Source organism: Cyanistes caeruleus, chromosome 11 (assembly GCF_971803275.1).
Source record: "Cyanistes caeruleus chromosome 11, bCyaCae1.hap1.1, whole genome shotgun sequence".
Taxonomy (NCBI): domain Eukaryota; kingdom Metazoa; phylum Chordata; class Aves; order Passeriformes; family Paridae; genus Cyanistes; species Cyanistes caeruleus.
Window position 1 is genome coordinate 5,367,927 of NC_141711.1, and position 542,977 is coordinate 5,910,903.

The following is a 542,977-nucleotide window of genomic DNA, read 5'->3' on the forward strand; positions in this document are numbered from 1 at the left end:
GCAGTGGTTTTCAAAATGCCCCCCTGCTGTTGCAGCACCCTCACCTGCCTTAAAAAGTGTCTGTCATAGACCTAAGCCAAAAATGTCCTTGTTCAGCATTGACAAAGGAGAAATCTCTTTGATGGACAACAGCTGAACATGGGAGTGGGTGGACTCAGCTGCCTCTTCATGTGGAGAAATGCATGGTCTGTGGATCACAGCACGAACTACTGAGGGGGGTTATGCATTCCATCCACCTTAGGCTGTAAGTGGGTGGCAAAATATCTCCCCAGAAAAGATCTTTCTTCTGGTGTAGTTCCACAGGTAGCAGTGATGCATCAGGAATTGATGTGGTTAAGAGAAGAAATCTAACTCAAAGTCACTTGGCTCTAAGCGCAGTTTAATCACCCTGGTATTGCTGAGTGATTATGTGTATTTGAAGGAGAGGAAAGCAAATGCCCAAAGGCTTCTTGTTTATGATGTTGCAGTTTCAAGCAGTGTCTCTGTGGCAGATTGGGTGCTGATAACACAGGAGATAAGGCAGGTGCTAGCGCTATCAGCACCTGAGGAGCAAGAACTGATCTGCCTCATATTTACCAAACCTACCAGGCACTCATATTGTGTTTGCCTAATGATTAAATGGAATGACTTTCTTTTAATCAGGATGTCAGCATGAGCAGCATAATGGAATTAGTCAGGGGTGAGCACAGGATTCTGAGCCAAAAGGGGCATTTCATCACAACTTGTGAAATCTGTAACTTTGCTGTTTCCTTGGCAGGCCACTGTGGGATACTGAATTCCTTGCTCAAACACAATATATCCAAAATCAAAGCAAATGCCCAGTTCCTGTAATTTATTGTATCTACTCTCTTAGCCTGCAAGTTCACCCAAGTCTCAGCCAATGATTTTTTTTTCCTTAAGATACATGCATTAATAATTTGTTCATGTCACATGGATGGTATCTAACAGTTTATCCCAGTTATCATTAATAACTATTAATGACTGCTATTACAATGAAGCTGCATCAGCTCATAGCCTCACTTGCATTCATCTCATTTTTCATTTAATTAACAAATTCAGAATGCTTCTCTTACAGGCAAGCTCTTTTACTTAAAAGGGCAGGGATCTGTGCATTTGATTGCTTTTGAAATGTGGTAGATTACACTATTTAGCAACTGTTATTGAGGTGTGGAATATATTATGTGTTTCCTTAATCCTCAAATACAAGTTATTGTCACTCCCAGGGAAGCTACAGCATATGGAAGTTTTAGATGCAAACAAATCCAAATTGAATGAAGTCATGTTTTTTCAATGCTGAGAAGGTTTAACAAATTCATGTAGACACTAATGAGTATTACTGGGCTTATGGAAGGTCATGGAAAATTAGACTGGCTTTTTAAGCCATTATTACAGATTTTCTCTTTGTTACATGCTAAGCTCTCTACTATTAATACAGCTTGCTCTTGCTTTCGGCCATTGGACAAGGTTTGAGCTTCAGTGGCATGGCTATCTCTTCATACTTCTTGTTCCTTTGCTAACCACATATTTCCCCCAACTTTAAGGATTTGGCAGGATTTATTTCTAACTTTAACTTACTGGTTTCTTCCAGAAAATTGCCTTGCATCTACTCTCGCAAACAAAATTGTCATGCAATGTACAATGTTTATTTACCTCATTTCTCATCAGTACTCGATGAAATGTTGTGAAAACATTTGTAATGAGAAAAATATCAGTTTCTTGAAGATACAATGCTGGGTTTGGGCCTGATGAAGTACCACTGGAGTCAGCATTTACCAGTGTGGTAATCTGCATGTAGAGCCAGCACACTTAACAAGTCTTTCATTCATCAAGGATATCATCCTGTGTTTCAGCACAGTACAGTGAAACTGCCAGTACCCACAACTTGCTCAGGGGTGAGGAGCTGAGCTGTGGAGGACACGTTTCACCCACTGCAGTTTCTTGACATTAGAGGGCTCCATATTCCACAGAGTATGGCAAAAGCAAATCTCATTTTGAGGTCAACAGAGATGACATTGGAAAGAGAATTATCAGCTCCTCCTGGAGCTGAGTTTTGATGGTGCTGCAAATTCACCTTCTGAAGCTTCTTAAGTCAAAAGCGCCAGCTGAAAATTTCTGGGTTACATTTTGGAAAAACTGATGAACCAGAACATCTTTTCTGTCTCCTTTGGCTCCCAGCAACAAGAAGTGAAGCTGCCATGGCCCATGTCCATCGGCTGTGGTGCCAGGTAGGTGCCACTCCCATGACACACAGTATGGAGGGCACAACAGGCAGCAGGTCCTGCTCCCTGTCTTGCAGAAATGTCCATTTCCTTCTCTTGTCTTGCTAAGGAAGAAATTCCCATCACAGAATGTCCCACAGAGTTTGGTGGCCCTTCAAGAAGCTGCTGTCCTTGTGTAGAGCCAGGCACAGCTCTAAAGAAGCACTGGCAGAAAATCCGCGTTGTGAGCATAAGAGCTCTTCCTTGACATGGATAAGGTAAAAAGGTAATCATTGTGGAACAGGAACAAATATTTGACTGCTGTTATCTCAGCTTTATGGCCAAATCTATTAATAAAGAAATACTTTTAAAATAGTTTAAATGTCCAAATTCCAGAAGGAGCTTTTACATATAATGACTTAGCCTTGAGAAAATGCAACTTGTCTTTGTTGCACTCCAAAGAGCCTAATCCTAAAGATATCTTCCTAAGGAATAAATATGCTCATGAGCTGAACTAACCCCCTTCCAAGGAAGATAAAAGAGCTTCTCCAGGTAGTACAATACCAAAAGAAAGTCAAAATTTTGTAGAGAATTAAAACTTCCTTTTTCTTGTGCTCATACATGTTTTTCAACAACTAATGACTGATATATTGGTGTAGATTTCCTGGTAAATATTGAAAGAGTTGGATTATTTTGGTAGGGAGGGCCAGATTGTAATGTTACAAACACTTTGATTTCCTAAATTAAGCAGAGCTGGCCAAGGAAAATATCATTATGTGAATTTTTGGCTTTGTCCTGACACATGGACCACTTTTTACTCAAATGCTGCGGGCATAATCTGGTCCCATATTTCTGAAAAATGTCTGTACAAATAATCATTTTACTAGCCAACAACAAAGAGAGTAGAAACAGGGAGAAAAGCACTGTACAGCCACCAGTAAAGCACTGAAAATCTGAGTGTCTTTTTCAAAGTTACAGAGCTGGACACTCCAACTTCAGCACTTGCAAATTGTGTATACCCAAGATAGCAGGAAAATTCCCACTGTGAAAGGCAGCGTCTGCTTTTGAAGCAAATGTGTGAAATTTACCCCAGCTGAAGATCCGGTACTCATTGTTGAATTTATTGAGCTCCAACCAAATCCCACTGTAACCAATGGGAAAGAAAGGAGAAAGGAATAAGAAAAAAAAGAATCCCCTTTCCTTCATCACCTCCCAGCCCAGCCTAGCTGTGTGTGGAACCCCCTGGGCCCTGTGCACGGATATCAGCAGCTCTCAAAGCATGACCAGCTGATTATTCAAGGATACTGACTCATTCTTGGTTTACTGAAAAATCCCAGAAGTAATATAAGTGACATAGATTTGGTCACAAAACTGCTGTGAAAAGCTTATAGATTTATATATCTGAAACTAAGTACCCTCTGAAAAATTTGGGGGTGAGAGTGTGTAAATTGTCTTTTTCACATTTGTGTCTACAGGGTATTGAGCCTGGTACCCAAATCACAGATCAATAATATTCTGGCAAGATGATTTCTCATTGTGCTTCATTTTGAGATAAATTTGTGTAACATGGAGAGGCAGCTGCAGGAGAACAAATAAAACCTCAGTATTTCCTTATGGCTGTTGAATTTTTTTTTCTGAATTTCTAATTTTGTGTCTGTATTTGATGGGTCACTGATTTAAATAAATTAAAGACATAAATCACATAAAAACTGTAAGTGAGGGACTACTTTTTCACTTTATGTTTATAAAGTATATTTATTTCACAGTGGTTTATGGCCTCAGCTGTTGTTACACTGAAATAGTTTCTTCCTTGGGATTTCTCTCTGCCTGGTTCCCAGATTCAAAGGCTACCCATTTCCATAGGTTAGAGGATCCTTGCTAGCTGGAATCTAGGTGACTCCTGCCCAAATTCCACCATATGCCCTGAAACACCTCCACCTGACAAGAAATATCCTTCCTCTGGAATTCCAGACTGGGATCAGAGTCTGCAGACTCCCATCCATCTGATTTTGGCAGCCAGTCTTCTCACTGGCTTTAGGAGAGCACAGCTGGGGCTGAACCCAAAGTGATGCAGCAGTTAGGGATGCTTGGTACCACAGCAAACATTGGGAAAAATCTGGGATAAACACAATCAAAGCTTGCAGGGGCCATCTGTGGATGGAAATTGAGTTTTCCCAATGCTCTCCAAGAAGTCAGTGAGGTACCTGAGTACCAGGAGCAGACTGATGCTGCACAGCTCTGAGCTGCAGGAGTTTTCCAAATCTCCTGCACAGCCCCAGCCCATCCACAGTGGCCCTAGCAGCCAACTGAGGAGTGGCAGACTGGGTGGAAAAGGCTCAGAATTAAATGTTCTAAAAATGCAGATGTGACTCAAGCTTTCCACAAGCAGCCCAGTGGAGAAGGCAAACTGTCAATGCCACATCTGCTCACATTTCTCCATTTATCACATCTGAAAGAAAATTTTGACAATGATAAAACAGAAGGAGCAGTTGGGTGTTTGTATTAAAACATCATCTGGATAAGCAATACCAGTGACTGGTGTAAAAGAACATCTGTGATATTATCCTGCTATTTTTGTTTGAGTCCTGTCACACTGGGAAAGGAAAAAAAAAAGAAAAAAAAAAGAAATTATCACATGTGATGTTTCAAATTTAGCTTTGTTAAAGACTTATTCCTTTTGATTTCCAGTGCAATTCCCAAAGAGTTAAGATAAACACAACTATCTCTTCCATGGAATCAAATAAACATTCTAGTATTTTGGTTTGACTATGAATCATGCTTCTAAAACACTTTTGGTGTTTAATTTTTAATCCCAAATTGATAAATTCCAGCTCACACAATAATGTTAACTTTAAGATCCAAGTCTCCCTGAGCCCTTAATCTGGATCTCCCTTGTTACTACTAATGGAGTTTGTCTATGAGAAAAGTAATTAACTATAGCAGAAAACAAGGCTGAGATGAAACAGAAAAAAGAAAAGATACGATTTTTTATAGATAAAACATGTTAGCCTTTTGTTAGGTAATAACAAAGCCACTTTGGTTATTAGTCTCCACTATAGAAAAACTGAGGAAATTTATTCTAGCCACAGAGAAAGCACTTCCACTGCTTTATAAAATCAAATGTTTTCTTCATGTGTGCTGGGAGAGTGGAAGGAGAACCACTTAAAAGCATTTGTAGGACTTTCAGCTCATTGTAGTTTATGTCAGGCAAGAAAGTGATAAAAGATGGTGATTTTATTAATAATTGATATCAATCAGTATTTATAGCCTGCTTGGTGTGTGGCAAATGGACAATCCACAGTAATAAACAACTCATTAAAACACCCAGCATTATGATTGTTTAAATGCATGGAAGTTCACAACTACGTGCACACCATTAAATCCCTTTGGAGGAATAAATGTGCATTTTATAGGTATCTCTTCCTCCTGGAAAGAACACCCATTTTATCAATTCCTTGACATCTCTTGGGGCTGCTCTGTTGTTCCTGCTCCCAGAGGGAATTTGCCACTAGGAGTGATGATCCCTGAGGAGCAGTGGGGAGCTGAGCAGTGTGTGATGCAAAATGTCTTCACACTTGACCCCCTCCCCCAGTTCACTGTCTACATGCTACTTCAGATTTCTTTTAAAGTAAATGATTTGTGATGGTTTGAAAAAAAAAAAAAGCAACTAACTGATGTTAATAAGGAGGAAGCAACTTAATTTTGATCTTAGTCCAATATTCCAGTTCTAGTAGGAATTTGTGTGGTGACCTAAAGAAAAAAGCTCTGAGATATAGACTCAGTCTTGCTCTGCAGCATAACTCATCTCTGCTATGTCCCAATTTATCTGTAATACATTACAAACATTTCTGTCAAATGCTTTGGGTGGAGCTTTTTCAATGCTTTCCCTGCTATTTTTGCAATATTAAATCACTGTCATGGGGCTGGAAGCTAGGGCCAGTATCTAGTTCAGTCCCCAACTTCCCCTGGAAAATTGTTCAGGCCACTTACTTTGTTTTATGTTTGTTTAGCTGACAGTGATTTATGAAGATAACGTTTCCTACATGATAAAATTCTGAAAAGATCAGATTTTGAAGTGATGTCAAAGTTACCTAAAGTGTAAGCTGAAACAATTAATTTAAGGCCTAATGCTGTAATGTTCACATTGATCAAATTTTTACTACTGCCTGTATTAAAAAGCTCCTTGATTTTGTGTATAGGTGGTAATTATTAAAAGACCGACTTTAAAAAACCTCCTCTGCACACATTAGATCAATAACCTGTCCAAGAAGCAAGGAGCTGTGGAAATGAGTTATAGAGAGAACTGTGAAGATAAATTATATGGAATAATTAAATAAAAACCCACTGTGTGTGATTGACGGGAAGAAGACATTTTTGTGAGCATCGAGTCAACATTTTACTGCATTTTTTCATTCTTAAAAGATAGAGAAAAATTCAAATTAGGCCTTTACGTTACTGTGGGTTTGGTACCTTTCTTAATTAAATGTAATCTCAAGGGAAGGACTTGTTTATGATTCTATACTTTATGCAGGAATGATTAGAGAAGAGCAGAAAAAAACCTCAGCAAAGATGTGAGAAAGACACCGGCACATTGCACTCTCCTGGTGCAAAGGAAGCAGAACAGAAGTGCCAGGAGTTTATAAGGAAATTGCAACAGATGGAATGGACTAGAGAAGAAGATGAGTGGGTCAAAGGCTGGAGCCAAATTCTCTGAAGAGCCACAGGTCTGGTCCCACCACCCAGTGTGGGCAGCCAGACCTAAGGCTGGTGCCTGACTCTGTTCTCCTCAATAATCCAACATGACAACCCCTCAAGTTACTGATTTGATGGAAAATGGAACAAGTGCACCTTTTCAAATGTCAAATTATCCTGTCCATTAGAAAGTCCAGCCTTCTACAATCTGTGCCTTTTAGAACAGACTTCAGAATGTTAAAGAAATACTTTTACAAGTGTAGGTTGGCATGGCTGTAATTGTGTTATTTTGCTACTTAATGGACTAGAACTGAGGACACACTGCATATCTCCAGTTTTCTTCTCTGACACAGCAATTGGTAATGTAAGTTAACATGGTATATGCCTTTTATTCATTTATGGGAAACCAAAAGTGATGAAATCACACAGTCTGGGTTTCATAGGCACAACAGTCATATTTATTTAGTGTGCTCTATTTACAGTGGATTTTTAAAAGCTGCAATCCACATGAGTGCCATCATATTAGGATACAAGAAATTGTTCAGATTGTTTCCTATTTCCAGCTTCTGTTCTGGGAATAAACTGCTGTGTTAAAGATGTGTAGTGTGAATAATGTGTGTGGTCATTCATATCTCCAATTATTTTTATCGTATAAATGAATTTATTATTGAGCAGTGGAAAATGCCACAATTTGACATATTCTGTATTTAAATATGCATGCTTTGTATCTAGCATAGATTTATAGACAACATGTTTGTACAAGTGTATCTAATAGGTTAGAGGGGCTTATTAATCTTGGAATTACTGTGATAGTAAAAGCATTATTTCTTTAGCCCTTCTATTGTTTAATAGAAATGACAAGTAGTTCAGACATTTGGAGATGAATGAAGCACCAGCAAGAGCAGTTCCCATGGAAAAAAACTCAATAAACATCTACAGTTGTAAATCTAACCACTTTTCTTGGCAAAACAACATTGAAGAACTGTTACAGAATTATAAAATGTTGTAAAGTGGCCTTTTTAGGATTGAACGAGAATTTTGCACTGTTCTGTTAGAGAACGGTGGCTGATCACAAACAGTTTCTCCCTTGAATTACTTGAAACACTGGATACTTCTACCACTAACCATTAATTTTATGCTAAGTCACATTTTACCTGGAGCATGATGAATCCAGTGTAGTGGGTTGGCCAGGGCTGGATGTCTCCTCCCTTCCTTCTCCCTCTTCTTCACTGACCATGGTGCCTGCAGAGCTGCTTCTCTCACACATTCTCTCTCTAGCTGCAGTTTCCATTGCACAGATATATTTCTCCTTTTCTTAAATGCTTTATCCCAGAGGTTCTGTCACTGCTAGGCTCAGCCTTGGCTGATGGTGGCTCCATCAGAGATGGGAGAAGCTTCTGGCAGCCCCCCACTCCCAAATGCTGGCCACACAAACCCAACACCCCCAGTAAGAACTGGCTGCACTAGTGCAAACTCCTGCAGTCAACAAGGCAGAGAGTTGGGATTATTCCCAGGAGATGAAGCTGAGTAGGAAGGTACTGTAGGCTTGTGTTAGGGGGTGTAATATTTCCAGAAGATCAGGTGCACTACACTTGCTCCTAATACACTCTTCCATCAATGCCCAGTCTGCTAAAACCGTGAATGGAAGTGACTGATCTACAATTTGCATTCTCTTTTCAGTCCATCAGCAGAACATTAAAACCATTGAGGCAAAAGCCATTAGAACAGCACTCACGTATGAAACAATGCACAGGTCTGCTTGTTCCCATTTTTATGCACTGCTATAGGACTATAAATATTCATCGTAATGTAACTGAAAATTATTGAAGTGAGAAAAAAGAGAAACAGGGAAGCCATTTGCTTCAATTCATAAACAGCATCTGTTGGGAAGTTATTCATAGATTGCTCCAGGGCCTGCTGAGCAGCAAGCCCATGGAAAAGGATGCCATTGCAAGCAAATTGGCCAAAACTGCAATGGAGATGCTATTAAACATGATTCACTGACAGCCAGGGAGCATGATCAGGCACTGGGTTGTTTTATGTCTTCTTTTATCACTGGGCCACAGAAGTAGCCTCCAGCCAAAGTCTCACACTGTTCAAATTAGAAGAGCAACCTTCTAAGTATATTAGGGCCTAACTGGTGGCAAGAGGAAGTTGCATGGAGTGATGTTATAGTGAATTTGGTTGTTTATTTGCCCCTACCCGTGGCACATGCAAAATCCCCTTGTAAATCAGGGTGGCTAAAACCTTTCCTACTGGTTATTTTTGGTCAAAAGGTGTTTGAATGTCTTCTTGTAAAAAGATGAAATTTCAGCCTAATGGATGAGTGAAAAGAAATTAATAACTCAATAAACATCCTTTAGCCTCTCAATAAATTTCACAGTACATTTTGGCAGAAAAGTGACATCATGCCAAAGAAAAGTGTATCTGTGCAAATCCACAGGAGAGAGCAAATGCATTCTCAAGTATAGCTTATTACTGAGAATTAAATATTCAGCTCCCAAATTTTGTTTGCTGATTTACAGAGCAGAGTTACAGAAAGGCAAAACTATCCAGCAGTTCTGAATTCAGTTCAAATGGTGCTGACTTTCCAGTTCTGGCCCAAACTTTTTCCTCCCCTGTGGGAAAAAAAATCAGATCATGGAGAACTTAAAAAATACACTTGCAATCAATTCATGGACAAACAATTTTCCCAACCCCATTCATCCTCTTGTTGCAAATTATTTATACTTTTAATTAACTGCAGCAATTCACTGACTGTAACTATCTGGAAGTGCATCCCTTTCATAACAGGGAGGCTGCAAGGGCCCACAGCTCACAGGGTGAAGAGTTTTCTTCTAAATCTGCTCCATTTTCCTCAGTTGTAACTCAGACAAACAGCAAGTGGTAAGGAGCCCTTCGAATGAACATTTTTTGGCTACTTTTAAATATCCCCATGAGCTGTTTTCTCTCCACAAAAATCTGGGGAAAGATGTGCTTTTCATCTGCCTGACCTACATGAGGTGCAGGACCTTCATGTGGCTGATAAGCTTTAAATCAAGGACATGAAAATGCCTGATTCTGCAAGCAGACAATGATACTTTCTCCTAAGAAAAACATTAATCATTTTTCATTAGGTTTTTACATTTTGTTGTGGAAATAGACGCCTATGACTCAAGTGAGTGAAGGCTTTTCACACATAAAAAATATATTTGACTTTTTTTGGATATTTTGAGCAAATGTATTTAAAAAAAATTAGGACTGTTTCATGCTAGAGGAAAAAAAGATAATTTATTCATCAAGTACCCTGGAATGTGATAACTACCGGGCACCAGTTACATCTATTCAGTAAACTCCTTCTCAGGAAAGTTAACTTAGCTTTAAATTATTCATTTAGAGATTGATACAGTCTCCAGGAACAGTAGGAGATGTGGTGGGTGTGTTACATTTAAGGGGTAACAAATGCTCAAGCACAGAGAAACCTCCACTCAACCTTTAAATGAAAGAAAAAAACCCAAAACATTTTAAGGAGCTTTATCCAAATTTTCTTTATATTTTCTTTTGCTATGATATGCCCTTTTGCTGTTGATGTGCGTGGAAATGTTTGCTAGAATAATTGAGATTTTATCAGTAAGAGATGCTGCTGAGAAAATATAAATATCTATTGCAAATAAATTACACATCTGAACACCTACAAGATGTGATGTGCAGCTTCAGCACTGTCCAGTTCAAGATGAAGAGTACAACACATGATTGATGACACATAATTAAATGCCATATCTTGAAAGCTCTGATCAGAAAAACTCTTTCAATGTGTTTGATATCATCACATCCTGGTAAGGCTAAATGAGAAAAATCAATGTTTGACAAGCAAAAGTGGATCATAACTTCATAGATTAATAATCTGTTGTATATAACTCTCTTGCCCTTTCACCTCCCCACACCCAAGTTGTGTAATTCCATTAATTCCATGGACACCTTGATTTTACATGTGAGGATGTGGTCTGGCATCTCCATCTGAATGTAAATCTGGTTTTTCCAGCTCAGGGAGATCGAGTAAATCCTGTTGTTATCTCTCCATTGTTAAGTCAAGTCATAGAATTAAGGGCTCAAGCTCTTTCAGGCTTAGGTGCCACGTTCTCCAAGGAACTGCACTTGGGGGTGTATTTTGTCTGTCCTCTGACACATCCAGCACAAACCAGAAATTTGAACAAAACACTCATACAGCTCTCTGCTCATAACTTCCCTACTTCCCAAGTGAAGCTTCAGGGACAGTTCAACTGGAATTGGCATAAATTTAGACAAATTAAAATCATTTTAAACATGATCAAAAAACCGCGTTCTTGTTTATGGAGGAAGATAATTAATTTTCAAAAAATGCTACTGCATATATTAGAGCCACCAGGAGCAGCTCTAATTTCTGCTGAGACCCTTTATGGAGATTTCCATTCCTTTATTTATTCCTTTATTAAATAAGGGAGATGCCATAGCAACCCCTGTCACATACTTCCATTCATGTATTGATTCAGCATTATTCAATCTGTATGTAGTTTCATTATTCATTATTCAATTCAATATAGGTTTTAATGTGCCCATTGTCTCACATTATGCTGTAGACTCTCAAAATCAAATCCATTCACTGCAATCCCCCTGAAGTTTCAGTTCCTGAATAATTTGGGACAGAAAAACAACCATCCTCGGGAGCTGGCCTGGGTCTAAGTCTTTACCCATGAAGATTTTCCCAAATCTTTGCCATTCAACACCCATTTTGAACCATTTCCACCTAAAATACCAACCAGCCCAAAGCCCAGCCATTCATTTGAATTAAGCAAATTTATAGTGAAGTCAAATTAATCATTTTGGGACAGTGCTGTTCTGGCACTTTTCCAACAAAATCCTGTGCTTTTCATAGCAGACTCATCTTCTCAGCACAAATTGTTTCATAAAAGCAATGTTTCTCAGCATAATTTAATTTTTATCCCATAGTAAATATTTTCAGCCATTCACCAGAATGGGGTTAGTCCCTTTGGTTATACAGTTTGTACCCTAAAAGGATAAAACATGGATCTTCACAGCTTTCTTATTAAGGCCATAAGTGGGTAATGGGATGGCAATAATTTAGCTCCTGAATATCAGAAAGAAACTCTACAATAATACACCACACCATTTAACCACACAATTCCAGAACATCTCCCATGGCACCAAATCAAAGCGTGAGCTTAAAACACAGGAGCAGTTCAGTACCTGAAGCACAGGCTGGAAGCATCCCACCTAAACATGAAATCCAGCCAGCACATCAATCCTGTGGGTAGCTGCTCTTAGGCTGTTGTGCAGCTTTCTGTTTCTTCCTGAGCTCTCCTGGAACTACTCCTCCTGGAATTCAGTGATACAAAAGGTTTATTGCTTTGCTCTCTGGAGATGGGAGCTTGCTCTTCATGCATGCCAAGCCATTCCAGATGCTCCATGACCACATTAGCCAGGCTCCAAACCTGCTTTAGGAAAAGCAAAGTAAATTAGTTCAGACTTGGATGTGCATTGGAGTAATCCCAGAGTTAGAGCAAGTAACAACACAGCAACCTCTCAGATAGACAGACCCTTAAAGGGATCACAAAAAAACAGTGCTGAGACACTGGGAAATCTTCCTTTGAGTTCCTTACCTCCCCCAGGAGCTCACACTTTGTGCCTGTTAAGGCTCTGATGCAAAGAAGATCTGTTCACCCACAATGTGAAAGTTGGATAACCACTTCTAACAGCTGTGGCATCTCTGCCAAGGACAGAGCACATCACACCTCTGTTTTCTGCCACTGGCCTGGGAGCAGAGCTGCTCTGAGCTGCTATCAACACTCTCAGCTCCCTTCCTTATCAGCAGGTGATGCCCTCCCCAGGAAGGGAGCAGTGAGTGAGCAGCAAGCTCCAAGCAGGGTCCTGAGCCACACCAGTAGGAATTTACCAGAGCACAGATTTGATGGAGTGTCAGCAGGACACCATGGAGAACAGAGTTTGCCCACACAGATGTCCACTCACTACACATGTAGGAAATGGACAACAAGAGAATGAAAGGAAAAGAGAACAATACTCTTATAAAAGCTTTGTTGACAAGCCTGACCCAAACTGTTCTCCCCAAACCAGCTGTGAGTAACAGCAGTGGTGACATGGACCATATTGGTTTGGTGTTCTGGTCATGCTTTGAATCTTAACAGATCTGAATCTTAAAATCCCAGATCTGTGTCTGCATTGTGAGGTGCCTCAGCAGGCAGCTACAACCTTAGTTTTAATGAAGACTCAAAAAACCTAAAGGTTACTTTCCTTAATGTTCATTATCCTTCCAGGATGGAGACTTGGAAGGCACAGGACCAGGCAGTGATTAATTATTAGGAAAAACCCACTGGGACAACACCCAAATTTAACTAATTTCATTACTTTCCTCCTTTGGGAGTAAGTCTTTCTTATGTGTTATGTCAGCTGAGGAAAACTGTGGAACCAGAAGTTTCCCTACCAAAAATAATTTACTAGGTTTAAAGTGTCTTTAGGATAGTAATTTTACTGATCTAATTGTATTTCTAGTCCAAAAGATTACATAAATAGGAACAAAAATGAGAGTTTCATATAGACTGAAATACTGTTCACTCTCCAAGAAATGCAATCAATATCTCTGGGGTAGTTCAGAGAGTGAACATATAATCATAAAATACAGGAACAGAATGTGTTAGCAGGGACTGAAAAAAACCAGAACAAATGACATGGCTTCAGCATGTAACCCAGGAAACAAAAATACCTCATTCAGCTGGCATTTTTCAAAGTGATATATGTCAATACTGTTGTTCCCTTGTAGGTTAACTAAATCTATCAAAAATGGATACAGTCTAAGACTTGTCTCTCTTTACAGTTTGCTTTCTTGACAAAGTTCCATTTCTATTACAGGAGGCCAGTAGTTAAAGAGAGTCACTTATCTCTAGCTTGCTATTGTCTGCCTGCCTTTGATTTTTATAAATTTTTACCATGGCATAATCAGAGCTTTCAACACTGAAAACATGCATTCCCTTTTGTTAAATCTTTAAAATTTGAAAACTCAACAGTAGGAGGTTAAATCAAAAATCGCTTGCCCTTATTCTCTCATTCAGTGGAGGAAAAAGTAACAATAAAAAGCCTTTTGTCAGAGAAAGCAAGAGTTTTAGGCACCACAAACAGCACCAGCACAAGGGGTTTTTAAACAAGGGGCTGACAATTGCTGATCCTGAATGGGGAAAAATGGCACAAGTCTGAAGAAAAGGGATGCAACTGCTTGTTCTTTGCTGCTTTCAAGGAGAATATGGAGCATCAGAAAGCTTTGTAGCACTATTCTTAAACATAAGCATGAAACACAACATCATATGGCTTTCTATTAATATGGATGTGCATAAAGCTGGACATATGGCACGAGGTAGTGCCTGCACACAGGACAGGAGTGCAGGGTTTGCCAGGGCACACGGATGAGAGTGTTTCAGGTGGAAATCTCTGTGTTTGCAAGAAGGTTGTTCTAACAATTCTTGATACAGTCTGTGTGTGTGACAGCTGAGGGTGAGCACCTTGTACATCAATTGTGCTTCTATCCTGCAGCTCTAGGAGTCCTCATGATGTGTCTAAGTGAGATGAGGAGATTTTCAATGTTAAATAATAGCCACAATGCAATGTACTCAAGAGAACACTGTGCCTATCTTAACAAATTTCCTCTTCCACTTTGCACAGCTCAAGGATACTGACCTTTTGCATGGAGGGATAAACTACCCCAGGTCTGCTTGGACTTTTTCCCTTTTTAATGTTGTGCCAATTCAGTCATCCCTTTGTCCTCCAAGAAAATTGAGTGCAATGTGTGGGTCCAGTGAGTTTTCTGAACTAACTTTAAATAAAATCACCCAAAAAGCAGTAAAGAGGTTGTGAAGGACAAGCAGCATCAGCAGTTGCAGCTGCCCAGCTCTGTGGCACCCCCAAACCCTCTGCTGGCTCCAACACCCAGCAAGTGGCTGGGTGAGACTCCAGGCAAAAAGCCACCAGTGAGCTTTGTGCTGTCATGTAACAAATCCAAGGCTTGTTAGTTTAATGCTGCCTTTGGTGTGTCTCCACTCCATAACATTCACAGCAGCAACTGCAGCGCACACTTACCCAGGGAGAGGCCAACAGATGTGGTGAGCTGTGCTCACAGCTAGAAGTGCAAAGTGTTTGATCAGCTGCACAGAGATAATTAGTTCTATAATTTAAAAAGTTTCTGTTATTCCTTAACATCCATGCTAAGCTGCAGCTACAGAAATGCTTCTCTAAATACCAACTGTCAGAAGAAAATTTCCATTCACCCGAACTTTATTTTTAATTCAAGGAAGAACTGAAAATAAAAGAAGTTTATTAGAATGCTCAGACGACTCACAGGCCAACCTTATATTATTTCTGTAAGTTTTAATTAAAAAAAAAAAGTTTATTCCAAATATTATTCAAATAATGTGTTAAGAAGTAAAGTGTCAAATATTAAGTAAGGTGATCTTCCAAAACAAATATCTACATCTTTCTGTTGGAAAATTATTTAGACCACAACAGCTCTGAACTTTGATAGCAGCAAGCACATAAATGCCACATTGCCTGATCACACTTGCCTTATTTCTGCATAGCAAAATGATTTTTAAAGATTAATTCTAGCCAGCTCTGTTCATTGGCCAGCTGTGGGTTGACTACTGCTACGTTGTTTTTCTAGCTGAAATCAATGAATATCCAGAAGATAACTTGCTCACAGCTCCCCCACATAATCTCAGAGAGAATTTTGTGTATCAGAACAAAAGGGTATCCATTACAACTCAAACTGTGGTTCCAGCTGGGAAAGAACCTGTAAGAACAGCACTTTTTCCTGTGCCCTATGTCCTTTTCAGACAACACTCACCTTATCCTACTATTATGACAGAAATTATTTTGGTTCTTCTCAGCTCCTGAGAGCCAAGTCAAAGGTAAGAGGGGGATGTAAGTTGCCTTCTTTGCATCAGCATGCTAAAATCTGTTAAATAAGTTTTAGTCTTGGACAGGTGCATTAAAATCTGAAGGTATTGAGACATTGATTGGGCCCTAATTTGGCATTGAATCATCTTTATTGTCAATGCCTTTGATAGAAAATGTGCATTTTGACTTCCAGAGTACAGGCTGGAATCTGGAAAAGGAACAGAACATATTTCGAATCATAAACCAAATAGGTTTTATGCTGGGTCCTTGAGTGACAAACACAAAACTTTATAAATATCATATTTATGGCCTTTCACTGGAGCAGAACAGCAATGTTAAAATCTTACATTTCTGATATTGTACATTTCTGAGCCCTTCATAGCTTTGCTATATAAAAGCCTGAAAATGTTTGAATGAAGTCTCTGATATTTCTCTACATCCTATTGGTGATGGCACTACTGTCTTCTTTTTAATTTCTCCAGAGCTTTTAAATTAAAATATGCATCTCTTTGGGGAATATATTGGGGGAAAAATTGATTAAAGCACTGCCCAGTGTAGTGTATCTGAAATTTAATCAACATTTACCCATTTTACGAGTTCTCAAAACCCACAGCCAGATAAGGACTTATGTTATTTTCAATGCATGATACCTGTGCCTGGCCTGAAAAAAGAGGGACTATTGAATTTCTTCAGAATTGCACCACTCAAGTGTCCAGCAGAAAGCCTGGTGATATGAACCCACTCCTTCTGTGCATTTATGTGGAAAAAAACTTTAAAAGATGTCATATTATCAACCCATTTGTGCAAATAGGAATGGTGTTTTCTGAGACAACAGCAACCAAGTGTCACAGAGCAGAACTCATGCTACGGGTGAGGAATGGCCTCTCAGGGCTCTGGAGTTATCTGCTCACAGACCCTCCCTCTCCTGGCTTTTATGGGTGTACCTGGTCATTTGCAAAACCAGGACTGATCCCTGCCATGTAAAATGTTCATCAGGAGGTTTGCTCAAATATAAAGGGGTTGGACTTGATCAATCATCATCACTGCTGTTCTGTCCTTCACTATTCTTACTTTAGATAAATGGCCAAAGGGGCTGTAACCTTTGCTTTTACCTGTTATTCACCTATTTGATGTGAAGGGAGCTCCTTGCTGAAGGAAATCAGTAGGTTTGGGGCTGATTCAAGGTGTGAACACCAATGCAGGAGTGCTCTCCTTCAGTTTTGGAGAGAGGGGTGGCTGTGGATACAGAAAGACCTGGAGTCTCATGTAAAAATTAACTTGAAATTTAAAGGGGAGAAAAAAAATTATGTACTGATTTTCTCTCAACTAGGGAAAGGATGCTCTGTGGAGCATGTGATTGCTTTGTGCTGCCAAGTAATCTGGAGATACACTTCAGAAGCAGGGGATTAACCGTGCTGTTTGTTTTGTGTTTCTTGACAGATTACTTATGATAAGGACCTTGGAAGGCTTACTTTAAAAGTTTCCTTTGTATATACAGTGTCCTAGGTGTATAGAGCAAAAAATATGTTCAACCTCAATACCCTTGTTTAATAATGTAGAATGTTCCTGTTCATTCTGTATTGGTTTCTTATAATTAAGACATCAGGTGTCGTTGTTAGAGAAATACAATGAATGAACTTCTGCCTTCAAACTATCCTTACACAGAGCAGTTTTTGCTGTAAGGGAGCTGCTGCTGTGTCAGCAATGCTCCTTATCACGCTGTGCTGTGTCACTACACAGAAGTACGACCACAGAGAGCTCCTTCCCATCCTTCCACAAAGTACTATTAGTCTGTGAGGGAAAGGATATTCCAAAATAACCCAAGGAAAATGGTTTTCAGAGCAAATCCACAATATTTTTTTATGACTATGTAGGCAGAAATATTAGCAATAGCAGATCCTTTCCTTACTACCATTCTTGAACTGCTCTCTGGCAACTTTTTGTTCACAACACTTGGCAGCAGGTACCAGTCTTCAGCAACTGGTATGTAGTTAAATGTTCTTCTTTGCATCTGCAAAATGCATATGAAAGTTTAATAAACATATCAGATGACAGAGTTTTTAAGGCTATAACCTTGTTGCCAACTAACAGTAGTTCTCTTACCTTATGTTCATGAGTGCTTAGAAAGACTATGGTTATTAAATCATTAATGACACCCCAAGGCTACTGCAGCAGCCACCCAATATATTAATATAAATGTTTTAAGGAACCTAAGCACAATCAAGCTCTCTTAAAACCAAAAGATTGACTTCATTTGAACTTAAAACATATGCTTAGAGCTATGCATACATTTAAGTGTTCTGCTGAGTGGCATTTTTCTTCAAAGAACAGCCCTGTTAACTTCAGTAAGACAATTTATATGATCATGTTCTTCTAGTCTTAAAGTATAAATTTACAATCCATTAATCGCAAGCCCAAACCTATGAAATACCATTATAATGAACTTATTGACTAAAGTTCACCTTTACTCACCTTTACTCACTAAATCTGACAATATATCTGGAAGGAATTTTGAGAACATGGGATTGCAATACTAAAGGGCACTGAGTATGGAATTTTACAAGCCACATCCATAAATTGTTTGGTTCTTTTTCCCTTTTTGTTGGCCAGGGCATTTAAAGAAAGTCCTGATGTCACTTCAAATAAGCTTTTACATCCAAACAAAGGCACTTGTGAGTAACACATCACTGTTTGCTGCAGCTCAAACAATGGAAAGGAACAATCTAGAAATGCTGAAGCACTTTTCATCCTTTTTATAAAACACAGAAAGCAAGTTGCATATCAAAGCTTTCTCTGAATTATGCTTAAAAGACAATTTTATTAATATTAAATAGGTCATACAACACCTTTTGATTAAGCAAAGACTTTCAGTTTCCCTGTGAGTGAGAGCATCTGTTTATTCTCAGCCTCTGCTGCAAGATCCTTTGAAAGGGCCTTTGTCATCAGATAATCCCATATTTTGGGATCAGGAACATTGTTCCTGATCAACAGAGCAACTAAAGCTGACCAGAGAGAGGTTTCAGGGAATCCAACATGAGGTGAGCAGGAGGCTGCTGTGCAGGGAGCCTGAAGCACACACAGAGACCAAAACGACTGGAGCAGCCAGAGCAGCTCTGGGCTCCAGAGCTGCAGCAGGGACACACGAGGGACCAGAAAGAGAAGGCAGCATCTGCTGCAGCTCAGGAAGTCACTTACCTGGTTTGTATGGATGCAAAGAATCACCAAAGGTATGGCAGAAATAGAAAGGAGGAGCTTTTATTAATATTTCATCTGGTGTGGTCACCTTCAGATTTATTTATGTACCAAGTGAGCATGTCTCCTGAAATGAAACAGCAAAAAAGATGTACATCGAGCTGCAGCTCAGAGCTTATATGCCATGTATTGTACAAAACCTGAGGGGTGCATGCTGGAGTAGGGGACATGGAAAGGTACAGAGAGGCTCTCATGGCTGGGGATTGTGTGCATCCCTAGAGAAGGGGTGATTCCCCTGCAGCACAGCTCGGAGCAGATCTGAAAAACAATGCACATTCACCATGCTGGATTTTCTGCTGTATAAAAAAATGAAGGAAACAACAAAGTGAAGACAATGAGAAATCCACCTTTTGTCCTGGACTTCGAGCTGAAAAAATACATCTAATCCTTTCTATTTATTTTCCTTAGTTAGAAAAAGGAAAAGAATATTTTTCCCTTTCAGTGAAAAAATTCCTCGTTTCCTACTTTGTGTCCCAGCCTTCAGTGGTTCTGGGTAATATCAGTGAGATTTGGATAGACATCTGGAAGGCTTGGAGGGAATCAGGTGACTTTAGAAAACTAGAGACAGAGGGAGAGGAGACAGATGGGTGTGGGCTGTGGGCAGAACCTCTTAAGCAGCACAGATGCTCCAGAAGAGAATGTGTCTGCAGCCTTACACCCAGTTAAGGGCAGTCAGATGAGGCATGAATGGGAAATATTTGTAGAACGAGTGGAAGGAGAAATACTATAATATGGACATCTGAAACTCTTAAATTCTTTCAGCAGTCCTTTGCTAAATTCTGCTCTCACTGCCATGGGGTCACATCTGTAAAAAGTCACAGACCCACCCAAACTACTGTGTGTTCAATGATATCTCCTGTGACTGATTTGAGCTTTTCAAAGGGATTCAGGCACTAAAATTGATTGCAAGTATAGTTGCTGGCACTCTAAGAAGTTCTGCCATAGATTTCCAGGGTGATAGGTTTTCCTCTATGGTTTCACAACTGTTGTAACACAGAACTGCTCTTATGTGTCTGGGAAAAACTGTTTTCTTGGTTTATATCTGAGTAATGGCAATACCTGTAAAATTAATTATTAAGAATGTTATCTGTTAAGGTGTTAATTCTTTCAGGATAATACATGACATACTGTTAAACTTAACCTCTAGTGAGATTAAAAGAGAGAAAGATGGGGTGGTTAAACAGCAAGAACCTCAGCAGCTTTTCAGATAATTTTCTCCTGCTAAAAGCAATATTTCTACTCATCCTCTCAAGCTTTAGTGAGTTAAAAGGTAGAAGAGAGCAGAGAAGAAGTTCTTAGGTCAAAATATTACTGAGTAGCTAAGCACAGAAGAGAAAAAGAAGTCTCTTCAGAAAAGTCAGAACAAAGAACAAAAGCCTAGTAATTTACAAGCCTGCTTCTAAAAACAGACACTGTAACATGTTTTCATTGCACTTTAGGCAACATTCCCTACTTTTCATTGAAAAATGAGGAAAAGAATGCTTTGCTATTGCATCTATCAGCAGTGCTTGCAATATTCGTCTACTTGACCTGGCACTGGGAGAAAGAGAAATGAATTAAAGCGCTGGTTGGAAAGGAGGGGTAGGAATATGTGAGTGGGTATTGTGCTTTGCTAGAAGCAGGGAGCTGCTCATATTGTATTTTGGGTTTGTAGTTTGAAATAATTGGCAGGGTGCTCAGAGCAGGTGGATGGTTATTTCTAGTTCCTCCTATTCTGGCCTAATAAATAAAGGAAATGCACTCAGCCTTTGGGTCCTTAGACTGGCTTTGGTCTTATTACTTATGTACTACCTGCAGCCTTAAATATTTGCTTATTTTGGGTATGTCATGAGCTGCTAATTTCATTGCTGGATGTAAGCACGACAGAAATCATTACATCATGCCTTATATGAAGAAATCTGTTTTAATTTCACCCTGCTTCAGTGACTATATTCAGGCTATTGTGTGGCATAGTCATCTCTTATGGAACTTCAGAACTGGCAGGGAAGAAGTGCACTTTAAATTGAAATCAAGTTCTTCTTCAACTGTTTGTAACATCTGAGGCAAGGCTGCTTTTAGTCTGATTTTCTTTCTCAAGACTGCCTCTCTTGCCATGAGTATCACTCAGTTGAACAGCTCTATCCTTAGACATCCCAGAAAGGGCTGCAGGAGCATCTGGGCAGGACCCAGCACCATGTGCCTCTGAGACAAGGAGAGAAAAATGTCACGGGCTGCATCCCAGACTGCTGACAGAGCAGGCAGCAGCAGGGGGAGGCAAACAGGAGCAATTCAGGAAGTGATACAGTCTCCAAAGAGATGTATTCTGAAGTTAGACAGAAAGGAAAAAGCAATCAGGAAATGTGTTTGCTCACACTATTCCAACTCCTCATGAGAAAAGGAAAAACTCTAATTTATAGCAGTGAGAAGTGTTATCCCCGTTTGGCTGTCAGAGTCTATTAATAGCCCTGCTGGCTAAATGGCTTATCTAAATTGCTCAAGGTGCTTTTTGAAGCTGATATGACTGGCCCCATTAAAAGGACTGCTGAACTGAAGCCCAGAGATGCAACTATTCTAAGCTTGCAGGCCCTGGTTCTTGCACCTCTGTAAGTGATCCTGTTGTGTCTGCACTGCAGGGTGAGCTCTGGTTTGGGAGGATTTGGGCTGACTCATCCATAGGATTGTTATGACTCTGGCACAGGTAAGCTGAAGATGTCTGTGTTCATCTCAGGAAGAAATGGATTGGAAACCTCAAAGAGGCTGGGCTTGAGTTTATTTGTATTCCTTCCAGACAGACCATGAGAATGAGCAAAGCTGAGATCCCTCTCTAGGGAGCCCCACACATGGACAGTGAGACCATGAGGATGGACAAGGCTGCCCTTGAGAGTGGAGTTGAATCTTGTATAGACAAGTAATAAAGGACCTCAAAAAATGTTCCCTTAGAAGGAGAACAAAAGAGCCCTTTTAATTAGATTTGTCCCATAAAAAGCATGCCTGCCTTTCAAGAATTTCATGGGCAGACAGAAGAGTGACCACGGAAGCCGACATTTCCATTAGATGGAGAAATAGCACATTATGCTGCTCCAGCTTAGTCTACAGCTCCTGAATTTTCTCTCTTTAAATGGCTGCATAAATCTAGTGGCAAAAGCAGGCAGTTTGTCAATGAGTGACTAACACCAGAGCAGTGCACTGTCTCACCATCCTCTGGCAGCTATTACACCTGAGCAGTATTTTCTGAGAGAAACTTGCAAACGTGTAGGCTGCAGCTTTCAAAATAGACTAAGGGAAAATTTACCTTTCCATTTCTAAATTGACTTGCTTTCAACACAGCTTTTTCAAAGGTTAATCATTTTAATTTAGGAAAAAATTCTCTATATTGTAACTCAGTGTCAATCACACAACCAAAAAGTTTCTCTGAACTGGGATACATTATTGCTTCCTGCTCAGAGAGAACTTCTGGAAGCATCACATGAACAAGCCCAGCCTAAACAGCCCATTATTGCAGGCTACTTGCATGATCCAAAAATCATTGCTATGTGACTACCCAGAAGTGAGTTTTCTTCCCATTTTAAATGCTACAACCTAAAAAAAAGGAAAAAAAATTACGAAAGAAACACTTGAAGCTTTTGTTTTATATATTTCCCACCTTCACAGACCACAGGACAGAAGACAATCTTTCCCATCACAGGAGGTCATGATGACCTCTGTGGAAACCAGACAACTAAATGTGTCCATCTGGAAGATTTGAGAGTAAAGAGGTTTTACAAAAAACTATTCATCATCCAAAATCCAGCTTTGGTTTCATGAATGAACTAGAAGCCCTAAATATTTTTTCACTAAAAAGAGAGGAAGGTTGGTGTCCCAAAAATGATTGTTCTCAGTAGTGTTTTTCTGAGGTATCCAAAGCATCTCTGAACAGAGGTGTGATCAATCCTTTGTCACACAGCACAGAAGAACCATTTTGTAAGGGAACTGAAGGAAATCTTTGCCCAAACTGGTTTGCACCCCTTGTCCTGAGGTTTTAAAGAATTCTGACAGCAGCAGGTTGGTTCTCAGCAGCACAGACGTTCCTCGCTATGTACAGAGAGCTGACTTCCTGCTGCATTGTTAAAGATAAATTACAATACAGCAGTTATTACCAGGGAGACTGTGCATTGAATACAGCACTCTAAAAAGACCTGGCACTTTAGCAGAAGAACAGATATTTGAAAACAATATCAGCTTAATTTCCCTTTCTTCTCCATGCAAACAAAAAAACCCCAAAACTATTAAGTGTTAGATCTTTCCTGTAATTTGCTTAATTGATTAACTTGATTGATGTAGATGACTGAACAAAGGGTGAGGCAATGAAAAACAGGTCATTATCTTCATTTGTTAACATAGATCGATTTTGTGTAAATATTTTGTTTCAAATTTATTCAGATTCTTACACTGGAGAACATTTTTCAAAAGCAAACAATTTTTACTAGCAAAAGACTTGTCACCAGAAATTTCCCTCCCCAAAGGTAAAGAGAAATTTAACCAGCTACATATTGGAGGAATCAGAGTGCAATCATAAGAAAGAGGGTGACTGCAAAATGAGCAATGTGATGGAGAGTGCTGCTCCTCCTGCTCCCAGAAGCTGAGAAGCCACTGCTCTATTTGCATTGACACCTTTTCCAGCATGTCAAATAGAAAATTAATGCTCTGTTTTTTGAGCTGATCCTTGGTGGCTGCATTTTACTGAAGTACAAGATTCACCTTGTAAAGCAGTTGTTCTTTTGGTAATTGTGCTGTGTTTTGTTTAGGAAACACTAAGAGCAGAGTGAATTGTGCCTACAGTAATAACAGACATTTGGCTTTCAGATTTTGATTGTGCCATTAAAAAATGGGGAAAGATTGTCACTCAGAGAGAAGATCTTGATAAATAATGTGCTGGAAGAGTTGGAAGCAGTGTGGGGAAAAGGACAATCACACCAATTGCCTTAATTATTGACTGAAGAAAAACACTTTTGTCTCAGGAATATCAGCACAGAAGGAGGATGGCTCTGAAGTAAATGTATGTTCTTTCCTGTTCATTGTGGCATTGCTTTAATTTCACAACTCAGTAGCCCAGGGCTCACCTGAGTTCCTAAAGAATTGAATAATTGATCCATAATTAATGGATGCACAAAGCAGGAAAACAGCAGCAGGACACTGGTTAATACAAGAGCAAACTACGAGGAATGACACTGTGTACCTGTCCAGCTTTTTGAAATTGTTTTATTAAATTTTATTAGATCTACACGACCACATGCAGAAAGACACTTGAAAAAGCATGAGGCATTTAGAAAAATGCTGTGTACCTATGCCAAATTAATTTGCCAAATTACTGTGAAGAATAATCTTGGAAATTCAGTAAAGGCACACAGAGTTGTGCGCAGGATGATTCAAATTCACTCCATAGCCACAGTGATCATGAGCTTTTCTTTGTACAGATGGAATGAACTTGTGGTACTTTCACATTGAATCACACACAAGGCATCTCAAAGTTTATATGAAAAATGAAATTTCAGCACAGAAGCTTCACCCTGCCCTTGTCTTTCCCCCAAAGTTCAATCCACACTGTGAAGGAAAGCAGACTATTTGTTACCTGGCCTCTGAGCATGGGGTTGTACTACAGGTAACCCTCCTTTCTCCCTGGGGCTGTGGAGGAGATGATCTCCCTGCTTCCAGCCACACCACTGTCACAAGAGAGATCCATCCAAAGGCCTCCCATATTCTGGATTTTCCCTGTGCCATCCTCGTGCCAGCATCATGCACCCACATGCATCTGTGCTCCCTGAGCATGGGCATGTACTGTGCAATTAGCTCAAGTTTAAACACTCAGGTTACCATAACACCCAGCTCTCACATATGAACAGATGGCTTTTATAAATGCACGGAAACTGGAAGGTGATCCTCTCCAGCAAGTTTATTTCTGTAAGCCTTTCAGAGCCATATGAAAATTATAGAGACTATTAATCCATTGATCTGCTGAGCAAGAGGAACAGCAAACTGGCTTGTTGGAGTACCTTTGGCTCTTACTGGGATTTGTAGCAAATGAAAACCAATATAGGTTGGCAACTAAGCCTACACTGCTTGTTTTAGAACACTGCCTCTGACCTGATGGCTGCAATTCAGTCTCAGGCTTGTCTCTCTCTTATTTTTCTGAGCGTTATTAAAATATTCCCAAGAAGAGGAATCCCAGAGAGCTGCATGGGCATCTCCCCACCCTGCAAGGCACCAAACACCTCCTGCATGATTGCTGTATATTTTGGATATCAGCCAGCAACGTACAGCTGGAGAACAAAAATTAATTAAGAGGCAAAGGTTCATAGAAAAGAATTGTAGAATGCATGATCCTAGAATGAAAACAGAGAACAGCCTGGAAACAAGGGTCCTGTCCAGCTCTAAGCACTGCCAGTCTCAAAAAGCCTCAAGCTGACAGCAGTTTGGATTCTAAAATAAAGACTCCATTTTCTCATGTACAGCAGATGGAACTAAATGACAGAACGTGGATAAATATAGAAGACTAAAAAATATAATATCTATTTGAAGCAAATAAACCACCAGGCTCATAAGCAAAGGCACCCAGAAGGAGCTGACCAGCATCAGCCAAGCTCTCCCTGTGCTCATGCTGCCTCCTCAGAAAAACATGCAAGGTGACAGATGCCTGCCAAGAACCTGCACAAGGAATAACTCCTAAGATACCTGGATTCTGCTTAGGAGTGGTAGGATCACATACATGAACATCAGAGAGCTTCAGCCAGGCAGCAAATCTGATCACTGACTTCTGAGAAAGCTGGAGTAAGTGTGTAACATGAGAGCTGTTTTGAAAGGAGTCTGAAATTCTACATCCAGTTTCAGCTCCAGGATCTTTGAAAACTGCTGGGTTAAGGTTGGATTTTTTTTACTTCATGCTTTTTTGTTGATGCTAAAATTCACCAGTAGGTAGAATCTAAATGCAGTCTAACATCAGAATGAATCTGCCTTATTTAAAAGAATGTGCCAGAACTCCTTCGTTCAAGTGAAGCATAAAGATTCCAAATAATTAACATAAACACAAGTATCATCTACCTTATGGAGATGGATTCCTGTCAGGTGGGTGTTCACTCTTTCAGTGTGCATAGCCAGATGCTCTAGTCATTCTTTTAAAGGACCTAGAACATTTATAATGATTAATCACATTTGTAAAGCGGTAATGTATGCTACCATCTGTTTAATTAAAGCTCTTACTTCCAGACATACGCCAGTCAGCTCATAGGGGTCAAACACTATTTTCCCCCTTTTTACATAAGGGAGAAATTGGTTTACACCATTATACTTTTTACAAAGTCCTTCTGGTTTTAGGCAGCAGCCACTACTCGAGAGATGACTGACAGCATGACAGGAGACAAAGCTATTTTAAAAGGTAGGGATCTGGCCCCTGATCTTGACTTCTCTATAATTACTCCATGTTTTTTTAGCACCTGTTACTTTGTACCTGAGACAGCTGTGAGTATCTTATGCTGAAGTGAGCTAAGAGAACAAACTCAATAGGTCATGAAGAAACTAAACTTCTCTAGAAACATTTGCTTGGTTCTTCAGATGCTTGAGTTCACATGCTCAGAGACTCGTCTAAGTCAGTGTAGAAAAGGATTTTGACAGGGCTGCATGTATCATCCAATCCTGCCCATTGCATGAGATTTGTCACTATGATTTTTGGGTTGTTTTATACATGCCTAAAGCGTTTTTCACCCATTTTCTTGTACTGATTAAGGTCTTGGTTGAAATTGCTCAAAAAGAAAAGCAGCCTTAGGGATTTTGAAGATTATTATCTCCCAGTTTCATTTTGTAGCGATAATAAGTATCTGAGTTTGAAATATTGCATTTAATGTAAACTGCTGAAGCATGCTTTAGATTTCAGCATGAACTTTACATACCACAACTCGCACAGATTTGCATTTTATTAGCATTGTTTTCTTCCTTTGTTTATTTGTTTTAATAAAGGAATTGCTGAACTGACAAAATCTTCCATGATGCATTATCTCAGAACTCCTGACCTCCAAACTGTACAAGCTGTTTGAATCCCACTTGCTGTCTTTTACCAGGAATGTGCCAACCCTCTTGACCAGATAGAAAGAATGAATATTTCTGTCCCACTGTTTCTTCTTCAAAGTGAGACAGATTGTTCTAAAACATAACTATTTACTCAAATAATGTCTGATCCTGAAGTATGTGTCAGGTTCCTTACCCTGCTGAAAGTGCTCTAGACACAACTGAGGAATTACTTCAATATATCAGAGTACACCCATTCCTACTCAGATGGCACTCCCAGAAACTGGTTTAGTTGTCAGAAGGAAAATTAATGCATTTCCTTGCATTTATGCACTTGATGGCTGGTTTATGTTAGAGTGAGATTAAGCAGATTTATTACCTAGCTAATTTAGTAAAATCTTCATCTATCCAGTGCTTGGCCATTTTAAATCAATTTTAAACCTTAAATTCAACCTTTTTCTTGAAGGAGAATGACGACCTATGATAGCCTCTAGTGAGGTGATTACTGGCAAATATTTTGCTTGTCTTAATTAGATACGAGCCTATTATTGCCTGAGTGTCTTTCCCATCTCTGTTTGGTTATAGCAGTATTTAGGAAAATAGCCTTTCCTACAGAGTCTAATCCTTCTGTCCAATAATAGCCAGATTCAGAAGACAAGGTAAGAGAACACTTATGGGGAAGAGTCTTGGCATAATGTGGAGACTGATTTGCTGACTGGCTGTCATCGTTAGGTACTCAGTACAGGCACTGTTGCTAACTTCTGCAACATTAATCTTGAGAGATATTTCTTCTGCACATGGAAAGGAACTATTATGTAAATCTCTTTAAAAGTTTTTCTACAAGTCACCCTAAGTGAGATGTTCATCCACCTAAAAATATCTGTGAGGCTGAACAGTTCCTCAGTCAGACCTTCACGCCCTGTTCTGATGTCTGCAACTGCTTCTGAACCTGCAGTAGCTGCAGCAGCTCCATGCTGGCAGGAGAATGTTTTTAGAATCACAGTGAAGGGCTGAAACTCGATTTGGGGCAGAATAAGAAAGGTCCTAATAAAGCTTTGAAGACTGAATTTGTTGAGAACCTCACAAGAGGCACAGAGCTGACAGCATTCTTTGTTGGTGCAAATATCACCTTTAGCACAGCTTCATCCTTTTCTGTTATCTGATATTTAACATTGTGACAAACTCTGGAGCTTTGTCAAGGGAAGGCATTCAGTTGGGGTTTTTCAGCCTGGAGAAGAAAAGGCTCTGGGACATGTTCCACCAGCCTTCTAGCAGCTAAAGGGACTCCAAGAGAGCTGGAAAGGGACTTTTGACAAGAGCATGCAGTGACAGGTTTTAAACTGAAAGAGGTTTCAATGGGATATTGGGAAGAAATTCTTCCCTGGGAGGGTTGGGAGGCCCTGGCAGGGTGTCCAGAGGAGCTGAGGCTGCCCCTGGATCCCTGGAAGTGTCCAAGGCCAGGTTGGACAGGGCTTGGAGCAGCCTGGTTTAGTGGAGGGTGTCCCTGCCATGGCAGGGGTGGCACGAGATGGGCTTTAAGGTCCTGTCCAACCCAAACCATTCTGGGATTCAATGATTCTAACTCATGCTGTCAAAGAAGAGGATTCTTCATGGCAGAAGGAATCTCATGTGCTTTGGACACTGAATGAGTAGAAGAGTTTAGGAACTATAAGATTGCACAGACTGATGGATTTGAACACCAGAAGGAGATCCTGTCAAAATGTAGCTGGATTTGGTTCCCCTTGTAGGTTCCAGTTTGGTTTGAATGCTTCCAAAGGGGACATCAGTCCTGTTGGATATTTTTACAGAATCAAGCAGCTTGCAAATAGATGTCATAAACATTGCTTCATGTGCAATCTGTTTGGCAAATATCCCTTTACATAAAGGGATCTCTTTAAATAATTCTCATTATAAATATTGTAAGAATAGAAACAGCTATTTCACAAAAAAAGTCTATGACTGATTTTTCAAAGGGGTCACTGACTCAAAAGTCACTAGATAAAACCAGTATGCACAATGAATTGTTTAGTTGTAAAATTTGGGCCTGAAAACTGCATGTGCCAAGGTGTAGGATCTTACACTTGTATAATCCTGTCTTTGGCAGACTTGTCTCAGACAGGGATAATATAAAAGCATCCTGCTCACTAAAGCATCAAGGTTGATGATTGCTACAGCTGAAATGCAGGTCTAGACTGAACACAACTTGATCAGCTAAGGCAATGTGTGTTCTGAACTGAAGGGTTTTATTAAGGAGGCCCAAAATAAGCAGGTAATTTTTAGAGCTAATTTCAGAAACATTGCAAACTGGAGTCAGAAGAAAATCTGCTTTCAACTTCCCTAGAAGATTTTACCTCAAGTATCCAAACAGTCTCGAGTTTCTCACTTATGACTCCTATAGTTGGGCATTCTGACTAAAAACAATAATTAGTATAGACATATATTAAATGAAAACAAATAGATTTATCATAATGTGAAATTTTGGAACATTACATGGCTTTAATGTCTCTGACACATCTGAGCTATTTCTTCTTGAACAGATGGTGACATTACAGTCACCACAAACACTGAAGAAAAATTGCAAGAAAATATAGTTTTACACACAAAATTTAGAGTTTGTGTGATGAAAAACATTGTTAGTGCAGTCTAACACACCATTTTGAAGCCTGTCCATATTTAAGACTTAAATCATGAGCAGAGTACACAGCTTCAAAGTCTAATAATCCATGCACCAATGAGTTACTGGAAGCAGGTGAAAGTAAAAAATCTCTTAGAAATTTTGCTGACAGATTTGTCTTTGTAATTGGTTTTGCAACATTTAGTGACTTTTACAGTTCTACTACAAAGGGGAGATTACAAATGCATCTGTATGAGACTAGAGCCAGGTCATCTTATTGTCCTGGAATTTCTGCCAGAACAGGATCTGGAGGAAGAAAACCTCTCCACAATCTCACATAGAACCACAGGGATAAAATCCTTTATAAAATTGATTTCAACCCATGACCTAGAAGACATCCCTTGTGGATTACAGATTTGGATGTTGTATATATGGATATTCAGGTTTCTAAGCCATCCATACAGACCATGGCACTGTGCCCACACAGCAGGATGGATTCTGTCTTATCAAGAGGCCATTGCCCCCAGCTTGTCACCTGTCACATGGATGGGAGATGTCACCATGGTGGGGATAACTGCATGGCCATTAACTCACTCATTTCCTGTCTTGTCTGTTACATAACCTGACACTGGTTCACTTAATGCACTGACTTAGAAAATGAATGAGTTTAGCAATCTTTCATAAAATGTTCTGCTATCCCTGCAAAGAGAAGGAAAACATGTCTGTCAGGATCAGGTAGAGAGCTGGAAGGTCTAGGTGCACTTGCAATCCAAATTTAATCCCTCAGATGACTGTTGAAGCCTCTAGTGACTGTTTTGGACTTGTCCATGCACAAACCTGTGTCTGCTAGGCTGTCCCATACAGAGAAAAAAGATTCAAGATTGGCAGCCATAGCTTAGCTGAGCTCTGAAGCTGAACAGATATTTGCTCTTGGTTTTCCTTACAGATACTCCAGTTGGATTGAGCTGTCACAGCTGATATTATTGTCCCCAACCATGTCTTGACTGGGCAGGTGACTTGGTGAGTTCTTACAGCTTGGATACAGCCAGTCATGGGCTCACTTCCAAACATTCTCCAGCTATTAGGTTTGAATCCTCTGTGGTACAGGTCAAAGGAAAAGATTTAGCATAGAAAACCTGCTAATAGACAAAATAGCAATCCTGCTCTGCACCCCATCAAGGCTGAAATTCATGTGGCTAAAATAATTGCAGTATCTTTAAGATCAAGTACCATTCAAAACAATAGAGATCATCATAATGGGAAATGCATAATAGGGAAGTAATAGGGAGTGTAAGTAAATGATATAAAATGCCTCTGGGCTAAAAAGCAGTAAGAGAAAAACTGAGGTAGACCATTACAACATCAGATTAAAATACACAGCTGATCAGGTGATTGCCAGAAAAAGAAATGCTGTGTAAGAAAAAGCCCCATTTATAACTGTTGGACAGCTAAAGCAATGCTTTCATCCCAATAACATCTTAAAACAATTGCTAGAAGAGATCTCTGCAGCTGGAAGGATTATCTGACTCTCACACAATTCCTGTTACTCAGGTTCATTTCTGAGAGATGTGGCTCATAAACTTAAAGTGATTGGTAGTATTTTTGGGATTGCTTTAATGTAAAATTCACTGCTAACATGATTACATCCTGATCATCTGCTAAAGGAAAGTCTGAGCTGCCCAACAAAAGTACAGTGTGCTTCTGGCCAAAGGCTCCAAGGGAGGTTGTCATAGCTATCGGACCTGGAGGGAATTAGATGCATTTTCCAGCTTTGGAAAGCTTCCAGCCTTTATCACCAAAGGCTGTTGGAAATGGTCCTAAGAGCATCTGGAACTTATAACAATATTTTCCAAAGGTTTGTTGTAGTTCATGCTTCTTGGGCAATTTCCAAAGAACCTGGGCAATTTTACAGCTATTAGAAAGCAATGCGAAAGCCAGTGGCTGAAATTCATTTCCATTAAATTGCAGGATTAAAATTCTCAATAAAGAGTCAAAGGAGGATGAACTTGGCATGCAATAAAATTGAGAGGTTCACCTGTGAGCTGCTGTGGCTGTGCTTCAAACAAGGTAAGGTGGCATTGTCAGTAGTACAGTGACTGGAGTGGCGCTCACCTGCCTCCTCAGCTGTCCTTCTACCACAGCATTTTGGGGAGTGTTTCACATTCTACTCATAGCAAATAACAGGAGAAAATCCTATTTAATAACACGTTTTAAGAACTTGTATGCAATATCTTGAAATCAATAGAATGGCAGTGGCTTACCAGCCCTCAGGACACACTCTGAAGCTATTATCACAAACTGTGGGGTTTTATTTCAGTTCCACTTGGCCAGATAGCAATCATTCCTGTTTCATGTTATAAAACTACACTATTTATGTGTGATATTTAAGTCAGGGATGATTTAGATGGATGGGAGAGCAGGATAAAGTGATATAAATAATGCTAGCTCACCTAACAAAAAAACTAGCCAGCTACCTCTGCTTAGCATGGGATTTCAAAGGAGAAGATCTTCAAGAATAAATGGGGGAAGAAATATTCAGGTTTTGAGATTCATATTACCAAATACCCTGGATGACCAGTGACAGTAACTGAGATGGAACACAACACTATACTTAGAACCAGTTATTCAAATACTCACAGGCTTTGAGGCTATACCCCTGAGTAACTTAAATCTGATATAACTGAGCAGCAGGGTATAACCTATATCTTAGCACCTACACAATACCCATTCATGGCTAAGCTGATAAGAATTGATGCAAAGTGCTGCTCTAAATAATTATCCTCCTGGCTGCACCTGTAGGTAAGAGTTTTGCAAAGGTTAATCAGATGGGTGGATGCAAACAGTTACCCAGAAAGCGACCAGAAATTTATGTAGATATAAAAATTAAGTGCCAGGAAAGACACCTAAGATAGATACATGCTTCCTGCCTTAAATCTGTGGTTCTGATGTTTCCCTGTGTGGGCAAGACTGAGAATTTCTGGCTTATCCCATCTGAAGCATCCCCACTTGGGATAAAAATCCTCCTCCAAATTAGCATCTTAGATACTTCACTCAAACTGCCCCTTTCTCCTTGAAAAGGCAAGCTTAGAACTGAAAGAAACACTGCCCTCTTCCTACATTTGGGAGAGCAGGGTCTGCTCCTCTGCAAGCTGCAAGGACTGCTTTATATCCTCTCTTACCTATGAGAAGGGGCTAAACAAGTAGATAAGGTCTTAGAAGCATGATTAATTTACAGACACCTTCCTACTTGAATAAAAACTGTTATCCAGAAAGATAAGCATGAATCTTGATTAATTTTTCATACAAGAATGACTGAGGCAATAGGAACAGTGGTTATTTGAGTTAATATATCTATATCCCTCTTCCAAGTAGAAAGGTCACAACGCTGAACCTCTTCAAACCATTCTGCAGGATTGACTTTTCTGTGTGACCAGATGATTTTTGACCATGTAAGTTCCTTTGTGCAGGGAGACTGGGAGGTGACATGTTCGTATCTCAGCTGCCTGGAATCTGTTCAAATTCAGCTCACAGATGTTCTCCCTTTCTGTATTCAGTCCCAACACCCCAAACTGTCATAGCCTTGTCTTCCATTTTTCTTACTGTCCCTGTGAGCTACAGTTGACAACTTGCTTATTCAAGCTTTGAGTAATATAGAAAAGCAATAAATTCACTAGAAATTGTATCTTTTTTTTTTCTTTTTTTTTTTTTTTCTGTCTGGCTTAAATATCTGGGTGGCAGATCTGCAAAAAAGTCTGTTTAACAATTCCTGTCCTTGCTTTCCATTTCCAGAAAGATTTTGGAAATGTTGTACCAAAGCATCCAATTTCTGCTCTGTCTTACCTGCCACATCTCCGCTCCACAGAAAGCACTGAAGGTGTTTGCTGCTGTAGATCTTCACTTTACTTTTCAGGGACATCTTTCTGTTAGATCTCTGATAGCTGTCAGAATGTATTGCTTTCCTGCCTGACATTTGCATGGGTCTTCCATCAAATATTGCCATCCACAGCAATCCACCTGTCCAGATAAGTGAAAATCTCCTTTTCTCAGCTCTTTTCCTGTAAACATTACTCTTCCATCTTTCTGTATTCCTCCTACCTTCATCAGCTTTGATTTGGAGCTACACACACACAGACTGTACTCTCAAAGATGCTATAGGAACAACTGAAGAAATTGAGGTGTCTCTCAAAACAATCATTCAGAGTTAGACTGGGAAATGTAATGTCTAATTTATCATTGCTGGTTTATGCATCATTGGTAATGTCAGCAATGGATGTGCCTCTTCAAGAAGAAGGAAATGCCAAGTTTTTTGAATGCAGGATTGTCCCAGAAATGCCATCACATATGTTTCACAAGTAATACAAGACTGCAGCAAACTGGTGAACATACAAAAACATTCACTAGTTTTCTTTTTAAGGATGGGTAACGTTTTAACACTCATAACTTCAACAGGACACAGTGCATCCGGCTCTGTTCTCTATCAGGTGAACTGATTGCTCTCTGTAATGCTGGATAATAAATAGTAATGTGATACCAGTATAAATTGATAAGCTGTAGCTGATAGCCTTCATTCCCATTTATTTAGGAAATTTTGTCTTGTAGTTATAAACATCAAGTAAAAATTAAGGACTTCAGAGATACTCATTCTAATCTTCCAGCTTTAACTCTATGTCACCTAAACTGTTTAGGATATCAGTTCTTATGTCAAGTTTCAGAAGAAAGGAGAATTTAAGAATTCATACATTTGTTCAAATCCAGAGAGTCTCCACTTGCCTGGATGAAAAAAGATTGCTTTGTCCAAACTTTATAAGCCACTCTCAACCAGACTAAACAGAAACAGCAGAACATTCAACCAAATATCAGAAAAAGTATTTTCCAGCAAGAGTTTAGACAGTCATTACTCCTTCCCAGGTATGGTTTTTTTGCCAAGTGCCAATGTACTGGTGTAGAAGATCCTTGTTTGACCCACAACTCATTCTTATGACAAGAGGGAGGGGAAACAGCCCTAAAGGAAAGTGGTAAATGTATGCCAAGAAAGAGGTGGGCAGGAAAAAGCCACTGTTCTGTCCAAAGAGGACATGGGTAGATGAGTTAAAGTGAGGGCACAGGAGATGAGGGGATGGCAGCACTGCACACACACCTGCCTTACCACATCATGCACAGGGGACTGAGGCAGCTGCTCCTGAAAGAAGTGATTGCAGAAGCTTCAAACTGTTTTCTCTAACAAATGGCAAGCTGTCTCAGGGAGAGACATCTGTGGCTTGCTCCTGGTGAAATTTCACTGTGCTCACATAGAAAAATTGTCTTTGCTCGCAATTGCTTGCACAATAAATTCACGGATCCTTTGCAAACATCTCAAGATTTGCAGGGAACCACTAATGAAAGAAGGAGTGGGTCATTTCACTTAGTTCAAATCCAGTGAGAGGGATGTTTGAAACTAGCAAGAAAGAAATTGAGGATTAAATAAACAAAAGGAAAATTTTTGCAAACAGCTTAAGAAACCCTGTCTGAAAATAGCCAAAGAGCACAGATCACGGCAAAGTAATATGAGCTATAAATATATAACATCAATACATAAATACAAGCATATTTGATGTTGAGATTTTCAGACACAAATCCTGAACTTCCTCTCCTCAGTCTACTGCAGTTTGTTTGTTTTGCATAACAAAATCATTTTGGTTTGTCCATTAAAACACTTCAATTTCTTTCCTCCAGAAACCCCCACTTTTAATGCAGTGACATTAGCTCTGGGAAGACACATGGCTTATTTCAGCTGAGAAGGGCTCTGATCTACAGGAGCTAATTAGAGCATTTTCTTGAGCTCATCCCTTTCTTCTCATTACTGGTGACCAAAGACAACTGCTGAGACATGATTATTACAGAACTGTCTGCTAGTGTGTGCGCTATCTTTACACATAAATCAGCAAATACTACCAGAATAAGGGGTAAGGAATGCTTAGGAAAACAGTCAGTGACAGAAAGCAACACCCACAAGAGTCACCCTAAGGCCAACCAAACTGATCTCTGCCAGAAACAGCTTCAGAAAGAAATGCTGTTGGGGAAAAGGAACATAGAAGAAATTGAGCCTGTGCAGGGTGATATGAGTTTATTCATGAAATGATCAGACAGTTGGAACACTTTTCCTTATGAAGAAAGGCAGAGAGAGTTGGGGTTGTTCCTGGAGAACACTCCTGGGAAACCTTACTGAAGCCTTTCCATGCTTAAAGGGGGCTTAAATGAAAGATTGGGGCAGACTTTTATGGGTTTTTTTGCAATAGGACAAGGGGTATCAGTTTTAAACAAAAGAGGGTAGATTCAGACCAGATATAAATAGGCAAATTTTACGGTGAGGGTGGTGAAATGCTGGAATGGGTGTGGTGGCCATTTAGGTCAAGTTGGATGGAGCTCTGAGAAACTTGATCCAGTTGAAATCACCCTTGCTCATTGCAGAGGGTTGGACTAGATGGCCTCTAAATGTGCTGTCCAACCCGAACTGTTCCATGACTCTGATTTCTCAGTGTGGTCTGCAGGTTGTTAAACAGATGGGTATCAAAACCACTGGTTTGGGGCATGTCTTATCTCCTGGAAGACTGAAAGCTTCATCCAGAGAGTTCTTGAGTCCAATAAATTAATCTTATTTCTTATTTGCAAATTAATTCATATGTTTGAGGGCTTTCCTTAGCACCATACTCTACAAGTGATTCTATTTCACCTCAAAGTGACAGTCTGCTTCACCTGCCAGTCTTTAATTGCTGTGCAAAAATGAGCAAAAATCACATAAAAAGCAAGGGGAAAGGCAGGAATAAGCTGTTCACCCATTCTACATGTGGATCTGTACTAAAGGTATAACATTTCTGCATTTGTGGTGTTTTTCCACATTCCTGCATGTTATGCCTTTTATTATTGTCTGGCTACATGAACTTCCAAAAACCTGAACTAAGTTGTCAAAGAATCATACTCTGAGTGGACTGAATGTCCCATGGAGCCAGCTGATATGTCAGCACAATACAAAGACAGAATAAGATGAATGTGAAGGAAGTGCTGGGAGCTATTCACAGTACTGGCACCATCGTGCCCCTAAGAAGTGCAAAGGTGGCTCTGGCTGTTCTGGCAGCCTTGCCTGACTGTGTGTTTCAGACAAAGAGTGGGTTGCTTTGCTGAAGGGTGTTAATAAGACATGCCAGATCTTAACAGAGCCAGTCAATATGACAAATCCTGTAGTCTGAAAGAAATGGTCAGGGCAGAATTTAGCTTCAAAGAGCAACCCCAACACCAGAACAGACTCGAGTAATTATAAAAGCTACTGTGCTGCACCAGCACACTCCACAAAGAGTATTTTAAATCCCCCAGTCCTTCATAATCACATCTTTTTTTTCTGCTTCCAGAGTGCAGTGGGACTTAAAAAGCATAAGTTTTTAAAAGTGACAGATTTAAATCCATACCAAAATAACAACAGGAAAACATCACACTGGGTTTATGAGGGAGAAAATCAGATGGCATTTTTACATGGAAATGATGAATATTTCAGGGAAAGGATTCAATATGATAAATGTGATGTTTCCTCTCTACTATTAAACAAGCTTCTGTGATGCATTTGTCTATCCCAGTCTTATAACTCCATAGGAAACAGCACAAGTTTCTCAGGCAAATTTGCAGCAGCTGTAAAGGGGCTACAGGGCACAAGGTCATGACTGGTTGACCCATTAATCCAGCACAACTGATGGATTTTTTTTCACTGCCAAGGAAGGAAACTGAAAAGAAGAAAGAGCCTTTCAAGTATTTCTGTGGATTTTGTTTGGTTGTAGGGTTTGTTTTGTTTTGTTTTGTTTTTTCATTTTTAACATTTAGTTACTACTATCACTATGTTTTGTTTTTCAGGAAGAACAGAGTGTATCACAGTCACGCACTGAGTTTTCCACACAGCATTAATTTCCCACAGTGCCACCAGCCAAAGCTACAATAAAAAGTTAACTTGGTCTCATTGTATCTTTCAGGCCTGAAATAAAATTTACATAACTCAGGAACTGGCCCCCAAAGAGTTTAGTTTGTGCCAGCATGGAAAACTGTTTTCAGCAATATAAGCAGTGTACACCATGCCTTCACCAGGGGTTTCTGCACCAGGACTGTAGAACAGAGACCTTCCTCATTGCACCTGGTGATCTGCTGATCTGCCCTTGTTTAAATTTTCTTACTTAAAATATCAAATAAAGGGGAAAAAAAGCAAATAATTTCATCACTTTCACAGGAAACTGATTACTTTCTGATTTTCAGGACTTGGAAGCCAACATTCAAAGTCATCATCTTGCAGTGCCCAAAGACACAGAATTTTCCCAGCATCCAGGGAAGGTTTTGCCAGGAAAGGCTGTAACAGTGAACCAAAGACACTGAACCTTAATGTCATAAGGAAAGAAAAAGTGAAAATGAAATGAGTTAATCATAAATGTTCTACTTGAAATGACACTAAAACTTTAAGATGGTGCTAGAAACAAAGGGTCAGATTTCTAATGGAGAAATGTTACTGTTGTTGTGTGTCCATGTTGAAGGGAAAGAAAACTTTTCTTACCACTGGAGAAGGCTCCTTGATTAGGGAAAAAAAAGGAAGAAACAAATAATGACAGCCAATTTCCAGTGCTTTTAGGCTATTTCATATCAAACAGTGTGATGAATGTAGCAATATCACTTTTGGCTATAGCACAAAAAATATTATCCTCTATAGACGCTGCAGCATAAAACAAAAATGCTTTTATTACCACTAGCAATGATGTGACATGCCTGATAAATGCCACTTTAAGACTCCTTTGGGTCCCAGCATCCCTTCACACTTATTATCAAGTTACTAATAGATTCTGTAGGTTTGACTGGCCATCATTTAGGAGTGTCATTTACTCTAAAATGACAGAAAAGTAAAATGTTCTAAAATGCTCGATTTTTCTCTTTTCCCTGACTGAGTGACTAATGAGTAAGAATAATAACTTTTATTCATGTTGTCTAGGTGATAAAATGGCCATTGTAGAATGATGAATATCAAGTAAAGATGTTTTCATTTAACACAGGCAGGGGAAAAAAAACACAAACCTTTAAGTCTTAAAAATATGAAAGAGAGCAGGCAGCTATTTAAGTATTCACATCTCCTCTATGACAACTGAGTCTGTTTCTCTTTGTTATTAGTTTTCCTCTGGATGCAGAGAAGAATTGAAAACAACAGGGTCAGACATGCTACAGATTAAATTCTTCCTTGCAGGATAATTCTGTCCAGAGGCCCCCACTGAGATTAACACCCCTTTTTTCTGAGTAATATATAGACATACCATAAAGGTTAATTCCTGCAGTGAAATGTAGAAGTTATGTAAACTAGACAGAAGATCAGAGAGATGGGAAAAAAAAAAGGGAAAATAGTTGTGTAGTAGATTCCTGGCAGAACTCACAGGGTATTATATTTAGATTAAAGATGATACTTTGGTTGCAGACACTTCAGAAAGGCCTTTGCAAATCATAACCATAACACCCAGCAGAAGATAATTTTCACCCACAGTCGGTTTCTGTGCTATACTAGAGAACCAACAGGAAAAAAAGAATATAAACCACATCTTTCTGGAAATTTAATTAATTGGAGCTGAGTCCCTAATTCTCTAAAGCCACTTAAAAACTCAGCATCAATTCTTGTCTGTATGAGAGGATCTGATCCCACCATGACAAAGATGCAATAAGTAATTCTATATTAACCAACTCAAAGTAAACGTGCATCTGACTCTCTGTTCATCATGCTCAGTCCTTGTAGTTCAAACCCAACCCCCTCACTTCTTTTTAACCCAGTTGTGTGTTGGCAAAGTATAGGAGGTTTTGACTTTTTTTTAAAATTATCTTTCCCTAAGGCAGCTTTGCCTGTTCAGTGAGTTTATTTGTGGATGAAGGGTACAAACCAACACTGTGTCTGTATAAACATGTTAGCAAGTAATAATATTCTAATGTTATTTAAAGTAAAGGGTTAATTAAGATCTGCCATGGCAGCAATTCCAATAAGTTCACTGGTGATATTACTGATTTACACAAATTACATCCTGATTCAGTTTCATTGACTTCAGTTTGGATTTTAATCTGGATGAGTCCACCATCCCAGATCTTTAGCTTTTCAGTTCTTCAGGGTGATTGAAATGTCACTGGAGAGCCAGTCCTGCCAAAAGGGATTAAATGAGCCAGCTCTGAGCAAGTGTCTTTAGTTGTTCTCCTTGAGATGAAGAAATTCCATCATGAAAAGGGCTTGAAGGACAAAGGGTTTTATGGTGTAGGGGATGAATGGCCAGCACCCCAATTGACTCACCAGGCAGAGAGAACTAAAGACTGTGAGAGATTAAAGCATCCACTGTCATGGCCTCAGAAAAGGAGTCAACTCTGCAGCTCCTTCGGGAATAGTGCCACATCCTCTGATCCACTCCGAGAGGATCAGGGTGTCACTGCCACTGTGCTTCGTGTTCATTAGCCAGACCTCGAAACACCAGCTCTGCTCACACAGTGGTCAGTTCTGATCATAACAACTTCCTTGGCAAAGAGGAGAAAAAACCCCAACTGCATGATCAGAAAGATCACAGAATGCTGCTGTGGCTGTGTTGCAGGCTGTGTAATGTAAACTCTATCAAATAAACACTCCCAGATATTTTCCTACTCTCCCATTACTGCACTAGAAGTGCTCAATAATGTTCAACAAATGTACGAAAACAGCATATGTCAATCCAGCATTTTCTTCAAACTGTTCTATTTTCAGTTCCTATTTTGTTCAATTAACACTGCTATCACTGACTCACTCTCATTACAGCTGATCCTCTTCAGGAGAACAGAAGGAGTTTTTGTTAGCACTGAAAATCCATAGTTCACAGAGTACTCTGAGTTGGATGGGACCCACAAGGATCATCAGAGTCCATGTCTTGGCTCTGCACAGGAAGCCCCAAGAATCACACCCTGTGCCTGAGAGTGTCCAAACACTTCTTGAACTCTGTCAGGCTGGTGCTGTGACCACTGCCCTGGGGAGCCTGTTCAGTGCTCGACCCCCTTTTCCTGATATCCAAACTAAACATCTCTTGATACAATTTCAGGCCATTCCCTTGGCTCCTGCCAGTGGGCACCGAGAGCAGAGATCAGTGCTGCCCCTCCTCAGGACGTTGAAGACCCCAATGAGGTCTCCCCTCAGTCTCCTCCAGACTGAACTAATAAATGCCATCAGCTGCTCCTCATTTGGCTTCTCCTCCAGACCCTTCACCATCCTCATGGCCCCCTTTGGATGTTCCCAGTAGCTTAATGACTTTTTTATATTGTGGTGCCCAAAACCTCACGGTGAGGCTGTGCCAGGGCACAGTAGAGTGGGATTGCATGTTAGAAATCATTTGTAAAATTATTTTTTCAGTCCTAAAGACAAATTCATTTTATACCCGCCTAGAAGACTCTCTTGCTATTAAATCATCATCACTGAAAACATCACTGAAAGGTCATTTTGTCAGTGTTCTCATTCTATATTGCCAGATCCAAATTTCCCCCTGCCTGCCTGAATCTCTCTGCCTGAGGCACTTTCTTTCCTTGTTGCTCAGGTGAAGGCAGCTGCTATGTGGATATACTTTACAATGTGTTTTGAAATTATTCTCTAAATAAAAATTGGGTTCTGTAGGCTGCAATAGTCAAGGATAAATAAAGAATGTGTCTGGTTTAAATAGAGTGAGTAAAATACACATCCCTCACTTAGAGTAAGAAACATTTCTGGATGGAGGAAGGAAGGTAAACCACTGTGTTTTAAGTGAAAGCTAACACTAATGAGCACTTCTAAGATGGATTTGTATTAAAATTACCCTGAAAAGATTTTAAAAACAAGTATATTAAAATGTTCATGTGAAATTGTTATGAATTGTTGTCTGAGGAGCAAGTTGCCTAAAAAGTTGCATTTTCTATCACAGAACTGTATTCAGTCTATGAAATATTTTGCATTATATTTTAATTAAAGTTATAATTACAGAACTAAATATAATTAGCTTCTTTCTTCAAAAGAAATTGGAAGTGAACTTACTTTATTAAATTTTCAATTTGTTTCCTGCAGTGTTACATAGTTTATTCTAATTAATTGAATGAGATCTCATAAATATTTTATCAACATAGGGATGTGATTAACAGCTCCAGTTTTGTGTGGTTTTCTTTTTTCTTTCTAGCTTTCTTCTTCTCTGCATTACCATTTCCCCAGTTTTCATGTTCACTCTCCTGCCTTCGGTGACAATTTAAGTATGGGAGCCCTGCCAGAACTCCCCTCTTCCACAGCAAAATGTTGCATTTTTGCAGTCTCAGCCGTAGGAAGCCATTTTTACCTTCTCTTTGGGAGTGTTTATCTAAGGAAGCCCTCAAATAACACAGGCCAAGTAAGTGACACTCATTTCTTGGGTGATTTATGACTTCCACACCAAATAGCTTCCTGCAGAAGCTCCTCTGTTTCGGGGTGTGTGTGCAGCACATTTGTTTATTCCCTGAGCAGATAAAGCAGAAAGGAGTAAAGGAGACTGTAACCCTGCATTAGCCCACCCTGCTCCAGAGATTACAAAATGAAGCAGAAGGTGCATTTCACACAGCTCCTTAGTCCCTGATGTGTTGCAAAGGGCTCCATTTTCACATGGCATCAGTGAGGTTTAGACTTGGGAGCTGAAAGGAGCAAGTGAGGTTTGAGCCTGTGCCTCACCTGTTCAGCCTCCTGTCCACATTTGGGCATCCAGCTGGGCAGAAACACCCACACAGTGCCCCCAGGGCTCTCCTACAACATCAGAGCTGCCATCAGGGGGAAACCACACTGAGAGCTCACAGGCTTGCAGGGAAAGAGGCAATCACTGCTTCAAAGTGTGTCAGAGTGGATAAACAGGGAAGGAGGACATGGAGGTGAAGTGACCTGCCTGTAGCTACACACTGCATCACAACACAAGAATTCCCTTTTCCATCCCCAGCCCAATGTTTCCTCCCTCCCCATCACTGCTGGAATGGGATGATTACAATTCATGTTGGGAATGCTGCTCTGCAGCCAAAGTGAGAGTAGATAAACTTATCAGTGTGGAGAGCTAAGCAAATAAACGGCATGTCGATCATATCAAACAGAAAAAAATGTAAGTACTACTGTACATAAAATGAATAGTCAGGAAGGAAGAAAATAATCATTATAGTTCTTGATCAGATTAAATCTGTTCCCTAGTTGAAGGGAGAAAGAACTGCTATCAGAGAGCATTTCCAGATTAATTTAATTAAGCACTCCTTCAATAATAGCAAAAGAAAGATTCAGCTGTTACCATGACCTTTACCATGCAGCAATATCAGAGATATGGGATAAATGGAACAAAAATATATCCATATATATTTTAACTATTCATTTAGCTCAGGCAGAAATTGTGTCACTTTCCCATCTTGCATTGTTGACAGCAACAGGCTGAGTATCTTTTAATATCTAAAGAACAAATTGTTTTCTCACAAGCATATTTCAAAAGTCCCAGTGACACTAGCTGCAAGTGGACACATTTCCCCTGGTAAAAAACTCTCCCTAATTGTTTTTCCTGACTATGCATCCCTTTTACTACTTATTCTTTAATTTAGGGCAAATTTGGGAGTAGAAAAGTGAATCAGCTTTGTTTCACGTTCCATATGTTGTACTGGTAGATGAACTGGGTAGTGTTCATCTGCGTGCACAGTAACGCTGCTTTTGAATTGTGAAATAAATGAGTGGAAGTCATGTTGGCAAGAACCTTTCACTGATGATTCCGTGATTCTGTTGCACTGTTAATGTTGGTTTCCAAAGTCTAACACTATTTCACAATCAATCCAAATTTTGATTGATTGATTGATTGATTGATGAAGTTAACCCCAATGTTTGCAGGCACTGGTAGAGGCTGGAGCTGCAACTGTTGATGCCTGGATTTGACCTGAGATTTGCACTATATTTATGTCTTGTAATGACTCCAAAGTAGCTTTATTGTGTTTGGGTCTTCATCTTCTCTTAATTTACTTTGCTTGTCTGAAATCAAGTTGACTGTTAGTTACTTGCACAGCTGCAAAGGCAATAACAACAGCAAATGCAATTTTTATGTGGAGAAGGTCCACATTTCTCAGCTCCTAATACACCAAGAAAAATGAAAAGGCCAGAAAAGTTGTTCTGCTGTTAAAATGACAAGATTATGGATATTTTCTAAAATTATTATAAGACAGGCCTGGGATTCACATGTAATATTTAAAGCACATCCAACATACTTCAGGCAGCACATTATTAATGCCAAGTGAAGTATATTCTCCAAGTATTTATTTACAACTTTCCAGTATTACAGCTCCAAGTGGGGATTCCTTCCCTGGCCTGTATATCCCACTGTGGCAAACATCTTGCTCCTTCTTAGGGTAATGCAGCCTTTCCTGATTCAGACCTTCTGGCCTTTCATTGGCTGGGTGCTCTCCTTGCCAGAATTACAATTATATGGTTATTTGAGAGGGAAATTTGTGTAATATCAGCATCAGCAAAGGCAGCTGGGCCAGGTTCTAAACCCTTAAAATTCCTTTCCCACAATGCTTCAACACACTGAGGCATCACAGTACTATCACTTTATCTGGTAAAAAGGTATTTTATCTTCTTCTCTTGTTTCAGTTTGCTTTCACAGCCACAGTCTCATCTTTTACCTTGTAACACAACTTCAGATACTTTTCCTGTTACCACATTCTTTATTGCCTGCTGCAGAATTTTTTCTCAACATATGTGGGAAACAGTCTTCACACTTTTCTTTCCATTCCACATCCTTGACATAACGGGTAGTTTGAACAGTTTGCATATGTACACACAATGGAGAGGGGGATCAGTGCTGATAGAGATGGATGCTTCAAGCATTTTGTTGAAAAAAAAAATTTTAGAGAAGGTTCTATTTATATTTTTAAGGTTTGGACACAATTTGTCCAGATAATATTAATTTATTTGTAAAGTTAATTCTCAACCATTGTCAACACAATATTTCTTTTCTTGCTTTTCACCCACTCATGAGGGAAAAAAGCTGAGATCACTGTTTCTGGCATGGGGCAGGCAGGTGCTGAGATCCCTCCATGGCAGAGGCTCCCAGTTTTGTGGGCTCAGGTGATCCCTTTACACACTCACAGCAGAGGGTCACATAAGCTCTAGGGATCTACAAAGCCACACTGAAAAGAGAATTACTGGTTCAGGGAGCTGACACAGGGCACACCGCACTAACTCTGCTGCATCCTAAAGAGATGCTGAATTATGAGATGGAGAATAACTCATGTCACACTTTTTGCTACCCATTTGTCCAGAATAGTTTCTATTTCATATCTCCCTTTTTTCACAGCAAATTTATCTATGATAGAAATACTACAAGCTGGGCTATGCCAAGGTGGAATATTCTAATAACAAAGAGTCCTTGGAACAACTGCAAGGACTTTGAAGCAAGGTGTAATAAAACCAGTAAAAACAACCTGAATGTTTCCAGGTTGTGACCACTTTTGTAAGAGAGGACAAGTGAACAGATATTTTGATGCTGGAACTTAGATGAGTATCATTTTTAACTCTAGCTGTAACTAAACCACAATCTGGATTTTTCAGCCTTTGGGGTTTTCTCACAGCATTCATGTGGCATTTGTACCACAGTATCTTGATCAGCAGGTAGCATCTGTCTCGAGTTTTGTTCTATTTAATTTGATAAAAGCAGTCTTCATGCAAAGACAACTAATTGGGGAGTTGAATACACAACCTACCACCCACCATGTGTCATTACTGGAAATAACTGCACAAAGAAACCACATTTGGTGCTGAAAAGCTAAGACAGCTTTAACTTCTGATAGCTGCCATACCCCTGGCTTTACACTGGCTCCAAGAGTGGGAAGATTGGCAACAAGATGCAGTCAGAGCAAAAATAGTCTTCCTCTGTATCATTTGGTGCTATGACACTAAGATGATTATTGGACCAAAAATTTAGTGAAGAGATGCCCAGTGGTTTGATAATAAACAGGGCACAAACATTGTTCCATGCACACAGCATTTCCTGGGCTAGGGTTTCACTTTGTGGGACAAAGACAGACATGACACTGGGGCAGCAGCAGATAAATAAAGACCTGAAATAAAGGCTACAGGGTCACCTCTTATCTTCTTGAAGAATGATAGAGGAAGGCCCTTGTAGCTGCTTCAAGCCAACTTCCTTTCAAACTGTTGGGGAAAGTATTGGTTGGCCTTGTCCATTCCCTTTGGCCAGCACAGGCTCTTCTCTCACAGCTCTGCAGGGCTCTGCATGGCGAGTTTCACTGCAAGGAAACACCAGGTCTTTACAGCACTCCCAAGAGAAACAAAAGTACCTGTCTTTTTCAAAAAGTCTCTGCACAAAAGTATGTCTGTGCTCATCCAGGGCAGGACAGACCAGAGGGACAGAATCCCTGGGCAGCTATCCCACCACAGTCACACCTGTGGCTTTAAACAAGCTGCCAGGACCAGCCAGTTCCCTGTGCATCCATCCTGACTTTTCACCCAGGCACTGCTGAAGTCCTCACTTTGTAGCTGGAATTCAGGTCAGATTCTAGTTCAGTGTCTTTTTCCCATATCAATTCATCTCAACAGTTCTGTCTCCACAAAGAAACTCTCAATGTGTTATTTCACTTTGTGTTTCTAAATGGGATCAGTGTGGCAGTTTCAGAGCAATGCCTTATTTTATTGTCACCTAGAGAATGCCACATCTCTTCTCCCCCCTCTGATTTACATATAACAATATGGGATACGTGGAAACTGTAAAGTTTTTATTTTAGAGGCACTGTCACTAAAATGTCTTTAGAAGCTTTCAGAACAATAAGATGTCATCCATTTCTTTTGGCTATATAATTTCCCAGTTACAGAGCTGAAAGCCATGGGTGAAGCCAAGACAAAAGAATATCCTTTTCTCTGCAGATTTGTTTCACTGAGGATCAGCCCCCCCTGGCCTTCCACACCTTGAATCATCAGTGATCTCCTGCTGAAGATCTAGACCCAGAAATAACTCAAATCACTCCAAAAAGGACATTCAGTGTTTAGTGGATTATGCCCTTGACTCTTCACTGCCCACTCAAATTCTCTTAACTTTCTGTTTAGATACTTCTCAGGTCTCATATTGATTTTAATAGAGACCTTCCTGAAAATTAAAAATATCTGCATATTTTTTCACCGTTACCATGGAGATCCTTGAATGACCTGCTATCAATACAGGCTAGTTAAGGAGGAATTTCCATTCTTCATATTACTCACACATTTGATCCAATTATTTTGTCTCTTGGAAGTTTCCCTAACTCTTAACATATTTTGCTCATTTAATGCAATTAGAATTCAACATAGATGTCAGAAATCAAGACAATAAAATCACATCTCACTGTAACTTTAAAGCTGTCACAGAAGCTCAAATTCTTTCCCAAAATCTCTCTTTTTCTCCAATTAACTATGATACATTTACTGCTTATTTTCCAACATTAAATGCTTCAGTTCAAAAGTGCACTAAGCAAATAAGTAATGTGCAAGGCTTTTAAACATAACTCAAAGGAAATCCTGAGAACCTGTAACACACTATTTCTCAGTTAGAAGAAAAACAGACAATTGTGGATAATTTAAATAAAACTACTTTGTAGATTTTTGAACACTACAATTCTAATTCTGTAGCCATAATTTTCACTTGACAATGTACTTTCCAGAAGCCAAAATGAAAATTTTAAGAGTTTTGAATACATGTGGGTGTGAAAATGCTATCAAGGGAAGCATTACTTTTTACTGATTTCTAGAAGCTGTACTCCCATATCAAAGAGTTGGATTTTTCTATCAACTTGCTTTCACCAAACAGCTGAAAGCATGAAATAAATGAACATGATTATTTTTATTCCTAAATGAAAATGATTATTTTGTAATTAGTTGATGTTAGACACAAAGAGACATTCATCACAATGACTATTGTGAAAATCCACTGTGACCAGTGGCTTTCAATGCTCTGTGGAAAAATGTTTGCAGTAGCTTTTAATGCCTTTTCTTTTGGATGTTTTCAGAAACCATATGATGTAACATTTTTTTATTGGCAAATGTCAGTTATGCAATATGAAAGAGTTCACAAGACAGGGTTAGTTTCAATATATTTCCCTCCACACATTTCTGACTCACACAAAATACCAAAATTAGCAAATACCTTGTTTGCCAAGAAGTTTCATTTCCTCGTCTAATAGACTGCCAGTATTTTCAGAATTATTGAAACAAGGAGCTCAAGGGAGACAGCACGAGATGATCAGTTACTTTGGATTTTTCCATTTTCAATTTTATTCTACTCCAAAATTATTGTTTCTAAAATTTTACAAACTGCTGCAGAGTGGGAAACCCATTTCCTACCTGAGATCAGTGTCAGGTACCTCTGCTTCCATCCAGGTGTTCCTGCAGAGGGAGATGTGTCTGATTCTGCTGCACACTCACATTTGGAAAGGATTACAAATTGCTTGATGCTTTTTTCCTCCCACACTGGTTATTTAGCACTGGACATTCAGGTTCTTGTGGGCATGTTTTATCCATGCAGGTGTAATCCAGGTCTGAGGTATCCGGGAACAGAGTTAGAAGAAAAAGGTTATATTCTGCCCAGAGATTGATGGATATGACTCTAATGGATTCAGATATAATTTTGATATGAAAAAAATAAGGGATAAACAGCAAGTGATTGTAAAAAGTTTAGGAAAAGTTATTACCACTTTACCATCCCAGATAAATCTGTGCCTGTGCTGTACTTGCTCACTTGCATCTCTCTTGACAGCGTGAGCTCTGACCTCCCAGAAATAATCTGGTGTATCGAGCACCTGAGAGCCAAAGATATTTCACAACAGCACAAAGTGAATAAGCACAAAGTGAATGTACAATGGTAGCACTATTTCTGCTGGGAGGAATGGAGATGGAGCAAGGGACACCACAGATCTATGAACACCCTTAAAGGGACCACTCACATTTTTATCATTTTATAATCACTTTCTCTGCTCCCTGTGGAAAGGGGATAATTTCTAGGAAACCTCAGGACATTCTGATGATGATTAGCAGCTCTATAAAAGGGAAAGAAGTTCTGCTAGCAGCAACCAAAAATAAACATTAAATATTGTGATCTGGAGTTCCAGCTCATCTTTTTTGAGGACAAAGCCTCAGAACCATATCTGTCCTTTCTTCTACCCACCTACAACCTTTCCTGGAACTTTCCAATCAAAGGAAACAGAATTGGATTTTCTCCTCCAAGGAGCAAAACTGGACAGGGTAGAGCCTTGCAGAGCATAATTCCTTACTAGCTTGTTCTTTACATGCAGGCTGGAGTGCTCTTTGGTGTGCACTCAGAGTAGCATCTCACTAGATACGCTGCCAGAGCAGATGTTATTCTGGGGCTGGGGGTGGGAGCAGGAAGTTGGAGGCTCCTGCTAACAGATGGGAGAGCAACCCCAAGGCTGCTCTAAGCCATGCCCAGGAAATGGTTCTCATGCTCTCAGCTCCATGCTGACTTGAGGGAGGCTGAGTAAGGCACTAAGGAAGCACATGGCTCAGGAGTTTGCAGAGGGAATTGGAAGAGAGAGCTTGCTGAGTCAACACGAAACACACTAGAAATATTCAAATATTGGTAACAGCTGCTGGAAATTCAGAGGAGGCAGACAACTGGAAAATGTTTGTGTGTGTCTGCCCTTCTGTAACCACGTGGCCAACACACATTGTGTCTCTGCCAGGAGCAGAATTGCCCCTCTGCAAGGCAGCACAGTTGGCACAAGTGCATACCTGGATCAGAGCTGGTACTGCAGCTGTTCTGTGCTCCCAAACCTCACCACATGCACTGAGACCCCCTCTGCACTGCCAGAGCACAGCCTGGGGGACAAGAGAAGGTGGGTTATTACTCCCTCTTCTCTGGACAGGATAGCACAAGGGAGAGAAGAGTTCTTACTATTTTTCTAGCACTCCTAGCTATAGATGGGAGTATACAAGTGTAAATGAAATATTCCAGGGAATTTGCCCCCTCATGGGCTATTGCATTTTTCTCCTGCAGGTAGTACAAAGATAAAGTTTTCTAAGTAAGGACCATCAGCTCTTTGGATGGATTAGCCCCGTTTTGTTTGACCAGCTGGCTCAAGGAGCAAAAATGTAGCAGTCACAAAACCACCATCCATCCCAGTGGATGTGGCACTGGGCTTGAAGTGAACCCTGTTCTTGGGCACTGCAGTGTGTCTCAGCACAGGTGGCCTAAAGCTACCTCAGATACACTGATAAACTCTGCAATCATGGCAACACAGACACACGTGGAGATTGCAGCCATGGGGAAGAGTTCACTGGCAGGAGGAGGGAGAGAAGTGTACACAGTAGTAGTAATAACTAGGTTATTAGTTTGGATTGTTATGGCTGCTATCCACTATCGCTGTATTTACCTAATTTCTTGCACTCAACAGTTCTGAAGGAAATTCTCCATTTCAGCTCCACCCTACAGGAGACCTCAGCTGTCCCAAAACATTTGTAAGTGAAGCCTATCAGACAGATAAAAGAAGACAGGGAAACTACTGGACATTGGTCACTGGCTGTGGAGGACAGAAAGTGTCAAAAAGGCTGGAATTAATGTAGATTTCTTGAACCTTAGTCATAAAAACATTCTTCCTCTCCTCTCTTTATCTCTGAGCACTGTAAGTTGGGTTAATGACCCTACAGCAGCAGACTTGGAACTGCAATCTCCTGGATGATCTTTCATTTGTATTTCTTTTTTTGACGCATAATTCTAAGTGTATCCATATGCATTCATCACATGTATCACAGATTCTCTCGAATGACTGGGGTTCTTTCAAAGAGAAAGCAGTACAGCTAGGAACTTTTCCACTTAAAAGCATTCTGCTCCAAAGAATCATGGCTGTCATTTCAAAGCCATTTGTTGTGTTAACAATATTTTTGCAGGCGAATATTTCATTTAGTAATTTGGAATGTAAGGACAATTGTGGGAAATAAAAACCCATGAAAGTCATATGATCAAAAATCCACAGAGATTCCAGAGCATTTGAAAAGAAATATATTTTAAAAAATCCCAGACATGCAAAATAAAAGATTAATATTAAATTCTCATTGCTGTAGGGCTTTTGCTTGCTATTCATGAGAGCTACAGAATTTGCTTCTACTTGACATCAGAAATGCAGATTCAGTGAATTTATTTAAGACAAAATTGAAATCTTATCTTTTTAGACCGGCTTTTCCAGCCTTAAATGCAGCTCAGTTTTAAAGCTCCTAGATATTATTTTATGTGAAGCTATTTGAGATCCTTTGTATTTTCTGCACTATATACTTTTAGTTTTATTGTACTTAGTTCATGTGCATTACAACACAGCATGATTAGTTGAAAAATTACAAACCAGTAATGGGAAAGGCAAAGTAGTCACTTGCTAATACAAAAGGATAAATACAACAGAAATGGAAGACCTCTAAACCATGTTCTTAAATACGAAGAAATATTTAGTGAATGAACACCCTATGAGGATTTCTACATTTCCTATTTCTTTAGCTGCCATGCACAACTGTGTATATGGGGATGAATTAAGGATTGTTCTGCTCCAGTCAGGAGGGCAGAAATGAAAATGGCTTTACTTAGTTCCCACAGTATAGTATAGTATAGTATATCTTCCTCATATGGAACTATCAACTCATGGTCAACAGAGACAAATTTCAACCTCCTCCTAATTCCATAAAAAACTGCTGCAGAAGGAAAAGAAAAAAAAAATCAGATGATATTTTTTTTCATGATGCTGCACACTGCAATTAAAGATTCATGAACTGGAAATTGTCCCTGCACTCCTGTGCAGCAAACACACTGGTCCAAGTCCATGTTGTCATGTCAGCTGTACATACAGGTAGTTGACATGTGATGTGGAGGGATCACTGTCTTGTCACTAAAATAAGAAGACATAACATCTTCTGACAATGTATTTGCAATACACTCCATGTTTTTTCTTTTGTAAAAACACTTCCTCTGGGTCTGCATTTGCAACAGTCCATCAGTTCCTATCAGCTCCCTTTGAGGTGCAGGACCACTGAACAGGCTGCATCACCACTAAGAAATGACAGCAGTGAGAGTCTTAAATTGGAAAAAAGGCACATTTTCTAGATGAAGGCTTTGAACTTGTACAAATGAAGTCTGAAAATGACAGTGGCACTAAAAATAATTTTAAAAAATTTTCTTTTCTAGGATAAATAGACATTGTTCCAGTTATTTTATTTTAGTCAGTCTACTCTAACATGGAATTTGGCTTATATTTTGTATAAAACCCCAACATATTCTGATATTTATAACTGATTTTGGTACAGAATCATCAAACGAATGCAGAACAAAAATTGAACAACTTCTTTAAAACCATTAGCAAAGCTAAACTATATCATGAATATGAAAAAAAAGCATAGCACACAGGCAGCAGAAAATGAAAGGCAGCTGGGTACAGTAAGAAGAGAGATCAAGGTGCAAAAATATCAGTTCAAATATTTCAAACATGACTTTAATATTCATCAACTTGTTCTTCTATATTTTGCAGTTCATTCATCTGTGACTTAGGGGTCACATGATAGCAGGCATGGATTGAATTAGGAAACATTTTTTCCAGCTTTAGACTCAGCTTTGAATCAGAATAGGAAAGTAGAATTTCCTCTTTCTCTGGGTTTCCCAAGCTATGTAACAGAAATAATTATATTTATCTCTGGTTTTAAGATGTCTTGAGATCTGTGATGAAAAAATGCTCTGTCAGAGCTTAGACAACGTAATATTGCAGGCAACTTTCTCCTTATTTAGCTCCATTTTTCTTTCCAAACTCTGTCAGGCACCCTTTTGAAACTTGTGGTTCTTTCAAAAGACTTCAGGTTGTTTTCAACTTTCTATCCTTTTCTTCAGCCCCTCTGTGACCACTCCTTGCACTGGTGACTGGGTATGTTCCTGTGCAGTCACACTGTCTCTCTGCCACTGAACTGCTCACACTCTTTACCATGATGCTTTTCACTTTTTTAGATTTTTTAGAGCTAGCCTTACATTGTGGTCAATGATAATGACCCAAGTTGTGCCATCAGTCTGGGAAATGTATTAGGTTTGTGATCCACATTTAGTTTTGGAGTAGCTGAATGACAGGCACTGCAAGGGCTGGAACCAGACAGTTTCTAGAGCAGCCCAGTTCTGACAATATCCTCTTTAAGCCAGGTAAACATCCTTCAGATTTGCTGGAGTCTGTGCACAGCCTGCCCACATCTGCATGGGCCTGAAACACAGTGAAAGTCATTCTCATTGGCACACTCCAGTCTGGGCCACATTCTGTTCTTGGCACACATAATAGCCATTATCACTGCATCCTTATCACTTTGTTCTTTCAGGAAATGCATTCTATTTTCCATTAAGTCCTTTTTGCATAAAGCAATTCTTACATCAAGCAGTCTGCCAGGCTTCTTTTATTCTTGACTGACCTTTGCTAGGGTATTTTGGCTAATGCCTTGCCTGCCAGTTCCATTATTCCCAGCCTGACTGTTCATATTGAGGGCAGTACTTTCCAGGAGTTAAGGATACAGCACTGCAAGCAGCCTCTCACTCCCGCCAGCTGATATTGTGATGAGATCTACGTAGAGACAAAATCTTCAGGTTTCAACTTAATAAAAGCCATTTGCAACACTTCAGTTTTAAAGTCAGCTTCTCAGCCTAGACATAGATCTGCCTCACTAGGCCAAAATTACTGGACTCGGGGCTGTAAGGGTCTGTGGCACTATTCAGTATGGGAAAAGTCATCTGGATCCAGCCCCAAGGAAGTGCTTGCAAAGTTTAAAAGCTCTGCTGGTTGATGAATTAACTGGAACCTCACATGCTCCAAACAAAGATCAGAAAGGCTTCTTCCTTCTGCCAAGAAAAAGAATCAATTTCATCATCACTGTAGGATCTAAAAGATCCTGTCCAAAAGCCTTCAGAATTTTATCCAGCTATTCATGTCCTGAGGCCATTACTGTAATTATGATGAAGGGTTAATATCTCAGACTGCCAATTGGCACTTCCAGTTTTACTGTTTTGCAATAAAAACAATGCAAAGACATCTGAAAGAATGTAAATTGTATCACTGCTGAGAATCCGATAAGCAAAGTGATGATTTCTTGTCTTTGATCTGCCTTGCTGCGCATTATTATATTTCTGAGCTGACAGAAAAGATGTTCATTTCAAGGCACCAAAATGTCTGAACCATTTAGGAATTGTCGCCTTGAATCAATTTTGGTTTCCTACACCACATCTTTGCGAGCATTATTTCTTCTAGATCAATTCCATCTCCAAACTAATTGTTTAAAAGCCGTGACTTTAAGGGAATAACTGCGGGACTCCTAATTAAAACAAAAATATTTCCAGTAGGGTACACAATTTACACAAAGGTATTGACAGCAGTAAATGTTTCCAAATGCAGATCTTTCGCCTTTGCACATACAAAGGAGTTTTTTAAAGGCTGAAGGGCCTATGTTAAAAAAACATACAGTACCTACTTCAACAAGAGAATCAGACATCATTTATAATTCATGTAAGTATATTGAAGTTTTCCACTGCCATCCAAGAGAGATGGTTTCAAATCTATGGAGTGCAATAAGCCAATATTCTGTGTTGCAGCTCCTATATATCTCACATAGATTTTACTCAGGAGATCATTTCTATACTAAGGTCTTCACATCTACAATGTGCTATGTTCAAAACCCTCACTATCTCTGCATATCTATCAGCATTAATATGTCAGCTTCTACCCCATGCTATTTTCATAAATGCTTTAGGGATATAGATTTGTTGAACAGATAGATGATAGAGTTAAATGTAATCTGAGAATAATCAGAAGCAAGAGGAATAGTTAGCTCAATATACAACTATTTTTTTCCATATCCAATATATAAAATGAAAATAAATGAATGATAGCTCTGGTCAGTCCCTTCTGCATTGATGAGCTGATGCAAAACTGCTGCACATAATTCAGTTATTTCCTACAACTATACAATTTAAATACCCAGAAAGTGAGCAGCTGAGCTAAGGGAAGTATATTCCAATTCAAACACAAACAGTTCAGTTCTGCTCACAGAAATAGATTCTATTTGTCAGTGAGAGGAATTTTCACTATGACTGCCTGCAAGGCATCTAACCTATCCAAGACTTCTGATCACAAGGGCAATTCCATTGTCAGCTCTGTCTCTTAATTCTCTAAAGCTTGTAGTCTCTTAAATAATCCTCTGAAATTTTAGGACTTACATTAAATGATCATGTATAATGTATAAAATCCAGTTTTACAGTTTGGCAAAAAGTCCCAGAGAATTTGTTTTCTAATAAAATTTTCTCCCATCTCTGCAGCTCACACTAGTACTTAGCACAGAGCAGAGATAATGCATCACAAACAAAATCGGCTGTCATAGACTTAAACCAGCTTTTTTCTGCACTGATTAATTTGTGAGACAGTTTATTCAGCTATTGAAGCTGCTGGTTTTGCATGATTATTAAAACTAAACACAAGGAAATATCCTTTATTACCTAAAAATAACAAGTGTGGAACAGGCAGGCACTTGGGAGCCAGGGAGGTGACATTAATGTTCAACATCTTGAAAACAGCAGCATTTCAAATTATTGATGTGAAGCATTTGACGACTGTTTTTAAAAGGCAGGGACAGAGGCTGTCTAGACATGATCAGATATCAAAGTCTATGGGTTTGGCAATCTGATCATTTATTTTTCCCTTTTACAAAGGTGAAGAGGCGCCTGTCAGTATCTGACAGACTGCAGACACAATGATTATAACAACAATAAGAACTCCTCTCTGTAGTACTATTATCCTCTGAATAACTTTGTTGAAGGAACTCTCTTCCAGTTTGTTTATTTGTTTGCTTGGTGGCTTGGTTGGTTTTTATTTCTGTTGCAGGGTAATGTCTGTATATTCTGTGACCTTTGTTGCAGCTCCCACTAGACAGGGATTTAGATACAGTTCCCAAATTGATCTCAAACCATTGTGGAGATACTAAGTGGAATCATTTCTAAAAGGTGAATTGGAATATGTTCCAGAAAAAGCAAGTTGTTCTTTTTTGAATTGGACTTAGGGAGTTAAATCTGATTTAACCCTTCATACACAATAGATAGTTTCTCCAAGTTTCTCATCTCATGATTATTTATCAGGCCACAGGCACAAGGATAACAATTGCTGCTCTCTTTAGCAGCAGCCTATAATAACAGATTTTCAAGTAGTACACCATGTATTTAACATAACAGCAATTTTAGGAATTGAGGTGTGCTTGTTCAATAATTGTTGCTTTTCTTCTTCAGACCTCATGACTGTGCTTTTTTCAACAGAAAATGGCAATGCTTTTCCCTCAGGGAACATTCCAGGTCAAATGAATGTTGAGATAAAAAGCAGATAGTAGCAGAAACTGTCATTATGGCACTTGGTTTAGTCTTTGTAACAGAATGTATAGGCAGTCCCTGCTAAGATATACCTAAGAACACTAAGCACTCAGTACTGGAGAAATGTAGACAATGATGCTGATATCATTTGGGTGGATACCAAAGAAAAATAAGCTAAAACAGCTACTTAATGAGACATGAAGTGATTCCATGTGAAACATCACAAATGTAGTTCCAAGAGTTATAACATGTTCTGATTCCTGAAGGTGAAACTGTTGAAACCATACTCTTTAATTTTATTTTCCATTATTTGTATGACTCTTAGGTAGTAACACCAAGAGATGCTGCATTATGACATTTAAGCCTTGGGGTTAAAGCACCAAGTCTGAATCGTGTCATGCTATCTCATCCCCTGGTGTTAAGTCACATACAGAGATTTTCAAAGGCTTTACATCCAGACTTCTATTCATCATCACTAGGAAATGGGTTTTTAAGTCACACCTCTATGAAAGCTGGTCATCACAAGAGTGAATCAATTTCCAAATTGCAAAAATAAAACTGTTGCTTGCTATCAAGAGGATTTCAGACAACTGGTCAGTAACCATTTTTCATAGCAGTCAGTACAAACTCCTAGTAGAAAATCAGAAAATTAAGAGGAATAGGCTTGTCACAGCTCACCTAGAAGAAGTGTTTCCCATTTCTTGGCTTCAGAAGACTCTGGAGGTTAACAAGACAGTTTGTGCTTTGCTTTAGAAAATCAGCATCCTGTTGTGTTGAGCATTGCATGCACATACAGTAGGAAAACGTTCTTGTCCTTACAAAGCAACCACATAGATCAGAAAACATCTTATTGTCCCATTTCAGAGCAAGGAAATCAAGGCCATTGTCTGAAAACTGCAGCAGAAGCATGAAGCAAATCTATGACTCCTAAATGTGCACAAATCATATTTCTTTTGCATGAAGACAGCGAAGAAACAATGGGGGAAAGTTCTGAAGACTGCAATTATTCAGGCAACTGGGGCAGCATCGAGGATAAGAGCAGGTGCCCTGAAAGCAGTCTCAGCACTCAGACCAAGGGCTGCATCTCCTTATCCCCATGGATGTCTCCATGCAGCCGAAGCTGGTAGCTTGGACTGTGAAATATGATGTGTTCAGTGCTCCTGTGCTGCTGGTGAGCTGAATTCCTAAGCCTCCATGGCTGTCACTTGTCTGTACAGAGGGTCCAGACAGATGCTGAGGTGATTAAAGGCTCAGGAGCTGTGTCTGACCCAGGAGAGCGGTGAAGCACCACCTTGCCCACAGTTCCTGCACCATGGCCTGGTGCACACAGAAGCACAGGAATCAAAGGGACTCCAGCCCTGCCAGGACTTGAGAGTCTGAAGCAGCAAAGCACAAGAGCAATGGGAAGGTCCAGGGAAGCAGAGTGAACCCAGTCCCAAGCGATGCCCCAGCCACAGAGTGCGGTGGAGGGGCCACAGCTCCACCTGTCCCCATCCACTGCTCCACTCCCACTGTGTTTTGTAGGGTTTATCCAGCTTTTGGCTGCACATCCAAACTCTCAAATCCTCTTGATTTCTGCCCATAAAGTGCAGGCTGTTTGCCCAGCCCTCAGGTAGCTGGGGTTGCTATTTAACCCCTGGTCAGCCATGTCAGTGTCTGATCTGCTTCTCCCCTCTTACTCCACAGCCTGAATTCACTATGATTTTGGGTACCTCCTGGACTCTTGATCTGCATTATGAATAATGACAGATAAGCAGACAACATTACCAGGCTGCCCTACATCCATCTCCAGAATGTGGTGAACTTTTACTTATGTTAGTAGAAATACTTAATAGAAAAAAGCCTTTGTCCCTGTGGAAGTCTTCATCTATTAACCTATTTTTTACTAAAAAATGCATGTCTAACCCCAAATGGGAGGGTTTTTCATACAAAGTTTACAAGAAAAATGAGTCATTACTTAAAAAGTTATTTAATAACATTGCACACAAAAGACCAGAAATGTCAATTACCAGGGAGAAGGGGCACAGGATACTTCATGTAATCACAACTGTTGCTCAGGGGCACTCATGTTTGAGTCTTTCTGACAACATCTACAACACTCTAATTGAACTGCCTGGGCATAGAGGAATTGCTTCTTGGTCCTGAAAAATAGCTAGCAGAATTACAAAAATGGCGGCCTGGAAAAATGTAGTGTATTTTCAAGCTTTTGAAATGTCACACTCCTGGGCACCAATTTATCTGAGTTACATTGCAACATTACAAATAGCCAGCAAGTCTTACAGGGCCATTTTTCACAATAAAAATACTTTCCTAACTGCTATTTTAGTTCAGTAATGATTGTATAGATCTGTTTATTATGCATTTATATTTTTCCCTAAATAACACCTTACTGTTGGCAACGTACTGGAACCAAGGAAAATGTGCAATATTAATGGGGCCAACCACTTGCTTCAGTGTAAAAATATTTTTGACTCCAGGGGAAGAACAAAGAGAGAGAAAAAAGAAAAACTCATGAGAAATCCATAAAGAAAACAAAGGAATCCTTCAGCTATTTTTCTAATTTAATATTGCTTCCACTTCTATCTGTTGTCTCCAGGATAATGGCCATTATGATCATAGTGAAAAGATTACATTGATTGCAGAGTGCCAGGGAAGCTATATTAAAGGTCAATAAGGAAAAGTGGGATATATCTCTGCTGGAGCTATGATTCAGCCTCTTGAGCCCACTTCTGAAGATATTTCCATTGTTTTTTGTTGTATGTAGAAGCACAGATAAGCTGCCACTTTCAGAAAAGCACAGCCAAAACCGAGGGATTCCAGCTCCCAAATGCTTTAGCGCACCTGTGCTGTACACCAAGGAAACCATTAGGCACACAAGTCCCAGTTCTTGGAGACTTCCTTCATTAGCCCTAAGATAGCTGTTCTCACTGATGGATGCCCCACACCTGCCCAGGTTAGCTGACTTCAGGGCTTAACTTGGGACTCTGAGCCCACATGCATACTCTGCAGTGCTAGAATAAAAAATATGTTGGATATCTGGCTAATTCTCTGCTCTCTGTGGCTTGTGCATCTCTTGGAGGCAGGCAGTGCATACCTCATGAAAGGTACACATCTGAATTTGGCCACTGAGTATTTGCTCCCTGTGGTACCAGAGACTGCAGTAGAGGCTTAATTCCAGACAAGAATTATATTGAACCTTTTACACTTCTTGCATTTGTCCTGGAGTTAATAACAATTATTAATAGCAAATTAACATGCAGCTGGCAACAGCCAACTTATCAATTGTCTTAACAAAGTGCCTGCATAACCCCCTTAGCAATGAGAAAACTCTGACTCTGGAAGGTCAGGATTTGATTCCAATGAAACCTTAAAATTAGAATTAAAGGGTATGAATACCCACCCACTTTGTCTACAGGCTGACTTTCTCATACAAAGGTAGGTTTGGAAAATCTCTCTATTATGGTTTTGAGTACCATAACATTCTAACAAAAGGAGTTGCTAAAGGAACAGCTCTGCCACTTGAAGAGAATGGTTGCTTTTCAAAGAATTCATTGCTACCAAGTTGCTTGGCAGTGAGAGCAATGGGAAATAGTTGTGCATTTCACATAACAGCAAATGCAAATGTTTTAGCACTCCTTAGTTCCCCCTCTGCCCTGATGTCATGCAGAGGTGAGCAGAGATAAGTATTTTTAACACTCTAATAAAAATCACTTAAGTACTAATAACTATTGTTCATTCCATTGGCAGGATTTTAGTACAGAACCCTCTGTCTTCAGTTTTTAGAACCATGATACTACAACCTGGAGATAACAACATTTATACTTTATATGAACATAAAACAAGTCCATGCATATATTCTAAACATATTCCTCAGCACAGGCTGCTGCACTGGGTGCTTGTGTCTATAAACAGGACTCTCTAAAATAAGCTCTGGAAGCTTCCAGATTAATTAACAAATAAAACACATGGAAAGTTTTTCAGGCCACAGTTTCATATGTGAATAACATTCTCATAATAGTTTCATTTTATTTGTGCTTTTAAAGTGTAGTTTAGGAATGGCTTGAAGAATTACAATTGTTACAGGGAAACAGTGAGCTTGAGAGGAATCTTGGGATGAGGAAAAGCAGTCTAGAAACCACAAAAACTGAAGGATGGCTATTTTGAAAGGTAATAGGCTTGTGACTCCTACCACTTTCAGAAGGGCTACTAGAAGTATTTTCTCTCTTCCTAAACTGTTTTCACTGTATTTGTGACTTTTCCTACCTGTCTTGCAGACAGGGAATATCTTTAGGTCAGAATTAGGCCAAGAGCATGCAGAGAAACACTGACCTGCTGGATCATCTCATGGCTTTAGGCTTCAGAGCAGCAAGCTCAGATTATTCAGTGGGACACTGAGGCTGGGATTCAGCAGCCACCAGCCTATTCACACCTGGGACAGTCAACAGGTCTTGATTTCAATGTCTGCACATCTCTAGGGACAAAGTCTCTTCTCTGAGAGGCAGTACCATGACTTTAAGTGACCATCTGACCCAGAGGAAAAGCTGTTTAAACAACTCTGCTTGGATCAAAAAGCCTGAAAGGAATTGCTCACACTTTCCTGTCCTTTTACCCATTGGCACTGAGGGTTGTATGTCTGTGGATAGTAGCATGCTAATCCTAACAGGAGAACAGATGCTTAAGACCCAGTGTATTTTATCTCTTTGATCACAGAAAACAGATAAAACCTTCCTGTCCTGAACCAAAACCTCAGCCTGTGAACAAGAATTCCTAAGGAAAGATATGCAGCGTGAGAGCACTATGAAAAACTCTCTCTTTGTGACATATGGACCAAGTTTAAACAGCCCAATTGGCTGTGCCAGTTAAATCAATGCCAATCAAACCTCTAACCCATCTTAAACAAACCACTCTTCCAAGAAAGAATATTGTAGAATATTAGAGGCTTCCTTCTTACTTTTCAACACACATTTAAAATTCTGATTTTTCATTCAACTCACAAAATCTAGGGGATGAGCTAAGAAAATGAGTCATGATAGAGAGTGCATACTTTACCAATCATTTGATGGGAAAGACATTGTTATTTGTTTGATTAAACAGTGTATAATTAAAAGTCAATATGCAAAACCATAATAGAATCTGTGTAACTAGTCAAATTTTTGTCAATGACATTGTCTAATTTATAGGAAATCAGTAATAAAATGTTTGTTTCCGACATTATCTACAAAATTATTTGTATGTTATGAAAATAAATCCATATGGCTTTGGGTCAACAGATAAACATCCATGGTCAAAGTTCATGGGAAGGTCATCCAGCTTCAGCACTGATCTAAGAAGTGCTGTTCAGGGAGGACAAATTATAGTTTACTTCTTCAGGTCTCCAGCACAGTATGCAGAAATGAGTTTAGTTCCTTTGAGAATATCTGTCATATACAAGCAGGGAAGAATACCTTAATAGGCTGTACCCATTTCACAAGGCATACAAGATAGATGTCTCCAGAGAAGGGAGAGAAGTCATCTTATGTTTAAAAATTTTGGACTATAAGCTTGTTAAGAAAGTTGGCAATCAATTATAGAAACTAATCCAGTCAATGAATTACTACCGTTAGCAAAGCACCACTGGTGAGAAATAATTTCATTAGCTATAACAATATACATGCTACACTGTGCCCTAGTTCAGCCAGTTTTCTAAAGTCTGACATGAATCAATGAGTGGCAACTACCCAAATCAAAAGACAAACCAAATAATCCTAAGGATTTTACTTCCAAAAGGATTTAAAAGGAAACAGTACCTATTAATGTTTGACAGGAGCATGTAGGAGAAAAACAAAGGGAATCTACAGATTGAAATGCAATACTTCCAAACAGTTCTTCCAAATGCCTGAAAACATTTCCAAAAGGATTTGTTCATGCCAAGAAAAGCAGTCTTTTTTCCACTGTTGCTCAAGGTGCCAGGCATGGTAGGAGCTCACAGAGACAGGGCAGGAAGCCAGACCCAGCCAGCTCCTGTTGTGGATTGGAAACCGGCCAAAGAGCCAAGCCTGATTTACAGAGCTCAAGCTGAGATCTTGATCTCAACCTTCCCACTGCCTAGGCCAGTCTGAAATCAGGCTCCTTGCTCTGGAACACATCTCTGCAACAAAAAGGATATGAGATAAGAGACACAGTGCTGTTAAAGTAGCTTACTAAAGTCCCAGAATTGCTTTGGATTCCGAGCAAGGACACAGCTACTGAGTGTGCAGTGTTGCAGCACTGGACCAGACCTCCTGGGAGGGAGAGGTCAGAGGACTGACTAGGAAGATGGACCCCTTTGATTCCATGATTCCCTCCACATTCCTATTTACTTGGCAGAGGAAAGGATGCACTGGTACCAAGCAGTGTAAATACTTAGAGCCTGAAGCACTTTCCAGTCCTGCTCCTGTTTTGCCAATGAGACACATATGTGAACTGCATGTGTGGCAGTGCAGTCAGGACAAGCAGTGCTTAAAGTTTAGATAATAAACATCCTAAACCTACTCCAAACAATTTCCCTCTGTGACCACAGGTGGGAAGAATCCATTTTGGAGACAAGTTGAATCCACACTTAAGCTTTGAAAACTTCCTGCCTGAGATTGAGGCATAATGGGGGACAGGCAGAGAGTCAAGAGATGCAAAGCATCGGTCTCAACATCTCACCTCCCTCTTTAGCCTCCTACATACCCTACAGAAGTTTACATTGAGATTTAGTACACTGCTCAAATCCTCCCTGTTCCCACCTCCCCCTGCCTCCTGCACTGGCTGCAGTCACACCATCCTTTCCAAAGGCTTTGAAAATCTTCCAGTCATAATAAGAGAGGAATGAAATTTTTCCTTCCCCAGCACACAAGCAGAGGAAACACTGCTGGTTGATTCTGTGGTGCTCTCATTAGTTACAGCAGAAATTCTGCCCTGCTGAAGTCACCAGGAGTTTTGAAAAATGACTGTGCTGCACTCTTGGAAAGCACTGGCTTATATCTCAGTATCTCCAAATTAGTAGAAACAGCAATTTCTAGTTTAGAGGAGATTATCTCACAGATGGATTAAGAGATGTGAGTAAAACCCCCTGGATATTCCAGGAAGGAGAGGCTGGCAAAGTGTGTTCCACATTAGATGAGCAAGAGCCCCACAGGGACAATTCATAGCCTACTGCCCATGAAGTGCCTTCACAAGACTTGCAGAAGCTCCTGAGAAAAACTGTACCCTAACACCATGGTCTATAGTTTATAGAAATGTATAAACTGTATACATTTTTCCTTACAGAAACATTTGGAATAAAAAAAGTCTTTGAAATAATTCTTTATTTAATAATTTAATAATTCTTAATTCTTATTTAATTCTTAATTCTGTGCTTCTTTCAAAGTTGAATTTCTGTCTTAAAGGTCCTCAGTCCTGTATGCTCACCATTTTCTTATCCCATGTATTTTGGAAAACACTTTAAAATACTGGGGAAAATAGTGAATTTTTATAGAACATTCTTCTTATTTGCAACCACTCAACTACTTAAAATAAAATGTATTTTTCAAATGTGTGCAGCATTGATTTGGCATCTTTATGTTAAAATTAACTAATTTTATGGTGTTACCTTCTGGCTGCTGCTCATGACAATATAGAGTTTGCAGTTATAGCCCATTATAAAGGGAAGGGCTGCAAGAGGGTGTTAACAGCCTGTTTAGGATATAAAGCATTGTGCAGCACACAGATTTAAATTCAGGTGCAGTATAAGGTCAGCCTTGAATTGTATGTATAATATGTTTGTCAGGCACCCCATGTGTAAAACTGACAGCTCTAACCTAGTTGCCACAGGCTGTTTTATACAGTTGGGAATATTATGTCTCTTTGACTTCAGTGATGTACACTTGAAAAGAAAATTGTTTCATTTTGAGGAAACTTGGAAAGTCAGAACCTATTGCATTAATAAAATACAACATAAACTTTCTAGTTAAAAAGGCTATTTGGAAGTAGTTACCATCAGCCCAGGCCACAATTAAATACAATACATACATGTTGTTAATAATAATAGTAATAATAAAAGAATAATGAGGCTCACACAGTCTGGTTTTATTCTTGGATAAATCTGACTCATGTAAAGCCTGGCTTTGTCCTGCTACATTGGAAATGTGAGTTGAATTCTTGGAACACTGGATTTCAGGGAGTGCTTGGTGCATGGCTCTGAGAGAAGTGAAGAGAGCAGTGCACTGTCCCTCCTGCAGGACTTGAACCTCATGGTTCCTGCATGATCCTGAAAGTCCTGGTGCACCAGGACAAGGGGCTACTTTCCCATGGCTAACTTTGAGAGACAAGCTGTTTCCCATCACCATCTTGTGGAGCTGCAAAGCTGGGGCCCTACCTATTCCCAGATGGTTTGATAACAAACTTTGCTGTCCCTGTTTTATATTTAGCTGGCTCTAACCTGGACAGAATAGGCAGGATTGCTCTTGGTGAGAAGTGTCTGGTGTTTAAATTCAATTGATTTGCACAGGAACATTGCCTCTGCCATGGACTGCTCATGTTTCACTCCTGGCTTTCAGAAAGCAAAGGACAGTTGAATGAGATAGGGTAGCTTGGAAGGAGCACATTGATGAAGAAATTCAGTCACACAGTAGCACTGTAGTTTGCTAAAGTCATGTAATGACTCTGGAATAGAATTGTTTCTCAATCTCTTCCCTCAGCAGAAAGCCACTCTTACACCACCTGTAACCAACCACCAGAACAAAACAGGAGGTGACATTGTACAGCAACTGCAGCAATGACAAGGGTGGAGGTTCTGACAGGATGAGGACTGACCAGTATTTGGTTACCATCTCTTTGTTATGCCACACAGCTTTCTTCCACAGAACAACAGCACTGTTTCCAATCACTTCTCCACTTTCTCAGAAAGAATGGATGATGATTTATCAGGCCATTGCACACAGATCTAGAAGTCCAGCTCTTCACAGAAAGGCTGGAAGGTACAAAAGTTTTTTATGAGCTCTCCTGGGAGGTAGCTCTTCAACTGGTGTAAAACAACACTCAGTAATGTCAAATGGAAATAGTCCAATTTATATTGCCCAAGGATTTTGTTTCTTTATTCTTATATAAGAATTCTTCCCGATATCTTTCAATCACCTCCCTAAAAGATACAATTCAGATTGAATATTTATCATCCTTCTATATTTCTTATCTTTACTTTAAATTGGAAAAGAAAATAACAAGTAGTCTGCAGAGTAATCAGTTGCTACAGTAAACATTACTTTAGCATACAATGCAGTAGTTATCTCTGTTCTGTTTAATTAAATCTGTGGTACATGCTATCATTTGCCTATGCAGAGCAAGTGTTCTTCTTTCCAACCCGAAACTTAATTTCACTAAATAACTCTTTGGTTTTAGAACAAATTAGGAAAGAGGTTAAATTCTCCTGATTTTCCTCATTTCCTGCATCACTCGTGCAGAATGCGCGTTACTGCTCTGAGCTAGCAAACCTCAGCACACAGCTGTAACGATGGAAAAAAATACTTACACCTTGGAAACAAAGGCATTTTTACAGGCCTTATTTATCTTCTAATGATAATGGATGTTCCAAGCCTAGTGTATGACTGTATGAATTTTTAAGTTGGTAGGACTGCATGCAGGCACTATCACTAGTGAAGGGCCAAAGGTGCAAAATAGACATGAGACTCATGATTTCAAGCATTTTATGAAGGAATATTTGAGTCTGAATTGCTAATGCATTTATAGATATATATATATATGTATGTATAAAACAAGTATTTGTTCAGCTGGTCCAAATCCCTAAAAGGTCCTCCTACATCAGAGAAAATGGTCAGGGTTATGTCAGCAAAGTGTCTGGCCCTGCTGTCTTAAGCTGCCTTGGGAAAGTCTCTAGGATAAATCTAATCCAAGGAAAGTTTTCCTACCACTGAGAAAGCATCTAGAAAGACATTTTAACTGAAGGCTCCAGCTGTTAAACCAAGGCATCACTTAGAAGGCAGCAATACCTAACAACTGTCTTCAGAGAAGTCTTTGTGCCCCAGTTCACAGAACCAGCTCCAGCAGGTCCGTGCTGGGCTCAGCTGCACAGCCCAGCAGCTGCTCTGCAGTGGCTGTAAGTGACTGCTGCCTGCAGCCATCATTCACTGAGGTTTAGGACCCCACTCTACACCCAGGCATGTGCAGATCATGGCTCAACACCATAGAGAATCACAGAACATCCTGAGCTGGAAGGAACCCACCAGGACCATCAAAGTCTGCACAGAACAGCCCCAAGAATCACAGCCTGTGCCTGAAGCACAGATACTTGAAGAACAGTTTGCTTCTGAGGCTCCAAACCCTGAATAATCCAAAAATGTACTATTAAAAGCAATAAGAACATAGCACTGGCTGTAGAACACTGCCTGAATTTTTGTCAGTGCACTTTGCAGAGATGATGTTTTTCTTCTGGTTTAACACTTGTACCAGTTCAGCCACTCTGCAGAGCGAGTGCAAATCCTTGGTACAGAGACATGGAACACTGTGGTTTCACAGTTCTGTGGTGGGGCCCATGGGCACTGATCTAATTTCCCTGCATCAAAACAAGGCATCTGCAATATTGCAGCACAACCCACAACCAGGCTGGAGCCAGTGCAGCCTTCACACTGGTACAATTGTGTCAGTTCAATTCTTTACGCTTTCTTCACCAGCAAAGTCTCATCTCCCCAGTCTAATTGTATCAGTTAATAACCAGTAACAGTCTCAGCAATGGAAAATCTACAGAAAGTCAAAGGAACAAAGTAGAATGATGAAACAGCAGTTCCCATTCCTGATCTTTAGTTACTTACTCTGAAAGTTGCAAAAAAGATTTTCATCTCAGCTACAGCACCTCTTTTTCAGTGCCAGAACCCCAGCTTTGTACACTGGAAATGGTGATCAGTAGTTGCCTGTTTAGACTGCCACTTGCTGATTGTCCAAATTATCCTCACATAGATTTTCTTCAGTAGTTAGGACATTACAATAATCAGGAAAAATCTTAACAAAAATAGGCTCTTTTATGAAAATTTAGGCTATCCTCACACTATTCATTCTTTGCTACAGAAGGTGAAAAATTATATGATTGCTTTCATAAAAAGACATATTTTATTGTAAACTGTATTGCACACATAAAAACATGTTCTCCAGCTCCCAAAATTATTCCTCAACCATGTTTAATAATATTCGCTATCATATTTACTTAGACATTATATTAAACAAATAAATTTGTTGTTGAAATATTGCATAATGAAAAAGGAAATATGTTTATTTTTCTAATATGTTCCATGTTTTTTAATCAGTTCAATGTGAATTCAATACATCCAATCTTCTCTTGGTACTGCTTCCCTTATTGAAATCAATTCTTCAAAAGGGAAGGCAATGAAAAAAAAAAGGGAATATAAATGTCTGTGTTACAGTCGATGAAAATAATCATGGAATCATAGTGTGATTTGGATTGGAAAGGACCTTAGAGATCATTTTGTTCCAAGCCCCCCTGCCATGGCCAGGGACACTTTCCACTAGACCAGGTTCTCAGAGCCCCATCCAACCTGGCCTTGGACACTTCCAGACATGAGCATCCCATAGTCCCTCTCTATTTTTGAGAACCTGACTCACTGGGAGTTCTGCCTTTACACTTTACACTTTACACAAGCAGAAGTTGTTTCCCAAACAAAGCACTCTGGAGTGATGCATCCTTGGTCCTCCTGCATGCAATTCTGAGTCCAGTCAGTTAACAAATCTGGCTCCTGCTTTTAGTGGAACAAACCACACCACTTCCCTCTGCATTTGAAAGCTGGTGCTCAGTGGCTGCTTGAAGCACTTTGGATGATTTCTTTGTCCCCATTGTAGTATCTTAAATAGATGAAAACTTCTTATTTAAGTTCATAAAGAAAATGCTATGAATTCTAGGACTTCCCTTTGTGATTGAATAGAAAAACCATACAAAAGAGTGCCAAACAACATACAAAAGAAGTAACCAGCTTTCACAATTCCTTATTTTTGGACAAAACAGTCAATTTGGCATGATGATGATGCACTACAAATTTCAAAGACCAAATAACAAGAGATCCTGTCAGCTGACTGCAGGACTTGATGCAATGCCTGTTGAATCCTGAGTGACAGGAGAAGTTGTGCTGCCAGATTTCTCTGCCTGTCACTTACATCCCCTTTATTTTTACACAATTTACACATAGCCACAACTATTGTTGTAAAGATAAGCCCACGCCACAGCAAAGAAATGAAAATGGAAATTCTCTGTGAGGTGGCATCAAACACTATGATTGATGCTTTAGACATGCAAAGGAACAAATTTTCTGGGAAAACATGGCTGTTTAGATTGCCATAGGACTCATTCTGGGGGCTTTTGATTTTGTCCATGTGCATGGCCAGTTTCATACTCTACCTCTTAAATCTATGGTAGAAAGAAATTTTATTCTATCTATTGGCTGAACATTGTTGTATACAATTGCAGATTCAGGATCTTGTCATTTTGGAAATATGCTGTTTGATAGCTTACTTTTAAATGTCCTCAAAAGGAAAATAATTGCATGCGTAGGAACTTAAAAAGCAAGAGTTATCTAAAGAAAGTGGCTTACCTTGTGATAAACTATTCTGTCAACACTTGAGCTGAACTTCATAATTCTTCATTCCTGTGAAGGACATAATATTCCGGATCACTTTCAGACAGGATTTTTTTTGCATTTTTTATTTTAAGAGCTGAGCAGAGCTAGGATTTTCTTTTCTACACAAGAAATCTGCCTTCTCATCCTCTCCTCAGTGCCTGGATCTCAAACACCGTTTGGTAACTTAAAACATCAGTTTGTCATGTGCCATTTCCACCAGGGAAAGGACATTACGCCTTGTCTGTCCTTCACAATAATTAAGAAAAACAGGAGTATCAAATGGACTGGATTTATCATCACCTTCATGGTTCAGGTATGACCATCAGAGGAGTAATGTGTAGGATCTGGATGTTTCTAGAGCTGTAGGATACTGAGTGTGAGCCTTGTGCTCCTGTCTGTCTATTCTGCTCACTGAGTATGGGATGTAGCAGAACAGTATTGATTCTCCTTTGACCTTTCCTTCATTTCCATTTGAACAGGTCTCAGCCTGTTGCAAATCACCCAGAAAATGTAGCTCCAGCAGCAAAACCTTCACAGGTGTCAAACACAAAGCAAGAGACAACAAAATTAGCTGCATCAGCTTTACACAGATGAAGATTCCCTCTAGCACAAGGTGTATTCTCCAGGTGTCAATCTGGCCAGTTAAGTTCATTTTGTACTGACTGAACTTAATGGGCTGTAAAATCTCTTTCCCTATAAGCAATTCTTATTCAAACCTAGAAGCTAAAATAATTTGTTCTCTCTTTTTGAAGCCAAAACCTAAAGTCCCACGAGTTTTCTTGCAAATTGGCCACACTTTTCTTTCTCTGTGCAATGCTGCCTTGTCCACTGGAGAGAACGATATAGATAATTTCTGCAAAACAGTGTATAACTATTATAATCAACACTACTCCTGCTTCTCTCCAGTATAACACTGCAATCAGGAAAGAACATTTATGGACTTCTTCCATGGGGTCCTGAATTTGTTCTCTTCTTGCTCTCCCCAAACCCATTAGCAGGGCAGGAATCAGCTATGCCAGCATGTTCATCTATGAGCTGCTGCTTGAAAACATTTTGAAGCCCAGAATAAAAGCCCTGGATCAAAGATGCTTGTCTGAAGCAATCTGTCTGGGGAACCATGGGAAAGACTTCCTATCACAAGGGGAAAGATAAGGTGATTTAATCCTAGAAGCAGTTACTATCAGGAAAGAGCAGCAACCACCATGAGGAGAGGAAGAACCTCCCATGCACTATGGCAGTGGGCCAGAAGCACTGAGGTGCTGCCATGTTCACTGCTGTTTCCAATCCCCCAGCAGGAAAGCTGCAGGTGATGGCCTGGAGATACGAAAATAAAACCTACACAGAAACACAAATGCCTGTCCTTTACTGGGTTCATGTGAGTAACACAGATACTTGCCTGAACTGCTGAAGTATCACCTTTAATAAAGATAGCATCTGTGAAAGAGCTTGCCTTCAGAATTCCTGCTTACTGATTAGCAATCCTTTTTTTTGTTGTTTTCAAAGTGTTGCAGGCATTCTTGACATTTGTGCCATCTGAAAGTTCCAGCTGTACTCCCAATCTTCACTTAAAGGCATCCTCACCACTGAGAGCTTTCCTGAGAAATGGCAACCTGTCCCCTCATCCAGAAGTGTGATTTTTGAATGGAGTGCAGGCAGATGATTTCAGCTGAATGGGTGTCTTCTAGAGGAAGACTCTTACATCTTATTTTCTTTGTGTGATAGCAGAAGCCTGAGTCTATTTATTCAATTACCATGTGTTTGAGCCTACAGGCTTTGCATGCCTCTGCCTAGCTAAAATAACTCGCTCCACTGCTGCAATCTAATTGAAAGAGTTCTGTGCAGTCTCATTATGAATTATTCTGTGTTATGCTGGGAAGGCTAGAGGTTGTGAAACTAGTTATATCAGCAAAGCTGGCATCTGATTTCATTAGCTGGCACTGTAATTGCCTTACATTTGATGGGCCTCATAGTACCACTCCTGCTTCGAGAAAATTTCCGTTGCCTTTGTTTCAGAGCTGTCAGTTCTGCCTTGGGAGCTTATGGCTCTGTGATCTGGCACTTCATACCACAGTGAGCATCTGGCTGCCAAAATATCCCAAGAAGTCAGGGTGCAAGGAGTGTGGAGATGCCATGTCTTTAGGAAAATGCTTGTACTAGTCCAGTCACCTCTAGAATTAGACCACTCCATTTTAGAGCACTCTGAATTGTTACAGTCCTTTCACACCTGGCCAATTTTCCCCATCATATCCAACAATGCTCCAGGAAAGGCAAGACCAGGAGGTCTCCAGGACAATTCCTAGTGCCAGATGAGGACAGTTCTGAGAGAGAACTGGGTCAGTGTTGGCACATGAGTAGTTACAAGGTACAAGTGTTTACAAGTGTTTCCAATGGCATCCTTTTCCAGAGGCATTGACCACTGGGGAGTTTCCCAGCAGAATTTTGGGAAGTGGCCAGGCCAGTATTAGTGTCTCTTTCCTCTACCTGCTTTCTTTTCTTTTTTGAGCATTTATCTCAATCATTGCAGTACTCAAATAGTTGATCAACAGGTTTTTGTCTCTCTGGGAAAGTACAGTGGAAATGGGATCCTCTGTCTCTGCCATTCACAGGAAGAAAGATGTCATATACCAATTATTAAGCTTCACCTAGATTTATGGCATGTGTTTCCCATGCAAAATGAAGACATTATCCACAAAGATTCTATGATTTATTACCTGGAGAGGTGATGCATCACTGAAGAAAAGGAAATGGTGGAGGAATAATAAAAGAGAGAGCTAAACACAGGTAGCAGGAAGGTGGCAAAGGTTTTCTTCCTTTGCCTTCAGAAATTATGTGTCCTAATACATGTACCTCTTTTAGCTCGAGGAAAGGAATTGGAATTCACAAGGATTTCTGCAAGCAACCTCAAATTGTAGCTGGAGGTCACATTCTTCTATCAGTTTCTTATCACTGTTCTCTAGTTCAGCGTAATATTTGCAACTGTCTTTTCCTCCTTTGAAATTCTCTGAGTCTCTGCAGAAAGTATATAAAGTAAACTAATATAGCCACCATTTCTGGAAGAGTTGTGAACCTTAGTCTGTCATTTTCTTCCATAGCCAAGGAGCATTCCTTCACATTCCATTCACAGTGTTCCTTCCTCTGGAGCTTCAGGAGATGTGAGCTTGGGCTCTTCCTGTGCCAGAAGGAGCAGGCACAGCTCCTGAGGCCAGAGACCATTAGACCACTAATGGTCTAATTAACACCACCACTAAGAATCACATCGAGTCAGTGTCAAACACCTCCCAACAAATCAAATTCAACCCTCTCCAACTGCTGAGATAAGAATAGTACAATTATCCAAAATACATCACATTCTGTAGAAGCTCTCCAGCTTCTTTTAAATCTTTTCTTTGGAAGTGTGCATGAAAAGATAAAGTTACTGGCACATTTAGCAGAATGTCACTCAGTTTCTTCTGTGCGCTCTTAAATACTTCATCAGCTAGTTTGATGTAGTGAAAATACCATGGTTTCAGTAAAAAATTAACTGTAAAACATGAATGGCTTTTAGAGAAAAATTATAAACCAGTTTGTCATAAGCTTCCTTGCTGCAGGACACAGGGTGCTTCCAATACATACTCTAAAAAAAGGTGAAATGCCTGAAGCACTTTTAGGGTTTAATACAATATTTACCCTTGTTTCTATTGTAGGGGTGGAAGATACCAATATAGCTTGGGTACATTTTACATAATGCTATATACTGTTGACATAATACTTGAATTTGTATGAAGTTTCCAGCTATCTTTGGATTAATCAGCTTTTTATTTATGTTTTACTTTGGAGTTTTATGGCCGCAAAATCTTCTATAACACATAGCAAAACTGAGCTGGTCAAGCAACCATGATTTCCCAGAGAAATACATCCTATTACTGAGTGAAATACAAATTACTGAGTGATGTTGAGGAGAAGGTGTAATTACATGCACAATACAATATTTCCAATGAAATTTCAGAGCAGGCTTGAAAAAATGAATTTTCCAGGCATCATCAAGTTCACAATGTGGAAGAATGAATGTGAAAAAGAAATCATGACAGAGCTGCAGAAAAATAAAATAAATAAAATAAAATGAAACCTAACATTCATACCTGTATATCACTAAAGAAATAAGTGCATCTGATCAGATCAGATCAGATCAGATCAGGTGAAAGCAGTTGCAAGCACAAAGACTGGGGTACACCTGAGAAGAGCCACCAGTTCAGTCACAACAGGAAGGCTGACAGAAGTACTTCTTTATGATAAAAACATCTTTTTTCCAGAGTCCCTTGCAAGCAAAATGGAGCAGAAACATTCTCCCCACACTGTGTGGACAAGGGAGTGAGAAATGAAGCTGAGCCATCTATTACCCAGTTCTGTGATGGAGCTGTAAGTCACATCATAAGGTGAAAGGAAAGTGAAGCAGAGTCTGTGATAAACCTAAGGAACTGGCAGCATTTGTTAGATAAATGGAAGCAAGTGACAATAGACAACAAGCCAGGCTGTCTGGGAAAAGACTCTGTAGTTCTGTATTTTCAGGTGACAGAAAAGCACACCAAGATTTTTAAAGGCTTTTGTTCCCAGAACCACTGACATGTCACTAGGGAATGTCAGCAAATAAAGAAATAACACATTTTTATTGCAAAAAGATACACAGTGCAAAAGAAGGAAAAGAGATTTGCTATGAATATTCAGTCACTGGCTTACCTAACATTTCTGAGGCGTTGGTAATTGACCATTTCTGAATTGTTTCAGTGCCAAAAATGCATTTTGGGCACAGAACTGTGTGAAATGAGTTTTACAAAGAAAAATATTAGGAGCGCCTGAAAGACTGTTGGTCTGAGACAACCTCATATGACTTCACTTGAAGAGCAGCACTGGGGTAACATCTCTAAGATGTGTGGCTTTCCTCCAAAATTCATTGATTCCAGAAGTGCCAGAAAACTGGTCTTGAACAACAACTATGAGGAATGACATGATGGCAGTCCACAGCCCTCTCCTAAATAGAAAATACCAATTAAACACTGCCTTAATTTAGCGATCACCAAGAGTTATCTACTTATCAAATCAGATATATGCTCTATATTAGTTGTAAGCTATGTTTAACTAAAAGGATACAACAAAGGTGAAAGGGGTACACTTTTCTTTCTATTTTGGTGGATTACACAAGTATCATCTATGGGTATTTACTCAAGCCAGGATAGATCTGGCCTGTTGCTTCTAACATGAAACTCAGTACTATTCTCTCCCCCAAGGAATAAAAAAACCTCAGTGAAATTAAAATCTTGAGGCTGCATCATAAAATCAGACATGATGAGACAAGAACTCCAGCAATGCCTTATCAGCTGATGTCAGGAGCTGAAAAGGAAGCTGAATATTCTCTGAATGAGGCTCACATGCTTCATTCCAGAGAGACATCTTGCTATATTGCAAGGCATTGATAACTACCATCAACTCAACTAAAATCAGAACCTTAAAGAATTTTGATCTGCTGGATCTGAAAGCACTCTTAAGAACCTTGGCCATCTTAATAGCAGGCAGGAGCAAACTAAAAAATATGTCCATTTCTCCTTAGTACATCTTGCTATCAAATTTTTCCACATCTCAGAAACTTTTTACTGAGCTTATATAGCTTATTGTGGGAGTAATAGAATGAGTGAATAAAATAAAAGTATTCTATCTTCTGTGTCATTGAAATGCAATCAGATTTCCTCAAAGAAAAAGTGCCATACCATCTCCATCCTCAGCGTTAACATTCAGAACTTTCTCCCAGGTTTGCTTATCTGATAAAAAGCCTCTCCACCTGAAGCTTGATATTAATGCATAAATCCCAGAAATGTGTCTAGAAAAGTTCACACTATTCAACTAAAAAAACATTAAACAGAACATGAAGGGAGGATAAAACTCTTTCAGGTTAAAATATGATATCTATATTTCCTTTAGAAAGAATAACAACAAACCACAATCTCAAGGGAAATTGTAAATTCCCCAAGGAACAAACAAAAGAGCTGAAAACTTTAGAGATTTAAGATACTTGAATAAAATGGTTTTGCAAATTAAATATTCAGAATTCTGCTGTTTATTTAGCCTTCAATATTGTAATGATGTCAGACTACAGCCTGTAGATAAACAAGCAATGAACTGGAGACCTCTGGTCCTAAATATATCAGCTCCTTCTGCTTGAGTTTAACGACCAACCCTGGAGCTAAAAGTGGTAACAGCATATCATGTGTGGATTGGGACCTAGGAGGATAGGAAAAGGCACTGACTGCTGGCCAATAAACACTTAATCATGTCTATCCATCTCTCCCAGGGTTTTACTCTGCCGTCCATCACTGTACCATCCAAGAGCCTTCATGTAAAATCGATAGCAGTGGTGCAATCCCCAGAGGTGTCACAGAAACTCCAGCACTTCTCCTCCTCTGGGTGTTTGCATAGCCACAGAGTCACAGTCTGATTTTAATGAGACTGTTGATGAGTACTGTGTTAAGAAAACTTCCTGTAATCACACAAACATTGAACTATTCCTCCAAATATTGGTGCTAACAAAAAGAACCAGACTTACATACTACATCCTGTAGCTCAGTTTGAACACTTGATGAACAAATGATTTTGTTGTTTCTCCATCAGCTGCACCCCTTTCATCATTTAAAGAAAGGGAATAGACAAATTCACAACAGCTCTTAGGAAGGGCTGCCTCATTTCATAGAGGAAGTAGTTTGCTGTCTCCCCCATTTACAGCCTTTGTCAGTGCCAATCCCCTATTATTGTTACCATCCTCTTCTGTCATGCTGATGCCTGCACTTCATTTTTTAGCACACTCAAAACACCAGATCAGTTAGAAATAGACGTATTTACATATTCATATTCATTCAGTTCCATTTACTACCCCATGCAAGACTGAGGTTCAGTTGTGGTAACTGCAGAACAAGTAATATTTAAATACCATTCTGATTTTCTCCAGCATAAAACAAGTATAATGTTATTTCATTTCCCTGATTCTCCAAGTTGATTCCTTAGGAAATCGATAGAAATGCACTTCAGAATGAAAGCAGGCAAATAAATAGGCCCAAAAGTTTGTACCTAAAGCTCCCTCTCTTCTCAGTTCACTGAGAGGTGGCAGCAAAGTGCTCCTTTCCTCAGCTTCGGAGCTGCCACAGTTGCAAACAAGTATTTTGTGAACACATGAGCTAAATATCCTTTCAGATGGACGACTGAAAGCTTCATTAACAAGAGCAGATTTTCTTCAAGAGGTAGGATTTGTCTCTTTCTATTGCCACATTCAGGGAGCAGATAAACTCAACCACTGATGTATGAAAAACCCCCATGAGCTGCCCACGACTGGCACGGGGGCAGGCCAAGGTCAGTGACAAGGTACCCAAAGGAGAATTGTGCAGCATCACAGGAGATGCCTTTCACATTCTGACCTGGGAAACAAGCTATAATATATGGCTGGGTTGGCCAATGAATCACTCCAGACCTAGGAAGAATCACCACATACCCAACAATGCTCTGAATGTATTCTGTACATGCTACCATACACTGATATTTATATAGAACTGAACTAGGAGAAAGCATAAGGAATCCAAGCTTCCTACTGCCCACTCTGAAAACATGCCAACCCAGAAAATTGAACAGAAGTAATTTCTCCAATTCCACCTGATTGTACAGTTAAAAATTGAAGTAAGAGTTCTTTGAATACAGATGTCTTAATATGTTTTTTCTATTTTTGTTTTTTTTTAAATAGACACTATTTGATGGTTGATTTCTTGCAACATCCTGAAAATGTCCTGACTAAAAATATACTGGACTTGATTACTAAAGACATCAAGAAGGAAAAGAAGTAATGGAATGCCAGTGTCTTGCCATGAATCTTGGATTTTCATTGACAATAAAGTATAACATGTGCCACTAAGGCCATGAGGAAAGCTCATAGCTGAAGGGACCAGGAGAATTTACTGTGAACAGCTACACATTATACACATTATTTCAAGAATCTAATAAAGCCTAATTGGTTGAATATTAAGAGATTGAACAGCAACTCCTTTAAAGTCACTGTCTCCAAGCAAAAAGCTCATGTTTGCAATAAACCTTAGAGCAAAAGCTCTCAAATGTGGCTCTGGAGCTTTCAGGCTACTTCATCAAACCCTTCCAATAGCCAAGATTTCCATCTCTCATAGATCCTCCTCCTCTCTCAGCACAGAGCTAGTCCTTCTGTTCTCCTCTCTGTTATCCTGCTGAAGTCAAAGGATTCTGGGGAAAAAAAAAAAAGGTTTGAGATTGCTCCCACTGCAGCATCAGCAAAGGCAGATGGGGTTTGCATGCAGGCTGAGTTTGGACAGCCCACAGAGGCTGCAGGTGTGGACACAAAGTGCTCTCTGAGCAGCTGTTCTTCCTGGGGCTGGACACTTCAGTTACCCAGCAGAGATGAACAATGCTCTTTACTGCTGTGCTGAAGCAGAGAGAAGCTTTTTCTTAGCATTCCTTTCATTTATTTAAATGAATCTTCCTAATGAATTATTGTATGGGAATTGAAGCCTTACACCTCACAGGTTTAGCTTTGCTTTTTTTATGGTATGTACAATTGTCTGGTAATCATTTCTCTAACAAAATATTTTACAAGTTTCTATTACAGCTATTTTCTGAATACTTGTAAGGGCAACTAACAGGTTACATTTTCATTTCCTGGGCACACAGGAATGTCGGATATGGGAGGAGGAATCTTTGCTGGGTTTGCCTCTTAAAACTGCCACTAACCTATAGCAGTATTTTCTCACCCTCCTCTTCCCTCCCTTTGGGCAAAATGGTACCTCAAAGGCTCCTAGCTTTATGCAATGCTCTAAGCCTCCTCTTCCCCAGCTCCACACTCTCAAAATAGAGCGCTACAGCTGCCCCTATTTTTGTCTCTTCCTAAAAAGTTTTTTAAGATTTTTTCTTTACAGTATGTTTCAAAACTGCAGAAGGAATGACAGAAACCAGTAAAAACTTTACAGCATATCCCCTTCTCTCCCACTTCACACTCTCTAATCTCTGTAATTAGAAAGAAATTGTATTGCTTTTTGTTTTTCTCAGGCTTTCCAGAACAATTCAACTTTCAACAAAAATCATATTTGGAAATAGACTTATGTCCTAAACATAGAATTAAAATGTTCTAATGAAAGTTAAGTTGCACTCTTACCTACAGCATTCCCTACTGTGAAGGTTACTGTTTTAAAAGTCTGATTATAATGCACCATCTGCTTGGCTTCTTTACACTCACTTTATTCTTTATTGTGTGGTGTAATTAATGAGGCTTTCAGTATTATTTCCATAATAGCCGATGTTTTTCTTTATAAATGAGAAGCAATAGCTCCCTGATGAAAATTTCAGCTTACTTCAACAAATGAGAGGAACTGCCTTAAGAACTGGATGGTTGTTCAGGTGTCATTGCAGTAGCAGAGGTCTCAGCAGCACTGCAGCCACGGTGCTTTCAAACACTGTGACAATGAAATGATAGATGAGCAGGATGAAGTCAGGATGGCAACCTTGTCTGTAAAGGACAGTTGTCGTATGTGACTACTGTACACTTTGGAAGATAAGGAAAGAAATGAGACAAAATAATTGAATATCAAATCACTCTGTGAGTTTCTGCTTCATCTTTGTTTCATGGCTATGAAGTATATCACGAAAATAAGGACATGCTGCTGATGCCTTTTGACTAGGAGGACAATTCCTGCTGCCTCCCTTGTGTTTTTTTTTCTTTAAGTTGCAGACCATCCTGTCTTCATGGAGAATGATGGAGGTTTTTAGATATACAAACCCAGCATTCTTCACAAAACAAGCATGACAAGCAGGACCTCTGGTTTGGTTCCACATAGACAAGGGAGCAAAATGCCACATAACATGAACCAATCCCCGGCTTTCAGTTCCCAGATAAGCATGATGTCCTAAAAGGTCCTTTTTGTGGTTTTGGACTTTGTCTCTTTTCTTCAACTTTCAATAAACACCTCTCACTCTGCAGACCACAGCTGCACATATAAGACTTGTCATCTTGCCATTTAGTATTAGCTAAAGCCTAAGAGATAATCAGCTGAGGCTGAAATGACCTCTGATAGTTACCTTTCAAACACTTAACAACCTACCTTCAAAAACACATTTCTCCATCTGCTCATCAAGAAAAATGATTTCTGATGGTCTGTACTCACTGTTCATTCAGGACTGATTTTCTCATTTGGGTGGAATTTTATGGAGCTGATTTTCACTCTCTCAGGCTCTCTCAGGTTATTAAGACAGACCTGTTCACTCTGACAGCACAGATGCAACGGGGCATGACTGGGCTACATTAACAATTCTATACAATTTGATCTGTGCTATATGGAATTAATCTGTTCATGCCGGTTAGAAATCCCTGAATACTAGGTATACTGAAACTTCCTCACCATTTTGAATAAACTGGAGAAAACCTGAGGAATTAGGAAGGAAGATATTGAAAATTCCTAAGGAATTCAGCAGAAGGAAAATCTTAAATAATATTTAGCATATTTTTAATATAAATCTTCTACCAATAAAGGTCTCCACTAAATATATATATAGAGAGATATATATGCATGTACAGACACACACAAACATGTATCTTCTGTGCTTTAAATGTGCAAGAAATATTTGATTTATCACTTCTACTGGCCTCAAAGGAATGAGGCACTTCTGCAGGATACAGAGGTGACAAGTTTGCATTAGGCACCATGCCACTGCTGAGGCCTGTGCTTCTGATGTAAGACAGCATGAACTGAATTGCTGCTTCCAATGAGAGGTTAAAATAAAAAGTCATTGCTATTCTCCAGGAACTCTGGACAAGAGATGAATTAATTCCCAAGACTATTCATTGTCTGCTTATTGACTGGCATGCATATTTTTATGCTGTATCACAAGATCATACTTAGCATTAAAGCTAAGTGATTAATTCATAACAATTACTGCCTAATAAAGTCTTCTCTTCTTCACAGAAGACTGATGTATTTTCCAAATTCCTCAGTTATTTGTTGATCTGAAGTAATGAATTAATTGCAATAATTTTCTGTTTCATAGGGTGGCAATAGTCGTGCTCTCAGTTGAAACATGGCATGTGTCATACCAGGCATACATTATTGTTTTTCTTTCCTTGCTGGCAATATTAGATGCAATTATTGAATGAAACACGCACAAACCCTTACATAGATATAAATTTCATTGCAATTTGGGGGAGTATTCATTGGCAATATTAAAATTCTTTTAAATTCTTCCAGTTATAAATAAGACTTCATGACTTGAGCAATCCTACATTATGCACTCACATTAATGTCTGCAGGATGATTAGTAGTGGAGTTCTCTCCTTTGTAGAGAACTGAACCATGAACCATAGACACTGTAAAAACTGTGTTCCCAGAAACCAGCAGAGATAAGGAAGTTTATTCTCAGCATTTATCCTTTCAAACTTGGTTATTTGTTTTGAATCCTACTCCGGATTCCATCAAGTAAGCCTTGAGTAATAAAGGGATTCATTTCAGTATATAGCTCAACACTCATTATATACATTAAAAGTCTAAGGAAGCTAAATCCAAAGTGAATAAATAGTGATTTGCTCAGGATACTACACTTAAGATGCATGTTACCTCAAACATAAAATCATCACAGCCATTAAATGAGCTGTCCATGTAGATTTTCTGTTGTTTCCTTTAATTTTTATTACAGTGCACAGGATTTTAATCCTAAATTACTCTCAAAACAAATCATATATCTCCTATGGTACGTGTTGTTAATGATTTTGTCTTCACTGGTTTTCTAAAGAAAAAATTCAGCATTTTCTGAAGCACAGACTGGTAGCATAAAAATACCTCTTGGGGTAAAATTTTGATTGTAGACTTGCTTGTATGCACTAAAACATTCCCAGTGTTCCTAGAGAAACAGAATCATCAAAACACATTTATTAAGGACAAACAACATACACAGCAGAAGCTATACCTGCCAGTGCTATATTTAACAGCTAAGCGTGCAAATGCTACTTTGCTAAAACAGAGGGATACTAGAACTTGTTGCTTAGAGAAATTTTATTCCAATTTCTTTTGTGAGGCAGAATGAAGAAGAATTTTTTTAGGCTCTGCTATAGCCAAGCTGACTGTTAAAGCATTCCCATTTTGATCTTTATAACAAATGCATATTAATTAAAAATATAGTAATTCCTATACTATAAATGTACTTTTGTAGAGGTTATTAAAGGAATAGACCATGGGTAAGTTCTTTTTGATACTTCCTAGCTCTAATAATATAAAAAATTATAACAGTAGAAATAATAGAAAAAAGCTTTATATTATGATTTCCCAAAGAATGGAAATAATGATGTGTATATGTGTCACACACATAAGACTTGAAGATGAGATAATCTATGTCCATTTCCATGAGTTTATGAAGATATTTAGCTGTATGTTGTAACGTAAGCAAACATTTTGGAGATATTCTGCTTACAGGCTAAAGAAAGTTTTACAGAAATTATGTCAATAAATGATATGGCTTCTTTTACTGAACAAAATGCATCTATATAGAAGGCAAGCATGAGGCTTTACTCTCCCTACTCATCTGTTCATATAGATACTGTCCCCTGAGGATACAGACTTTACTCTTTTCCCATTTTCTCTTTGAATTTCCATAAAATTTGCAAACACCATTCAAAGAGTAAATACTAATGCAGCTGCTTTACAAACCTCTGTAGGGGAGGTGATGCTTGCAAATGTAGTTGGAATTCTGTAAAAATATTTAGGTTATATGGTCACAAAACTATTTACAGTCCACCATAGGTACGATCAGTTCTTAGTCAATTATATTTAATGTTTTCACCAGGTTCCTAAAGGCTCCCTGCATGTAATTTCAAGGGATCTCAGGAAGAGTCATTGTCTGTTTTTTCTACTCCAGGAACTTATATTTTGACTACAATTCAATTTTTGAAGAATTTATACATTAGCTGGGAATTTGTACATTAACTAGCAAAAGAGACACCTGGAAGCAGCTCTTGCCAGTCCCATGTGCCAGAAGTTTGCTATTGCTGGTAGTTTTATCCTAAAGGGAGCAGATTACAAAACAAATCAGCACAGTCTCGTCGTCTGTGTGACTGCATTTGTAGGTATTTTCCTTCTTCTCCCAGCTGGTCTGAGAGATGACACCGTACAACATAAGAAAACCAGAAAAAAAATTTACAATTTTTGGCCTTTTTATATAGAGGCACTGAGATCTTCTCAAAGCAGTGGTGATGAAGTCTGCCTGCAGTTGTGACTGCACAGCCTGGCTCCATCAGCTGTAACTGCTCTTGTCACCAGTTAAGGTAAAAAATCCTCCTTTATTTTACACACTTGTAAATGTCCAAATATGCTGTCTGGACAACAAAGCAGTGAGCATATGCACCAAACACCATAGTAACTGTTGTCACCCTGCTTTATGTTTAGGCAGTTCAGTTTCCCCTGGTGGTGCATTCAGGTTTTGTTACAAGCGTTTTCACACAGCGCTGCACTTCTTTGTTAGGCTCTTCAGAAAGGTTATGGTTTTTATAAACTTCCATGATCAGTGAACCACTTGCTGGTGTCCAACCAATTGTAATGAAAGTGAAATCTGCCTCCATGACAAAAGATTTTATTGAAATAGGAAAACACGGGAAGCAATCTACAAAATCCACAGAAATAATACCCTATGACCCCAAACTAGGTAGCATAGTAAACTTCTTTTAGATCAATACTTCATTTGGCAGAAAAATCAATTTCCCTGCCTCTGCAATCCATAAAATTCATCAGGAAAAAATTACCCCTCACATATTAGCAGCCCTTTCACCTTACTGGTTTGGAAATTAATTACAATAGACAATTTCAAACCCTGTAACAGGTTGAGGCAACAAGGTGTTTTGCAACCTGTGAATTAAAACATGGATTAGCAGGGATAGGAACACCTATAGCTTTCCTGATTTGCCCAGCCTCCCTTTGGTAGGGGCAAACACTGCTCTTTTACCTTCAGCTTTCCAAAAGGTCAAGCAGTAACCAGGTTTCATTCCTGGAAAATGCTCACCTGTTTGCAGATAACTGTGCAGGTCACACAGAACACCCTAAAACAAAGCTTTTTCTATCAGCACCCAAGTAATTTCTCTTATGGCCATGAAATCTTGCCTTTATTCTTCCATATAGGAATTGCACCCCGGCTGGGAAAGATTTAAAGAGCTTTACTGCAAGGCTCTCGTGGAATTCACACATTCCTACCAGTCAGCATGGTGGATGTAGAGATGTAGAGGTTCCACATTTGACTGCTTTGGCAAACTCTTAATCTGGGAACTTTTCTGAACACTCTAGAGAGCTCTCTGATAGGAATGTTTCTAAATATAATGGCTTGCTGCTAGATGTTTTTAAATACAATGTACAGAAGATTATTGATCTATTCAAGATTTTGCTTCATATTTAATAAATCTGATTTATTTTTAGAATGTTTTTCTACATAATAAACTGAGTTGCTCAGCAGACACAACAGAGGCTGTCTTTCCATTAAGTCACTGTTTTGCTGCTACTCTAACGCACATTCCTTCCCCCAAGCAAGTTTAGCTTTGGTTTGTTTTTTTTTTAAGACTTTTAGACATTTCTTTCCTGAATTTAGATTCACTGTATTTTTTAGAGAATTCAAAGTCTTCGTAAGGATATAGTGACATCTTATCAAAGAGGTCCAGACTCTGAGAGGTTGTTTTCACTGTATGCCACTGCTCAGATCTTTACACTTTTTGTATTCACAGTCCTGTATCGTTTCTGACAGAAGCTCAATAAAATCGTCTTTCTACTCTCAATATCAGGGTTCTCAGCGTTGTTGGAACTGAGTGTTATAGACCTCCACTCTATCTCTACTGAGAAACCTGAACTCCCCTGTCTGCCTCATTATACAGCAGGACACTGGCAAGCGGTAGAAGTAGCTTTCCTGTAAACTGATGCATCACTTCCATTGTTTTCAGCCTATTAATTTATGTCATAATTCCTGAAAGTTTTGTTTTTACACAGTCAGGTGGTCAGATATCAAAAAAGGTGGAGCATTGTTGTAACTATTGCTACACCTGGTGTTGCCTTTCTTGCTATAAATCTTTTTAAAGTTGGTTATTCCATTACTCTTTTTCTTTATTCCATGTTATTATTTAAAGTTTTCCCTGTTTTAGACACTTCTTTTCACTTTTCAAGTCACAGTTATCACAGTGTTAAAATGCAGCACCCTGGCTTCCCACAGCATTGAGCAGAAGCTGCAAAGACTGTTTTAAGGCTTCACTCGGTTCCTTCACTCTGAGCCACATACAAGTTCCACTATGTACAACAGAGGTGCAGACAATCTGAAAATGAAAAGGGCAAACTGATACTTACATACACAGCCTGGTGATGCAGCAGCACACAGAGCTCCTGTGTTACTGCAGACTGAGAAACCAGGATGTTTGATCCTACCTAGCCAAAACCATCCCATCCTGTTTCCTTCCAGGATACCTTCCAGTATATTTCAATAATGTTCTGATGAATGGAAATTTTGTGGCTGTATGCAATGACTGAACTTGGTGACCTAGGAGGCAATTTACAATTCTCATACACTATTTTTCATTCCTTATCTTCTTTTTAGACCTAAACATTGTTACTTTTTTTGCTTGTTACCCTTCCTCCACCCATTGGTGTATTTATCATTTACTATAAATTTGTCTTTTTGTTTTAACATTTGAACAGAGAAAGGGAATGGGAAACAGAGGAGGACTGGGAGAGCATCATAATTTGAGAGGTGCTTGAGCATCAGGACTCATGCTCTGCAGTGGCACTCTCAGACTCACCCTATGATCTTGTTTCCTGCTCCTCAGCCACCTACAGTGGGATTATTTTAGTGAGTTTGCTGCAGCTTTATTACTCTCACTTGTCATTCCTGGGAATGCTGTGTGTGGGGTATCTTTCAAATAAACTTTTTCATTATAAACTTATTCCCTATGAAATCTATGTGAATATGAAGCTCAAGTTCTGTAGTTAACATAAGAACAATTACAGGGCAATGTGCAGATGAGGAAATGCCTTTCAGCCCACTGGTTCCAGAACTCTGAAATGAAACTACAACCCATCAAAACCCAGCTTAAGCAACCCATTATAAAACAGAAAAAAACAATGGTTTGGGAGGTAATCTCCACAGATGAGAAAATGAATATATAATGTCATTGCAAAAACACTTAAAATTGTGTTTTACCTGTGATAAGGTGACTTTTTTTTGTCTTTAAATGTTTTCACTTGAACACTATCAACCATTTAGCCTTAATGATAACTTCTAAAGAGGTATAAACCTTACACAATGTTCTTTTCAAGCTTAATTGCAAAACCATCACTGGTTGTTTTGCATTAAATAGACCACTGCTAAAAACTTAGCTACAATCTAACCTTTTGTTTATCCTGGGAAGATAGAACAGCAGCACACTCAAATGCTGCATATCCATGAAAGATAGAGAGAGCAATGTCTGGAAGTTTAGAAGGAATGACCTTTGAAGCCAGCCTTTCCCTCTATCCTTTTTTATTTAGCACTTCACTTCCCTCCCCTCCTTATTTGTGAGGATGGTGTGTTGAGACTACTCCTCAGCTGTTCCCAAATTCCTGCATTTCAAGCGTGTTTCCCAACAATTATTCATAATTTGTTCTTCCTCTCACATACCAACACATCTTGTACTCCATGATTCAAAAATTCTGGCTCTTGCTTGCTCTAATTGCTTCAGAGACCCATTTCATCTAAATTTTCTTTGGTTCACACATGCATAGAAGGAAACTGTAGGTGAAGACAATGAATCTCTCTGTCTTTTCTCCTCATACTTTAAAGGTCAGGTATGTTCTGCAACAGAGATACAAAAATAATATCATGTCTTGGTGAATACGCCACATTGTGCATTTGCACTGTGGCTTTCCACTAAATCTAAACAATAAAAAAATATAGTAAAGCAGGTTCTGCATTATTTATATTAAGCAGTGAAAATGCTCCTCCATAGCATTAAATGATAGCCTTGCATGCAATTCACAGACATTATCTGAAAGCTTATATACCTGCTATATATATAAACCTAATGCAGACAGCCATAATAGTCTGTATGAATAGGGAACGCTGTGCTTACTGAACCACAGTCATGAAACTTAAAATGAAATTATAGTTCCTCCATCATAATACCTAAGTCAGTATATAATATTCTGAAAGAACAAGCACACAGTAGTACCTGGGTTAATACTGGTACCATACATTTTTGCTCAATGCTATCAAAAAATAGCATCTCCAGATTCTTTATTGAAACATATTACATTACTTAAATTGTCATGACAAAGACAAAAGTGTTCAATTTCAGACTTTTCTAGCACCTCAGTTTCTATGAAATTGCAGATTTTTTTCTCTATTAGACGTATAATTTATTTGTTGATTAAATTCCAATAAAGGAGTTGTTCAGTCCCGATTTTTTAAAAAACACATTTGGGAGTGTAAGTTCTAAGCCCTGACAGGAGCAGTTTCCTTTGTTCCCATTCACATCCTGGACTGGAAGATGGGGATTTAAGTGTTTATCCAACTATTTCATCATAAACCACTGAATAAATAATGTTCAGCATAAATAATGCCTCCATATAGTGCTAACTCTGCATGCTTCAATACAGGTGAATTTAATATGAACTGTTGTAAAATTGCAAGGGTACCTCAGCCACCACTCAATTTTAGCTTTTTTTTTTAAAAAACTATGATTGTAAATGGACAATTTGTGTGAACTATTTGGTTAACTCTCTATTACTCATAGGTGGATTATCCAAAGTGTGCACTAGACAGAAACAGATAAGGAAATGCCCTACAGGGGCATATAGAGAGTGTATCTGTAAAGAGTAGGCCATCTGAGTGTTGAGTTTGCTTCAGACTGTAGACATGATACACGTGTGTCCTCACCAGCCCCAACATCATTCCTGATGGATGGAACAATTTGCACAAATCTGGCTTCTGGGACTCACTTCCATGAACCCTCTGCTCAGACTGTGAACTTGTGTCAGATTCTAAATCCATGTGATGGACATAAAGTTACCAGGGCTCTGCTCTTCTGCTGAGTGGGCCTGAGTTTGGTGTCTCAGGTTTGGCATTAACTCACAGGTTTCACAGGATCATTTAGGCTGGAACAGATCACTGAGATATTCAAGTCCGATCTGTGACCATTTTGTCAAACAGACCACAGCACCAAGTGCCACATCCAGTCCTTTGTTAAAAACCTCCAGGGATGGTGACTCCACCGCTACCCTGGGCAGCTGATTCCAACACCCAACAACCCTTTCTGTGAAAAAAATCCTCCTAATGTTCAACCCGGCATTGAGAATTTCATCTGTGGATGAAAAACAGGGGCGTCTGGTGGAGATTAATGTGCCTATCCAGTCAGCTGGATCCCAGCAGGCCTTATTAGGGTTTATTAGCTTGGGTTAATTTTGTATTTCCTAATAAAAACCAAAAGACGTTTTAGTCATGAAAAAAGAAGTCAGAACAGCCTCCAGCAGTTCAAGGCTGGCACCTCACACTTCCCAGCCCCTGCACTCATCGCTGCCTGTGTGTTCCCAGGCGCTGCCTTCTCCACAGAGCCCTTCCCTGCTCTGCTCACCGCACTGGGCCCCAGTCCCAAACCCGGCTGGGCTGGGCACGGTCATCTCAAACACACTTTCATGGGATCACTGAATGGGTCAGGCCGGGAGGGACCACAGTGGCTCCTCTGGTCCAGCCTCCCTGCCCAAGCCGAGTCATCCCAGAGCACAGGGCACAGGATCGTGTCCAGACAGCCCTGGAGCATCTCCAGCGAGGCAGACTCCACAGCCTCCCTGGGCAATCTGCTCCCGAGATCGGCACAGCGAGCAATTTCTTCATGTCCAGGCAGAACTTCCTTCTGTCCATTGTGTCTTTGCCCTGTCGCTGCGCATCACCGAGCAGAGCCTTGTCCATCTTCTTCAAACATTTACACGGGTTTACGATGTTACACATTAACGACGTCCCCTCTCAGACGTCTCTTCTCGAGGCTGAACAGGCATAACTACCTGGGCCTTTGCTCGTCACAGAGATAACGCACTCACACGGGCCCTTAGCCGGCCCCACAGGCCGGGGGTCCCGCAGCCCCTCACGGCGCACCCCGCTCCCAGGGCCCCGCCCGGCCCCTCTCCGCCTCCGCCGGGGCTTCCGCCCGGGGCAGGGCGGGGACAGTGGCGAAGATGGCGGCGCCCTTGGCCGGGCAGGCGGGGGCCGTGCTGCGGGACCTGGCCCTGCGATCCGCCCGCCTGCGGGGCCCATTCCCGGTGAGTGAGCGAGCCCGGGCCGCGCCCCGCCGTCCCTGCTGCCGGCAGCCTCCGCCCCGCCCGCTGTGCCCGCCCGAGCCCCGCGGCCGTGCCTGGCGGCGGGAGGAACCTTTCTCCTCCCGCTGGCTGCGGCTGCTCGGGCCGCAGGATGCGGCCAGCCCGCATCCCCGGCGCTTGCGGGGTCGGGGCGAAGCCGGACGGAGCAAAGCTGACCGGGAGCGGCCGCTCCGAGCGCCTTGTTCCCCCCACAGCTGACAGAACTCTGAATTATTTCGGCAGCAGAGCTGGGTGACGCTGTGCGCGAAGTGATCGCGTTTGTCTGAACACGTCTCGGGTGGCAGCAGCGCGTTGGTTTGGCTCAGTGCGGCTGGCTGAGGTCAGGCTGAAGATGCTTGGTTGTGCTCCCCTGGGGAAATCGATCCCAGCACGGGATTCCCGGTGGTGCTGAACCTCAGCAGGGCGATGGGAAAGGCTAGATGAGCCCCTTGGAAGGGCTCAGGGGCTCTCTTGAGGTGTAGCAGGAGCTCATTATTCACCTCGACAAGCAGCCATGCCCTGGTAAAATGAGACACGCACATTTTAGACAGCCCTCGTGCCTTTGGCGACCAACTCTGTTATTTTACCTTTTCATCGTGAGCAGCTGCATGAGAATCTTAACTTTGGTCCACACTTCTGAGCATAAGTGTTTTCCCTGAAGCAAAAGCCCCTGGGGCAAACAAAGCGTGTTTGTGTCCAGTTCTCTCTGCAGGTGCCTCTGCTGGGGATGCTCCCGGCTGCAGGTGCAGGGCTGTGTGCAGGGGCTGTGGGGTAGAAGGTGGTGTTGGTGCTGAGCTTGTGTTGCACAACTGCTGCTGTGAGGTTTATCTTTTAACCTGAAGGAAGTTATCCACCTCGGTTGTAAATCTGCAATCTTTCATGCCCAGCTTTCCTATCTGAATGCTGGGTACAGTATTTGAGAAGTCAGTGCAGTTGATTTGTTGATTTAGCATTCGTCCATTTCATGTATACATGCATAAACAGGGCGATGGTGTGGATGTACACACCCAATGACATCTATATACATCCATTTATCTGTATATACATACAGATTTAATCTCAGTGTGTCAAGGCAATGCTGTCAGTCACAATGTTTGGGGAATATTCATTGTGTGTTTGACGATGTGTTCCTGCCATCAAGGCTTAGGTGAATCTGATCCTCCAGTAAGGAATTTGGAGGTAACATCCCTGTTCTTTTAGGGCTGCGATATGGAGAGTTTGGAAAGGCTGGAGTATGGAGCAATGTCTAAAAAGAATAATTTTGGTGAGAACTTAGAAGGTATTCTGGTTGAGCTGCTTTGGTTGCTTTCAAGCCCTGTCTTTATCTGGTGCTGCAGTGAGGATTTGAGATACAGGTGAAAATTAGGAGCTCATGCTCTATTCTGTCTTCTCTCAAAGCATGGAGGCACTCTGTGAATTATCCCACTGAAATAACTGGGTATCAGCTCGGATTCTCAAGAGTATTCTTAGGATATCAAAGTGGCTAACTTTAAAAAAAAAACAGGTTTTTTGTGCATTATTTTTGAACTAGAGATGCTGAACTTGTATTATGAATCACATTTGTGTATTCTGCCTCTGAACTCTGCCAGATACTCAGAGCATCTCCGAAGATCTGTGCTTTCCAAGTAGGCTATTCTCAAGAACCACATTAATACTGTAAAACAACAAATCAAGTTCTTAATTTCAAAACAAACCATTTTCCTTTAAAAAGGTCTGCAGTTTTGCAGTGTTGCATAATAGAATTCCCATTTAAACAGTCCCCTAATCTTCCACTGTCTCACACTTGAAGCCACAAATAAGTTGATCAGCCAGAGTCTGGATTTCTGTGCTACAAAATAGGATAAAGGATCTGAGAGTAAGAGTTCTTCCATTGAAGGTTTTTCTTATTTGTATCATTCATTCTGTTGCTCAGATGAGAAGTTACACTGTTACTTTATTTAGCATAAACCACCAAAATCTGTCCTCAAAGCCCATCACAGTGTTTCTTTCACAGATGAGGGTCTTCCATATGGTGCGAATGTGATCAAGAAATATCAGTCTTAAACTTTGTTGTTTTGGTAACCCTGTGTGAGATTTAGAATCTTTCCTCATAACTCTTATGACTTACTGTTGGAGTTTCTACACTTTTTTGCAAAATTTCTTCTTATTATAAAACTGTAGCTGTGAAATTTGTTTGTATGCTGTCATTGTAATCTGCACACATTTTCCTGTGTAGCTTCATTTTAGGGGTGGAGTAAATGGTAGTTGATCCTATCACATGAAATTATTTTATCATCCTTTTGCTTTCCCTTTACTTTTTTACAACCCTTAAACATATTTTACTCCTTTGGCTGTTTATACTCTTTGTGCTGCTGGAGTTTTAAATCTGACCAAGTGTTTCAAGAAGATAAAAGATAGATTTGAGTTGTTTGCAGTGCATGTGGACAGGAGCATTCAGGCCTGCTCTTGCTGGAGCAATATTTGTAAAGAGCTGTGACAAACGCTCCGGGGACCACTCGGCAGCAGAATTCAATCTTGTTGGCTGGCAACAAATAGGCTCCATTGAAGGCTGTTTATTTGAATGGGAGTTGGATTGGGCCCTTTGGGAGAATGCTGTGTTTTCAAAATAGCTTCAGATGCAGTGAAATTCAGCAATGAATATAAATGAGGAACAATTAAATCAGAATCATAAAAAAAAAATAAAAATAAATGCTTAAGGTAACTCTCCAGTATTCTAATTGAGTGAGCAGGTTGGTTTGTGCATTATGAGCCCTATCCCAGCCTTCAAAATGGGCCTCAGTCCTGCCAGAACACATCCAGATTCCATATGCATTGAAAATATTAAAAGAAACAAAAAAGTAAGAAAAAAAAGGAGGGAAAGATGAAATTAAGCAATATTTCTGTTATAAAATATGCTAGAATCTATAGATGTTGCAAATGGGGAACTGCAGGCTTGCTCACTGCAGATGACTTCAGTTCCTAGACTTGTATATATCTACAACTATCTATTTGTATATGTCTAATAAACCTCATTAATGAGGTTGAGCATAAAAAGTTCTGCCTTTTCTAAGAAGCTATCAGCCGTGATATCTGATCTTCCATGCAACACAAAACGTTACTGAAATATCTTTTCAATTCATGGCTTCAGAAGCTACTTTCACGTTGAATTCTTCTTTTTTTTCTTAGTTTTCTTTGGTGTTCTTGAAAATTTCTTTGGACTGCTTCCCTATTTGGCTTTTCCTGGTTGGCAGTTTTGCTATATTTTCAAGGTTTTACATTTAGAGGCAGGAAATACATGAGCCTACAGACTTTCACAAACAGCTTTTTCTACAGGCACCTCATCCAAATGACAGGAAAGCCCTCTTCAAACTCTAGACAAAACTGAAATGCCAAAGTGGAGCAGATGTTTGGCCCACTCCTCCCCGGCAGTTCCATTAAACACATGGTTATTGAATCCTATTTTGAGATGAAAGAAGGAAATGAAAACATAAATATAACCTCAGACTATGTTTTTTTTTTATTATTATTTTTTTTCCCCGGTTAGTTTTATACAAGTGGAACTTCTACCTTGGGAACAATCCGGCTCTGACACAAATACTCACAGCTCTGCCTTGAAGTAGAAAAGCTGCACTTTGCTGCATTGATTTACCTTCCTTTGTACCTCATGGAGGTATAATCAGGGGATGAGGCTAATTAGCCTTCATGAATATGACATTAGATGGAGAATTAGCCACACCCGTGGCTCTGAATGAATAAATAAATCCTTCTTCCTCACCCTCCATCTGAACTCCCAACCAGTTTACCCAGAGACTGCTTCCATTCCTTGGGTATGTTTAGGATTGGTCAAAGCTTTTTTATGTAAAAGCAGGTAGTTTTTTTTCATTGATTTGCCTCCTGGGGCACTAGATAAAGTGTCAATAGACAAACTGTGTTTTCTTTACAGTTATCTGAGTGATTGTTTCCTCCTATTTTTCTCTGGAAATGTCAGTGTGTGTGTGGTAATTTTCTTTTTTTTTTTTTTAAGTCATCTTTCATTTGGTCTATCTGGCTGATGACTGCCAGCAGGGATTTTATGAGAAATGTGTGAGGCTACTGAGATCCTTTTGGGAATACAGAGGAGTGAGATGAAGACTGTCTTGGTTTGAAAAGATAGGTGTCTGCTAAGGAAGGTAGAAACTGCCCTTGAAATGGAAAAAAAATGTAAACCACCCCCCTGCTCTGAATTATTATAATCTTGAAATCAAGGGGCTCTCAGGCAAAGATGTGGGAGTAGGAATAACAGTTCTTTAGTAGGAAAATTAAAATAAAAATGCAGCAGGACAAAAAAAATCCCCAAAAACCCCATTCCACTGACAGAGTCAGAACACGACCTGACACCCTGTTGGTCAGGGTGCTGGTAGCAGTCAGATTAAGTGGTGGCTGCAGTAGTCCTGGAGTGACAGATGTGGCTCTGTTAAAGCAATGATCCTGTAGAAGGGTGTAGTTTTCCTCTGAAGGTCCAGTGGTGTAGATGGGTCCGGTCTTCCTCTGGGAATCCATTGGAGGAAGGCTGCCTGTGGTGTTCCCAGTCTCAGGCTATATCCAGGTGGGAATGCTTGGCTCCTCCCCTGGGTGGAGCATCTCACAATGGGATGATGTCATTTTATCAGTCCTGCATTGAGACTCAATGGCCCATAACAGAAGATATCCCCCTGGAGTTATGAGAGATGGGGCATGGGAGAGATAAAGAACACTGCCCTTCCTGATTCTAACAGATGATAATAGAATATATACTTTTGGTTACATCTTGCATTGCAACCCAAGACAAAGGCTTAGACACAGTTGGGGTATAGTTGTTTCTTAGAAGTAGTTAATTTCTCTGCTATTTTATCCTTTCTCTTGTTTGGAAGGTTCATTTAAAAAAAAAAAATGGGTAATGTCCTCATTTAGTGCTTAGAGATGAGATTGTCTCCCTCCCTGTGTTGGAGACTCACTCGTTCCAAGGTGATTTAAGCTCATCTGATAATTTTTATTGTTGGCCACACCTGTAGTGAGTAGCTCAGCTCATTGTTGCCTTGGCCAGTCCAGTTTTCCTGTACATGTTTGTGACTGTGACTATCATCTACAGCTTTGAGCATATACTTGGAGGATTTTCTCCAGAAAATTTCCTCCTCTAATGCTCTAAAAGAAGTTTCTAACCATCTGTGACTCAGCTTATTTCTTCCATTGCACTTCAGTAAAAGACAAGACAGAGAATTCATATTACCTGTCCAGCTGCATATGACAGTAACTTTGGAACTGGTAATTAAACATTGATCCATGATTAGTAGCTGGCTATTGATTTTATTTTAACTGGGTAACAGCAGGAGTGGGTATCAAACAAATAGGAGTTAAGATTGACTATTGTGAAAAATTTCTTAGTAGTAGAGTTTTCTGTACTGCTGAATTCTTTGTTGCATGAGTGAGACTTAAAACAGTCTGAACTGCAAGCTGAAGCCATCCTTTAATGTGGTAATGAAAATGAAAACCCTAGACTGGTGTTTTAGTTTGTTTGTGACATTATGCTGATGGTGATGTTTTTGTATAATTAGTGGCTAAATGTTAACTGTGAAGGAATTTAAAGACTTGCTATTTTTCCACTTACTTGTTGGAACATCTTTTTTAGTTCTTCAGTCAACAATTTATACTGATAGCACAAAATATATTCAACAAATGCAACTTCTGTTTTGTTTAAAATTTGCTGCTTTGAGCAGATTTACTTATGAGCTTCTTTTCTTCCTGTCCTCTCTCTGGTCTCTTTAATTGCTCATTGGTTTCCCTAAACTATAAGAGTCTGTATCCCAAAATTGAATTAAAATTTATTTTAATTCTGTGATGATCTGAGAGTTTATAAGCTTTCTTATAATATAATTTGACCCCAAAATCATAAAGCTGTAAGCACTCTCAACCCCGCTGGGCTTGAATGTGGGTTGGGGTATTTATATTTAACTCAAAAACTGTTTCATTTAAGAAAAGACTTTTAAACATAGTTTGTGATACATTATTATTCACTTGTGTTTACTTACCTTGCACATGGGTAGTACATGGTGACAGATCAGTTTCTGTCTACCCTGTTTGCCTTTAATTCATAGAATCACAGTCTGGGTTGGGTTGGAGTCTGGGCAACGTAAGCTGTGAGGAACAGCCTCAGTTTGTGTCAGGAGGAGAGATTCACTCATACTGTAGTTTACTTATGATGTCTTAACTCTTGTCCACCTAAATTCTTCATGAGATGCAAAAGATTTGTAAGAATTGTCAGGAGGAATGAAAATGTGAGGTTTTTGATCGTGTTTGGTAGGTTTGCCTACTTGTCCAAGACTTTTGACTGGAAAATATGAAGCCGCAAATTAAAAACCAGACACAGATTACTAATGGAACACTTCGTCATCTTTTGATAACTTCCTCTGAAGCATCTGTGGACAAAAGGACAGTTTAATTTGACATCTGCTAATTTCATGGCAGCCAAGAAAGCAGTTACTGCCTTTTGTAAAAAAAAAAGAAAAAAGAGTTGTTCGTACAGAGAATTGGCATAAAAATGTCAGGGAAATTCCAATTATTGGAGGAGTTCTGTGTGCCACTTGTACGTAACACAGGTGGGTATAGGTAAAACATAGAGCTATTCATGATAATTAAAGATGAAAAGCCTATTAAAAGGAACTATACCCTTTTTATTGTCAATATAGTACTTGGTAAAGTCTGAAGATGGCCTAAAAATGTATTTTTCCTTAAATTTTCTATCATCTTCAATTTTGTCACTCCAAACACACTGGAAACTGAATCTATTTAATTGAATTCTTTCACGCAGAGTTTCAGTCTAGATTTGTTTTTCAGTTAAATGGCTCAGATTAAAATAGTCTAAAGTAACACCATAAATTTTGGAAGTAGAGGAACAGATATTTAGAGCTTGCTTTAAACATGATGCGAGATGATTGAACATGAGTCCAGATCAGCTGGAGTGCTGGAGCTCCATCTATGGAGGGTTGATGACCCAGCTGAGAACCCACGGGTCAGGATTTGTTGGCAGATTGACATCACTGACAGGGTTATTGTACATTTCTGCTGCAGGCACCTTGTTCAGCAAGAGCCAGATGAAGCTGCAGACAACTGAGGAAGCCTCAGTCAGCAGGTCCTGGTCCTCACGGAGGGCTTCATTGCCTCCAGGTTCTGCTGGAGTGACGGCACAGCAGGGAACACATAATCAAGAGTTGCAGGAGATTTCTGGAGAGCTCAGATAACAGCTTCCAAATGCAGATGTGTGAGGAGCTGACAAGAGGAGTCACTACGGAACCTCACATGTGGGAACAAGAACATGTGGGCACTGGCAGCTCCCTCTGGGGAGAAGCTGAAGGAAGAACAGTGGCTGTTGTGTATTTCTAATGTTTATTTCTGCATATTACAGCATGGGCTGCAGTAAGACACAAGAAACAAGGCTGGGCATAGTCCCAGTTTCTTTTACCAGTGGAGTAATGCCATCATCCTTTGGGCTTGGAAGTGCTGTTTCATTTCTCCCTCCATACAGTCAGAAATGTAGAAATCTGCTTTAAGGTCAAAGTCTTTGAAGATGATGAGATGATGCTTCTTGTAGTGTCCTAAGCTTGCTTGGAGATTTGAGAATGGCAGCAGAGTGAATTTCTATAATTAAGTATAAACAGTGGAGAAATATTAATAAAGAAATTACCTGCAAAAAGTAAAGAAAAATATTCTTAATGTTTGACTTCTTATTAATGGCTGACTTTCACTGATTATTCTGGGTAGTTTCTGGTTTTCTCCCCAGCTCTGCCCAAGTAGCTGAAGACTCTCTGCCTCTCATATCTTTGTCTCTTAGAGTTTGCTTCATGTCAGTCTAAATCAAATGGTCTAATTAAAACCAAGACTTATTAGCAATAAAGGATGTGAAGCATTCAGATTGATACAAAAAATGGGTACCAGTCCTTTGTTTTCTTGCTGCTTCCAGGAAAGAAATTGGTCCAGACCATTCTGGACTGGTTTAATAAACCAGATATGATTTAGGCATGCAATGAAACTGTTTCTGTAGATACTTTATTTTACTACCGTGGGCATTTGCATTTTTGTTGCTTGGAAGTGTTATGTTGCTTAGTGCTCAAAGACATATTCTGTGATGACATAGTTGAGTAGCATGGAAATTATCATGATTTGACTTCAATATTAAAGAACTGGAACAAAAAACCTGTGATTATGTTTCATATTTCCTTCTCTGTGATGAAAAATGGAGCTCAAACTGTCTAAATTGGCATTTTATCGGTGTTTTTCTTAAAATATCAGCAACTTCTAACACTTGAAAAAGCATTCTTCTAGGGTATGGTAGGCGTGAAACACTTCTTTGATAGATATGATTACTTGAGATATGAATGCAGAAACATTTCTGTTCATCTTATTGAATATGCTTTGAGTTTTGTAACAATTTAGGAAGCTGAATTTGCATGCAGGAAAGAAAAAATTGATAGAGGCTACTTTGTCTCATGTTTGGTGGTACGATAGTTTTAGAATTATTTTTTCCTGGCTATGTTTATTATTTAGAGCATTTCTTCATAGTTGCATAAAAATATCATTTTAATCTTGTAAAAAAATTAGGAAATTAAACACTTTTATAAGATCAGAACAAAAATATAAAATTTCCCCTCAAGATACTTAAAAGAATATTTCTGATTTATGTGGAGAAGATGTCTTATTTCACTTTTTCAATGTGTTGTGCATATCACCAACAATCTTCTTTCATTTTCCAAGGCAGGAAATGTGTTACAGCATTTTCTGCAACTGATTATGCTGTTGTGTATGGTAGTGAGTTTATTTTCATCAGATACTTCAAAGCCTTAACTTTTTAGGTCAGAAAAGTATGCTTCTCTTAAAGCTTTGAAGTTCAAAATAAGCAAAATGAACATAATTTGACTAAAATTAATTACTAATGCAAAGCAGAACTTCTGATGGGGAGAACATTGACAAAAAATAAAAAAATAAAAAAAAAGAAATTGAATCTGGGAATTCATGTTCTTCCTTTACCCAAGCAAAGACTTCAAAAATCAATTTCAGTGGTTTAAAGCTTCTGTAGACATGCTTGCTCTTTGGGCATATGTGGATATACAATAAGTCATTTTAATACTTAATCTTTAATTAGGCTGAAATTCAATTTAAAAATGCAAGGAAAAAATATTTTGCCAACAATTTCTGCAGTAAGGACAGAAGGCATCGTTTGGCTCTTTGAGTGGACTGGCAGCTCGGCGTTTGGGCAGCCAGCTTGGTTTTCTGACATCTTGTTTGTGATGTGACCTTCTGCATGTTGTTTGTTGTTTTCATGTAATCCCACAGAATAAGGAACCCTGTTTCAGGGTTTTTGGAAGCTGCTAATGGTTCACTGTTCAGGTGAAGGTTTATGTCCTTCAGGGTTGGGGTGTGCTCAGCCCTGCTCTGGAAGCCTGTCCACACTAACCAAAATGCATCCCAGAATTTGTCAGGATCACGAGGGTGCTGCCACTTAATTTGCAGAAATTTTATTTTGCTGATTGCAGATAAATAGAGTCCTGAATACTCCCCTGTGTGGGCAGCAGGATGCAGCTGTCAGGGATTTGGTGATGTCCTGCTTTATTTGGAGGTCAGTCTGTAGCAACCTGACTGAAACAGCTGCTGAACAAGGTGTGGGAAATGAAGAAAGGGAGGTCAGGGTCTTATGTTCAAGAGGACATTTTTCTCCCCCTCTCCTCTTTTACTTTTGAGGACTGTGGTCCTCACAGACCCGTACATGCAGGCACCCAGAAGGATCGTCCAGGTGATGGCTGCTAGGATCTGCCTTGTAGAGCACAAGGATGTGGGCTCAGATTCTGGTTTTGTGAGATAAGGAGAATAAGGATGACAGAAGGAGCTCAAGTCTGACCCCGTGCATGTTCCTGATAGTTTACAATGGAGCTTAGTTGGTAGGAGAGTGTATTTACAGAATAGCTGTCAAAATCCCTGAGTGTAAGCAAGCTGTAAATAAGTCTATAAAATGTAATCGTTACTGGAGACTTTAAATCTGCAATGAGTGAAGGACTTGCTTCAAGTTCATTCTTGTGTCTTCCTTGCATGAGAAGTAAACAGAAGGATAAAAGCTGAGTTTGTACATATATAGGCACACTGGAAGATAGAAAGGCACATTGGAAGGGAACTGTGTAGTTTCATTTGTGTTTTCTGGAGCTAATGAGCCGGCTGAGCCCTGCCGTGGAAGACATCACACCGCACTCCATGGTGTGCAGGAGAGGGCAGAGGTAAAGCCTGGGATCACTCAGTTTGCAATCAGATTATAGATTATAGAAGCACGAGGAGGAGTACAAGATCAAGTGAAAAGAACATAGTAGGGCAGGCATTCAGAAACCCTTGAAGTGAAAGGGTTTCTTGCAGTAGGCAGCAAGCAGGAACATTCAGAACTGGTGAGGGAGTCATTACATTTTGTGGAGAATGCAGTCAGGATTTGCAGTCCCACTTCCACCCTGAGAACATTTACTATCCTCACCATTTCATCTGCAATGCTGTGAAATATCCAAGACACAACTGAGATATTTCTAAAACTTTGTGGTTTTTATGTGCATATTGCTATGGTTTTGTTTGAAAGGAAAGGTTCATGAATAGATACTGTTCTGCCTTTTAATCCAATCCATAAGGCTTTTGTAATCTAAATTTCAGAATTATGAAAGAGATGGGTGCTGTCTTCTGACATCCTCTTCTGTTTCTGTGACACTTACTAAAGCACAGCAAAATTTTACTGTTTGCTGTTAGAGCCACTGTGGAAAGATTTAGAAGGTGGGCTTTAATGAAAGAGATAAATAAAGTAAAGAAAGCCTCACCAGCATCCAGCCACTTCAGAAATGATGGACACACTCCTGATGTTTCTCTTTCCCAGCTGAGGCATTTCACTACTGAGAGAGGAAAGAAAGCACTGAGTCAAAAATAGAGGGATGTCGAAGTATCATTATATGTTTCCTAATAAGTATTGATTAATATGTCAATGCAGATTAATATATCTTTTAGTGAAAGGGAACATTGTTTTAAAGGTGGAAGAGGTAAATCATCATGAATATTTCATATATTTACTAATGAATTAATTTTGAGGTAGTGGGTAGCAAATGAAATGTTTAAATGCCCCCAGTAATGGTGGAATTTTAATTTTAATGTTAAAAAACTTCAATTGGCCCATGTATTTTTAGATTCAATTACCTTGGAAAGTTGGCAGTTCAGCTAGTGAGCGAGTTTTGGGAAGGTTCTCCCACTTCAGTGAGCAAATCGGGGGAGAGTGAGGGAGTTTGATTCATGACTTGACTTTGGGGTCAAATCCAGTAGGCTTATTTCTTTAGTTAAATCATTCACTTTCCCAGGTTAATTTTAACATTCTGGGTAGGCTGTTCAGGTTGAGGCTGAAACTGTTCTTTTTATAATTGGTTTCTGCAGGATCTCGCTACTTTGAACTGTCCTGTATTACACAAAAATGTGAGACCTTCCTACTCTGCCTAAAAGTGTTCCCTGCTGCAGTCCCTTGTGTCTGTATTTTATTTTAAAAAAGCAGAAATGTAGCTTATATGGCCATATGATGTAGAGGAGATTTTATAGGTGTTTATTTGATAGAAATTTCTGTTCATTTCTGTGGTATTATTGAAATAAAACTCCTTTGGTAAAACTGAAATTCGAAGTAGAACTTAATATTGTTTCTCATTTAAATTGTGTATGAATAAATGATTACAAATTGACAGATATTGCTTGTAGTGATTCCTTTCTTGAGTGAAAAAACAATTTCTATTTCCTTCTTAATTTAGGAACTTAAAAATTATTAAGAGAGAAAAAGAGAAACTAGATGCAGCCTCAACACAATCAAAACGAACTATGAATTGAAAATTTAATCACTGCTTTTGTTTCCAGGGCTGTGTTGCATTGCCCTAAATCTGCAGATGAGCCAGTTTTTACTTGGGATTTATTAGCAACAGAGGTACTGCAGGTGGTTTTGTGGGAAATACAAAGTTCTCCAGTTTCTCTCTGGCATTGCACATCAGGTGGGCACAGTCCTGTGTCCAGGAGCACCCAAACCCCTGGGGGTGAATTCCCAGGTGTAGTGATGCCTTAGGATTTTAGCTTTTATATTTTTCATGTATTTGTAATTGTGCAGTTCTTCAGTGTTTAACTCTAAACTCCACACACAGTGTCAGCTACTGTTTTCCCACTTTGGTCAGACACAGCAATTCCTCTCCAGGCCTGGGAATCAAGGACACCTCACTGCCTCAGGCCCCAGAGATGGAAACAAAAGGGAGTTGGGGGCAGCAAACTTGGGCTAAATGACTTCATTTCCTGCAGCTGGAATTGGAAGATGAACCCCCAGTATCCAAGTGGACCAAGAAAACTCATGACCCATGGTCCATTTTGGGTGCAGCCCCTGGGGGAGCTTCGTCTGTCCTAAATGTACCTGAAGGCCCTTCAATAAATATAACTGCTTTTTATTCTCTTAATTTTGTCTAGCCTCTGTTTTTAGGTAGTCCCAACAAGGTGCCAGTAGCAGTAGGTGTTTAGGCCCATGCACTTCTGAGAATTTGTTCCCTTTTCAGAGAGCTCACCCAGAGAATTCATTTGCTACCAGGGTTTTATTATTCCATTAAATAATGTACTATATTTTCTCCTTTAATTTGTTTTGAAATAATTCAGCCATACTTTATAATGCCTTATGGAACTCATCAATATTGCCTATGTATCTGTCTAATGAGAGTTCAGCAAATTAGCATATTCATTAAACAAACAAATTATTGTTCTGTCAGTAATTGGTGACTGCCTGTTTCTCAACAGATGAGTGATGTCAACTGGCATCAATTAGTTTAGTGTGCTTTGTTACCTACAGCTAGGTAATCTGTGGTTGGTATCTGTGCTTTATTAGCTTATATTAGAATTATCACTGCTGCCAAGTGATGGGAGAAAAGTAGTTTCTTTTAACTAAAAAGGATGAGATCCCTAAAGATACTTTCTTTAGCTTTTCAGTTAAAATAGCTTCCTTCTCTCAAATTGACATGTTACTGGTTTAACAAAGCTCTTCCCTTTGTTTCTTTCATGTTTGTCACCATCTTTTTTTCCTGCTGCGATGCGCAGTGTTTCCTCTCTCTGGTTTGCAGTGGCTCCTCTTAAAAAGAATCTTGCAGTGTATGACAAAAGAAATCGGCTTTTCCTTAAACTATGGGAAAGCATTTGGGGGAAGGTTTAACTAAACCTTGTTTTTGATTGCATTAACTAAAACTAAATGGTGACACAAACACTTTAATATAGCAATAAAAAATATCCTGCGATTGTTTCAAGCTAGATTTCTGAATTTCTTTGGAGTGTTACTGTTCTGGACAGTGAATTGCAGTGGATGTGAGTCATTTGGAAGGAGAAATGCTCTTGAGCAGGTAGTTTCATACTGTCTTCCCCAGGCTTGCTTTGCAGCAGGCAGTGCAGTCTCATTTTCAGTAATGAGAGCTTCTGAGCAGAGGTGGTAGCCTGTTTTACTCCTCTGAAGTTTTTAAATTTGGAATACTTAAAATTTATGCTTTCTAAGCTCTTGGCCACCCTCTCAACTGTTTGAATACAATTTTTTAAACAATTTAACCATAGCAATCCTAATTATAGTAACTGCGAGCTTCTTTTATAAACAAACCCCCATTTATTTTTTCTGTATTTTTTGAGTCTATGAAGACAATCATTTAGTTATTTAACAAAGGCATCTTGTTTCAAAGAGTCATAGATGTTAGGAATAGTAGTAATTATCCACCAGAACAGGCAGTCCAGGTTTACTAAACAAAAATGTACTTCACATTTTATTTTATTTTGAAGTTAGATTTCAAAAACCTTTGTTGCATGGACAGATCTCACTTATTATGAAAAGTGAATATATGGGTCATTGATATAAAACAGTAAGTTGACCCTGCAGTTTATTGATCAAAATGACTTAGACTTTAGAAAACTGGAAAATGTGATAGGTTTTTTTTTTTATATTCTGTGTATTTTACTGCTCAAGATATTTTGTGTGCTATATTTTCAGGAATAAATATGGAACTAAAAGGCCTATAGGTGTTAACTAGAGTTTGTGTGTTGGTTTTAATTCAGTTAAAACAAATTCCCATTTGTAGGAATAAATAAATAATGGAACTTTAAAAGGTCTTCAGTTGTACCTGTAGATTTTAAAACCAAATGCTCCAGTTTAAAGCCTGGTGTGCTTATGGTGCTTTGATACAGACTGAAAAATAAACAATTCCTGACTGCTGTGAACAAAAGTATGGAAACTGTTTTTGTCAGGGAAATATTCAAGACTTCCTCCTAAACTAGCTCACAGAATCAATTTTATTCCTCATAAATATATCACAGAGGTCTAGATTGAGGCTTTGATCATAATTCTCAGTGTTGGATGAGGCTGCTGGACTCTGCTGATCCAAAGGGACCTCGCTGCCATATGGCATCCCAGCTAAAGCAGGCAATTTGGGATGTTGATGGGAGGCAGTTTCCTCCGTGGCTTTGAAATAGGATGACCTGCATGCTAACCCCTGCTTTGGAAGATTAAAATTGCTGGTTTGTGGCAACAGGACATTAGTTGGGAAGGACATTTGCTGTCCTGTTTTCCATAATGTGCCCCCAGGTTTGCAGCGTTGGCTGTCTCTGGAGAGAGGGGGATGTGTGGTGTGGCTCGATGGGACAGCTTGTAGCCCATCAGCCTTACCATGACTCTTTCCATTTCCTTTTGTGCTTGGAAGACTTGCTTTCCTACAGAGCATAGTTTTGCTTTTTATGACTTACATTTGTGATAAACTTCTGTTTTGTGTGGTGCCATTTTGCTCAAATTTTGTTTCTTGTCAGGTTAACTTACTCATTTTGTGGCCACTGCCAGCAAACTGAAATAAGTGCTTTAGTATGTTTTCAGTGGCCTATGTGGTGTATTTTAAGTACATGACCTAATAAATTGTGTCTATGTTTGCAGTGGTTTATATGAGGGTATTCAGTTTAGTTTATTTCTGATGGTTTCTTTTTGAGAGAAACTTCTACATCTTTGTCAATTACAGAGACTGTATGTCAATAAATATAATAAAGGTTTATGCCTCATATTGATGAATGGTCTGCTTTTTCATTACTGTCATCTTTGTGTATCTGCTTTCCTTCATATGTGCTTGGAATTGTATTACAGGCCAGAGTGCACAAATTGAATAAACTGGAATGCTGTAGAATGTGTTGGCTAAGCAAATAGATTTTTTGGTGACAGACATTTATTTTTGATGACATATATTAAATACATCTCCTTTTAATTTCAGGTACAGAGTACATCTCCTCACCTTCTCAAAAACACCATGGTTTTTCTTCCCAATTGACTTATTTCCAATATAACCATTACAATAAATTCCAAGTTTATAAAACCTGATACTTTGTATAGTTGACATATAATTTGCATTCATGCAGAGCTAATTTGTGTTGCTAGAGCTGTTTCATTCTGGCACAGGATCTGTGAGCACAGTTACAGCTACTTGGCTTCAGTGGAGCAACAGAGGAGGAAGAAAGAAGTGAGCATTTGTTTGACCAGCTTTACTGCCAGGTGCTTTTAAGAAATCCATTTTTGTTTTGTGATATTAATACTGGCTTCCATTAACACTGTGAATGAAAAGGGAATTTTGGATATTAAATTGTGTCTTCCTTTTAACAGTCATGCAATAAAATGCATTAAGTTATGCTAATGAAAACAGTAGAGCTGCTCAAATTGTATAGGTGTGTCAAGGGATGTTCAATTATCCTAGAAATTTGCTTAGTGATGGTTTTGTTTTCCTTAATAGTGTTGATTAACACTGGACTCTCTTCTCCAAGCTAGAATTATCTGGCATTTTACAAAAGTAGAGATTTGACCAGGCGAGTCTTACCAAGAGAAAATAAACATTTACATTTAGGGCTTTTTTTTAGGGAAATGACCTACACGTGAACACGACTTGATAAGGTGAAATACTTAGTTGTGGATGGTTAGCAAAGGTAGTTCCATGTGGAATTAGGCATGAAATGTCACTAAATTTTTTAAAATTTGATTATTTTAAGACTAAGAGGCCTTAGTTGTAATAGAGGATATAATTTGAACCTTCAGTTGTTTGTCAGGCTTGACCTTTCAGTTATTCTTTTTGGCAGCTTCCTCATATACTTGTTACAGAACAGACTTAAGTGATTCTATTCTGTTTATTCTCTTTTAAAAAGTCAGCCTTGGATCTATTACCAGGGAGAATGAGAAAACCTTATACTGGGCATATTGGCTCAGGTAAGAAATAATCAGGGACATAATCTGATGAAGTTTGGATTTACTGATGCTGCTCCTGTTTTGTGCTTATGTAAAACATTTCAAGCACAGTTTTGCTGAAGTAGTTAATGTACAACTTGCAAACTTCTTGGTGAACATGTTAAGACAGTTTCTTCTGGTTTTATGTGTGTGTGTTTTCTTTTTCCAAAAGCCAGCACTCAAAAGATACCTCCTGGGTCATCTGAAAGGTGTTGCACATCAGAGTAGTTAATGCTGCATATATAACAGCAATGTCTGTTGCAGTGTTTTCTATTCTAAATCTCTTTGGGGGGTTTTAGACAGGGGTTTGGTTTTTTGGTTTTGTTTTTTTGCTTACATTGAAGCAAATTTCTGCTAGAAAATCTACTTGTAGTTCCACTCCTGTTTAACTAAGTTGCTATTTTTTTAGCCCTTGTTATTTAAATAATACAAATTTTTTCATGTCATGTGGCAGCTAAAGAATTGGCAAATGGAACAGTGAAAGAATAATGCAACTGCTCTCCAAATACATTATTTGTGCAGAGCCCTTAGTATTTTATAGAAAGAAACCCACCAAACAAAAAGGTGGTAAATAAGAGGTTATGCAGGTTATATGAAGAATCAATTTTTTCTCAAGTAGTAGTCAATAAACCACAGATACAATTCTGCAACACCTGACCTTGTTAAGATGATCAAAAAGAAATATTTGATTTCCTGATGTGTGTGCCACTCATTTAATCATGCTTTGGGACCAACCATGGGCTCTGCTTATATAAAGAAGAACAGAACTTGTTCAGAACAAAATACACAATTCCCAGTGACAGTAGTTTTCTAAATCCTCCTCACTCTATATGCTTTTGGTATACATCAGTGTGGTTCTGACTGGTAAGAAAAATCTTGGAGATTGGAGAAGGGAAGGGATATTAGAGGGGAAACACAGCCAATACTTTGTGCTTTTGGAAAATGCCAAATAATTCTAGCCAGCAGGAGAAAATCTGTTTTGAAATTTGTTCTTGATAAAATAATTCTGCCTTCATCTCCATTCATGTTACTGCTCAGTTAAGGCCTTTTGTTCCACTTACTTCAGTTTTGGGATTTTTGATGTTGTTGCCAGCTCTTAGGAATTGTTATCAGTTGTAAAAGAGTCCTATTTAAGTGTATTAATCTCTTTGGTAAGCATTTACATTAGAAATTTAATCTTAAGAAATATCTGATTAATGATGAATTTAATTCCTCTTTAAAGCTTTATTATTTTAAATATCAACATTTTATTTTCTGTATAGAAAAAAATAGTTTTACAAACTGATTTATTCTTAAAACTTATTTGTGGTTTAAAAATAAACAACACCTTTTGATTTACCAGGAAGATCTAAATCACAAATAAGAGCCACTCTGCATCTTCAATGTGTACATCAATACGCAACACAAAGTTCCCATTGAAAGGAAAACAAAAAAATGCTACCAGTGGAAAATTTTCTGGTTCTTTGTGTGTCATCTTATGAAGATGAAAAATGAGATGTCACACAGGGAGTCAGGGTTTACTAAAATCCACACACAATTTCCAGTCTCTTCTTCACAAGCTGGTGGGACAGGATCTACTTCTTTTACTCCAGCCCAGCCTTGCAATACAGAGACAGCTGAAACACAGCTACATCTTGAACTTCTGGAACATACTGGGTGTCAGCTGGGACAGAGCTTCTTGGAAAGATCTGAGAGATCTCTGGTGTTTTCTGATACATTTTCTGACTAATGTGTGGGGAGAAGAGATAAAAATATTCAAGCAGGGATAAGCTGGTAATAGAAGGTGATGAGAATCAATAATGAACAGAATTCCTAAAAGCTAGACTCTGCTTTCCTGTGCTTTAGGTTCTCTTAGTTGCTCCCTCCATTCCTTCTTTCAGATTGAGATTATTTTTCTGATGCTGATTTGCCATTTAATTCTTTAGCCTGTCTTTGTTGAGAACTGGAACTGAACTGGCAAATCTGACAGTGATGTTTGGTGCTGCTGCAAGCAATGAAACATCTGTAAAATGAGAAAGTAAGAAAAACAGACATGTGATGGCAGAGTTGTGTTCTGTGCTGGATTAAAATCTCTTTCTAATAAATTTCAGGGGGAAGGGTTGGATTATGGCTGCCTGTAGAAGAGTGTCCATGGGAAATAGCTTTCTCTGAAACCTTTGTAAACTCTTCCCTAGAGTTTTGAGGTTGTACCTTTGTGCATTGGTGCACTTACTGTCTGTCTCACGTGTGGATTTATCTGTAGAATGCATAAAGGTTTATGATGCCCAAGAATTCAGGCCATTTGAAGCCCGTCTGAAATTTTTGAGAATGCTTGGTATAAATGTATGTGAAGGGCAGGGGTTCGAGATTCCTGTATAAATTCAGATACAGATTTATTGCAACAAAACCATCTTGGACTGGAAATTGGTTCGAAGTAGCATCTGTTTACTCATGTTTCTGAGATTTCATGGTCACTTTTTTGTTTTGTCTTCACACTGAAATGCATGTCCACAGCTGTTTTGATTTTTCAAGATGGTCTTGAAAGAGCAGTCACCTTTACAGATTCAAAGCTTGTGCTTTATTTCATCGCTTGTAAATGCTGTAGTTTTTCTGCTGTCCTCATGACATATGGTGTGCATCCTGCAAGTGCTTTAAAGCAAGCTTTTCATGTTCCTTGCTATTCAGAGCTTCTGGTAGAGACTTCAGATATTTATTAATTTTATCAAGCAGTTCATTCACAACCAGGGGTTTGTCTTTTGTGCAAAGACTTGATTGAAAGTCCTCAGCTGGCACTCAGTAAAATGTTTTTTCTTGGAATTGTGTAATAGAGCAGGGGGAACCCCACTAACCTGGAGTTCATCGGCTTTGCTTTCCTGTGCCAGCATTTGTTGAGCTGAGCTTTGTCTGATCACCCTTAGGACTACTTTGACACTTTTCAAAGGAATTATTCTCTTATTTCCTTTCTGTGTTCCTCTGACTGGTCTGGTTCATAATTTAGGAAAGAAACATTGTCATAATATCCTAATATTAATCGTCCAATATTTATAAGAGAACATGTGTCCCTATGCTTATGTATGTCTGCACTTTATGCATATGTAATAAGATTTTTAGCATCTTATCTGTGGAGTATCTCTGTTGGACATTTTGATTTCTATTTTTGAGTTGTAAAGCTGTTGTATCCCAAAAGCACCTGTGAGGTGCAGAGAGGGTGTTTGGGAGCAGAGATCACTGCAGTTCCCATCAAGCAACAGCCAAAAAGTCTTCTCCAGAAAGAATATTTTCCTTCTTATTTACATGATTTAGATCAGCTTAGTAATGCCTACATGTGAAGCTGATTTATTGATCTAAGTTATGAATAAAAGCTGTTTTGAAAACTTTGTCTTAAATTATAAAACCAGTGACCAAAACTTTATTAGCTGTGTTACTGACCTATAGAAATTTTTAGATAAACCAAAAGGGTCCCTCCTGGCCCCTAGTGTTAATCTCCTTGTGGAAATGATGCTGAAGTGATAATTATTAGAGCCTAGCAGAGAATTTATAATAGGAAAACAAATTAAATGTCAACAATTATGAAAGGGACTTTAAATTTTGACCCTGCATTTGAAGTATTGCATAACTGTAATAACATATCGTCTGTGAATAGCATGGAGGAATATAAATCATATGAGGTGTCTGTATGATGTGTAGAATTAGAGATAGCCATAGAGCAAACTGACAATGCCATTTTGTTCCTCTAAAATATGGTAATCAAGTTATGCATAAAAGGATTTAAAATGTCATCCTCAGCTATTTGTAACTGTTTAAGTTCAGTGGGAGTCACTTTTACAGAAAACATGCAGTTATATACTGTAAAAGATGGGTTTGTGTTTTCTTTATGCATCAATCTTTTGTGCTGTTTCAAAGAGAATAGAACAGATGGGAGTTTGCTTTTGAGACAACTCAGCCTGTAAACCTTGGGTATTGTGAGAGGATGTGTTATTGAAAGACTTTAGCATGGAAGGCTTTTGTTTTCAGTATAAAGTTGCATTAGGTTAATAATTTTTTATCATGCTATTAGAGATTAAAGTATTAGTATAGTAACTAATCCTCTTTGTCCAACATTTCTAAGTACGTGGTGCTGACTTGCATGCTGTATTCCTTACTTCAGGAGAAATCAAGAACTGATTGTGGCTGGCTGCCAGGAGGACAGCAGTTTGTCTCTCCACGTGGGAAAAGCATCTTTGGCTGGCACAAAATGGAATTATACCATTGCCAGTAGCCAGCTCCACCTTTGCCATTATACCATTGCCAGGAGTCAGCTCCAGCTCCTTAATTATTGCATTTGTGTGGAACAATTTCTCCTGTGTAGAGAATGTGTCCTTTCTTCAAACCATTGAGTGAAGATCCTGTGACTTCTGTAGTGTCTCCAGGTTTCCTGGCAGGACAAGCAAATGTGGTGTCTTTGTGTGTGTAAGGTTGCTGTGTCTTTGTGCCTATGGGGTGTAGAGAGATATTTATATTCCCACAGGGGTGTCTAAACTGGCTTGTTGGGAATTATTATCCAACTGTTGTTGGCCTGGCATGGCTGATGTGGCTGTGCTGGTGTCCTCAACAAAACCTGCTTAGAAGCACAAAGCAGAGATGGCAGACCACTGAAAATACATGTACCAGTGTTTAGTTTCTTGCAGAATAATGCTAATTCCATGCCAGTTGTTTTTCTTCTCAGATATACTTCAACAAATGCATAGAATCAGTGGAAATAATTTTATAGGGAGGAATTAGATGAAATATCATATCATAAGGATATTTAACATGAAACTGAATTTGTTTTAATGTAAGAATCTGTTGCTATTTTTATAGCAGAGGATAACGTGAAAACATAAATAGACTTTGGAGATCAAGCCAAATTTGCCTTGATATTAAATGCAAGACTTTTTGTCTGGCTAAGTGAGCCTTGTGTAGCTTCTAAAAAATATCTGTAGCTTTCAGAGTACTTGGGATGCACAAATGTTAAGAAAAGGCACTTAGGTAAATCAATATGTATTTTACCTTTTCTCTGGGTGTTGTTTAACTGCTGGTTTGAGATAACCATAAGGTGGAAGAGCTCAGTGGGCTGTCTCATGAACTGTTCTTAATGAGCATTATGTTATTTTCCCCTCTTGTTTTTCCTAGACTGTTCAATTAACCCCCAGACGATGGCTCAACTTGCAGGAGTACCAAAGCAAAAAAATAATGGCAGACCATGGGGTTACAGTTCAGAGATTCTTTGTAGCTGATTCTGCAAATGATGCCCTGGAGGCTGCTCAGAGACTGAGTAAGTTGACTGATAATGGGAGGACTGTGCTTCACTGGGTAGCAATCTGGAAAATAAATTGTTTTCTAATAAGTTTAAACAGTCTTTAAATTCATGCTTACTGAAAAGCTTTGATATTTCATCCAGACCATAAATACATGTTTAATTTTATGTATGAACAAGTTTATAGTGACAATACTTGGAATTTTATTTCTCAAATGTTTTGCATGCAGCATATAATGTGAATTCTTTAATTAACATTATAATAATTCAGAATGCCATAAATAGTTGCTGAGGAAATTTTTGTTTATGGATATGAAATAAATGAACTTGTGTAAAAAGCAGTTTTCAAACAAAAATTTGCTCTATTGAAAAGCAAAGGAAGGAAGAAGTGGCCTCACCATTTTAAAATACACTTAGATATTTGTTAATGTGTGTGTCCAAATGAAGAAATAGAAAAGGTGAATTGAGTTACCATCACAAAAAGATGTGACAGTGGCTCAAAGAGAAGACCCTGCTTCTGTAGCTTTGTTTCTCTGACAACATCCTCATTCTGATGTGCTGAACAAAAGATGATAATGTGGGTCAGAAATGAATTTATGTAATAGCTTTTCTCTCAAGAGGAAAGTGTTGAAATACTTTGTCAATCTGTTCTAACAGAAATAATTTTTCTACTTTTTAAAGTTGTACAGTTTTCCTCTTTTCATTTAGCTTTTGTCAATATATCAAACATCAAAATGCCAGAGGCCAGGCATTATTGTAGTTTAATTGTGTTGTAACAGGAAGGTTTTTTGGTTTATGTTTTACATAATGCACAGGCCACTTAGTTAAATGCATTTCAATTTTGCACACTGGAAGGTAAATTAACACAACTTACTCATATCCAAGATCTCATCAGAGCTCAAGTAGCTGAGTAGCATTAGCATAATGGCTTGTTCAATCTCTAGAACTTCATTAAGGTGATACATTTTTCACTGATCAAAACCTTCTTATGACAATCATATGTATTTGAAGATGTATCTGAAACAATTAAATGCAAGTGTTGTGGTCATTTAGCAGTACAAAACGGAAAAGTCAGACATAAAGCAAAGCACATAAAATTGGAATGTTTCCTCATGTTTGGATGTCTGAGAAAATCAAGGAATGCTAACTGAAGCTGTGACAGGTTTATCACCAGCCTTACAGTACTTAACTCTCTTCTTCATGATTGAATATAAATGGATTGCTCTGTCCAATAACTATTGCTAATCTTGACCTCTCTGACTATTTGGAGAAATAAATTACTCCATTAAAGGCAGTGAACCTCATCTGTTTTATGATGTTTAGTTTATTTTAAATAACCTCTGTAGCTTGTTTGCTTTGCAAATCACAGAAATATCTCTCTATTAGAAACAAACAAACTGTGTTTCAGTGACCAAAAGTAAAATCCAGAACCAAAAAACATTTGCTCATGTAACTTTATCGGGTAAATTTTTTTTTAATTGTGTGGGTTTTTGAGCACTTCAGACGGTGGAAGATAGTGGTACCTTTCTTCATTTGATGTAGTTGCATTCAGCCATGAATAAAATACTGAGCATGAAAGAATTGTGGTTTATGGTGTGGAATCTATTTCATGTTGGAATGACTGACACTCCATTGATTCACTTAATAATTAACAACATCCTTGTTATCATTCTGGTGGTGTGCTGTCCTTGTACTTCTAACATGCACTCTGAAAACTAAGAATCAAGAACATCAATTTGGCTGCTATGGTCATTGTTGTTCCAAGATTTTGCTGGGTTTATGTTCTTTGTGATCCCTCAGATTAATATTGTCTCTGTCACTCAGGTTTATCTGCACAATTTGCAACTGAATATGCAACCACACAAAGTAAAAAGATATGGGAAAACAGGAAACTTCAGTCTACAGGAGGCACAAAATATTATGGAATAAAATTACCAGTGAAGTCAGTTTGGGGATGTTGTTAGACAGGCATTCTGCAGTAAAACATGGGGAGAAACCAATCTCCCCTGCCAGATCCTGCTCAAAAATCTGATGGTTTAGGTGCTGTGTGCCACATTGCAGCTGTCCACTTTGGCTTCTTCAAACAAGAAATGGTGCTTGTCAACATATTTTAAAGATGAAAATAGGATGAAGTTCTCAAAACTTGAAAGTCAAAGGTCCAGTATTTTTCTTGTGAAAGGATATTCTTTCTACAGCCCTCAGGAATACAGGAGAAACAAGATTTTTCCTTTATGATCATACAGCATGACATCACTCATATGGGTCTGTGTGTGTGATAAAGGGGTACAGATAAGGGGGATAGGAATTTCTGTCATGGAAGTCTGCATAAAGTCTGGAATTCACAATTTAATTTCACAATTTCACCATCTATTTTGTGCTTGACAGAACTGTCTTTACTGCTGCAGGGCCTGTGCTCACCAGTTTTGCTATTGTTGGATTTCCTGTTGATGCAATGGAAAGAGATGAGATTGGATGGTTTTTGCTGCTGTCTTCACTTGTCAGGAAGGTGTTAATGCATGTCTTCTTGAAAGGGTTTGCCTTTATCCAGTATCAGCAGTTTTGTTACACTTTGCTCATTTCCTCTGTTTCTCTCTATTTTTATTAATATGTATGCTGAATGTTAATTTTCTCAGATACTTTCAAAACTTACCAAGTGCACAAAAGGCAGTCTACAAGGAATTTTTAATGGAACTAAAGGATTGATTTTTATTTTTTTTCTCTTCTAAGATAAGACTGGCAGATGTAAGGAAAATTAACATGACATCACTATTATTGACTTCAAAAGAAGTTGTACACAATAAAGAATACAGAATTAAGCCCCAAGGAATTCATTGCCTTCTATGTGCTAAGCAATTTTCAGGTGTAACTTTTGTAGAGAAGGCAATATTTACAGAGTGCCAAGAAATTAAATCACGATAGTTTTCTGGTTTGTGTTAAAATTCTTTGGTTTTCAAGAGAGGAAAGAAAGATGTTGTCCTGTTTTGCTGCACAGTGTGGTGTTATTTGATCTGCTCTCTAAAGAAACTTAAATTGTAAACAAGTTCTTAAAATTCCAGTGCAACTATTTATTAAAAAAAAAAAAAAAGTACTTGGGAGACAAGTTTTTGTCTGGAATATAAACTCATGTGGCTGTTTTTGTGTTAACTCACAAGACTTCTGCTCCAATTCTCCCTTAATTTAGAGCTTGTTTAACCAGAGAAGGCATTTCCTTACTTGCTGTTTCTTTTCCTTGTCCTGTAGCACCAATAGCTAAGGAAATAAACCTTATATATGCAGTGTGTGCATTGCCACTGCCTGCACCGTGCCTCATTTCTGGGCCATCATTTGCTCTGGGCTCCTCCAGGAGAAGCCCTTGAGTCTCATGCTCTGCTTTTTGTGCTCTGCCTGATGGAGAAGTTATTAAGGGACCCATCATTTCAAACTAGGAGGTGGGCAGAGCTGAGAGGGGTTGTAATTATTCTGGAGGGGGTTTCTGTGCACTGTCATTTGGCTCTTTGAATCAGCAGAGAACTTAGAGGTGGCTGGCACTGCTGACAGTCCTAAATCGATGCTGGGAACTTGGCATGTATTTCTTTTTCTGAATTTTAACAGAAGCAATAGAATGCTGCTTGTTGCCACTTAGGGTGTTTCATTACATTTAGGAATCAGTCAGGTGCAGTGTTCACACTCTATCACGGGGAAATGCAGTTCAATTGAGTGCAAGGTTTTTATTCACTCTTCTTAAAAAAAAAAATAAAACAAAATATAACCTCTGCATGTCCTGTTTCTATTGCTTATGCATGAGGGAACTCATAAAATTCGGCTTTGGACTGAAGGCATGCTTTTTATATCAGACTGGAGAGGTAAACATGTATTTTATAAAGAACAGAAAAGGTTTATTGAAGCATCTTTTCGTGAGGTCATTTACCTGTCACCTATTATTCACCATTTTTTAGAATATTAAAAGAGTTCTTGGTCATGTGAGCACCGGTCTCCTTCCTATCTGAGCTCCTGAAGTGTTTTTCTTCCTGTGGCTTCTTAATTTAAAGGGAAGGCTGCATTTTTAGATGCTGTTTTAGATCCCTTATCTGAAAATTCACCTCTCTAGTACTAGTTGTGAAAACCACTTGAAAGCAATTTCCATTTAGAAGGGAACAAAAATTGACCTTTAGTTTGGTAGTGTCCTTTTTGTGTAGATCATGAAGAATTTGTTGGTGATAATACTGTCTGCATTTAATCTAAGCTTTTATGCTGGGAAAATTAAAAACATCCTTGAACCTGATGTTTCTGAGGATATTTGAAATGTGCATTTAGGTACATTTTTGTTATACCAGGAAGAGCTTTTCTATGAGTATTCTGTACAGAGTGGTCGTCTATATAATGTTTTATTTGAGAAACTTTGCTACGTAGCTGATCTTTTTTTTTTACTGTAATCATGGAGTTGCTTATATGATTTAATTTCCTCTGTGTTTCTGTCCATCAGGATAGGTAGAAAAAATTGCTTCTTTCAGCATTTCTATCATTTCCATATTTTTTTCTATTCTGTGTTTCACTGTGAAGTAATCATTTTTCACCTGTGCATAATGAGATATTTCTCAAAAACCATCATGTACTAAGTGGTTATAACTAGTTATTTTTTAAAGCCTCTCAGGTTATCCTTTCCTGCATATGTTGAAAAATATCATGTGTTGCTGCAATAGCATTCCAGGGAACTGTACACAGAGAACTTGCTTGCTGGTGAGGAACAGCTCTCCCACAAGTCCTCTTATTTTCTCTGACAGCTTTTATTAAAGTTCCTTAGACTTAAATTATAGCTTTTTGAAACTGTTCTTTCAGGCAAAATAATGCTGGAAGTTATTGACTAATATGATTCTATTCTCAGATGGGTAAGTATTTAGAAAACAATCTTTTAAATTTAATAGAAAGCTGGTGGTAGATGAGCTGCCTTTGGACCACGTTCAGTGTTACTGAGCATGGGTATTTCTCTGTTCCACTTAATGGATTTTGCCTTGTCAGAGGGATGAAATCTAAGATTAGAGTGAATCTTCATTTTCCAGCCACTTCTCAGTGATAGAAAATACCTGTTAATACTCCATTATTTGCAGTCTTCATGGGCATCCCTTGAATGCATCAATTCAAAGCTCCATAAAATTTGTCAATGTCTGTGGTTTATACTCTCCTTCTGTCCCTTGTTCAGTTCCCTACTGAACTCCTCCCTGTGCCCATTTGCTCCTTTATTCCCAGCCTTTCTCCCACCTTATGAGTTCTGATTGAGAAAATCCTCCTTTTTTTAATTTTGTGCTGAACAGTGAACAGTTACCCTATTTAGCATAGTTAGAGCACATATTTAGCAGCTGTCTACTGCTAAAAGCCATTTGTGTGCATACTGGTTTTTTGCTTGCTGAAGTGCTTTGCTCAGACCCACATTTGCTTGACTTGGCAATCATAGAAAGTAATGTTTCTGTGTATGATCAGAAGACAAATACTGATTGCTAACCATGGTTTAAATTATATTTAAATATTATCAAATAATATTGCAAAGAATAGGTTTTTTTCCCCTACATTTTCCCCTACATTTGTCTATGTTGCAATAGATTTTTTCTTTGGAAAAAAATCCCCAGATATCATGGTTGTGTGAAGAACTTCAAGATTCTCACTCGTGTCTGTAAATGATGAAAATAATAAAGGAGAGGAAAAATTATAAATGCAACATGTTTGCTGCAGTTAAAGTAATTCTTAGTAGGAGGCTTGGTAATCAATAGGTCAGGACCCAATTTATTTACCTCATCTACTGGATGAAAAAGATCAGTCATAGGAAATCAGAGGAGCTAGGAATGGTGTTACAGGTGTTCACCAAATGTGCTATGCTAAGGAATTTGTTAGAAACTCCTGGGAAACTTGCTGTGATACAACTACAGAGCAAACCAGGAGTAAAGCACCTGTGCATAGTAGTATTTTTAGGGACATTCTTCATTTCCTCACACATTGCTTTTTGGGGTTTTAGCTTATTCTGCCTTGGAAGCTGAACTGCACAAGGCACAGTCAAGGTGGAATTAGGATTTCATTTGAGGATTTCACACTCAGTGGCTGCTGGTGCTACAGGACCTTTCCCCTGGCTTGGAGCCCTAAAGTTGTGCTGCTTTCTCCTCTGTGTGTGTGGGTTGGTTTGGTTTGAATCCTTTAATCCTGCTTGTGCTCCCTCCCCTTTGCTTCCCTCCTCCCTCTGTGTCTCATGCTGGGAACCTGCTTCACAGAGACAGCACAGAAGTGCCAAACTTTTATGTGCAGCAGTCTTTAAGCAGTGCAGCATCCTTGGAACACCCTGCAAAGGCTCTCTGCCTGTCTCATTCCACCTCTGCAGCTCAGCAGTGTTTTTCCACACAAAGCTTGGCAGCTCTGTGTTTTCTATGGAACCAACCATACATGCATTTGTTGGTAATGGCCACGTGTGTTGCTTCCTGCGTGCCAGAAAAAACAGGTAGAGAAACTTCCAGCTTCTCTAAGCAGGAGTTTGAGTTTTATTCTTTTTCAAAGAAAGTTAATAATAGATTTTATCAAAGCTCACCACTGGGTGTTGTTTTGTTTCAAGCTGAACCTTTCTGTTTCAAGTTAACTTACAAATTGTGGCTTTTTTAATATTTTAGATATGGAAATTCTATGGACCCTGTGTCTCCAGAGGAATTACAGAAATAATTAATTTGAAATGCATTGTTATAAAAACAAATTGTTTTGTTTTTCTTATCTGTTCCCTTTGTTAGAGAATTACATGCTGAGTGTTAGTCAGTAAATGCAAGCTTGAGACTGCTTACATTAGTTGGATATTTTATAACCATTCTTTGTCACCAAATGTCTTCATATTCAGCAGATTTATAGTAATATGAGTAATGGCTTGGGGGCTAACAAATCAAAATCTCATTTCAGATGTTTGACACTAATGTTGAGCTGACTTATTGTTTTCTGTGTTGGATTTCTGATCAAATTACCAAAATAGCTGCTTGAAAGTAAAACACAAAGTCAAAAATACTCTAGAAATGGGGTACTGAATTCAAAACATAATGTGTGCCACACAGTGTGAGCATTTGCAAATTTCAGTTGTCTTAAGTACACTACTGGACTTTTGTTCATAAAAGAAGGAGGCAACAGAAGTTACAGTTATGATCCAAGAATTTTATCAGCTGGTAAAAATTGCAAAGTTTTACAAGGCGGGTACAAGATGACTGCTGGTGTTTATTCCACTCTTGTCACACCATATTTTATGGTTCTTCAAGGTAGTTTTGCAGCTGCAGAACAATAACCAGATGCGTAATTGAGAAGCAGCTGCATGGAATTTTCATTTTTTTATGCATAAAATCAGAACCATTAGGCACACGTTATGCATAAGGTATGAAATACTAAACAACAATGTTTTCTCTGTAGTACTAGCAGCTGTGTAAAGGAGAGAAATCACTACTTCTGCACTCTCTAGATGCCCATCAGCTTCTAAATATTCAGGGGGCGATTGCTGAAAGCAAGTTTCATTCTTCTCTGGTTTTCTTTCTTCTTTTCCTTGTTTGTTGCTCTGTGTAATGCTGCATCTTCTATGTGATCAGTTCCAGTGCATAGTCCCATGTATAGGGGTCTCAAATACAAAATTGATGCTCATGCCTGTTTTGCATTTAAACTTCTCAGTGGAAGGACTAGTAGCACAATCATGTTGAATAAAATCTAAGGAATGATGGCAGTCCTAAGATAGGATATTTTATAATTGATTTTGTCAGAATTTCCCTGATCTGTATTGTCCCCCAAGGGACACAGGGTACAGCAGGAAGATGCTGTTGTTAGCTATCCACTTACCATATATAATTTATTTAGGAAAATATTTTTTTTTTTTAAATTTGTCAATTGTTTCTGTTAAATTTGTTGTACCTTTTGTCCTGATGGACCATGTGGTAGCTTAGGACAGGCTGGATTGACGACTAAGGATATTAACTTGTACATTTGCTATAAAAGCACATGGTTTTGAGCCAAGCCAGGAATGTCTCACAAGTGACTTTTCAACTTGTGTGAAGCTCAGAGAACACCCAGTATCCAGCCTCCATACCATGATTCCCATCCCCTATTTCCTCCTCAGCCTCTTCCAGTCAATGAGGTAGTACTAACTAGTGTTTTGCAAAGGTTAGGATGACTTGCAAGAGCTTGTTTTATATTTAAAGATGGGAGTAATTTACAACTTGAATATATCAGCAGTCGAGAAGTATGATCATAAGAGGCTATGATTATTTTATTTTACTTTTTTTGATAGATAATCTCTACCTAAAATGGTAGAGCAGTTTTTGAAGCTAAGGATGTTCTGACATTTTGTTAATCTGCTACTTCATATTTGAGAAAGTGCTGTGAATTTTAAATATGTTTATCTACATTTCTTCAAATATTTGCAGTTCAAGAAAAGTAAAATATTTTAACACATTTATGAATACAAATTGTGTCTTTGTAACCCTGCTGGATTGAACTGGGAGATATTATCTGACTCTGCATCACACTATATTTTAAATGATGCTCTAACCCTTGAGAATGTCACCACAAAAAAAACATTTAGTGAGAATCATGTTCAGGGTAGTTCCAGAAGTTAGCTATGCTCTTATTTTAAGTGATTTTTTGTTTTATTAAGAAAAATCTGAAGTTGACAATTTTACCTCTGTGTGGTATACTCTCCCTGGTCCTGCAGTTGAAGTGAGCTTTTGTTGCATGCATCATTCTGAAAGGGAACATTTTTCTTGCACCTCCCCTGGGTTCAGTTGGACTGCTCACCTGAGTAAGATGAATATGGCTAAACTTCAGGCTATAAATCTTAAATATATTTATTGTTCTAAATACTTAAGAAAAGCCCTGGGGGTTTTGGAGAAAGAGAAGAGAAAGGCAACCAAGAAGAGTTTGCTGTATAAACTGTTAACGATATAAAGTCCCTGGGAGTATTCACCACTTCCCTCTACTCCCTGCCAAGTCTTTGACTCCTCTATTCCCCCAGTTATTCACCTCTATAGTTTGGTAGTAGCTTTCCTGATCTTGGTGTGTTGTGCTCTGTCCCCACTGAAGATTATTGTCATAATATTCCTGGTGCCACATCTGCATGTGCAACACCCCCTCTTGTTCTTGTTCCCACAGATAAATCTTGTATCCAGGGTTTTGGTTTAGCTCATTAGTTGTTCAGTGTGGTTGGTTTTCTTACTGGCCTTTACACATCTTGCCTTCAGTATAATACAGCTTTTGCTTGGGTATTTTGGAATAAAATTGAAATGAGAAACTTGGGGCTGATTACTGCAAATTTGACTATCTTAGGAAAAACTATTCTTATGCAGTTTCCCCCCTCCCCCAATTAAATACAGGCTTATGTCTCATGGATTAAAGTAGTCTGCCATTTAAATATGATGATTAATGTATACTATAAATAACTTGCTTATTTTATCTTTTTAGTGGCATTCCTATTTGAAGTGCATATGCAGATAGTATTTATTTAGTTGTTTCTTTGATCCATGAGAAACCAAGTTAGGTGCTTAAATATGTTTGTAGAGAAAAGTTATTTTACAATTTTAAGATGAAAAAAATTCATATATTTTCATATTTTATGTTGTTGGTTTACAAGATAAGACTCCTGTGTCACTGAGCTTATGCAGCTTTGTGACTATTTTCACAATTTTGATTTATGGGTTCCAGTTTATGGCTGGGTTTTACATTGAGTTTCTGATGTTTAGTGTCCTGTAAATAGTGAGATGTCTGGACTTCTACAGACTGGAGTAAGCATTCCTTCAGAAATCTCTCTGCTGTTGAAGAAACAAAATAAACCAGTCAAGTTAAATACTAGAGGAAGACTTTTAAGGTCCAAGGTTCAGGGGTAATTGAACACGAGTTGTGTATCACTGAAAACATCTCAGTGTCAGAATTTTCAGTTGTGCAGAAAGGATGCAATTAGTGCAGTTAACAGCAGGTAGGGCAACATTAATTATATGTTCTTTTGTCTCTGTGAATTGTTTTAGCTATTTAGAGCCGTCTTCTTTTGCATACTATTAAGTAAATTATACTGCAAGAGACTTTCTGAGAGTAAACTGTGACCACAATTTGTACAAATGTGATTTATATTGCCTTAGAGACCAGTTCTGAACTTGACCTTGAAGTGAGAAGCTTGGATTGTAAGAAATGGCAGAAGCATGAACAAAACATCATAGTTTAGCAGAAGAGTTGCCTTTACAGAAAGTTTGCCTTATTGTATATCTGACACTTCAATAAAATCTGGAGCTCTTTTCAGAAGCATGGAGAGAAGGAGTAATCTACTGTAGGTTTATTTTCAGCTGTTACCTCATCTGATTTGTAAACCAGGCAGACATGGTTACATGACTCTGCAGAAGCTGAGAAGTGGGCTTTCTGATGTGGTGAAGCAGCTTGCTGGCCTAAGTTGATGAAATATTAACCAGTGCTTAACAGTTGTCAGGATGACACAGAGCATCTGTTTTAGAGGATTCAGAGCCATTGGGATGGTGCTTAGGTTACATATTTTTCACTTACATGGCAGACTGGCTGAACCTACACACTCAGCTGCTCAGGGTTGTAAAGCTGGTGTACAAATGTGATCTGCTGCTGCTGACAAGTTTGACACACGTTTGATCCATGGTCCTGCTTGTCTGAAGCTGAGAAGCTGCTGAACAGCACCGTGCATGAATAATGGCACCATTTGAGATGTACTTACTCACCTGTTGTGTCAGTCCCTTTATAGGTTCAACACAAGTTCAGGGCACTTAAATCAGCTGCACATTCTCCTTCTTTGCAAACAAAGGTGGTGTTTATTCCAATTTTACATTTTTACCCAGGAAAGTTACGTTTATATGTGAGTAATTGAGAAAGCTCAAAATTCTGCTGTTTGATATGACTGCTCACTCATTGTGGTCTTTAGACTGTGCAATTTCATTAAAATATGTGGTGTTCAATTTCCAGGCATAATATCTGCCTTCAAAATCCCCACAGAGCTCAACTTGCAGGAAGCCTAAATGAAACAGCTTTGCTGGTTTCCACATCACGTTGAGATACATCCCTTCCTGCAAATGCTGATTGCCAAACCAAAAGCTAATTCCTTTCTCTTGCTTTTATATTAATTTTTCTAGGCTAATTTAATGTTATGAAACCTGTAAAACATGAAGTTTAATGTATATAGTTATATCTTTGCTGCTGAGGTGGTGATTGGAGCTTGAGAGACAAAATGCCAAGCTGTCAGAGCTGTGGGGGTAGCGTGTTTGTATTCCCTCAAAGGACTGGGGAAGGGCTGGTATGTGAGAAAGGCATGTAGGCTTCTAATTAAGCAGGGCAGCACTATCAATAATTGAGATTTGTGCCATGTGAATGTATGTGCTGCTCTCTTTAACTGCAGAGTGCCCTGTTGAATACTAGGAGTTGGTTCTCAGGTACCCTCCCTGCTCTTTCCAAGTTCTGAAAGCTGATCATGTATCTTAAGGAGAATCACAGATTGAATTCCTTGGCTTTCAGCTTAGCAGTGGTTGGCCTCAGTGCAGCCTGTAGGGTCATAATTACAGAGAATTTGCTGTGCTGTCCAGCAGACTGCTCTGAACAGAGTCCTGTGTGACAAGTCAGGTGCTGAATTGATTCAAGTGAAACGCTTGAGCAAAGCTGTGTGAACCCTTCCAAGTTCACAGGAAAAAAAGAGATTAAAAAGGCTGGAGTAGTCAAGGGAAGCACTGGGAAACTGCAGCTGGCAGGAGGTTCTTGTGCTTCTCGGTGGGCATTTGTGTGTCCTCAGCTTTCCTGTGGGGTTCAAGAGAAGGTCAGCAGTTTGTAAGCTCAGATTTCTTCAAGAAATTATTAAGAATTTATGCAAATAACTCAGGAAATTTGTGGGCCAGGAGTATCAATAATACCTGTAAGTGTTAGGGAATGTTGGTTTCTGCCAATATCAACACATTATTCTGCAATGCAAGTTGTGAGAGCGGTCAAAGAAACTAATTATTAAATTCAATCATTTTGGTCTCACAGTGGATTAAAATGGTACAATTGTCCCTACTATTCTGTAGGTTTACTGTATTCAGTAAACTCAGGGGAGTATGGACCAGTGGAAAGAAAGAGCCCATTTTAAAGTGAGGAAGAAGGAGGCATCAAAGCAAATATCTTATTCCTCCCAGCAAAGATCAGCCCTAGACCAGAATGAAACTGTCCACCTTTGGACCCAGAAGTGCAGTGGAAGGATGGGCATAACACCAGGAAAAGAGGTAGGAAATATTAGGAATATATTAGGAAATAGTTATGTAACAATTTTAACTGCATTATTAGAGAGTTTTTCCCTGCATATAAGCTTTTATTCCTGTTCTGTAACAAATACATCTGGAATAAAAAAAAAAAAAAAAAAGCAACTATATTGTTTAGATCATAGGTATATTTAGAATATATTCTTGGCTTTATAAGTGTCTAAATATGTAAATTGTGCTTTCTATTTGCCTGTAAACAAGGTTTTGAGTGTGACATTGCTCGTGGCTCAGGTTTATGCAGACACCTAAGAAGTGTGACCTGCTTCCCAAAACTCATCTTCTGTACTTCTAGAAGGTTCCAGAGGTATGTGTGCTTCTCTGCAGGAGGCCACTATTTGGATTTTTAAACACCTTCCCCCCCTTTTTTGTTATGAATCCAGAGCCAGTACACTGAGACTGTTCCCCACTTGGAAATATTTTTTCACAAGAACAAAAAGACAGTTTCTTTTGTATATAAAGAAAGAAATAGGCTTATGTGCAGGAGTGAAGGATCTTAAATAAAACATTGTCCTTTTTCTACCTTAGTTCAACTGGGAAAATCAATTTTTGGTTCCTCAACTGCAAAGAAAGATCAAAAGGAAAAACTGACAATCCAAACAAAGGGCAAGGTGATGTGGGCTGCTTGCACTCCTGTTCCCTGGTGTGCTTCATACAGGCACTTTTCCAAGCAGAATATATTTACAGAAGAATCAAGAGTGGGGTTTTTTTGTATCTCCAAATCAACCATGTTGTGACTAAAAGTGACCTGAATATAAAAGTAATAAAAAAAAACCCCAAAAAACCCCTACTTTATATTGCAGTTTGTGGAGTTCTTTGGTGCTAATTTAGGCAACAGTTCTCAGATGTGTCAGGTTCCTCATTGCAAAATACTTGTGTGTTAAAGAATTGTCATTGATTTTACTTCACTAGAACTGGCCAAAGCCAATACTTTTTTCTTTTTTTTTTAGCATGTTATGTAATGCAAGAGAGAAAATATTTTTATTCTTGCTTAAATGCCAACTGGATGTGTATTTAAATCTTCATATAAAAACTCATTTCAGTCAGTGTGGAGGGAAACTTTATGGAGATTGGCTTTCCTGCTTTGTATTGATTCCTGTTTATATCTTTAATAAATAAAATATGATTTATTGTTATAAGTTCCTATTTACAAGAGGAGGAGATTAAAGTGTCAGCAGGAAAAACAGAAAGGAGGAGTGTGAAAACTCTAAAACACACGAATGAAAAAGCACCCCAAACTTAAAAACATCTTGAAGAGCTTTTATGAAGTGTATTAATTGTCTTCTGCAAAAATGTAAAAAGTTGAAAATAGTAATAAAAGTATTTGATTTTAATGTATTTTCACTTCTTTGAGAGAATTATTGTGTAGACGTCAGTTTTATAACCATATTAAATGTTAATTCAGTGGATATTGTAAGTACAAAATAAACAGACTGCATCTGACTCAAGGCACACCTTTGCAGGAAAATATTTTGTTTTGTAATTGTATATCAGTGTGTTGGGTCTTCACCCATGCAGGCAGAATGCATTTACATTTGGGACTTTGTGCTTGGCGTATCTTGGCATGGTAGGGATGCAAATAACTACATACAGAACGCTCATTTCAAATACAGATGGTCCCAAGTTTCAAAAGCAGCAACTGTAGCTGGCAGCTCTGGGACTTTTGGGAGTGTTTACAGGGAAAGGCACTCTGCACTACAGCATTTGAAAAACAGAACCTTTAGACACCTGGAAAAGAGATGATTGGCACAAATGACCAGTGATTTATAAAGTTTAGGCCTATGATTTTTTTTCCTCCAAGACTGGCTCCAAGACCTCCCCGTTCTCATCAAGTGTGTCCAAGGAAAGTTTTGAAAGCAAGTCCGTTGATTTAAGACCTTTAATTTGTGTAATGGCTTTATAAGGCTGATGTCAATATTACATAATCAATAAAAATAGGTCTGTGTGTTTGATCTGTGTAGATTTTTGAGGCACTTCAAACTGCTTCCAGCTTGTTTATTGTGCAGTTAAATCTTAATTTGTGATGACAAAGTGGATTAGGTGAGTGGTAAGAAGCCATGTAGGAAAATTATTATGATAGTAATGAAATGTGCCTGATTTTGTAACAGTGCTCATTTGCAAGATTTTTCTTTCTTTGTCTATTCATGAATTAATTGTGTAACAGGAGAGTTCCTGGGAGATGTCGACAGAAAACTGGCAGCTCCACCTGCTCAGTGTGCGGTGCCATGGAAGTGTCATTGTGGTGCTTTATCACTTCACTTCTTAGACAGGAGAGCAGAGGTTGGCTGTAGCTCTCTGCTGAAAATAATGTACTCTTCATTTTCACTTTTATTTGTTGTCCTGCTGCTTCTTTTGTTATTCTGGGGCAGCTGAGGGCTTTATGAGCAGCTTATTGCTTGGAGCACACGTGGCTGACCAGAGTGGCCGAGGTCAGAGCCTTGGTGTCTTGTTCTCTCTATCAACACCTCTCCTGCCCTGCTGGCTGGAGCTTCTCTCCAGAGCTGCCCTGGACAGGGCAATGGAACAGCCCACTCCTGGGGGAAATCACTTGATTTCACACCAATGCAATGGTGTTCCTGCTCATCCCTGATACTCCTCTGGTGCTGCCAGGTCTCTTGTCCTGCTGCAGTGCTCCTGGGTCACCAGCACAGTGCTGCTGCTTCTCCCTGAGCCTGGGGGAACCTTGTTGTGTCTTCTGCCTTGGCCCTGGCGTTCCACACAGGCTTCCTTGGAGGGTGGAGAATTTCATTTTACTCAGGCCATTGTTCTGTAACATGCTGGGGTTTCGTTTAAATGTTTTTGCCTCCTAATATTTCCTCTGCTGAAAACTCAGGAATTTGTTGCTACTTCAGCCTTTCTGCAGGCTCAAGTGAGTAGGACCTACCCTCAATTTGGTTGCTGCTGCTTTAAAATTCCTTTAACAAATGCAGACTTGGTTCTGCAGAAAAGAGCCAAGGTAATATCAGAAAAGCACTTCAGTGTTAGTCAATTGAAAGCAAGGAAGTGATTGTAGATGTTCAGTTTTAGATCAGTGGTAATAAAGTGAAAGAAAATTATTATGTGCATTATCAGATTTCATTTCTCATATATCCAGACTATTTGGCTTTAAAACTCTAGTCCAGAGGCTTTGCATCCGATTTACTTTGAAGAAAAATCTATTAATATCACAACAGCTACTTTCGTGATGAATTTGAAAGTTCTTTCCTTGTGAAACAAAGGAATTGGTACATGCAAAAAATTTAAAAAATAGATTATGTTAAAGAAGTGCACAAGGAGAAAGAAAATAAGGAATGGTTTAGATTCATGTAGGTTTGTTTAGGACATGTGCTAGAGATAATCTGTCTTAGGGGAAAAAATAGGAAAAATATGAATGTATTTGATAATTGCTGCAATATCCTTGTCACTCTGGGATAAATGGCTCCATACCAAGATGGAAAACTTGACTAGCACTGTTCTGTAAAGTTAAAATGCTGGTTTTCAGTATTTGTTGAGTTAAAACATCAGTAAGGTTTATAATAAATACCCCTTTAACCTCCTATTAATTAACATTTGGGTTTTCTAAGGAAGAACCATTTTTTATTTTTTACTGTGGACTTGTTTAAACTCAACCACTTGGATTTTCTTGCTCTTTTTTTACTTGGGCCTGCGCTAGCCACTAAAAAGTGTTATGGATTCTGTCTTTGCCCTGTAAACATATATATGTGTGTATATAATATATGTATATATACAATACAGAGTCAAAAACTCTGCCTATCTCTGCCAAGCTTGACTTCCAGCAGTGGACAGCAGTAAATGCAGTTATCCCAGGTTCTTCTAAGGAAATTTCTCCTGTTACAGATGTTTTAGTAGAAAAAAATCTCTGATGATGCAGATAGTTCTTTGTGTCCATTTTACAGTGAGAGACTTTAAGAGTTTCTGTAACTTCAGGCACTCAGATGGGACTCTCAGCCCAAGCTGCTCTCCAATCATCATGAGCACAAGATGTAATAAAGGGCAGGGAAGAAGATGGTGCCTGTTCTGGAGTCATTTGGAGAGGCAGCTTGCAATGATTTGGAGTAGGCTGGTTTTTCAGCTGCTGTGTTTGGTACTGGGAGTTCTTAGTCCCTGTGAAATGACAGGATAATTTACATTACTGGGAGCCTGTAAGGAGCTGACAGACTCCCAGTCCAGTCTCCAACCCATGGATTTCATTTCTCTGACTGGCAGAGCTCTGCCAGGTATTTCTGGCTGGGCAGGAACCATCCTGTTGGCAAATCCATGGAGTGGGTAAAGGTGAAGAGTCACAACACAAATTGAGCTACACAGTTCATACAAGCTGTTGTTGTGAAGCTGCTCTTCTAGAAGAAAAATCTGAATTGTGATCTTTGAGGCATGCATTCATGTGATTAATTGTAACCTCCAGTGGCTGGCATGGACCAGAAGTGTGTGGATGGGAAACAGGCTGAGGAAGTGTTTGGAGCATCTTAGACATATGCAGACATTCCAAAGCATAATTTCCTTTATATCATTCCAACCATATGCATTTTTATGGGCTTTTTTTAGTGCCTAAAAATCAGAAAATAACTTTTAATTGTTGTTTATGAAGCACCATATGGCTGTCTGTAATTTTGGCTTCTCCTGGAATGAGGAAAATGAAATTAATAGGAAATCACACTCAGAAATCTATTATTAAGTTAATGGAGCTAACAGCTTGTCCAGTGTCCTCATACAGATCATGTTGTAGCTGCATATAATAAAAAGCAAATCCTTATAAAACAACTGAGAAAATGAAGTGGCAGAGAGAGGCCAAGCCAAGAAGCTGCATGTGTTGGTACTGGGCATGGTCATGAATGGCTCAGCTAACAAGCTACTGGTGAAAATCAAGAATACAACATCTATTTTGACAATTGCTTTACCATGGGTTCGAAATAATTCATATTTTTCTTCTAGGTGGTTTATGAATTAAAGGCTTATCTCAGGATAAAAATCTCTTGTCCCATTTTTTATTTTCATCTTTCAAGTAGAAACTTGTTTGGTCCACCCAACGACATTGTTCAAAGCTCTGTGCTTTTTTTTTGTGGCTTAACATTTAATAAGTAATGGGAACACTTTAAACCTAATTTTTTTCTCTCTTAACCTGTCCTAATAGGCAGAGTTTTCAGAGCTACAACTGTAAAGTTTGCATTATCTTGCTTCCACCAAACATTCAAAATTGAAGACTTTTAATACAATGGTGCAAAAAAAGAATACATCAAAATATGAACGTCTATAAAAATTACCAAGCTATGAAAAGCACAGCAGGACTCTTTTTCCCCCCTTATCTGGAACATTCCCTAAATTGTCTTTCTTCAGCATTTTTGAAAAGCATCTGCAGATCCTGTGATACTATGAAAAATATCACAAAACAAAAAAGAAATCTAATAAAAATAACCAAAATATTTTTTTCCCCGTTTGGAGGCTAATTAATATTGTCAGGGATGTGTTCTGAATGGGTTTATGTTGAATGGCTTGGCTGTATGTGTGAGAAGGAATTGTATAGATTGAGCAATTCTATAAAGCTGTAAAAAGAACATTGTTAAGGTAATACAGATTGGAAACTATGTTCTAAACAAAATATTTTTGGCACTATATTTAAATTAACCTGAGTATCACTGATCAGTGAGATGGACTTCTTATGGAGTAATTAAATCTGAAATACTGAATTAGATATTAAAAATTCTTATAATAGGTTTGCTCTTAACCTTTTTCCAGTATTAGATTATTTTGTCAATTGCTTCTATTTCACATATGTGGTGAGTAAACAAAAACAAGAGCAGGATGGTGGTGCATCCCTTAGTACTTGAGCTCAGTGATTACTGGAGTTATCTGATATTAAGTTATAAACACAGGTGCTTACCACAACTGAAACTTCATCTGTCTACAGCAGTTAATATTAACCAATTGCCAGAGGACTAAAATATTTCTTTTAATACTGCTTAATGCAGTATGATTTTTTTAAGCAATTAAAAGCTAGATACCATGAACTCTAACAACAGGAATCATTAGAAGGTTTTTAAGCAAACTGCACAGGAAAATATCTCCAGGAGTAGATGTGATGGCTGTTTTGGTTGTAGTGCTTCTATGTTTTAAATAGATCTATCAATTAATTTTTGTATTCCATTGTCTCCTGCATTCTTTAAACCTTTATGTGGTGAGTTTTCTTTGTTTCATACTTGGATAATTCTGTTTTCTGGATCTGGAGCTCTGGAAATGAATGAGCTTTTGCCCAGAGTCTCCATTTAGTTAATCTCCACTTGACAAGAAGGAAACATTAGAACCAAATCTGTTCCTTCTTGGATTTTCTTTTCACTCTGGATAAAATTCATGGGTACTCTACATGGCCAGAGCCATACCTGTTCATTATTTTTTCCCCACTTTTATCTGCAGAAGAAATTGAATGTCATATTTGTGCAGTTCCTCAGCCCAGCATCTCAGGTACTGGATTTTCCTTCTCCAACTGGATTTTATACCTCATGTCAGGTGTCTGTTAAAAGCTATGGAAAAAAGATTCTTTCTTTAAATTGAGATAGTGTTTATTTTTATTGTGGAGTCTGATTTTCTTCTTCAAATATAAAATACTTAAGTAAATCAGGCTACATATCAGTGGTTAATACTGGGGTCTTAAAAATATCCTCTTTTAAGTATGTGATTTCTGTCTGTAAGTAGTGAAGAAGGTTGGGAGGTTTTTGGTCATTGATTGTGGGGAGGGGAAAGTCAGGTATTTTGGGTTAGTTTTAGCAGGGGGTGGCAAATCAGTGCTTGCTTCAAAATCAGGACAAGGAATCAAGGACATATGTAGAATAACATCTCCAAAGTAATACTTTTCAACTTTCAGTCTTTGGCACTACTGAGGCAGACATAAATTCTTCAATGTGATCATTTTCCCATCCAGATGTTTCCCAGATAATGACCAGTCTAGCATGATTCTCTTCAGAGGCTCAATAAATTATTTCAGCAATACATTGAAAACTTTGTACTTAATTCCACTGAATAAGTTGGATAATGAATCAGGTTACTGGAGGACATTTCAATCCTACTGGGCTTGGCTCAGATGAAAATACTGACAGATTTGCTATTCTTTTGTATGTTTCTAGTTTTGGATGTGGATTGATTTATTTATGGTCTAAACAGCAAAATGTGTGGTATCTAATGCTGCCCTACACAATGAAACAAAAACTAAGGGATACAAGGCTAAGAGCTAGAGTAGAATTGTATAACAAGAGCTGTCTCTGGGAGAGAAATGTTAATTTTGCTAAAAATGTAAATTTTCAGCTGAGAGCTTTTCAGTATTTTCATTGCTTTGGGTAAAAATGCAAACTGTAGAAGAGATTTAGGTTTGGAGCTTCATTAAGAAGTTCTTCATGAAATGTGTCAAAAGCCCCACAGAGGGAAATATTTATGCAGGCACCCAAATGCCAAGCTGGCATCAGTGTGTGCTTAGAATTAAGCAGGTAACTACCAGTTTGATGACAGCATCTGTATTGTGTCACTGTAAATTGTTGTAAAGAGGAGAAATGACCACTGTGGTGGTGAGTGAAGAGCTGAGGTGCCTTGAAGTGTGGCAGTGCATGCACATGGCTGGCTGTCAGGTCACTTTGTCCCAGCTTTTGCAAGGCAGCAAGAGATGATGAAACCCTTTGAAAGAATTTGGTCCTGGCCTAATGTTGGCAGCCTTGCAGAAACTGGGTCTGAAGTAGATACACCCTGAGATTTCTCCCTTTGAGCCTGTGGCCTGTTCCTCACACTTTTGAAGGCTGTTGCTTGCCCAGCCTCCACTTTGTGATGCCTTCCACATTTCTTTAAGCTTTGGCTTCAATTTCCAGGCTTATTTTTAAGGATCCTGCTGGGCATAGCAGGCCTGTGTGGAAAGACTGTACTTGGCAAAGGGTTAATTATTGTTTCTCTGCTTGAGCAGGGTTCACCTGTCACGTTACGGATTTGTTAACACTTCTTTAGTAGTGGTGGTAACACTGCAGTTGTCTTTACTCTCTGCATATTTTCATATATAAAATAGAAGGTTTAGTTTTTGTCTCAGGAAAAAAGTTCCTTTCCATCAGGGAGGAGATGCACTGGAACAAGTTGCCTGGGGAAGCTGTGGCTGCCCCATCCCTGGAAGTGCCCAAGGCCAGGTTGGACAGGGCTTGGAGCAGCCTGGGATAATGGGAGGTGTCCCTGCCATGGGAGGGATTGGGACACGATGGGCTTTAAGGTCCCTTCCAAGCCAAACCACTTGTGATTCTACAATTCATCTTAACTTGCTTTTTTACCATGTGAACTCCCTTATTTCTTGCTTAGGTTTTCTATTTCATTCTCCATTTTTGAGAATATCTCCAACTACAACAACTCCTTTATGATTAAAAGTGAAGTGTGAAAAAAACCTAATATATGTGCCTGAGTTTTTATGTATTCTACACTACATACAATTTTTTTCAAAATCATCTCTGCAGTTCAATAATGGATAAAAGAATTAGAATCAGTCAGAGAAGGCTTTGTGTCTTTTGTGCCTTACATATAATCAGAAAGAATGAAATTTTGAACACGTTCCAGGAAAGCAGGTGTGTGTATTGTTGCAGCAAGGGGCGAGAACAGTGTTTGTTCCTAATGGCTGCTTGACTTCAACACTGCAGATTGCATAAAGCCTGTTCCCTGAACTGTATTAAAACAAATCGTGTTATGGTATTCAGTCAAGAATTTAGGGCACAGTTGATCTGCCTAAGTCTGCTAACTTTAAAATATATTTTACTGGGAGAGGGGAAAAAAGGTTTACATGTTATTTTGGCAAGGAAAACTCAAAGCTTGTAAGCTTTAAAAGGTAAAGATGCAAAGGAAACTACCAGCATATTCATTTATCTGTTTTTTGGTTTTTTTGTAGTTTAGGGAAATAGGAAGGATAGAGAGAAATGTCTTGATAAGAATCTGTTAAAACCGACAGATTTTTGAATGTCTGTTTTAGAAATCAGGTCTTGTGATTTATTCATGTGTTTTATAGTTACAAGGAAAGAGGGTCTACTAAAGCACATGATTTTGCATCCCCAGGTTTCTCAGTGCTTAACAGAGTATCCTGAGAAGCTTCCATGGTGGTATTGTCAGGTCATAGGGATTGTGACTAATACAGAAGGAAAAGTCTTTGCTTGCTTTTTTGCAGCCTCTTAAAGTGAAATCATCTGAAGAGCAGAAAAATAATATTGGCTTGGGCATAATATGAAGAATTTTTTGAAGTCTAAAAGTAGCAAGAATGGACCTGTTGGGTATAATGATGGAAGAACCCTGGATTCCTTTGCATGGATTTTTCTATTTTTATTCAGTATTTACAATTTATATGCTGCAGGATGCCAGGGTGACTCTGCAGGTTACAGAAATTGCCTTTCTCTGTTTTGCCCATAGAATGGATATTGCTTTAGAGCTGCCAGAGAGAGCTTTTTCTCTCTTGTCAGTGAACTTCAGTGCTCTTCCACAAAAAGACAAACTTGTTCATTTCCTAATTGTGTTTCAAACCACGTCTGCTCTCAAATTTGTAAGCAAATATGAAAATAGCCATTTTTCTAAGCCCTTTGTCTATTACAGAGGAAATTTATGTAAAAAATAATGAGAAGTTAGGTTGAAAAAAGAAGCTGTTAAAGGCTGAAAAATATCAGAAATAAGATATCCCATGGAGTTTTAAACAAGCACATACAATGAACAGTTTCAATATGAGAACTGTTTCTTTTGGATCCCTGCCTTAATGTGCATATTTTTCCATGCATTATAGTGGTGCTGCTGGATCTAGTGAGGCTCCGTTTGCTGTATAAGTAATTTATCAGGTTTAACTGAAATGTAGGATGTGTGAATACTTGATTACTTTTACTCTGTGAAGGTTTAAGAGTGCAATATTGAGAGTGAGCTTTAGCTTAGTTGATTTTACCTAGCCTTAAAATTTTTATCACCAGTGAAGTGTGTAGTAATGGCTATGAAAGCAATTAATAATAATAGTGACAGAATCAAGAGACTGACTAATTTATCATTATAGATTTTAATGAGGCTTATAATCTAGCAATAAATATACAATATATTCAAAAGTATGGAATTATAAAAAGGATGATTTATTTAACTTTCATTCTAAACTAAACTGCAAACCAAAGGTTGTAGAAAGTCAGCTTGTAAGAACATAATTCTTTTTGGTGTTATGGAGCAGAAGGATGAAAATAACAGAGGAAGAGAGTTTAAATTAAAGGTGGGGGAACATCATTGTTTATCTTCATTCAAAAGGCCTTTAAGCACAATAGTTTTGTAGATGTGGGAGGCATCTTGTGGACAGCTTCTTTTTCATCTCAATCTGCTCACTTGGCAGAGCATGGGAACTGCCTGGGATTCTGCATCCCTGCAGCTCTCAGAAGATGGGCAACAGTACTTGGGAAAAGCTCTCAAATTTCAGACCAGGTTGGTATAAAGAGACCCAAATGTGTAAAGTTATTATAACAACTTTAAGATTCAGTGTTCATTGTGGAAACTAAGCTTTACTGCAGTTTTTCTATTATTGTGTTTTTTATGGTCTTCCTTATTTTTTTTATCCTTCTCCCTTCTTTCCTTGCTGAAGTAATCTATAGAATGTCTCTGGTCTGGACTGTTGCTAAAAGGTAATAAGTGCCTGACAGGATCTTGACTGAGGTGTGAGAGGGTGGCTGAAATTTGGAAAATTAATTATAGCCCATCCTACCCAAAGGGAAGTTGGAAACTCAGGTGGTAGGGACAGCATTAAAACAAGAAAGAAGCAACAGGGATAAAACAGGACAGATGAGACCCCAAAAAGTAGGTTTCCCTACTGCTGGATCAGCTAGACATGAATAGTAAAACCCAAAACTGGACCCTTTTAAAGCTTGTGAGGGGAACCCTTGGTTTTGGAGGAAAGGCTCTGAGCTGCAGAGATGCAGTTTGGGAGAGATTATTTGGAACCCTTACAGCACACTTGAGCATTTGTGGGTTTGAATCAACATTGGTGAGGAAACAAGTAGGAATGGAATGTAGGTGTTCTGGGATTTGTATGATACCTTTATAGTTCTTGTGTTATCCAAAATAAGGAATAATTGCTGTCAGAAAATGTCTGTAATGTCTGCCTTGTTTTTCTCAAATCTCATGAAGGTAAAACTATTAATCAAGGGAAACCCCTTGCTTTGGGAAAGGAAACACTGAATTTACCTCTGTGTTTAGGAAAACAATGTTAAGCATAAATGCTTGGGAGATGGAATTGGTCATCCAGGGAGATTCCCAGGCAGTCCTTCATGGAGTAATACTCTAGAAAACCATGAAAGAGACGTGGACTAAAGCCTGGATGGTGAAAGCAAAGCTTGAAGTTGCACATGTCCAGACAAAGAAGTGATCTGTGTCCCTCAGAGCAGTTTTCCCAGGTAAATACATCTTTAGGTTGCCCTCTGCCTTTCTGTAGGGGGGGAGAGTTTGGAGCTGGTTGCAGATTCCTGTACCTCATCTGCCTCTTTTGGGATTTGAGGAGGAGGAAGTGCTCCACAAGTTCTGCTGATCAAGCACAACTTAATTAGAGGAGGGTGACCAGCAAAGTTGTTGATAGCAGTGGCTCTGCCTGGCTGCAGTGGGCTGGTTCCTGCTGTGCATCCTGGCTGCCTTCATGGGCACGGCTCCTGTGTGTTTGTGTGCTCAGTGTGGTCAGTAAGGAGACAGGGCATCTGTAAAACCTGGCTTTGTCATGTCCTGGCTCTGTCTCCATTGTGCAGCTCCTGTGACAGTGGGTTGCTCTCATCTGCTTTGCTATGTGTGCTAAGCTCATTCTGAGAGAGATCAGGGACACTTTGCTGCTGCTGCAGTATTTACATTTATTTACATTGGAGTCAGGGGTTTGCAGTGAACCCTTCTGTGCTCAGCTGCCTTACACTGGGGTAAAAATACACTGATGGCATAGTGGAACGGGTTCTGCATTTTTAAAGAAGGCATAGACAGTAATTAATTTCTACAGAGCCCTTGGACAGAGAAGCCAGACCACTGAAAGTCCCCTGGTGAGGCAGAAATTTGATTAGAAATTCATGTGAGACCTCCTCCCTTTGTCCCAATCTCTAATTCTGTAGTGTGGGAGGTCTTGCCAAGGTAGTCCTGAGTTCTCCCTGGCAGAAAGCCTTTTGTTCATAAACAGGGGAGCGTGTGAGACCTGTTCCCATGCAGCCGTACATCGTGTGTTCTTTACAGCAGTTTATTTTTAATAAGCTACAGCACATTTTAATGTAATTGTTAGCATGCCTAATTTGCAGCCACACAGTCGTATCAATAATAGTGGAAAGTTGTTCACAGGTAATAAATTAGCATAGCATATAACCAGCAGAACTCTGTATATTGTTTCACGATCAAAAATTCAGTAGTTAAATATACACAGCAGTGGGCTGAGAACAAGCTGTTCATTTTTGCTGCAAGCAGTACCAGTGGACCAGAGTAATCATAGCTCCCAAAAGCAGGACTGATTTTATTGATTTTAAATAGGCTTTCATTATAGCACTGAGCTTATTCCAATTGCAAGGAATATCACTGCTGTTTGTATTCACAGTGCTGACTGAGGGAAGGAGAGGTCTTGTTGGATGCAATGTACAGGCTGTTTGTCCCTTAGTGTTCTGTTCTGCCCTGCTGAAACATCTGAATTTATTATAGAAAAATAAGTACTTAAGGCTTTTTTCCCATGGTTAAAGTTTTTTTAGAAACACAGAGCCAGACACAGTTCTGAAATTTTGAATTCTGAGCAGTCTTCTTAGGGCTAAAGGTCTTGCTTATTTATTAGCATCTGATTTAGGCATCAGCTGTATTTTGGGTCCATTTTTTTAAAGGATCCTTTAGAAATCATGGAATCACTTTGCTTGGAAATGATCTCTAAGATCACCAAGTCCAGCCATTTAACCTAATGCTGCCATGTCCAGCATTTAAACCTATCTTTAACACCTCACCTGCACCTCTCTTGTTTTCTGCAGCTTAATGTAAAAAAGGCAAATACAAGAACTGCTCAGTCTGTGATATTAATGTATTCAGGTTATAATTAGTTAAGAACACATGCTGTTACCAGCAATGTGTTATTAATCTGCATGGAGCAGTTTGCAGCTATTGGTTGCTAAATTAGTGACACTTAAAAGCTGTTGGGTTTTTTTCTATTGTTTCTAATGATAAAGAAAATTATAAATCCATGACTAAAAATCCACATATGTGCACTTAAGAAGCAGGCTGGTTTGTTATTTGGTTTTCTTTGGAGTTTTTGTGGTGGTTTTTTTGTATTTTAATTTACACATGGCTGGTCAGTCAGTGTCCATACACAGAAGTTGGTTGAAACCTTAATGCTGTTGAAAATGTACTGTACTTTATTATAAAGGCATGTTGTTTGTGATAAGTTTTCTTCAAATCCTTTATGTGTAACTACACAGTCCTGCTTAAACATTTTTTTTTCCAGTGTTACTAGAACAGTTTGGAAGAGTATTAATATAAATTAGTTACATCTTTCTGGTTTTAATGGGTTTAATAATGACTTTAGGTACCTTTTTTATCTCTTTGTTTTTCTTAAACCTACAGGTGAAAGTGAATTACTTCAAATATTCTAGCTAATCCCACATTTTTTCTTTAGCATGGTCTTTCATAACATAATTTGGGAATTCAGGACTGAACAAACAAAAACTTTGTGTGAGCATTTCTACAAATCAACTGTTTAAATAAGATGGTGACATTAGGTAGTGAATCAATTTGGTAATGATTGGTAATGGAATGATCAAGCCTAGTTACTGTAAAATGAGATCTGGATGGTTTATTTCATTTTACAGAGTTTGGGAAAATAATTATGGAATTAAATTGCTTCCTGTTGGTTTCCTGCAGGGCATGAAGAACCTGCTCTGCTGAGCTGCTGCACTGAACAGTTCTTCAGGTCTCATCTTTACATGGCTGTTCTCACTTTTGTGTCTGTTTATGGGTTTGATAGTTGTTTGTCTGAAGTTACTGTATTGCCTTGATAGTCCTCTAGGGGATTATAAAAATGTACACATTAATTCCTTTCTCTACCTGCATTTATTGGAGCCCAGTGGAGATAATTGGTGCTCATGGAACGTGGTGGTTGGGAATGAGGGTGATGATCACTCCCAGAACTGATACCACCCATCACTGACAATCAAAGCTCACATTGTCAGTGATGGTTGGAAGCTAAAATTGATTTAATTAAATGCTTACAGCATCTATTAACCAATCCAATATACCATATTGGATTCTTTATCACAGCAGCTACTGTGATTTTTAGAGTTTGCTTCTGCAGGTTGAAAAGTGATTTATAGTTTTAATTCATCTTAATTTGTGTGCTTAGGAAACATTTGATACAAAACTTTCTGTTGCATTTAAATTTCCTTGTTATCTGCCCTGCAGTGGCATGAGTAATAGGGAGCCCAGAACATGAATACATTGGAATGCATGAAATATTTTCAAGGAGAATGCTTTTAAGGTTCAGAGTGATATATGTCAAATGTTACTGAATGAATAAACACATGGAGAGATTTTAGCCTCATGAAGCTTGGAAATTAAGCATTTCACAGTACAGTATCTGTGTTAAAACTAGTTAATAATAGTAATAATAATAGAAATAGTAACTGCTACTACTACTGTGTTAAAGTTCAATACCTGTGTTAAATAGAATATTTGTTTAATAATATTTATTCTATTCTAAGGTTTAACTTTTTTTCTTTCATAGCTGCTGAAATTTATTATGCAGGCACTTTGAAATGATGCTGCGTCAGAGCTTGCCTGTATCAAAAATTGCTGCATGTCTAAACTTATATTTAATAATCTGTAAAATGTTTTTACAGCCTAGAAAGCCTGTGTGTGTTTGAATTAAAGTACCTGTATCCTCTGTGCCAATTAAACAGTAAATTTGTCAATTTAACAGCAAATTCTCATGTTTTCTTGATACTTAGATAAAATATTATTGTCCAAGGTGTGACCTAATCCAAACTGAACCCTAATCCACTGAACTCAGAGATTTCCACAGGCTGCAGGAGAGGGTAACAGTGACCCTTTTCTAGGCACACTTCATGATCTGCTAACATCAGGATCTCAGACTTTGCAAAGCACCCAGCACTGTTATGACAAATGTGCAAGGTGACAGTGGTTGGTGTTAATAAACGTCTCCAAGGCACCTGAGAGGTGTTTGTGCTTCAAGAATTCGCTGTGATCTGGAGCTGCAGAGATGATGAGTGATGGTTTGGTTTGAGTTTGTTTTCTTTTCCCATTTTTCCCCCCTGTTTGATTCTGTAAGGATGTCAGGATTGCTTTTGTTTGGAATGTAGGACATGGTGCAATTGTTTTTGTCTGTGTCTTGCTGTACTTTTTTGTTACTAAGAGACTGTTATCCTCAAATTGCCAAAGATCCAAGTGATGCCTCACAGACAGATGAAATATTTTCACAGCTCCTGCCCTTGCTCTGCACTCACCTGCCCTTTGGAGATAGGGATTTTGTTCAGAGCAAGGAATGGAATTTATTTCTCTTGATGAGCATTGTTTTATTGTGCATTCAAGACAGAATATGATCTGGTTTATGTCTAAAAACCATGCCAGTGTGTCAGCCATGGAGCTGGGCTGGTTGTGTGGATTGTTGGGCAGGCCATGTAGCATTAACAGCATGGTTCTGATCTCTGCAATGACTTATTTATCCTTCTAATAAGCTGTGTATCCCTTAACTTCCTTAGGCAATTCTTTTTTTTTTGGCAAGGTTGCTTTATAGAAATGATGAATTTACTCTTGTTTTATTGCTTACTAGTTATAAACGACTTCTTGTTAATGAGTCCAATCTGGAAATGCTTTTTGATCTCATATTAACAAGCTCAATAATTGACAAACCACAGAATTGCTATGTGTTTTTCTTTTACAGAGGCAAAGGAAATTGTTCTGAAGGCACAGATTCTGGCTGGAGGGAGAGGGAAAGGTATTTTCAATAGTGGATTGAAAGGAGGAGTTCATCTAACTAAAGAGTAAGAACTTTCAATTGAAAAAAACATAAATAAATTGTTCCTTGTATAATACTTAGGTTGTTTACAATAGCTATGGACTGTTTCTTTTAATATTTTTCAGTAAACTAACATTTTTCCTTTGTTTGTAGCCCTAAGACTGTTGAACAGCTTGCTAAACAGATGATTGGGTACAATCTGTCAACCAAGCAAACTCCAAAGGATGGTGTGACAGTTAAAAAGGTAAGATTTTGGCCTCTTGTAAGTTGAAAACTATGTTCAGCCACAATTTTGCATTAATAAGCTGGGATGTACGACATAGGTTTTTTTTTCAATCCTTCTCTAGTTTCTGATTGATTACCTCTAATTGATAAAAAAAAAAGGAGTTATTTCATTAGTTTGTGTATATATTTTGTTCATCAATTTTGGCATACCCACTGATGGAAAAATAAATTGATTTCTGCAATGTATATTGAAAGGAATCCTTTGCCATAGGCTCATCTTTCAACAAATACATACTAAATGGTGATATAATTGCATTAGAGCATTAGCTGTACATGCTTATTGACATTCTGCTTACAGAAGCAGTAGATACATGTGTCCCTTTAGTAATAATGTTATCTGTATTTCAGTCACCCTCAGGTCTGGGCAAGTCTTAATAGAGTGACAGATGAATCAAAGAATGGTTTGAGTTATAAAGGATCTTTAAAATTCCTTCATTCCAACCCCCTGTAATGGGGAATCTTCAACCAGATCAGGCTGTTCAGAGCCCCATCCAACCTGGCCTTGAATGTTTCCAGGGATGGGGCATCCACCACTGCTCTGGACACCCTGTGCCAGTGCCTCACCATCCTCCCTGTAGGAAACAAATCTTTCTTATGTGTAGTCAAAATCTGTCTTCTTTAGTTTAGAATCACCATGACTTATTGCAACAGGACCTACTTAAAAGTTTGTTCCCATCTTTATTGTGAGCCCCTTTAAGTATTGAAAGGTTTGTATGAGGAAAGGTTTGTGTGAGGTTTTTTTTCTCAATTGAAGTGTCTGAACAGTAGATTCCTTCTACTTGTTGCAGATTCAGACTAAAATATATTCGTGGTAGTGGTTGAGGTACCAAATGAACCTGGGAGATCTTTTTCCAATGCTGGTGCTTTCTGCAAGGCACCAAGATTCACTTCAGCATGAAAGATCTGCTCTGTATTGGCCTAAATAAGAAAAGCAAAGATTCAGCAAGATTCTCCTTCAAATGAGTAAAATTCTGTGAGCCAGGAAATCCTGGCAATTGCCTATCTGCTTTGTCTGTTTTTATCTCTTGCTCTGTTTGACTGAGCAAGAATCCTCATACAGGTAAAGTAGTCAAGAGCCACACTGCATCTGTGCCAGGAAATAATTTGGCATGGGCTGAAGGAACTGCAGTTCCCATTTAATATCTTGTGAACAGCTTGGAGTATTAGCACAGAAGGGGAAGGAACACCTGTCTGGAAAGATCCTGTCTAATGAGGGCTGGAGGAAGGTGTTCAGGCAGTTCTTCTCTTGGGGAGCAAGGAGAGCAGATTACCATCACTGCTCAGGGTTGCTCTTAACAAGAAATACCAGCTATTAAAATAGGAGACTCAGTATTACCATTAAGGCATTTCTATAGGAGATCCTGGTAATACCAAGGATATAAGAAAGGATATACCTTGTCCATATTAAGGAATTCTGCTGGGGAAAATTAGCATTGTAAAAGCAGCTTTCTTTTATAAGTTCTTTGTTTTTATTCTTTTTGCCCTACTTGGCCTGCCTTGAATACATCCATACAGAAATTCTACTTTTTTTGTCAGAGTGCAAGCCTGTTCATCATTGACAGATTCAGTTATGAAAAAGAAACTTCTAATTTTGTTTGAAATTGATAGAAATAGAAGGAATGTATGGGTGTTGGGGGTTTTTTGACATGGGTTATTCAAAGGATTTATGTGAGGATGACTTTTGTTCCATGTAGCTATAGAATATTTAACTTGTAGTTCCTTTCTCCCCCTCCACATGTTGTTTGTGTGAATGAGCAGTGGGCAGGACTAAGCAGATGGGGCAGAGGTGAAGTTTAAGGTGAAGTTTGCACTACTGAACTTTAGATTTTTATTTTGGTGGAACAGGATTGTCTACAGCCTTGAGAGACTGTATTTTTCCTTTGCTATAGAGTTCCAGGGAAACTGGTATTTTAATGTTGATGCATGATAAACCAATGTGATGATTTTCCTTGAGAGAAGCTGATCATCTGCTGTCATGGACTTTTATTCTGATTATAGAGTTGGCTTTTCAAAGCATGTTGGCTTTTAAATAGTATGTTTTATATTTTTTGGTATTGAGTTCTTGATTCTTAGTAATTAATGGTAAGAACATACACCCTGCTTTAAATTAATTCATTTTGTAGCAGTTTGCCCAATGTTATGTTTATTAGATAGTGAAGAAAGCATGTTTAAAGTTACACACTAGTTCATCAAAAAAGTATTTCTCATCAGAATTATGTTTGTTTTAAAAGAATTTCTCATTTACAAAGTTAGCTCACGTTGGGATCTTCAAAGCAGTTAGAGGAGCTGAGGGCTCAGGTTTGTGGTGTCAGGACTAAAAAATCAAATACTGACATTTTAATCAAGGGCCAAACTACCATAATATTATTAAACATATAAATGTGGCTATGTCTGAGGTATCATTTAATGCATGGGAACTAATGCACTGAAAATTCCAGGCAGACTCTTTGGGTTTGCTAAAATGGGAACAAATTGCTGCATTTTTTTTTTTCTATTTCAAGGCACGTGCTTTCTCTCTGCATGTGTGGAAGAGTTTGTGTTCTACATGTACTTAAGGAAAATTGAATTTCAGGAAGAAAAGAAAAGGCATGTTTTTAGGAATTGTGCTTTTTAAACTTTTCGGTGTTCTGGAAAGTTTGAGTGGTTTAAAATACTCCTATGTTTTAAAAAAGTAATAAGCATTTTTCAGAAGGAAAAACAGTTATTATGTCACTTTTTGTGAGGCAATCAATGAGCTAGTGTCAAGTCAGGGAGTGGAAGTCATGCACCTTTGGCATGTAAGGAAAGTATAAAAGGTAGAAATTTTCTACAATTAGAATAATTATGAAACAGAAAATGGTGGTTTCAGCTTGCTTTCTCAGCTTGTGCACCTGCTACAGAATTTAAAGTGTGTTTGTGCCTCTTCAGATTGATGTTTCTCAAATTAATAGCAATCTCTTCAATTCCCTTATAACTTGGAACCTGTTTTGTGAGTTTACATAAAATCCTCTTATGGCAGTTTGGAATTTGGAGAGCCTGGCTGTCTGTGATGACAGTCTTCTCTTATCATGACAACCTGAGAATTCACTACCTGTGTTTTCTCTCCAAGCAATAACAGAATGAACATTTTGCATATTTGATTCTGTTTAAAAAAAGCTGTTACTGTTACCCTCATGGCATTAGATGTGTGACTTAAACTTTTAGGTAACGATTTGTTACAGAGAGGGAAAGCTTGAAGTTGTCAGGAAGTTTTAATGAAAACTGATTTTTTCCCCAGGACATTTTAAATATAAATATGATATGGTAAACTGATAATGATGTGTCATATTCTTTATCAAAAGCTAAACAGGGAAAATGTGAGAAGAGTCAACAGTCTGTAGATTCAATTTCACTATTCTTAACTGTTCATCAAGGTGTTTGCATTAGTTCTGGCATGTGAGTGATAAGTAGACTTAAATGATATTTAAAGCTCTGGAACACCAATTGCCCTGACTTTGCTCTGCATCAAACCAGGAGAATGAAGGAAAGTTACTTTGTTGGGAGAAATTAGAGATACTTCACCATCTGACAGTTTTTGCTCTAAGGTTGCCTACTGCAACTTAGTAGTTTTGTGAATTAAGACAGAAGTATCTGATGATGATGACATTGTTAATTAGCAACGGTGAGGACAATCACTCTGGTTGGAAGTCACAGTTGAAGATACCTGATTTAATAATGTTAATTCCACCTGCTGTGCCTGCAAATGTATTCCTCAAAACTTGTTGAGTGTATTCCCATCCTAAATCTGGCCCTGACCCTGATCTCTGTGGAAACAACAGCTCTGATAAGATCCAGTAGGACCAGTTGGTTTTATCTGACTTGTGTCTAAAGCAACTGATGCACATTTTTCAGATACATTGATGCAGGATATGTAAGAAGGTGAAAACATGGATGCAGGTAAAAATAGCAGCAAATCAAGGATGCTTTCCCTACCCTTGCTTGTTAATTTGACAAATCTTGGCAGGTAGCCAAGCTATGTCTCTGAAGTTGTCTTTTAGCATCCCTCTGTAGTAGATTAAAATAGGCAGATGCTTTTAAGTAGTACAGTAGTTTTCTGCATCTTGCTTCTCTCCTTCACCCTGGCTTTCTTTACTTTCCTTTTGAACAGTCGCTTATTTGAACTATTCCTTTATATCCCCCAGTGTTGTGTGAATAAAGTGAGGTAAAAGTAGAAGGAAACAAAATTACTATAAAGCAAATTTCTTCCAAGTCAAGAAAAGACCATAGAGAAATTTCATCTTTCCTTCAATTCTGAGCACTGATGTCTTTATTTGATTCCCTGTTTCTTACAGTTGTTTTTTTTTTTCCTCTTCTCTAATACCTACTGCCTGGCAGAAAGTCCTTACATTCTTTCTTATCTACTCTGGAATAGACTGTCAAAAATGCGACTTGGGTGAAAGTATAGTGCATCTTTCTTGTTTATAGTCCTTGAACTATGAAAACCCCAGGAACACTCTTTTGATGGAGCACCTTGTGCCAGGTAGGCAGAGTTTTAAGGCTGCAGGTATAAAAATGCCTCTTGGATCTGCTGACTGAAAGGATGAATTTCTCATTGTGGTATATTCAGTGATGATGACTGTCTGCAGTCATTGTTCAAAACTGTCACTTCATAAACAAACCGTGTTAGAAGGATGTTGCCATTTAATCCTTCTTAATTATATTAATATTTGGGAAGTGATTTTCCTGGTTTCTACCTCTTTCATTGAAAGATGTAGCTGTTTTAAGGAGGAATGGACTGCTAATTAAATTGCAGAGGTGGCTGCTTCACTTTTAGACTGAAAAGCAAGACTCTAGTGCAGAGCAGAACTACAGTCTTTGCAGCTTTGATTGTGGCATCTTTTATGATCACAGGCAAAAATTACTGATGGTCATATGCAGATATTTTCCTAAAATTAAGAATATTTTGGGAAATTTAGTATTCTTATAGCAAAACAGTTTTGTGAGTCCTTTGCAAGTGTAAAACTCCTCAGTCTCTGAAATCACTTCAATAGCTACTGTTAAACTATTGCAAAAATGGACAGTTCAGGTGAGGAGGCAGGTACAGTTATTGTAATGCTAAAATGGAAAGGACCTGATCTTGTTTTTGGGAGGAGGGAAAAAATTGTAGCAAAGAGTTTATATGGGCCAATTACCAATGTGGTGCTTGTACATTCCAAAGATGGGATTTGAATCATCTCTCTGTTTTGTGTTGTGGTGTCTGTCAGATACTGGTACAAAATGGCTCTGTAGCTTGTAGTAATAATGGGAAAGTAGTAGCTCGTTGGGAAAATAAATATCTGTTTCTAAATTGTGCCAGTATCTGAAGGACACATACCTGCTCGACTCTAAATTGAAAATAAAAACCTGGATGGCGAAATTACCTGTAAACCCATTTTCTTAAGAAATACTTGGGCAGGGCAGGAATTCAGTGCAAAGATTAAAAGGGTTGAGTGGCCTTTGGTGAGAGTATGGGAAAGAAGTTAAGCCTGAGGGTTTGCTAGTGAGGAACAGCACTGCTGGTGAGATGCATCCAAAAGCCAACGTGGCAGTCCTTTTATCTGTGTGATCTGCACACTGAGTTCTTTGTCACCCAAGTGTTTCTGGGGAAAAGAATTATTGTCTTGATAATCAAGAATTATCCCAAATTATTGGGATAAACAGGTAATACAGAAGTCTGCAGTATGGACACAGCAGCAGCTCTTGGAAAAACCCCAGCCCCGAGGTGTTCTGGTTTGCATTTCTCACTGCATGCCCCAGTGAGAAGAGCAGCATTAGAGGAGGCTCTTACTTAAGGAGAGAGCATTTCTTGGGAAAAAGGTCCCAGGGCTGTGGAACTGCAGTAAAAGCAGTGAAACCAACATTTATTTTCAGGATAGCAAGAATTAAACTACTGCATTTTAAGGCAAAGCAGAAGGACCAGTCAGAACCATTGATGTTTTCTTCTCTTCCCTCTATCCATTTTTAGGTGATGGTTGCAGAAGCACTGGATATTTTAAGGGAAACATACTTTGCAATTCTGATGGACAGAGCCTGCAATGGACCTGTCATGGTTGGCAGTCCTCAGGGTGGTGTGGACATCGAAGAAGTTGCAGTAACTAGCCCAGAACTTATCTTTAAGGTACTGAAATAATGTTTTGCAATAACAATTTTCCTTGTCAGTTATCCAAAAGAATATCTTTTTCCCCCTTTCTTGTTCCGTTTTTCCTTCCATGTAAAAAGGAGACAGGAAGAACTGTAAAAATAGAGTTTCATCAAATACAGGATCATAGCTGTCATCTAGTAAATGAAGCATATTTAACATCTGATTTTACTAGAATTTTTCAATTAGAAAAAGGTCTTAAATCTGGCTGTTATGTGATATGTTAAACTTCAGATCTGAAACATTTTATGAGTGAGTTTCACTTTCAGGAAGGCACACAGTTTTTTCACAAGTGGGTTGGTGCCAATATACTTATTGTTTTTGTGGCTGTTTTTCTCTAATTGACAAAGCTGTTAATTATTTTTTTGTACCTGCAAGACTTTTGCATCTGAAATACAACTGTTGTAATTACTTTCTTAATGATGACTACACTGAAGTATTTTTTAAGTTACTGTGGCAAGATAATGACTAGATAAGCTATTCAGCTGAGAAAATAATTGATACAATCAAGTATAATTATTCAGAAAATTGTAAAAATATTTAATGTGCATTTTAAAATTATATAAACTTCACAGTGTTACTGGGCAGTGACACTCACTGCCTTGAAAATATTCCAGAATATGTCATAAAAATTAACAGACTAAATATTCGTCAATGCCATCTGTACAGTAATTAAAAGTGAAAGCTGGTGTCACATTGTCTTGTCAGCGTGCCACCCTGAAGAATTATATATTTTTTGGAAGGACTGTTTCATAGTCAGTGTGGTAATTATAACATCCCCTATAGGCAGCTGTTATAGCCTCAGTCTGGGGGAGCCTTGGCAAACAGCCAGGCTTTAATTACTAATTTGCACTTGTATACTAAGTGTTTTCCTTTTGAAGTTTTAAACCTCCATTCAGATTGAATATTTAGTTATATTTACACATGTTACTGTTGCAGGAGGAAATAGATATTTTTGAAGGCGTGAAGGATCATCAGGCTTTGCAGATGGCAAAAAATTTGGGCTTCCAAGGATCTTTGCAGCAGCAGGTAACCTGACTCCACTGCCTGGGTTTGGGCTGAAGGCTTTTTAGCCCAGCTCTGTGTTAAATGTTTTCCAATAGGCAGGAAAGGCCAAGAGTCCATTAAATCAGCATCATTTTCACATCCTAAATACTAAATTGCACCAATGTAATTGTCATTAGGCTTTAGCATTCTGAATAAGTTTCTTATAGTTTTAAAGTGAGAGTCCCCAGTCCTTGGAGCACTCAATGGCAACATGTTGTTCCACCATTCCTTTGTTTTCCTTGGAATTCCACTGGAGCTCTGTGAATGGCATGGGTAGAGCTGTTTCTGAAAATTTGCTCATAATACAGGGAGAAATAAAAGTGTATCTGGCTTTGTGATTGAAACCTTTTAATTTTTTTTATTCAGCTCAAAACCAAAAGGCTATCAGCATGTTGTATTTTCAGTATTTCTTTTCTATATGTATATATATTTTGAGTATATATATTTGCCTTTATGGATCACTTTGGAGAGAAGAGAGCTCATTTAAGCTGGCCTGTGTTTTTCTGTAGTATCAAACTGTCATTTTTGTGGAACTCTTTTATTTTTAATTCAGCAGTTTTAATTATTTTCTATCCTAACATGCAATTAACAAATGCATAATGATTAAGTTGATTAACACACATTTGAAGATTTAGCTGTATATCTAATGAGGAGGAATGATTATGTAGAACTTTTCAGCTCTTGAAGAGTTCTGGTACTTAATAATTAACAGCAAATGTGTATGGACTTTGAAACAACACATTTAAATAATGCTCTAGGAATGCATTTCTTTCCTCATGCTGTCAGCTAAAAGGAATTTACTGAAGCATAGGGACATAGTTTTTATCCAGACAAATCCTAGTATTTACTTATATATTCTCTAGTTCTAGTCTGGGATTTTCTGCTTGAAGAGGCTCAGTTCTTACACCCTGAGAAAGAGAAGTATTGACATTAAGCTGCCTGATTCAGAGAGGTGCTGAAAGATGGAGCAGCCCTTAATGAAAGTGGAGTGATTCTGGTGCTCTGGTGCAATTGCAGCAGAGGACTGTGGCAATAGCAGCTTTTCAGGTGGCCCAGTGGGGTTCATGGTGGGGCTGCCTCCCCAGAATCACTGCTGAGAGCCTCATCCTGTGCTCTTGGGGTGGTTTGTCAGCCTCAGGGTTTGTGCCAAGGAAGCTGCTGCACATTTACAACCCATATTTTTTTTTAAGTCAGACCCACTGAGAATGCTTCAACTGATAACTCTTGAGCATGGAATACCTCTTAAGCAATTTGTGCTGCTTCCCAACTGTGTCTCTTGAAAGAACCTTATCACAAAGCAGTTTAGGTTGGAAGGGACCTTAAAGCCCATCCAGTTTCACCCACCCTCCCCTGGGCAGGGGCACCTTCCACTAGATCAGGTCAAGCCCCATCCTTGAACACTTCCAGGAATGGGCACTCCACAGCCTCTCTGGGCAAACTGGGATTGGGGTTGAGTCTTTCCAGTTGTAATGTTTTATTTTGCATAAGTGACCTTGTAAGGGAAAGCTGACTTATGCTTTCTTTACTCTAATTCATTTTACTTACCAGGAGAAGTCCCAAGTATTTTTGGGTTGTGTACTTCAGTTAGCTGATCAGTAATGAGAGGGAAAAAATTGAGTGGTTCTTTATTAGTGCACTTCATCTGCAAACTTATTTCAGCTAATAGGTTCACAATGTGTAATGAACCAAAGGGATTTTTTGATAAACATTCATGTTGCTGTTATTAAGTAGTTCCATTAGTGGAAAAATTTTAAAAGAACAAAGCCTTGGAAATTAGTAGTCAGTGGTGGTGCTTTCAGCCATGGAATCAGTCATGGAGGGAGGTGGTGAGGAGTAATAGGGAGCAAGCAGGAGTATCTTGTAATGGGTAACTTCAGACATAAGTTCTTCAAGAAAATATTTCAGACTGATACAGGAAAGAAAAACAGATATTTTTTCTGAAGTCACCAGAGTGCACAAACTACTTTGTGGTTTCTGACTTTAGACTGATTAACATGAATGCAGCTCAGATCTCAGTGTACCAGAGAATACTTCATTATGCTGCTGCCTAACAGACACTTCCCAAATTAAACTTGTCATAGTAATTGCACTGTCTATTTTGTAGAAAATATCCAGTTCATGTAGTCTTTAAATGCACATTTACTAAATGTTACACAGTATCATAATGCTACACTATAACAGTGTAAGAGACTATATGAATATGGTTAAAAAACAGAAATAAAAGCAGTAATTATCTAGAATTAATGTGCAATGTAATACATTAAAAATAATCGATAATGGTTTTCCTTTCTTTGCCTTGAAAGTATGAACTTTTATTTTTCTGTGTGGTAATTGTAAATCATTTCATCACATTTAGGCAGCAGATCAAATTAAGAAGCTGTATAATCTTTTCTTGAAAATTGATGCCACTCAGGTTGAAGTCAATCCCTTTGGTGAAACTCCAGAAGGGCAAGGTAAGAAATTGAAGGAAACAAATGAATGCATTATAATTCTTTATTTATGCAAACTATAAATTAAATTGCATAGGAGGATGTAGCAGTAGCTTTGCATTAATTTCATTTTGTAGTGTAATTTAAACAAGATTCATAAATATTCCCTTGGCAGATTTGATATTTCAATACCTTTTGTTGTTCCATCCAAGTACTGGAAGCATTGGCTTCTACATGTTCTGCTTGGTGAGGGACAGCAACATTTTCTGCTCTTCTGCTCATGTACAAAGTTGGGGTTTTCTTGATTTTGTTTTGTGGGTTTTTTGGTGTTTTTTTGTGTGTGTGTGTGTTAATGCTGTTAGAATTACTGAGATTGTGTGGAAAGAAACTTGTTTTATGTTTGCATTCATATGGGTAATTTAAATTTTGAAGTGCATGACTGCAGTCTACCAGAGCACAGGACAAATCTCAGCTGAAGGAGACACTTGGCTACAGCCTTTGGGAAGAAAAAGGGTCATTGAGCTTCGTGCACCATAACTACAGGGCTGAGGAGCTGTAGGGTGAAAGTAAGGAGCTGAATTAGCTTTCACCTCATTATAATGGTTGGTGCTCCAGCTGAAACCTTTTTTTCCTTTTGTCATTTTTGTCCAAGTAATTTGGACAAAGGTGAAGAGGGGAGGAACTGAAGGTGCCTGTGGGATATTGAAATACTGGCAGGGCTGATCCAGGGGATCACAGTTTCCTCCTCATTGCTCCATTTCACTGAGGTGATGAAGGCTCATTTGGTGGGTACCAAGAGGGGAAATTGGTGTGCAGCTAGAGGCAAGTGAGGGAGAGGAGGGTAAGTAATGAGAGGAAATAAAATGTGGTCCTTAAAGATTGGAAAGAACCGTGGTGGCACTCGCTTTGCATCCTTGCTGGCATTCTGCAAGGTGGCACTGTGGAAATAAAGATTTGGATAAGTTACCAAGTTAGCTCTTCTGGAATGGCTGTGCTTCCCCTTAATCTGAGGGATGGTAGGAGTTTTTGTGCTGTTTTATCCAAAGTTTTTCCTCATGTGTTTTGCATCCAGGAAGCTGAGGAGCAGAAACAGAGTGGGTTTCAAGCTGTGAAAGCCATCTTGCTCACAGAAATGCACAGGAGTCTTCCTGTGCTTATTCCTTTTTTGCTAGCAGTTTCTCCATCTGAAATGTCTTAAAGAAGAATAAAGATAAAACAAATGGAAAAACATTTGAGTAGCTTAATGTAGCTTTCCCTAATGATAAAATACAAATCTCTGTATGAAGCCCATTATTCTTGTCAAAGTAATGGATAAGATGGATTTATTTCTTGCTGTGTTTTTTGTTTATCACTTGTATGGATTTCCATCAGGTTCTTTGTATTTCCTTGTTTAATATCTTAGCAAATTCTTTGTTAACACTAGTGGGTCAAAAGCCTGAAAATTCCCCTTGTTTTTTTTTTGTTTGTTTGTTTTTGTTTTGTTTGCTCTCAGTGTAAACTGTTGAATTGGCAGATGACAAAATCCTACACCACTAACAAAAACAACAGAAGTACTTCATGAATATAAGTGTTGGAGCATTCTTTGATATTTATGTGGAAGAAAAATCCATTTGTATAATCTATCATGCATGTAACAATGTGTTTTTGATAGTGAAAATGGTTTGATAAATATCAAGACATGGTCTTGCTTCTACTTTGTATAGCATGGCCTTTGTTAAAAATGACTTCTTTAGAAATGAGTTTCTATTAATGTGACATGGAAGATGTTGGTGTGTAAGGTAAACCAAGCTCTGAAGCTGCAGTTTTACTATTGCTTTGAGTGGGTTTAGCAATTTAAGCACCTGAAAGCTTGAGGAAGAAAAATTGTCTTATATCATTGCTAAAAAAATAATTAAAGCAGCTCTAGTACATTAGAAGCATGTTAGGAACTGCAGATATTTCTGCTTTTGGCACATTCCCACATGATGGTTGACCAGGTAAGATCTGGACTTTTGAAAGAGATTTATTATACACACTTATGATCACTTTCCTGAAACTGCAGTCACTGAAGTGAAATTTGATAGTTTTAATTTAATCTGTTATCAGTTGCAAGTCAAATATTAAAAAATACATAAAAAAAATCAAAAAACCAAAACAAGAAAACTCAGTGCAAATCAAAATATACAGTTGGGACTCTTCTACTTGTGTAAATGTTTTGTTTGCTGTTTCCTTAGCTATTTTTTCCTAATATAGGAAACTGTGTGCTAGACACCAAACAAGACTGTGTGCTTTATTGTTTTAATTGATGTTTATCTACAGCAAAGACTAAAATTGTCCTCTTAATTGTCATTGACCTCCAGATGTGTGCAATGCTCATGAACACGTGCACATGTACCATGGATGTGTCCCAATGGCAATGTGAATAAAAAAACGCCAGCAGAGAGAAAAACTATTAGATTTTTATGGACACAGCATTTAAAGGCACTTAAATTTGGTTGGTTTGCCTTGAGAAATCAATTATGCTTAAGTCAGTAATTATAATCTGAACATAGTACAAGGGAAATTACTTGCATAGTAATATGATAAGTATATAGTCTTACATTTACTTAGAACATTTTAATCTAATGAGGCATTTGCCTATGCAAACCCATAGAAATAATGAGTCAGAAAATAGGCAAGTAACACTCTACAGGCCTTTCTGTTACTGGTGTGTTTATGTGAATATTGTGGCAGCTAGCCAGTCCTCTGTATCTTTTATTTAATGTAGTCAGATTCAGAATCTCTTAATTTGTTTTCACAACCATAGTGGATGTTGATATTGATGAGAAAGTTTGTATTTACTTTCTTAATTTTCTTTATTTAAAAGTAATCTTTTGGTCATTTTTAACACATTTGGCTTAGGTTTTTTCAGCTGTTTAATGAAGTAATGTTTGTATAGTCAATAACATCAGAAATTCAAAATATGGCTAAGGAAAGCATTTTGTGTTGCTCAGCTCTGAATGACTGCATGTTACCACACATGGCTTTGAATTGGTTACCTGTTTTATCTGTTATTCTTTCAAAATATGGAAGTTAAAGTCTCCTCTGTCATTTTCTACTTGTCCAAATCACAGAAACTGCCCTCATGGCACACTGGAACTTTGTAGCACACACAGAAGATCTTCCTGTGTGGTGTGGAGATCTTGCTGTGCCTTTTCTCAATAGAAGATTTATGGAAAACCTGTTCTTTCCTGCTGGATCAGTGCTAGAACTTCAGCTGCTCCTGTGTTGGAGGCAGCATCATTCCCAAAATCAACCTCCCCCTCGCTGCTGGAGTAGCTGTAATATTTCAGAAGCTCTGGCTGACTGTAAACTCTAAATGCTTGGGTGTTGTTTTATTTTCTCCTCCAGTTGTTTGCTTCGATGCCAAGATAAACTTTGATGACAACGCAGAATTTAGGCAAAAAGAAATATTTGCCATGGATGACAAGTCTGAAAATGAGCCCATAGAGAATGAAGCTGCCAAATATGACTTAAAATATATAGGACTGGATGGAAACATTGCTTGCTTTGGTAAGGACAAATACATCCAAAAGCCATTTGAAAACAAATTTACACTTGTTAGTGTATAGACTTTGTTTACATCTGACATTCACCCTTGACAGAATTTCAGTCTGTTTTACTGAGTATTTCTGCAGTTTTGTGTGTCTTTCCATAAGTTCTTGCAGGAATGAAAGTAGAATTGTGTGGAAAATGTGCTGATGGCCACAGCACACAAGCAGGGCAGGAGTGGTGTCAGAGAGAAGGGAGGCTAAACAGCTTCAGATTCTGAGGTTTTAACCTGAAGAAATTGGTCTTTCCAGTAATTAAAACAAAACAGGAAAAGTCATCAAAACCTAATCATCCACTTTAAAAAATAAGACTGTTTCTTAAAAGACACTTGAAAAGTATGTGTAAATGTTACATTCCCAGCTACAATTGAATATTAAACTCCATTTCCCTTTAAGGAAAGCTGCTGAAGAATCTGCTTGGAAATGGCAGGTTTTTTATTTTCCTGAAGCTTCTGTAGAACAGAAATTACGCTGCTGTGTAGAAGAGATAAGTAGAAAAATCAGTTGTGCTCTAAATAATTTTCATATTTTACAGATTCTTTTAGCCAATACAACATTTTATTATTAATCTAATTAAATTAGTTGTTTTTTTTTTTACTTGGTAAGGAAATGCTCAGCATTTATATTGGCTCAGATATGTATTCCAAACACAAATATAGAAGGCTCTGATAATGTGTTGCAGTTGATTCAGTAAGTGACAGTGAGACTTCAATCTCAATTTAAAAAAACAACTAAAAGATCCCAAAACCCAAATAATAATTGCCAGCATTATGCTATTTTTTAGTGGTCTGTTTTCTGAGTGACACAGGAGCCTTTGTCCAATAGGAGCAACATAAAGGGGACACATAATTTTCATCACTTTTCCCAGTTTAGATTTTCCTACCCAAAGAAATGCTTCAGGACTAGTGCAAATCCAAAATAAAAAGCAGTTTCAGGAACATCTGAGGTCTGTCCCCAAAACTGAGTTATCTGTGATGCAGTAATCCAAAGCATCCACTGCCATCAGAGTGGTGGGAGAGGAGCTTGAAGAGTCAATTTCTCCTTCACATCACTGTTCCCAGAAGTTCTTATGTCACTTTATTTTAAATAAAATCAGAAGGTTCTGCATTGCCACATTTATTATTCCAGTGCTCATACATGCTTAAAGGAAGGTGCACATCTAAGCCCTAAAAAATCCTAAATGCTGGTGTGTTTGCACCAGATGTTGAATTATTTGTTGCATTGGATATCCTTGAATAGCTACTAGAATTTAGAAATAGCTGTGCAACATTTTGAGCCATATTCTGGGGTTGTGCTGATACATTTTAAGTCTTTTCACCCATTTTATCTGTATGAATTACAAGCACTTGATGTTTGCAATTACAGTCAATGGAGCTGGACTTGCAATGGCAACATGTGATATAATATCCCTGAATGGTGGAAAGCCAGCCAACTTCTTGGATCTGGGTGGAGGTGTGAAAGAAGCACAAGTCTATCAAGCATTCAAGCTGCTGACTGCTGATCCAAAGGTAAAAATGTTGGGTTTGGACTGGGAGCTTCCCTGTGCAGCAATAGGGCTGAGTAGGACCATGAAAAGTGCACAGAAAAACCCAGATGATGGTGAGAAAACACTGAGGGTGAATTCCTAAAGGGCTGATCTGGGAGGAAAATTAATTCAGTATGAACCACTGGAGAGACTTTTCAGCTCCTGATCCATACTCAAATTTTCTGGTGAGTTCAGAGTGGGAACTTTCTCAAGGCAGTTCAGCACAGAAATGCAGGTGTGCTAATGCTGGGCATTTCAGTGCTGAACTCAGAACATCTTGCTCCTAAAATGGAATTTGTGAGACTTAGATGCTTAAAATATCATTCCTAATAGTGTAGTGTCACAGTAGACTGAGGAGAAAAATGGGAAAATTAAGCAAATAGCTAATTCTAAGGATTGATTTGTACTCTTTTAAACTCAAGGTTTCTAAAATGCATCTCTGCACTGCAGGATAATCTGTATTTAATTAACATTCACAGGCTGGAATCATAGCCTGGAACATTCTGACACTTCCTTTTGCAGATGGAGCTGCAGTTGCTCTTTTCTTTTTTGAACAAGAGGAGAAGACATTAGTCTGTGTGTACTGAGTGGAAGTTATTTCTAGAGATGTGTGTTGAGGTCATTGGTCCCCTCTGCAGACAGAACTGGAGTATCTGCTGAGAGAATATTGATCAGGCGTGGGCTTTGGAGCTGTGCCAGCTGCCCATCCTGCCAACATGGAGTTAAGCTTTTGTGTGTAGCCAGAACTTCATTGCTGCTGATATTTTTACTAATGGAAATCTGTCAGAGGGCTTTGATCATCTTCCCCATCTCCTGCACCTGAGCATCACAGCTGAAGTCCCTATTTCAACATATTGCTTCTTTTTGTGGCTTCATCTCCTTTATCTCACGTTTTCTGTGATTCCAGTCATTTTCCTCATGTTCATTGTGATGTGATTCTAGCTTCTAAATGCCACCTTCCTGTGACAATTACATTGCTGTAATTGTATGCTCTGTGCAGCAGTAAGTGACAAAATGTTGTGGCTTTTCAAATAGAGGTGGATATTGTTTGCAGCAAAGTTTCAAGGCAAAATTAGGAAGAAAATTTACAGTACAAAATAAGCACAGGTCAACTTAAGCTCTTTGCAGTTGTAACTCTCCCTACATATTTTTTAAGCAGCTGGTACCTTGATGTCTCAAGTGTTTGTTGTTTGAGCTGTTTGTTTGAGCTGCTCTGCAGTGCGTGCTTCGTGTGATGATCTGGGTTTGCCTGAGATGTAATTTACTTCTGAAACTTGTGTTAGTGGTAGAGAAGCAGGTGCAGCAAAGTCTCAGATACACAACTTAGCTGGTGATTATTGCTGTGCAAAGTAGTTTCTACTGTCTGCTGCAGCACAAACAGCAGGTATTAATTTTGGTGATGAAGCTTACTGAGTTTAAACAATTTTAAAACAAAAAGGCATTCTAGTAGCTCTCAGCTATAGAACATCTGTGTGCCCAACATTTGACTTGTAGTTATATCCTTCTATTATACTTTCTGCTTATCTGTTACTGCTTAACTATTTCTAACTGCATACACCAGGGCTAGTGAAGCTCTGCTACTGAGAGAAAGCAAAAGGGGAGCATAGAAAGGACCTGGATTTATGCTGGGGCTGTGCCATTCCTGGCACTGACTGGCTGAAGATGCAGAGGGCAAAACATTTCATGTTTTACTTCATTCTGTTCTGAAAATATAGCAAATGTCTATTATTTCCTCTCCTGATACACCATGTCCATTAGCTCACTAATATAGAATCAGAAAATTGAATGAATGCTCTCTTTTCTTAACTAATGGTAGGGTTTCAGTCCTCAGAGTCTTTGTGGCTAATGCAGCATTCACAGGTTGTGCCTGGTCAGTCATGTCCTTGTGGGCTTTAACTTGATTCCCACCTGGTTTGATAAGATAAAAATTTTTATTTGTGAACTTGAGATTCAGTTAATTTTTGTAAATGTCCAAATGTCTGGAGACTAAAGAAATAAAAATAAATAAAATAAAAATAAAATAAAAAAAAATCTGGGCTGAAATATGGAGAATTGCTGGTTTTTAGTTGTGCTGGCAGAGTTAAGGACATTGCATGAGATGAAATCTTCCAGAAGGAGAGGTTCCACTCACTTTGAAAAAGATCTCTCTCTCTATTTAGTTGTCTTTAAAATGTTTATTTGTATTAAAGCAAAAAAAAAGAGAAAACCACCAAAAAGCAAAAAATTACCCCAAACAAACCAAAAAACCACACAACCCCTCCTCCCCCCAGACAAACAAAATAAACAAATCAAGGTTTGCCATGATTTGATTCAGTGAAGCTGAGGATATTGTTTTTGGGAAAAGTGAAGATCTGGGCTGGTTTGCTGCTGCTTTAATCTGTCAGTTGTCAGTGTCTATAATTCTTGGGGGGAAAAAATAAGTGTGAGGGTTTTTGTTGCAAAAGGTGATCCACTGGCTTTTGGATGGAAATGCTGTCCCTGGAGCCAGTGACCCTTTTTCCACTCTGCTGGTCTTGTTTGCTGTCTGCCATATCCAATACTTCCTAGGTTAGACAGGTCACTGCAATGGCTCTGAATTCCTTTCTATTCACTGTCTAAATTCCAACTGCTTTTTTTCTTTCTTTCTTCTTTTCTTTTCCTTCTTCCTGCCTGTCTTGTTTCTATAAGTTTGTTCTGTGCATCTGCTCTGGCAGAAAATGTACAGTCTTCCCTGTTTTTAGATACTATCAGGGAGGGAAAGATGGCTCAGTTCTGGCAGTTCAGGCTGCTGGGAGACACTGAAGGAGCTTCATTTATCCCTTTTGTCCCACAGTGAAGTAGAAGTGGTTGTTTCCTTTGGTATTCCCAAGGTTCTGGGTGGTGCCTGGCTCTCCCCTGCACAAGAGAGGTTTTGGGGCTTTTTTTTTCCAGGCATCTGAGAGAATTCTGAAAGAGGATATCATTAAACCATAACTTTGCAATTCACTTCTTTTCCAGCTGTGTTTGGTGTGAAAGTAATACAGTTTATACATCCTTATTATACAAGACATTTTTATCACCAGTTTATCCTTTTGGCTTCAGGGATTTTTAGTATTAGCTTTCTTAACATTTGCAGTCTGCTATGTGGCACCAGAAGGGATAGCATTATACTAAGAGGAAAAATTTGGGATATTCTTTTCTTAGATTTCAGAAATAAAAATAAAGTTGTCATGTATAATGTATTTGGTCTTTATTTTGGGTAAGTAATTTAAGATTGAGTGAGCTAGTTCAGTTCAGACCATTCAAAACAGCTCCAAACATTGAGGCAGACTGGGGTGTGCTAACTATATTTGTGTGTTTCTGGACTGTTTGCTCTCACTCTGTAACTTTAAACAATGACCTGCTCAGAGGGGAATGTTTTAAAGATACAAAACTTCCAAATGCCACATTCTGTGATGGGGAACTTCCTCATGGTTAGAGAAGAGGCTGGCTGTGGGCAGTGCTGCGTTTCACTGATTGTCAGCAGTGGATTTCTCAGTGCTACAATCATGCAAACCCATAAGTCAGTAGGAGCAGAGAACCTTCCCTATCACACGTGCAGCCTAAGTCAGTGTGCATAGAATTTTGGAGAAAAAAGGGAAATGTAAATAAGATTCAGTAGCAGACATAAAATAGAGTGTTAGCACTGAATTTGTTTAAATTGTCAGATTTCATGTCATTTCAGGTCATGTAGAGGAGACTCATTAGGAACCTTTTTGCTTTCTCATTCACGTGTCATGCACCCTTTACACACTTCATTACCCAGCTCTTCTTTACACAGCATGAAAATTCTTCACTCCTTGTGTGTTTCTCTGATTCACACAAGAGGGTGAAGCATCATATGCTGCTTTGAGTACTCTCAAGTGCTGTAGCTGAAGAGCTGCTCCAGTGCACATTATCTGTGTGCTGCCTGCTCTGTTCCACAAGTGGCAGCTGCTAGTGCACTGCTCACACTCTGCATGGCCCTTATAGGATATCTCAAAATGGTGACACTTAAATTTAGTGAATACTTCTGGAAGTCGAGGCTCTGACTGCTGTTTTTACCCCTCTGTGTGACCTGTGGGTTACTCATCTACCATCTACAAACATTGATCGAAAGTTAAATAGTTTGTTAAAGAAGTTAAATGCTATGAAAAGTATAAAAATTATCACTGTTCCTTCACTGCTTAACTACAGAGCCCTCTCTTGCTGGCAGTTTAGTTCTCAGCACTGGTTCTGTACAAGTGCAATATTAAATTTTTTAAAAGAAAATCATAGTCAATATACCTTGTTATATTTTTTTGATAGAAATTTTGACATTTCTGTAGGATGTTAATCATTGAAAAATTCCACATAGTTTTTGGAAGCTGGATCTTGCTACATCATCTTTCTATCATCTCCTACTAGCACAGCAGAGGGGCCTTTTTGTCTTGAGGGGGAGTAAACAGGTAAAGACCAACCTTTTCTCTGATTTCAAATATACAGATGATTCAAGAGTTGAAAGAGGAATCAGAGAGGTGAAGAAGCCTTCAGTTAACCTGAGCAATCTGCCTGGTGTTGCAGGTCAGAGTCTGCCTCAGGCAGGAAATAAGGGTTAAGAGCAGCAAAGAAATGTGGCTGCATAGGGCAGCTCTTCTGAAAATACTGCAGCCAAAAAAGCTGGTTGAGTCCTACAGCAGTTTATTTTAGGAATTTCTATGCTATCCAGCACCACAAGTTTTTAAGGACTAGCTAAACAAGCAATTATCCAGGAAATTTCAGGGAGAGTTGATCCTGCCTTGGAGCCAGTGTATGGTCTGGAGCTGTGATTGGTAATTTTGTAAGAGCAATAATATCTTTACTCTGGAATCTTTGATCTCATAAAATGACAGTTTTTGGAGGTAGAAAATACCTATTAGGTCACAGAAATATCTTGAAAAGTTGGGTAAAGTTCACAAACACATACTGTGGTTTTTGCCTCAGAAATTTGTATAAGTATTTTGCCTTTAGACATAGGAGCAGCTCATGGTTCTTTTAAAGATAATGTAGGCTTTGAGTTTATAGGAGTAATTTAGGGATTTCCCCACATTTTTAATTAGCTCTGCACTGGTGAGAAAATACAGACTAACAGAAACTATAGCAAGGATTCTTTTCTAATGTGCCTTTGCAGTTTTGCAGAATTAATGTGAAGTGACTATTCATCTTTTAAAACACTTAGAATATTGAAAAGTCATTCTTTCATTTCACTGAGACACTTTTACAGACTGATAGCATATTGACAATATTTATGAAAATGGGAGGACAATTATGCATTTAAAATGCATAATTGAATTGTCTTGATTTATAACCAAAAGTAAAATATTTTTCAAGAGCATGTGTAGTATTGAGTCCTAAGTAATTGATATGTAAATATACTTTAAAATGAATCTTCCATTATTTATGGGCACTGACAAGTTGAATGCCTTTTGGTATTTTATAGTAGGCTATAATGAATCCTAAAAAGTGGATATGAAAATAAAATTCCTAAGCAAGAGGAAAACTTGCGGTGATTTTGTAATCGCTTCCTTTGTGGCAGAACAGGGAAAATCCACAAATGTTTTTGTAGATGGTAAATGCTGGCAAATTTGTGGAAGAACCACACCACAAACTGAGCTGCTAGGTTTGGATGGAACTCGAAGTGTTTGTGTGCTAATTATCCTCTCTGTAGTGTTGTCCCTTCTCAAACAGGGAAGGAGGAGCAGACATTTCCATCTCCTTGGAGCACAAACAGCATCACAGCTGCTCTGTGGCCAAGGCTTGTGGCACCTTCCTGCTTGTTTGGTGCTTGATTAGAGACCCAAGTGAGAGAGGGTTTTGTTACTGCCTTTGGTTGTTTGTGCTTGGGATTGGAGAACGTGGAATTTCCTAGAACTGGTGAGGTGGGAGGTCTTTGGGAAGGACATGGGAATGGTTATGGGAGATGTCACATCTCACCCCAAGATGTTTTACCTCAAAACTGAGGTAAAGCCTCAGTTTTACCTCTGAGGTAAATCCCAGCCTGCCAAAGACCTGATGTCATGTCCAGAGTGTGCAATGGAATGCAGGTACATCTGCAGGTCTTGGGATTGCCCAGTAAAAGGAAATGCCATGTAAAATACATCAGAAAAGGGTTTAATCCTTCACTGGGATTTCCAAATTGATTAAATTTTGAAAATGTATATGACTCATTTCACAAATAGAGAGGATAAAAAGGGAAGATATTTTGGGAAAGTCAATTTTGTAATTCAGCTTGGTGAGATGAGCAATTTATTATGAATCTACTTTTAGATCATCTATCTAGCCCACATACAGGAGAATGAAAGACAAATAGTCTGATAGTACAGGTAGGAAATAGCATATTAAAAGAAAAGTTGTAGGTGTCCTTACTTAAACTCTTCAGTAGAGAAAATCACATTTTAATTCTCATTATTTTTAAGTGGGTGTTATGGCAGTCTAGGAAAGTGTTTGTTCTTTCAATCAAAATGAAGAAATTTAATCACCTTGCCTCCATCTGTTCCTGATAAACTGGCCCAGATGATGAAATGTGAATCTTGGGTAGGTGCTTTCAGCCATTTCTGCTGGGTTAGACACACACTTGTGACACTGAAATAAAAAACAACTGGTTTTGCTTATCATTTCAGAAGCACACTGGATGGATGGATGGAGCACGGGTAGATGGGACTTCATATTTTTTTTAATTGATAAGACTCAGTTTGGGGAAAAAATAGTAAACCATGACAAAATTAACAAGCATTTTCCCATCAGCAAATTATCTTTTAATGACAGAAGGTTGTGATACGGCTAAGATTTTTAGAGTAAAGATACATCTTTTTTTTTTTTTAAGGGTATCATAGGGTGATGTAAAAGTTTTGGAAAAGACAAAAACTGTTTGAAATACAGGTTAATGAAAGAGGACAAGAGCTAATTCTCTTGAATCTCTATTTTGCTTCAGGTAGGATTGAATAACTTCACAGCTTCATATTCATGCTCAAATTCAACAAGGATTCAAACCTGTTTCAAGTTTTAATATTTTATTATTATTCTGAGTGGATTGTTAAAGCTAAAATAAATGAGATAATTCACTTTAAAAGGTTATCATGTGCTTAAGTAGTCAGCCAGATCAAGTCCCCATCTACCAAAACTGAGTAGCTCTGTCTTTTTGCTCCAGATTTAGTTAGTGCAAAGTTAGTTTAATGCACTGGGAGAAGGCAGCAGGTGCTTGAAGGTACAAACTGGGTTCCTGCTGCCTTTTGGCACAGGTTACATGGCTGGGATTCTACACAGGTTCTGCTTGTCAAGGAGAACAGGGACCAATTCCCAAGCACTTTCCTATGTCTCTACTGTAAAGCAGAATAGAAATGCAAAGGGTTTTTTTATTTGTTGGTTTTTTTTTTTATTTTTTGCAATGGTAGTACCTGAATGTTAACAAAAACTGTCACTTTAACTGAAGGGTTTTGTTTGGAAATCTGAGATCCTGTTGATTTTCCATGGGGTTGGTAGACAACCACATATTTCAGGGGAAGAGAAGTGTCTCAAGGAAAAAAGGTAAAAACTTAGTGTTTCATAATATTTTTATGGAAAAAGGTTAAGCCATTTTAAGCCAAATGACTTGGAAAATTCCAGCTAAAAGAAAATCAGTGCCTGTATGTGGAAAGACAGGTGAGTAATATCTGGCCAAATAGATTTTGCAGAAATTTCAAAAATTATTCAAATGTTTTCAGCAGAAAAATCCCAAACATTTTAAATATTTTTTTTTCAAGCAATTAGAGGAGTTGATTAGGAATAAGGTAGTTTTACTTGTTGCAAATAGTTATATAATTTCATCTCTTTGGCCAAGCTGAAGCAGGTACTGTACTACTGCAGCTGTTCCAAATGAATTTAAAAGACATTTGACAGCTTTTACAAAACCATTTTCACCTTAAATCTTCTGCTATGGCTGTTGTATTCCTTTTTCATTTGCATACATATTTTACTCATCAAATAAGTAGAGGGAAAAGAGAACTTCCTTTTTAATTTTTACATGCAGTTTGCTATGGTGAAGGTGAGTAAACCTGCAGATCTGTACCCAACTGCTGCTCTGACACAAGTTGTGTGCACATTTCCACAGCCTGTTTTGTATGCAGTGCTGGCTGGTGCTGTACTTTAGAAACCATTTCTAATTATTTAAGGGTAAGCCTGAGTAACCAAAGAGCTGCAGAGCACCAGATGTTCATTCCCTGGGAACGTGGGGGAGAAGGAGCCTCCCTTGATGCAAAAAAACTGCTCAGGGCAGAGGAGCTGGAGCTGCTGTGGCTCCCACCATCCTCTGCCACCCTCCCCTGAATAACTGCAGTGTAGGAAATGCAGCAATCCTGCTATCAGTGCCATAAAATTGGATTTCTGGGTGGCTGACAGGTGAGCTGACCATGGAAGTCAATATTCACTTTACCAGAGAGGGGATGAGATCTGCACCTTCAGACGGGGCCCTGCTGAGAAGGTTGTTCAGCAAAAGTGTGCAGAAGACTCTGTCCTGTGACAGAGTGATGCCAGCCCTGTGACAAAAGCAGGAACCTTTCTATCAACTAAGGATGGCACTTGTGAATGGTAGATTTGGAATTAATAGTGATAACACGGGAAAAGAGTAAAAACATCTCATTAAGAAAACAGATTATATACATGCTTATGTGGTGCAAGTTTTAATCTTGACAAGATTAAAACCTGAAAACGCTGAGGATTTCTTTTTTCTTAACTAAATCTTGATTAAGTCAACCTCCCAGAATACTGCTACGGGCTGTAACAGGCAAAAAAAGAAGAATCAATTATTGGGTAGAAATGAATGAATGTGCAGAGTCAATATTTTATAGTAGTTGGTGAAAGTTGAATGCCTGATGCCCAGCAAATCATTTGATTTAAAGGTTTAGGAATGCAATGCTTGACTTCTCATTGAAGAAATATGAAGGAGCAAATTACTATTTGCTGAAAAGTCACAGAAACCTTATCAGAATTGTTTAGTTCCTGCTGCTCCCTGGAGGTTTTCCTCTTCAACCATTGATTGAGTATGTGCTCTCTGAATTGTGAAGGATTTGCCTTTAATCAAAACTTCCATGGGGCTCTGCACAGTTGTTCTGGGATTTTTTGCGTGTATTACTTTGAGAGAATCTCAAATACATTTTTGTTTTCACTTAGTCATACAAACTGGGGAAGTAACTGAACTGAAAAGATAAAAACAATTAGAACAAGGATGGTGTCTACATATCAGCAGCATTCCTTAAACTCTCTAAATTATGCTGAACATCTGTTGAACTTCCTTAAGAAAAGGAGATGGGTTCAGCCTTGCCCTGACCAGTGGAGGAGCTTCCACCTTACTGACCACTGCAGTGTGAGGCTTTTCATCAAAGAACTCCCTTCTGCCACTTGGTCTGCTCTGTCATTCCCTTCTGTCAAGAACTATTGGGAGGGGTTTTTTTCAAATCCAATGAAATAATAAAAAAAAGGGGTTTTTTTTGTGTGAATATGTTTTCATATCTAATGTCCTTAAAAAAAAAAAAAAAAAGAAGAAAGGTATTAAATCTAAAGAGAGATTTTCTGCAGCTCACTCTTACTAGGGATAAAATGTACTACTGCCCTCTTCCACCCTTTGTTTGATACCTGATTTGTTATTTCATTTATATTTTAATCTTGCTGAGTCCAGTGTGTTTTACCACACAGCACTCCAGAGCACTTATAATAAAAAGCTGGCCACCAAACTTCCATTATTTATAATTTACCATTTCAAACCAAAGGAGAAAATCTGTCACAAGTTTAATTTCAGTAGAAACTATCATTAGTATTTTGCTAGTATTGGTGCTGCAGTTCTGCACAGTGAGAGAGCTTCCCCTTTGTATGAAGCTGAACCATACCAATACAGGATCCTCCCAGCAAGCCAAGAAGGGCAACTCCACTATTGAATTCTCAGGTGCAGCATCTTGGCACATAAATCAAACCCTGTGTAATTCTAGTGCCAACTTCTTGGTCAGAATCTCAGCCCTGGTGTTGAATTTAATTACACGGTGGATAAAGAGCATGAAGTACTTTCATGTTATTTAGGAAAATGTGGTCATGACTACTAAATAGCTTTTGCTATTCCCTGAACTTGGTACAGGGATAATTGTTTATCACTCACCAAGTCCCTCATTTTCTCACTTCTTGCAGTCAGAAGTGCTGTAGGGCCCCAGAGTCACAGCAGAGGAAGATGATGTTTATCAGAAATCAGGGAAACTTGGAATCAAGCTAAAAGTGCTTCAAAGGTGGGGCTCTTTATCCTCTCTTAAGAGAAGAGAAGGAAAACTTCAGTGGGAATGATTGAGCTATCTCAGTTCCTTCTCTGTTTTTGATGTACTTTCATCAGCTGATTTGCTCCACAATAAAATGCTGCAAATGAATTGTTGTAATATAAAAGAAAATACTGTTTTGGTCACCTCTTCCTTCTCTAGAGGTGCATTTTATATGCTAATGCAATTTTTTGGTTACTTTGGGGAATTTTATTTGCAGAAAGTGGGGATTTGTTTTGGAAGTCAAATACTCCACTCCATTTTCACACTGGGGAGGAGGGGTTGGTTGGATTGGGTTTTTTTTAAAGAATTTTTCAGGCCAGAACAGCTCTAGAAGCTTTAAGTAAAGCGCTGATTGCCCTGTCAATCAGGGTGCTGAGGAACTGGGAACTTCACAGATTGATGCTTGACAGAATAATTAGAAAACTGTCACTTGAAGTAACCATTCTGGTGTTCCCTAAAGAAATGTGCTGGTGCCAAATGTGTGCTGTCCAGATGTAGAGGTTAAATGTTCAGTAAGACAAAACATAGCATGTCACCAGAGAAAATTACTTCCAACATGCTGGGGAAGTGATGCTCCTCAAGTCCCTAAACAGGGACTACACAGTTTATTGAGCTTACCTGCTTTGATCTTGCTCATGTATTCAAGAGCTTTTCAGCCCTGAACGAGGGGGTTTAACTTGGTAACCCACTGAGGCATTAGCTAACATTTTAGATAGCAGAGGGTCTGGAAGGGTTGGAGGCAAAAGCACTTAAAGCTGTAACAGTATTTTCCAGTTCTGGAAAGGTTTTAAGGCAATTCTCTTCGTATTTTTGAGTACTTTTCACTTAAAATAAATGGAGGTAATATCAAGTTTTTTTTTTAATCCCTAGCTCTTAAAGAAACCTGGATTTTTTTTCTGATTTGAGTTCATTTGGGGACTTCTCTGAGGGGCACAGGACAGGGGCTGTGACATTTGTGTGCTGTGGTTTTCCCTTGTGCTAGTGCTGCATGGTCTGTGTGGGAGCTGGACGGTCAAGGCTTCCAGGAATCAGTTGTGGAATCTCAAGCTGGAAAGATCCAAGGAAGGTCTCTCCCAGGAAGACTTTCTGTGGTAGAAAGCTGTTCTCCAGAGTGAACAAAGTAAATTTATCTTTTGCAACCACGCTTGCATAGACATTGAGGTGAGGTTTGCCTAATCTGCAGCTTGAAGTCTATTTTAAGGTGTAATGGGGCTTTTTCAATATAAGTATTTTACTTAAATTGCTTATGGATTCTCCCAAGTAGTAAATACAAAGGATAATTCAGGATTTTAATTGAAAGCATATCCTCTTGATATGGAATTTTATAGGAAGATTTGCTTTGTTTTGTCACTCCAATCCTTAAGATCACTTCATATGTGAGAATGGTTTCCTGATTGCTGTTATCTGCAGGCCTGAACCTTGAATTGTGCAATTCTCCTGGCATGGAAAAACTGCTTCAACAAGCTAGAATGAGTGAGTTGTAGATGCTCAGGTTGCATTTCTCAGCACTCATACTGGAGCTGCAGAGAGTGTGTTTGCAATGGTTCTGTCAATCCCAAGTGCAAGTGTCTTTTTCTTTGAACATTAGAGATAATGAAGGTCAGTGCTTCTGTGGATTTAGCTGAGAATAATTTTGAAGTTTCTATTTTCAGAGCTGGAGATGAAATTTCAAAACTGCCATAAGGAGAGAAAAAGTTTTATTTCCACAAGCAGTCAAGGTCTGATTCTCTCCTCAGTGAGAAATTTCTATTATTCATAAATCTCCTGGTACTGGAGTATTAGTACTGGTTTGCATTCATCTACTAAAATCATATTGGATCCTTAATAACCTGTTTAGTTCTTTCCTGTGCAGTATGAATTGAACAGGTTTTTTTTCCCCTAGGTAATGCACCTTTGCAGTTATGCACATGCACAGAGCCTGGAGCAGTGGTCACAGGGTGCACACTGAAGCCAAGTGTCCAAGGCCAGGTTGGATGGCTCTTGCAGTGCCCTGGGATAGTTCAAGGTGCCTCTGCCCATGTCAGGAGGTGGAATGAGAGGAGTTTGAAGGCTCCTTCCAGCCCATTCTGTGATTCATTCTAACACAGCACAGTTCCTATGGTCACAACAGCTCTGTAGCATCACTTGGAAAATCATTCTAGGAAGACAGGAGGAGCTGTCTCAGCTTTCAAGAAAAACTGGAGTAACTTCATTCAGCTTAGAAAAACCATCAGGAATAGGTGAGATGGTGATGATCTGGTTTTTGAGACTTAGGATCAAGGCAAAGAACTTGTTGAAGGCAGGATTCCTCTCTTGCATAAGGTGGGATGCAAAGACAGAATTCTTCCCTTGGGAATGTGTCTGAAAGGTCCAAATTCTGCTGGAGTTGGAAATGTTTGAGTTACTGTTCTTCCTCAGCTGCTGGCTGCTGGTTTCTCCAGGTTTCTCCATGTGTTGGATGCAATGCAGTGCAGCACTGATTGTGCACTGGGCCAGGGCAGTTGGTGCAGCCACAGATAAAACACACATTTCAGTACAGTTTATGTTGTTATTTCACCCAACCACCCTTCAGATTTAAAAATGCTGCATAAACTAACTTTCCACTGACACAACTTTTCACCTGCTTCATCAGTGACAAAATTGTTTCCACAGAAACTGATTTCTTCCAAAGACCAACATCAAAAAGCCAAAATCAAATAAATGGCATGAAATAGAATGTGATGGTGCAGATGCTATATCTTTATTATTATTATTATTGTCACTCAGGGGGGGGAAATCCATGTAGGACATTCCTATCTCTGGTACCCATTAGAGATGTTGTCACTTCAAGCTCACAGCAGTGAAACCTTTAGAGGCTCCCACATCATCTCCTATTAATTTTTATTCCTTTTTTTTTCCCTATCACACATACCAGTTTTCCATGCATGCTTCATGCACAGTTTTATCATAACAGTTTCAAGCAAACTTCCCTTATCTTGCTGCAATTCTCCAGTCCAGAGTTTTTAAAGCTCTAGTGTACCTTTCCTATCCTGAGCTACAATAAAAGTGTTCTCTCTTTTTTCCTTTTTAATAGTTTTTAAAGGATTTGGTGAATTTTGATTGCATTTTGTAAATATGTGAAAAGGGGAAACTTTTATTTCTTGTCTTTTGAAATCATTCTTGTGTAGATTTTGATAAATTGGACCTGGCCTTCATCAAAATGCCTTCATTTTGTCCCTCCATCAAACTTCTGTGTCTGAATAAATCAAAGAAAACTTCAAAAATAATGGAGGCAGGGGGTGATAGGGTTATTGGGAAGTGGTAAAAAATTATACTCCCTGTGAGGAGGGACATGCTGAGCATTTTGAAGTGTATAAAAGGTGTAAACATGAAGGAGGGAGTATAATTATTTAATCTTAGTAAAACTGGAGCTAATCATTTTTAAAAACAAAGAGAAGTGAATATCATTAAAAAAAATAAAATAAAATCCTATCAGCAGGAGCTATAGTGTGAGACTTTGATCCTGAAATTAGCTCGGTGTGTGCCCTTCCTGATGAGGCAAGGAGTCTGCTGAGTAGGTGCTTCCCTTCCTCAGTCTGCATTTCTGTTTGCAGAGCCCTGCCAAAAATCACTTCATATCTGAAATAAAGTACAAGCCATCTACCTGGAAAACTTTAAGTAGGCTGAAAAAGGAAAGATATGTCGTGGTCTGTCAAGTAAGTAACTGGAACTCCTTGCAGGTATTTTTTGGGGTTGAATTAGTGATCTGGTTGCATGCATAGAAGGTGGCAGGTGGTAAATGCTGTTTTCATAGGTTGTGGTGTAATTCCAGATCTGCATCTGGAAACAGGACCTGGCTTCAAATGTGTTCTCTCAGTATGCCCAAACTTTTGCAGGAGTTATTTGTACAGCTCCTTCCTCTTCTTCTGAGTCTTCATCCTTTCCCACGTGGGAATTTGTATTCCTGTCATCTTTCTGCTCCTCGCTTAGGGATTGTCCTTTCAGCCCTGGTTTGCAGTGGCCCTTCTGAACACAGAGCCAAATCCACCTCCCTGGTAGGAAGTTCCAACCAAGCACATCTCTGTTCAACCCCTTGCTGCTGGAGGAAGCAGAGGCTCTGGAAAGATTAGTAAGGAAATGGGAATGGTGTCATTTAGTGCCGATATCAGGGGTTCAATCCATCCCCTTGAGTTGGACTCAGTGATCCACGTGGGTCCCTTACAACTCAGAATATTCTGGGAAGATGTGTCTGGGTGAGGTTTTATCAGGTTTGGGTTGTGGTTTTTATATTGTTTTGTCTTAAAAGATTGTTAAAAACTCCCCCGTTCTTGAAATTTATTCAATACTTGGGGGAGAAGTCAGTGTCAAAGTGTCGATGTCCAAGGCTGAAGGGTTCCAAGACTGAGATCCCAAAGTAGCTTCAAGGAGATCAGAGCTTGTCAGTTTTTGGGACAGAACCATGACACAGACCTGCCCATGCTGTTTTCCTTTGATTTACATTGGATATTACCTTTATTAGACTTAATATTTTTAAGTTAATCTCTTTGTAGCTTTTATAGCAGAAAGGAAGTGATAAATTTCTGTCTGTGCCTATTAATTTCCTATCTTTATTTCCTGGTCAACACACACCACATTTCTGCCTTATCTTAAAAGCAAGGCTTTGCTGGTGCTGGAGTAAATATTCTAATTGAATCCCTCCAGTTGACACTCTAATAGCTTGTCAATTTGCTCACATTTGACAACCAGCCCTGCTGCCTTCACAACTAATGCTTGTTGAGTGCCAATATAAATGAGCATGATAATAGTCTGATATTATGTCTAGTCTTTTTCTAAATTTAATGTCAACATTTTTCTGATTGTGTTGTGGTGTGGTGTTTTCCTCAAAGAAAACGATTGAGGAATAATGAAATCTTGCTGTGTTTGTCATATGACACTGAACCCTGCAAAGAATTTTTCATTGTCTTGTGAACATCAGAGTTGTGAACACTTTGTAAAACACATCTTATTATGTAGAGCATTGCAATAAGGAAGGAATGTAAAACTTGATGTCCATTTAAAATAATAAGAGGAAAGGAAAGAAAAGGGTGAAGGAAGGGTACTCTTTAGATGACTGATGGGCTGCCAAGATCAAAAGTGTCTAAATTAGATACTTTTGTATAATTGATCTTCTGAATGGATATAGATTGTGTGATTGATAATGTCACTATTTAAAGAAAGACCTGATTTATTTATTTTTTTTGCCATTTTTGATGGCTTATTCTGTTGTCATCCAGGAACAATAAAGTAAAGAATTTGTCATGACATTTTAATAGACCAATGAATTGTGTGGAGGAAAGGTGATGAGTTGTGATGGTTGTGAGGGTGGAGAGGCCCTGGCACAGGGTGCCCAGAGAAGCTGTGGATGCCCCATCCCTGGAAGTGTCCAGGACAGGCTGGACAGGGCTTGGAGCACCCTGGGATAGTAGAAGGTGTCCCTGCCCATGTCAGGGGTTGGCACTGGGTGAGCTTTTGAGTCCCTTCAACCCAATGCATTCTGTGTTTCAATGATTTTTACATGCTCTACCACTTCAGTGTACACAGTTATGTACAGGGGAATGCTGAGTTTAACAAACTCTTGGAGAGTTTCATTGTAATTGTTTATGTTGAAGTATGGAATAGAAACCTGGGCTGAAATCGAGGTCTCTCTGTCTTTATCCTGCAGTAGAACTCTTCCTTTCCTTAAGCAGTTTAACCTAAACAGGTAAAGAATGAAAGGGAAAAGTTCTCTGGGGGTGGCAATACTCTCCCAAGTCACCCAGCAGCCAGAGGCTGTTGTTAGAAACAGAGCTGTGACAGAAACCAGGTTGTGTGACCTGAGTTGGGCAATGCCACATCCTCCACTGTGGTGTCCTGCTGGGCTGAGCTGAGGGAGAGCATGTATTTATAGAGGTGTCAAAGACACACTGGCTGAAGAAGGCTTTGGTATCCATATTTTTGACAGGAAAGAAGATGTTATTTATTTGTGCCCAAAGCAAATAGATGCAAATAAACACAAATAAATGCTATTCTTTGGTAAAGTTGAGGAGAATCCCTGTAAAATGAAGTCACTTTCATCTCATCTGTCTGCTTTGTTGAAATAGAGATCTGTGAAGAGAAAAAGGTTACTTTTTGAGATTTAATGCCCTGAAAATTTACAGGCTTGATGCTTAAGCAGTAGTAAGTGAACCATTAAGGCATTTCTTGTGGATTAATGACTGGCTGGGAGGAGTTGATGGCTTGAGGAATAGCTGAGGACCATTAACCTCCACTGGTCATTAATCTTCAAAGGCTTCCTTGAATACTGAGGTCATTATTGCTATGGAAAATAAATATTTGAGGAGGGGGAGAGAGAAAGGATTATACAGACTTCTAGAATATATATTTTGAATGGTTTAGTAGCTCTCCTATCATATGTCACTGTAGGTGGACAGCCACTAATATTATTAGTTTACAGGACTGATAATAGTTTTGAATTTCCACTGCTGAGGTTGCTTTTATTTCATTCACTAATTTGACTGTAAAATTCATAACATCAGGATGAATACAGTTGTAGAAATGTGACTGTTGGGTGTGTACAGCTGCGTGGTCAGAGAACTGGCCATGTTTAAAGGAGATGTTGTGGCTTCCATTAAAACCCTTTGTTCTGCAGCCCCTTCCCCTGTTCAGGCACATGGTAGGTACATGCCTGTGTCTTATTTCCCTGCCAAAGGACATACCTTTCCTTGATTTAAGTGCTCAGCAGTGTTATTCTCAGCAGTTCTTCACAGAATAACGTGATGTAGCGTTTCATTTGCTGCAAGTCAGCTTTGCTGTGTGGATGAAAAGGGCTCAAAGTAGCCTGAGTGCCTCACATACAAGTGAAAATCAAGCTGGCAGTCCTGCTGCTGTTCACAATTCCTTGCCTTCAGCTGCAGGACAGAGAGCAGTAACACCTGGAAGAGCTGGATGCACATTTGCAGTCTAACCTCAAATGTTTCTTTCCAGCAACCTTCCAAAGGTACTGCTTTTATGTCTCTGTCCCAAATTCAGCACATGAGGAGTGTTTGTGCTATTAAAGAGGAAATGTCAGGTGAAAATCAGCTCATCTTCATCTTTGTTATAGTTACAAAACTGAGCAAATTCATGAGCAAAAGATTTGGGGAAGGGGGTTCTTCCTCTCTTTGCTCCATTCAGCAAAGCTTTCCATATATCCCTAATTTCTTTTCCAGGTTGAACTCCCCTGCTTTTATCTTGTGTCCTGCCATCAAAATGAGCTGTCAGGGGAGCAGCTAATGGAAATTCTGATGATCAGCTACCCTGTTACTCTAGGGTTAAAAACAAATTCATGTCAGTAATGTGCCAAAAATGTTGAGGTACATGGAGGTTGTACAATCCCAAACCTGTATGTGCTCCTTGAGACAGATTGGAGGATTAGAAAAGACCTTTAAGATCATCCAGTCTGAATTCCCACAAACATTTGACCAAAAATCCCTGCCTTGAGGTCAGAGTTCTGTGATTGAATTAGCATATGTCTTTTTCAGAAGAAATTCTCAGCCTTTAGCATTATATTAGGCAAATACCACATATATTCCTGGAAGCTTTTCCATCATTAACCTACTGTAGGATGTTGTTACCTCTGAACTATTCACTGTCTCCTGTCAGAAGTAACTCTGTGCTGTTCTACTCAGTGGTGTAATAGAATTGAGTTTCTTAAGTGAGTTTTTGATACTCTGACTCCATTTTCTTGCCAAAAATCTGAGAATGTGAGACTTGAATTCTAAGAGGAGAAAAGACTGAGACAGCCATTGCTTTGTAGTCCTCGTATTTTGCACAGGAACGAATATCCAGAAAGCAGAAACTTCATGTAGATAGCAAGAGCAAAATTAAGGAAAAGACTTCCTTAAAAGCTATGCATAATATCAAATTTGAAGGTGTGACAAAGATGCTGAAAGTCCTTTTTCTGGTTCAGTTTGTAAAATCTGCCTTTTCCCACTAAAACATTTTAAATGGGAGACTTTACCTCAAGTGAAAGATGAATTAATCAATTTAAGCCTAAGGCAAGACAAGGTATATGTCAAGTTACAAGTTTTTGGTGAAAAGCTGTCTGCTGCTGGGGTTGATGTGTGCAAGTTGCATAGCAAGCTATGCAATGGAATTGAAAACTTAGGCATAAATACGTGTCTGGTGTTGAAAAGTGAATGAAACAGACTTGCACTGACACTTAGTGCTCCCAGGAAAGGCTTTTTCTTGTAGGAATGAAAAATTAATGAGAAACAGGCGACAATTGCAGCATCACGTTATACTGAAAACTGCTACCTGTAGCTTTTTCATAATTGGGAAACCAAAATAGCTATCCAGAAATCAATACAAAGGGTTTTGTTTCTTTGAGGGTTTGTATACATTTAAGCCTTCACCATTTGTAGCTGTGTGCAGCATTGAACAGTGTCCATGCTTTTTTTTTTTTTACTTTTTTTTTGAATGGACCAACATGCTTTTAGAAGAATTCTTACAAATGCTTGCCATACATGGGAAGGCCTGAAAATAACCAGTGAGTGAAGTAAAAAACCAAACATCCTAGTGACATCCACATTCAGCAATATGCAGGCTGAATTATTGCATTATTCTGTGCTTTAAAAGAGTTTGTCCTGCCTACACTGCAACCAGTGGCTGTAGCTAAATGTAGATCCTGACCCAGGAGTTACACAGTTTGTGGTTGAACAATAAGTCAATCCTTGTTTGTTTGGCTGTAAAATGTTTGAAAGAATTCCAGTTCATTCCTCACATGAAGCATTGTTAACTGTGAGCATTCACAGCTCTGCCATTACGTGGGTTTGTGGAGTTCATTTGGCAAATAAAAGATGTGGGGCATAAAGCAGGGTTGTAATTCCTCAGTGTTGGGTGGGGTGAAAGGCTCTGGGCAGACACAAGAAGGACTTGCTGGGTTTTGATTTCAAAGCCTGAAGAGTGGACAATTATTTCAGAAGTAGCTTTGTAACTTGTGTGTGAATTGTATACCAGAGGGAGAGCAGCAAGCTCTCAGTGTAGAACCACTTTGGCACTTTCTGCCAGTTCCAATGCTCTCCAGAAGTCATTTTCACAGCTGCAGCCATAAGAGAAAATCAGGGATATTGGATTTGCTGAAGTCCTGGTAATCAAAGCCTAGCAGGTAATAATAAAGGCTGGCTATGATGGTGATTAACTGAACCATAGTTGTTTTGCAGGAAGGGAGATTTTATGGAAACTTAAAGACCAGGCCAGAAAATAACTGAGGTCATGACATTGAATGAAGGCTCTTTGTAAGTTAGTGCAAAAAACAATGGCCAGTTTGAGGTGTATTTAAACCAAGAATCCAAACATCCTGGTGAAAGTCAAGGCCTTGGTCTTGCCTTGGAAATTTGCATTAAAGGGTGATGTTGTCTAAGCCTCCCTTGAAACACCAATGAGCTTCCTGTACTCCAAGTGTCCATCCTTGAAGGAAAGGAATGACAAAATCAATAAACACAGGACATGAGCAAAAATATTGCCAATTTGATGCAGAATTGTCATCTCTACTAGTTATTATATCTCTGATGATAACCTTTAACAGATGGCTAATTAAAAGAGAAGGGTTAAAGAAACCCCTGAAGAGGCAATTATAAACCAAAAATAAAAAAAAAAATTAAAATATTCTATTTTTTTTTTTAATTTGCTAAAATGTTGTGTTGACTTTTCAATTACAAAATCCATATGCTTGGAGTGATTAAATATATTTGTAAAGTGTAATATATTTGTAAAGATGGATGTAAGATTATAATTTAATAGCAATGGATTATTTTAAATTGTTTCATATATCTTTGTACTTTTGATATTGGTGACTATAAAATAATGTTTTCTTTATGTGAATGAGTGAATATATTCATTGGCTAAGGATTAATGAAATACAAGTATATTTATGTTGTCTGTCAAGTACCACACCTGTTTACATTTGAATCCATTGCAATGAAGTTCTGCATGAGATTTTTTTCTTATCTCTGATGAACTGAATATTACATATTTTAAATTAAACTTTTCATTTCCTACTTTGTTTTCCAGATCCAGGCTGTCTTATTCTTACTCTCTGGCAAAGCTATTTCTTCCACATTGAGTTACTCCTTTGGCAACCTCTTGTAAAGGGGAAATGCATGTGCATTTCAATCATAATGCATGAGTGGCCATAATTTGCTGACACAGTTCATTCTTTAATTCTGAATTCCAAGGCCTCTTGATATATTATTAATCAAATATTTGGGATTTGTCCTCTGGTTGGAAAAATCAAGAAATAATGACTGTGAAGTGTTTGAGTATTTATGAGAGATGTACTGACTGTTTCAACAAGGACCTATCACATTTTTCCAGTGCTTCTCATTTCTGATTTACATCAATTTTGTCTGCAGCAATGTGTTGCCTGGAGTTGTGACTGGTAATCATCCTGTTTCTGAGATAGCTTTGATCATGTGCTCATAGAGGATTTTGTGAGCAATCTATTTAATTCCATATGAACAGAATAGTCCCAAATGAAAGGAGCAATGCAATAATCACTGTACCATTTACCTTGGCTTTAATTTGGTGATTTTTTTTTTCCTGTTTAAGTATAAACTCTTCTTTATGCAGTTTAGTGTTTCACTCTTAGTTTTGTAACAAAACTGATGACAGCATTTTCTTCATTGATATGAACAGCAGTTTTCACTCTGTTCAAAGTATTTCTGGTTAATTACATACAGTAGAGCAGATTTAAACACACACCATTTTTTTTAACTACCTAATGAAAGTCCTTGGAGATTTAGATATGCTTTTAATTTGGATCAAATTTGGATCTAGTCAGAAGCTTTTAGGGCAGAGAGATTTTCTTGATACATAACTTTTGATACTTCTTAAATTTGTCATGGTTGTGTTTAATTCTGAACAGAACCAGGACATGCCAGGGAGAAGCCCATTGGTTTTTCTGTTAGGTAAAATATGGGACTTTTTGGGTGTCCTGAAGCAAAGTCTTGAAACGTTGCCCAGTTGTTTGTGGAAACAATTAAATTTGTAGGCTCAAGTCGAGGGAGTAATTCAAAAGCATTTGCCGGTTTGCAACTGGCAGAGGATTATAAATGAGTGTATCTGTCAGCTGCAGACACTGAAGACAAATGATAAAGTGAAACTTTGATAATGAATGTTTTATTATCTGTTGTTATTCGAGAATCATTCTTGTTGACTTCATGGATTATAAAGTCAAATTGTTTCTCCACCTTCCCCACTTCTCTTCCCATAACACCAAGACAATACTGTACCTGAGTTACAGGTATTTAAACAAAATCATTGATTCTTAAGTTACTGTATTCAATTTCTGGAGTAATCTCAGATCAAGTCTGTAAGAAATTTGGTGTTTTGTTAGTTCAAGGTTCACTATAATGAAAAAGACCTTTTAGACAGAGGTGGCATCATGCTGTTCTAGTCCAGGTCTTGGCACATCTTCCATGTCCTGCATTTTGTGTGTCATAGTTTTTTTGTTTGTTTATTTTATCAGCAGTTTTTTGTCTGTCAAAGATGTCACTTGGTCACTATGACTGCATATGACTTTTATTCTATTTGAATGTACTGATCATATAAAGATCTTGTACCTTTATTTTTCCTATTGGAGAAAAAAAGCATACAAATGCTGCCATTATATTCAGAACCATATTCAAGCAGTGGATTACATTTCTGGTCTATTTTGGATTAATATAATATTCCCATAAAAATTTAGTCTTTTCCCATGAGCAAAATTGTTTCCTCTGTCTTCATATTGACTGGTAATTGTTAGTATTTCAGAAGATTAAAGTAAGGTCTTACAGGGAGTGCAAGATCTAAACATCTTGTTGATATAGAAAACAATATTCTTTCAAATTATTTAAGCCTGAAATTAAGTAAGTTCTAGTGAGTACTTTTTATATCTGAAACTCAGCCTTTCAAAATAAGACAGAATTTCAAGCAGTTAATTCCAGTAACAACTTTTCACAGCTTAAGAGTTACCTTATTTTTCAGAATTAGTCTTAACCTGTGGCCTTTAACATTTTACCCTCTCAGGCAGGCATTTTTCAATTTATAAGAGGGGTGGCATGTTAGCAGTGAATATAGACAGGGAAGCCTGCAATTAATAGATAACCTGAAACAATAGTTTTAATAGCCCATGATTGAGCATATTTAATAAGTAAAAAGATTTTCTCACTTTAAACAAAAAATAAGAGAATGTGTGTGGGATTAGCAGTTTGCATCAGGGGAATGCCATTGTCTGGGCTGAAAAGAGCTGCACATCTGTAGATAGTTGATAATTCAGATAATTATTCATTTATGTGTAGCTGACTATTTCATAATGAGAGGGGGTACAAGTTTGGGGGTTTATTTTTTCTGACTTAGATAGGGAAGTGATTAATTACAGAGCTGTATTTGGTGTCAAGTTGTGAATAAATATGTTTAGCATTCATATGGTTGTTTACTAACAGGAAACCCACACCGCTTGCCAACAGTTTGATAAAAAAAATAAATTATTCGATTCATCACTAATTCTCTGTAGGAAAGATCTTTGCATTTGTGTAGTTTGGCATTTTATAATTAAATTCTTTTAAAACATTTTAATTAGGCAGAAGTAAACCAGAGTCCTTTTGTTTGCGCTTTGTAAACACTCGAAGGTGTCACTGAGGTGAGAGCTGTTGAGAGTGCTGCAGGGTATCTTGGCTTTGAAAAGTGCTCAGCTTGAGCTTTGTAGTGTCCACACTTCATTGGGAGATGGCTTTATCAAATCAAATAACAAATTCAGGAAACCCTTTTTCAGTTCAAGCTCCTTGACTATGTGTTGGTTCCCCAAAGTGTGGTAGAATTCTTTGGGCTGATGGCTCACACATCATTTGTGATGTTTTCCATGCAAAAAGGAAGGACATCTGGAACAGGGATTTGTAGCAGAGCAGTTCAGTCATCATCTGTCCAGACAGAATCTAGGCAGGAACCTATGCTGTTGATGCTAGAAAAAAGAAAAGGTGGGGAAGTCCAGAGGAGGGCCAGAGGATCTGATTCTGGAGCATCCCTGCTATGAAGACAGACTCGGAGAGCTGAGGTTGTTCAGCCTAGAGAGGAGGAGGCTGCAGGGAGATCTTAGAGCACCTTCCAGTGCCCAAAGGGGCTCCAGGAGATCTGGAGAAGGACTTTCTGCATGGGCATGGAGTGACAGGACAGCGGGGAATGGCTTTAAACTGAGAGATGGCTCTTTTAGATCAGATATAAGAAATAACTTGTTCCCAGTGAAGATGGCAAGACCCTGGTACAGGTTTTCCAGAGAATCTGTGGCTGCCCCTGGATCCCTGGAAGTGTCCAAGGCCAGGTTGGATGGGGCTTGGAGCAGCCTGGGGTAGTGGAAGGTGTCCCTGCCATGGCAGGGGGGTTGGAGTGAGATGAGCTCTAAGGTCCTTTCCAACCCAAGCCGTTCTATGAATGAGATTATGGTGGGACATTAAGGGGCTTGGAAGTGAAGCCAAGGCTGTCCTGGTTAATCAGCACTGCTATTACAGACTGTGGCTCAGCTTGAAACACCCACTGAAACATTTTTATGTAATCTCCCTTTTATGTAATTCCTCTTTAGCCACCACTGTGCCTAAGTACTTAAAAAGTAATTAACAAAAACTACATGCAATGTGTGCATTAAACTGTTTCTGCCTGCAATAATTTCCTTGGTTATTACCATTTGCATTGTTTTCTTTTGAAATATGGACTTTCAATTCACTTGTACAGTTTAGACCAGATGACAAGTTTGTCTTGGTACTGTGTGTACTGCAAAACAAGGTGTGTTTCTCAGGTGAGGAAATAGATTCTAACAATGTGAATTTTTCCTTTTTGTGGATCATCCAGCAGGAAATTAAAAAAATAAAATAATGTCACCATGAGAAGATATAAATGTGCAACTTTATTTTTATGCTTTCAAATTGTTGATATATTTTGGATGTACTTGCTTATCTGATTTTGACATTAAAAGGTATGAGACACCTCTGGACTTGTGTGCTTAGCATTAAATATTGACATTGAATTTTGCACTATATTAAGGTTCTGAATTAATTTTTATTTGTGAGTTGTCTCTTTGTATCTTTGGAATCCTACACCAAGGATTTACGTTTAAGTTGCCAATACCAGCAGAAAATCTGAATTTAGAAAAAGTGCTACTGAATCCAAGTGACAGCTTTTGCCTGTGTGAAATGTAGTTGGTTGTATAACTGAGTATTTGCTGGCTATTTGTTTGTTTTCATCATGCTTAGTTTCAAGTGTTATGAGAGCATACATTTGAGGCTTGTTCTGGCATTTTTTTGCAATTTAATGTGAGAGTTTTAAATCCTCATAAGCTTTTTCCAGGTCTCATTGAAGTTAACAAGTCTTAGAGAGCCATTTTTTGATAGATACTTTCCTTGATCATACTGCAAAATCACTTGTAAAGCAAGGGAATATGGTTAACAGGGACACCTACAATTCCATGTGTTGCTCTGTACAGAGCTGGAGTGAGATAGAAGAAGCATCTTGTGATTTACATGCATCTCCTGTTAATTTTAATGTGCTTGACTCTCCATGGTTGCCTTGAGCATCTCAACCTTGATTAATCTAAAGTTAAGTTCCTTTATGCTGGCTTATCTGTGATTGTTTTAGGTTCACTCCATCTGTTTCTTAATGTAGCTCTATAACTTCTTTCACAGTTCAGATTTGCTGATTATATCACTTTGGGTTTGTGGCTAAAACATTCAGTTCTGGTTTTATTACAAGATACTTTGATGAACTTGTGAAAAGTGGATGGGAGATTATTATCGAATAATTATTTCTCTGAAGGTGATTCCCTTCTTAATGCAGAAAATAGGTGAAAAAAGTTTAGTGAAGATGAAGACAACAAGTTAAATTATTAGGAAGACAGAGTGGCATCACTGATTTTTACTTGTCAAAGATTCAGACTAATCTTTTCCCCATTGCTATAAGTAAAAAAATGTTAAATTGCATTTTATGATTTTGCAAGTAGCAAGACAGTCCAAAAAAGTATTTAGAACCACTTTGTAAACTCCTGAGTCATCCCATTTTGCACTAATTCAGATCTTAGCTTAGCATCCTATTTGTGGGGATGTTATAACTGTCATTAATTTTTAAACTGTCACTTATTTTTTTAGTATAAATTCCTTTATAGAAACCTTGCGGAAGATAAAGATCATTATCAGTCCTGTCCAGAGCCAAATGTCTTTAATATGTAATGCCAGAGTGGGCAGCCTTTGGAAGAGGCATTTCTGGAACTAAAATTCTCACTGATGTTGAGGTGGCAGCAAGTCCTGCTTGCTGGGAGAAGCGTGAGCTGCTGGGTGGTCAGGGAATGGTGCAGGCTGAGTTCAGCAAGGTGGTGGGAGAATTTCCTAATTTTACTTAGGCTGTGTTCCATCTGAAGCTTGGAATATCCCAGGAACAAGCTCCTTCCCCTCTGGCTGAGCACCAGAGGTGGATGAAGCAAGAGGAATAGGACATGTAAGCTTTTCTTATGTGGACAAAGTCACTGGCATTCACCTCTGTACCCATCTTCTGACAGGGATCTGATCCTCGAAAGGATTGGAAGGAGCAAGGAATTAATTGCATTAAAATAAAAAGGAGAAGTAATCAAAATCACAAATCACTTGTCCAGTGCCATGTTCCTGATTGATGCTAAGTGGTTATTGCTGAGATGAGACAGTTTTGCAATCAGTGAAACTGATAAAGGAACATATGACTCAGACACCAACTATTTTGTGATTTAATTTGGAAATGCATAGCACAGATATATTAAAGAAACATAAGCTGTGCTTTCCTGGAAGATTGTAACTGCATTGAGTAAGATTTGGACCTGTCTTGATCTGATCTATTTTCTCCAGCAGCAGCCAGAGGCAGGTAAAAAGGAGCACAAGACAAGGACAAGTGTCTGAGGATGCTTCTTAGTGATTTTGATACTCTTGTATTTACAAGTATTTGGTTGTTTTCTTTCCAGGAATTTGTTGCTGTATATTCTCAACTCATATAACTTTTTGACATAACCAATATCCCGTGGCAGTATTTCTAACTGTAGCTGTATGCTCTATTTGAAAATAACAGTAAAAGGACCCCTTTGGTATTTTTACTGTCTTGTTACAAGAATTAAGGACTAAGAAATAAAACTACCTGGAGGCAGGTACAAAATGGTTGCACCTGGTTCCTTTTTTCCCTTGCTAGTTGAAGGCTTGGCTCTGAATCCTCCTTCTGTTTCTTTTCCTAAGATGGAAGGTTGTGGTCTATTTAGAATATTCTGTATACAAAGTTTGTCCAGTGTCTTTATCACTCTCCTAAGTACCTTTCTGAGTTTTACTAGTTCTGCTTTGGTTTACAACACGTTGAAAGTGTGCTGAATTTTATGTGGTAGTAATTTGGAACCTAATGAGGACAGCACTTCACATTTTTGATGACTACAATGTTACTGTAAAAGAACGAGTTTTAATTATTTGGTGATTTCAGACGTGTATATGCAGTTCAGTACCCATGACAATGCATTTTTGTATTTTAATTAAGCTTCTTGAAGTACAGAATTCCTTTTTAAAAGTTTCCATTGTCTCAGTAAGAAAAGCAGCCTGACCTAGATAGTTTCTATAGCATTTCATTCTCTTCTGCGTGGGGAGTAGAAGTCAGGGATGTTTCTCAGGTGACAAAGAGGTAGATCCCAAGACTTTTTAGAGCACAAGAATAAGTGTTCCTCATCTCTCTTTTTCCATGTGATGGATGCTTTTACTTAGTACTTTGATATTCCAAATAAACATAGTATTTGTATTTCCAAGGCTGTTTCTAAAGAGGAAATAAAGATAGGTTCTGATGACTTTCCCTTTCAGAAAATAAATTTCACTAGTGGACCTCAAATACTATACACATCAAGATTTCAGATCATAGTGGGGCTTTGGTTTTTCCTTGCTTGAATTATGAAGTAACTGTCTCTTTGGAGCAAGGCACATTCTAGCTGGACTTGGGAGAAAGTCAAACCTGAAGGAAGAGAGAAGGCACACCTTGAGATGTCTCCAAACTGATAACACATACATTTTTAACTGGCTGTTGAATTAAACAGAAACTCATCAAATCAGCAGTTCTGTTTATCCAATCCTTGTGGATATTTGTGATTGTGCCATTTAACAGCACTGGCTTTGGTAATTTGCCAGGTGTGTGCCAGCATCCAGTGTAACTTACTCTTTGAACAACTCACCTGGCAGCAGCCCACACTGTGGATTGTGTCCTGCACCAGCTCCATTCCATCATATATCCATGTTCTCCAGGTGCTCCCTCTTTTGAGGAATATTGTTTTTAGTTCAAATGATTTAAACTTGTCTGACCTTTTTGCCTTTTAACACACCATAAAGGATGATGAAACTGTGCACAGAGGCACCCCGGGGCAGAACACGTTGTTGAAATAGCAAGGACACGTTGCTGCCTCCTGTGTCACATGCTTCAATAATGATGACACTGCTGCATTATTTTTCAGAAAGCTGATTATTGCTTAGCAAAAATCTAATTGAAACTTCAGACAGTAAAAACATTAGAGAAAGTGTATGGTGTGCCTCTGAGAAATTAATCTGAAGTGCAGAGGCAAAATTCAGCAAATATTGGATCAATTTTTATAGACTTTGCTGTTGAGGAAGAACTACCTGCAGTCATGCTGCTGTATAAACTGTCCTGGATGAGTGGGTTTGGAGGGTGTCTATAACTTACCATGCTAATATGGAGCATTCAATAGGAGCTCCCTGAGTATTTAATGACCAGTGTGCACTGCCTGTGCCTGAAGAGGGGAGGTGTGGGTGCATCTCGGTTTTGCTGGATTCATATCCCTCAAATCAGTCCCAAACATGCAACTGCCCTTGGTTCTGGGTGCACAAAGAGGAATTTAAAGGCAATCTGAAATACTGTGCTCTCATCTGATGCACAAGAACCGATGATGTGTGTTTTTTTCAGTCTTGCAATATGTGGTTGTGTAGGTGGTTGTCTTCCCTAGATTGTTTTGAAGTCTGCTCTGCTCATCCAGGGGTTCATCACATTAAATGAGAGTTAGAACAAATTTATTCCAAATACCCATGATCTGATAGAAAAGTTATACTGCCATTTTTGCACCAAAAATACATTTTTTCTATCAATTACCTGCTGCATTATGTCCCCAAAACAGCACTAAAGGTGATTCTCCTTTTCTCAAATATACTTCAGAATCGTACTTTGTCGTCTCAACATTTTATTTTCCCTCTCTTTATTCTTTTCCCTTATTATCATAAATAAGGATTATATTAGGAGCTGGTTGTGCTTTCTATCAGTGAAAGAACATGCCTGCATGGTTGGATTAATTAACTCTGCTCTGCATTAACGTGGGGTGGATGTGGACAGGACCTGAGTGAGGCCTGGCCAGGTGGGAGCACAGGCACAGGAAGCAGGGGATGGTTTGCAGCTTCCCAAATACATCTCAAGTTGATCCCAGACCAAGGGATGCATGGGAATGATGGATTATTGTGTGTTTGTGTTTGTGCCAGGCTCAGGGTGGGCACAGTCTGTGTCCTGCAGATGGGGAAACATTCCCAAAAGAGGCTTGGCGTGAGACTTCTCACTAAAATTCATTGCAGTGCAGGTTCCTGAGATCACACTGCTGCCTGCCATGATGTTTTGGAATTTGAAGGAGGCTGTATGAATGGAATTGGAATATTTCTGTTCCCAAAACATGCACTACTTGGGGCTGAGCAAAGGAATGAAGGAAAGTCTCTGGGGACTGTTTCAGCTGTGGTACTCTGATGTGTAATTTGCCAGTCATCATTTCATCTCATTCCATTAATGAGCTCTGATCCCTTAATTTTTATTTTTGTGTCAGTGCTACAGAGAATTAAGACAAAATCCCACAGCAGGGATGTTCCTGGTGGTCCGTTCTGGGGGGTATCTTTAATATTGGAGAGTACCAGAGCTCTCCCTGCTCCAGACCACTCCTGGCCTCTTCTTCATACCCCAAGGAAGGGCCACAACCTGGAATCTGATCAGTTACCAGAGGATTGTTGCTGAATTGTTTTCAAATCAGCAAAAGCCATAAAATTCCTGTCCTGTTCTAGATCCTGAATTTGCTGTAGGCAGGAAGGGCTGAAACTGTAGGTGGCTGTTTCAGCACACCAGAAACTGGACCTACAATGTTTTGACTTTGCAAAAATGTGGTATTTGGGACTCTTGGCATGGCACTAAGGAGTTGCATTTCAAAAAGGCTTCCCTTCATTGCCAGCCAGGTACTGCCCTCTCACCTGTCACCCAAGAATGGGGCTTCACGTGGGATGTGGCAGAACCAGGTATTGGCTCTCAGTGAGATTTGCATTGCTCAGGAACCTCTTGAATGCAGACCAAAAATTAGCTTTGGACAAAATCCTTAATCTGCTTTTTCTACCTAGCAGTTGGGGTGCCCCAGATAGGAAAATCTGAATTGTGTTTTGGAGGTTGATCAGAGTCCCTTCCCTGCCAGGGCAACAGGGTGCACTGCCAGTGAATTTTAAACCTTGACCTGTTTTAGAAGAGTGCAAGACATTCAAAACTGCATTGTACCAGTATTTCTTCACATGACTGCAAGCTTTCCTACTTTTCTGTTTGTTGATTCAACCTCTTTAAACTTATCACTTTCAGACATTCAAAGTTCCATCCCAAAGAGGCAGAATGATATTTTGCATAATTTTTATAAAGTTAACTCATAGAGTTTGGCTTTAAGTAGAGCCCTGCTCTGCTCTCCAGAGATTTTTATATCCCTTTTCCACATTGAATTGCACTGTCCTCTAGTGGGTGTTTTAAGCAAATGTTTTTGTGTTTGTAAATCTTTCATACTGCTCAGATATAGAAAGCTTAATCTTTATTTTCAAATGAACCATAAATGTTATCTGATATAAAAAGATAGAGGATTACAGTAATATTTCAAAACCAAATAAGAAAAAGTTACATTTGACCTGTGGTCCAAGCTGTAATAATACAGAGATCTATAAAAATGTTTGCATCTGACTTATCTGTTGGAGCAGAAGGATAAAGAGTGAAGACACAACCGTGGGCATCTGTCTTTTATTACATTTTATTACTTTGTATTGAGACTTGGATATAATCTGCTTCTTTCACATTGAAACAAATTTGGTAAACTATGAATGAATGAATATTAAACACCAGCGGGCTCGTAGGAAGGATTCAATGCACATTAGACTCAAAGTGAAGAGCTTATGTATCCCATTTTACCCAGTGGTTTGGTTTTTTAATAGTTCTATCTACCTCTTAAAAGGTATTTTTATTTTAATTTGTTTTATTTTTAACTTATTTAATTTATTTTATTTTATTTTATTTTATTTTTGACTTATTTTAATCTTATTTTAACTGGGATTTCCTGGGATTTGAGGTGTAAAACATCTCTGAAAATCAGAATGGGAATATGAAAAGTTTTACATGGCAGTGATTGTCAGACTCCTGGATGTTTGCAGTACTGGATGTCTGGACCCAGGTGTAGGTGGCAGCACCTTGGCTTTCCCTCCATGGGCTGGGAATGCATCTGGATCTTCACTGCTTGTGTTCCAGCATCCAGCAATGTGAGCATCCCCCCAGCCTGTGACATGTTTCAGTGGTCTGAGATACCATCCTTCCACTGCTCTTTATTCTGTTGAAGGGAGGAAGAGGGAAGAAACAAATGCCTGGCAGTGAGCTGCCAACTTGCTTTTCTTACTTATTTCCTGGCAATTTAATGACTTCATTTGGTAAAAGAATGTGCTTTTGTAGACACAGAATATGACTCTGCTGACCAGAAAGACTGGGAGACACAATGCATGTTTTAACCTCAAGAAATGCTAGGAACCTCCAGGCAGGAACATGTTTGCCAGCTGTACCATGCAAACCCACTGTCTTCCACATAGATGTGCCCTGTGGCATCCTGGAGAGGAAAACTTGACTAATATCATCTGCTTTGGACTGTCTGGGTACACTTCCAGCTGATGAAAGAGCTAGGAGGGGTCAATAAATTAATTCAGTTTGCTTGAAATAAAAGGTGGGGTTTTTTCAGACTTCAATCAGACAAACCATGAGCATGTTCTTTGCCAGTGCAGCTTTTAATGTGCTGCAGATGTAGTTTTACTGACAGTTGCTGAATAGCTTGTTTTCATCTAAAATATACGGATTGAACTTCAAAGTCATAATTTCCTGCAAGGTCAGAGATTATATTGGTGATTTTATAATATTTATAGTTCGCTCTGTGAATGGTCATGCATCTGTGTGAAAAGATGTGTACAAAGCCTCAAGGCATGCACGGGACACTGTGAATAATTGGAAATTGTCCCAAGTCTTTGATGTCATCAGATGAGATAATGTGGGGAGGCTTGTGAAAAAGGTTCTCAGAAATACAGGGGCAGAAATTAGGGACAGCAGAGGGGTTGTTTATGGGCTGGAGTGGGAGAGGGAAAGCAGGACAACTTCTTTATGGGGCTGCCCATGTTTGGGTCATCTCCTCATGAGGCTGATGAAACCTCAGTTCAACTTCATCCATGTTTGGATGTCTGCTTTATGTGAGATTCAGAGTTTGCCTTGCAGGAAGGACCTGTTGGTGCTGCAGCACATTGTAATCCTACACCTGCTGTAGTTGTTCTGTGGTGACAGCAAAAGTGGGAAATCAAAGAGGAACAACAACTTGCCAGTGTCAAGCTTTTGTGCTCCATCTTTTGGCGTGCTGGTGTGGTTGGTGCAGGCTCAGAAGGTCAGCAGAGTGAGAAGCAGCAGCTGCAGACAGCCAAGACATCCCCAGTATGGATTTATAGATGGGAAAGGTGAAATGCCTTATGGTGCTGCCTCTGTTCATCCTTTGAGTGTGTGATGATCACATCTCAGCATGCGTTCTGTTAAGGCTGGGAACATTTTTAGAGAAAATATTAATAATAAGAGAATATAATAAATGCACACACACACACACTATCTGATTTTAGAAAGCAGCCAGCTATGCTAAAGCTACTTCTGCTCTACCTGAAATGCTCTTAGTTTTGTGGAACCTGGCAGCCTTGTGGAACATGTTGGTGATCCAATGAAATTCTGGCAGTAATCTCCTAACACCATTACTTTGGTTACTACACAGTTACATTTATTTGCAGTGTGGGGCTTTTTTGGTGCCAAATATTCAAAGCAGAATTGCAGGCTTTGTCAAGGATGACTTTACCAAAAAAGTGATTGGAAATTAAAACAATTCATTTTAGTAATAAAGTGACATAGATTTTACATAGATACAGATATCCATAAATATATCTACTTTCATATCTAGAGAAAATACTCTGTGTCTGCATAGCTGTTCATACAGCACTTAGGAGCTGTGGGATTAATGGCTGTTCCAGTATTTGCAAAGATTTAACACCACATCTGACATGAAAACAGTGACAGTGCAGAACTCAGTTTCTATTCCTTTGGCTTTCCAGTATTGGTGCTGAGGCCTGGGAGACTGTGGGGTTTTACCAACACTGGTGGTGATCTTTCCATGCCATTGTGGGTTCCCTTATTTTTCCAGAGGAATCCATAATCAGTTGCAAGTACATTTTGTGGGGATTTCACATTTGTCAGTTGTTTTGCTGCATTCAAAATTGACCCATGGATATGCTACTACCTTTTGTTTCCTTAGTAATGTTGCTGAAATTAAAAGGAAAAACATTTATAAGGCATTCTGGTAGTTAAAAATGGTTATTAGAATAATGATGCTATTTAGTAACCTGTCTTGTATGCAGGCAGTTTGCCCTCTCCTTGATATATCTAATAGTCCATAGGCATTAGATGCTGAGCTTGTGGATATGTAATGGTTCTGATATGCTACAGGAGGTTTATTTTTCTCACAGACTTAAATAATACAGAGATAGTGCATTCTCTGTGCACATGAAACACTGAAACATCCACTGTGTCTGAATGCTAAAGTTCTTTCAGCTGGAAATGCAAGATCGAGTCAGGCTACAGAAGCATATATAAACAATGTTCACAGATTTCAGCAGAGTTAAAGTGAATCTCAGCATCATTTGAACTGATCTTCTGGCTTATTTGGAAGATTACGATAAAACCCAAGATCGAATTCCCTACCTGATTCAGTTTCTTATTGATTGAATCCTTTTAGACTCCTCTCTAATTTAACAGTGTATTTTTATTAAAGCCAAGCACACAAACATCAATTATCCAAGCTGCATCTAATTTCCTTCATTTTTTTTTTTCCTTTTGCTGCCAATGGATTAGAAGACATGATTAGAATTCAGCTTGAAAGCTGAAAAGCAGATCCCTAAATGAAAAAGTCTGCACTAGGAATTAAAATATCTGTAGTGGGCATAAAATCCTCCTCCTTATCTCTAATAATGTGAACACACTTGGTTAAGTTGATCTGTCACGTGTCTGGTGCAATGTCCCTGAATTAGATGGATGTATTAGTAAGGGTGGAGTGCTGTCTGTGGCACTGTTAGAATCCATCACCAGGATGTTTTAACACCAAAGTGTTTTGCATGGAGAGATCTGGGACATAAGGGTTAATGGGTAAGAGTTGGAAGGGCCCTGTTTTTCCTCTTGGGTTTTAATTCCTAACACCAGGAATGTTTGTGTGTGCACAAGCAATGGGAGCAAGGCAGAGAAGGGGCCTTCTTTTGGTAGCTTCTGCAGGGTTAAGGATTTTATAACACAGAGGTGAAATAAATAACTTCAATGGCATCACCAAGTGAAAATCCAGAAAACCCTTAACTGGTAAATGCATGTATTTAACATGACTGTAAGGAAGAGTTATAAAATCAATTAAATTGTATGTTCTTGTTTGACTGGGTTATAAATTTCCTTCTGGTGCCTGTGCTCTGCCTGGGATGATGAAGCCATACCATGAGCCATACACAGGCTCCATGAACTGCAAATGCATCATCTTTTGAGCAACCTGGCCTAGTGAAAGGTGTCCCTGTCCTATTGGAAGTAAAGCATTTGTTGAGATGCTTTGTTTTCCTTTCGTACTGTGGATGGCAGTGCCAGTGCTGAGCTCTGCATGTGTGAGTGCACATCACAGGAGTTAATTGTCACATTTTGTCTGTGGAGAGATATAAAACCTGATTGTGCAGAGCTATAAACGTGTGTAGCTGCAGGGAATTTTCCTGGTGCTGGTATGAGCCTGGCTACCTGGAGCTGGGCAAAGTGAATCCCTTCCTCTGGTGCAGTGAGTTAAGCATAATTGCAGCTGACATCATGCACCAGTGCAGTGCAGTGATATTTCATTCCTTCACACCTAATCCCTTCTTTATCCTGTTTTGAGTCAACACAAGTCTGGCAAAGCTTGTTTGTGACACCCAGAGAAGCTTCTTGTAGGGCACCCCAAATGTTGTGGATTATCCCCAGTGTGGAGTGAGGAGCAGCAGGGCTCATCCCTGCAGTGTCATCCTCCAAATGATGAGCCATGGTTGGGAGCCTTGGGCTTGGCTTAGTATTATGCTACCTTCCCAAGTGGAAAGAAATCATATTAATATCTTTTATGTGTTAATGTCTTGTATGTTGTGAAGGGCAATTTAATTGGGTGGAGAAACTGCAGTTTCCACAAACTGATGAATAGCAGTTTTTTGAGGTTATCAGTTAACCTGTTGTAATGAATGCTCTTCATTACATGCCTCTCCTTGTTAATTAGAAGGGATTTTTACTCCTCTTTATCAAGTCAGGGCAAGTATATTAGCTTTCCTCTGTCGTGCTTGTGATAAAGTGAAGATCCAGATTGTTTTGTGAAGTGTCCACATGAATATTTCATTGCATGTGCATCACAAATTCATACCCTGTGTTTTCTGAGCTCTGACCTCTGATGATTATTCATTACATTTTAAAAATAAACAAACTATAGAGTGTTTAAGGTCTTTTTATTTATGTTTATAGGTAAAAATTCCCCTTTTTTTTGTAAATTAATTATGACATTAATTACCATGCCAGTTTAGACCAAGACAATTAATCACTGCTGTACACTGGAGCAACAACAGACTCAGACTCAAGTTCTCTGAGTGCAGAGGTGAGGCTTGTACCTTCCATAAATGAGAATGTGCCTGACAGAGGGAAATTAGTATCCTGGTTTGGATCTTTTAGATGTGTTTATTTAAAAAACAAAGTCAAAACATAAACACGACCTCACTCAATTCCTCCTTGGTTTCTTTCCTACAGGTTGAAGCAATCCTTGTGAACATCTTTGGTGGGATTGTGAACTGTGCCATCATAGCCAATGGCATCACCAAAGCCTGCCAAGAGCTGGAGCTGAAAGTGCCTCTGGTGGTCAGACTGGAAGGTGAGCACTGCTGGATTCACACCACAACCACCCCTCAGGTTCTCAGGAGTTCACTCAGAATTTCTTCTTCTCCTAAACAGCTCAGTCTCACACAACAAGAACATGTCCGATTCTTCTGCCATAGCACAACCTGAAGTCAATAAACTCATATTTCTGCATTTATGGTCCCTGATGGTACTGGAAGCAATCAAATTTTGCAATGGAAGTGTTATGAGTTTGCCTGTAAGATTTGCAGTGCACATAGGAATTATTTTGATGCAAGTTTATGCTTACTGGAAGGTTATTTCTTTTCCAAATTTTTTTTTTTTTTTTTGGTACTGAATGCAATTCCATTATTGCTAAACCTGCAGCAAAATATAGTTTTCTTAAATTTACACCAGTGCCATAATTAAAAGAAAGATGTTAGAAAACCATATTTTTGAGAGAGAAATTACCGTAATGTGTTCCGCCCAAACCCCCAGTCCAGCTAAAATCCAACAAAAACCAGAAGATTTGGTAATGGTAAGGAATATTTTTTCTTTAGTGCATCCAACATTGTTTCACAAGAAACAAAAAAGCCATAGAGAGGGGAGGACAAGAACTCTTTGGCAGCTACAGACTTTAATGGCAGTTTGGTGTGGAGTTCTGCCTCTCATTTCTGAGAGGTGCCCTGAAGGAGGGAGAGTCTTCTGCCACTGAGTGAAAAGTGCCTTGATTGCAATCAGCACACAGCCCTGGTAAACTGAAAATATTTCTTCTTGGCCAAGTAGGTTTGGAAAACAGAGAAATTTCTGGGTGGGTTTTACGGCCTCTTACTCAAAACCATCCATATTCATGTTTGTGTGTGTGTAAAGTGCATAAAATGTCCTGTCATTCTGCATTGGTGATGAAAGGAGGAAATGCATCCCTTTATGGACCTGAGATGCAATACTGAGGTGGTTTTTCACACTGTGATAGAAAGGGGAGGAAAATATGTTCTGAATACATCAAGCTTTTTACTTTTCAAAAATGACCCTCACCAGGATTCCTGAGGATGCAGAGTACCCACAGAGCCCTGTGGTTAGGGGGATGCTCCTTTTGTGTTTCAGGAGAAAGCAGAGCTTTACTCTCCCTCATTCTCATGCTGCACTGCACGTGCTTCCATGACTTCTGCTGTGGTGAGTGCAGGGAAGTTTAAATACCCTAAAATGGATTTTAGAAATAAATTGTGAAAATTTTTTTTGGCTGGTTCAGCACCAGTCAACACCTTAAGAGACTGAGTAAAAAGTTTAATATGGATGAAGGAGAGAGTGATGGTTGTTGCTTAGAAGCAGAAAAGTTTCATTATATAAAATCTCATTGTTTATCAGCTCTAGGCAATGTTGTTTCACTTTTTGTCATAGCAAAAAAACTTTTCCTGTCTTTCACAAGTGAGAAAAAGTTTATCTGTCAGATCTGTGAGACTTCTCAACTGTTGTAATTGCTGCTTTTTAGGCAAAGATACTGAAAAAGTCATTAGTTCATTCCTATGAACAAGATGTTTCTGTTGTGATACTGCTATAAAAGAAACAAGAGCAATTTGGTCATTTTAATCTGCAGTCTGCTGTCTCTGCCACTGCCTTTGCTTGGCCTTCATGCTGTAATTTTGATAGTTCCATGATTGTACAGAAGTAACAGTGAAAGCCCTGCAGAGGTTCCTGTTCCTCTTGTGCCTGAAACCTTTGAGTCATTTACTGCTCCATCCACAGAGATCGAAGCTGAATCTTCAGAGTGTCAAATACAGACTTAAATGCAAACATCCTTGTGTCACCATCCTCCCAGGACTGCTCACTCTTTCCTAAAGCTGTAATAATGTTTCTCCTAGACTGGCTGCTGACTCTGGAAATGGCAATACCACATTTTCTTTAGGAAGCTCTCTCCCAGAATAATACAGCAAACTCCCACTTTTGCATAATCTTTATCTCAAAAGTTTTTTTAATTCCTCTTCTTATTCCTCATGTTCATCCTAAACAAAGAGCTATGATGTTTACAGCCTTCAGATGTTGTACTTTGGAGCTGTTAGCAAGTCACTGCTGTTTTCTCTGCCTCTTTAATCACCTAACCAAGCAATACATGTATGTTTGGTCCTCAGAAATCAGTCCCTCTGGATCCTTCATTGTTCTTTGAACTCACAACATGTTATTTAAACTTATAAGGATTTTGAATTAATAATGAGCACTGTGGAAGTAATAAGACTACCCAAGACTTTTTAAAACATTGCTGATAACATTTTACAGTTAAAAAAGAGAAAAAGGAACGAGCACTCTTTTGGGTTTCCATTTTGAACATTTCCCAGCAGAAGGTTTCTGATTATTCCCATAAATCTAACAGATTTGTGACCTGCACTTTAAAGACTTTTTGCCCACATGCACTGTACTACAAGTGTCTTGATGACTAGAGTTTTAATCAGTCAAATCTGTTTTGATTTAGTAGGATTCTGTGGACAAATCTTTGTTCTCAGTTGTATAATAATTACAAGCCGTTTTACCAGTGGATAAAGGAAGGATTACTCTCCTCTTTGAAAATGGTAACTTTATAATTACATATGTTTGCTTGCCTTATCAGTAGAGAACTCACCAGCTGAGACACAGGATTATTGTTTAAAAAGCTCATGGACAAATGGAAAAACCACATATTCCAGATTTCATCTTCTATAGATAGAAAAGTAACTGCTGCTGGGTTTGTGCAGGATTTTTTTCCCTTTAAAATGTAATACACTTCAGTTAAGTTTTGTGAAAACTGACTAGGAGTGCTGAGGGGAAGCCAAGCCTTGCTTCTCATTTATGTAGCTCAGAGTTAGATGAAAAGAGGGAAAAATAAAAAAGAATTGTGAATTAGATATCTACTTCCTATGCTGGAAAATTGACATTCTCTCTCTTTCAAAAAATGAATTCTCTTCTTGTCTGGTCATAGGGCAAGGAGGACTGGGAGGAATCATAACTACTTAATATGTTGAAATTCAGATAGAAACAAGTTGCTTTTTATTCACATGTCTGAATGCAAAATTTTATAAATTTTTCATTCATGTGATAGTGACCCTGTGTATTCTTCAGAATCTAAAATATTCTAATATCTTCAGAAAGCTTGTACACACAAGTGAATTTTGGCAGGTATAGTTTAGTATGTGTGCCCGGTTTTTTGGTTTTTAGTATCCCAAATTGCCTGTCAAGAGAGAAGAATGGGATATGGCAAAGTCACACTTGCAACTTCATTCAGATCAGCCTATTCAGACACCTTGGGTTTAAACATTCAGCACAAATTTAAATGTGCCCTTCCCTGTTAGGATGTAAACATGAGGCAGAGGGAGAGATTAAAATATTCTTTGGGGCAAGTTTAAGGTAGGAAAGGGCCAATGGAGTGGACAGAATAGAGTTTAATTGTCTCTTACAGGTAGGCAGTGGAAGTTGCTTTACTCTTGACTGCAGAGCCAACAAATGTGAGTTGTGTAAGCCACCAAAACTTTGCCTGTTCCCTACCTAAAGGTCACTAATTAAAGCTTGGCACCAGCCAAACCTCAATTCAAATGTTGTTGAAGTTAACAAATGATGAACTTCAGCCCTGATTATCCAGTACCTGTCTCTGGGACCTGAGAGGCCACGAGTTTCCAGACTGTGGGAGACAGGAATGCATTGCCTGTGTCCGTGCTGGGGGAGATCTGGCTCGGTGCACTCAGCAGTGCAGCATGCCAAATCCTTGCTAGGGATCCTGTAACATGGGCACAACCTGCTCATGCCACGAATAATAATTGACACTGTGCATATTGTGACATTTTTTGTCATAGCAGAATGTTCTGGTTCAATCAGAGTATTTTTATATTATTAATCTATTTGTTAGCACATGGTAAATGTATATAACTGTGTCTTACCCCCTTACAGCTATTTACCTGAAAAGCCAGAAATGGCACTGCAGAATCCTGCATCCTCTCTAACCATCAGCATTAAACAGTGACCATTTAGCCTGTTCCTGATGGGTTTATGGCAGTCCAAGTGAATAAGGGGACATAATCCAAATCCTGCATTAGGAGAATGGCTGGGCATATTTTATTTGATTTTCATTCAACCTCTCACAGTGTGTGGTGGTGTAATCTTACCTCTGGTAGACACATGCTTAGACAGAATATTTATCATTAGGATTTTTTTGGTAATGAGTTGGAAACATTTGCTTTGCTACTGGTAGCAGAGATTTCAGGTCCACAGAAGTGTAAATGTGAGATTGCATTTACACAGGCTGAGGTTGTTCCAGAACCCAGATTTTCAGCAGGAGGATGTTTAGATTACAAAGCCTGAAGGTACATGCTGATAAAATTACATCTTTCCAGGTTTTCTGTGGAGTGTTGTTGACAGTAATATGTGTCAGAAGACAAAAACTTCTAATTAGAAAACCATTCTCTTCATGGAATCCAGTTAAAAAAAAAACAAAACAACAAAAACACACACGCACAAAACCCCTAAACAATAAAACTCAGCAACATCAAAAGCCCCACAGCCTCCAGCCCTGTAAATTTTCACCTTTTCTCAGTTGTCTGTAGGGTAGGTGAAGGGCAGATTATTCTGATAGCCTGGATATGGGAATTCTGTTTACAGTTCTCTGACACCATCCAGTGGCAGGAGGCTAATGCTGGAATAGTGGGATTCTTTATTTGTTTATTTTAACATCTGTTGCAACAAGATGATATTCTTTGTAGATTCCTAAAATGTTTCCAGTGTTTTTGGAATGTTTAATTTTTAATTTTTTTACCTCTGCTTTTAGCAGGCTCATTATAATTTCCATATTCTCCACATAGCTAAAATACTTAATCACAATGAGATAAAAGGCTATCATGAAAAAAAAGGGGAATTACAGCAAAGAAAATGCATTTAGAAAAGTGTATTTAGTTCTATGGCCTGCCTATAAAAGTGTTTTATTTACAAAATAACAAGATGTACTCATACACTTTTGACTGCAGTGAGATTTTTATTTTTTTTTCAGCTTTCATCATTTCATTTCCCTGCATAAACTCCCCCTCCCTTCTCAGGGGCCTGTGTTTTGTATTGATTTTGTAATGTATGTTAGACAAGTGGTGTGGAGAGCAATCAATGCAGTGCAGAACAGATCCAATGTATTGTTCCCTCTCTGACCCATTAGTAAATTAATATTGGCCACTTAGTGAAGAGCAAAAGTTAGTTTTAAATACATGGCTATCACAAACAGCACTATATTTTTTTCTGTGTGGGAAAATTTCCAGGAAAATTTCCCTCTTTCCTTTTTTCTCCTCTTCATAACATTTTGTCTTGTAGAATCCTATTTGAGAGATCAGTACATTCTTGACTGTTTTAAATGTTTATCACATTTGTGTCTAAATAAAAGACAAAACCTTTAAGGCGTGGTGGGGATCACTGTAGGAATGTGAGGAATTCCAAAGTGAAGAGAACCTTGGGAATGGCTTCTGCCTCCCCTGTGCAGAGCTGGGCTGACAAGGAGTAGCTTCCACATTATGTTATATAGGAAGCTTGAACAAAAATCAAATATTATGCTCTTTTTTTGTCCATAATATTTTTTTTTTCTGTAGAAAAAGTTCTGTACAGTTCTGGGTGTTACTAAGCAACCAAATCCCCCTTCTGTCAAAGATTTCAGATGTCTTTGACCTTCCTACACAAACCCTACAGCGTGTCCTCTGCACAAGGATGGCAAGCATGACCTGTTCTGCCAGTGCCTTTGCAGAGGGAGCAGATGGGGTCCCACGTTCCTGTTCCTGATCCTGCCTCTCCCATCACAGAGTGCTGTGGCAGGGATGTCTGCAGTCCCTTTCAGAGCCAGGAGTGGCAATCCTGACTTGAGCATGCTGATGAAACAGGCTTTTGAAATGCTCTGCTTCTCTGGTACCATTTCAGATGTTTTATGAAGTCTGAAAAAAAAAAGAAAAAAAAAATTTAAAAAGTCATCCTTTAAAATGAGCATTCTGGAAGTTGCACAGTAAAGAGTATGCTTCTTGCTTGGTTAATAATTAAGGGTATAATTAGTGTATAGCTCCAAATATAATTAAAATTCATTTTGCTAGGTCTAGGAATTACAAAGTAATTAAGCATTTTGACATGGCAAATGAGCAAGGAACATGACATGGAGGAGGAGGATAGAAATGATTCTAAAGAGGATCAGCTCGGGGTGCTTGTGCTTGTGACTAGTGTGTGATCCCAAAGTGTGGATTCTGCTTCCTCAGTAGGATGTCTGACTCCAGGTTCTTCTGTGGTGCAGAGCATAGCAGTGATCAAAAGTGTCACTTGGTTTTGCTGCAGAAAGCTCTGGAGAATTCAGATTTTCTGTTAGTCTTACTTTTCCAAAAAGAATGAGATCGACTAAATGGGAAGGTGATGCTCTTGTCTTTTAGAAAAGTATGAAAAGTGGGGAAAATGTATTTTCCTGAAATTTATCTTTTCCAGTTTTGGATTTTTTTCCTTTCCTGTGCTTTAGTCTATTGACTGAGGTTGAGCTTTTTCCATACAAACTGGAGCCCTTGTGCTGTGTAATCACATATTCTCCTTGAGCTGGGGTGGATGTGGCACTCAGTTTATTGGTGGTTTATTGGTGGGTTTGGCAGTGCTGGGTTTCCAGTCATACTCAGAGATCATAAGGGTCTTTTCCAACCTAAATGTTTCTGTGATTACAATAATTTAAGCAGCAGAGGAGGGATTGGTGTCATGCTGAATACTTCGGAGACCTTGGTACTCCCTGTTTTTAATAAAAATGCAAAAGCATATTCAGGACCAACTTAACCCCAAATAAATTTTGAGGATTACCCAAATCTTTGCCTTTCAACAGCCCATTTTGCAGCTTTCAGTTATCACAGGTGAATTTTAGTTATTGTTGACTCACTGATTAGCTGTAGCTGATTGTGGCTAATAAATGCTTTAAAGAGAGCCTGGTACGTGGTCCATTATCCAGTGCTCTTGCTGGATGTCCCTGCTGACTCTGGGGGATGCTGCATTGACCCTCCAATCTTCACAAAGCCCCTGTTGTGCACACAAGTGCCATTATCAGATTGCATTATCTGTCACAATTGTCTCTGGAATTAAGAGCTCCTTCTCAGCTGAGTCTAAGGCACTCGTTTAATCTGTTGCTAAACTGAATTGATGTGTAGTTTGAGGCATCACCTGATTTTTCAGAGATGTGCTAGATGTTCATTTATTCATTAATATTAATTACTAATTATAGTCAGTGTTCTTTTTTAGGAACAAATGTCCAAGAAGCCCAGCGTATTCTGAGTGAAAGTGGACTCCCCATCACATCTGCCAATGACCTTGAGGATGCAGCAAAGAAGGCAGTGGCAAGTGTGGCCAAAAAATAACACCTTGAAGATTATTCTCATGGAAAGTACTTGTGTTTCACAAGGCATCATTCCTGCTGCTGTTCCAGAGGATTAATGGAGTTCTCCTAAGCAGTCATCAGGCTTGGCTGACAATAATTGATATAATAATACAATAATATCAATTATTGTCATCTAATAAAATAAATAACAATTGGAGATACGTGGCCAACCCAGGCCATAGGCTTGCAGGTGGGGCTTCAGAAATTTTGCAGCTACAGTGTTCAGAAGTTTATATGTCTTTATCTAAGTTTGGTAATTTTGTTAGTCACAATTGTAATAAGTAATACTTCAGCTCTTTTTTGTCTCTCCTTCCAGAATTGTCACTGATAAACTTATGATAAGACAAAATAAGTAATAATTGACTTTTGTCAACAGAATTGTTCTTTAATCAAACACTTTCAGGTCACCCATTTCACAGTATTTTCATTCATGTTTTTATATTGTAAAGAGCAAACTAACAGTGGGTTTATATTTTCTATGAACTTTTACAATAATGTAAAAAGCTGTGCTTACAATCCTATTTTTATTCAAATGAATGATGTTTATTTTCTTTTTTTGGAAATCGCTGTCTTTGCCTTAAGATGATTCTCTTTTGTTGATGCCAATGGATACCTCACAGTAGAAAAAGGCATTGAGTAGCTGGTAGTGAAAGGAACTCCCACTCTTACCGTGCCTATAAACCACTGAAATGTGATTCATTTATTTTCTAGTTTTTGGAAATGCCCTGCTGTATGTCCAGGTGTAACAATGCCATACAGGGGCTCCAGGAGGATGTTTCTGCCACTAAAGAAATGGCTGCTAACTTTTTTTAAATAACCTCTTTTGTGAGAATGTCACTGCTGTGAGGTTCTAAAGTAAGATGAGAAACTGAAGCAGTTTTCTCTCAGGAGCATGCAGAATTGTTCATCTGATTTAAATTCCAACAACCATTTCTAATTTATTGGGAATAAAACACAAATGAACTTTTCAATTTTTAAAGTATTTGACTTCGCAGGCATCAGTAAAATTATGTATAAGGAAAAAAACCCTAAGTTTCAGTACTCAGATATTGACCAAGATTCATTTTGATTATATACTCTTTTGCAGCAGTCAAAATTCAAGCTGTTAGTTACACAAATCATTCATTCAGGGAACAGAAGGCAATACTAAATATCTTGTGTAACTAAAGAACTTCGTACAAATCTCGCTCTGCCCAGGAATTATGTGCTGAAAATCGTCAATAAATTTGAACAGTGAACAAATGAGGGGATATTATGATCTGGAATTGTAAAAGGGCAGAGATATAAAAATTTGTGAAATAAATTCCTAATTGTGATTTTTTGAGCAGCTCTAATCAATACCATGTTCTGCTTAGAAAAATGTAAATAAATTTTTCTTGACATTTCCATTAAAACTGTCACATTCAAAATAAATTATCTGCACTAATCTTTGGCTCTTGACACAAATAGTGCAGATAGGTTGCTATCATCAATTCCTGCAGGTTTTTCCTTCTCCATTCCTTTCTCTACATATTGCTCAAGGAAAAAATGTGACCATTAGAACAGCAATAAATATGCCACTAGGTCTGTAGTTATTGACAGAATGAAGGAGAAGGGTATCGTTAGCAGCTTTCTTGAAGGTGCATAAAAGCCACACTGCTCTGAAGGAAAAAATGTTTACCTCACCACGATAAATAAAAGAGTCACATTCTATTTTAATATATTTTAATACTGGAAAGATAAGATTCTGTGGAAGAACTGTTTGTGAAATGCTGTCACACACTGTGTCTCTAACTCTGGTCTCAAAACCATCCACTCTGTGTACACAATTATTATTTTGCAAAGGTTAATACTGTGTACACCATTTTGTCAAATAAATGTAAAAATGAACAAGTTTATTGATTTTCTTCTTACTGTAAAATAGAAAATGTTTAATTTGCCTGTGCTCTTACATTCAGCATTTTTTGACAGGTGGGTGAAATCATATGCATTGGGATTTAGTTTCAATTGGGTGATACTGCTATACTCCAACATATTTGCCTTTTACCTAAAAATGTAGATCATTTTATCTCTATATATCTTTTCTTATATGTATGCCAATGACAGTACATAAAAGTTTTATTCCTCTTAAGCCATATACAGAATGGAACAGTACAATTTTAATTTTTCAGATGTAATATGGAAAATTCCCTAAGCTCTGGTTTGGTGTCTTTGAAGGTTTGGTGTTTCACAGGCAGTGTGCACTGTAACCAGAGGCTCACTGTGGTGATGTTTTATTTGTATGGATCATTTCTCTCCATGTGCAAATGTGCAAAGTTGGGTTTGGTCTCCCCAGGAAAAGCATTTTTTGTTGCATTTTCCCCACACAAACTGAACAGCAGCATAAGCAGTGGGTAAGTTCCAGCTAATCCCCTCTGTGAAAGCTTTAAGTGGGATTTAATTAGCCTTTAAATCTGGAAATTTCAATCTGTATTAATAAAACTCTGTAGGACGGGACACTTTGGAAGGCAAAACAGGAGGAAACTGTTAATGCTGACATTGTGTTACATCTTTAACAAGATGCCTTTAAATTCTCACAGCAGAAGTGTAACAGCTGGGAGTTCTGCAGCAATGTCCTTAAGGAGCACTTATTCCCCTGTTTGTCAGGGCTGTGCCTCCCTGCATCGGGCAGAGCAGCTGGTGTCACTCAGAATTGCTGTGATTGGAACAGCATGGCACTGCAAATCAGTCGCCACAGGAGATGCCAAGCAGGGCTCCCTGCCCTGCCCTCCGAGCTGAGCTCTGCCCATGGCCTGAGGTTTCAGCACCTACAATAACATCCTCTGCTTCTTGCGGGTCAGGCTGGCCTGAGGCTTCCCCCTTGCTGGGAGCTGAGCCCAGGACTGGCTGGGTGTACTAAGGGTGGCCCAAAACACAGGACTGAGCAGCCTCACTGGGCTAGGGGAGCCAGGAAATCTGTGCACAGAGCCAGGCAGTGGCCAAACAGTGTCCTAGAGCAAAAACTCAACTTACAGAAATCCCCAAGCTTTCAAAGCTTAGGGCTTTATTACATGGCATGTAGAATGCCAGTTCTCTGCTGCTGTAAGCCTCAGCTAACTGAGATTTCATTCCTTGTTTTTCTTCTTGCTGCCTTTCAGGAAATTAATTGGAGTGTGTTGTAGTCAAGGTCAGCTCTAGCACGGCTGAAGAGGGGCAAAGAAGGTCATTGCACATTTCAATTTATCATCCAGCTTCTTTCCCCTCCCTCTTCTAAACTTACTGGTGTTTTTCCCCACTTCTCCCCACACTCAGCTCACTCCCTGTGTTTCCTCACTGCTGTGGTGCTGTCCTCAAAACTGGCTGAGCCCTTGGCACTGGGTTTTGCTGGGTTTGTGTGGCTGGGCTGGGGCTGCAGGAGTTGTGTGAGCAGCCAGCTGGGAGCTGGGCAGGCTCTGCTCAGCCTGTCTGGCACCAGTGGCAGGATGCAGGTGGTGCACACCAGCCTGAAAACCATCCTGGAATCCTCTCAGTGCCACTGCTGTCCCCAAAGGCAAAGAGCTCGAGCTCCACACTCATTTGTGTGGGACAGGGATTAAAGAAGGAGCAGGAATGAGCTGAGGAGTGTCTGACTTGCCTATTCTGGGGTGCTCTGAAACAGGACTGAGCTTTTGAGGCTGTAGAAAGACATGTTTGGAATAAATGAGAGGAGGGGAAAGCTTGGCACCCATGTTAAGGTCTGTTTCAAAGCGAGGAGCAGTCATCCCTGCAAGGAGAAATTGTCTCCCCCAGTTCAGCGTGGCCAGGACAAGCAGTGAGGAGCTTTGGCTCTGGTAAGGGACACTGAGGTCAGACTTGTAGGCATGGGGTAAGCCAAGGGATGGGCTGTGAAATCAGCAATGGATGTGTTTTAGAGTTAGGTGAGCATCTGTCAGGGATGGCCTAAGGAGAGTTGATTCTTGCCTCAGGGCAGAGGGATGGATGAGGTGACCTTCCAGCCTGATTTGATAGGATTTAATGCTTGTTGGGAAGGTTCTGTTTTCTTTTTTTCTCCCTAACTTGTAGGTATAGGGATGAAAAAGGAAGACAGATCTGGTGGATTCTTGAAAGAAACTGTTTTTAATTTAGTCACCAAGAATGATCTGCAGCTGCCAGGGAAATGAAAAGCAGATTATGCAAACTCAAGACTTTTCCTAACAATGGGAGCAGTGTTATTGCAATGCATAAAGGGCTGAACAGAGAATTAGGGGTATCTATCAACTTTAATACATTTAATTTAAAAAGGAACAGGTTGCACCAACAATTTTTTTCCTACTTAATGAGACCCATTCATAAGTAGAATAACAGGATTTGCCTGTCACCCAGAGGAAATCATGGCTTGTGTATTTGTACTTTGGTGCAAAACTTGTGTTGATCGCAGTGATTTAAAACTTTTTCCAGCCCAGCTGCAGTCAGTTTGATGTCAGGATCCTTTCATCTGGAGACAGATGCACCCTTGGTAGAATCCTCAACACGTCTGTCTTTGTTCAGTCTCACAAAGTACCAGCTAAAGATTAAAAATGAAAGTATACATGGATTATTGTGTGTTACTCCTCAGAGATAGCTGCTGTGGGGTAAGATTTGACTTATCCAAGACCTGGTAGCAGATTGCAGAAGAATCTTTGGTGTATATGTGAATTTGGCCTTTGGCATTTCTGTTCTGCCCATGTTGGTGGGTGCTGGGTAGTGTAGGGACAGGGACCATTGCACAGCACGGGGTGCTCCCCATGTCCTCTTCTACAGGACTGAGAGCACTGAAGAGGGAAAAGGGTTTCTGTGTCTCTTGGATGAGTGTCAGGCTGGAGGCAGGACCTGTGTCCATTCTGGTGTGTGGATAGACAGACACAGGCTTCTTCCACTGAGTTCCCCCTGCCACATTCTCTTTCATAAGCCTTTCTTTCATCTACCTTGATGGGCAGGCAGAGGGCAGAAAGCCAGGGAGCTCCCAGATATGGCAGCAGGATCCTCACTGGGCCTTGGGAAGGGCTCTGCTTCTCATGCCTGCTGAACCTCACTCTGCCTGCAAGGAAAATCCTCCATACTAGAATTGTGATGGATTCCCACATCTGCCCCGCTGCGGCCTTGGAGCCCTCACACATCATCAAGAAGGAGAAAGTAAGAGCAATGCCATGAGGATAATATTCCCTGGTACAGAAGATGCCTCATTCTGAACCTCCTTGTGTTTCAAAGATAGGGGAATAGCCTGGCCCTCAATTCACAATTAAATCTCTGCTAATTTTTAATGAAATCTAACAGAGATAGCCAAGCCTGGAGAGAAGGAAGCATCTGACAGAAATAGGTTGCTCCATGAATTAAGTGCTGTTGGGATGTGCAGCATGATGGGATTTGGAAACTGGGACCTTTGTATTTACCAGAGCAACTCTTCTGAATGCACGGATGAATGCAAGCAGGTCATCATCAAGGAGGTGACAGTGACAAAGTATTGGTAAGCAAATCTGGGAAAGGAGGGCTCAGAGAGATCAAGTGTAAGAAATTTTGCATTTGTCTAGATACAGAGGTGAGGAAATGAGAAATTTGATCTTTCTATTATAATCGACATAAAGAATTACAGGGCAGCCAAAGGCCACACAGCTAAACAAAGCTGTTCCCTTTAAGTTTATTTCAAATGTCTCTCTGCTTCATCACTGTGTCCTTCAAGACCTTCCCTCTGTAATTGCATGTGGCAGCCTCTTTAGAGCTAGGTGCCGACTGCTGCTCCAAAACAGAAACAAAAAATAACAGGCAAGAAAGGGCATTGCAGCAAGTCCTTAGGACGGGTATTGCTCCTTTGTTTCACCGTGGGGTCAGTAAAGGGGGGTAGGAAATGCCATTTAGTTCAGGGGCACTGCTCTGTTTGACTTCCTGACCGAGTGTGGGCCAGCACTCAGCAGCTCAACCCGTGTAACAACTCTCCTTCCTTGAGCTTCCACTCAAAACCCTGACCCTGGAGGCAGCACAGCTGAGCAAGCAAAGGGCATTTGCTGCCCTGCCTTACCTGGCTGCCTGCTTAGCAAAACCGGCCTTGAGGCCCAGCAGTGAGGGACCAGAGGCCTCGTTCCAGGGGGATTGGCAGCAGCGTGGAGCTGATCCGCCGTCACTGTGATATCCTGGGCTGGGGGGGAGCCAGTGCTGAGCAAAGAGCCCCCTGCAGCTGTGGGGGGACTGCTGCCCTCCAACAGGAGCCCAAGGAGCAGCAAAGGCTCGTCCTGCCTCTGGCACCAGCGCTGAGGGAGATGGGCTGCGCGTGGGGAACGCAGAGCAGCGCTGGCCTGCCCTTGTGGCCTCTGTGCCGTGCTCAGACAAGCTCAGACTTTCCCAGGAAGGTATGAATCTTTTCTTTGTCATCAACAGATGTCTAAAACCCTCTGGCCCTGCATAGGTTGTCCTGACTTGTCCCTGAAATGGGTGCCAGGGAAGTGGCCTGGTGTTGGCAGCTCTGTGCAAGGAGTTCCTGGAGATATTTGGGCAAGATGAGCTGTGGGCTTATCCCTCCCTTTTTTCCTTACAGTGAAGTGGGTGATTTTCTCTCTGCCCCTTTTGTTTTTTCTCTTTCTGAGGCAGACATGGGAATAAGGTCCTTTTAGGAATTCTGGTTGCAGCATTCCTTTCTGATGTCAACAGAAATTATTAGAGCTTGCCCAAATAATCCAGTATTAATACTAAGGCAGACGAACTCCCAGTATTTCTCTTGGACTTTCTTAATCCTCCTCATTCACTGAAGTTCAGCTTCATTGATTAGCACTGCTCAGCCTAAATCTTGTGTTCCTGAAGTGCTGGAAAGCCCTCAGTGCCAGAGCCTTTTTCTGCTGTTTTCCCAAGTGATTTTTCCCATATTGTACAGCAGGAGGAATGTCATACGAGGATGTTAATCCCTTTTGAGCTGTGCTCTAAACAAGTATGTGCAAAACACAGGGAAAATGAAGCAATACATTATTTTGCATTTAATTTTCCATACCTATTGTCTTGTAGCCCTGGTGGAATGCTTGACATAACACACCTCCACAGCTTGTCCACTGAACATCTGTCAGTCAGTCCTTACATTCTCTTCAGAGAATCCTCAGAGCAGAAAGTAAATTTTCTCAGACTTGCAGAATGTCACTTGCAAAAGAATGAGTCTTTTTTCTGTGTTTGCCGTGGTGGGAGCAGGACACTGCTGTTTTCATTCCAGTGTTCAGAATGCTCAGAGTGCTTCCTCATCAAGACAAAACTCTTGAGAGCAACAGCAGAGCAGCGTCACTGTCAGTCATCCTTGTGCCCAACTCAGCCCTGAAGCTCCAATCCTATTGATTTCCTTAACAGAAAGCCATCTTGATATTTTCTCCCCACTATCATCTGGATCATATTCATTGAAGAAATTCCTGCTCTTAGACCTGAAGGATTCTCACTGTCATGCTCCACCTGCTGAACCTGGCTTGTTCTGCATGACAGCTGCATTGGATTTTCACGTTGGGAAATTCCCATCTCCGTGTCATGAGGCTGCCCTTTGAAAAGAGCTCCCTTTGAAAGGACACAGAGGCACCTGCCAGAGCAGTGCCTCCTTCTGACAGTTGATTTCAGGTTTAATGATTGAGCTTGAGCTTTTTCACTTCACAGCTTAAGTTCTTCCCCAGTTGTTTCCAGATCTTTCAAAGATCTGAAAATGCAGCACCAGCTGGAAAGCTCACGTTTGCAGGACTTGTATGTAGGGTTCCTTTTGTTCTGCTGTCTCTTACTGGTGTAACCACCACACACTCTGTGTTGGAGTCCCTTCTAAGATGGGTATTAAAGGCAGGTGGTTCAGAAAGTGTCTGTATCACTTCCAGCCTTCAGGACAGAGCTGTACAGCTTGCCTATGGTGTCCCAGGATCCCCATCCCTAACTCAGAACATGTGAATCACAATGAAACATTCATTTGGCAGTTCAGGAGCAGGTGCTGCTGTAATGGTTTGCAATAATTCCCATTCACAGAATCACAAAATTATTTGGCCTGGAAAGGACCTTCAAAGATCATACAGTCAAACCTTCCCTGCCAACCATCTTCCACTATCCCAGGTTGCTCAAAGCATCATCCAGCCTGGCCTTGAACACTTCCAGGGATGGGGCAGCCACAGCTTCTCAGGGCAACCTGTGCCAGGGCCTCACCACCCTCACAGGGAAGATTTTCTTCCCAGTATCTGATCTAAATTTAGATTCTTCTGTTTAAAATCTACACTTCCTGATGATTAGCTCCGCTTATCTTTCCTGTAGCCTCCTTTAGGCACTGGAAGGGGCTTTTTCTTGTATATACATAAATGCCATAGCATGATGAAAACTTCAGTGGGAAGGATTTTTCCACAGACTCCACCCCTTCAGTCTTCATTCAATTCTGTCTTTACCCAGAAAAAGAAAAAAAAAAAACAGATGGGTAAAAAAAATAGTAAATATGTCCAAAATACTGTAATGTTTCATTTCTCAGGCCTAAAGCACATGTAAGAGTGCAGGGTGAAGGCTGCCCTCGCAGCCCTGGTGGTTCTGATCTGCTGGGAGATCACTGGGGGAGCACTGGGCTGGAAGCAGTTGCTGTGGCCCCTTGGTTCCCCTCCCTTCCCTGCATCTCCAGACTGGCTGGATGCCAGCAATTAGAAACTAATTGAGAAGCTTTAAAAATGCATCTCTTCCCCATTCCTTCTGCTCTGTTTAATCCTCTGAGAATCCCAGCAGAATTCTCCACAAGGGATTTTGCACCGTGTTGGTGTTAGCTCGGTTTCTGCAAGTTAAAGCAGGTGTCTCAGCAGAGTGGGGCTCTCTGGGGACCTGGGAGGGACTCACTTTTCTTGCTGTTCCCTCTGCTGCTCTGTCCTCCTGGGTGCTCTCTGGGGTGTCACAGAGTGTCCAGGTCCAGTACCTGCATTGTTCTTCTTGATGGGGAGATCAGAGCATGAATCAGTAACGCTGGCAGGCGTTTCTGTGCTTTTCCCTGACCTCAGTTTAATATCGAAATCTGTTGCTATTGACAGCCTGGGAATTTCCCAGAAGCAGAGAAGGTGGCCTCATCTCCTCACTGTCTTCTGGCAATTTCTGTGCACAATACCTGGGTTTTTGCCTCCTTTGCCTGGCAGCGAGGAGCCCTGGTCAGTGACCACCGCTGTACCCAGCAGTAACCAAACATGCAACACTAGAGCCAGGCAGTGCCTTGGGGAACCAGAGATCCCCCTCTGCTTTATAAGTCTTCCCCCTGACCTGTAAACCATTCATTTCTATTATTTCCAATTATTCCTTACTTACAGATGTTTATTCCCTGCATCCAGCAGGGAGTGCAAACAGTCATCCACCCCCTCCCTGCAACTTCTCCCCTGGCTCTGCATCTCCCTCCTGCTCACTCCATCTCCTGGTATCCTCTTGCTTTTGTCTAGGCATTCCAGGTTGCCAAGGGAGGGTCAGGAGTGTGTTGAACCATCGTTTTCATCCTCAGCCTCTGCCAATTCCATGGAGTTTGGGTCAGACCCCACGTTATTGCTGTCACTGCTCTTGTGGGTTTTGGGAGATTTAGCCCAAGGAAGAACTTTTTGAGCACAAGCACTTCAATGCCTGGTAAGTAGAAAACAAGAAGCTGCTTTGCCATTTAGACCAAAATGCTAGCTAGGGGGGAGATGTCTGGAACAGGTTTTGAAAGCACAGAACAGGCATGGCCACCCTCACCCTTGCTCCTCCTTCAGGGTGGCTGCACGGGAGTGCCTGGGATTGTGAGGGATTGTGAGGAAGCAGCTTTGTGTCACTTTGCTTTTTCCCCTGTTTGTTCCAGTTCCCCAGCCCATTTACCAGTGGAGAACCTGTTTGCATGGGTTTAGTGCTCACCTCTGATAAAGCCCATCAAGAGATTTATGAAAGTAATGTACTAACATCATGGTCTGTCAAGTGTCAATAAGCAGAATAAAGCGCTCAGACACTGCAGTTATAGAGAACCAGCAATTAAAGCATTTGATGAAAGTATTTTATGTGGGTATATATTACCATTTGGTTCAATTATTCTGCCATTAAACATTAAGAATAATTGAACCAAATGGTTCCTGATAGAAGGAATACATCTGCTCTGATGAATTCCTGCCAAAAGGCACTTGGAATCTTAGTACAAGCATTTTGTCAACCAAGATAACAGTATTTTTCTCTCCAGCTGAGGGCCTTTTGAAAGCAGGGCTTTTGAATCTTATTTATGACGTATAAATTGGCTAATTTGTTACCAATATCAAACAGCCCATAAGAATCAGGCAGTGTAATAGCTAACAAAATAGTGACAGCTTCATCACTTGCTGACTGCATGGAGTACAATATATGCTCAATTAATAGAGAGAGCAATTATCACAGAAACTGTGAGCAAGAGCTAATTATACAGAAGCCAATCAAAACCAGCCCAAAGCAAGGCAGAATCTATTTCAAGAAACCTGAGATTTATTTTTTTCTCTTTTTACTATTTTTGGCTTTTTTTTTTTTTTTCTGATTTCCATATTTGCCCCACCTCCACTAGAGAAAATCAGAGGTGGCACCAAAAGAAGAATAACTCAGCCAAGTTCCTGTCCATAATGCTGTGGTTCCAATTTCCAGTAGCATAGGTTCCAATTTCTATGTGAAATAGAAAATCACAGTGTTTTGCTGTTTAATCCCATTGCAATTTTGGTGTAACAAGGGATAATAAACAAAACAGAGCTACACCCTTTGCCTAGAGTGTGAGAGACTTGCACCCAGTGACAGATGGGGACAGTTTAAAGGAGATTTAAGAGAAAATAACATCTTGATATGTATTTTGAAAAAAATTCCGTGTTCAAGGGAGTGGGAAGGGAGTGCCCTCTGGGAAGGGCAGCTTTTAATTATAGGATAAATACAGCACTTGGCTTGTTAAATTCCTGATGGTCTCTTAAATACTCAGTGGCTGCTAAAGTGAGAGGTCAATCTCCTGCTTTCACTGAAGCTGAAGGGGAAAAAAATCTATATGAAAACATGGATTTAATTGATTTTCCTTGGCCTTTATTTCCTGTAGCTCTCATACTTTGGGTAATGTTGGTCATTCTTGGAAATATCCAAAAATATGAAGCTGGAGAAATGAAAAAAAAATAAAAAATAAAAAATAAAAAAATAAAAAAAAATATCCCATTAGATGCAAATCATTTGAAAGGCCAAGAATTCTCCCTTGTTTCAGAAACTGAGAATATTTTGAATGATCCTGGTTATATTCAGCAAATTAATAGTCATTCCTGACCATGGGGTTATTTAATTTTCCATTAATGGGGGTTTTAATTAGAAACGTTAATCTTTTACACTACATTTAGAGACCACAAAATTAAAGATAACACAAAAAGAAAATAAAAAAACCAAACAAAAAACCAAAAAACCCTAAACCATTGGAAATCCATGATCTGGCAGCCACACATAGCCTTCTGCTCAGTAGAATCCTTTCTAGAATTAGAAAGCAAATTGTTTTACTCACAGGTGACTAGAAAAGGGACTTGGATGTTTCCCCTCTGAGGACAATAATCTCCTGTTGAAGTACTGTGGTTGAAGATTTATTTTTGCTTTTGAAGATAAATGACCATTTGGAATGGATGTTATTCACTGAAAGTTAGGAAATAACAGTTTATACTGAAACCAAAGGAATATTGTCCTTGTTTTGATTGACTCACATGACAAAACATGAGTTTTCCAGTGGTAGGGCCAATGCCTTTTTTTTTTTTCTAGAATTTTTTGCTGTTGTTGTTGTTTTGTTTCGATAAAAAGACTTTGGATGTATGAATTGTACTCAGCATATGATGTTACATTTTGGAAGCTGCTCTGTGTCCTTTATTGGAAAAGAAGCTTTTGGGTTCTGATGGATTTCGGAGAGAGGTGGAGTCAACATTTTTCTTTCCTCCATTTTTTTTCTTTTTAATTTTATACTAAAGTTATTCCCTGAATTAGCTGGCTGCAAAACCCTCTATCTCACAGCCTGCATCTTTGTGTCCATGTACTCTCTGCTTGGTGAAAAACAAGGTTGTTTACCCCTGGAAGTGATCAATGGCTCCTGCAGACCCCGGCTCAGCAAAGACATCCCACAGCAGGAAACCACTTAAGCATGTGCTTTGCTGTAAGCAGAGATGGAAGGGAGAAGTTGTGCTCCATGAGCAGCAATGGAGAGGTGCTGATGGGTTTTTTAAGTTCATTTTTATCTCTGAGGGGTTTATTAGACTTTCACCTACTTCCAGCTGTATCGTAACCAGCACCCGCAGAGGAGTTCATTGCTCACACCAGCCTGGAAGAGTACCTTGTCCCCCTGGACCTGGTTCTCAGAGCTGTCACCCAGCACTGCTGCTTCAGGATTAGACCCTGGTGCTATTTTTGCTGTAGAACTGATTCTGGTAAGCTGCACCCCTGGCTTAGTGCTGGGTGACCTGACCTGGTGGGAGTCCCCTTCAAAGCTGTGCACACTCCCCGTGCTCTGGCATCCCTCAGAGCACATCCACAGGGCTCAGTGGCTCTCCCAGCCAGCTGAAAACCTGCTCCAGCTCCTGAGATGACTGGGATTTGGGGGATAGCACCGGTGCTGCCCTGTGGCTGAGCTGGCCACTGTCAGCCCTCGAGTTGATCCTGCTGGCTCTGATGAGGGGGTTCTAGCTGGAGTGGGACCAGAGTTCATGGGCTCACCCTGCTGCCATGGCAGGGAAGGAGCTCAGCCCCTTCAGACCTGAGCTCTGCTGTGTCCCTGGGCACTACCAGCAGACACAAAGCTGTGTGGATGGGCAGTGTTGCTCTTAAGAAAGGCACTGGGGTGCTGTGCAGGAGACCTGTCTTTTGTTCGTGGCTCCCAGCCGGTCTCCTGGGGTACCAGGACAAAACCCTTTTTTATTTCTTTGTACCTTAGCTTGCTATCTGTCAAATGACATTGGTTTCTTTTGTAAAACCCAAGGCTGAAGAGTGATATTCCTATTTACTGCTGTATGAAATTCACCATTGTTACCTTATTCAATGTCATTTTTTCCATGATTTAAAAAATACCCTTAGTGGTTGCATTTATTTTCTTCAAACCTTTAGAGCTGTGAAGCCTTTTCAGTTTCTCTGACAGCTATTTAAATCCAGCTTTTTTCAGTTGCTGGTATAAACTTCCAAAGCAGAATAATGTTGGCACACTAAGTTAAATAGTTATTGGATGCTCAATATCTTTGCACTTGCAAGTTCTCCAACAGAACTCCTCTAAACTCCAAAATGAGTTTTTCTCGGTCCATTTATGACTAATCACATTAATCCTCTTCTGTGGGTCTGATGTTGATAATGCAGCATTTCTGTTCTCTTTGTGAGACACAGATTGTCAGAGCAGCAGAGAATGGAATGGATAATAATGCTCCAAAACATTCAGCCCCCTGTTGTACCTCTGCCAACAGAAATTCCTGGGTTGTCACAATTTGCATGGACTATGAGGTTTGCAGTGTTGAAAGGATTGGGAAATACTTCAGCAAAAGCAGAAACAGCTTTTCCCAAACATTTCTTGCCTTGCCTGGTGCCTGGACACAGCTGTCCAGCAGCATTCAGCAGACAGGAGTGGCCAGGGCTGGCTCCAGGCTCCTCTGCAGGCAAAACCAAAGGAGAGGTGAGCCCATGGCAGGGTTTCCTGGGCACAAAAAGGGAAAAGTGCTGTGAGCAGGGAGCAGAAGATGTAAGAAGAAGAAGAGTAAGTGTTATGGGAAGCTGCTGTAACAATTCTTTTATTCCTGGCACATCTCAGAGCTGGTCTTTGCAACTTTCATAGCTGAGAATTTGCAAAGCAGGAACTGAATTTCATTTCTGATTGAAAATAATATTCCACCTGCACTGGGTGCTTCCCCAGATGGGAAAGAACCAGACAGGGCATTTTTCTGCCCAAACCCCAGTTCATTTATCTACCTGCACATGAGCCTCACTCTCAGCAGGCCTTAAAGCTTTGCTGGGTCAGAGCTAACATAAAGCTCTAAGTGCTTTCCAACAAGAAGGGAACAGAATTGTTTAGTCCAGACACTCATTAGCACTGCCACCATTTGTCAAGAACATCTTGCAGCTCTCTCTGCTCCATGGTTTGCTCTGTGCATGTTTGATATTCATGTCTCCACAAATGTCCTTTGTCATGTGGTCAAACCTCTCCCAAGGCTCAGGGCCTTGGCTGTGGGCAGCTGATTCTTTGGGTTGCCTTCTCCTCTCAGGACATGAAGATGTATGCCTGATCCAGTCAAGTACTAATCAAGGCTTGAATGACTCCCAGTATCCCTCCTGTTCATTTTGAGTTGGGAATATATCAACCACAGAGCAAAACAGTGTTCCTCAGCAGTGTGTCACAATGATTGGTTGTATGTGTGTCACAGTTCTGCAAGAAATACAGTAAGTTCCGTTCTGTTGTCAGGAGTGCTGCCTCATGGGGAGGCATTTGTAACTAAAACTGTTGCTCATTTGCAGAATCTGTAAGAAGAATGAAACCTTGACTGGAAATACGCTGGAAAGCTGTCGTAATAAATTTGACATAATATGCATGACATGGATGGATAGATCATTGTTTGCCAGGCCTGGCAAATAAAACTGGTGTCGTGGAGTCAGAATTACAGGGGGAGAGAAACATTGTTCTACAAGGCATGTTCCAGAGAGGAACCAAATCTGAAACAGCTATATATTTTACTTGTGCTTAAATTGAATAATAAAAAAGGCTTGCTCAGAAATCTTACTGTGCTTGGGAACACACATTGCTTTTCTTGTTCTTGTGAACTTCTAAGAAAGTTTCTTTTTCATAAATAGAAGCACCTGCATTCTTTTTAATGTTCCTAAAAGATATTTAAGAAGTTGGAGTGAGATACCTAAGAAAGAAAGCAGGGAATCAGCGGTGCATTGTCATACCAGGGAGAGATTTAGGACAAGCATTTTAAATTTCACTTGAGATATCTTGCTCCCATTCTCGGTGGTCTTGCAAATTCCTTGGATGTCTCTGGCAAATTCTTCATTCTCTTTGGCCTGTGTTTTCAAAAGTCATCTCCAGGTTTGGTGTTTGCATTTCCAGCTCCTGGAGTGAAATATATAAACTGTAAGAAGCAGTTCCACTTTGGAGTTTTGTACCCTACCTTTTGTCTGTCTGCATCTTTCAAACCAAGATTATGTCTTATTATGTGCACGTGTAATTTCTAGCCCAAACCAAATCTGAACAGTTGGATGATAAATAGCATTTACAAGTATACACACTCTCACAAAAATACTGCAGTAAAATGGGTAAAAGGCATGAATTTGAATAGCTGGGAATTGCAGCTTGCAAAAAACAGACTAGAATTATGAATTTTATAGTAGAAAATAGCTATTTCCTGCTCTGGAGATTTTAGCAAAATAAATGGAATGCAGTACCACTTCTGGCATGTACAGGACTTGATTTTGAAGTGGGCTGTGGTATTTACAATTTGCTTTAAGAAGCAGCTGTGGGTCCATCCCAGCCCCATCCATGACTTCCAGCTGTGAGATTTAGGGCAGCAGTTTTCCAAAGTTCTTAAGTGAACCAGGCTTCGAAGACAAATTTAAACAGTCTGTGTCTTTCCTGGGAACAATTGCATCTCACAAGGGTAAGATGGGCTTTCAGCAGGCAGCTCTACGTGAACAGGGACAGCTGGAGGACAGAAAGTATTCTTCCCAGAGGAAGTACAGAAGGTATTCTTCCCTGAGGAAGGGCAGATTAATTTTGGCCCCAACAGTAAGAGATGCAAAATCTAAGCAAGCATGGAAATTGCCCTCATTAAACAGCAAAGCAATTTGCTGAGAACAAACTGCAGCTGATGACATTCGGGGAGAGGTGAGGTCACTCTTGGAGTGTTGAAAGAAGGAAAAGACCTATGGAAATGCTCAGACTCACTCTCTCTTCCCCCCTGGTGCTGGTAAGGAGCCATCAGTGCTGCCCAGCCCAGACAGAAGATCATTAATATTCCTGACTTGTGGCCCTGTGCTGCTTCGACACCAAGGAAAATGAATCAGTAAAAGGGAAGTTTGTTTTTTTCCTGTTGATTTCCACATTAGGGAACACGGTGTGGAAAGCTGTTTTTTTTTACCTTGGAGCAAAATTCTGTGGAAATGTCCAAATGTTCAGACTGTGTGTGCTCCCCTGCTCTGTGAGGGTCAGCCTGGTCAGGGTGGGCAGTGTAAACTCATAGCTCCTGGCCTTCCTCAGCCTCATCCCAAGGGATGAGATCACTTTTCCTGCCACAGAAGGGTCTGTGGTGATTGTTGGGCCACGAGAAAGGGATTGAGCCTGCCCTGGGAGCAGGGACTGTGACAGGAGGCAGCTGGGGACAAAGTCAGCAGTGTGGGGCTGGGAGGTTGAGTGAGCCACGTTGCTCAGGACATCCCCAAGGCTGCTGTCCCAGCTGCAGAGCTGTCAGCACGGTTGGTCAGGCTCCCTGGAGGGCTCTCCTGGGAGCAGGGTGAGGTGCTGAGGTGGCAGCCAGCCCTGCAGGGACAGACAGCTTTCTGCTGAGGATGGGGTCCTGCAGACAGGAGAGAGCTGGGGACCCTTCCCTCCCCCCTGGAGACATGGGGGTGGTTTTGGGATTGTGGGGGTTGTCAGCTCTGCCTTGAGTGTTTGGGAGAATGGTGTTGTCACAGGGCACACAGGGAAGATGTGAGCAGACAAATAGCATGATGAAATTAGGTAGGCCCAGTTTCCACTTCCATGCCATGTCCAGAGTGTTTCCTCAGCCCTGGGGACAGGGAAATGGAGCCCTTGATGTGTGTCTGTCTCTGCCAGGGGAGAGGCTGAGCCTTCAGCACACAGGCACCCAGTGCTTTCATGTTATTAATGCCCTGTCTCACCTTCAGTTTAATCTTACTCATGGTGCAGTTCAGGACTCAGCTGGGGGAAGTCACACCTTTGGAAGGGGATGCAGTCAGGAGTGGGGCTCTGCAGGGTGTGAGGGGCAGGCAAAGCTCTGCAGGACCCACCCCTCACAGCCTCCTTCCTTGTTTGTTTGAGGAAAAAGGATCTGTGTTGGCCATCAGCACCTGCCCAGACCCCAGACACCTGCCTGACAGAAGAAGGCTGACAGGAGAGGTGGATTTACAGCTTTGGAAGGTTTCATGCTGCAGGTCTCTCTCCTTACAAACCAAATTTTTGGTCTTACCAAGGGGACCAGGAAGCAGCCCATTCAGTAACTGTTTGGGAAGCCAGAAGACAGCTCCCTTTGTGCTTGGATAAAGGTCACCATCTCACCCACCAGCACGGCAGACACAGGCTCAGTGAGCATGGAAAACTGGGAGAGATAAATGATTTTGCACTCTCACCAACAAGCTGTCTGTGTGGGGATGAAGGTCACCTTGCAACAACTCAGACCAATTATCTGAAGGAGGTTAGATCTCTGTCCTCTGCCTTTATATTATTCTCATAAACTGCATTTTTGGCATCACTTAGAAGCCAGGAACATATCAAACCCGCATATGTCAAGTGCAATTGACATCAAATACCTTTCATCGAGCCCCAAGCCTCTTGGCGTCTTTTGAGCTCTGCACCCAGGAAAGTGGCTTGTCAGAGATGATTTTTCCAACTGAGGAAGCAAGTAGCATAATGAGACAGTGTAGCTTCAGCAGACACCTTCCAACAAGTTTCCCAACTGCTCAGAAATCAAAACATGAGCCTGAATAGTAATTAGCCCATGAAGAAAGCTGGGGATACAAGGAATGCATCAACTGTATTAGCAATGCATTTATGGCCCCTCATTACCATTCTCCAGAAGCATTTCTGTCTGCGTTTCCCATTTTCAACAGTCAAGATCTTAGAATTATAGAACAGAAACACAAACCAAAAGTCCAACTGTGTCAAGTGGCACGAGCATGATCAGTGCAGGGAATTACCCAGATGTGCCAGGTGCTGTGCAGATGTGCTCAGCACTCAGGAAAGCCTTCGAGCTGCTCACAGATCTGCTGCTTCTGGGCTTCACAACAACCAGGAGGTGTTTTGTCTCCATCCAGGATGCCACCTTTCCCAGGCTGGGGCAGCACATGTGGTTAGAGGGAAATGCCCACCAGTTTCTGCACAACATGGATTTGCTCACGAGTAACTTTGTTGGGTTATTTTACATTTCTTCTCCAGAGCAATAGAGGGTGAGCAGCGACCTGGGAACACACAGCCACCAAATACAAAGATACTGGTAAAGGAGCCTTTTCTGATGTCAGCTCTGGTTCCCCAGGTGATGGAACTGCTCTGCTGTACTGAGTTTTGAAGGGTTGCCTGTTATAAAAATCTGAACTCAAGAGAGGCAGTTTGAAGAGCTGGATGCTGCTATAAGGGACTCTCTGGGCCAACTGAAATAAGTCACCCTTGCTCTGGATAGTCATAGGTCTCACAACACCTGAACAACATAGATTACAGGTATTTTCCTTTTTTTCCTTTTATTTCCCACCCCTCTTTTATTTTTCCTGTGAATTCACATAGTTTAAGTATTCCACACTTCAGTTTTATTCCTTCTCTTCATGTATCCTTAGATAAAGTATCAGGGGAAGAGTTTCTTTCTTTCATGGTCATTTTTTAGGTCCTTTATATGGATTTATTTTCTTATTTAAGCCATGACTCAATTCCCCAAGAAGGAAAAAATACTTTCAGGACTCATCTTCCGTATATGATGTTATGAGAAATCAATCATTGCATTATCTTCTCTAATTATCTATTATCTTTATTAGCTTTTATTTTCCAAGATAAAAAATATGTATATTCATAAATGCTCTTAGAAATGTTGGAAGATAAAGTTGGGAAAGTGAATGAGAATTGACACAATTTTCTGGACATTTTTCCCAGTCATTTGTGAAAATATTCATTTATATGAGTCTTCAGAAGAACTTGACTTGGAAGAGTTTTCTGTAAGAGGCAAATATCAGAAAAAAATTTATTAATTTTTAGTAATGGCACACTGGAAGCTGGGCTTCCCCAGAAAAAGTAGATTTAGCAATTAGCACAGAAATTTGTGGCTAGATTGCCTTTGAAACTGCCCAAGCCTTAGGCAAAGTCCAAAATGGCTCTGGCCTGCTCCCACCTTGCAGATGCACACAGAAACACCTTTTTCATCAGCTAACACAGAAACCCTGACTTTCCCCTGCTGCTGTGACCTGTTCATTCATCAAGCCACTAGAAGACCCTTTGCCCTTGCCTTTCCCCAGCCATCAAAGGTTCTTTCTTCTCTGCTCTCCTCAAAGCCTAAAACCAGAAAGAAATTATGCATTCTCCCTAATTAATGTGGTGGTTTTTACAGAAATAATTTACTCCTCCATGTCCTTCACTGCTGTGAGGTTTCTATGCTAGTTAGGTCGCTCCTTCCCTGTTGGAAATGTTTGGCTGCAGGTTCCAGTAGTGGCCAGAACTGTGCTATGGAGTCCCAAGGGTGAGATGCTGAATTTCTAGAATTGGTGGGGTCTGGGTTTCTGCTGGGAGGAAAGGAATGGGTTAGCAAAAATCCCAGCCCTGATGCATGTCCAGGGTCACCCAGCACATCAAACACCACCAGCAATGACTGGGGTGCCTCCCAAGTCCCTGCTGATTATTTAAAACATTGCTTTTGTATAAAAATAACTTGTAAGATCTAACTCAAGCTGAGAGCTGCTAATAAGATGCCGAAGGAGCAATGGATTAACAGTCTAATACAGGAGAAGTTGTCCCTACTTCATGCTGTTAGCACTGATTCATCAAGTATTGAGGTGGTAGAGCTGTAGGTCCTTTTCAGATGTGCTCAAAGTCCATTTTCCCAGGGGATGAGAGGTGTGTCCCCTGCCCTGATACAAAATCTAAAGTAAAAACCACACATTTCCTGCATCAGCCATTAAATGAGCAGTGCTGTTTAAGCAGCAGTTGTGTTCTGAAATTCTTCTTCAAGGACTTGTTGGATCAGTTATGTTAAAATTGCAGAGCAATAGTGTCTGTAATAGACTTGTGCTGGGAGAGTAACTTGCCCTACTAAATGTATTCATAGAAAGCTACAGCTGTAGGTTTTGCTTTTATACAGGTCAAGCAGGGGGAATCACTGCTGAATCAATGTACCTAACTCCTCCAACACCCAAATTTACAAAGAATACATTCCTTCTAAAATTTCTATCTGCTTTTTCTTGATTCAGTCTCACCAGAGCAAATTCACATAAGGTGAGCCTCTAAAGGGACTGATTTTCTGCTCCCCTTGACTGCACAAGATATTCAAAAATTAATGAAAAAGTGACACTCGTCTGGCTTCCAGGGCATCACATTTATGTCTGCATAAATTCTCCCAGGTCAGCTCAAAACCAGTTCAGGGTTAAAATCTCATCTAGTCACCTAGATTAAAAACTAATTTCTCTAAAGTATATCCTATATTAGAGCCTTTTCATGCAAATAAATAGCCAAGGGCCTCATTCTCTCCTTCTCTATTAGTTGTGCATGTCATGAATTTGAACAGAACATTTTGTCCTGTACTCTAATTACATGCATTATAAAGAAAAATCTATTCCTTGCATACATATTATTAGGAGCAGTTTGGAGGCACCATTCCATCAGGGTGGCCGTCATGGTGGCTCATCCTGATATTGACACTTTAATCATTTTGTTTCATAGGAGATTAAAAGTCATGTGATGGCAGCTCCTCTGTGGAGCAGCCAGCGAAGCCAATTGGAGTCAATCTGTGCCTAAATGCCTTTTCTGCTCTGAAAACAGACTTGCAGTTTACAAAATATATTAGGTAATTATCATTGGCTATGAAAGAATGATAAAAAAAAAAAATACTGGCCTGATGGCAGAGTAAATAGGGCTACTGTTAAAAAAAATAAAATAAAATAATGCTCATGTTGCTCACAGCTGTGCTGCAGCACATGAGGACTAACTTAGTTCTTTCCTAATGTATTCATGTGCATGATCATTAGCAGCTTCAATTCCCTTCACTTTATCTCACTGGAGGAGGATGGAGCAATTGATACACCAGACAGCCACCTAACAACCATTGCAATTAAAGTTGCCTTTTATCAAAGGAGAGCATCACCTCCTTGAAAAGATGCTGAGAATTTCAATAAACATAGCAAAATATTAGACCTCTACCCTTTATTTAGGTTTACAACAGCCTGAATTAGCTTGCTGAGGCAAGATGTGATTTAGCCTCTGTCTTCCAAGATGCAGCTTAGGAATAAAGAGTGTTAAGCTCTATCCATTTTTGGCTTCTCAGTGTGAGACACGATACAAGGGGTTTTTAGAGAACTGGATCATGTTCTTCAAAGATCAGTCCCCTCCAAACCATCACGTGTGGGGCACCATAGATCTCCTGCTGCCTGAAAAAATGTTGATTAGAATGAAATCCCAATGGATCCTTCACCTCCCGAAGGACAGGATTGTATGTAGCATCTGAAATTCAGTGTGAAGGTAGCTCCAGGGTGAATGTGAATATCTGTACCTGCAGCAGGTGATATGGGAGGGCTGCCAGTGTCTGTGATATATAACCTCTCTGTCTACATAGCTGTTGATTCAATTTATTTTTAGTCTGGGACAGCACAAGAACCTGGTTACTTTATTTTTACTTTTTTATAAATCACTCAATTTAGTCTTTTTCTCTAGTATGTTTCAGACATGATAAATACCCTGTATCTTCCAATGATGACCTTAAAAGTTGAGCAAGATCAATAACTGTCCACCAAGAAATTTGTAACTTGACTCCCTTGAGTGCTTTTCCTTCGATGGAGCATCTTGAAAAGTGTAAACTAGTGTTCAGTAACTGCCTTGTTACTGTGAGAGTGTTGTATTTGAGGCCACAAATTAAGAAAAAAAAAAAAAAACCAAACCAATAATTGATAAAATATCTTGTCTCTGGCTGAAATTCCTCTTGGAATGGATAAAACATAAATATTTTTACCTTAAATTCCTCTTGGTGCAGAGCCAAGGTACATTTCAGAGCAGAAGGGGGAATCAGAAGTGTTGAATTTTCACTGTGTGGGTTCATGGGGTTTTTTTGTCGGGCAGTGTCAGGTATGGATGATCCAGGGAGGCTCCTGTCCCTGTGTGTCAGCACTTGTTGTCTCTCTGAAGCCATGCTTAGCAAAGCCCACAGGAGCTGGGGAGAAGGTTTTATTGCACACTGAATGTCTTCCTGCTGGAAGAAATATTCTGCCTGCAGCTCCTAAGTATTAACCTTTCACTTGGCTAAATCAGCCAGAATTGCCTCTGTGCTGTCAATGTTTGCACACAGGAGCAGTAATTATGAGAGCAGGATCATTCCTTCTCTCTAGCAGAGTGCAGTCCTTGAGTAAATGAATTGTGATTGGGAAACAATTGGATGGTGGAGATGTTTCTAAGGAGAGCACCTTATTGGCATTATTTTCAAACTAACAGGACACATCCTTACAGTGCAAACATTGCTTTCTTTTGCAAATGTGAAAGAGTTATTACTTACTGCTCAGTGAGAGGACAGACCTGCCACTGAGATAATGGCAACTTAGTGTTTTACTGTGAATCTTTCCACACAGACTCGGTGATGTTTATGATAGCAATTGCATAGACAACCCATTCTTCATTTCCAGTATAACTAAATTACAAGTGACAGCAATATAAAGCATGATATTTAATTGCCTCAATGAACATTGACTTCCTTGAGCACGTATTATGCACTCCCTGGCTGGCACTCTCGGGGGGTATGTGTCATTCTGAGGAGCTGCGTTTTGGGGTTCCCAGCTTGAGTCACTGGCAAGAGCCCTGACCTTCTGAAATGCCTGTCCTGAAAGACTGGGTAAATGCTTTCAAATGAAGTCTTTTGTGGAAGGATTTGGATGCTTTCTGTATTCCCATCTCCCAGGCTGTCTGTACTTGGCGAAACCTTGGCAGGCACCAGCAAAGGGGAGCAGGCGGCGTCCCTCAAACAGGTTTGTGAGAGTTGTTCTCCTGCTCACTGCTGCGCATCCTGGTGGTGAATCCCAGGGTAGCCTGCGAATTGGGAATGTGGGGAAAGCAAAACAAAGCAAAACCAGCTAGAGGAGATGAGGAACTCTGTTGTAGGAGGTTTACAGGAGCAAATTAGCCAAGCATCTGCCACTGATTCTGTGAGAAGGTCAGAGGTTCCCTTCCCAGAGCCATTGATTTGGGCTCTGTGGAAGACCACACTGCTCCTTCAAGGATTCCCTTCTCTGAGAGCAATTCCAAGTAGCCAAAAGCACGTATAAGTGCTAAGAAATACATTTGGAAGTTTAGAAATACATTTGACCTTCTTAACCTGGAGGCCTGGGGATGCCTCTGACAATAATAATCTACCTGTCATATCTGCAATCAGTGCAGCCAACTCCATTTTACAAACACCTCTGTAAGTCAATAAATCAGACATATCTCTTATTCATCCCAGACCCTTTAAGTCCTTCTGCAAGGAGAAATTCTCAGTATTTGGGAGCCCAAAGCATAATAAAGCCTTCAGCTGTTTTTTTTATGAACTGGAAATTACTGGAGCTATAACTTTTAAGAGAGCACTGAATTAGCTGATGTCCTAAATTATTTAAAATAATATAAAGTGTAGTGCCAGTAATTATTTTCCAATTTAAAATGACACTTTTAGAGAATGTGTTGATGATGTCTTATGTTCAGGCTGTGCATGGCATGTACCTAACACTGAGCAGTTATAAAACTTTCAGTGGGTTCATTGAATGAATTCTAGTGTGTGTTTCTAACTATATCTGATATAAATATCTGATGTCTGTTAATCTATATCAGATAAAAACAGACATAAATATCTTGATTGGAAAATATTCCTATGCCAGCTTGTCTACCAAGACCCCATTAACTCTGGATACATGGTAGCCCATTTTGGCAGGTGGATATATGAGATGATTTTATTTCAAGAGTACAGAGTTCTGCAAACGTCCTCTAAGATTTGTCTGCCCTAGAGACTGAGTTAGTTTTTGATTGATTTCTAGAATTCCTGAGTTAAAGATGCTTTAAACTGATAAACCCAGTTTGTACAAACACTTGAGATCCTATTAGACACAGATGCAAAACATAAATAGTTTTAGGCTGACTGATTTGGTTTTATTGTTCACAGATTTCTACATGGAAGAGATTTGTCCTCTGCTGCATATGTGCTTGTTTCAGAGAGAACAATTTACTTCTGGCAGAATTGCTGTAGCCCTTTTTGTGTTACTAGTGTGAAGTCCAGTCTGAGGACAGGTGAAGTGCCCAGCACTCATTATTGGAGTTACACAGTTCTTCAGTGCACGGTGAAAACATTGGATGGCACTAGGAGTGCACATTTTTTGTCATGAGAATGAGGCATCTAAAATCTCCTGTGTCACAGACAATGTTCTGTTCTGACTGATGCCTTGCAGCTTTCAGACTTATTTCACTATTTTGTAATTCAGTTCTCTGGCTACTGTGTTTTCTTTTTGATTCAAAACAGGAAAGGTTAGAAAGTGGGTGGCAATTGCAAGCAGTCTGTGGGAAGAAAAATGTAGGATTTTTTTATCAGTTGGATGTAGATCCACTGATTTGTTGGATTCCTTTGGTTTAGTCAAGGTTGGGCATATCTGCTGAGGACATGTTGCTAGAATGCAAACCAAATTCACACTACAGAGATTCATATCCAGAGAGATGTGGGCTGAGTGTGTCTGTGACAAATGTTGTCATGAGGAGGAGAAACAGAAGGAATGCACTGTGTCTGAATTCCATGAGTCTTCAAAGAGTGTTTTGACCCCAATGATGTTTTCTTCTCCTTTTTTTGTGCTCAAAAGAACTTCATGTTTCTGCAAGAAATAATCTTAGAGAGACGAATGGATTCAACCTACTACTGAGATTTTCATCTCCACATTCTACAGAGCAAAGAGATCATCCAGCTGCTACTCAGGAAAGTTTCTTTGATGTGGAAACTACCTGGCTAAACCTCTAAACCTGTATTTGGAGCACTGTTGCAGGGTTTCATCCTCAGCATTTCCCCCACTCTTAAAGTGGGGCTGCCTTAGTTGGTTTGTGGAATTAACTAAAATTAACTTTTTTGGCAGCTGTGGTGCTTCATGCCTCACTTGGCTCAGCTGCAATGTGCATGTCAGAGACATGGTGAGGGGGAAAGCCTGGCAAAGAGAGGTTGGAGGATTCATTCTTCCTTCAAATTCATCAGGCGATAAAAGATCCACGTTTTTTTTTATGACTATCATTGGTGTGAATCTTCACATCAATAACACATTAATATTGGATGTAAGCCATGCACTGCAGGCCAGAGGTGCAGGCAGGTTATTTTTTACAGCAAAGCAATCTTGACTCTGGTTAAGTGACTGTCTGGGCTGGGTTTGAGCATACTGAGGACAGTGCAGAGCAGCAGTTTCCTGGCAGAGTCTGATTCTGTGCATTCAGAGCCTTGGTTTCACAGTCTCAATCCTGGCAGCTCCTAGTAATTCTGCATCTGGGAAATCTCTCTCTTTTTCTTCAAGATACCAGTACCTTCAAGCAGAGAAATACACTCAGATTGAAAAATGTTATTCATGGAAGGAACCTGCACTACACATTATCTTCTTATTGAGGAGTTAGGCCTATATTTGGTGCTGGCTAAAGCCTCTTTAGGCTTTAGGACAGCAAAGGTTTCTGTTGTCATGGAGGGACATTTAGGTGTTGCAGAAACACACTTGCAGGCTTGCTGTGAGCTGAGAGAGACACTTTGGGCTAATTCTGGGGGAGAGAGGCTTACGGCACCTTTGCTCTCCCTGACCAGTACAACAGATCTCAGTGTAATAAAAGCTGCCCACAGAGATGCTCCCACCACTGATCTTGGTGGGATTCTCGTCCAGTGGCCGAGTGACAAACTGGCAATGAAAATTTTATCATCATTGTCATGGTTCTGCTTCAAGATTTATAAAGTCTCAGCTCTAGACAGACACTCAGCCCTGGCTGATGTCACTTGACATTTATTTCTCAACATTTTCATCTGCTTGAGGATGTAAAACACTAAAATGATTTTCTCTTTGAAGCACTGACAGACTTGGTCAGGAAATCATGGCCCACACCCTAAACCCCCGCTGTGTGCCATTGCCAGAGCAGTTCTGCAGGTTATATTTTCTAAAGATGCATCTTGGGAATGTGTTCATGCCATCATCAGAACTCATCATAATTGGGTGTGAGTTTTGGGGGGGTTTGGTAGCTTTTAGGACCTTCTGCCAAGGCCAGTGTCCTGTAGGGTGGAGTGACAAGTGGAAAAGCTCACAGCCTGCAGGGTCCTGTCCAAAAGGCAGAGCAAACAGGAGAGCAGAGCACAGGCACAAGGAGTCTTAACCACCTGATTACGGCTGGGTAAAAGCAGAGCTGCAATAAAATCCCTCTTCTACTCCACTGTCCTGCCAAACCCAGCCTTCATTTCTTTGTCTCTGTACCCCAAGCTCTTTTGATATATCAGTCAGAAAAAAGCTGCTTCTTACACCCCACTTTTCTGTTAGCCTTAGTGAAAAATCACATCACACAGTTACACCTTTTGTTCATCCCCCCTTTCATTTGCAGAAGAGGTAATCTTCCATCCTTAACAGAGTTAATATTTTTGCTGATGTGTGTTGTGGTAAGAGCCCTGACAAAACTAATTTCTTCATGTAGACCTTGAGTATAGGCTTAATGCCTTTCGTGCACTGTAGGATGTGGCAACAGTTTTGATTAGCCATGACCACTTCTCTGGGGAGCCTCTTCCACCCTCTGGATGAAAACCTTTTCCAAATATCCAGCCTAAGCCTGCCCTGACACAGCTTCATCCTGTTCCCTTGGCTCCTGTCCTGGTCACCAGATCAGTCCCTGTGTCCCTGACCCTCTACTCCCCATTCTGAGGAAGCTGTAGTCTGATCCTTGGGACAGAACCTGGATCCTGTGAAGCTTTAGGTGTGGATATGAAAGCTGGAGGTGTGGATATGAAAGCTGGAGGTGTGGAAGATCTAGTGCAAAAGCTGTAAGGAGAAGTGGAACTTCATCAGAGTAAGGCAACAGACCTGAAATCCTGGTGATTAAAGATTAATGAAGCACACTTGCTTCATTAGAAATGAAAAGGCTAAAAATTCTTACTTCTTGGTTATTGTTTTGCTTGTTGCTTTTAGTGAAGCCAGAGGGAATTCTTCTAAATAACAGTGAGCAGCCCCAGTGTCACTGCTGTCTCCTTGGCACTGCATCATTGTCTTTGCTCTGGGGGCTCTCAGAAGACACAGGTTTTGCTGGCCACTCGGTCACTTTGATTTGTTACCCCTTAGCTGGGATCTCAGTTTCAGCTCCCAGAGTGAGAAGATATTTTTAAAGGTGGTATACAGGCAAATTTTGTTGGCATTTAAATATGCATGTAATTTTGACAGGGCTTTGGAAAATTTTGCTGTAGCTTACAAATGTTATAACTTTAAAATGCCAACCTGATTGTAATTATAATGCCCCTTTCTCATGTTAGCAGCAGAGGAAAATAATTCAATTTAATAAAATCACTCATTTGTTTAAACAAATGGGGGAGTAATTAAATGTAATGGATACTGTGGTTTCTGTACCAGTCTGTGGAGTCTCTAACGAAATCTGCAACTCCATCGCGAAGCAATGACAGAGTAAAAATGAAAAAAGAATAGAACAGTAGTCATTACTTCTGTGATCTTCAACAAAAATGTGCTCTGCTCCATCTGCTAGTTCTGCAGCTGTGGTTAACTAATAAACAGTATTCCCAGCTCTGCACTAACTGCATCTGATGTGGCTGGTGCACAAACAAAGATGTCTTGGCAGAATAAGGTGCTTTATGATTTGCTAAAGAAGAGCAGCCTTGTCAGTTTTAGATTCAATGGAAGCAAAGGGGAAAGTTTTGCCTTTGACATATGGAAAAATAAACAAGCCAAAAAACATTTTACTCACAATTTTCTGAAACTGTAAAACATAATATAGAGTAATAATAAGAATGTGCTTTAGGCTATGAAGGACTAACATCGACTGTAAGAGAGCCCACAAGCTCTGGTTTTCATTTTCCTTTCCATTTCCAGTGGCTCTATAGGGTAAAACCAAAGACACCCCTGAAATTCTTCAGAAAATTCTCAACTAACTCCAAAACCTTTGTCTTGGGTGTCTCAGTGCTGGCACAGAGGCTCCTGTGATCTGAAGGAAACAGAGCTGCCTTTAGCCTCTTTCCCTCTTGCTCCACACTTACAGCCTCAGAGCAGCTCCCAAAATTGTGATGCCTGTGTCCAGGAGCCTTGCTGAACTGCACATGTGAGGACCACTGAAGGCAAAACTTCACAAGGTAAGTTCTCTGACACAGTGCTTCTCACAATGTCAAAATTTCTAAAGAAGTGATTATTTCTCAGAGATTTTACCTCCCCCACAGCCTTCAAAGGAATCACAAGTAACATATTATTGAAAAGTAGAATCTCTTTTCCATTGGATCAGCTGTGTATTCTGTAGTTTAACCTTAATTCACAAAGTTTAAAACATTTGCATGTCTTGGTTCAGGGACACACCAGAAAATGCAGGTGCAAGGTTTCTCCTACTCTTGTGCAGGATTGATATGGTTGATTTCAAAAGTTAATTACTCTGTTGTTGTCACAGAGTTGTGCCTGAAGCATCACTGAGATTTTCTCCTCACTGGCAGATACTGTTTTGCCAAAGTGGCTGTGAGTCATGCTGGCAGCCACAGTGTTGGTTCAAGCCTGGCACAGGGTTTGAAATGCTGCTCTTTGAAATGAAAGGGAAAATGCTTCTCACACAAAACTGCTTTGTCTGAAATACTGCAGTGCTGGCAATAGGAAAACAAGGAGATGTAATTCTGCTGTCCCTTGCATTCGTTCTTCAGCCATACAAGCCCAGAGAGAGAGGATTTATGTAAGCCCTAGTCTAAATGGAGATTTTGGTATTTCTCCTGAGAAAGAATGATTGTTGCCATCCTTAGAAACCAAAGTATTTACTCTGACCTAGCTACATAATGAGGCATGAATAAATATTTGTTAGTACCTGACAGAAGTGAATAAGTGGCCTTTACTGCTTTTTGTGGAAGAGGTCTAACTAAAGCAGGGGACAGTGAGTGACTGAGGGAAAGGAGGTTCTGGTGCTGGCTGTGATTGCTACACCAACCTCAGGGCATCTGTGCCCCTCCCTGGTTGTCCGGGGCAGGACTGCCCTGAGAAATCTCTGCTGCTTTCCCTCCCAAATGCTTCATTAATCTCCGAGCCTTCAGCTGCTTACACCTGATTTTTTTTTGCCTTTATGAATAGCTTTATTCAGCTCAGTGATCCAAGACAAGCTTAGGACCCAGACCGCAGCTCTTGGGCTCTCTCTGGGTGCACAGAGCGGAGATCCCCACCAGCAGACCCTGCCTGAGGTGACAGGGCCTTAACAAATACAGATGACATTGAAATTCTGAAATTAGGAGGCAGATGGGGAGAGCTGTGTCTATAGAAAAAATGAAAAGGCAAGCTGAGACATGTTTATATTTATCCATATATAAATACCAAGATGTAAATGTATATAGATGCATGCAGCACAAGCCCACGCAGACAGTCACGTCTGGCCTCGGTTAGTTTGTAAATTGTAAGTGAACCTCAGGAGGGCCCAGCTCCTTGGTGATGTACATCCAGCAAATTCACATCAGATGAACACACAGCCCAGAGCCTTTCTTGGGACACAAAATGGAAAAGCTGAGAAAAGGAGACTGGTCCTTCTTCTCTTATGAGTTTCTCTCTTTTGATCTGTCAAATGGAAAATTACAGCTCCTCCAATTCACTTAAAGCTACCCCACAGATGAGGGTGCATTTTTTGTCCATGTGGCTCCTCTGCAACTGTCATCTGTGCCTCCCCAAAACACATCTCAGAGGATCCAGCCTTGTGTTTGTAAACAACACAATGATAAAGCTAAACTGGATGAATGCACAAATGAACCATGTTCTCTTCAGCCAGGAGCTTGCTAATAACTTTCTAAAATTGTGCTCCGGCATTAATTGAATTCATAAATCCCAATCACATCCAAAGCATAACTACTGTATGCCAGAGGCACACTTCAGTTCTTAATCACACTCTTCTGGGGAATTTTCTTGCTGCTTCTTCCTTCCCTCAGGAGCAGCCATATTTATTATTGCAGTTCAAATACCTGGAGATATTTCAGTTGAAAAGCCATATAACATCTCTCTAAGCATGTCAATACGTGTTCAGCTTAATATGAATGTCTGTGCCATTCCCACTGGAGAAAAGTAAAAAAAAAATGTCAGGAAAATATATTTAACTTGTTTCTGCACAGAAGCCTGAAGATATCTTGTACCTAAAGAATATTTAAATTCTGTTTTGTTAAGACAGGATACTTACATTATGCAGTGGAGCATCCAGGAGGTTATAGTCTCCACTAGACAATTTGCCAGACAAGAAAGATGGCTTAGTTGCAGTGTTGACAGCTTTATTCTTGTGGCTTTGGCAGAAAAATAGGCAAAAAGATTGCAGAGGCGGCAGGATAGAATACAACATGTAAGTTCAGAAAAATATTAACTGGTTGTAAAATGAGTGGGTGGATGCACTAAAGGCGGTGGCATTTCAGTTATGTAACAACTTATTGCAACATTTTTATGGCCAAATTATGCTCTTTTTCTGTACTGTAATTTTGCATCTGCTGCCCAGCACTGGTGGAGAGGGATGAAATGTTTATTTGGAAGAAGAAAAGGGCAGTAGCCATTCATCATATTCCCCTGGATCATCCCATTGGTCTCAATGAAGATCCCCCTGAGAATTGTATTGCATTTCTAATATATTATACACTCTGATTTTACAGATCTGCTTTTATTTCCTAGAGCAAGCACTTGAATAAAGCCCCTACAAACACCCCTGACCTGAGTGTGGATTTAGGAGCTACAATGTGGATGCTGAATGTTGGGCACAGCAGGAGAGTGGACATGCCAATGTGGTCTCCACAGGGAAAACCAAGGGTTAATATCATCATAATATCATCATCTTTCCTGCTGATGAAGACCAGGCATCCTGATGCACCTCCACAGGCACATTCTTGGGCCCTGCCATTCTCCTGAGCATGACAGAGCCAATTCCCTCCAGAGCCAGAGCAAATTCAGAGGTGTGTATAGTGGTGGTTGCACTGAAGGGTTCATTCTCTCATTCCACATGTGGCTCTAACCCAGCTGTTCTCAGCAGAGCCTCGTGCACATCATGAGGGACCTCCCTGGCACCACGGTCTCTATTCCAAAGAGTGTTAGTCTAGAATAAAAGGAAAGAAAATAAATGTGATTACTCCCACTTCATAACTGGGAAGTGATACACATTTTCCTTTTCTTCTCCTTTTCACAAGTGTGGAGGCTTTTAGTGGAGGGCCCTTGGAGCAGCTGTAAAACTTTATGGGGAAAACTGTTTTGTCTGTTCTTCAGCTGGAGCCCCCAGAGGTGAATTTTATACACTGAATAAACAGGATCTTGGAGCACTCCATAGCTCAGTCTGCTGCATTGTGCAATATCCAGAGGAATAATCTCTACAACCTTGGAATGAGTCTAAGTTGTTACTCCAAGTCCAGGATTTCAAGAGCCACCAGTACCAGTTCAGTCCCTTGCACCTCTCTTGGTCCCCTGGACCTTAATCTTTAGCTTTTCAGTGCATCCAGTCTGATTCTCTCAAGAACTGCCCTGGATAAATATTTCCTGGGATAAATTAAATAGGAAAGGTTTTCCAAAAAAGAAAAAATATATACGTGATTTGGAGGGGGATAATGGTGAGATAATTCAGAGTTTTGTAACTTAATTTTAAAAATTGGATCACAGAGGTAAGTGTGGCAAACCTGAAGTCCTTAGACAAGAGCAGGGGTTTAATCAGCAGGTTGCAGACATTCCTAAATCCAAGAGGTGACAGCCTAGACAATCTCCTCAAAGATGCTGTGTTTTTCTGTCTCAAGGATTCAAAGGTTATGTGGTAATTTATTATGGCAGGAGTAGGTAAGAAATAATGGAAGAGCCAAGGCTCAGTGACCAACACAGGAGAAAATATAACCACCACCACCACGGGAAAAAGTGAATGAAATATAAACTAGGAGACCAGGGACAATTTACACTAAAACCTGAAGACTGATGAAGAAAGAAACTAAAATAGAAGCTTGAAAATTGTCAGCAGAGTAAGAGAAGATAGCAAAACCAATTCCTACAACTAGAGAGAAGGGTCTGTCTGCTTTATGTCTTCCCCTATAGCTCAGTTCCCAGGAGGGTGGGAGGCCTGCTGAGGAGACAGCTGATGGGGGATAGCTGTCTAGAAAATAGGTTTATTTTTCCCTGTGGAAAACATGGAGCTTTTTCTGCAAAACCAAAACATTTTTACAATTCAGAGAGACGGAATATTTCCAGTGTACTTTCAGTGGAAGAATTTTGGTGGGTTTGAGATAAATTTTTGTTAAGAAAAGTCATACAAAAATGTTTTCCAAAAAATATCGACACAGATCCTGTGGGAGCTGAGCTACTGACAGTAAATAGTGAGAAGGGAGCACAGCTCTCAAGGAGAAAGAGCACCAAAGGTCATTTTCCTGGTGCCAATCTCACTGATATCTTTGCAGCCAACCACCTGAACCAGGCTTTTTTTGATTACCACTAGAATTTTATAGCCTGGATCAAACTTATTTACTGAGCTCTTCTCTGTGTTTTCTACACTAGTCTTTTCTGGTTTGGACATATTTCCATTGCATGAACATTTTATTTCCCATTTTTACCAGTATGCTGTGTGCAGTTTGGCTTACAGAAACTTGTTTTTTCAATAAAACATCTATGGAATGTTATTACCAGGCATTTAATGGAGCATTTTTACAGTGATGGAGTTTTGTCAGAAAAGCAGCAATTGATTATGTCTGTGTGTAAACCTGATGGGTGTAAATACTTCTGCCCTGTCACAAAATAAAAAGAGCATTTGAACTTCTCTGTGAGGTGAGCTACTCACAACAATGGATATTTTAGCAGATACATGGGCTTGAATTTCTCCATAAAAACTTCAGAAAACTTTCAGGGAATATTGGACATTTTTTCCCCTCCATTCATCTTCATGCAGTTCGAGTGCATGCTGTGCAGTTGGTACAGCTTTTTTAGCAGTGTTCAAGACCAATTCCCATGGGACCATTTTTCCTTCAATTATTCTGTGGGTGTCCAATGCAAAAGAGGAAAAAAACATTCTATAACCAGTGAAGGAAGCTGTGACAGAAGTACTTCTTTTCAGGTGTTACTGTGTGAGCTCAGGGATTTCATTTTTTATTCCTGTGCCTTACAAAGATTTGTTCCTTTACATGTACCTGGGGCAGGTGTGCACTGCACCTCCCCTAGCTACAGTAACAGGATATGAAAAAAAACATGACAGGATAAAGTATGCTCGTGGGAGTAATTTGCCTAGCTATGCCCTAATCTAAATGAGGTTAACTGGATCTTTCATGAATTTACAGCTATTCTGAAGCTGTAAATTCTGAGATTCTGCAATGATGAGATACTCGAGGAACAGAGAAAATCCGAACAAGAAAATCTTTAGAAGCCCCCGTGTGGGTCAGAAGCTTAGGCCTGCTCCCCATTCATTAAACACTTTGGTATTTAGTCTCCATATTGTAAAAATATGTGAAATAAGCAGATAAATTACACTGTAGTGAATGTTCAGAAATTTCTACATAGAGCAACACAGCACATCAGTGGAAATTGTGTATTTGTGGCTTTTCTGTACAGATATTCAGTACCTTTCTCATGTCTGCAATGGTTTTAAAGCCTAGGTTTGGTTTAAAAATCCTCCAACTTTGTGCAGAGATTTCTGTGTTTTCCATGGACCCAACCCACTGAAAGTGCTCTGCTCAGAATAGCTCTGGGTTTATCCCTCTTTTGTCTTTTTTTCTGTCTTTTTGCCTTTTTTTTCTGTCATGTTATCAGCCATACCTGACATGGTTAAACCAGGATTGTCATGAAAAAAAGGCACCAGGTAAAGAGTATTTTGGGAAAAGTGGAAAGGAATGCAGGAGAGAAAAAAAAAGGATAAAAATCTTTTCTGTGCAATTCTTTCCAGGATTGTTCACTCAGAATCCCGGGGCACTGTTGCCGTGTTCGCTGCATTTTTATAGACAAAAGAGGTGATTGCACTGTGAGCTCTACAGCACTGGGAGACTGGAGAGCTTTGGTTTCTGGGCTCTTTGTGATCCCAGCTCACGACTCAGGGGAGACATTTTTGCTCCAATGACCTCTAAGCTGCCTTTAGTTTATTGATTGGCTAATAGGGAAAATTGATTTTTAACTAACTCACCAGTTTTTAGACCTGAACACAGTTGTCACTTCCAGTAAGGGTACTTTACTCCATCATATAAGTTGTCTCAGTCATGAATTCATTCTGGGTACTGCAAAAGGCAGAGATGTGCCAAGAGGTTTGGCAAGGAGCCCAGACACAGAAGACATAGCCCAGAAGAGTCCATAGATAAAATGTGTTTAATATTATGTTACGCCTGTCATACATGCTCTGGCATTGGCAGAAAACAGCTGGCTGTGCCTCAGGGCCAGTAGGCTGAAAATAAGGAAATTCAGGGATGATCAGGGAAAGATACCAGGGAATACCAGAGCAAGAATACTGGGGAGACGTTTCTGAAGTGAAGTGTCTCACTTGCAGGTCAGACATTCCTGTCCTGAAACCTTTACAGCTGAAGTGAAGAGGTAGCTGGAGATGAAATAAACAGAAATATTGGTCTGAACTGGACCTATTCCAATTTTAATATCAACAAGCTGAACTGAAAAATTTCACAGGTAGAACTGTTGCATCATATTTCATAAATGTCCTCTTGCAAGATCCAAGTTCAAGGGTTCCAAGTCTCAATTCCCTGCTTGTTCTCATCTCACCTGTACCCTTGGGAAGTGCCAGACAACCTGAAGAACAGGGTGACTGACACTGTTTTGGTTTTTTATTGTTGTTTTGTTTTCTTTAAAAAAATAATTAAAGAAAACAAAAGGTAATTTTGGCTTCATCTGAAATAACCAGTTTGCCCAAAGCAGTGGATTTTTATCTTCAGGTTGTTTAATCAAAACAAATCATTACATTTTACAGGAAAAAATGTAATCTTGAAATAGAAAATGAAGGAGCATCAGAAATGACAAAATGAGACATGAGAAGAATGAAGTGAAATGCATTCCATTTTTAAGAAAAACACTAGAACTGAAGATTCAAAAATTTTCAGTAACAACTTTCTCTTTGTTAAATTGAAAATATTTCTATGTGTCAAACCAAACTGGTGAGTAGCTCTGTGCCCTCCATTCAAACTCATTTGAAATAAATTTTCATTTTCCAAGTGAATTTAATATATGCAATTCTTCTTTATCTGCTTCTAGGTTCAGTGTATAAACATTAATGTGTTTTAATTAACATAATGACACAAATAGTTTGGATGATTTGATTGAAGTGACTTGGTTGTTAGGATAATAGCAAACTTTGCTGGGAAGGATGTTGCTACTCTGATAAGTTCATGGAGTAGCAGCTGTGCAAACCAAACATTTGGCATCATAAATATCCCAATTTGCAGGACCCCATCTCATATCTAGGTGTTAAAATGTTGAAATCTATAGATGATCTGGAACATACTATTACTAGATGCTAGTATGGAAATTAAAGGTTAAATTCTGCAAAAAGTTCCTTGCAATGAACAGTAAAATGTGTGTGGATGTACCAGAAACTAAAACAACAAGTACTGATTTGGGATATCCATATCCTGTAAGTGTGACTTATCTGGTGTGGCACCTCACACAATCCACAACCAGAAAGAAGCCTGGGCCCTCCATCCTGGTTCAGATACTTTTGTTCCAAGCACAGACATTTCCTGACAAACAATTTTGGACAGATTTTTTCCTCAGTACATCTGAGCTACGTCTCTGCTCGTGACAAACAAGACTGTGAGCTGACAAAAGCCAGTCTGGTGCAGTGCAACCTGGTGGCACAGATGAAAAGCAGCAGATGAAAACATCTGAATTTAATGAAATTCCTTCAGCAGGATAACTGGGTGTCATGCAAAGATGCTGCTGGGGAAGATGGGATGTTCGAGCCACAGTTCACACTGGCAAAGTCAGAGGGTCACAGAGATCATGGTCTAGAGAAAGGATCACGACACCTTTCATTTATACATTGGCACATGCTGAAATTTTCATTCTTGTGTGTTTCTTTCTCCTCTTTCTTGGTCTGTCAGCTTCACAGAATTCAAATTTAAACATCCTATTGAGCTCACAGCTAGACTGCTGTTCTTCAAGAGATGGAAAGTAGAGAAAGCAACAAAGCTCTGAAGTATTCTCCTGGCTTTGGACCATATCCTAGCCTATAATTTGTGAACACAGGGGCCTGCAAATGAGGAAAAATCATATAGCAAATGTCTACAGGTAGGATGTGGTTCTATATTTACTTATAGCTCTTCTCAAATATACATGCTGGTCTCCATCATGTAAAGAGTGTAGCTCAGTGTAGCTGGCAGCATGGCAAATTTTAAAGGATGCTTTTCATTGAAAGCTGTTGATTTTGATTATATATCACAAATTTTGCTGTTGTTATATACTCTGCAGTATTCTCTGGGGGCCGAGTGGGACTGCAAATGTGTTACAAGAACGTTAAAAAGTAATGTCTTACAATTGTGTCACACAAAGGAAAACTCCAACTCATTTGTTGATAATTCTGAGAATATGTTACCTCTGAAATTGGGCATAAATGCACCTGCAATCTGCACACTTTTAGTGCTTCCTTACTCTGCAGGAATCTCTTATTTCACTGGGACTACTTGAGAATGATAACACTGATCCCTGGGTGAGGAAAAGAGCCTGATTTTACTCTGAAATACAAACATTGACCTCATCTCTCCTAGATCATGCTGTAGACAGATGTGAGTTTACTAAAGGGAAGCAAACATCCAGCCCAAGACATTCCTTTTAATCTGTCATCTACATTTCTTTCTTGCTTTTCTCTGATGTTTAAGGGTGTTTTGTGCTCTTTGTGTGAAGTGTTGCCCCCTGTCAGAAGCAATCAGACATGTAATAGACTGTGGGCAACTCAGCTTAGCTCATTTCTCAAGCCTCCAAAAGGCATCAAAAACCTGCTTTTTAAAAGATGTGGTGTTTACTTGCTGGTTTAGTTTGTTCTCAATAATTCGTTACCTACTAATGTCTGGTGGTTTGGGGTTTTTTTATCTTGCTTATTCTCAGTGGAGGGAGTTGGATGTTGTCTGAAGGCAATGGTTACTGTGAAGATGTGGAATAAAGACCCCATAATGGTTTAGCCATTAAGGCCTGGAGTTTCAGATTCTGAGGTTTGCAAAATCATTCTTTTATTTTCAGTGAAGAATATCTCTATTAAATCTGTCTAAGTTTGCAAATGAGGAAAAAATCAATTCTTTTCTTGGACAAATATTCTTGATTTGTGATGTTTATTAGAGCTTTATGTTGAGTTTGGGTCTGCAACTTCACTTAAAGGTGCTAAATGCCAAGAACTGTCTGAAGCATTACCCATGTGCTTTCTGTTAGGGGATCATCACTGTTTATTTTATCATGTAAAGGAAAGAACAGTTTAAAATTGCATTTTACAAAAGATCATTGAACAATTTTAGTCAGGATCACTGATTAACTGGATGGTTTGCTCTTCTGAGCCCTGGCTAGTACTGACTTGAAGTTTATACAGTTCTAGGCTCTAGATCAGTATGCAAAAGTCAGAGATTTATAAATATTCACCTAACCATGCCTATATTATACCAACCCTGCATTCCTGGTGAGATCCCTGCCTTTCTCTATGGCCCAGGCCTGGGTATAGTTTATAATAGAAATGTTGTTAAATAATTTATGTTATTTTGACCTCACCAATTTGGTAGTGTTCACTGTGCAGCATAGCTGAGCTATCAGCAGATGCTGTCCTCATATTCACATTGAAAATACATGTGCGTGTGTATACACAAGCATTTTTATTCTATGTTCTGCTTATATGTGCTGTGTTTCTCATATTTTGCTTGCTCCTTTCTGTTAATTATATGGCCGTTGCATTTTAGTGAACTTGTGTTTTGGCATCTTTTACAGGAACACATTTTTTTGAGCCGTTCTTTCTCTGAAGGTTAGAACTCCTATATCTTATTTTTCATGTCCAGTGTTCTGAATTCAGATGTACAGAGAAATACATCTCTGCTGGAGAAACACTTTAGCCGTGATTTTCAGTTTTCACCTTTCTATTATTTGTCTGTTCTCATTGACACTCAGAGTCATGGCTGGAATATCTGGCATAAACAGAACAGCAGCCCCCCTGAAGTCTTTATCTTTGTTGTCTCTTTCTACCTTCAGCATTTTGATTGAGCCAGTTTATGCATCCTGAAGGCAGAAATCCCTTATGGAAACACTTCACTTCAGCTCAGTCATAATAGGTATTGATAAAACCTCTTTTTGCCTCTCCCAGGACTCCAAGAGCCCCTGCCATTACCCAGCAGCATCTGCACGAGTTCCCCTCTCCACCACATCTGGGGTTATGCATAATGCAGGAGTGGAGCTGTGCCTGGGCTGGGTCTGCACAGGGACCCCACAGGAGCCAAGGGCAGCCCTGGGAGCCCATTAGGCAGCTGCCTGCCTTACCACTTCACAAACATTTTAGGAGGCTTTAATATCCTGAAATTAAACCTCTCTTGCTGCTCACTGTTCTCCAAGAAACTCAACCTCGGTGGAAAATCCAAAAAAAACCGCAAGTTGCAGGAATCTCCTTTCCATGGAGCAGGAAATCTCTGTATCTGTGTAGCTCTGGAGAGTTTTGTAGGCTCAGTTTTACTGGTGCTACATCAGCACTTCACCCCTTTTGTGTTTCTGTTGTTCCAGTCTGGCATTCAAGTACTTCCTCCAGCAGATTAATTACACAGTAAATATCAAAGAGATTCCTCTAAATCCAAAGTGCATGTTTTAACCTAAAGTGAATATATGACATTCCTGCTGTGTTTCTTTCTGTATACAGATGTGCTTTCTACTCAGGTTTTCAGTAGGTATAGTTTTATTTGTCATGTCAGTGCAATATTTGGATTGGGCAAAGTATATTTAGACCTTCAAGTCCAAGGTTTTTGTTACACAAGATGTAATAACATCAAAGCAACTTACACAAGAAGAACTTCACTGGATTCCTCTCTGGAGAGTAAAGGGTGCCAGGAAGTGGTTTCAGTCTGATTTAGTGAAAGGTCATACTTGTTCTTTTCAGACAAACAGAGATTTAAACTCAGTACAGAAAATTATCTCTGTTGCTCATATTAAAAACCTTTCTGTCTGAGGATGTCATGAAATCTGAATGAAAACCCAGACCACCAAAGACTGGAGCTGCAAACTGAAACAAACATCTGCTAGAACTGAAAGGACTGCTCCCATCACCTTGTCATCACCTGTTCTTTCCTTTATTTTGAAGCCATGCAGGAACCTCAAAAACAAGTCTCCCGTGCTTGCCCCCAAAGAGAATCTGTCTGTCTGAAGGCTGGCACATTTTGGTTATCTGTAAACTGTGGGAGTGAACTCACAGACCCTCAAACCTCTCTATTTTCCCATTCTTCTGCAAACCATGGCCCCAGTTCAGGGTATTGACTTCGGTTTGATTAGACACAGAATTAAAGGGTGGCCAGAACAGACCAGACAATACCATCAGGGCTGCAGAAACATCATCATTAACCAAATTCCATTTTGGCAAAATCTGCTTATTCCCTTACAGGGTCCTTTTTTCCCCCTGGAGTGTGTCTGGAGCTCACAAGATCACAGTCCTCATGCCAAATGCTTTCTGCCTCACGTAGCACCTCCTGTAACTCTTTTTTCTTGTGCCACAGGAATGCAGCTGCTCATTAATGAAACAGCTGCATTGTGGGTGAAGGGGAAGATTGCTCTGATACCACAGTGCTGAAGTTCAAGTGATATAACTAGAGATCTTCCTGATTTACCATGCTGCACCAGGGCAAAACCTGAAGGATTTGTTTGTAGGGGTTTGTTTCTGACATGGAAGAGTCACAGTCTTAAAATAATAAAAGTGAGTCTTGCCAAACAACCTCTAGATGGCTCTTGAGGCTTGCTTTGTCAATTAGCAAGCACGTGAAACAAGTCTGCATCAGTCTAGAAAAAAAGAAATTCCTATTAATCTATTACTTCTTGCAAAACATGAAACCCTGGAGTTTTGTGCACACAGTGGGAAAGCTTCCCTCGGTTTTATCAAAAGCAGCGAGACCCCCTCAGCTGAAGAAAGGAAAAATGTTTGTTGTCTTTCCACCCAGAAATCTCAATTGTGGATTCCACCTGGGAATATTCTGCTGTAGTTGCTTCATATTTATTCCCTCAGGTGTGCAAATTACCACTTTTGATTGAAGCTTCTCAGGTAAAAAAAAAAAACCAGCCACCCATTTCCCTAAGCAGAACTGCTTGGAAGCTTCCAATTTACCTGGTTTTCAGAAATTCTGTTTAGAGGAGTACATCCCTTTTTCATATTGCAAAGAGCATCTGGTGTTTATTGCTGGTTCACAAAGGAGTGGGGAAGTAGGGTGAGGAGGGAAGGAGGAAAAACCTGTTCACAGTTTTGAGGCAAATCACATCATATCAATCCATGCTTCATCTGAAACAAATCCTGAGTTACTTGCTGCTCAAAGTATTACTGAGCAGATCATATTGATACTTGTGATATTTGTAATCCAAAGGGCCACAAACCAAGCTGGGGGGTAAAATCTGTTAGGAACTTGGACCTGTCAGACAAGAAAATATTTGTACACAAAAGTGCAATGTACAACTGAGAGCTCACATGCCTCCTATAGAGTCTGCTCCAGAAAAGGAATTAGATATTTCTATAAGAGAGAAGTGATAAGAGTTAGATACTTAACTTCACTACTAACTGCTTGTAATTAATTTCTCTTCTGGATCAAAATTTCATCATTAAAATTCTAGGGCAGAGCAAATATTTCTTCCTCCCCTAACCAGATAAATGGTCAAAATATTGGGAAAAAAAATACTTGCACAGATATTTAACATTTCCTTGGAAAACTTATAGTGCTTTCAAGACAAAGAAAAGTTAAAGGATGGTGCCTGCAATGAAAATATATGTGTGCTTCTTCCCTTATGTAATTAGAAATGATACACTGTTTAATAACACACTGAGGTACTCCAGAACTAAAAAACAATGGGTTGTACTAACATCAATCAAGTACCACACAACAACGGATTCAGTGCATTCTTTGTTGCAAAGGTTAATATCTCAGTGGGTTTTAAATTAAGAAAGCCTGTAAAATATTTATAAGGTTAAATACAATACAGAAGTGACCAGCAGAGACAGTTGCAGTAATTTCCTATAGTTTTGGGGGAAAATATTTTAAAAAAGGTCTTTATATGTGAAATGTTCCACTTCAGTCAAAGGGACAGATCTTTGGCTGCCACTCAGCTGCTGTCCACAGTGATGGCATGTGCCTCTGGACAATAATGAGGGACACACTTTTCCCCTGTGTACCTATACACTGTTTGGCACAAAATCCACATATAGGACTCTTCTTTTTTGTAAAACTTTTCATAGGAGGGCTGTTTTTGAACAAAGAAGGATGCAGCACCACCAAACAACCCGTGTCTGTTGTTATTTAGGGCTGAATATGCTGAACGTAAGGAAACACCACAAAACATACTGATAAACTCTGATTCTGATCAAACTCATAATCTGCTTGTATCTTTTGAGATATGCTTGTTCTGGATTATCTCCCACTGGGAAAACTACCCAAGCTGAGCTGGGAGCAGCTATCTGTGCTTTAAACTGAAATTCGTGTTGACATCAATATTTTGGCTTTATCTAAAAAGCATTGTGCTTTGCTAAAACATGAGTTTCATTCTTTAAACAGCATACAGGATTAGCCAGCAGATGCTCACCGAGAGCAGAATCTCTTTTTTTCAAACAGTGGGAGAACTGTGTGCCTGGGACCAATTTATAGAAATTCACTCCACCAGAACATTTTTTTATAGGTTATATAAATAGGTATGGGAAAAAAAAAAAAAACAACAAAACAACCTCATGTAACTGCAGAGCAATAACATGACCTGCAGACTACAAGGTAATTAAATTTGAGGCTACCAAGTACAGTGTTCCAGGAATAATTTACCTCGTGGTGTGGGGAGCTGAGATGTTCTGATGTTTCTTGCTAATGCAAAATGAATAAGCACTGGGAGCTCCAACCTGCCAGGGCTAAGGAATTAAGGAGTTCCCTACCTGTATCTTTCACTCCTGAACACTTGTGATGACAATCCAATTTGGAAAGCAGCAATAACCATGTGGTAACTGTCTTTAAGAGGCACTTACTATGTCATTTTATGGTCAGTGAAATGATGGTGTAATTGATTTGAGGCAAACTGCCTTCATTAGGTGGCTGTCACCTCCACAGAGACCCGAGCACATTTTGGTGCTCATTGGTACAACTGGTTCCTCCCTTGAGCCAGGTGTTAAGGAAATGTGAAGAGCTGTTTGATAAAGGATTTAGACAAGATTTAGGCTGTGCTGTTAATTTCTAGGTGAGTAACCCAATCTCTTCCTCTCACTGCCCTAGGAAAAAAGATACTGGAAGCGAGGGTTTTAGAGTATAAAGATGTGCTCCCACAAAAGGAGGAGCTGGATCAGCATAGATAAATCACTCAATTTGGCAGAAGATACCTCTTGTTTTTTCACTTCTGACTTGCCTCTGGTCAGGGCTGAACAGTGAAATTAGTCCAGTTAAGGTAAAATGAAGATGAAGGTGATTACACTGATTTGTTGCGATGTGCTCCTAACTCAACTACATTTCATTGATTAACTGACAATTTAAATAAACAGCAGTGCAAGCAGATGCATTTAAATAGGAAGTGTTTTTTTAAACTTAGAAATGTGGATTCTTTTTGATTGTAAATTGCTGATACCATATGTTTGCTCAGGCTACAGCAGTTGGTGCTGAAGTCACTGCTTTATGTCCACAAAACAGATGAAGTGATGTTGACTTTGACACCTGGATTCAAGAACAGCCAGTGGCCAGGTTTTTTACTCTTCCCCAAACTCAATGAGACTTAAATGAGTTTTAAGTGCTCTGCTGGCTGCAGGTGTTTCCTGTAACTGGGGCAATGGATTTTTTTAGCTTTTTCATTGTTTATGTCTTTGTCAATGTGTCCCTGAGAACAGATGAGAGCATTCAGAGCGCTTCCCTCCGTGCAATCCTAAGGATACACTTAAGGGAGTGCTCATGAACTCCTCCCCAAGGATGAAGTGGGGCCTCTGCACATTGCAATTATTAATCTTCCACAGCTGGATGGTTTCTGCTCCAGCTTTGAACTATCACTCAGCTGTGCTGGTGGAGGCTGAGTGCCTTTCCCTAAACCTTGCAGTTGTAAATGTCAAGACTCTATAAACCCAGGCTGCAATCTGCAGTTACTTGACAACCCTTACAATTAAAACTCAAAATAATTTTGATGTAAGTGTATCAGAAGCTCCTATGCTGAATGAGAGTATCCTTATTAGTAAAGTCTGCATTCTGAGTCCTGTTCCTAGAATCTATTTAAAAACTGGCATTTCTAATCCTATCAGTTCAATGATAGCTGGATATGAGCATGTGTGAGTTCCTCTTGTCATGGAAAACAATATAGAGAGCTCCTCAAGGAAATACTGACCCTCATTTCACTGTGCAGGACGCACAGAATTACTGAAAAACCTAAAAATACTGATTGAATTGTTGCAATGGTGTATTTCCTCTAGTCTCCTGGCAAACATGTAAACAGTGTTGTGAGAAACAAAACCCGTATTTCCAGAGGCACTAAGCTGTTCCTCAGCATCCAGTGACAGAAACTTGACACATACTTTATATATATATCTATATATATATAAAATAGAAATGTGTACATCATATCTTTTTATTGTGATGTTTGAAATTTCAAGATTTTTTGGTAGTGCTTCTAGAAAAATCCAGCAGCTGGCCAGCTGTCTCAGCAATGTTCTGAAGATTCCCAGCTGATACTGGAGAGGTGGGACAAAGGGAGGTTAAAGCAATGTGAAATTGCATTGCATCTCACTGCCTGGTTTCTGTTTGAGGCTACATATTGAAAGACAAAGCCATTGTTGTCTTCCTTTCCTGAAATGGGATTTTTTTTGGTTTACTTCTGATTTACAGCTTAGAGGCACAGATGAGCCTGGAGCAACCTCCTGATTAGTGGAGTTCCACAGATGAGCCTGGGAAGTTGCACCAGGGCAGAGATCAATCCCATTAAGGGGGGCAGGTCTGCCAATGCTCTTTGCTTAATTAATTTGACTAAATGAAAGTGAATTTGGGCCACTGGACAAAAAGAAAAGGAATGTTATGGCAAGGGAAGAAACACTGATTGCCTCCCCAGTAACATCACTTCTAAACATGGTGTCAGGGACATGATGGAAAGATTCAGCAGGAGGCAAAGGTAACAGAGGGTCGTTTGGACAGGGTGAACTGGACACTCCTCCTGCTGCAGGGCTGCTCTGTGGGCTGTAATTTCCATCCCTCCTTTCCTTTTCTATCCCCATCCTCTGGCCCAGCTGGCAGGCACTGGCAGCATGCCAGAGGGCTGGTTCTTCCCTCCCTGGGGTCAGCACAAAATGCTTCCTCTACACAAACAAGGGCAGGTCCAGCCTCCTGAGTGAGTTGTGCTCCCTGCAGAGCTGATCCTGCTCCAATTGCAATGCTGCCACACACATCTCCCTGCCCCCTCTTTCTTTTTTTTTTTTTGTTATGAAAAATGACAATGAATTCACACAAACCCTCAATTACAAAAGATTATGGGCTTCAATTTAGTGTGTGCTGTAAAGTTGTATTAAACGATCAAATGCTAATGAGGAGAAAGGCTCTTCTGGAGAAATAAGGAATTAGCATAAATTAATAGAGTTCCATATGTGCAAGTTTTATGGGGTAACAAAGTATCTCATCATAAAAGCATAAATATTTAATTCTTGTTGGGGCCAATACACAGCATTACAGTCAGCACAGAAATATGAATTAAAGCGTGGGAGGGAGCAAAGTGCTACCCCATGCAGGTTCACAGGGAGGTCACTGTCATGACTCTGATGTTCTTTTCCTCTATTTTCCAGCTTCACAGTTTGAAGTCAGGTCCAAATGGCAAAGCAACATATGCACAGCCTTGTCTGCAGTCTGGGGAGTCCTTTGCTGGTTTCCCTTGGTGCGTTACCGAGTTCCTCAGCTCTACCCAAGAGTTTATCTGCTGGTTAACGCTGGATCTTACTGCTCCTACAGCTGAGAAAAGGCTTCAGAGGCATTTCCGTGGTGCTTTTACAGCACCTTCCCTAACCATGTGGAAAAGAGCTGCTGCAGGTATAAATTGAGTTGAATTTGTGATTTACATTCAGCCTTACAGTGTATTTCACATTAATGCCGAGAATGAGTTGCTATAATTAAGATTAATTTTCCTGAGGTAAAAAGCAAGCTCAGTCCTATCTGTTACCTTCCAGAGCAGCTGTGGCACTGATTAGTTTAGGCTGCTCCAGCCACGCTCTGCACACACAGGGAAGGGTCTTTGTGCTGCTGTAATAAACATATGGGACTCTTGGGCTGGATTTTTCTTGTACAACCCAGTTTGTGGGACTCAGGAGAAAAGCATGTTCCAGTCCTGCTGTATTTCTCATGTTCTAGTGTTGCACTGCTAGAGGCATCTCTCTTCAACAGTGCAGGTGTGTCCATGGTGTGTGTTTAGTGTGTTTACTTTCTCTCCTACAATTGTCTAAACAGGTAGGTGTCTAAAGGGGTATGTTCATTTTTACCCATAAATAAGTATAGCTGTATCCTATATTTGTAGAGATGGATTTTGCTGTATTCTACAACTAGGTGAAACTTTAATTCTAATCTGAAACTGCACATGTGAGTACCTGAATGCTTGATACTTGAGATAGATAATTGTGGTTTTGAGAGGAGTTTCATCTGATTATCATCTTACATTTTCCAGTAGAAATATGCATCAAGTTATTTAAATCCATGACCACAGACAGATATGTCACCTTCCAAGTATTTTAAGTCATTAGGTCTTAATCATTTTGTTAATGGAGTTTTTACCAGTTTCCTATATGCTGGGCTTCAGGAAATAAGGGTTTTTCCTAAGTGTACCATTTTGAATTCACTTCTTCATTAATATGGTACTCCAGGGCAGGAATCCCATCAGACTAAAGGCAAACTGGAGACTTGTCCAGCAGGGAGAAAAGGCAATTTCTTTTGGAGCACAGTGCAGTTGTATAACTGGTGGATATGGATCTGAAATTCCCACTCAAACCTCTCTGCTCTGGTGCATATTACATCAAGGAGAGCTAGTTTTCAGTGGACTTAGAGATAAATTCTGGTATTTCTGGTGGTAACACAGGAAACAACTTCTGTCTGATGGTATTTTGATTGATCTAAGTTGCTGTTCTTGGCTTCAAAGGAGGAACTGGTTTTGACTTAGCAGAAGAGAAACCAGCTCTGATATTAATGCTGGTCAGACCACGTGTACCTGCTCACTGCCCATTGGTTTTCTACTTTGATTTTGCCTTTTTTGAACCAGCCCTGGGCCAGGAATGTTGGTGCTGTGTCAGTGATACCACAGTGATCTCATCATGGCCTGAGTACACAGAGATCTGGGAGAGCACGTTTGTCTTTGGGGATTTGAGATGAACTTGCTGCCAACAGGCTGGTCATGTTTGCATCTTCGCCTTGCACCAGCTGAAACTAATTCAAATTAGTCCCTTTTGAGAATCATTATGTCAAGAGATCTGTCTGGATTGCAGAGCCTGGGGGGGCTCAGGAAATGTCAGTCCTGTTTGGAGCACGCTCCCGACACTCGGTGACTTTCTGCCAGGTTACGTGTTCGACAGCTGTTCTGGGGTGTGTGCTCCCAGCCACTGGCCTGACAACCATCATGAAGCCAATTACAGTCACAGGCAATTAATGTTCCCCTCCTCAGGTTCTCGTGGAAATGATAGCATAATGCAGAGGATCAGCGTGAAATCTGTGACCTTTGGAAACAGAAGCCTGAGACGGGAGCTGGGCTTGCATCGACGTCAACTGTGTCCAATTAAGCTCTTAAGGCAAGGCAAGGGAGATGGAAAATTATATGTTTCATAAAAGCAACGCAAACCATTTTTTCCTCTCACTCCCAAACACAATAGCTTCCAGTTGACCTGAAAATACAGCCCTTTCCCCATGCTCTCCCTGCATCAGTTACTCAAATTTTGTGGTTAGTCTCCTCTAACAGCTGCAAATTGATACAGATTTTCTGTGTTGCTGTTGTGCACAGGCCTGAGTCCATCCCGTTCCTCCTGCTCTGACCCGTGTGCAGGCAGCTCTGCAGGGCCAGCTCCTCCCATGGTGCAAACCAATGTGAAGCCACTGAAATGGAGAGAGATGTTTATCTGCTACCTTTGAGCTTCTTGCCCAACACAGATTTCAGCCTAACAAGGGAAGAGAAGATCCTTCCCAAGGTGATACAGCCAATTATCATGTGTACAGCTATCCCAGGGTGGGGTTTTCTGGGGTTCTACACTCTAGAGAAAGACTGAAAACAATGAGAACTTTTAGTTTAATTACTGGGTGACACAACTTCAACTTTAGTTTTGTCCCCCTTCCCAGCTGCACCAAAATCAGAGATGTTATTCTAGTTCAAGCTGAAGTAGAGGCATCCCTTTCTGCCCTGGGTGGGTTATGGTTTTTCTATTTGATTCTGTTTATGTGTGTGAATGGCCCATTACTGGCATGGACAGGAGCAGAATTGATGTGCAGAGGTTTACCAAGCAGAAAGCCAACAAAGAGGTTTGAGCAAAAGACTTGGAATTAAGGGAATTGGTAGTAAAGAAATTGTGTGACAGCAACACCTAGAGTTCAGATGTTTCATCTGCTTTACTCCAGATGCAGAGAATTTTTTATTTACTTTGAGAAGAGCGGGAAGCTGCTATGAAGCAAACTGGGATTTTAGGCCAAAATATTTTTCAGAATAACTGGTCTAAAATGATGTTGTCTGGATAAGGCATTCTGGAGCCTTGCCTGTGTAGTTTTAAGGTTTTTCCCACCAGGTCTCACAAAAAACAATGTAAACTGAGGAAACAGAAATTTCAAAATATTTTCTAAATTTCACAGCTTTCAGTTCAGCTCTGCTGTTCTTAAGAATGATGGTTTTAATTTGTTGGGTTGGGTTTTTTTTATTGCTTAGCATTTATCATAGTATATGTTGGTCTGTCTTTAAATTAACCTCTGGCCTGTCAGGACATAAAGTACCAGGATGAGCCTTGCAAAGTAGATATTTCTGTACTGTTATCAGGATCTTTTTGAACATGAGTGTGTATTTTTTGGGAGGAATCTCTGGGGTTACATAGTTTAACCTTCCCAAAAGCTTTTCCTGTGGTGTGTAAGGCTTTGCCTGCCCAGTGCAGGAGATTTGTGATACTTTAGGCTTCAGGATGAGCCTGTCTAAGCCAAATGCAGAGTTGGTTGGCTGCTCCTAGCAGCCTTATGCTGCAATATTTCTCCTCTTTAATAATACAAGTGATTCCATGAGAAGGAGCCTGAACTACCAGAAAGGTCTGTTCAAGTGCCATGTGCGTGGAGGCCCACTGCAGGGTGATACATGACCCAGAAGAGACTGCCAAGAAATCCTCCCTGCACAATTCCACAAATTCAGGGCACAGGGAAGCATTTTCCCTTAAACCCAAGCGCATCCTAATTTGGCAAGCGAGTTTTGTGCTGATGATAACTGAGAAGGGGACTGAGTGAGGAAGGGAAGTTTATTTTTGTGTGCCCACAATGTTGTGATCAATGAGGTTGCAGATATTTGGAGCATGGATATTCCCACTGGTACAAGACTGGAGGCTGCTTGGTGCCCTTGGGCCACAGATGTTTGGTCCTGGTGTTGATGTCCAATATGTCCAGCTATCGAGGCAGATGGTGAGCAGCAAAATATTCCTGAACTTTTGGAAATATACCACCCTGGAGCCCAGCTAGGGAGACAGCTGAAATTGGAAAATAATGTAACAGAATATTTTATTTTTCACAAAAGATTTAAGGCTGGGAAGACTGCCATTTCTGGAAGGGCACTTTGGCTGACTTCCCCATGTTCTGCACTGCTTTGCAATGACCCTCCCTTTGCACCCCCTTCCTCTTTTAGACTGAGACAGAGCTTTGCACTTCATTATGTACACTTACACACACACACTCACAAGCCAGCAGCCACTGATACTGAACTTGTAGCCTTATTAAATGAAAAAGTTTAGTGAAGAACTTAACTGAGTCTTTCTATAGCAAAGGACAAGAAAAACTTTCTGCCAGAGTGAAATGTCTGCTTCCTTTGAAGTGTCCATTCAGCCAGGGAATTTTTCTCCTCTGTCCAGCTGCAGAGGAGAAAAAAAACAAGGGAAGAACCTTGATTCGTCAGAAGACTCAAAGATTTTATTTAGTTCATGAAACTGCATGGAAATCAACAGGATTGGTTTCCATTTATTGATAGGGAAACTGTGGGTTGCCAGAACACCTAATTTTTGCCTCACAATTTTCTTCAGGGCAAATATGATGGCATTTTAATACACTTATTTGTTTTGTAATTAATAGCTTTCTGGAGGGATTGAGCTTATCGAAATAGTACTGGGCACACTGCAATAAAAACACCTCCTAGTTTTTAGAAGATGATGAAACACTCTGCTCAGAACAGATGTTTAAGTATTTTACCTCTGGAGTTTAGATTTGTTAGTTTTCCCTGCAGAACAGACTTCTCCTGAGACAGAGAATTATTGCTTGAGGGGTCACACAACTGTTTTGGAATATGTCTTAGACCTTTTTCACCTGGAACTGCAGTATTGTTTTTAAATTTTACAGACTTTTCAAAAAATTCTGCTAGAGATAATATAAACATGCACATCCATTAGATATTAGCACAGTTATGATCTACATTTAAGCAAACCAGTGCCTTCAAAGTGCATCCTGAACATTAAAATTTTATTTGGGGCTCACTGACATACGTATAACTGGACTTGCATCTGGGAAGGTGTTGCTGACACGAAAGGTGTTGTTTAAATAAAAGATAGAATATATAAAATTCCTGCTTTATGCTCAAAGTAAACCAAATAGTTTCTAACTGCAATGACTATCAGCTATTCTTGCTACTTATTGTAATGCACAGAAGTGCTTTGCATTAAAGGATATGCTCAGTCCACTACAGAGGGATTTACATGTCTATGGAAACTTCCAATAAAAGTTAATATGCATTTGTAGAAATCAGTTTGCATAGGGATGAGACTATATTTTGAGCCTTCACCATCTGCTCTGTCCTCTAATGATGAGCCCAGCATCATAATATTCAAAATCCACTTCTTCAAATACAGCTCTACCTGAATTTCTCCTCTGTAGAGAAACTTGCCTCTGTCTTGTTTACCGAGAGCAAGGTACCCTGAACAACACTGAGAGCTGCTGTTTTTCCTTGTTTCTCTGATCCCAGGGAGCCCAAGAACTGTTGATGCAGTTGCAATATTGAAATTTAAGCATAGTGTCCCTCAAAAATGGAGTATGAATATTCACAGAGCTGCGTGTTTAAGAGCTGTGTTATGAGCAGGGCTCTGTTAATGATGTGTATTTTGCTCTGACGCTGTCAGCCTCATTTCTTTACAGAATTACAGAACGTGCTCTGTTTTGCTGTGATTCTGATGATAATATAAGTTTAATGGATGACTTGAAAGAGTTAGAAAGGGGAGGTTTGTTTAGCTCCTGAAACATTATAGCCTGATATTGCTGCCTGATGCCGCGCGAGAAGCAAGATCTAAGCGGCATCGTTAAAGCGCCTGCGACTAACACACAGTGACAGAAATGTTTAAATATGTATGCACACGTCAGAGAGAGCTCATCTCATTTTTACCTCTCGCTCGGGTTTTTATCAAGGGTGGCAAAATTGTCGGGAGGGAACAACAGTGAAAAGCAGAGCTGGAGCGAGGCAGGTGTTTGTAGAGCTCTCCCAGAGGTGCAGCGTTCCCACTCCCCTTGGTGAGGCAGCGCTGCAGCGTGTGCAGCTCGAAGAGGGAAGTGTATTTTTGATGTGTTCAGAGCTGTCTGGAGGCTGATATCTGTCAAGCTGACACAGACAGAGTGATCTCCCAGAGCTGCACCGAGCACCTTTCCGAGCACGTCGCTCCTGTCCCACTCAGTGATGCAGCCTTACGAGAAGTCTGGTGCTGTTCCTCCTCCCTTGCAGTGGGTTTAGGAAATGTGGAGATGAGAAATGAGGAGTAGGTGGCTCAAAGTTGCTTTGAATTTCCTGTTTGCCTTTCCACTGCGAGTCCCCCCTGACCCTGGCCAAAGCAAGTGTATCACTGAAAATCTCAGGAGCACAAGTTCAGGCTGGAACAGTGGGGATGGAAGAGATAGATGGCACATTGCATGCAGAGAAGGTGCTACTTCTTTTTAATCTTCTTTTCTTTGCCTCATCTGTTAATCTTCAGAATCCAGAAGGAGCAAAAGTCTCCCAGCTCTGTCCCCTGTAGGGACACGGTGATGGATTCCCAGTGACTTCCCACAGGACTGCAGGGGAGCAAAAGCAGCCAGTGGTCAGTAAAACTGCTCAGGTGAGTGAGAGCTCTCCACCCAAGAACACCCAATCTCCTCTTGATTTCTGTCCCCTGGATGTCTGCTGGATGCTGAGACCACCCTGCCAATTGCCTGGTTTGGAAATTAAATATTCAAGCCAAGAATTTTCTGAGGGCGCTAAGGGATTTAGACACTCACTTTGCATTAATTTTAATGGACAATACACCTAAATTACCTGCTGTGCTTGGGAGAGTCTCAGCTTGAGGTTTTATTTATTATTTATTGAATATTTCCTGAGTAAACAGAACTTAGTAGCACAAAGATGATCTGGCAGGAAGAACAGTCTTAAAATGTATGCTATTATTCATGCAATTATACTGCATCACTCATTCTTTTTTATTATTGTTTGTATTACTGTAGCACCTTGAGCCCCACAATAGAGACGAAAGTCTCTCCATCTCAGCTTCTGTTTGAACACACATTAGGAGCCAAACCCCATCCTAAGAGCTTCCAATTTAAATGGATAAGGAAAAACAAACTGTGATAAAGGCAAGTGTGGAATGAAAAAGTTTGTCCAAGGTCATCCAACAGATTGTCAGCAGAAACAGCCCTAAACCCCAGGTATCTTAAACTCTTTGGACAATTAGACCCCACTGCTTCTCTTCCTCTTCAAAGAAAACAGGCATGCACCACGTCCTGCTCTCTTTCTTTTTTGCCTCTTCAGCCTTCTCATTCCCAAATCAGTTTCATTTTGGCAGGCCTAACATTACAGGGAAGAAATATGTGCAGGTTCACAACACAAAACTCACATGTTGTTGGATTTTCTTAACTGGACCCATGGAAAAAGAGAGTAGCCTGACAGTTTTATAAGTCATAAATCTTTTAGCGACCTCTGCAAAGAACCAAATAAAGAATGAAATCCCAAAAATACAGCATAACAAATATGAATATTACATTCAATTTGGATCTAGTTAGTGGTTTAATTGCTTCATTCTCACCCATTATGCTGGTGTGGGGAGACTGGGTGTCATCTCTTCCTTCCTGACAGAACTTTTGTTGTTCTTACAGAATCCCTGTACGAACAATGTCCTCCTCAATCAGGCAGTGAAACTCTTGGGGGAGAGGCCATTAACGGAGGCAGGAGGAATTGCTCCCTATACTGTCTTACAGGGCAGGCAGAAAAGAAAAATCATCCTTCCTGAGGCTCTTGCCTGCTGGTTCCTACCAAGAGAGCCCTAACCTGTTTCTGGCTGTGTGGATATATGCTGCACGTCAAGGTTTACCGTGCCTCCGGCGCTCCGTGTACAGTGAGTGCCCTGCCTGGTTATCGACCTCCCTTTGCAAATGGAGCCCTGCTGAGGAGGAGGAATCCAGCCTTGTGTCCCCTCACCCCTCACAGTGCTGCTGGACGTGGGCTTCATCCCTTTCCCAGGTAGCTCAGTGACAAAGCAACTCATCACATCCCCGTGCCACAGAGGAGGCCGTGGGCTGGGCACCTCTGCAGGCACAGCCTGGGTAAGGAACAGAGCCAAAAAGCAGGCTCAGAATGTGTTTGCAGGAACGTTTTTCCCATTTACTTGTATTTATTCCTTCTTCTGCATTCACCAGTGCAGATGTGACTGTATTTGCCCAGGATGTGCCTCAGCAGGGTGGTGATTTGGCTGCCACAATGTCAATTGAGTAATGTTAGCACTTGGGCCAGGAGTTTTGTGCTCCTCCAGGGTAAGGATGAGTTCTCCCTTCTGTACAACACCCCGTGTAAATAAAAGTTTCACGTGGGCTTTTTCCTGCTCACTGGATAATGTACTCCAGGAAACAGAGGTGGTCTAATCTCTCTCTCAGGTTTCTGACACCAGTCTTCTTTGGGAGTTTTCTGTGAGCTCTGTCCAAGCCCTTCTCGTGGCCACAAAGGGCATCTGTACTTGGGGAGAGCTGTGCATTACCTTCCAAGTGCAGCACAGAGCCCTTTAACCCATCCTTTTGCTGCAGGGCTGAATGAAAGGACACACTCAAAACCCTCCTTCCATCAGCCACCTGCAGCTACAGAGTTTTCAGGGCTTTGGCTAGTGCTTTCTGATGTTATCCATTAGGAATCATGAATAACTGCCTGCTGGAGAGGTCAGATGTAATTCTTTTCACATCCACGTGCCAGAGACAAGTGCACATCAACACAGTTATTATTTTCTATTTCCCTCTCTGCAGATCTTGGCTGGGTAGTTGAACATGTAATTCTTTGGCATCATTTGCGTGTATGTGTGCCAGGGTAAGATTTGGTACCTGAAGTTGCTTTGTTCTGTCCACACTTCCCACACATCCTCCTGCTGTGGGATGGCACTCACCCCCTGTTTCATTAGCTGTGTGTTACAACTCTCAAGGAAAGGGGTGAGGTGCAGTTCTCCTGCCTCCTGTCTTTGTTGTTTATTTCTAGGAAGACAATGTATTTTTAATTTCAGTTTTAAGAAGAGATGATTCATAGAAAACCTGTTTATACATCAGTGTGGAGCTGAAGGAACTAAATTAGGTAGAAAAGCTGGAAGAGAAGGACAGAAGAAAAACATTGCTGGAGGAAAAGAGCTTCCAGAGGCACACCAGGCTCTTCCACCCCTTGGCAAGGCAGAGCATAACCCTAATAAGCCATTTCTGAAGCCTCTTCTGCTTTCAGCTGACCTCTAATGTCTCTACCCTGCAGGAGACACATAAGCTGAGGGTGCTATTACTATTCCTGAAGGCACTGGGAAATCTCAGTGCCGCACTGCAGAAACTTAATAATATATTTCCAAATATCAGTCACTGAGATCTCATTAAAGTCATTCTTTCCCAGGTCTCCACCCCATTTTCTATCAAATAGTTATTTCTTGAATTGAACAATTAATAAGTAATGGTCAGATCTGTACTGATCTCATAATACTCCGTAAACTTTTGAAGACTATTTCAATTTATATTTCAACAGTGCCTTGGGAGAAGGTTTGGTCCTGCATAGAGACAGTCTTTGGAAATGAGCAGAGTCTCATCATCAGGCAATTAAATCAGGTGACCAGCGAGAGGCAGGAAAAGGACAGAGGCTGAAACAAGTAATAATGGATCAAATCAAACTAATTCAACATGGGAACTTTGCAGAACTGCTGCTGGATTAAATGGGGATCTGCAGACCCCAGAAACCTGGCACAGCCATAAGTGTTTAAAAAACCCTTCAATGCCTGCCCCTGGTCCAGGTCAGAGGAGACATGCAGGAGCAGTTCAGAACAAAATCTTTTTGAATGAGAGAAGTCCATAAGCTACTTAAATACTTCCAGCAGTCATTTTGCTTTATCCTACAATGGATCAGCAGGATAGGGATAACCTGAGAGCCAAAGTGCAGTGCTGGGCTCCCACCCTCCTCTCCTCCCTGATGGCTCAGAGGCAGCCTGGCTTTCAGCTCTGCTGCCAGTCTCCCTCTCTGGGGACTCTTGTGATGCCCAAGAGCAGTCCCTAATCCCCAAGTTTACTTTGCTGCTTTTCACAGCTATCCAGAATAAGCCCTCATTCCTCATGGGGATGTTTCCATTCCCTAAGACTGGTGGAACCCCACAACACCTGTCAGCAACAGCTGTGCCCCTTCCAGGACAGGCTTGAGGACACTGAGGAAGGAATCCTGAGCCAGAGCATCCTGTGGGCACCTACTGCCTCACCAGCCCAGATTTCTGCCCAGTTCTACACAGGGAGAGATGCAAAATAATTACACTGAAATGCCCACTGAACTTCTTCCTTTTCAAACAGCAGCTCAGTATTCAGGGAACCTCAGCATGAGAAATGGAACACTCTTTCCTGCTGTCTTTTTTTTAATTTTTCCTGGCTGTCCCCAGGAAACACCCATGTCACAGGGATAATCTCTTTCCCTTGGTAAGAGAATAATGTTTGGTGTCATTTCTCTCATATGCCCTGCAGGAAGCAAGAGCAGGATTTGACTCAGATAAAAGTCTCAAATGACCCTTGTAAAAGCAGGGAACCATGCTGGCTTTCAGAGTAACAGCAGGATGGATAAAGTGCGTGTCAATACACCAGGTCCATGGATTTCAATATCTCTCTCTGCCTTACAAATCACTTTTCAGGTAGGCTCAGCACTCTGGTATAGGGAAGAAATCACAGTGAGGTCACAGAAGCCACCAATTACGAATCCTCTCTGAACTCCTAGATGGAAACACCTACTCCTTTTAAAATGTGCATGCTCAGAATGCCCTGGGTGGAAGTCCTGTTTCACTTCATTGCTCTGCAGTACACAGGAGGCAAAATATTGCTTTGTGTGAAATGTCTCTTTTGGAGGCTTTGTGTACCAGGAGGGGACCATCCCCAAATACTCTGGATTTAAAAATTAACGCCTCCTGGTCTGTGTGTGCATGTGTTTGCTGTTTCTTTTACATGGAATGGAGAGGTGTCTGTGCTTAATTCAAATTTCACATTGAGCCTGAGAGCAGGAGACATTAATCCTTTACCAGTGATAAAGAAGCCAAAATAAATGGAGTTCTAGAGAGAATACCCTGGGACTGAGGTGAGAGTGGGGCAAGGTTCACTGCTAGGACTGCTGGCCCACAGCATAAATTATGAAAGCTGTGCTCTTCCTCTACCACGCACTAGATCCCACATTCTTTTTATTGTGTCCATTGTTCTCTTCATATCTTGACTTGCCCTATATTTTTTTTCCTTTTTTCTAAAGCTTTGCTAAAAAAAAATTCTCAATTTTATAAGGGAAAGCAATATATGACAGTTCTATTCCAACCATTATCTCCCAAAATAAATTAGAAAAAAAATACCTCCCTTCTGTCACACAGCAACTTCCAAACAGTTACTAACAGCAGACAGACTCCATAAATCATTCCTAAATTGCCTATCAGGCCACAGTTGGGCTTTTATCTCTAAAATAAAGTAGGGTGAATATATAAGGTCTATAAAGTTTAAGGACATAGTATTTACCATTGGTAATTAAAACCCAAGTGCTCTACAGCCAGCACTCTGCCACAGTGGACTCCAGGCTGATGGGAATGGGCACAGCTCCATTAGGCACCACGAGGCAAATCACATTAATTTTAGCTGAAGATTTGTCCCTTACACATCTTATTTTGCTACCAAAAGACCAGGTGGTTCTTTCCTTCCTTGCATTCTATAATCCCAAATTGATTTCAGTGGGAATATTTGAGTTACAAGGTACTGCTCAGTGTGAGTGGGGATGGTTGTACCCAGGGCCTTCGTGTGCAATAGATTTGTTTTTAAAGCCTATAAAAACAGACATTTTTCTTTACATATTCTCTTCAAGGACTATAGTGCAAATAGTTATAACTCTTCACACCATTTGCTGTTCTTTTATTTCAGTGATAATGGCAACAAACAGAAATAGTCCTAATCATGGAATGAGGTGGTGCAATTGGCTTCCTCAGGCATTCACCCCACAAAAGGGTTAAGGGAGTGTGGTGATCCCTGTCCCTTGCTGGGACACATAGCGTGCTAATGTTGGATTTCTGCAGTCACACTGCTCTGTCAGCTCTCTCCCTGTCAAGCAGGTGCCGAGTGAAAAGTTATTCATATATGGTGTTATGTACCCTTCATGAATTATGCATCTTAAACAAACTTACAGGATCTGAAGCACTCAAGTGGAAGCCTTTTAGCTGCAAGCAGGCCACTGGAGAGCTTAGCTACAGATCTCCAATAATGGTTTCAAGCAGCTCTCTGTAGTACACTGCTCCCCTTCCCTCTTGGACTCAGTGGCCCATGCTTCACTCCGTTGGCTTCTGCAGCTGCAATGGGGCTTCTGAAATCCCTGTAGGAAAAGTCCATCTCAAAACATCTTCAGTGGTTAAAAAAGGCTGTGTGGCTTTCTGCTGGGCTTTGTCTTCTGATGGGCTTGGGGGAGAGGTGCTGCCTTGGCTCAGTTGTACTTTGCAAGACTGAAAAGGAGAGACAAATTCTGCCAAGGTCACTATTTTCTTTCCCTTTCATGAAAAGACAATGAATGTTGTTTTAATATTTGCTTTCAGTGAAAGGGAATCTTGCTGTGTCTTCATTGCAGCTCTGAGCTGGTCGAGGAAATATACTGTGTCACCTAATCAGCCTGTGACAATATTACCTGGCACTAATTAATTGCTTCCTCTCCAGAATGGATTACTGGGGTGCAAGATATGGCATTTCATTTCTGATCCTCTGATGATGTTAATGTGGTGGGAAGATGGGTGGACTGCCTACTTGCACTCCATAAATCACAGATTTTCAGCACCTGATGATCCTCAAGCAGAGAGAAAATTTAACTTTTATTTCTTTAATTCAATTTGGCTTTGTCACTCTGTGAAGCCAGGCTGGAAGAGGGCTGCTTTACCTGGATACTAAGTTATGGTTTCATTGTGGATACACCAGCAAACTTGCATTGGATGGGGCTTTATTCCACTCAGAGTTCCTCAGCCTGATATAAGGTGCTGCACAGAGAGCAGCAGCACACAGAGCAGGACCTTATAGTACAGCTTACTTCAGCCTGGCTGCAGGAGCTCCAGCCTCTGGGACTCAGGCTGTGCTGGTGTTAATCCTTCATCTGGCTTCTCCTTTGGTTCTCATGAATTTCTTCACCCTCTGTGCAGAGAACAGCAACACCTGCTAACCCAGGACATGTTTTATCCCAGCTGTCCCCACCCTGTGCAGTCACAGGAACTTTGCTGCTGAATTCTCAGGGGTAGAAGCAAGTCCACATTGATCCCACAGTGGCAATGTTACAGCTGCTATCTCCAGAAGAAGCCTGGGTGGGCAATCCCTTCTCCTCAGGTGTTGGTGTTGTGTGTTGTAATTCACTTCTTATGCTGTAAATTTGCTGGGCTGGATTTGTGCTTTCCCCTTTATCCTCAGGGAGATGCAGTACTGCACTTAAAAACTGGCATTACCAACTCTATGTGGCCAAATCACCCTGCTCCTGATCACCCTTTACCCTATAAAGGCTAAAAAGGGTGAGGCCACTTTCCTTTTGCTTTCAGGTGCCTTTTCTGACCTGGGGTTTGTCCTTGTTTGTGTCTTCTGACCCTGCTTCTTCCTGCACAACAGAGCAAGAGACAAATCCTGGCGTAAAAGGTCAGATTTTAGTTTGGTTCAGTGGTGCTGTGGTTGAAGTTCTTTGGGATCCATGTGGTTTTCAGTGGTGAGCAGTCAAGAACCCTTTAGGCAGTGGCTTCCTTGGAGGAGCAGCTTTGTGGGGTCTTGAGAATACAAGTTGGAGATGTGAAACTGCAAGCAAGCAGCTTTGCATATGTCTGGGAATAGAGATATGTTCAGAATAATTCTATTCTTTCATCACTGCCTTTGAGGAACTGGTATTAGTTGGTTAAATTGTTGAATAGACTTTTTGAAGGAGCATCATTTCTATCTTGTTGAGTGTTTTGTGAACAAAATCTTCATGGGTTGTTTTGAAATTAACATGTAGTTTAAAAAAACTTTTTTCCAGACAGTGCTTTTGTTGTTGTTGTAAAACCATAGACCAAAGGAAAATATCCATTTTCTTTAATGGTTTGTGTTGCAGTGTGTAATTTCCACATTTTGTGCCATGTCTGAGATTTGTGTAAATCTGACAAAAAAGCAAGAAGGAAAAGAAAAATGAGATGCCTTAGTGCAAAAAGAATTACTTGGTTAAATCTTGCAAAACACATTGTTACTACTTACAAAATATACAAAATATTTGTACAACTACTTGTAGGGACTTTGTACTGTGCTCTATAACAGGACTTCAGAGTAAGCAAGGCTTGTCAGACCCCATGAGAAAGATTTGTCTTTGGGAATCCTGGTAAAGAAAGTGGGTTTGTGTCTGAGTTTCTGCCTCCTGCATCCAACATCTGAGTGCTTGGGTCAGAGCTGAGGGGCAGGTTAGGTGGAGCAGGGCAGAAAAACAAGATTGACGAGGCCAAGGTGAGTAGTTTCAAAGGATGGTGCTACAGCTCAGCAATTTTAGGGTTCTGGTTTGAGAAACAAAGGTTTTGGAAAACAGGATTCACTTCTTATGCTGTAAATTTGCTGGGCTGGATTTGTGCTTTCCCCTTTATCCTCAGGGAGATGCAGTACTGCACTTAAAAACTGGCATTACTTATGAAAATCACAACTTATTCCCTGCCTGTGTGCACATTTAAGACTTGTTTTTGTTTTGGGGGTCAAGGATTTTTTGGGTGCTGCACCCACAAGTGTGATGGGGACTGCTGCATTTCTGTTATAATTAGCCTTTGTTATTGCAGTCTTGACTGAAGGGCATGAAGAAATTGTCTAAATGTTTATAATGAGAGTGCTGAGTGGCTGAGGAAATGCATTCTTTCATTTGTTTAACTGCATATCCAGCCTTTATGGAAACATGACTTAAAATGAAACTTTCAACAGCTTGAACAACAGTGAATGACACAGAGAGAATTCAGGTTATGGGACTCAAGATGCACAATTTTCCTCTGCATTTATTCAGTAAATCTGAGCTGGTCCAGCTGGCCAAGCAAGGGTTCCATTGCCAACGTGTCCTTAAGAGAGGAGTGAGCTTTATTAAGTGTGAATGTTTTTTAAAAAGTCAGAAGAACAAAGGAGCTCAGTTTGACCCTGTGAGATCCCCCTTTAATCAGAGCTTTGATCAGCCTTTTCCCCACAGAGCTGGAGAACATCCTCCCTGGCATTCAAGCAGGCTCCTTTTGGACTGGAGCACAGCACAGACACCCAGGGAGCAGCTGCTCTGGGGGCTCTCACTGCACCAGCTCTGCCCTTTGCTCACCCTCATTGCCATTTCTGAGCATTCACATCCTCAGACAAGGATTACAGCTGTAAAATATGTGTGAACCAAACCATTTGGATAATGAGCCTGCGAGTAGAATCCAGAGGAGTTTTTGAAATGGATTTGAAAAGTCTGATTTTCTCAACAGTTTTAGTGGTAGTAAAAATACAAGTAAGAATTTTGGAAAGCAATTACTGCAATTATTTAAGAGTGGCAGTAAATTGGCAAGCCTTGACTTTTCTGAAAGGAATCTGCTACCCATATTGTTTACTTATAGGAGGGGGAGACAAAGCAATGGCAGTGTTTGTCACTGTGTGACTTGGCCTCGATGTCCCTCACTGACTCCCCCACTGCTCACAGTTGTTCTGCTTTGACATTTTGCCTTGGATGCTGTTCATATCTGCTTAGTGCTGGACACTTATTCAAAGGTTAAAGTCATTTCTCCAGCTGCACTTTGACCAAATTCTGTTTGGAGGCTCCAGGAGCCAGACTGTGGCCAGAGCCCCTGGTGGAATGTTTGCACCCAGGTGGGAAGCTCAGCAAACGATGGCTTTGCTGAGACCACAATTTGACCTTTTATCTGAAAACATCGTGTCCGTTCTTATTTCATCCTGCTCGTGTTCCCAGAGCTAGTTAAGTCATTATGACAGATGTTGGAAAGCCAACCTACAGCTAAATCATCACATCAAACAAAGGGAAATTGCAATTATTTAATGAAATTAAACCCCAGTCCCCGGTTACCTGGCTAATCCCATGGAACAGTGTGGGGCTGTTCCTCCCATCTCCCTTGGACATTACTGAGAGTAAGTCTGTGGTATTCTTCTGAGTGTTTCATTGGGTTTTTTTCCTTCAGATAAAATTCTAATTTAAAAACAGCTATTCTAGGTTTATATGGTAAGAAAAAAAAAAAAAGAAAAACAAATGTATCCATAAGATTGAAAAATTATTCTTAATTGTCACAAAAGGGTTTAAGTAAATTTTATTTATAGTGTCCCTGGTCTAACTTGGAAGCCCTCAGTAAAACCATTCCAAAGTACCTTGTAAAACTAGCTCACTGAATTGCATTAAATCTCTGAATAGAAAGTCTTATACAGAATTAGACTGGATTTAATTGAGCTTACCTTAATTCACTTTGGAAACAAAAATCAAATTATTGCTCTTTTAGTCATGAATAATGATCCCTACAAAAAAATAAATATGATTCAACAAATTCATTTTACGGTGGTGTCTACTTTTAATTTGGATACATTTCCCCAGTTTTGCTGCATAGACAAGCTCTACACCAAGCTAAATTTTGAATAAATCAGAAGTTATTTCATAATTTCAAGATTCAGGAAGACAAACACAGCTGACCTGAGTTATGCACATTGGCTTTTGCGTGGAGCAGGAGTTTGATCCAAATGGCCTTAAAAAAATCAGTCCCTCTCCAAAATACTGGTGTAACTGAATATATTGTGCTGTTTTTATTCCTTGTCAACTTATTTTTAGAGCAGAATTTTTTAATGGGGTTCTTAATATTTATATTCAGGTAAAGGTACTTTTTTTGTGTTTTCAGAATCTCTTTATTTTTAATAGAGGGATAGAAAACACATATTTATGGGGCTAAACTGGCATTCTATCATGTGATGTTAATAGCTCATCTAGGTTTTTACAGTCCTGAACTTTGTTTTAAATTTAAACAAACTTGATCTGTCAGAATAAATCTGTTTCATTATATATAATGTTAGAGCCTTGGCTTTATTTGGCTTGTACAAATAAAAAACCGAAAAAAAAATTTTGATAAGACCTTTCAAGTGCTCTGGGGATAACATAGTCCATTTAAATCAATAGGAAAAGAGACAGAAAATCTGGTTTCTAGAGGTTTTGGATTTACAAGAACCCTTAGGGAAGAATTTTTGGTAGTACTGCGTTGCTGAATTACAGAAGCGCTTTATAAATCTCAGCTGTTATCTCCAGTAAAGTCTCCCAGATGCAAGCTGCTGGGTCTGATTTACCCAGACTGGCTGGATTTTACATGGATATTCCACAGGCATTTCCTAGGAAAGGTGCTGAGCCCTGCCCTGCTTCACAGGGTCTCCTGGAAGGTGATGACTTTGAGTTGCTGCTTCCCAGCTGGGCTGCCTTCATATCCTCTGTCTAAACCTTTAAGCCTCTTTAGAGCTACAGCTGCTTACCCCTGTCAGGCACTGAAACCATGGTTATTTGAGGTAGAAACCTGCTTCCCCTTCACCCCAACGCAGAGATGTCCTTGGGTGTCAGCCCAGGCCAGCTTTCACCTGGACAAGACCCTGCAATGCCCCCAGACTCACCAGTGCCACAGGACCTGCCAGGTAAATGCCAAAGTCGAACAAAATCATTAGCATTTCACTGAAACACTTCACAAGAACTAGAGAAAAATAATTAGGTTGACTTTCAGGTCTTTTGTTTCTGTCTGCAAAATGCCTTGAGTTGAAATGTCAGATATTGGTTGCAAACAAAAAGAACAAAAAATTGCCAGTTTGGGACAATGTGAGTTCTTCCTGGGGGTGCACAGTGCTTGAAGGAGGCAGAGCAAACTTTGTTGAAATCTGTAGCCCAATCCTTTAACCAGAACCACTCCTATTTTGTGACCTTAGAGAAAGGAGCCATCTTAAACAATACATGGAGAAATCAAGAAACCAAAGAGGACGTAATTTCCTTTACTCTGTTGAAAATTATCTTTCTGTGCATCCTAGAGGATCTGGCTTGTAGGGAACCAGTCTTTTCCAATATTCCCCTAGAAAAATCATTAAATGGTGGCTGAATGAAATAAAACACTTGATTTTTACCAGCTGAGAATTCTTTAGAGGAAGGAGAAATCTGTACTTACAATAGTCTTCCCACCAGACCTCATTTATTCCTCTCAGGGCACACCACACCCATTTTTAAATGCATTGAGCTGATTGTCTATTTTTTAATTGCATCAGTAATATTTTATATGTGCTGAAGCAGTATTAAAATTTTAATTATTTCAACAAGATAGTAATTTATTTTCTACCTGGCAGACAGACAGTCTCTCATGCATAAGAGTAGACAAGAAGAGTGAGAGATGCTGTATTGGACACACTTTAAGACTAAAGCACCTTCTGCAGTCCTGGAGGGTGAAGAACAGACACTTGGATGTAGTCATTGTGGTTTATTGATCCTATTAACATTATCTTGTGGTAAAATCAATGCTGGAGTTTGTCTTGCAGGAGACATGTAAATGAGAAGATGAAAAAGCATGCCAAGGCAAATGGTTTCCTGATGGAAAAAGAGATATGAAAAGAAATAATGGGAGGAAAGGGTGTGCTGAGCAAAGATAGCACTTGGGGATGGGGGAGTGAGCACAGGACCTTGCCAGGAGCTGCCCTCAGGGACGGGGTGTGCACCTTGTAATTGAAATGTGCTGTGTCTGGTGAATCCCTCAGTCACACAGAGCAGTGAGAAAACCCAAAGATCTTGGACAGGAGAGACAAAAATATGAAAGGAAAATCTTGGGAATACCTTGCATTCCTTTTGAAGGTTTTAAAGGACTTTTACAATCAGATTTTTAAGTAACTGAAATCGCAGCATTAACTTGGAATAGGTTTTTTTTTTCCCCCATTGCAATTATTGAATCTTTTCTTTCTTAATATGACCAACTCTTTGCAATCACCATGAATTCATACAGTCATTTGACTGAAGGATGCTGCATTTTTAAAGGGAGCTTTAAGAACTTTAAAGGAGCACAGGATGTACCCAAGTGAGATCTGGAGGTGGCTCTAACAACATCTTTACCTTTGTGTGTGGCTGCAGTAGGGCAGCATCACTCACAGACACCAGTGAAGGCTCAGGGATGCACCCAAGCTGACAGGGCCAAAATGAATCTGTGTTCTGTGACAGCTGAGACTGAACATAATGAAACACCAGCATCCTGTACATTCATTTGGAGCAAATGGTGGTTTCTTTCTTTCAGAAGTTTGGGAGTTTTGTTCTTCACACACCAAGAAGCCCACCTCTATAACAATGTGCTCTTAATGGCCAATTAGTGAGTTTCCAAGCCACAATCCATATTACAGAATGACAAATTAGAAGTTTGGTGTGAGATCATTTTCCTTCTGCAGTACATTTAAATTAGTGTGGCTTCATTTGCTGGGCAGCTTGGTCAGATGAGCTGTCTTACTGCATGAGTGAATGTATAACTATGTTGGTTTTTTTAAAGTTCATTTGATCTGTGAAATATGAACTTATCCAATTCTCTGCTCTACCAGTTCAGCCAGGTTATTAATGAAAGGTGAAATAATATTTCTGTTAGAAATTTCAGTGATGACACACAAGCTGTACATTAAATCCTCATCCTCCCAAGCACCTCTCGGCAATATTTATCAAACCATCACCTAAAAAAGAACCAAGGAAGAAGAGAAAAATGCCCTGTCCCTGACAGCAACCAGGTACAAATGGTTAAGAACACAAGGATGGTCAGGTCTAGGTGTTTTCTGATGGCTTTGGGCCATCCCTGTGTTAGGGTTTCACCAAACTGGCATCTGGACCTTTAGGAGAAAACCAGGCTATCAGTGAGTTCCCTCTTCCCCTTTTGAATCAATTTATGTTTTTGATCTTTAAAATAGATTTTTGTCAGAAAGTTTTGAGGGCATGTTCCTTAGGGTTATATTTATTTTGGTTACTTTCATACCTGCTCCCTGGTACATCATCAGGTTCTCTAGAGCTCCTGCTTTTATGAGAAGGAGGGAACAATCTTTCCTGCCTGGCTTTGATTCACCATTCATTGTAGATTTATATTGTCTGCTCACTCACTTACTCACTTTAATTTTAGTACATAAGCAAGGAAACTCTTGTGCAGACATCCTGCCTGTGGCTCCTGGAGATGCTGATGGTCTCCAGGGTGTGTATTTAGGACCTGGAGCTGCATCCTGCTGATCCTGGAGAAAACCCCATGCTCTGAACCCCAGCAGGATGAGGCCATAAGCAAATCTGTGTTTCAGCATCCTTCCAACATAAAACCCTCAAAACCCCATAGTTCAAATACCCCACAATGACTAAACAAACAGATCTAGACTCATTAGTAAGCACAGACCTCATTGCCAGTTTAACATGAGGAGCAATTTAATTGGGACCTAGACTGCTTTGTGTAGCTTCGTTAATGTAATTGAGTAATGCATATTGATTTTTCATGGGGCCCAAATCTTCTTTTCTTCATCTTGTCTAAGGAAGCCTGTTAAGGAATTATTAATCACATTATAATTGCTTTAAGATCTATGCTCTAATTAAAACCATAAATTCTTTATTACATCTTTATTTTAATTAGACATCCAGAAAGACAATAATTTTTACAAGAAAACTCATGCAGTCAAATTACCCCACTCAGCAATGCTTCAAAGGGTCTGTGCTTAGGACACACAGACTCCAATAGGACTTTGTAAATGAAGACATGCACAATTCCAGTCATAATCAGAGTTAGCTGTCCCCTGAATATAATTAAGTAACTTTACAAAAAGATCTTCTCTATGCAACAAAACTGGGTTCATCCACAGGAGTCAGACTTTACTTTTCCTTCTTGTTTTTCTTTTGTCTTTCAAAAATGTAGGCTCAGAGAAGCATGTTCTGAAATTTTAAGAGCCTAATGAAAGGTTTAAAATATAATCCCACTGTAATGAAAATAAGCTTATTATCATAACCTCCTTCTGGTATTTTCTTTTGGGTGTCTTTGTTCCAGCTGTGATAGGTATTCTTTAGTTGCCAGAAGGAATTAAAAATAAGCATATTTCCTCATCTATGTGGAAGGACCTGGTATTTCCCTCATTTATGTTGGGAAACTAAATCCTGGATATCAGAGTCTAGCCTAGAATTGGTGTGGTTGATTTTATGGTTTTTGAACTTTGGATACTATGTGTCTTTTTTACTAGAATTTGAAAATTCTTTAAAAGCAAACTCTTTCACTGTTGCTCGTTTTTTGGGTCTTTTTGTTTGGTTTTTTTAAAAATGAAAGTTATTTCTGTAATGTGAAATAGCACTTGAAATAGTAGTCTGAAATACTTGCTAGTCCAGAATTTACTTGGTTTGGAGTCCAGAACTCTATCAGAAAGGTTAAAGACTCATACTGAAACATTTCTTAATATCCAGGTATGATTGAGAGTTCACCTTTATTCCAACTGGGGATAAAATGCCTCCAAGTGTTCAAAATATTCACAGAGAAAGCCTTTTGCATTCCCCACTTGAAGGTGGGTTTTATGCCAGAAATCTTTATCCCAATTTTGCACTCTCTACCTGCCATGGGTGATTTGGTCATGACCAAATCGTTGCAGCCAGAAGAACCTGTGCCAAACAAAACATGCTTTCATCCATATTTATGGAGAAATGTGCTGGTTCATTCCTTATTGCAAGGCAGATTTTACACCGTGGCTGTGAGCAAAGCACCAGGTGTAAACTGCAGTGATGTGCTTGTAGCAGCAATGAATGGCCATAACCCATTTTCCTTGAAGGATCTGGAGTGTCTCCTTTCAAATCCCAGAGCAGCACTTCAGAGTGTGTTGCTATTTAGGCTGACAAGATCTGACTTGAAAAGCCAGCTCAGAGCCTAGCAGTTGGTAAATGGTGAAAAGAAATAGCTTTATTTGCCACTAACTCCCCCACTCATCACAGGGGGAAGTCGAAGCACACAGACACTGCACTGCCAGACACATCACTTGTCAGGTAATGTCTTAATGGTCACTTGATGCTTGTTCAGAATAGATGCAGTGAGGTGCTGCTGGAGGTTTAGTGACAGTGGCAATGAGATGTGACCCCCACCTGTGCTGCACTGCCTGCCCTGAGACAAACTCAGGGGCTGCAGCCCCAAGCTGCTCTGGTGTCAGCTCAGACACACAAAGAGGGACTCACAAATATTCTTGTACTGTCTCTCCTCTCTTCTTCCTTCCTTTTTGAACACCTATCACTGTTTCCCAGCATTTTTTACACTTCTGTGTGGCTATAGCTTTAATTTAACCTCTGCTTATTTGTGGATTAAACTGCTGATGGCTTTCTCACCTCTAAGGCATGGCAGATGATGACAGAATAAACGAGGTTTAGGTACCTCATCCTCAAAGCATTGCCTCCATCTGGAACCTGACACCAAAGCCATTGTCATGGGGACCTTTCCCTTTGTTTTAGTGCTTATTGAATCAGGAAAGCTTGATACGGTGGAGGAAAAACATGTGAATGGAAGTGTTTGAAAAATGTGTACAAATTCCCTAGAAACACCTGACCTGGCAATGCATAGTCCCTCAGAAGGCTGACAGCATCAGCTTCCATCTGAGTGAGAATGAAATTCTGGAGGTGGGAGGATGCAGGAAAGCCTCGACTTGAGCTGCAGAGGGCTGCCTGGCACAGGTAGGTGAGCAAATAGACCTTTCCAGGAGAGCTCTCCTCTCCCTCAAACCTTTTTTTGTGAAGTTTGCAAGATAAATCTGCCCTAGCTCCCTCTTTAGAGAGTGGGAACATGACGGGGTTTCTTTTTTTAGACTTGAGTTCTGAGGCTTTGCTTTCCTGGTCTGTCTTTGCTTAGGCTGAAAACAGCTCAGCAAGTCTTCAGTGGGAATTAAGCAGACTGAGTGCAAGGCTGGGAGGATGTTTTAAATGCTTGAGTAGGGGAGTGAGAGCAGTAGTGAGCTGAGCTGCAGCAGGGAGTGATGTGCCTCACCCAGAACCCAGTTTCAGCTCCACGTCCTCTGTGAGGGAAGGTTTGCTGAATATCTGTTTTTATTGTGGCTCCAAAGAACAGAATGTGCCATTGTCTGTAGCTTGTTCTCCTCAAACATCTTCTAGCTTCAGTTATACAAGTAGGGGTATTGTAATTTAAGAGCCTGGGTTTAATGAGATTTTTTTCCCCTAAAAAAGGACTAAGAAGGACAGGGTTTATCTTAGAGGCTGCTAACAAGCAGAGCCAAAAGGCTGAGGATGGAAAATATTAAATATCCTCAATTAGTATATTAAAAGTTATTAATAGTAGTTGATTTGTGAGACCAAAATACAAGTTCTTATGTTCCTAAGTAATTTCTCTGCTCTGATCCATGCATCCCAAATCCACCCTGTTTTCCCCCAGCCTTGTGGGATCTGTAGAAATAATCTTTGTGCAGCTGCATCCACCTGTCCTGTTATCCCTCAAAGTGGTGACTTTAGACACCCTCCCCCCAGCCATGAGTGGAGATTTTAGGGTGATTTAAGATGTACCTTTCCACTCCCACAGAGTTACACTGGCTTCCAAACCCCTGACCTGGAGCAATAGCCAAAACATCCCCTCTCCCCTCCAGTTTGCTTCAACAGGAGCCAATTTCCTTTGCCATTAGAGCTGAGTAAGCCTTCAGGGACATGAGAGTTTCTGTTTTTCTTAGGAACAGTGTGACAGGGCTGAGGAAGGAATGGTCTGAAGACATTTTCCCTCCATTATTACAGCTCCTGTCTGCACTATGGATCTTTATTGCACAATCCCTTCTTGTTCTGCATTCAAAATGTCTCCACAGATGTGGATGCAAATTCCACACATTAGAGCAGTGTCAGGTGTTTAATATGAACAGAGAAAGCCAAGTGAAAATTGAAATCTTCAGTCCTTCAGGCATCCATTCCAGCAGTGAAACTGCTAACTGTTACAAATGCTTTGTTGACAGTGCAGCTGAATTCCAGGTTTATTCCAGCAAAGAGGCAGGAGTTTTATGGCTTCTGAGAACACCCCAAAGGCTGCTTGTGGTGGCACAGCTTGATTAATATGGATTAGGAAAATCCTGGGAAGCCCCTGCTGCACCCAGCTGCAGCTGGCAGCTTTGGCTGAGGGTGGGGGCACACAGATCATGGTGCCAACTTCTCACACAAGGTAATTTTACCTTCCCACTGATTGTCCTCAGCACCAACAGTGGGACACAGTCAGTGTGGCACTCGGGGATTAAGTTGTACAGGGAGTTGTTTTAAGTGGTGTGTTTCTTACCTCTGTGCCAGGTAACACATCCTCCTCACCCCTGGCATCTTCCCACCCTCTGCCTGCTGTGTGCTTTTCTCCTGACCTGAGACCTGATCAGAGGCAGAATCTGTCCCTTCCTTTCTGTGTTTGCCCCTAGTGAGGCAGCAGAGGAGATGGTGAATGTTGCTCTGGTGGTGACTTGGGGCTCCCAGCACCAGTGCAGTGATGCTCAGGGCACTCAGGTACCTGCAGGGAAAGCTGTTTGTCTGTCCAGCCCGCTGCCCCCTGTGCTGGAAGAGCTATTTTAGCTGTGAAACCCCAGAATTGAGCACTCTGTGTGTGAACAAGCCCTCAGCTGTCAGTTTGGGGGCGTTGAGATCCATAACTACCCAACAATTTTACCACTGCTGAGGATGGGATGCTCTGTGGAGGCTGTGCTCTAGCTGAGTGAGTAACATCCAGTAAAGGCAGCAAGAGCAAGAGGCAGCCAGAGTGCAGAAAGTGTTTGGCCCATCAATTACCCCCAATTCCTCATCCAGAAAGATTAAAGGCTGTTTGTTTGCAGTTATGTGTAATGTCATGCTCTGTTTGTCATCTTATGAGCTCTCCTGGGATCACAAGACAGGCCTGAATGCTACAGTGCCACCTTTCAGAAAACAGCCTACTAAAACTAATTAATAGTGCACCCTAGTTAACACATGCAAACTTGGCATTATTAGTCTAATTAAAAGGATTTTAACAATCCCAGTTTCCTTCTCTCTCCTCCGCACAAATTCCAGCATATGCAAGTCAAGTAAATTAAACCCATTAATCACCATTGGTGCAAATGATATAGGTGCTTGTAATGCAGGCTGTCTCTGAAGAGAGGCACTAACAGACCTCGTTATGTTTAATTTCACTCCTTAGCAAAGGATAATAAATACAAATTGTAACATCACAATAAAATATTTAATTATTCACGAGTTTGGTAAGAAACATAATTAGCTCACTGGTATGTGTCTTCATTTGGGTGATAATGGATCCAATTTAGGAGCTTAACCATTGCTTGGGTAAAGGCTGAAAATGCGAGGTTTGCCAGGACATTATTGATTAAACATTGAGAGAATGAGCCCATTTCCACAATCTCCATTACCTCCTGTGGACAGAGCTGTGTGGACATCCCAGCTCAAAAGTCTGGAAACATGCCCCAGAAACTTGGAATTCTCCTGCCTGTGTACAGGTTTGGGTTGATCTCTTTAGTTTTGGACAGACAAGGACAACCAAGGGCTGATGATGTTTCCACAGATGATATTGGAGTAATCCCAAAGAATCCTATGTCAGTATTTTAGGCTTAATAACAGTGTGGTTTTAATGTGCTGCAGGAAGGCTCTGCTTTGGGTTTTGCAGCTGGTTTGAAATTGGGGTGTTTTCATTCAGCTCCGTGAGAGACGAGGCACAGTTGTCCCAAGGGGTTTAGGTCATGCCCTATTTGCAGAGGGGGTTGGCTGGATGGCTTGTCCTTGTGACTCCATCCCTGGACACGAGCCTGACCATGATGAAAACATCCCAGGAGCTGCTGGGGATGAGCCTGTGGCTTGCAGAGGTGGTGCTGCTGTGGTTGGGGGACCAGGAGTTAACCTGATGTAGGAGGCACCCGAGCTGGAAATTCAGCTGCTGCTGTTTGCTCTTATGGGATCCTAATTTTATTTTATTTATTTTATGTTCTCCTTATTGCACGTATTTAGGTGACAGATGTGTGCGTTCCTTAATCTCTTTCTCATTACCCTATGAAATTGTAGCTGCGTTTTGACAGCTTTCAGACAAAGATAAAAGAGGAGAGAGGAGCTTCAAACACATGGAAATGTGCAGATACCCTGGACTGGCTCCTGGTGAGGAGATCACTGAGCACAGTTAGAGGAATGAGTAAAGACTGGTGGCCTTTGAGTTCCTGGTGTGTGCCTGCAGATGTGAGGGGAAGCACTGCCCCAGCAGCCACCATCCCAGCTTTTATCATGTATCCTACAGGAGAGAAGGGAGCTTAGGAGTGGATTAATGCTCTGAACAGATTAGCTGAAAATTGTGTTTCTAATGCATTTGCCACGCACCCCCGCACTGTAACCTTTGCTTAAGAAAAGCAAAAACCACCAGGAAGCCCAGGATGTCTGAGCACCTGCGTGATGCAGCCAGTACAATTCAAATTTCCTTTGCAAGGCAATTAACAGTGGATTGCTTGGTTTGGCAGAATATACTGTTTTACCACAAAGGGCTTGGGAGCTTTATACCAAAATGAATAAGAACAAGGCTCTGTATTTTTGCTTCATCTGAGTTATTCTGCATTATTTGCCATACCCATTTTCTTTGCCCTATCACCTTTACCCTACCTTTACCCCTTTCACCATTTCCAGTCTAAACAGATTTTCAAAGCAACCCTTAGACCATAAATTTTATTATCTCTCTAAAGAAGACATTCGAATTAGTGCAAGAGAGTGTGAATGTAATCTTGCAAGCAATGTAATAAATGTGGTGTGTTATTTCTTTCTCCACTAATTCTTCTGAGCAAGATTTACTGCCTTGGAGAGGTTTTTTTTAAATAAATTAAATATAACATGAACTAGATAGTTGTTCACACGGAGCTAGAGCTGGAGAGGCTCATTAATCACTAGTTTAAATCCCAGAGTATCCAGTCATCCTAATTAATGATTCAGTGCTGAACTTTACTCTGGCAGTGGCAGCAGCACCAGGCTATTACCCAGCTCAGCTGATAGGGACTGAGTTTTCCAGAGGAAATGGAGCAGCCCTGTGGACTGGAGAGGTTGAGCTGCTCCCTGGGCAGCTCTGCAGCCCTGTGCCAGGCAGTGCTGCCCATTGGTGATGCCAAATCAGTCCCTGTCACCAAACAGCCAGGCTGGCTGCTGCAGGTTTGGGCTTTGGGGCTGAGCTCTCCACCCTGCTCCTCTGGGTACACCCACTCCTGCTCCCTGACACCTGGCAGGGAGGATCCTGCAGCCTAAGCTGGGCATTTCTGTCTCCAGCAGGAGCTCCAGGGACCATTTTAGTGGGAGGGGGAATATTTATGGGGAGTGAGGGTTTCTGGCCCCCTGGATTCCTGGGAAGCTGCTGGCTGAGAGGCTCCTCTTGGCAGAGATGCAGGAGCTCAGGAAAGAAGCCTGAGAGAGAATTTGTGGAGCCTGAGGTCCCCCCTGACTCCTGCCTGGGCTCCTGGTGCTCCATGCACAGCAGCAGAGCAGCTTTTGTGTGACCAGTGCATAATTAAAGGTTGTGGAATTGAAGCTCGCTCTTGCAATAGGAAAATCATAAATCATAATCCCATTATTCAAATGAATTTACCTGCTCTTTAGGGTTCCATTTGTTCTGTATTTCATTTATCTTTGTTTCCAAGACAAATAATTCACACTGTTCCTGTGCCATTTTTTTTTTTTTTTTTAATGTAATGTTTTAGCATGTACATTTTTTACATTCTTCACAAATTCCAGGGAAAAGATTGTCTTTTGGTTTTGTGGTAGGAGTTTATCATATATTGGCAAGAAACTCCTCTAGGAAAGTGTTTCATCTTGCCTTGGAGAATGAGGGACCCACTCAGGCCCTAGATTAGCAAAGCAACAAATTACCAACTCCTTTCTTTTTCTGCAGCCCTGCTGCCTGGAAGTTAATTAATTAGATGGTCTTGAAGGGCTGAACTTTGCTGACTTTGGGGATAGCAGAGATTTTGTTCCCCTTTTGTTTTGTTACAGGCAAATTCTTACAGGAAAAAGTGAGCTTGAACTCAGTCTCAGCACATGGAAAACCTGCATAAAATGAGTTTTGCAGTTGCATCATTATTTTAGACTTTAAGTTTTTCTCAACTGTTCTTATAATTAATTTAGTCACAAGAGCTCTTAGGGCCCTACTTGCCTAATTCTTAACACAGAATCAGGGGTTTACAGCAGAAAATAATTTTTATTCTTGTTGATTTTTAGCCTGGCTGGTGGGAGCTGGGAAATTTTAGCATATGTAATTTGAATTATTTCATGAAACATTTAACAAAAGCCTATTTCATTCTTCACTAAGGCAAGTTGATATAAGAAGGATGATGTTATGGTTAATGTAAATCATAATTATTACCAGGTGCATCACTGAGCTGGGAAATTGTGCTAAAAATGTAAGTTTTGCTCCATTTCATATTGAAAAATTACTTTGCAGCCTGACAGCCATTAATCTCTGTTACAGGAATGTTATTCTTTATTTTGGTAAATTACAGAGCTAAAGCATAACAAGGCATAAATTATCAGGCCACAGGAGTCCACTTTGCTGAGCTGGGCTCAAGCAACCCCTGGTGATGAGAAGAACCAAAGCACCCCCACCCCATGGTCCCACCCCAGTGCTGCCCACCCTGGGGCACCTCAGCTCCACAGAGAGCCAAGCCTTCAGCAGCCCTGCTCCCCAAAACTTTTCTTTTGGACATACCAAAAATGCTTTTCCAGACCAGCATTCCATCTTTGTGGCTTCCCTCTCCAGCTTCCTGGAGAGATTTGAGGGCTGGGTGCTCTTCTTCTGCTTGCTAAATCCTCTCTGAAAATAGATTTTCCCATAAAAGAGGGCTCCAGGAAGAATTTAATCCACTCTAAAGCAGGATGGGATATCTGTGTTTGGTACTCAGCTCTGAAGGGGAGATGCAAAATTCAGTTGCTTTATTTGTTTCCAGGGGGTGAATTTTCTATTCCATGGTAGGAGCTTGAAGTACATCCTAACTTGTAATAAAGATGCTTTTCTACAAGTGATTATCTCTCTGTTGGGCTTGGTGGATGGGAAGCAGCATGGGAAGAAGGGCTCTAGTTGTACTGTGTGCAGCAAGGTCTGCTCTTCTAACAGGGAGAGAGCTCCTACAAAGGAATTTTTATCAGAAAATACCTAAACTTTCTCATAGCAAAGTGCTGCTCACCTCAGTTTATGCCATAACATCAGAAATATAGAGTCCTAGTATTTTTGTGCTTTATAAGCAGAAGAAACAACTAAACATGAATTTCCAAGCACTGAATTATTCAATAGGAGTGTGTAGGTTTTTGAGATGATTCTCCACAAGGCTTTTCATCTTCTTCCACTGAAGTAGTTTTGGTTGACCCTGCTCTATTTACTGTGAATCCACCTTCCAGGCTACTGATTCCATGAATGGTATGAAATTCAGAATACACTTCACTTTTTTGATAGTTATGTCTTTCTGCATACAAATGATAACTCTTCCCTACACTTTTGGCAGCTGTTCCAAATCAGTGTAATCATTGTCACTCTTCACAGCAGTGTTTTATAAAACAGCACAGGACTGTCCATCAGCACATCATCACCTGCCACACAACACTTAAACCTAAGGAGGTGAAACTCAGTGCCCCCTCTGAAATGCCTGTATCACTCATTTTTTTGGAGCTCCTTATACTCAAATCACAGCCCAAAAGCCCTGAGAGTCCCTCCAAAGCTTTTTATTGACTGTGCAAACAATATTTCTCAGAAGAATCTTTATTAAATCCACCCTCACATTTGTTCTGCACACTTCATCTTTGACAACTTCCCAGGACAGGATGGGCAGATTTGATAACATAACAGGGATAGACCTGAGCAAAGTCTGCCTGCCTTTAGTGACCATTTGTAATTTCAGCTGTCATCCTCAGGCTGCCAGGGAAAAGAGCTGGGCTGGACACATCGGCATCTCTGCTCTCCTCACTTGCAAAATGCAATATTGAAAGTGTTAGAAGTGCACAGCAAAGCTGAAGTGCAGCCTGTGAAAATGATGATAACAGCAAATGGGAAACCATTTAATACGAGATGTGCTGGTCAGGTTGACAGCAATGTGAGAGTCTTGCCAAGCCTGAAATGTGTGCCCTGACAGCAGAGTCAGCAGGAAAGTCCTGAGGCAGCAGATGATTCTGTTCAAAGAAATGGCTCAACAGATGCAGCTCCTGTTGCATTCAGGGTTTGCTGCAAGCATGTGACAGCAATGTGGAGCTGCCCTTTACCTTAGCAAGGCAGGAAGTGAAATTAAATACGTTTCCTTAAAACTGGTGTTCAGCCCAAATGGTGCTCACAGGCTCATTAGGAGATAACCTGATTAAATTTTTCCCTGGCAATGCAATTCTGGGCAGCTCCCTTCAAATGATTGCTAAAAAATTATTGGCATTTTCCTTGCCTCAGCATCTGGCATATTGTCCTATAGCAAGCTTATTTCTCCTGGAAAATGTTAAAGTGAAAGTGGCTTTAGTAGGACCATTGCCTGCACCAAAAACATTTCTCTATGTGCCATTTTCTGGGCTCTTAAAAGAAATGTAGTGTCTCAGCCAGAAAGAACAGATGTGAGAAAATTGCAAAATGGATGCCAAGCATCATGAATTAACTCTTCTGGTCAGATGTTCAACACCCCTGGATGATTGTGTGCTAATCTAAGAGTAGAGTAAATCAATCATTATCCAGGCTTGGGATATCTAGGTAGACCACAGGAAGCCTCTTGATTAATATGCACATCCTCACCTAGATGATGGTTAGCTCTGCAATTCATGGTTAAACTGAAGGCAGAAAGAATTGCTTTTTAATAACCTTGATAATAACCCTTCTGATAGCTCCATTTAGGCATCATTATTGAATAATAGCCTGTGCATGTCATCGAGTCACTCTGACATTAGAACAGAAAATACACAAATATCCTGGTCATGCCACTGATCAAAACAAGAGACAAATCCTCTTCTGGGGCAAATTAACACAGTTCCCCCGGTATTAACAGAATGGAGTAGAATTTCTAAACAGACACCAAGGCAAAATGATGCTTGAAATTTTGATGCAGTATGTAAAAGATTTTATAGGTTCTTTAAAAAGCCTTAATTGCCTCTCTGCTTCCATTCTGGCTCTGCAGCATCAAAACTTGTGCTCAGTGGGTTTGGGATAGACACAAAGGTCCAGATGGATGAGCACCATGAGCCACTGCAGACCACCAAGCTGTGAGGAGATAATCAGGGATATTACAGGGTGCTGAACCAAAGCTGCATGTCCCCATGATTTACAGAGCCATTTATCACAGCTGCTCTTGTGGCAGAGGAGAGCAAGTCTGGGGAGATGTGGTGTGCACACACGTACACAGAAAAAACAAAGTTGGGATATTCCTGCACCACTTGGAGCACCTCAGAGAGGGAGGAGCTGTGCTCATTACTGGAATGTGATGCCATCAGCTCACAAGTGCCAGCATCAGTAACACCACAGTGAGCTCCATCAGCTGCTCATTAGCTGCTCCATGACATCCTGCATCTGAGCTTACTCCCACCCTGGAACATCTCTGCTGGTTTCACTGGGAACAAGGCTGTGTCCAACACAAAGCACTCTGACACTCAGCATAACTTCAGCCATGCATGGCATGTGAAATACTCATTTCATTGAGGCTTTTGTTTGTTTTTTCTTCCATTAAACCAATTACTAGCTAGCCATTTTGTATAAAATAACACAATATGACACTAAAAGATCTGATCCATGCAAGCTCTTCATGTATAACAGCTTTGGTTCAATTTCATTTGTAGGATTAACAAACAAACCAACCAACCAAACAGCAAAACTGGGATTAATGAAAACAAAAATGAAGGTAAATCATTGTCACCCATGTTCAAACAGTGTTAAATTATGTAAGTTTTGTTTAAATTTTTAGCTCTGGTGGCACGAACCCAGGAGGAAATCTTCATGTCAGACAGACAGCAAAGAGAACTAAAATGATACAGTCATATTACTGGCTCTTTCTGTCAAGCTACCACTCCATGGTCCCTGTCAAACTCCTTTCCCTTTTCTTTTTGTGGTAATAATGCATTTGTTATGGTACCAGCCCTCTGTGTGTGCACCCATTCCCCTGCATGGCTCCAGTATGAAGCATTTATTGTCTGAGGTGAGACCTGTGTGAGCTGTAAAAATCAGTGACAGGGGAGCAAAGAAGTGAATGTGACTCTAGAGGTACAGGGGTGTGACAACATTCCCACTGCCTTATCATTTGTGGACCCTCAAGATTGCTGCCAAGGAGCTTGTAAACCACTTTTCACTGCTTTGAATTTAGTGTCAGCCACTCAGAGCAGCTTTCCAAGAAGATGAGGATGTCCTCCAGTTCCAAAAGGGCAAGACAGGGAGGAGGAGGAGAGTCAGTCTGCTGAGGTTGTTCAGTGTCTGCAGACCAAGCCCTTCTCTTGGATGTCTTGGGCACCAAAGGACTGCTCTGTCCTGCTGAGAAGAGTGAGCAAGAGGTGGCAAGCAAAGCCAGCAAGGTGTGATGGACAGGATCAATGTTCAAATCACTTGATCTCTCCTAGATGTATTAATCAGGGCAAGAGATAATTTTCCTGATTTAGGAAATGAATACTTGATCAAAGTTCTGTCCCGAGTGGCTCCTCACAGGCTGTAAGGCTTGGGTGGCAAATAAGTGCTGCAGAAGAACCAGATTTTTTGAAGGAGGAATTGAAAGAACTTTTGCAGGGTAAATATTTCTTATTGCCCTGGTTCAGAGAACTCTGTAAGGATGTACACTACTACTTCTCCTGAGCTGCCAAGTCCTTCACAATTTGCTGTGCTCTGGTGCTTTGCAAATGCCAGTGCAAAACTCCCTAAAGAAGCAAATCCCAGCCTAAGTAAATCAAAGATGTAAACTGAAAGGTGCCTATAAATCACAGCACACTTTCATAACTCCATCCATATGTGAACAATATCTGAGGGCCCCTATATTAACAAGCTGAGGTGAACAGCTCTGTGGACAAATCTGTATTAGCTGCCAAGAAAATATGATTTATCCAAAAACTCTCTAACACAGAAAACCAATGGTCTCTCCCAGGTGGCTTTTTTCCCCATCCCTACTACTTATGGCAGAAAGGAATATTTAGAGCTCTCTGGCAAGCCAATTAACTGTCAATTAGCTGGTTGATGTGCCCAGGACTGATCACTGTGCAGCTGGGCAGACTGTCACAGGCCTGGAACCAGGAGCTCACTTTCAGCACGGACCTTCCTGCCCTGCTTCCTTCTAAGTGGGTGTCAGCATTCATCCAGGAGTAGAAACAAATTTTGTCAAAGAAGGTTCCCCTGGGTTTTGCCCTTACACTGCCCCCTCAGCCTTGTGTTTGGGTGGATTTTTTTGCTTCTCTAAGTTTTACTTTGCCAAACTTCAGAACCCATGGTAGCAAGAGTGAGGAGGATTTCGGCATGAGCCCATCACTGCTTACTGGGTTGGGGATTTTGTTCTGTTACATCTGATAATGCTTACTTACAGTTACATTTATTGCCAACAGTGCTGAGGCAAAATAACACAATTTGCTGTAAAAAAACCTCCAAGAATTTGTTGGGTTTTTTTAAATAGAGTACCTTGAGTTCTTTATTTATCTTCTGTGAATACACAGTCAGAGCTTCTTCTTCTTATGCATTGGTTATACATTACAGATTTCTTATTCCCTGTATCAGTGGCTGTTTATTCAGCTACCCTGTAGAAGGAAAAGGGATACAAGCCTACTAATATTAGCATCACAGGACCTAAATATACTCCTTTCTTGCTCCCTCTCTCTCAATGGAAGCTGACTTCTAATTTCCGAGCTTCATGCCTTCAAAAAGCCAGTTGATACCCATTTGTCTGCATGCTGGAATTGTTCAATAGCTACAATAATTTTTCTCCTTCTCTAGGACTTGTTCCCCTTATATAATAGGCTTTAAATTTTTCCAGTGGTTTAAACCAGTATTTGCTGCATTAATTTTTTTTCCACATTTCCTAAAGCTTCTCTTTAAAGATGAAGATAAAAATGAATCCCTCTCAAGAGTGAGTGGGTCTCTTCTCTCACTGACTAATGTGATGGTTTTGAGGTGCTGATAGAGGGCAGTTAATCCTCATGGAAAAGGGAGAAATTCCCTCTGCATGGGTCTACCTCAGTTTTCCCTCCCCTTCTGCAGTGTCTGATGGGGCTGTTTTGCAAAGCAGTTGTATGGTGCCCACAGTGACTGTAAAATGCAGCTAAGTCAACAACTTGAAGCTGTGTCTGTGCATCGTTTTCAAAGCAATACTGGATTTTAAACTCTTATCTCCAGATGTTAATCCTTAATGGGAGCAAAGATGGAGCTTGACTTCCACAACTCAATTTGTAAAACAGCAGCCACGTGTTCCCTTCATCCCCTCAGTGCTTGTGTTACACAAAATGCAAAATTGCAATTCCCCTGCTTAGTTTTATCTCCTATACAATCTTCCCATTTAAAAGAGCTGTCATCCAAAAACTCATTAAGTAATGGGTTTGTCTCTTACATGAAGTCTTACTGCAAAGGGTTACAGCATGCAGAGGGTTGAGTTGAGGTTTGTTATGAGTTTAAACTTTTGATCCATTTTGACTTCTAGAGGCCAGATTCTTACCCAGCAGGGATTAGGCCACCTTTCAGTATACCCTGAGACTGTTGTGGATTGTCCTGGCCATCCATTCCTTCTGCCCTGATGTTTTGGGCAGCAGAAGACAACTTGTAGTCCTACTTGCACTCATTCCATTATGTGTCATTTTGCACATGGCTGCAGAAAGACAAAATCCCTTTTTATTTCCATGCTTTCATTTTAGAGGATTTTCAAGTTTCAATTAGTCTGTGCAATGAGAAATGAGCACTAATGAATATGCAGGTGTCTAGTTTAGCCCTACAAGGAGCAAGACCTGAAGTTCAGCCCCTCATTTGCTTGTGTGTACCTGGGGAAAAAAATCTCTTTTCTACCACAGTGGCAGCTGTTGGATTGGAGGGAAAATGGATTTATTAAAGGTAGTGAACAAGAAATTTGGAGAGGATGGAAAAAACTATGCAGCACTCAAGGGGAAATGATTCATCAATCCAGTCTGCAGCTTTTTGGGGCTACAGGGAAGAGCAGTTGGATGAAGATGGTGGGTATTTAATCCATTTTCCCTCTGTGGGGCTGACAGTCCCGGTGACAGCGGTGACGGGAGCGCTGCCATCGCGAGCTCAGCGCTCTCCTCACTGTGTGCCAGACAGGACATCTGCTCCAGCTGGATGGGAGGCAGAAACCTCTCACTGCCATTCTCCCTGCATTGGTTTCCTTTAGGTAAGATCTGAATTTCCCCCAGTTTCTCCAAGGCCTGGGGAAGCTCCAGGGAAGGCAGAAGGAGGCACATCTGGAGTGGTGCAGCAGCTGGGAAATGCCCAGTGCTGCAGAAGATGGTGGTATTGTGTGAATGGCTGTGACCTTTTCAGTATTCCAGATTTTGATTGATTGGCCATTTCCCCTCTTTCCCATGCTGTAGACACTGGAGCTGTGAAATAGGTGGCCAAAATAAACACAGACTTACATAGGCTAGGACAAATTTATATTGAATTTATGGGAGAGAAAATTTTGCTAACTCATTCTACCCATAAAAATTATAAAGAGGAAAGAAAGTGACATAAAATCAATGCATTTCCATGACAAAGATCATTATGAGAAGAGAAAATATAGTCCCATACTAACTTCTTCTCATTACTGTTCTAAGATTTATCATGTCAGGTGCAATGTGCAAGGGAGGAAAGGAAAACCTTCCTTGCCCTTACCTTAAAAAAAAAAAAAACAATAGACCAAGTAAGCCAAACCATCTTCATCCTGTCCAGTGAGCATATATTTTCTCAAGCCTCATAAGGGGCATGATTAACTCAAAGGTGTGGCTTTGAGGAGCCCTTCCAGGCTGGATGCTCCAGGGCAGGGCAGGTCACCCTCTGGAAGAAAGATGCTGCTTGAGGGCTTGACCAGATGAAAGAAAGCCCAGTTAACACCCCTTAGCTGGTGGGAACAGGACTTGGAGTGGGAAAGAACTGATGGAGAATAAAAACCAAAAAACCAGACCTGAGTTGCTGAGAGCTGGGAAAGGGAATTGCCATGTTCAGGCCAGCCCCAGGGTCAGTCTGGCTGCTGCATTTCACCTGCAGTTCTCATCCTCATCTCAGCTTAAGCACAGCAACAAGTCTAGGACAGAAGCCCAAAGCTGCCTTTGCAGATGGACTCGTTGCTGCATTTGCCATGCAAGCCCACAGCTCTGGCTCTGAGGAGCCATTCCAGAGTCTGGTCTCATCCTCTCATGCATTGCTCCTTGTGTACTGCTGAACAGATGCAGTTCATTTTGGAGCTGACATCTGGTGCTGTCAGAGTACATAACTGGTGCTGATTTGCAATGCCAGCTGAGTACTCTGACCTTTTTGGCTCATTTATAAGAGATGATAGTTTGTGTGTGCTCTATGGATACACCAGGCAGTGTGTGCTGCTTGTGTTTGTTTGCAGGGATGACAAGGAAGAGGTAAATACACAACACAAACCCTGTCAGATCTGGCCAGAATAAAATCTCACTGGTCAGCTGAAGAAGGGAAGGGAAGAGATGACAGATAAATGGAGGGTGTAATGCCCTGGTAAACACGGGCATTTCCTCAAATCAGAACTACAAATGTTGCTTCTCGATTCAGTCTTCTCCTTATCCATGCAAATAACATTCCCAGCCATCTCCTCTTACCTTAAAACAGAAATACTGTCATGCTTTAATAAGATATTGCCTTCATCGTCCCAAAATCTGGGAGAGCACTATGAGGCATCACTGAGGCTGGAACAAAAATTCAGGGATAACCATACTTCACATCATAAAATGAATCCTGAGCTATCTTTGAAACCTAACCTAACATTACTTGAGTGGGAATTTTATTTAGGGCAATGCAGCACCCTGTAGCAAGAACAGCTCCAGTCTGGAAGTAGGGACTCTCAGGACAGGTTAGGCTTGCTTTCCCATACATTTTTCTGGGATTTATACTGTTGTATGGCTGTAGTTGATTAAGGTTTTTGGTTTGCTTATTTTGTCTCAGTTTTGTGGTGTGGCCAGATTGGGACCCAGAGAATGGAGAGAGAGGCTTTTTAAAGATAAACTTTGCTTTACTTGGCTGTTAGCATCCAACTCTCACCTACCCCAAAGCCTGTTGGCACAGGGAAATGTAGGATCTAACTCAGCTCTCAGCTGAGAAGGGCACCTGGTGCACTTGTGAAATGTGAAATGAAGAGGGAGGGGGGAGAGGCCAGGACCTCTCCTCCTCAGATCCTCAGTGTCACACCCTGCTGGGAAGGAGTTGTGCATCCTCAGCTCTGCTTTGAACTTGCCCTGTGTTTTGAATTGCATCAAGTGGTGAAAATCTGAGTGATCACAGGCCTGGGATGGAACAGCACAGCAGCTTCCACAGTGTCAGTGCAGATAAAAGTGAGGAACAAATGTTTAATTGCTGAGAGGCTTGAGCACTAAGTGACATGGTTAAGAGAGAATTAAACACAGCTCTCCAAAGCCACCAGTTAGAGCATCCTTCCTCCATTACAGAATCAGGGTCTCATACCTGTCTAAAGGCCAACACATGCCCACCGAAAGGCAAAACCTTATGCTTGGGTCCTTGAGCCTAAAAGAGACTCAAGTGTAGATAAATAGTGTAAAATAGACTAAAGTGTATTTCTTGCAATGGCCTTGAGATCTGTGTCTAAAAGGCAGAAGTAAAAAGCTGTCTCTTTACAAAACTTGCTCAGAAAAGTCGAATTTTAAATGAGGCATTCGTTCAGCAGTGGGACTAATAGAAGCTGACTTCTTCCAGTTGTACTCTGCAGTTTGATTTTCTGGTGCCAGGAAGGAGCAGGCTCCAGGTAAACATTTTCCAGGGGTTTGGGTGCTGATAACATCTTCTCCTGTGTGGATTCCTCCATACCTGAGTAAAGATGAGGTCTGGCTGCAGCCTTTCCACCAGTGGGAATGGCAGTGTCTTGTTTTCATGACAGCCAGGGAATCTCAGCTGCCTTTAAAACTGTTGTTCTCTTTCAAACATTGTGCAGACAGCCTCATGGATTAAAAAATTACCCATGAGGAGCAGACAAAGAGGCATAGAGGTACGTGGATTATGAGTGTGTGAACCTCTCTTGCTTGGGAAAATAGGCTAAAAAAATCATAACATGCAGAAGCCTTGTTATTATCCCAGCTGAACAGTCCTCCCTGGCATATTCTATTAAGTCACTTCTGTTTCTCTTAGGTTTTGCATTACTGGCTCTTCTTTCCATAAATGACCTTTTTCATACCAGCCTCTGTAAAACTATTGCCATTCTTCATTTAGAAATTTGCTCAAGTGCGTTTGCAGAAGCCCTAGACTCCTTTTCTGATGAATCATCCCTTTTTGGGGAAAGGAGTAAAAAATTATGTTACTGACCTTTCTTTACATTTAACAGGATTTTTTGCAAGTTGAATATCTTACCATCAACTCTAGATAAGAATAGATCCTCCTGTTCTGTGTCAGTGTTTATTCAGCCATTTCTCAGGTACATCTCTAATGGTATTTATAGCACAGCATCTTTTCTGGGAAAACCTCACTTTATCATTCCACATAAAACATAACTGAGAAACTGAAAGAATGTTATTAAAGCATTTAAGAGAACAAGGATAAGTTAATAGAGTGAAGCACTTGGTTTCCTACATTTTGATGAGAGAGAACAAAATCCATCCTTTATTCAGCCACATTACAGTTGTTTTTGCAGCTTTTGGGGTGTAAACTCAGGTTTACTCTCTCAGGGCACCACTGTGTCCCCACACAGCAGGGAGGGAGCAGGGCTCTGATGGCCAGCAGTGATGAATTAATTGAATATCTTGCTGCTCTACACCACAATGGCCATAGGAGAGAACAGGAAGAAAACAAGGTTTAGCTTGACCTCCCTGGTTTTATATAAGAGGTTGGCTCGATGTACACAAAACACTTGCTATGTGCAGTTGTTATTTCCTGCCCCAGAAGTGTTACTTATTACTTAGGTCATGAGGACTTTTTGGTGTAGGATTTTAACTGCTGCATGAAAAATCTATTAAATCTTTACCACTAAACTGTTTTTTGCAGCCACCCAGTCACCTATCCTTGCAAAGCAGTACCTAAGCCTTGGTAACACTGATGCTCACCAGTGCCTTTGTGATCCCATGGTATGTCCTAAGGGCAGATGAATAAAATCATGCAGCTGCAAGGAGTTCATCCAGCAGCTCTTGTTCAAGCCCAGCACATCCTTTTTTGTGCCTGTCAAGGTCTACAAGAGCAAAGCTATAGCTGGTGATTTCCACTTTCTGAGGTGGCACTTTACAGACTTAGGAGATCATGTCCAATTTCAACTTGCTTCCTTCTTTAAAACCTGGCTCCTGGAAGTCACCCCAGTTACATCTTGTGCTGGGATCATGACAGACATCTCATGGGCTCCCTGCTCCCCATAAATCACCTCTGTCCATCCCTGCTGTGTGTCCACAGTGGGTTTTTGTTCTCTCAGCATCCAGCTCGTGCCTCACAGCACTGAGACATCTGAGCCAGGGAGCTGAGGCACCACGTTCAGCTATTCCACCTAATGCTCTGCTGTTGCATATGGGTAAAACCTTACAAAAGGAAGGCTTTGTAAAACAGTGGCTCAGGCCTGTTACTTTGGCTAAGTAAAAGGGGACTTTGGCAGAGTGACTCAGCTGAATTAGAGTTAAAAACAAGTTCTGTCACCATGATGTGCTCACATCGTGGTGTATGGTGGTTGCTTGAATAATGTTTGTTTTGATTTGAAACTATGGAACTAATAAAGGCCTAACTGCTTTAAAAGGCCACATTTTTGCCATAAAGCAGCTCTCCTTTGCACCTGCCTGGGGATTCTGAGTCACTTCAGACCTTCACCCACACTCTGCTGCTCAGTGTGTCCAGGTGAGAAATACCTTGTGCTGCATCCCTTTCCATGCCACAATTCCCACCCAAATTTCCCACTGCAAAGCTGCCACTGTTGGTGCTGCAGCTGATTGAGAGCCCCAGGAGCAGGGAAGTGGCACCAAGGAGCCCTGCTCAGCTGAGCAGCACGTAGGTGCGCACAAGGACTGGCTCAGCCTGGGCTGTCAAAAGCCACAGCTGACTGCAAACAAATCTCTTTCATTCTCCCTCCTTGTTCCATGCAGTAAATAAAAATAAATCCTCCAAGGACCCCCAGAACATTTAGGCTGAACGTGTTCCTGTTTGCTCGGAGCATATCAGGCTGTTGTTCTTCCTGGCTAATCAGATAGAGCGGAAACTAAAACAATCTAAATTTGTTGTTCCGTTTTATTCTACACACAATCACTGCTTCTCATTTGCTTCTAAATAGCTGCATAAATACACATTAAATGCAGTGACATCTCTTTTGGGACTCGGTCCAGTGTTTCCTGGTTAATTTCTCACTTTGAACGAGATTGGGTTCTCAGATACTGTCACACTTCTTGTAAACTCCTCTGTATAAGGGATATTGCAATGCTGGGCTCATCCCTGTCCTCTGCAGGCATAAGGGGGTTGGTGGCAGTGAATGTGGAAGAGTAGCACGTGCCCACATACCATGTGTGGAAGCAGAAAAGAGCTCTCACTCTGGGCAGACATGAAGGTTATTTGGGACTGCCACTTCTTGCAGTGTTCCCCCTTCACCCAGCCTTCTCTCCTTCCAGTCTGACTCTCGAGCTCTCACCCCAGTTTGCAGGAGTCACTTTGGGTGAGTGGTTTGTGGTTCCTGCAGAGCTGCTGGCTCCTCTTTCAGTCTGGTTTCCACCACCCAAAACATGTGCTGTCACTTTTGGCCTTTCAAAGAGCCTTCCTGCACATCAAAAACCTAATGGCTCTTCAGGCTTTCAAGACCGAGGTAGATGCAGGTCTTGGAATCTGAATTTTTGACTGACTAATAACTCTCCCTCCAATATAAAAAGATACTTTGATGCTGTTTACACGGACTGCCACCTCTAGAAAACTGAGCACTGCAATCTCTGCAGAATTCATAAACTGATTTTGGCCACCTTCCAGTGCTTTCTGAATTTGTTTCCCAGCGATGGGCAGGAGGAGGAATGTTCTTAGCCCCTGAGGACAGTGGATTTCAAATTCACCCTTTCAGACAGCTGCACAGAGTTATTATATATATATGTTATATTATTCCCAGAGCAGCAGGGACCTCAGGCAGGCACATCCCCTGGGGGCTGACACATCTGGCCAGCTCAGAGCTGGAGAAGACTGAGCCCACATCTGTCCTCAGTGCACCACTCAGTCACATTGGTTTTTTAGCTTTCATTCTCAGTTTCTTTCATTTTGGTGGAGAATCACAAGAGCAGTCTCATCAGTTTAAGCCAACCCACGGGTAGGTTTTTGCAGCATGGCACAATGAAAACTCATGTATGTTTTCTCAGAAAGGGCTGTAAGTAGTTGAAAATATCTATTGCAGTTTAACCATTTCTAAGAGTGAGTGTCCAAAACACGTGTGCACGATGTGAGATGCACACAAGCAGAGATTTGGTACAGAACTGGGACAAATCCTGAGGGTGAGCACAGCTCTGCTCGAGACAAACATGGAACTGAGGTGCTGCAACACATGTGAAGCTGAAGGCCAGGCCTGGGTGTTTCACATCTTTTGGTATGCCACGTGCTCCTCACATCTACAGCACAATTTGTCACAGCTGGTTACATCCACACATCATGTTCAATGCATTTCCCAGGCACAAAATGAAAGATGATCAGAGAAGTTCTGAAATACCTGACACGGGGAAAGTGGGAGATTAATTGCAGCATTAAGGCTGAGTGTGGAACAGAGAGGGAGCTGGAAGAGCTCTGTTCCAGGGGAAGCATCTGCAGAGTTACTCCTTGTGGAGGGCCACTGCGTACCAATTTGACATTTTTTGGTTATTGAGCAGTGTGATATCACTGCCCCCAGCATCCCCAGTGGAAAAATGAACTGGAGGTGAAGATGGATGCCCACCAGCCCTGCCCTGAGCCCACAGAGGAGTGCAGGGCTTGTCCTGCTGCCCACTGCCTCCAATCTCAGAGACCATGCAGCAGGCTGGGATGGGAGAACCCTTGTAGAAAAGCAAAATATCCTTCTCTTTTGTCTGTTTTTATCCACCCAGATCCGTATCTTAGGATGAAAAATGTCAGGCACAGCATTAAGGTAGTCATCTCTCAGCAGATGGGAGTCGGGAGGGAAACAAAACTCCAAAAGTTTATATCAGAGGATGGTACAAAAAAAGCAGCTAAACCAAAGCAAACAGTCTCGGGGACAGAGGGACTTCGGCATCACAGTCTGTCCGCAGGAAAATGCACATTCCTGCTGTGGGCTGATTAAGCACAGCCAAGCCGAGAGGTTTTGGAGGGGGGAAGGTGGGAAGGGCACACGGCAAAGCGGAGGGCTGGGAGCATCCTGCGGGGCAAGGCTGATCTCTAGCGGCGCTCTGCGGCTCCCAGCTCGCCCGGATTATTCTGTTTTAAATAACACAGCAGAATGTGTTTCCTCCTGCCGTGTTTGCAGCACTCCGTGCATCTCTTGGAGCAGCGCTCCTCTAGAGCGCTGGGCTTCTTGACAAAGTTTGTCCGGATAAAAAAGGAAAACGTTGATTTTCGATCTTTCCAGAATTTTTCAAATCGTTTTTCAAAGCGATTGCTTCTCTTTATTCTCTGCTGAATACTTTTTTTTTTATTTAATTCCCTGTCATGTCCAATCTAGTTCCTCCTATGACTGATGGAAGGAGAAAAGGTGGAGAAAGGAGAAGTAAAAGCCAGACTTGATGTAATTTTCTTTGTTTTAAATGGTTTCCTTCCCAGTTCCAACAAAAATAAGAGATGGTCCTTCATGCATAATATTTTCAGGGCTGTTAACAAAAGGAAAAAAAAAAAAAAAAAGATATTATTTCTTTGGAATAAAAAGGACAACAGACAATACAGTTCCACGTTAAGCAAAGTGCACACTTGTGCCATCAGCAAAGGGGTTCCTGTTCAAATGGGCACCAATGAGTGCCTGGGTTGAGCTTTCTTGTTTCTAAATCAGTCTCTGAAAAGGCAGCTGGGAAATACAGGTGCCTTTTAGCCACCACTTCTAGGAATCAGGAGGAAAGAAGGAATCCAAAGCACATTTTAAAACAGAGCCAAAATTATAAGCATTATGTACTTTGAAGGGCTATATAGTGAAAGATTTTTCAGGTAAGTCATGTCCCTCTGGGCTGTGATGTACAATCTAAACCCACTAATTTTTTCTTAAATTGTAAGACTAATAGTGAAGATGCTCTTGCTTTGTCAGTCCCTGTACATGTTTGTGTTCTACAGAATTCTCACAAGTCACAAAAACAGAAACCACACATTCAGAGCACAACTTACATGGTTCTGTGTGCTCACATCCCCTTTATATAGGAGCTTGCTTTTATTAGCTGCAAAAATCCACAGCACTTCTGTATATTCTGCATATTCCATTAATTAGCAATTGCTAATTAATACCATTTGCTGATGAGCATTGCCTAAGTCTAGACAGAAGAGCCTACAAACTTCTGAATATTATTTCAGCCATCCCTGTCCTTTGAAATGGGCCATTCTTTTTCCAGATAAAGCATAATCTTGCCTTAATTAATGAAGATATGATTAAGAATATTTTGAATAGATCTAGCACAGCCTATCACATACTTTTCATCCTGGTTTCCATTCTGCCTCTAGAGCAGCTAATAAAAGTCCTGCAGCAAGCTGCTGTCATCTGTATGAATCCTTAGGCTGATTCATGCCTCTCTCTCTGGCAGCACGGGCCTGACACACCCTGCTCCTCCTGGCATTAAGGAGAAGCAGTGAACAGCTTTGCAGCTGAGGAAGCCACGTGTAGGAAATGCCTCTTGCTGAGTCTTGCTGGGAAATCCTCCTCATTCAGCTGCACTCACAGCTCCAGAGGCCAAGGATCCTTTTGGAGGCCTCGCAGGCACAGGCAGGCACAGGAGAAGGAAAGAACTGCCCTACTTCCATGCTCTTCTGGGCTTTTCCATGGGGTGAGTGATGTTTCCCAGGTAGGGTTTATTTTTCCCCTGCAGGGCAGGCAGGGCAGGCTCTGCTTTACCTCGAAGGGGGCACCAAAGTGGCTCTTTCTCATCTGCCCCCCATCCAGGTAAGGCTACTGTACTTGTACTGTACTCCCTCATTTGGAGGCCACAGTGATGGAAGACACACTTAAAAGCCTTCCTACTTATTTATATAAATATTTATATAGCTGCTGCAGAGCATTGGAGTATTACTTGTTACAGACTCCTGCTTTTCTACATTTTCCCACCCATACTGAAGTCATAATGTCAAGGCCTGCTTGTTACAGTAGGATGTCTGGCAAGTGCAGAATACAACCTGCACTAAGATAAGAGTATGAAGGTCCCAAGTGCTGCTCTGCAGCTCTAGGGAGCAGAGAGAGGGTAGGAGCCACCAGCCCAGCAGAGTGTGGGGCTCCTGGATGTGCAGAAATGCCACAGCTGAAGCAATAATGGATCACAAACAAGGACCCAGTGATGTCTCAGCAACAACAGGATGTTGCTAGAGCCACTGGAAAGCTCTAGAAACAGGCTGCACAGGTAGGACTGTCTGTCACACATATATCTGGTATCTGTTGTCTGCCTGCAGCACGTGCACAGCTGTGTGTGCAGTGTTCAGACACATCTGCACATCTGGATGTTCTGCACACTGGCCAGAGTTGTCCTAACTGGGTACCTGGGGCCTGGGCTCGTGGCTCAAAATGGCACTGAAGCAAAATCTGGTGCAGGCCATGTGCTGGTGCTGCCTCCAGCTGCCCAAGCTTTGTCCCCTCCTGCCCTGCCTCTCCGAGCCCACACTCGCATTTCTGTTCACATCACACAAAGCAGGAGCAAAGGCTGCTGCTCTCAGCAGTGCTCACAAACTGAGGGTGCTGAGGGCAAAGCCCTGCTCAGCTCATGTCCTCCCTGTCATTTCTCACAGGTAATGGCTGCTGCTAAATCAGCCCCAAATCGGTTCTCCAAACTGTGCTTAACTGCTTACATGCTTAGAAGTAAACCACGTTTAGCTGCCTTTAACGCTTTTCCATCTTTATTTTTATGCATTAAGATCAATTTCATGAACTTTCCTAGGTAAGATGATTGCCATCGGCAGGAAGAATGTAGTAAATTAATTATAGATGTGTGTTAAATTACTTTCATTACCACTCTGAGTTCTGGGAGGGAGTTGTGTGAGCAGGATGACTGATGAAACAGTGTTTTTACATATTCCCCCGGTAATGGATATTTTTACTTGGCTGCCAGTGTTGTTGCTCAGCTCAGAGAAGCTGGAATTACACATTTCAGAAAATGGAGGTTCACTCTAAAATTGATCTCCAAGGATTGCCAGAAAACTGTGGCTGAGACAGACTGGCTGGAACACAAGCTGTCTGTTCAGGGCCTTGGGATGAACAAAGGTGAACTGAGGGAGGATTCATCCTCTTTACATCAGACACACCCAAATCCAAGGGAGTCACTTGAATTTGTGGTGCTGTTCCTACACACTGGCAAAGGAGTAACAGCCAAAACAAAGCTCAACAGGAGTGGAAAGTTATTTTCCATATTCACCTTATAATAACCTTGGTGCAGGGTATTTTCTAGGGATTAATGGCCAGGCCAGTTTAATAGCTCTCTGCTGAACTTCAGGCTATCAACTTTTCACAGTGTATCATTAATCCCTGGAAAATATCTAGGTTCATAGCAGATATGAGTGAAAAATAATACACATGTGAAGGTAAGTGTAGTGTTATATATACTGGGATTGGTGAAGGTAAGTGTTTAATCATGTCCTGGCCCTAATTGCTAACTCCAGATGCACTTCAGAATACAAGTAAATGAGGTACAGCTTAGTTACACTGTAATTACAAAGAAGCTTCGTTGCACTTCTATTTATATGGTGTATAATTAGTACCTTCCCTGGCTGAAAGCTGAAATCATAATATCATTGTTCCTTATGTTTCATATTAAAATGTGCTACAGAGTATGGTATTTTGAAGGATTTCTGTAACAGGTAAGTCAGAGGACAAATACATACTCAGTAAGTTAATTCAATTTATTTCTAGCCACTGCACTCACAATCTTTTTTTACTAAAAAACCAAAAAGTCTAAAGAAATAAGAACTACAAATCAACACACATCATGCTGATCGTGTCCAAGGTCATGAGCTGTGAACAAAGCTTATTACATGGTTTGTCCTGCCTGGAAGAGTGGAAAGTGGATCCCAGACATGGAGAGCAACGTGTGTTCCCTCCCCAGTCCCTGGCTGGGGTCTGGGGGTGGTGCTGAAAAGAGCTCCCTTCTCACTTCCCTTTGCCACCTCTGGGATCAAAGATGCACAGTCAAAGATGCTTTGAGGATCCCTTCTGATCCCAGACTTGAGTGACTCAGTCTTTTAACACATCAATCCAGACATCACAGAGGAATGCAGCCCCTGCATCCCAGCCTTCAGCAGGTGGATTTTCCCTTCCAGCTGTCAGAGCAGTGCTGCATGTGCCTGTAGGCATGTGCACACAAGGTAGGGATATCTCAGAAGTCTGAAGCACATCACAGAGATTTCCCTGCCCACGCTGCCTCTGCAGGAGCAGAGCTGTGGAGGTTTCCATAAGACTTGCAGAAGTGCCAAAAAAAGCCTCCACAGTCTGCTGGGAGAATAATTAGAGTTGGCAAGTTTGCTCAATAAGCACTTCTTATACATAGTATTAATGGGTGATAGGTAGAGTCTGTGGTTTTTTCACTTAATAATGCATGGAACCTCCTAGATATTCTAAGGATCTCTCCCTGGAGTTGTGCTTTGTGATCACAGGCACAACTAATGGTTGGGACTGATTACATACTGATTAAAACTACCTAAGAATCTCATCTGTCCAGGAAGGAAGTGCCAGGCTCTGCAGCAGGAGGCAAGTGCTTGTCCCTATTTCATTTCAATCATACCCATTCATCTGAAAGACTCTGCTTTGCACATCAAACAGGATCCAGGACTCATAAGGAATCTGATGTGTCAGAATTAGACCTTGAAGCTGACATCTTTGGTGAATTAATATCTTCCCCTTCTTGGAAGCCAATGGATCTGACCAGGAAAGTGTAGAAGCACTTCCTTGTTTGGTGCCTGTCCCAAAGAACAGTGTTCCCATGGGAGGTGGGAGTTTCTTCATGTGACACATTTTGTTGGGATACCTTTGAACCCAGCAGAAAGAAGTCAAAAAAACTCTGGAGAGCCTGTGGGAAGCCTGTGTTTCCCTGTGTCTCTCTTCCCATGGATTTAGTCTGACATGAAAAATGATAAATTCATGGGCTGGGGAGCTGGACCATAGGCTGGACCATTCAGAGATGATGATGCTGCGAGGGTGGGCAGCACCAGCTGAGGTGTTTACACCTTTAGACTGTCAGATACTTTGTCTGAAGTAGATCCACACTTTGGCTCCTAAGGGCAAAGTGTAGGACTCTGTCCTGTGTGTGCATTGAGGGACATCCCTGTCCTTTCCAGCATAAGATACATTGGCAATGGCTCTATTTCCTTCTTATCCTTCCTAAAATCTTCTGGGCTTGTATGCCTTGATAGGTGAGACATAAAACAGACCTGTGTTCACCAAAAGGCTTTGAACTCTACACTGGCCTGCTGGGATTGCCTCCAGCCTCTGCCCCAGCATGGGCTGGGAAACACAAACTCAGCCACCTGCAGGCTTCTGATGGGACAAATGCACAGGCCTTTGCACAAATGTCATCACAGCATCACAGGGTCACACCTTGAGCAGCCAGGGCTCTGCAGGACAAAGGCTGTACAGTGTATAAAAGGGAATTTTGTGATGCAGGGTCTCGACCACAGTGACACACAACACCCCATTTACCCATGGATGTTCATATTTCTGGTGTCAGGATGTGAATGAGCCTCTTTCCAAATCCAAACTAAAGCACAGCAATACTTTAGTGAGTGTCAGAGCAGACAGCAAATCAAATCTGTGTTTCTGAGCTGTGCTGCCATCGTGGGAAGCTTTGCTGACAGTTATGAATGTCACTCATCAAAACGCCCTCACACAGTTCTGATAAGTCTAAATAATACTATTTTATAGACAATGTCACTGTCACTGCAGAGGGCACGAAAGCCATCTTTTAAATTCATTCCAGATGTAATCTGAATGCACCTGTACTGTCTACCAGGCGTTTTCTGAACACAGCCAAATAAATCTGATGTCAGCTGCCATGGGAACTGTCCTTCTGAATAATCTCCTGTGTCATCTAAAATGATTGCATATTTCAAACATAGAGGTTGACACTCCATTTGTTTGTTTGCTTGCTTACTAATTTTTAACATAGTTACAACCATGTTGCCTCTGTTCATTTGTGGTTCCAGACTTCTCAAGTCTCCTTTTGTGTGTTTTGTACTTTCTGGGCATGGTTCATTATTTCTGTTTAAATGATGTTTATGTGCGGGGCAAAGCAGCACCTGGCCCAAGATGTGACGGCAGAAAATGTCCCCTTCTAGTAGCATGGCACTCCATCATGTGGCACAATCACTGCTCCAACATTCTTTTAAAAAGGGAGGAAGCTGTACAAATTTTGCCACACCAAAGTAGTGAAATATTTGAATTCTACCTCCATGCCTTTGAATTTGGAAAGCTAAATATAGAGAGGGTAGAAGTGAGGGGAACTGTAAACAAAAAATGAGTATATGGGATAAATCTAAATCAAATCTGTGGTACTTGTCACACCTCCCCATCAAGCACCACTTTTCTTCTTTTGTGGTTGTTGGGAATGATGGGTCAGCATCCAAATCAGACTCTTGATGAAGTTTGAGCAGCCCTGGAAACAATGGGCAATTGCTTCTAATAAGGTCACAAGCTAATGAAATATGAAAAAAAAGGTCTCATAACTGCACTCCAAAGAAAGTGTTTTCAATCATTCCTGCACATCTGATATCCCAAATATTCCCCATGTGCCTAGCACGCATATTTATGGCACAACACTCACACCTCTTGACTTGCTTACACAGGTGCTTTCCAACCTAAATAAATATGAATATTGTGTTCAATTTGGCACATAAATCACTAAATTAGATGCACAGGCAGCTTCTACTCCAACACAAGAGGCTTTTGTAATGGTTATTTCATATTGCACTCGTCATTTTTAATAACTGAAAACGTTCTTAGGAAAGTTTGAGAGCTTTCCAAGAAAGGATTACAGCTTGAGTCTGCAAGGTGTTGAATTAGTAGGATTTGAGTCAAGGAAGCATTTCTAGTGCTTATAAGTACAGAGTTATTTGGCATTGCTTTGCTGCAGTGATTAGTGGGATGTCATGATCAGAGGTTTGGGTGTAGAGTGGCAGCAGGAGCAGGTAAAAGAGTCAGACCACCCATCACTGAAAACCAGCCATAATCACCAAAATTGTCTTAAAATAATCTGGCTTCCTACCTGACAGAAACAGTGCCATAATCTTAAAAGGCATTGTAAGTTTCTTTGACAGTAGGTTAAATGAAGTAGCTGCCTCATGTTAGAAGAATTCCAAAGCCTTAAAGACCTACTTATCCAATGAAACATTTTTTACCCTCGGGGCAGTTTAACAAAGGCGTCCTTTCCAGAGGATTTTCACAGATAGCTGAGCAGAACGCCTTTTTATTAAAGATTTTATCTGTATTAACAAAGTTTTATGACCTAAAAAGCTTGCTTGGGGTTTCTGAGAGTTGAGGAGCCTGACTATCAGCTCCTGCTGTAAGGACAGCTGGGGATCTGGGTCATTGCACTGAGGATTAATTGATACAACCTGGTGGAAAGGTATGAAAATACCTTGTCAGGTCATTCTGCACTGCTTTCAGTCCCCTGGGCCCACACAACCAGAGCTGTGAGTCAGGCTGGCCCAGACCACCAAAGATGGCAAAGGAATCCAAATCAACAAGAACTTGATGTTGTGACCAAGAGTTGTGTGACCATGTGCACAAAGCCAGGACTGGAAACCCTCTGAGAATAAATTCCTTACTGGATCAAAAGGCTGCATTACACAAACTGGAAAATGCAAACTCATTTGATTTTTTTAAAGTAGTTTTATTAAGTATATGACAGAAGGCACATTGGAAAATATTCACCACCTTCTATTAATGCCTTTTTTAATGAAATATCATAGATATATTTGACAGAAATAAAGGGCATGAAAAACAAGCACTGAAGGCCTAATTATTTCATATAGATTTTGTTTTTTTCAGAAAAATACAAGTTATAACACAAGGCTAAAATTTATGTCCTACTGAAGTCAAAGACCACTATTCTTCAAAGAAACAAAAGAATTCACAGAAAAGGTTTTGTACAAGAAGATATGAATGATCTAATTTTAAGAGTACAGTGTATTTATTAAAGTGTTTTTACAAGCCTTCCTTCATATTGTGTACACAAGTGACAAGAAAATACAGTTCTTCAAAGACAAAACCATGAAAAAATATGATCTGATCACATATGGATAGTGTTGAAGTAAAGAAAAAGGAGAACTAACCTTTGGACTAGTTTTAGCTTTGGATTTGAGTGATCTGCCTGAAAAGTCCTTGTTTTTCATCCAATCAAATCCATGAAATTCCACACAAGTCTGATGATTCAACTGCATGACACCATGCTCAGCATCCATGGCTCTTGGGCAGCAGCTGCTTGGCATAAAATACATCAGAGTGCAGATCTTCCCAGATCAAAATTGCCACCACAGGATGGTAAAGACTCTAAGAGGTCTCAGCTCCACCTCTGCATCTCCAGCCTTGGCAAACTTTACTCAATGCAGCAGGGTGGCACGAGGCCAGCAGTGCCAGCAGCAGGGAGCTGCCCACTCCAGCCCAAACAAGGGGGAGGCAGCTGGGTTTGGAGTCCCTCCAGGATGGATGCAGCTGAAACCAGGTTACAAAAAACACAGCACAAGGTCCCAGCTGTGAGTCAAGTGCTCAAAACCACTAATGCTGAGTGGAGTGAGGCCCACAGTGAGCAGAGTGCACTGCAGAGAGAGCTGTGCACTGCTACCCCTTGTATTCCCTGTTTTCTAGCAAGGCAATACCTGTGCTCAGCAGGGCTTTTAGGTAACTAACTCAAGGCAGAGGGTTCCATTTCAGCTCTGGCACACCTAAGTTTTATTCATTGATGCAATGATGCCCAAAGCTCCTCTGTGCTTCTGTTGTTCATTTGTACAATTAATTAATGGTGGCAACACTTACTGTCTCACCAGGGTGTTGTAAAGAAAAAGCTTACTAGAAATGGTAAGGCATGCAGAAATTGGATAATAAGGACTTTGTAACCCACTAGGAAAACATTTAATTTGCACTGTTTGAATGTAGGACAAGGGTTAAGTTTAAGATTAAATTTCTGCCCTGCACAGACAAAGCACCTGAAGAAGGACTCCTGTCTCATGTCAGCTTCATCCTGGCCTCCTGCAAAACATAACCTTTCCCTTTTCTCTGGGAAATGAGGAATCTAAAGGAAAATCTTGCAGGACCTTTGGTAAGCAAGTGGATACTGCAGTGTCCCAGCATTTTATAAGAATCAGGACCTGTTTCTGTTCTAGTCTTCTCCTACAACAAAGAAGAGGATGCACATGGCAGAGAATAGAGTAAAATTTTAAATCCTAGTATGATTTCACAGCTGGTGCTCACCTGAGCAACCCAGAAGTCATTTCCCATCCTGCCCACAAGAACAGGTATAAACTTCATTTGTGCCATTCATTTCCTTCTTTACTCCTGCTCCCTTCTCTCTCAAAGGTTCTAGCTCAGGCCCATCCTGTGTGGAGTCTTTGTTCCAGTTTTTTTTGTCCTCATTTTCTGTCCTTACAGATTTAGGCTCCTCTTCTTTTGTCTTTCTTTCCTTCTCCTCCTTGGCAAGCATACGATAATTATAATAATTCATGATGAACAGAAAGGTTCCTGCCAGGACCATCACAGATCCACATTTAATGAACATATATTTATAGTCCCCAAAGGTATCAATAAGAATTCCTGTAAAAAAAAATAAAAAAAAAAGGAAATTTAGAGATTAAGGCAAGGGTATTGTGTTTTCAGATCCTGTATATCAAGGAGCACCTTTGTGGCTTTAGGATGAAACATTCTCTGAACTTCTGGTCTCTTCCACAAACACCCAAAGCCTGCAAATCCTGAACAGGTGTTGCACTACACAGCCTGTGGGTAGCTGACATTGGTACAGGTAATGCTCTGATAATTTGCACAATTCAGTAGAAGGGGATAGAACCTACACTGCAAAGTCTGGACTTTTCCAGCACACCTATTTTTTCCATGCTAAACTACTCCTCTGGTCACAGAGCCTGCACAGAGCCTGCAGGCAGCCTTTCCACTGACTCCAATGATCAGCTGCAAGGATGCCCATTTGGCTTGGCAGTCAAAAAGCAGCATCTTTTGGGAAGACTTTCGTGAGAAGGCACCTTCCCACTGTGTCTCATCTCAGGCTCTTGGCATAGACCCTGTGATTTATTCCACCACGGGTCACCCACCAGCATTAGAGGGCACTCAGCTTTTGGTCACAGCTGCCCTTTCTGCAGTTACACTCGTGATCTAAAGAGGAAAGGGCACAGCGTGAAACTGGAAAACATTAGTTCCAGGGAGAGCAAAGATGATGCTGTCAATGTCAGATAATTTCAATGCCAAGACAAATGTGACAGGTTCCTCTCAAAGGTTAATGCCTCTGCTACAGAGTTACAGAGTAATTGAAGGGAGATGGCTTAATTGAAATGTCACCGTTCTCCATTATGTCAAAATGTAATGCAAATCTTATTGGGATTATGATCCTGAGCATTAATTCTCATTTACTGGGCAACACAGACCATTCTTAACATCCCAAATCCTAATAAAGTAAGACCCACTCCTAACCTGGCCTTCACAGTACAGACAATCTTCCCTGAAACTGCCCCATCATCCATCTCTGACGTTTTGGAGTATGTTCTCCTCAAAAGGAGGGACCTTTAATTACTTCCCGATTGACCCTTAATGTTGAAAAGCTGCTGATTAATTATCCCACTGCATTGCACTAACAGGGGTTTTTAATGGTCACCAAATAGATTTCCTGATCACAAAAATAATAATTTTTAACTGGTTTTGGTCAGTATTTTTTCCTGAATCATCCCTAGCTGACTTGGTACACCATTTTCAATGCACTGTGTTTTTCATGCTACTAGTGAAACATCAACCAAATGCTAATTGCAACAATTTTTCCTTTTCTGCTCATCAGGATGACCTAGAGGTCTCCTAAATAGGTTTCAATGAGAGTTTTAATGAGTAGAGTATTGGAAAATTCAACAGTAGGATAGTCTTGCCTCTTCTCCTTTGAGAATAAGATAAAGTCATAAAACACACTGGGAACAATTTACTTAGTTCATTAAAGCAGAACCCTGCAGTAGGTTATTAAAATGCCAAAGAACCAATAAATTTGCTGCTTATTAAAATGGTGGGAAAAACCCTAGAAAACTAATATTACTGATTATTACACAGAACTGTTTTAGCCTCATTAGCAGTCTCTAGTCATTAACTTAATCTCCCACACAGAAAATTGTATAATTCAGAAAATGGACATTTTAAAATTGTATTTTCTTTTGTTTGTCATTAATTAAATAATGAATCTCTAAGCAAGAGGATACAGCTGCTTCTGTCACACTGTATGAGCTACCCAGTAATATAAAGAATTAAACAGCTCTGCAGAATGTGTCATATGAAGCATTACCCAGATTTGAGTTTTGAATCCAGGAAAAGGGTTCAAGCTGCAAAAGGAGCACATGCTATAGAGGGAATATTAAGGTTTTAAAACACAGGAGATCATTGCCCTTACTTAACTTTAGATGACTGAAAGTCCTCCTGGAAACTCAGTATTGTCCACATGGGCAATACTTTGTTGGCTCTGCCTTTTGATATTTCAAACCATGGTATCCAAAATAAATCTTTTTTTAAAATTCTTTTTAGAACAGACTTAAATCCTTCAGCTGCATTAAGATGACTGAAATTCTTTAGTCAGAGCCTTGGAGACAAACAGCAAGGTTTGAGTCAACAAGAGGCTTTCATAGAATTGTTGTGTTTTACTTCAATTGAGGAGGACTCCAGGCTGTTGTAAAAGGAGGAGTCTCCAGGAGGAGCTGTCTGAAACGCAAGGCTCCTGCTGTTGTAGGAAGCCCCACTCTGCTAATTCAGTTCAAGTGTTTGAAGGGATCCAGGATTAAAAGGTGGCTCTCCAAGACTCACTTCAACTGGAGGACTACACAGAAAGGCTGAAAGAGGAAACACTGGAGGAGACATCCTTTGCTGTCCAGTTACTAATGGACAAAAGGTGATCCTGAAGCAGAGAAAGCACATTTAGAATAATTTCCCCCACACTGTGCTTGCAAAAGTCTGAATGCCAGTGGCAGTAGAGGAGGAAAGCACACTCACCTCCTATAGGTGGTCCCAGCAGTATCGTGCAGCACTCGGCGATGGTGACGAGCCCGACGGCGCTCGTGAAGCGGGCAGCTCCCACCAGGTCCATCAGCGTCTCGAAGAGCATGGCACACACCATGCCAAAGGCCAAGCCAAAGAAGCTGGAGTACACAATGAGCCCTGTGTAGCTGGAGGCCAGTGGGCACAGGAGGTGGCAGGCACCGTTGAAAGCAATGGCGAAGCTGAAGAAGTACTGGATCCTTGGCCTCACCCACTTGCTGTTGGCAACGATGCCGGTGGTGGGGCGAGCAACCATGTCCACAATAGCAAGGATGGAAAGCAGGAAAGCAGCTGAATATTCATCGATGCCCGTGTGCTTTGCATAAGGTGCCAGGAAAACGATGGGGGCAAAGAAGCCCAGGAACATGAGCACGTTTCCAATCAGGTAAATCAAGAACCCTCTGTGTTTAAAGAGGGAAAAATCAAGGTACTGATTGATTTTTTCAAAGCAGTCCTTTCCTCCTTCCTCTTCTGCTCTGTTCTCCATGGGTCCATCCTCAGGGATCTTTCCTTTCAGAGCTTCCTTCGCTTCCTCAGTCACCTGGGTTTTGACCAGTGCTGTGCCTGCCCCGATGGGTCTGAAGAGAGCTCCTGCCACACAGCAGTTTAATAAAATCGCCCCAAGAATTAAAAAGCTGCCCCTCCAGCCAAAACTGTCAAAAAGGAATTGGTTGAGAGGTGCCAGGGTGCAAAGCATCACGGGGCTCCCTGCCATAGCAAGGCCATTGGCAATGGGTCTTCTCTTCAAGAAGTATTTCCCTATGATTATCACAGATGGCTGAAGGTTGAGAGCAAGGCCAAATCCTGGAAAACAGGTCAGATAAACAAAGGAAGATTTGAGACCCATTTCTCCTCAGCTCATTGTTTGAGGAAATTGACAGTCAACTGGTTCACTGGTGGCTCTTCATCGCAATAATCTGGATGCAAACGTTGCTCAGGGTGTCTCTGAGTTCTGGCTGCCACATTTGGGTACCCAGAACCCAGAAACACTCTTTCAGTCAGAGAACCCCCTTTCTTTTGCACTGCAAATCTCTTGGGTGGCAAAACTAGCACCAAGAGTTTGCTTCAGAGTGCACCAACCCTATTCCCTCACAGAATGCTGGTGGGTTCTGTCCAGAGGCAGTGGCCTTGCTGAGGGAGAGGATGGATCTGTTTTTAAAAAATGGCAACTCTCAGTTTGAGGAAGGTTGTTTCAGCTTAGACAGTGTCAACCACCAAAGTGTATCCATTCAGGGCTGGCCTCCCTTTCCAAGGGCACCCAACTCTGCTGCCAGGCAGCCAGACCTGCAGAGAAAATCACATCACCCTCCTGAGCCACGACTGATGTGGTGCTGTGAGCAATTCAGGTCTGATGCAAAAGATTAAGAGGTCTGCAAGTACACAGCAAAACATCTACTGAGGATGCTAATTACACAGGACCCTAGAGTGTTTCTTTTAATTAGAATTTATTTTTATTGCATTTAGATATATAAATGCCATTATAAATCTGCTAATTCAGTTGGCCAGCTTTTCCTGCACAGGTGGAATCTGCAGGCAGAAATACCAAATGCTGTGATGGTCTCAGTCTTCTGTGGTTCTGTTTGAGAGCACAGCCATGTAAAACCATGGAATCACAAAATCAATAAGGTTGGAAAAGACCCCCAAGACCATGAAGTCCAACCTTTGACCAATCACCACCTTATGACCTAGACCAGAGCACTGATTGCCACATCCAGCTTTTTCTTGAACAGTTCCAAGGATGGTGAATCCACCACCTCCCCAGGCAGCCCATTCCAATAATCACCTTTTCAGTGAAAAAAAAATCTTCCTGATGTTCAACAATTCTTCCTGATGCCCAACATCAATAATCAATAATTAAACATCAATAATATTTTCAAGCATTTCTTTGACGTGCAGTATTTTCATAAAAAGTTCATTTTTCAGAACTCCATCAAAACGGCATTTAAAAATCATGCCACATATTTTCCACTCCATCATCCAGGAAAGAATGAGCCACATTAGAACAAAGCAGAAATATAATCCTTGAAGTGATTATATCAGAGTACATGAATCCTGAAAATAGGGTCATGCAGATTTTTTCTTGTTCATTAGTCGATATAATTAGTTTGTTTAACTGTGCAGTACATAATTAGGCATATTGCTTTACAGAAGAGAATTTACAAAGGTCAAGGTCCTCAAAATTAATTAAGGAACACTATCATTAGTCACTGATAGAGTAGAATCCAACTGATGCAGCAGAATCCAGCCAATGCTGGATAGCTTCAGTTTAAATGGGTTTGCAAAATTATGATATTTTCCAAGTCTAAAGTTTTGGGCTTTTTTTAATTACTTTGAAGTTTACAACATTAAAAACAAATTGAAATGGCTCCATATTAAAATAAATTTGGATACAAAAACATTCTCAGCATGAACTTTTTTAGATAGTCCATGTCTTAGGCAGGGCACATCTTTGGGAAGTGCAGCCTGCTTGTAATGCATATAGGGCCAAATTCAGTGGTGAGCCGGGAACCACAGAGGAAAACCACAGCCCTGGTTAGAGAACACCCTTGGACAGTGTTGCAATACAGAAATGTATCTTTTTCCACCTGAGAGGATGCAGCACAGCAGGTGAGAGTTTGCATTAATTCCCCATTTCCCAGGCTGGTCATTAAGGGCAGAAATTGAACCATCATTTCCACAGGGTCATTTTTGGTAGGGACACACTACATGTCTTCCAAAGGAGGAAAATCAGACTGGATGCCAGCTACCCACTTAAACAATAATCATCTCTAATTTTTTTTATTATGTGAACATTAATTTACCAGTCAGACAAATCTAATTTAATATTACCTCATGCTCTTCCCATTAATTAAATTTGGAGAGTTTCAAATTGAATAACTGGAATTTCAATTTACTTTAAGCTTTTGGCTGACTTAAGTAGGAAATATTTACATCCATTTTACTGCAGTTTTCAGAAACTACAGCAGCTTTTCCATAGCTGGAATTGTTACTCAATAACCACATTTTCTCCCCAGGGATATGACAGAGAGGTCTGTCAGTGGTGTTGCAAGAGCAGAAGCAAACCTGTGCCAGAGGGAGTGTCCTTTCCTGGATTAAATACATTTCACTCATATTAGAAGGAAATAAGTGATGCTACAGGACTCAGCTGTGTAGTTATTGATCTTGTTCTTACTTTATTGGAAAGGAACAATCAGACCAGGTATTTCAGTGCTCAACATTTACAGCCATGGCAAAGACTCTACTCTCATTAGCCCACATGCCTCACCCAAAATCCCATTTTATTTCATGGCAGTCTAATTGGTGCAGATTGAACTAAACTCTCACCAGTCGTTACTACCTTGCAATTAGCTTTGGAATTTGCTGCTTCTACCTCAGACTTCAGAAGAGGTTGCATGTTGAAACACCTATTCAATGCATCCAGGCTGGCATCTGTCCAGGTGGACAGCTTGCAAACCCCATTTCTTTTTCAAAGAGCTGCAGGGAAACAAATGGGAAGGGGCTGTGGGGTTTCCAGTGCATGCAAAGTGTCATCAAGGACAGAGCAGCCTCCACCAGCAGAGCCTGGCTCCTGCTCTGCATGCAAATGGAAACAGGCATAATCAAGTCAGCAACTGAGATTGCCGTGTCTAATCCCTCCACTGCAAACAGATACTTCCTGCTCTGCTCCTCTGAAGAGATTTCTATTAATATGCCAAAGGCACAGAACTGTAGCAGAGACCTCCTCGTACCAAGACCTTGTTTTTACCTCCATCCCTGTGATTTACATGAGCACAGGCTTTTACATCGGTCTGTTTTCTTTCCAGGCTAGTAGGAAGGAGGCTAGGAAAGTGTGATGTTTACAGGTTGCTCTACAGTTACTGCAAATCCCCTTTAAAAAAGCCTCTCTCCTCGTGCAGCAGCGCTGTCGCAGCCGCGTGATGGGCAGGCGGCTTCATAATTGCCCTTGAATGCTTCCATGTTAGGCCTGACCAGCAAAAATACTTCAAGCTTAATTAGAGGCATCCAGCATGTTAACAGGCTTACAAGCATCTTCCCTTCTCTGTCAAATTAATATTCCTTCCCCAGCACACACCCTGTGCCTGGAGATGATGGGTTATCAGCCAACACCTCACCCACACGGCTGCCCTTGTTCAGCAAGCAGCAGGGAAAGATGCACACAAAAGATGAGCTCTGCTCAGAGGAAACAGCACTGCAGACAAAGAGATGTGGGTGTTTTAGCCCTGTACCTCGGGGATGGCACGAGGGTCACCTGTGAGCACTGCCCACACTGACAGCTCTCTGTGCTGGTGATGGACCAGACTTGCAGACACATTCAGGGACCAAGCAAGAGCTCTATCAATCCCAGGTCCACTGGGGTTATGCACAGAATTCCCTCCTGTCACCTTTTAGCTTTAGAACATCTAAAAACATCTAAAATACCTAGGTGCCTTCCTACAGTCCTGTTTCTTGTCTGAGTCCTTCTGCTCACTAAAATGCATGAAATATTTTTAGCAAAGGATTTATGGTTTCCATATGCTAATCCATCATTAGTCAACTTAGAATCACAGAATGGTTTAGGTTGGAAGGGATTTTGAAACCCATTCCAGCTCCCTTGCCATGGGCACAGACACCTTCCACTATCCCAGGCTGCTCCAAGCCCATCCAGCCTGGCCTTGGACACTTCCAGGGATGGGGCAGCCACAGCTTCTCTGTGCCAGGGCCTCCCAACCCTCACAATAATGAATTCCTTCCTTATATCTAATCTAAACTGCCCTCTGTCAGTTGAAAGTCATTCCCCCTTGTCCTGTCACTTTCCCCCTTTGCCTTCCTAGAGGAAATTTGTTTAGTAGGAAGCTCTGCAAACTTATGCATTAAGAAATATGGGAGACGTTGGTTATTTTTATTTCCCATCACTTTGTTCCTGGAGTCTGTTTCAAGGAATCTGCAAGGTTTATTCATCCAAGAATAACACAGTTTCATTTAATTACAGTGACAGTCCTTAGGAAAAGTAAGGTTTAAAAGAGGGAATCCTACACAGGGATTTATTCACTACTGTACAGAGTTAATAAAGTAATATTGATACAGAAGAACAGGGTGAAAAACTTTCTGTCCAAATTTACTTTCCTAGTGGCTGGTTTTATTGATTTTAAATGTTGAGCTCACATTTTCACATTCAGAAAGCAGCAACACTTAATGCATCTGCAGAGAGATTGGGAACATTCATTAAATCATACACCTGGCAACCTCAAAAGCCAATTTTGAACTCATTGTGTCATGTTTTCAAGCAGATGTCCTAGCTGCACTGGAATAAACTTTGACTGTACCTAATCCAAAATAATAAAACAAAAATACTTACAATTAAGCATCTATACTCACACAGGTGTAGAGCTCTAATCCATCTACCTTTAAAAGCAATAACCTGGCACCTGCAGGCCTTAAAGATGCTGGACTGAGCCTATGCATTATTCTGCTAGAGTTTCCAATATGGAATTTCATATTTCAATACAGGCAGTTCAAATTGGAACTTCAAGAAGGAAACACAGGTTGTTTTTTTTTTTCACAATAAGAAGATTGTTGCCATTTTAAGTCAATTCCAGCAGTTCTTATTTTCAGATAAAGGACTTCCTCACATCACAAGTAAACTGAAGCAAGCCCCTGAAATCTCATCTCGTGTATTTCACAGAGGGAAGATAACACACAGTAAAATAGGAACAAGGGTGCTTTCTTTATAGTCACACTTGTACCCAGAAGGACTTGCCATGCCCAGGGCAGAGCACAATCAACCTGGGTTTGCTTCAGGGGGAGCTGAGGGCACTGATGGCCATTCCCAGCACCTGGCCCAGAGCACGGAGCTGCAGAGAGCACAGCCCTGCCTGGATCCCAGTGCAGAGAGCACAGCCCTGCCTGGATCCCAGTGCAGAGAGCACAGCCCTGCCTGGATCCCAGTGCAGAGAGCACAGCCCTGCCTGGATCCCAGTGCAGAGAGCACAGCCCTGCCTGGATCCCAGTGCAGAGAGCACAGCCCTGCCTGGATCCCAGTGCAGAGAGCACAGCCCTGCCTGGATCCCACTGCAGAGAGCACAGCCCTGCCTGGATCCCACTGCAGAGAGCACAGCCCTGCCTGGATCCCAGTGCAGAGAGCACAGCCCTGCCTGGATCCCAGTGCAGAGAGCACAGCCCTGCCTGGATCCCACTGCAGAGAGCACAGCCCTGCCTGGATCCCACTCGCCGTGTCCAACCGCGCTGGGCACGGAACGTTCACTCTGCTAAAGAGCTCTTTGCTAAAGTTCACCTGCAGCATTGATAAGGAGGGCCTTTGTCCCACCAGATTTTTATCTCACCAGGTTTTTCTCTCACCAGTTTCCCATTGTGTTTGTGCTGGTGCACACACTGCCCAGGTGTGGAAGCCCCAAGCCGTCAGAAGGGAGCCTCTCACGTGGAGGGGAAGGAGATGCTTTGTTCTCACCTGTGATGAAACCCACACAGATGTAGAGCTGCAGGATGCTGGTGCAGAAGGCAGCTGAGATCATCCCCACACCACACAGGAGCCCCCCAAACATGACCACGGGGCGGCTGCCATAGCGGTTCACCAGAATGCTGCTGATGGGACCTGGGGAAAGAGGGCAAAAGGGACCCTGAGGTCACATCTTTCAACAGAAGGCATGTTTGACACAAAACAGGTAAAGCTCTGCAATATCAATGGCCCTGAGTGCTGCTGACAGCTCCTAGGGTGAGTTCAGGGAGAAAATGGAAAAGCAGAGATCTTCCATGTGGAGATGGCAGAATGTCCAATGCCATGGGTGTGTAGTCAGTGACAGCTCCTGCCCCCAGGACTTACAAGTGTCACCTGAGAAGGCAAACAGCAACAACAAATCGTGTGAACACAGGATCCCAGCTGGATCAGGAGCTTCCTGATTTATCATGATGTTAAACTATACACACAAAGTGGTGGCTCATATTGCGAGGCTGATATCACAAACGCTGTTGCATTTTTAATTCCTCTATTTAATGCAATTCCAATACTGCTGACCAGGACCAAAGCTTCAGCAGAACACTGTTAATTAAATCTTAATAGCAGTCCATGCAGGTAGAAAAGATTTGGGATGATGGATTAGCTAGAGCTCAAAAGAACCAGTTTGGACTTGCATTTATGCAAAAAGGAGGTTCAGGGCAGTGCAAAATTATGAAAGAGGGAAATGGCTTGACAAAAACTGTGCACACTAAAACAAAGCATTGAAATCTGAGGAAGTGAGACCAGTAAAAATCAGAGTCATGGTATGATATATATTGGAAGGACTTTGATGGTACCTCAGGACCAACCTGCTCAAAGAAAAGCCAGCTCTGAAGTTAGAACAGACTGAGAAGTCAGAGCTAGAGAAGGCAAGCTGAAGGGCAAAGAGCAGTACAGAAGTCCAAGTCATGAGACGTAAAGAAAAGATTCTGTATTACCCAAAAATCCTAAATCAAAATTCTTCAAAAGTCATACTGGAAATGAAGAAAGGGAATACAGGCAGATTTAATATCTGAACTTACCTGGCTATTTGTGGTGCTACTCATCATACAGTCGTGGTGTTTCAGAGCCCAGTGTTCTTGTTTGCCTTCATTCCTGCCACTTCTCCCACCACCCACACATACAATACTGCAAACAGGTATTTTAAACTCACAGACATCTCTGAAGAGTTTGGCTGTGGGACCTACCTCACCACACAGCCATGGCAGAATATTTATCTTTGGAGATAGCCAGAAATAGCTCCAGAGCTCCAGAGCTCTCTCCAGACCCTGAAAACCACAGCACTCCTGATCACAGGAATGAAACCCAGAAACCACAACACTCCCTCAGCGTGGCTGACAGCATCCAAACGAGTTCTCAGTTGTTATAATGTGCAAGAATAGAAAACAGTAGGTATGGCTGGTTTCATCTGGGCAATGAAGCCCATAGAAATACTTTCCACCAGATGTGTGAAGTCAAAATACTCATAAATGAAATGCACACAAGCACAGTCTCAACAACATCCCTGTAACTGTGATCTGGTCCCATCAAATGCACCATTCAATTAGAATTTCTCTGTGTGTATAATTACATGGAGAGTTTTTCTGCTAATCCTGTAACTGGATTCACACACATGCATCCTTTTCCTGAAAGGAGCACTAGAGAATTCAGTGAGAAGTTCTGTGGAAAGGGATACATATTTCAGATTAGTGAGAAAGAGACTCCCTCCTGTCTGAGTTTCCCCTGGTTGGGGCCTGCACTTGCACCATGCTTGAGCTGGTCTCAGCACATCCTGTAATTCAATAGATCAAGCCAGTGTTCTCAGAAAGGCACCAACATATTCATCTGCAGCCTAAGGGCATCCAATTCTTCCATTTTTCAATTTTCCACATGTCCGCATTTCTGCAGAATCAATCTAATTACTCAGCTAAGAAAATGTGGTTTCAATTACCTTCACCCACTGGCAGAGGGCTTCCACCCTATAGGATACTGGGCCATGGAGCAAAGCATTTCAAGCCCACAATATTCCTAAGGCTCCTCTCCTGCTCTGACCTGGGACAGCCACCATGGAGAGAAGCCCCTGACGTGAGAGGAAAACCAGGACTGCTCACATATGTCCCACTCTCTCAGCATCCAGCTTAGGAGGAAGGAAATGAGGATTATTGTATTGGCTTCACCCATCAGGAAGGATGGGTTTGGACCATGACAGCAGATAATGAACTGGAAGGGACTGAGAGTAGGAAACATTCACCCAGCTATCAGGACAGCCCAGGGAAGAGGCTGAAGCAGAGGGAAATAAATGTTTGTATCCCAACTACTGGCTTTACAAATGAGAGCAGCCTTTGTGTGTCCTTGGGGACACTCCATGTGTGCTGTGTCCTCAGCCACATCCCAGCTACACAGCAAGCACTTATTAAGCCAGGAGAATGAAACTTTTCACCTTTCTTGTTGTGTGTGATCTCTCAGCAATGTTTTACAGGAGGTCTGTGTGACCTTCAGCAAACAGCCTTCATCTGCTGCAACCAGAACTATCAGTTTTACAACAGGAAAATCAGACCCATGTTTGCCAGCCTGGATGGGAGAGCTGTGCTCTCAAGGGCATCACCTGCCTGGGCTGGACTGAGCTCACAGGGAACTGTGACAAAATTCAGAAGCACAGAAGCCTTTCTCCTTCACAGCCTGAAAGAGTCCAGACCCAGCAGGAAAACCTTGACTTTCATGAGACACCAAAAAATCCAACCCAGAGCCTCAAATAGTTGGGAAACCAAATTTCCTTGAGTTGCTGCTCAAAGGCTGAAGGGTTTGTCACAGTCCTGAGCAGACCTTTCAAAGGCATTGAAGCAAATGCAAAATCACATCCCCAAAATTACTTCCACTTAAGTCATTTGTACCTACAGAAACATCCACAGGCTTTAGCTGAGCAGCCTTTCAAAATCTGTCCCATCTCTGTGCAGAAAGTGGCACATGCAATCTGTCACATTTGGGATCTGGGCACTCTTCAGCTGCCAGCCCTGCCAGCCTGGGCAGGTGACAGAGCACACACAGACCCCTCACCCTGCCCAGGTGTCCACAGCAATCAGCATCACACCCAGCAGCTCTGAGTGCACCCTCCTGCCCTGCTCTGCCCCATGCCACCTGCAGGGTATTCCTTGAGGGGAAAAAGTTCATTAAACATCAAACATTAGATAAGTTTACCAGCAGCATTGTGGGGTAGCTTCAGAAAACATTAAATAGCTCAAGTTGGGGAGGAGGACTGGAGAAGAGGGAACACAAAGCCAGCACTGCAGTTGTGGGAAATGAGAAACACAATTACTGCTATGCTTGCAGCTATTGCACAAATTAAAAGCGTGACAGGCCCTGGCAGCACGGTGGAATTGAAAAGCAGGACCTGTCATTTACCAGTTATTCAGCTGGCATGGAAAGAATAAAGATACTGTATATTACCACAGAGAAAGCATTTACGGTAACAGTGTGTGCAGCTTGGATCCCAAGACCCCTTTAGCTGCTAAAACCTGCCTGGTGAAACGAGCAGGAACCACAGGCTCCCTGTCCTGGCATCCAAATGAAGCCATTGCTCCCTCCTGCAAGGAGAAGCTAAGAGGAGTCAGGGTGATTTTTGCTTCTTAATTTACAGCATCAGGTGAGAAGAGGGCAAGGGAAACAGCTGGCAAAGCTCTCAGAAAGCTGCCATTTACCCAGCTTGACCTTGCAGGAGCAGCCACACAAACGCTGTGCAAGTCCCTGAAAAGTCAGGGTGAGGAGCAAAAGCCATCCCAGCTGCTGAGAATGTCCCTGGTGTGCTGAGGCTGCTCAGGGAGCAGGGCAGTCAGGGCTGTCCCCACCACCAGCACAGCACTGCAACTCCTCATGATGAAATTAGAAGCATCATTTAATTAACCCCTTGCACCCCAGTTCATTCCAGTGACAAGAATGCTGACATTAGGGTGGTGTTTCGGTGCAGGAAGGGATGGCATTCCCTCCCAACCACCCAGCCACATGGCAGCCCCTTCCATGACCCAGTGACTTCCTCCCTTCCAATGAACTTCCAGCCATGGCCATCTTTTGTCATCCACTGCAGGGGGACAGCACAGGACAGCAGAGGACACGGTGGGGATGCTGTGCCTCCTCTGGCTCACAGGGACACTCTCCATCGTCTCCATCAGCCCATGGTAAGAGCAAGGAATGCCTGCTCAGAAGCACTGCACTTTACACCCCAAACCCTTGCAGAGCTTGGTTGAGGCTTCCACTTCTGCCTGCAGTAAAACTCTGCAGCCTGGAGAGCAACAATTTGCACCAAATATCCCCAAAAGATGCAGCTGGGATCATGGAGCCCCTGGATGACTGATGAAATATATTAGCCCATATAAATCATTCTGGTTTAGTGCCTGTCCTGTTTAAAGCCTCTCTTTTCTCATACCTGTGGCAGGTTTCCATTCTTTGTTAGCTGGTACATGAAAGGCCGTGTCAAAGAGGCTGCTCTTGGTGGCAAGAGAAACACAGAGACTCACCAGTGGGGAATGCAGCAAGCCTGAACTCATTTGTTAGCTTGTCCAATTACTTTTCACCTTGAGTTTTGTGTTTGCAGAAGTGAAAAGGACCCTGAAGAGGAGACTGTAAAACCATAAAGAAAAAGCAAAATACCCTGGACTCTCCTCTCTTCTCCTCCACAAAGCCAGGCCACCTTGTCATTCATTCTTTTTGAGTCACTGAACTATGATCCAGAGAGGATCATAATGCAGAGCTGGCATATAACAAGAAATATCAATCCAGACTGGCTTAAACTCTTGCAAGTATGACAGTGCTCAAAAACTAGACACCTGAATTGCCTTCCTGTTTTCCTCAGCAAGCCTTATGAATTTTTTATGAGCTGCAATACTTCCAGTGCCGGTGTGAAACACTGATGTATTTCTATTAGGGACTAAAACATTCTTCTCTCCCATACCTCTGACCCTGTGTGTATATATATCCCTTATTTGTAAGGTTTGGTTTGTCATTTTTATTTTTTTTTAACTTAACCTGGTACTAATAGTAACAGTGTTCCTCCTTTCTGGAGGAACTTGTGCTGGATGAATTTCTGCTGCAATATTTCTCTGCAGGGCTTTCAGATAAGCAGCTAAGAGCTGAGGCCCTGAAAATCTGTAACCCAGAGGCTTCCAGCAACATGGGTTCTTTTCCAGGTTTCACAACACTGACCTTCTGACAGTGTAAAGTGGCACAGAGCCAGTGCAAATGTTCTAGGTCTGCTGGTCAGACCATTTGATGGCCACACAGGCGATAAAACAACAACACTAAAATGCTCAACTGCCCAGACCACAGGGCTGGAAGGTTTGAGATCCCCACTGCCCCAATGGCTGGGGCTGCAGCTCAGCTCTTCCTGCTTTTGCACAGTGATGAGTGGCTCTAAAGAGCTGCTCCTGCACAGGGACATTGGTCAGCACCAAAAGAACTGCCCAGATAGTTAATATTTTCCATACTATTGTGAAAATACAAATAGGAGCTCAGCATGCCATGATTGCCACTGCCTGTGGGGAGTCACTGGGGACATAAGAAGGAGTGCAACGTACTCAGAGGAGAGGGAAAGGGGGGGAAATCGTTTATACTAATGGAACAAAGTCTATTACTACACCAGTAGTAAAACAACGACAGGAGCAGGCCTGCAATTTCCTCAGTAATAATCTCATTCCCTCTGTGGAATAACAACACTGCCTTGGGCTTCATAATTTATCCACCAGGGTAGCAGCCCATGGTAACAGAGCAACCTCCTCATTACCCCCCAAAGGAAAGCAAGTGTCCCCACGTTATTAACGTGCTGCCAGAACCCAGCAGCCTCTGGAGACAGGGGGCACACACAGCCTGAAAGGGAGGCAGCCTGAGAAAACACGGGGCCCAGCTGCAAACCTGGGGGGAAAGGGATGAGAGGGTTAAAACCTGCAGCCTTTCACTCCTTGTCATGCCAGAAGAAGCTTGGATAGCTCATGCTTTTAAGTGTTTGTGGCACCAGGGTGTGGAGAACTGCTGCTCACCCTTGGTAACTGAGCCCTGCTCCTGCTTGCTCCACGTCACTGGAGAATAACTGGTGGTACCTGCTCATAATGAAGCCTAATAATTATCAGCCTCACCTGCATGGGCTGAGGAACCCACAGACACCAACCCTTCCTCAGGATGGCCACACACCCAGGCCAAGTGGCAGCGAGCACACGCCCCAGCTGACAGCCACAGTCTCAAATACTCCTCTGCCAGACCTGACAGAGCAGCTTCCAAAGACCTGTCCACACCTAAATCACCCTGATGCCTTCTATTAGTGCTACTTTGCATTGCAAATAATCGATTTTAAATAAGGGGGCTAAAATCCAGCACATGCCACAGCAGCTTCAACAGCTAACCTGGCCCCAGAGATGCTGCATTTGCTTCCACACAGGTGAAGAAAACAGCTCATTTTAGGGGATAATGGCTGCAGCTTCAGCACAAACCCTGTGAGGTGTGCATAAGCCAAGCATGGGAGAAACTGTCTGGACACACATTATTCACTCATCAAACTGGTCAGTCCTGTGCTGCTGGGTCTCCTGGGCAGGACTGGCACTGTATTCAGCTGGGAAGGTAGTGAGGGAAAGGATCCACTGCAGCAGCCAGGCTGCAGCAATCCTCCCTCCCCTGCACCCCAGGCATGCCCTTGGGAACACAGGGACCCTGACCTCCCATCAGAAATACTTACATTTGCCACAGCAGCAACCTGATGGAAAAAAAAACAAAAAAAAAAAAAAAAAAAAACAAAAAAAAAAAAAAAAAGAAAGAAAGAAGAAGAAAAACAAAGCAGACAAGACCCAAGCTTCAGAAAGACGAAGTGTTCTCTTCCTAATCCAGCAGTCTTATCTGATCAGTGCTCTGGCATTTCAATTTCCAGATAACCCAGCTTGGATGCTGCTCCTGGGGGGCACGGAGGAGCCACAGGCCAGCAGCTCCCAAACTGGGGCTGTGGCCAAGGTCCTTCATGTCACTTCATGTTTAGGCAATTTAATAACCTCTTCTGCAAAGGGACAGCACTCAGTGGTTTCCCCAGCTGCAGGTTTGGATCTCACCACGCAGCAGATCACAGCTGCTCACCTCCACAAGGTCATGACATCACAGTGTTTGAGCTGCTCTCCCAGATTTCTTTAGCTTCCTTTTGCCTGGCCAGGACCGCTGGCTTTGATCCCTTCCACCCCTGGAAGCCCAGCTGCAGAACAGGAGTTCCCTGTGCAGCTGGAACATCCATTCCTGGAGGAACATGCTGCTCCAAAAGCAGCCCTGGGAAGCCCTGCATGACTTGACCAAGAGATCACTGGAGAGCCCATCCAGGGGCAGAAGAGCTGCAATGCTCTGGGGGAAGAACCTTTCACATGTTTGAATTCCACTTGTTGGGAATGGATTATAACTTACTCCTTAGCTTAACACCATTAACAAGCCCCCAGCCAAAACTCTTCCTTCTTCCTAGTTCTTTTTAATCTTGGTTTTTATTAAGTCTATCACAACTCTTGCTGCTGCCTGGTGACCTTGGTAGCTCCATTGAAGGGCAAAATGATAAAGCTTTGTGACCAAGTCCACCAACACAGAAATATTTCACCTGAACCTATAGTGCTATTATTGCTCTTAAGTAGAACAGAGCTATTTAAAAAATAAAAAATACAAGCCCATACGTGGTGACCTTGCAGAGCTGGAGTGCTCTCTGAGAGTCAGAAGTATATGAATCTGCAGCACCATTCATTACAGAAATCAAACTATTCCTCATCCAGCTTTCTTATCAAAACCTAGGATTCTAATGGTGCTGCTACCCCAGGGGTTGCCCCTGCATGGGAAGATGTCTTGTTCCCACAGCATGGGGGGGCTGATTGAGGGGGACTCCAAGAGGAGGGGAGGGTAAGGAAAAAGGTGAATCCAGCATCAGGCAGCTCCAGGGAGCACCTGCCAGGGCCTGGGCCAGGACAGCAGGATGCTGGATATCCACAGCACTCTCAATAAACAGAATAATCCTCCTCCTTTTGTTTCAGCCTCCACAAAACACCCAGGTGGAAAAGCACATGCCTAGGGAAATCCTGGTGAAAGCCCCACTGGAGAGTGAATGTTTGTTGAACCAGCAGTAGAGAGAGCTGACACAGGAGAACATAACCTTGTCCTTGAAAAAACCCACCTCCCTCCTGTGCCTCAGTTTCCCCTTGTAGTGCTTCACAGCTATTTGAGAGCAACTGAGATGGGTGGAGGGCCCTGGGTGGGGTCTTCTGGAGGCAGAGAAGGTTTTGACAGAGTCTGGACCAGAGCAGGAGAGAACATTGGCAGTTTTGATTAAGTTAAAAGCTGCAGAATCCAACTCATTATTAATATAGCTTTACACCACTGCATGTTGTAAGGTGCTTTCTAAACCTGTCACTGCAATTTATCATGCTAGCAGTATAATAAAATACAGCTATAAAAATTTGGATTAAATGTTCAAGGTCAGTGGTGGACTTTCAGCTTCCCTATCTCTTCCTTGCTGCTTTAGCAGATGCTCTATTAAGCACTTACAAGCTCTGGGAGAAAGTTTTTTAGGATAAAAGATTTAGTTGTGGAGCATTTCTGGAATTAAATCTTCAGGTAATTTGATCTTCACCAAATTACAAACCAGTATATAACAAGGTTGGTATCAGGTGGAGTCTTTTTCACCAAAAACAGTCTCATTTTTCTTGTATTGGCAAAATGTGGCTCTCTGATGCTGTCTTTGTAAAATAGACAGATGGCAATTCCTTAATTTTAATGGAAATTTGGATGTGTTAGAGCAGTGCCCTGGAGATTTTAGGGAGAGTTTTACAGCAGGTTATAGCAAGACTGAGACAAGACTCCACTGCAGCACATTCTGAATAAAAACAACGCATGGTGCTGATGCCATGAGCCTGAGCTTTTTATGTATTAAAGGGCAACAGAAGCAGCAGATATTTACACCTACAAGCTGTATACAAACATGCACAGCAATCACAAAAGAGTGAAATTCTTCAAAATTACTAAAAAGGAGCTCTGATGTCCCCTGGTGTAGCCCCAGCTATTGGAGCTGAGCAGCTGAAATGACTCTGCAGGAGGATCTGCATTCTGAGCTCCCCTTGGATGATTCCTGCTATTCCATTATAAAGATGAAGGAAGCATTTGGTCACACACTCACCATTAAAAAAAATTTAAAAAAGAAAATGCAGATGCTGTCCTAGAATTAAATTGTTCTCTCTATTCTGGCACATGTGCCAGGAGGCTGGCTCGTTGTTCAAGCTCTAACAGTTGGCCATGATAAAATATATTACTTCTTCCCACGATCCTTACCTGTCTTACAGCCTTACAGGAGACCATAAGGGCTACAAGAACATTACTGCTATTAAATTAGTGGCATCACTATTTCTTATTTTTAGTGTTTGACTGTTTCCCCTGATGCTGAATAGGGCAACTAATTTACTAGCAAATTAATACTGCTTATCTTTTCTTTCCTGAGAGCTCCACTGCCTCCTGCTTTCCCTGGCTAATGGCTATCCCCAGGGACACGTCTGTGGCCTAGCCTGAAATGTGTCAGCCTTAAAAGTGGGACAAGGGCAGCTCAGTTGTGTGAACCTGGCACCACCACACAGCCCAAATCAGGAGGTACAAAGGCCAAAGGCTTTTGGCTTTGCAATGAAACTGCTTCCTAAATAAAACTCATCCCTGTACGTGAGGCAAAACCTGGGGAATCTTGGTCTTGTGTTGGCACAGCAAATAGTGCCCAAGAAGGCAGCTTGCAGAAAGCAGCCCTGCCCAGGGCATCTGGCAGCATGATGGGTACCCTGTGGAGCTCCACATTTCGGGACATTTGCTGTGTCCTCTTCACCCCCAGAGCCTGTTACCTGGGTGCTCAGGTGCAGCTGAAAGCACCTTTAGGGAAGGATGATGCCATGGCCCTTGGTCCCTTATAGATCAGAGAATCATTAATGTTGGAAAAGACCTCTGAGATCATTGATCAGATCCTTTTTCCTTTTTTTTTTTTTTCCCATACATCAAAGATTCTGCTCTGTAATACCTTTCTCATTTGAGATAAGAAATGAGGTCTTCACCCATGACAAGAAAAATGAGAAAAGTAGAAACATTGTAAAACAAATCCTTCTTTATCAGATTGATAGGGCTTCAGCCTGTGGGATTTGGTCAGGGAAAAGCAATGTTCCCTCATGCTCCTCACTCTCAAACCTCCCAGTGTGCCCTCTGCAATTGGAAATGTGGAATTGCTGAACAGGAGCTCGCTGGCAAGAGCTACAAGTACCCCATCATAAAGCCCAGGCTATCCACTTTACTGCACAGTAATCTGTTTTACTACTGGTATTATAGTGACAGAATTGTTTTCTGCAACCTAGTTCAGATTAAGAAACTGGGGGGATAAGACACATTAACTTCTGTAATATATATTGCCAGAGCCTCAGCTGGTATAAAACAGCTTCCTGGGGGAATTCAGCAGAAAGTGAAGGGCAGAAACAGTCCTGGCTGCTGATTTTCAGTTTTAGTCTGAAAAACTAGAACTCCTTTGGTGCTACAAGCAAAGCCTCAGGTGGTCACTGTAAATCTGCATCCATGCTGTCAAAATCAACACAGTTTCTCCAGTGGAGATCTGGGTTAGTTCATGTATTTTCAGAAAATAAGTTTCATTTGCATTATTTATGAGATGTAAACACGAGCTCTGTTACAGTGTAAGCAGCATAGTCCAAAAACAAGTCCTTAGACCAACGAGAACAAGGAAACAAGGCACTGTGTCAACAAAAGCTGTGGTCAGTGAAAACATTGGCCTCTGCCAGGGTACTGGGCAGCTCCTAGGGCTGGAGGGAGCTGGGATGGGTCAGTCCTCACAGGGATTTCCCTCCACAGCCCATCCCTGACAGCAGCAAATGCCCTGCTGTCCCCTCCAGCCCCCCAGGGACATGTGTCTGATGCTTCATGCAGGAGATGCTCAGTGGAATTGCATCACCTGCACCTCCACACAGCCTGACCATTCTGCCCCACGTGGGAAAGGAAGGGAAGGGATGGAGGTGCTGTGGCAATAATCATCTGGTTTGGTAGCTCTGCTATTTACTCAGGAGTATGTTGAAACCTCGGTGTTTTTAGAATTTCTTGTTTTGGGAAGATTAGCAAAAATCCAGTGTTAATCTGTTCTTTAGCTTTTCAGCAGAGTAAATCAAGCCTTGCATCCTCACAGTTCTAACTGTGCTGCCTCAGAGCAAAATCTGGCCAGCTCAGAGGAGCTGTCCTTTAGTGAGAATTTCCAAATCACTGGAATCATTCAGCTCTGATGTTAAATGCCCAGTCAATCAAAGCAGAGGTGTTAAATACACTCGGGCACCCGTGTTCCATTGACTCCACGCCTTGTCTGCAGCCACTGAGCCACCCAGCACCTCAGCTGGGGTCACAGGGAGGATCCAGCAGGCATCATTCTTACTCCAGAGCAGAGGAGGGGAGGACTGGTAACTGCACATAACTGAGCAGCTGCGAGGCAAGTGATTGCACAAAGGTACAGTCACCTGCAATTGAGTTGTATCATCCCCCACAGCACTGTGTAATAGCATTAGGGAGGGCAAAGTTAAAGCTCCTGCAAAAAGGCAGGAGATGTTCAGTTAATTGGGATAAAAGTCCACTGCAACATCCCAGGTACAGAGCACACAGCACTGATTGGAACACTTGGAGAGACAGAGAAGAAGGTGGGTTGGAAAAGGAGCAGCTGGAAGGAGGCAGAGGCAATCAAAGCAGAGTTTCACCTGCTCCAGCACCAGCTCATTGGCCATGAGCTGAACCCCAAGAGGCTCAAGCTCCCCATCTGAATCCCTGTGAGCAACTTGAGGTGCTGCCAGGGGCAGGGTTAATCTGCAGAGCTTGTTCCTCACTTGGTCATCGTCAGGCACAAAGCATCTCTTCCATACCACAGGAAAGGACAACATTTTTTCTTTGGAAAAAATGAAAAAAGAGCTGAAAACAATTCACAGAGGCATCCAGGGAGGCCACAGGTAAATACTTTGGCATATTTATTGCAGTTAAATGGGACAGCCAATGGGACAAGCGAGGGAATTTCTCTTTCCAAATAACTGCTTGGGTTCTGCCCTCTAAGTGCTCCATTTGTGGGTTCTTGTACAGGAGCTCAGCTTTTGCAGAGCTGTAGGACCAAGTCTGGGTTACAACAGGGTGGATTACAATAGGTTCTGACTCAAGCCTTGCTTCCACCTTACAAACTTTATTTTCATTAGCAACTGTGCTTTTTAAAAAGCACTACAGTGCACTATTAAGGAAATAAGAAAAAAAAAAAAACCCTTTGTAAAAACAAAGATTATTTTCAGGATCTCTTTAATAGACAGGATAAATATTGATGAAGCTTCCTGCAATTGCAGAGTGTGGGTTCCTGTCCACCTCCAGCTGAAGATTTAATCAGCCCATGTATTTCATTCAGTCATGAAAGTGATATTGAAATAATAAAAAAGAGCAAAGTTACATGCACTGCTTTACAACTGATAAGAACGACTGGCGATTTCATTGCTGTGATTATCAACTGCCACAATAAACAAGCAGCTATTTCATTTATTATTCTACTCCACACCCCCCTCTGGCTGGAACCCAGACCTAGTTATTTCACACCAGACTATTCTCAGGGCTTTTCCCTTGATGCCCATAGAGTTTTCATAGGTAATCTTCTGATTTCTGGGTAGGAGCCCCTCAGGCTCCACATATGACTTGGCTGCCTAAACAAATATCTGGAAACACGATCAGAAAGTAAATCTGTGGATGGTGCCCGTGCAGATGGACACTGTGGCTGCTCTTCCTCTACTCTGGCCCAGGGTGGGGATTTTTGGCACATTCCTGCTCCTACAGCCCAGGTGCAGGGTCACTCACCTGCACCGTACGTCGTGGCCAGCATGATGGAGGAGACCCACGCGATCTCGCTATAGGATGTGCCAAAGAAATCCTGGATTTCTTTGAAGAAGATGGCCAAGCCTTTGGGGAAGGCATAGGCGAAGCCGATGGAAACGAAGGCGCCGAAAACCACCACCCACCCCCAGCCACCGTCCGGCGGGCCGGGGGCTCGCCCTGCCTCGGGGGGGGCTGGCATAGCCGGGTGGGCTCACGCTCCCCAGGGAGCCCTGGAATACAAAGGGTGGGGTTGGGGGGTCAGTCCTGGGATGCTGCTCCCCTGGACCCCAGTTCTGAGATTCTGCTCCTTTGGACCTCCAGTCCCGGGATGCTGCTCCTCCAGACCCCAGTTCTGGAATGCTGCTCCTCAAACATCCTGAGATGCTGCTCCCCTGGACCCCCAGTGCCAGAATGCTGCTCCTCCAGACCCCAGTTCTGGAATGCTGCGCCTCAAACATCCTGAGATGCTGCTCCCCTGGACCCCCAGTGCCAGGATGCTGCTCCTCCAGACCCCAGTTCTGGAATGCTGCTCCTCAAACATCCTGAGATGCTGCTCCCCTGGACCCCCAGTCCCGGGATGCTGCTCCTCCAGACCCCAGTTCTAAGATACTGCTCCCTTGGACCCCAGTTCTGATATTCTGCTCCTTTGGACCCCCAATTCCGGGATGCTGCTCCCCTGGACCCCAGTTCTGATATTCTGCTCCCCTGGACCCCCAATCCCGGGATGCTCCTCCCTTGGACCCCAGTTCTGAGATGCTGTTCCCCTGGACCCCTCGTCCCAAGATACTGCTCCCCACATCCGTAGTCCTGCGATTCTGCTCCCCTGGCCCCCAGTCCCGGGATGCCGCTCCTCCAGACCCCAGATCTGAGTTTCTGCTCCCCTGGCCCCCAGTCCCGGGTTCCCCCTGCCCTCCTGCCCCCGTCACCTCCGTCCAGGCGAGTCCCGTGTGCCGGGGCAGAAATGCCACGTGTAAGTGGGGAAAAGCAGAAACTGCGGCTCCGAGCCGCTGCTCCGCCCCGCCGCTGCCTGCCGAGCCCCCGGGACACCCTGGGACACGGTGGGACACAGCTGGGACACTGTGGGACACTGCTGGGACACGGTGGGACACTGCTGGGACACCCTGGGACACGGTGGGACACTGCTGGGACACCTTGGGACACTGCTGGGACACCTTGGGACATGGTGGGACACTGCTGGGACACCCTGGGACACTGCTGGGACACCTCGGGACATGGTGGGACACTGCTGGGACACCCTGGGACACGGTGGGACACTGCTGGGACACCCTGGGACATGGTGGGACACTGCTGGGACACCTCGGGACACTGCTGGGACACTGGCAGGACCCAGCTGCGGAGCCAGGCCCGGGGGACATGCTCCCAACCTCCCTGGCAGGCACATCCCTCGCTGCAGCACCCTGTCCCCTCGCGTTCCATCACCAGCACCCCCCGCGGGCATTAATTAAACCACCCGCAGTTACTTAAATGCAAATTGTTCATTTTTACTTCCCCTGTGCTTCCACCTGCATCCCTCCTCTTTCCCGTGCTAAATCCCAGCTCTTTTCTCCTCCATTCCAAGTTGTTTGCTGCTGTCCTGCCCCTGGACCACATCATCGTTAAAAAAATTAAAAAATTAAAAAAAAAGAGAGTGATATTTTTACACGGGTGGATGCTGATAGGACAAGAGGGAACAGTTTTAAACTGCAAGAGGGGAGACCTAGATTAGATATTGGGAGCAAATTCTTCACTGTGAGCGTGACAGGGCATTGGCACAGGTTACCCAGAGAACCTGTGGATGCCCCATCCTTGGAAATGTTCAAGGACGGGGATTGGAGCAACCTGGGATAGGGGAAAGTGGCAGGGGAGTTAGAACAGCATGGGCTCTGAAGTCCCTTCCAACCCAGTCCAGAATTCTATGATTCCCTGATCATTGCAGACTTCTGGCCCCTGCTCACGCTCACCAGTTTGCTGTGTATTCTAGTTTTCACATGGAGCTCTGGTTGGGAAAACATGAAGCAGTGTTTGCTCTGGCTGGGAAGGTGCAGTTTCAGCACAGACCTTTTATCTTGGGCAACCTTGCCTCCCCCTGGCTGAGCTAACAGCCCTGTCCGTGCCCCATTTCCCTACTTGCACCATGAAGCAACTGAGAGGGGGAAAAAATCAGGGCCTTGCTCTGCTGTAATCTGGCACAGTTAATCTGGAGCTTTAAAATCTCCTCATAACACAACTGTAAGATGTTTTATTACTGCCATTTCTTTCTTCCTATAAAACTGAGTAAACTCAAAATGACCAGAAACCTTTACTCTCAGCATGACGATTTGGAGAGTTTTATTTCGGTACAGCCCTGACCCTTTATGCTGTGAGGATACCAGCATTCAGCTGTCCCAGCAGCTACTTTCTGTGTTCTGTTAAAAAACAAAAATAAGATCAAAACAGAATAAACACACCTAAAACTGAGCTTGACATATCCTTAGCAGCAGCATGGAAGGTGGGAGGACAGACAGAAAGCCCAGGGAGCAGAGGAATGAAGAAGCAGGTACAACTTCAGCCGAGGAAGCTGCAACAACTCTCAGCTGGAAGATGAGAATTTCCTTCTCCAGAGCTCCTGAATTGTGTGTCATGCTAAAGAATGGCCCCTGCAGCCAGCCCCAGCAGGGCACCTCTGGGTAAACTTCCACACAAACTCGTGGCAAACTCAAAACTAGAGCAGGAAACCAGTTGCAGCAGGTGATGTTGGGGGCAAACAAATGATTTCTAAAGATGTCTAAATGTGGTAATTGTTTGCACTGCTGTTGCTGCTCTGAGGAGAAGCTCACAAGCAAAGCAGAACAGCCCGAGGGCAGAGGGTGGGACTGACACTGAAATCCTGGGCTCACTGGGTCAGAAAGGACCTCCTAGCAATTTGGGAGTCTTGGGCTCCTCTCAGAGCAGCTGTCTGTGCTCTCCACTCATGTCAGGACCTCTCCTGGGACCAGGCTCTGCTTTCTCATCCACTGACAGCAGACACTTCCTGGAGGGCAGGTTTTTTAATTTGCTGGCAAGCAGCAACAAAATTGATTAAAATTGCAAAATGCCCTTTGAAATGACTCATTTCCCTATCACGGTATTCCATGTAAATAAGTGTCTGCCATTGTAATTCCCAGTGCTCTGCTCCAGAGCTGTTCAAATAAGAGTGGCACGCCAGGAAAAGGAGCAAAGCAGAATCTGAAACTCTTCCTCTCCTCCCACTGTCCAACCTTCACAAAGATTGCTGTGACAGTTCCCAGGTCATCATTTTTTAATCAAATGAACTAACAGCTTTTACTTATTGAAGCCCAAGGTTTGATGAGCAACATTTAAAATCATAGAATCACAAAATGGCTTGGGAGGGCAGGGACACATTCCACCAGACCACACTGTTCCAAGCCCCATCCAACCTGGACTTGAACATTTCCAGAGGAGAGGCAGACACAGTTTCCCCAGGCAACATATGCCAGGGCCTCACTCCACCCATATAATGGAGCACATAAGCTCCCCCCAAAAAAGTGACTAATGAGGACAACTTGAGTGTTTTTTCTTGTCTTGGAAAAAGAAAAAGAAAACAGGATTGGGGAAAAACCCCTGGGCCCCCTCAAGAATCAAAAATATTTCTATTTATTTTCAGTGAACCACTTGGGTATTTGGAAATAATTTTATTCAATGCCTTTTATGCAAAGTAGTTTGTAGCAGCCAAAGGTAAGAGCTGCATCTCTATAATTCCAACAGAGTTTTTCCTTCATTGAATCTTTGCAAGTCAATTAAAGCCTTTAGAAACTGCTTCCACATTAAATAAAAAAATCCATCCTCTGCTGCTTGAAAACAGCATCTGGTAAATGCCAAAAGAGGTACCTCTGCACTTCTTTAAAGGGCCTTCAGTGGCACACCCCATTTCTTAAAACTGCTCTATTGTCATGTTCCATTTGATCATAAAATGCAGCAGCAGTGAAATCCCATCCATAACCACAGTTAAAATGGAGCTCCTGAATTAATGGATGAGAATATAGGCAGAAATTTTCTGCAAAACCAAAGGGATGTGATATCATCACTGGATGATGAGAATTCCCTTCTCCAGAAATGTTAAATTGGGTGCCATTCTAAAGAACATCCCCTGCAGTTGCCTTGTGTGACCTGTTTTAGGAGAGAGACATCCCAGTCCTCAAAAACCAGGCCCATTTATTAATGATAATAATATAAATTCCTAATAAATTCCTATAAATTCCTAATAAAATTCTGAACTTTTTCCAAGGGATCAACCCATACAGACACAGAGTAATACTTCAGAGTAGATTTCAAGTCACCAAAATTCTTGGCTCTGGACTCCAAGCAATGCCACCACAAAAGACTGGTTGTGGGACAAAGCATCTCTTCCCTTCCCAGTGAGCACAGTTACCCTTGTACCTTGTGCTCTCCCCACCACTGAGCATGACCAGGCTGATAAAACACATTCCTCAGTGTTTAGCCACAAGACTCCAGCTTTCAGGGATTTACCACTAATATTTTCATGCCTGTGTTTTTAATTAAAGGGAACCTAACTCTGTCTGGTGGCTCCTGAGCAGCAGGAGGGGTGCAGGCATCACCTGAGCAGCATGTTCCAAGTGGCATCAAACATGATCAGTCCACATCCCCTGACATCTCTGTGGCTATTTGGAGGGGGGGAACTTTAATTTCCATGCAGCCTCTTTGCTGCTGTGTGAGAGGTTCTGCTGCAGGCAGAGCCACCTGTCCCTCACCCCCTGCACCTGGTGAGGGGGTGACACTGCCCAGAGCCAAGTGACATCAGTGCTGCCACCAAAACCACCAGGGACACTGGCAGAGCCCTCCTGGCTTTGTTTTTCACTGAGTAATATGGTTTACAAGGGGGTCAAGGAGAGGTCAAAATAGAAAGTTATGAAATGTCAAACTTGCATTTTGCTAAACCCCGGTATTAATAGCATGAAGTGCAGACAGGCAGAGAGATTCATGACATGAAATAAGCTTCTCCAGAGCCAGGAAACCTCTCAGACAGCCCCAACCCTGTGTCTGTGCCATCAAACCATCAGCTAGGTGCATGAAGCATCTCTGCAGGATGTGATGGTTTCCTGGAGAAAATAGAATAAACCAAGCAGTAACATCACTTCTTCTGTTTTTCCCCTTGTTGCAGGAGTTTAATCAGCAGCTCAAACCAAAACATTCTTGATGGTAAAAAGATGGTGACAATTAATCTAGATCTAATAACTGGAATGTTTTCACTGGGGAATTAAAACAAATTAGTCTTTTGCTATTGCATCTTTGTCTCATTTACATTTTAATCCCAGAAGGATCTTCCTCTGTTATATTTGGAAAATGACTGCATAGAAAGGAAAAAAACAACATGGTTGAAGAGCTCAGAGATGCATCAAGAATTTAGCTATTAACTTTTATGGTAGAAATCTGGTAATGGCAAGTCCTAAATGGCTGAAAATGAGGAGAAATACTGTGTTTTTTTCCAAACACTGCTGAATGCAGAGCCTAAAGGCATTTAAGATTGTGCACACAAAGACAGGCAAACAAACAGGAGGGCAGGAGGTTGTGTTGAAGGTGTAATTACACATTAGCCAGAGCACAGCAGGTCACTCTTTCATTTGTACTAAAGTAGAGGGGACTCCACTGGTGACAGTGTGTGCAGAGGGAAACCTCTGCCTTCCCCACCCTGTGGCTCTCCAGCTCCAGGCTCAAGCCTTGTGCTGTGAGGTTTTACTACAGGATAACGAGTCCATACATTTTTGGTCGAGGTAAGCACATAATGAATAAAGACTCTGTAGTGTTGCCAAAGTAGAATCAGTGTGGTACCAAACTTATCCCAGCCTGTCTTACCCACCTAGCCTGCCTGTGATTTATGGTGGAAATATTGTGAGGGTTCCCTTATTCCCTTCAGTGAAGAGGAACCAGGTTGGCAAAGATCTGCAGCCAAGAGTGCCAAAACTAATCTGATGAATTGTGACACATCTGGCCCCTCCACAGGCACCATCTCCAAGGCATGGCCCTCAGCAGCTGTGGCACATCTGGGTCCAGAAAACCCTCTGCTGTCTCCAGCTCACTTCCAAGTAAACTCTCAAGCAGCTGTCAACAGGGCAGGAAAAGGATCAGCTGCCTCAAGAGTACTTCATCAAGCTGGAGAGCTTTAGACCTCATTAAACCCTCATGATGTTTGAGAGAGGAGAGATGTTACAGGATCACCATGAGAAGTGATTCCCACTCCAGAGCAGCACAAACCCACACAATGTTGACTGAGCCTCAGCTGAGGGTCAGTGCCCTGGGGACAGGGGGATGTCACAGCAGTTTCCAAGTAATCTCTGGAACACCACTGTTTGCAGATCATAGTACTCCTAGCCATTACATAATGCAGGCAAGTTCCAAAAAAATTAACCCCACCTCACACAAGTTTTAAGATAATGGAGAGGTATTCAATTATAAGTACATAAAAATAGCATCAAGAAGCAGCTGGGGCTTTGGTATGGGTTTTGGCTGCCCACCAAATAAAATTGTGACAAATGATTGTAACTCCACAAGGTATCTCCTCTAGACATGAGTTTCCCCAGGAAATCTCTCTCCAGGGCTGCAGTGTTTAGGGCTGCTGTTTGCTGCATGTTTGTAGAACACCTTTGATCTGCTTCAAGGACAAGGAATGGTCCGAGCAGTCTCAGCTGGCACCACACAATGCTTGTCACCAGCGAGGCTCTGGGCACTGAGAGAGAGCAGGTGAGAAGCAGGACAACAGGACCATGTCTGCAGCTCCTTGGAACACAACCAGCTCCTCCTGGTGGGGTGGAGGAAAGCCAGGAAATTCTTCATTACCCTTGAGATTCAGTAAAAAGCTGGGATATGGAAACAAGAGACAGAAATAAAGCTGGCAGGAGCTGAGATCACACATCACAGGGTGCAGAGAGCTGTGTGTAACATCCCTGTGCCCTTAACAGGGCGTGATGCAACACACAGGATTGCTGGGATAAACTCAGCCAGGCTCCTGGGCCTGAATTCTCTGTGCTGCTTTGCCCTTCTGGCTGACCATTGTCCAGAAGATCAAGCATTAACTTCCAAGGTCTGACACAGAGAGTTCTTGAGGAACTTGCTGAACTTCTGACACTGTACATCCCTGTTACCCCACAAGAACAGGAGGAGGAGGTTTTTTGGTCCAAGTGTAGTGTTTACTCCAGCCTGCTGTGATCCCAGGCTTACAGACTGACCTTCCCAAGAGCCCCCCAAGTTCCACAGAAATGACTCCTTGTAAGACATGCTTCAAAGGGGGATCCAGGTAACGTTTACAGGGCACTCCACTACTTCCCATTCCTGAAGACCTCTGGGTGAAGCCCCCCCTTCCCAAAATGCTTGAGGCTGAAATTTGCCAGGCTTCTAGTGCTACCATTCAGCAGGTCAAACTCAGCAGCTGAAAGATGAAATCCTGGCTCCACTAAAGGTGATGGCAAGATGCCTGATGACTTCAGTGCAGTCCAGGCTTTACCCAAAAATTATATTTAATGTTTGTTGAAGCTTTGCTTTTTTTTTTTTTTCTATTTACTCTAGTGCAGGCTGTCCTAAACAGCTGTTTTTTATATAGATAGCTGCAGCTTTTCTGAATATGCACAATAAAAGCTGGGGTTTGAAGGGAACCCCTGCATTCCTTCAACCACTCTGGGCAGGCTTTGGTGGTGCTTTCCTCCTTCCTCAAACACAGCATGCAGCTTCACTGGATGCCACAGAATTGCTGTAGGCTTATGCTGCTATAGCTGAAAGGTAGATCAAACTGAGTATTCAATTACTTATGCATTCAAAGGTATTTATTCCCCGAGATGAAACTCCTAAATCTGTTATTATTGCCATTCCCTCTTCTATTACTATTAGCATGCTGCTGCTTTCAGATCTATGAGATGTCAGCACCAGTTACTGGCAGCAAAACTGAAAGATGAGAACATGACAGGGAAATGTTCAGAATTATGAATCATGTGCAAAAACAGATGAGACACTTGATCTTCCTTAATTCTAGAAGAGTACACAGGGATTTTTCCTTCAGGTTTATATTTTTCCAAGATCTATTTCAGATGCTGCAGTGATTTAAAAGCTGAGTGAGGTGAAAAGCAACAGGTACTGTCTGGGGGACAAACCCTCAGAGAGGAAAGGTGCTCTTGGAGCAATGAACAGAGATGTTTGTGAAAGGGACAGGACCCCCTACCAGCACTGAGTTCTTGGCCCAAAGTCTGAGTGAATATAAATGCAGTGCTGAAAAGGAAAGTCAACGTGATTCACAGCATCTCAAGTTTTCCTGCTTGTGCTGCACCCTTCCTTCCTTCTGTTACAGGTGACATCTGGGAAACTCAGGCACTTGCACACACAGCTGTAGTTTATAATAACAGCTCTGCAGCAAGATGGTGTCCTAAAAGTCTGGATTTAAAGATGGGAAGATCAGTGGTGAAGCCACAAGTCTGGTACAGTAATAGCTTCTTCCTCCATCAATACTGTAGCCAGAAGTTCCCTTGCTGTCCTCTCTTTCCATCCAGATGTCAAGGGCCCTCGCTCAGGGATTGTGGAGAATAAAAAGCCAGAAATCCCAACCACTCTGAGACATGTTCAGTGTCTGGTGCTCGGTGTCAGACATCCAGCTTCCAGAGGGCCCTGAGCAGCCACCCTAAGGAAATGAACCTCTAAATGAATCTCTCTTCAGTCTCTCCCTCTGTCAGCCCTTCTCAGCTCCTGACACAAAACCACCAGAGCCAAACAGCAGCCAGAGGATACACAGCCATTGTTTCATGGGGAAGTCAGTGTTCAGTAGAGCAGCTGATTTATTCCCCCAGGAAGTGAACCCTTCTGTCCATCTGCAGTAGAGAGTACAGCCCAAAGAGCCCAGGGAATCTGCCTCACTGATGGTCTGATCCACTCCAGCCAGACCTGAAAAGGCTCTTTCTGCAGGCAGCTCATCCCTCACACCTCTCTGGTCACACACATCTCCTTCCACCTTAATCCATCCCACACCAACTCCTTTATTTATTGCCATGTAAAACCAGTTCCTAAAGTACACGGTGTACTGTGACAATGTGCCTTCTGTACCCAGGGTGTATCCCTGATCCTTGCAATGAGGGACCCAGGAAGCCTCCAAACCACCCTGTCCTGAAGGCAAGAGGGTACCAAGAAGATCCCTCCCTCTACAAAATGTTTTGTAATAATCTGCCCCAAAGAGTGTCAGTGACTTTTTTTAGGAAGAATACAGGTTTGGGTAGATGTGAGGCTGCTCACACTTGGGTGGCTATTTTTGTGTTCTTAAGAGTTAATCCTTTTACCTTTCACCCTTACAAAACCAGCTCAGAACCGCCAGGATCTGCTAAGAGCCCAGGAATAACTGCACCTCACAGGCATCAGCAGCCTAAACCAGATGATCTCTACTAACCATTAACAGCAAGATTAACCAGCTACTCAGATCAAAGTAGCAGACTGATAACCTGGAGACATCCCCCAGGGAACACCCATTTGATTATTTTGTTATAAGGATAGTAAATACCTTCCCACAACAGCAACTTTTGCATCCAAAGGTACAGGGACCCAGTGAGCATTTTAATTTGAAGAAACTGGTGAATGTATTTGTTCTTTTAGGAAGATTCTGCAGAGAAAAGTCTAAAACATCACCCCTTATTTATTTGAAGCAAGATTTTAGCAACAGATTTAGGGAAAAATATATTTAAATGCTGTCTCAAGATATACATGCACATATTCCATGTCTGTACGTCAGCAAGTCTTGGGGTTTGAGTTTCAGTGGCTTCTTGCAATCATGAGTACAAGTTGCACATTTTGGTTTCAAAAGGAGAGACAAGAATAGGAACAGAACAAAAGACCAAGTATACTGAAATAACTGCCCAGACTCACATAATTCCAAACCTTCCCTCTCCCATGCATAGCAAGGATTTCTGATGAAAAAAATAATTGATGACTTCATATATATTGGCAATAAAAAACTCAGCACTACTAGTTTTCTCACTTCTCATGAAAACAGAAAGCCAGACTTAGAGTTAGCACTTTCCAGGAATTTCTCAAAGAAATACATTCTCCCCTTTTGGTGTAGAGATGAGATATTCTCTTTCCAAAGGAAGACACAGCCTTGCTTCACTTACCTCCTCCGTAGGTGGTAGCACACATGATGGATGTTGTCCAGGCAATCTGGCTGTAGGAGATGTTGAAAACAGCCTGGATCTCTTTAAAGTAGATTGTAAAAGCTTTAGGAAAGGTAAATGCAAACCCAATTGAGATGGAGGCTCCGAACACCACTGCCCAGCCCCATCCACCATCAGGGGGGACATAGCCCAGGTCTGAAAGGACTGGAGGAGCCATGGTCAGGGCAGATTCCAGAGCAAACCCTTCTTCCTGGTGTCCTGCAGAGCAGAGGAGATGTGTGTTGTACAGAATGATCATAACATGTGGTCAGGCATCATTTTAAAGCACATTAAAATAATTTAGAGGTACAAAGAATCACCCACTCTTGAAGCCTTAATCCTTTTGCTGCCTTTTAACAGTTCTATTGTTCAATTCTAACACAACCAAGATCACCCTTCCCTCTCCAATAACCCTGTCCAGATCTTCCACTTGTATTTTAAATACATACCCTCAAAATACTCCTATGGCCTCCATGTCCAGGAACAGATCTCAGTCCCAGATGAAGTCAGTGCCTCCACTTTCTGTTCTCCACCTCATCCAGCCTGTGGCTCTGTGTCCCACCTTGGGAGATGGCTTCTGGAGGTTACTCCTGTCACAGTCCCTCTGGAGAGAACCCAGCGCTGTGGCTGCACCTTTTTTAGGGTGAATCCTTCATTGTGTGCTTTTCAGATGTGGGTGGAAGTCCTTATGATTTCAGGTTATTCCTGATGAAAAGAATAATCCCCATGATGTAAGCAGCAGGTGAACAGCCCCACAGTGGGCCCAGCTCCCCTGTTCTGCAGGGGGACAGGGCTCTTCCAGCTGTTGCTTTCCTCAAACCAACAACCACACTGAGAAAATGCTTGCAAAGGGGCTGAAGTTCCTTCCTACTTATGGGCAGCAATTCCACTCCTGCCTGATGCCTGCCAGGTTACCAGATTATGCTCAGGAACAACACAGATCAAAGAGGGCATTCACTTTTTTGCATTCTTCCCATTTTCCCTAGTCATTAAAATAAAATGAGGATAAAAAGAAAAATAAGTAAAACATACATGTCTTTTCTGAGAATCTTTCAGATACATCAGGGATGAGTTTTAGAATCCCTTTGCAAAATAGTCAGACCTCCACTGAAAACTTTTAGTCCTCACCTGAAAAATAATTTTTGATTTTTGTTCTTGTCATAGCCTTTCTTCACTGTCTTTTTTTTTACTAGAGACCAAGACCATTCATCTCCATTTAGTTTTAATTGAAGGAAATTTATGTAAGCTCATGTTCAGTGCTCTAAAGGCATCACTGCTGGTTCTGGAGGTCCTCAAAGGGTGAGAGGTTACACTGGAAGAGGATCACCACACACCTGACATCCTCACCCTGATCCCTGGGCATCCACTCACAGCCTCTGGAGTCATGGTCAGTTCCAGTCTAACAGAACAGAGCCTGCTCCACACACAGCTCCAGGATCTTATCCTCTGAGACCCACGAGAGGATTCACTGCCACTTACACAGAATCACTTACACAGAATGGTTTGGGCTGGAAGGGACCTTAAGGATCACCCAGCTCCAGCCCCTTTTCAAGGATTTCACTGGAACATGAGAGGAACTCGACTGTAACTAGAAAAATCTCAGGGCTTCCTGAGATTTTCTTGCTGTTTCAAGAGATGCCCAAGTCTTTTACGATAAAATGATAAATAATAAGAAAAATAGCATGTTACACTATGAGGGATGTTCTCTTTTGATTTCAGGATCAAGCAAGACTGTACTTGTGAAGTTTCTCTTGCTCTGATATTAGGCAACAAAGCAGTCTGATAGATATTCATGAAACATTATTTTTCCCTTACAGGTATCCACAGTATATGGAACATTCTGATGGAGAGTCTGTTATACCCCATCAACTAAGTCTTCCCGTAAAAAAAAATAATTTTCTTTTAGAATTACATTAACCATACTTTATGTTGGGTGGGATTTTAAAAGGAAAACCCAAGTTAAAAAGTAATAGTGGTGATGTTGGAATGCCTGTTGAAGTTTAAGAGATCTTATTACTAATCAAACTGCATTTCATTGCACTGCTTCTTTCATTTATGGTTATTCTACTCAGTTTAGGCCATCAAAATATTATGGATAATACCAAGCTCCCAAAACTACTGACATATACTAGTGGTTCTGAAATTAGGCAAAATAAAACTGATTAAGGGGTGGTTAGAGTGAGGACACATTTCCTTATTTAACATTATTTTTGGTATTCACAATCTACCAAAATTAGGATATGCAAAATTCTCAAGCCCCTCAAATTCAAATTTTTTTGGCAGTCCTTTAAGAAGGTTGAGCCTGAACTTTCTATATGGGATTAAAAAGAAAGGTTATTTTTTATTGTCAATTCTAAAACTATAACCAATTTTATACCACCTTTAGAAGACTTACATGATGAATATAGTTGTACATTTAATTAGATCTTTTGTTTAATGAGAGATATATTGAGAAGACATTAGCATAAAATCAGATTATGGTATCAGATCATTGTCCAGCTTTTCTATATCAAGGCAAATTAATAGAGAAAACCAAAGAGAGGAACCAAAGTTAAATGAAAATGTACTGTACAGTCAAAAAAATAAAAATCACACCAGATGACTCTTACTTCCTCGACTGTGAAACAAGGCTTCCAGAAGAGGATTTAGGGGAAAACAATTTTGGGATTATAAAATTTGGGATTATTTTTAGTGGGTTTAATAGCCTGAGCAATCAGCAGGCAGTGATGTGATACAGTCCCAGTCTCCCATGGTTTGTGAGACATCAGCACTAAGGAGGGCCCAGGATCATTCTCCCATGGGCATTACCCCTTCTGTTACCACCCTCTTAACCACAACTTCATAGTTTTAAAGCATGAGTTGTCTTTGTCTGGCACAGATCTACTTGTCAGCTCTCTCATTTTGCCCCTATTTCCTTTTTGTGAAGTTAAAAGTCTGGATGTGCCATTTCTCCACTTACCACTCCCCTTAGGCTTCCTGCTTAATTCCTGTTAATTTATTTAGACTTATTCTTTAGACAGGTATTCTGGATCTTTTCAAGACTATTCTTCAATCCTCTTCAGGAATGTCAGGCCACTAACCACTTGGAAATAAAGGAATTCCAGACCTCTTTCACAGTCAAAGCCCTTACATCTCAATCCAGTTGATATTTACCATCTTCTTTCCTTGATTTATTGAACTACTGTCTTTTGGAACTGCCACATACAATCACAATCTTCATTCTGTAACCGAGATCAGCTGGGGACTACTCTTGCATTGTACAGTTATTTTTCTACACCACTCATTTTATTTGGTTTGGGCTGTGTTTTTTTTGCTAAATGAGAGCACCATGAAAAATCAAACCTGAATCTAATGAAGCTTCTCCTGCTGATCCAAGGACTCCATGGGGCCAAGATTCCCTCAACCCAGGCATGCCAGCACACACAAACACTCACTGACCGCTGTCCAAGGGGCTGCTCCCTGTGTGGCCGAGGCAGGCACCGCTCCAGCTCCCATCCCTTGGGAATGCCGGCTCCTGCCCCCACTGGAGCCACCTGCTCGCTTTTAAAGCCCTCTGCTGACCCCATGGCCCACCCCAGACACAGCTGAGATCAAAGGTTGAGATCAGAGGCTCTACTCTCAGAGGTAAAGCCTTCCTGTAGCTTGGAACACCACCTGAACACCCAAATGTATCTCACATTAACTCCTCTTGGTCACCCTTCATCTGCCCTGGAAAAAAATCCAGGGCAAACTCTCCATTCCCTGTGCTTGGAATGCTGGCATGTCTCAGCTCCCTGTGAGTGTTGATAAATTATTTGTCAGGTATCGCTTTTCCCTGTACATATTAACTTATTCTTGCCTTGCACTGTGTTTTTGCAGGCTCTGCTCCCACTCTCATCCAGGGAAACTTGCACAGGGAGGTTTTTGCCCATCCTGGTACAGGCATCCTCTTCTTTTGCCTGAAGTTCTCCTGCTTGACTTCTTCTTTTGATTCCCAAAATCCTGTGTCAGATTGATTTCACCCAAGGAATGAAGGAGTTGACAAGCCACAGCAACACTTATCAAGGAGTAAATGTAACCCTGGAGTGAGGGGAAAAGATACAGAAAATTCCTGAATGTTTTACAGTAACCAAGCAGTTGACTTGGAGTATTAAACAAGCAATGTCCACTACATGAGTCCATGCTTTGTAAAGGTTAACATAACCCAATTTCAGTAGGAATGTTTCCACCAGACTTATGTTGCAAATCCCCATTTGGGGGATTTAGAACATTCCCCTGCCGCGTTTATAATCTCAACGCTGCAATGCACTACTGAAGCACAAAAAAAAATTCAAAAAAACCTGATTTTATGTGAGCCAGGGAAATGTTTTCATCCAATCCAAGTAGAAAATTAAATGGAGAAAGAAATATGATTCATCCAAGTTAACTTTGCCAGTCAGCATCACATGTAACCTGTATTTCCTGCCCTGTAGCCACATGCAGTCATCCACACTCCTCCATAGGGCCCCAGCAGAAATATCTTCCTTGCAAGAAATGCCCAAACTCACACACAAGTTCCCAGTTTGCATTAGCACAAAATGCTGCAAATGGTGCTCTCCCAGCCAGCTCAGATGTTCTTCTCACAACACAGGACAAACAATCTCCATTTGTGAAGATTTTCTACCAGGCAGTTGTAACAGCTTGATAAAAAAGTCTCCAGTGGTCAAAAGACAACAAGACAAATTCTGGGGAGAAATCTATCAAGGGTTGTTAAACACAGAGATGCCACCTCTGGCACTGCAGAGGGCAAATTGCTGGAACTTGGGGAATGTTGACAGGCAGCTCCATGCTTGTGTCCTCAGGCACCCACCATTAGTTCAGAGTCAGGGAGAGAATTCCAATTACACGTTCCTTGGGCTGATCCATCTTGTGGCCCAGCTCTTTCTGCCTCACCAGTCATGGCTCCTACCAGTTATGCTCTCTAAAAATGTTTTACGGCCAGAAAGACATCTGGTGTTTTTTCTGTCTTCTGAAATGAGTAAATCCTTAAAGGCAGTTATAGGTGCTGTGGGGATTCATCACAGATTGTTGGAGGTGCATGTGGTTCTCTGTGCTCCTCCCCAAGGGAGGGCACCCAGAGCTGCCTGCTGAGGAAAATGCAACCACACCAGACCAAGAGTTCACGGGAACCACTTATTCCTAGAGGTCTTGGAAGAATTCTATTATAAACAAAAATGGCATTGCAAGAGTTGAAATTCCTTTAGACTTTCAGAATAAACTTCCAAAGAGGTACTTTCTATTTTGCTTGTGGATACTGAACAGTGCCCTTGGCACTGAGCCAATTTAGACTGGTGCTTTACCAAATCAAAATATGGAATTGCCTTTGTTAGATACTGTCCCTCCTTCCATCTCTGTGTTAACAGCAATTGCCTAATTTATAAATGTTTTTGCTGATAGTTACTGGGCTGTGACCATTTCTAGTGCACTTCAGACATAATAGCAATTCATACCATTGAGAGTGCTCTCCAAAATCACTTTGGAAAATCTTGGACACGCCCCTTGCAGCTGAGATGGACAAAAGCAGCAGAAACTCTCCTTTTCTATTTCTTTGGCCTGTGAAAAATTGAAACTTGAATGACTAATCCAATGGCTCTTTCTTCTTAACACTTCCTCTCCATTTATTAGTTTTGATATAAAATGTGGTATAACTTTTACTTGAGAAAAATAAAATGTAAATTTGCAGAGTAAAGACAATTTCAACTCTTCATTTATTGGCTGTTGGAGAAGGTTAATTTGATATTCACTAAATATTACTGCCCCTGAGACTCTCAGAAGCTACAAAGAAATCTGTTACTGAAGGAATATGAACTGAATCAAAATGGAAGGGTTTAAGGTAATTCAGAATTTATCTGCAAATCTTTTTCTGCAACTGATGTGTCACATACCATCTTGACTTCAAAATAATTTCATAACTGAGTTTATAGATAATCAAAAATTAGTTATGTATTATTAAATAAAAGGCTCAAAAGCTGTCATGAAGTGAGCATACAGTTCACAGTTCTTACACTTGGGCTGGACATTGCCACTTCTGTGTGACAGCAAGGGCTGCAAAGCAGAGTTCATGTGCAGATCTAAGGAGACACGGGAGCACAGAGGGCATTCCTTAAATAGATCTATTTGGTACCATTTTGGTTGATGTTTTACAGGTATTGTTACGTTGCTGGCACTCAGTGACACTTTAAGGTCTAAATACGCACATACCATGCGCAAATTGTGGAGCTGACCTGTTAGCAGACAGCAGCTTGAGGTTATTTGGGCACAACCTCCAGTCCTGTTACTCTGGAGTAGCTTTGGGACCAGGCTGTGCCCTGGCTCACAGCCACAGAAGGAGGGAGGGCAGAGGAAAAAGCTGTGACACACTTGCATCAATTTACACAGATGTCCTTCCATGCTGGGAAGGGCTCCCCATCACTCAGGTACTACAGAGAGGAGGGCATCATGTTTTACCTATTTCTCTTTTGTTCTTCAGGCAGATCTAGGCCTTCTTCACTCAAATCTTCACTCAAAATTCCTGTGATATGCAGGAATTCACCTCATCCTTCAAAAACAGTCAAACCCAGCCAAATGTTCTCCAAGTGGGGATTTTTAGCACTTTTTCCATAGGGAAATACAATATTCAGGATTTTGTACATGTGCTCGATCGCTCTCACTCTGATCACCATCCCCCAACTCCTCAGGTGGTGGCTGCTTTAAATTGCATTTTGTAGAGGGCTAAAGCTTGCAAAGATGTAGAGTCTGTACAGGAATTGTGTCCTATTGGTTGGTTAAAAACAAAGAGACCCCACCAGCACCTTCTGAAAAGGAAAGCTGGTAAACACCTTTGTGGTACTTCAGAAATTCCTCTTGGAGAGACATTAGATATCAGTTGGTTTTGCTTCTCCTACTTGTTAAGTAACTTGATCACATAATCTTTATAGAAGTTAATAAATACCTGCCTTTCACAGTGGATATTTGCATTGTTAATTGTGTAAAACACAAAAATCAGCAGTGAGGCAGCACGGGGACCTTAGGGAGATACTGATGGGGGAGGTTCCAGCTTTGTTGGTCTCACTCTTCCATCTTTGAGAGGCCCAGAGGGGAGAGCATGCTGCAAAGAGATAAAGAGAAAGCAACAGCTGGGTGGTTATTTCCCCACCTCTTGGCTGCACACCAGTGCCAAGCTGTGAGATACTCCCCTGCGTGGAGCATTCTCTGCCCAGCTTTGGGGCACAAACACAGTGGCAACTTCATTTAAGTAATGCTACTTTGTTTTGGGGGGCGTGCAGGAGTTTGTGTGTTCCTGTCCTTCAGCAGATGTTCCAAAATACTCATTTCCAAAAGGCTGTATGAAAGGAAAAACATGCCCAGCAACTAACCCCACCCACAATGTGCAGATGGAAAGAATCTCTCAAGGGCCCAGCTACTTCCCTCTTCAAAAAAATACATTGGAATTTACTTTAGTATCCAAAGAAGGAAAATCCTTATTGACACTTACAAGTATAATCATTTGCAAACCTGTGGCTCCCTCAGCTCTCTCAGGGTGCTGGGAAATTCAGTGTGAAGGGGTTGGGGTTTTCCAATAAACAGCCTTCTCAGGCTGGAAAGCCCCACTTGACATTCCTGCTGGGATGCCAGCTGCAGACAAAGGCACGGAGAAAGGGAAGGGAAAGACCGTGCTGCATGTGTGTAAACAAATGAGAAGTTACACCTGAACAGCCACAAGGAATGAGACAAATGAACAAAGCATCTTCCACCTTAAAAAAAACAAAAGGACATTACACACAGGTGAGGCACAAGTGCAGAAATAGAAGAACCGAACAAACATCAAAAATACATTGGATTAATTTTCAGAAATTTACTAAAATGCACACAGATTTGTCACAAAAACAGTTGAACTCCACTGTATTTCAACAATAGGTTTATTTTAAGAAACATAACATGACATCAAGTAAAAATGCAAAATTGTGCAATTATGGCAAAATGTTTAAAAATCCACACATTTGCCCTCATAGGACTACAGTACTTCTTACTAACATACCTGAGCACTGAATGTTGGATGCCACTTCTCAACAGCCTCACGAACAGGGAGCTCTTGGATCTCTTGTAGAACATACACACACTGCATGTCTGGTGCACCAAAACTGCTCTGAGTTATTCTAAATTTCATTGATGGAAGCAAGTGGAAATTACAAAATGTTTCCTTCTAAAGTAACTAATAATTTTGGAAGAGATTTACACTCACCTAAGTTCTTACAACACCAGAAATTCATTTCATAAAGGGAAATAAATGAATGCAAAAAAAATTCCAAATGAGCAAAAATGTACAGATTACTGTTCAAATATTTTCAGTACCTTTGGTGCAATTATTTATTTCTTTTTTGTGCTGTGCAAGTTTACTTAAGCCTGACTCTAAAGCAAAACTTTACCAGGAATCTGACTTTCAGCATAACGTAGAAGCATTTAAGAATTGGCAAAATGTCACAGCTACATTACTGTCTCAACAAACTCCTCATGCAAAAGATTTAGTATATTCTACTCCCACAGCAAGTTCCAGGATTTAGCTTTCAAACACATGACAGACTTGGATCACACCCTCAGTTTGAATGGTTAAACAGAATGGAGATCTTTGTACTTTAGTGCAGATAAACAAAATTAACAAACCTACTGCAGAATTAACCACAGCATATTGTACTTTATACATCACATGACCAGTCAACTGCTAACTCAATTCTATTTCATAGTTTCAAGTAATATATTGAAATTTGTTCTACTAAATAAATATAGATTGTCAAAAAGCAGCAAGAAATCTTGTAAATATTCAACCAAGCTCAAAAAAAAAAAAAAAAACCCAAAACAAAAGAAAAAGAAAAACAAACAAAGAAACGAGGAAAAAGTTACATAACACTTTGCAAAAATAAAAGGTCTTACACACAAATGCAACACTGTTAGGGAGGGTGCTTCAGAAAGCTTGCAGCTAGAGGCCTACAACAGCGCAGAGAGCTAGCCAAGGACTAAGGATCATTACTTAAATTAGTTGTACTTCTCAGAAAACCCCTTATTCTTGGCTATGCATATAGATAAAACTATCCAGAAGAAAACTAACAAAGAAACAATACACCTCAACACTGTTGGAAAATGCAGTCTTAGCGAGAATTGCCAAATTCAAGAAAAATAAAAAAACAAAATGCAGGTGCTCACATTGGAAGAAGAGTTTGGTGAATCTCTGGAAGATGAGGTATGTAATGCAAAGAGGCATTTTTATTTTGCTTTTCATTTCACAGTTTTTTGTTTGTTTTTGCCTCTCAAACATTTTTGTGCAAGAATTAATAAATAGAACCAGGTGAGTATTTTCATGTATTAGGAAGATTCCATTTGGGAACAGGAAGACCACATAGTAAACAAACATTATCCAAATCCTCAGCCATGCCAGGGGGATAAACAATGAGCTAAATATTTGGCTGACTGAAATATCAGCTGTTAAGCCAGATAATGGTAAGCACTTCCAGCTAGTGATGGCCAATGCCACGTCAAGTTAACTGGTTTACTTAGGTCAACAGGAAAAAACTGGAATGAGTAAGATAACTTAAAGCTCTACAAAAAGTAGAGCTGTAAGAAACCTGGTAAATTACAGCTGATGCAAGATTTAGGAGTCCTCTTTTCCCTTTTAAATTCAATTCTCACTACTGAAGAAGAGGCTGAACTTTGAACTTACTTACTTTCTAAAAATAAGTTAAATGTTAAATACATAAAGAAAAGTGTTGCAATATATTCCTTATTCTGTATTTCCCCTAAGATTATTTAAGCCATGATGCTTATTGTTAATTTTGCTTTAATACGCTGGATAATGCTGACAGCTCAGTAGTGCAATTTTTCACATTATAGAGCAGAAGGAAATAGAAGATAGTTGGGGACTTGACTGCAAAGAGAAAAGGAAAACAATTTGCAAAGTTAAACCACACTTTTCCGAATCACCAGAGCATATGCCAACTCTGCACATAGCACTGTACTGTAGTGGAGACAGAATGAACACTCCACACAAAGAGGAAAAATAAAAGAGAATCAGTATTGTTAAGGCCATATCCTGTCACCATTCTGTGCAAGAACACCACTGCAGTAAAAATGTTATGTTAGAAAAGACAATCTGATGACAGGACAGGGCCTGAAGACAGACAAACACTCCATGGAAAATAACAGGCTGTCTTAAACAGTAGCAGAAGGCTGGCCCAGTTCAGACAAACAAGTATTAAAAATGTACTAGCACCATCAACTTTTGGGTTAAAGCCCTTTACGGGGTGAAAAAAAAGATTTTAATCAGTGTTAAAAAAAAAAAAAAAGTTTTTACAGCACTACACCTATGTGGCAAAAAACAGGTGTTGGGTTTTTTCCCCACCATAATTAAGCTCAATCTCAACAAAAAACCACAGACAGGAACTGGTACAACAATATGAACAGGCCTCCATCTGGGGCAAAGGTACTCCACAATCCAATTCTGACTTTTTTTTCCCAAATTGCAGTGCACAAACAACATCACAAACATCTTAGACATCAAAAACAGTACAAAAAGAAGAGATCATTATGAATCAGGTTCTACCATTCCTCTCTATGTACTTTCAATCTAAATTAAGAACAAAAAAAAGCAACAAAACTTAGTGATATTGCCTCAATTTTTACCCGTATTAAAAAAAAAAAAAGAGAAAAAGAAGAAAAGTCACTTCAACACATCTTGGACATCCTTAACTATTAATGCTAGATTTTCTTTCACTGTAGTGCATAGTTATCCTGGCTCCTCCACTTAATTTGCTTTTACCACAAAAAAACCCTTTTGTATGACATGATTAAGTGTCTACCAGAAAAAAAAAATGCTGATAATTGCACTTTGAAACCTCCTTCTCATTTCCCAGGAAAATATCAGTAAATATGAAACTGAATGAACAATTCCCTCCCCGGACTGCAACCTTTAAAGAGCACCCATCCCCATATACAAAAAACTGTCTGCTTTATCTTACAATAAATACTGACAGAATTTCTTTGTTTTCTTTTAAGACATGTTTTCTCTAGCATCAAATTACCACTGAAATCACTAAGGCCTGTTACTGAGAAAAAAAAAAAAAAAGGAAAAAAAAAAAAGAATTTAAATAACTTTCTGAAGACACTGCGGATACAATTTAGCAACAACACATTCAAAATGCCGGCCTAAATCCCAGAGCCTGTCTGGAGTCTCATAGACTTTCTGCCATTGGTCAGTGACTTCATCGTACTGGTAGAGTGAATTCTTCCTGCTGGTTCTGAAAACGTGCTCTTCAACAGTGACTTGAGTAGCTCTGACAAAGAGATGGAGTTTGTTTTTGAGGAGAACAAGTTTTATGTATGGGTTGATGGACTGGTCGCACGGGAAGTCTTTTTTTCGAGTCCATTTGTTCTGTTCGATGTCGTAGGCCTCGACGGTGAACATGCGCTGATGGTTCCCACAGGTGCCAGCTATGTAGTAGATGGAGTCGTTGTACACTGTTGCCAAGCCTTGGATTCTAGGCACAGTCATCGGGGTCAGAAATCCCCAGTAATCCTTCTGAGGATCGTAGCAAAGGAAAAACTCCCCTGGAAAGAGAGAGGAAAAATAAAATATAACTTGTGCTTTGTTTCCAGGCCAATAGCTCTGTGGCAATTGTGCCCTCCAGGTACACTCTTCCACAGACAGAAACACTCTAAGTTTTCTACAGCCTGGATCCCAAAACAAACACCCCAGCACCATCAACTGCTTTCCTTTTAGTGCTTTACAAAAACATTAATAGCATGACTAACACCTACTTTGAATTTCTGTTTCAGCTGAAGCAGAGGGAATTTGAAGCATAACAGAAACCCACTTCACACAGTTTCTAGGTATCCTTTAGTACTTCTAAAACGTGCTTATTAATTTGGGACAAAGCCTTTCAAGATTCCAGTCTTGAAATGCCTGAAGTACATTTGTTTCACTCTTTAGCATTCTCACAATGTGTCGTCTGCAGATGGGGAGTCTCACAATTATTTGCTCAGGTTTCGCAGATTTGAAACCCTCAATTCTGTCTTGTACTACACACAGATCTTGAAGCTGCTGGTATCAGGTGGCTGGGTTACACATTTAGGCTGATTTGCTTAAAAGGAGGCCAGGTGAAAACTTTCATGAAACTACTCATTCACAGTTAGGTTTGTGGTTAGGTTATAAAATACCTCTGATGCTCTGTGCACAGAGCAGCAGCTACAGACTGCAGATAAAGGAAGTTCAGATGACCAAAAACTCATGCTCTGTACATTTCATGAAAAGAACATGGATAAAGACCACCTTGACTTTGGTAAAGTCCAGTGGGAGAAAGGCGTAACATCTGCCAAATACTAGCATAATTCAAATCATGATTTCACGTGGCTATCTTAAGAATTTTAACCAAGCTGATTTGTGACCAAGCAACCTCAAGTATAACATAGAATACAGAAGTGAAACAGTAAAATTGGTGGAACAGAGTTTCAGAGACTAATTCTTACAGATAATACTCATTTTGATAATTCAGTTTTGTTCCACAGTGCAATCTCCTGGGACTGACACTTGCATTCCATAGGCATTTTCAGTCTCATCAATTCTTATTGACTGCTTTGGAGTTTTTCCTAGAAAAATTCCTAAAAGCTAACCTCTTTCTGCTACAGCACAACTTAATCAAGGTTTTTTTCTAGACACCCATAAAACTACTCTAAAATTTGCTGGTTAGCACAGGAAGTAGCTTACTTATACAAGCAGTCAGTTGTCACTTAAAGCACTGAAGCACAGTATCAGTAGCTAAAATTTGTGAACAAGGTGAAATCTTATTCTAGAGGTTATAATAGTATTATCCACCTTTTACCAGTTCTAAGAAACATTAAAGGAACAAATACTAAGTTCAGTATTCTTCAGCATTCCTTTCTAACCACCTAAAGCAGAGATTTAGAGAACTTTTTAGCATAACAGAACTATTTAAAGCCACAACCAACAAGAGTTAAACATGATACAGAAACAATGGAAGAAGAAATCTGCAAGTCACATGGAAGATCATAAATGTAAAGTCAAGAAATAATGTTGACTTCTTGTAAATAATAAGGATCTAACAGTATTCTCTATCCTGTTTCTTCCCCATGATCCATCTTGGTATGGAAGTGACCCAAGTAGGAGCTGGTGTGCATCCAAGACCCTATCTTGTGCAGGTGTTTACAGCAGTGGCCCTCAGCAAAACAAAACTGGGACACCTCCCCCTCCTTCCTTCTTTCCACTTTGGGGGTCCCTTACCACAGCCTCAGGCCAATCTCAGCACTTTCCAGCATGCACAAAATATAAAGGCAGTACTGAAATTACTGACCAAAGAAACAGAGTTAACAGAGATGCTCTATCTCTTTCTAGTTTCTAAGATGACTTCAGAAAGCAGGGTAGGGCAGGAAATGAAGACTTAGAAGTTATTCATCAACTTGATGTCAGAAGAAGTCAGTCACCAAGAATAAAGACACCAGGAATTTTCACAGCTTTAGCCAAGTAAAATACAAAGTGCTTTTTCATAGGGCAGTGTCCTTTCTTCTGTGTTAGTGCATTTCACCCACGTAAAGATTAAAGAATTTTCAGAGTTAAGTTTAATACTGTATTATTGACTCAGAATACCACAAAAAATGCCATCTGTACAATAACTCAGTATTACAACTTAGTGACACATTCCCAGGGCACGAGAATGCAAGGCAGCAACCTCCCCCTTCCCAGCTCCCCCTGCCCCCCCATTGCCCAGGGGGTTTTTCCAAATTGCTTAAGAAAACACAGACAGTCAGAACAAACAATCCCCACTTCCAATAAAACACCAGAGACCCAGTCAAATCACCTTACCCTGTAAAACATAGATGCTATCCTTATACTCCACAGCACTATGGAACTCCATTGCTACGGGCATGGGACACACAGCTGTCCAGCAGTCCTCCCGGCTGTCATAGCACTCCACAGACTTGAGGGAGTTCCGCCCGTCTCCTTCATAAACTCTCCCCCCGATGGCGTACAGCTTCCCACAGCAGTGAACCAACTTGCAGCCTATTCTGGCCCGCAGCAAAGGAGCCTTCGGAATCCACCTATTGCCAGAGTGATCATACATCCAAAAATCACTCTCTGCTCGGTGGTCGATGGAGACCTCGCTGCTGCTCGGCCTGTAACCACCCGCAATGTAAATATCGTTATCAGGAGACACGAGAATTCCCACCTCCCTCAAGTCATTTGGTGGCTTGCATAGTTTAAACACTCTCCCTGTGACCGAATCTAAACAAGGCACTGTTTGCTTCTTTCCTGAGTGTTTGTGGGCAGCATCAAAGCATATGATCATTTCCGAAGCGGTCATTCCAAGCCGTTGTGTGTAGCCATTGGCACTGGGTTGTCCCTTTTGTACACAGCTTTTGGCCATCGCCTGTGCAAACACGGGAGGGATTTTCTCTAAAAATGTCTCATCCAACAGAGGCATACGGATGCATTTGGCAAATATTTCTGGAAGGTGCACTTCTCTCTTATTTTGTTCATGCTCAAACCACCTTATAATGCTCTCATAAACGTGTTCTTCTTTATCTACATTTAAATCATCACTGTTGAGGATACTTATCAGTTGGTCTTTTCTCAACTGAAGAAACTCTTGCTCTTTGGTGACACTCAGAAACTTCTTGCGAATGTAGTCTTGTGACCTGTCTTTGAGTTCCTGATGACCATAGTGATCAGCAAAGATGAACACCCCAATGGAGTTCTGTGGGTCCAAATGACTGATCATGTATTTAGCACACTGGTCTTGTATGGAAGGGATCTGGAAGATACTGGCTGCAGTGAACAAAGCTTGAACGTTGGCCTCTGTCAGCACTACTCTGGAGGTATATGCATAGTTCAACACTAAATGCATCGACTCTGCTTCCACACCAACGATCCGAACTTCCTTTTGGGTACTCTCGGTAAGGCCGCTCGTGAACATCGATCTGCAAAACAGAAAATATCCAGCAGTTTGCCTGTAATTACCTTTAACCACAGGCATGAATTTACATATGTTGTACAGCTAGTCCCAATGTGTTTGCCCCTCCATTAGCACAAACACATTTATCACAGGTGTTAACTTTCCTCTTGGGGGACCTAAATTTAAGATCATTTCTACACTTACTGAAACGAAAGTGGAACTTCTTGCTTAATTGTCTCACTAAACCTATGTTAAAAATCATTGAGTTTATAAGCAATAAATATGTCAAAGTTCTTGACATATCCAAGTCTTTGCATTCAACTTTCAACAGGTTATTTCACATGCAAACTAGTCTAGCACATTAAAATATGTAATTTGAAAAGAAAACAAGTAGTTTCAATATGCTCTTACTGTATCTCTGATACCCTCAGTACAGGAGGCAGTTTTGCTTGGTTTAAAATTTTGTGTGACATTTTCTCCAATGAAACCTACCTCTGAGAAACAGACACTGATAATTCACTGACCTTAAGAGAACAATGATCTTTACTTGCTAGGTGCACTGTATTATCTAAAAATACATGGAACTTATTTTCATTAAATGAAAATTCAAGCAATCATACCTACACTGATATTCTATCTGCTTTGATCACCACTAGAATAATGGACAGTAGTACCTGAAATAAGGACTGATTGCAGCAAGAACATTCCTATGACAGGAGAATGTTTTCCCATGATCCACTTCCACCACAATATCTGTCAGCTGTCCTTCATCATACATGGTCTTCAGCTGTTGGAGAATACTACAAGCATGGAAGGGGTCCATTCCACTGCTGACTTGGTTTGAGGGAGGAACTCCATTCAGTGTTTGTGAAAACTGACTTGGTTCTACAAAGCAAAATTAAAACTTTAACAGAAAACAACCAACAACAACAAAAAAGCCTCCAAAAAAAAAGAAAAACATACACATGCCAAATAGCCACTCATGACCAAGAATTGGCACAAATTGATATTCCATACTTCCTCAGCATCATCATCCATCGACAGCAAGCCAAACATTTTCAAGGGTGAATAAATGCATAAACATACCTCAATACTTTTTTTTTTCCCTTTCACAATGTACATGTCAATTACCATTCAACTATAAAGTTTATATCCCTATAAACAGTAAAGTTTATACCCATTATGGAAAACAATACAAATACTTTATACAACTGGAAATCAAATCAAGAAACACAATGCTTATTGACCTTTAAAATGAAAAGGGACACAGAGGAATGAAAAAAGTCCCCAACCTAACACTGCCATCACACAGGCCTGTATGTAAATATTTGACTTCACACTGAAACAGGAACTGGCTCCTGCCTTACAAAAGTAATGGCTGGAGCAGAGACTCATGAAGAAACGGCCCCACAATAAGTCTGCTGGGCAGCAAACTTAAACACATAAATTTGTACACACAGTTACATGTTCTCTCTACAAATAAAACAGAATTATAATTTGAAATTTCTCAGGTGTGAAGGAGCTTATATATCACTGTGGAAACATATTTAGTAGAGCACATGCTGCTAAACAACATGTGATAAGCCTAATGAAGTAATTCCCAAAGTGAAAATTGAGCAATAGCTCAAGCACAAAAATCTGTTTCGTAATAGCACCAACATTTTTACGCAACAACAACAAAGGAAAGCTCAAAAGAAAAACATTAGGTGGCAAGAGCTGCAAATCGGGTAAAGCTGCTGACTGCAACAGAGCGCTTTCAACAAAATTTGGGCAACACAAAGGGGCAAAGAGGAGAGAGAGCACACCCATTTTCATAGAAGCCTTTCATCAACTCCACTCCCCTCTCCCGGCTGCGGCCCCTCACACAGCAGGGGGGTCCCTCATGGGACAGCCTCCTTCCACCCTAACACAGCACACTGCCTCGCACACCCCCTCTCCCACACAGCCCCCGCTCAGCTCTCCCCTCACGCCATCACCTCCCACACCCGAGCACCGCTGCCCCTCCCAGGGACCCCTCCCAGCCCGGGCACCCCCGAGCCCCCTAACACGCTGGTCCCCTCAGTACAGGCCCGAACCTTCTCATCGACACCCCTCAACACACAGGCCCCGATACCCTTCACCAGGATCCCCCCCTCTCGCACCGGGCATTCCCCCGCCGCCCCGCACCGACCTCCCAGCGCTGCCATCCTGGGCCCCGCTCGGGCAGCGGCTCCGGGGGCGGCCCGGCAGGAAATGTCACCGCGCCGCTTCCCCCGCTCACCGCCGGCCGCGCACCCCGCAGCATCAACGACACCGATTGGCCACTGCCCCCACCGCCTGCCGGGATATGTAGTGCGGGCCGGCCGCCTCCAGCGCGCGGGGCCTGCCGGGAGTTAGAGTTCCTCCCTTGCGGGATGCCTGGGTGTCGTACTTCTCCGGGGGAGGCGGGCCTTGCCGGTCGCGTAGCAACGAGGCGGCGGCGCCTCCGGGCGAGCCGCCATTTTGGGCTCGCGGGTAGGGCCTTGTAGGCAGCGCCAGCGCCAGCGCCTTGTCCCGGCGTTTTGGAGCCTGTTCACTCCTCAGCAGCGACACCCGGCAGAAATGGCTTGCCCAGAGGAGTAGAATTACCCGTTTCACTCCCAATCCCTGCAGTTCCCCTGTCCGCGCTGAGCTATGGCTGCTGCGGCAAACCCTCTCTGAGGGGAGCGGAGGTGGCTGCCCAGCCGAGCTGGTGCCACCGTCCCTGCTGAAACCCGGCAGAAAGGGGCACAGAAATCCTGCCAGCGTCCTAATGCTGCAAGGATGTCTCAGGGGCAGGGGAGCAGCTGTGAGACCCACAGCCGTGCAAAGTTGACTTGACCTTTAAAAGAAACCAATCGTAGGATACTCGATCCAAAAGCTTATGACACCAGGAATATTCTTAATTTTCCCAGGGTTGGTAGCCCCAGCATGCTGTGGGCAGCCAGATCAGCCCTGCCTGTCTCACAGAGCTGCTGAATGACTGCGGCACACAAATGACCATTTTTGCTGCCCCTGATCCTTAATGTTACAAAGCACACTTCTCTCTCCATCTCAAAGGTCAAGTGGATGATAGTAACGAGGTTTTCCAGTTTTTTGTGGAAATTAGCCACTGGTCTCATTCTTGGGAACTGTGTCACTATCAGGCATTTGCTGTGGAAGAGGTTTTGAGGTTTTTTTCTTTGTGAAACAATTAACAAAGAAATAACAGAAGCATTGCAAAATCATGTATATTGTTCCTGGTTTTACGCAAAATAGATTTAATACAACTTCACAGCTTTTAGCTGGGAAGTTTTGTTCAGAAAAAAAAAAAAAAGCAAAACCAATTTGAATCATATTTTTAAATTAATTTCCCATTAACTCTCAGAAATGAGTAGCCTGAGTAAATGAGCACTTCAGGTGGATTTAAAGGCAGTGCCACCCCGCTGGTTTTACTTTTGCTTGCAAGGCACAGCCTTCCCCTCACTCAGCAATTATCAGTGGTGTCCAGGCTGCTCCGATGATAATGCTGCACAACGCAGCAGTGATGGAGACTCTGATGAAGGAGTTGTAAAAGAAAATAGAACTTCACGTCTGCAAATCGATTCTGCAGTTTTCCAATTTCCCCATTCAGCAATGGCACAGCCTGTGAAATTGTCCCTAGAAATCTAAAACGAAGGGATGGAGGATTCCTCTACTCTTACCCTTTAGCAAATGACATTGCCTGATACAGTTCATTTCCTTCAGTGTGGGCACGTAGGCCAGCCTGGATTAGTGTTAAAATGCAGAAGCCAAATGTAGAATGTTTTTTAATACAGATCCTGCACTGAACTGGCACTTTGGAGCGTGAGCCTTTCTTGAAATAGCTTACCTTTGTATGGGTTTTGGTGAAGCAAGTAAATTGCCATACAAACAGGTTTAGATGTGCTTTAAGAGGTATTGATAGCAACACTTCTGCGAAGGCTGAAGCCTTTCTCAAGTGGAATAACACCATCACCCTCTCCCTGTCCTGGAAACCTCCCCTAGCACTCCGAGGATGTAGCACCATGTAGCATTCCCACGGAGGTCTGGGGAGCTCGATTTTTCACCCAGTTCTGCATACTATTCCCTGGAACTCTGAAACACATCCCTGAGTGAGCTGTGTTGCCTGTGCATGCTGCTCTGACATCCATGACAGTCACACAGCATATAAATGCTTCATATAAATGGCATTTGCATTACATACAAATATTTGAGCCTGTTCTTTCAGGAATTACCAGATGCTTAAAGAAGTCCATCTCCCTTCTGCTGCATCATTTTCTTTCTCCTGTTGTTGTTTTGTCTGTAAAGTGATGCAGGCCCACGTTTGAGTGTAGAAGTGAAAAACTGGGTTCTTAGCTTGATGCTGCCACAAATTTCTTCATGCTGTTGATCAAATGATTTGATTTCATGAATTCTGGCTTCCCAGGTGACAATGGGGACCTGTAAATAGATATATTAATGTAAATCCTTTTATCTCATAATAGTTTTTGGTATGTATTTTAATAATTTTTGAACTTACTTATTTTTTTTTTAGTTCTTCTGGCAGCAATGCACTGAAACCTATTTTAGGATTTTGCAAATATTCAAAGTCCTTGTTATTGAGGGACTGGGATGCTTTCACTGGTGCTTTAATTTCACACCTAATTTGTCATTCCTGGAGCTAGAGCTTGAAAACATACACTTGGCGGTGAAATTTTCTCATTTGATATTCCAAAGGTTCAGAATAAAAATGAAATTATGTCAACTGATAAGGAACACACAGTCTATGTATGTCTTTTATAAGTTACTAGAGAGATTAGACTCCTTCACAAAATGTACTGTGTGTTCTGGGATTCTGGCCTTCAGAATAGAATTGTCATTGTCATGAGCTCAAGAGAGAAAATAGGAAAAGGAAAAAGTTTCATGAGAAAGTGGACAAAATACAAACTTTTTCAGACCTTTGAGAACTTAGAAAATATCCATAAAAAGAGTTTGAGCAAACAATGAAGTTATTGAAAAGGTTTTCCTTTGTCATTGCACCTGCAGAACAAGTTAATTAGAAAACTGGTTCATCTGTTTGCCGTCAACATAGGGACAGAGAGAACATCATATCTATGAAATGGTTGGCTTGGGTCACCTGGAAGGACCCTGCCCCAGTCGTGCTGCACAAGAGAGGGTGCACAGAGCACTTTTGGAACAAGCAGCTCTTGCTACACAGTATTAGGTATGTAGGAAACTTCCCATGTTTTCTCCTGTCAGCAAAAAGAAGATAAATGCAACTGGACCAAAATTCAAAGAAAGCTTTAAAAGGGAATGAATTTTAATCTACATGAATATTCCCATTTTCATTTTAGATATCATATTTGCTTTAAGGTTGTAGGAAGAGGTCACTGTATCCTTTTTTTTTTCCTTTGCCCTTTTCTTTTTTTTTCACTCTGAAAAGAGGGCATCATGAAAGGAAGGCACAGTCTATCCCCACATGTGCCATATAGCCCAGAAAGAGGAAACCAAAGGCTGCAGAAGCTCTTTAGTTTTTCATGACAACATTATGAATGGTGGCATTTTTTCATGGCTCTTGAGTTTAAACAAGCAATCAAAAATCCCACCAAAATAACCCCACTGTGATTTCCAGCAAAATTGTTTACCTATAAAATTTAAATACAAACTAGTAAAAAAACCCAAAAAACAGTATTACTTCCTAAGTCCCAAATATGTCTCAATTACTATTTACAGTTCTTCAGTTATTTGTACCTGTTAATTTGCACTGTGACACTGTGAGAAGCAATAGAGCTGATGCAGCTCTGAAAACCCCTCATATTTTAATTGGAAAAATCTTGATATTCACTGTGGAACAATTTAACCTTGAAAAACAATCTTTTACTAGGTTGTCTTTAATGCATAAAACACTGCTCATTTTCTGCAATTCTGTCACCAAGGGGCACATTAATTTAGTTGCACAATAATTTAATACATCGATCCACCGATTGGAGCAGAGAGGTTTTTGTTCAGCGGTTCCAAGAAATCACACATTTCTTGCAGAATCCGTAAAAAGACAGTTCTGGCTGCGGTTTAAGTAGGGGGAATTGCGGATCATGGGGGAAAGTTGTCCTTCAAAGCCGATCGATCCCGCCCCACTGAGCACAGTGGGCGTTACATCAGGAGAGAGGCAGACTGGCAGGGGGCAATTAATGGGGCAGATATCGGAGTGCTTCCCTGATTACCCCATGCAGGACAGTGGGTTCGGCCGTGCTGAGCCAGGCTGGTAGAAACAAGAACCCTGATGAGATATGGTTCTGCTAATGTCAAGAAGTGCCACTTCCTAGCAGCAGGAGCAACTTTATTGAAACCATCTGTTGTTTTGGAAGACACATGTGCATGCACACACGTACTTCCTTCTCCCAAAGTCTTTAACCTTTCTCTTAAGGCTGACTGAAATGGCAGAGCTAATCCCTCCTTAATCTCAGAATGACAGGCTCTGCTGCGGTCAGCAAGTCCCAGCAGCTACTGCAAACCAGGGTGACTGGCGCCATTTAGGTGACGTGACAGTGATGGATCCTGGAGCAGTCACTGCAGAACAAAATAGCTATTCTTCCACTGTCAAAATAAAGTTTGGCAGGAGTAGTGTGTGATTACCAGGAAGCACAAAGAGAAGGCTGGGGTACCTGCACCGAGACAAGAACTCAGCACTCAGCTGGATCTCACTGCTCTGTGCAACACAGGGAACAGGAAGAAGAGACTGAGTAAGTCTGGTACACGTGAAAACCTCATTTTTCAGCAGGTGTAACCCAAAGCCATCTGAAAAGACACAGCCCTCTTCCAGCTTGTCAGGTCTCTAATCATCAGTTTTATGGTGATCCTTCCTTAAGACACCAGGACCCTTAAGCTTCTCATGTTAGAGGTGAGCATCAGAGCCCAGGTTGCCAGCAGAAAATGTGGCACTACCAGAGCATCCTCTGAGACTGAATTACCTCCAGCCTCTTTGCAATAAAGTATTTTTGTTAGTGTTTCATGCATATCTGCACCCTTCTTTTTTCTTATTCCTACAAAAGGTGTTTAAAAGCACCACTTGAAAAATAACCAGCTCCTAGCTCTTTGGAACAAACACTGTATATCAGACCTGGTATCTCCAAAATCCCTCTTGCCAGCAAACATGACCCATGTCCTGTGGGCTTCCTAGTCACTCTGTAAAACAAACCACACACAGATGTCAAATAACGCCCCATCCAGAGCAGGAAAAGGTGTGTTTCTGTCCTTGTCACCAGGATTTGAACAAGTGGTTCAATCTCATCTCCAAGCCCTTCTGGCTATGTCCCCTCTACTTCCAGACAGCCCAGATCAAACAGACCCTTGCAATTATGGAAGAGGTAGGAACAGAGAAGAGCAATGATGTCTTGCTGCCCCTTCTTTCCTCCATCCATTTCTGCTTCTGCCTGCATGTGTGTTACTGAAACTCTGCAGCAGGCATGGACAAACCCCTAACAGCCTGCACAGAAATATGTCACTGCTGGCCTGACCAGTGACAGGAAAGGGGACTTCAGTGCACTGCTGTAGGTGCAAACTGATCTCACTGTGGTCAGAATGTGATTCAGCTGTGGGAAAGGTGCAGCCACTTCCCAAAGTGCACAGATAGATAGAGAAAGGTGAGAGCAAAAACAAAGTGCCAGTTTTGCCTGGAATAAGCCAAGAGAGGCAAGAGCAAACTAGTTTTCCTCCTTAATTGTGGGAGCCAGTGAAGCCAGAGGGATCTTTTAGCAGAAAGTAAACTTGAATTAGTCAACACCATCCTGTACCCCTGGGCTATTCTGAAGTCATCACTCAGAGCTGGTGTGGTTTTGAGTTCTTCCTCTCTTCAGTAACTTTTTTTTTTTTTGCATTTTGAAGAATTTGAATATAAAACATACAATCCCCAGAGCTGCAATAGGAAGGAATGTAGCATTCTCCTTCATCCTTTCAGCCTAAAGAAAACTGCAAGCTTAATACACTGGAGTTCTTTTTATATCTCAGAAGTCCTGTAGCTTAAAAACAAATATCTCAGACCTCTAACTTTTAATGGCTATTTTTGAGTCAATACTATCTGAAAAGATGGGGCAGTGTGGTGTTACTCAGAATGCAGAAAGGTAACAACCAGAAACAATATTAACATCCTGGAGAAGGTCATGGATAGAGTGCCCATTTTGATAACAGACAAAAGCCCCATGTGTCAGCTTCCATAAGAGACTAATTTTAATATAGGACATTAGTTTATTTTTCAAAAAGAATGAAATAATTGGTGTGTTACAGGTACCCCAACAACTTCCCTTATTTACTTGTCTTATCCAAATTCAATTACACAATTTATATTCAATGGACTATGATTATATTCAATTTGGCATATTTGACTGCAAAGCTTTAGTTTACATATTTCTGTTATTGGCATTTGTTATTTCTCCTTGTGGTCAGTATTTTATTATTGAATGGAGGGACACTGAGCTGAGGTACAGAATGAATGGCTGGATTCCTAGAAATTATATGCAAAGACTGCATCAGAATATACAAAAAGGAAGATGACTGATTCTGAAATCTGAAGAAGGAAGATGGATAATAGGGTTTTTTATCACTTGACCCCCACCCACAAATAAGGTCACACAGGTTTTGCTCACTCATTCTTTTCCCAGATAAGGCTGTGTCTAACTGCAGGCTGAGTAGCTTCAGCCTGAGCCAGGGAGATTCCAGCGGCACTCGAGCTGTGATGATGCCAGCTGGGATCCAGACCTGCCACCCAGTTCAGCCTCTAAAGCCTCAGTGACTAAACTGCTCTTCGGTCCCTGGGCTTGTCACAGAGTACCTGGCTTCACTTCCCCACACACCTCTGAAGCAGAGGAGCCCTTCCAAACTGAATTCTTTTCAGTGTTTTCATTTCTCCTGTACAAGTCTGTCTTAATGATCTATGGGAGATAATTGCCAGTTTAAAAGGCCATTTGGAAAACTGCCTTTTTGAAGGTCCTGGCACAGCACCGCTTTAAAGCCTGGAACTGTGTTCCGTGTACAGGAGGCCTTGAACCCTCTCTGGGCAGCCCACTCTCATATCCTCTTGGATGGAACACTTTCATATCCTCTGAGCTTACATATTTCATGGTAATGAGCTGTGGGATTTAACTGTGCTGAGACAACATGCCTGCTCCTTAACCTAGTAGAATAAAGAAGAACTTTCCAAATAAAAATAGTTAAGATGAAATGGTTTATATTATGCTTAGACCTGGCAGAGCATTCACTTTTTGCTGTTGGGTGGCAAGGGGGGAGGCTGTCCAAGGTTTCAATTCTGACATTTTAAAAATTACACTGAATACCACTACCTTGACTACTGAACATCCCTAGGGTGTTTAGATAAACTGACATATAAATAAAAGTAGAAATGAATATATAGATATCTGTGTTATCCTGCTGGAACATCCATTCATATTTAGACTTAATTATTTTGGTCTGCTACACAAGTTTAAGAGCAAACACTGAAGGCTGCATTGGAATTGAAGATCGGGATTCTTATTTATTAATTTGCCCCAAGTCACATGCCAGGAAGCACAGGACATACAATTCCCACAGTCACACTAGGGATCAGGAAAGCACCCACCCTGGAGGATCCATCGCTGCTACATCTGCACTTTTTTTACAGCCTGATTGTGGCTCCAGAACTAAACCTGCTGATCAGCCAGAGAGCCAGGGTACAGACTGGTCTGGCTGGGCCAGCGAGGGCCTTGTGTTCCCATGGGCTCCTTGTGAAATCCCCAGGCCACTGCAGCAATTCCTCAGAAGGATCAGCCTTCCCTGCCCACACCTGGCTTGGGAAGCACTCCTGCCCCTGAGAGAAATGACCTTTCTCTCCTGCTGCCCCAAACAAGCAGGAAGGGAAAACTTGTCAGCCACGCGAGGAGCCTGGGAATTGAAGGGCAGGGAAAAAGGAAAGAAGGTCTTAACTCATTTTCAGATTTGTCATAGGCATGAAAAACTCGGAGTTTGGTTCTTTTTACTAATAGTAGCAATTGTACAAATGCTAAAAGGGAAAGTCATTTTACTGCCACTTCCTTCTTGCAGAGACTGTTCTCATTTCAAGCATGCACTGTGCAGGCAAGATCTCAAGGCAGTCCCTCTTATTCACCACTCTTTTTACATTTCAAATCAGGGGAAATTAAAATTTTCTTCTATTTGCCAAAGATGGCAATTGCACTTTGGGGACCTGGTAACAAGACAATTGCGTACCATTTTTAGCAGCCAGCATAGCCACTTATCTAAAAGATTCAAGTCTTTCTAAATAAGGAGTTTATAAATTCAGATCTGAATTAAGGTTCATCTTTTTATCATTAAAAAAATTTAAACTCAGTTCTGTCATAGTCAATATAAATGTCCCTTGGAGGCAAAGGAAATGCTGTGAGAAAATTCACTATAAGCCAGTCATTTCTCCACAGAGTAGTGAAGATGAAACTTGAGACAGAACTTAATTCTTTCAGTGACTGAAATATCAACAGCTGGGAAAACAAAAGCATTTACATGTTGAGAGGGGCTCCTGTGTGCTAATGGCAGTAGTCGTCTATGCCTTCCTGAATTTATATGCAGACTATTGATCCTGGCATTGCAGCTTTTATGTCAGGAGTAATGGACCAAAGCATACGCACATTAAACATAATATACATAATTTGGGCATATATGTAATACATTATGTATTGTATCTGCTCTCCATGAAATATGTAGGGCTGTCATTCAGCTAAACAGAGATAGACCTGGAATTAGATACAACACACATTCTTAAGTGTAAAGCATCTGTTTCAACTAATATATTAAACCCTTTACCTTCGAGCCAGGGGCCAGGCTCAGCTCCTGCCTCATTGTTCTCCTCTCCAGCTGAAATGTGGGATTAGTTCCACTCCCTGAATTCAATGCATAGCTAAGCTTACCTGATGTGACTTGAGGACAGCTCCTCAGCAGGGAGGTTTGAAACCTAATAGTGGAACAGGAACAGAGAAACTCCCCAGCAGCTCCAGCGCAGCAGCGTGTGAAAGCCAGAGCTGTCACTCCAGCCGCAAGTCGGGTGGGAGCTGAGGGCTGCTCCTGGCAAACTCAGGGCAGAGCAGGATGCAGCTTCAGGAGAAGAGGCTGTATCAGTGAGGGAAGGAGGAGAAACTCAGTGTCAGAATTTTGGAAAATTAGCTTGATTGGAAAGTTCGAATTGCAAAGTTTGGGATTTAACGCAGGAGTCTCTTCCAAAAGCCATTTGGTTTTTCAAGAGCATCCTGGTTTTCCTTCTTAAATGTTATGCTATAGAGAGGGAAACAAAGGAATTAGCAATGGCAAAAATGAGATGAGCCAACTCTGAGTGTCAGAGGAAGGTGTGAATGTCACACCACAGCAGTCCACACTCAACAGCTGTGGCCATGTCCTGATTTCTGCCACCTCATCCCCTGCCAGACCTTACCTGGTGTGTCAGATGAAAATTCAGAGTGAAAGAATGAGCATAGAAAATATAGGGAACACACAAAGCAGTGGAGAGCAGAGATGCCTTGCAGAGACAGGGAATTTGTGTCCTGTAGCAGTAATCTCACTCCAACCTCTGCTTCACCAAATCTGTCCACAGAGCGTTGCACATATCAGCATTTCTGTGTGAAATCTGTCAGCACCACAGCCCAAACACTCTCCCCTTCAGTGACTCCTGCCAGCAGGACTTGGCTGCTGCTGCGTGTCAGTGATTTTAGTTCGCTCAGACATAAAGGGCTGGAGCAGATCCACAGGCAAAGGGGATGTGTCACCAGTTTAGTGACTTCTGGGTCAGGAGCAGCTCCCAGACAAGAGGCCAGGGCAGGGCTGCCTGCTATCATCATCCAACCAGCCAGTATATGGCAAACCCCCTGGGTTGCCTCTGCTGGGCTCCTTCCATGAGGAATACAGGATGGATGCTTAATGGTACCCCTAATTCAAATTTTCACTTTTAATTTACACAAAGAAAAAAGCCAAAACCTAAAAACCAAAGACTATTTTGCATGACTCTCAGGTGGAAGCAAAGAAAGCACACCTCAACCCTGTATTTGTCCAGGCTGGCATTTCCCCCTTACTTTGCTTTGAGCCAGACCCTTAACTTTTACCTCCATTCTGTCAATTTTGAGGCTGAGTATTTCTTAACTGCAGCTGTGCTGCTCAGCTTCACTTCAGAACTTAACTGAGCTTTGCTGTTTTACAGAAGTGGAGCATCCTTAATCGAAGAAAAAGCTCAGGAGAACGGCAGCATGTAATGAATGCAGTCCAATTTCCAACCAGCAATATTCATTTCAAGGCCAGGATCTTTCAGCCTCCCTGCACTGCCACACATTACCTGCCAAACCTTCCCACACTTGTGGACTGGAACAATACCAGAAATGTTGATTAGAGTTAGTCAGTAAATAACATAGGATGAAAACAAATTAGGTAGTAAAAGGACCCTTGAGAAATTAGGAAAAAAGCTGTCCAGACTTTCAGCTTATTCATGATTTACCAGAAAGTTGTATAATGTAGCAGGCTTAAGAGCCAGCTAAAATACTTCTAAGACCAAAATATCCCAGTTTGAATTGTTATGGTACCTACTGAAAGCCTGGGGAAGTGTTTTAAGTAAGTTAAAAAGAAAACTGACACTCTCCCTTCCCCCCACCCCAAACCTTTGATTAAAAAAAAAAAAAAAACAACAACAAAAATGCTAATCTTCTGTGGTTAAGCAGAAAGGCTTAAGAAGTGGCTGACAAACAACATGAATTATTCAGGAGCAAGGTTACTGCTATTCCACACACATTGCTCCAGAATGCCAGCACAAAGCCACACAAGCACAATAATTTCTACGAGTGTTACAGTGATAAAATAGTTTTGAGTAACCTCCTTCAATTGCATCAACATAATATAGCCTTTCTGGAACTTTAATGATCCATAAAAGAGTCTCTAAAAATGAAGGGCTTGATCCCAGCCAAAACTGAAAAAGTTTAATATGTTATGGGACTTCAGGAAGGCAAGTATTCCACTGTGTTGAATGGGTATGGTCAGAAGCAGTCCTGTTCTTCCATCTGTTATTGTCACTCAGCTTTAGAGTTTCCATGTTCATCATCATTACCATCTTCCCTAAGTCCACAAGAAACCTTGTCCTGTTGCAGACTGCAGTCACATCTCCATATCTGTACCCAGGTATATTTCTTTAGCAAGAAAAGGGGAGGAGGAGCAGGCAGTTCGGTTTTAGAGAGGAATGACCAGAGCAACTGCCCAGACCTCAAAGCACAGGAGGGAACCTGTGCAATACACTTGCTACATGTGTTTGGGAGGAGGCATTAACAGCCCCTACAAGCCTACTCTTGGCCCAGCTCCCAACTCAGCAGCTTGAGGTCCTGAGAGAAGCACTGGGACACCTTTGTCTCTGTTGTATCTCACTTTGTGACTCACCTGCAGGTCTTCAAACCCTTTGGTCTGCTGCCCCACAGAGCTCATTAATGAAACAAATTGAGGTCTGGTTGGGGGAATCAGAATAAGGGACTTACTAATGAGCTGTTCTAAAGGGGGCTGCACATGACCCAGCATCTCCAAAGCACAAATCAGGGTCAAGTCTAGGAATATATCTCTGACCAAACACCTAGAGAAGCAAAGGCCAGTCAGAACCATACCTGCAGTCCTGTAAGGAGCCCCTCAGACCAGAAAGACCCTTTACTGCCACTCATCTCTACAGAGCTCTGTGTCCTCTCGAGGGACACAGCCTGGTGCTGGTGCCACAAGGAAGATCATCTGATGCTACAACACCTCAGGTTGATGAGGAAGCCAGTGTGGTTGCAAACAGCAATGCTGTTGACTGCACAGATGTATGCAATGATTTGTCTTCTGTCAGTGGGTTTTAGAAGAGGATGGAAAGTAGAAAAACAGTCAGAGAAGCTCAGTTACAAAAAAAAAACCCAAAGGTAAAGCTTCCAATTAAACACATAGCAGTCAAGTTAAAATTATAGGTGACAATTACTGTAACTTGATTAGGCACAATAGCAAATTCACTTCCCTAAATCACTTTCACAACTCTCCTAGGAGGTCTGAAAGATGTAGTATATGAGGTTCATTTAATTTCTAATGTAGTAATTATCACTACTGAAAAAAAAAATAGCGGTGACAGACCCAGGAAATAAATTCAGCACTTGAGGTTTTAATAAAATTTTTATGTGCAACCCCGTTGCTTAGAAATTGTTTAATCAATCTTATCTGGTTCACAGACTTTCTGCTGAGCTTTTGCTTCATGTTATTACAAGGCAATATGCTGCAGCACCTTCTCAGCATCCCAAGTTGCAAAGCCACAACACTTTTGTATCCAAAGCCAGTGCGAGCTCCTCTTTTGGTTGTGAACAGCCAGAGTTTTGTTTGTGTGCCACCAGTTGTTTTCATGTTATAGAGCTGCTTTAAGAGCTGCTAACTCCAGAGTAGGGTCCAGTCCAGTCTGCTGGAAGGGGTCTCTGCTCTAGATAAGAGGTATCTAGTGAGCTGAATCAGGTTTCCATGATAGCAGTGTGTAGGACACACTGCCAGTCCTGTCTGAAGGGGCTTTATGTTCCACACTCTGATACAGCACCTTGAGAGGAATTCATCCCAGCCTCTCCTGGCCCCTCCAGGCTCATCCCATGGCACACCTGGACACCAGTCCAGTGGTTTGCTCAGGGTAGTGGAGACAGATAAAAGAAATTAAGCCTGCAATCCAGGATTAGTGGATTTTCTAAGGTTTTCCTGACTCCAGAGGTTTTTCCTTAAAATTTGAATTTTCCCAAGCTCCTGGGCACAGGTAAAGAGAATACTGAGCACAGGTCTCCTATCCTGCTACTTGCAGGGTCACTGCCCTGCATAAATTAAGCTGTAATGGTTTGTTTCTGTTTGCAAACCAGGTCAGTGGGAGTAGCAGAGAAGTTAAAGTGCAGTAATTAGTATCTAGGAGGAAAAACCCAGCAGGATTCCTGGACTATATCAGTATTTCTCTTATTTAACCTAAAAAAGTCCAGCTCCTCTGTTGAACCAAATGATTCTCACTGCTGAGCTGCTTAAAGGTGTTTTAAAGTGTGCCAGTATGAATTACTTAGCACCACTTTAGTTGGTTTTGGTACCATTCCGAAATCTGAGGAATGAGCATGGCACTTACTGGGCTTTCTCCATTTTTGTCCATCACTTTTGGTCTTCCCTCAGTCAGTGGGATTTAGCTCTGTTCTTTCTCTTTGCTGGAACTCTCTGCCCCAACACACAGAACAATCAATCATCCAAGCTGGGTATCCTCTTTTCCTCTTTGCAGTTAGTACAGTAATAATTTCTGGAGTGGCTAACAGGTAAATTGATAGCCCCCAGAACAATTTTAAAAATTCAATAAATATTCGGGCATCATTATAAACAAAATGCATTCAGGACCCCATATTCCACTCCTGCAAAGGAGGTTTGTTAGGGGAGAGCTTCTTAAAAAGACATAGCCTGTGGCCACCTGGCCAAGCTTTTGGTCCTTTGCACAGTTTCAGTGCTGACCCCCCTGAGGGCCTGGCAGGCAGCAGTGGCAGTGCAGGATTGGTGCCAGGGTGTAGTGGACAGGAGGCTCTAAAATGACGAAGCCAGAGCCATCCAACATCTTCCAAAGCCTCATGAGACCGAAGGCCAAAGATTCAGGATGCCACAAACCCTCACTTACCCACTGGGAGCTCCTCAGATGGTCATGTAGAAATCACTTTAACCAGGCACCCCAAAATCCTCATCACCTTCAAAAATCCTGGTCTTTGCTCTCACTTGTCAGGGCAGCATCAAAGCCACAAAATGATTAATTAAAGCATGCCTGAAGATAGGAATTCCCTTTCTTGACTTTCTAAGTTGGCCTCTGTGTCATGTTGACACACTAAATAACTACAGCATGCAGATACTCGGTGAAATTTTATTTTGACGGCCCGTGCAGGAACTGATTGAGCTGAAGGAAAGTAAAGAGGGAAGCTATCCTCGAAAATGCTGGGATGCAGAGAAACATTTGCCGGCATTTTCACCCTGAGCTGGATGAGAAGGCCACTGCTGCCATCTGGTGTCACTGTCACCGATGAGGAGAGCTGGATATCACAGGCAGAAGCTGCTGTTGGGTGAGTGAGAAGTGACTTGATCCCAGACACTGAGGAAGGACAAAGACTTCTCTGGCAAAGGAGGGCTCTGCATATCCAAGCTGCCTCGCATCCATCTCTATCTCAAAGGAACCAGTTTGTGTGCTTAAAGGTAACAGTAGGAGAAAGAAGAAAGAAGGGAAATTGATTATGGGACTTTTTGCTGACAGGAGACACAACCTGACAGTGTGAGTTCTGGATCAGCAGCTCTGGACATCCTGCTCCATGGAAGCCACCATGAAGTGCTCATGAAAGGAAGAGGTTTGCAAAGCTACAGAGCACAGCAAGGGCTTCAGGTCTTTGGGAGCTCAAAGTGGGGAGGAGGAGGCAGTATCCCTGTCATGAGTCTGAGATCTTCAAGCCTTGGCCTTAAGTAGTTTTACATAAGTAGGCAACATTCTCTTAAGGCTAAAATGCATCTCACGTTTCCCAGAGAGTGGTATCTAATTATGCCACCCACTTCATTAGATGGGCTTGTGGCTCCTGTGTTTTCCTTAAGTAACAGTTGTGGTGCACATCACTAAAAATCCCAAGGGGGATGGGTTTCAGAACTCATCAACAGGCAAGGGCCCCCAAAATGGCTCTGGGTTTGGACAGCAGAACATTAATCATAACCTGGGTTTTGGTCCTCAAATCTCACCAGGGTTTGTCAGCCCCACAGCCACAGACATGTCTGCATTTGCATAGGGAAAAATAAAGGGACAGAGCAGCTCTGGTTTGCTGCTGTAAATCCTACAAGGTTGCGAATCCTACAAGGATTTAGATGTGGACTTGACTTTACACACTGTGAAGAGCTCAGAAAAAGTTGCAAAAAGGATAAATGGGGATTGGAGTGTTGGCCACAGGAGGAGCTGTGTTCAATTCCCTGCTTTGGCAGAAATCTCCTGCTCTGCTTTAAGCAAATCAAGTAGGTTTGTCACCTCAAAGCCTCATGGGAGTCATCCTTTTACATCCCTGGAGACTTAGTCTGAGAGCCACAGCTCTAAAATGAAATTCCCCTGCCTTCCAAAGGTGCCCTGAAACTAAATCTCATCGTGGGACTGGGGTGTAAAGCTAATGGGGGAAGAGGGACTGTTAGTCAAGAGGCCTTGGGGAAGATTGGAAAGGCAAACAGCCTGCACAGACCTGCATAGCTTGGTTAAACCATGAAACTGCTTTGGGAAAAGAAGGAAATCTCTTAGGAGGGTCTGTATGGATAGAAATGTGATTTGGGGATCATTCCCTAGCTGATTTCTGCATCCTCCCCAGTCTTGGTGTGGCCAGTTCCCTGGATCTTGCTCTCAGGAGCCCAAGATCCCAGTGCTGGGGCAGGATGGGAGCAGGAGCACTCACCCCTCCACTGTGCTCCCCGAGGTCTGAGTGAGCTCCAGCCTCCCCAGGCTCTCTTGGATACAGCAGAGCCAAAGAACCCCAAGAAACACATACAAAATTTTCCAAAAACCTTCCTTTTGCCGCAATTCCTGTTCTTCAGGCACTGTCCCATAAAAAATAAAAAATAAAATAATAATAATAAAAAAAGATCCACAAGTTAAGCATGAAATAAAACCAGCAGTAAGGGAATAGTAATTATTTGATCAGCTCCCAGGGTATCAAACGACAGTAAATTGAGCTTCAGTTTAAAAAGCAGACAATTTTCAGTGTCATACCACGACATTTTTCAAAGCTAATTTAACTATTCCATTAAAAAATGAAAACATATTCAAATTAAAACACCCATAAGATATGAAAGGTGGGAAAAAAGCCTTGTTGGAGAGAGGACATGAAATGCATCAGTAATTTCCCATCAGGCAACAGTTCCCTTAACTGACCATGACAGTCAAAGATGAAATAGAAATTTCTATATCAAACAGGAACACAAAGGAGAGCTGACCTTTGATCAAATGTCTGTTTGTAGTTTTGACAAGAAAATTTGCATTAAAATAATTTATGCTGGACACTTACAGGAGAAGTTAACTCCCAGCATGTAAAGGAAGAGAGAGGTCAAACCATCCTTAAACAGGCTGTCAGATGAAAGCCACGCTCTCCCAGCTGCAGAGCTATGTGAAGTTTCCATCCATTCAGGCTCTTTTTTTTCTAAAATCCCAATGCTGCGGGTTTTGTGATGCAATTTTTCAAAGTGCTATTTATGCAGGGGTGGGAAAAGCCTGTTTCAGGCAAACAAAGGCTTTCTCACATGAAGAAAACCCACTTTTAGCATAGCAGCAGAAGGCATATAAAAAAAATCAAAAAGCGCCAATTAATTATAATATTTAAGCTATAGGCTTAACTAATCCTCTTTGTTTCCCAGAAGGAAAAAGAAATTTAAAAAAAAAAGAAAGCAAGCTGAGAAGGGAGATGTGGATCTGTTTGGACCCAAGCACAGCTTTGCCAGGGAGCTGCAGAGGGGTGAGCACTGCCCTTTCCTGAAAGCAAATGTGAGTTCCCAGCTTACAGCTCAACTCTGCTGTGAGGTGAAGGTGTTGAAATATGCACCTGAGAAATATCAGTTGGATGAGGTATTTTGAGATGGTTACATAAATAAGAGGAATTTACAGAAATCCATAAGGATAGGCAGATGTTTGGCTTATCTTGTCAGGAAAATTACCGTTGCTGCTTATGTGAATTCTTACTACAACTGCACAATAAGAAGCATTTTCCATACAGGGTTTTTACAGATGGTCCTACACAGTGCAGCTGAGAGATTTACCAGATTCCTTCAGGGAATGATGCCCTCTTAAATCCATGCGATAACCTCTCAGATTTTCTCCTTTATTTTTAATATTTATTTAATATTTCCCAGGTTGCACAGTTTCCTCACAGGCATCATTTTGAAGCCCTTAGTTTTAGCCCTGATGTTTCCCCAGTAAGGACTTCAGGACTGAGATGGATTTTTTGGATGCTTCCAGGTCTCCTTTGTCCCTATACTGGGATTTATGTCTGCAATAATAACTCACAATCACGGATGCTTTTAGTTTGGTAAAGATACCACGGAAGATCTCCTGCATGTCCCCAAAGGGTTGGTCTTACCTCTTTTGTCACCTTTTAACTGTGAGTTGTGTCCCTGCTGCTTCCCAGCAGGAATATTTTCCCGGGAAGGAGTTGGGAGCAGCTGGCTGCGAGTTGCCTGGGTCTGGCCAGGAGAGGTCAGTGAATATCCACACACGGAGCCCAGGGTCTGCAAACCTGCTGGTGGCACTTCTGCACTCCAGGAAAATGAGTTTTTGGCTGGAGCTGCCGGCTGTGGAGGTGAGCATCTCAGCCCAGGCCTCCGGGTGCCCACGGAGAGAAAACACAACATCCCAAACTGATGTTTCCCACCGGTGTCTCCGCTTCCCTCTCTGCCTCCCAACCACATCCAAAGAACTCATCCAACCACACAGGTGATGGGAACAGTGGCCTCTGTGCCAAGAGAGACATGGTGACTCCAGGGATTTCCCTCCAGAGAGGGGTGGGAGTGGGAAGAGAAACTAAACTGGAATTTTACAGCAAGAGCTAAGTAACCAAGGTTTCTCTGCTCCATCTGTTCCTTGGGAGTCGCTGCTTTCATTCCTGTTCAATTAATTTTATAGATTTTGAGGGCTCTCAGTGAGCCCAAAACATCTATTTCCTGAACCTATTGTGGTGTGCTGCTTATTTCAAATGTTCACACTCTGGGTGTTTCCTCTCACTGTGGTTTGGGATTTAATTAAAGATTTCTTCTATTTCTTAGTAAAAAAGTCCTTCAAAATCATGGTATTTTTTTAATAAAGTCCAGTTTGGTTCAAGTATCTGCAACACTGTCAACACAGGTCCTTCCTCCCATCATGAAGCCCTTTAAAGGACAGGGTCACAAATATCATGCTGACCCTTGAATACAGTTAGGTAATAGATAGTAGATACATGCTGATAGGAGGCACACACACTTGTCCTGGGGACTGCCAGGATATTAAATTTGTGCTTCGGAAGTGCAGGGAAATGCTTCTGCTGGGAACAGGTGCACGGCTCAAATGCTACCATGGCATTTAAGTCAGGAGAGGAAACCTCCTGGCGAAGCTTACAATTTACAGCACCCACAAAGAGGGAGGTTGTGACTCATGACTGAATTAAAATGAATTAAATCTCAAAGGGTGGGATCAGGGCTGTGATCTCCAAGAGCAGCACAAGCAGATTTTTCTTCACCACCCCCTTTCTGCTGCTTGCTTAGTGCTCAAAAGGAAAGACTTCAGCTGAGCAACTTGAGCTGCTTTTCCTGCAGCTTGGAAATTAGAGCATCTCCTTTCAAGCAGATATTATCTGACTTCATTTGAGCTGTAGCATTTCATGCCAGTGATGAATCTTGTTCTCTAAATCAGAGCTGCCATACAAGAAGGAGATTCTTTCCCTAATCCACCTGCTTCTTTACCCCAGGGCAGGAATTTTCATTCTGTGCCATCTCCACAGGGACCCCAGGGACGGTGTCAATAGTGCCTGGGAAAAAAAATAGTCCATATTTAACCAAGAAGGAGCCTTCCAGAAACCCCAGGACCAAATCTGTGGTCAGTAGAAATCGCCTTTTATGAGTGTGGAAGAGTCTCCACCTGCTCCCTGAGGTTTAAGTATGCACAAGGGTGAAGGAAGCCACATCCCAAGCTTCCTAAATTGCTGTGGTTGATTTCCTACCATAAATAATGAGTGAAACTTATGGGTGAGAAATTACGACAGAGCTTGGAAGACAAAGTCCAATTTTGTTGGCTACTGCTTGCCCACTTGTAAATGTTTTCCATCCAAGCTCCTGACTGTCAGCTAAAAGAAGCCAAAAATGCTGGCCTCTGTGGCACAAGATTTTGGTGTTGCAGGAAAGCAAAACCCCCTGGAGCAGAAGGCTGGGAAGGGTGAGGCTACCTGAGGCAAGGGCAGCTCTGCAGCAAACCATAGCAAGCCATGGGAGAAGAACAATGTGTTCTGCTTAAAAGAAACACCAAGCAAACAAAATAAAAATAAAAAGTAAACCCACAGAAAAAGCAGCAGCAATGCACTCAGCTATGCTTAGGACATGCAGCCAAGTGTTTGCTCTTAGTAGGTGGATGGAGTTGGAGCAGGCAGTGCCTGCAGTGCCTCGGGGACAGCGAGCAGTGTCACAGGCAGGAGTGGGTGGTGGCTACTGTGGCCAGCAGTCACCCCTGCTGGAAGTTCCTGAGGCACTGTGGGCTGAGCAGAGCCAGCCTGCCTCTGTTAGCAGCAGCTCAGAGCACTCTGGTTTGGGGATGAGCTGATCTGGCTGTCAATATCCAAATATTTCACTCTAGGGAGGTGCTGTGTGCTCTTCCCCTGTGCCCTCGCTGTTCTTTGTGGTTTGATTTGCAGCCCAAAGCCACAGAAGCTCTGAGTGAGGACAGAGGGGTCTGTCCCTCTTATTTCAAGTGTAGCCTTCCACCCCCATAAAGGCACATCATAAATCCCTCCAGTGCTGGGAAGAGGCACATGAAGGTCACAGTAGGTGGAAGAAGTAGGTGGCCTTCTGTCCTGGCCACCCATCCGTCCTTCACCACCGTGACAGGGACAGCAAAGCCAAGGCAATGTCAGAGCTGCTTTCATGTCCTGCCAGCACAGCCCCCCCAGCCCCAGCTCCCTCCAGGGAAGGGCTGGTGGGTCGAGGAGCCCTTCCCACTCTGGCACCATTCCTGGAGTCAGGACTGGGGCTCAGCACCCCTTGGCAGGGCTGTGAACCTACTGGTGTGACTTGTCCCCACTTCATCCCCTCCTGTGACCACTGAAAGTATTTTCTTTTCCTCCCCTGGATAGTCCTTGGCTATATCAGCTCTTTCCCTTGCATGTTTAGGAAGGTGGCCAGAGACTATTATAACATAGAAAAAGTTTCCAAATAATCTCAAAAATAAAGGACTTCCAGCACACCCATAAGCACTGGTTGGGAAGAGCCTCATTAAACCAGGAAACATTCAAGGGCACACCACTGACACCTGTGTTCTCCTGCAGAGAGGCCACATCCCAGAGCAAAGGTGGAAAGCCATCACCTGCTCCCGGGGTGGTGTCTCCAGCAGGGTTTTTTGGTTCCATTTCACTCTTACCTCATTGCTATCAAATCAAACTGAGCTCAGACATCCCTCAGTGTGTCCTCCTGCTGGTGCTCGCTGCAAGTGTCCTGTTCAGAGCCTGCTGAGCAGTGACAGGCATTGTACAGGTCAGCTGCAACAGAGGGACAGCATCAAAAACCAAAGCAGATGGATTTGGTAAGGAAAACTGGCACGTTCCCTGTGCTGTGTGTGAAGTAGGTTCACCTGGAGGAGTGCAGAAAGCTGAACCCCTGCCAGAGGAATAATCTGGTAAACTTCCTAATGAATATTTCTGCAACACAAAGTCTCTTTGTGGATTTAAATTAATCTAAAGCACATTCATTAATTCATAGCTAGGAATTGAATTATATTTTGTTGCTGACCTCCATGTTGTTTGTCTGTAACTAGATTTCCCCTTAAAGGCAGCAGCACTATTTAATCATAATGTCAACCTTTGGATCTACTTCAGCAGCAATTACCCTGAGCTTTGACTTTGATATAATTTATATTTCAGGATACATCATAAATAACTCTTTCTTCTCCTTTCAGTACAGCTGTGTGAATGTGCACAAGCCCATGGAAATATGAATCACAGCCTATTTATCTCATTCAGGCTGCTGCCTTGGCCACATGTCCCTGGCCACCCCTGTCTGCCCCATGGTGACATTTTCATGTTCTTGTGGTGTGAGAGCTGTGTGTGTTCATCATGGAGCTCCAGCAGCAATACCAGAGGGTCCTGAAAGTTCCACGAGATGGACCAAAATGCCTTGCTTAGATACAGAAGAAAGATGAATTCAGAGCAGGTGTCAGTTAGGAAGAGACTAAGAACAAAATTTGAAAGCCAGCAGTATGATATTCCAAACAACCCTAATAAAATTAACCCCAAATCATCAAAAATCCCATGAGATTTTTCTGCTGCTTTGGATCTGGTAGCTACAGAGCTGAAATTAGCAGGAGAGGTAACTCATGCTAAAGAAAACTTGGTGGCAATGGGCACGTTTAGATGCTGTGTGTTTGCACCCACAAGGGAGAGTTAATCCTGATCCTGCTGACTAACACTCCAACTGTTGTGGAAACACCCTCTGAATGCTCAGGAGGGTTTGCAGGCCTGTGTTCATGAGGGAAAATAACAGTGAAGGTGCAGCACGAGCTCTGTCACGCTGCTTTTCCAGCTGCTGTCAGTAAAGTGCAGGATTTTAAATGTGTCTGTCAAAACTGGCAGGAAGGGGGGGAAAAGCTGCAGAAATCTTCAGTGTGTAATGAGCAGAGTTAGGTCTTCACAGAAGAAGGGGGTTTTTACTGTTCTTTGGTTTGTTCTGGATGAGTTTCACCCAAGAGGATGGCAGATTGCAAAAATCATTATGCATTGATTTTTAATTTTTTTTTCGTTCTTATCCTAATGTGAAAATGAGACTACAACGTGCTTCTGCAGGAGTCCAGCGTAGCCTTGCAATTAAATTCAAGTTGCTTTCATCAAGTATGACAGCCCAGTGGTGGGAAGAAATCTGCAAAAACAATGCCTAAGTCTGTGAAAGCAATCAAATAACATCTGTTAACTTCTGCTCAGGAACAGAACTTCGGGCATCTCCAAAAACCTCCTTAATCTCAACAAACACACAATAAACCTGCATGATGAAGGCACAGCTTTCATGAATCCAGTAAAAACCCATGGTTTCCCAAATCCCAGAGTGTTGTTTGACAGAAATGTTTGTCACATCCCAGTGACTGGCTACAGACCCTGGCTTTTGGCTACCCTGGGGCTGCTGCATCCCAGAGGAGGCAGCCCAAAGGGGAACCTGAAACCCCAAATTATCTAAGCCATAAATTTAGGTCTTTTTAGAGGATGAGAAATTCCCAAAAGTGTTTCAAGTTGCTCAGCCAGCACAAGGGAGGACCTAAAATGTGGGGGCTATGGAACATCACGATGCCCCTTGGCTTTACAGTGATTTTTCAAGGCAGTTGCTGTCCATCATCTCTTTTCCACACTGACCAGGTGGGCCCAAAACAAACTCCCTGGCAGCAGCTGTGATTGTGACCAGCTTGATTGTGCCACCACTCTCTGGCCTCTGCCATCACTGGGAGAACTCAACCAGTGGCTTCTGTATCAAGTTGAGCTTTGTGCATCAGGCTGGTGGGTCAGGAACCCACCCTGAAGGCTCCAAGTGGGAGAGACATTATTAATGTAATTAGTAATTACTAATGCTCGTCCTTTCAAAGTGAAACTCCCTTTCAAGTCTGGTTTCTGCTTCTCAGCTTGAACAAGGTCCCATCACCCTGTCAGAACATCAGTCCTGCCTTTCCTGGCCACAAATCTCCCAATGCCTGATACAGCTGCACAATCCTCTGCCACTTTTCATTGTATCTCAATAAAAAGCCTTAGAGGTAACAACCTGTGTTTTTTTCTATCTGATTATTCTTCATTGGGACGCTTATAAGTGAAGTGCCATCCAGAGACAGTGGCCATGGCCCATAAATTTAATTACTAACCTTTAATTCATGGGTGGCAGAAACAGTTCTTCAAGCATCTGAGTTAATCAGGCTTTGCTGACAGTGGCAATCAATTGTTCAGCAGCCTGTTTTTTGCTTAATTACTGTTGGACTACATTGCATTTTCAAAATGTCAAGAATCCTCTTTTAGAAATGCAATAAATCATTTCCATGTGGTGTTCCAAGCTGGGGTAGGAGACTATTATTCTCTCACACCTGACCTTGGTTACAAGGAACAGAAATTGATCATTTACTGTACCAGTGAAATATCATTTAAGGAAAAATGAGTATTAACTAAGAGCTTCAGCTGACTAAAAGTAAAGAGAGTTACTTTCTGGCCAAGGAAGATGCTGGCAGGGGGATGTGGCTCCATTAAAACTCTTCTGTTAAGGAGGCACCATCTACACTGGGAATCAATATCAGAGTATCAGTTTCATCAGGAGTCCACAAAGCACTTGTGCCCAGGTTTCCACTGTGTCCCAGGCAGAGACACCCTGATTCTTGTTCTTCTGGTATGAGGCCAGGATATTTAAGTATCAACCAAAGAGTTATCCAGCCCTCTAAGTTTCAGAAAGTGAAGGCAATTTAGCCAGTTCGAACTTGTTGAAGAAAAAAACTTGACTGTTTGGATTGTATTAATTAGAAAAATTAAGGCACTTCTCAGAACACATCTTTGGGGCCCACCAGCCTCAGCTGGAACATCTCACTGCTGGCAGCCAGGCTGCCACATGAGCTCTGTGGGTGTGGGTGCAGGGACCATGAGATGGAGCTGTGGCCTTCACAGCAAGGACCTGAGACAGACAGAGAAGAGACAACTTTTCAGAGCCCAGCTCTGCTCCAGCACCTCACCTGGCCCTGGTTCTGCCCCCAGGGACTGTGCCAAGGTCTGGCCATGCCCCTCGGTCTCCATCTCTGAGAGGTAGTGAGCAATTTTTAATTGTGTGTATTTACATCAACTAACTCAGAAGAAACCTGTTCCTCACTCGGTCCCCAGAGCCCAGTGGGGCAGAAGTAATAAATGACACCTTCCTGCCTGAGAAATGGGAGGTGTTTTCATCAGCAAGGTTGTGCTCAAGTATGTTGAGAGCAGTACATGGGTTGTGGCTGGAGTCAGCCAAGATGATATGAAGATAAAAGACATCCTCTGAGAATAAGAAATAAAAAGGAAGAGGCTGTGTGGAATCATACAGATCAAATTTCCTTTCTCAATGTGTTTAATAGTAAAGCTTTTCACTTCCCAAGGATACAAATTAAATTTTTCTTCAAACCAGAGGTAGGATGAGCTTTTGGGCCTTCTTTTTTCATTAAACATACATGCATTCAGAAAAGAAAAACCTTTTTTCCATTCTAGAAAGCAGAGCTGATTAGAGCCAGGAGCCAACAGCAAACAAACTGTGATCAATAAATGAAAATGAAGCAATAAAATGTTCAAAATTTGCAAGACAATAAAAAACATTTCTTAGAGGAAAAAAATAAAAGGAAGAAAGATACAAAATAAGTCTCCAGCTTAAATTAACATTACTGTTTTCCCAGTGCAAAACAGATTTAACTTTTCTCCCCATTTTTGCCGATGGCACCTGTCTCACCAGGAGTGTGATTGAGTGTCCTCAGCTGTTGGTTGAAACGTGGTGCTCTGGTGGCAGCAGAGTGTGACAGGCTGTGAAGGAGCTTCCCAGCAGGAGTGTGCCACAAGTTTGGAGTCCTTGCCACCAGACCGAGGACATGAGGCACCACCAGGAGAGGACATCTCTGCAGACCCACCACCCATTATCTGTGTTCTTCCTGTGATTCCAGGGGGAAATCCCAGTGCCTAATGGGCTTTCCTGTGTGTCCCAGCTCACCACTGGCCACCACGGCCACCACCAATGCTGCTCCTGCAGGGAGAAGGGCAACCACAGCCACCCCATGCTCTGGATGCTGGCAGAGTTTAGGGATTTATGTCCATCTGCCTGTGCTGTCAGCTCAGGCCAGAGCTTTGCTCTCAGTTTTTCTCGTTATTTAACATTCCCAACTCTGTCCAAAAGGCAGCAGCACTAGAGGGCACTGCCTGCACGTGTGAGAAAAGGGGACACATCTCCAGACATCTCCCAGGATCCCCAATTTTGGGTGTTTGCTGGCACCTTCCCTTCTCACCTGTGCCCTTTCTCTAGAGAAAAACATGGAGCCAGCTGGGGTCATTAGTTTTCCTGGCTGCAGATGAGGTTGGCAGCACAAGGTGATGTAAAAGATCACTTCCAACAAACAGATTTGGGAAAGCCAAAGTGAGACATTATCAGGCAAGTTTGTTCCAGGCCCAAAGCAGGCAGTGAAACAGCTGCACACATGTTTAGGCCAAAAGATAAAGTCATGCTGGGGGGTGTCCAGGAGCATAAGGAAGACAGAGCCTCCCAGAGCCCCTTCCTGGGGGAATCTCACTGCTGCATCTCTGCTCCAAACCCCTCCTGTGGACAGAAATTCCCTTCTGGATCCAGCCACATGGGTAAAAACAGCCCATCCTCCTGCTGCAGCAGAAAAAGACTCATGTCTGGAGAAAGCTGCTAATTCAGATTAACCCAGAGTGTGTGAGCCAAAGCCTTCAAGCAGAGTTGAGCTCTGCAGGGCTGGTTACAGGGAGCTGCTATCAGCCCAGGTGACGGGAACTGAACCCCTTCTGCTGCCAAAAGCCTCTCAGGGAGCCCAGAAGGAGCCAGGCTCTGCTCCCAGCACATGTCACACATTCATAGTCCTCAGCAGCATGGCTGGTGCTTTAGTCCCTCTTTCTCCATGCCACATCCAGCCTCACCTTGCCTCACAGGTCCTCACAGGCTCCCTGGATGTCACTGTCCACACCAAAAAGCCATCATGCCTGGGCAGTCTGCCGTGTTAGATGAAGCCCAGACAGAGCCAAACTCCTCCAATCTTTCCTCTGGGGCCCTGTGCAGCTGAATTGACACTCCTGTGACTGATTCCTTCCAGCCTGAACTATTTCCCTTGATGATCTGCCCTAATGGAAAAACAGCTTTTCCACCTTTCAAATGAAAGCAAGATAAAAAATGCCTTCCTGGTTCAAAAAGCATGTGGAAATGCTGCCAAAGAATATGCATGTTAATAACATATCCTTTGTATGAGAAGACAGTGCTGAAATTTCAAGTGATCTCCCTAGAATACAAACAATACCCAGAGAATGGCAAGGAGATTAAAATAATCCTTGGGATGCCTTTCAGTTTTCATGGCTTTTGTCAAATAAATAAATAAGTACAAATTAGCAGTGTATTACAGTCTTCCAAAAGCTGGTGTTTTCACCCCAAAGGATTCCTCTCTGCAGTTAATACAAACCACTTGCATAGATAGCAGGTCCCCAAGGCTGAGGTGTTATTTCTAAAATAAATTGCTTATTTGAAAAAATCACAGGGAAATCATTGTGTTTGGGATATTTGAAGACTTTTCTAATTAATCCAGGAGCATGAGGGGAAGGCACAGATTCCCCTGTCAGAGCAGGGTTTCTCCAAGTGCTCACGGTGTAATGCTGAGCCTGCAGCCCCAAGGAGTCTGGGGACTTGTTCCAGAGGAGAATGACTTGGTGATGCTGTTAAAACACTTTTTTCAACAAGCAGCAATCAACCCAGCTGTTTGGTTTGCTGGAATCAGAATCAGGGAATGCAGCACTGCAGTCACCTCCACACAGAAGATATTTCTGTAGAGAAGGACAAATCTGCCTTCTCTGGGGGAATGCCTGCAGGAAAGCATGTTTCCTTTTCCCACAGAGGGAAATGATGATGCCTTGGCATCCCCTGAGCATTCCTTGGCTGGGAGCTGCAGGGCCAAAGCAAATTCAGAAATCTGCACAAGCTTAATGAAGATTTTCTCTTTCTCCTGGTTAGAGAAAAAAAAGAAGCACCGGCATTCCCAGGACAGGGAGGTGACATCCTCACTCAGCAAAGTCATCTCCTGTGCTTTGTGAGAGCCCTTTCCACATGCTGGCACTTCCCTGTAGAGCTCCCCCATGGAATCTGCAGCCCAGCGCTCAGCTCAGCCCTGCAGGAGATCCCTGGATGCACTTGGATCTGTTCATCTCCCAGTTCCTGAAATTCCTGCTTAGCTCTGGGAGGCAGGCAGGGGGAGACCATGTTGGTCTGCTATGAATACATGTCATGAGAGAGGTGCAGGTGGACAGGATGTCCTCAGACTCCTTTTTATTAGACGGAAATCACACTGGTTTGCCCACTCATGTCTTATCCCAGACTCCAGGCCTTGCCCCTTTCCTGGCTGGCTGGACCCAGCCATGGACAGGGCTGAGAATTTAAACCACCAACCTTCACCCATCCCATTCCACTGGCTGTGCTGGGAATTCCCAAGATGTGTTGGTGTACACGGAGGCAGAGAGGTGGGACAATGTGTGTGCAGCACTGAGGAAACCCATGGCTCCTTTGCTTAATGGCCCTTGCAGTGGGCAGCACAGTATATTTTCACTCATTAAATCAAAGTGGCTGCTCCTTGCCCTTCAAGTCCCCAGAGAGCAACTATTCCTGATAACAGTCAGTCCCCACAGACTCATTAAGCTTTCTGGAAGCTGTTTGCAGAGGCAGGGTGCTAATCTATGAAGATAAGAAGTCAAACCTTTCACTACGAGGACGTTTTTTACTACTTGTCTCCTGCTCTCCCTTGTAATTTCATCAAAGGCCAAGCCTAAAAACCTATCTAATCTGTCAGAAAGGCCAATCTAATCTATCATTATTAACTGCTTTTATGGAGAAAAATGGATTGCAACATTAGAGAACTTGTGATTTAGCACATGAAAGAGATGGAAAAAATGTCTCTGAAATGACAAACAATACAAAATCTGCTTTCCCAAAAGAACAGATTAGCTGGTGACACAAATAAATAAGTGCAGTTAAAACTGCTCAGGTTTATGGCAAGAGGTGTAGAAAATGCCTGAGACTTGCCAGTGATAGCCTTTTATGGCAGAAGTAGATTTTATTGGACTTGCATTGAAATGAACCTTCACCTACTCTGGGAGCTCTGGGAGCCAAGTGCCTTGAAAGGAAACCATGCAAGGTCTGTTCTGGGCTTGGAAAAGCCATCAAAAGGTGGTGGGTGAAGAGAGGGGTGGTGTTTAATGTAGGAAGCATGATGGGGAGATTAGTACTCATATAGACTGTGGAGAAAAACGAGCTTTTCCAGAAGACAGTCAAAGACAGGGAAAAAATCCAGCTCAAATGTCCTTGTGGAGAAATTCTCAACACTTCCCTCTCCAGGCAAAGACCTGGGAGAGATGGGACTTTTCCCTGTAGACACAGAAGAATTGTTTGCTCCATCATTTCCACCTTAACAGGGAAAGAAGAGACCTGGCTACAGGAGCTTTGGATGCTCTGGAAAATTCTGAGTCTGAGCCCTCCTTGCAGCCCCAGCTGAGGTGCCCAGTGAGGTTCAGAGCTGCCCACAGCCAGCAGCAGGGCTCTGGCACTCTGGGTGCCATGCTGAGCCCAGGGCTTTCTGCTAGAACATGGAGTCTGGTTTCAACAAGGGGAAACTTGTCATCATTGCAGACAGATTAATTAGACTTGGCAGGTTTCTCACTAGTTGGAAATGAGATCTGTTGCCATGAAAATGAGTGGGGAAAAAGAGGTGGTTTGTACAGGGGATGTATTTGCCTTGCATGCCCGTGCAGCCTGGGCACTGGTTGGGAGCAGTCTCTGGAACTCAGGGTCCAAAGCTCTGTCTGTGCACTGCCAGGCTGAAGATGGCATTGGGATGCAGCAGCAACCCCAACCCTTTCTTCCCTCAGCTCCTGCAGTGCTGGGGCAGGACTGGGGCTGGGGGTGACTTGGGTGTTCAGCCATTCCTTGCATTGCTCCAACGTGTGCTGATCCAGGGATTGACTCCAGCTCTGCCACACATGTGCCACCAGGCCACCAAACTGCAGCATGAGCTGTGGCCAGCATCATCTCCCTGCAGAGCAAATGTCCCCACAGCAGGGGAGGGATGCTGAGCCTGCCTGTGCCTGCAAAGGGCTGAGATCACGGTGATCCCACCTGCAAAGCAGGATGTGTGCCCCGACCCCTCCACTGACATTTAGGTTAGAAATCTGCTCTTTAACTGCGCTGAACGCTTCCAGATTTCCAGCATTTCAAGGGAGATTTGGCAGGGCTCGCTTGTGCTTGATTTTATTTCAGATGCCATAACATTTGGGCCTTTTTATGCAGCTTCTGGCTGGTGTTGAAGCAATTTCTGTCTGTTTCTTCTTTCTCTTCCTCCTCTCCCTTGCCATCCATGGTGGGAGGCTGACTAAAGTCAGTGACTCAGCCCTAGAAGAGAATGGAAAACTCCAACAGGGCTTTGAATTGAAGTTCAGGCAAGGAAGGAGAGACCCAAAGGGAGGTTGGAGAAAGGGAAGGAAAGGGATTGTAATGAGAAAAAACATGAAGAGAGCAAATAAACACTCTATTTGAATAAGCAAGCAAGAATAACTTCTTACAGGAAAGTCACTTCAACTTCATGGGGAAAGATAAATTTGCACACAAATAATCCCAAATTATTTTAACAACCAAAGAATTTCAGAAGCTTTAGAACTATAGCCTGATTAAGCACAAATTCATGTCTTCTGTGCCCTCACCAGCACCTCCTTTCTCTGTGGCTCTTAACAGGCAAGAAAGAGACTGTCTTAGAGCTAAAAATGTGAGCAGAGGGACAAGCAGGAAAGAAAAGAAGTGTTCCTAAACTTCATGGGGTGCAGGAGACATCATATTAAAATCCAGGAGTGGGTTTGAATGCCAGCCCAAGCCTCAAGCACAGTCGTCCAGCAAAGCTGTGCACCCCAGTGCATCCCAGTCTGCAGGGGCAAAGACTACCCCCTGCCCAGCGAGTCAGGAAGGAGGCACCCAGCCCCACAGACACAGGTTTGTCCTGAGGACATCGAAGCACCTCTGTTCCCACTGGCAGAGTGCTGCATCTGCTCTCCCTGCAGCCCCGTGGGTACACAGCCTCCCCTCCAAACACAGGTCTGTGCCTACAGCAGAAACAGGGGGCTGCTCCAAAGCTAAAGGCTTCTGTCAGATCCCCACATATCACACAGGGGCTTTGCAAGTTTTTCAGTTTCTCACAACAGCTTCTCTGCTCCCCCAGGCATTTGTGTACACCCCAAGCATGCATTGTGATGGGTGTTAGGATATTCACGACCTCCCAGGCTATCTCTACTCCAAATTACTCAGCTCTGGGTCCTTGACACGTCCGTGCAACACACCATGGAAAAATTTCCAAGTCCAAATCTGCCATTTTGGGCTGTGGGTCTCCCTCAATGCCTCATTGTGCCGGGGGGAGGGTGACAACCAGCACATTGTCCTGGCAAGCATTTCTCACTGCTCTGGGGCCCTGGGTGAGCTGGGCCCACTCTAAAGAGTTGTTGTCTTTTGCTTGCCACCACAGCACCATAACATATCTCACACATCCATGGCAGCCTACTCGCTTCCCATTCACAAATTCCTGCCCTGAACAACTCCAAAGAGTTAAGGCTTTGTCAAAAGGTTGCGCTCTGGGAAGGGAAACTGGAGGGAAAATGGCTTTCAATGCAATGCGAGCATAGACAATACTGTTTTGTAACTGCGCCGTTTGATGTGCAATGACAGGAATTAATCATTTTACTTAACAGAATTACTCTTTGTTATGTAAACTTTGTAAAGTCAGTCTCATGTGACCTCTTTCAATTAGGAACAAATTGTTTAAAACTGTCGTCTTTCTGAAGGCGCAGTATTCGTAAGAGTGACCTCGGGGATGGGTTGTCATTTCACCCTGGAGTACTCACAGCTGTGCAGTTCCACACCAAATGGAGACCAAAATGTGCAGAATTACTCTTTTCTCCTTTTTTTTTTTCCGACAGAGCAAGCAATCCCTCTGTGCTTATTCTAATATGGGGTGAACATTTGTTTCCCATTTCATTTTCAGTTCTGACAGAGCTGGATATGTTTTTAGAGGTTTCTCATCACCTCAGACTGCAAGCACCTCAGTGGTGAGAACAGACGTGCATCCTGAGAGCCCCTTGGAGAAAAAGAAGCATTTTCCTTCTACCAAGAGAGAACCCAGACCAGAAAAGATGAAGGAACCCATCGTCAGCAAATGAAAATCGTTTCTTCATGAAAAAAATGTAGAGCTAATGTCATGCAGAAAGTCGGTAGCAGGGCCAAGAAGAGCCTCCAGAGGTCCATGATTTCACCCCAACATCTCAGCCTTCTCTGCTGGTTCCCATAACCTTGAGAACTGCTGCAGTTCTCTTTGCTGCCAAACAGCTTCACACCAACTATTTGACCTGGGAAGGCTGGAAATGTCCTCAGTTGCACACAGGGGTGCTCAGACTTTGCTGTAGTGGCTGTGTTAAGGTACAAAGTGAGACTGCCAGGCTGGTGTGAGCACCACAGGTTTGCTTTCAAAGCTGCTTGAAGAAGTGAGGCAGCAGGAGCCTCAGGATGTGCATGCCCTGACAATGCTGGAGATAACTGAGCCACACCTGATGGGCTGTGAGTTCAGCCCTCTTTGGAGATCCCATTTCACCTCTGCTACCCATGGAGGCTGCCCATGTTCCCACTCCAGTCTTCTTTTTCCGAGTGGAAAACTCATTGTAACCTTTCTCAGCAGGCCCAATTTTTGTCCTTTTAATGCTTTGTTCAGTTAATAACCAGCCCTGATTGCTCTGGGTGATAAAAGCATTTGCTCTGGTAATGCAAGGTTTATGCTGGGCCCAGGCTCTTTCAAAGGGTGGCTGTGCAGTTTGAGTTAAGAGCCCAATCAGAAGTTACTCTGCTGCTTCGCTTTGAAAGGCTCCGCCTGAACTTTGATCTCAAATCCCCGCCTGCCCTGCCCAGCAGCATTGGCTGCATTAAGAAAATCAACCTGCCTTGTCCAGACAAGGAGAAGGATCACATCCAAGGGCCTTGAAGTCGAGTTGAGCCGTTATATACATCCCCCTGAAATCAAACATGGTCAGAGATTGCAGGAGCAGTGACAGCGGCGCCTGGCAGCTGAGCCCGTCCCTCATATGGCATTGCCCTGAAAGGAGGCTGTGGGCAGCTGAGTCCTTTCTTCCAGGTAACAAGCGATAGGACAAGAAGAAACAGCACCAGGAGATTAGTTTAGATTTGGTATTAGGAAATCTTTCTTCACTGAAAGGGTGGTCAGGCCTTGGAACAGGCTGCCTAGGGAAGTTGTGGAATCTCTGGAAGTGTTCAAATAGCAAGTAGATGTCATGCTTAGGGACATGATTTAGTGGTGGGCTTGGCAGTGTTAGGTTAATGATTGGTCTCAATAATCTCAGAGTTCTTCTCCAACTAATTATCCTGTAATTCTGTACTGGCCCATATGAACTTCCCCAACCTGCAAATCACCAGCATGACTGGTATGGCCTAGGACTCACTTACTGCTTACTCCAACATAAAGTGAGGATTCTGTGGGGCCTACAAAACTGGATTAAATCTGCAGCCACAGCCCTGTTAAACAGCCCAGGGCTGCTCCAGGAATTCAAGCACTGCAGGTTTTTCTCAGCATCTTCCCATGGGAGTAGCTGAACACAAGCCTCATGCCCTCCAGGTGAAAGGTGCAGAAGGATGAAGCCCGAGGAGATTAAGCAGGTGCATGAAGGGGTCTGGGGAGACTGCAGCAGGGCTCATATCACAGCTGACATCCCCAGGGACACCGGCCTGGACTTTGCAGGATGCTGTCACAGGATGGAAACCACGTGGGCTCACGCTCCACAATAAACCATACTGCAAACCAAACCCCACGAGTTTATTGAACAGGCAGGATTGCAAGGATCTGCAGGAACTAATAATAGTGTCTTCCTCTAACAAGCTCATTAGCTTCTGGAACAGTGAAATCATCTCTGGCATATCCCTCTTGATCACTGTGGTTGTATCTTGTGTTTCTATCAAGGCATTACTAATAGCTAATATTCATTGTGGTATTGCAGTATGGGATTTACTCCCACTCTGCAAAATAGCCCTGCTTCAGCCTCAGGGAATAAAAACAACAGCAGCTATCAGAAGTGTTAAGTAGTTGAGAATTTTTCTCCTCTGTTTTTGCCAGTCTTTTGCATAATTTCATCAGTTCTTTGTGAAAAGGAGCCCTTCCTCCCTGGGACAGAGGCTGTGTGTGCTGGGCAGAGCCTGTCCCAGGGGAGCAGCTGGGCTTAGCTCAGTGCCCCAGCATCGAGGAGGGAGAAGTGCCTTGGCTGCACCGTGGGTGGAGACAGGCTTGTATCTTGGCACTACCAGGAATGTATCCCTGCAAACAACAGCCAGTGCTTTTGACCCCAAATGGTGGGGAACCAAGCACTGATCCCATGAAAGAATAAGGCTTCATCCCACAAGACTGACCTACCTCACAACTGAAACACCAGACAAGAGGATGCCCACTCTACAAAACCATTCCTCAGCCTTTAGTGTCTTTCTCTGTCCTTTTCTGGTTTCTTTATGTGATGCTGCATTTACCCAACTTCATTCCAGTAATTCCAGTAATGCTCAGGTACTCCTAGGGACCCAGACCATGCACACTGCTTGCTGGAAGCCACCAGCACCGCTCACAAGCTGCACCACCTGACAGTGTTGCAGTTCTCTTCACCTGCAGCATGGTTTTTGATAGCATTAACAGAAAGTGTTGACACTCTCCAGCCCCTGCTTGGATCCTGTGGATGGAGCCAATGGTTATCTGCAGGGTTTGCCATCATCCCAGCCTCCTGCCATGTTTTCCATTCCTCCAGGGTTTTATTTTCACTAAGAATTCTTCATAATTTGTATTTATTTGCTCAGTGTCAGTTATATGTCTGCTTTTCTGCATGGACTATCTTTAGCTTCCAAAATATTTTGCATTTCAGGGAAGTATTTGAGCAACTTTTCTGAGAAGAAATAAGGCAGAACATCAGCACACAGAAACCATCCTATTTGCTTTTTCTCTTTTCTATGTGGGGGCATCCATGACCTGTCCTGAAATGACTGAGCAAGGCTTGTACCCAAGGTAAGATTAGTGGGGCTCATGGAAATAGGGTGGGCATGGCAGCACACAGCCATGCACAACACAGCTCACAGTTTTTCACTAAAGAAGGATTTTCATCTAATGCTCAGGGAGGGAATGTCAATAAAACTGAACTCCCAGAAAACTTTCAGGATTAGTTTTCTCTTTTTGTTGTCACTGAGACAGTTGTTCGCCTGTAACACTTGGCATGTGGTTTGGGTCCTGATTTTCCTTCTCAAGCATTTTCCTTTAAGAATCAGTGCCTGCATTATTTGCAGGCAATCATTAGCATGTTACCTTCTGTTTTGCATATGCAAATTAGCTATTTGCCTTTTCTATTTTAATTCTAGTAAATAGATTTAAAAATATCAGGCGAAGAAAATAACAAGAATATATTAGGTTATAAATATGTTATGCCATATCATATAATATGGGATATTTTGGAAAGTGTTTTGCACACAAACCCAGGCATTACTGGCAGAAAGATATTTGAGATAAGTGAGCTGGAGAGGATTGACAGTGTCTGTCTAGGACTGGCACAGTCCCCAGTCACCCACCCTTCCCGTGCAGGCTGTCACATTACAGAGCAGCTCTGGATAATGAGTCTGGGGTCTGTTTGGACCATAAGCATCACTCAGGCTGGGGCTTAACCCATCCCAGTCACCCTCAGAGGCCTCTGCCACTTATGGCAACTGGCTGAGAGCTGGACCAGAGCTAGATCTTCTCAACCATCCCAGCACACACGGGTGGACCTCATCACTGTGGGATTGCACTGATGCCCAGATCCATCCAGTGCCTGTTGCCGTGGTGCTGCAGAGCTGGCAGGACCATTTCCTCTGCTGTAGCTGTTCCTCAAAGCCCTGCCTGTGTGTGAGGGGGGATACACAGCGGGCTGCAGAGCGACCCAGCAGAGCTTGTCATCGTTAATGAGATTACACTGCCCTAAGCTCACAGCAAATCCAATTGTCATGCTGTGCGCATTGATGGCGGAGGGAGCACACAGCGAGGCCGGGGCAGCGTGGAGCGGGGCTCAGCAGCACAGGGGAGCCCTGTTTGGTGTCTCCTGAAACCAGAGAGGAGGGTCTGGTGGATTTTCCCTGGACCCCCAGGACTGGGAGCGAAGGTCACCACACAGAACAGAGTAAGGAAGCCCAGCGGAGGCGCGCACCTCTGGCAGGCAGCAGAGCGCAGCTCTTGGCACGCCGTCCGGGACAAACAGCTGTGCTGTTTTCTGCAGGGTTATGCAACTGTTTTGTTCCCAAATAATATAACTAGTGTTATGTTTAAATTCATACCAAATCTTGTTTATCATGCTGCAGTTTCACACAGAAATCATGTGTGAAATTTTAGCAGGGCCTGAGGATCGCTGGCCACAACTGCAGCGCTCGCTGCCCCTCGCGGATCCTTCCAGCAGCCTGGGGGCTCTTCCAGCCCTCCAGCCCCACTCTGGGGAGTGGGTTCTGCTCCTGTTTGGGGACACAGCCTCCTGGCTGATCACAGCTTGTCCTGTCTCAATAAGGGCTTCAATCTCAGAGCAGCATGCCGTGGTAAAGCCCCATTGCCTGGTCTGTGTGGACACGGAGCAGGAGATGGGATGAGTCCTGAGGGAAAGGGCCTCCCCAAAAAGACCCAGTAGGAAGAGCAAGTGCCCAAACCACAGAACATCCCTCAACCTAAAGGAGACCTTTCATCTCCTGGTAAGCTCAAAGCAACAATTACATCTACCACTGGCTGATCTGACAAAACAGCCACATTTCTTTTCATGCACTCATCAGAAACATGGTAAAATGCCAGAGTCCTGCTTTGAGTAAGGGAAAGAGGTTCCTGTAATCTCTCTGGGCTCCTGCTGCAGCCAAACCCACGCTCCTGTGAAATGCAAGTACAAACTCAGTGTTGGTGGCATCGCTGGAGGTGGGAGCAGCATCCCTGCATGTGCTGGGCAGAAGCTTCACGGGAAGTCATGTGTGTGCAGCTGAATTTTAGGAGTCCCAGCCCAACTGTTCAGCTACATATTTAGGACAAAGTTGCAATAACCAGAGAGGCTTTTGAACTTGGGAACAATAGGAGCTATTTTCAATGGGTGAATAATGTTGAAAATCTGTCCCTTAATGTCAGCTCGCAGAATCTTCATTTTTCCCAGCAAATAATATAAAAGTTTATTTTTTTTTTTCTCAGTGGATTTCAATGCAACATTTACTCTGAGACTGTTTATTCCTCATCCAAGGATAACAGGGAGACGTGCTGAAAAGGGATAAGTTGATCTTTATCATTTTAAATAGAGCAATTCCAATTTTTTTGAACTATCTCACTGTAGTTTTACATGCTTAAATGCATGCCATAAAAACAATTTTATGAAATAATTTCTTTTCATGTTTTGCATCACATTCCTTTGATGGAGAGAAATAAAACTGAAACTCACAGATACCGCTACTGTTGATGTAAAAAATAAAATAATTTGTTTTCTATGAAAAAATGAAGCATGTCCAAAGTAATGTACTTCAGGAGGCTGTTTTGATGTTTAAAGGAAAAAAACATTATTCAACTGGATTTTTTTCCATGGTAATTATTTACAAATGTTCACTGAAGGCTTAAATATTGTAGGAGACACATTTTGACTGGCATAATATTTTGACACTGCTAAAAAACTTTCTGAATAGACATATCTCAGAAATCCAACTTGGAATGGAAACTAATTTTGAAATACTGGAATCTCTCTGATTTCAAAGTAGGTCTCCTCATTACTCAGTGGAAGTATCTCTTGTTAATTAAAAGAATACTTAGAAGTATTTTTCATAGCCTGGCAGCAGTGTGCTGGGCAAATAATGAATCTTGCATTGTCTTTTTGGCAGTGTAGCCCTTTCCTGCAGCAGCACTTGGACAGAAGTTTATCCCTGTATGAACTAGGAGCAGGCTCTGCTAAAATAAATTTCTGATGTGGATATATTACAAGGACTGAAATTTTATTGTCACAAAAGCAGCTTTGCACAACAATTAGAAACTAGCAGCTTATTTAATCCTGTGCTTCATTAACATGGGTCTCATTTTGTCAGTTCAGAGATACCATCCTGCTCGTGTCAGACTGTGCTTGCAGTATTTCCTTTTTTGCTTCTTGTTGTACACAATTTAGACATCTGTTTTCCACTACTGACCCCCGAAATGCAACTTGTCACTGCAGCACAGGCAAAAGCATTGAGGATGGCCATGAAACCCCAGCTTTTGTTTAGAACAGAGTTGCCAGATAAGATTATTTAAACTGATAAAAGCCCATACAATCTCAGGGTCACTGATGTTGCCTTTCTGGCCCACTTCTCTTTATGGGACAGTTTTGGCCAAGGGGCTCCTGCTGATCTTGTGATTGTTGCTTGTAACCTTCCCAGTGATGATTTCAGCTGCTTCTTGACACCATTCTGCTGTGATTGGAGATGATCATCTGATAACAGGTCTGAAGCAGAGGGATGGGCAGAGCTTATGTCTCAAACAGATGTAGGTAGGGTTTTCTGATGCAATTACATGAGTGATCAGCTGTGACACCCATACCTGTGCTGCATCCTCTGACACCAGCTTGGTACAACAGCAGTGTCCCCATGGCAGTGTCCCACCCTGCATCACCTTCACCTCACTGCTGACCACAGGTTGTTGCTGATATAAGAGGGAGTAAGAAGGTGGCAGCAAGGGAACCAGCAGCGTCCTTTGGTGATGTTCTGCACATGGAGGGGACTGAAAATCCTTTAAGTTAAAGCAAAAGGCGAGGATGGGGATGTTGGCTCCCTGCAATGTCCATCCCTTCAGGCCACAGCAAAGCAGAGCTGGAGCAGACTGCATTTTCCCCATAGTGACATGAGCAGCTGCTTCCCCAAACTTCTGGATGGCTGCTGTCCTTAACAAGCACCTGCTGCAGCACAGCCCCGGGCTGGGCTCAGGGCACATCTGACATCTATGCACCCAGCAATTTCCTGCCAGATTTCCACTGCCATGAGAGGAGGTTATGAATGCCTGGATAGCTGCTCCTCTGCAGTAATTAATGCTGTAACTCTACACAGCCCCACTTTGGACCAGTAGTTTCTCACTCTTGGTAGCCCAAATGCTTTCCCTGCCTTGTTCCAGCACTTTCTTCTCTGACAGGACAGGGCAGAGTCCAGCGAGCAGTTTCCACCTCCCCTCAAGGCACTGGCACATGGCAAGCAGGGAGAAGGTCCCTTGAGTTTAAACTTGAACAGAACTGACTGAATGTGGCTGACTTTTACCACAAGTTCAAGAACATGGACATTTTTAATGCATGTTTTGATATGTCCTGGGATAATCTATGGCCTTTTGAGTCCTTTTATATCCAAAGCAAACTTCAGAACACGATCCTGGCAGATTTCTTGGAATCGTGACGCTGAGTGATTCTACAGATATCCCAAGTGATGCTCTGAGAGGAATGAAAATATTTTCAAATTATGTCCCATTTAGCCAGGGATGAAAGTGAACAGTAAATACTGAGTGCTCATTGCATGGGAAGCTGTCAGAGCAATCCCTTTGTATGTCTGTATTGTGTGTCCTAGTCCCAAAGGAATTCCTTGCATGTTTCTGTAAAATTTAAATAATGCCCACTCTTCAGAAAACAATTTGTTTCACAGCCTTCATGTGCTTTTTGCATCATTTGGGGGTAGGGAGTTCTGCTCTTTCTCAGAGCTGCAGTTTATCTGAATTTTCCCATTTTACCAGCACCCAGTGTTCCGAGGCACAGCTGCCTGGGCACAGCACAGCCAGGTGTCCCTGCATGACTGTCCCCATGGCCAGAGCAATGTCTGCATCATGTCCTTCGCCCAGAGCAAATAAACTGTCCCAAAAATGAGATGGGACTTGCTGGAGACAGCCCTGGCTGAGCAGGCTTTACTCAAGGACACCAAGACAGCAAGTTGTGTTCAAAGCTGGGTTGCTCCCTGAGCATGAGGAACTCCTCTTTACTGTCTCATTGTAAAAGTCAATTATTTTCCCTAACCTGTCTAAGCTCCTTGAGGAATTCTTCCTGCAACATTACCATGGAGCAGGGCAGACTTGGTAAAGAGACTCCAACTGAGAAGTTTTTTGCCCAGGATATCACTACTCCCCTGCACCAGGATCAGAATTTCTTTCACCCCTAAACTCTTGTGGCTGTATCTAACTCTACTGACAGCCAAGAGAAGATCATTCAGTGTTCCTCTAATGCCAAGAACCCATTTAACATATGTTCCATTTTCAATACAACCCTTTCAGAAGCTCTGCAAACGCCAACTAAATGGGTCACAGCTGAAACCTTGTCTCAGATTTTAAACAAATGCTTGACTATGTGTAGGCAGAGCTCAGCACCTTTCTCATTGATCCTGGTTTCTAGAGTGTTTAAAGGATTATCTTAGACACCTGCAAGAAAATAATTTGGGTTGGATGAACCTTTCTTTAGCTGCTCCCCTCATCATTGCTAAGGGAAGTCCAAAGGTATTTGCCACAAAGAGGAAGAAGAGAGGACAATGATCTAAAACAACATAATGAAGACATAAACACAGTGGCATCTGTCAGGAGATGTTGTAGGAAACACAGTGTTTGTGTTTGTTTACTTCAAAATCACTTTGTTTAGCTGCCAGGAGGACATTGCATGAGGAACTTTCTTTCCAAACATTGTGTAGATGCCATCAGCCCCCACTCCTTCCTACTCCAGATGAGTTTGTTGCATGTGATTCCCAAGCAGAACGAGTGGTTGAAGCTCTCTATTGAACTTGTTCTCTTTCCCATAGTAAAAAACACACGGTCTTGATTCTGGAGAGGACAGCAGCATGTGTGAAAGTCCATCTTTGTTCATCAAAGCACTTAACCTCATGCTTAAAGCTAAGAACACACTTAAGTGCTTTGATAAAAAGGGATGATCTGATGAATTGGGACTAAAGAGATGCTACAGTTAATTGATTTCCTTTGAGAGCTGCCTGTATTTTACCCAAAGGGCTAACAGTGTAGTTCTTCTATTTAATACTGTAGTTCTTCTATTCAACTCTAAATCTGTTCCAAAGCTGCAGCAAGTTTGATAGGGTTGGCATTTCTTAGAAGCTATTTATTCACCCATGACCAAAGTATTAAGACTCTCTCTCTGCAGTAAATATGCACAAGTGGACACACACTGGGAAATTCTTTGTCTTGTCCTGTTCTGCTGCTGAAGGAAGACACATGGTTTCAATGATGTCTTTGTTATCTGATCAAGCACTCAGTCCAATTTGCAATTTTAATGAAAATCAGACACCTGCACTGCAACTGATCTCAGCTCCCAGGATTAACAACAACAAGGAAAAGAAGCAATCCCCCTTATCGGCAGAGCTGAAGCCACCAGTATCCTGTTACCAGAGCTCAGGCTGTGATTTCAGATGTTACCCAGAAGAAAGGAACCCTTTATCCCTCTTTGGGCAGTGATCTCCTCAGATGGAGAACCAGCCTGAAATGGCCAGCTATGGGTAACATTAGCCTGAGTGCAGAGCCACAGGCTGGGGAGCTCTGGCTGCACCAAAGCTTTGCAAGCTCCAGAGACAGGCCGTGCTGGCTGGCCCTGGAAGCACAAGCACTGCACTGGCCACAGAGACAGCTCTCTTTTAAACATCATCTTCCCTCAGTTATTACCAGAACATGCAGCTTTTGGTGTTGATTCAAGTTTTGGTTTTTTTTTTATCTCTTTTTAAGTCTGTACAGGTTCATTTTTAGTCTGTCTTGGATATGAAGATGCCAAACACTTTAGCACTGAGATAACCCCCAGAACTAAATTGGAAGAGGACTTGGAAATGGAACAGGTAACCTGGTTCCAATGCCACCAGGAGAGGTTCCCAGCACATCACCTTGTCACAGCTGAGCCTGAGCAATGCCCAGGAGGGAGAATGGGCAGAGGCTGCACAAGGGACATGCAAACATCGGGGCAGAAGAGCAGCTTGGCACATGCCTGGTACCTGTTTGCAAAGACACAGCTCCAAACGTGAGCTCCAAAAATCTCCACAGCTCTCTCAAATGGGAGAAGGATATGGTGTGTGCAAAAAAATGGGAAATCATGTCACAGACTGCAACAGAGTGTATCCTCCACTCCAAGACATGAAGAAATCCACTTCCTCAGAGTTTTAGCCAATGTTTACTGAAGTGCTTTCCAAAATGTTTCCTGATTTCTCCTCTTGCCTGAAGCCCACTTCTTCCTGTCATCTGGGTTGCTTGTGTTTGTTGGTGTTTTTCACAAAGGGAGAGAAGGATAAGAGAAGGAAAAGAGGAAGTAACAAAAATGGAGGAAATAACAACAACATTGAACATCTTCACTGAGTTCATAAACTTCAAAGATTACCCTAAATCAAGCACTTCTATTAAAATAGGCTTTTTTTCACACAGCCTTTGGTGTTAAAACTTGTTTCAATGGAAGCCCTGCTCTGCTGTGGAGATGCTCAGGTAGATCTGATGAGATCAGGGGAGTTTCACATGGCACAACTCTTGGGATCTTCCTTGTCCTGGGACGAAAGTTCTATTTGCAATAAGGCAAGAAGAAGTGGCCTCAAATTGCACTGGTGGGGTGGGGTTTAGGTGATGAGTTAGGAAAATCTTCCCAGAAAGGGTTTTATTGGAAAGCATTGGAACAGGCTGCCCGGGGAAATGGTGGAGCCACCATTCCTGGAGGGATTTAAGAGATGTGTAGGTCACCACTATGGTTTAGTGTGATCGTGGCAGTGCTCTTAGAGGTCTTTTCCAACCTGAAGGATTCCGTGATTCCATGAGCTATTGCACAGATGTTGTCTCCTTTAACTTGAGCTCCCTCTTTTGCCCTGCTGAAGGTAAGTCAGGCAGCTCCAAAGAAAGGGCTTGTCAAATTGTTTCAAGCCGTGGCTGTCTTCCTGTCCTACAGCAAGGCAAACAATTTGGAGACCCCAGGTCACATGTATTGCTGAATTGAGCTCTTTATGTGCCTGGGCTTATGTTTCAGAGAGGCAATGATGCTTTTTATAGCAAGACTATTTTCTATTCAGCTCTGAGTTGGGCTCTGCTTCCCTGATAAGGATTCTTCACCCATTTTGCAAAGGAAATTGCACTATTTTGAAACAACATTTAGCCACCCCAGCCTCAGAACATATTCTTGAAAACACTGTGCACTTGAACCTGCCACCCATGGAATAACAGAGGGAGCTTTCTCCCCGGGCTGTTTCACTTTCTGTCTGGTTTAGGGACAGCCACTCCACCATACAGTGGTTTGTGTCCTGTGGTAACACACCCAAGCCCAGCAGGCTGGTGCTGCTGCTGAGAACATGCACACTCATAATGTGATCCAGAGCTTGTATAAGTTGATGGAGAAATTTTGCTGTTGATTCCAGGAGAGCTGGACACCCCTATAGCATTCCTGTGTGGCATTTAGATATACCAGCACAAGTGCTGCAGCAGTTCTAATGCAAAGGAGCTCCTTAAGAGCCTGTTTGATGTCTTTCTACTCATCCAAATTACACCTCTTTCTCCTATCTTCCTGCCCCTTGTAAACACCAAGTCTGAAAAAGTTATTAAACAACCACAAAAAATGTTTAAACACCACGTTCAGGTCTCTGTAATGCCTCAGATCTCTTCTCCAAGTCCCACTGGCCCTGTGCATGTTGGTTAAGGAGCATTTAGGGAAGATAGTCAGGAACACAGTGGGACATTAACAGGTAACTAGGAGATGATGTTTGCAAACACCATCCACAGGTGGGCTTGTGTGACCTAGTGCTGAACACTGGATGTTTGTGTCCTAAAGCTCAGGGCTGTGATTAGCCCATGGCCAGGTCTACCCTGCACTCCTCCTAGGAGGAGTCTTGGAGGCCATGCAGCTGTGTTGGCTCTTTATCCAGTGAGGAGCTGTTCTGATACAGCTACACTTTCTAACAACCAAAGCTGGGTTTCTGACAGCTTCCAGGAGGATTTGAGCCCAAGATGAGCAGAAGTGCCAGTTTCAGTTGTGCCTAGCTGATTTCAGTGCCCAACGTTGACCCTGTAATAAGGGAGCTTTAGGAAAATTCTATGCAAAGACTTCTATAAGCTGCCATGGAGGGGATGTCACAGGGCTGAACACAGCTCCTGGGAATGTTCCCCTGCTCTGGGAAGGGACAAAACAGAAGCAAGCCTGTCTAAGAGCTGTGCTCATATCCTGGGCACCATCCCTGCCCACCTGTCACTGGCTGTGCTCAGCATGTCCCTGTGGGGACACCAGAGCCTCGAGGGACCATCACAGTCCAAAACCAAATCAGCAACTTCAACTCTGCCTCCATCCAAGGCTGTTAGCAGTTGTGGTGTAACTGTTGGGAGGGAAAATTTAAAGCTTTGTTTTTATCTTCCTCTCTCTCTCTGCTCCTTTTTTCTCTCCTTTTGTTTTCTAAGCAGGCAAACATCTGCAGAGCACTTTGAGATAACCATAGCAATGACATGAGGACAGTTGGCAGGCACTCTCTGTGCTCCTCAGCTGTGATTCACTGGCCCAGCAAGGAGGGACCTCTCTGCATCGAGACCTTGCCCCGGGGTCAGAGATAGAGCAAGGGGAACTTTCATTGGAGCAGAACGGGGGAATGCAGATATCAGGGGATTTTCAATGGAAATCACAGGTGTTTCTTCCCTGCCTCCTCCCTGTGAGAGGCCCCTCTATGTTCTGCTACGATTTGTTTTTCTGGCAGCCTGCATGCTCTATTTTTCTTGCCTGTGTTTTTATGACTTATGTTTGGTTTCTGCTAAAACAACAGAAAACAGCGCAGGGCCGGGGGTGGGTTTTTTTTGAGTGGGTTATTGTCTTTTTCCTTTTCCTTTTAGGAACTATGCAAAGGGTCATTTGGAAGCCCCGATTCCAGTGAAACTTTGCAGAAGGATTGATGGAGGTTTCGGATCAGCTGAAGGTCACAGGTCAAATGGTTTCCCCCCCAGGCGAGAAGATGAGATTTGCAGCCACGCAGCCACGGCTGAGCCCCGAAAGGGGACACGGCTCCACGGGACACGCTCAGCAGCAGCAGGAGGAGGACGAGCTTTTAGCAGTGGGCTTGCAAACAACTCTTTAAAAATGTCTCACTGAAGAGCCTCCCTTCCGCCCCAGCTCAGCAGAGAAAGTGAATCGCAGCCGGCCAGAAATGAGGAATTGGAACGAAGAGGACACGAATTCGCACAAGAGCAGGAGAATAAATATCTCATTTTTTTAGAGGAAGAGATTTTTTTCTTTTTGGTGGAGGAGAAAGGGGTTTTTTAAAAATATCTGATACTATGTTTAAAAGCAGAATCAATTGCGATTCAGTGCAGACCTGAGCCAAAAATCAAGCAGGGAGTAAGAGCAAGTTAAAATAAATCTTTAGGGGAGTTGTTTTCAAAGACATCTATGCTTTGCTCAAGACATGAAGCATTGGTGTTGGTAAAATGCATTATCCACACACTTCCATCTACCCAGTGAAGGATTTTGGCTGTTTCAAAGAAAAAAATCAGTGGCATATGGTCTGCATAAAGCATAAACATTGCTTGTTCTTTTGGCTGCTTTTGGCACAGGGGAGGTCACGAAATCATCTTTCAGAAACCCCAGCTGGACCGAGACAGAGCCTTCTCCCATTTTCCTACTTCTCCTACCAAGACCCTTATTCAGAACTGTGACTGTCATTGTCATGTCTTCCCAAAAATTTGCTGGTTTGAGTACAGAAGCAGATTGGTTTTTCTCATGGAAGACAGGGATAGAGGTTTTTAAAAAAACCCCAAACAAACCAACAGGTATTAGTCCCTGAGAAATGCATGTAATTCCTCTGCATCTTTCATTATCATTATCAGTAGGGTTGGAAAAGACCCCTGAGATCATCGAGTCCAACTGCTAACCCATCACAACCAAGCTCACCACTAAAGATGTCCCTTAAGAAGTGTCCACGCTTCTTTTAAATACTTGCAGGGACTTATAACATTTCAGGTTTTTCCCCCAGTGCATCTCCCTTGCAGGGAGAGGAGTCCAGGCCCTCCACAGGGCTCAGGACCCAGCTCATGTTGCACATTCAATATTCATACAATTGCTGCCAGCCGTGCATCCCCAGCCTGAGGTAATGAGCACCCCGAACTTCCATGAGTCACCCTACCTGCAAGGCAGCTCTCAGGGGGAGGAGGACAGTGGAAAGTCTGGAAACAGGATATGGAAAGGAAAAATCCAAGGCCTCCATGTTATATGAGCTCGTGAAGGCGAGCTGCACAGCTCTGTAAGCAAACCCAGCAGTGCTTGTTGGCATCAACAAGCATCCTTGCTCTGCCTGCACAAATGGTTTGCAAAGCATTAAGGGTTTGGTTACTTGAGATCATGCAGAATGAACAAACTTTATTCCTTGGGTCCTTGAGATGGAAAGAAACATGTTATCCCCCAGCCCAGCTGAGAAATGTGTTTGCAGGGTGGCCACAGCATTTACATTTACATATATCTCCCATAGCTGGGAGGTATTGCAGAGGGTTGGTTCCTTACAGCAGAAAAAGAGGCTAGGCTGACTTTTTTCTCTACACAAAAGGTGATTTATTTAAAGCCAAAAGGTGTGAAGGATTATCTTTTGAACCTGCCAAACTGGCTGCAAACATCCTGAAGAGCAGATTTTATTGTTATTATTTTGCATTATTGTCTTTTTAAAAGAATGAAGGAAGCATTAGAAGCAGAGAGATGAAAACTGGCTGTCCCTTGACATATTTATTCCCCAGATTAAGTGTGTGTGACTGTGTGCTATCCACACAGCACTGCAGATAACAGAGGTGTGACTGTGGGACACTGCAACATCCGGGATGGAATTTATATCTCTCCTCACGTCCTCACTCTCAAACACATGTGGCTCATCACATTTGGCATTGCTGGACTCTGGCAGGCCCCAGCATTTCAGCAGTCACTGCTCTTGAGGAGCTGGTGTGTCAATAGCCATTTCTGCTGTGTTTACCCAGGAATTATTCAGCTTTGTACCACTGAGACAAGCTGGTTCACGCCGGTTCTGTTCCTCATATTGTTTATTCTCTGGCGTTTTTAACCTTTGAGTTCATCCATGAAACGTGTCCAACCAGCACTTGTAGAAGCTGCTGGGAGGCTGCAGAGAGGACAGGGATGGGATAGGATAGAGTAGGATAGGATAGGATAGGATAGGATAGGATAGGATAGGATAGGATAGGATAGGATAGGATAGGATAGGAGATGATGTTGGAGAACATCAGTTAGAAAAAGATGAACTTGACATTTCTATTAAACTTGATGTCTGCACATTTAAAACACAACAGAGGCATCACTCCTCTGTCTCTAAACCTCCTAGCATGAAGGTCAATCACAGAAGGTACTTGGCTGACCTGTTGCCAATCCACTGAAGATAAGGCTGGGATATCTCAGGAAGGTACTTTTCTTTCATTCTTTTACATTTAACGATCACAGATTTTATTTCAAGGGGAAATTCTGCCCTTTTCCCATTCCAGCCAAGTACAATTCTGAGGAAAACTAAAGAGTCACAGTACACCAGGTAACTTTTGGAGCCCAGCCCCTCTGCCCTCATGGAGCATGACTCTGGAAGAGCATCTGGGGACCAACCTGCAACTGTGAAAGTGTCTGCTCCACAAAGACCTCCAAGGACTGCGTCCAGACATTCTACAAGTCCAGTTTCAGAGGATGGATATTCCAAGTTTTCTGAAAACCAAGACCTTTAGAAGTTTCTTCAGCTGGACACCCAATAGCTGAGGCATCCCAAATCCCTGGCTATTTCTGATCATCTTGGCACACAGTGCTGAGCATAGGAAATGCATGAGATTAACGACTTCAAGTCACACATCTAACAGGATATGAAGGGCTACATGTGCTGTGTGCACAATATGTCCCTTTTGCCAGTGTCAATCAAATTTTAAAGCACAAGAAAGACATTGTACCCACTTGGAGACCAAACATTTCACTTCTCTGGGTCAAAACTTAAGGGAAATATCCTCTTTCTCCTCATCCTCCTGCCATCATCTGAGCTGGAGAATATAATTATCCAATACTAAAAATAAAATTAAATAGACCAGCAAGTTTGCAAGCTAAAAATTCAGGGGGAACTTCTTCCTCTCTATGAACTCCTCTTGTTTTTGTTGCCTGAGAGAAGATTGAGGTTTTCCAAAGGTGTATCCAAGGATCCTGCACAAACCTGCTCTGCAGCAGCAGACATTCCTTATCAGCCTGGGACTGTGAAAGCTGTGATAGGAAATGTGCTGTTCATTCACAGGGCTGCTGCTGCTGGGGATCTGAGGCATATCTTGAGCGTGTTATCACACGCTTTGTATTGTCTGCTCCATCCTGAGAAAGAAACACTGTAATCAGCCCGACATTTTCTCCTTCTGGAAATCACCAGCTCATTTCTGTGCCTTTTGCATTGATTAAACACCTTCCTGTTGAAACAGTAACTGGACAACCGCAATAGCAGCAGAAAAAAAAATAAAATACTTGGAAACTCGGTATCAGCTTCCCAGATACCTGTTCTCTTTCACATGAGAACAGAGTTATTCTGAATGCACAGGCAGGGAATATGTGGGGACGGACTGGAAGAAGAAATTTGGGTGCTTGGTTTAATAATGCTCAGCTCCTAGTGCTGCCCTGTAGCTGTGTACAAGTGTTTTGGATTTGGTTCCTTTGGGTTTGGATAGTGCTCCCATGCATGATCCCCAGGGAAGGATGTGGGGAAGATCTGCTGCTGCTGCTGGACTCAGGGAGATTTCTTCCATGAGCAAATTCATACCTACTTGAAACACCGAGGCCAAAAAATTGAAATCTGACACCACCCAGAAATTCTGGGAAATTTTACAGTTCACTAATTGAAACCAAGTCTGAATTTCTTCCAGCAGAATGTTTTTCCATTTTACTATGGAAAAAAGTTTTCCCATTTTTCTGTCAAAAAGGTTTTCCCTTTCATCAGCTACACTCCCCATTTAGAGATGCTCATTCTGATTAATTTCAGCTTTCCAAATACTTTTAACTGCACTTCCCAGCATGGGATACTTTTGCTGTGTCCTTTCACTTTAGCTGGGGTATAAAAGGATATTTTCTAAAAGGAAGGAGAACTCAGTCATTAAAAATGTACACACACAAGGCTCTGAGGCGGTGCACATGTAAGAGTAACATTTATCTAATCACACCAATATCAACCTGCTGTGACATTGCCTCCCAGAAAGGGAAAAAATTGCACTAAAGTTAACATTGCAGTAAGATAAAGGGGATTTTAAAAGTAATTATGCCTTTCTATTAGCTTTTAGCACTTATGCTTGTAGGCTGTCCTCTTTACAATTGTCCTTTCCTTAAAGGCTGTTTTTAACTTTTTACATCATGAAAATCCAGTGGAGGAAAACCAAAACTGTTCATCTTTTTTTCCTGCACCAGCTAGCACCTAGATCTCACGCTGCCTCTGGGAATATCCAAGAAAAAAATGCAAAAATGTAACATCCTGTCTATACAGGAAATTAAACCTTCTGTGGATAACAAAATATTGCCTGTATTACAATTCTTATCAGCAGAAAGAAGAGAAATAATACATTCCAGAAGTCATTTTTATTTCAGAAAGCCCACAGCAAAATTCTAACTGCACAGGGAGAATCCTTAACCCTCTCTTCCTTATGTCTGTATAATAACCAAGCTGAGCACTTTCTCTCCTTTGCAGGCAAATCCTGCACTGAGGTTGAGGATGCTGCATTGGTTTTGTGTCAGCTGCAGCTCTCTGATAGGGGAACCTGAGTTCAGTGGGGTGCAGGGACTTTGGGAGTTTGCAAGGCAGTGATATGCAGAAAAAAGGCTGGGTGGAGAAATAATCACATGAAAATGAAAAGGCAATCCAAACATTCTTCCCCAGACAGTGCTGAACTCCATGTGGACATTCAATTGTCCTGGTAAGGAGAGATCCCAAACCCAAGTTCCCCCTGACTTCATCTCAGCTGTGGTCTGGATCTCTTTGTTCACTGCTCATGCTTCTTTAACCCTTATTCCCACCAGCTGAAGGTTTTTCTCATGGTTACAACAGCACTTATTCTGGTATTCTTTAAATTCTTTAATGTGGGATTAGTATCTTTAGCTTGAGCACTGCCAAATATGAAATATATCAAAAAGTCAAAATAGCCCATTGCTCCACTCAGTGCATCACACACTGATGAAAAATAGCAAATAACAAACTGTTTCTTGGTTGAAAACTTATTAGCAGGCACTTAAAATCCTTACAAAATTCACCCTATACCAGAACTCTGCTGAAATTACTCATCAAATTCCACTTAAATCTGAGGAAAATAGTTGCCTAAGCTTTGTCTGCAAGGATGCTGAGCAGGAAGATGGAACTGGCTGCTGCATGCACATGTACACAGACATCCAGGGAAGATTTAAGAGCCAACTTCTGCTGCAGCTGTTTTCATAATTTAGACCCAATGTTCTCACTCATTGCACGTAGTTGAATCAGTCAGGCTTACAGGCATGAGGAGGACCTAGAGATGAGCTCAAATCTAAGCCCTCCTCATCCATCTTAGTCATTTTACAGGCTTACAGCAGGAGTTTGTCCTCAGAAGAGCACATACAAGCCTTTCCTCGGTCAGACCAGAGCTGTAATTTATTGCAATCCAGCCACTTTGGGAGGATGACAGTGTGATGACAGCAAGCCTGTACCATCAGTCTTTCTGGGAGCACCATGGTGATAACATCTTTGATGTCTCATGAAATTCAAAGCTTCTACAGAGTATGTTGGAGTAGGAGTTTAAAAAGGGGATGAAAGTTTAGGCCAGTGAGAATAATCCAACCTTCTGAATTAATGGGACCTTGTTATCTGTATAATTCCTGCCATAATTTGCCTGTCCTGTGACCAGTCCTAAGCAGATTTTGCGTCAGTTCTTGCATTCTTAACCAAACTAGACACCCACTTTATAGTGAACACTTATCAAATTATCTATTGTTTCTGATTTCTTTACCTCCCACAGGTGCTGAGTTCCCTCAGAGCAGAGGCTGGGGGTGGGGGGTAACTGCTGTGCAGAAGTCAAAGCCCACTGACAAGAAATCTCACATTAAATGATGCCTTTGATCCAATGTTTAACATCACTCCCTAATATTACTGATAAGCTGAGATATCGTTTTGAGAGAGACAAAACAAATAACACCGCAAGAAGAGATGGAGAACCACTTAGAAGAGAGCCTTAGGCATGAGAGTGAAACTGTCTTTGGTCTGATCCATTTCCATTTAAAATGGTTGGGTTTTTCTGGGAAACCGTGACCCTTGAGACATCAGCATAAGAACTAATTCCTTGTTTTATTTCTTTACAAAGCTCCCTCCTCTTAATCTTTCTTTGTAAACTGTGATACCTTCTTCTTTTACAGTTGCTTCCAAATGCAATCTTTATTGTTCTGGGGTTTTTTGCATTTGGGTTTCTATTTGTCCACAGACCTTTGCACAAATATTGAGTATAATTCAGGTTTAACCATAAGGGATGAGTCATTCCCAGAGAGTTTGCTTTCATGTAGCAGTCCACTTTTCTGTCAAAGAATATCAGAGGTGGTTGCAGCTGAGCACATCCTCTGTAAATTCAGTCCTGGCTCAGGCAGGAGAAGCCAGGCTACAAGGCTGGGTCTCATTTCTTGTCTGGATCACATACAGCAAAAGGTTGCATTATTGCTGCATATCCCAATTACTTCTTCAGTTTTCCTGGGTTCTGCTGGCCTGTGAGTCAGTCTGTTGGATATGTGCTGGATGCATCAATTCCCTGCAGCATCTCCTCTTCCTTCTGCAAGAGGAGGCTTTGTCCAAATGCCAAAATTCCATGTCTGGATTTCCAAAAGCACCACTTCTATAAGTTTGTCCTACTGACTGCCCAGTGAACTATTAAAACACCAACCTCCAGGTCTAGAAAACTGAATGCTGGGTGATTCCTTGGGAAAGATCTGGCTTTCAGTGTGGGAAAATTCACAGGCTCAGTGTTTGGACTCTGAAGGCTGCTCCTCCATTCCCATCAGAGACCTGGACCTGCTTCCTCATTCACTGACTGCAGGAGCAGAAGGGACAGAATCCCTAATTTAACACACCAGCATTGGCTGACCACGTCTCTCCAGAGGGCATGGGGCGTGCCATGGTGTGTGCCATGCTGAACATCCTCACCAAGGACAGTATCACATCCTGCTCTTTCTACAACTGTCAATTGTTTTCTTCCTAAAATGGAATCAAACCTTTGCAGACAAACTCATCCCTAGTGTAAGTACAGTGAAGCCAAGTCCAGTGTCAATAAATCAGTGCCCTCATCAGGAAAGCAATCACATGGTTGTTTTTATCTGCTATTATCTGTAAGTTTAATTGGAGTACAAAAAGTAAGTAAATTTTTAATGACAGCTGCATTCCCCATCACAGCCTGTTGTATGACCTTCAGATATTGAAAACAAATGAATAATTGAAAACAATTCGATCAGGCAATTTTTAGGTGTTTTTGAAACTTGCCTAAGAGACCTCAAAAGACTCCTTGCTCCTACCAAAAAGCAAATACTTCAATCAATTCTGATATTAACCATTTCTCTTTTAAAAATAATTAAAATCTATTTCTGTACTTCTCTGATATAGGGAAAAAAAAATCTATATAGAAGCTATGTTCTGCTGGTTTTCCTGTGGCTTAAGTCAAATAAATTGCTGCAGATTTACATGCAGAATTCACTGTCTTTATGTTGGGGGATTTCAGCTTTAGTACTCATAAAGTCAATCTAAATTTCATGTAGAAACACTGAATTTTCTTTCAGAAAGAGGAGAAATTTATTTTTCCATGAATACATTAGACAGGTCAGAGGTTCTGAACCAGCTCTGGACTATTTTAGCTGAGACTCTGTGTGTCTCTCCCAGGGTGACTCAGGCTGCCCCAGGAATCAAGCTGCAGGAGGAGCATCAGGGCCACACAGGGAGAGCCTGGAGATGTGGTGACAGTCAGGAGACACCACACACCCATTCCTAAGCACTGGATGTGAAAACCAAACTAACATCCAGCTTGTAGCCCTGGGAAATGCAGGGAAATGTCAGTGGGAAACGCAGGCAAAAAATGGCTTGGATCCAGTGACCACCTCAAGTGACAGGGGACCAGGAAAGCGCCAGCCCAGCAGGATGGCAAGAGTTCTTCCATCACATGCCAAGCCATCACACCTGGCAAAGTGATGCCTTGTCTCATTTCAGCACTGCCTGGGGCTGGATTCTGCCCAAACCCTCTTTGTTCAGGGGTGCAGGGTGTAGGAGCAACAACTCTGCCCATGAGTTGTTTCCTTGCAGGAAAAGGAGCGCACAACCAGGAAGTTCACCTTCTATATGCATCCAAAAAACAAAATCCCCCACTTATAAAGAAACCCTCCTTTGCTCTGGCTGTGAGTCTCACCCCAGCATGGCCCATCCCAGCTGCTCCCCAGCTGCTGCCCGAGAGTTTGGGGCACATTTTCCAGTGATGAGGCTGAGCTGGTGTGAAATGCTACACATTGCAGCCAGGCCCAGGGCACTCACCAGAGGTTTACAAGAAGCCCCTGAGATTTCCTTAGTTGGAAGAAAAAACATTCTCTGAATTCCCTGCTTGGGCTTTCTTTTGCTTTGTCTTAAAGGAAAATAGCAGGGGGCAGGGAGGGAGAGCATCCTGTCCGTGCTGCCACGAGGGAGAGAAATTACTCCTGGAACTGTAAATAATCACCTGGGCATGAAGCACAGAGTGACAGGCAAGTGCTGCCTTCAGCAAGACCTGGGCCTGGTGACAGATGAGCAGGGAGAACAGGCTGTTGACAGCAGCATGAACGAGAGCTTTAATACAAGTGCAGAGGCTCATTGCAGATAAACCCCCCTTAGCTGTCGTCCTTACGCTCCATTCGGTGCTCACAGGTGTCATCACCCTGCCTGGGCATCCTGCTCATCCCTCTCAGAATCCCTTACTGTTCCTGGAGTTTTCTCAGTTTTAAAAGCCTTTTAGAGAGGCTGTTATATCCTGCAGGACAAGTCTTTCCCAGTGCTGCACAGCTGAAAGTTGCCCTGGGCAAAATACAACTGAAAAGGTTTTTCTGTCAAAGCTGGCATTTTATTTTCATTTTCTTTCTTTTAAATCTGAGGTGTTAGAAGAAAACGGTGCATGTAATAATGAGAAATGTGTAATATATATGTCTGTGTGTGTGTGCACCATTTTATGTTTGCTATTGGGTAAAAATTTAGTGCCATTGAGAAAATCATTCCTCAGGGCAAAACAGTCAGTAACTATTAATTTCCCAGTGTGGCAGGAGATACTTCTAATATCAGATTGATGGACTTTTGCTAGTGAGTCTCATGTAATTGTCTTGTCCTATTTTATGCCAGCAAGTGCCAATTCATTATTGGATTAATCATTATCCTTGGCAAGGAGGTATGGGGTTTTATTGGAAAAAAAGTATGAAACTGATAAGGAGGGTTATTTAAAGTTTAGTGGATTTTAAACTGGTGTTCCAGTTATTAGAAAGGAATATATTCTCATTTTTACCTACTTGATCTCCCTGGAAAGAAAATTATCTTTGTTTAAATAGCTAAATCAAGCAGCATTTATTCAAAAAGAAAAATGCTGCATGCAGGATGTGAGTGATCAACAGCTTTAGAAATGAACAGGAACTGAGCATTGTATCCCTAAAATATCCTTGCAAACCTCATACTGAAATGGTATTAATAAACCTTGACCCCATTCTGAATGAGGCTTCCAGCTGAGATTTCTCCCCTTACCCTGATTTTTGTTTTTAATGTACCTTTTACCTTTAAGAAATTAATCTTCTAAATATGAATTGCTCTTCTGAGATGCCTGGCTATGATAAAAGTCTCCAGACACTGCCAGGAATGAGATTACGATGAATATTGGTATTTGTCATGATTTACTGCCTCTTTTCCATTTTATTTTATGCTTTGAACAGGAATAATCTGGGCCATGCATATTAAGCACCTGTGGATTCTGCATTCATAGGCATGCAGAGAGAAAAAAGGACAAGTTTTGTTTCAGAGTGCTGGGCTGCACCCCCAGCCCATAGCTATGGGAGTAGTCATTTCCATCTGCTCAGCAGGAGATTACTCCCTCCTTTGTCAGATTTTGAGGAAACTTGGAATTCCTGATTTTGAGCGCAGCTGTCCAAAATTCACCCTGCCCATTGTGAGGTTCCAGCCTGGTTTGGGGACAGCTTTGCCAAAGCAGGCATTGCAGCTGTAATTCAGGGCAGAAGCAGCTGGCAGCACTGCTGTGTGCTGATAGGAATCACAGCCTGGAGCAGGCAGCAGCTCCCAGGGCAGCCCAGGAGGCACCTGGCACCTCAATCTGGCACGATGCTGCAGGCTCAGGGTGAGGAAATGAGTTTCTCTGAGTTTCTCTGAGTTTCAGCTGGCTGAAGGCTGATGGGGCAGCAGCTGGGGGCTCCTCCTTGCACACCCCATCCCCATATGTTCCCCAGCCCATGGGGCACCAACCTGCCCAAACCATTGCTCCCACCAGCTGTGCCCACAACATTCAGAAATGGGCAAGCCAAAGGAAATTGTCTTTTGCCTTCAGTAAGAGTTTCTCAGGCCTTGTTGGCAAAGACAGTATCTATTTTTTTTGGAAAGTAGATGTGTAAAGCCCTATGTAGTGCCCTTCCTTCCTTCCTGCTTGCTGGCCCTCGTGAATTTGGGCAGTAGTGTTTGTACACATTTGGTCTGTTCCCCATTCACTGTGATTTCTGTTGACTGAATAAAGCATTAATAAGATAATCAAAACAAATACCACTCTTTGTCCCTTAAGCATGCCTGAAGCTACATAAATCATTTGACATGATTGCTGGAAAATGGGAATGGTGTAAAACTGTGCACACTTTGCCATATGGCTTCCATGCAGTTTCACCATCAATCAGCATCAAATTAAAAGCAGGAATTATTATTGAAGTTGAAATGAAGTACAGATAGAGAATGTGAGTGCTTACAACTTCTGGGTCACGCTTGAGCAAGGAAATGATGCTAAGAGCTATAATTGGTTCTTTTTCAAAGGAGCCTTTAATAAGAGCTCAAAACCCTTTGAGAAGGAAAAAGAGTCCTGTGGTTTATCCCCAAAGAGCAGCAGAAGGCAGTGAGCTGAGGGGGTGAAAGCTGGGGCCTGGCTTTCCCCACCTGAGCCACCTTTTCTGGTGCTGCCTCAGTCCCTGAAACCTGTAAAATGGACTGGTATTCCCAGCAGCCTTGAGGGTGCATCAAAGCAAGACACTGGAAAGCGCAGACAGACCCTTCACACTGCCCAGGGAGTGAAGCATGGCCCACCTTTGAGCGCTGGAAGGAGCCTGGAGCACCTGAACCTGACCCTGGGCCATGAAGCCTCTTTTCAGCAGCCCAGGGTGAGGCTGGAGGGAGATGCCACAGCTGGGCTATGTTGCATTTCTCCTCTCCACTCTTCCAGTGAAGAGCGTTGTTCCCACCCCAGCCTCTGCCTTGCATAGTGCTGGAGAGTTGATTTCATTAGAGATTTTCCAGGAAATCTCCTTTCCAGCAGATTAGCAGCTCCCTCTCCCCACCCTCTGCACCCTCTTTAGCCCAGGAATCCTGGAGCAGTAAGGAGTTTTGGTGTGCAGGGTAATGTGTGGTCCTGCTGTTAATTTAACCCACTTTTCCCTCTACACCAGAGCCCATGAGACACCAAGGGCTGCAGCATGGCCAGATGCCCACTCTCACTGATTTTATTAAAATTTGAGGAATTTTTCTCATCAAATCAAATGGTACCTTTGGGCAGTGCCATAAAAAAAATAAAACAGGTCTCTTTTGAAAAGCAAGAGAGGCAAAGCTAGAGATGTGGGGCTCAGAGGACATTGGGATGTTTTGAGGGTTTGGAGTTTCTTCCAGTCTTTCAGACTGAACTAAATGAATTGGGGCAAAATGAGGATGAATCTTTTGCCAGGAAAATAACCTTTTTTATACAACTCTTTTAAAGGGACAGTTCTGCCCACAGGCTCTTGTCTGAGACCTCATCAATGCAAAGATAGGGGGAAATACATATTGACATTTTGAGCTATGGAGATATGGAGCTTTTGAATTTTATCCTCTCACATTTAAATTTTTTTTGTATTTCAAGAAGCTCTTCAATTGTTCCATCAAACTGGGGGAACAGAAGGAGGAAGAAAGAAACGCAAAGCAAACCAAGTCCACTTTTGCTCTGTTTTTAAAGGAGAAATCCACCCAACACGCCCACCACTGATTCAGGCAAAAATGCCAGCATGGGGATTCAGTGAATTGTCACCTTTTTTGCAGAGCTGAAAAAGAAATGTTTCCCTTTTGAATGGGTAGTTCTGCAAGGGCCAGACCCAGACAAAGAGCTCTGGGAAGAGAGAGCCCCAGGGAAGGGACACCCCATGTGGTGTCCCCACAGGGGCACAAAGCCACCAAGGGACCACGGCTTCTTCTGCTTCCCCATCTACATCCAAAGGTGGCTTGGGACTGGGGCAGGGAGGGAAAGGAGAGTGGTTTTTAAGTAATAAATGTATAAATAAGGAATAAAACAAACACTGCTAAAGGCCCCAAGTAAAAAACCAAAAACCAAAAAACAAAAAACAAAAAACCAACCCAGAGTGAGCTGGAACGCTATGTAATCCAGGGAACATCTGGGAGCACTTCCTTCACTGTTTGCATTACAACCGACACCCAAAAAAGTTCACACCTGTGCTGGGAACCTTGCCTAGAAAAAGCCCAGCCAAATATTTGAAACAAACACATTTTCAGACTTTTCTAACCCCAAGGCATTTTTGCAGGCATTGCCAAGGCTCCAAGTCAAAGCATGGAGAGGAGAACAAACAAAATATCCCTCAGCCAAGCCTGGCTCTCTTGCCTTGTGCAAAGCCCCCCCAGTGGGATGACCACAGACAGGTTGGGAGCTGGATTGGGCTGGGATGGGTTTCCTAAAGAAAAGGCTTCTCCAGTTTCCTGTCCCACCTTCCACCATGGGCATTTTGGGGAGGAACATTTATCAGCTCAGCATCTTCAGGAGGAAGGGAAGCTCTGCCTGATTCCAAGAGTCTCTGAAGCTAAGGAGGACCAGATAAAGCCACTGCAGTACATTGCCATAAAAGAAAAACGGGTTCAAAATGACAAGAGGGGAGTTCAACAAGCGTGCTGTGCTCAGGGAGGTGTTCTGCTTGCTCTCCCAGGGAGGTTTGACAGTAGCTTAGTAACTCGGTGTCACCAAAATATTGCTGGGGTTTCCAACCTGGCAGAGCCTGCGGGCTGCATGGAGACCAACTGTGTCAACAAACAAAGCAACCCCTCGGTGCTGCTTTCTGTTTAGCTAAGCACATCTTCCTGAGAGAAAGAGAAAGGTAATTCCTCAGCTATTTATAGGGGAATTTACAGCACAAGTCACTCGCCCTTGCCATGTCCTGCAGATGCCTGGGCTGTGTGTTGGAGCCCACCTTGCTCCATGTGCAGGGGTGGCTCCTGCCCAGCAGTAGCCAGACAGCCGGGCAGACACAGATAATTAGCAGTCCCTTGGATGACCAGACTGTCTGTGTGGTCCTGCTCTTCAAAGCACTGAGCGTCCAGCCCAGCCCCAGCGTAGGAAACGCTCAGAGGTGGTTTGTGGAGAGGACAAACTCTCCGCTGGCCGCGCCTGGAGGAGCTGGGCCGTGCTGGAAGTGGCTCTCTGCGTTTTCTGCCTCACTCAGGAAGGGCACAGGGAACGGGAGCTGGCCCTGACACCTCTCATCCTGCCAGGCGTGGGGTGGGACATTGACTCAGCCCCAAACAAATGTTCCCTGTGGATGAGCACAGAGGTCACTGAGCCAGGCAGCTCCACCAGATAAAGCTGAGGCTCAGAGTCATTCCTGTGAGGCATCGATGGATGGCAGAGCCACCGGGACTGGATGTCCTGCATGCCTGGGAGGGAGGCTTTAGGTCCAGGTCTGTCCTGCTGGGGTGACAGAGCCCCACCAAGAGCTCTGTGAGGGTCGCTGGCCTCATGATGTCAGTGCCACTGCCAGGAGCCCTTGGAGGGGATGTGGCTAACAGTGACATCAGTCCCATTCCCCCTCAGGTGATGCCAAGTGAGAAGCCTCTTGTCAGTACCAATTTCATGCTTCTTTTTAACACAGAACACCAGGCTCCCTGGGTAGAATTAATGCTTAAGTTACAAACTTTGGATTTAAGGACGAAGAACTGGAAAATACCTCTGAACCTGTCTCCTGCCATCACAAAAAAAAAGCTCATAAGATCTCTTTCTAAGCCAAAAAAGCTGCATTTGGAAAACAGAAGGGTTTTAGCTGTCATTGTTTGTCCCAGGCTTGTAAGAGAGGAAGGTTTCCAAAGGCAGGGTTTATACCCCTTCCAGTTAAGGAGAAAAATAAATATACCAAAAGCTCCAAAAGAAGGTGGAACAGGCAGCTCCTGCACTGGCATAAGCCAACAAAGAGCTCTTTCTCCTGGGATATCTTATGTCAGCCAAAGAACTGACTCAGTGGTATACAGGTGAGCAGTGAAGAAGCAAACATCCTCATCTTCTGCTATGACAGGAAAGAAGCAGCAATACCCCACTGCACCTCCAATTTCCAGTTATCTGGGAGAGGATTCAAAACCCTGCTGGAATCTGTCCAATCTGTGAGTATCCAGACCCCATGTTCTCCTTTCAGTGGCTAAAATCTGAATTCCTGACTGGAAGAGGAGAAAGAGACAGCAAGGAAATTAAAGGAACTTTACAAATATTCCCTTGCAGGGTGGATTTGCTCCCATGGTAGCCCTGCAGTTTGTTCCTGAGCCTGGCCTGTCCTGGCTGGCAATGTGAGAGGCTGACACACTGCTCTCCACTGTTGGTGGCATGGAAATGACCTGAGCTGTGGGTCAATGGTGCCAGCATAGGTCTGACTCTGCATGTGCACCAATATCCCCGTCCCCAGGGCAGCTCCCTGCACACAGCATCTGCTCTGTTTCTCTCTCTGCAGAGAGAAATGTAATGGCATGTTTGTGACTGCTGCACCCTTGCTGGAGTCTCAACAGCTCTGCTGGTGTCTGGGCTCCTGAGGGAATAAACACAGAGGGGAGAAAGAGCCAAAGCACCAGGGGAAACGAGAAAGAAGACAGGGAGCTGCCAACAAAGGCTGTCTCCTGCCTGTTCAGACAAAGCTTGTCTCGCTGCCAAAGTGGCAGAAAAATGCTGCCCTGTAAAAGCAGGCAGGGAGAAATAAAGCAAGAGGTGCCTCTCATTGCTGGCTGGTCACTGGGGTCTGTGTGCCAAGGCTGGCCCTGCACACCAGGCTGCATGGTATGGGCACACCAGGCTCCAGGGAATGGCACACCAGGCTCCAGGGAATGGCACACCAGGCTCCAGGGAATGGGCACACCAGGCCCCAGGGAATGGCACACCAGGCTCCAGAGAAGGGCACACCAGGCCCCAGGGAATGGGCACACCAGGCCCCAGGGAATGGGCACACCAGGCTCCAGGGAAGGGCACACCAGGCTCCAGGGAAGGGCACACCAGGCCCCAGGGAATGGCACAGCAGGCTCCAGGGAATGGCACACCAGGCCCCAGGGAATGGGCACACCAGGCCCCATGGAATGGCACACCAGGCTCCAGGGAAGGGCACACCAGGCCCCAGGGAATGGCACACCAGGCTCCAGGGAATGGCACACCAGGCTCCAGAGAAGGGCACTGTCCCTCTGTGTGCACAGCCACAGGGACATGTCTGCACCCTCCTGTGAGGGATGGGAGGGAGGAGCAGGGAGAGATACCCAACCTTCTGTCTCCTTAAAATGCCCCTCCTGGCACTAAAGCAGTAGGGAGCTCTATAAATTGCTCATTTTAGATAACTTCTCTCTCCATCTTCTCTGGATTAAACTGTGCTGCCTGTCTCCAATCTGAATGTGAATTCAAATCGGCTACAACACTTCTGCAGAAGCTGGAGTGGAGCCTGGGACACTGTCTGAGTTTGAAAATACTCCATTTGAAAATCCCCCAAGGCTTGAAGCTCCCAAAGCAGAGCCCACCAGAGCAGCTGATAGACATCCCTCTCCTTCCTGCAGGTTTTTGGCTCACTGCTGAGCCGGGACAGAGCGGAGCTTTGACGACAGTCCAGCATTTTGGAGAAGAGCGGGGTGGCCAAGCAGAGGAGGAACCCAGCTGCAAGTCAGGAGACCCAGACTGAGCTACCAGCCCTGTGATTCTGGATGTGCTGTGTCCTTTCCCCATTTATTGCTGACAGCATGATAAAGTCTTTTGCAACATCAATCACCTTAAAACAATAAAACCCATAAAGCAGACCTAACGTATTTGTTCCAAACACACCAGCATTAGTGACTTCAGGTCTGCATCAGCTCTAAGAGTGACTTTATTATAATAAAATAGGTTCTATCAGTCCAATATCTTAGCAAAGGCTACTTTAGTGGCCTGGAGTTTTATTTTCCTGAGCTGCCACACACAGTTACCACTGAGGAAAACAGAGAGGGCTTGATGAGACTCCAGAGCACGCAGATATTTCTCTGCAGCCTTAAAACTGATTTACTGCTTGCACATATGCAACACTTCTGGATGTTTTGGATTCTGACAAGTTGCACAGAGGGTTGTGCTTAAGGTGTCCAGAGGAAAGCTTTATGTGGGCAATTAAAACACAGAGACACCACACCCTAACAAGCACAGGGATGCTGCTTGGCAAAGACTGAACTATTACTTGGTGGCTATTACCCTTTTTGTACTTGGCACCCCAGAAGCCATCACAAAGTCAACTTCAACTCAGAGTCCAATTTTCCTGGCAGCTGTTATTCAGCAATGTGTTGAATATTTCCTGATTTTTTTTTATTTTTTTTTTTCTTTCTCTTATTCACTGCATGGGAAAGTAAAGCCCAGTTTCTACAAATACTTGTGGCAATGACATCCTGGCTTCTATGCTTGCCTGCTGCTGCCAGTAAAATCTGATGGATTGGGTATCAGTGAAAAGTGGATACAAAAGGTGTGATCACAGGCAAATTCATGTAAAAATCCCAATGAATATTCATTACATTTTTGTGGCATTAAACCATCAACAGCATTTTGGACTTCCCCCAGCAGCATCACAGCCAACTGTGGGGAAGGGGAAAAGCTTTGCTCTTCACACAGGAGTTATCAACTCTTCACTTCTAAATGAGGACCAACACAGCTTTACTTTCCAACACCTAGCACAGCCTGTAAACATCCTAAACACAACCCTCAATCCCAGTACCCTCCAGTTATCCTTGATGTGCTTTACCCCCCACAGACTCAAAATAGGACAAACATCAACCTCTCCAAATAATTTCAGAGCCACTGACTCCTCTGCTAAAGACCAGACAGCAAGTGGGGGACTGCCTTTCTCACAGAGCTTTGGAGAGCATTTGGCACAGAGCAGAGAGCCTGAGCCCAGCCAGGTCCTCTGGGTGCTGCTAGAAGGCTTGCTAGGAGTAATATTTTCCCTTATCAACAAAAATTTTAATAAAATCTTTTGTATATTTACTCCTTGTTCATGGGAACCTTGTTGACTGAGAATCTGTTGTGGGTGAGGAATAGAAACACTTCCCTCTGGCAGCCTCAGCCACCTGGAATACCATCTCCAGAGAAACATCTTCATTAAGACAGATAGTGTTTGCTTGCTGCAGTGAACATGACAATAAATTATGTTTAAGCACACCATAAAAATTAAATAGTACATCCATTACATCACAGCTACCACATTACCAGGGTGTTTGGTTTGTTGGATCCACAAACCTTTAGCAGGAAAGGCTCTATAAATTCTGTCAGCTTGTGATATTGCAAGATGCCAGGTCACGTCCTTAAAATGTGTTGTTTCATTGTGAAAATTTGATTCACCAGAGGTTAATAAACCAGCTACTGCTGAAAGAAAGTGATGGTGTCTCTCAGTGTTTATTTGCACTAGTTATTTGTGGAATCCTGACCTGGCACAAGGGCACTGGTACCCAGTGAAGGATGTCAGTGGGAGCAGGAACCTCAACCCAAACATCTGAACACATCTGGGAATCACTGACACATTTTTGGGGTCATAATTTGAGGTTTCTTCCTGCCACCCCTCCCGCTTCACCAAGTGCTCTAGCAGACCTTAAATCCAGTTTGAAACCCACCAGAGCCCTTTCCAGTCTCTTTGGAGGGATGTGATAAACTTGCATCAGTAGAACTGAAGGCAAATGGCTTCAGTCTGACCTGATGTAGCTCTGCTGGGATCGGTCTGACTTGGCCAAAGAAAAGACAAATATTCTCTCCACACACAAAACAAGACAAAGCTGCAGAAAGTTGCTCGACAGCCTTTTGTCATACAGAGGCACTTTCAGAGTTGTCAGGACATGAAAGCAAGCGCTACTAAATAATATTTGACTTGAGTATTATGTCACATGAAGTAAACATCATCTGTTGCCCTGATGGCTTGCTTCGGGTTGGAAAACAACTACCACTGCCAAGGCACCCAGGCAAATTCCTGAAAGAGGCTCTTGCCCAAGTGCTCAGAGCAGAGCTTTTTGGCTCCACACTGCACTCGAGCTGGGGATGGACAGACAGATGCAGAGGACATCGGAGCATACTCAAATCCCGTGGGGCTCAGACAGATGAGTAGGACTGCATCCTGCTCCTTGCCTGATTCCCAGATGTTCATGGGCAGCCTTTGAGGCTGGGGCTGGCTTTCCAGATATGGAAAAATCCCAAGGATTCATTCATTTGGAGACCAACAGCCATGAGAAAAGTTGAGCCAAGTGTGCAGAACCACGAGGGAAGGTAGAAGAGGTGTACAGAGATTTTGGCTGTGGTAAAGGTCAGGCTCATCCGGGGTTATCAGTTTAGAAATTAAAACAGCTGAGAAAACACTCCAAAATTCACGCTGGAAACTAAACTGCTTGAAGGGTGAAAAAAGATGCAGGGGGAAGAGTCAAAACCAGAAGGAAGTGTTAGACCAATGGCGGGACTCGACCTTAGAGGTCCTTTCCAACTTAACCAATCCTATGATTTTGCTTGGGAGAGGAATACCACCTGATGCATCAAGGAGAAATTAATCCCAGTCTGGAAAATGATGCTATAAAGAGCAACCTGATACAAACCCAGAAAAGGGTTTTGTTTTCCTCTAAGTATGTCCCTAGAGACAGTAGGAGGGGCAGAGGCCCAGACACTGTCCCCCTCTCTCCAGCACAAGAAGTTAGGATCATCAGGACGCAGCGAGGGTCTGTGCAGTGACACAGATGAGCCTTTGAGGAGATCAGGCCCTGGGCAGGTCATGAGCAGCACCCAAGGAACACCCAAACATTGCAAAAAACCCAGCACCTTCAACTCACGGCTGTACAAAGAGCACCTGGAAAAATCAGTTTACTTGGGAAAATTCCAGCAAAGCGCTGTGGAAGTGACTCCACCCCATGGAGGTTTTGCACATGTGGAATCACTCCTGCATGGAGAAGTCACAATTTTGGGGATATGCATGGCTCCCCCAGAGATCCCTGCAGGAAAACTCCTGCAGGAAAACTGCTGGAGTGTCTGAGTTGAGCCCAAGACAATGGGGTTGGCTTGGGAATGGCTGTGATTTTTACAGCCCTGAATTTGATAGATTACCAAGATTTCTTCTGTTTGTTTTTTTAAGGGAAACATTTTATGGAACCCAAAAGTATTTTGCTAACGAAAATAAAAAAGCCACTTACAGAAGGCTTTGTGAGCCACCACACAGACAAATGTTACTAAACACAGTGTTTAACTGGGATTAGAGACATGGACATTAAATACCAACCGGCAACCTCTGGTGTGGGAAGTCCCCAAGCCATCGATTGCTGTGGATCAAAACAATGCTGAGGGTGGTATCAGGACCCTTTTGCTTTGTCCTTAGGCTTTTTCTCTCAGCATCTGCTCCATAGTCCCAAACACGAGGCAGGACTAAGCTCTGGTCTGACCCACAGAGGGATCCTAACACCCACCACATACAAGATCCCATTTTGTGGTCAGATTGCAAACATCTCCTGGATATCCTGGGGATTTTTCCTTTGGATTAAGTACAAAGGCCTGCTGGAGGTTTACAAACAAATGCCTTAAAGATAAATGCATTACGTTTTTTTGCAGGAAAATATGTTCTTTCAGGAAGAAAAGGAAAAGAAAATGTGAGCTAATCAGCGCAAGGACAGAACAAATGAGTTCAAGGCCAAAAACCTCCTAAATTCATTGCCATAAAAGATAAAAACTGAATGAGTAATGAGAGCACAGCTCCATCACACTGGGAGGAAAGCTGCATAAAAATGCAGAGGTCCTTTCACCAAACAAATCTTTTCTACAGAAGGAAAAATGAGAAAGCATAAGAAACACAATTATCCATCAACTGCTTAGACAATTTTCTCTTAGTGTCCGGTATAATAAGCGCAATTCAACACTTTGGGAATACAAAGTGACAATTATGAACTGGAACTGACAAGCACATGATGGACATTTATAATGGAAATTCAAGTCTTCCCAGCCAGGCAGACATGTCCTGGGAAGGGGCCACACTGTTACCAATGAGGAAAATGGAGAAAAATCAAACAGAAAGATGAGCAAAAGAAGTCATCAGTGAAGTTGGGGTAATAGAAAAAAATCCCCAAACTTCAATTAGGTCCAAGCAGTCTCCCTTGATGTCTTGGTGCTGGTCCAGAGGGTCCTGGGAAGTCTGAGCATCTCTCCTAGATGTGCCTAAATAGGTCAGGTCAGTGTCAAACCACAGCCCAGAAGGTCTCCCCTGGCTGGCGTCAGCCTCTGCCAGTGCCCAGCCTGCCCTTGCTACAGCCCCTGGACATGGACAACTCCACATCTGCAGCTGGGCTGGTTTTATGGGAATTGCTGTTTTGAAGGAAGATGAGGAGAAGCGAGTGGCTGCTACCCCAGCAGAGATGGAGCACACGGGATGCTGGCCAGGCCAAGGTCGGGCTGTGCGTCACTGCGAGCTCTGCTAACACTTCCCTGAATAACAAGAGTGTGGCTTGGTTGCAGCTGGGCTGTCCCAGTGGTACCCTGCCCCATTGACCAGTGGGAGACTGTACTCAGTCCAAAATCCAGGAGAAAACCACATGCCTGAAGATATCCTTCCCCATTCGTTCATCTGCATAGCCTCCCCTGCACACCAAATGATTTCCCTGCGTTTATTTTATGTTGCACTTTTCAATGGTTACGGTTGTCAGATGCTTTCAGTGACAAGACACTGGTTTTTCAGATGCTTTTGCCAAAATTCCACTATCGGGGCTTAAATTTTCCAAGCAAGCATCTGCTACAGTCTAAGTCTTGGGGGGAAAACACTTGAAATATGTCTCGTGTTTCGTAGAATGAGCTCATGGAAAGCAGAGTTGTTTTGTCTAGGTTTACAAAAAAAAATAAAAATATAAAAGAATCATCAATGTTTCACAGAGCAACACAAACATTTCCATACAATAGAGTGAAACATTGAAGTCTGCCAGAGGAGAGAGGAGTTTGCAAGTTCAAAGCCACGAGAAGGAAAATATCGCTGCTGGGGAGGCTGAGCCATGGCCAGGACATTTTCTGTGTCTCTCCAAATGGGAATCTGCCATGGGACAGAGCTGCTCCTGGGACAAACCCAGCACCCCAGCAGGAGCAGCTGGAGCGGTCAGTAGACCCTGGGTGGATGGAGCCATTGCTCTGAAGATATTCCAGCACTGTCTGGGTGCAATCCTGTGCCATGTGCTCTGGGACACCCCTGCTTGAGCAGAGAGGTTGGACCTGATGACCCACTGTGGTCCCTTCCAGCCTGACCCATTCTGGGATTCTGTGTCCACAAGTGCATCTGAGAGGGTCTCCCATGGATGCTTGGCCTGACCATGTGGTTTTGTGCAGGGAAAATGCAATGTGGTCCTGTCTGGAGAGTACTGCTGAGGTATTTTCCAGCTACTTCAAGATGCAGCTGTGATTACAACACTCATTAATTTGTGGTAGAGACAAGTATCCCATAACTCAAGACCAAGAGAGATTTCTAGGGCTTTGACACTAGAGATTAAACAGAAATAAACATCAGTATCAGTAAAAGTGACTGCAAAACAGCAGAAAGGGTAAGTGGTTAAGAACAGATAAAGATCAGTTGTGTTAGCCTATAACAAGGATTTAACTGCAAGGAGGAGAAGGGCACATAGAGACCGTGACAAATTTACAAGTTCTTCACTGTTTATGGATAAAGGAAGTATTTAAAAGAATAAATAGAGAGTTTCTAGAGATGGGAGGTGCCAGCTCTGCCCTGGCAATTGTGGCCAGCAGGATTTGGTCACTATGAGCCCTCACCCTACTCTTCCCTTCACACCTTTTTTTGCCTTTTTAGGATCCAAGATTTCAGATGTACTTGACAACAACCCAATTGTTTTCTGTTTGTGCTGCACATACCTGGACCTTCATAATTTCACCTTCATAATTTAAGGATCAAACAGAGGATGGCATGATGCTGTTTCAGGAAGAGAGTCAAGAAAATCAAAACACTTTAAAGTCAATGACTGATTAAACAAAATAAGTTAAATATACCTATTAATGTTAAACCAAAAGGAATGTTTCAGGAAAGCACTCTCATCTCCTCCCTACCCTTTGAAAAACTTCAGATAAAGTCTTCAACACATAACGTGGTTTTTCTTCAATCAAAATAAAATAGTCTGCATCACTTTTGACTTACTCCAGCTTATTTTTTTAAAACTCTTCTATTTTCAAAATGATGAAATACACTCAAATCTGAAGGATGATAGGTGAGGGTTTTTAAAGAGCTTTAGCAGAAAAATCAAAGACTCAGCAAGTTCAGCCTCAGTTCACAAGAGCTCCACATTTCCAAAACCTAATTTTAAAACCACGTCCTGGCAGGTCCTTTGCAGCACCCTGTGTGTAACCTGATGGAAACAAGACTCAGAGAAGGTGCTCTGGCACATCAGTTTGGGCACTGTCCATGTCCTTCTTGCACCTACAGGACAACATCTTCTTGCTGAGGGACACTGGTGACACAGGAGCAGTGCACAAGTGACTGCCAGCCTTGACATCCTGCAGCACCTTGCCCCAACCAAGACAGCACTTACCCACAGCCAGAAACACATGCTTAAACACCTCCAGGATTATGAAAAGAACCCCATAAAGGCACATAATCGTGAGCAGTTTCCCTGAACAAACCGGGCACATTCATGTGAATGAACTTCTGCAGGTTCTTCTGTGAGTGTAAAGAAATGACAAGAACTCTCTGTTGTGTAGGAAAGGGCTCCATTTCTTGCAGTTCCTCAGGCTCTGCATCCTGAAAAGCTCCGAACGGACCAGGCTGCAAGGAGGACAGGGACGATTCCCCAGACTGTTCTTAAAGGGTATTTTAAAAATATGGCCAGCACGTGGAAAATATTTGGAACAGCCTTCATAAAAAAGGTTTTGTTCTATCTGTTTGAGTGAAGATATTTATGGTGTCTGCTGTGTCATTCCAGATTTGTCATGGGCCATTAAATATCCACCTGGACATTGCATCATTTAACTACTGGAATGCGTAAGCATTTCTGCTGCCTGTGAAAGAGCAGCTCTGAGCTATGCAGAGCATTAAGTGCACTGCTCTACTTTAACAAATAAATCAGAAAGTGGAGCAGATAATACAACTGTGTTCAGTTGTGGTGGACTAACTGTTATGTATATTTATTTCTTTTAACTGCTCATGACAAGAATGTGAGTAGGGACTGTATATATCATTTCTGGCCTTTCCTTCAGTTTGTTAATGTTCTCTGGGTGTCAGCAGCATTTTGGTGATCCATCTGAGCAGGTCTCTTTTCAAAGCAGACCCTGTACAAATACAGTCAGAAGCCTCACACACAGCAGATGCCTGGCATAGATGAAAAAAGCTCATCTTGATTCAAGACCATGCTCCAAACTTTGCACCTGAGGGTGGAAAACCATTGCTCAGCCCAGGTGGCTCCAGCCTGTCAAGATCTGAAACAGGATTTTGAAACAGCATCTCAAATTCTGCTTTAGTGCAGGAAATGTCCACACAAACACTGAAGTTTTTGGCATGCAATGCCTCTGAGGTGTGTTCAGCCCCAGGCAATGTTCTTCTGACTTGTCCCCATGCCTGCTGTTCCAGCTGCCTCACATTTGTGTTCCAGTACCATCCACCTCTTTCAAGTGTGGCTGGTGACACAGGTGACACTCAGGAGGGACTTTGGGGTCATCCAACTCACTACAAACACCAGCACAACATCTAAGGTGGTAAAAAGGCTCCATGGTTACACAAGGCACTGAAATGGATACTCCTCAAGAGAAAGCATCTAATGACATATGACTGCAGACCTCCTTGGTGGTCCTGGTTTATCCCAGACTTTTGAAAAAATGTCTCATGCTGAACTGATGGAAACAAGGTGACGTTGTGGTTTGACTGCTGTTAGATGTTGGCACCTGGGGTACAAACAGGGACAGCACTGGAAAGAGCTGATTTTGCCAAAGCTAGGGGTTTTTAAAATACATCTATTTCTTTTCCAACCCTCACTGGGGATGGTGGAAAGGAACCGAAACCCTCTCCAAAATCAAAATGTAGTTATAGACGGTTATTAAGGAAATAAAGTGGTTTCAGTGGGAGTGATTTAGCCAGGCTGGAGTGGGAAACTGGATTTTGGGGCTGGATCTCCTGGGGCAGCCTGTGAGCTGAGTGCCTGCTTGAGGGCCAGCAGCTCCATGGCCTTTGGCCTTGGCACACATCATCTCACAGAGTCCCTGGGGGATGTGGATATTGGGAGCATGTCAAAGAGGTCAGAAAATCTGGCAGGTCTCTGCCCAGATGACATCAGCTTTGGAAGAACTTTGTAGGAATCAGAGTCCTGCTGGGGAGAAAGCAAATGTCTGCAGATCCTCAGCTGCAGGGGAAAGAGCAGCTCTTTCTGCAGGAGGGTTTTCTGGTTCTCTGCAGGCTGCCCAGCATGCCCAGGCTCCACCACATATCCAGTTAATGTCTCCTGGTTGCCACTGGAATGGCAGCAGCAGCTGCAGAGTTGGTCTCAAGTAGGATGCTGCTCCCTTCCAGAGCAGCAGAATGTTTTCTTTTGTAATTTCAAGGGATTGGACTCTAAATCTGATGTGTTTCCTCTGATAAGATGCTCACAACAGAGGCCCCCACCCTCCTTCTCTGATACCAGCAGCTGGAGCACGGAGCAGGCTGAGGAAGGAAACTCAGCATGATCAAGTCCTCTCACAGAACAGTTTTATCAACAATTTCTAAGCTGCTCAGCTCTTCCCAAGCCCTGCAGAGACAGGTGTTCCCAGTTTACTGTAAACCGCCAGAGAAGTGTGAAACAGCTCTTACTGCACTGGCCCACATGGATAGGAAATCTGCCTCCAGGACAAATGTCTTTCAATAAACCCGTACTCGAGACACACTCTAAGTTTAGCCTATAAAGTAAACTCTGCAGCACTCATTTTGGAGGGGAGAAGGGAACTGTTTTCCTTGGCATTTCCCATCTCTTTCTGCCTCAGCTGCAGACAGAAGGAAAGCAAAACACGCATGTGGTCCCTAGGACGGGAGAGGAGAGGGAGATTTTGCAGGGCTTGGCGTTAGGATGCCGTGGTACCCTGGAGAGCCCCTCTAGTGCCACCCAGCATGAAACCAGCAGCTCGCTGGGATCAACCAGAACGAGGAGCCCTGGAGCACCCTTACTGCAGTGAACAGAAAAGGAAAGCCTGGCTAAAATGTGCAAACACAGCCTGTCAATGCAAGGCAGAGGGCACGCAAACAAATAATGACAGCAGGTAAAAAAGTGAATACAAAATTTCCATCCTAAAAAAATTGTCTTCCTGTTGCTTTGGCCACTTAGATTCCATTACCTGGATTTCACCAACCACCCCAAAATCCACAGGGTGCTGGGTGCTTCAAATTGGTCATTCCTCTAGTTTAAATACAGGAAAACTCCACATGACCAGTCATTACAGAGGAAGCAGGAACCTTGGCAGTGGAACCCATTATAGAGCAACCTGTCCTGATAGCTGTGAGCAAACAGCAACAGGTAAGACCCAGGTTGATATTTGATTTGCTTCTTTCCCAGACTAAGACCTGACTAGTAACAGCTGCCTACTTTATGTCTGTCTCCTTTTATTACTTTATTTTCCCCTATGCCCCCCAAAAAGGGAGGGGAGGGAAAAGAATGGCTAAAATGTATGGCTAGAAGAAACCGATTACTGTTGGCAAGTGAACTGAAGGGATCAATTGTTCCATACGGCAAAAGCCAAAGAACTCAGGGCTCTATTCACAAGAAAAGACTGATGTGCTAAAGGGCATGGAAATGCCACTTTTATTGTGTGGCAGAGAATTTTCACATTTGAATCCAAATTCCATAGGAAAGCGCGGAATGTGAGCGAGGCAGCTCGGAGGGCTGGCCAGACGGCTGAGTGTGTGAGCAGGGAGCATGTGCGCGGGAAAAGCACAATGCCCTGAGCACAAAGGTTCTGTGTTCACGGCCTCCAGCACAGCGTCAGCCTCTCACACAGGCAGGGAATTGTGTGCAAAATGCCTGGAAGTCAGCACCAAGTGTGCTCAGAAACAGGCAAAGCCAGAGCAATGTGTTCTCTTCCCAAGCCAGCGTGGACTGTTAGATCTGTTGCTGGTGGTGGTGTGAGAAATCTTGGTCAAACTCATGAGAATTCCTGTTTTAGGGGTGGGAGAACAAGCTCCTCATGTTTCTGTGCTTCAGGAGAAGGAGCAGCAATTCCCAAGCTGAGCAGGCTGGGGCCAGGTGCCTGCAGGTGGGAGCAGGGATGCGGGACAGAGTGAGCACAGCATCGTTTACAGCATTTCAGGAGAAACCTTCAGAGTTAGGATGGGAAGAAATTCAAGAGCCTTGGCTGCAGGACAGACATGCAAATATGTGTCTGTGGAGAGGGGCATGTTGACAGCGCAGTTAAGCACGATGGGTCTGAAGAAGCCAATCCAAGCCGTATTTTTGGACATGCATCAAAGGCAGCCCCAGTGAGGAAGAGGAGGGTTTGAGGCACAGCCCTGTAATCTCGACCCCACATGCTGGGATCACTGGGGTGAAGTTCCCAAAGGTTTTGGTGCTGGGTGCTGCAAAGAAAGTGGGAACAGATGGTTCCTGCTCAACACTGGGGACAGCAATTAATTACCAGCTGATTTGGTGTTTTCCCATAGACAGCTGTACAACAGCAGGGAGGAATTTTGATTTTCAGTTTTACAAGCAGAAAATGGGAGCTGGGCACACATTTAATAAATCCCCCAATGACTGCTAGGTACCTCACTCCCCAAAGAACCTTGGAAATCACAGTCCTTGCTCAATTAAGTGAAAAACAAAAAAGTTCTCAGAGCAGCCAAGTACAAATTCTTCTAAAGCAAATGCCAGTGTCGAGATTTCCCAGGTTTTGTTTTGGGATGCTCTGTCTGCCGGTATCTGAAACCCAGGACACACAAGTGTTTATGCATTTCGAAGGAGGCTCGTGGCTAAATTTGGGCAAAGTTTGTGAACTGGAGGAAGGGGAAAGGCTTTGGGGGGGGCTGCAGCAGTTGTTCTGCTAGTGCAGCCCCGCAGATGGGCGGTGGAGCACAGCTCCCGTCGGGCGGGATGGATGGCTCTCTGGAAGGCTGACAGCACAGATGTACCGCAGCTTAGCCTGTGACTAATTTTAACAAGCTGCTTGCACGGTTACAAAAGGCAGATCTGTTGGCATTTTTACTTTCAACCACCTGGTCTTGACAAACATTTTCTGCAAATAGCACATATGTCATGCGGCTGGGCTTGGGGAGGCGTGCAAGGCAGGGAGGAGTTTACATCCTGAGGATGGAGGCAGGGGATGGAAGTGGTGATGGCCAGGATGTCCCACCAAACAGTCCAGGTCAGCAGAACCAACTGTGGCCAACAGGCTGAAGGAGAGCAACGCCCAAAAGAAGATGTGAAATATTTATAAGACAAACGAGGCAGTTGGACAGGTCTGTCACTCATGATGGACAAGAAACTCTGTCCAGGCATGGGCTGGAGCAGATTTCCTGCTCAGCATCATCTACAGTGTGTTGACATAAGCCTTGCAGCAGTTCCTGTCCTTGCTGGGTCCATTGCTCTTGAATGCCAGAGAGAGAGAGAGACAGCTCGAGGGAAAATGCCCAGTAGATGACAGAGGTTTGATCCTTTGAAGAAGAACATGTTGAACAGTTTTCATAGAAGGTTTTGACTCAAAATAGGTCGCTCTGCGTTTGAGCCAGCAAGGGAGGACACAACTACAGAGATTCAGTGATTTCAGGGATAATCCTGGATCAGTTTGCACCCTCAGGCAAGGCTGTTCTTTTTGCAAGAGATCCAGAGCACAGGCTGCTCTGGTGCACCTAAACATGCAGCAGTGACCTCCACAGTTCTCCTTTTCCCACCCCACAGGAACATCAACTGCCAAAATTCAGGTGTGAATTTGTGTTAGAGATGAACATCCTCCAATTCAAGCATCATGACTAAGCATAAAGATAACAAAGGAGCTACTAACAGTCTCCATCCCTTGGTGGGACTGGCAGGCCATTTTGGCATAAGAGTTATTGGGCTCATTGCCAGTGTGGCTGGTAAATCCTATGATTCATGAAATGTAAACTTCCAGTTGTTGATCTTGTGATACTCTCTGCCCTTAAAACTAATCCAGCTGTTCACAGAAGTGTTCTCTGCTTTCCTGGAGCCTGGCACAATGAGGGAGAGGAAATGCAGGAGAACAAAAGAGTGAAATGACAAACTGGTGGGGCCATGACTCAACTGCTTCATAGGCTTCTTTTTGAGGTGGGGATGGGGAGGCACTGCTGACAAGCTGGGCTTTGATCAGACCAGGGAAGGGAGGAGGACACCAAGTGATGCAGAAACTATCACAGTGAAATGGCTTTTTCTTCTACAAGGATGAAGCTGGTTCTACTCTCTGCATCCAGAATTAATTTACTTTGGGTTGGGTGAGGAGCAGAGAGGAGAGCCCTGGAAATCTGCTGTGCCTTTCCCCTATTAAAAAATGTCCTGGCTCACAAACATGAACTGTTGTTCCAGCTCATTTTCAAGCTACACTGGAGACATTTTCAGACTTCAGAGTAAATCAAAAAGTAAACCAAACAAACAACAATCCAAGAGTTTATGTGTCAGATCAGCTGAAAAGCTCTCCTCTGCAGAAAGTATTTCATATTTTTACTGCTGCATTACCAAACCAGGTCTCTGCTGGCCTATTATATAAAGCTCATAGTCAAAACCACCAAAACCCTTCTGCACACAGCCTTACCCCCAAAAAGGGTCATTCAGGAGCCTCCACAGCTGGTAAAACACACATTTTCAGTTGCCTACCCCACACACAAACTCTAATTTCTTGCTCTGCAGTAGTCATGGGACAGAGGAGAGGAATGAGAAGGAAGTTGAAAAGATGGAGATTTAGGAACAAATGATAATTTATGTCTTTCAGAAAATGCAAGTCAAACCTTGCCCGCCCTGGCCCTTCAGCACTCCTGATTGGAACAGGATATGTGTTTAGCATATCTTCAAGGTATTCTCATATCAGGAGTTTGACAACCAGGTGCCTACTGCGAGGACAGCTATAACAAATCACCCACATTCTTGTCAAGCCAACACTGCAATTGTTCTCCTCAGATCATCTGGCTTCAGTGTGGGCTCCCTTCAATTTCTAACACGGAAAGTATTTCCAATAGTTGACAGATGTCTTTCCTCGCTTTACACTCCTTTCTTACCCTCTTCAGTGTCAGCCTTGCAGGAAATACCGAGTTAATTGGAAAGATTAGGGAAGGTCTCCTGCAGCTATTGCAGGAGAAAGTGGGAGCAGACAGAATTCAGTCATGAGAGAATAATTCATTTAATGTTTTATTTTATTATTAAATTTTAAATTATAACAGCCAGAGGAAGGAAAGGCTCTAAAATTCCATTAGATATTTGTTATCACTCAGCACAAAGCAAAGCGATCCCTCTCATAATAATTTTAAACTGCTAGGTTAATTCCTTCTTCACTTATGGAAGACAGTTTCCAGGAAACAAGCATTTGTAAACAGTTTCTAGAAATACAACTTGATTTTGCTCTGCAGTACTAGAGTGTATGGTCATGCTGACTGGTTTATCCCACACACAGACCTCAGGTGTTTTGCCTATAAATTTCTCTCCTGTGGAAGATGAAATGCTCATTCTCAGCAGATAAAAAAAAATAAAATTTAAAAAAAAATAAATAAACACAGAAAGGAATTTTTTTGAGCATGTAGATAATGAGAATTTCTATATAAATTGTCTCCCATGAGCTCATTTGAGTCAGGGCTTGATGCCAAGGTTTTTAAAGGACAAGAAGTCCTTCTAAAGGATCCAGGAGTGGAACTCAGGTTTTCACCTCCACCCCTTCACAGGCAAAAAGGATATTCTCACATCTGCTCAAACTGATATATCAGTTATACTCTGATTTACAGGCCATATTCAAGTGTGAGAGGTTACAAAGAATTTTCTTCCTAAAAGGATGCAAAACACAACCTAATTATGTCCCTCAGTGTACAGGAGCCATCTCAGCTGTTTGGAGCCTACAGCTGTAAGGGAGATATGTAAGCATCTCAATTTATTTCTTCTTTGTAATGCTGTTCTTGCAGCAAGACAAGCACCATCCTCCTCAAAAAAAGAGGTTTGTAATGAGAGGGAGAGGAGGGAAAGAACATTTCTAAGCTGCAGGGACCAGCTGCATGAGGAAAGTCAAGCAAAGGAAAAAGTTCTCCACGAGCAATGCTGAACATGCAGCACTCAGCTCCTCAGGACCAGCGCAGGAGGACAGAGACTGCCCATGGCTGAGCATGGATATATGAACAGATAATAAATTCAAGATGAGTTTTGTGTTTAGACCTCCTGAGGAAACAGGGACAATTAGCAGAGACATGGTAATTCAAGGTACAAGTTGGTGACAGTCACTGCAGGGCTCTACAGGACCCTGGCAGGAAATCACGCTCTGAGGGCCAGTCCCAGAGCTGTTGCCACCATTACAACCAGTGGGGATAATTTGAGATAATTTTCAAGATTGGTACTATTTGTGTCATGCCAGCCAGCATTTATCCTGCAGGTCAAAACTCAGCACTCATTTAAAACACATTTCAAAGCATTACCTGCTCAGGCATCTGGAAGTGCTTAGGCACATGAACCTGCTTACTATTTACACTGTTTAACTGTTCCCATGTTAGACTGTGGTGGAAAGTTGGGTGACAGCAAAGAAAACAGCAAAGAGCAAGAGCCAGATCCTTTCCCAAGGCGAAAGGATGATAAAAATCCACTGGTAGCTTTGTTTGCTCTTTGGCTTCCCCCTATCTCATGCCTTGAGAGCCCTGGGGAGCAAGTAAAAGGACAAGGGTAAGAAAATGAGGAGTAGCCATGACTTCAGATGAGGAGCCACCCCAATGACATCAGGATGAAGGCTGCCAAAGTCTGATGGAGAACAGGAGCATCCAGAAGGGAATGTGCAGGGAAGAAGACCTGAACAAAGATTGCCTCAGCTGGGACGCTGAACAGATGGGATCCAGTGAGGAAGGATTTTCTGCCAGGAGCCATAAAGCAGAAGGAAAGCCCATGAGAACTGCAATGAAGGGATGCAAGAACACTTCACGAGCACTACTGTACTGCCAGAAAGGAGTCCTAGGCCTGCAAGTCACAGAAAAACTGCCCACAGCTCACCCTGGGTGATGCTGACAAAGTTCAGTGCAGGTTTGTGCTAATAGATCACACCTCCACGTGCCACATGAGGTGGCTGGCAGGAGAAAAGAGCAAGATTACAGCAGAATGCAGGCCAGGATGTTTAAAACCTTCCAAATAGCCACAGTCCAGAGGCAGGACTAGGATCAAGGATCTCCTTGGGCACACAGAGCAACAGCAGTGGAAGTTCAGTGCTGGAAGGTGGTCACAGCACGGGGCAGAGATTAACCTACAGCAGCAGAGGGGCAGGGAACAGCTCAGCTGGATGGGGAACACCCTCCAGCCAAACTCCATCCAGGACAGCAATTCAGACAGGCAGGGATTGCCATTCTGCCACAGGACACTCCATCCCTGCAGAACACATGGCAAAGAAGGATTCAGAGAAGCTGAGCAAACACTGGGGTAAGAAGTTCCCCTCTGAAGAGCCACAACCAGTTACCTTAAAAGGAATCAAAAAAGGAGGAGATAAAGGAATCCACTTTCTATTATTTGAAGAAAGCTGATGAGGAATTCTGGTTTTCCTCCTCCCATGACTCCAGAACTACCAGTGCAAGACCAGAGAACAGCAAAAGGCACAGATATTTTCAGTCTCATCACTGGGATGTGGAGGCCACTGCTGTAAGATGTCACTGAAAATGAAGTCCCCATTAGCTTCAGGAGACACCTGCGACTGAGACAGGTATGAATATCCCAAATTACCAGGCTGGGCACATGTTACATCTCAGAATTATTCTGTGGAGCAGTTTTAGAGAAGCTGTGCATATTTGCCTGCTGCACAGTTTGAATGCCTTCCCCAGCAGCAGGATGAGCCCCCAAAGCAGAGGCAGCAGATGTGGCAGTGCTCAGTGCCAGGTGACACACGTGCAGCAACGTGAGGACAGGCTCCTGCCAGCTCCCAAAGCCAACAAATTCCTGAGCCAGCAGCAGGAAAACAAACACAACAATGACTTGCCCCAACAGCAGCTTGAGGCTGCAGTTCCAGCTTGTCTGAAGTATCAAAAAATTGTTCCTTGTAAAAGTGTGAGGTTTATTTGCTCTGAGAATGCTGGTGCAAATATTCAGGGGTATTTCTCCTGAGCTTGGGGGTTATTTTAAATCTACCCTGCCAGTCTGCACTGCTTTGCATACCACAGTGTGCCCATGGGATCTTCCAGCCCAAGTGCCCATCATCCCTCATCCAGATTCCAGCCTGGGAATGGATGAAAGGTGCAGCCACAGCCCAGGATATCTTCCACCAGGCTGATCTCCACATCGTGAGACCAGGCTGAAAAAAATATTATTTCACCCCTTAATGCACATAAAGATATTTCAAAAAGTTAATGGCAAAGTCTCATATTTTTTTCTTTTTCTCTCCTCAATCACTCCACAGGATAGTTGGCAACAAATTTCCTTCATCAGGTCAGTTCTTTCCCTCTTGCTCTGCCAAGGCTCATACTCAAATTCCAACTTTCCTTTGAGTCCCACCTTCTAATTGTCATTGTTATCTAATTCTTTTTCAAGAGAAAGGAATGTCCCTTGGTCTTTCAATCAGCTCATATTTGTGACCTGACTTTAAATACATTCAGCTGAAAGCCATTAGCAATTATTCAATTGCCTTTCCTGTAAAATGGCTGAAATTACTTGACATTAGTCCCTTATTTGAAGAAAAAATATCAATTAAACCTTCAGGATTAAAGAACTTACATTTATACATTAGAGGCATTTAACAGTATTTTGATTCTAAATTTTTTCCACCAGTTTTGTTCAGAGCACAGTTGTGCCTCACACGAGTTCTGTTGCCACCTGAGGTGATGCTGGTGAGGCTTGGAGCAGCATTGTCTCAGGGCTGGGTCCAAGTGTGCCACAGACCTGGGATGGTGCTGGGTCCAAGAGCACACCTGGGACCGTGGCTGAGCTGTGGAGAACATCCCCCTGCTCCCTGCCAGTGACCTATCATCACTGAATACTTTGTCCCAACAGTGTTGGCAGCACAATTTGCTCTGATGCCAAGAAGAAGGAATAAAATAAAAGAAGAGCAAAAGAAGGAAAGAGTCAAGTGAAGAGTTTGGTGGCAGTGCTGACCAGAGCATCATTCTGTGTCTGCCTGTCCTCCCAGCTGCTTCTTAGCAGTGAATGGAGCTAAATTTTCTCCCCTTCTGCTCTGAGCTTGACTCTTCTTTGGGGCCTGGGATGTTGAAATACTCAGGTCTTGGCCATTGGAATCATCAGCTGTGCTCAGCACACCCCTCTGGCATTGTTCCCAAGAAAGAGTAGCTACGATTGTAACTAGAATTTTAATGAAATTGATTTCATTTCAGAAATTCAGTTTTTCCCTAAGAAACCCTGAACTGTGTTTTATTTCTCCAACCCATAGGAAAATACATCAAAATTTTCCAAAAGAGGGAGCTGACAAAGCCCTACAGCCAGACTATGTATTCCATCCTGCTTCTTCTGCAAGGCACCAGGTCATCACCCCACTCAAGAGCAAACAGCAAAGCAAGCTCTGCCAGATGACTTAGGTTTGAGGGGACACAGACTGGCCTGGGGACCACAGCATGCTTCTGCCACCCTGATGGAGACACACAGGTGAAAGCTCACCCTTCAGGGGCAGCTGGAGCTGGGTACAGCTGCTTGGGGCAGTTGTCAGGTGGCAACATGGGGTGGATATGGGGCAGGGGATGACTGCCTACATGAGGTTTTGGGTCAATAGCATTTTCTCTCAGTTACTCTGGAACCACACTGTTTAGATGGTCCCTGGATCCATCTTCAGTGTACTCTGAAGGCAGAAATGGTCAGTATTGTGATACAGACAGGTGTTAAACCTCTTCAAATGGAAGAAGAGAAATTCAGGTATGATACCATTACTGATGCTGTGACTGAGGCTGCTGCAGAGAACTTGGTTCTCCAGTGTCCAAATCAGGACAAATTCAGACATGGCTTCTAAGTGGCATGGATCAAAAGACATTTCATTAATTGTTCAGAAAGAAGGAATGGAAGTTTGCAATGCACAAACCTCCCCCCACACCATTCCTCTGATTCCCTCTCAGTTGTTTCCTTAGCAGCATTCTCTGAGGCTGACAGTCCCTGCTGCAGAGGAGGCCAGCACGGATCCCTGCACTGCAGTGGTGGTTTGGCAGCTTTACGATGTTTTACATCACTTTTGCAGAGAACACCAGAGCTATAAAATTTGTAGTTTTCCTAAACCCCCAGAATCCATTTAATCAAAACAGTCCGGTGGCCACACCAGGGCATTATGCAAGTGCATGGCTGCTGCTCCTTCAGCTGCTGGAGGAGGAATTTGCTGACAAGTCAAGATTATACTTTCAGTTCCTTCTGCTCTCTGCACTCATTACGGGCTGTTAAGAAATTTCAAGTTAATTAATTCAACCTCAGGAGAGGAAAATACTTGTAGGATTTAACATGGTGCAGCTATGGAAGGGAAAGGATGAGTGTGTTTGCAGCTGAGCAGAAAAACAGTGCTTGTTCCTTGAAACCCTTCTCATCCTCTGCTGCACTGGGTCATGGGGTAGCCTCGTTGGAAATCATTTCACATGAAATTAATTTTGTAGCACCTAAACGGATTTGCACCACAAAACCCCTTGGTTTCTGAGCCATTTCTTGTCATGCATTTTGTTTTTTTCCTAGAAACTGCCCATGTTCACAGCCCATAACTTGGCACGAGCACCAGCAGCCGCACCTCACCTCCTTCCAAGCCAGAAACTGGTAGGCAGGTGATACAGCCCTATAAAACACAATTAACCTTTTCATTAAACAACAGCTCCCCAAGTGAGAACCAGGCCATACTGAAAGGAATGAGACTGCTTTATGTTAACGGTGTGTCTCAAGCCTTAAAATAAAATATTTGTGCTTGAATAAATAGTTGGAAAGGTAGAAGTGTCATAACACTGTGTGTTTGTTATTGGAGCAGGAGCTTGCCTCCTGCCTGCAACAAAATGTCATAACAAAGCCCGCGTGGGGCTCGCTGCGTTTACTCCTCACTGCAGTGTTTAAATTCTGCTACAAACCCCAGCTATAAACAGATTGTGAGACAATTCACGCATGGGCTCCTGTCAAAGTGGGCTTATTTTAGCATGCCATGGACCCAGCATCATCGTAGGGGATGCAAAGTTTGTTCTGCAAGCTTTGCACGCCCTGGGATGACACCGGGCCCAATGGATTGGGGCGATGGTGTGTCCAAGCATGGGCCCAGCACCTCTGCAAAGCTTTGCTCACCACCTGAGCTGATGTTAGGTCTGAAGAATGGGTGGGATCCTGGGCAGCTTGGAACCTGGAACCACCATCATCTCAGGTTCCTGGCATGCTTGGACCCAGGGTCACATCAGGCATGGTTGGAGCCACCACCATCGGGGGTCCATAAAACACTTGTGCTCAGTGTCATCTCACCTGCACGAAGGTTTGTGCCCCCTGACATGACACATGGCAATCTCGAGCCTGTGGCTAGGTTACCAGCTGCAGTGCACCCTGCTGCTCCCAAAAGCCTGCCCCAAAATCCCCAACAGAGAGCTGACTTCAGCCCATCATGCCCTAAAATCTGCTTTATACAGAGTGCCTTCATCCCTAGTGCAAACTAAGCCAGGCCTTCCATCCCAGCCCGGGGGGGCTGGAGGGAGACTTTTGTCACACTTGGCCAACAGCAGCATTTTCCCAGCTGCTCAGCACCAGAGGAGCCAGCACTGGGAGCTGTGAGCACTCCTTGCAGCTCCTCCTCACCAGCGGGGCCCACTGCTGCAGCAGGATGGTTTGGCAGCCTTTCAGCCTTGGAGTCTATTGATCCCATGGCTGGGAGAGGTTTCAGCTGCAGAAGAACCAGGGTGGCTCTGGTGTGCTCAGAGTGGAACAGGGGGTTCTGTGGGCTCTTTGGGGATGGTTGCTGTGCCCCCACACCTCAAAGGAAGAGCAATTGGCAGCAGTGAACTGCACAGGGCTCCCATGAGCAGCTTTGAAGTAGCTCTGCTCTGCTGGTTGTTCCAAAGCAAGGACCACTCCCTGCAGTTCTCTGACACTCTCCTGCCTCCACTAACTACTCGTAAACCCTGGAGTCACATAGGTGTCTGTGCCACCCTGGTCATTCAAAACCTGGATGAGGAGAAAGGGGAGATTCAATCCTATATAATTAAGGCAGGAAAACCCAGCATGCATTCTGGCACAGTGTGACTGGGCAGAGGGCAGGAAAAGTAAAAGACAGCTATATCTGAGAAATTACCATGTAATCTTTCTTTTAATGCCATAGGTAACCTACAATTTACAACCTGCTTTGCTAGCACAGATCAGTACAGGTTGCTGTCTGGTGTAAGCTGTGTGCAATGGTCTTGGTGAGCAATTGGCACTTTCCATGAAGTCCAGGGCAGGGACAGCTCACATGGCTGTGCCATACCAGGCAACAGAACCCGTCCTTAGGACTGTGCCTGGCTGATATGTTTCTGCAGCTGTGAGCAGCCAAGAATTAACATTGTGCATAAAGCAGCATGATTCCCCCACAACAGCTGTAGAAATGCTTAGCCTAAATTAAATAAGCATTACCATAGCAGCTAGATGCTTATTTACAAATGAAGGCCTGGAAGCTGCAGCCAGATCTGCTTCCCCTGGTCCCCACAGGCCCCAGAGTCAGCACAGGCAGCTTGCAGGCTTTGCACAGGCATAGGACTGGATGGTTGATTGGAGGAGCAGGGCTGTGGGCTGCACTGCCCTGTCTGCAGGTCTCAGAGGTCATTCAAGAGGTGAAGGTCTCCAGAGGTTGGGGGATCTTTCCCTGAAGGGCTGAGCCTGTGATAGAAGCCACCCTGCTGCTTGGAGGTTGATGCTCTGGGTAGGGCTGATGGCTGTACCTGAGCAGCCCCAGGGAAAGGGATGTCCTCCTTGAGATGAGGCATCTCTCCATCACCCACCAGCCACTCTCTCTGCCAGGCAAGGAAGTCACCTGCATCCAGAACTGTGCCCTTGCCAGCTCCCTCTGGCTCAGGGACCCCACTCTGACACAGCACCCTCAGACCAACCCAACCTCACAGATACTTTCCCACGTCCTGCACCCAACTGGTGCCCTTGGCACATATTTTCAGAAGCAGGTGTCTGTCTGGGGGCTCTTCAGTCCACACAAAATCCCCTTAAATTGCCTGATTTCCTGAGCCCCTGCCCACTCAGCAAACTTCTCCAGTCCCCGGAGAGGCATCAATCATGGGCAGCGAGCATCCACAGCAGAGCGAGAGCCTGCGGCCGCATTCCGTCCCTCAGGAAAGCCCCAGATTGTTTATTTGCCTGGTGTGGGCCGCAGCTGCCCCACACAGAGCCATTTTCTGCCCCCCTGCTCATGTGGGGAGCAGCTGCAGCCTTGTCCCTGGCCGGGGTGAAGGCCGGCAGGAGCGGACAGACAGCAGTGAGCAGAGCGTGGTTGCAGGACCCCAGGGGAACAGGGGGAGGTTTCTTTTGCCCTATCCCACCCTGCAGGAATCCGGGGTCACGATGTTCCCACCGGGAGAGGACTGCACAGCTGTCCTCCCATGGGGCTTCCCCGGTCCCAAAAACCTGCCTTGCTGCAGCAGAACTTCAAAGGGCTTCACTCCTCCCGAAGAACAGAAGATCTGGGAGCCAGCAATCCCAGGCTCTGAGTCTTCATTAAAAGTCCCTGAAGGATGGGGGGAAATCCAGATGCATGGGAACAGGGATGGGTGAAGGCCTTTGGTGTTTACTGAGCTCAGCTCCCTCCTCCCTGCTGCATCACCTGGTGCCTGGAGGTTTGGTCGGTGCAGAGCTCCTGGCACAGCACCCGGGGGCTCGGGGAGAGCCGTGGGCCAGGCACAGGTGGGCAGCACAGGTGGGGCTGGGGGGTGCCAGCAGGGCAGGGAGCCATTGCCACTATCACTCTGCAATCAAACTCTCTTCTGTAAAACGCCTGGGCTCCAGCAAGCTGGCACCCTCCTATGGAAAAACGTGCCTGGAAGCTCTCCAGCCACCCCTGCTGCAAGGATAACCCTGCTGCCAGCCAGGTACCCTGGAATCGTTTCTTCCTCCCCACTATGGAATGACATTTCAGATCCCATCCTCTCCCTGCCTCGCCTTTCAGTGCCTGCCATTTCTCAAAAGAAACTCCTGCGCAGCCAGAAGATTTTACCACTTTGTTCTCAGAATATCATAATATTTTCTTTTTTAATTAAATCGCATTCCCCATCTGCCTTGCGTACATGTTTTGAGTAGTCTACTTTTGCCAAACATAAGGTCAACATCCCTGCTACTAACTTTCAATAAAAGCTCACTGGTGCTAGAACTCTGTTTCATCTGAACCCGATGTCTGCTCACAATTTTGACCGCACCCAGACCAGGACTATGTGACTTCACTGCCCTGGATTCCCATCAAGAGCCTTTTAACATGAGTACACTCATTTAGCAGCAGGCATTGTCTTGCTTTCTTCATTAGCAAACTGAAAACTCACAAGAATGATTTACAATATTTCTGTAACAATGATGAACTTGTGGAGAAGAGTGGCCGTGTTTGATTTGAGCTGCAGGCAAATTAGCAGAGATGTCCTGGTTCTTAGTTTTAAAGCTCAAAAATGGACTGAACTCAAGGGAATTCAAGAGAAAAAAGCTAAAGCAAGGGCATTAATAAGGGAGGCTGAGGGGACAGGAAAAGCAAATCCCAACCTGCTGCATACAGACTAAAAAAAAAATAAAGTCACAAAAATATAGGTATAGGAGGGTTTCTCTGATAAATGAACTAAAATGAAAAAAAAGCCTCACACAACTACTACAGGGGTTTTTTTCCCAGAGTTTCCAAACTTTTCCAAGGGAGGTTGCAACCTCAAACTCTCTCATTTTACAGAACAGAAGCACAAAGATTAATAATTCATAGCAGCTTCCATCTATATCCTGCAGTATGGAAAGGAGAGAAAGGAGCACAGACTGGACCATGCATTACCCAAGTCCAGAAGCTCTATTTAATTCACAGGAGAAGGATTTTGGACAAGAGCTTACTCATTCACATGTTATTGGGAAGCACAGTGCTTTCCCTCCCCGTGCTGAAGCTGAAGTCTGCGCTCAGCAATAAATCTGGACTAAGATCTGCAAGGCCAAATCAAGATAAGCACAAAGCAGAATGCCTGCAAGTACAAACTCATCTTCTTCAAAGCATTTCAGGCCCCAGCTGCAAATTGGTTTATTCTGAGAACAAATTGTTGCTCAACTACTTGGAAGAGTCTTCACAAAACTTCAGGCAAAGTATCTTTGATCGAAAAGAACTTAATATCAGTGATAAATAATATCAGGTGAGAACACAGGAGGCCTTAACCTCCCCCAAAAGTGAGATGAGTGACATCAGACATGTTCTATCATTTGCTGCTCCATACCAGCCAATAAGTTGCCCAAGAGCCTTCCCAGGAATATTGTACAGAATGTCCTTTTCCCCCTGTGCAACTCATAACAACCTTCTTCCACCGAGAAAAACTCACAGTAAAAAAGGACAAATAATCCCTCTCTGTTAACAAAGAGTTGGCTGGCCTGAGAACTTTGGGTGAACTTCAAGGATTCCCAGGAAAAATATTCTGATACCTTGTTAATATAAACTCCTGTCCTTGCCAAGGGGAGCACAGTCACATCTCAAGTACCTAACATGCTTTAAGAAAGATGTAACACAAGAACCATTCAGGTCATCTGCGAGTTCACCCTCCTTGTGCAGCTGGTGGCACTCTGGATTCAGCATCAGAAGCACCAAGGGGTTCATGCACCCTCCACCTGGACAGTTATGATTCTGCCTGGATAGGAGGAAAGGGGGAGACCAAGTCTCCTCTCTATTGTCCCACTTGCTGTTGTCCACTGGCATCATTTGAACACTTGTGTGGGGCTGTACAGGCAGATGGCATGATACTCTCACGGATTATAGCTTTATATTTCCTTTTGTTTTCTCCTACAGACTGAGAATTACAAGATGAGCATTTTACCTGCAGTGCGTTCTGTTTTTTAAGGTGAACAAACAAATGTCAAACTTGTTCCTAATAACCAGCCATCTCTTTCTTTCTCTTCTACTCCACATGGGGAAGGGTGCACTAGAAGGAGGGACAGAGAAGGTGGGAGGACAAGGGAGCAGTGAAGGAGGGCCAGGAGAAACAGCATGAGAAGGCAAGAAAATAAATAGAAACAAGAGAGGTAAGCCAACCCTGATTGAATCATTCAGCTCAGCAGGGTCACAGATAACATGAGCAACAAGCCCAGCAACCTCAAGGAAGTATTGTCCAGGTCATGTTAAGACAAGATACTTTCCCCTGGAGCCCATCATAATTTGGGTTTGCCATGATGTTGGGTTGGTCAGAGGAGCTGCTGCTGCTTGGGAGGTGGCTCAGTGGTACCTGTCCCCCACAGAATGGAGCACAGAGCAGATACCTGTGTTGGCAGGGAGTCAGTGAGCTCAGGTATCCCTCAGGTGCCCTCAGATCCTGCATCAGGACTATGTGCACGCAGCTCGACACCTGGGCTTGGTCCAGTGACCAGGGCTGTGCTGCAGGGACCCACCTTGCAGCAAACATGCAAGATAAGCCAGGCAGAATTGCTGCAGAATGAGGAGCCCCAGATCTTTAGGGATCAGGCTATGGGAGCTCTCTGGAGCAGCAGAGCATCATCTCCCTGAAATTGCTTTGTTGTTTCTCAGAGAAATGAAAGCCAGAGGAGCTGCATGGTCCACAGCCACTCTCCACTTGGTGGCCACATCTGGGGAAGAGCATCCACCTGCACTGGATTATTCTTCTGTATGTCAACCTCATTTTGGCTCTCTTGCTCAGTGTTTGAAGTTCCTCTGCAGAATCAAATTTAGCAAGGTCCATACCTAGGCTGAAAAATAAATGTCCTGGGGGCACTTCCTTGGTCATCCTGGCTTTCATTAACCCAGCTTCTCCACTGTCCTTCTTTCACACCCTTTAAACAGCAGCAAAGGGAGCTGGCAATACATTTTCCTTTGCCCTTCTCCTTTGTGCTCCTCCTTGATGAATGGCTAAAGCAGATGCACTGTTGCCTTTGAAGGCTCTGGCCCATGAGCATGTTGAATCAATGATGGATTGGACCAAATGAATCACAGTGTGGGAGAAAGCACAAGGCAATGATTTCTAAGTGGCCTTCACATCTTTACACTTCAGAACTTGCTTTAAAAGCCTGTTTTCTTCTTTTTATCTGGTTCCAGTTTCTGCAGTGCCTTTTGCATATGTTGAGGGAGGTAGGGGGGAAGGAGGGGAACCTTTACATATAAACAGAAGAATCCACTTCTCCATTAGACAATAATGAAGCATTGTCATTTAGGGAGTTCAAATAGCTGGGAAACCACTTCAAGGCCATGCAGAACAACTGGGTAGCATCAGAAAGAACAGCAGTTGGCAAACTGAGCAAGAGAGTTCAAAACTCCAATAAGCAAGCTCGCAAAAAAACCCACAGCTGGTTCAGTAGCCTACTTCCCTTTACTGGGACACGAGAGCTGCTTCAGCAAGAAGCTTCAATGAAACTATATTTTTAGGATATGGTGAATTGCCAGGAATAACTTGATATATTACTGCTGCTGCTCGATCCCAACTGGAACCCTGTGTGCTCAGCCGAACCCCGCGTGTCCCTTCCCACAGTGAGTGGGAGGTCTCCAAAACCCATTCAGACCATCAGCTGCTTCCAGCTTGGCTGCTCTTGGGCCCTCCCTGTGACTGAGGACACAACTGTGCTCATCAGGAGGATATTCTTCTCCCCACAGGCTCACCAGGGTGGATGTAGGAAACCAAAGCCACCCATTTTGCAGTGCTGCTTGGAAGAGCGATGCCTTGGTGGGCACAGGCCTTCCTGGGCACGTTTGTTAGTTTGTGAGAAAAGGAAATTGTCTTTTTGGGCTGACAGTGGACTAGAGGGAGAACAACATGTGTGCAGAAACACAAGTTTTCAGGCTCAGACATCTGAAAAAAATCCCAGCAAAAGCCATCCCCCAGGCTGGGTATTGGTTTTTACGGTTAAGCAACATGCCACACACGTTCACCCCCAGGTCTCTCCACCCCAGGCTGCACAGGCACTTTGTGCCCAGACAGCACTGCCAGAAGGAGGACACGGGTGGCTGATCCCTGCCTGGGCAGAGGTCTTCCCACACACAAGCCTCTGTGGGATCTGCTTTATGTTACAGCTCGGGACCATGCCGCATGTGGAAACACAAGTGGAAGCTTGTTCAGACCACAGAATTTGCAAAGCCTGTTTGCTTAACCAGAGCTAAACACGAGCCAAGGACAGCTTGGTTTGAGCTCCTTTCTTCTGGATACCCCACATGAAGCACTGTGGCTCCTGCAGTAGCTGTGCCATTGCTGGGCTGGGCCCATCAGGGAGATCCAGGCTTGGCACACACAGGAGGACAAACTCAAAGCTGCCCCAAGGTCCTTCTTGGAGACCCAGTCTCAGTAGAAAGCAGGGAAAAACTCCCTGGGGCACATGAATGGTTTCTTCCTCCAGCACCCTCTTCCCAGAGCCGTCATTGCTCCCTCAGTTGCATCCCCACAGGAATTGTTCATCCACTCACAGCACCAGCACCACCATGCACCTCACTGCCTGCCTCCCTGCCAGCCCAGCCAGGGACAAATCCCTCTGCTCCAGGGATAATGGACACTCCTCTGGAAGTCTCAGACTTGCCCCAAGCTTGCCTTGACTCCTGCTCCACAGCAAACAGCCTCTGCCACCACTTGGGCAGCGACAGATCTAGCCCAGCTTCCCAATAAATATTCAAAATCTCCAGGCCTGGCAACAGAGCTCTGGAAAGGGCCTCCTGCTCTCCACACAGGCAGTGATATTTATGAAGTGCTGTGAGGTTTGGAAGTATTATTTTATCCATGAACAATGGAAGTAGGGACGAGCTGAAACATGATTAGCTCGAGACTTTTCCAGCCTGACACCAAGTGTACAATTAAAACAGTGGAAAGGGCTGAACAAGCCTGTCTGTGGCCAGAGGACGGTACTGCAGGAGGGAAATGTGTGAAACAGAGGTGGCTGGGACAAAGGGAAGTCTGTTAAAGTAAGAAAAGCCTGAATAAACAGGGTTGGATTTTTTCCCCAATACCACTTTCAGCTTCATCCAGCCAGAGCTTAAAGATAAAAGGAAAAGGAGCTGCTGATTTTCCAGTGGGGGAAACACAGCTGGGGGCTTCAGGGCTGTGTTTATTAAGTACTGTGTTCACACAACTGATCTGATGAGGACTTGAACTTGGAAGCCAAGTGTTTATGGGAGCTGAATCTTCCTTGCCTTACAGACCCCTCCCATTTTAAGAGAAGTGAAAGCTCTCCAGCTGGACACCCCCAGGAGCACAGTTTCCCCCAGGCACAGAGACCAGTGTTGGGACAAGCAGGGGATGCTGTGAGCTGCACATCTCTGGTGAAGCCCTGTAAAACACAACATCCTGTCCAAAGGCAGCATTTATAGCCCCCCCATCACATTTGTCACTGTTTTTCAGTGCTCTGAGATGCACAGACTGTACCCTGTGGGACACAGCCTCAGCTCAGCAATGCCCTGTGCATCTGCAGGGCTGCAGGGCACCACAGGCTTTGAAGTTTTGCTCCTCCAACAAGAACAGTTTGGTATCAGAGCTCACATTCTTATTAGGAGGTGAGGATGATTAATTGCCTCTCCCTCCCTGCCCCTCTGAGGGGGGCTCCTCAACGTTGTCTCACTGACAGTGATTTTTCAGGACCATATGGCACTTGCCCATCCCATTAGTAACGCCCCTGCAGCCCCCCTCCACCTCACACCGAGGCTCAGCTTTCACTGGTTGGGGAACATGAAATACCAAAACTCTGTCTGGAAACTCCAAGGTCAGAAAGAAGTTTAGGGAAATACGTTCTGTGAAGAACTAAATGTATTTTTGCTGCCATCAGTGGTGCTGGTGTCACACAGCAGAGGGTGACCAACTTCACCCAGAGAAGGGTTCCCCCTTCAAAGGGATCTCAGGTGGGTGCAGCACTGAGTGAGTCTCTGCTGTTACCTTGCACTTTCATAAAAGCAACTGAAACCCTCTCTTCCCTCTCCTCCACACTGTGGGCTTCCCCTGGGGCACATGGGGCTGTGTTTGCTCTTTCTGGGACTGGCAGCAATTGCAGGGAATGTCCCCAAATGCCCACAGTCCCAGGGAGCAGGGAACCTGCAACTTTGTGACCAGACATGGTATGGTAAGGCAGTGCCAAGGTTCATGATGCTGCAAACCTATAGCTGTATAACAGATAAATCTGAATTAAAATGGCCTCAGGTTGTCATGTCGTTGCTTTTTAGTTGGTTGGTTTTGTACTCCATGAAATTCAGTGTTTTATGTCTGTGGGCCCCTCTAACACTGCAGCACTGTGCTCACACCTGCTTGGAATGGCAGCATCCCTCTGACCATGGATCTTATAAAGGGCACATGTGAGGGCAAATTCACAGCAGAAGCAATTCCCACTCCCTGCTGCTCCCCAGCAGTGCCCAAGCACACCATGGGGACCTCTCCCAGCTCACTGGTGGCACAACAAAGAGCACTCTGCAGCCAGGCACCTGCAGAGTAATGTGGGTGCTCATGTCCCAGCAGCCTGACAAAAGCCAAATTCCCCAGGAGTGCTGTCTGTGCTCACATTCAGTCACTAATCCCCAGTGCACAGCCCCCCTTGGCAGGCAGCATGGAAAATGCCAGTGCTCATAGATATGGTCTCCAAGGAGGACAGTTTCCATAACCCACAGCAAAGCAGGAGAGCCTGACCCAGGGGCCAGGGTGGCCAGGGGCCAGCACCCACCTCCCGAGGTGGCACAGAGCTGTGACACCTGGCAGGCATTTGCCCTGCAAGGATTTGATTGCTTACCCCATCTCTGGTTGCTGTTTTCACTCGAGAAAGAGTCCAGCCAACAAAAAAAAATTAAAAAAATAAAAACAATACAAAAGCCAAGAAGAGAGCAGCTTCCAAATCACATTATTTTACTTGGTCATTCAATTCCCATCACAGAAAGCAGCTGTTTTTTTCCAGAAAGAAAAGATGGTTGCTCACCTCAGTCCCCCATGTGGGAGCTGAACAGAGACAGCAGCAGCAGCTGCCGCCACCTCTGGGACTCAAAGGGGCTCAGAGACCATCTCTGCAACCCCAGCAAGGCCTGCAGGGGCTGGGGACTGCTGTGCCAACACTGGCTAAAGGACCTGAGCTGGGATCAGCACTGGGATTTCTGCCCCACAGTCATTAGGAAGCTGCTGGGTTCCTCTTTCGGTGAACAGGGACCTGGGGTCCTTCTCCTGCCTGCCCCTGGCAGTGGGCTCTGATGCTTCAGCTCCCTCCCTGGGAAGGCTGGGAAAACCCTCCCTCAAAGACCTTCAGAGCCATGTAAGGGGAAAAAGAGAGGAAGAGGGCAAGGGGAAAGCAGATCCCCACGGATGAGCCCCTGTGCCCACAGCACACGTACCTTCCCAGCCCCACGAGCATGCCAGCAAACCTTCCCGCTGCCTAATGTATTCCATGTGGAGCCTGCACCTCCAAAACATTACTTAAAATGGGAATAAATCGTTCATGAGACCTCTGCATGACAGATACCACTTGATTGAATTGCCAAGCAAGGAACTTTTATTTTAAGGAAAAGTCTACATTTAACCTATTGTCACTCTGCAGCAGGGGGAAGCAATAAACTGTATATGTCTGCTTTCCAGCCAAGTCCAAAAGGTTTATCCACAGGCCCTTCTTAGCAAATCTCCTCCACAAGTTCTTTTGATACCTTGTGGATTTGCTAAACATTTATAACATGAAAGTGAGAATATTATACACACTGCCCTGGCATAAATCACAGGTCTGATCCTCTGTGTACACTAGCAATGGAAAGGGGACCTGGAAGGAGAAAGAGGGTTCTAGGCTGCAAGGTGAGTAATTGGAAAGGTTTCCCTCATCCCTCCACCAGCACTAAATGCACACCAAGGTATTGAGAGAAGCTGCTTCTCCCCCAGCCCCTCCAGTTATTCAAGTTTTACACCTGGGGAAAGAAGAATGAACAGCCCCTGCTAGACATCAGTGAGGTGAGTGTACAGGACATTTAAGAAGTGGAAAAACATCTGTTTGGTCCAGATAGAAACCAGATGGAGGCAGGGGGAGGTGGAGGATGGAGAAGCAGTCGAGAGGAAAAACAGAAACCTGGTCAGGAAGAAGGCTGCAGGAGGAGAGATGCTTCCAGGAGGAGCAAGCATCACCCACCGAGAGCTGCACATCCTTCTGGGGTGGTGGGCAAACAGCAGGGCACAGCTCTTGTGCACAGGATGAGGCACAGGGGACAGTCAAAGCAGCTGATTTTGGAAACTCAGATGATGCCTGACCCCCTGGGACACCACCCGGCCACCAAAACTGCGAATGGCTAAGGAAAAGTCAGTGGGAAGAATGGTGATGTGATGTTTCCAGATGTCAGAGCCACACACCTCCCTGGAGGTCTCCAGCCCCTCAGCTTTCACCTCTAAAATGCCCCAGTGGTGCCTGGACCTGAAACACTTCCTACAAGGAACATAGAAAACCCTCCAATTGTGGCAGAAAGTATTTTTTAAAGGCTCATTTGGCACTATTCCCCAGTGCTTTTTATCCTCACATTCAGCACAGAGGTCAGGCTCTCCTGCTGCAGCACAGCTCACTGTGAGGCTTTCAGAGCACAGCATGGAGCTGGGACAGACCTACAGGGACACTCAATGACACTGGTGCCTGGCAGACAGGCTGCAGCAGGCAAAATCCCACAGGCTGTGGCACACACACACTTGGGGAGCTGGTTGTGGTGCCTGCAGGCAGAGAACAGCGAGGAGCTGCAGCGAGAGGGCTGGAAACTCCCTGGAGCTGAACCTGGATCCTGGGGAGAAACACTGCAACACCAGGGATGCATTTTCTGTGGGTGCTTTTGCAGTGCCACCAGCCAGGTTGGAAAGATCACTAAAGCAGGACAGTGAGATGTAAAACTCACCCCTAGTCTCATAAACTGCTTCCTCCTGGTTTTGTGTCTGACTTCAGTCTCAGATTCCACTTTTGCTGGCAGAATGAATAAAAAAAAGCAATTTTTTTTTTTTTTTAACTGTAAAAGACTTCTCCAATGGTATCAAATGCTAGAACTAATGAGCAGTTTCCTCACTATATAATATTTTCCCATGGAAAAAAAAAAGTTTTTTCACAATGAAGATTTTTGCAGGAAATGTTTAATTATGAGGCCATTTTGATCCATTTCTTAAATCCAGGTGAAGTGTCCCATTTCACGTGAGTGCCAAAACTGAAGGTCTTTTTTATGTTGCTGTTCAAAATGTGTCTGTTCCCTACATTGCAAGTAGGAAAAGGATCAAAATGACTTTTCCCTCGTCCCCAAACAAAACCCAAGTGTTTGAACATGTCACTATGTAATCTGAAAAACATGGATCAAAAGGTGTCTGAAATATTCCCAGTTTGGGAAAATTCTTTCCTACTCCATTTTAAAGAAATGAATTGCAAATGGACCCAAGCTACCTCTTAACTTGATTAACACTGCATAAAAGGAGATCTCAGATGTCCAGAAATCATTTGCAAAGAGAGTGAGAGTAAATCAGCCCTTTTTTGACCAGGTCCTGTAGGGAATAAGTGGGGAATATAGGACAGGATAAGGGACAAGGAAGGATTGGAGGTTGTAGCAGCCAAAACAGAGAGGGAAGGAAGGAAAATGTAAATGTTACCATCCTCCTCACCCCACCCAAAAAAAAAAAAAATCACAAAATAGTTTGGGTTAGAATGAACCTTTAAAGTCCACTAGTCCAACCCCCCTACAACAAGCAAGGACATCCTCAACCAGATCTGGCTGCTCAGAGCCTTGTCCAAGCTGATCTGGAATGTTTCCAAGGACAGCACATCCACCACTTCTCTGTGCAACCTGTGCCAGTGTTTTACCACTCTCACTGTAAAAAAAACGTCAGCAGACCATGCCCATTCCACATTTACTTGCAGCCCCTGCAGCCCCTGGTGTCCCTGCAGGCAGGACAGCCAGAGAGGTGGCAATGAGGCTGGGCTTTGGGACCATGAGCTGGGCAGATGAAATCTGAATTCTTCAATTTTTAACCTCTGACAGGAGCTCCCCCTACCCAACCACAGCAGGTCCCTACCCTTGAGTCCTTCACTGCAGACACTGTGCAGCTGGGCTTTTATAGCTTTCTTACCAGAGGTACATCACTACGGTCTCATCTCTGCCCTGATGACTATTTCTACAAAACTTTTGGAAGCTCAGCTGTCCTGGAGCCCCATACATGCACAAAGCTGTTCTCCTGCCAGCTTCCTCTCCGGCCGGCTCCCAATTTGTCTGCAAACCACAAGTTTAATTGGAGCTGGCAAGTGTTTTGACTTCAAAAACGTCTGTAACACCTGGAAGACAACGCTCAGGTTTAAGGGGGAGGAAATGGGATGATATCCAAGTGCTATTGTCACGCTCTCAGCTGCCTGCACGAGAAGGAATGAATAGCTGCAGGGTCTGGTGCATGCAGGCGATACCAGGCATGCACACAGCTCTGCCTTCCTCCAGCCCCACACTGCAGCAGGCTTCTGGGGCCACCTTAAAGCTAGGTAAAAACCCCTTCTGCAAAAACAAATAAATAAATAAAAACCAGACACGCCCTATATAACATTTGTGGAAAACTAATTGCAAGAACTAGGAAGAGATGGTGATGTGCCACTCCTGGAGCCCACAAAGCAGAAAAATGATCTAGCAGAGAAGGCAGAGGATGGGAAAGAGTGCTCTGATGAGGGACATTGTGGAGGGGACTCTCAGCATGGGCTCTGTCAGCACCCTTATGAGCTGACATTCAGTCTGGATCGAATGCACCACCATGCAAATCTGCACACTCCATTATCCCAAAGATGTGACTCCCAGCTGTCCAGACTCCACTTTTATGATCCTCCCCATTAGGGTGTGCAGGGTTTTAGGAGAGGCATTCAGAAGAGCCTCATGGCTCCTGGGCTGCCCTCCTGGTTTGTGGAAACTCTGAAAGTCTTCAGTGCCCACTGCTTGTTTGACCTGCTGCAGAAAGAGAAGGAATGGAGCCAATTCCTGGTGGAGCTGCCCTGGTGGTGCTGGTGGACCTGTGAGGGAAGAGTAGGACCAGAACTACCTTTTATGCAAGAAACAGTTATGGACAAGTCTTGCTGAGACTTTCAAAGACCAGGTTAGGAGGAAAGATTTATTTCCTGTGACTTTACATCAATGAAGGGTGGAGGAGATCTCTCCTCATTGTGGGTTCTGGCAAGTTCAACCAGTAATGCCTTGCTATTTACAGTGGCCTTTCTCTAAAATGAGGAGAATTTTGAGAATTTCTCTAAAATAAGGAGCTGAAAACCCCTTCCTCTCCCACAGGTTTGAAGGTGAAAAACATTAACCCTTAGAGGAGATTTAAAACAGGATAAAACTGCTATGACACAGAAAAATCCTGCAGTGACACCATGTTTTAGAATGTGATATAAAACTGAGAAAAGCATAACATCAATTTGTCAGCTTCTCCCACCAAGTTTCACCTTTTATTTTTGTATACTACTTTGTTGAAAGCCCTACTTGTTTCTTGGGTTTTTTTTCAGAAGGTCAGTTTATCTTAATTAATATCTGGATAGTGAGTAAACAAAATTTCAAAGGGGTCAATTGGTTATTTCTGCAAGTCTTTTATGCAAACCATTTATCAAACCTTTAACAACATCCACTAACATATGAGAAATGTTAACAGAGAATGAATGCTAAGAAAAAAATTAAATGTTTTGCAAGGTGCTCCAGCCACAGCCCCAGAGATCAGTGTGATTTGTGTAACAGATTTCCCTGTCTCTCAGGGAACCAGTATGCTGCAAAAGGACACAGGGGGCTTCTGACACATTCTTGGTGTGAAAGCAAAGCATGCAACTAGAAATCAAGTAGCTGTTTTATTTTCATCCCATGCCTGCACATGCTTCATCCTGTCTTTTATTTTCTTGTAACACACAGATGCTTTTCAGAATCACGTTTGGTGACTTCCTTAAACCTGAGCAAATTCTTCTGAGCCAGATTTTGGAAACAATCCCATCTGGAAAATTTGAGTGATAATTAAGGTTGTGACACTGGCACAATTGCCATGTGAAGGGATAGATAGTTCTGTTCATAAAAAAAAAAAAATCCCAAGAACTTTTGCAAGCAAGAGCAAGCATAACAAAAGCATGCAGTGAGTTGTCTCCCATTAACAGCACAGATCAAATGAGCCAATGCAACTGCTCCAGCTTTGCCTAAATAAACGCCTGGATCAGTCATCAAAGTAGAATTGTTTTCCACAATACACTTCCTTGAGCAACCCAGATAGCCTTTGTGCTGGCCCCCATAGTGATGTAATGGGAAAAACTCAGAGGCATTCTGTCAGAGCCCTGCAGATTGCTCAAATGCTGTTTCCCAAGGCTGCAGCCTCGCAGGTGCGCACTCAGCAGCCACCGGCCCTCGCCGTGATTAATGGCTTTTTCCAACGTGCTGCCTCCAGTTAATACAGAGAACCAACTTTTATCAAATTATGGATGATCTATGGGAGGATTCCAGTCACCTGGAGGCTGCCATGTGTAAGGAAGCTGCCCCAGCCTACACAATCTGGGTATCTTGGAGAGGAGCCAGGCAAAGCCCGGCACTGCCTGTGGTACACACGCATCTCCTGTCTTCTTGCACTCTGCCAGAGGAAGACATTTAATGAGGCTGGTGAGGGAACACAAACCCTATGAGGAAAGGCTGAGGGAGCTGGGGTTGTTGAGCCTGGAGAAAAGGAGACTCAGAGGTGACCTTATGACTCTCTACAACCTCCTGAAAGGTGGCTGTGGTCAGGTGGGGTTGTCTCTTTTTCCAGGCAGCAGCTGACAGAACAGGAGGACACAGTCTCAAGGTGTGCCAAGGGAAATATAGGCTGGATGTTAGGAAAAATAATAATGAGGTACTGGAATGGTCTGCCTGGGGAGGTGGTGGAGTCACCATCCCTGGATGTGTTTAAAAAAAGACTGGATGTGGCACTCGGTGCCGTGGTCTAGTTGAGGTGTTAGGGCATGGTTGGACTCGATGATCTTGGAGGTCTCTTCCAACCTAGCCACTCTGTTGTTGAATTCTGTTGAATTTAGGAGAACTTCTGCCCAAGCCTCAAAGCCCTCAGACAAAGAGCTAAGGGAAACCATCAGTCCTGATGGAAAAAATCCGAAAATGCTCCCGCGCTGGAACCAGCAACCCCTCCTGACCACATCCAAGTGTGGGCTCTGTACAGAAGCAGAGAAGGCAAATGAAACAGTTGTTCTGCATCCCTGGAAGTTCCCATGGTCATTCACATCTTGTGGGAGATGGAGGCGTGTGCTGAGAAATGGGAGTTGCTGAAGACACGCTGAGTTTATGCACAAATTCCAAACATCCATCACTGGATCTGTGCACAAAGTTGTCCAGCTGCTGCAATGATGGTGTGGTATTGCCAAAGACTCATTCATCTGCCATGGCAGACTCAGAGAGAAGTTTGAGATATTTTCCATTTACTTGCTTTCCCTGTTTTTAATTAGTTATGGTATTGGCATAAATTGGGATCTGCGTCTACTAAGCCTTAATCTGCTCTTCCTTATTCCCACATGAAGTCATAATCCTTCATGTCATCCCAACTGGGCACTATGGGAGTGATTTAGGGTGTCTCAAATCAGAGGATAATACCTCAGGTACTGAACAAATAGAATAACTGTGCAGGAAAAAAGGCCTTGTGTCACACGCTGCTGGTAAGAACACATGTGTTGGCACAGGGAGACCAGTGGAGGAATGGAGGAGAGGCTGATGCATCCACAGAAGAATTTGAAGAACAATCATGAGATTTGACACATGGCAGATGTCTAAGATATTTTGAGAGATTCTTCTCAGAGCCTCTAAGCCACAGCAGGGCCCTGCCACATATTTTGTTCTTCATATGATGATGCTGTGCCATTTGTATTGCAGTATTGAGGCACTCCTGGGTGGTACCAGCGGGATAAGAAGTGTGGTTAGTAGTTGCCTTTATGGGCCAAACAGAAATATCAGCCTGCAGTTCAATCCCTAGCCAAGAATGAGGCACTCAAGCAAGGAAACAGATTTCTTTCCTAAACAAGGGATCAAAGTATGATGAAGCAGTGGACAAATCTTAATATCTTCCAGCCAGATGAAGCAACAAAAGACAGTTTGGTAGTAACAGCCCATAGTAATCACAGAGACAGTAATTGAGTCCCAATAAAAGCTGTCACAAGGTATCTTGCCCCACTTCCAGTATGGATAAAGATCAAGGACACAAGTTGGGAAAAACTAGCTCTGACCTGTAAGGCAGTGCTTGCTTGCCAGATGCTTCCAAAGTCTGTCTGCTGTGGTCATTCTGCAATCATCTTCCTTTAATTGTTATATGGGATCTGGACCTCTGAGAACAGCCCTAACTTGTGCAACCCTCAGCTAAACTTGCCTTGAAAACCCTGCCAGGCAGAGACCACCCCTGCTGATGATGTCCTTCATCTGCAGAATAAAGACTGGACAGTGAGCTAGTAAATAAATATGTTTATTAATTCTATATTTAAATATGCTTATTAATTAGTAATATAATAGAAATACTCAGCTTGGCAGGTTTTTTTTTTCAGAGGGCACCCAGCATTTACTTCATGTGGGTTTTTCCTTATTTGGGCCCACAGAGAGGTTGGGGTTTTTTTGGGGCAGGGTGAGTTACCTTTTTTTTGCCATGAAAGTCACTGGAAGTCAACAGCCATCAGCAAGGAGATACAAACTTTACTCTGGAAACACTTTGGAGCTCACTACATTCATTAAGTGGGCTCATGGCTCATTTTCCCACTTACACAGGGGCAAGAGCTCCGTGTAAATAAAGCATCTACTGCTTTTCAGCTGCACATGGAGTCTCTAGCCCTTTCTAGAGACTTATCCAGAGTGAAGAAATAGTCTTGATTTAGAGGATCCCTATCTGAAAGGGATTAAACTCCTCCTCCAATATTTGTAATTTTTTTTCTGTTCTCTGAGCTGGGGCAGGTGACTCCAATTTTATCTGCAGCAGGATTCCAACTTCCTTGCTCCACTTGCATCTTTTCATCTAACACATTCCTCTGGGGCTGCAAGAACTTCACGCTTCCCTCTCAGCCTAGAGGTGAGAGCAACGAGCAGAAGTTACACCATGTAATTATGGTTATTATGTCAGTTAATAGAGCTCCTCACAGCACAAACACTGTTAGCACTACTCACTGCTGGAACAGCTGTGGCTCCAGCTCTGCTCTTGCTGTTGGAGGCTTGGCACAGATCTGAGTCCAAGTCCAGATCTGAAGAGCAAAGCCCAAATCCTGCCAGCTTGCACATGGGGCCAAATCTTTCCCTGGGCTTGGGGAAACCTCTGGGTTTTGGAGTTCAAGTATGATTAGTGTAATGTTATGCTGAAATGTGTGATCCAAGCAGACAGTGTTCAGACTTCAGGTCTACCAGCTTTCCTCCTGGAGTCAGTCCATTGCCTTGTCTACCAAAAAAACAATAAAAAGCTTTTAAGCAATTCAGTGTAATCTCCAGGTTTGAGTACTACAGGTTTACATTCAAACCCTCACTCTTATCATGTATTTTGCCCATCCAAATGGCAGGAGATATTCTAGTGCTGTCTCTTTCTCTCTCCCTTCTATCTTGACAAAAAACTGCTGTCATTCTATTTTGATAGTCTGCTTTTAGAAAGATGAGATAAATACACACACATTTATACAATAGTTTTAAGAGAAGTCCTTCAGTATATGGAAAAAAAAAAAAAAGAACCAGAGGTGGCAAAGTTGTGACAGAACTTGGATTTAGTTAATTGGATCTACTTATTTGCACCATTTTTTACTAACTGCCTGTGTCAGTCCCGGGCTGAAAAAGCAATTTAACTCATTGCCTGTGAAAAATGAAATGACAGCAGCTACTCCAGTGAACTTTCACATTAATGAAGCATGATCTGGTCTTGATCAAAGACCTTGTGCTCCTGGAGGACCAGAGTTCAAGCACCAGCCTCTAATTTCAAGAGAAGAAAAAGTTTATGTGTCATTGCAAGGTAAACTTCAGAGTTTGAGGCCAAGGTAAATTTTCATGTCAGCACTGTTAGTGACCCTATACTGAATCTTGATTTGATCATCTCTTCCTTTAAATCTCACTGTCATATGCTGCCTCCTGCTAAAATGAACTGGCTTCATGCATTTAAGCAGTGAGAAGTGATGTTATCACCAATCATTGCTGCCAGGAACTTGTGGATCACGTCATGCATCTTGCAGGTTGTACCAACAAAACAAGCTCTGAGGAGCAGGGTTGGGATCCAAGAGAGGCAAGACACCAGCCTTGGGTGGCAACAAGCCATAAAATTGTCCTTGCAGATCTGGTGTAACCAGAACAACTAATAAACCTCTGGAATGCTGATGCTGTGGTTGATCTGGTCATACCAGAGAAACTATCTCTTGCAACTGGGATGGCAGGAGGCAAATCATGAGCAGCTAATACCAGAGGCCACTGCTAGAGCTGTATTAATGTGGCTGTTGCTGTGCTGAGTAATCACTGTGACTTTATACACTTGGTACACTCTCTCCACAACACACCTGCTGGAAACCTTTTAAGCATTTGGCATCATGAAAATATTGCTTGACACCTCAATGCATCAGGTTGACAATACAAGGGATTGTAGCCACGGCAGCAGTCATTTTGCAAACCTCAACACCACTGGTGTTGGGTGTAAAGACACCATGAAAGTTATTAGAAGAAGACAAATGTTGCTACAAATGGATTTGTAGCCCTGCAAATAGGAGTGAGTGGAGGAGTGAATGAAAAAGGCCAAATGCATGGATGGTAAAAAAGAGCAAAGGTCCATCCTTTTCTATTTTGCTGCCTCCAACATTCAGCATGCCCCAGAAGTCAAATACATCCTTCCCAAAGCCTGACATTGTTGTCCATCCAGTGTGTCACCTCTGGGGTGCTCTGCAGATCACCAGGGCTCCTCCTCAATGATGGCTCTTGCTCTGAAAGCCAAGGCATCTGTGTAAAGCAGCTGTAGATCCTGGGTGGCTAGAAGTTAATTGGAAGGTCTAGTCTGCAAATCAATTCATAGAGATATCCTTTTGCAGGAAGCAGGAGACAGAAACTCAGCTCACGCTGAAGATGAAGGGTGCCCTGAGCCCAGGGCTCGTGTGAGTTCCTGGCTGTGCCCCAGGAGCGTGGGGTCACCTAAGGTGAATCATCTGGGGCTGCTTCCCCAGCTGTAAAGCAGGATAATACTTCTGTTCTCACCTCAGTTTGTCTTCTCTGTTTAGATTTCAAGCTCCTCAGGGCTGTGTCTGATACATGTATGTACAGTTCCTAGCTTAATAGAGTCATGATCCAAACTGAAGCCTCCAGGCACTCCTGGATATTATATCATTGCTAATTTCACAAGAGGTTGCAATCAAATTCCTGTATAGGAAAAAAAACCCCTGAAAAATCCCAGAAAGGAATAAAGGAAGCTATTAAAAACTAAGGAACATCTTTGCTGAAGTGGAAATAATGGTACTTTGTCCCAAAATGTATAAAATATGTATTGCAATTAAATTTTCTATTGGCAAATTGCTCTACAATTAAAAAACACAGAAGCTTGAGTGAGGCAATTAGAATAATAGTAGAGTGTTAATTACAGCTTGATGGATTCTGCATGCTGTCAGCAATTAGCTTCCAAGTGTGCACTTCTGAACCAACTCCAAATCCACAAAAAGACACCGGCAGAATTAGAAGTATCTTCCGTGTTGGCATGCCTTTGCCATTTTAAAATTTGTTTTCATAAATACTTTTATAAGCTATTTAATTAGATTTAATGAGGTTTGAGGAAGAAACATCCTCCATGCTGCACAGGGACTCCAGCACAGGCATTGACTTGGTGACGAGGGAGAGCACAACTGAGAAGATTCTCATTTCCCTCCAGCTGCCCTTATTCTTTGGGCAAGGATATCTTTGTGCACATCTGAGGTGATTGGACCCAGATTCCAGCAGAGTTGCTTCTAGATTTCTGTTTTATAAAGGTTATATAAAGCTTTTGGATCTCTCTCTCTCCCCACCATGGGAAACCCCATACTTACCCTCTTACCCTAATATTAAAAAAATGTTAACATGAATTGTTAAAGTTAATTGAAAAGCCTGGTTGTCAAATCTGAAAACACTGTAAAAGAAGCAAAAGGTCTCTTTATTTCTATGACACCATCCCTACTGAGCAGAACTCCTGTCCATAAAAGTGCTTTTGGGTCCAGCAGAAGACTTGTCTGCTGTGTCGGGCAGCTGACTGAGTAAGCTAGAAAATCTCTGGATATTGTGTCAAATAAAACTCATGGTTCCATTGACCAACTTGTAAGAAATCTAGAAGAAAAGAGGAATAGGCAGGGGGTGAGAATGTCCTCATCCAGAGTGATAGCTTCCCAAAAATGTGTCACCTCTCACACCTTCCCTCACATCATCTAGGTAGCATTTTATCACTGATTTTATCATTTTTTTCACATTTTATCGTGATCACTGATGCTGATGGTCTAGAAAGACCTTGCAAGATTTTTGCCCAGTTTTGGGAATACTGGTAGGAATGCTGAAGCCCAGGCTCCAAAAGCCAAATTTGTCATCACTCTAAAGGCTGGCTTGTCACCTGCCTTCCTCTTCTGTCAGTTGCTGATACTGCTCCAGTGTGCAGCTTTTTCTTGCTGCTGGCTCTTACACATGGCGATGGAGACCAGATGTGCCTTCCTCCTCCTCATGAGACTTGTGAGGCTGCCAAAACTCCATGTCCTGCATGAGGAAAAGACACTGAGGCTTTGACACGGGACTTTCACAAGCTGTGGGCCAATTGGAGTTTCTTTGGTTTGGCTTACCAGCAAATTCAACATCATACCTGTTTATTTGGTTCAGCTAAACCTATCCTCTAGGTGACTCCAATCTGGCTTTGATGCCTTTCATGAGTTTGTAGAGCCTAGGAGCCGCTCTGAGCAGCCTGAAATGCCATTGCCCTTGTGCAGCCTGGTTTTTTGGGAAGAGATGCAGGTGATGAGCAGCATGATTGGAGCATCCTGCAGCGCAGTGCCCCGTTCTGTTACAGGAAGGAAATATGGCTCTGTCCTGCACTCAGCAGGAATCTGCAGTACAAGTTTGCAACTTTAACCAGAGGTAGTGGAAGCAGGATTGGCCTGCGATATGTGTTTCTCTCCCTAAAATATCCCCCTATTCCCCACGTAACTGCTGCTGTGAGGGGTTAAATCACACTCCTGCCCGCCGTGGGTGCGCTGAACGCTCCAAGAGCTCCCTTCCCTAAATGCTGTGTTGGGCCACATCCAAACCAAAGCCAGTTGGATGCTGTCCTTGGTGCAGATCCCTGGTGAGTCACGCTTTGACCCGCTTTGGGCTGCCTGCTCCTCCACATCTGCCCCGTGCTGGGCTCCCACACCCTAGGGCACATTTGGGATGTGCAGCCTCCGCTTAGGTGTGCTCTGGAACACGCGTGAATAACTGATCCGCTCCTGCCACGGGACACACGTGTCCCTGCGGAGTGCAGAAGGACATCCCGGGCTGCAGGGATGCCCCCGGGCCCTGGTGTTGCCCAGGCTGTGCGGATCGAAGGGAAGGAGCTTGGGGAGCGCGGGGAGCGAGCGCCGGGCGCGGGCCCTTTAAGAGGGGCAGCGCGGGGGGGGCGGCGGCGCCCGCGTTCACACCTGGAGTGGGAAAGGGGGGCGGGCCCCGGCGCCCGTGATTGACGGGCCGCACCCACCAATGGGACGGCGCGGCGCCGCGGCCGGGGGGGCTCCTGGCCAATGGCGGCGCGGCGGGGGCCGCCCGGCAGCCAATGGGCGGGCGCGCAGGGGGCGGCGCGGCTACATGTTGCGGTGTCGCCAACGTGGGTCCGCGGCGAGCGGCGCTCGGGCCGGGCGGCAGCGGCTCCGATCCCGCGGGAGCGCACCGGGACCGGCCGGAGCCCGCCGAGCCCGAACCGAGCGGCGCGGAGCAGGAGGCGCTTCCCGCGGCGGGGACGCGGACTCGACCCGCCCGGCAGTGCCCGGTGGATGCCGGTGCCGTAGCGCCCCGCGGGGCCGGCGGCCGAGGCGATGCTGCGGGCGGCGGAGCGGCGCTGAGCGGCCGCGGCGTGAGGGCTCCCGCCGCCTCCTCCCGGCGCGGACGTTGCCCGGTGCCGGATACAAAATGGCGCTGCCGTCACGGGCGGCGGCGGCGCTGCTGCTGCTGGGGCTGCTGGGCTCGGGCGCCGCCGGCTGCCCCGCGGGCTGTGCCTGCGGCGGGGACGCGCTGAGCTGCGGCGGGCTGGCACTGCCCGCCCTGCCCCGGGACCTGCCCCGCTGGCCGCGGCACCTGTGAGTACCGGGGAACCCGCGGGGACGGGCCGGGGCTGCGCTAAGGGCTTCGGGCGGCCGCACCGGCGCTCTTTGGCTTCTTGTCAAGCGCGGGGAGACTCGAAACAAAAATCCCCGCGGAACTCCGGTTTATTTATTTAAGTGAAGTGGCCGCTACCGCCTTGCGGGCGCGGGGCTGCGCCGTGCGAGCCTTGTCCCGGGAGCCGGTGTCCCCTCTGGCGCCCAGCCGGTGCGGGGATGGGGTGATGGAGGCGGCGGGTGCGATGCTGGGCCCGGCTGAGAAGTTGGGGCTCGGCGCTCCCCCTGTCCCGGTCCCACGCGGGGCCTCCGGGTGTCCCGGAGAAAAGGGAGCCTGCTCTCTTAGCGATGGGATCTGCTGGAGATAACGGCCAGCTTGGGCTTCCGAATCCTTATTAGGACATCGTCCATCCATCCATCCATTTGTCCGTCTGTCCATCCGCGCCGTCCCGGGGCCGCGGAGCGGGGCGCGCCCGCATCCCGACCCCAAAGCCGCGCCCGCTCTTCTGGCTTTTAATGCTGCCAACTTTTTAGGCTGTGAACTTGGGGGGATCGAAAGGGAGTCAAGGGCTCCTGGGGAGTTTCGGTAAAGTCCAGGTGTTTCCCAGTAAAGGCTGGCTGCTCTCCCTCAGTAGCTGCGTGTGTAGCGCAGTTCCTATGCTGCGGTGTATATGGTGTGTCCTGGGGGGCAGCTGAGCTTACAGCACCTGGTGGTTGCTGCAGCACCGTGGGATGCTTTTTTTGTCCCTTGAAGGGTGTTTTGAAGTGCTCAGGTTCGTGTCCAAGCGCAGGACGGTGTCACTGCCATTTCCCGGGAAGTGCAGCGGCTCCGCTCCCGTTGTGTGACCGCTGCTCTGGGCTCTGAAATAAAGAATAAGCTGAAATAAAACATCAGTCACTTGATACTCAGGAGATTCGGGAGGGAAGTGTGCTCAGCATTGACAGTTCGAGTCGTTTAACAGGCCAGGAGGACTGAGAGTATGTGTGTGCGCTCACAAACTTGTAAAAATAAGTGTCCTGAGTTATAGTTAACTTGGGGAAATCAGTGTCCAGAAAGGGAGAGGGAAACAGCGCTTCTGTTGTGGGGCCTTTCTGCTGTTTGAATAGATTCTTAGATTATCGAATCTGTAAAAGCCCTGGATGTAATAGATACTCCTCAGCTCTGCCAGGAGAGAGGATGGTCACTGAAGTGTTGCTGGAGACAATCCAGCTCCTTATTAAGAAGAATTATTAGAGATTTGTCGGGTTCTCCTGATGGTGGTGTTCACTTTTAGCTGCAGAAATGCCTTGTTTGACATGAAATTATCGTGTCTCGTAGAGAGGAGTGTGTGGCCTTTGCATTAAAGCCCTGACTCATCCCATTCACCTGTTGCACTGAAGGATCTTTCCCTCACCTTTCAGAGCAAGCTTTTAATAATTCCAGCATTCCCATGCACCTCTTAAAACAAGACAGTGTATCTTTGTTTGGGGAAGAAAGTGCGTTAATAACCCAGACAGAATAAATTTATTATGGTGTGGTTTTTCCCGGAGTGCTAATACCCAGGGGTGTCTTTTTGAAATGCAGCAGGTTTTGGAGTGTCTTGTGTTCAATTCGAATTTTATTGGTGAAGTAGGAGCATGAATAAATCTTCCGCTATGGACCCATGGGCTGTTTATGTTTTAGACACGTAGAATACGGTTTGTAACTTTGTATGTTACAAAGTAACCAGTGGTTGGTTTAAAATGATTGCTTTTGTATCTGAAAATACAACATTTAAGGCGTTTTCCTTCTCTATTGCTAGTGTAAAAAGATGTTGAAGCTATTGCAAATACTTTTGTTTTTAGAGTAATGATGTTTCTAATTACTAAAAATTACTTTTAATTACCTATTTCAGTTTAGGAGCACAAGGATGAAGCATACTTTTCAGGCTTAGTGGCATCCTCAATGTTCCTTTTTTGTGCAGAGAGTTGATAACTCACTTTAGTGGTTTAATATTCTCTAGAAAAGCACCGTGCGCTAGCGGAAAGTTACCTCCGTGCAAGTATCTCTGTTACTTTTTGGATCGATTGATTGATTTTTAACGTGCCCTTTTAAAGAAAAAGAAGGCAAATATGAAGGTGTTGCAGTGCTCCGTGGCTGGTGGGGGTTCTGCAGCCATAAACTGGGGAGAGACAGGCGATGCTGGAGCTGAGCATCCCTCGCCTCCATCCCTGCCGGGCAGGCTGTGTCCCCGCCGTGATAAGCTCGGGCATGTTCCATCGCTAATAGATGAGATAAATCCAGTTTCCAGAGGCTCTGGTGGCAGTGCTTTAACTTCATTAAGGCGCTGTTGAACAATCCCTCCTTAGCAGTTTATCTTTATTCCTAACGAGTGCCACAATGCTGAGGCAGTGCTTGGAGTCGGTTTTCAGTGTGTTGGAGATAAAGCTTTTGTTTGTCGGGTTGGAAATGCGGCTCGGCAGCCGGGGAGGGTTCTGGAACAGACTTAATCATGCCGTGTATTTTGTCAACAGGACTATCAGTACCGAGGAAAAGCACTGGGGCTTTTTGAAACTATTGTTATTTCTCTGCTGGCAGCAGAACTCGGAGTTGTAATTTTTCTCCAAGCATTCAGAAGGAATAGCTGATAAACAGAGGGGCTGTAGTCGCTCACGTTTAATGTAGTGTGGCATGGATGTTTTTCAGGGGTTTGTTTGTTTGTTTGGGGCTTTTTTGTTATGTTTTTCATAAAAGCAACAGGCAGCTCAGCACTGTGTACCAGTTATATAAGTGTTCTTGACTTTCTGCACAGGGCACGTTGCAACACTGCCATGACCCATCCAGCTGCAGATGGGAAGGGTTCCTGATCCAAGGGGAGAGTCAAACTCTGCTGGGCAGCTGATGTGCACAGAGCTCCTTTGGAGCTGCTGGAGGTGCTTCGTGTCTTGTGCTGTTTTAAGTCTGAAGTTTGGTTTTTACGGTAGAATGTTGTGTGTGGCATGAAATTTAGTGCTGAGCTTAAGTGCAGAATGCCTCGTGTCCCCCAGAAAAAACAGGGCTCCAGCAGTGTTAGTGATGTGGCACATCCCCTGTGACCCCTGCTTCTGTCTCTCCCAAAAATCTTAATTTTTGAGGAGTGACAGAAGAGTTATTTCCTTTAGGCATCATGTGTGACTGAGGGTTTTTTCCTATTTAGTGATAAAGCAACAGTATTTTAGGTACAGCTTTTGGTGAGAAGATTTAAGGACAGTGAGGCTGTGGTAGGGTAGTTAATTCATTGCTAGCATGGTCTCCAGAAAAGAAAGTTTTTATTTTAAACAGAAGTATTGTGCAGTTTTGACCCAAATGATTAGGGGATATTTTGGGGGGTACAGACCATTCGTGCATGGACCCTTCTGCCTCTGGGTCAGTGTGCATGTGCCTGGCACATCTGGGAAAAGGCAGAGCTGGGCTAAGAGCTGCTCCCTGTTTCCCAGGGAGGCTCTAGGGTTTGGTAGATGGATAAGTTGCCCCGAGGCAGCAGCTGTGAGCTTGCTGGCTCTTTGCACGGTGCTGCTGCTCTCTGGAGAGATCGAGGCAAAGTGTCTGAATGCTTTTTAAAGTCCTGTGGGTGCCTGTCAGCGGTTTCAGGGTCTGGAAGTGCATTTGAACTAGGAGTCAGGAGCAGTCTCTTTCTGTGCTCAAGTGTATACACACAGATTTTGTTCAATGAAACTTAATGTTTGTGTTCAAAATTACCTATAAATTTCTTGCCAGACTGGGGTTTTCATATGCCAGATCCTGTTGCTTTGCTTCTTTCACATGTTAGGGTAGATTCTTTGCTTGCTAAGGGGCTCTGCTGATGCTGGTTGAATGGGGTTTTTTGGGAGAAGGGCACTGCTCTCTGGCTCTGGAGTAAGCCTGCTCCTGCAGATGCTGGAAGAAGAAGAGGTGGTGTGGGGGACTCTCCTGCTGACAGGAGGCAGGGGGGTGCTGCTGGCAGTACCTCTCCTGTATGTCCTGCTTCCCGGCCTGCTGAAATAATGGAACAAAGATTAAGTAATGGTCACCCTGGGCTCCTGGCCCCGCGCAGCTGTGGAGCTCCCAGCGTGTGCCGGCTGCCCGGGGGGGCTGCAGCCCTTGGAAAGATGGCCTGGGACAGGGATGTGGCTTGGTGCAGGGTGGCAGGTCCCCCCTCCCCTGGGGCAGCAGTGGAAACCCGAAGATGCGCTGCGAAGCCAGCGGCTCCCTGCTGGATGGGGCTCCAAGGAGCCTGTCCTGCTCAGGTGGGACAGCGCTGGGAGCTGGTGGCAGTTCCTGTGACAGAACCGCGTGCCTTGCAGTGCCACACGGATCTGGTGACCCTGCAGCGCTGTCCCTGCCGGTGGCCCTGCTCGGGGGGACAGTCCCCAGCCCCAGGGCTGCAGGATGGCTCCGCACCCTGCGGCTCCTGCGCTGTTCCCCGCTGGGAACAGCAGAGCCCCTCCTTGCAGAGCACTGCCTCCCCGGGCCTGCTGCTGAAGCATAAATAAATACATGTGCTTGCAAGTAAATCCACCCTTCCTGTGCGAACATGTGTCGGTGGATTCGCTGAGCACCCTCGGCACGCCGCAGTATTTATTTATCAGCCCCTACAGGAGGGCAGCAGTTTCCAGCCCTGTGCATCTGCTGTCTGAGCTCTCATCTCCATCCCACACTGAGCCGCAGCCGGGCCACAAACTGGCTCATAGGACTAGGATTGAAAGTAAATACGAGACTGATAACAAAGGAAAAAATACCCCCATTTAAGAAACCCTTCTGGCTCTCTCGAAGAAGCCCCTGGCTTCTCGTGAAAGGCTCTAGGACCCCCTCAGCCTCCTCTGCATATTCCTCCTTCTGAGAAACTTCACGGCATTTAATCACTTGGAGACTTTTCCTCTCTGCAGCGACTGCAATTTGAAACGCAGGGGTCCCATACAAAAGAGGCAAGTGCTCAATGGGCTGTGTTAATATTCAGTGCCATTTACAATGGGTGCAGTTTGAAAAGGGGAGAATGGATGGTCTGGGAGCTGGGGGAGGAGGAACTGCAGAGGGAAAATTCCCAGGACAGGGGAACCCAGTAGGCAGTCGGAAAAAACCCCAACACACTGTCAAGTGCTCTCTGGAAAAATCAACTATTATGTGTTAGGTACACCTTCGTATTTTCTTTCTTTGCTTGTGCAAAGTGCTTTACAGTTTTCTGGATGTAAGGTTTGGGGGTGGCTGAACTTTGCAGGATTTCCTGCTTGGAATTTAAGGAGCAAATGTGAGGTTGATTGTCTTATCCCTTTGCTTGTCGGCATCAAGAAGCTAAAGGTGGTAAACGAATACGTTTGGGACTCCAGGCACTTCAACAAAGCACTTCAGGTAGTTAAATGCTTCCTCGAGCATGGCTGAGATTTCACTTGCCTGCTTAAGCTGGGGTCCTGTCTGTGATGGGGATTTAGGCTGATGTAGAAGTGTGAGCCTCAGCTGGTGCATGGAAGTCCAAAAGCATTGGAAGGATGGTCTCGGACTGTGGCTTCAGGAGAGTGCTGGAAGGGCTCAAGGAGGTTTCATGTTGAGGCAAATCCCCTAAGAATTGTCCCTGAAATGCCCTTGTGACTCTGCTTGCACCTGGGCTCATGAATATAGGAGCATCTGGCAGCGGTGTGCAGGGCAGCTGGGAACTGCTGAGTGCCACCCTGGGCATGCCCAAGCAGTGCCTGCCTTTGGGTGCTTTGATCCATCCAAGAGGGGTTGGGGTTTTGTCTTGAAGTTTGAGTGGCTGCAAATTGGGATGATGGCTCTCATTCCTCAGTAGCCAGCTCTGCTCAGGATTTGTGTATTGGCCATGATTTGTGTATTGGCCCTGACTGGTATGTTAGCCGCACCCAGAAACTCTCAATTAGGGCTGCAGGGCTTTTAATTGATCTCGTTGGCTGCCCTGCCAGACACCTTGGATTGAGTTAGCTCAGCTCATCAGCTTTTAACACAATCATTTTGTGCTGCTAACCTAATCACCCGGTGTGACTCCCTTGTCCTGCAGTGTGGAGCTGGATGGGGTCATGTGGATGAATGCAGCAGAGATAATTCAGACTAATGTTGCTTCGAAGAGCCATCTGTGGAAAATCCAGGCTTCAGGTTGATCAGCTCTGCAGGACCTGGGCTGGGCAGGAATTAGCACCTCCTGCAGGGTCAGGGGAATGATCTAACACAGAATTTAGCTTTGGTGAATAACAGTAAATAAATAAAGCACCTTGGTCTGGATTGTGGTTTCATGCAAATTTGGGCACCCCCTAACAGTTCTTCCTTGCTGGTTTTTAGTGGCATGTGGAGAAAGAAGCAATGTGAGGCACCAGGGTGTGCAGGAAGAAACAAAGTTGGTTTTTTTTTTTCCTGCACACCCTGAAAAATACCTGTTTCCTGGTACATCCAGCTATTAAATGATGTACTTATTACAATATTTTTTTTTTTTTCCTGGCATGCATAGAGGCCTAAGTCAAGGACCGTGGTGCCGTTGTGCTAATGCACCACATGAAATACCTATTATTGTTGTAGCTGAGTCATGCATTAATAGTTAACCAAGTCCTGTGCTGCAGCCCAAGTCCTACAACCCCAGCCTCCTCTGGCTTCAGAGCAGGATCACAACATATGTAGTATCTTACACTCCCTCATTATGTTTTAGCACGTTGTCTCTCAGGCCACAACCATATAATTTTGGAGATGTCTAGAAGCAGGCCCTGCTATTTTGGGGACACCTCTCCGGGCCTGATGATGTGTCACATACAATTCCAGGAGCATGGTTCACTTCCACGTGGTTCAATTTTCAGTTTAAGAACTGAGGGACAGGTCTCAAACTGCAGCCATCTGTGTAGCCTTTATTAACCATACACTGGATATGCATACAGAATGGTTTGTTTTTTACACCTGCCATGGCAGTTTTGTAACTTCCCACAGTGGTTTTGAGTGGATTTCAGGAGGAAAAGTATAGGTAACTTAATAATTGAACAATTTGGATAAGCTACAGATTCTTAAAATGTTTTACACAAGTTGAATTTGAAAATGCATTATCTGCCTAAAGCTTTGTTCTGGAGATAAAAGTTCCATATGCAAGAGACTTTGTCTTTCTGTTGTTTTTTTCTTTCCAGGGTGGGAGGCATGGTTTGGGTAGTGTTGATATTGCTGTTCATAGTGGAGCAGTAACTTGTGTGAATTTTCCTTTGGTGTCTTTTTTGGACCTGCTGGGGCAGGGTCATTATTTTTTGAAATTAGAGGTGCAGTCTTAAATGTAATTCTTGTAAATCCTACTCAACTGTACTTGGTTGCATATTGCAAAAGTTTCCCCTTTGAGGGTGCCTGTTTTTAGATGGATCCTTTCAGATTAGAGAACACACCCTGCTGAGTTCTGTGGCAATTTGGCTATAAAATCTTGAATTGAAATGCTTTTTCCTAGACCACCTCCTCCAACTTTTAGGTTTTTTTCTTCCTGTAGGAAGGCAAACAAACCATCAGGTGCAAGGAGGAAATGAGAAATTTAGAATGCCAAGTCTGGGCAGTGCTGCTTCCCACTTGCCCACACACAGGGACGGGGATTCATCCTCACCACTTACACGTTTCTCTGGTTGTCCAAAGCCTGTGATTTTGGGATGGGCACTTGCCAGGATAGAACCCTGTTGTCTTTCAATGCTGTGAATACTCCTCTACTCACAAGCCTCCAAAATACTAACCTGCAGGTTCCAGATACACTTTGCCTAGCTGGTATTCAGACTGCTTTATAGCTTTACTTAGAGTGTGTTTTAGCCTGCTGCATGCCAGTATAAACACAAGTTTTCTATGTTATCTGTCATCTAAAAAATACTCCTAAGAAGTGATGGCTGTCCAGCAGGGCTGCATGGCAGTGCTCAGCTGATCCCCAGTGCAGATGGGTGCTGGGGTTGAACTGGTGGAAGATGGCTGGAGCTGGCAGGTTTGGTGGATGCTGATTTATGGCTGAGTTTACAGGCACGGTGCTGGGGGTGTCCTGTGTGTGTAGGTGCCCCTCAGGCTCGCTGTGGGTGATGTCTGTGCAGGACTGGGGCGGTGGGAGACTTTGTGGGTGGGGGAGCTCCTGGTCTGTGGGTTGTGTCCTGGGTAATAAAACAGCAATTGTAGGAAATGGCCTGGCTGGAGGCCCTGTGAAAAATTGCCCCCTAAATGTGTTCCAGTTGTCCAAACAGCAGTGCCTCTCCTGGCTGTGCCGTGCGCAGGGGGAGCCTGGAGCTCACATCGCTGCCACCTCGGGAGCAGCCCCAGGCACCCTTTGCTTGCTTTTTGCCATGGCTCTGCCATCCACATGGGTTTCAGAGCTGTGGAAAAGCACCAGAAACTGTCCTTTTAGCACAGGTTTAAAAAATGTCCTCTAGCATTGGCTCTTCTGCAGCAGCCCAGTCTGTGGGCAGGCAGCCCGAATTTGGCTGTTTCCCAGCACAAGGTGGTTGCTTTGAGATGGAGCTGGAAGGTGCATGGGGCCATGGGATTTCTTCCTCTCTCAGGAGATTTTGCAGCCTGTCACTTGCAAAGGGTGAGGAGGTATATGTTGATCCTGGATGTTCTACTTCTCTCATGCCCAGTTCATCGCTCACCCACCTGCCTGGTGGTGGCAGAAATGCCAGGGGCTGTGACACAGGGCAGTTGGCTGGTGCTGCAGGTTTTGCTGCCTGTGGTCTGGCCTTGCTGGGAGCCAGGAGAGCATCCCGTGCTCTGTTTGTGCATGTAACTCACTGTAAACCTTTGTCCCCTTCTGAACTGTGGCAGAGTCCCATCCACACTTGTATTTCATTTGTTTTGGCAATATGGGGAGACTTCTCCTGTTTTAGGAGATTTAAACAAACCATGTGATGTTTTATTTTGAAAGGTGTCATAATAGTTTGTGCTTTTTCTTTGCTAAGTGTATTTTTGTGCTCTTCCTGTCTGTTGGTCTGTAAACAACTCTGTTCATTCTTTTTCCTCCTTAAACAAGTCCTCCAAGACAGAATTCCTGGCTTTCAAACACCTTTGGATTCTTTTTGAGTACATTTTGGATGTAAGTCAGCGAATAAAGGATAGTGTTTTTTGGTTGTTTTTTTTTAGACTTCTCTGAATTGGAAGGATTTGTTAGAGTTGTGCCATCTTTATTATTTTACGTGGTTGTAAACCTCTTGTATATCTCCTCTCCCACTTGCCAAGCTTTGTTATGGAGCAAAGCTTTGTTATTAACACCCAAAAGCTGTTGAGGTTGATTAAATTAAGGGGGTTGAATGACTCTGTTCATAAGAGTGGATAAATAAACTTTTTCTTTTACTGTAGGTTAGAAAATAATATTAAAATGGGTATCTAGGCAGACTCCACCTTTGCTGTGTGAGTGGGCAAGGAGAAGTTGTCCGGTTTGGGAGATGTGCAGAGCGGATGCTTCACTCCTGATCTCGGAGCACTTTTATCCGGAGTTGTCACTTGTTTTGCCTGCTGGACAAGGAGCTGGCAGCCTGTCCCTCCAGCCCACAGGGATGCAGTGGGACTCCTTCAGCTCCTGCAGTTTCAGCAAAAGCCTCTGTTTATCTCTGTGAGGCTGAGTCCAGCTCCTCCCCAGTGAAGTTGCTTGGCTTCTGCCTCCTTGGTGAGCTGAAGCTCTTCCAGGAGCTCTGGTTTCATCCTTGCTGACCTTACCAGCAGAGACATGTACTGGTCTTTGAGTTAATCTCCCTAGACAGAAATTTGTACAGATCTAATAGGATATGTTTGGCTTACACTGTCTACTTAAAACAACAGTTGGATTTGCTCCTCCCTGGTGCAGTGATCTGAGGCAGGTACTTCTGTTTACCCAGGTTTCCTGAGAAAGGAGGTTGTGCAATGGTCCCTCTGTCTGTTTTCCTTCCCTGGAGCTTTTGATGCTGTTGGCCAATTTCACTTTAAGAGGTGAACTCAAATTTGGAATGCCTGCCTCTCCCATGGGCAGCAGGCTGAGGAGAGTGGTGTATCCCCACGGAGGGAAGGGAAGCAGCGTGAGATTATCCTGTGTGAGAAATCAAAGAATCTCTGTGGGAGACAGCAGTGCTATTTCATCCCTGCAGAAGTGGATAACAGAGCCCCAGCTGTGAGACAGGGCTGTGCTTACCTCTGTTATGAGGTTGGTGAAGGAGGTGTTCAGAGTCTTGCTGGAATGGTGCTGTTGTTAATATCTGATAATATCTGATATCCAGTGTCTGATGTCCATAGGCAGGACCAAAGGATTTTGTGCTGGGTTACCCCTTGCAGTGTTCCTGTGAATAGGAGATCCATGGCATGGAGAAAACACCCAAATCCTGGCCTCTTTGGGGACCAGCATGTTTCCTCTGTGTCTAAAGTGATGTCACCAGTGCAGTGGAGGGAGGAGCATCTCAGCCAGAGCAGTGAGCTCTTGTGACTGCTATGGCCTCCATTGGTTTTGGTGTCTTGCTGCTCCTCTTGAAGCAGAATTTCCAGGAAGAAGGTGCCTTCAGGGCCTGAAGGGCATGGGGCTGTCAGCAGTGGGGGAGAAGGAATAGCCCTGGGTGTCTGCATCCCTCTAGCAGCACTGGGGAAGGGAAGGGACTGCTGCCTGGGGCTCCTGCCCTCGCTGGCCACTCAAGGGTCTGGGATTTACAGCCCTGTGGGGAGAAGGCAGAGCCATGCAGCTGGGCAGCATCCTTGGGAGATGCCAAATCACAGCCCAGGCTGTTTACTACAGTATTCTCTCACAGTTCTAGCACTTGTCTCAAGTGTTAGCACTTTGTGGTCTGCTTGACAGGAGCCTGGGCTGTCCTTTCAGCTGGCAGGGACACTGGGACTGTGCTGCATCCTCTGTGTGTCTCCCAGGCTCTCCTTTATTCGGGCTGCAGAGGCTTTTCCCAGCACGTTCCCTGCGTGTCCCTGTGCCCAGCCAGTGCTCAGTGACTGTCCCTCTGGCAGCTGTGGTGTGTGATGAGCATGGTGTGCTCAGGCTGCCCTGGCTCTGTGTCCTGCTGTTTACTTTGTTTGCTTCTCTCTCCAGCTGGGAATACTCGAGCCAGCCCAAAGGCAGGGCTCGAAGCACCCCGTGTCCAAGTTGTAATGCCATTGTGGAGCTTGCTGGGAACAGGCTGTGCACCTTTAAGCAGTCTAGGCTTGTCATAGATGACTTTTTTTTCAAGTCACAAACCACAAATCCACCGTTTTGGGGAAGGACGAGGTGGCAGCTGAACACTTTTGGGGCTGTGTTGATTAATGTTGCTTTGTTTGTGAGATGAGTGGTTAAAAGAAGAGGAATTCAGCACAGACTTACAGGTCTGTGCATTTAGAAGCAAAATGGGGAAGTTTCCCTGTCCAAAAAGTTCCAATTGCTTCCTCTGTGGTTTCCTGAGTAATTCTGACTGCTGGTTATAAAACAGTCTCTCTTGCCATTGCAGGGTGCATCATTCATCGAATTTCCCTTGGGACCACCACCTACCTACCCTCCCATCCCTGCAGGTTCCCTGAGCTGTCAGGGAAATTTCCAATCCTCTGGGAAGTCAGTTTCCTGAACATGGCTGTGTGATAGACAATAACAGCAACAGCCCTCGTGAGATTGAGTGTGAATTGAAAACGTGCATTGAAATATTTTGGGGAGGGTATGGTCTGTCATAACTGAAAAGCCTTTTGATGCTTTTCCTGCTTTTTAGGTTTGAAATGCAGAATTCCTCTTTGGTGCTTGTGGATAGGGGGGCATCAACATATAAGTGCATCTCCTGTCTGAGAGAAGAGACTTTCTTCCCAGAGCTTTTTCACAGCATGATCATCTCTGTAAAGGCCAAGAAAACTTGATCTGGAAGTCTGTTTTATTTATTCGTTCCTAACTCCAGCCCTGCTTTGAGGGGAGCACATGGAGCCCATCAGCCTTGCTAGGCATGCAGGCTGTCCTGGCACAGACATGTTCCCCTCCTGGAAGAATGGGTTTAGGGTAATATTTGAAAAGCAACAGAAAACCCACACTTCCTTCAGAGTTTTGACTCTTGAATTTTTCATCTTGGGCACGGTTTAAAGCTTTCTGCAGTATTCAAGGAAAGTTTTGGTTTCCCTTTGCCCACATGTCAAGCATTCCTGAACAAAGCAGCCTCAAAATTTGTGGAACAAATTCTTGAAATTCTGCAAATGTTTTGAGCCAGAAAATGTTTCTCCAGAAACTGTCTGACCTAAGAAAGAGTTGGTAGGACCTAGGCATGGCTTAGGAAAAACAAATGAGGTATTTTTATCCCTCTAAATTAGCAGCATTCTGACCAAAACCACCATTCCCAGTCTTGAGAGCTGCTGCACTCTGCCACCTTGTTGTTCTTAAACCACAGCAGCACTTATTTGAATAAACCAGACAAAAAAGATACAGATTTTAAAACTGATGTTTTCCTTGTTCTTGCGCTGACTTCCCCAGTGTTCTTAGTGTCATTTAAATCTGAAAAGGTGTTTAGATGCTTAAAAGTAGAGTTAAAAGAAAGGGAAATAAGGGTGTATGGCAACTCCTGTACCTGAAGGCACTGCAAACCTGCTTAAGGCTCCTGGGAATGTTCTTCTCTGAATGTTCTTCTAGAGGTGATCCAGGGGTGTGTGTGCTCTGCTGCACCCCTGTTGCTGTTGTGCTCTGTTATGGATGCTCCAAACACTGGGTTCATGCACTGGATGTTTCTTGCCATGAGCTCTTCATTAAAGGCATGACTCTGAGTGGTCAGGAAGGGGATTGGGAGGCAGGGAGACTCCTGTGTCTGGAACCACTGACTTGTGTATCACATAACCTTGTTCCTAAAAGGGAAACCCCAGAGCAGACCCACTGCTGTTTTGGCCCAAGTATAGGTTTTGTTTAGTTTTCTTGTTGTTGTTTTTGTGAGCACATTCATGGTTCTGGGGGGGTTGAGGTATGAAACATCTCTTCAGAGAAGAGGTTTGACTCAGACTGAAATTGCTGATTGATTCCCTTTCTTGCCCTCCCCCTTTTTCCGGTCAAAGTCAAAAAAAAAACACTTCAAAGGCTCAGATGTGTTGGTGCCAGACGCCACACAGTTATTGTTAGAAGAATTTGAAATATAATTGAAAACAAACCTTTGTTCAGCCAGGCATATCTGGCTGTTGACTTTCACTCACGACAGAGGTGGGTGCTCAGTCTCTTCAGCTAGATTTGATGTCTACACACTTGTCATGGCAGATGAATTGCCCATGAATTTACATCTGGTAAATGTTTGCAAAATCCAGATAATGTGCATTTTTAAGGAGGTTTTTTCCTACCTAGGAACCCACACTGATGCTCAAAAGTTGCCAGCATATTTGTGGAATTCCTTGCAGTAATAAAACACATCAAAATGGTCTTGGCAGGCTGATTTCAACAGAGATGCTCCAAGTCCAGGTTTCTGAGCTTGGCAAGCAGAGTTGTCCCACTTCCTTTTACGACTCATCTCTTCTGCAGGATATAAGGATATTGTCTAACGTAATATCAAAAACATTTGTAGAAGCATGGCTAATACAGATGTCGGCGCTCATTTCAGCTTTATTTGCTGAGAAAGCAGAGGCTGGTGTAGGAGGTTTGCAGTCCAGCTCAGTTCTCATGGTGAGGTCCAGGAGGCTGGAGACTTCCAAAGGAGCCCAGCAAACCTTTGCCCGTAGCAGCCCTTGCTTGCCTGGTGCTGAGTACAAGCTGTTGTTTTCATTCCCCGTAAGATTACATTTGCAAACACAGTACCTGTTTGCAAGGTGCACAGTGTGTTTTAGGTTCCTGTTTCTGGTAGTTATTTCCTGTATAAATTTAGAGGAGCGCACCAGGTCTGTCTTGGGTCAGAATTTTAACTGTGCTTCTGTACATTAACCCAGAGCACTGCCCCAGAATCATGTGCCACTCCATGCTGTGTTATGCACCTGCCTGCTGTGACCACCTGGACATCATTTAGTCCCTCCTTGCTGCAGATACCTGGGTTTGGCATTCCCTTGTGCCAGGATGATGGGCTGAGACCTAAAAGTCTTAGTGCAGTGGGGTGCAGGGAGCTGGGTCCCTGCTGGAGGTTACTTCTGCAGCCAAATTTGGACAAAAGGATCCCTCTGGAGCTTAATAGGTCCTTTAGTTGTGATTAGGCTGCTGGATTTGGTATTTCTTCTCTTTTCAATTTGTCTCCCCTACCAAAAAACACCAGTCTCATTGCATATGGCTGCCTGTCTGTTGTTTATTATCTTTGCTACACTGTGGTTAGTGCTCACACATGATATTTCTTTGGTTTCAGTACAGACTGAGCGGGTTGTCCGCCCCTGGATCCAAAAAATGTAAACTATTTATAAAGGAAAAATACTCTTCAGTTTGAAAGTGCTGTGTTGTCCCCTTTCCATCCAGCATGTGCACATTTGTCTGTTCTCCTGTAATCCCACTGATGTAAATCCAGACTTCTAACAATTTTTGTGACTGGGGGCTGTCTGGAGAAATTTTGATGTGACTTTGTGCTCACGGGGGAGAACACGAAACAATAGTGATAAAAAATAATGGAAAAATGTTATTTGGCTGTGCTGCATTCAGTGCAGATATGGCCCCAAACTCAGATAAGCCTTCCTGCAGAGTTCAGGGATTCTTGATTTTGATTTTCCAGTTGGGCTCATCTCCATAATAAGCAACTCTTGAAAAACTGGGACAAAAACTTATTAGTGTGGCTTAAAATGACCAGAGAGCTTTTTCTGGTACTCCTCGCAATTAAACTGTTTGATCTGTTTTGAGCATGTACTTAGTTTTATATTGAGCTAAGAGCCTATGTTTAGTCTCCTAGGGAAGAAAAATAAGACAGGATTTAAAAATCTATTATGGGAGGCTGGGATGGGTTTTCTGTGCCTGTTTGGACAGCAGGGCAGGAGGTGATGCTGGGTGGGCCAGGAGGGGATGGGCTGGACCAGAGGCTGAAACAGTCAGGCCCAAGGGCAGGAGAAGAGGAGGCTGTGAAGGAAATACAAGGTGTTTAATTGAGGAGCTTGTTATCGAGCAGCTGATGGGTTATTTTTGTAGAGAACTACAGGGGAACTTGAGCTGTGTTGGATTCCTGGTTGAAATGAGCGTTGCTCAGTGATGGAGCTGCTGGTAGGAGTGAGGCATGTGGGGAGCAGAGCCCTTCAGAAAACGCTCCCAAAAGAGCAGGAATTATTTTGATCTATGGTGACATAGTTTTCCATGTAGCCACAGTGATGGCAAACGAGGTAGGGCTGTCCTGCTTCCTGCTCAGATCCGCAAGATTAGCGGGTAGCTGAAAAAACAGGTGGTGCTTTTTGGAAGACTCTTCACAGCATCCCAGCGATTCATCATTCAAATGCAAATGCTGGAAACTTTCTCACTGCCAAGTGTGTCCAGGCAGCCTTTGCCATGAAGCTACGATCAGTCAGTCTGGAAATGGTGCAGAACATCAGTAGTGTAAGCAGTGCATGGAGGAGTGAAGCATAATGAGTGTAAATTCAATATCACTTCCAGGTTTTATCTGGACACTCTTGGCACTGATGGTGATAATTCCTTGTTCTGTAAAACAACAATTGGTGGGAATGCAGGGCTTTGGGTTTTAATTTTGACTGTTTGGGAGCACCTAAATGCATTTGCACATCTGTCCTGCACAAGACAGCACTTGCTGGAAAAGGCTGTTGCAGCCTGGCTGGGCCTGTGGAATGAAGCCTTTAATGTACTGATTGCATATTAATGAGCAGCCAAGAAGGAGGGATGGTGCCAAAAAAGCAGGGAGCAAGAAAGCCAACAATATCAGCACGAACTTTGCACTCTAGAAAGTGTGAAGTGATGTTGGTGAAAGGAGTTTACTCCACAAGTGGAACACTGTGGTCCTCTTTGATGCCCAAATTTCTGTGCTAGTAAACCTAGGAAGGATAATTGGCCAGTGGAGCTCAGTGGGTTCCTGTTAACCCATTCTGCACCCCTCAGAATGCTCACTACTCCTGAGTGTATTTTAGCCCTGTGGGTGCTTGCTCCGCGGTGTTTGACGTGCTGTGTCTGACGTATGGAGCTGTAACACCTCTCGGAACACATGGGGTTACCATCCACATCTGGTTTCTATCACCTTCAGTGGTTTTATTGCAAGCTGTAGAGCTCCATCTGCACCCTTTCCCTTGCCCAGTTCTGTCCCACAGCATCGGGAAAGTGAAATCCCAGCCTGGAAAAAGCTACAAAATAGGCTGGTGTACGAATTAATTAATATAATGGCTACTGATAGCAGTGTGCTTTTCCTGGTATTTGGCAGAAATCAGATATCTTGGCTCTTACCTCTTCATTAGCCTGGTTTCCAAATCCCAAGCTCATTACCAAGCCCCGGGGATGTGGGTTTTGGGGTTTTTTTTTGAGCTCCCCACCTGCTGGAAGGGGGAGGCTGGTCCCTGCCAGGCTCCTCAGGCTCTGCTGTGGGTGATGCTGGTGGTGGTACTGTCCCCATGGAGTGCTGGGAACAGACTGGCAGCTTGTGGATTCTGTCTCCCTGCTCCACAGCTCCCTCCAGGAATGTGCAGTATTCAGCGTGGGTCCACTGTGCAGCTGGGGACTTTTCTGTCAGGAACATTGGGAGTATTTAAGATGATCTTGCAAATATTTTTGACATTTTTTTTGGGTTTCTTTTGGCCCTGGGCCAATTTTTGCTTGTCTCTGATGCATAAAGTGGGTTTGAAAAAATGTTGTTTCTCTCTTTCCTCATTTAAACATTTCAGGAATGTCAAGTCTTGTCAGCCTTAGCTTTGCTGGGAAAAAAAAGAAATCCCTTGAGGAGCTTGGGGATGTGTTTTATATGTGATCTCAAAACCCTGAGGGGAAGGTACGTGAGGGAGGGAAAGAGGAGGTCATTAACAAAAGCTTCCTTTATCCCACATTTTAATGAGGCATTGCCATTAAATAGCAGCAACCACACAAAAATTCAGCCAACCTGACTTTTCCCCAGTGTTTAGCCCCTTGGTTTAAATCATTGCTGGTTCCCTGCTATGACCAGAGTTTTCCAAGGAAGATAAACTCCAAATTTGTAACACAAACCTGTTTGGTAACATGGCAAATTAAGAGAAAACTTCTCATAGAATTTTTCTGCTGCAGTTACTTGTAACCTCAGTGATATGCATGAAGATGGGCACAAGAAGTCCGGTTTTCTGAGGATTTGTGTCTCCAGGGCTAAGGTTTTAATTGACTTCTGCAGAGTGTTCCTGTTATCTCTGGATGTCTTATTATTGCCCTCCATTCCCACCTTGGCTGTGTGCTGTGTATTTTGGGAGGGTGGGGGGCTCCTCTTTTCTGTGGTGATGAGCCCAGACCATCCAAGGCCAAAGGATTTGTGCTGGCTGCTCTCCCTCCCTTGCCTGCCCCTGGTCCTGCAGCCTGCCAGGAGCTCCCTTACCCTTCCCAGCCCCGTCTTATTCCAATTTTAAACTTACTGGGGAAGAGGATAGACATCCATGGCCTTGTTCCTTTCTGAGCATAGCTACAAACAAGTTCCCCCCACTGATGATGAGGAATGGGGAGATTTGGTGGCTTAGGTGCCTTTATTCTCCCTTAGTGGAGCATTGGGATGGGTCTGACAGAGACACTCTCCTGTTTCTTTGGGCAGTTTTTTGTGGGAGGATCCAATGGACACCTGCCCACCCCAGCTTTCCTGCTGCTTTTCCCAGTGCTAGGGCATTGAGTGCTCCATCACCAGCCCCAGCCACCCCTCGGGTGCTTTTTGGGGGCTGTGGGAGGTGTGAGGGGCGCGCTGACCTCTCGGAACTCAATCAGTCCCGTGCCCGCTGCACTTGGGAGCCGAGCTCTGGATGGGGCTGGGGGAAATCCCGGGGAAGGAGGAAATGTTTGTTTAATTCCTGGCCTGGTGTAAGGTTCAGAGCGAGCAGATTGTGAAACAGCGTGGACAGAGCAGGGCACGGTTTTCCCTGCGGTTTGCAGATAACATGTGCAGAGCAGGCAGCCAGCGTGGGGCTGGGGGGGGGAAAGACAGTGAGGTTTATTTGTTTGTGTGGCTTGTGTTTAATTTAAATAACCTTTATAATTTCCCCTCCCTCTGAACAGTGATTCCTTATTTATAAAGGCCTCGCCTTATTATTCAGCCTGAAACACAGGCTGCGCTCCAGCTTTTACAATCGGGATTAATTTTTAAGATGGGTAGAGGCAGGGGGGCAGGCAGGGTGAGCCCCCTGTGTTTGCATTTCCTCTGCTGGTGGAGGGTCTCTGCTTCTCTCGGTGCAGAGCTGGGGCCAGCTGCCCTGCAGCTCTGGCTCTAAATGAAACAGCAATGTGTTCCCAGCTGGAATGGGGCTGGATAATTGCTGTGGGCAGGTTTATGGTGGGGAGGTGCGAAGTGCCCGCTGTCTGTCTGCCCCCCTGGAAGGGTCTGCAGATGGGCTGGGAGAGAGGGGATATGGGGGCAGGGGGACCTGCCCAGGGAAAATGTGCTGTGTTTTCCATCTCCAGAGTCGTGAATTGTTGGAATCACAGAGAGGCTTGGGTAGGAAGGGGCTTTAAAACCCGTCTAGTTCCAACCCCTTTGGCTTGTGCAGGGAAGCCACCCACCAGACCAAGTTGCTGAGGGTCCCACCCACAGGATCATCCCTTCTCCATAGGGATCCAAGTCAGAGTGTGGGGCTCTGCTGCCCAAGCTGAGTCCTCAGGGAGTGCTTGGAGAAGAAAGCCATGCTGGGATTTCAGAGTGCAGCTCTGGATTTCAGACTGAGTTTGACTTATAAAGGGGGCAGGGGATGGGGGAGGATGTCTGAGGAGCCATTTGCCAGCTTTTCATAAATACCCTAGGGATTTCACAGCAAAGCACAGAGACTATTGAAGCTGGCTGGGCATTCCAGAAACTTCGTGAAATAGCTGGATTTGATCAACACTTGGCCAAGCAGCCTGACTGTGATTGAGTCTGGCTCATCCTCTCCCAGTCCCAGAGGAGGCAGAGGGTGCTGGGCTTGGCCCCGTGCCCCTGCTGTCACCTGCATGTCTGTGAGGTGGCTGATGGCACACGGGGACATCTGTCAGTGCCACAGCTGGGCAGCATCAAGTGACTGCTGTCCCCTTGGGTACAGGGCAGAGAGCTGAAATGCTGTCTGCCCTCCTCCACTGTGGTGTGGGGCACTGCTAGAGTGCTCTTACAGGTAACCTTGCGGAGATTTTCTGTCCTGGCTCGTTCAGGGGCTGCAGACACCCACCAGTGTGGCAGGTAAAGGTAGAGGGGTCAATCCAGTGAGTGCAATGACCTTAATTTTAATTGCTAATAACATTTTTGGGTGTTTGCTGTCCTAGAACCCCTTGCTAATGCTTCCTGTTTGTCCTGCTCATGTGAACAGCTTCCCTGCTCCTGGCTGTCCAAGCTTATGGAGATTCCTAAGGACTTTTTCTCCTCAGGCTCAGAGGAGCTCTGTCTCTGCAGACAAACACACTCTCACGTATTTCCTTCAACATAAGTCTTTCCCAGCCTGGGTTTGTACTGCTCTTGCATTGCCTTATGGGCTAGCATCCAAATTCAAGCACAAGATATTTGAGGTTGATTCTTTGCTGAAAACCAGCTTGCTTTTTTCCTCCCTACATGAGCTAAGCAGAAAACTTCAGATATGGGTGGGAGTTTTCAATTAATTTTATGAAGTTATTAGTAAACAGAAACAGAACGTTTTCAGCAGCAGCAATGTTTTTCAAAAGTTTGCCTATGAGCAGTTTATTGATTTAGCAAATAGGTGGATAACACAAGCCTGGAGGTGTATGATGGTTAATGTGTAACCATTAAATAGACTTATTTGGGCACTTTTTATGAGTTCTCATAGCAATTAAAGCTTATAAACCTGTGGAGAGTGTTTTTATGTGGAGCAGAATGAGAGCCTTTATCGCAGTGAAGGTGTTCATGGAAAAGGTACAGTTTATGTAATTGTATTCACGTGACTTGCTGTAAGTGTAGGGCTGCAGGAAAAGAAACAACCTACTGGAGCTAATTCCCAAGGCTGATTGCAATATTCCTGTGTACTGGCTTCCCTCCCAGTGCCTGTTTCAGTATATTGAATTCAGTGTCATTCTATGGGGGGCATTTTATTGTGAGCCTCCCTTGCTCTGGACTGATTTTTTGGCTCTCTCCCCTATGGGTGTGGTTTTTTGGTGTGTTTTTTATGTGTCTTGGAGCAACTTTGGTGGTGGTGTCAAATTTGCTGAAAAAAAAGAGCATGAAATGGTTTCCTGCTGGCTAATGTGATCAAGCAGTGTTCTGCAGCTCTTGAAGCTCTGTCCTGGTTATAGCAATTACACAGGACCCAAGCTTTGTGGGGATATGGAAAAGCCTTGGTTTCTTGGATTTTTTTTTTTTTTTTTCCCTCCCTCAATACAGTGTATTTAATGGAAAGTGAAGACTGAATGGAGATGTTGGGGATTTAGTAGATGTGTGTAAATATATATATATGTGTGTATCTATGCATGTATAAAGCTGTAGCTCTTCCTTTTTAATTAAAAGAAATGAAGGCTGAAAACCAGACTTATTTCCTGTGTTTGCAGCAGCACCTTCTCCACTCTGGAGCATGTGGATGGTGGGGGAGAAAGGATGGGGAGGGCAGCTTGGCTCAGTTTGTGGAATTGTGTTATTACAGAGCTCCAGGCAAGCCTGACACCAGGTTTCTTGGCAGATGTGCCCTTCCTGAGATGCCTTGGGTGCAAGAGATCCTTCCCTGGCACTTGCTGCAGCCCATCTTGGGGTGGTGAGTGAAGGGAGAGAAGCTCAGTGAGTGTAAGTGATGGGTGCTAAAAGAGCTTTCACCCACAAATAGTCAGATATCACATGATGATATCTCTAACAAAGGGGTGGATGTCTGACAGATGTGCAGAGGGATGGGGCACCCTTGGTGTGTCAGCACTGCCAGCCTGGCACAGGTCTGAATGCAGGGCATGCAGGCATCTGCTCTGCTTTTTGCACCACGTCTTTAAAAAACAAAATAAAACCCAACTGCCAGCCAGAGAAAGGGAAAATTGTAAAACACTGTTTTTCATCAGCAGTGGGCTGCCTGGGCTTTGTGCCGTGGCAAGGGTGAGCATGTGTGAGATAACCTGCTTTCTCTGCTGCAGTTCTGGAGAATACACCAGAGGATTGTTAACATCAGCCAGATACCTCTGTGGTGTGGCTCTGTAGTGCAGACTGGACAAAAGGTTAAATTGGGCAGTCATTTTTGCAGTTACTTCCTATACAACACTCTGGAGAAAGTTCAGTATCACTTAGTTAACTTTTGCAGAGCCATTTCCTGTAGGTTTTGTTAGAGAAAAGCAAGGTTATGTGTTACCAGTTGCAGTAGAATTATTTTCCCCTATAAAATGCACTGCAATTTATTTTTACACAATTTTGATTGGTTTGCAAAGACTTGGAGAGTTTGGAAGATCTGGAAAGTTTTTTTTTATTATTATTTCATACCTCACTTGCTGTGACAAATTGAGGAAAATGTGTTTTTTTAATGTGGCATTGCTGAAGTCTGGCCAGGCTGGGAATAGGGAGTGTGCACAGCATGTGCTCTCCCACACTGGTCTGACCCAGGGTCCTGCTCCTGGCAATGCCCAGTTTTGGGAAGCACTGAGGAAGTCTCTCCTTCAGGCAGGTCTCAGCTATCTGCTCTTCATGGCTGCACAGATGTGGTGCTGAATTGCACAGGGGTTCCTTTCCTGTGTTTTCTCGGCCATGTGAGGTGCTGTCACCCTCTGGTCTCCTTGGGTGTTGCCCACTTTCATCTCTCCCATGTCTCCTCTTTTGGGGTGCTTTGGCTTCTCCATCATGGTTCATCTCAGGATTTCTTCATCTTTTCACGTGAGTTGCTGCACTTTTTCCCATTGCTGTCTGTGCTTAGAGCAGCAGTGCTTTCCACAAGCCCTAACTTTTCTTTCTCTGATATCTTTGAATTGGTGACATTTTTTATTATTTTCATAGACATTAATCTGACTGCTTTCAAAAGGACATGGTTTGAATTCTCCAGGCAATGAGTGCACCTGTGTCCCTCACTGTGAGAACAAATCTTGGGAGCACCTTCTGCATCCATGTTTCCCAGATAATCACGTTTTGGAGCAGGAGTTGGTGTGAAGCCAAAGAGCCCTGTGAGAACTGCAGGTTGTGTAGAGAATGGTGGGCCCCTGGCACAGTGCCTGGGCTCACAAGGACCACTCCTAAGAGGGAAAGGGTATTTCTGTTCCTGCCAAATTGCAGTGTTAGCTTTTCTATTTTCAGGGCAGCCAGGTGGCCACCCACATGGAGCTTCATTATGGGTCTTTTAAAAAATATTAAAGGCCATTAGGTAAGTTCAAGATAGTATCTACTTTGGATTATGCCTGAATGAGGTGGGCTCAAAGCAAGAGGGAGGGAACTGTCTGCCTTTTAGCATCTTTGTGCAGAATTTGTTGCTTGACTGCAGCATCCCTTCAGATGAAGGGGTTCCCTGTCCTTGGAGCTGGGACTGGAGCTCCTGTGACAAATACACATCCTCTGGTGAGCGGAAACTTAAGATAGTTATAACAAAAAAATCTTATCTGAAATGCCAAGTGGAGCAGAATGATTCCAGTATATTACATATATTATTCCAGTAATAATACTTAAAAGAAGAAACTAGTTTATCCAAGTACCTTCTGAATCCAGGAATTTTGCAGGAGAGTGAGTTCTTTATTGTTTCCCATTGTTTCCCCTCCCCATCCCTCTGCAATGTGGAAAGGATAAAAATCTATAGAAGGGAAAGTTTCTTTGACTGAACCGTAAGCATCTAAATTCCCTTTGAATTAGCTGTGATGCTTTTAGCTGAGAAACTGTGCAAATCCAAGGGAATTCATTGAATAATAAATCAAAGCATCCAACCAGCAAAGTACATCAGAGCCCTTTGAAGTAGATGAAAAAATACCTTTCTGATCTGAAAGCATTGTGTGCTCAGCTTTGGTGCCTGACTGATGCTAATGCAGGGTTCAAACAGCACAGAGGTGGGGAGCAGGAACAAATGTGGGCTCATGAGCCCACATCAGAGCCCTTGGCTCTGCCTGGAGCCCCGTTTGCCCAGGGCTCCTGAGAGTTTAAGTGACCCAAAGAGCAAAAAACTGCAGCCACTGGAAATAATGACTGATTCTTAACCATGCCAAGTTCTGAGATAGCAGACTTGGGGAAGAGCAAGCTCTTTTGAAGGACGTTCTATAATTTAATTGCCTATAACTTTTTCTCCTTCTGAGAGACTTTCTGCAGTCTGGGTTGCACCAATACAGAAATCTGGCTTTGTAAGTGGAAGGAGCTGAAAAACATCACCAATAAGAACTGTAAAGCTCTCAAAGATTTTTAAAATAGTGCTTCTGTAAAAGATGTGACATTATATGCCGGGGCAGAGCGCAATAAAGATTTTTACTAGCGCTCTTCACAATTTAGTTATAAGTTGTACAGCTGTCCCAAACTCCCCTGATAAAGCCTTCCTAGCTGTGTACATCACTGGGGTTGTATTGCCTCGTGCATACATGCATGGGTACTTGTGTTTAGAGCTGCCTTTGTGGCTGTGAATGCTCAGGTGAAGGCACATGTGCAAGCTAATCATGAATGTACACATGTGAGATTCATGTGTGTAAGGATTGGTAAGGCTGGCAGTAAAGCAGCAATAGGTTTAATTGTTCCCTAAATGACTTTGTGGCATTCCTTGGGCAGAGACTCGAGCTTCAGCTCCATCTGCTTTGACATTGCAGCTGGCCCAGAGGCAAAAACCAATACAGCAGTTATGCCAAAAGAGTTTGAATGCTTGTTCTGACAGCTTACCCTGATGTTAATATCGAGGTAGGAAAGAACCTTTTATAGAGCACACTCACAGACACTCACACTTTTATTACTCTTGATCTAGGTGGAAATGGCTTGTTTTAAACACAGTCTTTCCATCTTGAAGGTCAATTAAACCAAGTTGGAGGTCAGATAAAAGGGACAGAACATTTGCTTCTTGGTGTATCTATTTCTGTAATGTTATCAGTGCATGTGGTTTTATTTCTAGCATTTTGTTCCCGGGGCTTCCTCTAAGGCTGAACAAATTGAAGCAGTTGGATGTAGTACAGCTTCCAATTTGGGGTTAGAAATCCATTAAATTGCTTGGTGCTTTGTTGGCAGTACCAAAGTGCTTGGAGTGGAAGTGCATTATGATTGGACATTGATTACTCGAAAGGAAGCCGGGGTAGATGCTTGTGTGAACCACACACCTCCAGCCAGGATGGCCAGCTCAGGGGTTTTTAAGCTTAAAATCTTCAGGCTTTGCCCTTAAAATGCTGCTCTTTATTACAGAGAAGAGCTATTTTTAAACTGGAAAGGGAGAGCTGTCTGCCATGTGTTCCTCGCACCTCTGGGGGATTAGAGCTGGCCCTGCACCACGCAGCGCTGCCAGCCATAGACAGCCCATGGATACCTAGTCCTTGAGATGGTTTGAGGTTATATACATCATTCCTTTCCATACACAAGATGTTTGGATTTGACCAACCTCTCAGTTTCAGTCCATGGCATTGGAAAGTGCCAGGAATGTCCTTGTTCTGGTAGATTTCAAGCTGAGTGAGTTTATGGTGGATATAGCAAGGAGTCCAGTGTTATAATTCCACTTGGGGTGCTGCTGGGATCAGATTATTATTATTGTTATATTCTTATATCCACTGTGCAAAGCTGCAGAGTTGCCTGCGTGTTGTGTGAGGCTGCAGTCCCTGCTGCCAGGGGGAAGAGAGGAGCAGGGCTAGGAGGGGTGGCCTCTGTCCTGGCTGGTCCAGCTGGGTGGGCTGGCTCTGGTCCCTGGGCATGTTAAACTTTGCAGCACATCTAAGGAGGCAGAGCTTCACCTCAGTCTGTGCTGAGAGCTGTCCTGGATGGCAGCTCAGCAGATGCACTGAGTGGCTGGGGAGGAGCAGCCAGCAGTGGAACAGCTGAGTGTCGTGGCCAGCCAGGTGCAGGACAGGACAGCAGTGGTTCTTTCTGGGAAAAGCCTCTAAAAACACTTGGGTACCATCACTGTATGAGAGCAGGAGGTGATGCAGCCCCTTCATGTGGGTGAAAAGCAGCATCAAGTGCAGGAGAAGCTGGAGTGAGCCCCCATTGCCTGAGCCACAGGAAAAACCTGCACACTGTTTAGAGCTTTTCCCCCAGCTCTTTGCCTGACTGGTTTTAACCAGTGCACAAATACTCCTTTGTGCCACCTCTAGGCATTTTTTGGGGGGAGAGATCAGTCCTTCCTGATTAACCATTGATGAGAGCCACGAGAGAGCGAAGCAGTGAGCAAACACAATGTGAGAGGGTTGGGTGCCCTGTCCCCACCACTGATGAGTGACTGGGCAGGTCTTGCTCATGGTGGGCTCTGCAAAGGGGTAGTTCCTTCTTCCTCAGGGATTGGGGATCCCCCATCCTCCTGTGCAGTAATGCAGATGTGGTGCTGCTGTAGAGTGGCACCCAGAGTGTTGTGCCAGGCTGTGCATTTGCTAAATTAATATTTTTGATAAAAAGTGGTGTTGGAGCAGTGGAAAAATATCATTTTGGCTGGTTAAGGTATCTGAGCTTACTAGGATCACTTGCAGATGGGATTGAAACCATTTGAGTCCCTAAAAAGAGCCCATTAAAATTCTGTGTTCTCTGAGAAAACTTAGATTGAAATATGGTTTATTCACTATTAATGAATGATTGACCCTGGAAGTTTTCTAAAATCATGGAAATTTTGAAGAGTGTTTGAGGAATTTCTGAATTCTCTTCTCTCTGCACTCAATTTCTAACCCACAGCTGGATTTTGCAAAGTCACGTGGTGGGGAGGGTTTGATTGCCAGCAGTCAAACATGCTGTTGTGGGTCTTCCCAAACATCTGAAAAAGCCAAAGGTTTAACATGGTTTATCTGCTGTGAGTACTTGTGAAGAGTTGCACAACTTTCAGATGAAAATATTTGCTTTGCAGAAGGAGCCATTTTTGAAACTGTAAATAGCACTTTTAATGCTGATTTATCAATGTAGTCTGTTATTGTTAATGGAGGCTGAGCAGATATGTATAGTAAATTATATAGTTTTTAATCCTCAATAAATTGGTTTAATATGTTGAATACACAGTGGGGAACCTTAATTGAAAATACTAGTGAAGAAGTCATGGCCTTTATTGATTTAGCAAAGAAACACAGTGGTGATGGAAGCAGGAGCAATTTCTTTTGTGAGTATTTTGTTTATCAGCTGGGCTATCCAGCCCTTGCTTCAGTGGTTTAAGACACGATGTGATTTGCTTTGTGGATGCAGAATCACCAAGAAAGAGACATTTGCTATCAAATTAGAAAAAGGTGAGTTTGTTCATATACAGTCAAGCAACCAACTTGCAGGGTTTTTGTTTTAGGGATATGTCTTTCTCATGGCAGTAGTTAGCACTTTAATTAAAGCAATAAACCCAGAGCAAACCCTATGGGTGTCAGGGCAGATGATGGGTGGAGTTTTATTTGTGGGTTAAAAAACCTTCCACATCCTGCTTTTCCTTCCAACTGCTTACCTGTCACAGGTGGCAAAGCAGGATTGCTTTACGTGAAATTAAATACAGTTATTCTTGTTTAGATGCTCATGCCCCCTTTGAAATGTGCTTTTGCTTTGATGCAGTCCTTGGAGCTGATGCCTGAGTGTGTTTTGGAGAGGATCATTCTCCTTCAGGCAGTGAAGCTTAATAGAAGAGGCAAATATAGAGAAAGATTGCTGCAATTAAATCCTGCCTGCCCTAACCCCTGCAGCATCCCCTGTTCCCTGCATACAATGCTGCCTTTCACTGGGCTCTCTTGCTGGGAGCAGAGGAAAGTGTGGCCCCCACAAGAGGGTTTGCAGCCTCAGAGGCTGTGTGCCTGTGGCTAATGCTCTTCTCAGGAGAGCAGAAAAAGCCTTGTTGAATACCTTGTCATTCGTACTCCCTTTGCCCTGCTGTCCTCTGTTGGTTTGAGTCCCTGAGTAGCTGCTGGGAAGGGCTGTGCATGTCCCCAGGAAACAGAGGGGCTGTTCATGCCCCAGCCACGAGCACTGCTGGGTCTGGGGGGTCTCACTGCAGGGACAGGGGCTCAGTCCTACCCCTGCCACTGAGATTCACTGGATGACTTTCAAATTACTTCACTTCTTGAAACCTCACTTTTTTTGGAATGTGGCACAATTGAAGTACTGAGAACTTGTTGAGTGGGCCAGGATGAAACTTCAGTGAAATGAATATCCTTGTGTCTCTTCTGATGGTGCAGAGTCCTAGCATGAGGTCCATGAGTACCTGAGTTACCCAGGTGCTTTGTAAATGTGTTATGGAGTATTTGCATATGTGTGTGATTATGAAGATTAAGTTGCATCTAAGCCTTCTGTCTTAAGAAATAAAATAGGGGTGTTTGGTGGAAATGATCTTCCAAGAAAAATACAAGAAAAAAGCAGACAAGAACTCTGAGTTTTGCTAAGGTTATTAAAATAGGAGGAAATGGGATCCTAGGTTTTGTCAAAACACATTTGTGTAAGCCAAACAGGGCCTAAAATAACCTGACACTGCCCTGTTGAAAGAGACAATAAGCCTGTAAAAATTCTTGGTGTAGGAGATGTGGAAGCCCCAGCAGCAGTGCAGTGTTACCCAGTGCTCCTGCACAGGACTCCTGCCTCTCCTGAGCCCTGAGAGTGTGGCTGCTCATCCTGTGCTGCCTGTTGGGGTCTGGCAGTCCACAGTGATAGAGATTTTCATGTTTACATCCCTGAGCTGACCAGCTGTGGTGGGTGCTCACCAGGCACCTCTGTGCCAGATGTGCGTGCACCCAAAGTTGTCAGCACAGAGTGGCAGAGCAGGAGGAAGGGCCAGGGCTGAGTTCCTGGAAGTCACTTGAAGGTAAGATCATTCCCAAGTTTCTCAAACCATACCAACCACATGCTGCATTAAACTGTAGTCTGGCACAACACTTCTCAGTGATGTGGTTTTAATTAGTATTTTTTGCGTTAATGGCTGCACACGTCCACTGGAATCGGTGTGGTATTGATTCTTTGGGGATCATGCTGCAGGAATTTCCTTTAGACTGTATTGTTGGTCATGACTGAGAGTGATTCATGGTGCAGTTTTCTTGGTGTCTGGATGACCTCTCAAAGTTTGTCTTCACTGTCAAATTAGCTCATATTATGGCTCGAGGGCTGCCCTTAAGTTGACTCCCTCCTGCACATAAAGCTCCTTATGTGAGCAGGCTGTTAACCCAAGCCAATGTGATGCTGCTGCTGCTGCTAATTTGAACAAGGGCATAAGTAAAGCCTGAGTGAGCACATCAGCTGAGCCACTAACAGAACCTCTCAGTGGTGGGGCACAGCTTCACCCATGTGGGTGCTATGTAACCTCTCTGTGTCCTGCAGAGTCCCCTTCTCTCCCAAGCACTTAGAGCAGCAAGCTGGGACATCCACCTCTCTGGTGCCCTGTATTTTGGTGCTTTTATCTCCTCCTAGGAGGTAACTCATTCCCATGCTTGATGTGGGCCATTTCTGTGCTCCATTTCAGTCTCTTGTAAGCTGGATGCTTTGCACTTGGAGGCAGCACAAACCAGAGATCACAAGGGGCTCAGCTTGGGGCACAGTGGCTGGAAAGCTGCCTGGTGAAAAAGGAGCAGGAGGTGCTGGTTGGCAGCTCTCTGAGCATGAGCTAGTGAGTGCCCAGGTGACCAAGAAGGCCAGTGGCACCCTGGCTTGTACCAGCAGTAGAGTGGCCAGCAGGACTGGGCCATGATCATCTTCAGCTGGTGAGGCCATGCATCCTGGGACTGGTTCTGGGCCCCTCACTACAGGACACACAGAGGTGCTCGAGCATGTCCAGAGCAAGGGACTGGATGACAAGAGGCTGCAGTAGCTGTTTGGCTGTTCTTGCCTCATGGGAGTAGACTTTGGACTTGTCCTGTGCACAGGAATAAAAAAAAATGGGCCAAAACTACTTTTTCTGCCCTGATAATCCATGCAACCACCTGAATCCATGTGATCTCTTTGATGGCTTTGTGCCTCAGCATTAATGCTCACCTGTCACTGCTTACAAGGACCCTGCCATCTCTCTTGGCACCTCACAAGCTTGTTTAAAAGAGACATTTGAGTGTGTTTTCTTCCTGCATGGCTGTAGACTTTTAGCATGGGCAGTGTGCTCCCTCTCTTGCTCCCCTGGCCCCCGTCCCCAAGCTAATTCAGCTGCAGCCATGCTTTTCATACCCACTCAAGTGTGCATGAGGCCTCCATTCCAGCGCTGTAAAGCCATCTACAAACATGTGGGAAGAGGATGGTGCCTATTCAGTAAGCTGCAGACTAGGCAGCTATCTTTCGACAGATGAGCCAGAGGAATTTCCACTGCAGGGCTCAATTGTTCTGGGCCCTCGGCTCCCTTTTGTGCAGGAGCAATGAAAAGTTGTGTTATGACAACGGTTGACAAAGTGTTTAATGAAAGCCACAGTTGGCAGTGACAGAATTTCAAGCCATCCTCCTTTTCTCCTGTCATCAAAAGGTGCAGAAACACTTTTGACAATAATCTTCTGCACTGACAGATAAATGGTTTTGATGCAAGGGTCGGAAACTTTCACCTTGCAGAACAGAATTCAGCCATCATCGTGGTGAGCAGAGACCAGGAGCCATATATGTCTCTGTTCCTTTGTCTGGTGAGCCAGACAGGCACCTCTCTTTTCAACAGAGAGGTGGCTTTTCTCTGCACTGCTCAAGGTTCCAAAGCAGAGCCAAAACTTGTACATAAACTCCTAGTCTAGCCTGCACCTTGCCCAAGGAGGCAGGGTTGGCTTCTCACAGGTCAAGGAGCTGGCTGATCCCTCCTCACTGGCAGGCAGGACTCTTTCTGTGGCAGCATTATTTCTTTTGGGAGGTAGTTTGAACACAGCCAGTTATTTAACAAGACTTTCAGTTCAGTCTCTGTAGTGTTCAGTGATCTACAGTGCCACTTTCACAATGCCAACTGAAGGCAAACACTGCTTTCTTATTTAGAGACTGGAATGGTTGAAAAGACAGAACAGGGCCCTTCCCATATTGATTTAACAGGCTCTCAGTTCCTGATCATGGCCATCTTAGTGACAAGAGGGGAAACCCCTGCATTGTTGGATTAGCCAATACAAGGAAGACTTGAAGCCTGCAATGGATGAAAAATATGCAGGGCACTTCTCATGCCAGTAAATCAGAATAAAGTTTAAAAATATCTACCAACTTTTCCTGTTCAATAAAAGTTGATATGTAAAAAACAGTCTGAATGTTAGGGGCCACTCAGGTTGGTGGTTCTGCTCCTTCTCCTCTGTCAGCTGCAAAACTTCTAACCTTAGGCTGCTTCCCTGAACTTACAGCCCAGGCTCTTGTCCTGAATTTTTATTAGTTGACTTCCGTTTTCTTTCCACAGTTGCCTTGGAGGGACCAAAATATCTTTCCACGAGTAATTCAACAGAAACACGTACCCATGCAGAGAAGCAGGCCCAGGGCACTGGGCAGTTTGTTGGCAGTCCCACCTTTGGGCTCAGCTAACCTCATGTGTAGGTGCCAGGAAATGGACAGAACACTCACCAAAGACATGGGCTCTTGGAACTGGCATGAAGCACCATAGGTGATGCTTTATAAATGCCTTTGAAGAGATGCCCAGGGTGAGAGATACCTCAAAGGGTTGGGAAAATACTGATTTGGGAAAGGACAGGTTTTGGTGTTGGGAGTTGATGGTTTGTTTATTTGAGGAAGACAATTTGGAAAAGTGATGGCAGAAGCATTTGTTCAGCGCTCCACTGGGTGACTGTGCCATCATCCCAAGGGCTCCTCGAGAGGGGGAATGTGTTCTGTGGTACAGAGCAGAGGAAATGTGACAGCTTTCCATGATGGGACAGCTGTGCCCCCAGGCTTGGCATCTCCACTCAGCCTGCACTGCTGCTCTGCTCGGCTCAGAGAGGCTGACCTGGTGGGGACATTAAAGCCCTGCAGTGCTTCGTTCATTGCTGGACACTTGGGACCCACACTTAGGGGTGGAGAGCATCGGGTGCACCCATGACCTCAAGTTTTGAGTTCCCTTCTTTATTTGCATTACTGGAGCCCAACCAAGATTGAGGCCTCATTTCATCAGCATCAGGCAAACCAAGACAATACCTACCTCAATTTTATTTACAGTCTAAATAGACAAGACAGACAAAGGGTGGCTGTGGAAACAAAAGCTCTGGAGAGGTGATGTGACATGACCCGGTCACACAGCAGGAGATTAAGAGAGCCAGGAATAGACAGAGGTTTGCTGACTCCCAGTCCCAATGATCTATCTATTGGAGCACGTTAATTCTTTCTCTCACTTAAACCCTGTGACTGGCATGCCAAATACTGCCTAGTGAGGGGATCAGAGTTCTGGGAAACACATCCTTTGATTGCTAGTGCTTCAGGCTAGAAATTCTTGGGTATTTTAATATAAGTTAAAATACAGCTAGTGCCGGAAACTCAGTAAACTTTATTTTGGCATATCTACGTAACTTCAAGTCTCCTGTTTATTTTGTACTGAGTGTATTTCTAGCTCTCATTTCCCCACTGGTTTTTGAGCAGTGTATTGTGTATTTAATGAGGATACTTGGTGGTTGGAGTGAGTAGTGTGGGGAGAACTGAAGACTTTGGTGTGCAAGACAATGGAGTTCACCTGCATTTTTGCAGCAACTATTGGGAAGTCTTTCTGTTGCTAGAGCAGCAAGATCTATCTGTGCTATCTGAAGAACCAGCTACTTGTGCAGTGACTTTGATGTTCAAATGTCCTGAATGGCAGCAGCAATAATCAGAAAGTCACTTTGGGTGGCGTTAAACTGTGGCCGTGAAATCCTTTAATTTATGGAGATCTTTGTTTTTTCACTTGTGAACTTTGGAGGTTCACATCAGTGTCACTCAGTGCTTGAGTACAGGCTAAGCCAGGGATCTGGTCCCTCTGGCAAGTGTAGGGATGATCAGTTTTGGTGCATGTGTTCTTGTTTCTTGCTTCATAAAATAACCTCTTAGCCTCTTGCAGAGGAATGCACTGAGGAGAAATACATTACCTTAAAAAATGTAATGCTTGGCTGCAGTAAAAGGCATAGAAATACATGGAAACAGATGGATTCATACACCATTGTGTCTGGCTGTATTTCCCCCTTCTACTTTGTCACTGGTATTTCTGTGTTGGCTTTATTGTGCTGAGCCTGTAGGATGTTACCTGTTGTATTTTCTCTTTTTGCCTGTAGATCAGGCAGGGACAAGCTCCAACCTGATCTTACTGTGTGGTTTAAAGAAAAAAAAAGTAGTAATGTAATCTGTGGGCAAATTGAGCTTTAATTCGTAATTGTGCTATGAATATGGACTTGGCTTTCAAACACACTCTGAGTTTAAACTGTAGTTTGACTTTTATTTAGATAAATGCCTTTGAGTTCATAGTGAAATGGATATCTGCTGCAGGCTGGTATTGATTTAAAGGTCTCTTGAGTGTTTTAAAAGACAGTAGGGGCTTACAGGACAGCATATTTTAAACTGAGATGCTTGGTTAGGTTTTACACTCCTGTATAGCTTCAGTTCTAGGCTCTGTTAAGAGCCAGCCTGTTGATTTGTAGAGCATTCTTCCACAGCATGTATTGGCAAAAAATTGAACATTTAAGGCATGATGCAAGGAGCTGCCTTCAGAGCTGAAATGGTGGGGAATGGTGTGATGTGAGTGCCATCAAATGATTCATGCAGGGGAACGCTTTGAGGACTTCCCATAAATGCATTACAAGAGGGCAGGTGATCAATATCTGGTTTTTAGCTTGAAAGAGGTGTTTATCACTTCCTGCTAATCACGAAAAGTTGATAAGTTTTGTAGTCTTTCAAGTCTTGGTGTTTGTAAGGCTGCTGTGAGCCTGGATTTTTCTCTGCATTGCCACAGAGTGCAGTGTTTTAGTGTGAGCACTTCAAGAGGTATTTTCCATCAATGCTCTTCTGGCAGCTGCATTTTCTTTGTGTGTGCCTCAGCCCTTGGGTCATGGAGCATTGGTAAAAGTTCAGTCGGTGCCTCGGTGACTTAGGTCCTGTTCACCTGTTTGGGTTCCAGACCTGCTTGCTTTCTGTGGGCACAGTTTTAAGGCAAAGAAAAGCCCAAACCATGGAAGATTGGCCAGTTTTCTAGTCAGACTGGCTTGGTGGTTTGAATAAGCAGCTCAGTGTTTGAGGGCTTATCTGAAATCAGGCCATGAATCTTTTGGGTTGTGTTCAGAGGTGCAGTAAGAGGGTGTAACCTCCCTGCAGAGGAGGCAGGAGGGTTGAATTTTACCCAGGGTAATATCTGAGAGCAGGGTGTGGAGCAAAGTAAAATTAAAGAAGTCCCCCTCACAATTTCCTTACAATTTACTGTGGTTGCTTTTCTGCTACCACCCATCAATTTGCCTCCTCCCTCTTTAGATTACACACTCACAGAAACATGCCAGCGCTGCATACAGAATGGTAATTAAAGCACTTGTTACTTTCTGCATCATTAGTCACTTGGTCTTAATTGATCTGGTTGGTCCCTAGCTGCAGGTTTGACCTGTCCTGTGTGGTGTGCTGAGAGTGCCTATCTTGGAGGGAAGACTCTGCTGTTGCACTGCCTGATGCTACAGCAGAGCATGGCAAAGCTCTTGTGTTTCCTGGGGTTGGCACTTAATTTGCATCATTTTGCCTCTTTGCTGTCCCTAGCAATCATTGCAGCGTGTTCCTTCCTGAAGAATGTTGAGCTCTGGATGTGTTTCTGGATGTGCTGTGAGGCAAATCTGCTCTTCCCACCAGGCTGCTTTCAGATAATACAGCACAACCCATTTGTCATCCATCAGTGCTAGAATACGATTTAGATTTAGGCTGTTGGATAGTTGGAAAGTGTCTGCTGGGTTTGTTGAGGACCAAAGTGTGTACTACTGTGTGGCTTGAAAACTGTATTCACTGATTAAAAAAAACATTTAGTGATAGACTAGTTATATCATCTTGTTAGAAAATGTAGAATATATTTTGTTTACACATAGTAAGTGTACATACCTATAAATATGTATTTTGTATGTAACACAGAGTGGTGTAAAAAATACTCCATGTGAATATGGCTATAAAATATTTAGTGGAAGGTTTGTTGATTGTTTCAGTTCAGATTTTAATTTGTCAGGAAATATCCTATTCATCTGTGATTAGTTTTGTGGTTGTGAATAACCAATAGTAGAATAATAAATGTAATTGTGTAATATGAAGACAAATTAAAACCACACTAATCTAATGCAAAAGAGCAAGAACCTTGGGGAGAGCTAGATAACGTTTTTGTCATGAAATAAGCTCACTGATGCATTCAGCAGAAAAGTGCTGCTCTCCTGTTTAAGTTCTTTTAAAAAACCCAAAACTCAAACCCTCCCAGTGCAATCCAGAATAATTAGGATGATTGTTTTGCTGAGCAGGATGACTGCAGTTTGCTGATCCCACTCTCTTTTATTTTAACAGAAACCTGAGCTACAACAAGTTGGCAGAGATTGATCCTTCTGCCTTTGCAGAGATGTCGAACCTGCAGGAAGTGTAAGTATTCCTTCAGAGGTCTTAATTGTATTTTTCCAGGGCTGTGAGGAAATTGTATCTCGTTTCCTAAGACAGTACCTTCCTTTAGCTAAGTTGAATGAGTGGGTCTGACTTGGTGTGGAGGTTTTTTCTCCTCCATGTTGTACCTGGGCTGTTTGTTTAAAACTAATCAATTAGCAGAACACAACATCCAATTCAAACAGCAGAGCTGTTATTGGAAATCATTGGAGTTTGCCTCCCTGTGTTGTGCAATGCTTGGAGGGAGCAGTTCAGCACACCTGAACATACACACAAAGCTCCTTGCTGAAAGCATAACCCTGAAGCAAGGCAGAACAGCCTGGATTGTGATACCTGATGCCAACCTAGCCCAGGTTGGTTCCCAGGAAACAAAGGTGTAGTGTAGTGGATAACAAAACACTTAACTGTGTCTCCTCCTCTCTCAGACATTTGTGCTCCTTTTGGAATCAGAACAAATTCTGTTGGAAGTCTTGCTAGAAGAGGCTAAACCAGCAGAGCTGTCTTCTGCTCTGGTGGGCAAAAGAGGAGCTGGTGAAGGTTTGAGTGGCTGTGCCAGACCCTCCTTGCTGGTAAAAGAAACCTATTTGAGGGAACTGCAGGTTTTCCAAGCTCCTGATCTCTGAAGGAAGATGAGGAACCTGTGAAGGTTCAGCAGTTTCACTCAGAGAGGGGCTGCATTGTCAGCCCTTCACAGGGGTTCCTGGAGCTCTGATTCTGATTTAAAAACCGAAAGTGACTGAAATTGCAGGCGGTGGGCTGAGGTAGTGAGCTCGTGTTTGCCTGCTGAATCGCTGGCATACTTGAGGTTTGGGCTCTGTTTGAAGAGCTACTGATGCCTCATGGGAAAATGAAGAAACATTTCCTTTCAGAAACAATACTCTGCTCTATCAAGCATTTTCTCTTGTCCTCTGTCTGTTTTCATTAAGTGTTGGCTCTGGGACACATGGAGGGACCAGATCCTGTGGTTCTTAAATAGGCAAAAAGTGGAATTCTCTCTGACTGATGCCTGCTGGATTGGACTGTGGGGATTAACGCAGCATCTCTCTCCTGGCCTCATTGCCCCTGGCTCCTCTGTTTACATGAATGGCAGGGACTTGCTGGGAATCATGATTAAGTGAGGAATGTATATCAGAAGTGACTGCAGTGCTCTGAAATCAGCTCTTCACGATGTTTAGAGAGAAAGTGATGTGGGTCAGAAGAACACTGTCTGTAGGATCTGTTTTCTCAGCTTCCCTTTTAATTGTGGAAAGCCTTAAATTGCTCTGTGCTTAAAGAAGAGAATTGCAGCCCTGATCCCGAGAGACTTTAAAATTATCCTAACATGACTGTGGCTTAGCTTTTATTCATGGAAGTGCCTGAAGGCGTGTGACATCAGGGAGCATGGGGTGGGAAATGTGTGTGGCTTCTGATTCCCCAGGTAGGGAATTCCCTTGAGCAAAGTGCTGCACGTGTGTAGAGCAGGACAAGCCCTGCACCAACAATTAAATGTTGTAAAAAGGTGTCAGAGTTTCTGGGGAGATAAGTAATGCAGCACACAAAGCAATGGGCAGATAAGAGTTGCTTGCTGTGTCAGAAAGACAGGGTTAGGGAATAGGGAGACAGCAGAAGAGTGGGTAGGAGGGAAAGGGAGCAGTCAGAAATGGGAGACAGGAGGGGAGGCAGAGGTCTGGAGCAGAGCCTGGAAGGCAGGCTCTGGGAAGTGTGAGGGAGAAGCTCTATTAAAAGCCCTATCTACTAATCTTGGTTGCTTTTGAGTAACAGCTAAACCACAGACCACTGAAATAAACTTCATTTCACAAGGAGAACCACATCTATATTGCCAGAACATCTTCTTTCTGAGGGCTTTTTTAAAGCACTTCACAAACATTCATGAAATAAGCATCATGCTGTGGCATGTCTCGAGAGCAAGTCAGTGTTTCTCTGTGCATGCTGTGCTGGGCAAACCAAGGCACCCTCAGGGAAAGAGATTGCCCCAAATAATAGATGCATTGATAAGACCTGAAACCTCCCATGATGCTTCAAACGTGGTGTCTGTGGTTCCTGAGCATTACACAAGGCTTAAAACTGTGTGTGTGTCTCTCCATGTGAATAATTACTGTGGTGTATTTTTCAAACATTTTGTTTTCCCTTGATTTAAAGAAAATATTTGCAGGCCAAAAGATTTAAATTTCATACCTTATCTTTGATGCTCTGCTTTGCTTTACTGAGATTGTGATAAAGTCTTAGCAGAATTTACCCTACACTCTTCCCTTCCCCTGAGTTTAGGCAGTAGTTTGTGTGGTTTGTTTTGGTGGCCTTTGTGAGAAGCTTTTAAGAAAAGTTGCAAGTCTATGTAAGATGAAATTTAGTGGCTCAAAGTGATGCAAAGCCCTGTGATCCCACTTGCTCTGGAATAAGTGGTGGAGAGGAAGCCAGGGTCAGGGCTGGACCTGGAACATTACTTTCCTTCAGGTCACTTGGTCTTTCCCTCATCCCCTTTGGTGCCTTCATCTGATGACAATCCCATGGTGTCCATCCATTCTCCTTCCTTGGTTGGAAGGATGGATGGAGGGTGCTGCTGTGTGTTTCCTCAGGCCATATGGCTCATGGAATCCACCAAACTGAGGGTTTTGTGGCTCTCAGGCTTTCCAAGCTCATTGGTAGCAAACAAAGTAGTAACCATGCTAAAATTCCTCTCCAAACAACTCACCTTTTATTTTCTAAAGTGCCTTTCACTGAAAGCTCTGGAGAGCTGTGCTATTTTTGAGCAGGCTCCATTTCAGCTTGACACTAGCCTGGCAACTGGACTGTAAATATTTTATATGGGTGGCCCCCCCCTCCTCCTCTGCCTCAGCATCCAGAGGGTTTGTGTCGTCAAAGGTGAGGGCTGGGGAAGGAGACTGAAAGTTTAAAGTTGTTGAGCCCAGCTGTTCTGTTTTGAGGGGCTTTTCCCCCTTTTTATTTTTTTTTTTTTTTTTCCTTTTTCAATTCCTTTACATAGGGAAAATCCCAGGCAAATACAGAGCTTGGCTGTCTCCTCTGTGTCAGCAAATGGTGCCTGTGAGCCAAGAGAGAAAATGAGGTGGGAGAACCACTTCTGACTGATTCCTGACATGACAGGAGGCTGATACATGAACATCACACTTATGTCAGAGGAGGGTTTGACCAGTTGTTAGATGCTGGTTGGTGTCAGAGCTGCTTAACCAGAGCTGACCCAGGCTTCTTATCCAGAAGATGCTCAGTTAGATGTTAATGACAACATGCTCAAATAAGCATTTTAATGCTCTTTCCAGCTTTCTCTGTACCTTTGGAAGCTCTAGACCATATTGTAATATGAGAAACAGTGAGCTTTTAGTTGCAGAGTGGAGCTGCTTGCTGAATTGCAATGCATCTGGCTTTTTTCCCTTACATTTTAAGGCATGGGTTTAATGTCAGAGGCAGAGGAAAGCTTTTATCCCAGCAGTGCTTGGAACTCCTCGTGAAATCAAATATCTTGCCTCCTCTCAGAGGAGCCAGAAGGGAAGTTCTGGGATGAATGTGCCACTGCCCTCTCCCACCTGCCAAAAATGGTGTTAAAGGAAAGAAAAGGGGGGGGAATAAACCCCCAACATAATTTAGGATTGCCCCTACTCGTGCCTGTGGCTCAGCCCCCTCAGCTCTGGGATGCTGTGCTTTGCACCCAAATGCTGATCTGCTCACGATTCCCTGCAGAAGGGAAGGCCCAAAGTGACCCAGCAAGGCTCTGCCTGGGGCAGGAGCAATGGGATCAGAGGTGGTTTGGGGGTCCTGGGGAGCCTGGCCAGGGCTTGGCTGTGGTCACTGCAGCATGAGAGGGGAGTGGGCAAGAAAGGCTGAGAAATTCAGTAATTTTTCAAGCAGCCAGACGAGCGACTGTTACAGTAATTAATTGACTAATTCACCATACAAACAAGGGCCCTTTAAAGCAAGGAAGAGCCAGTCACATGGCAAGGATCTGTTTTCAGTCAGAAAAAGACTTCAAGCATTAGGCCCTTGCAGGGGACGTCTCTGTGCTGGTGGTTGCAGGAGCGGGGGGCCTGTGGTTCCATTAACCCTGGGGGCTCTCTGTGCTCCCCAGCTGCCTGGAGCAGGGCATGTCTGGTGACATTGCTGTGCCCAGCACTGCCTGCTGCTGCCTTTGTGGGGAAACCCCTCTGGGATTTCCAGAGCCTGGTCCTGGTATGGAGAGGATGCCACTGAGTTGTGCCCCCAGGCCCTGAGCTGGTGTGGAGGTGGGGTGAGCAGGGGCTGCAGCTCGGGGAAAGGGTTAAATTCCTTACACTTGGCCTTAAGGTGCAAAAATCTCCTGTCTCAGGCTTTACTCTGTGAAACACAGGCTAGTGGCACAATGTGTGCTGTGGCACAATGCTTTCCTGCCTGGCACTTTAGGGAGTGGGTGGCAGGGGGGAAAAAGGCCTTGCTCTTGTAAAGACAATACGGTGGAAGCAGTGATGGTGGCTCTCGTGTATGGCCATCAGAGGTCCAGACAAAGCCCTTGAGATGGAGCCCAGTGCCAGCCCTCCCCTGCTCCTGTGTGCTTGGGCACAGGCTGCTTGGCTTTAACCCTCATTTTCTGTTTGTTGCAGGCGACTGGACAACAATGAGCTGACTGCCATTCCTTCCCTGGGATCCGCCGCTTCCAGCGTCCGCTCCCTCCACCTGTAAGTCACTGTCCCTGGGCTCTGGGCTCTCTGTGGGGTGGCTTTAGCTGCCTCTCAGTTTCATGAGTGTCACGCTCCTTCCTGCTGACTCTACATTTTGGTTTTTGGCTTGTTGGCGCCTTAATTAAGAAACATCGTCTGGAGTGGTGTGATTTGTGTGAGGTTGTGTGTTGTGCTTATGGTCAGTGGTAACTTACGTCAGTAAATTCCACAGGTTGAATAAAACTTCTTTTTCCTCATCTGCCTTTGAGTTTCAACCATTAGCTCATACTTGTGCTATTAAATTCTACCTTTCCTTTATTGTTCTTTTTTGACCTGGCCCTGTTCTGGTCATTTCTTCCTCCCTCCTAAAGCCAGAGACTATTCATATCTTAATCTTCCTGGGAACTCATTCTAGACCTGTTTTTATGGTCTCTTTCAACTTTGTAACACTTTCTTTTGAGAGAGCAGTGATTGTAAAGCAGGATCTGCAGAAGGTTTGAAGTTCCTAACTTTGGTAGTTTAGATGACCACAGAAGCATCAGACACCTGAGAACCCTTGTGTACCGGCCACCAAGGATCTTGGGTCGATGCTGCTGCTGAAAGGAATAAAATATTAAATTGTTTAGTACCTAAAGAGTGTAGATTTCTAAAATTATTTTTGCATGTGTCTGCTTGTAATGTGCACTGAGAAGGAATTTTGCTGAGGTATGCATGATACCTCCCAGGTTCCTGGGAAGTGTTTGTAGCTAACAGGGACTCCAGCAAAGGGCTGGAGCAGTTCAGGTGGTGGCTTCCAGCCTGCATGGCCCTGCAGTACACCTGCAGGCAGGTATCTGTATTTTCCATGGATTTGGTACTTCTTGTGGTGGAAAATGCCTGTGACCACACCACCAGCTGATTGGGCTCTCTTGCTCCAAAGGCTCTCACTTTACTCTGAGGCAGCCTTGATCTGTTGACTTACTGCTCTGCCACATTGGTGCTGTGCACCAGGGTTCGAAAAAGACCTCCAGAAATCTGATTCATGGCTGGAAAGCTTGTATAGAATTTGCCATCCAGGGTATAGTTTTAGGCCCCCCAGATCGGCTTCTCTTTCTCATGAAGTCTATAAATGCTCCGAGTTCCACAAGCCCCTGTTGTTATTTTTGCTATTAATTTAGCTGCTGGCAAAGAACCAAATTGCTGGAGCTTTGGGCTTTTTATTCCTGAAATGAAATAAGCAGTTTGGAAAGGAGGAATAATGACTGGTGGAAGGCAGTAGATTTACAGCTCCTCTGAAATTTCAGAGTGGTGCAGAAGGAAGGAGAAGCTACGAAGCCAGATGATAAAAGGATGGTATTCTGAACAAACCTGCTTAGTATCACTTTCCAGAAATCTCAATTGCTCTCCTCAGCTGCTACACATAAATAACTGTGATAGCAGGATTTGTAATGCTGCTGTCATTCTTCTGCAAGAAGGGTCTCTTTGTTTAGCTTGTATTAGAGAATGCCACTTCTTTTCCCCCCTTGCATTTCCTTTTAATTTTTATCAGCGATAAAAATAACCTGAAAGATGTTTTAAAGTACCTGCTTCAATCAATGTTGCTGACTCACACTGGAATGATTTGCTGAGGAAGTGAAGTTTTCTCCCTCTTTGGGAGTCTTTAATCAATTGGTTTGCTTCCTAAAAGATGGTCCTTTAGTTCAACACTAGGTTAATGGGCTTGATAGGCAAATTGGTGATAAAGTTACTTAGCCTTGTGTGATGTAAGGAATCAGATTATATGGTCATATTGGTTTCTTCTGGCCTTCCAATCTGTGAAGTAATAATTGGGGAAGCTGCCAAACCAAACCCAGGGTGAAGACTCATAATGAAGACTTGTGTACTGAGAAACTGGTTTATGTTTAAGTGTATAGTGTTACAGTGTATTCTTAATGCTAAAGAAAAATAAATACATCTCCTTTTTTTTTCAGTGTTTAGAAATGTGTGAAGTGTGTTTACCTCACAAACCTCTGAAGTAGGTTTTGTATATTGCATGTGGTTAAGTATTTCCAAAGGACTGTTAATGTATTATAAAAGCAAGGGTTGTGTATTTGTCACTCAGAACAGCCCTTCTGAATGAGTTACTTCATCTCCTACTCTTCCTAAACAGGAGAACACACTTTTGGAGCTGGGAGAAAGAATACTGCTGAACTCAAATTTCCCATAAAGTTTGTTGGGGTTTTTTTGTTTGTTTTATTTTTTGTTGTTTATTGTTTTGTGTGTCATTTTGTGTTTGTTTGATTGTTTGTTTTTTAAATGAGCTTTGCTTTGCATTCCCTGCTTTTGGGTTTTCCATATCTGTCTCCATCACCCAAAACTTGCCTGACTCCACATGGTGTGAGAACCACAGGCCAGTTAAGTATATATGTAAGCATGTGAGAATCTGTTGAAGAGAAAATTCTCAAAGCTTTCTGCAAGCCCTTGGATGTCCCAGGCTGCAGACATATGTATCAAAAATGTTTTGTCCTAATATACTGCCATGAAGTTTGGTTCAGTTTAGTTATTCCTCGAAGAATCAGTTTGTTTGCCTTGCACACTGAAAATATTGCCAAAGTCGTTCATTTCAGCAAGAGCAAACATAAGGGACTTGATAAGGCTTTTAATAGAACAGAAGGGAAAAATAATCTATGTACGGGTTACCAAATAAAGACAGACATTAAATGCAAACATCTGTTAGTGCAAACAAAAGCCAGGAAATTCAGCTGGGAGGGGGAGAGACTGAATCTGGATTCATTCCGAAATTACATCGGAATAGCTGAGAGGAGAACCTTGCCTGAAATTCCCACAGCATTTGTAATTTAGTTACAGTTCCTAGACTTGGACATTTGGGAGTTGATGGCAGGATGTTTTCACTGACTTGCCCTTGGCCGAGGATTTCCCATCCCAGTGCAGCTACAGTGTGTTAACTCTGAAGGCTCTCTAAGACCCTGTTACCTGATCTGGTAGGGAAAGGGATGATGGAAGAAACCATTTATTTGCAGAACTTAGTCTGTTTATATCCAACTTCCTCACTAACTTGTGTGGAAGAACTCTTAGGCTTGCCAGGTTAAAGGAGCTGCAATCAGCCCTGCACTGGTCAGTTATTATCTGTTTCTACAAACCCCTGAGCAGGCACCAGCTCAGCTCTTACTCTGGGGCCTGTCTTCTCTGCATGTGGGTAACTGCATCCTGGAGGGGTTTTGGGGCATTTGGACAGGATGCTGGAGATGGATCCTTGTCCTCTGCCCTGGCTCCAAGCCTGATTTAGTCAGCATCCTCTGACACAGGCTGTTGGGCAGCTGTGGGGCTCAGTGGAGAGCGCTAACCAGACCTGGAGCAAGCATGGTAAACAGACCACACTCTGCCACATCCTTAGCTAGCTGGGAATTAAGGAAGTTAACAGATTAAGCACTTAAAAATAACTTTCATTTCTTTCACTGTAAGTCTTTTAAGCCTCCATCCATTTAGGAACAAAGGAGACAGTGACCCACAGCAGTCAGCTGTGTGTTAGCAACAGGCAGAGATGTTTGAGATGCTTTGGCCCCATCATCTTGCTCTGAATAAGCACCAATAACAAGGAACTCAGAACAGGGATTTTTAGAGTAAAGGAGTGTGAAATAGGATTAGCTGATTCACAAGAAGATGCAGTGACACTGCTGTGTATTTGCTGGGGAAAGCGAAATCAATAGGACTACTCTGCTGCCAAACTGAGCAGAAAAGTCTCTTGCAGAAAATCAATCTTCTTTACAGACTCATTAATGTAAAGATCAATTCACATTAAACTGTAATTAAACAGAGAGCTAATAAGAGAAGGGTAAGTGATCTACTGTGCCCCAGGCAAAATATATAATGTAAAATTTGAAAACTAAATATATGGATAATTGGAAACTGGGAGTGGCAGGGAGCATGCTAGGACTGCTTGAAAAAGAGCTGATGAGCTCAGATGCTGGTTGGGACAGCATGATCCTTGTGGAAAGGAGAGTACTGTATGCTATTCCAGCTGGATGTCAGGTAAGACAGGTCAAAGACTTCAGCCAGTCTCTTCCATTTGACTTGCATGGTTTCTTGTAGAGCTTTTCCTCTTAAGTGCTGGGGATTTTATTATAATTCTGGTTAAATTAGCCACATTGTGACCCTTGTTTTTTGTCTTTGATTTTCTTTGACTCTCATTAGACCTTTGCACTAGATTAAAGTTGACTGGTCTTGGAGGTCCATAATGTGGCAGAATCAGGATCACACTATTGAGCTGCTGCCTCATTCTTCTGCAGTAAAGGCTTGGGAAAGCAGCTGTTATTTTAGTGCTGTTTGCACTGCTTCTCTTGTGTTGTCAGATGGGGTTTGCAGACACTCCTTCTGAAAACCCATGTGGTCCATTAGATTCTTTGAGCTGCTGTTTTGCTTTCACCCAAGGCAAAGGTGTCTTGCTTTGTGAGCTGGAACAATGCAAGCAGTCTGTGCTCTGCTGCTCTGCGTGGGATCTCACAAATACACCTTCATTTCTGCAAGATTTCCCAGGAGCTGGGGTGGTGGGCTGAGACCTGGGACTTCACCTCATCTTTGCTTTGCAAGTGAAGATGGTGCAGACTTGGTTGAGCATTACAGCTCAGTCCTTGGCACCTTCAGGGTGACCCCTGTTAGAGGGAAGAGCTCAAAGCTGTTGCCATCTGTGCTGTTGGTAGAGCACAGCTCAAGCCTGAGCTGGTCCCTACAAGAGGTGTGAGCTCACTCCGTGCTCCTGGCTAGGCCAGAGTAAAAACCTCTGTGTAGGCGGTGTTGAGAGCTGGGAAGTTTGGCTTACAGGAAGAATGAGGTTTGAGCTAACTCGACAGTACAGACGTAGCCTTGGAGGCCATTTGTGGCCTGGGATCCTGCTGTGCTAATTGCTGTACAAACAGAACAACTGCCTTGACCCCCAAGGGGTTTAATCTGCAAGTCATCTTTGCTGGAGTTAAAAAGGGATGATCTAACAATTAGAAATAAGGAGACTACTCTGTTAATTCCATCTGGGTCACAGCAAGAGGTTTTGTGCTCATAAGCACAAAATCCAGATGACTCAGACGCAGCCGTGCGCGGGGTCTGGTTGAAGTCAGCAGGCTCTGCTGGTGTGCAGGACGTGCCTTGGGCAGCTCAGAAAACCACACTGCCTTCCACTCTTCCTAATTATTGGCCCAAAGAAAACTTTCTCTGGGAACTAAGGCAAAGTGGTGTAGGCATGTGTAGATACATAAGTGGGAGCAGATTCACCCCCAGCCCCTGCCTGCATCACCTACGAGGTGTAATGTCTGCAGGGGCCAGTTCTCCAGGGTTTGCTTAGACAATTCCCCTTGGAGATGGAGAGAGTTGCTTTCTGAGAGTTTGGTCCACGTTACAGGCTATACTACTGAGCTTCTGTGTTGGAATGTGAAATATATTAATATGGAAAGGGAAAATTAAAAGAATGCTGACAGGCTGTTCAGCGTGCAGCAATGTACAGGCATAAGATATTCTGAAACCCACCTCTTAAGTTTGTTTTGCTCAGAGTTCATATTAAGGCTCTGGTGTGTAAAGTCTGCAAGTTTTTGAGGCCAAAGACTGCAGGAGCCTTTCCCAGTGAAGGAAACTCTCATTAATCATGTGCTCCCAAGCACCAGAAGAGATGCTGTTTTGACTTCTCTTTTGGGCTGTTGGAACTGTTCTAATCATTTGCATGTCCTCTTTGAGCTTTTAGATATAACATGAGCACATGGAAATGGCAAAGGATCTGAGGCTATTCCAGGGAAATGAGTAATCATTTCTTTTAGAAAAGCAACAGCAGTAAAGCACACAGTTATCAGACTCAACAAAAGAGCATCAGAAAGTAATCTGGGCACATACAGCAGAGTGTAAAAATTGGCCAGAGGATAAAGATAGTGAAAGTTGGTGGCAGCTCATGAAATACCAGTTACCCCTGGAGGCTGCTCTGTTATGTATTTAATAACAAGACAAGGATAAGCATTTTGTGCAGCCATGGCAGCTGCTTCTGTGAGTAGAGAATTGCTCTGAGCTAGGTCAGATCTGCTCTGGTATGTGTGTCTGGAGGAAAGAGAGGACACCAGTGGTCTTGTGGGACAGAACACAAGGTTAGGAGCTGGAATACTGGAAGAGGATCTTTTGTGCATGAACCATGGATTCATTACACCCCAAAGTAAATTCCCCTTTGGGGGGGGAATCTGCTTCCTCCGAGCTGAAGCGGATCTACTCGGGGCAGATGGAACTCCTGGGTGTAAAGCCTCTCCAAGGGCAGGTGCATATTTTATGTACAATTCACAAAGTGGTTTCTGAGTTCTGTCGCTCTGCAGATCAAGCCTAGATCAGTTGTTAGGGTCATTTGCAACCATGATCTTTTGTTAAGGTCAGTACGAAAAATAGCTTCATATTTGAGCCTTAGAATAGCCCAAACTTGCTACTATTAATATCTGTGGTAGATTGACTGTCTCAATGGCATATGGCAAATAAAGCACACATCTACAAAAGCAATTCCTTTGTTAGTCTTCACAGACCAAGCAGGTTTCAAATATAAATAACTTGCTGAGTTGGAAGTTTTTTTAGCGTATTGGAGTTTCCTGCCTAAAAACTGCTGGCAATGGCAATTAAGTTTGCTCAGAGGTGAGTAAATGTGAAGTTGAGGCTACAGTAAAAGGAAGTTGAATTATTTTGGGGTAAAATTCTCTGTCCATTTTCCTCTCTGAAAGCTTGGCCAATTCAGTTTTTTAACAAAATTGCACAATATCAGGAAGCTCTCAGTATGTGTTCCTGCTTCCCTGCTGAGATTGACCAGTTAGTCCTCAGTTATCCTGTTGTATCCTGATGCTCCTCAGAGCATGAAATAGAACCCAGAGAGGAGTAAAGAACAGGGGTTGGGTTAGAATTGTGGGGTTGAAGTTGGGTGGCATAAAACACTGGCACCGTTAGGAATAGTGTAGGGTGAAGAAAATATTCACTTGAATGTGATCCTTCTATGTGCAGGTTGGAAGAGATTAGCAAAAAAAGTCCGTAGAAAGCTCATTTCTAACTGAATAAAAGCCAGCTATGTGCTGGATTTTCTCTTATTTTTAACCCATGTCAAATTCCCCAATTAATTGCGGAAGTGAACAATGGAGATCGTGTCAAAAGTGATTATCTTGCAAAAGCAGCCCTGCTGGGGGTGTGCAGCGTAGAAAATGTGATTGCTGGTTAAGATAAATGAGAAAGTGATCTGTCACACCTTCAGATGAAGTGATCACTTGAGAGGCCACCCTCCCTTACGTTTGTGTGCATAACTCCTGCTTGTTAACAGGAATTCCATATGAATATTGATTGGGAATAAGTGGTTGGTGAGTACATGTTCTGCCTGTCAAACCATTTAATGTTCAATTGCACATCAGGGAAAATAGCAAAGGTAGCTGGAAAATGAAACAGGAGTGCAGGGCTGTCCAAGTGAAAAGTGTGTTAGTGGTCAGATCTGAGCAGATAAAAATGAGTTGGAGGGAGGTGTAGAATTAAGAGTTGATGACAAAAGAAAGAATCTGTAAATGTTTCATGGATTTTAGACTTAAATATAATTTCCTGTCTAGTCCATCTACTGTAGATCACACACTCTGTGCAAGCAGTTGCTGGACAAGGTGGTGATTAGCATGAGCAATCAGGCCAAGGGACTGGACTTTCTGTAATCCCTCAGGTGACCTGGAAAAGGAGCACCTTTTGGTCATATTACCAATATACTTTTTGCCCTCAAGGTTGTTTTCTCGAAAGAGCAGTCAGCTTTTCAAAATAGGAGGAACTGAAGAAGTAAATGGTTTTACTAAAGGAGCTTGAAGAATTGCTAAGTGGTGGTGAATGGTTACACTTGACTTTAGAGGATCTTTACCAGGGAAGATTAAACAGCCTGTTTTATGCCAGCCTGGCTTAGTACAGAGGCAGTTCTACTCTAAAACACAAATTTCCTCTTCCCTGAATGTTTTGACACCCTGTTCTGGGGTTTCCCAAAGCCACCCTTCCTCCTTGGTGAGCTTTATTAGCAACAGGGTGCCTGGTCTTGTGAAGAGCAGCTCACTTTTCCACACAGGAGCTATTCCTTCTTGCAGGCTGAGCAGTGTGAGCTGAACAGAGCTCAGTGAGGTCTGCCCAGAGGCAATCCCTGTTCCTGTGACCTTGCTGACAAGACAGATAAGGCCTTTCAACAGAGCACAAGCGTGTGTCATGTTGGAGCAGACGGAACGCCAGCCTATCTACATCTCTCAAGTGTTAACAGGAGTTTGACTGGCCAGTCAAAAATGTGTTTCTTCAAATGCTGCCTTTTTCAAGAGGCAGGTCTTTTAGCTGCTTCCACTGCAAGTTCCATGAGACGAAGAGTTTGATGGTCTGGAAGATGAATTGAAGTGTGTTTTCCTTTCTATACCTCCCTTATCATCAGTGTAGTTAAATCCACCTGTTTTCATTGTGTTCCTGTCAAAGCCCCTGTGTCACATTGTGGCTTTGGGACACAGTGCATACTTATCAAGAAGAATTCTGCTTGCAGTTACAATTTGGATGAAAATTGCAGCATCATGGGCAGAGCCATTGCATTTGGTTTGCACTTGAATTGCTTCTCAGCTTGTGTTATTTTCCCCTCCTCGCTCCCGTGGAGAGACAAAAGCAAAACAAAACCACCCACAAAACACATGCACTCTCTAGGCTGTGGTGGATCTTATTTACTTTGATCCTGTATTACACAAAGAGAAACTAAAATCAGTATCAGGATTTAAGGATAAAGTATCTCCATGCCCTGTGCTTTTGGACCTTCTTGGCTTTCAAATGGAAATGTCATCCTTGTTGATTAGAAGCACAAAACTTGCATGCAACAAAATGAAAGAAAGCTGCTGTCTCTGCTCCAGCCCCTGCTCTGTGCTAGCTCAGTTGACATTTGGGCTGGATCTGATTTTTAGATGTCTGTCCTTCCTTATCACAAACCTGACTCATCTTTGGGGCCAGTGATAAGGTGGGGTGTGTTGGCAGCAGCCCTGACACGGGCAATGTGCAAGTGTGGGGCTGTGGAGAGCAGGAACTCCTCAGAGCAGCAAACTGGAGGGGTGAAGCTGGCCTCTTTCTTGGCTTCAAGAAGTTGCTTACACATTTAATTTGTGATAGAAGATTGAGTTTGTCTGGCACATATCAGCAGCAGAAGAAAGCCCTTGAGGGAGAAGCACAAGAGGAAAAGGCAGTGGTGGAGCAAGAGAGTAGTAGACCAAAGATATGAGATGTAGAGCATGGAAACACTGACCTGACTGTCATCTGCCAGCAACTGAATGACCCCTTTCAAATACTGATGCAACCCTTCTTTCAAAGAGGCTCTGCTGAGCACCACAGCCCCATTCAGACAGCTGGTGCAGAGAGCCCTGTGGTTTCCTGCATTCTTGTATGAAAACTGCCCTTATATGACTCTCTTCCTTCTATTCCTATAGGACAAGTCTCCTCCTTAGAGTTCAGCACTCAGAAGAGCCTCTCCTCTCCTCTGCAGCCTTTCTCAGTGCTTGCTCCAGATGGGTCAGGGAATGTCAGAAGTGACAGGAGTGGTGGTTTGGGCAGGGAGCTGAAAGAGGGGGTGGAAGGCTTGGGCAGCTGTGAGTGCTCACAAACTGCTCCTTTCCAAACCAGCAGTGATGGTGTTCGGTGGCTTAGCGATCCTGTCCCTCCCTTGTGCCTTTGGCCAAAGTGCATCACAGGTTGGGCAGCCCCTGCTGAAGATACCTGGCCCCAGCCCTTGCAGGTGCATCCTCCATGGAGGGGAAGCACCCAGGGCTCTGCAGATAATCACTGAGATGGTTTGGGGTCAAGCTGCACATGGGGCCATGAGGTTGAAAAATAAGTTAATAAAAGTTCAGGGAGGCTCGTTACAGAGAAGCTGTGCCAGACAATGAGAGATGCTTTGCACAGCCTGTTTGATGGATCTGTGCCCTTTGTGTATACATCATTTTAAAAGCTGCTGCAGAGAACAATCTTGATGAAACATCCAGTGTAACCAGAAGAGAGCTGGTCTTCTTAGAACCACCCAGCAGCTCATGGGGGGACTATGCCCATAACAGATACTGTCTTGTCTTTAGGAATCTTAATTTGCTTTGATGCCATAGCAGGTTGTGTAATCTGCTGAAGAGATAAGACAGCCTCTGTTTTAAAGATGACTACCTTCTAATCCTGCCTGTCCCACACATTTTGTTCACTTAATGAAATGAAATGCTGAAGGCGTAGGAAGTTGTATATTGCAAAAAATATCCAAAATCATACGGTGGCAAGTCAAGGTCCAGTGAAAGGAAATGCAGCTCAGAGTTAGGGAGAGACTGCTTTGGAAAATGACATGACTTACCTCAGTGGATCTAGCACAGAGTGTAAGGTCATGTAAGAAGTAAGAAAATATACATAATGAATACTAGTGCAGAAATATTCAAAGAGAATATGTATCTCACTGGCTCTGTGGTGGTTTTGGTTACAATAGAAGAAAGGCTTTCCTTCATGACCCAGCAAAACCCATTAATGATTGTTCATCAGATCCAGGCCTTTGCTTATGTCCAGCTGATATGAAAGATTCTGAAGAGAATACTTGATCCCTGCCTCTTATCCATGTGGCTGTCTTTATGAAAGAGCTGTGAGAGTGTGCCTGGCAGCAGGATAACATCTGCCCATGGTTGGGTACCCTGGGCACAAGGATGCTCTGAGGCCACTGGGAGTGCACCAGGGTCAGTGGTTGCAGTCCATCAACGTGAGAGGCAGATGAGCTTGGTCCTGTGAGTGGCCACAGAGTGGCCTTTAATAGACTGTGCAAACATAGCCCCTGGGTCACACTGGGCTCACATGAATAGTCCTGTTGACTGCAGTGAGTAAGAGTTTGCTTGTGGGAATAGAGTTCATAGCACAGCCCTCTGCAGGTGGCTGCTGCTCCCAGGCCCAAAGGGGTGAATTAGCAAATCTCATCTCCCAGACTGATTTCTGCCTTTAAACATCCATGACCTGGAACAGAGACACAGTCACTTCACTGTGAAAGGTTGCATTTTTTTCCATCCCCTCCACCTTCAAAAAAACCCCAAAACCCAGGTTGTTTTTAACCCCCCTGTCTTGTCCCAGCTGTGTGTATCTGGGGGTAGTTTGCTTCATGCTTCTTCATCCTAAACCACAAAACAGAGTGAGAACATGACCTGATAAATAAAAGCTCCCTGGAATATATCTGGTTTGAAGTTGATGTACAGCAGATGAAGAAACTGTCTTCAGATTTTCTGTTGTAGTTAGATATAGTTGGAATAGCTCCATCAGCTTGTTCCTGCATTATATGATTCCTATATATGATTTTAAGTGAAAAGCAGTATAAAATTGTCATGGATTTTGTTTGCTGCATCTTAGACCTTTTCCTGAAGGATTGCTAAGGAGAGGGAAGATCCTGACTTATGATCATAAATAGAGTATATAAACCTTTAAGGGAAAGTTTGGATATTCATAAATTACACAAATGGATTTTTTCAGTGGTTTGGGGTTTGTTTTTCTTGGTTTCGGGCTTTTTGGGGGTGGTGTTTTTTGGTTTTTTAGGTTGGCTTGTTTTGTGTGGCTGACCCTAAAATGCAGTGGTTGCCTGCACTGCTCTGCTCTTGTGTGTGCAGCCAGCACCTGAACAAACAGAGCTGTATCTGACAGCCTGGGAATCTGCCAGGATTCCTCAGGGAAGGAGTGATTCAGAGCATCTGAGAAAAGTGGGGGCTTCTTCCATGCATCCTTGCTTCCTGTCCAAACAGCAACCCATGCAGCCTTACTCTGAAAGGACAGTGGGGCAGTTCCCATCAGCAAATACAGTTTTGGTGTTGGATAAAACTACACATTCTCTTGACAGTACAGAATCTTGTGCCTCACAGATTATTGTGGAAAGGCTGATATGACAACACAAAGTATCAGACAGCTGGTGGGGCTTTCCAGGGCACTTTGGAAGTGTGAGGGCTCGTGCACATCAGGCAGTTTTTCTGGGAAGGTCTCATGTGAAGAACTAGAGGATGGTGTGACATGGACTTCTAACGTGTCACCTGCTTGTTTACTTAATCTTCTTCTTCACTCTTAGGTTCTACACTGATAAATTGTTTGAACTTCGAGTCAAAGCTGATGTGCAGGTCCCAATGACATTCTTCCCCTCCCTGCTTTCCATACATTAATAAAAATCACTTAGGAGATCTTTGCTTATTGAATGTAAGAAGGTGACCAGGAAAAGCAGAAACCTTTATTTTGCTGCTGTTATAAACACAAATTCATCTTCCAGATTATCAGTTATCTTTGTTGCCTTGTTAGGAAAATTACTCAGGCATTGAACTCTACTCTCAAACCATGATTTTATTTATTACTTTTTGTGTTTGTGTAGTGAGTGGTAGGCTAAAATCAAATAGCAAATCATGTAAGGTGAAAGCTTAGGAACCCGTGTCTTTGATCTTCAGTGTTTCTAGAAGGATCAGCACTGGGTCTCCATCTCCTCTGAGCTGAGGAGGAGGAGGAGGGCAGGTAGTTCCAGGCATGTGTTAGTCACAGTGAATGTGATCCATCTCTGGTTACGCTGCCTTTGATCTCCCTCTCTTTGCACAGCCAGTCTCCGACACCAAACCTTGCCTGTCCTCCAGTAGCAAACCCCATAACTCTTTCTGGCTCCAGCATTTTGTTTCTTCAATACTTTGTCAGGATGGAAATACTAACCAAACCCTGAACTTTTAAAATCTCTCTCTTTCTAGTCCTGTGATCTCCCTCGTACGCTAATTTTGAAAATGTGCTGGCATATTAATAGAACCCTGCCCGAGGTGCGGAGCCGCTCTTCAGAAGCTCGATTTTATTTTTGATGCCTATAACAGGTGCTGGTTTAATAGGTTTGCTGTATTACAGCTTTCCTTTTTCTCTGGTGAGCCCGGCCAGATCTGTAAGCTGACACTACATGAAGGCCAGGCATGTGACTTCTCCCTGCCTTTAGCCTGGCTTCACACTGAACATTTACGCTGCAGACTCACAGCACCCACGGCAGCCTTAACTCAAGCTTTGTCTGAACCAGGAGGTTTTGTGCTGATTGTATTTAAATCAGCCCAAGCAAAGCCCCTTGTGCATTCCTGTCTGAGGGTCTGCTTGCTTTGATTTTCCACTGTCAGCTTTTGAGTGGGCAGCTGTTGTGGGGAGAGAATGTGGCTCAAACAACAAAGGAATGTGTTTGTGCTGCTCTTTGCATCCATTTCACACGAGGAGTTTGAAGCTAAGGTATAAATTAAACTCAGTGGTGTTCTCCTTGCTCACTGCAAAGAGGAAGGTGAATTCTTCCCCTATTAGGTCTGGTGGAAAATGTTTCACAGCCTGTTTATCAAATAAATATTCACAAAGACGCTTCAAATGAGGAAACGCACCGGGATTAAAGTGTAACTTTACCTCTAAAATACAAGCTGAGATTCCTGGAAATGCTGCAAGCCTTTGACTTTGCGCCACCTGTTATTTTCCTGCCACCCCCTTCAGCTCCCTCCCGACTCAGAGCGAACCCAAACACGCTTTGGCCTCGCTGGAACATTCTGCTTGTTTTTGTCAGCCCAGAGGAGCAGAGAGCACGCTTTTGTTTCCTTTCAGGGTCCTCCTGGGCTTGGTTCAGCGAGGATCTGGCTGAGGTTACTCCAAATCTCCTGTAAGCCCAAGGGGTCTGTGCAAGGGCTGAGAGGCTGCGCTGCCTCGGGGTGCTGAAGTGGGATTCAGGCAGGTTAAACTGGGGCTGGAGGGTGGATTTGCCCATCTCTCCTCTCCCTCTGTGGCTGTAGCTGGTGCTGACCCGAGGGTGAAGTTCCTGAACAAGTGTCATGGGTATGGAGTGATCAGGAGGGATCATTGCTGACTCTGAGCTACCTTGGCTTGGCACAGGGGTGTTCAGGTCTGTGTTTGCTGCAGATGAGGTGTCTCTGGGAATGACGTGCAGTATGAACTTGGATGTTCAGTTGTTTCAGCCAGATCCTCCCATATTCATAAACAAGCCTAAATGGACTTGGATGGGCTCCTTAGTACCTATGATTTCTTTTTCACTTTAGCTGCTTCCACTTCGGATTTTTAGTCCTCAGCAAAGGCTGCATCATCCTAGCTGGATAGTCCTTTTCCATGCACATTGGAAAGCCAGAGGCAGAGAGGGGTTAAGGAACTTGCCCAAGGCAGATGAGTCAGTGCCAGAGCTGGGAATAGAAACCAAGAGACTTGGCTCCCACTCCAGGCTCTAATTGCACAATCTCACATTGAAGCCCTGTCATTGTATACTCCTGAGGTAACACTGGCTGAAGTGAGGCAGGGAAAGCTTTTTCCAGGCTGTGATACCTAAGGAGTGGGGAGAGGAAAGGATACCTGGAGGTGTTGGTGGTGCAAGCACCAATTATTTGTGCTTTAACGCCTGGTTTCGGCAATTTGTGCTAAAATCTGATCTGTCACATTTGAAGCCAACCCAGTGTGAAGTGGTTGGGAAAAATCCAGCCCTTTTCCAATCAGTGATTAAGGGGAGAGGCAAATTCATAACATTACTTATCTTTTTTTTTCCTGCAAAACACCCTTATGATGAACAGGGGAACAAAGGCAGGAGAGCTGAGAGGATCCAAGCAGTAACAGCAAGGGTTAAATCACATTTGGGCTCTTACCAAAAGAATGAAAAATAAATTGTAATCAAGCTAGTAAAAGGTTTGGGCTATGTTGCCTTCATATCACATGCTGTGTATGGGAGAAGTCCCAGGCTTTGTTTGAAGTGCAGTGCTTTGAGAGGGTGCAGTGCTTTGCAGCGAACTGTCTGACATTCCCCAGCTGGGACTGGCCCAGGATGGTGTTTGGAGCTGAGAGTTACATTTGGAGTCGGCCCATGTTTGAAGGAGATGGGGAGAGGGAGAGAAAGGAGCCAGTTTTTCTGCCTGTGTAAAATAATGGATCCATCTCATCTGCCAGCTGCAGCACATGAAAAGCAAGAGGCGAACAGACAGGAGTCACCTGGAAACTGCGAACACGGCTCAAACAAAACAGTTCTTTCCTGTCCTTTCCTTCCCTTCTTCGAGTCTGTCTTCTGGGACGGGTTGGGAGATCTGGCAGGCAGGCAGAGTGGATATATGTTAAGCAACCAAAGCTCAAAAACATTAATACTCCAAAAAAAAAAAAACCAACCCAAAAAACATTGGCTTCTGAAGAGCATTTTGTGTCCAAATTCACTCTGTGCTCTCAAGTCCCTTGCAGACTTCACTGCCCTGCGTAGGGATTGTCAGGTGATTTATAGATTCTCCATGTTCGTTTGTACAAGCCTTCATTTCCTGTTAATTTACAGCCAGATTCATCTCAGCCATCCCAGCTTAGATGAGATCAGAGCTGAACTCGCAGCCCCTGCTTCAGGAGAGCTCCAGAAAATGTGCTCTTGGTTTGCTTTCAGTTATGTCTGTGTTGAGGTACTTTCCTGAATCAGGATTGGACACACATTTAAAGTTTCTGAGCCTTATGATTCTACTGATCAAGTTAATTGCAAAAAAAATAAAACCCTAGTCCTAGGGGGAAAGAAATTCCCCTTGCCCATGTGTTTAGTTAACAGAGGTCACAAAATTCTGGGTATAGTGATTTTTCCTGTGTTTCAGTCTCACTATACTGTAAATTCAGTGCACCTCTGTCCTGCTAGATGTGTAAGTACTGAATTTTAATGGATATGAAAATTCAGAATGTGAATATTGAATCTTCATGGATGTGAAAATTCAGACCTTATTCCCAGCTGTAAATGAATATTGGTCATTTGGACAGTAGCCATGTCACTGTCTTTGAAACAACTGTGGTTGTGGAGACCTGTGTGCTGGTAACCCATGGAATAACCAGTTTGGAGACATAAATTATGACTTTCCTTTGATTTTTCTTGGCACCTTGTTGCATTGTATTAGCAGCACACTGCTATAGTGCTGTAAAATTTGTCCTTGATGTTTTCTGAGCCTGTACTGAATTAATTATCATTTAAACTCTTCAGTTAAAGTAGTGTTTCTGTGCCTCTTCCCCCAGTGTTAAGCAAGGGCCTTGTGCTGGCTGTTTAAAGGTTGAGTCTCCCAAAACCCAACTGTTCTAGGGTTGCAGATTTTACACTCTTCCTGTTGTGGACACCAGCAAGTGCTGTGGTGAAACAATCTGGTTTTAATAACAGGGAGAGTAAAGGAGCAGATGGCAGTGTGGGGAGCAGGTCCCCAGCCTTGTGCTGCTGGCATTTTCTGTCAAAGGGAGGAGGTTTTTGTCAAGAGGGGTTTGTGTGAGCCCCTGGGAGAGCCTGAAGTGGGGGTGAAGCTGGAGATGATGGGCTCCTAGATATCTGTAAGCTTCAGTGCCTGAAAAGCTGTGTCAGCCATCCCTCAGTTTTTTGTTTCAAAGAGCTGATGTTTTGTCAGGGGAGCTGGGGCTTGCATTCAGGGGTGCTTTCCCTGCCTGCTCTCCCCTCCTCTGCTCACCCAGTCGGGATCTGGATGGATTGAGGCACAGGACTTGTCTGAACTCTCTTTACTATCTCTTATTATTCAGCAAGTTCCCAAGTGTCTGGTGAGCGTCTGTTTGGAGAGCCTCACTTACAGCCTTGCCAGTAATATCAGTGACTGGTCTAAATTCACATCAGGCTCTGCCTCCTGTGACTAATGCACAATGTATTTTTTTAATTCATTACTGTTCTCTACTGACTCAGGCCAGAAAAGAGTCAGAGGAAAGGATTTGGTAGGGGGGTGATTTTTACTTAGACCTTGCTGAGTACAGATGAGGTCTAAAGGTATTTAACTGTTTGGTGGCTGTGGAAACCCTGAGGACTGTTGGTAGGACTTTCTCTAATGAAAAACTTTAGATTGAATCCCTCAGGCTGTCCTGGTAAGGCAGCAATCACAGGTGATCAGTGCAGGGTCTGATCCTGCAGCTTGTGCTTGGGCAGGCACTGGCACTGCAGAGTTGTCCTAATCCTACAATGGGACAAAAATAGCAAAAGATAAGGAAATATCTGCAAGAATATTTGCAAGCCTTCTTATTTCTTTGTGTTACAAATCATTGTAATACAGTGCAAAGCTGGGAATTTTCAGAAGAATCCTTGGGAGCTGAGAACATTATGTAACTTTTATTGAGTTTGTATTTACTTATTTGTTTCCTTCTCTGAAAGTCACATTCTCTGGATCAAGCCTTGGCAGGCTGGCTCAGCCACTGATCTGCACTCCTTGCCTTTGGGATTCAAATCCAGCCCTGTAGTCCTTGCACGTAACAAATCCAGTTTGGAAGTGCAGGCTTGTAGGAGAGCCCAGATTAATGGAAGAAAAACTGATGAGTGGAGTCAGTAGCTCTGTAGAAGAAAAAAAAGTGTCTGGAAGCCTACAGATACCTGTGAGCTGTTCCCCAGCCAGAGGAGCAGCGAGGGGATTAGGGAATGTCTCTCTGGAATGGGCTCCTTGAACAGCTGCTGAAAAGTCACCATAACTGAGCGTACGAACTCAGGGCCGGCCTGGGGGCCTGCTGCAGCCTCGGATATGCTTTCTGTTTTTCTAGGAGAACTAAACAGTCTCTTTTTCTCCTTCTGCCTGTTGCAGGCATCACAACAGGATCCGCAGCATTGAAGGCAGTCAGCTGCAGCCCTACGTTACCCTGGAAACGTTGGACCTGAGCTTCAATGACATCACGGAAATCCGAAACGGCTGCTTTCCACAGGGACTGCACATAAAGGAGCTGTGAGTTTGGCTTCTTGGGAACTGCTTTTGTTGAGTTACCACAGCAGAGAAAAGGGCCTCAAACCTTTAAAAAAAGAAGTAATGACCATAAGAAGTATAGGATTATTTGTCAGGATTTTAAGTGCAAAGGAGAGTTAGAAGGAGCACATTGTCACTTTTGTCAGGTTATTTTTTGAGTGCTGTCTGGTTTCTGATGTAGCTATAAAGAATGCAGATTATTATTACTTGTGTTGCAGAGAGAAGGTTTCTTTCAGGTATCCTACATTCTTCCTGTGTAGGTGTCTTTACAACTGCAAACCCATGTGCATCTAAAAGAGCGGAGAGAGAACAATTATTTCATCATTAAAGTGCCTTTCTGAATATTGAGAACAAAAATGTCTCTGATTATTTGAAGAAAATGGGGTCAAGCAGAGTAACACCATCCCAACAGCATATTTGCCTATTCAGAGAAACATGAAACAGTTTGTACTTTAGGTACCTTTGAAGAGGTGCAGGCAAATAGTCTGCCTGCATTAAAGTTTACACCAAAGTTTGTGTTCCTTGTTGTAAGAGCGTGTAAGAGAGTGGTGTTGTGACTGATAATTGCCTGTTGTCCTGCAGAAACAGCCCCCTGTGGCTGACTGGGATCCAAGTAAGAAAGACCTCTGGGACAGATACTGAGGGAAAAATGGGGAATGAATAGCATCATCCTGCACTGGAATAGTCTCCAGTTTCTGGCTTCCCTTCCTGATTGCCTTGTTCAAGTAGGAGGATGTCAGGGAGCTCTTTGGAAGTGCCCAGCAATTCTCCACATTCATCACAGGCTCTGGGAAGGGCCCTGTGCCCTTTGTGAGCCAGAAATTCAGCTGGTTTGAAGCCATCTCCATAGCTTCACCAGCTTGTCTGCAGACCAAGTAAATGCTGATAAAAGGTGATTTCTGACAGAACTGTTCATTTTTCTGCTGTGATTTATTGCAGCTACCTGGGGAGCAACAGAATCAGCACCCTGGAGCCTGGTGCTTTTGATAGCCTGTCACGGTCCCTGCTAACACTTCGTCTGAGTAAAAACAGGATCACTCAGCTTCCTGTCAAGGCTTTCAGGCTGCCCAGGCTAATGCAACTGTGAGTACAAATGTCCACTTTAATTAAGCTCAGCCACACTTTATGGCTAAAATGACCCTGGGGGTGTGCATGTCACCAAATGTCACCCCTCCTCACCTACTATCTATAAAATGTAGACTCCACTATTCAGGAGTCCTCTGCCACCTCCAAGGAAGACACACTGGGAGATAGTCCTTTTTGTCTTGTAACTCTTGGCTTTTCAGACTATTATTTGGATCAGGTGGGGAGAGAGGGATGCTGTAACAGACATCAGCATCTTTTGCACTTGACAGAGTGAGACAAATCCATTCCCTCACAAGCTGCTGGTGTCTGTGGTGCAAGAGAGGTTTGCAAGATGTTTCTATTGAGTGACAGAACTCAGCTGCCATGTTAGTTTTTCAAGGCCACACAGGTATCTTTATGTGGCAATAAAAAGCAGGGAGGGAAGGCTGTTAAACTGTGAGGTAATATTTGGGCAGAGAAAACTGCAGTTCAGATGAGTTAACATGCACATGGTTGTTGTTCTGCCTGCAAGGGAACACAGCAGCTAGAAATATGCTTTACATGTAAAAATAAAACACTAATGGTTGAGCTTTTTCCTTCTGCTGCAGTTAGAGAAATGGGCCCAGCCTAAGGCTTCTTTCAGTCTTTCCATCAAATTTGATAGGCAAAAGGTTCACCTCTGTTAACATAAGGTTCACAAATGCTGTTGGAACTTGCACCTCCAAGTGTCAGCCTCTTGACTGAGAGACAAATCCTCAAGCCAGGGTGTGCCCAAGGAGTGTGTGTGCATTTGTGTCTGCATACATGCAGAATTTATAGCCAGGTTTGATGGGATAGGGGGACACATTCGCATATACATCTGAAAAGTCTGTTGCCTCTCAGTTGGAAGTTGCTGTCCATTGAGTGAGGGCTTCTAATTCACTGTGTTTGACTGCATCATGTGTAGAACCATAATGAAAACAACTCCATCTGTTTAGGAACACAGTTTGCACTGAGAGATGGAGTAATTGGTACTCTTAATGACAGCCTCAGAGCTGGTTGTTTAACTCTACAGATAAACATGAATGAATTGCAAGTTATCCAGACTGGTGTGTTGTAGAATTTGTGTACAGTTCTTTTTCTGGCAAAGCCTGTTTCACTAATAGCCCAGGAAGTGCAGTGCAGCAAGGGACTTCAGGCCTGCAAAATCTTTATTGCTTACTTGACTTTAATCATGCTCAACTTGAGTACAAGTTCAAGATTGTTTTTTTAGGCAGTTGAAAAGTAAGCTTAAAGTCTCTATGGCTTCTTCATCTTTTCCAAAACAAGTTCAGATGTTGTAACCACCATTTTCCTCAGCACAAACAATGAATAGGGAACTATCCTTTGCTTAGTCTTTATATGTGTGGAAAAGTATCAGTTTTAAAAGCTCTAAGTTTATCTTTTAGTGCAATGTGTTGAAGTTTTCCGTGGACTTTACAGAACAGGATTTTCAGCTGGCTTGTCTGGGTGAAGCAATCCATAAGACTGATATAGGTTGCCATAGAGTGCTGTGGTGATGTTCATATTGCTATTCAGAAAAAAAGATATTGCTAAAATTTAGGGATCCTTCCCCACCTGAGGAAACTAAAAAGAAATTTAATGAACCAGGCTGGAAACCTTTGTATACATGAATACTATGACTACATTACTATTGGAAAAAACTTCTTTCACTCTTTATTAGTTTCTGATAGTAGGGAAAAAAAAAAAAAGAAAAAGTGGCATTTGTCAGGGTAACTGAAAGCTTTCCTTTCAGACTTGGCCATAAAGTTTCCTCTTGGGCCCACACTTTTGGGGCACCTGCATGTTTCAGAGCACATTTTTACTGGGCAATTACAAGTCCTGTAAAAACAATGGATTGTAAGGGAAATAGTGCCCACGTTTGACTGTACTGGTTCACATGGTGTCTGCGCTTGAGGGAGAATGGAGTGTGAAAATTGATGAGAAGGATCAGTGGTTTAAAATAAATGCAGAGAGAGGAGGGATGAAGAGGAATTGCTGCACTCTGTTATTTCTCTGTAGTGAAAGTCTGTCCTGGGTTGAGTTTGTTTAAGGCAGCACCCAGCTGCCTTCCCTGGACAGCTCTGGGATTGAAAGTTTCCGGTGCTGTTCTGCTGTCTCCTGGGAAGCACTGACAGAGGGGCTGTTGGCACTGCTACCCCCATTGTGTGCTGCACAGATGACTTGGTGAGAAAGGACTGGGGCTTAATAAACTTTGTATGGCCTTGGTGATTTTAGGGAGCTGAACCGAAATCGCATCCGCCTGATTGAAGGCCTGACGTTCCAGGGACTGGACAGCTTGGAAGTCCTGAAACTCCAGCGCAACAACATCAGCAAACTGACTGATGGGGCCTTCTGGGGTCTAGCCAAAATGCAAGTTCTGTAAGTTGGAGAAATGGGCTCTTTTTCCTTAAACAGCCTCAACTGCTGTGACATCCTTCTCTCTATTTTAGCAGAGACCCGTGGGTACCTGTGTCACCTCCTGTGCTTCTTTCTTTGTCCTGCATGCCCAGAGCTGCTGCAGCAGCTTCTGTTTAGCTCACAGTTTATAAAAGCTCACTGCTTCAACAGGTATTCAATAAAAACAGCACTGTTTTTTAAGCTGTGGCACTATTCCTTTGAAAGTTTGACAGTTTGAGCGTTCAGCATTTATCTCAATTGGTCTTTAAATATTTGACTTCTGCAAATTTATTTTGACTGATAGATGGAAACTCTATCTATTGATGCAGACAGTATTATTCCACTTCATGGGATACCTAGAAACCGAGCTGGCCATTCTTGGTGATGTTCTCTTTCCATACCAGAGAATAAATTGATTACTTATTGCAGAGAAATACCTGAACAACACACTTGGCTTCCAGGTGTGTTTGTGAGGTCCCAGGTGATGAAGGCAGCACGTTTCTGGGTGCTGCTGTCACACAGCTGGGACTCTGCAAATACAAACTTGAATGGGATGCTTTAAGCCCAGTTTACTTGCAGTGGAGAGTCACATCTCCTCCTGGGCACTTCCTTTGTGTTGTGCTTGAATTTCTGTCTTTGTTTGGTAAGAAATGCCCATGTGTCCCCATGGCTATGTAGAAAAGTGTCTAGGAATGACTAAAATACCAGTTCTTTTTGGAAATTCTTTCAGCATTTGACCATTGCTGCTGATCTGTCAATTCCTTCTGATTTTTCTCCACAGCCACCTGGAATATAACAGCCTGACAGAAGTGAACAGTGGCTCTCTCTATGGCCTTTCTTCTCTGCACCAGCTTCACCTCAGCAATAACTCCATATCCCGCATCAACCCTGATGGCTGGAGCTTCTGCCAGAAGCTGCATGAGCTGTAAGTTGGTTTCTGTTGTGTTGTGTCATGTTGGCAGGAGACAGAGGAGTCAGGAATTTTCTCAAGGCTTACAGCTTCCACTGTATCAACCTGTAGAAAAGCAGGAACTGCAGGCTCCTGAGTGATGCCCTTGTTATTTATGATGTTATGGCCTTCAGAGCACCTGGTTAAAACATTTGCACCAGAAACAAAGGCTGGAACCCACTAAAAGTGCACAGTGCCAGAAGACCTGGAGAGTTTGTGAGCTGTGGCTGGCTAACATTTTTAGCTAGTGAGTTACAAGACTTGTAACTTGCCATGTAATAACTGCACAGCCTGAAGGAAGCTTTGCTTTATCCTCTGTATTTACAAAGAACAATCGTGCTTTCAACCAGCAGAGATTTGGTCTTTTAAAGGTAGTTCTCCTTGTTTCTCCTGTTTACAGTTTATCCTTCCTGTAGGGTTCAGTTGTTGAAAGGTAAACACATTGGCTTCGCTCTCCTGAGGTTTCCAGCTGGGAATACAGCCTGACAAATGAAGGACGGCCTTGCTGCTGAGGGCAGCTCCACAAGGGTGTCTTTTGGATCTGTGGCACTGCTTTAATGCCTTTTTGAAGACACTCACAGGGGTGCTTGCAGTATTTACAGAAGTAGGTGCCATTCCCTCGGTGGGACTGTGGGAAACTTCACTTTTTTCATTGGCAAAACTTGACACGTCATCAGTGGAACTGGAATTCATTCTGCTTGGTGCAGGGAAGTGTTAAACATTGTTAGGGATTCTCCTGTGCACCTAAAAGCAGTATGGTAAAGCAGCTTCCTGCTGCCAGAGGCCTCACTCTGCTCTCACCCTAGAGGTTGGTGTCTGCCCAACCAGCTATGAGTCCTGAAACCTTTGGCCTGTGGGATTCAGAGATGGGTAGACATGACACATGTAATTTATTTATCTTTAGAATTAACATGCTAGCCCTGTGATCTTCTGTTGAACCCAAATTATTTGTTCAGATGTTGGTTATTTTTTGGGGGCACAAGGAAGTACTTTATTTTTGGTTTTAGTTAAATACACACGTGATTGTTTAATTACCTAATTTTTCAAATTGCTGCAGAACTGCCCATGTCTGGCACAGTTCTGTGGGCAGCTGCAGCTCCTTCATGTGTAGGTCCTCACATGATATTTTGCTAGATGAAGGCAGTGTTAATGGAGAGATCTTCAAGGCAGCAGATCAGAACTGGAACTGTGCTCTGCCTCTGGTCTTTAAATCTGAAGCATCAAAAAAAGGGGAACCTGCCTTGCCAAGGCACTCAGAGTGCTGAATCCTTGGAACAGCCAAATGGAGATCACTGCACAGCTCTGAGAGCTTTCTGCTCTCAGCACCAAACATCTGCTGCCTGTGCTGAGCTTTGTTTCAGCCTGGGTTGTTTGGGATGGGTAAGGCCCATCTTCAGCTCACAGGGCTGATATCAGAACTCTTTCAGGGAGAGCTGAGCTTGTCTTCTCCACATGACACTGTCTTGCAAACCCTCAGGTTTAGGTTGGAGGTTGCTTGTCACGCTGAGTCCTTTTTCTCAGGTAAGGATTAGGATCTCACCCAACAAGCAGTTCTAACAGTGAGCTGTGCTGCCTTAGAAGCAGCAATTGCAGAAACTCAGGGGCAGGAGTCATGCTGGTGCAGGATGGGGTAGATTTGGAAAATGCCCAGTGGTGTGAGGTGGTGTGAGGCACTGGGGCGTGCCTGGCCTGACAGGCAGGATTGTGCTGTAAGGCCAGAGACAGTCAGTGATGGGAAAGGCGATCCTGTGGGTGTTAGCACATCCCTGCAGAGTACTACAAGCTCTTTCAGGTGCTGCCTTTAGGGTAAGGCTGCTGCAGGGAGCCATCAGATCTCCAAACTGAAACTCCCACAGCCAGAGAGTACCTGTAGGAGAGGTCTGTGCTGAAATTCAAGGGTGAGGAAAGGAAGCCATAGATACATCTAGACTGACTTAGGAGCTTTGTTAATTGTGTGTATTTCATTCCTGATTGAAAGATCCTTGCCCACCTCCACTGTTGCTAAATCTTCTGGGTTTCAGTTACCTGAAAACACTGTGGTTGTACAGGGAGGGAATGGATTTCAAAGTTTTCTAATGAGGGAGTTGGTCATCTGAAGGAGGAGTTATCTCTCATTCGGCTGCTGGGACAAAACGTGACCCCCAAGTCTCTGGTCTGATGTAAAAGCTGACAAGGAAAGAAAGCTCTTGCCTTGTTGTGAGCATGAGAAAGGGCTGATTGTATTCACCAGTCAGGTGCTAGGACATCATGGAAAAACCCATAGTGGGAGCACAGGATTTCATCAGAGGTAAATGGTGGCTTGGCTGCTGGGTCTTTCCCTTTTTAAGTATGTTAGATGTACCTGGTCCAGAGCAGGCTGGCAGCAGCAGCTCCAGTTGCACAACAGGGTTCTGGTTAACCCTTTTCTGTACAAATTTTGGCATGGAGCTCAAAATCTCCTACTTCCTGCCAGGCTAGAAGGGCTGTGCAGACAAATGTTGCCATGTATTCATTCCAGTGATTTCTCACTAGTAGAGAGGATGCCAGGGTCAAGGAAGCAGCAGAGATCTCTTGGCTTCTCTCAACCAGATAATCCACACTGCTGAGCTGAGGGGGAAACCTGATGTTTTGCCAATTGGCCTGTCCTGTGGCAGGAAGCAGAGCCCTGCATGCTGAAGAAGCCACTACCAGGTGCCATGGCTCCTGAAGCCTTCCATGTGGGACCCCACTGAGAGCCTCCATGTCCTGCTGCTGTCTGTCCATCTTGGGGTGACATCCATGCAAACAGAGGCAACATGCCTTCACCAGTTGTGGCAGGAACTCTTATGTGTGGAATCAAAAGGAACTATTTATTTTCTCAGCCAGGTTTAGGATTACTTTTGAAAAAAAAAATTTCTTTTAAAGCCAAATTCTTTAATAGCAGGTGAGGACATAATTTTGATCAGATGCCAATTCTTCCTAACTAACACTATAGCTTCTTTAGGAATGAAAATATGTTGTCCCATACCTTCAAACTCATTAATCTTTGCTGAATTTTTTCCACAGCTTGCCCTCTGCCCACTAGCTGAAAGATAGCACCTTTGCCAAGTAAATTGCTTTGGAGTATATGTCTGTTTGGACTTAGGTTTTGGCTTTGCAGTGAATTTCATGCAAGCCCTAGACACATTTTTAAGCAGACTCATTAACAGGCAGTACTAGAAGAGGAATGTGGAGGTTTGGAACTCAGTGAAATTTTTTTTCTTGTCTGTACAGTGGAGGATTTCAAGCTTCTTCAAAGCTGTCACTTTCTCAAAAGTTGAGCAGCCCAAACCCTTACATCTTTTGAAGTGAGTTGAACTCCCAGGTCACTTAAGAAGGTGGTTTCGAAAATCTGGTGCCTGCTGCTGCTCTGAGAGGTCCCTCATTTGACAATCCAAGCTGGCCTTCCAGAGCAGGGCTTTATTCTGGATAGAAGGTGGTTGCACAGTGTGTGAGGTAGCTTCCCAAGGCCTGCCCTCTGTGTCAAAACTCCATCTTGCACCTCGCTGGGAGAGAAAAGCAGCTGCCTTCCTGCCAACTTCCAAACTGCAACAGGAGCAGTGCTTAAAACAAAAATCTCCCAGACCAGAGATAATACAGGCAAAGGGAAGAGATAGATGGAAAACTAAGAAAAAAAACAACCCTCCAACAGTCTCTTGTAAGTGGAGAGGATTTAAGGCAAACTATGCTCCTTGACAAAGGGGAGTGGGAGGAAGGAAAGGTGGCTGGTTTACAACAGACACCTCCTTTCTGTGCGTGAAAGGAAGCATTCAATTGCCTTGTGGTGAAATGCTTTTGGCTCTGGACTGGGGTGGAGCAGAGGCACCCACACCCAGAGCCTGGGGCTGGCTGTGCACAAGTGCAGAATGATAAGACAGCTCCTGAGCACAGCAGCCTGGATGCTGCCAAGAGCGTGTGTGAACTCCGAAATCCATCCGTGTGACATCACTCTGCACCTCGCAGGGAACAGGGGCTGCTTCTCCCTGTGAGCCTGGGAGGGAGGCCAGATGGCAGTGAGGATTGAACACAGCCTTCTGAGCTCTGCCTGTACCTGTGGGACACAGGGGTGCTGCTCCCAGACCCTCACCCAGCTGCGTGGGAGCAGGAGCAGCTCTCCCTGCCGTAGCTGACAGAGTGTGTGTGTGTGTGTGTGTTGGGTTCAGTCACTTCTGGGCAGCCACTCTCTGTAGCACAGAGAATTTCCCCACAGCTGGGTACCAGCTGCCTCCTGCTCCCTTGGTGTCACCCAGCTTCCCCATGGGTGGTGTCTCCTGGCAATAACTGCAGGCTGCAATCTCATTTCCTAATCCAGTTGTTACACATCCATGCATACATCACCTCCTGTCAGGTGGTTGTGGGAGGCAAGCACTGGTTGGCAGAGGGGAGTTTGGAAAATACCAGGTGGGTTGACAAGAGCTGTTGTTACATTTTTTCCCCTCAGGATTCTCTCCTACAACAACCTGACAAGGCTGGACGAGGGAAGCCTGGCAGACCTCGGGGGACTGCACGTGCTACGGCTGAGCCACAATTCCATCAATCATATTGCAGAAGGTGCTTTCAGGGGACTCAAAAACCTACGTGTCCTGTAAGTTGCTCTCAGCTTTTGTCAGACCCCACCCATATTCCCTCCAAAGTTTGTGCTCTGCAGGTGGTTCTGTTTGAAGATGCTTTGGGTGCCCATGTCTGGCAGTTTCAGGTTCCTGAAGCCACCTCAGCTGACCAAAAATCCCTAAGGTCTCATTCCTGCAGCTAATAGCAGTATTTCTCTTGCTATCATATTGACTTTAATTGCAAATCTTAGAAATGCTTTGTTTCTTTTGGGTCACTCTGCACTCAGAATGAGCAGGGAATGATTCCTTCCACTGACAACACTAGAAATTTGAATATCCTCTTAGATGTGCTATTGAGCACTTCTGTGTTGTTGGTTTTGGTTTTTTTTAACTGAATGTTAAATATAAAATTATAGGCTAAGATGATGTCAAGAAAAAACAATGGGAAAACAAAAAAATGTAGAGGTTTGGCTTAGGATCTGACTGTACCAGAAGTGTAACAACACAAAACTTCACCCAGCCTTCAGTCCAGGCACAGAAATAAGAAGCTTTTGCAGGTACCATGCAAGTAACCAGAAGTCTTTCTCTTTAATGCCCATGAAACATTCTGTGCTCTGATTTTCATGGTAAATCCTGAAACACCAGAAAGTTGCCAAGGGCAAAGTTTCACGAGCCCCTAGTACTGAATTGCAAAAATGATTCACCCAGTGCTGGCTGTGGCCATTTACCACAGACTTTTATTCTAAAACCACTGACGCAATATAATACCTGGAAATGTGATAGTCCAAATTTGCCTGGTCCAAATACCAACTTGTAAGGTTTCAGCAGCAGTAGAGCCCATTAGACAGATCAGTGTGACCCCTGTGGGATGCAGTTGTAGCATTGCTCCATTATACACTGTTGAGAGCTGTTTTAAACTGAAGTCCATCTGGGCTTGTCTTTTGAACATCAGAAGATGGGGAATCCAGTTCCATTCCTGCTGCTGAGTTGTCTCTGTCTCCTTACTGGAACCTGCAGGGCTGCTGGCTGTTCTCCTCTCTCTGGGAGCTGCAGGCTCAGCACCTTCATCTGGCACACCACAAAATTCTCACAGGCCTTGTGACAGCACCAGATTTGTTCCCAGACTGGTTGGGTTCAGCAAACTGATTTAATTCTTCCTTCAAAAGAAAAAAAAAAATCACACTTTGATACTTTTATGCCTCTTCAGAAGCCCATTGTGGCCTGGGTCATTAAAAGGAAATGGGAACAGAAAAATCTGCCTTTACAGTACTTTTTGCATCTTACTCTTTTCTTTATTGAAGTTCATAGTGAAGGAAGTGACTGGAAAGTGAGTTTGGGTTTTGTTTGCTTTTTTTAAACTTCAGCCAAAGCCTTTCAGCCACTGGGCTTTCAGAAAGGGACCTCTCTGAGGCAGCTGTCAAGACCGGAACTAAAGGTTTCCAAAGAAAAATGGAGGGGAAGGGAAGCTGGTCCTTCTCTTTGCTCTGCACTGAATGTGGAGCCTCTTTTATGTCCAGGGCAGAGGGGGGAGGCAGAGAGGGAGTGTGTGAGCGAGCTCTAATTTAATAAAGAGAAAGGCCTATTGGGTCCTGCACCTGGTGAAAAAGAGCTGAGCATGCTTTAATTATGGGCTATTGTTGGGGAGCCTTTGGTGGGTGTGAAACTGCTGAAATGTGGAGCTATTCAAATAGAGGTCAGGCCCGGAGACCTCTGAGCACAATGATTAACAAGGCTTCGAGCATTCAAGCTCAGCCAGCCAGAAAGAATAGGAAATTGGCAACAGGGGCTGGGAGAGGAGTTGGAAGACAAAGAGAGCTGGGCCAAAATACCCCACTCTTTTTTTTTTTTCCTCCCTCTCTCTATTTTCACTCATTTGTTAAAAAGGTTTTTATTCCTCCTTTCTAACACTAAACCTTTGAGTTGCCACTGGATGAACAAGCAATACCATTTTCTTTCCCTTTTTCAAGAAAACACAATGTGTGGCAGTCAATTAATAAAAGTGTGTGTCAGAGCTCCTACAGGCTGTTCCCACTTGTCAGTCTCTGCCATGGGAAAGGGCTTGCTGCTCCAAAGACCAGTAGCCCGTGGTGAAACTGAAGAGGAGAATGTCTGAGAAGGGATTTTCCCTTAAAAAGCAAACAGAACAAGGGACCTTGGCTTGGCAACTGTAAAGAAGATGTAGAAACTGAGATCCAGGAGGGTTTATTTGCTCCTGTCCCACTAGGATAGTGCTGGAAATGCCAGCAGATCAAAGCATTCCCCTGGACTCGTCTCTTTGGGCACCACAGCATTATGTGCACCCACACCCCACGGGGATGCTGAGATTTTGTCCATGCCTTTGGCACAGAGCAGCCCACAGAGATCACCCTGACATCCACAGCGATGCTGGCTAAGGCCAGGGATGTGAGATTCAGGTCCCAGGCTTAAGCCAGCTGAGAAACAGGAATTGTGGCTTTTGGCCATCTCCCTTCACATCTTTAGCTCACCCTAAAGCAGAGAAAGGAGCCAAGACTGAGGCAGCTGCGGGAAAACCATTTCCATATTGAAACTGGGGCTTTCTTTTAACTGTGTTTTCCCTTCCTGTGAGTTACTGTGTATTTGTGCTGCCCAGAAGCCACACTGTGATGCCCATATCTGGAGTGTTGGAAAATGCAGGGGGACTTGGTTTTTCTTTCTTTGGTCTTAATATTTTTTTATCTGGAAACCTTCAGATAATCATCTTCAAAAGGTGCCAAAGGAGTACCTGAGGGCTCAGGGGTTATCTGGATGGTGAAGTTTGCTTTGGTGTTGTGTTTTGCCAGGTTTTAAATCAGAGTGATGTAACAAAACCAACAAAGCCCTATTTAGTTTTTCTTTAACATTGGAAATGATGAATTTCTGTCTGTGTTGCTGGGTATTCATTGCTAGCTGGATTTAAAAGCTGGGAGGGAAGGATTTTTAAACAGACTGTTTAAACAGCTTTTGTGGATCTCTGTGTTTGTTCTGTGTGCTTGTTTTTCTTCAGACCTCTTTGACTCTTGTAATTGATGGTCAATTTGAAAGCCAAAAGAAGCTAACTCTGAAAAAGGAATTCTCTTGTTTTTTTTTCAAATGATTATACAGAGTTAGGCTGGTGTAGTGATGCTGGCGCTTTCCTTTGTTGAGTTTTCAAGTTCATTGCCAGAAAAAATGCAGCTTTGTAGAAAATACACCAAATCATCTTCCTAAGATTCAGCTATAGACAAATACATGCATACACTGGAATACCCAAAGTGATCTTATTTCATGGCAGCAGCATTTAAGGACAGCTGTTTCTTTCAGTTTAATTTTGGCACTTCATTTTAATTTTTCTCCTTCTGTTTGGATGCACAGAACTAGAAAAGGGCAGAAACCTACTTGGTAAAAAGAAGCTGTCTGGGAGGGTTTCAGCTAGGAACAAGCCAGAGCTCTTTCTGGAATGCACCATCCCACCACGTGTCAGTGCAGGAGAAGTGACTGGTGCTGCTTTGCTGCAGGACTCTGCATTTTCTGATAACTGTCAGGAGAAAATGAGAACCTCTCATGTGGCACTCTCCAGCTTCCTCCACTTGTTTGTAACAGTGACACTGGGACTGAGGCGCTGATTCTGAGCTCTCTCTTGTCCTCCCCCCAGGGAACTGGACCACAACGACATCTCAGGCACAATAGAAGATACCAATGGAGCCTTTACAGGCTTGGAAAACCTGAGCAAGCTGTGAGTATCCCTGGGCTTGAACTCTGCAAGCCAGTTTTGTTGTGTGCCTGTGTGGGGCTGGGTCTGTCCCTTTTTATGCAGCCTCCCTTACCTTGAAACAAGACAAAAATCAAGAGAAAATCTGAGTTGTAACAGTTTTGCAGGTTCACTGCAAGAGCACAAGTCTGGTTTTCAAGCACTGATGTTTTTAAGCAGGTATGAGGCAATTATTTCCTTTCTAAATGGTGAACAGACAGTACCACATACTGCAGTTCAGACACAGAGAGAAATTTAAGCTGTTTTCATGTATAAAATTCAGCACAACCATTCCTCACTTCTAAAAGCAAACAACAAAAATGACCCCTTGCAGTCTTCAGCGAGGCACTGATTGATGCAGCAAATAACAATAAACAGAGAGAAAAATCACTCCACTTCCTGTTACAACAGAGGATTGAAACAGGATTCGTTTCTGTGGGATACTCTTTCTGAGAGTGATCTTTCGGGCTCAGTTCCATGTGCAGTGACAATAAAAGGCACCATGGGGCACAGGCTCTTGAAGAGATAAAAAGAAACCCAAGGCAAGCATGCGCCTTGCAAATGTTTATGGCTTGTTTGGCCTTCGCAAGGATTTTCACATTGCTCCGTACAAGCCCCTGTTCCATTTGAAATGGGAGATATAAATCAGCCCTGTCAGAGGAGTCTCTGATGGCTTGTGACAAATCAAGAGTCTCTAATCATTACCTCTTGCCTTTGTTGAAGTTCTCAGCACCCCCCATGCCGCTGTCTGTGATGCTGGGATGGCACAGCCAGAGGTGCAGTAAAAGCACCTCGATGGAGAGCAGATGGCTGGGATGGATCCTGGCAGGCGGGATATTGTCACGCTCTCATTAGAGACTCCTCGGGGAGTGGGATGAGCCATGGCAGGGTCTGTGGAGATGGGAGTGCTCAGAGGGGAAAAATCTGAAATCACAGAGGTGGCATTTGATGGTTGCTGAGGGGAGTCACTGGGTCCATGTGGAGGGGACCAAGTTGCAGCTGCAAGTAAAATGGGACAGAAGGCAGAGGAGGATTTAAGGACAGGGGGAGCCAGACAGGGAAGCAGAAGTGTGGGAGTGAGAGAGAAGTCAGTAAGAATTGCTGTGCATGCAGAGTCAGGGTATCTTCCCATGACTGCCAGAAAAAAGGCAGAGGAGCAGATGTGGTGGGTAGAAGAGTCCTTGTCTGCCTGAGTGTTTGGTTTGTCTGAAGAACCCAGTGAGACCATGTGAGCAGCTGGAAGGGTGATGGGAGCAGAGACTCTGCCCAGTGGGATTTGCAGGCTGTAGGGATTATGAGTCTAATGCTGCTTTGACAAGGGAGAGAAGGTGGTGGAAAGGAGCAGAGAGAGCTGTCCTGGTGGTACATCCACTGCTGGTGGTACATCCCTCCAAAACGGGCACAGGAGAAAAAGTAGTGATCCCAAGTGATTAGGATATGTTAGAAATGCTGGGTGCAGGTAACAGGAGAGTGGTGAAAAAACCCAGAGGAGACAGCAAGGAAGGAAAGAGTTCAGCAAAAGGACTGACTTGTAAAGCAGGAGCAGGGAGCCCTGAGGAGCTGTGGGGGTCAGGCAGAGGCCAGGAGGAACAGCAAGGAGCGGGAGGAGGAAGGAAGAGGGAGCAGGGGCAGCCTGTGGGGTTATGTGCTGGAGCTCTGGGCAGAGCAGCTATTGCTGTCCCCTGTGAAATGCCTGATGAGATGTTTGTCACCAAGCACAAGGAATACCTCCAAAAGATTGCTGGTTTGAGCTGCTGGTACACAAAGATGCACTATGGGCTTGTGCAAGTCTAAGGAAGCTTGGTTTATATCTTTCTTCCTTTGTTGAGTGATGCCTGTCATTGCACATGGACTCAGGCCAGCTCTGAGTCTGGCTGAGGGACATGTGCAGGGAAGGTTTGTGCAGGGAATTGTAGCACATTTCATAGCCTGGAAAAGCATGAGGATCAGGTTGGTTTGAGGCAGACAGGAGTGGTTTGATTACTTAACAGAAGTGAACTGCTGTGGGACAGACAGCTTGCTTGTCACCCAGTGTGTAAGGCTAAAAAACACTCAGAAAATGAAATTATTATTATTATTCCTTGAGGCATTTTGAGAATACTTTTGAGTGGTCACTTTTAAAGGCATCTCCTCAGAACTGTTTTAGCTTATCAGCACATAAATCCCAAACTAGTGATTTCTAGGGCTGAAGTGAGTACCAGGATATTTTTGTAAATAAAAGATCAGCCCTTAACAGCAAACATTTCACTGGGTGATTTAGTGTTTAAACCGTCAACCACTTTAAATGCATTAGCATACAAAAAATAAATGGGCACTTCAGAGGAGACCTTCCAATGAATTAATAATCACCTCAGCTCTGTGGAGATTGCCTTAAAAGCCATTCCCCTTTGATCTGGCACAGATTAGCCTCTGAAAGGATTTAGCACAGAGAGGGTTGTTCGCTGACATGAAGGTGTTAAACAGAGATGGAGAGGCCAGTCACTTTAGCCTTCTCTGAATTATATATGAAGCTCTCCAGGATGGAGAGCACAGGCCTAAATTAAAATGTTGCTTGAAGAAAGAGGGAGTTGAGAAGCACTGAAGCATAAAAAGCACCAGTGGAATCGCTGCAGAGCAAGGAGGTTCCTAATTATTCAAGCTGCTAAATGTAACTGGCTTTTTGATGGCTCACTCAGCAAGATCTTCCTGCAGGTGTAAACTGGCTGGAGGAGAAAACACTGCAGTGAATTGTGTGCCACAATTACACTGGTGCAGTCTCCAGGAGAGCTTGTGCTTGGCTCTGCCCTGTGGAGGAGGTTTTGGCCAGCAGTGGAATGGCTGATTGTGGCTGTGTTCTGCTGCCTTCACATTCCAGCCTTCCACAGCCCTTTGATGGGGGCTGCTAGGTACAAACTCTCAGATTTGTAGGGGCACTTAATTGAAATTAGTTGCAAGGAGTAATTATTAATGAGTTTGCTGAGGCCTGACTTGTCATGTGTGTTAGGTGTTTCTCATGTCCAGGCATCAAGCTTTGTGCACCTACATAAGTGGTGTAGCTGTGTATTCCCTTCCCAGATGTACTGTACTCTGCACAGATAACTAAACAGATATCAGCACTATCTCCAATTTTCAAAGTCCAGAATCCACTGAACTATATTAGAAATCTGCAGCTATCAAACCCAAGCTCAACTTAATTTTTTCAACAGCAGTATCCCATTTAACTTCCATTAGAATTGTAAATCTTTAGGATCATCAAATCCAACCATTAACCTAGCACCATCACCATATTCATCACTAAAACCATGTCCTGGAGTGCCACATCCACAAGATTTTTGAACACTTCCAAGGATGGTGACTCTGACACTTCCCTGGGAAGCCTGTTCAATGCTTACAACACTCTCTCTGAAGAAATTTTTCTTAAAATCTAGTCTAAACCTCCCCTGGCACAGCTTGAGGCCATTTCCTTTAGTCCTTATTTTATCCTTATCTTGTCCTTATAACACACTTATTTAGGAATACGGCTCCAGAAATCAGTGTGTATGGATGCAGCCATTTGAGCAGAGTTTACATATAGTAAATTATTTACTGTATTAATCATTCTAATGGATTTTTCAAAGCCTTCATTAATGCAACATCCCTTTTACCAAATGATGGCACACATGATTGCACACATCCTTTGGAGCTGGGGGTATTTGAAACTGGGAGCCAGTATATAACCAAATTATCCTGACATTTGGAAAGTGCTTTGTGGAAAGCCTTGACAAGTTCTTGGGAATGTATTTGCTCATGGAATGGCTGCACATGTTCCATCTTGTACTCCTCTCCTTTCCCTGGACAGTAAGCAAGCAGTGGGACCATCATAGTTGTCATTTTGGGGTGCAGATACAGGTCACACCCTATGCTAAAGGACAGCTCTTGAATGAAAACTCAAAATCAAATGCAGCACCAGATGTGCCTTTTTTTCACCTGAGCTGTGGGTGATGACCTGCCCTGGACACCACGTGGTGATAACAGCTGCACCTGGAGGATAAACCCTTAGAGGGAGCCTGGGGAAGGAAAGCAGCTCCTAATTAATGACACTGGTTGATGTTTTATTAAAACAGGTGGAGAGACTGTCCATTTGGCATGAACCCTGGCCCTGGCCATTAGCACTGGTCAATATTTATGGAGAACTGTTGCTCTGGAGATGGCAGCTGGGCTGGGATTCTCCAGGTGGCTGTTTTCTGCTGATAGTCCTCTCATGCCACTGCTGATTCAGAGGAATGCTCTCTGATCACAGATGCAAGCAAGCCCCCTCCTCAGCTCTGAACGTTACCTGTTCTGCCTTTTGCTCCTTAAATTATCCTTGGCTATGATCTGTTGCATGATGCTGCTTTGCTGTTGTATTTACAAGGAAGGAATGAGCAGTGCCTGCAGTCAGCTGCCGTGTGAATGTGCAGCCCAGGGGCAGCCCTCAGCTCTGTGTGCTGATAGCTCAGGCCAAGCACCAGGGGATAAATCACCACTCTTTTTCCTGTCTGAGAAGAAGTCAGAAATGAAAAGTGCTGTGGGGAGAGACCAATATCTTGTTAAACTGTCACTGCACTTAATCCTGTCTACAGCCTGCCTGTGAAGAACAGAGGGGACCTTCTGTTACTCAGCAAGCTGGTTCCCAAGCATGGGAGCAAACCTGCCTGTTTACGTGATATGGCACATTCCCTTCTGCGCTGTCATCACTATTAAATTCAAATACAGATAAAAGGATTTAATTTCAGGAGCAGGAAAGCGAGTGTGCTTCAGCCCTCTTAATCTCTGTGCAGTTCAGATTTCCTGCGACTTACACTGAGTGTATATATCAGATAAAGCCACACTAATTGTGTTCCTTTTTTTTTTTGCCCCCCCCTCCCCATTTTCTTTCTGTTTATCTGGCACTGGATGTTTGGAAACTGCAGAACTCTGTTTGGAAACAAGATCAAGTCAGTGGCCAAGAAAGCGTTCTCAGGGTTGGAGGCTCTGGAGCACCTGTGAGTAACCCACCATGCCTCAGAGGTTGGGAAGGGGAGGGTCTGCCAAAAGTAGCTGCTTGAGAAATCTGCTAGCAATTTAATAGTGTCTTTGTAAACTGAGAAGCCAGTCCATTTGTGGGGGCCACCTGCTTCCTTCTCATTATAAGTCCGCCTCAACTTTGGCCTTTTTTTGTGCCAGGAACAAAGTCATAGAACATATGGGAAATTTGCATGCTCTTAATTTTTGAGAGTATCACCTTGACTTGCACATTACTGCTTTGCAGGCTGTTAGCAATGAAAATAGGCTGGTTCAGACAGAACACTCTCTCCTCTTTTGCCCCAACCTCCCCCTAAACCCGGGCTCTGGCAGTGACATGTGCTGCAGATGACTGATTTCATCATTGCATCCCCACTGAACATCTCCATTCAGCACAACCCCCTCAGAGCCATTTGCAAGAAGTCAATTTTGGCTCTGTGTAATTTTTTTCTGTGTCCCAAGGCTGATGACTCCAGCAGTGATTCATGAATAACCTCCTTTCTTGGATTAAGACAAGTTAAAGTATATGTGACTGTGCTCTACATGTTTTATTGGCTGTTGATTGTATGAAATGTTATGGCCATCGAGAACATGCTGAAAGATCTGGGCTGCCTGACTGGGAGAACATTCCCAAATAAAGGTGCCCTTAATTCTCTACTTAGATTGTCCTCTTTAAGCAGTGCTTGTCTGCCCTACATGTCACTTAGTAAACTTCAGCCCTAAATCTGACCCTGTGCTTTTTCAGAGAACAAATTATTTTTTTAATTAGTGATATTTGTGAGGGAAGCCTTTAACCCCTTCCTTTGGAAATACTGGGAGTTTTTGAACCCAACAGTATCCTCTCCAAGTCATTTTCAAATAATTCCTCAGATGCTGCTTAGTGCAAATATTTGCCTTCTTTTATGTGGGGTACCACATTCCTGACTATCTTTAGTTATCAAGGGAGCTGAGGAATTTCTGAGCTACGGATGATGGATGTAGCTCAGACTGAGAAAGTGTAGTGAGAAGACTGGGTAGGGAATGACCTAGTGATTTAATTAAATGTAATTTTTGTTGGCTGGCTGATGTTGATTCCTGCTACTGGAGTCAGTGCTGAAATCAATGTGGAGAGGCTCTGTCCCAGCCATGGCATCCCCTTTGTTCACACTGCCTGTGGTTGTGCCTGCAGGAACCTCGGGGACAACGCCATCCGCTCCATCCAAGCCGATGCCTTTGCCAGGATGAAGAGCCTGCGGCAGCTGTAAGTGATTGTCCTGCTCACACCCTCAGGCAGGAGGGCTTCTCCTGGCCCTAGATGTGAGCAGCAGCACGGGTGTTACCCACATTACCACTCACTTATTTCCCCCTCCCCTGCATCCTCCTCTGTGGGGTATTTTTACACATGAGAAGCTGTCACGGGAATGTCTTGCATAGTAATAGTGAGTGAAATTAGATCACTGGCACAGGTTCTTCCAGCAGCTTTCTGCCTGTGCAATTATTCATCTCTGTTCAGGAAGTCCAGCTCTGGTCCTGTTAGCTTCTCCTGCTCACACCACCATGGATTTAATTCCCAGTGGCCCATCTGCTCCCTCGCTGTACACCTGTGTTTAGGGTTCACACACAGGACTGATACTGCAGTGATAAGCACCATTTGAACTGCATCTGCTTGTCATTCAGCCTTCTGGTGTAAAAATACAGATGTGTTATCAGAACTGCTGCTTGTGCTCCGGGATGGGGCTCTGCACTGTTATCAGACACTGTTTCTACTCTTGCCTGGTTTCCTTTTTTCTTCTTCCCCATAAATATTTAATCTACTGTCAGTGCATTGCTATGCCCCAGAGTAGTGCAGTGTCTGTGGAACACAAAATCATTTATTTGGTATTTGGGCAGGTGCAGGTTCTTGCTCCTGACATTGGAAATGGGAATCAGATCGTCACTGTTGGCAGTGACACCTGATACCAGTGGCTGGGAATGAAGAAGATAAACACCATGCATCTCTTGTGTGATTACAAACTTTGACTTCTGCACTGGCACTTGAAACAAAATTGAGTTGAAAGATTGATTTTATTAGGAAGAGACAGTGAGATCCCAGATATTGTGAATGAATGTTTATAAAATTGAGAAGTTCAGATAGAGGACATTTAGATGCAGAATGCCTTATGCTGAAGGATCTTGTGACCTGTCCCAAGTAGCCAGGAGGGATTTATGCCATCATATGTGTTAGAGGCTACACATCTTTCTAGAACAGCAAAGTGGACAGCTTTGAAAAATCAAATCCCTGTATTCCCTCCCTCTCCAGTCAATTTCTTTCTTTTTCCCTTTCCTGCTCATTTCAAACTTCAGGATTTCCCGAGGTAGAAAAATAGCAGGAGATTCACATCTTACAGTGCAGTGCTGGAGTTGGAATTCTGCTGTGTTCTTGATAGCCTGCTCTTTCATAGCTTGTAGTATTACAGGACAGAAGTTCTCTCTGGGGCATTTTCCCAGTCTCTGAGGCATCCTCACATTCAATTCCAAGGATCAGACTGAGTTTTTCAAACCAGACCAAAGTATGAATGCCCTGTTTATGTAAATTTACAGTTCTTCACTGGCCTTAGAGCTATGCTGAGCCAGAATTTGGCCCAGAATATTAGAAAAATCCCACATAAATCCCCTTGTTCTTTACCCCTTTTTCACACTCTTTTGCTAACAGAAGGTGCTAAGCTAGTATTGGATCAGAATACTACAGTGGTGGGGTTGGAACTGAGGATGCTGAGAAACATTTATGTGTTTTGTTTTCCAGAATAGTAACTGTTTCTGTAGGGTTTACACAAATATCTTTGGTCATTTCTCCTCTAACTGCTTCTGTTAAGCAGTAAACACAACTCCAGGGTCGCCAGGGAAGGCAGGGTCTCTCTCTGGTCAGTAGTTAAGTGCTGAATTTGGTCCCCACCAAAGATGCTCAAACCACAGGGGCAGAGCAGGAACTCATTGACATTTCTTGTCTGTTCCTGGGGATCTCTCTGGGAGCAGGTTCATAATTACAAGGTGCTGCAATGTCACTGCAGTACAGAAGGGAGTTTCTCTACGTGGAGATGAAATGCTATTTGAATGTGTCACGTCTGTAACATCTTTAGTGCCTCGAGGACATCCCTGCAGTCCTTTTTCTTCCTTCCACCCATGCTGGGGGGGCAGGAGGAAAGTGTTTAACATGAAAGGACTGGGAGCCTCCCAGCCTTCCCTTCATGCAGGACTCACAGCAGGCTCGTGTTGGTTGTGTTTCCCTGCAGCCACATTAACAGCGACAGCTTCCTCTGCGACTGCCAGCTCAAGTGGCTGCCCCAGTGGTTGGTGGAGAAGCAGCTGCAGTCCTTTGTGGTGGCCACCTGTGCCCATCCTGAGTCACTGAAAAGCAAGAGCATTTTTGCCATCCAGCCAGAGAGTTTTGTGTGTGGTAAGTCTCGCCTGCGTGTTTTGAGGTTGTATGAAGGGTAGGAGTCACTTGGGAAACATTTTCTTTGAGTACCAGCATGTTATTATGAGAGGGTTTCTGTTTTGTTTTGTTATTCAGTGGGATCAAAGGAAGCCCAAGCCTGCATTTAAAAAATTTGTCATTGGCTACAATTTATTTCCCACTAAAACCACACAGCGCATAGCTTGCATCCAGAGTATTCCTTACAGGGTTCCCTGACTATTAAATCAAAAGGGACTAAGGCCTGTTCCACTTCCAGATGGGGCTGCACAGACACTTCCCCAGTCCTCTCAGTTTGATAGTATCAAGACTGCAGCTGTAATTTTTTCCCTTCTGCAGAGTTCTGAGCTCTTCTGTGGATTTGTGTTCTTCACTCATCTTTTCTCCCCCTTGGAGACAACAATGAGTTAAAAACAAAACCCAGAGGAGAATCCCTCCATCACAGCTGGTTCTTTGGGGGCAGTAAGGCCCACCCAAATACTGCAGTTGACTGCACCTGAGCCATAGTTTCAAAGCAGCTTTACTTAATACCCAGCACACATAAACATCTACTGCCTTTCTCATAAAGAAAAAGAAATTCAAATCATCAGAGCAGGCCAAATCAATGCTGTTGAGGCATTCAGGTTTTGGGGAAAAGAAAGGCTTGGTTTGGGAGCCAAACCCTGTGCAGTGGAGCCAAGCAGTGAGGATCCTGGGTGGAGCTGCACATGGCTGTTTGAAGGAAAAATGAGCTTTTGCAAACACTATTTAACTGAGCTGAATGCATGACTTGCACTGAACACAGAGCAGAAGCTTTGTTCCCGTGTCCCTCCTGATCCCCCAGTGACATGCTCTGCCTAGGTGGCCTCTGTCTGAGCAGGCTGGGAGGGAGGCTTGCTGTGCTCATCTGGAAGAAGAGATCCTGAAGGCTCCATCCCCACAGCAACATCACAAAGCAAAAGCAGCTTTGCTTCCTGCTGCCTGCCAAGTCCTCCAGGCACTAGTAGTCCTGGTTCCAGAGGCCTGGCTGTTTAATTAAACCTTAGTCAAATATTAAATTACACCATTTGTAGAAACCTAATAAATGAATCTGCTTGGAACCTTGCTAAAACCAACAGTCTTCAGGGCAGAGACAGAGTGTGCAAAGCTTTCCAGCCTGGTCGGGTGACAGGCAAATACAGCTGCTTCTGCTTTGGCAGCATGGGCTGCGTAGAGTCCTTTAGGTTGAAAAAGACCTCTAAGACCTTTGAATCCAACCATTAACTTACTACAGCCAGATGCACCACTAAACCACGGCCCTGAGTGCCACATCTCTGAAATACTTCCAGGGATGGTGACTCCACCATGTCCCTGGGCAGCCCATTCTGGTGCTTGACAGCTCTTTTGGGGAAGAAATGTTTCTTATTAGCTGATCTAAACCTCTCCTGGCACAACTTGAGGCCATTGCCTCTTGTCCTATTGCCTGGGAGAAGAGACCAATCTCCACCTCAGTAAAACCTCCTGTGGGTGATTTTCCCTGGAGGTGACACTTGCAGCCCTTTGTGCCCTCTCCCCTCCTATTTCATGCCAATACAGGTCTGGAGCTGAGGTTCTAATTTTAGCTGTGCTCTTCATGCATGGTTTGTACAAGCAAGGACAACCTGAATATGGCCTGAATATCTTCTTCAGACCACAGTATCTTAGATTCAGTTGGTGAAGGAGCTGGCTGTCTTTTAGGTGTCTGAGGTCACTCGGTGACCATCTCAGCCCACTGAAGGAACCAGAGGAACAACAATCCCATGACTCAGTGGAGCTGTGTGTGGCACACCTGCTCTACAGAGCACCACTTATTTCTCATTTCACCTCTTGCTTTGCTCCAGTCTGCCCTCAGAGTCCAGCACTGACTATTGCTGTTTCCTCCCAGACGATTTCCCCAAGCCACAGATCATCATCCAGCCCGAGACGACGGTGGCTGTCCTCGGCAAGGACATCCGCTTCACCTGCCTGGCTGCCAGCAGCAGCAGCTCCCCCATGATGTTTGCCTGGAAGAAGGACAACGAGATGCTGCACAACGCCGAGATCGAGAACTTTGCTCACGTGCGGGCCAAGGACGGGGAGGTGATGGAGTGCACCACCATCCTGCACCTGCGGCACGTCACCTTCGCGCACGAGGGCCGCTACCAGTGCGTCATCACCAACCACTTCGGCTCCACCTACTCCAACAAGGCCAGACTCACCGTTAATGGTGAGTGGGAACTGCTTCCTCTTCCTCAGCCTGAGCTCCTACATGGTACAATTCCTTGGGATCCACTTAGTTTCTCCCAAGGGTCCGTTCCTGATGGTGAGCTCTTAACCTCTGCACAGCAGCTGTTTGTGTCTGGGTGGATGCTGGGAAATGCCCTGGGAGAAGCACACACCATTTTGTGTTGGTTGCCATCCAGCCAAGCACTTCAGCATGAATGTTCTTAACGGCTTGAGCTGCTGCTCTTTGGCTGCTCAGTTAGATTCTTAGCCCAATGATAATGAAAATACAAAGGGATGCAAAGAAAAGGGATTTAACTGTTGGAAGATCTCTGTAGGAGAGATAGATTTTTCCCCAGGTTTCACAGAAAAAATTAGCTTTGATCCCATGTCTATAGTTTGGGGTGTCATGGACTCTGCAGACAGGTGTTTTTCTGTAGAAACACAAGGTCAGTCCCCAGCTGTTCAGAGACACCCTGCCAAGGCATGTGGGCATCCTCCTGCCAGTGGGTAATTGTCACTTCAATCCCCTCTGTGGGAAGGCAAACAGACCTGCCCAGAAGATGGTGTTTCCCCACGGAATCGCTCACACCCTTTTCTCATTTCTCCTTTACCAGTGCTGCCATCCTTTATCAAAACCCCCCACGACATCACGAGCCGGACGGGGACGACGGCGCGCTTGGAGTGCGCGGCCGAGGGCCACCCCACGCCGCAGATCGCCTGGCAGAAGGACGGCGGCACCGACTTCCCCGCGGCCCGCGAGCGCCGCATGCACGTCATGCCCGACGACGACGTCTTCTTCATCACCGACGTGAAGATCGAGGACATGGGCGTCTACAGCTGCACAGCCCAGAACTCCGCGGGCTCCGTGCTCGCCAATGCCACCCTCACCGTGCTGGGTAAGATGCCTTAGGATCTTAGCTTTTGTGCTTCTTCATGTATTTGTAATCCTGCAGTTCTTCAGTGTGCAACTCCAAACTCAATATAGAGTGTTAGCTACTGTTCTCCCATTTTGGTCAGACAAAACAATTCCTCTCTAGGCCTGGGAATCAAGGATACCTCACTGTCTCAGGCCCCAAGAAAACAAAAGTGGTGGGGAAGCAAACTTCAAGTAAATTACTTACCTCAATATGGAAATGGACCGAACTTATAAAAGTATGAAAATCCATCATCCATTTTTGTGTGTAGCCCCTGGGCAGGGTTTGTCTGCCCTAAATGTACCTGAAGGCCCTTCAATAAATATAACTGATTTTAGTCCCTTATTTTTTCTGGTCTCTGTTTTTAGGTAGTGCCAAAAGGCATCACCAGTGCCCCAGGAGGCCGAGTGCAAGTGGAAACTGGGAGGGATGGCCATTCAAGCTCTTTACCAGTTGCAGATAAAAGAGAGACAGTCAAATGGTCTTAATCTTGTTTCATTGTTTTACACCGTAGTTCACTAATGAAAAATACCTGTTAAGTAAGAGAAGGAGCTGTAAGTCACGTCTTCTCTTGTGCCAAGGAAGTCCCTCCAACCAGCCTCTTTGTCTGGGAAAATTACTTCAGAAGGAAATTGTACTTCATCTCTTTTGCCCTATGAAATAATTCATGTGTCAGCTGTTGGCCCATGTCCTCAGAAGTTTCTTGTTGGGAAAACTTAACACTAATTGGTTGTGAGAAGTGAGACCTTGACTGTGCTTGTTAGATCAGTTGTGGTGGGCAGCTGACATACTCGTGAGCATGTGCCTGCTTCATGCATTGCTGTCTGCAGGAACATGAGGAATATTCAGTGCTGTTAGATCTGTTGTTACACCGTCCCTATGAATTAATTTCTGTGTTTGTTCTCCTGCAGAGACTCCATCTTTGGTCCATCCACTGGAAGATCATGTGGTGTCCGTGGGTGAGACCGTGGCTCTCCAGTGCAAAGCCACGGGGAGCCCCCCGCCCCGCATCACCTGGCTGAAAGGTGACCAGCCCCTGGTGGTGACAGAAAGGCACCACTTCACTTCGGGCAACCAGCTGCTGATCGTCAGGAACGTGGTCCTGGAGGACGCGGGGAAGTACACGTGCGAGATGTCCAACACGCTGGGCACGGAGCGCGCGCACAGCCACGTCAGCATCCTGCAGTCGCTGGGCTGCCGCAAGGACCGCACCACCGTGGGCATCATCACCATCGCCGTGGTCTGCAGCATCGTGCTCACCTCCCTGGTCTGGGTCTGCATCATTTACCAGACCAGGAAGAAGAGTGAAGAGTACAGTGTCACCAACACAGGTAGCTCCGGTGTCCTGAGGCCCCCTCTAACCTTTCGTGCTGCAGACATCCCACCGAGGCTGAGCCGGCTCGTCAGGGAGCCTCACAATCCACTGGAACTGCAGCTGGCTTATCTCCCTGGTTCTCTTGGCTCACAGGGCTGGAACCAGCTTTCACTTGCTGCTGAAGCATGTTCAGAGCTGCATTTCTCCCCTTGGCTTGCTCTTCAGGAAGGTCTTTTCCACTTGGCAGTAGTTCCAGCCATTGCTTTGCTACTTTGGTTTTCCATGACCATAAAATGATAACTTTTGAGACAGTCTGGATGATGTCCATGATGCTGGGAACCTGTCTTACTTTTTGGATATCTGTATTTTTAAAGACTTTGAAGTCAAAACTTGAAAAATTTTTTGGCTATAAGAGTTGGCTATAAGAGCCTGCCCTGCTGATGGGGGGGGTGGGGATATCTATTACTTTTTAGAGGAAAAATTAGTGTTTATTGCTTTCTCCTGATATTCAGAGGGGATAATTTGGTGCTGAAATTTGTTGCAGTAAGAATAGTCTTCTGCCCTCCTTATGCAGCCTCTGAACAAAACAGAAGTATGAAAGAACCAGCCTAAGAATTTCCCAGCCTGCTTGGAATTTCCAGCCTTCCTACATTATGTTTAGCTTTACATAGAGAACAAAAGGATTTTTAAAGACACAGGCTAGGTAGGAAGTCTTGGATAGAGTATTAGCAGTGTGATGTACTAGTGGGATTCTTTCATAACTCCTTTTTATAGTCCTGAAAATCCAGGGCTTCGTGCCTGATATAATTGAGTTTCACTTGGTTTCGTGTGGCGAAGGAAACTGAAATTGCCTGATAGAAAATGGAGAAAGCTAAGGACAGCTAACAGGCTTAACACTTATTTCCTGCTTAAGAGAATCAAAGACCCTGTTCTGCAGAATGCTTTTACTCCTGACTTCAGGGGGCAGAAGACTTGAGTCGAAGGAGGGACTGAATTTCAGGGGAAGGAGAAGGATTTACTTATTCTGAATAAATAGTTCTACTCCACCTACTATGTACTGACCATGCCACATGCAAATACTCAAAGTGCCTTTATCAGCACTCTGTCTCACAGCTTTAAGCTTTGAAAAATCAGGAATGGGGCTTCCGAGGGGAAAGGAGTATTTAGGCAGTTCAGTTTCCAGTGCATCTATAGAAAATAACCGGTTCTAGATCTGGTCCCAAATACCCCTTGAAAATGCAAATTTACTTTGAAACTCCTGCTGGGAACTGACTTTTCCCTGTTCCCATTGCTCTAGATGAGACTATTGTGCCTCCTGATGTGCCAAGCTACTTGTCCTCCCAAGGGACTCTCTCGGAGCGCCAGGAAGTGGCCATTGGAGTGGACACCCAGCAGCCCAATGGGCACATCGACAGCAACGGTGAGAAATGGTTTAATTATTCTGTAATGCTGGATCTGAACTTGATATGGGAGGTAGAAATCTCAGCCCAGAGTGCTTCTGTGTTTGTGTTTGTTCTGAGTTATCTGAGAGATCTTCATAATGTAATTCCTGCATTTATGCAGAGCAGGGATGTGTGTTTGACTTCACAGAGCTCTCCTCTCCCAGGAGTAAGTGTTCCTACAAGCTGACTGCCCCAGAAACTGCTCAGTCAGGCCCTAAGGACTGTTTTTTTGCTAATTTTGGATTCTTTTTTTTGGCAGCAGTGTTACCCATAGTCATACTAGAAAATGCATTAGCATTGCCTGTCCCTGCCTTCAGGCTTTGAAATTAAATGTTGGGGTTTTATACTATTTAAACACAGCACATTAAGAAGGAGAAGAGTTCTGAACTAAGATCCTCCTGAGATTGTGCAGCATTTATTCTGTTAAATGTTAGCTCAAAATTATCTATTTTTTCTCCCTTTTCTAGTGTAAGACAAGCAAGTCATTAACTGTGAGCAGATGGCTGTGATCTTTACCCAGATGGTTTGTTTGTTACAGGGATATGTCAGGCTGATGCTGGAAGGTGTCCAGATGTTGAAGCTCCTGCTGTAGGTTGTAGACAGCCTAAGCTGTGTATCAGCTATAATAAAGACACTTGGAAAACTGAGGACATGGCCAATGGAATGCTTGTTCCAGATAAGACAGGTACAAACCCCATTAATCTGGGAAGGTATTTCGTGTTTGTACAGATCACAAAACCCTTCAAGTCAGACAGCATTAACACAAGAAATTGTTACCTTCAGAGAAAAGATAGTTCAGAATGATTCTCAGGTGCAAGCACAGAGAATTTACTTTCTTCTGCTTGCTTTGATCCTCTCTCAAGCTTGGGTAGCTGGAATTTGAGGAACTGTCAGAAAGAGGAAGAGTAAAGTTCCCAGTTGCCACCCTGTGCAAATCAGCTGGCTGATGGGAATTTTGTGATATATATTGAATATTTTAGGAATATTCCTAATATTATGATTTTTGTATGAGAAGATATGAGAGCACTTTCAAAACTGAAAGTGTTAAATTTTTTCATGCTCTTTGAAAAGGGCTGTTGACTTCAAAGCTCAGCTTTTTAATTTCTTTTCAAAATTTAAAGGTTGTTTTGGGCACTACACCTGCCTTTGCTTTTTGCCAATTTCTTGGGTGTTACACTCATAGTTTTCTATTTTTAGGATGTGCATTCTGTTCTCACACCTGTATTGTACAAGCCAATGAAACATTGACAAAGAAAATCAGCCAATGAAACATTTTCTCTCTAGGAGAAACTAATGTAAAGTTTAATAATGGAAAGTTGTTGAGTGCACTAAGGAAATTAACTTTCAACATTTAGGAATTCCTTGCTGCTTTGAATTCTGGTCATCTGTAGTTCCCTACAGTAATAACGTATCATGAAATAAGAGTGTGGGCTGATGGTGATCCCTGTAAAGCAGCAGCACAAAAATAAGAAAGGCAGCTAAAACAGCTACAGGAAAGTTTCACTTTGCATTTCTACCCTGATTAGAAGGTCTGGAAAAGGAAATACATAGTTTATTTAAAAAACCGAAAGCTACAAGTTCTTTGGAGTGAAAAAAAATCCCTGACTAACTAAAGCTGTTAATTGGAACTACCTTTAGTGATGGAGACTACAGAGTTCTAAAAACTGGGTGTGTAATAGCCCTGTGTAAGACCATGAAGTGTCCACTTTATTTAGTGAGAGATTCCCCCACCGAACTACACAGAACTGCCCTTTCCTTCCATGATTTGTGTGCTCCAGTGGTGAGCACTTGCAGCTGCTCATCTTCCCTTGTTGATTTTCCTTTCTTCCCCCAAAGGCTTCGGGCTGCCCGTGGTGTGCACGGAGTGCAGCAGCAGCACGGACAGCATGAACGTCCACATCTACCCCAGGGACTCCGAGTGCTACCCCGAGAGCCTAAAGACTGTGGAAAACACCCACCCCAGTGCACTGAGCAGCAAGGAGCGCCATAGGAAAAGGGGTGCAGGCACCAGCCTTCTTCATGCTCAGCCCTGCAACGGGATTGCCAGTGGCAAGAGGGTGGAAACAGACGGGACCCTGTACCCCAGTAACCACGACAGGATAAGGCTGGAGGGCACGGCTGGCGCGCTGCTCGCAGACACGCACGGTACGTCCTTCCTCAGGGTCACCTCTGATCCCCAGGGGCACCACTGGGGCTGGAACACAGCCCCATGTTCTCCCCTCAGCCTTTTCAATTAGCTGACAGGCATGGATGGCAGCGGTGGGGTTGGTTTGAGCACAGAACAGAATTATGAAGCTTGGGAAAGATCTCCAGGGTCATGGAGGGTGGGAGTGCTTGGCAGGCTGAGCATCACCTAACCACGCTGCTCCTTTGGGGTTTTGCAGGCTCTTCACAAGCAGCAGCAAAGCCTTCAGAGCTTAACAACCTTAATTTGGTGAGAGCTTCACCTGCAGGAGGGTCATTAAAACAACTGAACGTGCTTCCCGAAATAACCCCAGCACTACTGGATCTGCAGAGGGAAGCAGAGGTGGAGCAGGCTCTCCTGCCCAACAGCACCACAGCCCAACGCCACGACTCCACTCACGAGCCCAAGCTACCCAACAGATCTCTGGACTGAGAGCACAGACTGACTGCCACGTGCAAATTAACAAACACACTATTACTTTTTTTAAATTTTTTTTTTTTTTTTTGCACAGAGTATATAGGCTACTTACTTCTACCTCGAATTTTGAACTGATGGCCTGGCAAAGGCAACCAACTGAGGTATGAGAAACAAGCTTGTATGGGGAACAACCTCCTGTTCGAGCGTCATCTGATTGTACATAGTTTAAAACTTCCCTGAGAAGTATGAAGTGTTCAAAAGTCAACTTGCATATGAAGCACATAAATGCAAGGGATTATTGTGTAAAGAGAAAAGTATTTGATACAATTGTACATAAGAGTTTTCATATATAAATATATATATATAAATATATATATATATCTTTTACAGAGGCTATTTTAATCTTTAGTGCATGGAAAACTGAGTGAAATTTTACAATTTTGGCAATATTGTTTTCAGTATCAGGTTGCTGTTAAACTTTGTGAGAGAAATTCTGGTGCCTTAAATGCATAAACAGAACTTTTAAAAGCCAGACTGTTCCAAAGGGATTGTCCTATTTTCAGTGGAAGTTCCTTTACACCATGTACACCAGGGCTGGGGCAATCCCAGGTACTGGCTGGCTGGAGAAGTGACCAGGAGCAGCCTCATCTGTGGAGAGGAACTTGGGGGTGTTGGTGGATCAGAGGCTGGACATGCCCTGGCCATGTGTGCTCACAGCCCAGAAATCCAACCGTGTCCTGGCCTGCATCCAGAGCATTGTGGGCAGCAGATTCTCCTCCTCTGCTCCACTCAGGTGAGACCTCACCCAGGCTTCTGCACACAGTTCTGGTGCCCTCAGTATAAGGAGGACTGTAGTGACAAGAGTAATGAGTTCAAACTGAAAAAGGGAAAATTTACATTAGATACAGAAGAAACTGACATTTTTCCCTGTGAGGGTGGTGAGGCACTGGTACAGGTTGCCAGAGGAACTGCAGATGTCCCATCCCTGTAGGTGTTCAGGCTGGATGGACCTCTGAGCAACCTGGACCACTGAAAGGGGGTTGGAGCATCACCTTTAAGGTCAGGGCAGGGTGGATAGATGGGCTTAGTCCAACCACTTGAAGTTTAACAAGTCCAAGTGCTGGGTCCTGCACTTTGGTCACAACAACCCCAGCAGCGCTACAGGCTGGGGACAGTGTCTGGGGACAGTGGCCAGAGAGAAAGGGCCCTGGGGGTACTGGTGACAGCAGCTGGACATGAGCCAGCAGTGTGCCCAGGTGGCCAAGAAGGCCAATGGCCCCTGGCCTGGATGAGGAATGGTGTGGCCAGCAGGAGCAGGGAGGTCATTCCTCCCCTGCACTCAGCACTGCTGAGGCCACACCTCGAGTGCTGTGTCCAGTCCTAGGCCCTCGGTTTGGGAAGGACCTTGAGACGCTTGAGCACATCCAGAGGAGGCAACGAGGCTGGTGAGGGGCTGGGAACACAAACCCTGTGAGGAACGGCTGAGGGAGCTGGGGTTGTTTAGCCTGGAGAAAAGGAGACTCAGAGGTGACCTTATCACTCTTCAACCTCCTGAAAGGTGTTTGTGGTCAGATGGGGGTCGGGCTCTTCTCCCAGGCAACCAGTGACAGGGCAAGAGGACACGGCCTTAAGCTGTGCCAAGGGAAATTTAGGCTGGACATTAGGAAAAAATTCTTCACAAAAAATGACTGGGCATTGGAATGGGCTGCCTGGGGAGGTGGTGGAGTCACTGTCCCTGGAGCTGTTTAAAAAAAGACTGGATCTGGCACTTAGCCATGGTTTAGATGATACAGTGGTGTTAGGTCATAGATTGGACTTGATCGTCTCAAAGGTCTCTTCCAACCTAGTTAATCCTGTGATTCTGTCCCTTCCAAACCAAGACATCGTGATTTGACTGGGTTTCTTAGCACAAATTTCCTTCCCCTTGAAAATTTACTGTACTTAACACATTCAATAACAGAGATCTTCAACTGTGTCAAATTTATGAAGAAAAAAAGCAGTGAGCAATTACATAGCAACCTGATATTTTCCTGTTGGTGGAAGAACTTAAATTCCATTATTTTTCAAAACTTTATACAATTTGCATTTGAACTGTGACTGTGTGAGACTTTAGCATGGACCACACAGGAGGCACTAAATAACTCTTCAACAGTGCAGAGCCCCAAGACAACCAGAGGAAAAGGCTGTTTTGACTGGGAAGAAGTTGTTACCAAAATAAATAACTTGTGCAGTAAACCAGGGGTGGTCTCGTAAGAGCGCACCTCTCAAACACATCATCGCAGGAGGTGTTACCTGCCATGTGTGCTGGCACAGCACTGAGCACCACAGGCCCTTCCCCTCCCAAAGGGACCCAGCTCTACCTGTCTGAGGTGTGTGCAGCAAATCCAGCCTTGCCCTGCTTAGAATAAATAATCTCTGCCAGTATAATGCATCTTCACACCCAAAAAACACATCTGCTCCAGTGGGGGCTGAAACCATAGAGCTGTTTTGACAACAAAACTAAACTGCACTCCTAAGGGGACAGCTGTATCACTAATTCATCCAATACTTTTTTTTTTCCCCCCTTGCAACACAATATTACACTTTGTAGTTGAACAGCCAGACTCTCTATATGAAAATATCACCTCCAAGAGAGTTATGCTGCCTTGTGTAGCAATTCTGGGCTAGTTAGAAAAACTTGTTTTATAAGGAAAACTGTGGATTCATGGCTGAATAGACTTTTAAATGGAAATGCCCCAAATGTTTTTATGTGGTCTTTTAAGTTCCTCTATTAATGGGGGGGTATAAAGAAATGCCCACCTCAGTCAAACAGATCTTTGTCACTTCTGACTTTACAATGACACTTTTTATTTACAGAAAGGTTGCTTTCTGTTGGTGTTTGCTGGTACCTGTGGATGGAGGACTCCCAGTTCTTTGTGATTTAAGTTCTGCTAAGATGAGGTTGCTAACCCTGGTGATGACTGCTTTGAGGCAGGTTTATCACGGGGGGAGGGTGGGGTTGTTACTTTTTTCCTTAGGAGCAACTCTAATACCAGTTCCACTGATGCTGAGTCTGGGAATCCACCTTTGCCAGGACTGTGGTTTAGAACAAGCAGCAGAGATAAGGGCAGAAACGCTTCATGTTCACCTGAGATCCATCACTGAGGGAGCTGCCCCAGCACTGCTGCACCTGTGGGGTTTCAGGGAGTGGCTGCAAGCTGCCCCTTGGCTTTATCACAAGCTGGTCCTACCCAGCCTTAGCTTGAGGAGCCATCAGCTCCTCCTCTAAGGGAAGGACCACAGGGTCAGGGAGAGCAGCAGCTGCCCCTGGATGAAGCCAGGCATAATTCAGCCAGTACCTGTCTGTCCCAGTCCCTGACTATTGACACATTTGCACTTTGAGACAGGTGGTGAATTATGTTGAGTGCCAAGTTTATTGAAAGCAAAGGAAAAGGGTGTTATAAAATTATAAACTGAGCAGAAGTTTTCCTTTCACTGAAAGGAAAAGTGCTCCAGAACCAACTCATGGAACCAGGGACACGGGGAAGATGGGAATGATCCAATGGGCTCGTTTTGCTGGCAGAAATGTCATCACCAGTGCAGATACAAAGCATATTTGCCATGTTAACATTGAAAGTAATGTTTCTGAATAAAATTAACTGCCTAATGACTTCCACTAAATATGTGAATTTGCTGCTTCTAAGAGGCAATGTGAAAGAGGAAGTATTACTTTTGTGTACAAATTTATTTATTTATTAGAAAATTTGGTACAATGTTGTACATTGAAAAACATGTAAGATATTGAAGTGTCTAACAAACGGCATTGAAGTGTCTTTAATAAAGGTTCATTTATAATATTACGGCTGATTGGTTGAGAGTGAGCTTTTGGGAGTTTCAGTTGAAAATTAAATAAAATTCTAATCCATTGCTACATCTCTTTTTTGTCTTTCATGAAAATGGAGATTAACTGCCAAAGTACCTGCTCTTAAAACTGGGCCACGAGATCCTGGGGAACAGCATGAGGTTCTGACAGCCTGACATGTGGATGGGGTGGAATTTGGGGCTGGATTGAAAAATACAATACAGGACTTCTAAGAAATACACTTCATATATATATATATGTATGTTCAGTTTGCATTACAATCTGGCAAGTCCCCCCTATCTTGGCAGTAAGAACACAAGAGATGAGGGGTGTGTGCACGTGTGCAAGTAAAAACAGGGCCAGGACAACACCAGGCCCAGCTGCAATATTGAACACCTCTGGTGTTCCCAAACCCCAACCCCACCCTAGATGGAAATTCCAGAGGTAGCTTTGGAGATAAGCTTGAATTCCTGCTTTAACTAAAAATCTCAATTCAGTTTTTGTACATTTTTTAAAAATTAAGAATTATGTCCTCATTGAAGTTTTCATTTTTGGTATAAAGCACGTTGTCTGAGAATGCTTAAAGTTTCTTAACACATCTAGGAGTTAACATTTTTCAAAATTGGGAGAGGTTTTAAGAGGCTTGTTATAAACGAGACTTTCTGATGGAGGAGAAAAGTCTGGCTCATTTATTAAATGTGAACAATGGCCGAAGAGAGACCAAGCTAAGCTTGTGTACCCCACCCTTCAAACCAGGATAACAATAAACAGCACAAACATCCTTCTCCAATGAAATAACCTCAGATAGCAGCCAACACCCTGATTTATTCCCTTCCCCAAGTCCTGGATTGGTCCGTTTTGGATCCTCTTTGGGATTGGCCGCTTTCCCAGGCCATGATTGGTCTATAACAGTGTTCATCCTGCTCCAATTGTTTTCTCAAGGCATCGTGTGATTGGTGGATGCTTCTTCCAATCATCACTTAAGGTATTGACAAGCCCTTCATTACCTCATGTGCTGGAATGTTCTTTTCTTCTACCAGTCCAGGCCCTTAAAAGCCTCGATATTTCTTACTAATCCACCATATTCCAATCACCAGACCCCAGCCCAGTCTCAATCCCAAGTCATTAACAGTAATACCAACCATCATCTTGACAACTTTATATCATAATCAGACATAATTAACATTTACCTCTTGTAACTTTGTAACCCACAACATTAATTAACACTTCAGTAATAGCAACTTTAATTAACCTCCCAGGCTTAATAAAAAGGTCACTTATAACAGGCTGGTGCCTGGCCTGAAATTTGTTACCCCACTTCATCCCAGTAATGGGCTACAATTAGGTTTTTTATTTCATTTTGGTAAACTTGAAATAAAACATTGCTGAAGCTTAAAGCAAACAGTCATAGGGGAACCCAGGCATTTTTTGGTCTATTTTACTCCCCAAATTAAAAATGTCCTTTACACCCTGATTATAGAAACCAGCCACCTGCTGCTCTCCCTTGCCTGCTGCCATTCCCAGGTACCTTTGGCCTTCTTGTGGTGCAGAGCTGCTCCACTGGCACAGAGGAAAGGGAATCACTTGAGTTCTGTCCACTCCCACCATTTGGTTGGTTAAAACAATTTGTCTGCTTGGTTGGGTTTTGTTGGTTTTGGTTGGGGTTTTTTATTTTAATTTAAAAAAAAAAAAAAAAGAAAAAAAGTGATGACTAAAACTGATTCTGCAATATTAAATAAAAAAAACAAAAAATGCACCATTTGGACCCAATGACATAAAGATGATTATTTACAGCTCAAGTAATTAAATGCATCAACTGCACTACTAACCCCCTCACCATGTTTAAAGAGCTTCAAGAGAAAATGTGATAGATTTTTAGACTGAGTAATAAATCTCCCTCCCCCCCCAGCCCCTAAAATTGGATGTGATACATATATATATATAGAATGTCATAAAACAGCCTCCAAGTGGCAGGAAGCACAGCTACACCAAGCCATGGTAACGAGTAGCATTACCCACCAGCCAATACAGGACTTGGCTGAATTATGCATTTTAATTGAAGATTATTTTAAAGAATTATGTCCTTTGTTCTGTATGTTTTACTTGTCTGCCAATTATTTTCTAAGTTTTGGCCTCTAAAAAGTCTTCCTGCTCTGTCATGGACGGCAGTGTAATAAAACATCCAGCCTGTGCTGTTGGCGCTCTGGGCAGGGGCTCTGGTGTCACTCGTGTCCCCTGGTCAGGCCCCTGACCTGCTCTGACATTTGTTCTGCCTTTCCCCAGACTCCAAACACCTGGACATTGTCCTGATGAGGGGAACAGCCTCACAGGTAAATTACAGCACCCTAGGGCAGCACAGCAGCCCTGGCACATCGCAGTGTTGGGATGACAGGGACGGAGCGTGCAGGAAGCAGCCGGAGCGCACACGGTGCCACCAGGACGAGTGACATGGCACAGCTCAGTCACAGGGCCCTGTGGCACCCACTCCTCTCCCCCTATGTGAGGAGCTTCCCACTGCAGGAAACCATCACCCACCACAGGCTTTGCCTGCCCACACAAACACCCTCCACAGAAACACCTCCTCAACCACCACTCAGACAAGCTGGTGCTGTAAACCTGGCCCCAGCACCGACTCTGGTGATAATTTTGAGTAATTCCAATAAGGTCTTTTCATCACACTCATGCCCACACCATTTTGGCTGCTGCAGCTTCTGTTTCCTACATGAGAACAGCACCAGAATTTTGCTCTGACTGCCAGCAGCCCCCCGCAAGCCCTCAGGATCCACCCCTACATCAGCAGAATTCTGATGTTCTCCCTGCCTTGCCCTCCCAGCTTCCCTCCCAGGCTTCAGCACTTCCATCCTCCTGCTGCTTCAGCAGCTGAGAGATGAAGACCAAAAGAAGGCAGAGCTCCATGTCTTTGCACAAGCACAGCTGTAAAATAATACAAGCCTGTGCTTTTACTGGAGAAATATGAGTGTGATTAATAAAGCTGCACTGGCTCCCACACAGGAATGCTTGCTGAGCACCTGTAGGTATAAACAGGAATATAAACTTCCACAAATACAGCTCGAATCAGAAACAAATGGATTATTGTCTTTTACAAAGAGCTCTCCCAAGCCGGAATCCTTTCGGTGCTGTTGGAGGGCAGCAGGCTGTAACTCTATCAGCCCCTTCCCCTCCCCTGTTATGGAGCAGGTGCCACTGAATGATGAAAACTTGCTTTATTTCAGCCTTCCCACTCAGCCCCCAAGCCAGAGCTTTCCAAAACACTTCCCCTGCAGGAGTTCTAATAATGCCTTTTGCAGCCATCGTAATTAGCTGTTTACCCCCCAAACATTGCTTTTTTGGCACAACTCTTCACAATGACTTCACCCACTTTCCACGGAGGAAAATTTCATGTTTGGGAAACTGGATTATTGGAGGATTTACTTTTCTCTAGCAGGGAGAGTGGCTCTCAGGCTGCGGGACAGCTGCTGTGAGGGCTGCGGGAGGAAGGCGCTGCTCCCAGCCCGATTCCTCCTGCGGCTCGGTGGCTTCTCCCCAGCAGGAGCGGCCGGGCTGGCTCACAGCAGCAGCTGCCGGGTCTTCTCGTATGTCCCCAGGAAGATGAAGCCTCCCAGGCTGATGGCTGCCATCCGTGGGACAACACCTGCGAACAAGCTGAAGGCAAAGGAAAGGCAGTTGGAGAGGATGAGCGGGGAGTGGAGGCAGGGGCTTCGGAAAACAAAGCCAAGAAAAACTCTCTCTTGCTGGTTTCTTAAATCCCACTCTGCTGCTCACTGAAGGAATCTGTCTGGACTTCCCCAACACAGCACTCCCAAGGCTTGCTGTTTTTAACCCCTCTCCACACTCCTCAGGAAAGGGCTGAGGCAGAAGGAAAAGGCAGGAGACCATTATGGGCCAATGCAAAGGGGAGCTCAGATCCATGCCCACCAAGAGCTGCAGACAGGTGGGAACATCCCCCACCAGCCTCTCTGGGCCAGGGGCTCCCCCTGGCAGAGACAGCCCTGCTCACTGCAGTGGCTCGTTCCCAGGAACACACAACAGCCCTGAGGGAGCAGAAATACTCCATTTGTGGTGCCTTCAGCTGCCACCCATTTCAGGATCTTCATCGTCCTTTGAAATTAACAGGGAACTTATGCAAAGCCAATTGTTTGACACATCTAAACTCGCAGACGGTTTAACAGCTTCAGGACAGGCCAATGTATCCTCCCAGAGGATTACAGGCTTCCTTTGTGGAGAAACCCCCTTCCAGATCTATGGCACTCAGCCTGGCTGAGCTCCACAGGGATCCTGTCCTTGGCTTTCCAAAACACTTTCTGGTCCCTGTGAGGATCGTGTCCACAGTGGGACACTCTAATTCCTCCGGAACCTGGCTGCTCAGGAGCTCCCTGCTCCTGCTGCACAGGGAAACCTCTGGCAGTAATGAGCTCTGCTAAGGAGCCTGGAGCACACAGGCAGATGGAAACATTTTATGGCTTTACTAGACAGCAATTTGGCCTATTACCATAATGACAGCTTTAAAACAGAGTAATTTGTACAAGGCATGTATGGACAGAGCACTGATAGGGCAAATCCTAGGGAGCAGCACACAGCATCCCTCTCCTGCGGAATTAGGGAGCCTCATTACGGGAGCAGGGGCAGACATTCGCTTCCAGAACAGCCCACTCGAGACACAGCTATTACACAAACAGGGGCCCATAACTGAGTTACCCAGAAGCTGCATCCCTGGCAACCCCTATTACTAACCATCACTTCCAAGAATCCTGGCCCTGCTTCTCCCCGTTTCCTGCTCCCACCTGCCACCTGTGGCCTCTCCAATCCATGCTTCCCCCATGGGCTCCCTTTCTGTGTGAGGGCAGAGCTGAACAGCTGCAGGAAGGTCCCAAATCCAAAGAGCAGAGCTCTGTGGCAGGTCTGATCCAAACTGGTCTCTGCTGGGCCACGCCTGCCTCCATCAGCAGATGAGACAAATTGGGTTTATTTCTGCTGGCCCCATCAGAAACCGCTCTGGTGGGCAGAGGTCTGCTGTCTAGTTGGATTTGGTTTGTCTGGAGATTTCACCTGGCACTCTGCCACTCCTCAGCTCCTAACAGGAGAATAACAGGACCCTTGCAGTTACCCTTCATATCATTGAATCATCTAGGTTGAAAAAGGACAACCTTCCAAAACAACCGAGCACTACCCAGCCCACCACTAACCCATGTCCCCAAGCACCAGTTACACATGTTTTGAACACTTCCAGGGGTGCTGATCCTACCACTTCCCTGGGAAAGAGGGTAAGGCAATGCAGCTCAGAGGGGCCAGTGCCAAAAAAGCCACTGTGTGCTTGGCCACAAAACCTAAGAAGTACCCTCTGGACCAAGGAGGTGACCACACTGAGACAAACCACTGCTTTCCTCTGGCTACAGCTCTGCACTGAGCTCTCTGTGTGGGCAGCTTGTGCTCTGCACAGCAGCCAGCAGGGCCTGGCTGTGGGGAACAGCATGGCTGGGACCAGCAGGGGCACAGGGGGTGAGCAGGACTGCAAGGAGAGGACACTGAGCAGGACTGCAAGGAGAGGACACCGAGCAGGACTGCAAGGAGAGGACACCAAGCAGGACTGCAAGGAGAGGACACCGAGCAGGATGAGCACAGGCTGGACAGGAGAGGAAAGACAGGGCCTAGGCCCAGCCACAAGGCCTGTCCAGTGCTCAGGGGAGGCCTTGGGCAGCTGATAAATGGCACACAACGAGCTTCAGTGAGGCAGTTTATAGTGGCTTTTATACCCCATAGCTCCTCCCATGGTTTGCTCTTTGATGGGCTCACGAGTCTCCCCCTGCAGCAGGGTTACCCCACAGCTCAACCTGCAGCTCGGTGCTGGAAGCTTTCTCCCTCTGCTTGGCTGCCAGGTGAAATTCCCCCAAAGACAGGACCCTTCTCTACTTCCCAAAGAGAATTCTCTCCGAGGGGGGTGCCCAGCAACAGAGGCTTTCTCTGTGCATGTGCCATTACTGCTGAGGCATGTGCCCTTCTGGTATTTTTCCACTGGAATCGAGATTCATAATCCATACTTCAACAAATAAAACTAAACTATGTCGAGGGAGTATTATTTCAAAATTAAATCGGTACCTCACACGTGCCAGTTCCACTCTGACCAGGAAGCTCATGGGAGGAACAGGACACCTGGTGCAATACTACCAGCTCCATCCCCAGCTCCACACAGGCCACCTCACCAAGAGCATTTCCACTCCAATAGCCCTCGTATTCCTCAACAAGAAGCTTCAGCCATGGCTTTCAAACACCACTGTCTCCTTATGTGAAAAGCTGTCAGACAAGATGCAAACTCTCTCTCCTGTGAATGATTCCTCTACCCTGCTGGCAAGAGCAAAGAGGTTCACAGATCCTCTCACCCCATGCCTATCCCAACCCCTGCCACAGTCCTGGCTCTCCCTGGACAGAAAGGGATGTGGAATTCCTTGGCATGAAGCAGAGGGATTTACTAGGTGCAGACCAGGAAGCTGAGCCCTGTGCTCTGGTTTTAATAAGGTGGCAATAAGCAATGCGTCTTTCTGCCCTCAGAATTCCTCCTCTTCAAGTACGAGATTTATTAGAGGAGCCATAAATCATGTCATGTTGTAACTGGCCAAAAAAGCCCGACATTTTTATTGGTTTTGATTAATAGATTTATAATTGGCAGCAGGCATGGCAGCCTCTGAGTTTATTTTTCCCAAGACTTTCTTCCTTTTCCTCGCAGCTGACGCAGCTTGGCCTCCTTTACATGTTACTTTTTCTCCAGATCTCTTATTGTTTTGATTTCAACTAAATTGTGTTCCCTTTGGTCCTAGTCCATTGGTGCTATCTTTGGGCAGAGATTAATTCTGGGTTGTTTAGAAAAGGGCATTGCTGAAACACCCTGAAAAGAAGACAAACATACATTTTTACTTTCTGCTGTTAGCTGGGGGATGGGGGAAGTTTCCTCAGTCAAATCCATGCCTCTTCACACCCTTCAGAGCTCAACTTCTACTAACACCAGACATGGCCTCACTTCTTCCAGTCCCTTTCAAAACATGCCTTAAGGGTCCACAAAGCCATGCAGGACCCAAAATTCATCTGCTGCCACATCACCTTGTCTCAGGCAAACCTGAGACAGCCCATCCCTGAGTGCTGCTGGGGGGCACAGCTGGATGCCTTCCTGGAATCAGTGTTCAGGAACTTCCTGCAATTTGTTTTGAATTATTTCCCACATGTGTAGAAAGAGGGTTGAACTTTTATTATCTGGGCAAGCAGAGATCAGATGTTCAGAGAAAGCTGTCCCCTGCAAAGCTGTGTTGTGCACAGTGCTTTGGGCAACAAAGGTTAGAACAGTGTCCTGAAAGAGTGGGAGGGTTAAAAACATAGAGAAAATTACAAGAAAAAGCCCCAAGCTTCCAAAAATCCCTCCACTTCTCTTCCAGGCCCTACTGAAGGAAGCACAGGCTGAACTTCATGGACTGGAGAAGTTAAGACATATATTCACTTTCAGAGGTCAACTACTGGTATAAGACATGCACCCAAAGAGGACAAGGTGGTGTAAACGAAGCAGTGTCAGTAAAAATCAATAATAATTTTGACACCTCAAAAAATTCTAGAAACACTAGCAGAAAACTCCATGTTCCCACACTGCTCCAAGGCCAGGAGAGCAATTCTCTGTCTCAGAACTGGACAAAGTGAGACACCTAAGAAACTAGATGGACATCACCTCAGACTTCCACAGCTGGTCAGAGGAAAGCCCAGAACATTTCCACACCCTGGCTACAGCAGGAAAGCCCCGGAGAGCTGCTCTGTGGCTGCTCAGACCTACTCTTTGTACTCAAGCCAGGCTCAGAAAACTTGCACTTTTGCAATGGGTACCACACTGCAAAAATCCAGGGGCACATACTCAAGGCCAAGGGATATACTCCCAACAATGCCCTTTTCTGTGCTGTTCCCTGGACATTGCCCTCAGCCAGGACCAAGGTGAGGACACTCAACCTCCCTGAGGGACTTGTTGCTCCCTGCCCAGGTGTGCAGCAATCAAAAGGCTTTTCTGTGTGCCAGTATTTAAATGTAAACAGATCCCATCCTCTCACACCCCCTAAAACACACAGAGAACACAACCCCTGAGGTGCAGCGCGTCCTTACCCTGACAGGCCTTGTGTCCTCCAGATGCCACCGAGGGCAGCCAGCACGTTCCCGCTGGCGTTGCTGGAACCAGCCTGCACCACAGAGAAAGAGATTGGAAAGTGTTGGCAGAGGTTTAGTTATTTACTGAGCTCCTGTCCCTGGTTAGCACTACATGACAGGAATTACAGATATCCTAATGATCTCCTTACCCCAAGCACAAGCTTCTCGTCTCCAGGAATGAAAAAAAGGTTGGAAAGTGAAACAGAGGCACAGAAGAACAAAACAATCAAGGTCACAGAGCTGGTTAGTTCAGAACTGGGCACCCAGTCCCTTCAGCTCTACATCTACCAGCTGATACTGTAAGACCTTAATAAAAACCCACTCTCAAAGCACCAAGTGATTTTGCTGCTTCTTTAGATTTAAAAGAAAAAAACCAAAAAAACACGAACCCTGAGTAGTGTATTGCATGTGAAAATTATCTTGAGTGCAAAATAGAGGACAAACAGCAGGACTGGAGATACTTAAATTCCATGTGTGACCTAGTTCATGTGAAATGACTAATATAAACTGAATGGTCTCAAAGCACCCTCATTTCTTTACCTGGTTGCTCAGGAGAGAGGCAGAGATAAATGAAACACAGTTTTTACAGGTTTATCACTGACGCTACCCAAAGACAAAGAAGTTGCAACAGACAACCCAGCAATGACAGATAACACAGCAACATGGTGAGCACAGATGTGACTCTGC

The 542,977-nt window shown here is 42.7% G+C and overlaps 5 protein-coding genes and 4 long non-coding RNA genes across 17 annotated transcripts in view; 4 read left to right on the forward strand and 5 right to left on the reverse strand.

Annotated features, from left to right (window-relative positions):
- Positions 1–80,137: 80,137 nt before the first annotated feature.
- On the reverse strand, positions 80,138–87,874 carry LOC147650955 (uncharacterized). The gene is made up of 3 exons (XR_015274940.1): positions 86,660–87,874; positions 85,403–85,576; positions 80,138–80,629 (listed from the first exon to the last, which is right to left on the reverse strand). It is a non-coding gene; the product is annotated as an uncharacterized LOC147650955 (long non-coding RNA).
- On the forward strand, positions 87,861–197,567 carry SUCLG2 (succinate-CoA ligase GDP-forming subunit beta). 2 transcript variants are annotated; one of them, XM_086845806.1, is made up of 12 exons: positions 87,875–88,035; positions 109,490–109,631; positions 137,766–137,865; positions 137,994–138,084; positions 144,088–144,240; positions 145,201–145,290; positions 147,665–147,761; positions 151,107–151,268; positions 152,672–152,814; positions 166,669–166,770; positions 188,237–188,357; positions 195,560–197,567. In XM_086845806.1, exons 1-12 carry the CDS (start codon positions 87,952–87,954, stop codon positions 195,673–195,675), a joined length of 1,401 nt encoding a protein of 466 aa, XP_086701932.1. In that variant the 5' UTR covers positions 87,875–87,951; the 3' UTR covers positions 195,676–197,567. The 2 variants fall into 2 exon arrangements, with proteins under 2 accessions (XP_086701933.1, XP_086701932.1); XM_086845807.1 differs by lacking the exon at positions 166,669–166,770 and having other exon boundaries at positions 87,861–88,035.
- Positions 197,568–201,713: 4,146 nt separating this feature from the next.
- LOC111934982 (uncharacterized) lies at positions 201,714–296,841 on the forward strand. 2 transcript variants are annotated; one of them, XR_015274939.1, is made up of 8 exons: positions 201,714–202,012; positions 205,061–205,238; positions 240,634–240,874; positions 242,823–243,006; positions 247,000–247,122; positions 284,295–284,534; positions 292,550–292,691; positions 294,455–296,841. It is a non-coding gene; the product is annotated as an uncharacterized LOC111934982 (long non-coding RNA). The 2 variants fall into 2 exon arrangements; XR_015274938.1 differs by lacking the exon at positions 242,823–243,006.
- On the reverse strand, positions 290,550–331,706 carry LOC111934983 (monocarboxylate transporter 2-like). Of its 4 annotated transcripts, XM_086845804.1 has the most exons (8): positions 331,450–331,706; positions 329,965–330,067; positions 328,335–328,555; positions 324,946–325,201; positions 324,458–324,715; positions 301,407–301,550; positions 294,917–295,765; positions 290,550–292,486 (listed from the first exon to the last, which is right to left on the reverse strand). In XM_086845804.1, exons 5-8 carry the CDS (start codon positions 324,672–324,674, stop codon positions 292,164–292,166), a joined length of 1,533 nt encoding a protein of 510 aa, XP_086701930.1. In that variant the 5' UTR covers positions 324,675–324,715; positions 324,946–325,201; positions 328,335–328,555; positions 329,965–330,067; positions 331,450–331,706; the 3' UTR covers positions 290,550–292,163. The 4 variants fall into 4 exon arrangements, with proteins under 4 accessions (XP_086701930.1, XP_023790932.1, XP_086701931.1 ...); XM_023935164.2 differs by lacking the exons at positions 328,335–328,555; positions 329,965–330,067; positions 331,450–331,706 and adding an exon at positions 327,935–328,016; XM_086845805.1 differs by lacking the exons at positions 324,458–324,715; positions 324,946–325,201; positions 328,335–328,555; positions 329,965–330,067; positions 331,450–331,706 and adding exons at positions 314,310–314,557; positions 315,254–315,325.
- A 688-nt stretch (positions 331,707–332,394) lies between these two features.
- KBTBD8 (kelch repeat and BTB domain containing 8) lies at positions 332,395–341,922 on the reverse strand. Its single transcript, XM_023935167.2, has 4 exons — positions 341,618–341,922; positions 340,122–340,332; positions 338,358–339,472; positions 332,395–336,088 (listed from the first exon to the last, which is right to left on the reverse strand). The coding sequence occupies exons 1-4, from the start codon at positions 341,631–341,633 to the stop codon at positions 335,625–335,627; spliced, it is 1,806 nt and encodes a 601-aa protein (XP_023790935.1). The 5' UTR covers positions 341,634–341,922; the 3' UTR covers positions 332,395–335,624.
- Positions 341,923–361,468: 19,546 nt separating this feature from the next.
- Positions 361,469–365,514, forward strand: LOC147650956 (uncharacterized). The gene is made up of 2 exons (XR_015274919.1): positions 361,469–361,726; positions 362,099–365,514. It is a non-coding gene; the product is annotated as an uncharacterized LOC147650956 (long non-coding RNA).
- A 77,911-nt stretch (positions 365,515–443,425) lies between these two features.
- On the forward strand, positions 443,426–530,453 carry LRIG1 (leucine rich repeats and immunoglobulin like domains 1). 2 transcript variants are annotated; one of them, XM_086845234.1, is made up of 20 exons: positions 443,639–443,871; positions 478,216–478,287; positions 482,889–482,963; positions 500,495–500,632; positions 501,590–501,733; positions 503,972–504,115; positions 504,915–505,058; positions 509,521–509,664; positions 513,261–513,341; positions 518,267–518,338; positions 519,526–519,597; positions 521,606–521,769; positions 523,670–523,990; positions 524,604–524,885; positions 525,815–526,234; positions 527,516–527,638; positions 528,199–528,345; positions 529,497–529,805; positions 530,045–530,094; positions 530,357–530,453. In XM_086845234.1, the coding sequence occupies exons 1-20, from the start codon at positions 443,705–443,707 to the stop codon at positions 530,363–530,365; spliced, it is 3,078 nt and encodes a 1,025-aa protein (XP_086701360.1). In that variant the 5' UTR covers positions 443,639–443,704; the 3' UTR covers positions 530,366–530,453. The 2 variants fall into 2 exon arrangements, with proteins under 2 accessions (XP_086701361.1, XP_086701360.1); XM_086845235.1 differs by having other exon boundaries at positions 443,426–443,871; positions 530,045–530,453.
- LOC111934985 (uncharacterized) lies at positions 500,013–500,373 on the reverse strand. Its single transcript, XR_002867541.2, has 2 exons — positions 500,290–500,373; positions 500,013–500,195 (listed from the first exon to the last, which is right to left on the reverse strand). It is a non-coding gene; the product is annotated as an uncharacterized LOC111934985 (long non-coding RNA).
- A 3,518-nt stretch (positions 530,454–533,971) lies between the features above and the next one.
- SLC25A26 (solute carrier family 25 member 26) overlaps positions 533,972–542,977 on the reverse strand; it is an 85,284-nt gene continuing 76,278 nt past the window's right edge. For 2 of the 3 annotated variants that reach the window (XM_086845239.1, XM_086845240.1), the window contains 2 exons: positions 542,249–542,322; positions 533,972–537,766 (listed from right to left, as the gene is read on the reverse strand). In XM_086845239.1, coding sequence (XP_086701365.1) covers positions 537,670–537,766; positions 542,249–542,322 — 171 coding nt within the window. In that variant the 3' untranslated portion in view covers positions 533,972–537,669. The remainder of the gene's footprint in view (positions 537,767–542,248; positions 542,323–542,977) is intronic. The other variant, XM_086845237.1, reaches the window with a different exon arrangement.

Bases quoted from the DNA above. Each gene is read 5' to 3' on its own strand.
- SUCLG2 (XM_086845806.1), top strand. From the start codon at position 87,952: ATGGCGGCGCCCTTGGCCGGGCAGGCGGGGGCCGTGCTGCGGGACCTG. The intron at 137,866-137,993 runs GTAAGAACTTTC...CTTTGTTTGTAG, and splicing joins GGAGTTCATCTAACTAAAGA to CCCTAAGACTGTTGAACAGC. The intron at 188,358-195,559 runs GTGAGCACTGCT...GTTCTTTTTTAG, and splicing joins TCTGGTGGTCAGACTGGAAG to GAACAAATGTCCAAGAAGCC.
- LOC111934983 (XM_086845804.1), bottom strand. From the start codon at position 324,674: ATGGCTCCTCCAGTCCTTTCAGACCTGGGCTATGTCCCCCCTGATGGT. The intron at 301,551-324,457 runs GTAAGTGAAGCA...CTCTTTCCCCAG, and splicing joins TGCTACCACCTACGGAGGAG to GTCCCATCAGCAGCATTCTG. The intron at 292,487-294,916 runs GTGAGTGTGCTT...TTTTTTTTACAG, and splicing joins GCTGGGACCACCTATAGGAG to GAATTCTTATTGATACCTTT.
- KBTBD8 (XM_023935167.2), bottom strand. The intron at 339,473-340,121 runs GTACTACTGTCC...TCTGTTTTGCAG, and splicing joins GCAATCAGTCCTTATTTCAG to ATCGATGTTCACGAGCGGCC. The intron at 336,089-338,357 runs GTAAGGTGATTT...CTCTCTTTCCAG, and splicing joins TAGCATCTATGTTTTACAGG to GGGAGTTTTTCCTTTGCTAC.
- LRIG1 (XM_086845235.1), top strand. From the start codon at position 443,705: ATGGCGCTGCCGTCACGGGCGGCGGCGGCGCTGCTGCTGCTGGGGCTG. The intron at 518,339-519,525 runs GTGAGTAACCCA...TTGTGCCTGCAG, and splicing joins TTGGAGGCTCTGGAGCACCT to GAACCTCGGGGACAACGCCA. The intron at 526,235-527,515 runs GTAGCTCCGGTG...CCATTGCTCTAG, and splicing joins GTACAGTGTCACCAACACAG to ATGAGACTATTGTGCCTCCT.